Source organism: Bos indicus x Bos taurus, chromosome 4 (genome assembly GCF_003369695.1).
Source record: "Bos indicus x Bos taurus breed Angus x Brahman F1 hybrid chromosome 4, Bos_hybrid_MaternalHap_v2.0, whole genome shotgun sequence".
In the NCBI taxonomy this organism is placed as follows: Eukaryota; Metazoa; Chordata; class Mammalia; order Artiodactyla; family Bovidae; genus Bos; species Bos indicus x Bos taurus.
Genome location: NC_040079.1, coordinates 97986792 through 98563507, shown reverse-complemented (window position 1 = coordinate 98563507; position 576716 = coordinate 97986792).

The window sequence follows — 576716 nt, the reverse complement described above, 5'->3', positions numbered from 1 at the left end:
CATGGGGTTGCAAAGAGGTAGATATGACTGAGCAACTGATAAAAATGAAACATTAGGCCAGTTTTTGAAGACATGAAAAACAAAACAGAGAAATCCAACACTGGGAAACTTAGGAAGTTGATTGGCATTGCACATGGTGGAAACTTACATTATAATGAAGTTTGTTCATCATGGCCCCATAGAAATCTCAGTCCCATGAGTCCCACTTCCTCCTGAATGCTTCTTCACTGAAAAGCTATATCCTGGAGATTGAGGATATTCAGCAACATTTTGGGGTTTACAGGCATTCCTAATAACATTGGTCCTCATCAAAGTCCAACTCTTCCAACTTACAAAATAGAGTATCTCATATTATTCCAATACTATGTAAAATTTAAGGACACTCCTGGCTTAAGTTAATGTGAAATTTGACATTTACATGAAAAATAAATTTTTATTTTGACGTTGTGATTGCAATCTTCTGTAGCTATCTAATTTACTTGTATAATTTTATCTCTCTAACAGAAATTCAATATGCAGGGAGGAGAGACATAGTTTTATTCTCCACTATATCTTCAATAGTAAATGTATGTGGGGAGCAGGAAACACACTTTCTAACACCATACACAAAAATAAACTCAAAATGGATTAAAGATCTAAACATAAGACCAGAAACTATAAAACTCCTAGAGGAGAACATAGGCAAAACACTCTCCGACATACATCACAGCAGGATCCTCTATGACCCACCTCCCAGAATGTTGGAAATAAAAACAAAAATAAACAAATAGGACCTAATTAAAATTAAAAGCTTCTGCACATCAAAGGAAACTATTAGCAAGGTGAAAAGACAGCCTTCAGAATGGGAGAAAATAATAGCAAATGAAACAACTGACAAACAACTAATCTCAAAAATATACAAGCAACTCCTACAGCTCAACTCCAGAAAAATAAATGACCCAATCAAAAAATGGGCCAAAGAACTAAATAGACATTTCTCCAAAGAAGACATACAGATGGCTAACAAACACATGAAAAGATGCTCAACATCACTCATTATCAGAGAAATGCAAATAAAAACCACTATGAGGTATCATTTCACACCAGTCAGAATGGCTGCGATCCAAAAGTCTACAAGCAATAAATGCTGGAGAGGGTGTGGAGAAAAGGGAACCCTCTTAGACTGTTGGTGGGAATGCAAACTAGTACAGCCACTATGGAGAACAGTGTGGAGATTCCTTAAAAATCTGGAAATAGAACTGCCTTATGATCCAGCAATCCCACTGCTGGGCATACACACTGAGGAAACCAGAAGGGAAAGAGACACGTGTACCCCAATGTTCATTGCAGCACTGTTTATAATAGCCAGGACATGGAAGCAACCTAGATGCCCATCAGCAGATGAATGGATAAGAAAGCTGGGGTACATATACACAATGGAGTATTACTCAGCCATTAAAAAGAATACATTTGAAGCAGTTCTAACGAGGTGGATGAAACTGGAGCCTATTATACAGAGTGAAGTAAGCCAGAAAGAAAAACACCAATACAGTATACTAACGCATATATATGGAACTTAGAAAGATGGTAACAATAACCCTGTATACGAGATAGCAAAAGAGACACTGATGTATAGAACAGTCTTTTGGACTCTGTGGGAGAGGGAGAGGGTGGGAAGATTTGGGAGAATGGCATTGAAACATGTAAAATATCATGTATGAAACGAGTTGCCAGTCCAGGTTCAATGCACGATACTGGATGCTTGGGGCTAGTGCACTGGGACGACCCAGAGGGATGGTATGGGGAGGGAGGAAGGAGGAGGGTTCAGGATGGGGAACACATGTATACCTGTGGCGGATTCATTTTGATATTTGGCAAAACTAATACAATAATGTAAAGTTTAAAAAAAAAAATCAGAGAATTAGGAAATAGGAAAATAGATGTTTTCATCTCATTATAAAGATGAGAAAGCTACTCTTTAAGTAGTTTTCTGTAGCAGAATTGTTTTTAACCTGTGATATATGGGACCCGTGACATGCTTTTCATATGCATATATAATATATGCATATATAATGCTTTGAAATATCATGGGCAAATTGATAATTGTAGGCTCATCTGGGAACTAAAAATTTTACACAGTATTGTACATGATTATTGATCCTATGGCAATATCTATAGTGATTTTCAGATGCATGAATGACAATCTTTGGAGTGCAGCCTATTTCATAATTGAAGTAGAGACAATGTCTAGTTGGAAAATCAGAACCAGAGATTTAAAATTAGTTGTGAAGATCTCGGAAGGTCTGTGAAGTAAGTGGGAGCTGTGGTTGGGGCACTTGAATAGCAAAAGGGGATCCTGAGATGGAAAAGGAAGAAAAGAGTGTGGATGTGAATAACTCTAAAGTTAAAAATAATGAAACTCTGAGTTATCATTTACTACACATTTAATGTGATGGCAGGTTTATAATTTTATGTTTTTATATAAATTAAATCAGATGATATTGATATTCTACTCACTGTTCTGCAAATTGCCATCATTGGTAGGTATTATATTTTTTACATTTATTTGAATAAAGGTTTTCTCATTTGTTATTGAAGCAATATATACTTCCAGGTGTTCAAGCTGGTTTTAGAAAAGGCAGAGGAACCAGAGATCAAATTGCCAACATCCGCTGGATCATGGAAAAAGCAAGAGAGTTCCAGAAAAACATCTATTTCTGCTTTATTGACTATGCCAAAGCCTTTGACTGTGTGGATCACAATAAACTGTGGAAAATTCTGAAAGAGATGGGAATACCAGACCACCTGACCTGCCTCTTGAGAAACCTATATGCAGGTCAGGAAGCAACAGTTAGAACTGGACATGGAACAACAGACTGGTTCCAAATAGGAAAAGGAGTATGTCAAGGTTGTATATTGTCACCCTGCTTATTTAACTTATATGCAGAGTACATCATGAGAAACGCTGGGCTGGGAGAAGCACAAGCTGGAATCAAGATTGCCAGGAGAAATATCAATAACCTCAGATATACAGATGACACCACCCTCATGGCAGAAAGTGAAGAGGAACTCAAAAGCCTCTTAATGAAAGTGAAAGTGGAGAGTGAAAAAGTTGGCTTAAAGCTCAACATTCAGAAAACGAAGATCATGGCATGTGGTCCCATCACTTCATGGGAAATAGATGGGGAAACAGTGGAAACAGTGTCAGACTTTATTTTGGGGGGCTCTAAAATCACTGCAGATGGTGACTGCAGCCATGAAATTAAAAGATGCTTACTCCTTGGAAGGAAAGTTATGACCAACCTAGATAACATATTCAAAAGCAGAGACATTACTTTGCCAACAAAGGTCCATCTAGTCAAGGCTATGGTTTTTCCAGAGGTCATGTATGGATGTGAGAGTTGGACTGTGAAGAAAGCCCAGTGCCTAAGAATTGATGCTTTTGAACTGTGGTGTTGGAGAAGACTCTTGAGAGTGCCTTGGACTGCAAGGAGATCCAACCAGTCCATCCTAAAGGAGACCAGTCCTGGGTGTTCATTGGAAGAACTAATGCTGAGGCTGAAACTCCAATACTTTGGCCACCTCATGCAAAGAGTTGACTCATTGGAAAAGACCCTGATGCTGTGAGGGATTAGAGGGCAGGAGGGGAAGGGGATGACAGAGAATGAGATAGCCTGATGACATCATCGAGTCGACGCACATGAGTTTGAGTGAACTCCGGGTGTTGGTGATGGACAGGGAGGCCTGGCGTGCTGTGATTCATGGGGTTGCAAAGAATCGGACACGACTGAGTGACTCAACTGAACTGAACTGATATATACCATATAGATATACATATGTTTAACATGTAGTTATATACACAAGTGTGAGAATAAGTATTTTTGTGTATATATATATTTATATATACACACACACCTATGTATGTATATATATTTATACATATATATTTATATATATGTATTTATATATATATACACACACCTATGTACAACTATGTTATAGTTTTAAAAAAGACATTTGAAGATAATAGTTTTATAGTTAATGTGTATTTTTCTTATGCTGTAAAGAGGAAACACATGACATTCATTCAAGTCTTTGGGCTTTGCATTTATTTATAAAATGTAAGTCTATATTTTTCAGCGACTTAGTGGTATATCCCTGGTGGCTCAAACGGTAAAGAATCCACCTGCAATGCATGAAACTCGGGTTTGATCCCAGGGTTGGGAAGACCCCTTGGAGGAGGTCATGGCGACCCACTCTAGTATTCTTGCCTGGAGAATCCCATGGACAGAGGAGCCTGGCAAGCTACAGTCCAGGGGTTGCAGAGAGTCAGACATAACTGAATGACTAACACTTTCACTATTAGTGGCATATCAGGAAGCAAATCAATGAGTTTCTAAAAATGAAAAGCCAAAGTAAAATAACTTCAAATAAATGGTCTTGTACTCATGCATTTTAAACAATTATAGGGTAAATATGACTTTTATGTATAAGTCCTGGGTTTATATCCCATAAGGACTGTTGCAGACAAAAGTCTGCAAGCATGTAGCAAAATTTCATGTTATGTTTGCTTCATTTTGGTTTCTAACTGAAAGGGAATGAACACAGCCTGTGTCTTAAGGCAAAGTTTTCTTTCTAGGTTTAATCTTACTATTGCTTATATCCTTTAGGCTTCTTTTTATTTTTTTTTTTCAGTTTTACTGAAGTATAATTGATAAATAAAAATTATATATATTTAAGATATACAATTTCATGTTTTGATATGTATATACATTGTCAAAGGATCACCACTGTCAAGCTAATTTACATATTTATCCCCATACATATCTTTTTCTTTCTTTTTTGTCTTTCTTTATTTCATGATCAAAACTCTTAAGATATATCTGCTTAGAAAATTTCAAGTATACGACACAGTATTTTTAATGACAGTATCTCACACTTTGTTAGAATAGCTATTATCAAAAAGATAAAAGATAACAGGTAATGGCCAGGCTGTGGAGAAGAGGAAACCCTGTACCCTCTTGGTGGGAATAAAAACTGATATAGTTACAATGGAAAACAATATTGAAGCCCCTCAAAAAATTAAAAATAGAACTACCGTGTGATCCAGCCATTTTGTGCATGCACGCATGCTAAATCACTTAAGTTGTGTCCGAGTCTTTGCGACCCTATGTACCGTAGCCCACCAGACTCCTCTGTCCATGGGATTTTCCAAGCAAGTATACTGGAATGGGTTGCTAGGCCCACCTCCAGGGCATCTTCCCAACCCAGGAAATGAATTTTTTCTGACACCTCCTACACTGGCAGGTGGGTTCTTTACCACTGGCACCAGCTGTGAAGCCCTCAGTCATCTGACTACTAGGTATGTAACCAAAGGGAATGAAATTGGAATCTTGAAGAGAAATTTCTATTCCCATATTTATTGTAGCTTTGTTTACAATAGCCAAGACATGGAAACAGCCTAGTTGCCTGTTGACAGAAAAATACATACTATATTTTCTTTATTATGCATATGAATCTGTGCTATTGTGTGTGTATATATATATATCCATATATATGCATATATATTTATATGCATAAATATAAATCCGCCTTCAGTGCAGGAGAGCTGGGTTTGATCCCTGGGTTGGGAGGATCGTCTGGAGACGGAAATGGCAACCCACTCCAGTATTCTGGCCTAGTGAATTCCATGGACTGTCCATGGGGTCACAAAGAGTCAGACACGACTGAGCGACTTTCAGTTTCATATCTATATATGGGTTAATCCAGAAAGAAGAGGAGGAGGAGAGTAGCAGAGGACAAAGGGCATAGAAATTGGAAAAAATGAATTTTGTGTAAATGCTTATTGTGTGAAATTGAGTATTTACCCACTGTGCTGTGCTGTACTTAGTTGTTCAGTCATGTCTCTTTGCGACCCCAGGGACTGTAGCCTGCCAGGCTCCTCTGTCCATGGGAATTCTCCAGCAAGAATACTGGAGTGGGTAGCCGTTCCCTTCTCCAGGGGATCTTCCTGATCCAGCAATCAAACTAGGGTCTCCTGCATTGCAGGTGGATTCTTTACCAGCTAAGCTACCAGGGAAGCCCCATTTACCCACTACCTCTTTCTGAATGTGGGGCAATCCTATTTCTCGGTTATGCTGTTGATTGAAATGAGAAGCAATTTAATAATTCTCTGAGATTTGCTTATAGAACAGGAAGGAAATATCAAATACTGGTATTTCTCATCTTCCCTTAGCAAACTTAGACTCTATGTGGGATCCTTTGATTTTTTATTGAGTAGATTGTGATTAAAAACAAAGTAGAGGCATCTCTGATTTTTGCCTTGCAGCTGTTTGGGCCCTTTAATGGTGAGCTCAGCTGGAGGGGCTCAAGATCACATTATCTGGGCAGTGGAAAAAGCCTGCTCGCATTCTGCCAGAGTATATTTAGCATCCTAAAGAGATGCGTGCTGTGTTTAAGGTTGAGAAGCCTTGTTTTATGGTCCTAGTCATCAGCTTTATCATAATACAGCCTTGGGAGGCTTATTTGGATAATCTCTCAACACTTACGTATATTTTGTATTCTTATTTCTTTTCTTTTTTTTTGACCAACCATGTTACCAGGGTTTAGAAGGTAAGTTTCTCAAGCTTCATTACTTTTAAAGTGCCAAGAGAAAAGAGAAGTTTAACTAATAACCTTTCTCATCTTTAATCATAGTATATACAGTTTCTTTCTTTCTTTTTTATTTTGGTAGAGGAAAGGACACTTTTCTGTGTTCCTTTCTGTGTTTTTAAGTTTATCTGTGTTTTTAAGTGTATCAAGTACACTTAGATAAAGAAAAAATTCTGTCAGCAAAAATGCCACCAGTGTTTTGGAAAAATAAAAAAGGAAGAATGAGGTAGCTAATTGCACATCATTTAAAAAGAAACAAAAAACAACAAAAAAAAAACTTTTGTATTATGGCATTTCCCTTGTATTATCTTTTTCCCACTCCAGACACATACATGTAATTTGATGATACTTATACTTTTCAGCATCTCCCTGTGATCAGTAACAGCAACACTTAGCAAAAGAGCAAAAATTAAACATAGCTCTGGCCACTCCCGCTATACAGAATCAACTGCCCTGTCTTCTAGTTTTCAACACTTCATTATTTTCTAGTGTAAAGTGAATGACTACAGTGCAAGTAATTCAATGAGTCAACACATACTCATCAACTCCAAAGAGTACATTAACACTTTCTTTTTTAAAGTCATTTTTGAATCTGTTGTTGTTGTTGTTTTTAATTTTATTTTATTTTTAAACTTTACAAATTGTATTAGTTTTGCCAAATATCAAAATGAATCCACCACAGGTATACATGTGTTCCCCATCCTGAACCCTCCTCCCTCCCCATACCATCCCTCTGGGTCATCCGAGTGCACTAGCCCCAAGCATCCAGTATCATGCATCGAACCTGGACTGGCAACTCGTTTCATACATGATATTATACATGTTTCAATGCCATTCTCCCAAATCTTCCCACCCTCTCCCTCTGCAACAGAGTCCATAAGACTGATCTATACATCAGTGTCCCTTTTGCTGTCTCGTACACAGGGTTATTGTTAGCATCTTTCTAAATTCCATATATATGCATTAGTATACTGTATTGGTGTTTTCGAATGCCCTGTCAGTGCTTATTTATTTAACTTGTTTATCCTAAGTGTCTGATAAACGTTTCCTTGTGTACAGTGTCTTATATTAGTGAGAATCTGTTGATTGCTTAGGAGAAAACCACAGTCAGAAACCTCAAGGGTAAATGGTTTGTTGTAAGGCTGCAAGAGCTACAGCAGTAAGATAATCAAGGTCTTATGAGATCCATGAAACAGGACCTCATGTCTTATGAGATCCATGGAACAAGACTTAGGAGAGAGCTGGAACCAAAGTACCAACTGGGAATGCAATTACTCGTGATTCTGAGGCCTCTTAGAGATGTTAGTATCAAGAGGTTTGTAGACATTTAGCTGTGGTTAGTGTCTTCATCTCTGTTCTTCCAGTCTCTGTGGGTCTTATGAGCTAAGAAGTGGATATCTTATCCTCCGTCCTGAATGGTTTTTGTGTAACTCATAGCTAATGTCTGTTAACAATGATCCATCAAAGCTCCAGTCTTTAGGCCTTGCTCTGCCAATCTGGTAAGTTCGGTTTGCACTGATTCTTTATATTTTACACTTCAAAGTCAGACCACAGGGAGAGAATTTGATTGATCTGGCCTCTTATCATTGGGCTTGACATAAAATAGATCAAACCACCTGAAAGTCTTTTCCCAATCATCTGTGGTCTTGGAGGATAAGAGTAGGTTTGTAAGTTATATATGAGTTGCCTTAAGGTTCCTTATTTGCAAAGACATGATGTGAAGTTTCTGTTAGAAAGAGCTCCAGGTAGGTAGGGTCTTATGATGATTCTGGTGTCTGCTCAACTCTTTGGCTTTCTTCTTATACACTTTGTTGAAGCTACTCTTGTCAAGGTTAACAACAATCTCCATTTTGCCAAAGAAAGAGATCACTTTTCATCACTCCTCATATTATTTGGTCTTTCAACAACAGACAATTAGTAGGCCATTTCATTCTTACTGAATTTTTTTTTTATCCTATTTTTTATCCTATCGTATTCTCCTGAGTTTCTTGCTACCAACTAACTCCTTTAGCTCAATTTACTTTACTTAGTATTCCTCCCCTACATAACCTGTAATTCTGAGGCCTTGGGCTTAGTCTTGAACACTATACTTTTCTCAAATGCACACTCTCTAAAAAGTCATTTATAAATGTCTGACTTTAAACACCGTCTATACTTTAGTGACTCACAGGTGTATACCTCTAGTTGTAAATCTTCCCTCGATATCAAATGCCTGCTTGACATATTCACTCAGATTTCAATAGGTCTCAAAGTAAATAGATCAAAACTGCAATCTTGATATTACCCCCCAAACCTGTTCCTACTTGATTCTGTTCTACTCAGATACCCAACCCCCAAACAAGCAAAAATAGAAAAAAATAAGCAAAAAAATCTTGATTCTTCTCACATTCCACATGCAATCAATCCATTAAGGATTGTCAGCTCTGCCTCCAAAACAATTGTGTTTCTCTTGAGCTTCACTGTTCCCTCCTAGCCCAAGAAATTGTCATCAGTCACTTTATTTTATGTAATAGATTTTTAAATAGTACTTTATTTTATGTAATAGATTTTTAAATAGTTAGTCTCCCCGCCCCCCCCCCCCCCACAATCCATTCTCAGCAGTCAGAGTAATAATTTAAAAATGAGAATCAAACCATATCACTCTCCTGCTTAAAATCCTCCAGTGACTTTCACCTACATTTTAGGGAAAAAAATCAGACCCTTAACATTTCCACAAGGACTTGTATTATTCCTCTTCTGGTTACAGAAGTTTCTTATTCCCTAAGATAGTTTCTTATTCCCTATCTATTGTACTACATTTTTTCTTCCTTTACTTCCCTTTTCTGCTTTTCATTTATAACAAGTTTACTTGTGATCCAAAAGCCTTTGCCTTTCTTAACAATTATATTTTCCCTCATATTTTCAACTAGTTGGCTCCTTTTTCTCATCAGGTCCATCTCAAGGGTCACCTCCTAAGAAAACCTCTCAAAAAATCCAAATAAAATTTAGCCACATCTTGGATTGTCTCTCTTTTTGGTTATATACTGGCATCATATCTGTGTGGAAATAAATTCTATAGTAAGGAACTATGCTTTTTTTTTTTTTTTTAATTGTTAATCCCTGTAATTCTCCTTGTCAACTTGAGGGCAAGACCAAAGAGAATGTATATAAAAAGCTTAACAATGTACCTGACTGCATGAAGAGATACTCTGAGTCTGGTTAATACTGCTGGAACCCTATGGGTGAGAAATGTGGAATTAATTTGAAGATGTTAGCAATGTATTTATTACCACTCCTGTTACTACTCTTGTTTAGAAGAAGAAGACTGATCTTTTCTGGTGGGTATTGGGAAAAAAAATGATCTAATGGAGTTTTTCGTTAGAAAGTTTCAATGTCATTTTGAAATCACTTCATTCAGAGCACTAAAGAATCACATTACTTTGCACATCCATATGATCTGTCTTCATTGTGGATTTGAGTAGCGCCTCTGAATTGTGTTGTTTGGTCTGGGGCTTGTACTCAGGTACAAGGTGACATGACAGAATGTATACCAGCTCTTGAACATAATGGCTGGTAGGTCCTAAGTTGAGGGGTAGCCTGGGCAGAATGCTCTTGTAGTAATGTGTGCTCAGCTGACTCAGACTGCTGGTAAATATCCACTTTGAAATTGTCCTCTTTTGTTTTTCCATTAGTGTCCCTGAGCTTTCTGTAAATCTTTGCTAAAGCATCACCTGGATTTAGCTGGCCTTTTGAGAATCAGTGTAGGAGAAGGAATGTGAAAGGCCAGCAAATAGTTCAGTGAAGCCAGTTATCAGATGATAAATGATTCTATTTTGCTATCATTACTATCCACTTGTAGGGATTCCCTAATAACTCGGCTGGTAAAGAATCTGCCTGCAATGCAGGAGACCTGGGTTTGATCCCTGGGTTGGGAAGATCCCCTGGAGAAGGGAAAGGCTACCCACTCCAGTATTCTGGCCTGGAGAGTTCCATGAAGTGTATAGCCCATGGGGTCTCAAAGAGTCGAACATGACTGAATGACTTTCACTTCACTTTAGTGTCCACTTGTCGAGCATACAGGGAAAATCATATGCTAGACAAGTGACCATTTTGAACAAGATTTCTTGAAGGTGGGAAAAAAAAAAAAACTTCCTGGTGGACTAATGTAATTCATTTTTCAAGAATTCCCAACAATTATTTGAGGAGGAACTTCCAGGGTTTCAGCTCCATCGGGGCAGTCTCTCTCTCACTGTCCCAGCACCCATCCAACAGGACAGCTGATGGCCCCAGCCCCTTGGCTCCACTTATACCCACTCCCACCCTTGTCCCTAAGGGTATTAGCAACTTTCTAGGCAGCCTCAATTCGCCTGAGGTTTTCTTTTCAGGTCTTTAGCAGATTTATTTTTCCTTGTTAACTTCTTTTTATAAGATAACCTGGATTGTCTAGACGTTGCCCACTCCCTCCATGAACCCTGAATAATGCACATCCTTTGTGGAAAGACTGATAACCAAGCTATGTTTTATGTGTTGAAAAACTGATTCTAATCAGCATTTAAAACCTTAGTTGGGTAATTGTAATTGGAGTAAGCAGTGTACCCCAAATGTAGAAAATAAAACTGAATACTGAAGCTTAAAGAATAAATTCCTTCATATTGTTTTTCTTTTTAAATGATATTAAATATACATCTCTTTAGTTCAGTGTTTCCCAAACTTAAAAAAATCTTAACCTTGTTTCCTTGAACATGGAAAGTTATCCTGAGAGTATATTTGATGTAGTATTAGCTTATAAAAAAATGTGAGCACTATTAAGTTTGAAAAATTCCATGATAATTTTTGAGATTTTTATGATATAGTCACTTAAATTAGTTTTTCTTTATTTTTTGGGGTATAATTGACATTAAACATTGTGTAAATTTGAGGTATACAGTGTATTGATTTTATACATTTATATATTGCCATATGGTTAACACCAGTAGTTTTAACTAACATCTTTATCACATCACATACTTATTTCTTTTTTGTGGTGAGAACATTCAGATCTAGTCTCATAGCAGTTTTGAAGCATATAAAACATTATTTGTGAGGAACTTTTTTTGAACCAAAAACTTCCACATGCTCTTGCCTTGTTAGTGCATGCAAGTTTCTACATGTAATAGCAGCTCAACTCTTTAATGCTTAATCTTAATACTGTGACCTTGTTCTGGGACTTGCTTAAACAGACACTATTGGCTATGGTTAGTAAGCTAATTTTGGGGGAGAGCCAACTAATGCCTCCTTAAAAGAAAACAAATATAATTTTGTTCATTCAGATATTTCAGTAAGTAACATATTTCTTAGGAATTAATGAGGTACTTGGAAGGTCTCTTAATAACATGTCAAATAACTTGATTAAAATTAGGAAGCTATAGAAATGTGAAGAGAAAACATCATGAAAGATTTGTCAGAAGGATGAAGATAAGTTCCCCTTTCTCCTTCCTCAAGGGAGCATCTTTTTTTATTGGAGAATTAAAATAAAATAAGTTTTTTTTTTTAAAAAAATTGACAGTTTTCCCATAGTTTAGCAACATGTTAAAATATGCAATCAACAGAATACATATTTATATAAATAAATATGTGATAAGTAGTTATTTCAAAATAGAGTTCAGTATCAGAAATATCTATATTTACTCTCACTTATGATTTTTAATGATTCTCATATTTTGACTATTAGAATCATGGAAGCGGTTTCTCACTGAGAAAAGGCTTTTAAAAGAAAAATGTGAACGAAAGGAAAGAATTTATAATAGAGCATCAAAGACAGATTTTTATATTTGGATTAGAAGAACTTATTCCTTTTCACTTTCAGTGTATCTCATTCTTATCAGTTCTCATAGGACCATCGAAGAAGATATCAAGTATGTTTAAAAAAGGGAAAAAAACAATTGAGTCTGTTTAGCCTTCACTGAGATCCACTGAGGGAGCGGTTATTTCATGGGACAAAATGATGGAGACTACTTTGCAGGGTGGGTGGCAGTGGGTTGGCAGGGAGAACTCTGGAGAGCAGCACCTCAAGACGGGAGAGAAAGTCGACTCCTCTTCTGTCATTTCTTTGGGAATAAAAGGGGGCAAATTAGTTTATTCAATAAGGAAGCCTACCCTCCTCATTATAAACCCAGCAGTTGAGAAGCCCTTTCTTGGACTATCTTATTAGGTAAACCCAGTTGAAAAAAACTCCTCACCTTCTTATTCCTAACTTACCTGTAACTGAGTGTTCATTCCATCATGCCAGATGCAGAGATACTAGGTGGTCACGTAAGTGAAGAAAAATTTGCATTTTGGAGGCAAATAGACTAAAGTTGACGTGCTATTAATATCTCTGTATGTACTTAATGTCTACAAAGTGCTTACATTTTCAGAAGTTCAGTTTCATCATGTGAAAATACCCATATCTTGAAATATATTTTGGATTTTGAATTAATAAATTTAACTCTCTATGAGAGTACGTAATATCTAAAGATTCTCAGTCAGTGATAACTGACTTTATTTCACATTGAGTCTATAAACCTAATGTCTCAGCTTGCAAGCCAAGTTGCTCTAGTCTCACTATTAAAAACCAGAAAAAATTATCTCCTTTGTTGGTTGCTATGTTAATACAGTGAATATTTTGAGGCTCAAATGTGAAGTTGAATGTAAATATATTTTGAAAGTGCTAGAATGTCATATTTTGTTGTTGTTGCTTAGTCGCTAAGTTGTGTCCAACTCTTTGTAACTCCATAGACTGTAGACGGCCAGGCTCCTCTGTCCATGGGATTTTCCGGGCAAGAATACTGGAGTAGGTTGCCATTTCCTTCTCCAGGGGATCTTCCCAACCCAGGGATTGAACTTGGGTGTCCTGTGTCTCCTGCATTGGCAGGCAGATTCTTTACCACTGAACCATTAGGGAAGCCCCCAGATTTCATATTAATAAATCTCAAAATGGCTTTCATGGAATTGTCATGAAGAAGGCTTATAGCTGTTTCTTAAAAGAAGGTTTTGTGATTAGATCAGCCAGAAACAAAATTTTGGATATTTTAACATTTTGTCTATGATTTCTGAAAACTTAGAGAGGGTGAGTAGAACATGTAGCATTCTCTTTTCTTTTTCCTTTATTTTTAAACTAGGAAAGTTGGTTTTTATGAGATTTCTTATGACTCCTCTCCAGGGGAGAAGAATCTGAAGTAAAATGTGTTTATAATTATTGTGAAAGTAAGCTAAGATACACATTATTTTTTTCCAAGAAGGTCTCAATTTTGTCTTTCTCCTGATAAAAGCATTCTGAGCTATTAAGTAGAGCACTGTACTAAACAGACTTTACTGGAAAAACTCTAATATTTATTTAAACAGTTTAAAAAAGAATATAGGAATGCTCTTAATGTCTCTGTTAAGGGAGAATAAAAAGGACATATTGGTTCAACTTTGTAAAGTTCTGATGGAATTAGATTTCATTATATTACCCCCTAGATAAGAATGTCCCTACCGATTATGGGGGGGTGGGGGGAGAGGCAAAAGACAATTAAAACCTAGTTCTAACCAACAGGGACATTTTCTTAAGCAGATCATTCTCGTTAGCATGACAAAGTATTATATTTTTACTGCTTTGGAATAATTTATCCTAAATGTATTTACGTACAGCCCCCTGACTAGGACTTCACATAGTTTACATCTGTAGTCATGTGAACCTAATCATCTATATTCCTATTGGAGTGGTGAAGAAAATTGCATCACTATATAATTTAAAAAATTCCTCTCCAGACACCCATTGTGTTCCTAGGAAAGTCAGGAACAGAATTTGATTCTTAATTCCACATATATTTTATCCATTAAATCACTGTGTTGGATTTGACAGTTTATATTTGTATGTGACTCCAGAGAGCTATAGAAATATCACTGAGTTCTTTAAATGCATTTTGATAATCACAGTCCAGTATATTGGTGGTGCCAGTGCCTCTGGGGCTCTTTCTGATATTTTAGACTAGAAAGGCAGTAAAAGAAGATACCCTTGAGGTGTTAAAATACAAAACAAAACAGGGACATCGGTCATTTCAGGGTTAAATCCTATTGAATTCACGCAGATCAACACAATGGTCCATCTGGTACTATTTTTTCCACACAATCCCTTCAGTGAATAGTCTTTCCCATCCTCAGACTGATAGTTTATTGTAATAATAATTCATTCCATTACAATGGTTATGTTACTTTTTGCACACACATATGGTATTCTTTACATTCATCACAATATTGGCATGAAGTAATAGCCTCGGAAGAAGGAAACCATAAAAACTATGGTTAATATGCTATAGTATACATATCTGCATTAAATCCTAATCTTGTAAGTATCATAAACTGAGCCCTGAATCAAATCCAAAACTCTTAAAGTCTTCCCCATTTAGTTTCATTTGATGTCTGATTCATAATATAGTTAAACAGCTGTGACACTCTTGGCTGTAGTACATTTCCTTAAATTTGTATAGAAACTTGTGAGCCTCTTTATTTTGAAGAGGTAGAATTTAGTTGAGATGATGTTCTGGTTGTAGTTTGTGGCAATTGCCAAAACAGGAGATAAGAGTAACAGGTAAAGGCTCAGTTCAGTTCAGTTCAGTTAATTCACTCAGTCATGTCCGACTCTTTTCGACCCCATGAATCGCAGCATGCCAGGCCTCCCTGTCCATCACCAACTCCTGGAGTTCACTCAGACTCACGTCCATCGAGTCAGTGATGCCATCCAGCCATCTCATCCTCTGTTGTCCCCTTCTCCTCCTGCCCCCAATCCCTCCCAGCATCAGAGTCTTTCCCAATGAGTCAACTCTTCACATGAGGTGGCCAAAGTACTGGAGTTTCAGCTTCAGCATCATTCCCTCCAAAGAAATCCCAGGGCTGATCTCCTTCAGAATGGACTAGTTGGATCTCTTTGCAGTCCAAGGGACTCTCAAGAGTCTTCTCCAACACCACAGTTCAAAAGCATCAATTCTTTGGCACTCAGCCTTCTTCACAGTCCAACTCTCACATCCATATGTGACCACTGGAAAAACCATAGCCTTGACTAGACGGACCTTTGTTGGCAAAGTAATGTCTCTGCTTTTGAATATGCTATCTAGGTTGGTCATAACTTTCCTTCCACGGAGTAAGTGTCTTTTAATTTCATGGCTGCAGTCACCATCTGCAGTGATTTTGGAGCCCAGAAAAATAAAGTCTGACACTGTTTCCCCATCTATTTCCCATGAAGTGATGGGACCAGATGCCATGATCTTCGTTTTCTGAATGTTGAGCTTTAAGCCAACTTTTTCACTCTCCACTTTCACTTTCATCAAGAGGCTTTTTAGTTCCTCTTCACTTTCTGCTGGTTAGAAACCTATGGAGTCTCTTTTCTGCCTTTAGAAAAACCCCTGGCAGCTTCATTTCTCTTCATCATCTGATCCCTAATTAAATGGTTTCTTCCCACATCATTTATACCTGCTTCTCTCTTAGACAACAGACACATCCTATAAACTACTCATACTAAATGAGTAATTCTTAGACTGTGCTTTTAGACTGCTCTTTCACATCTCTGTCTTCATTTCTTAGCAATTTCTATTTCCTCAGCCAAAAATGCTCTTTCCTAAAAGTTTAATCTATCAACATGACTCTAATTTTTCAAATTTTTCAATATCCAGTTAAAATGCTTTGGGAAACCTTGGCCAATTTCTCAAGTTAAAATTAGCTACCCCTTTATCTTATTCTAAAAAAAGCTTTATGAAGGGAAAGGATAATTTATTGTGGTAAAATGTTTGCAAAAGTATTAATTGAGAGTCACTTGGAATTCATAGAAATTTTATCAAAAACAATCATAAATAGATAGGATTCATAACTAAAATCTACCTTTAGTTGGTGTCTTTGGGGAGACAGAAACTAATATTATTAAGTGCCTCACAGATTAAAGTACACTGCAGATGTTTTATTTTCATTAATACAGGAGGCCATGGGGTCCCAAAGAATCAGACACAACGGAACAACTAACATTTCACTTTCACTTTCTTTCATTATAAAATACTTATCCTCATAAATAGTATCAAGAGGTAAATGTCTACCTTTTGGACAAGAATATTGAAGATCAGAGGATTTTTTTCTTATCAGTATTTTAAAAAGAGGATAAGCAATGTGTCAGGTTACATTCTCTGTGTATTAATTGGTTATATTCTTGGTATTATAGATCCATGTTTAAAAACCAACCAAGTATTTCTTTAAATTCAGTTCAGTTCAGTTGCTCTGCCATATCCAGCTCTTTGCAACCCCATGGACTACAACATGCCAGGTTTCCCTGTCCATCACCAACTCCCAGAGCTTGCTCAAAATCACGTCCATTGAGTCGGTGATGCCATCCAACCATCTCATCCTCTGCTATCCCCTTCTCCTCCCACCTTCAGTCAATCCCAGCATCAGGGTCTTTTCAAATGAGTCAGTTCTTCACATCAGGTGGCCAAAGTATTGGAGTTTCAGCTTCAACATCAGTCCTTCCAATGAATATTCAGGACTGATTTCCTTCAGAATGGACTGGCTGGATCTCTTTGCAGTCCAAGGGACTCTCAAGAGTCTTCTCCAACACCACAGTTCAAAAGCATCAGTTCTTCGGTACTCAGCTTTCTTTATAGTCCACTCTCACATCCATACATGACTACTAGAAAAACCATAGCTTTGACTAGATGGACCTTTGTTGGCAAAGTAATGTCTCTGCTTTTTAATACACTGTCTACGTTGGCCACAACTTTCTTCCAAGGAGCAAGTGTCTTTTAATTTCATGGCTGCAGTCACCATCTGCAGTGATTTTGGAGCCCAAGAAAATAAATTCTGTCACTGTTGCCATTGTTTTCCCATCTATTTGCCATGAAGTGATGGGACAAAATGCCATGATCTTAGTTTTTTGAATGTGGAGTTTTAAGTCATCTTTTTCACTTTCATCAAGAGGCTCTTTAGTTCCTCTTTGCTTTCTGCCATAAGTGTGGTGTCATCTGCATATCTGAGGTTATTGATATTTCTCCTGGCAATCTTGATTCCAGCTTGTGTTTCATCCAGCCTGGCATTTTGCATGAGGTACTCTGCATATAAGTTAAATAAGCTGAGTGACAATATACAGCCTTACCTACTCCTTTCCCAATTTGATATCAGTCCATTATTCTATGTCCAGTTCTAACTGTTGCTGCTTGATCTACATACAGATTTCTCAAGAGGCAGGTCAGGTGGTCTGGTATTCCCATCTCTTGAAGAATTTTCCAAGTTTGTTGTGATCCACACAGTCAAAGGCTTTATCGCCATTAATGAAACAGAAGTAGATGTTTTTCTGAAATTCTCTTGCTTTTTCTGTGATCCAGCAGATGTTGGCAATTTGATCTCTGGTTCCTCTGCCTTTTCTAAATCCAACTTGAACATCTGGAAGTTCTCGATTTACATACTGTTGAAGCCTAGCTTGGAGAATTTTGAGCATTGCTTTCCTAGCACGTGAGATGAGTTCACTTGTGCAGTAGTTTGATCTTTCTTTAGGATTGGAATGAAAACTGACCTTTTCTAGTCCTGTGGCCACTGTTGAGTTTTCCAAATTTGCTGGCATATTGAGTGCAGATGACTTTCACAGCGTCATCTTTTAGGATTTCAAAATATCTTAGCTGGGATTCTATCACTTTGCTTTGTTCCTAGTGATGCTTCCTGAGGCCCACTTGACTTTGCACTCCAGGATGTCTGGCTCTAGGTGAGTGATCACACCATCTTGTTTATCTGGATCATTAAGGTCTTTTTTTCTATAGTTCTGTGTATTCTTACCACTTCTTTTTAATATCTTCTGTTTCTTCCTTAAATTACTGGAGATGTTAGTGGTTTACTAAATGTTGATATCAGAGTCAGGATTCAAGCCAGATTTTTTTTTGATGCTAAAATCCATATTCTTTTGAGAAAACCGTTCTCTCTATGGTGAACTGAGTCATAACAATTCTTCATGGTTAATGAACTCTGCGTTTACTTCAGTCATCAGTTTTCTCAAAATTCACTTTTATCATCTTCTCCACTTTTGAACTTGTTTAATCCACCATTATAACTTTGAGTTTAACTTATATAATTTTCTTGTTTTTATATATAAACATTTTCATAAGTATATAACTTATTTCCCCAACTTCTATTTCTTGGTCTCTCTCATGCTTTGCTATTATATGTGAACAGCTATTCTTTTTGTACGTTTTTTGTTTTTCTTCATATAGCTAACAAAATGCTGATTACCTGTGAATTTGCTTACCAAACACATCACTAAGGATTTCAAATAAATTCAAATAAGACTTCTATCCTTGAAAATGTCATGATCAAGCTAGAAGACATGCATATAAGCAAACTGTTTTTTGGTTCTGATCAGTGCTTAGCAATGATCAGTTATTCAGAGATTGCTATAGCAAGGAACTCAGTGAAGTTTACTTCATTTGGTCAACGCTCAAAGGCAGAGAAGGGAGGGCAGAACTGTAAATATAGGCTTGAGGTACAACCCACTCCAGTATTCCTGCCTGGAAAATTCCATGGACAGAGAAGCCTGGTGGGCTACAGTCCTCGGGGTTGCAGAGTTGGACACAACTGAGCAACTAAACACACACCTTAATTAGAGGTTTTTGACGTTGGAAACTTGGAACCAGGTTAACTAGAAGTGGTCATCCTTTGTTATTAGGGTAGCATATCTGGCTTTCTGTAGTAAGGCAATGGCAATCCACTCCAGTACTCTTGCCTGGAAAATCCCATGGACAGAGGAGCCTGGTAGGCTGCAGTCCATGGGGTTGCAAAGAGTTGAACATGGCTGAGCGATTTCACTTTCACTTTTTACTTTCATGCATTGGAGAAGGAAATGGCAACCCACTCCAGTGTTCTTGCCTGGAGAATCCCAGGGACGGGGGAGCCTGGTGGGCTGCTGTCTATGGGGTCGCACAGAGTTGGGCAGGACTGAAATGACTTAGCAGCAGCAGCAGCAGCAGTTCATGCTAAGGAAAAAGTGAAGCAAAAATTTGGGAAGTTTACAGTTATTGATAAAGTCCTAACCACTTTGAGCTAATTGCTACAGAGGTTGTGGTTTAGCTAAACAAGACTGGTTGCTTCAGATTGTGAGCTAGAGCTCTATTTTTCTATAGGGTCCTGTAATGTTCATTTGTAAATTTAGTCTTGGTTATATTTAAAGACTTACAGAATGACTGGTCTGTTGAAAATTTTAGCCCAGGGAATGTGTATGAGAACAAGGGACACATTTTATAACCATGGAAATGTGATGTCTGTCTCTCCAGAATTCACTGTCTTACCCTTCCACCATTAGTGGATTTGTGTAATAATCCAACAGGTGATATGCAGTACTCTGTCTACAACACCTAAAATATACAGGTGTGGTAATCAATGAGTGGAATTAGGGTTGGTTCTTCTCACTATCTTGCCAGTAACCCAAAAGCAGTTTGTGTTTCCCATCTTTGCAAACTCAATCTTATCCAGGTGAAAGGCTTGGTTTCTTTGACTCTTAGAAAAGTGAACTTAGTGAGTAAAATCTTTCTCCCTTTTCCTTCTGGATGAATAGTCTTGACATGCGGTTTATGCCTGCTGGAGAGAGTTGTCTGGGAGATGGAGCAGTTAGTGGCACGAAGTATACATGTTCATGTTGGTTTTTAATCGCTTCTGTCTCACATCCCATGTTTTTCTATGTAGATTCATTTGATTTTCTTCCCTAATGAAGAGGTAACACCTACCTCCTTGCTTTAGGCTCTGCATTCTGTGGAACCCAGACTATAAGAGCAGGGTCCCAAGAATAATCCCTGGGCTTCTACTTTGTGAAGTGTAGTTCACTGATTTGAAATAATTGTACAAAGTTTAGGTACAGGACCAAATGGTCATTCGTTTGGTAGGACTCGATTAATTTAGATGTAAAAAATACTAAAGAGGAATTTGGATACATGTACATAAAGCTCAGAAAAGGACAGAATTGGCTAGAAAATAAGATAGGCGTCATCGGTTAGAAGCTATGGTTAGAATGAATTGTCTAGGAAGAGAATGTATAATAAGATAAACAGATCTATGAGCAACCTTAGGAAACAGTACATGTAGTACTTGAAATGAACAAATTGTGTGAAAGAAGAGAAGCAGCTGATGAGGAAGAAAAGACAAAGTGAGGGATTATGGCAGTCAGAAAGGGAAAGTAGTTAAAATTTGAGGTGATTGGCAACAACACTGAATGCTACTGCAGAGTTAAGTACAATAAAGACCAAAAACCATCTATGAGATGTAGAATCATGAAGATTTTTGATGATACTGGAGGAGCAGTGGGGTAGAAGCTATTTTCTTGAGGTAAAGGGTACAGAAGGAAGAAGATGTATTGTTGTTGTTCAGTCGCTAAACTGTGTCAGACTCTTTCCAACCCCATGGACTGTAGCATGCCAGACTCCTTTGCTCTCCAGTATACCCTATGTTTGCTCAAATTCGTGTCCACTGAGTTGGTGATACTATCGAACCATCTGATTCTCTTTGCCCTCTTCTCCTGCCTTCAATCTTTCCCAGCATCAGGGTCTTTTCCAAAGAGTTGGTTCTTTGCATCGGATGGCCAAGGTATTGGAGCTTCCACAACAGTCTTCCTAATGAATATTCAGGGTTGATTTCCTTTAGGATTGACTGATTTGATCTCCTTGCAGTCCAAGGGGCTCTTAGGATTCTTCCCCTGCACTACAATTCAGTTCAGTTCAGTTCTGTTGCTCAGTTGTGTCCAATTCTTTGCAACTCCATGAACCGCAGCATGCCAGGCCTCCCTGTCCTTCACCACCTCCTGGAGTTCACCCAGACCCATGTCCATTGAGTCGGTGATGCCATCCAACAATCTTATCCTCTGTTGTCCCCTTCTCCTTCTTCCTTCAATCTTTCCCAGCATCAGGGTCTTTTCAAAAGAGTCAGCTCTTCACATCAGGTGGCCAAAGTATTGGAGTTTCAGCTTCAACATCAGATCCTCCAATGAACACCCAGGGCTGATCTCCTTTAGGATGGACTGGTTGGATGTCCTTGCAGTCCAAGGCACTCTCAAGAGTCTTCTCCAACACCACAGTTCAAAAGCATCAATTCTTCAGCGCTCAGCTTTCTTTATAGTCCAACTCTTACATCCATACATGACCACTGGAAAAACCATAGCCTTGACTAGACAGAGCTTTGTTGACAAAGTGATGTCTCTGCTTTTTAATATGCTATCTAGGTTGGTCATAACTTTCCTTCCAAGGAGTAAGTGTCTTTTAATTTCATGGCTGCAATCAACATCTGCATTACAATTAGAAAGCACCAGTTCTTCAGCACTCTGTCCATAGAGTCACAAAAGAAGACATAATAGGCATTAAGAAATGGCACAAAAGAAAGAAAAAGCATAGAATGTTTGAAACTTCTTGCAGTTTGGTGTTATTAAAATATAGAAATAAGGTAGAATGAAGGATGCTACCCATGGACACCAGCTTTGTCTAAGAAGACACTTTGCATTATTATGGAACTTTCGTAAAGTGGGGTGTGGAAAGAGATTTGTTTTTTTATAACCTAGAAGACATTTAGTGTACTAGTTTTGTAATAGCCTAAATTAAATAAGGAAGTAAATAAATTTGTTTAAGGAAATAATTTAAATATATATGGAAATGTGTGTTTGTGTGCATTCATGCATTTTACTAGAGAAAAACAGACATTTATCCAATTTTAAAAGAGGTCCAAAACCCCCAAAAGATAAAGAGCCATTTACGTACAGTATGTTCCAGAATCTCTGTTGGCAAAAGATTCATTGCTTTCAGATACTTTAAAATTACTGAACAAAAATACAAGACTATAATTATAATTTCAAGTATGTTCATGTAAATCTGAAGTGTGGGAAATCATGCAGATTCTAATAGGGGCTAGATAATTCCAAGCAGCAGGCAGAATATAATTGTAGGTGTGAATGCCAAGAACTGAGAGAAGCATGAACAAATGAGGGATCTAAAAAGGAAATTAATTTAAAGGAATCAATGCACTTTAAATAGCAGGTTAGGTACTCTCAGAGCAATTTATAGAGGAGTAGTAAAGCATCAATCTGGTGAATGATTAATTATATTTGAAAACTAAAAATCTATATATCAGTAAAAAGCAGGGTATTTCCTTAGGCTGGAATGATCTATATCTTCCTCGACATGTTGCTTGTGGTAAATGTAAGAAGTAACAAAAAAAAATGATAATTTGAGAGTTTATCATAATAAGAAATGAAACAAACTTCCTAAAATCAAAGACCTTTTTTCTATGTTAACTCAGATTTGCAAATATCATTAAATTTAAAATCTACCAAATATTGCCTATATTTTCCTCTTTTATTCCATTTGAAATAGATGCTTCATATAGCTCCAAAGAGTAATCATCAGTAGACTATTCATGACTAGGAAATTCATAGACAGTAGGGTTCTATATTTGATCAGTGACTTTTTGTTTTGTCATTTTCTTTCACATGTTTAGCTCAGTTGAGCCAGATTGTAGTTCCTAGAATAGGAGTTTGAATGAAATGCGAGATGCAGGCTTAGCTTTAAATCTGTTGCTTATCTCTTCTTAGTTCTCTGTCAGTTCTATTCTAAGTGTGTTTAGCTTAGTGACCAAACCCTTTTCAGTGCTGTCTAATTCTTGCCCTCTTTTATTTAATTCTCTGGGCTGCTCTGCATTCCTTCCACTGTTGAGGTTGGAGATTCCCTCTTAGCTTTTGAACTCTAATTTGTGCCTCTAATACGAGTTTCTAGGAAGAAGTGACTTCAGTGGTTTTAACCATCTTCCCATGCTTACAGTATGCCTAAAATGACAACCATAGTTATAAGATCTCATCTTCTTTTCAAGTTTTTTCCTTCAGTCACCTCCAATTCAACCTCCTTTGTTGGTTCCTTTGTTGCCTACTTTAATATGTTAGTCCTAAAATCATAATTTTCTCCCACTTTTTGTTTCCTTTTATTTCATATTACAATCCACTTGCTAATACTAAAAATTAATTATCTCTTATTCCTGCTTCTCTCTCTCCTTTTCCACTAGTATCTGTTGTATTTATACAACATCTCTCTTTATGCAGCCTAAGAGTTCAAATTTAATGCCTTTAAGAATTAAAAGAATATTTTATCTCTTTGTTATTCCTTCATGTTTATTGAAACAGAGCTTTAAAAGTCACAGTGGCTCAATAAATATAGCAGCTTTCAGTCATTAATAACCCATCCTCTTTTTCCAAATCTATGAGTGGATTTTGATTGATAAGATTTGAGTTTGACTTCAGGGAATACTTAGTGGGATTTAATAATTGTGCAGAAACAATACTAATTTCTAAACTAAATGATCTCTCTTCCTGTTATATTGTTAAGCTGAATTATTGGTTGGGAATTCTTATACGCAGAGATGCAATAATTTCACCAGCAGTTGGAAAGGATGTTTGTAGGAAGTAAATAATGAGAATGGGGCCTGAGAAGGAAGCAGCTATTATGAGTTAAACAAATAGGTACATGCTCACGTGTCAAATATTATTTAAAAGAAGTGTATATACAATACTGTTGAGTTGTTTAGTCACTAAGTCATGTCTGACTCTTTTGCAACCCCATGGCTCTGGGCATGCTACAGCCCACCAAGCTCCTCTGTCCATGAAATTTTCCAGGTAAGAATACTGGAGTGGGTTGCCATTTCCTTCTCCAGGGGATCTTCTCCACCCAGGGATCAAATGTGAATCTTCTGCATTGCAGGCAGTTTCTTTACCACTGAGCCACCAGGAAAACCCATATATATACTATATTAGATGTTAATAGGAAGAGTTACCTGTGTAGAAGATATTGTCTTTATTTTGGAAAGGAGAGACAGAGAGAGAGAGGGGGAGGGAGGGAGGGAGGGAAGGATGGAGAGAAAGTGGAAGGGTGGGAGAGAGAATACCAGATGTGAAGAAAATTAAGCCATTGATTCTGTATTTACCAAAATGTGTAAGCTGAGAAATTGTACCTCAAAATAAAAGTGTTAGCATCACAGGCATGCTGTGTTTTCTGTCACACTTTTAAAATATTCATAATAAATATATGTCTGATAAGAGTTCTTAGAAATTAATTTATAGGCTATAATGTAATTTTTATTATATACAAAATTTGTGTTAATAGATGACATTTTAAAACTGTTATCCCTGAACTCTGATAACATCTCATATATGTAGCAAGTCAATGGCACCCCACTCCAGTACTCTTGCCTGGAAAATCCCAGGGATGGGGGAGCCTGGTGGGCTCCAGCCCATGGGGTCGCTGAGGGTTGGACACAACTGAGCGACTTCCCTTTCACTTTTCACTTTCATGCATTGGAGAAGGAAATGGCAACCCACTCCAGTGTTCTTGCCTGGAGAATCCCAGGGACGGGGGAGCCTGGTGGGCTGCAGTGTCTGGGGTCGCACAGAGTCAGACACAACTGAAGCGACTTAGCAGCAGCAGTAGCATTCTCCTGAAAACCTTTGTTGTGAAATAATTTATTCAGAAATCTTGCTAACACAGTTAAAAATTAATTAAAGTTATTAATAAAATCAGATTTAAATATGTAAGTATAATCTGTACTGCTGCTGCTAAGTCACTTCAGTTGTGTCTGACTCTGTGTGACCCCAGACACGGCAGCCCACCAGGCTCCCCCGTCCCTGGGATTCTCCAGGCAAGAACACTGGAGTGGGTTGCCATTTCCTTCTCCAATGCATGAAAATCAAAAGTGAAAGTGAAGTCGCTCAGTTGTGTCCGACTCTTCGTGACCCCATGGACTGCAGCCTTCCAGGCTCCCCCATCCCTGGGATTTTCCAGGCAAAAATACTGGAGTGGGTTGCCATTGCCTTCTCCGTAATCTGTACTACTTGAATTTGTATATATACTGTCACTAAAAGCAGCATTATTACTGTAAAATTAATATTTTTGTTAACTAGTAAGTCATTTTGGAGGTGTAATAGTAAGAATAGTTTCCTTTTATTTGTTTAATACATAGAAGTCAGAGTAAACATTTTTTTAATATCTAGGGAAAGATTACACTAATCATATTTCTCCCAATTCTCATTTGCCTACTGGCTGGTTAATACATGAAGAATTATCTCTTGTAACCTGGGATAAAAAGGGAAAAATATTTTCCATTAAAGGTGTACTTGAAATCCTATATCTGGTTACTGTTCATGTGAGTATTAATCATCTCTTTAGAGCTCTGTAGCACAAAATATCTTTAGATATTTAGAACTCTGTGACACAGATAAGCTAATTAACTACTTGAGAGTTTAAAAAAAATGGGAATATTCACTGTTAAAGTCCGTTATATGTAATTATTTATAAACTGTTTATAGTGTGTCAAATTGCTTGTTTTCTTTCCATAGAGGGTATTTTGAATGATCCTTAAGAAAATTCCAACATGGGCTCAAAATATTCTTACATCTCTAATGAAATATGTTTTTTTAAAAAACAATCAAGAGTCTAATAAAAGACCAAGGCCATGGTCCTTTAAAGGTGCCAACTTCCATCAATGTGCTCTTGCCTAGGGGACAGCTCCATGCATTGACTGAGGGGGATTAAATTAAGACCATATGCAAATCCTCTGCCTGAAACACTTTTTATATGCCTGTCTCTGTGGTCTATTTTGGGAAGTAACTTTCTTTTTTGTTTCCCTAATAAGGTAAAAGAAAGTCTTCATGAGAGTGAGGTCTAGGAGCTTTGCCTCTTGTATTAGTTTAAATCAATCCAAGGCATGAGAAGTTCATTATAAAAGGGACAACATGTCTGTTTGATGTATGGGGAGTCCGAGTTAGTCCTGCATGATGTTGTCAATGATAAACCTGGAAAACACACTGTTATTGTCTTCCTCAAGTCTGGAAAGGCACCCTTCTAGGTCTGGGGACTAGAGTATTTGGAAGATTGAATTACAGCAGAGAGCATAATAGCTAAATGTAATTTGAACCTTTGTTTATATAAGCAATAGTCTGGTGAAACCCTTTATCTCTCTGTCTGTCTGTCTCTCTCTTTCTCATATACACACGCATACTCTTTCTCTCCTCTGGTCTAGAAATTTCCATTACAAAGCCTTTAAGTAATCAATGTGCAGTCTAACTCAGAGGGTGAAGCACGCTCAATTCTGGGAGATCTTACCAGAAGCATACCAAGTGAGCTTGTGGATTATTTTACTCAACGTTCCCCAAAAGCATGAATACTGGAAAAATATTTTCAGCTTTTAGTTAAAATGTTTATGTCAATACAGCATTAAATTTAAGGGTTGGTGGATTACCCATAGGTGTTTTATGGTGACAAAACATTTCAGTGTGATCTCTGTGGTACTTCTGCAGTGAACTGTGGTCCCTCTCCCCATTCCTTCTTTCCCCTTTTCTGTAGGGTGTTCTGCATCTCAAACAGAACAGATCTTAGTGGTGTGTAGGTCAGTTAGACTGCTGAGAAAAACCACAGCAAAACTAGGCTCAAGTAGGAAGTTTTGCAATTAGAAGGCCATTCTTTTTCATCTCATTTACTCTTTTACTCATTTATCAGCCCTGTGTTGGTGAAGAAGTTCCAATACTCTCCTGAGTCCTGTATTTGGTAGACTTGGCATTGAACACTTATGAGGAAATGGGTGTGGATGTCTCATTTAATGCCTGGTTAAAAATGGAGCCCTACAGCTAATGGGCCAGGAATACACATGTACTGAGTTGCAGTACAAAGTTCCCAGTGTGTTGGGAAGGTCCTCACTCTCTCAGCAAACAAATGGAAAACACCACGAATATTTGAGAGAAGCTGCAAAAAAAAAAAAAAAAAAAAAAAAGGAAATCAGTTTATATTTCAGTGCCTTTGGCAGTTTTTCTTACCCTATGAACAAGAAACCCTGCATGTTCATGTGGCACTGGGAACCACAATCATGGGCATGGTTGTCAGGTTTCAGGCATGGTTATACATTTAGTATCTTTTGTTATATATTAGGTAATCATAGTAACTGACCAGATTTACAAAAATCTTTAACACTTTTGTATCCTCCTGATTGAGTCCAGAGTAGAAACAAGAACTAAAGGGCAGAGAGGAGGAAGATGTAATCAAGATGGAGAAAGAAGAGATAAACACTGGCATGACACAAAGTAAGGGATGGCAGTAGCTAGCCCACCATATGGATATGTGAGGGTGAAGAAGTGAAGTGAAGTAAAAGTCACTCAGTCATGTCTGACTCTTTGCGACCCCATGGGCTATACAGTCCATGGAATTCTCCAGGCCAGAATACTGGAGTGGGTAGCCTTTCCCTTCTCCAGGGGGTCTTCCCAAGCCAGGGATAAAACCCAGGTCTCCCGCAGTGCAGGAGGATTCTTTACCAACTGAGCTATCAGGAAAGCCCTAAGAACCAGTGACCAAATCTGCAGTCAGATCCACAGTGGAATATTTTGGACATTTTTTGATTGTCTGAGGACATATTACCCTACTTTCCATATATTAATATATTCCTTGGGAAATTGTCCACCACAGGAAAAAGAGCATGAGAGTTGTATGAGGGAGGTAACTGGTATCAAGAGTAATTTGTATAAATATGAGGAGTATTTGGCAATGGCACCCCACTCCAGTACTCTTGCCTGGAAAATTCCATGGATGGAGGAGCCTGGTAGGCTGCAGTCCATGGGGTCGCTAAGAGTTGAGCACGGATGAGCAACTTCACTTTCGCTTTTCAATTTCATGCCTTGGAGAAGGAAATGGCAACCCACTCCAGTGTTCTTGCCTGGAGAATCCCGGGGACAGGGGAGCCTGGTGGGCTGCCGTCGATGGGGTTGCACAGAGTTGGACACGACTGAAGCGACTTAGCAGCAACAGCAGCAGGAGTATTTAGAGAAGAGTATATAATAACATTAGTGAAAAGTCTGGGATGGAAAAACAAATAGTCTTTCCTTTTGACTGTTAACTTTTGAATTTTTTTAGGTCATCATTTGGGGGTGTACCTTCATATCCAGTGGGGTAAACATAGACGTGAGACACCACCTGAAGGTTGGGTTACACTGGTGAGGCTGGTAGACTATAACATTATAAAATATCTTTCCTTAAACCTTGTGTGTGTGTGTGTGTGTGTGTGTGTGTGTGTTGGTGTGTGTAGCAGTGATTGGAATAGGTATCTTGAAAGGGAAGAAATTGTGATAGGTTCGTTATAGTGTTGCCCAACACAAATTTCATTCCAATCCCAAAGAAAGAAAATGCCAAAGAATGTTCAAACTCCCACACTATTACACTCATCTCACATGCTAGCAAAGTAATGCTCAAAATTCCCCAAGCCAGGCTTCAAAAGTATGTAAACCGAGACCTTCCAGATGGTCAAGCTGGTTTTAGAAAAGGCAGAGGAACCAGAGATCAAATTGCCAACATCCAATGGATCATGGAAAAAAGCAAGAGAGTTCTGGAAAAAACATCTATTTCTGCTTTACTGACTACACCAAAGCCTTTGACTGTGTGGATCACAATAAACTGTGGAAAATTCTGTAAGAGATGGGAATACCAGACCACCTGACCTGCCTCTTGAGAAACCTGTATGCAGGTCAGGAAGCAACAGTTAGAACTGGACAGGGAACAACAGACTGGTTCCAAATAGGAAAAGGAGTATGTTAAGGCTGTATATTGTCACCCTGCTTATTTAACTTCTATGCAGAGTACATCATGAGAAACGCTGGGCTGGAAGAAGCACAAGCTGGAATCAAGATTGCTGGGAGAAATATCAATAACCTCAGATATGCAGATGACACCACTCTTATGGCAGAAAGTGAAGAAGAACTAAACAGCCTCTTGATGAAAGTGAACGAAGAGAGTGAAAAGCTGGCTTAAAACTCAATATTCAAAAAACTAAGTTCATGGCATCTGGTCCCATCTCTTGATGGCAAATAGATGGGGAAACAATGGAAATGGTGACAGACTGTTTTGGGGGGCTCCAAAATCACTGAAGATGGTGACTGCAGCCATGAAATTAAAGGATGTTTGCTCCCCGTAAGAAAAGCTATGACCAACCTAGACAGCATATTGAAAAGTATAGACATTATTTTGCCAACAAAGGCCCATCTAGTCAAGGCTATGGTTTTTCCAGTAGTCATGTATGGATGTGAGAGTTGGATTATAAAGAAAGCTGAGTGCCAAAGAATTGATGCTTTTGAACTGTGGTGTTGGAGAAGACTCTTAAGAGACCCTTGGACTGCAAGGAGATCCAACCAGTCCATCCTAAAGGAAATCAGTTCTGAATATTCATTGGAAGGACTGATGTTGAAACTGAAACTCCAATACGTTGGCCACCTGATGCGAAGAAGAACTGATTCATTTGAAAAGACTGATGCTGGGAAAGATTGAAGGTGGGAGGAGAAGGGGACAACAGAGGATGAGATGGTTGGATGGCATCACTGACTCGATGGACATGAATTTGAGTGAGCTCCTGGAGCTGGTGATGGACAGGGAAGCCTGGTGTGCTGCAGTCTGGGATTCCAAAGAGTGGAACACAACTGAGTGATTGAACTGAACTGACAACACAAATGCAAAGAAATTGATTTTGAAACTTCGTAAAAACTTTATGTGTCCCAAGCATTTGAGAGTGTTGTTATTTTAGAAGAGGAGACCCTGAGCTTCTTGGCTCTCTCCCTGGCCTGCTTACATGCTGAGTTTATCTTTCTCCATTTCTCTGTCACATGAGAGACTTAAATAAGGATATTTTTATTTAATGCTTTTGCTTATATTTTGAATCAAATTCTCCCTTTTAATGCTTTATTTTTGAATGACCAGTATTTCTGTACCTAATTAGATTTGGGATATTTTTTGGATTCAAAGATCCTACAGATAATAAAACTTCAAAAATAGTTGAATTTAAATAGTTATGCAAAAATTCCATGTTGTTAACCCCAAGTAACATGAGAGATATCAAATAAGATTTCAGTTACTGATAAGGAGGACAATTTTTTAAAGTGTAAATTTTTTACTTAAGTCATTTAATATGCTAAGAAAGAAATGTGTTTGACTTGTTTCAGCTAAGATAAAATGGGATCACTATATATATCATGAAAGTGAAAGTCTCTCAGTCGTGTCTGACTCTTTGTGACCTCGTGGACTATACATTCTATGGAATTCTCCAAACCAGAATACTGGAGTGGATAGCCTTTCCCTTCTCCAGGGGATCTTTCCAACCCAGGGATCAAACCCAGGTCTCCGGCATTGCAGACAGATTCTTTACCAGGTGAGCCACAAGGGAAGCCCAAATATATATCATACATATATTAATATATGCTACTGCTAAGTCACTTCAGTCAGGTTCGACTCTGTGTGACCACATATATGGCAGCCCACCAGGCTCCCCCGTTCCTGGGATTCTCCAGGCAAGAACACTGGAGTGGATTGCCATTTCCTTCTCCAGTGCATGAAAGTGAAAAGTGAAAGTGAAGTCACTCAGTCGTGTCCGACTCTTCGCAGCCCCATGGATTGCAGCCTACCAGGCTCCTCCATCCATGGTATTTTCCAGGCAAGAGTACTGGAGTGGGGTGCCATTGCCTTCTCCATATTAATATATATATATAATGTATATTTCATGTATGGTATTATAATGTTTAAGAGACATTGAAATATACATTTAAAAAATAATTTTATTGATTTATTTTTGGCTTTGCTGGGTGTTCCTTGCAGTACATGGGCTTTTCTCTGTTTGTGGGGAGCAGGCTTCTCATTGCCGTTGCCTCTTTTTGAGGGGTGTGGGCTCTAGGGTGCATGGGCCCAGTAGTTGCGATTCCCATGCTCTGGAACACAGGCTCAATAGTTGTGGTGCAAGAGCTTTAGCTGCTCTGAAGCATGTGGGATCTTTCTCGACAACTCGTGTCTCTTGCATTGGCAGGTGGATTTTTTAATCACCAAGCCACCAGGGAAGCCTAAAAGCTACCCTTTTTTTAGTTTTTGGCTTTTAAATCACTGTATGTCTTGGGCAGGACCAATATTTCATGCTGTTAGATTAGGTACCTCCAGTTCCGAGATATTTCTTAACCCCTGTATTTAGGCTTATAATACTTAATAGTGGGATAACAAGAATAGCTTTCATTTTGTGATTTTTTTTAAGCTTCAGCAATGTTTATAGGAAAAGTACATGCTGCTTGAATTAATGTTCTTAGTATATGACTGACAGATTTCTATGGGGGAAGCATGAAGGAACTGGACAGACAGAATTTGGACCCAAAAGGGAAGAAATGGTAGAGGAAGACAGTAAAGTTAACTGAAGAACAACAGCCTGCTTCATAATTTCCCCTTCTGACTCCTAAATTCAGGAAGTCAGGTGACAAGTCTTTAATAGAATATTCATTCTCATCCTTATGAGATAAAATATTATAATCCACCAGGGGCTCCCTTAATCACTACCTGATAGACTTTATGAAGCAAATCCTCTAATCTCTCTCAAAAGGACTAGAAGCAATAAAATAACTCACCAAGTCCACTTTCAGATTAGTGGTCTTTTACTTTTTAATTAAAAATGTCTTGTGGAATGAGATTATATGAACCTCCTTCTCAATTAAACTGTTCCCATATTACTTGATTAGGCAATGAATGACTTTAATATCCCCCAAAGCATACATCAGATCCATAGGCTGCTTATGAGCTTCTGACTTTATGGTTTAATAACATGAGTCCCGGAACACGTCTGATAGTGATTCATGTCTCTGAGGAGTTAAAAAAACAAAGTCGATTCAATGAAGTCTTGGACCTATTGTTATTTTTACTAGATCTGGGGTTCTTACATTATGGTCTGTGAAAACCAGTAAATACATTGGAAATGTGTAATATTTGGACTGCATACACATTTGCTTTTGGAGAATGAATAGATTTCATCAGCCACTTACAGGGATTTGTAACTAAAACTTTCAGATCTATTACAGCAGGGTTTCACAATCTAGTACTATCGATATTTTGAGCCTATAAAATTTTTTATGTCAGTAGCAACTTTCCTTTGCATGTTGGCAATCAAAAATATCTTCAGACACGCCCAAATGTTCCCCCAGAGACAGAGTCATCCCAGGTTGAGAACCACTGCTGCAAGGAGATCAAACCAGTCAATCCTAAAGGAAATCAACCTGGAATATACATTGGAAGGACTGATGCTGAAACTCCAATACTTTGGCCACCTGATGCGAAGAGCCAACTCAGTGAAAAGGACCATGATGCTGGGAAAGATTGAAGGCAACAGGAGAAGTGGATGGCAGAGGATGAGATGATTAGATAGCATCACTGACTCAGTGGCCATGAATCTGAGCAAAATCCAGGAGATAGTGGAGGACAGAGGAGCCTGGGATGTTGCAGTCCATGGGGTCTCAAAGAGTCAGACACGACTTAGTGACTGAACAACAATAGCAACACACTGCATTATAGGTTGTACGTGGAGGGATTTTTGGTTTGTTTGTTTTTAATTAGCCTATAAAATTTGATTAAATTCTTCATCAGGTGATACATATAATTCCAGCAGGCAGCTCTGTTAATCTCTAAAATAAGTGTAGTTAAAAAGCAACTTTTTCTTGTCTTCTGCCTTAGAGTAAAAGGCAAACACAATCATTCTGGACAACCTAGCTGAGCCCTGCATTATGAAGCACTCTTCTGAGATAAAAGACTGGGATTTGGGTCTTAGTCCCGCCATTTTTAACTGCTAGACCTTGAGAATGTCCTGGCTGAGGGTTAGTGTCCCCCTCTAGGACAGATTATTAGTATTAACTAAATCTATTCTTATAGGTCTGCAGTCCATGGGATCACAGAGTCATACATGACTTAGCAACTGGACAACACCACCAATAAAATTCTTTTAGAATGCTTGAGTGAAAAATATGATTGTGGACACGAACATGCTCTGCATGCTGTAGAGTGCTGTTGAAATGTAGGAAGGCATCATCCAAAAGCCATAGAGAGGGGCAGAAAGCTGAATTGTGTTAGTCTTCAAAAGCACTAGTGAAGGGAACCCCACACAGAGTGTATCCAGCTCTTGGTGTCTCAGGATGATCTACTTACTGCTGAATGCACTCATTTTATCTCTTCCTATTGAACTTGGCCTTTGTGTATGTTCTGTGATAATTAAATGTATTAATACACTATCACAGATATATAGTTTATAAATGAGACAAGTCACATATTGGCAGTGTATGCTCAAAACTATTTTAATAGAGCTTGGAACAGAAACTTTTGGAAACCTGTATTCTGGTAAACAGTTCTCTGGAGAACAGTGTGGTTTGGGGGAGGGAAATTTTTCCTTAGAATGACTACAGATGATGGTATTAGCTGCTAAGCGACTGAACTAGAGGTTCTCAGACTGGCTGATCAAGACCTCTTGCAGAAGTTTCTTTAAAATCGTGCTAAACACAGTCCTAGATTTGCTGAATTAGAATTTGGGGGATTGGAATGCAGCCTCCACGGATGATTCTGACATGCAAACCTGCTGAGATCTAACTTAAACTCTTAGCAGTTAATAAAGTAGCTATTAATTAATGTCTTTACAAGTTCAGCAATTACAGGCCACGAATTTCCAGGGAAGAGGAAGGAAATGCAGGTAGAAAAGCAGAAAGAGAATCTTAAATTTCTTGCAGGGTTTGTCTTGGACAAACCATGACCTTGGTAGTTTGTCTTTATATATAACTTTAACCTTTGTGATGTAAAATAGTGTGTTACCTTTGCACCTGTGCTGTGGATTTCCAAATATTGGATAACTCAAAAGGGCTGTGACTTACAGTTTCTATCTCATTACTCTTTGTAGTGTTTTATCTTTACTGAGAAGAACCATTTCCTAGGTAGTGCCCGGATTTTATGGTGTGTCACAGTTCCTCTGGCATAAAAATCAATGTTTAATGAAAGGAAAAATAGACTGTTAAGCTTGGAGACTGCGAGGAAACAGACTATCCTTCAGTATTTGCAAAGAACTGATCAAAAACATCTCTTGAAAAGAGCTCTCTCTTCCTTCCATCTCTTTTCCTTCATCTCATTTATAAAATAGACACTGTATCTCCTTATGAGCTTCACAAGACTTATGTAATTTTATGGATATGAAACCTGCTGTCATGTAGACTCCTGTCCCTGGGTAGAGGTGAAAAGTGTCACCTTTGATACAAGAACAGGATCATTTGATAATAATGGATAAAGAGACAGTCTGGGTGATGGCAATTCAATGACAGAATTTTCATATACCTGGCAGAATCACTAAAAACTGTAGGTGAGTGGTGTCCTGTATATTTGTGGTATTTTACAGATGAAAACATTTGGTCTTATGATACATATTTGCTGCAGTGTTTAAGGATATTTTATCTATTGAAATAAGAGAAGTAAGATAAGGGAGATGGGTGCCATATGCTCTAGAAGCAAGTATTCATAACTTGTGAGATGTATTGACGGTGATGAACAGAACAGGTGTAAGACAAGAAGTGATGGAAGATGATATGGGTGGAGTTGCGCCACTAGCCTCTTAATTTGTTGGAGTTTTGCAGAGGAACAGTATTAGAAGACTATCAGAGAAAGAGAGTGACAGGGAGATTGATCGAGTTAGTATAAGGAATTAGCTCTCATAGTGTTGTAGGCTGAAAAGTCCCGTGGTCTGCTGTCTGTCAGCTGGAGATACAGGAAAGCTGGTGGTTTGAGTTCCAGTCTAAGTCTGAAGATCTGAGAATCGGGAATGCTGATGGTATAGCCCAAGGGCAGGAAAACAGATTGTCTCAGCTCAAACAGTAAGACAGAGGGAGAGGGTGAGAGAGAGAGAGAGAAGAGGGAGGAGGAAGGATCTGTTCAACTTTTCTAGTAGGGCAATCGAGGGACTCAAAAAAGATCTGCATGACCCAGATAACCATGATGGTGTGATCACTCACACTCACCTAGAGCCAGACATCCTGGAATGTGAAGTCAAGTGGGCCTTAGGAAGCATCACTACAAACAAAGCTAGTGGAGGTGATCAATTCCAGTCGAGCTATTTCAAATCCTAAAAGATGATGCTGTGAAAGTGCTGAATGCAATATACCAGCAAATTTGGAAAACTCAGCACTGGCCACAGGACTGGAAAAGGTCAGTTTTCATTCCAATCCCAAAGAAGGGCAATGCCAAAGAATGCTCAAACTACCACACAATTGCACTCATCTCACACACTACCAAAGTAATGCTTAAAATTCTCCAAGCCAGGCTTCAGCAATATGTGAACCATGAACTTCCAGATGTTCAAGCTGGTTTTAGAACAGGCAGAGGAACCAGAGATCAAATTCCAAACATCTGCTGGATCATGGAAAAAGCAAGAGAGTTCCAGAAAAACATCTATTTCTGCCTTATTATCTGTGCCAAAGCCTTTGACTGTGTGGATCACAATAAACTGTGGGAAATTCTGAAGGAAATAGGAATACCAGAGCACCTGACCTGCCTATTGAGAAACCTATATGCAGGTCAGGAAGCAACAGTTAGAACTGGGCATGGAACAACAGACTGCTTCCAAAGAGGAAAAGGAGTACTTCAAGGCTGTATATTGTCACTCTGCTTATTTAACTTATATGCAGAGTACATCATGAGAAACGCTGGGCTGGAGGAAGCACAAGCTGGAATCAAGATTGCCGGGAGAAATATCAATAACCTCAGATATGCTTGCAGATGACACCACCCTTATGGCAGAAAGTGAAGAACTAAAGAGCCTCTTGATGAAAGTGAAAGAGGAGAGTGAAAAAGTTGGCTTAAAGCTCAACATTCAGAAAACGAAGATCATGGCCTCTGGTCCCATCACTTCATGGCAAATAGAAGGGGAAACAGTGGCAACGGTGGCTGACTTTTTTTTGTGTGTGTGGAGCTCCAAAATCACTGTAGATGGTTGCCGGGGACCAGCCCCGGCTGATCCAGGGTATTCGAAGCGGGGACGGCGTCGGCGAGGATCAGGAAACAACTGCTTAATTAAACGTTAATTAAGGATATAAAGAGTAATAGAATGAGGATAGCTCAGTGAGGAAATTCAGTGGAGAAAAGAGGCTGAGTAATTCAGCCAGAAGGTAAGAGAAAGAACGACATGGTGAGACCAAGTTTCGGTGAACAAGGCCCGCACTTTATTTTTCAAAGTAGTTTTTATACCTTAAGTTATGCACAGAGGATAATGGGGGAAGGGGTAGAGTCTTGCAGCAAACCAGGCTTTCTTCCTGCAAACTTATCATATGCAAAAGCTTAGGTGATTTGCATCATCTTCTGGCCCGGAGGCCTGTTAACATTTTAAGACCTTTTCTTCAGAAAACTTATTTTTCTCTAAAGGTGATTGGTCAGGAGCCACCCTCCAAAAGCATTAGATAAAGTTGCATTCCTACAGAGCAAAGGTGTGGTGGGCTACAACAAGAAAAAGAATTAACTCAAGGGTCCCAGGTTACAAACATTAAAGCTACTACTTACACCAATTATATTAATCAATACACTGCCAGGGACACAGCAGGTAAGGGATATGGAAACTTAGCAGCAAACATTGGCCCAACAAGTGAAAATCCCTTCACCAATACAATTTCTAATCAATCTTTTAACCACTCAAAAGAATCTGTGTTTAGACAGTTTAGAACATCTCCTGCCTCTCACAGTTGGGAGGCTCTGAACAATCACATGTGGCCGGAAAAACCTATTCAGGCAGGCTAGAGGATTTCCAAAGGAGTTTGTAGGTTAAACACTGTCACACCCAGGAATTATTAACTGGAGCTGTAAGCTAACTTTTTTCAGAGAGGTAGTGGGGGACAGCCCCCCGTAAAGTCAGAGGTGTAGGTGAAAGCACAAAGCAGAAAGTAGGCAGACTCTGGTTTTGGGGGTATATGCTCGAGAATTTCCAGGGGGACTCCTGAAGCTCGATCCCGCCTTTGCGTATGCCGAGCCTCCTTCCTCATGACCTTTGTCATGGGCGGAGTTCCTCACGCTGGCTACCGGCAGTGATAGAATTTCCAGTTGAGCTATTCCAGATCCTGAAAAGTGCTGCACTCAATATGCAATATGCACTCAATATGCAATATGCCGGCTCCCGGCAGATGGTGATTGCAGCCATGAAATTAAAAGGCGCTTACTCCTTGGAAGGAAAGTTATGACCAACCTAGACAGCATATTAAAAAGCAGAGACATTACTTTGCCAACAAAGGTCCGTCTAGTCAAAGCTATGGTTTTTCCAGTAGTCACATATGGATGTGAGAGTTGGACTATAAAGAAAGCTGAGTGCTGAAGAATTGATGCTTTTGAACTGTGGTGTTGGAGAAGACTCTTGAGAGTCCCTTGGATTGCAAGGAGATCCAACCAGTCCATCCTAAAGGAGATCAGCCCTGGATGTTCATTGGAAAGACTGATGTTGAAGGTGAAACTCCAATACTCTGGCCACCTGATGCGAAGAGCTGACTCATTTGAAAAGACCCTGATGCTGATAAAGATTGGGGGCAGGAGGAGAAGGAGGCCACAGAGGATGAGATGGTTGCATGGCAACACCGACTCAATGAACATGAGTTTGCATGGACTCTGGGAGTTGGTGATGGACAGGGCGGCTGGGCATGCTGCAGTTCATGGGGTCACAAATAGTTGAACATGACTGAGCGACTGAACTGAATTCAAGGGATTGTATGTTGCCCACTCACACTGGGGAGGGTCATCTGCTGCATTCAGTTCACCAAAGCAAATGCTGATCTCTTCTGGGAACACCCTCCCTCACAAACACACTTAGAAATATTGCTTTCCAAATATCCATGCATCCTATGGGTTAATCTAGTTGACACATAAAATTAATCATCACATCCTCTCAAATTAATATGTGGGAGTCCTAACCCCTGTTGCCTAGAATGGGACCTTTCTTGGAAATAGGATTGCTGCAGTTGTATTAATTCAGATGAGTTCATACTGGAGTAGAGTAGGCCCATCATCTGATATGACCGGAGTCCTTATTAAAGGGAATGTTGAGACACAGACATGCACATATGGAGAACACCAGGTCAAAGGCAGAGATCAGGGTGATGCAGAAGGAAAGGAATGCCAAAAATCGCCACAAAACCACTAGAACTGGAACATAAACAGGGAACCTTGATCTTTTAGCCTCCGAACTGAGACATGAAATTTCTGTTGTGTAAGCTGCCCAGTTTTGATACCTTGTTTCTGCTTTCCTAACATGAATACAGAAGGGCTTAGGCAAAAAACAGTCATGAACCATTCAAAACAAGAGAACATGGAGAAAGATTCAGGAATTTCCTGTACCCTACCCTATGTGCGTTAACTTCCCCTCTCTCTTTCCCCTTGCTTGTTGCTATGCTTGAAGATTGATTCAATAAGCTGTGTGAATCAAATGTTTTCATTTGGTCTGCAAGCTTGTCTGTTCTGGATGAGTTTGCCTGGCCATCTACCCAAAGGCCTCCCATCACATCAGTGTAAATTCCCAGATTGATGAAGCCTGTAGTATTTTCCATGATCACTACTGTGGCTGATACCCATGTTAAGTTCCAGGTGGTGATTTTATTTTAGGAAATATTAGCGATGTGTCTGGAAGCATTGATTTGCTACCATGAAGTCTGATTTTCTAAGAAAACATTTTACATGATGACAATAATTTGTTTACAGTTTTAACTCCATGTTAGATTTTTATGCTTACTAAAACATTTTCCAAATCTTAAAATACAGCCATGGAGAAGTCTGAAAGTCCATAGACATGTTTTGTGAGGAATATTGTATATCTGTTACTTGTTTCAGAGATGCTCCTGATTGAATTCATTTCCCAGGCCTGTCTGATATTGTTCACCTTCTCCGTTTGTAGACTTGTCGTTCATTATACCTGTCAATCTTCTCTAGGAATTTTTCAGTGTATGTTGGCTTCTTCTCTTCTATGTTTAACTGCTCACAGAAGCCAGGAAGGGGTATCATTTTGGGGTTTGCTTACACTGTGTAATTGGACTTCTCTTGAGTCAGGGGTCAACTTAACTCATAGGTTTGATCCTAGCAATTTACCTTTATACTCTTTCTTCTGTAAGTAGGAATTTACCAATCAAGCATGCTTTTTCAGTCAGAGATAATGGAAGATAACAGCCTGACTGCTGATGAAACTGAGCATAATTAAATGGTTTAGAGTAAAGTCCACCCTTTTCTTGGAGAAGGAAATGCCAACCCACTCCAGTATTCTTGCCTGGAAAATTTCATGGACAGAGGAGCCTGGTGGGCTACAGTCCATGGGGTCACAAAGAGTCAGACACGACTGGGTGACTTTCACATCACTCATCATCGTTTTCTGGTAGTGAAAAGGCCTAACATTACACAAACACAGCAATGACTGACTTAGCTCCTAAAAGAGTCTCTGTTTTGGGGCAGGGCAGTTCATCTCATGAATTTGTAGTTTAGTCACATACAGAAAGTAATTTTGCAAGTCAGCCAGCAGCATGTTAGTTGAGCACTGAAGCCTAAGAGTCAAACTTTGGAATTCTGACTTTAGCCATAAATGCCTCTGTGACCTTAGATCAATTACTTAAGCCCATGGGCCCCATGCCCCTCATTTGTGTAATAAGGGCCACAAAACTACTTACCTTACAGAGATGTTCATTTCAGTTCAGTACAGTCGCTCAGTTGTGTCCGACTCTTTGCGACCCCATGAATCGCAGCACGCCAGGCCTCCCTGTCCATCACCAACTCCCGGAGTTCACCCAGACTCACGTCTATTGAGTCAGTGATGCCATCCAGCCATCTCATCCTCTGTTGTCCCCTTCTCCTCCTGCCCCCAATCCCTCCCAGCATCAGAGTCTTTTCCAGTGAGTCAACTCTTCGCATGAGGTGGCCAAAGGACTGGAGTTTCAGCTTTATCATCATTCCTTCCAAATAAATCCCAAGGCTGATCTCCTTCAGAATGGACTGGTTGGATCTCCTTGCAGTCCAAGGGACTCTCAAGAGTCTTCTCCAACATCACAATTCAAAAGCATCAATTCTTCAGCGATCAGCCTTCTTCACAGAGATGTTATAAAGATTAAATAATGGGTAGAAAACTCTTAGCATAATATCTGCAGGTTTAAGGGGCTTGTGTAACATGCTGCTGCTAAGTCACTTCAGTCGTGTCTGACTCTGTGGGACCCCGTAGACATGCTACTTGTTATTAATTTTTACTTTCTAATATTTAGTTCAGTTTAGTCTTTTATTTCTCTTTTTATTTGTTATTTATTTTTAAAATTGATATTTATTTCTCTTTTTCTGTGAGGAATTTAGATTAGAAAGATGTCAATTACTTGCCCTTCAATAAAGGTTCTTAGAATCTGGTTAAGGAGAAAACATCTTATTTCACCATACTATGATAAAGCCATACTGTGATAAAGCCGGAGAAGGCAATGGCACCCCACTCCAGTACTCTTGCCTGCAAAATCCCATGGACGGAGGAGCCTAGTAGGCTGCAGTCCATGGGGTCGCTAAGAGTCGGACAGACTGAGCGACTTCACATTCACTTTTCACTTTCATGCATTGGAGAAGGAAATGGCAACCCACTCCAGTGTTCTTGCCTGGAGAATCCCAGGGACGGGGGAGCCTGATGGGCTTCTGTCTATGAGGTCACACAGAGTCGGACACGACTGAAGTGACTTAGCAGCAGGAGCATGATAAAGCCATGCAGTGGGTATACTGTGCATTGTGGGGAATCAGGAAAGATCTCCTGGGTAATCCTGAAAGCTAACTGTTAGAGGTTAGAAGGAAATAGCTTGAGCAGAGACAAAGAGCTGTATACCACCATGCAGTATGCATGTAACAAAAAACTGCTGCATTCCAGAGAGTAAGAAACCGGATGGAGAGAATGGGAAGTGAACTGGGAAGAGCACCCTCATGGTGACGCTCTTCTTGGGAGTTTGGCTTTTACGCTTTGAATGGTAGAGACTCAGTGAAGTCTTCTAGCAGGATTGTGCCATGGTCCTCCTCTCTGGGTGATGTGAAGAGGATGGTTTAAAGGAAGCCAAAGCCAGGGTAAAAGAAAAAGTGAAAGTAAAGTCGCTCAGTTGTATCTGATTCTTTGTGACCCCATGAACTGTAGCCTGCCAGGCTCCTCCATCCATGGGATTTTCCTGGGAAGAATATTGGAGTGGGTTGCCATTTCCTTCTTCAGGGATCTTCCCAACCCAGGGATCAAACCCAGGTCTCTTATATTGCAGGCAGACGCTTTACCGTCTGAGTCACCAGGGATATTGACCATTTGCATTGAGGCAACAACAACAAACATAAGAAGAAGGTTTAGTTCAGTTCAGTTCAGTCGCTTGGTCGTGTCCAACTCTGTGACCCCATGAATCACAGCATTCCGGGCCTCCCTGTCCATCACCAACTCCCAGAGTTCACCCAGACTCACGTCCATCGAGTCAGTGATGCCATCCAGCCATCTCATCCTCTGTCGTCCCCTTCTCCTCCTGCCCCCAGTCCTTCCCAGCATCAGGGTCTTTTCCAATGAGTCAACTCTTTGCATCAGGTGGCCAAAGTATTGGAGTTTCAGTTTTAGCATCATTCCTTCCAATGAACACCCAGGACTGATCTCCTTTAGGATGGACTGGCTGGATCTCCTTGTGGGCCAAGGGACTCTCAAGAGTCTTCTCCAACACCACAGTTCAAAAGCATCAATTCTTCAGCACCCAGCTTTCTTCACAGTCCAACTCTCACATCCATATGTGACCACTGGAAAAACCATAGCCTTGACTAGATGGACCTTTGTTGGCAAAGTAATATCTCTGCTTTTCAATATGCTGTCCAGGTTGGTCATAACTTTCCTTCCACGGAGTAAGCGTATTTTAATTTCATGACTGCAATCACTATCTGCAGTGATTTTGGAGCACACCCCCCCCCCAAAAAAAAGTCTGACACTGTTTCCACTGTTTTCCCAACTATTTCCCATGAAGTGATGGGACAAGATGCCATGATCTTAGTTTTCTGAATGGTGAGCTTTAAGCCAACTTTTTCACTCTCCTCTTTCACTTTCATCAAGAGGCTTTTTAGTTCCTTTTCACTTTCTGCCATAAGGGTAGTGTCATCTGCATATCTGAGGTTATTGATATTTCTCCCTGCAGTCTTGATTCCAGCTTGTGCTTCTTCCAGGCCAGCATTCTCATGATGTACTTTGCATATAAGTTAAAAAAGCAGAGTGACAATATACAGCCTTGACGTACTCCTTTTCCTATTTGGAACCAGTCTGTTTTCCCATGTCCAGTTCTAACTGTTGCTTCCTGACCTGCATATAGGTTTCTCAAGAGGCAGGTCAGGTGGTCTGGTATTCCCATCTCTTTTAGAATCTTCCACAGTTTATTGTGATCCACACAGTCAAAGGCTTTGGCAGAGTCAATAAGCAGAACTAGATGTTTTTTCTGGAACTCTCTTGCTTTTTCCATGATACAGCAGATGTTGGCAATTTGATCTCTGGTTCCTCTGCCTTTTCTAAAACCAGCTTAAACATCTGGAAGTTCACGGTTCACGTTGCTGAAGCCTGGCTTGGAGAATTTTGAGCATTACTTTACTAGTGTGTGAGATGAGTGCAATTGTGCGGTAGTTTGAGCATTTTTTGGCATTGCCTTTCTTTGGGATTGGAATGAAAACTGACCTTTTTCAGTCCTGTGGCCACTGCTGAGTTTTCCATATTTGCTGGCATATTGAGTGCAGCACTTTCACAGCATCATCTTTCAGGAATTGAAATAGCTCAACTGGAGTTCTGTCACCTCCACTAGCTTTGTTCCTAGTGATGCTGTCTAAGGCCCACTTGACTTCACATTCCAGGATGTCTGGCTCTAGGTGAGTGATCACACCATTGTGGTTATCTGGGTCATGAGATCTTTTTTGTACAGTTCTTCTGTGTATTCTTGCCACCTCTTCTTAATATCTTCTGCTTCTGTTAGGTCCATACCATTTCTGTCCTTTATTAAGCCCATCTTTGCATGAAATGTTCCCTTGGTATCTCTAATTTTCTTGAGATCTCTAGTCTTTCCCATTCTTTTGTTTTCCTCTATTTCTTTGCACTGATCACTGAGGAAGGCTTTCTTACCTCTCCTTGCTATTCTTTGGAACTCTGCATTCAGATGCTTATATCTTTCCTTTTCTCATTTGCTTTTGCTTCTCTTGTTTTCACAGCTATTTGTAAGGCCTCCTCAGACAGCCATATTGCTTCTTTGCATTTCTTTTCCATGGGGATGTTCTTGATCCCTGTCTCCTGTACAGTGTCACGAACCTCAGTCCATAGTTCATCAGGCACTTTATCAGATCTAGTCCCTTAAATCTATTTCTCACTTCCACCATATAATCATAAGGGATTTGATTTAGGTCATACCTGAATGGTCTAGTGGTTTTCCCTACTTTCTTCAATTAAGTCTGAATTTGGCCATAAGGAGTTTGTGATCTGAGCTACAGTCAGCTCCCAGTCTTGTTTTTGCTGACTGTATAGAACTTCTCCATCTTTGGCTGCAAAGAATATAATCAATCTGATTTCAGTGTTGACCATCTGGTGATGTCCATGTGTAGAGTCTTCTCTTGTGTGGGAAGTCAAGACAAGGTAGTAGGTGTGAAAAACATTTAAGAGCTAAAGCAAGTGGACGAGGTGACTGGCTGGAAGGTGGGATGAGGAACAAAAGGTTTCAGATGAATTCAGATTTCTGGCTTGATTAACAGATAGTGCTGCTATTTATTGTGGCTGGGAACACTGGAGCAGAATAAGGAGGAGATGAGGATGAGGGTGGGGAACGTTGATGACTTGTTGACTTTGCCACCTTTGCTTGTGAGACATCCAGGAGGATATAAGGGTGTGCGAATGAGAGTAGATGACTTAAACCAACGGAAAGGAAGAACTGCATGTACCATTGTCAGATTCCTAGTCGTGAAGAAGAAATCATACTTGAATCTATGCTGCTGCTTAGTCACTTCATAGTATTTACAACTTACAGCAGCTAAAAGTATCAAGTCTTGAGGAGGAGCCAAGATGGCGGAGGAGTAGGACGGGGAGAACACTTTCTCCCCCACAAATTCATCAAAAGAGCATTTAAACGTCGAGTAAATTCCACAAAACAACTTCTGAATGCCGGCAGAGGACATCAGGCACCCAGAAAAGCAACCCAACTCTTCGAAAGGAGGTAGGAAAAAATATTAAAAACAAAAAAAAAAGAGACAAAAGAGGGAGGGACGGAGTTCCGTCCCGGGAAGGGAATCTTAAAAAGAGAAACGTTTCCAAACATCAGGAAACCTTCTCACTGCCGAATCTGTGCCGAGCTTTGGAAGCACAGAGGGCAACATAACAGGGAGAAAAAATAAATAAACAATTTAAAACTCGCAGATTGCGAGCCCTACGGTAACTCCCCCAGCAGAGAAGCAGCGCAGACGCCTGCATCCGCCATTAGCAAACCGGGGCTGGGCAGGGAGGCGCGGCGTGGGCTGCATCGCTGAGAGTAAGAATCTGGCCTGAATACCCTGAGCGCTATCTGAGCGAAATAATTTGGGCTAACAAACCAGACTGTGGGATACCTACCACGCGAAAAGCCAGCCCTAACCTAAGACCGCCAGGCCCGCGCACGGAACAAAGGACTGAACAGAGATAGCCGGCTGCAGACCTTCCCCCTCCGGTGACAGGCAGCCAGAGCCGGAAGGGGGCAATCGCAGCCCCAGAGAGACATTATCTATAAAATTGTAAGCAGGCTTCTTTGCTAACTAAAACTTCCTGGGGGTCTGGACGGTCAACATCTGCCTGAGAAGGTGCGCCGGTTTTACATCCAGATAACCGAGTGGCGGGGAGGCGATAAGTCGCAGCATTGGCGCTCGCCTGGGAAGAGCAAATTGGCGCTCGGACCTGGGAAGAGCACAAAACGCAGGCCCAACTGAGTCTGCGCCTCTGAGGACTACCCGAGTGCCTGAACCTGAGCGGCTTGGACCTGGGAGGTGCATGCAGCCCAGGGCCAGCCTCGGATTGTTCCCGGCGGAACAACCTAGAGTCCGAGCAGTGTGGACAGGGAGGCTACACGCGCCGTGAGCGGGGGCAGACCCAGGGTGGCTGAGGCACTGCAAGCCCACGCCAGTGTTATTTGTTTGCAGCATCCCTCCCTCCCTCCCCACAGCGCGACTGAACAAGTAAGCCTAAAAAAAAAAAAAAAAAAGTGTCCTCCACCGTGCCCTTTGAGTCAGGGCGGAAACCAGATACTGAAGAGACTAGCAAACAGAAGAAGATATAACAGAGGGAAACGCCTTGGAAGCTACAGGCAATAGATCAAAACCCTGTGGTTACTACGGACTACATAGGAAGGGGCCTATAGATCTTGAGAAATATAAATCTGACCAAGGAACTATCCAAAAATGAACTGAACCCACAACACCCACAAAAAAAAAAAAAAAAAAAAAAGTCCTAGATATATTTTTATTATTTTTACGATCATTCTTTCTTTTTTTTTTTTAATTAAAAAAAAAAAAATTTAAGTCCTCTATTGTTCCTTTAATTTTCACCTTTATATCCTATTACTTTGCAAAAAAAAAAAAAAAAGACCCTATTTTTTTCTTCTTCAGCAAACTTCATATATATGTATTTTATAATTTTTTGACCTTGTTTTTTTTTTGTTTGTTTTTGTTTTTTTCTTCTTTTCTTTAACATTATATTTTTGAAATTCTGAACTCTACTCTAGATTTTTAATTTTCGCTTTTTGGTATATGTTATCAATTTTGTACCTATAGTTTTTTTTTTATATAATTTCTGTGACTTTTTTTTTTTTTTTTCTTCTTCTCTGTTTCTTTCTCTTCTTCTTTTATATAACATTGTATATCTGAAATTCCAAACTTTACTCTAGATTTTTAATTTATGCTTTTTGGTATTTGATATCGATTTTGTACCTATATTTTCTTTATAATTTTTGTGACATTGTTCGTATTTGTTTGTTTTCTCTCTTTATTTTTCTTCTTTTTTTTTTTTTTTTTAACATTGTATTTTTGAAATTCCAAACTCTACTCTAGATTTTTAATTTTTGCTTTCTGGTATTAGTTATCAATTTTATACTTGTACTTTCTTTATAATTTTCGCGACCTTGTTTGTTTTTGTTTGTTCGTTTTTTCTCTCTCTCTTTTCCTTCTTCTTTTCTTTAACATCGTATTTTTGAAATTCCAAACTCTACTCTAGATTTTTAATTTTCGCTTTCTGGTATTAGTTATCAATTTTGTACCTGCACTTTCTCTATAATTTTCGCGACCTTGTTTGTTTTTGTTTGTTCGTTCTTTCTCTCTTTCTTTTCCTTCTTCTTTTCTTTAACATCGTATTTTTGAAATTCCAAACTCTACTCTAGATTTTTAATTTTTGCTTTTATGTATTTGTTACCAATTTTGTACCTATAAGGACCCAATCTTCAGGACCCATTTTTCACTAGGGAGTGAGATTACTGGCTTGACTGCTCTCTCTCCCTTTGGACCCTCCTTTTTCTCCACCAGGTCGCCTGTGTCTCCTCCCTAACCCCTCTCTACTCTACCCAACTCTGTGAATTTCTGTGTGTTCCAGACGGTGGAGAACACTTAGGGAACTGATTACTGGCTGGATCTGTCTCCCTCCTTTTCATTCCCCCCTTTTATCCTTCTGGCCACCTCTGTTACCTTCCTCCTTCTTCTCTTCTCTGTATAACCCTGTGAACATCTCTGAGTGGTCGAGTTGTGGAGTGCACATAAGGAAGTGACTACTGGCTAGCCCACTCTCTCCACTATTGATTCACCTCATCTCATTTGGGTCACCTCTAACTCCCTCCTCCCTCTTCTCTTCTCCATGTAACCCTGTGAACCTCTCTGAGTGACCCTCACTGTAGAGAAACTTATCATCTTTAATGTAGATGTTTTATCAATGGTGCTGTATAGAAGGAGAAGTTTTGAAACTACTGTAAAAATAAGACCGATAATCAGAAGCAGGAGACTTAAGTCCAAACCCTGACTCCAAGGAACTCCTGACTCCAAGGCACATTCATTGACAGGAGCTCATCAAATGCCCCCATACCGACACTGAAACCAAGCACCACACAAGGGCCAATAAGTTCCAGGGCAAGACATACCAAGCAAATTCTCCAGCAACAAAGGAACACAGCCCTGAGCTTCAAGATACAGGCTGCCCAAAGTCACCCCAAAACTATAGACATCTCATAACTCATTACTGGACATTTCATTGCACTCCAGAGAGAAGAAATACAGCTCCACCCACCAGAACACCGACACAAGCTTCCCTAAGCAGGAAACCTTGACAAGCCACCTGTACAAACCCACACACAGTGAGGAAACGCCACAATAAAGAGAACTCCACAAACTGCCAGAATACAGAAAGGACACCCCAAACTCAGCAATTTAAACAAGATGAAGAGACAGAGGAATACTCAGCAGATAAAGGAACAGGATAAATGCCCACCAAACCAAACAAAAGAGGAAGAGATAGGGAATCTACCTGATAAAGAATTCCGAATAATGATAGTGAAATTGATCCAAAATCTTGAAACTAAAATGGAATCACAGATAAATAGCCTGGAGACAAGGATTGAGAAGATGCAAGAAAGGTTTAACAAGGACCTAGAAGAAATAAAAAAGAGTCAATATATAATGAATAATGCAATAAGTGAAATTAAAAACACTCTGGAGGCAACAAATAGTAGAATAACAGAGGCAGAAGACAGGATTAGTGAATTAGAAGATAGAATGGTAGAAATAAATGAATCAGAGAGGATAAAAGAAAAACGAATTAAAAGAAATGAGGACAATCTCAGAGACCTCCAGGACAATATTAAACGCTACAACATTCGAATCATAGGGGTTCCAGAAGAAGAAGACAAAAAGAAAGACCATGAGAAAATACTTGAGGAGATAATAGTGGAAAACTTCCCTAAAATGGGGAAGGAAATAATCACCCAAGTCCAAGAAACCCAGAGAGTACCAAACAGGATAAACCCAAGGAGAAACACCCCAAGACACATATTAATCAAATTAACAAAGATCAAACACAAAGAACAAATATTAAAAGCAGCAAGGGAAAAACAACAAATAACACACAAGGGAATTCCCATAAGGATAACAGCTGATCTTTCAATAGAAACTCTTCAAGCCAGGAGGGAATGGCAAGACATACTTAAAATGATGAAAGAAAATAACCTACAGCCCAGATTATTGTACCCAGCAAGGATCTCATTCAAGTATGAAGGAGAAATCAAAAGCTTTTCAGACAAGCAAAAGCTGAGAGAATTCTGCACCACCAAACCAGCTCTCCAACAAATACTAAAGGATATTCTCTAGACAAGAAACACAAAAACGGTGTATAAACTCGAACCCAAAACAATAAAGTAAATGGCAACGGGAACATACTTATCAGTAATTACCTTAAATGTAAATGGGTTGAATGCCCCAACCAAAAGACAAAGACTGGCTGAATGGATACAAAAACAAGACCCCTACATATGTTGTCTACAAGAGACCCACCTCAAAACAGGGGACACATACAGACTGAAAGTGAAGGGCTGGAAAAAGATTTTCCATGCAAATAGGGACCAAAAGAAAGCAGGAGTAGCAATACTCATATCAGATAAAATAGACTTTAAAACAAAGGCTGTGAAAAGAGACAAAGAAGGTCACTACATAATGATCAAAGGATCAATCCAAGAAGAAGATATAACAATTATAAATATATATGCACCCAACACGGGAGCACCACAGTACGTAAGACAAATGCTAACAAGTATGAAAGGAGAAATTAACAATAACACAATAATAGTGGGAGACTTTAATACCCCACTTACACCTATGGATAGATCAACTAAACAGAAAATTAACAAGGAAACACAAACTTTAAACGATACAATAGACCAGTTAGACCTAATTGATATCTATAGGTCATTTCACCCCAAAACAATGAATTTCACCTTTTTCTCAAGCGCACATGGAACCTTCTCCAGGATAGATCACATCCTGGGCCATAAAGCTAGCCTTGGTAAATTCAAAAAAATAGAAATCATTCCAAGCATTTTTTCTGACCACAATGCAGTAAGATTAGATCTCAATTACAGGAGAAAAACTATTAAAAATTCCAACATATGGAGGCTGAACAACACGCTGCTGAATAACCAACAAATCACAGAAGAAATCAAAAAAGAAATCAAAATTTGCATAGAAACGAATGAAAATGAAAACACAACAACCCAAAACCTGTGGGACACGGTAAAAGCAGTCTTAAGGGGAAAGTTCATAGCAATACAGGCACACCTCAAGAAACAAGAAAAAAGTCAAATAAATAACCTAACTCTACACCTAAAGCAACTAGAAAAGGAAGAAATGAAGAACCCCAGGGTTAGTAGAAGGAAAGAAATCTTAAAAATTAGAGCAGAAATAAATGCAAAAGAAACAAAAGAGACCATAGCAAAAATCAACAAAACCAAAAGCTGGTTCTTTGAAAGGATAAATAAAATTGACAAACCATTAGCCAGACTCATCAAGAAACAAAGGGAGAAAAATCAAATCAACAAAATTAGAAACGAAAATGGAGAGATCACAACAGACAACACAGAAATACAAAGGATCATAAGAGACTACTATCAACAATTATATGCCAATAAAATGGACAACATGGAAGAAATGGACAAATTCTTAGAAAAGTACAACTTTCCAAAACTGGACCAGGAAGAAATAGAAAATCTTAACAGACCCATCACAAGCATGGAAATTGAAACTGTAATCAAAAATCTTCCAGCAAACAAAAGCCCCGGTCCAGACGGCTTCACAGCTGAATTCTACCAAAAATTTAGAGAAGAGCTAACACCTATCCTGCTCAAACTCTTCCAGAAAATTGCAGAGGAAGGTAAACTTCCAAACTCATTCTATGAGGCCACCATCACCCTAATACCAAAACCTGACAAAGATCCCACAAAAAAAGAAAACTACAGGCCAATATCACTGATGAACATAGATGCAAAAATCCTTAACAAAATTCTAGCAATCAGAATCCAACAACACATTAAAAAGATCATACACCATGATCAAGTGGGCTTTATCCCAGGGATGCAAGGATTCTTCAATATCCGCAAATCAATCAATGTAATACACCACATTAACAAATTGAAAAATAAAAACCATATGATTATCTCAATAGATGCAGAGAAAGCCTTTGACAAAATTCAACATCCATTTATGATAAAAACTCTCCAGAAAGCAGGAATAGAAGGAACATACCTCAACATAATAAAAGCTATATATGACAAACCCACAGCAAACATTATCCTCAATGGTGAAAAATTGAAAGCATTTCCTCTAAAGTCAGGAACAAGACAAGGGTGCCCACTTTCACCATTACTATTCAACATAGTTTTGGAAGTTTTGGCCACAGCAATCAGAGCAGAAAAAGAAATAAAAGGAATCCAAATTGGAAAAGAAGAAGTAAAACTCTCACTATTTGCAGATGACATGATCCTCTACATAGAAAACCCTAAAGAGTCCACCAGAAAATTACTAGAAATAATCAATGACTACAGTAAAGTTGCAGGATATAAAATCAACACACAGAAATCCCTTGCATTCCTATACACTAATAATGAGAAAACAGAAAGAGAAATTAAGGAAACAATTCCATTCACCATTGCAACGGAAAGAATAAAATACTTAGGAATATATCTACCTAAAGAAACTAAAGACCTATATATAGAAAACTATAAAACTCTGGTGAAAGAAATCAAAGAGGACACTAATAGATGGAGAGATATACCATGTTCATGGATTGGAAGAATCAATATAGTGAAAATGAGTATATTACCCAAAGCAATTTATAGATTCAACGCAATCCCTATCAAGCTACCAACAGTATTCTTCACAGAGCTAGAACAAATAATTTCACAATTTGTATGGAAATACAAAAAACCTCGAATAGCCAAAGCGATCTTGAGAAAGAAGAATGGAACTGGAGGAATCAACCTACCTGACTTCAGGCTCTACTACAAAGCCACAGTTATCAAGACAGTATGGTACTGGCACAAAGACAGAAATATTGATCAATGGAATAAAATAGAAAGCCCAGAGATAAATCCACGCACATATGGACACCTTATCTTCGACAAAGGAGGCAAGAATATACAATGGATTAAAGACAATCTCTTTAACAAGTGGTGCTGGGAAATCTGGTCAACCACTTGTAAAAGAATGAAACTGGACCACTTTCTAACACCATACACAAAAATAAACTCAAAATGGATTAAAGATCTAAACGTAAGACCAGAAACTATAAAACTCCTAGAGGAGAACATAGGCAAAACACTCTCCGACATACATCACAGCAGGATCCTCTATGACCCACCTCCCAGAATATTGGAAATAAAAGCAAAAATAAACAAATGGGACCTAATTAACCTTAAAAGCTTCTGCACATCAAAGGAAACTATTAGCAAGGTGAAAAGACAGCCTTCAGAATGGGAGAAAATAATAGCAAATGAAGCAACCGACAAACAACTAATCTCAAAAATATACAAGCAACTCCTACAGCTCAACTCCAGAAAAATAAACGACCCAATCAAAAAATGGGCCAAAGAACTAAATAGACATTTCTCCAAAAAAGACATACAGATGGCTAACAAACACATGAAAAGATGCTCAACATCACTCATTATCAGAGAAATGCAAATCAAAACCACTATGAGGTACCATTTCACACCAGTCAGAATGGCTGCGATCCAAAAGTCTACAAATAATAAATGCTGGAGAGGATGTGGAGAAAAGGGAACCCTCTTACACTGTTGGTGGGAATGCAAACTAGTACAGCCACTATGGAGAACAGTGTGGAGATTCCTTAAAAAACTGGAAATAGAACTGCCTTATGATCCAGCAACCCCACTGCTGGGCATACACACTGAGAAAACCAGAAGGGAAAGAGACACGTGTACCCCAATGTTCATCGCAGCACTGTTTATAATAGCCAAGACATGGAAGCAACCTAGATGTCCATCAGCAGATGAATGGATAAGAAAGCTGTGGTACATATACACAATGGAGTATTACTCAGCCATTAAAAAGAATACATTTGAATCAGTTCTAATGAGGTGGATGAAACTGGAGCCTATTATACAGAGTGAAGTAAGCCAGAAGGAAAAACATAAATACAGTATACTAACGCATATATATGGAATTTAGAAAGATGGTAACAATAACCCGGTGTACGAGACAGCAAAAGAGACACTGATGTATAGAACAGTCTTATGGATTCTGTGGGAGAGGGAGAGGGTGGGAAGATTTGGGAGAATGGCAATGAAACATGTAAAGTATCATGTGGGAAACGAGTTGCCAGTCCAGGTTCGATGCATGATGCTGGATGCTTGGGGCTGGTGCACTGGGACGGCCCAGAGGGATGGTATGGGGAGGGAGGAGGGAGGAGGGTTCGGGATGGGGAACACATGTATACCTGTGGCGGATTCATTTTGATATTTGGCAAAACTAATACAATTATGTAAAGTTTAAAAATAAAATAAAATTGGAGAAAAAAAAGAAAAAAAAAAAAAAGGAAAAAAAAAAAAAAAACAGGATCATATACAGAGGGGAAAAAAACCTAAAAAAAAAAAAAAAAAGTATCAAGTCTTATCGTGAAGAGGACTAGCATTTGTTGATAATTGTGTTCGTGGTAGACCTCTGTGCTAATCCTGATAGTTTTATATGTTTACTGTTTAGCTAATAGATATACTTACCATAACTATTCATTTTATCTAATAATTCTCTTATTGTTCTTTCCTCCTACTGAACGTTTATTTTTAATTGAAGGATAATTGCTTTACAGTATTGTGTTGGTTTCTGCCAAGCATCATTTCTCAGTTACTCTTGATTTTGTTTACAGATTTCTCATTTTTATTTTCTTAGGTGAAAAACCCCTAAATTTCATCTGAATATTTAAAATAACAAATTTAGTTAAACTCAACATATATTTATGAGGTACTTATACCTTGGCCACCTCATGCGAAGAGTTGACTCATTGGAAAAGACTCTGATGCTGGGAGGGATTGGGGGCAGGAGGAAAAGGGGACGACAGAGGATGAGATGGCTGGATGGCATCACTGACTCGATGGACATGAGTCTGGGTGAACTCTGGGAGTTGGTGGTGGACAGGGAGACCTGGCGTGCTGCAATTCATGGGGTCGCAAAGAGTGGGACACGACTGAGCAACTGAACTGAACTGAACTGATACCCTGTTGAATACTGAAAGGAATGGTATAAAAACAAAATATAAACAATTTGTACCTTTACAAGACACTAATATATTTTAAATTATTGCCTTCAATTATATTAAAACTTTCTTTCCCTTCCAATTTTCTGCCTATGTTTATAAAAAAGTCAATCTCGCTAATCTCAAAAGTTCTAGTAGCCCCATTACTGGCTGATTGTGTTGTAAGAAACTTGGAAAGTGGAGAGCGTAGGATTTAATGTTTCTCTTTTCTCCTTCTTCTGGATCTGGCTTCCTGGTATTTGGGTTAAGAAGTAAGGACTAGAGAGTCAGAGGTTATCCTATATCACTGCATTTCTATTCTTGCTCTTGGCTTCACTCTGCTTTGATCTTGGTCTGCTTGGCTTTATCTCCATCTGCATCTGTTAGAATGTGTCAGGGTGACCCTAGAATGTAGTGCATGGTTCTCTCCAGTGGGGCTTAGCTTTACCTTCGAGCCCTCTATGGAACAGGCGTGACTTATTTTAGGCTTCATATATTCTATGGGAATATATTTTCATCCAATATTTTGGATAATATATTGTTATCCAAAAACTTCATCCCCTTTTTCTAACTTCCATGATCATTCACACAGAACCAAGTGAATGCTTAGTTCCTCTTCTGTATCCTCTCAAACAGAAGCTGTGGATTGCCCCTATTTTATTCCCAGGTTGTTATACCATGATTTCTTTGCCTATTGGTATTGACTACTGAAAGCACCTTCTGTCTCCAGGAATTTACAAATACATGTCAAGACCAGCCTTATGCTCACATTAAAACCCAAGCTATAAAGAACATATGGCAAGGGCCCCCAACAATTCTCCTCTGTTCTTTGCTCCCAATGACAGTAGAATGATGGGCATACAAAATTTGCTTCTCTTGGAACAACCAGCTGGGGAGAAGTAACAGGTTCTTCTCTGCAGTCTCACTAATTTTTTCAAGTGCATCCTCAGAACTCGCTCTCAATTTGCCTTTGGAAAAGGAAGCAGGACCTTAAACATGGTATTTTGCATGTGGCACCTGACTGAGGTGGTACTTCCTTTGTCTCACCCCCAAAACCATGCAACTGCCTTGCTCTTTTCTTCTGTACTAATAGGAAGAGGGTGGTTGACTTCAGTACTACCAGTTCAGCTACCTCTCAAAGAGACCTTGGAAAATCTCTGGCCCCTTTGTTATGGCTTTCTTTAGAATGAGAATATTTGCTTTAGGAAGTGTGCTTTTTTATCCTAAGCCTTGAGCCTTAGCCACAATTCCAGGATAACAGGAAACATTCCATTCAACTCCCTGTTACCAACTTTAACACTAAAACAAACTTAGTATGATTTGAGGAAAGACCTGTTTAAGGAACTTCAGCCAGAAGACATATCTTGAGCACTGCAAAAGATGATCCTTTCTGAGGAAAACATATCCCCTTTACAAGCAGTTAGATGTTCCTAGGGAATTTGGTTAATGACACAAGAAGAGGAAAGACATTCTTGGGAATAGTGGAAAATCAGGGAAACTCATGGAAAGATGAATAGCCTGGGAATTGGTCTACTAATCTTGGTTTATTACTCAATTGCCTTGTGAACTAGACTCTTTAGCTCTTTGACCTTTGCGGTTTTTCTCTGGAAAGGGAGAAAGATCTTAAGATAATCTTAAAATGCTGTAATTCTAGGACTCAGATTTATGATTTTAATAACTTTCCAAGTGGAATATGGAGGGTAAGTGTGGGCTTTTCTAAAATTGGCCTCTGAATAGTCATGTGAGGCAGTTCTTTTGATCTGTTCACAACTGGATTTTATTGTAGTGATTTGGCTAAAGTTTGAAGTTAAATTATTCTAGGCCAAATTTTATCAATTTCTCTAGGACACAGAGATATTAAGTAAACAGTCCCTTTTAGTACCATTAAGGAACTGAAACAGCATTAAGGGATGGTTAGTCTACACATCAAGGTAGGCCAGGCACTAAGAAAATTTTACTGACTTAGTAAGCAGCAAGCAGTAACAGAAATTGTTGCTGAAAGTCCTGAAATTATGAGAATGAATACATTGGAGGACTACCAATTTTTATATTCATAATTACATCCACACACGCAAAAACATCTACATCTATGCTGCTGCTGCTGCTAAGTCACTTCAGTCGTGTCCAACTCTGCACGACCCTATAGACGGCAGCCCACCAGGCTCCCCCGTCCCTGGGATTCTCCAGGTAAGAACACTGGAGTGGGTTGCCATTTGCTTCTCCAGTGCATGAAAGTGAAAAGGGAAAGTGAAGTCGCTCAGTTATGTCTGACTCTTTGCGACCCCATGGACTGCAGCCTACCAGGCTCCTCCATCTATACATCTGTATAATGTCATTCATGCCTATTCTGCATTTAAGTTTCTAGTCTTTTAAAGTAACTTATTTTATAGTCCTTTGCATCTTTCTTACAGAAACAAAATATATGCCCTTATCAATATAGTATATAACATATCACCTGATATGGAGATGAACCTGAAGTACATGTAGGAAAGGAGATCTCTATTGTATGTCAATAAAATATTTTGGCAGCGATTATTAAAAAAAAAAAAAATTACAGACTTTGTGGAAGAAAGACATTATGTCAGTCTAATGTCAAAGAAAAACACTGGCTAGTACATACTACTTGTATTACACTATATTTATATGCATTTCTGGAGAAGGCAATGGCACCCCACTCCAGTACTCTTGCCTGGAAAATCCCATGGGTGGAGGAGCCTGGTAGGCTGCAGTCCATGGGGTCGCTAAGAGTCAGATATGACTGAGCGACTTCACTTTCACTTTTCACTTTCATGCATTGGAGAAGGAAATGGCAACCCACTCCAGTGTTCTTGCCTGGAGAATCCCAGGGACGGGGGAGCCTGGTGGGCTGCCGTCTATGGGGTCGCACAGAGTCGGACACGACTGAAGTGACTTAGCAGCAGGTTGGTCATAACTTTTCTTCCAAGGAGTAAGCGTCTTTTAATTTCATGGCTGCAGTCACCATCTGTAGTGATTTTGGAGCCCAGAAAAATAAAGTCTGACACTGTTTCTACTGTTTCCCCATCTATTTCCCATGAAGTGATGGGACCGGATGCCATGATCTTCGTTTTCTGAATGTTGAGCTTTAAGCCAACTTTTTCACTCTCCACTTTCACTTTCATCAAGAGGCTTTTTAGTTCCTCTTCACTTTCTGCCATAAGGGTGGTGTCATCTGTATATCTGAGGTTATTGATATTTCTCCCAGCAATCTTGATTCCAGTTTGTGTTTCTTCCAGTCCAGCATTTCTCATGATGTACTCTGCATATAAGTTAAATGAACAGGGTGACAGTATACAGTCTTGATGAACTCCTTTTCCTATTTGGAACCAGTCTGTTGTTCCATGTCCAGTTCTAACTGTTGCTTCCTGACCTGCATTCAGGTTTCTTAAGAGGCAGATCAGGTGGTCTGGTATTCCCATCTCTTTCAGAATTTTCCACAGTTCATTGTGATCCACACAGTCAAAGGCTTTGGCATAGTCAATAAAGCAGAAATAGATGTTTTTCTGGAAGTCTCTTGCTTTTTCTATGATCCAGTGGATGTTGACAATTTGATCTCTGGTTCCTCTGCCTTTCTAAAACCAGCTTGAACATCAGGAAATTCACAGTTCACATATTGCTGAAGCCTGGCTTGGAGAATTTTGAGCGTTACTTTACTAGCGTGTGAGATGAGTGCATAAAGACTAGTAAATAAGTTTACCCGATCAAATTGGAAAATCTTTTTAAGGTTAACAGTGGTTGGTAGTAATAAAAGAGAAGCAGACATCTTAAGATATTGCTAAAGCAAGCATGTGTTTTAGTATTTCAGGAAAAAATTGGCAATAATTAATAAGAACCTTAAATATGTCTTTTAATTTTGACCCAGCAATTCTCCTTCTAAAACATCATCAACACATTAGTTTTAGAATGCACACATACTTAACAGCTGTTTACTGCAATATTACTTGTAAGATAAATAATTGAAAATTGTAGAAATTATCTAACTATAGTTACTTACATAATTGTATAGATGCTACAAGTATTAAGTTACAGAATATTTACATGAGTTAGTCACAATATTTTATCTTGCTATTTAGTTTGAACAGTAGAGACTGTTCATAGTTACTTTCCTAATGACTGAAAGCAATAAAAATGTAACTGCAGTAATACAAGCATGTTTCCCTTCTTTAAAATTTTCACACATTTTCATTAAAGAAATCTTAGGAAATCAATGTACATCATAAAGAAAATAAGGATCAACTAAAATCTTACTACTAATATACAATGACTGTCATCATTTTTGTCTATATTCTTCTACTGCTTTCTTTGCAAATACATTAATTTTCTATTTTTACATTCTGCTTAACACAAGATGGAGACATGTTTAAATTTTTTATAACTTTTCTTCAATTATAAAATATTGTGACTAACTCGTATTCTCTAACAAAATAATTGTTGCACCTATAAAGTGTGATAGTTTTTGATAAAACTATCAAAAATTAAAAACTATAAATTTTCATAGTAGTTCTTAATACTGTATAAATATATATATATAAATATATATATTTGTATATATGTATGTATAAATATATATATTTATACAGTGATTAACAGTTTAAAAGGGGCTCATAGTGATTAATTTATTTGTTTATTCATTGACTGCACTATACAGCATTGGAGAAGGCAATGGCACCCCACTGCGGTCCTCTTCCCTGGAAAATCCCATGGATAGAGGAGCCTGGTAGGCTGCAGTCCATGGGGTCTCGAAGAGTTGGACACGACTGAGCGACTTCACTTTCACTTTTCACTTTCATGCATTGGGGAAGGAAATGGCAACCCACTCTGATGTTCTTGCCTGGAGAATCCCAGGGACGGGGGAGCCTGGTGGGCTGCCGTCTATGGGGTCGCACAGAGTCGGACACGACTGAAGTGACTTAGCATAGCATAGCATACAGCATAAGGGATCTTGGTTCCCCCATCAAGGAACGAACCCGTGCTTCCTGCAGTGGACCACCAGGGGATTCCCAGTGATCATTTTATTTATTTATTCTTCACAATATGTGCTCTAGGAAAATGTAATAGTCCTTGATGTATAAATAAGCAAAGGGTCATTAAATGATTTGACCAGTTATGAAACCAGTGTCAGAGGTGGGCCTTCAAATGTCCTTCTAATGCACATCCATTGTGCTGTCTCAGCTGCCCTCTTGACAGTATTTAGTATAGAACACAGGGGCATCCTCATTTTCTGGGGCATCTTTATATATAATTATGTCAACAGCAAAGACATTGAGTTAATAATTTCCCTTTGAATGACTTACCAGGCAAAAGAAAAACAGCCTTCTACTTTCAATGTTGTTTTGAACTGCTATGAAAATTTATAGTTTTTAATTTTTGATAGTTTTATCTCTTCAGCTTCTAGATTGGAAGCAAATAAAGGCAGAAACTGTTCTTCTACCTATGCTATCAGGTCTTCAGCAACTTACAGACGTTTTTATTCTTGCTTATGACTGTATCACGGCATAGTTGTTGTTTAGTTGCTAAGTCATGTCTGCCTTTTTGGTGACCCCTTGGACTGTAGCCTGCCAGGCTCCTCTTGTCCATTGGATTTCCCAGGCCACAGTACTTGAATGAGTTGTCATTTCCTTCTCCAATATCATGGCATGTTAATAGGAATGTCATAGGTTGTAAAATGCCTAAAGTGCAAGCAGATATGGCTATTGTCATTATGTTGATGAGTGCTTCTTAAGTGGGTTCCAGGTTATTATGTGTGCTTTTTAAAAAAACACGCGTTAGGAGTTTAGAGCATTTGCTATTTCTAAAAAGATTTCCTTTGAAAAATTAGCTCTGGAACCACTGACCATCTAACAGATGCCTCTGTCGAAACTGTGGTATTTTTGCAACTTGGAGAGTTAGGTCCAGGCTGTGGTGACATCATCAGCATGATGAATGTCAACTGAGACACCTCTTAGAACAGAGATTGCAGATTCCAAAGTGAAACACATTTCTCTGAGTGTTTATTTCTGCAAGTGAGAAATTGTGAAGTTTCTCAAAGTAATTTAAATTCTTCGGTAATACACCCACTGTAATGGTGAGAAGAAACATTCTCTTATTAGGCACTGATTTTTGAAACTGTTAAAACTTTCACTCCAGATATAAATAAAAAAAATGTACATATATATAATATGTATATGTATATATTTAACACTTGCATTGTAATATTTTTTTTTGAAAACTGGAGAACAAGAAAATATATCTTTGCTTCAATGTCATGCAAGACAATTTTAACAAGCACATAATTTAAGAACAATAAACTCTTTCATACTTCCCCATCTCTTTATCATTCCCAATGTGCCTCACCCTAGCCATTCATTTTCCTTTTATGTTCTACCTTATTCTCAGCAAAAAAAAAAAAGAAAGAGCCCAACTCAGAGACAGCTTTCTGATGTTATAAGAAGAGAGGCTGACTGGTATTCCAGTTTGCTCTTCATGCTAAGAAACATTTCTGTTTTTCTCTCTTTGACTTTCAATCAAAACATTTTTCTGTGCCCTCATGTATGTTCTACCTTTCAGAGAGTTGAAGGATGTAAAACATCTTCTTTAATAAGAAGGAAGTATTTGTCATTCCATTCACTCATACATGCAATGAGACAGAGATTTACTGAGCACTTTCAGACACCAAGTATTGTTCTCCTTCTAGAGACTGATCTGTTTTTTTTAAAAAAAAGAGAGATAGAGAGACCCAAATATTTATTCTTTGGAAGTTCATATTAAGAGACAGAAAATAAACAAGAAAATTTGGTAAAATATATAAGATTACATCAACACCAAGAAAAATAAATCAGAGGAAAAATTTAAATAGTGAGTATTTACCTCTAATGTAGGATAGATTGAGAAGGTCTCCATAAAAATTTCAATCAACGTTTAAAGGAAATGTGAGTGTAAGACACAAGATAACTAAAGAAAATTAATGAAAACAACTTTATTCATTTCAGAGCAAATGTGAGAAATATGGTAAACTACCTAGACTACATCCTGTCCTCCCTGAGCTGGACATTTGGATTTTAATATTTTAGAAATGTCTCGTCTATCACATTTCATGGTGGATTTGGGCAGCTTATAATTAATAGTCTCTTTTAGATTTAGACCTGCCTAAAGAGAATATTTAGAAAGAACTAAAATTAGAATGAAATGAATAAGGGTTTAACTATTTTAACTAAAGATTGGACTGCAAGGAGATCCAACCAGTCCATTCTGAAGGAGATCAGCCCTGGGATTTCTTTAGAAGGAATGATGCTAAAGCTGAAACTCCAGTACTTTGGCCACCTCATGCGAAGAGTTGACTCATTGGAAAAGACTCTGACGCTGGGAGGGATTGGGGGCAGGAGGAGAAGGGGACGACAGAGGATGAGATGGCTGGATGGCATCACTGACTCCATGGACGTGTCTGAGTGAACTCCGGGAGTTGGTGATGGACAGGGAGGCCTGGCGTGCTGTGATTCATGGGGTCGCAAAGAGTCGGACATGACCCAGTGACTGAACTGAACTGAACCAGAACTGAAGATTATGCTTTAAAACCAATGCTGAAATATTTTAATGATGGCAAAAAAGCCGAAAACCAAAAAAACAGTAATAAGTGGTGACTGAGATCAGCAGCTGTGGTTACTGGTACCAGTTCCACCTGTAGCCAGGTGTGCTATGAAAATAGTTCATTTTAGGAGGCTGGATTAGTTGGTTCTTATGACCTATTTTAAAAAAAGAAAAACTCTGGGAGCATGTGATTTTAGAATGAAGAGCATAGAATGAAAAGCATTTCACCTTTTGTTTGTAGAAATATCCTTTTTATTGAGGCATGCATGCTAAGTTGCTTCAGGCATGTCTGACTCTTTGTGACCCTAAAGACTGTAGCCCACCAGGCTCTTCTGTCCTTGGGATTCTCCAGGTAAGAATATTGGAGTGGGTTGCCATGCCCTCCTCCAGGGAATCTTCCCAATGCAGGAATTGAACCCACATCTCTTATGTTATTGAGACATATTTGGCATGTTAGTTTCAGGTGTACCATGTGGTGATTTGATATTTTCATGTATTGAGAAATGATTACCACACTAAGTCTAGTTAACATCTATCACGACACATAGTTACATTTTTTTTTTCTTGTGATGAGAACTTTTAAGATTTAATTTCTTAGCAACTTCCAAATAGCCAACACAGTGTTAATAATGATAGTCACCGTGTTGTACATTACATCCTCATGACTTATTTATTTTATAACTCTCAGGTTATGGGACTTCTCCGGTGGCTCAGATGGTAAAGAATCTACCTGCAACAGGAGACCTGAGTTCAATCCCTGGGTGGGAAAGATCCCCTGGAGGAGGGAATGACTACCCAGTCCAGTATCCTCGCCTGAGAAATCCCATGGACAGAAGAGCATGGTGGGCTACAGTTCATGGAGTCTTAAAAGAGTAGATCACAACTGAGCAACTAAACAGCAACACACTTGGTTCTATGGTACGAGTTCAGTCAGAGTCAGTCATAATGCAGAGATGAATATTACACCTCCTAGAACCATTCAGTCAGTTCAAATCAGTTGCTCAGTCGTGTCCGACTCTTTGCAACCCCATGAATTGCAGCACGCCAGGCCTCCCTGTCCATCACCAACTCCCGGAGTTCACTCAAACTCATGTCCATCGAGTCGGTGATGCCATCCAGCCAGCTCATCCTCTGTCGTCCCCTTTTCCTCCTACCCCCAATCCCTTGCAGCATCAGAGTCTTTTCCAATGAGTCAACTCTTCGCATGAGGTGGCTAAAGTACTGGAGTTTCAGCTTTAGCATCATTCCTTCCAAAGAACACCCACGGTTGATCTCCTTCAGAATGGACTGGTTGGATCTCCTTGCAGTCCAAGGGACACTCGAGAGTCTTCAACAACACCACAGTTCAAAAGCATCAATTCTTTGGCACTCAAATTTCTTCACAGTCCAACTCTTGCATCCATACACGACCACAGGAAAAACCATAGCCTTGACTAGACAGACCTTTGTTGGCAGAGTAATGTCTCTGCTTTTTAATATGCTATCTAGATTGGTCATAACTTTACTTCCAAGGAGTAAGCATCTTTTAATTTCATGGCTGCAATCACCATCTGCAGTGATTTTGGAGCCCCCAAAAATAAAGTCTGACACTGTTTCCCCATCTATTTGCCATGAAGTGATGGGACCACATGCCATGATCTTCGTTTTCTGAATGTTGAGCTTTAAGCCAACTTTTCCACTCTCCTCTTTCACTTTCATCAAGAGGCTTTTTAGTTTCTCTTCACTTTCTGCCATAAGGATGGTGTCATCTGTATATCTGAGGTTATTGATATTTCTCCTGGCAATCTTGATTCCAGCTTGTGCTTCTTCCAGCCCAGCGTTTCTCATGATGTACTCTGCATAGAAGTTAAATAAGCAGGGTGACAATATACAACCTTGACGTACTCCTTTTCCTATTTGAAACCAGTCTGTTGTTCCATGTCCAGTTCTAACTGTTGCTTCCTGACCTGCATTCAGGTTTCTTAAGAGGCAGGTAAGGTGGTCTGGTATTCCCATCTCTTGAAGAATTTTCCACAGTTTATTGTGATCCACACAGTCAAAGGCTTTGCCATAGTCAATAAAGCAGAAGTAGATGTTTTTCTGGAACTCTCTTGCTTTTTCCATGATCCAGCACATGTTTGGAATTTGATCTCTGGTTCCTCTGCCTTTTCTAAAACCAGCTTGAACATCTGGAAGCTCACAGTTCACGTATTACTGAAGCCTGGCTTGGAGAATTTTGAGCATTACTTTACTAGAATGTGAGATGGGTGCAGTTGTGCAGTAGTTTGAGCATTCTTTGTTATTGCCTTTCTTTGGGATTGGAATGAAAACTGACCTTTTCTAGTCCTGTGGCCACTGCTGAGTTTTCCAAATTTGCTGGCAAATTGAGTGCAGCACTTTCACAGCATCATCTTTCAGGATTTGAAATAGCTCAACTGGAATTCCATCACCCCCACTAGCTTTGTTCGTAGTGATGCTGTCTAAGGCCCACTTGACTTCACATTCCAGGATGTCTGGCTCTAGGTGAGTAATCACACCATCGTGATTATCTTGGTCATGAAGATCTTTTTTGTACTTTTATTATGTCAAGACTCTCTTCTGCTTTAAAAGCATTATGCTGTTCAACAAGTGAATTTAAAAAAAAAAAAAGATTTTTGGGAGGTATGAAACTTTTCTCACTGTTGACCTCTGGATTTGCTCCATGTGGTGATAGCGACTAGGGCTGGCAGTGACTGAAGACTGACCAGGAAGCACCTGGTGGAGTGGAGCTCAGTGAAAGTAGGAAATCAGGGAGGTTAATCTTAACTATTTGAACACTTTTCAACTTGGCAAGAAATCTTTAAAAACCTTCCCTTTGCTCTTGATTTTGAAACGCAACTTTATCTTTTTCATGGCCAATTTTTATACACTCAGTGCACAGTAAATAAAATGTATTGTTCTACTAGTCTCAAAGGAGGGAAATAATATCAAGTTTAAATGACTCTTTCTAAGGTCACACAATCAAAGGCAAAGCTTGCATTTTTTGTTTTGTTTCCATTTGGGGCAAGCTTTATTTTCAACAGGGAGTGGAGGAGTCAACAAAATAAACACCTCGCTTCCTCTGTCAGAAGCAAGTCACTCAGTAGTTGCTTGACCCTGCTCGAAACTTCAACTAACTGATGTCCTAGACCCCATTTTACTTCAGTTCTCTCATCTATTTCTCTGTTCATTCCTCAAGTCTCTAATCTTTTTTTTTGTTTTTATTTTAAAAATTGTTTTTAATTGGAGGATAATTGCTTTACAATATTGTGCTCGTTTCTCCCATGTATCAACATGAATCAGCCATTGGTATACTTATGTCCCCTCCCACCTCCCACTCCATCCCACCTCTAGAGGCTGTCAGAGAGCCCCGGGTTAGAGCTTCCTGCATCATACAGCAAATTTTCCACTGGCTGTCTAATTTTACGTATGGTATTGTGTATGTTTCAATGCTCCTCTCTCAATTAGTCCCACCGTCTCCCTACTCGCCTGAGTACACAAGTCTGTTCTCTTTGTCAGTGTCTTTAAACATTGGTGTCTCCGCAATCCATAGACTGTTTTTCTATCCTCACAACACAAATTTCCTGACTTATGACTCTTTTCTGAAATCTTTAAAAGTCATTGATATGTTCGAAACCCCAAGTCCTGACTTTTCTCCTGAACTTCAGACTTCGATATCTAGCTCAAAATTTCCATGTAAATGTCCAAGAGACATCTTCAGCTTAACAGGATCATACCCAAAATTCCTGATTTTAACCCCAGCACTAGATCCTGCCACAGTCCTCCCATCCCTGTTTCAGTAAATCAGTATTCTAACACTTGCCCTTGGGGAAGAAATTAAAATAGCTCTTGATTCTTCTCTTTATCTCATAACTTACTTCTAGTCAACAATTCCTATCAGCTCTGATGCTGAAATATATCCAGATTCTTGTGACTTCTCTTCAGTTGCCTCTGTCACCAAGCCACCCTCATCATCTCTCCTAGAGGGTTATTGAAACAAGGCAGAATTTGTATTTGAATCCATTATCTCCTGACTTTCATCCAGGGCTCATTTTAAGCAACAAGAAAAGGTTAAGTGGAAAAATCATTTGGACTCAATACATGGGACTCTGCTGGGAAGGTAGAAGGCACAGGGAAAGTCTGAAACATATTTTAAATGCATAACAGATTTTTATGCCTTTAAACAAAGATTTCTTAGAGATTTCAAAGGAGTTGCCTTTTAACAAGATAAGCCTATTTTTAGAAAGAAAACCACTGAGTTTAATCCATGATACATATAAGTGATGCTGTATATAAGTGGTATCTGTATATAAGTGGTATCTGAAATCAGAATGCACAGTGGGTTGCTCAGGACCTCATATACCCAAGAGTTCATGTGAAGTAGACTTGTTGGGGGAACAAGACTTAGGAAAACAAAGACTATGTTAGGGATGGAGGAAATCCTCAGCTCGCTATGCATCCACAAGTGAGAGGGGATTCCAGGCAGCTGAAGCATTTGAGGAATTAAGCTGCATGGGATTAGGGGCATTAAAACCCCCTCCTTTCCATCACCTCCTCTCTGACCAAGCACATAAAACTTAACACTAAAGATGTCTGTAACAGCTGTGGAAGTGTCTAACCATTAGAAAAGAAAGTAGAAAAATAGGCATCTTTGCATGTTATTTTACTTCCTGGTTGCCAATACATTCTTTTAAAGGAAGTTTTCTTAAAAAAAAAAAAATGAATATTCCAATGTGGAAACTCTATAGACATAAGATACTTTAGGAATTAAAGGTTTAATATAGCTATGGCTATATTTGTGTGACAAATATTTCTCCATATGAAATTTAAAATTTTTTAATAACTCCATCACTCCCCTTTGCCTCATTATCCTGAGAGAAGTGGAAAGGTGTCTGGGAAGGTATCTGTTTCTGCCCAACTTCTATATACCAGATGAGATAACATAATGGGAGGGGTGGGTGGGGAAAATGTAGGCCACAGTTGGTATAAAGTACAAGGGATGTGGCTGCAGATGTTATGTGGATCAAATAAAATACTTGAAATACTTGACATCCATTAGTATACTTTCTACTTGTCAGATTTTTTTTCCTTTTATGCAAGTCATATAAATATATATAGTCATTTTAAAACTTGGCAGTAGCAGTAAGCAGGAAAACATATATCTTGCTCTGATTCCTTTTTTTTTGCAGCTGTGTCTGAGACTGTGACCCTTTGAAGATATTAACATCTTAAAGGGATTTCCGAAGGGATAATGCGAGAAAACTATTTATGGTATCTGTCTTCTGTGCCATTCTCTGTATCAGACTCTTTCTATCATCATAATTTAATATTCATACAATTGTATAAGTTAAATCTTAGAACGCACATTTCATAGTGGAGAAAAAAGAGGGTGTGAGAATCAGGTCTTTCAGATAGAAAGTGACAGATGACACACTCTTCCCTGACACAGCACTGCTCAGTAAGGAGGAAGATCAGAGTTGTCTTAGAAAGGAGGAAAATGTCAAGCTTCCATTTTCCGTCTTGCTCTTCAGCGGCAATCTCAAGGAATTTTCCTGTGATAATTTTCAAAGACAAATTCCTAGGACTAAAAAAGATGTATCAGATTAGTGACTGAGAATGAAGAAGGTTTTCCCTCTTGCACAGATGCACATACTACATTCTTGTGTGTGTGTGTATGTGTGTGTATATTAATATGTGTAAAGCCACAATATTTTTCTTTTCATGTAATCTGTGCCACTCGTATTCTCTGTCTACTGGTTCAAGATTGCAGTAGAACCACGAGTCACTGGATTTAGGTCCATCAACCCTGTAAGACTCTCAATTATTTTGTGCTTTCCCTCCCTCTTCTTCTCCCAGGCACTTTAATCATGTAAGTGGTCAGATAATGTGTAGTCTTTCCTCCACCAGTTTTTAATTTATCATTTCTTATTATAGATATCATCCACTCCAGATGAACTGCCAATTCTTTTAGGAGTTGTTAGTGGAAACAGTTATAAATTGCTGTCTTGTATCTTGGGAAGATCCCCTGGAGGAGGGCAAGGCAATCCACTTCAGTCATCTTGCCTGGAGAATCCAATAGACAGGAACCTAGCAGTCTACACTCCATAGCATTGCAAAGAGTTGGGTGGGACTGAAGCAACTTTGCGCACACGCATCTATGCAATCAGCTGTAATGTCCACTAGAATGTTTGTCTGCTGAGTCTCTAGGAAGTGTGACCACAGGAGATGGGGTGTGTGTGATACCCTCCAAGTGTCAACAACCCTGCTTTACAGCACCCTCTAGTGGCACACTGAGGTAGGCCCCAAGGTATAGCGCATGAATTTTGGTAATTTTGTGGGTGAAATATTTGAAAACAAAATTAAGACAAAAATCTGAAATCTCCTGATGTCTGGTCTAGAACTGGGTGGTGGCATCTTTGCACCTCTCATTTAGGAAATAAATAGCAGGTTGCTGGTGAAGCCTAAGAATGTCAGAAATTTCCAAATCACGTTCATCGCTGAGCTTTAGAGCATACAGGAGCTTCCCAGCTGGCGCTAGTGGTTAAGAACCCGCCTGCCAATGCAGGAGAGGGAGATTTAAGAGATGAGAGTTTGATTCCTAAGTGAGGAAGATCCCCTGGAGGAGGGCATAGCAACACATTCCAGTATCCTTGCCTGAGGAATCCCATGGACAGAGGCTGTACTCTGTGGGGTCAGATTCAGACACAACTAAACTGACTTAGCATGACATTCAATAAGAAAAAATATATCTGTGTATTTCTCAGGAATTTTTATTGTATGTATTTATCTTTAGTCTGCTATATGTTTCCTCAGCATTATTTGGGATAGTATTCAGTCTCTAAGTCGTGCCCAACTCTTTCAGACCCCACGGACTGCAGCACGCCAGGCTCTCCTGTCCTCCCCTATCTCCCAGAGTTTGCTCAAATTCATGTCCATTGAGTGGGTGATGTTATCTAACCATCTCATCCTCTACCGCCCCCTTCTCCTGTTGCCTTCAATCTTTCCCAGCACCAGGATCTTTTCCCGTGAGTTGGCTCTTCCCATCAGGTAGCCAAAGTATAGGAGATTCAGCTTCAGCATCAGTCCTTCTAATGAATATTTAGGGTTGATTTCCTTTAGGATTGACTGGTTTGATCTCCTTGCTGTCCAAGGGACTCTCAAGGGACTCTCCAGCACCACAGTTTGAAAGCATCAGTTCTTTAGCAGTCAGCTTTCTTTATGGCCCAACTCTCACATCTGTACATGACTACTGGAAAAAAAAAAAAAAAGAAATATAGTTTTGACTCTACAGACCTTTGTTTGCAAAGTGATGTCTCTGCGTTTTAATACACTCGCTAGATTTGCCATAGCTTTTCTTCTAAGAAGAAGTGTCTTTTAGTTTCATGGCTGCAGTCACTCTCCACTGATTTTGGAGCCCAAGAAAATTAAGTATGTTGCTATTTCCACTTTTCCCCCTTCTATTTTGTTGGGACTGGATGTCCCAACATCCAGTGTTGGGACTGGATGCCACGATCTTACTTTTTTGAATGAGTTTTAAGCCAGCTTTTCACTCCTCTCTTTCACCTTCAACTAAAGAGGCTCTTTAGTTATTCATTTTCTGCCATTTTAGTGGTATCATCTGTGTGTCTGAGATTGTTGGTATTTCTCCCAACAATCTTGATTCCTGCTTGTGATTCATCCAGTCCAGCATTTTGCATGAGGTACTCTGCATCTAACTTCAGTAAGCAGGGTGACTATATACAGCCTTATTTCCCAATTTTGAACCAGTCTGTTGTTCCAAGTTCTAACTGTTGCTTCTTGATTTGCATACAGCTTTTTCAAGAGACAGATAAAGTGGTCTGGTATTCCCATCTCTTTAAGAATATTCCACAGTTTGTTATAATACACACAGTCAAAGGCTTTAGCATAGTCAGTGTAGCAGAAGTAGATGTTTTTCTGAAATTCTGTTGCTTTTTCTATGATCCAGTGAATGCTGGCAATTTGATTTCTGGTTCCTCTGCCTTTTCTAAACCCACTTTGTACATTTGGAATTTTTTAGTTCACGTACTGCTGAAGCCTACCTTGAAGGATTTTGAGCATAATAACCTTACTAGGATGTGAAATGAATGCAATTGTTCAGTAGTTGGCATTGCCCTTCTTTGTGATTGGAATGAAATCTGACCTTTTCCAGTCCTGTGCCACTGCTGAGTTTTCCAAATTTGCTGACGTATTAAGTGCAGCACTTCAGTAGCATCATCTGTTAGAATTTTAAATAGCTCGGTTGGAATTCCAGCAAGGGATTATTTTAGCCAATAAAGGGAATAATCATTAAAAACAAAACAAGGCAAAGAAAACTTGGTTTATTGGAACTTTATTTTCCTAAATCTTGGATAGACATCAAGTTTTCTGAAGTGAAGATTTTATTCTTTTCTGTGCATTTAGACTTAATCAAATATGGAAATGTGAAAATTGTGAACCTTGTTTTAAATAGCAGCACATATTTGAAATATTTCCTAATGTGATAGAGAATTAAATCTTCTTTGCATAAACTTGAGCACAAAGTGGAAACCAACTGATTCTTTGAAGACAAAGAAGAAAGAAAAGTGAGCTATTTAACCCTTTTGCTGCATACTGTGGTCCTTGAAACAGGGAAGACAATTGATGGGAAATCAGGAGAAATCAGCTGTTCATTTTTACATTGCTGTTGATATTATATAAGGGCTAATCTTTTTTTTTTTTTTTAAACAGAATATTAGAAAAGAATCACCTTCTGAATGGTATGGGTCACATTTATCATTACAGATCAGCAGTAGTGAACATATTGAGTGTTCATGTAGGTTTTCTGTTGTGGCATGCTGGCCCTTTATTACAATATTGTATCTCCTTAGGATGTAATATTGTAGTAATGTATATTCATACTTAACATTTGTTGTAGGCTGACACAGAAAAATCACAAATATAATCAAATTTTTCCTTCAGTGAGTATTATGAGTTCATAGACCTTATAAAGATTTGCTTTCCTGGTTTATATATCTAGGCCCTTTCCTTAATAATAATGATTCAGTAAGAGTCAGTTCTAGGTATCTGGTTTTTTGTATCTTATATTCCACTGTTGAACTTTCTTTTTTTTTTTTTTTTTTAATCCCTCTGTTACAAAGTCTCCAGTATATTATAAACTTGCTTCTTAGTTAAATTTAGTTATAAAGAAGATATTAATAAGCACTAAACTCTAAAAGAAAAATCCTTTCTTCTCAAGAACTTGTTCTCATATGAAGAATGCATTTCTTCCTTGTACTATGCTTAAACATTTTGACTGAAACATTCATCAAAGATAGCATATGGCAGTGCTTATCTCACTGATTACCTATCTACATTACCAAAAGAAATTTTCTCTAGACCATCATTGTGTAAGAGTCTAATTACTGAATTTATTTATTTATTTTTTTAATTTTTCAGCACTTTATTTATTTATTTTTTTTATTTGATAAATTTAACGCCTTTTATTGCCATACCTCATTTTACTGTGCTTTGCTTTAGTGGGCTTTATAGATACATTTTTTTTTTTTTTCCTTGTTAATTTTCTGTTTAGTTGATCTATCCATAAGTGTGAGTGGGGTATTAAAGTCTCCCACTATTATTGTGTTATTGTTAATTTCTCCTTTCATACTTGTTAGGATTTGTCTTACATACTGCGGTTGAACTTTCACTGTTGAACTTTCACTATTGAATCCATTACCCTTCCCAAGACATTTTCTACCAAATTATTCCCTTGGTAAGAGAAAAAAACGTTGTGTGCTGAGAACTAATAATGTGTTATACAAAAAGAAAAAGAATTTCTTAAGTTTAAAAATCTTGGTATTTTCAAAATCCTAGCAACTTATGACCAAATTATATGCTTTTTCATGTAAAATATGTATTTTAAAATTATCTTTTTAATATGCATTTTAGATATATTTATATATTAATATAGTAAGCATTTTCTGGGAGTTGGTGATGGACAGGGAAGCCTGGCTTGCTGCAGTCCATGATGTCGCAAAGAGTCGGACACGCCTGAGCTATTGAACTGACTGATAGATGCTGATGTGAATAAATAGATTTCTGCCTTTAAAGAGTTTGAAATATAATTGGACTTGTAGGGTTAGGCTAAGCAGATAAAATAACTGATGCAATCAGGTAATTAAGTCCTATATTAAAGGTAAATATAAAATATTGTACTCATTTCTAGGGCTGCTGTAACGAACTACTGCGAAACAAGTGGCTTTGTCTCTGCCCTAAATTCAGTATGATTTCATCTTAATATCTTTAATTACATCTACAAAGACCGTATTTCCCAATAAGGTCACATTCTGAGATTGTGTGGACATAAATTTGAAGGAGACACTTCAACCCAGTATATTGGCTGTGAGTAGATAAAAGAAGAGTTTCTTAGTTTGGCCTGATTTGGATGGGGATGGAATATTCAGGAAATTTCTTGAGGCAAAGGATGCTTAAATTTAATTGGAAAAGGTGAGATTAAAGAGATGAAGAGTAAGTAGTCAGATTTTCTGTGGAGGGTTTCATTTGCTACTCTGAAGGGTATATATTTCATCCAGTATATTGGCGGTCTTTTTCTGTGCGCGCGCGCGTGTGTGTGTGTGTGTGTGTGTGCGCGTGAGTTAGAGAGAGAGAGAGAGCGCACGCTTCAACAAAGTTAAAAGAAGTGAGGCTTTACCACTAGAAATAGCAGCTCTCTGGATATAATTCTTGAAAAGGGAGGCTACACATTAGAATTTTAGAAGGATTCAGATAAAATTCTTTCCCTTTTCTTTCGCATAGATAGAATACTGATAAGGAAATACTGAAAAGATTTAGACAGAGAATGTATATGTATATAATTTTGTATTGTACTTGGTTATAGTAGTAGTATTACATGTAAATAATGCAATACTTATGTATCTAGTGTGATACATGAATATATAACCCTGGTTTAGGATGAAATTAGATTGCAAGGGGACAACTAGAGACAGAGAAACCAGTTTGCAGAACATTAAATTAGTAATATTAGTGGTTATAAGTTTCTGAGTATAGCAGTAATGATGGAAATGTAAAGCCGTAGTAGACTGAGGACCTATGCAGGAGGTAGGATTAGAAAGATTTTACAAAAACATTTGAAGTTAAACTGTTAGTGATGATTCTCAGGTTTCTTGTGTGTATAAATGTGATAAGAATAAAGTAAGAAAAGGAATAAGGAAGAAATATTGTTTAGAGATGCTCATTTAGATTGTGGTATTGGATGTACACAATTTTCTGAGTCTATATTAGCGGGATATCCAAGTAGAAATGTCTGGTGATCTGTTGAATATAAAATTTTAAGGCAAAATGGAGAAATAAAATATGAAATGAACAGCATATGTATGGTCCTTGAAATTAATTAAGTTTACTAGCAGATTATATGGATCAAGAAGTCAAAAACAGAGTCCATGGGATACGAATACATGAGGACATTTTTTTTTTAAAGGAAATTCTGCAAGAGACTAAACAGCAGCCAAGAGGCAATAAAAAATCTAAATGGATTAGCATCCTCAAGTCAAGAAAGGAAGAAATTTTGAGATCCTGAAAGAAGAAAGGAGTGACAATGTCTATTGTTGTTATGTGTTTCATTATATATGGAATTAGAAATCTGTGTGTGTTAAGAAAAGTGAGTTTTGTAAATGTGGTGGTGAAAGTGATAGTAGAGGAGGTTAAACAGTTATGAGACGTGGAGAAGTCTGTGTATATCTCAACATACATAAGCATTCTTGCTGTATGTGTGCATATGTGTGTGTATATGTAATATATATGTAGGCCAATCTTGAACACATTTGGTACTCCGTCAATTCAGTTGTGATTCTAAAAGAAGCATTTGTACTTTAAGGGCCTGTAATTGAGGAGTTAATAAGCTACTAAGAATTTAAGTCATCAGATTTGAATGCACTCAAAGCTCCTTTTCAATTGAAGTTGATTTGATTTATACTTAATTTATTGTAAAACCTTATTGCAGTGTATATAAAATATGCTTCAGTGAATTTTCATATGAATCACTATAAGCCATCAGAGAGGAATGTGTTCACACTATTTTCATTCATCTGTTACTGAAAAAAAAAAAGAAAGGAGATTCTAAAGTTGGCCCTGTGGAATACCAAATAAATAGTAGATTTAAGTACTGACATCTCTGAGAGTATACATTTTATTAAAGCACTACCACTCCCATCACTACTGCATTATGTCTGCCCATTTTTGTTGCTCTGTAAAGAACAGGTTGTTCAGGATCCTCTATGATTTGTGTTAGTTTATCTCATCAATGAAGTTGGCATAATTCTATGCCCACTCTAGTTCCACTGAACAATACTTTGTGCAAACAACATTTTTTAATCTTATAAACTTAATAATATTCAAGCTTCCAATTTATGGCTTTTAGAAGCCATCAGTTATCTGTGACTTGCAACGTGTAGCCATTTCTAATCACTCTTCACAAGTTATCCGAAAGGGTCCTTCTAGAATGATAGAGCAGGTGTGATGATAAATTTAGAGCTTGCTTTGTATTATCCTGTGCACTTTGCTGCATCTGTGCTCCAGGTACCTCAAATACTTCAGACTTTTAGTCATATTTATGGGTTGTCTGGTTCCCTTTGGATTGGCTTCAAGTTCTTGGAGAGGAATTGTGCATCAGGGTGGTGACAGACAGAACAGATGGGACAAAACCAGCTATGTGCATTAATTTGTGTGGGTCAGCCTAAGAGAGAGCAGTGAGCAAGCAGACACTTTTAGCTGCTTGTTAGGGAGCAAGCAGGACTAGTAAGTATGGGAGATTCCCTTCCTAAGTTATTCATTGGAATAGATTATCAGTATTGTTCAAAATATTATGGAGATAGATTGCTTTTATTACAGTGACCGAAAATTATCCATGAGGATATTTTATCATGAGAAAAACTCTGGTGTTCATAACTTCATATACAAATAATCACTTCAAACATATTTATTTTCATTAATAATTTTTGCTTGTGATAGCTAGGTAATGATATTACCACATCTCTTTCACTCTCAGCTGAAATCAGCATTCCTAGATCGGTGAGATGCCTCAAGCATTTTCTCATGCAGACTGATATTTCTTAAATTAACTACTCTTTAACTAAATACATATTTTTAAATGCTACTTTATTTTATTTACTTTACCTAATACTATAAAGTACTTATTATAATAGCAAGTTTTGAACAGCCAGGATAGAAAATAATAATGCCACCATCCTATTATAATCATTATACATATTTTGGATTCTTTACCAATCTTTTTTTATTATAAAGGTATGTTCAAAATGATTTCTGAATTTAATTATCTTTTCTGGGGAGGGAGGAGTTCAGGATGGGGAACACATGTATACCTGTGGCAGATTCATTTCGATATTTGGCAAAACTAATACAATATTGTAAAGTTTAAAAATAAAATTAAAAAAAATAATTATCTTTTCTTTGTTACATTCTAATTACAAAAAAGCTGAAATAACTAATATTTTCTTAGCATGTAGTGGCCCTGATACATTTGCTTATCACAAACCATGATAAAAGTCCTACATGCATATACACAGTAATGTAAACATGTGCCTCGACCCTCTGGATTTGACTACTTGTGTTCAAATTCTGGCATTGCTATTTTTCAATGACCTTGAGTCACTAATCTAAGTTCTCTAAGCTTCAGTCTTAGAGTCTCTAAAGTCAGTAACTTCTCAGTATTTGAGAGAAGTAGTCAAGGATATAAGACAAGGATATAGAACCTTGGGACACCATTATCAACCAATTTTATCTAATTAATGTGTTTCTAGAGCACATCACCAACAGAATACATATTTCTTCAAAATCTCACTGAGGGTGTACTAAGATATTTTTGGATACTAGACAAGTCATAATACATTTAAGAGAATATCAGTCATATAAAGTAACTTCTCTGACTATAATAGAATTAAATAAAAATTGATAGCATGATATCTGGGAAGTCTTCAAATATTTATAAGCTAATAACACACTTCTAAATAACTCATAGATCAAAGAGAAAAGCAAAAGAGAAAATAGGAAGTATGGTAGATGGAGTGAAATGAAAAACTAACACATGAAAAATGTCAACCGTAAGGGCTTATACTACAACATGTTAAAAATTAGCAATTGTATAGTTTTAATGTATCATGTGATATAGTTATTTTTATTGTCAATTATATGTTTTTAGAGCCAATACAAATTACCAAATGAAAAAGCATATTAGAGAAATTCTCTGATTTCTTGATTTCTATGGATAATTTGAATAATTTATGAGACAAATGCTGAAATAATTATTCTAATTTCCATCTTGTTCCAAACCACAATGCCCAAAATTGATATCTGTACATCAGTTTCATGAGTTTGTCTAGAATATATTTTGCTATTAGAGATTTACATGAACATCTCTGAAAAGTATTATAATCTTTGCTGAGAATAATAAAACATATGTTCTAATTCAAAGTAGCATTAAAACATTACATTTGGCGCTAAAGGATATATATTCAAATTGCTGAGATATTGGGACACCCAGTTCCTTGATTTAAAAACAATTACACACTTTCTAACACCTTACACAAAAATAAACTCAAAATGGATTAAAGATCTAAACGTAAGACCAGAAACTATAAAACTCCTAGAGGAGAACATAGGCAAAACACTCTCCGACATACATCACAGCAGGATCCTCTATGACCCACCTCCCAGAATATTGGAAATAAAAGCAAAAATAAACAAATGGGACCTAATTAAACTTAAAAGCTTCTGCACAACAAAGGAAACTATTAGCAAGGTGAAAAGACAGCCTTCAGAATGGGAGAAAATAATAGCAAATGAAGCAATGGACAAACAACTAATCTCAAAAATATACAAGCAACTCCTACAGCTCAACTCCAGAAAAATAAACGACCCAATCAAAAAATGGGCCGAAGAACTAAATAGACATTTCTCCAAAGAAGACATACAGATGGCTAACAAACACATGAAAAGATGCTCAACATCACTCATAATCAGAGAAATGCAAATCAAAACCACTATGAGGTACCATTTCACGCCAGTCAGAATGGCTGCGATCCCAAAGTCTACAAGCAATAAATGCTGGAGAGGGTGTGGAGAAAAGGGAACTCTCTTACACTGTTGGTGGGAATGCAAACTAGTACAGCCACTATGGAGAACAGTGTGGAGATTCCTTAAAAAACTGGAAATAGAACTGCCTTATGATCCAGCAATCCCACTGCTGGGCATACACACTGAGGAAACCAGAAGGGAAAGAGACACGTGTACCCCAATGTTCATCGCAGCACTGTTTATAATAGCCAGGACATGGAAGCAACCTAGATGCCCATCAGCAGATGAATGGATAAGAAAGCAGTGGTACATATACACAATGGAGTATTACTCAGCCATTAAAAAGAATACATTTGAATCAGTTCTAATGAGATGGATGAAACTGGAACCTATTATACAGAGTAAAGTAAGCCAGAAAGAAAAACACCAATACAGTATACTAATGCATATATATGGAATTTAGAAAGATGGTAACAATAACCCTGTGTACGAGACTGCAAAAGAGACACCGATATATAGATCAGTCTTATGGACTCTGTGGGAGAGGGAGAGGGTGGGGAGATTTGGGAGAATAGCATTGAAACATGTATAATATCATGTATGAAACGAGTCGCCAGTCCAGGTTCGATGCACGGTACTGGATGCTTGGGGCTGGTGCACTGGGATGACCCAGAGGGAGGGTAGGGGAGGGAGGAGGGAGGAGGGTTTAGGATGGGGAACGTGGATATACCTGTGGCAGATTCATTTCGATATTTGGCAAAACTAATACAATATTGTAAAGTATAAAAATAAAATAAAATTTAAAAAAAAGAAAAGAAGAAAGCAAAAAAATAAATAAATAAAAATAAATAAAAACAATTACATATTCACTTGGGAGTTCCCTGGGAGTCCAGTGGTTAGAACTTAGCTCTTTCACTGCCATGGCCCGGGTTCAATCCCTGGTCAGGGAGCTAATAATCAGAATCTTAATAATCAAAATGAAACCTTCCTAGGTATGTACTATCCTTTTTAGAAATCATCTTATTCTCCTTTACTTTATATGTCATATTCCTCAGTTTACAAAAACCATTTACTTTTGAGAATGAGGGAAAAGGGTGTGGTATAATGGAGAAGTCCTGAATTAGGGGCCTGCCAATGAAACTGTAATTTTGAGAAGTTACTTAATACAAGTGTCTGACTGTCTTTTTTTTTTTTAATTATATATTTATTTTCATTGGAGGATAATTGGCCTTCTCTCATAGCTCAGTCAGTAAATCACCTGCCTGCAATTCAGGAGACCCAGGTTTGATTCCTGGGTTGGGAAGATCCTCTGGAGAAGAAAATGCCACCTCATTCCAGTATTCTTGCCTGGAGAATCCCATGGACAGAGGAGCCTGGTGGGCTACAGTCCATGGGGTTGCAAGAGTCGTACACAACTTAGCGACTAAAACCAACCAATTACTTTACAATTTTGTGATGGTTTTTGCCCTATGTCAACATGAATTGGCCACAGGTATACAGGTGTCCCCCCCATTCTGAACGCCCCTGCCATCTCCCTCCCCACCCTACCCCTCTGAGTTGTCCCAGAGCACTGACTTTGGGTGCCCTGCTTCAGGCACTGAACTTGCACTGGCCATCTGTTTCACATATGGTACTATACATGTTTCAGTGCTAGTCTCTCACATCTCACCTATAATATTAGAGGGGTAAACTGCTTGAAAAGACCATGAATGCTCAAATGCAAATATCCAAATTATAAGTTGTGTTCTTAAATCCTAAAATGAGCCTAGACTCGGTGTGTGTGTATGAATGTATTTGTGTACATACCTGCTTATTTTAGTTTTACCATAAGGATCAAGACTAAAGTAGATGCCACAGGCACCTATCAATAGTGAACTTAGAACTTAAATGAAATAAAGATCACAGTAAACATTTTCTTCCTTGATTTAGTGCTAAAACATTTATATTTTATAGAATCCATTCTTATGGAAAAATCAGTGTTCAGCATTGTTTTGTATTCAATATCAAAGTTGAATAATCGTTTTCTTATGAAAACAAGTAACTCCTTACATGTCTTAAGTGATTTTAAATCTTTAGTACATTGTAAAACTATTAAGAGATTAAAGACAGAATGCCAGAGTATATGCTTTCATTTTAAAAATAATATTTCCTATATATTTTCCTTTATGAAAAAAGAATCTTTTTTTGAAAGTACTTTTCAATAGCTGAAGGATAATCTGTAGGCTTGTTCATCTTTAAAGAGCTGAACCCATCAGAAAGCACTCAACTCACAGCATGGGAAAGCATCAGCATGCTGTGACCTGGATCAAAAATAATAGCATTTGAATAAGTTCCTCAGATTTGTTCAAAATAATTCGTCCAACAAAAACAGTTCTGGAAATGACAAGAAGCAATTTTCTTTCCGTTGAGCTCTAGTTTGAGGGGTATTAGCCCGGACGTACAGAAGATGTTGTTTATGGTCTTTTATTTCCATCTTGTTAAATTTCTAGTGTGCGGCAAATTACTAATTTAATTTTACTTTTCAAAACACTCTTTAATTCATACACAGTTGTTTTGATGCTTTAGAAATTGAAAACTACTCACACTGTGTCTCTATTGATATGGCTTCTTTCCTTTGGAAAGATGAGGAACCTGTCTTCAGTGGCACTCACACAAGCGTCTTTATTTCAAGCCTCTTAATTAAGGTATTGAGACGTTCAAATTAATTTCTGTTCTTCACATCTACAAAGTGTTCTTATCAGGCAGAATATTTCAAGAGCTCAGAGCTTATTTTCCAAGGAGCTAGCCAAGAGCCAGGCATGAATGTATGGAGTTTGAGCAGCCTAGGTCTACCAAGACCTGTTTCCTGCACAGAGTCCCAGACATTTGTGTGTCTCATTTCTTTCACTTCAACAATATGGTTATGAGATTCACTGCAAGTCTTTCCTGTTGTTGCAAAGTATTCACTACAAGTATTTCCTGTGTGCTCACTGTTCCCACCTGCCACTGAATGAGTATATCACAATTCATTGATCTAGTCTCATCCTAGTGAGGCTTCCTAAGGCCCACTTGACTTCACACTCCAGGATGTCTGGCTCTAGGTGAGTGATCACACTATCGTGGTTCTTTGGGTCGTTAAGACCTTTTTATAGTACTGTTCTGTGTATTCTTGCCACCTTTTCTTAATCTCTTCTTGTTAGGTCCATTCCATTTCTGTCCTTTATGTGCCCATCTTTGCATGAAATATTCCCTGAGTATCTCTAATTTTCTTGATAAGATCTCTAGTCTTTCCCATTCTATTGTTTCCCTCTATTTCTTTGCATTGTTCACTTAAGAAGGCTTTCTTATCTCTCCTTAATACTCTTTGGAAATCTGCACTTGCATGATTAAATCTTTCCTTTTCTTTTTTTTGCCTTTCGCTTCTCTTCTTTTAGCAGCTGTTTGTAAGGCTTCCTCAGACAACCATTTTGCCTTGTTGAATTTTATTTTCTTGGGGATGGTTTTGGTTATGCCTCCTGTAAAATGTAAACCTCTGCCATATTACTTCAGTCACTCTGTCTATCAGATCTAATCCTTTGAATCTGTCACTTCCACTGTATAATCATAAGGAATTTGATTTAGGTCGTACCAGAATGGCCTAGTGGTTTTCCCTACTTTCTTCAATTTAAGTCTTAATTTTGCAATAAGAAATTTATGATTTGAGCCACAGTCAGCTCCCTGTCTTGTTTTTGCTGACTGTATAGAACTTCTCCATCTTTGGTTGCAAAGAATATAATCAATCTGATTTCAGTATTGACCATCTGGTGGTGTCCAATGGTAGAGTCGTCTCTTGTGTTACTAGGAACAAAGCTAGTGGAAGTGATAGAATTCCAGCTGAGCTATTTCAAATCCTAAAAGATAATGCTATTAAAGTGCTGATTCAATATGTCAGCAAACTTGGAAAACTCAGTAGTGGCTACAGGACTGGAAAAAGATCAGTTTTCATTCCAATCCCAAAGAAGGGCGATGCCAAAGAATGTTCAAACTACCACACAATTGTGTTAATTTCACATGCTAGCAAAGTAATGCTCAAAAATCCTTCAAGCTAGGCTTCAGCAGTATGTGAACTGAGAACTTCGAGATATACAAGCTGGGTTTAGAAAAGTCAGGGAAAACAGAGATCAAGTTGCCAACATCTGCTGGAACATAGCAAAAGCAAGAGAATTCCAGAAAAACATCTACTTCTATTTTAGGACTATGCTAAAGCCTTTGACTGTGTGGATCACAAAAAAACTGTGAAAAATTCTTAAAGAGATGATAATACTAGACCACCTTACCTGACTCCTGAGAAACCGTATGCAGGTCAAGAAGCAATAGTTAGAACTGAACATGGAACAACAGACTGGTTCCAAATTGAGATGGAGTACGTCAAGGCTGTATATTGTCACCCTGCTTACTTTACTTATAGGCAGAGTACATCATGTGAGACACTGGGCTGGATGAATCCCAAGCTGGAATCAAGATTGCCGGGAGAAATATCAATAACCTCAGATATGCAGATGACACCACCCTTATGGCAGAAAGTGAAGAAGAACTAAAGAGCCTCTTGATGAAAGTGAAAGAGGAGTGAAAAAGCCGGCTTAAAACTCAACAGTCAAAAAACTAAGATGGGACTGTCCCATCACTTCATGGGATCCATGGGGTCGCAAAGAGACACAAATGAGTAACTGAACATCAAAAACAAATTATCATCCTAATGAGTATTTTGGCTAGTTTCTGAATTTTATTATTAAGCATACTGCTACAAAGTGTCAGGGATAACTTAGTGAATGAACAACAGCAGCAATACTGCTGCAAACTTCCTAGCAGAGTTGTTTTTAATGTTTTGGTGATCATTCATATATATATATATATATATACATCAGTGAGAAGTATGCCTAAGAATGAAATTGCTGGATAAGTCATGTCTGACTCTTTGCCACCCCATGGACTGCAGCACTCCAGGCTTCCCTGTCCTTCATCATCTCCCAGAACTTGCTCAAACTCATGTCCGTTAAGTGATGATGCCATTCAACCATCTCATCCTCTGTCGTCCCCTTCTCCTCCTGCCTTCTATCTTTCCCAGCATCAGGGTCTTTTCCAATGAGTTGGCTCTTCGCATCAGGTGACCCAGTTTTGAAGCTGTAGTATCAGTCCTTCCGATGAATATTCAGGGTTTATTTTCTTTAGGATTGACTGGTTCGATCTCCTTGCAGTCCAAGGGAATCTCAAGAGTCATCTCCAGCAACAGTTCAAAAGCATTGATTATTTTGTGCTCAGCTTTCTTTATGGTCTAATTCACATGTCTATATGTGACTACTGGAAAAAACTATAGCTTTGACTATACAGACCTTTGTTGGCAAAGTGAGGTCTCTGCTTTTTAATACACTCTCTAGGTTTGTCGTAACTTTTCTTCCAAGGAGTAAGCATCTTTTAATTTCATGGCTGCAGCCACTGTCTGTGGTGATTTTGGAACCCAAGAAAATAAAATCTGTTGCTATTTCCACTTTTTTCCCCCCTATTTGCCATGAAATGATGGGACTGGATGCCATGATCTTACTTTTTTGAATGTTGAATTTTAAGCCAGGTTTTTCACACTCCTCTTTTACCCTCATAAAGAGGCTCTTTAGTTCCTGTTTACTTTCTGCCCCCTTTAGAGTGGTATCATCTGCATATCTGCGGTTATTGATACTTCTGGCTATCTTGATTCCAGCTTGTGCTTCATCCAGCCTGGCATTTCACATGATGTACTCTGCATATAAATTAAATGTTCTGGGTGACAATATACAGCTTTGACATACTCCTTTCCCAATTTGGAACCAGTCAGTTGTTCTACATCTGGTTCTAACTGTTGCTTCTTGACCTGCATACAGGTTTTTCAGGAGACAGATAAAGTGATCTGGTATCATTGTCTCTCTAAGAAATTTCCACTATTTGTTGTGATCCACACAGTCAAAGGCTTTCCTGTAGTCAATGAAGCAGAAGTAGATGTTTTTTTTTTTTTTTTTTCTGAAATTGCCTTGCTTTCATCAAGATCCAATGAATGTTGGCAATTCGATCTCTAATTCTTCTGCCTTTCCTAAACCGAGCTTGTACAACTGAAAGTTCTTGGTTAACATACTGCTGAACCCTAGTGAAGGATTTTTGAGCATTACCTTGCTAGCATGTGAGATGAGTGCAATTGTATGGTAGTTTGCATATTCTTTGGCATTGCCCTTCTTTGAGACTGGAATGAAGACTGACCCTTTCCAGTCTTGTAGCCACTGCTGAGTTTTCCAAATTTGCTGACATATTGAGTGCAGAACTTTGACAGCATTATATTTTATGATTTGAAATAGCTCACTTGGAATTCCATCACCTCCACTAGCTTTGTTTGTGGTAATGCCTCCTAAGGCCTATTTGATTTCACCTTGTAGGACATCCGGCTCTAGGTGAGTGGCTACATCATCTTGGTTATCCAGGTCATTAAGACCTTTTGTATAGTTCTGTGTATCCTTGCCACTTTTTATTAATTGCTTCTGCTTCTGTTAGGTCCTTACCATTTCTGTCCTTTACTGTGCCCATCCTTGCATGAAATATTCCCTTGTTATCTCCATTTTTCTTGAAGAGATCTCTCGTCTTTCCCATTCTGTTGTTTTCCTCTCTTTCCTTTGTTTACTTAAGAAGGCTTTCTTATCTCTTCTTACATGTATTAGTGAAGTGAAAGTTGCTCAGTTGTGTCCCACTCCTCTGTCCATGGAATTCTCCAGGCAAGAATACTGGAGTGGGTTGCCATTTCTTTCTCTATTTGCATGTATTAAGCCTACATAAATGTTTCAAACACATTTTCCAAAGTGGCTGTATTGTTTTACATTTGCATAAAAATTAGATGAGCCTTGGGTTTTCCATATCCTTGTTCATTTCATGTTAATTAATCTTTCACCTTAGCAATTCTGGTGAGTGTATAATAGTATCTTATTGTGGTTTCAGTCTGCGTTTTATAATGAAGTTAGCCATTTTTTCATAGCTTATTGTCGATTTGGGTATTATCTTTCATGAAATGTCTGTTCAGCCTTTTGCCCTCAGTTCAGTCCAGTTCAGCTTAGTCACTCAGTCATGTCTGACTCTTTGCAACCCCATGGTCTGCAGGATGCCAGGCCTCCCCATCCATTACCAACTCATGGGGTTTACTCAAACTCATATCCTTTGAGTTGGTGATGCCATCCAACCATTTCAGTCTCTGTCTTCCCCTTCTCCTCCTACCTTAAATCTTTCCTCGCATCAGGGTCTTTTCAAATGAGTCAGCTCTTTGTATCAGGTGGCCAAAAGTATTGGAGTTTCAGCTTCAACATCAGTCCTTCCAATGAGTATTCAGGACTGATTTCCTTTAGGATGGACTGGTTGGATCTCATTGCAGTCCAAGGGATTCTCAAGAGTCTTCTCCAACACAACAGTTCAAAAGCATCAATTCTTCGGCATTCAGCTTTCTTTATAGTCCAACTCTCACATCCATACATGACCACTGGAGAAACCATAGCTTTGAGTAGATGGACCTTTGTTGGCAAAGTAATGTCTCTGCTTTTTAATATGCTGTCTATGTTGGTCATAACGTTTCTTCAAAGGAGCAAGCGTCTTTTAATTTCATGGCTGCAGTCACCATCTGCAGGGATTTTGGACCCCCAAAAATAAAGTCCCTCACTGTTTCCACTGTTTCCCTGTCTATTTCCCATGAAGTGATGGGACCAGATGCCATGATCTTAGTTTTCTGAATGTTGAGCTTTAAGCCAACGTTTTCACTCTCTTCTTTCACTGCTTCAAGAGCCTTTTTAGTTCTTCTTTGCTTACTGTCATGAGGGTGGTGTCATCTGCTTATATGAGGTTATTGATATTTCTCTCTGCAATCTTGATTCCAGCTTGTGCTTCATCCAGTCCAGCGTTTCTCATGATGTACTCTGCATATAAGTTAAATAAACAGGGTGACAAAATACAACCTTGATGAACTCCTTTTCCTATTTGGAACCAGTCTGTTGTTCCAGTCCAGTTCTAACTGTTGCTTCCTGACCTTCATACAAATTTCTCAAGAGGCAGATCAGATGGTCTGGTATTCCCATCTCTTTCAGAATTTTCCACAGCTTATTGTGATCCACAGAGTCAAAGGCTTTGGCATAGTCAATAAAGTAAAAATAGATGCTTTTCTGGGACTCTCTTGCTTTTTCCATGATCCAGCGGATGTTGGCAATTTGATCTCTGGTTCCTCTGCCTTTTCTAAAACCAGTTTGAACATCAGGAAGTTCACGGTTCCCATATAGCTGAAGCCTGGCTTGGAGAATTTTGAGCATTACTTTACTAGCATGTGAGATGAGTGCAATTGTGCGGTAGTTTGAGCATTCTTTGGCATTGCCTTTCTTTGAGATTGGAATGAAAACTGACCTTTTCCAGTCCTGTGGCCACTGCTGAGTTTTCCAAATTTGCTGGCATATTGAGTGCAGCACTTTCACAGCATCATCTTTCAGGATTTGGAGTAGCTCAACTGGAATTCCATCACCTCCACTAGCTTTGTTCGTAGTGATGCTTTCTAAGGCCCACTTGACTTCACATTCCAGGATGTCTGGCTCTAGGTCAGTGATCACACCATCATGATTATCTGGGTCGTGAAGATCTTTTTTGTACAGTTGGAATCAAGATTGCAGGGAGAAATATCAATAACCTCAGATATGCAGATGACACCACCCTTATGGCAGAAAGTGAAGAGGAACTAAAAAGCCTCTTGATGAAAGTGAAAGTGGAGAGTGAAAAAGTTGGCTTAAAGCTCAACATTCAGAAAACTAAGATCATGGCATCCGGTCCCATCACTTCATGGGAAATAGATGGGGAAACAGTGGAAACAGTGTCAGACTTTATTTTATTGGGCTCCAAAATCACTACAGATGGTGACTGCAGCCATGAAATTAAAAGATGCTTATCCTTGGAAGGAAAGTTATGACCAACCTAGATAGCATATTCAAAAGCAGAGACATTACTTTGCCAACAAAGGTCCGTCTAGTCAAGGCTATGGTTTTTCCTGTGGTCATGTATGGATTTGAGAGTTGGACTGTGAAGAAGGCTGAGCGCCGAAGAGTTGATGCTTTTGAGCCGTGGTGTTGGAGAAGACTTTTGAGAGTCCCTTGGACTGCAAGGAGATCCAACCAATCCATTCTGAAGGAGATCAGCCCTGGGATGTCTTTGGAAGGAATGATGCTAAAGCTGAAACTCCAGTACTTTGGCCACCTCATGTGAAGAGTTGACTCATTGGAAAAGACTCTGATGCTGGGAGGGATTGGGGGCAAGAGGAGAAGGGGACAACAGAGGATGAGATGGCTGGATGGCATCACTGACTCGATGGACGTGAGTTTGAGTGAACTCTGGGAGTTGGTGATGGACAGGGAGGCCTGGCATGCTGAGATTCATGGGGTTGCAAAGAGTCAGACACGACTGAGCGACTGATCTTATCTGTGTATTCTTGCCACCTCTTCTTAATATCGTCTGCTTCTGTTAGGTCCATGATATTTCTGTTCTTTATTGTGCCCATCTTTGCTTGAAATGTTCCCTTGGCATCTCTAATTTTCTTGAAGAGATCTCTAATCTTTCCCATTCTATTGTTTTCCTCTATTTCTTTGCACTGATCACTGCCTTGCTATTCTTTGGAACTCTGCATTCAAATAGGTATATATTTTTTCTTTTCTCCTTTGCCTTTCACTTCTCTTCTTTTCACAGCTATTTGTAAGCCCTCGTCAGTCAACCATTTTGACTTTTTGCCTTTCTTTTTCTGGGGGATGGTCTTGATCCCTGCCTCCTGTACAACCTCCATCCATAGTTCTTCAGGCACTCTATCAGATATAATCCTTGAATCTATTTCTCACTTCAACTGTATAGTCATAAGGGATTTGATTTAGGTCATACCTGAATGATCTAGTGGTTTTCCCTACTTTCTTCAACGCAAATCTGAATTTGGCAATAAGGAGTTCATGATCTGAGCCACAGTCAGCTCCCAGTCTTGTTTTTGCTAACTGCATAGAACTTTTCCATCTTTGGCTGCAGGAGTATAATCAATCTGATTTCAGTATTGACGATCTGGTGATGGTCATATGTAGAGTCTCCTCTTGTGTTGTTGGAAGAGGGTGTTTTCTGTGATCAGTGTGTTCTCTTGACAAAACTCTATTAGCCTTTGACCTGCTTCATTCTGTACTCCAAGGCCAAATTTGCCTGTTACTCTAGGTATTTCTTGACTTCCTCCTTTGTATTTCAGTTTCCTTTTGCCATATCTTCTATTAATTTATTTTTCTTTTGGTTGTGACTTTTAGAGCATTAAAACATTATGGATTTTTTAAAGCAGTTATACATATTACAAATTCCTCCCCAAATAGGATATTCTGTCTCTTTTAATGATATTGTTTAATAAAAAATGTAAGTTTACTATAATCTGACCAGCAAAATATGTCTATCATTAACAGTTTTTTATCTAGTTAGATTTTTGTGTGCTTCAAGGCAACAAGAATATTTCTCTATATTTTCATCTCAAAGTTTTGCCATTTTTTATTTTGTATTTAAATTTGCAGTCCATTTTGGAGTTGATTTTTGTGTTTAATGGGAGGTAGGACTTAGGTTCATATTTTTTCTATGTGAATTGGTTTTTTAATCAGCATCTTTATTTTAAATATTAGATTTCCCTAATGGAGTATAGTCATTGTTATATCAGGTGAATGAATGAATATGTGTGATCTGATTCTGGACTTCCTGTCTTCTTCCATTGGTGAATTTGTTGATTCTTGATTTAATGCCTCACTGCTTTATTTATATACCTTTATAGTTATTCTTCATATCTTTTATGCTTGCCCTCCAGTTTTATCCTTTGGACTTTAATTGTATTGCATTAGAAATATATATATATATATATATATATATATATATATATATAAATTTGGGGTGAATTGGCAGCTATATTATAACAAATTTTTGCTTTTATTTCTATGAATATGATTCTCTAAATCTTACTTTTCTCTCTGAATTTCTAATCCATTAGAGTTGAATTATTTATCTCTTGCTACATTAGCAGCCTATCATTAAGCAATTGAAAGTGAAATAAAAAATCAAGACTTCATTGCAATTTTGTATGATGCTATAAAGATACATTAGAAGGACATTTTAAATAGGAGAAGTTGTATAGCAAACAATTTTAAGCAGGATAAATTTGTAAAGGTTAATATAGGTTCAAAATATAATTTTCCAAAAATAAAATACAATTTACTAAAACATATATCTCTTTATATTTTGATATTTTAGTGATGAGAATGGCAGGAAAAGAATACTTTTGACCTTTCCATGTTCTGATGGAAATATGAAGACTTAAAATACCTTCTTTGAAATGTAAATCCAACAACTTTAATAAAAAAATGCCTAAAAGCAAAATATTATTATACATACTAATTGATACTGTACTTGTTATTGGGTTGGTGCAAATGTAACTGAGGTTTTGGACCATGAATTTTAAATCATTATAACTAGGCTCAAACACATCTTTGTGAATCAAGATAGAAACAATTACAATCAATACATTTTTGACAATGAGGAATAAGTTTGTTTATTCCTATAGCATAAAAATCCATGATCAGGATTTGACAAACTTTTGAAAAGCATTTTCTACCTCAGGCTGGTTGTGGAAGCATTTCCTCTGCAAAAAGTTGTCGAGATGCTTGAAGTAGTAGTTGGTTGGCAAGAGGTCAGATGAATATGGCAGATGAGGCAAAACCTTGTGGCCCAATTCTTTCAACTTTTGAAGTCTTGGTTGTGTGATGTGTGGTTGGGCATTGTCATGGAGAATTGGGCCCTCTCTGTTGATCAGCTGCAGGCCTGCAGTTTTCAGTACATCTCATTGATTTGTGAGCATACTTCTCAGATGAAATCACTTTGCTGGGATTCAGAAAGCTGTCGTGGATCATACCAGCAGCAGACCACCAAACAGTGACCCATGACATTTTTTGTTGCAAGTTTGGCTTTGGGAAGTGCTTTGGAACTTCTCGGTCCAGCCATTGAACTAGACTGCCAGTTGTCGAATGCAGTCCACTGCTCGTTGCATGTCATAATCGGGAGATGGTTTGTTGTTGCATAGAATAAGAAAAGACAACACTTCAAAACAGTGATTTTTTTTTTTTTTTTTTTGATTTGTGGTCAGAGGCATCCACTTATAGCTTTTTTATCTTTCCAATTTGCTTCAAATGCTGAACGATTATACAATGGTCAACTTTGGCTTCTGGTGTAGTTGTAAGAGAATCAGCTTTGATAATCCTCTCAGTTGGTGGTTGTCAACTTCTGATGGCCAACTTCTAATGGCCAACCACTATGCTCCTCATCTTCAAGGCTCTTGTCTCCTTGGCAAAACTTTTTGAACCAGCACTACACTGTACATTTGTTAGTAGTTCCAGGGCCCCATGCACTGTTGATGTTTTGAGTTGTCTCAGCTGCTTTATGACCCATATTGAACTGAAATAAGAAAATCACTCAAATTTGCTTTTTGTCTAACATCATTTCCATAGTCTAAAATAAATATAAAATAAACAGCAAATAGTAAGTCATTAACTAAAATCATAAAGTGAGAAATACACATTAAAATGATGTATAACATAACCACATGTATTTAAGAATGTATTCCAGTGTCAAATGGCAAAGTTTAACAATTCTAAAACCACAATTACATTTGTACCAATATAAGTAACCTTGGTTTAAGAAAGTCAGAAGTGGGATAAATGATCTTCTATCTTTAGGTCACCTATTTATATATTATATAATGATTTTCTAATAATATGTGTCCAGGTGAAATGTTGACTGTGAGTGACATGGACAAATAAAGCATAAAAAAAAAAAAAAAAAGAAATAAAAAGCATCCTTAATAAATAGTTTTTACCACTAGACAATACTTCCCCAAATAAATAATGTTTAAACTTTATTATGCAAAACGAATGGGCTTCTCTGGTGGCTCAGCTGTAAAGAATCTGCCTGCAATGCAGGAGATGCGGGGTCAATCCCTGGGTAGGGAAGATCTCCTGGAAGAGGGCATGGCAACCCACTCCAGTACTCTTGTCTGGAGAATCCCATGGATAGCGGAGCCTGGTGGGCTACAGTCCTTGGGGTCTCAAAGAGTCATGGGGTCTCAAAGAGTCAGACATGCCTGAAGTAACAGCATGCATGCACATGCAGAGCAAGTTTGTTGAAAAACATTGAAACTTCTGTTTCCTAGAATGTGGCCTCAATAATACCAGACTGTCAAAAGAAATGGGTGTAAAAATTACAAATATAAATGTCAAACTGCTGAAAACATAGTGTTTTGACTGTTTAAAGTAACTGTTCTTTTAGCCTAAGAGTTTATTCTGAAAATATAGCAAAAAATATATATCATTTACTAGTGATATTAGTCATTAATTAATCCCTAAGTAATGTAATAATCAGACTTTCCAGGTTGGGCTAGTGGTAAAGATTCTGCCTACCAATGCAGGAGATGAAAGAGATGGGGGTTAGATCCCTGGGTCAGGAAGATCTCCCGGAGGAGGGCATGGCAGCTCACTTCAGTATTCTTGCCTGAAAAATCCCATGGACAGAGAAGCCTGGCAGGCAGCAGTCCATAGGGTCACAAAGAGTTGGACATGACTTAGCAACTAAACTAAAACAATGTATTAATCCTTAATACATAATGAATTTTCAAATCTAAATGAAAGCAAGAATAATTTTGAAAACTGGGTAAGAAACATGATGGTAATTAACTGAGGAGTAAAAACGTGACTGTGAAAGTCGCTCCGTCGTGTCCGACTCTCTGTGACCCCATGGACTATACAGTCCCTGGAATTCTCCAGGCCAGAATACTGGAGTGGGTAGCCTTTTCCTTCTCCAGGGGATCTTCCCAACCCCTGGAGAACTGAACTGAACTAGTGGAGAGATTATTTTGTCTTCAGCTCAGTTCAGTCGCTCAGTCCTGTCTGACTCTTTGCAACTGCATGAACTGCAGCACACCAGGCCTCCCTGTCCATCACCAACTCCTCAAGTTTACCCAAACTCATGTGCATCGAGTTGGTGATGCCATCCACCCATCTCATCCTTTGCTGTCCCCGTCTCCTCCTGCCCTCAGTCTTTCCCAACATCAGGGTCTTTTCAGAGGAGTCAGCTCTTCGCATCAGGTGGCCAAAGTATTGGAGTTTCAGCTTCAACATCGGTCCTTCCAATGAACACCCAGGACTGATCTCCTTTAGGATGGACTGGCTGGATCTCCTTGTAGTCCCAGGGACTCTCAAGAGTCTTCTCCAACACCACAGTTCAAAAACATCAATTCTTCAGCTTTCTTTATAGTCCAACTCTCACATCCATACATGACTGCTGGAAAAACCATAGCCTTGACTAGACGGACCTTTGTTGGCAAAGTAATGTCTCTGCTTTTTAATATACTGTCTAGGTTGGTCATAACTTGCCTTCCATGGAGTAAGCATCTTTTAATTTCATTGCTGCAATCACCATCTGCAGTGATTTTGGAGCCCAGAAAAATAAAGTCAGCCACTGTTTCCACTGTTATCCCATCTATCTGCATTGAAGTGATGGGACCGGATGCCATGATCTTAGTTTTCTGAGTGTTGGGCTTTAAGCCAACTTTTTCAGTCTCCTCTTTCACTTTCATCAAGAGGCTCTTTAGTTCTTCTTCGCTTTCTGCCATAAGGGTGGTTTCATCTGCATATCTGAGGTTATTGATATTTCTCCCGGCAATCTTTATTCCAGGTTGTGCTTCAAACCATCAAGATGTAACCACCAGCAATTCTTCACACACAAAAACATTGTCTTAAAAGAAGATTTAGAGACAGATACACAGGTATTTACACAAAAATAATGTTTTACAGCTTTGTTTATGAAGAAAAGAATAGAAACTAAAGTATGATTGTGGAAGACCAATTAATTAAAAAAATTAACATGTCTGCCTAATAAAATGTACACTGTGTAACCATTTAAATGATGTAGAATTATTATAAATTTAGGAAAATGCTCTTGTGATATTTTAAATAAAATGATTATGTATTTGTGTATAGACACAAACATATATATGAAAAAATATGTAAATACTCACAAACAGATATATATATATATATATATATATATATATGCTTCACTAAATACACACGAGTCTTTCTGTGAATTTCTAATTATTGCCTAAAATAAAATTGTAGAGTTACAGTTTTTGCATCATATTATAGGTAAGTTTTAAAACATATTGGTATTTATTGCAAAATTATCCTGTAGAAAATTTTGTCATTTGACACATCAGTTGATAGACCAAATTTTAAAAAATATTCAGTATTGATCCTGGGGTCATGTATGAATAGATTAGAGATAATTTCAATTTTCTTTTTTTATTCTTTCTGCACTGTAAATCTATTTTGCCAAGGGCTTGGGAGGCAGAGGAGTTCCTGTGGCTCAGGAATCCTTAGGCAGACTGGGCATAGACAGAGTATGTCCCATGTGTGGACTCTGATCAGGTCCTAACCATCCCTGTGCAGCTCTTTAGTCACAGATGTAGATACCAATCCTCTCAGTTTGGCTCTGTAGTTAACAATAACAATGCATAGCTCCCTTTCAGATTTAGATTTAGAAGGCAGATAACCCCATCCATTCTCATGGTTCTCATCTTTTTAAGTATTTTGGCAATGCTGTAAAAAGGAACTTTAGAGATCCCCTCCTTGATTCCTAAATATTTATAAATGATCATTTATCAGAATTTACATATAATAAAGAAGGCTGAGCACTGAAGAATTGATGCTTTCGAATTATGGTGCTGGAAAAGAGACTCTTAGAGAGTCCCTGGACTGTATGCAGATCAAACCAGTCAATCCTAAAGGAAATCAACCCTGAATATTCACTGGAAGGACTTTTGGTGAAGCTGAAGCTCCAATATTTTGACCACCTGATGCAAAGAGCCAACTTACTGAAAAACACCCTGAGGCAGGGAAAGCTTGAAGGCAGGAGAAGGGGCAGCAGAGGATGAGATGGTTAGTTAGTATCACTGACTCAATAGACATGAATTTGAGCAAACTCTGGGAGATAGTGAAGGATAGAGGAGCATGCGGTGCTGCAGTCCATGGGGTCACAGATACCTGTACACAACTTAGTGTCTGAACAACAACAATACATAATTCAGTCACTGTAACTGCAGTGCTTTGTTTGGCACTTTTACTGTTTGAAGTAACTACTCTGTTAGCCTGAGAGTTCATTACAAAAATGTGAAAAGTAGTGTCATTTATTGTTTCGGAAGCACTTAGTTGGCTACATTGAACAGAAAGTAGTGTGGAATATACAGGCCAATGCTCATGGTCCTGAAACTTATATACACACAGAATCTTGATAAATAGAGATATAAAATATTTTTTAAAATATGTTAGATGCTTGCCCATGTTCATACCATTGAAAAATTGGGATGTTGTGACATCATCAGTTGCTGAATATAAACCTGATACTGAAAGCGTGTTTCTACCTGTTTATGCTTGATCTTTTTCAGGAAGCTGAATACTTCGCTGTGACACTCTCTGTGTTAGCATGAATATGACTAGGAATGGGAAAGCTGAGTTTAAGTTAATTTGGAGGGATTTTAAAGTAGTAGAGGACCGTGTCAGTCATAATTAATAATGGGGAAAAATAAAATGTTTTTATGAAACTTTAAATTTTATTTTATAATATAGCCAATTAGCAATGTTGTGGTAGTTTCAGGTGAACACAAAGGGGCTCAGCTGTGCATATACACGTGTCCATTCTCCCCAGTCTCCCCTCCCGTCCAGGTTGCCACACAACTTTGAGCAGCCTGTGCTATACAGTTGTTATCCATTTTAAATATAGCAGAGTTGCATGTTGATCTCAAACTCCCTAGCTGTGTCTTCTCCCCATCCCCCCTCACTTGCAACCATAGGTTCATTCTCCAAGTCTGTGAGTCTGTTTCTGTTTCATAAATAAGTCCTTTGTATCATTTCTTTTTTGATTCCACATATAAAGGGTGCCATACCAAATTTCTCCTTCTGTGTCTGGCTTACTTCCCTAAGTCTGACCATCTCTCGGTCCCTTTGTGCATGTGTGCGTGCTAAGTCACTTCAGCTGTGTCTGACTCTTTGTGACCTCATGCTGCAAATGGCATTGTTTCATTCTTTTTAATGCCTGAGTAATATTCCTTTGTGTATATGTACCACATCTTTGTCCATCCCTTTGTTGATGGAAATTTAGGTTGCTTCCATGTCCTTGCTACTGTGACTAGTGCTTTTTTTCAGAATGGTTTTGTTGGGTGATTTTAGGGTAAAAATGTATCATATAAATAACGTCAAAGTGCTAATAGCATGGATAAACTTGAGAAGAACGTGGAAGTTTACAAATGAAGATAAATGGTAACCAAAATAGAGGGAGACAGCACATAACATTATGTTTAATGACAAGAACTTGTTTGATTTTTATGATGTAATGGATACACAGAAAAGATCAGATTCTGATTTAAATTCTAAATATTCAGCTTGTACTGGAAAGATGCATGTGAGGCCCATAGGGAAACTGTGGGTGTCCAGGGAATCAGAGCCCAGGGGAAATGAATAAGGAATTGGGCAGATGGATAAACATTCATGGTTGAATTTCCCTCTGCTTGAACTACATTGCCAAGGTCAAAAAGTGGCTCAGGTCTCTGGGAAGCAGCAGCTGTACTTTGTGTTCTCAGATTTCAACAGCTAAATCAAAGAAAAATGCTAGGACTAGTCATAAAACATGAGCATTTGATTATTGTTATCTGAGGAGAAGGAATGCATACTAAAAAGCTGGGGGATAGTGAGAAAAAATCTGGCTACAAGTGTGAATGTTTCTACATTAAAATGCCTATGATCTTGGACAAACTCTCAACATCTCTGAAATCCAGCATCCTAATTTCTTCTCAGGCAATTTTTGAGAAAAAGGAATAAATTAATTGAAGGAAAGCATTTCTCAAAACTATAAATTACTGTACAATCCTTGAAGGCATTTAAACATAGGTGGTGTTAGGCTTGACTCTGTTGAGAGAATTACAGGTGGAGGTCAAAGCTCAACTCTGTCACGTGTCATGTGACCATTTGCTCTCATCCTCTGTTGGTTTTGGTTTATTGGTGTTATTTATTTGCTAAGTTGTGTCTGACTCTCTGTGACCCTATGGGCTGTTACCGCCAGGTTCCTGTGTCTATGGGATTTCCCAGGCAAAAGTACTGGAGTGGGTTACCATTTTCTGCTTCAGGGGATCTTCTTGACTCAGGGATCAGACCCACATCTCCTGCACTGGCAGGCAGATTCTTTACCATTGAGCCACCAGGGAAGCCCTGGTGTTGCTTTGCATGAGTGCTCAGTCGCTTCAGCTGTGTGCAACTCCTTGTGACCCCATGGACCGTAGCCCTACAGGTTCCTCTGTACATGGAGTTTTCTCGGCAAGAATACTGGAGTTGGTTGCCATTTCCTCCTCCAGAGGATCTTCTCAACCCAGGAAATGAACCTGCATCTCCTGTGTCTCCTGCATCGCAGGCAGATTCTTTACCACTGAGCCACTGGGGAAGGCTCTCATTCATTATTAGTTATCATCATGAATACATTAGCATCCACAAAGTTGACCATTCTAGAAGGTATTAGAGCATGTACTATCAATGGAGATGGCCCATATGAAACCAAGCTATTACAAATTCATTCATATTTGAATCACCATGTGAAATCTCGAGTAACTATGAAAAGTTGTGATGATTCTAAAGGGATTTGACATTAGATTCTCACAATGAGAATTTATTACCTATTTTTACACAATAGTCAGCTTTTAGGTCCTTAGCATTACCTTGAAAAAATTGTATCAGTGGAAAAAAAAATCCTAATATATATCTGTACACAATATTGTTCTTTCAAATTATCAATTGTATGAACAAAGAAAAAAAATAATGCCTAAAAAGTGAAAAATAACAAATGAAGCCATACTACCAATGACTGCCCTCTTTCTGACTCTTAGATTTCCATTTTCCTTATATCTGAAACATAAAAATATAATTATTTTATTACTATATTTAGTCTATACACCAAAACAACAGGAATTAGTCTCTTCCTAGAATCCCAGCAACCACAGGCAATATGGAACAATAGAGTGGACACTTGGGACCCAGTGTTCCCAAGAACTTCTGGAGTCCAATATTTCCAAATAGAATGATGCGTAATATTTTCCCAATAAAATATAGCATAAAATAATTGTCTATATATAATCTTTGAGGGCTCATCATTATTTTTACTTATAAAATTATATTACATATGATATATGTATATAGATCTATACATATATGCTATATATACTATATACTACATATATGTAGAGTGTATAGATCATATGTGTATAGTCTATATGCTATATATATGTATAGTTTATAGATCACTATAGCACACCATGCACCATGTCAAGCCTTTCCAAATCCTCGCAGCAACCCAGTGAAGTGGATGATATTATTATTCTTCTTATTCTGAAGTTGAGAAAACTGAACTGCAGAGAGGCTGAGTAAGTCACCCTCGATGGTTACTTAGTGGTGGTGGTAAGATGTTCACCCAGGCAGCTGAGTTCCAGATTGCACCTAGGTGCTCACCAGAATGTTCTCCCTGTGATGTAAACACTGTGAAAGTCTTTCACAAGCTATTGTCACACATGCACTCCCACTGCCTGTTGATATGCAAAGTCTTGTACAAAGCCTTATTGTGTTAGAGATACTATGCTGTCAGCCACTCACTGAAGGAGTGCTTCTCCCCATGAATCTGATTAACGCCTCAGCCAAGTTGCATGTTATTTATTATAGGTCGGTGAACCATCAGGTGCTTGTGAAATACTCACATCTGAGGGGGAGGGGGTTCTTTGTGGTTCTCAAGAGTCTCCTGTGTAAAAAATCGTTAATTTACAGCTAGTTAGAATAACTATATTTTAGTGAAAGCAAGCTATTTACCTAAATAGTTTTTTTTTAAGTTGAAAATGTCAAATAGTGAAATTTCTCGGCATTTTATAGGTTTTTTTTTCCCCTTTTCTTGATGAGCTATAAATGAAGATAAATAATTTTATGTCTATCCATTTTTTTTTCTAACCATACTTACAAACTGTGAGAAGCCCTTAGAACTGTGTGGACAATGAAACTTTTGGTGTGGACAGAAAGCCACATTGCTATTTCTCTTTCTGTTTATTTTTCTCTCAGGTCCCTTGAGACCTAAGTGAAGTCAAAGTCGGTCAGTTGTGTCCGACTCTTTGAGACCCCATGGACTATATAGGCCATAGAATTCTCCAGGCCAGAATACTGGAGTGGGTAGCCTTTCCCTTCTGCAGAGGGTCTTCCCAACCCAGGGATCGAACCCAGGTCTCCGGCATTGGAGGCAGATTATTTATCAGCTGAGCCAGAAGTGAAGCCCTAAAGGGTGGAACTTAAGGGTTTTTCTCTTTGGAATGTGCTGTTCACTATTATAGGCTTCCTTGACAGCTCAGTGGTAAAGAACCCACCTGGCAATACAGAAGATGTGGATTTGATCCCTGGGTTGGGAAGGTCCCGGCCAGAGATCAAGGAAGGAAGGAAATGGCAACTCATCGTTGGCTGGGAAATCCCATGGTTAGAGGAGCCTCGTTGGCTGTAGTCATGGGGTCTCAAAAGAGTTGGACACGACTTAGTGACTAAACAACAACATTCTCTATCATACCTTGATCAGGGTTGGGGTGGGGTCATGGGATAAGAAAATAATGTACAGGCTACTTAGGGCTTTCTCTCTTGTGAGAAGCAGAGGAGAAGGATGAGTGGGAGGGATTCAAGGTAACCATTACCACTCCCCGCACCCCAACACACACAGAGAAAAGGAGAGTGTATTGTGATTTAAGGCAAAACTCTTTCTAAGAAAAAGTAAGTTGAGGCCAGAATCTTCTCTATAGCCTTAATTCAGTGTACTGCAGTAAGTATTCATTGAACTCTCACTGGCTATTTGTTAATGCAACGATTTTTCAATATTCTTCTTGACGGTGGGATGACTTAATCTTAGATCAGGGTAGATAATTTAGAAATGTTTATTTCCAGCAAAGGACCACAATTTAAAGTTATCTAGTGTGGAAAACCTTTGTGGAAAAATATTATTGTTCTCTTAGAATTTTCAGGTCTTTTATTTTTTCCTCCTAAATTGAAACTGTCCTCGTATTTTCTCTTCTTTATATTGTATTATTTTCTGCTTCTTACATTCTTCCTCAACATTTAGAATAAGGTAATAAAGTTAAAAATATGACTCACTAGAATTATTCTTTGTTTACAAAATACATTGTTAAATGTGCTTGGAATGGGGAATAAGAGTGAACAATCATGCTCAAGAGTGAAAATGCACTGTACAATAATCCCAGAGTGACGAGGAGTGGAATTTGTTCTGAAGAGGTGTAGCTGGAGGAGGAGAGAGAAGATGGATGGGAGAAAGCCAGTCACAGGGCAGGTGCCTCTTCAGTCTTGTATGTGTGTGTGTATGCATGTGTGGGTATTAATGTGTGGGTGTATAAAACAATGAAGGGACTGAATTTTTATTAGAGTAGATAGAGGGTGAATCAAAGAAAGCATTTATGGATACAGAACCTCAGACAGAAGATTATGACCTTTCGTTGGATATGGAGTAGAAGCTGGGCAAAGAAATCAAATCATATTTTGCCCTCACTTGCAAGGTCCTGCCTGCATGTGAACATCTGTCTTATTTAAAATTTGATATGTGGTAGCCAGCAGGCCGTTTCAGTATTACTGTTGTTCTTCCAGCACCAACATCATTAAAGGATTTAAAGATGGCGAGTGAACTGGATGGATGTGTGGTTTTGAGGGATTGCACGGGTGGTGACCTGGAGTGGGAACTAGACACAGGGGCACCGTTATCAGTAGGCAGACAAGTGCGGGAGAGAGGGGGACTCTACAGGAGTTGATTATAGGGTCTTCAGTATTCAGCTGATGGTGGAAACAGCTGACATGGTGAGTTTGTGCACATAGTAAGTGTGTAGAGGCAAAGTGTGTGTTTACACAGGAGCTGTGAAAAGGCAACATGAAAGAGGAATGAGAACTCTGGGTAGCAGGAGCAAAGTCACTAACGTGTTTTATAAGTAAAAGATTCTTTGATTGAATAATAAAATTATGTTACCTTCTGAAGAAAGTTAATTTGCTAATTTCTCCCAGAGAATTGGAAGACCAGCTTCCTTCAAAGTGCCAGTAATACCTTCTTATAAACATATACAGTTTTTGAAGTTAACAGTGAATTATTTTCAGTTAGATTTGCTTTGAAAAAGGTTTGTAGTTCTCAGTAAGAGTTGGAAAAACAATCCTTAACTATGTTGGAGTTAAAGGTCTCTGCTGCTGCTGCTGCTGAGTCGCTTCAGTCGTGTCCAACTCTGTGCGACCCCATAGACGGCAGCCCACCAGGCTCCACCATCCCTGGGATTCTCCAGGCAAGAACACTGGAGTGGGTTGCCATTTCCTTCTGCAATGCATGAAAGTGAAGTCGCTTAGTAGTGTCCGACTCTAAGCGACCCGATGGACTGCAGCCTACCAGGCTCTTCCGTCCATGGGATTTTCCAGGCAAGAGTACTGGGGTAGGGTGCCATTGCCTTCTCCGAAAGGTCTCTAGTAATGGTTAAAAAGTATTCTCATCAATGAAAAAGGCATACATTGTCAATCATATTTATGGAAAATTAAATATTTTTCACAAAACCCTATAAAATATTAATATGTTACAATATAAATAATTTGAATTTTTTCCTTTAAGCTTTACATTCAACAGAATTTTAATTGCAAGAATTTAACTTTGAACAGGGTTAGGAAATATGTGAGAGAAGATAAAGTTTGTCTGATTTTGACCAAGTTTCTTAGCAGTTTTCATAATCAAACATTACATGCCATGTACAAATAATGTCATAAAGAGTTTTAATATATATTAAAATATAGTGCAGTCCATTACACAGTGTGAGGTGGCCTTTTCTGTCTCTGAGTTTTGCTGTATAAACTTTTAATAACCATTCTAGTAGAAATAGCATGAAGAAAAATAAGCAAATGAGTAGATCAAATACATGTAAATTACATTAGTATTTAACAGAAAAGAGTGACTATTTTAAGAGTTGGTGAGTGTTAGTTATTCTATTTTATATCCACTCCAGTCTGTGTTTTCAAACACCCCTTTTTTCCCTCTCCTCTGTCTCCAGGGGCGTAAGGTGACTAGAAATCATTTGTAATGACTTCTCAGCCCTCTTTGCTAAAGGATGCTCTAGTCCTAAGGACCTGTCTTCTATGTAACTGACATGGTGTTCTGACCATTGGGCTTCACAAATTACCCTCAGTTGCTTTGGTCAGGAAAGGGAAAGTTCTGGACAGTGTTGCTTACTGAAGAGTTATGACATGGAAAATATATAAACACTGCTCTTACTTAGTATAACATTTGCTTTCAAATATAAGCCATAAACCAAATATGGTTCCTGGCTGCATTCAGAATGGAACATGTTTAGAAAGCACCTATTTGGCAGGGTTCAACAAAATATGTGCCAAAAAGTCTAGCCTTGTAAACAGCTATGGTTTCAGAGACATTTTGTACTTCTGTGCAGTATAATCACTCAAAAATCACTGAGCTTTTGTTTTGAATAAAGCTTCCCTTTCTTGAAGTAGGGAACATTATGCCAGTTTCTGTTTTTTTTTTTAAATGTTGGCATATATTATTGTTTTAATATTTTGTTGGCACCTTTTATAACATTCATATATCTCTGATAACAAACTTAACTCACCCTACAATTCAGTTGTTCAGAGAAAATGTAAACTCACCCATTTTACACAGTGAATCTAGTCTTCCTCATGCATCCCCAACAAATAGCCTGCAGAATAAAACAAGTAATGATGTCCAATCTGATGTACAGCTTAGTCTCATCCCATAGTTCAGATGGGTTGATCTTTGCATGGGCAACTTTGAGCACCTCTCAGTATATGTGTTCTGTGCTTAGAGAAAAATAATGCTAATTCAATCACTAAGATTTCTTAGTCTTCAGTTCAGTTCAGTTCAGTCGCTCAGTCGTGTCTGACTCTCTGTGACCCCCATGAATCGCAGCACTCCAGGCCTCCCTGTCCATCTCCAACTCCCGGAGTTCACTCAAACTCATGTCCATCGAGTCGGTGATGCCATCCAGCCATCTCATCCTCTGTCGTCCCCTTCTCCTCCTGCCCCCAATCCCTCCCAGCATCAGAGTCTTTTCCAATGAGTCAACTCTTCGCATGAGGTGGCCAAAGTACTGGAGTTTCAGCTTCAGGATCATTCCTTCCAAAGAAATCCCAGGGCTGATCTCCTTCAGAATGGATTGATTGGATCTCCTTGCAGTCCAAGGAACTCTCAAGAGTCTTCTCCAACACCACAGTGCAAAAGCATCAATTCTTTGGTGCTCAGCTTTCTTCACAGTCCAACTCTCACATCCATACATGACCACTGGAAAAACCATGCAGCCATGAAATTAAAAGATGCTTATTCCTTGGAAGAAAAGTTATGACCAACCTAGATGGCATATTGAAAAGCAGAGACATTACTTTGCCAACATTATGCCAGTGCAACAGAATGTGCACACTGAGTTGCTTCAGTCGTGTCTGACTCTATGTGACCCCATGGATTGTAGCCTGCCAGGCTTCTCTGTTCATGGGGATTCTCCAGGCAAGAATACTGGAGTGGGTTGCCATTTCCTTCTCCAGGGGGTCTTCCTGACTCAGGAATTGAACCCGTGTCTCTTTAGTCTCCTTCACTGGCAGGCAGGTTCTTTACCGCTAGTACCACCTGGGAAGGCCCAATTTGAGAATGTAGTTTTTTCAAAATCATCATTAAAGCAATTGAACATGAACATTTTGGTTCTTATATTTTTCTTTCAGAGACATTCTTGTTTGTCTCAAGAACTCTTCTTGAAATGTGCATGATAGACACTATTTTGAGAGTTATGAGTTGTTCTACACCAAACTATAATTGCTTATAGATTCCTTCTTATGCTTTATGACTGATATTTTGCTTTAAATATGTGTATCCATTGACAGATAACTCATGAAAACATAATAAGGCACATGCGTGAATAATATGAATTTTCTAATTGGTCTTCATATGGCTCCATGATTTGATCAACTCAGATAATAAACATTACAAGATAAAATTAATGTTTATAAGACTATACTTTCAATGAGATTTGGAGTCATGTACCTACTGTTTTATGAGCATAATTCTGATTTTTTTTTTAGAGAGATGGTATGAGACTATTAAGAGTAAAATGTCTTCATTGCGGGCCTAAGCAAGTGATGAGGACTTCATTGGAGGCATCCTCAGTCTTGGTATCTCCAGAGGCTTTTTTTGTTTGTTTTATACATTTTTAATATTTATTTATCTTTAGTTGAAGGATAATTGCTCTACAGTATTGTGTTGGTTTCTGCCAAACATCAACATGAATCAACCATAGGTATACCTCTTGAACCTCCCTCCCTCTCTCTTGAACCTTCCTCCCAGAGGCGACTGATGCATTGTACTTATGGATTCATGTTATCAAATAGGCAAATGAATTGTTGAAACATTTGGAAGTAATGAAGCCATGAGTCTGGATGTTCTTGCTTCATGTAGACCTAGTTGGGAACTCCTAAAGGATTTGAAAGACAGTGTTACACTATTATTCCAGTATTTACTAATGTAGCCAAGGAAGTTTTAAAAAGGTATCAAAATTATATCCACTAAGTAATGTGACATTATGCTATAGTCAAGAATAATAATGTACTAAATGCTATTTAAATGGCACTAATGGAGAAGGAAATGGCAACCCACTCCAGTGTTCTTGCCTGGAGAATCCCAGGGACGGGGGAGCCTGGTGGGCTGCCGTCTGTGGGGTCGCACAGAGTCAGACACGACTGAAGCGACTTAGCACTGGTAAAGAACCCATTTGCCAGTTTGGGAGATGTAAGAGATGTGGGTTCAATCCCTGGGTTGGGAAGATCCCCTGGAGAAGGGCATGGCAACCCACTCCAGTATTCTTGCCTGGAGAATCCCATGGGCAGAGGAACCTGGAGGGCTACAGTCCACAGGGTTGCAGAGTCAGACATAACTGAGTGATTTAGCATGCAGTGAACACATATCACATGTTAGGCATTTTACCAAATGACTCACACAACTGAGTCTGTACAAATTATAAATACCATGGGTTTAAAATCCCAGAAAGCTTAATAACTTACCTAAGGGTTATAACTAGCAAAGATCTGAATCAAGTATTTGAACCAAGTTTTATTTGATTTCACAGTTTCTAGCATTTCTATGTATGCAACTACTTCTACGAAATCATGTAGAATACCACATGTTACTTTAAGTGGCACATAAAACCCCAAAGCCCAACTTAACAAAGCCAGGCTGTGTACCAAAGTGCAGAAAGGAAGTGCAACATTGCTTGCTTGCTTGCTAAGTCGCTTCAGTCCTGTCTGACTCTTTGCGACCCCATGGACTGCAGCCCATCAGGCTCCACTGTCCATGGGATTCTCCAGGCACAAATACTGGAGTGGGTTGCCATGCTCTTCTCCAAGGAAGTGTGACATAGAGCTAATCAATTACATCTCCATATACATCCAGAGGTGGTGCTAGTGGTAAAGAACCCATCTGCCAACGAAGGGGATGTAAGAGACACAGGTTCAATCCCTGGGTCAGGAAGATCCTCTTGAGAAGGGAATGGCAACCCACTCCAATGTTCTTGCCTGGAGAATCCCATGGAGAGAGGAGCCTGATAGGCTACAGTCCATGGGGTGGCACAGAGTCAGACATGACTGAAGCAACTTAACACGCGTACATCCAGAAACTGCCCTCAGGCTCATATACCTGTATAATGTATTGTTCCCAAGTCAGAAGAATCAAAATAGTACTTACAGAAGAATATGTGCCCTTTGAGAAGGTAATGGAATCTTTGGCACCAATATGACATTAGTACCCAGAGGAGTGAAAACAAATAATGACAGTGAGAAGGTGATATTCCTCTAAATACATCAATTTCTATGAATAGTGAACTGTAAATTAAGGCAGTTATAGCAGGAGTAACTAGGAGTTATCTCATGCTTTTGGCATCGTTAACCCTCTCTGATAACCTGTTCAAAATTCACAAGGATTGATACTGGATAATTTAAATAGCAGATTAAATAGTCAAGGGAGCCTTTCCTGTCACAAGGAACCAAGACTATTTTTGAATTTTAAAATATTGTATATTTGATTAATTTATTTTAGAGAAATTATTTGAAAGTGCCTCAAAAATCTGTATGTATTCTTATCACCCATTCATAACTAATTCATAACTAATAACCAATTAAAATGTAATTTGTTTTTATAAAAATTTTCCATTCAGCTTTATACTTAGAAATTGATTATTGGTGGTCTTTGAAACAAACCTCCATTGCCGTAAAAATTCAAGATTAAGATAACCTTCTAGTATATAAGATAGCTATAACATAATGTAAACGCAGACACTCAACATATATAGCTAAGTTACTATTGATAGCATTTTATAACCTTAATTACTGGGAAAGTCACATGATTTTTGTTTAATTGATTTCATTATTATTTAAATTCAGTCTTTTGACTTCATAAAATTTTATCATTTTTACTATAAAATTCTATATTAATAAATACTTTATTATGATTTTAAATAATTACTGGCAAGCTTTGAGTATTTCACATTAAACTGAAAGGCTAGTAATTATAAGTTCTTCAGTAGAGTAACCTTGGAGTCAATAGAAGTAAAACATTTATAATTTGATTTTATTCCAAACCCTGTTTTCTTCTAGAAATGTAGTGCTTCCTCTGCTGTCTTGATTAATATTCAAACTACTTAAAAGGCCATTCTTAGGCCATAATGTACACTTACACTTAACAATATAATCTAATTTTATGAATCCACTTAAATGCCAGAAAGTGTATTCACATATGGATTAGTTTGTTTATGCTGGATCCCATTGTTACCAGTGTAAATGTCTCAGATAATTACAGGATCATATATTAACATAATAAATCATGGATCTTTCTGAGTCTCTAAAAATTGATTGAACTGGCTTGGTTTTACTTTTTAAAGTTATTATTGAAACTTCTGTTCCTATGAAAAGTTCTTCCAAAGCTCAGGATGCGGTGCTCAAGGACGGGGAAAATGTGGACACACCTGTGAGCATCTGTGGTAAAATCGAGTATAAGCCCTTCTAGTGCCTCCCTGAACCCCCTCCAGTGTTCTTGCCTGGAGAATCCCAGGGACGGGGAAGCCTGGTGGGCTGCCGTCTATGGGGTCGCACAGAGTCGGACACGACTGAAGCGACTTAGCAGCAGCAGCAGCAGCAGGGCTTCCCTGGTGGCTCAGACAGTAAAGAATCTGCCTGCAACGTGGGAGACCTGGGTCTGACCCCTGGGTTAGGAAGATCCCTTGGAGAAGGGAATGGCTACCCACTCCAGTATTCTTGTCTGGAGAATTCCATGGACAGAAGAGCCTGGTGGGCTGCAGTCTATGGGGTCGCAAAGAGCCAGACGTGTCTGAGTGACTAACACTTCTACTTTTCTCACTTACATAAGGTTTTCTAGGGTAACATCTCATATGAGGAGAAATGCCCATTTCTCTTTCCAATGCGCTCTCCCAGTACTTTTTATATGGATACTTTTTATCTTCCTCCTCCTTTCTTATTTTATTTATTTATTTTTTTAAGATTTAGGATTCCAGTGTAGCAGCAGCTTTTATTGCAGACACTTTAATTGAATGCCTCAGAGTAAAATGAAATTAACAAAGACATTATTAAATTATGGATTTAATCATTTGCTAAGAATTTTTCCCAGTTTCTTTTTTAATTATATTATTTCAAGCTGATTGATATAAAAATTAAGTGCACTACCTTGAAGACTAGGTATACCATATGATCCAAGAAACTCTGAATAGAATGAGTATGGAGTTAACTTTGGCTAGGTCACTTCTCCTAAGCTTCAGAAAGGAGTCGCACTGGGGCTGGCATAGTTTAATAACAGCCCACAATAAATCCCCATTCCCAAGTGGGCAAGGGCCAGAATATTGCCTTATTTGAAAGGCTATAACCCAAAGGAAATCGACCCTGAATGTTCATTGGAAAGACGGATGCTGAAGCTAAAGCTCCAATCCTTTGGCCACCTGATGCAAAGAGCTGACTCATTGGAAAAGACCCTGATGCTGGGAAAGATTGAGGGCAGGAGGAGAAGGGGGCAACAGAGGATGAGATGATTGGATGGCATCATGGACTCAGTGGCCATGAATTTGAGCAAACTCTGGGAGATAGTGAAGGACAGGGAAGCCTGGCGTGCTGCAGTTAAGGGAGTCGCAAAAGTCGGATGACTTAGTGACAACAACAACCATTGCAAGTTTTATGCTTTCAATCACACAGTAAGAGTGAGAGGATTTATCAAACAATATCTTAAATGGCTAGCTTTTACTTTAATAGATTTGATATGAATACAAAGAAGTGACTCTGGAGATACTTGATAACTTTTAGACCAGTATTTTTCACACTTCATTGACTATGAGTCATCTTGAGGGTCAGAATAAAGCTCACATTGCTGGCTGTCCCTCAAGATGTTCTGATTCCCTGAGACTGAGGGGAAACCCCAGAATTTATCTTTCTAACAAGAACCCAGATGGCCAGACTACATTTTCAGTAGCAATTTTTGAGTGATAGTTAATTTGCATTTTGTCATGTGTGAAATTAAAGATATCATAAAAGGAAGTAAAATGTCCAAGAGAAGTACTGACTATCAAATTTGTATAGATATCATCAAACCCATATATTCACTCTGTTTCTTCCTCACGCACACTTTGGAAATGTTAAGAATTTTCAATGAGTTAATGAAACCCTTAATTTGTATTTGAAATAAGGTTTTTCCTGAATATTTTAAGTTTCCTTCTCTTTAACAGCCATACCCCATCCAGAAATACTATTCTAAAACAACATCAACAACAAAACTCATTTTTATGTGGGATCCCAAACCAGTCTAGGTAAACGTTCCTTCGAACTACTAAGTAAATTCTCTTTGTATGATAACAAGTATTCCATAAAAATGAAGTTTACATTAACCCATCCACATATTTAAACTTTTTCCCCTGTAACAGCTGATACTTTGGGACACAGATACTGAAAACTACAATATGATGATATTTAGAGTAGAAAGTAGCCAAAAGACAATCAAAAGTATATTGTTATAGAAACTGTAATTTAAACTGTTTCAGTATGAGCAATGGGAATTTAAGTATGGGTTAGTTCAGACTTCACTTCTATGGGTTGTTTCATCAGCAAATCCACTTCTTACTCTCTTAGTAATATTTCAGAATGGCTGCCCTCCTGAAATATGTAATAGAAGCTCTTTTGCTGTCTGTGCTTTAGACAATATTTGAAGCTTTTGCTAACTGGCAGTGAGTTAATACATTGAGTATACTGAGTTATTAGCATGATGGCTCTCACTGGTGAAATTAAAGACATTCAATATATGATGGACTAAAATATGAAAATCTAGCAAGGTCAGTAGCTGGCATTTTTAGGATGGTATCCCTTCAGTTCAGTTCAGTTCAGTCAATCAGTCGTGTCCGACTCTTTGCGAACCCATTAATCGAAGCACGCCAGGCCTCCCTGTCCATCACCAACTCCGGAGTTCATTCAAATTCACGTCCATCGAGTCAGTGATGCCATCCAGCTATCTCATCCTCTGTCATCCCCTTCTCCTTCTGCCCCCAATCCCTCCCAGCATCAGAGTCTTTTCCAATGAGTCAAGTCTTCGCATGAGGTGGCCAAAGTACTGGAGTTTCAGCTTTAGCATCATTCCTTCCAAAGAACACCCAGGGCTGATCTCCTTCAGAATGGACTGGTTGGATCTCCTTGCAGTCCAAGGGACTCTCAAGAGTCTTCTCCAACACCACAGTTCAAAAGGATCTTGAAACAAGAACTTGGTTTCTGGAGGGTTTCTTACTGACTAACAGATTCCAAGGGTCTTAGAATCCTGTCTCAGGAAGATTGTTGGACTGTTTTGGATTAACTATTAAGATTGTTGGACTATCTTGATCAGTCTCAAGATAGTAGAATTCATGGTGTTTACAGATCAGGCTATATAAATTGTTTAGGGCTTGCCTGATAAATGCTTTGTATACAAATGTTGTGAGTCTTGCTTTCATTATATACTGGGAACAAAATTGTACATGGTTATCTAATCCCACCCCACAATCTATTTGGCAGCTATTAGTATGAATAGAAGCAGTGGCCCAGACAGTAAAGAATCTGCCTACAATGTGGGAGACCCGGATTCGATCCCAGGGTTGAGAAGATCCCCTGGAGAAGGAAATGGCAACCCACTCCAGTATTCTTGCTTGGAGAATTCCATGGACAGAGGAGCCTGGTGGGCTGCAGTCCATGAGGTCCCAAAGAGTGAAGCAGGACTAAGTGACTAACACTTTCACTTTCACTTTCATTATGAACAGAAAGAACATTAGCATTGTGCTTGACCAAAATAGTTCAAATCAAATTATAATATTCAGAGCAATTATGCAGTTTGCAACAGGTATAGATGTCCACTAGTGACTGCCTATCTCTCTCGCTTCCATCATACAATTTTCCTTCCTGTTTGTCAAGAATTCAACCGAGTTGAATCAGAGCTGAACAAATAAATTAAGAATTCTTATATCAGAACTAGACACAATAAGCTGATTTTATGATCATCTGCAGTTTTCAGTCATTTAAAATCAATGACAGTAACAGAACTGGGCAGACTTTTTCATCAAAGTATTCCATTGGAGTAATTGTGTAGAAATAATTTCTACCAGACTAGTGACATAGCCTGAAACAGTTTGCTAAAGTAAAATAAAGAAAGAAAAATAAGCAATAAAAATGCAATGGGAGTTCAACTTTCTTATTTTAAAAATTCATATAAGTTGTGTATTTGGCTTTATATTTTTGTTATGTTACTGTTTCAGATCATTTCCAGCTCAAACATATTTTTGTTTTCTACAAATCTTTCACATTAGTGCTGTTGTATGAATTTGTCATCAATGGTCTTTTAGTGAACAGTGAGTGCTTGCATGATCAGTTGCTTCAGTCATGTCTGACTCTCTGTAACTCTGTGGACTGTAGCCCACCAGGCCCCTCTGTGCATCAGATTCTCCAGTCATTTTCGTATATTGATCCAGAGAGAGGGCATTCGAGGAGGCTTGCTCATTGGGAATTTCTTTCACCCTGACTACCTTTTTTCTTCCTTAGAGAAAAGATAGAGTGTAAATTCTAGACTTGATGCCAAACTTAGCAACTTCTAAGAGAACCCCACAAAGAGAGCACACTTTTAGTTATACACAGAAGTGGGTGATGGAGAGCGATGCTTAGAGTATGAACTTGCTTCCCTTCAGCTTTGGGACTTATAGAACCTTTCTTCGAGCGGCATTTTCTCAGCTTTCCATAAGGCTGACAGAATTTAGAATTTTGATGGATATAAAGTTGTGATTAAAGAGCAGTTCCCTAAATGTTCTGTAGTATGTGTATTTGTGGAAGAGGAAATGTTGGTTGGAACTGAAAAAATTAAAAAGGCTTCACAAAGTTAGTATCCATGAGAGAGGGTGAACTAACTTTGTTTACTCAAAGACAGGTCTCTCAAATATTACTCCCATAGAAGGGATACCCATCCCCAAGGTTTTTACTCTCCTAGTTTAAAAAGTTTGGTTATCCTTACTAAGAACACTCACTTTGGGATTGCAGACAGCAGCATGGTGGTAATGGTGAATACCACCATCACCATCTCCATCACTGCTGCAGCCAGCTTGAGATCTACCATTGTGTGCTTCACGTGGGTTCACCTTTACGGAAGTTGTACGTTCACAATCACAACATCATCATAGCATTTCCTTCTTGAAAAAAGCCCAGTGGTCTGGTACTGTATTCATTTTAAGAGTTTGAGGTCAGCTTTTATTTTTCTGAGCTCTGTGGAATTTGTCTGCGACAAGCTAGGTATGACAACCGGATCTGACTTTCCCAGACTCCTTTTTCCTGGTTATCCTTGTGCTTCAAATATTCTCTAAGTTGGCAAAGATTAGAATATACAGGTTCATCAACTGTATTTCGTTGATGTCAATAAAAAAATATCAGGAACCATTCTGATGCTTCAAACAAAGGAATAAATATAAGGTATTTGTTATAAGGGTATTGAAGGAACCAACAGGAAGATTCTGTGCTACCTTAAAATTAACAAGTTGATAGTGCCTTTGGTCTGGAGGCTACCAGCCTGTTGTTCTGAGTTGTACCTGCGTAAGCAGACCCTAGAGAAGGCTGACCCAATGCTTTGCCCTTCCTCCTGTTTTTCTATCTCCCACCATTGACTCCTACTGGGAGAAAGCAAGAGAAAGACAACTAGGAAAGGAGTCAGAGAAATGTAATTTCCAGGATTAAAAAAATTATAGAGTGTAATACAGAAGAGCAGATGGGAGGCTAAGAAATATCATCCATCCATCACTCTTGCTGGTTAAAATTAGACCTGGAGTAGCATTTCCAATCAGTATCATTCTCTGCCTTCTCATAACTGTCTTCTTCATCTGAACTCATGTATGCTATTTATTATCTATTCCACTCATAATGTATTACCTTTGTGAACAGTGACATTTAGTGTAAGTAACATATTTAAAGTAATGAGTTAATTCACACGAACTTCTAAAAATATAAACTATTGTGTTTAAGAAAAGCAAAAGCTTTTCCTTTAGTGCTTATCATATTAATATTGGTAATATTGTGTTAGTAATACTGGTATATGCGAGTAACTGCCATAAAAGAATGTTCCTGCGAATGCCTCAATGTAATAATGAAAGTATGTGCAGAACTATTGTAGAAGTCGGGTGGCTGTCAGCAGGTGTACTCTAAGGACACAATTCTGAAATTTAAATACCAGTTTCTCAAGATCGAATTTGCAAAGAAAAAGTTATCTGAACTTAAATATGTTAAAAATAAATATTAAAATATTTTTAGACTGTCAAAGTAACAATGACATCTATAGATGTTAAATAAATATATTTTTATTTATTTAATTTTTTTTCGTTAAATGTTATTAATAGCACAACACCACTTTATCACAAATGATTCCTGCCACATAGAGAATACCCACTACAGGGAAAGCAGTATAGAAGGCTCTTTACACACAGTGTGTTATTAAGTCAACATCTGTACTGTGTATTGCAAATTGAGTGTTACCCTCTTTAATACCTAAGTTTAAATAACTCCTCTACTCACACAAGTATTGAAATTGATATTCAGAGCCTAGTTGATCTAACTTCAAGTCTGTCTTCTTGCCACTGTACCGTGCCAGATGAGAGGTCAATTGCTGATTCTTAACCAAGTAATTCTCAATAATCTTTATCTTTGTATTAATCTTCTTCCTGTTATCATCATTTAGTCACTCAGTCATGTCAGACTCTCATGACCCCCTGGACTACACCCTGCCAGGCTGTTCTGTCCATGGGATTCTCTAGGCAAGAATACTGGAATGGGTAGCCATTTCCTACTCCAGGGAATCTTCCTCCTGTACTGTATTTTAACCAGTGCTATCTAAGGCTTCTTCACATCTCCTTTTAGCGCTTACCTCAATGTCCTTTACTATGTAATGATACATGGCATAAGTGAATAAATGATTTCATCAATTCTTCAGAGAAACAGCTTTCTAAAGCATCTTATTTGTTCATACCATTTTAATTTTATAATTAACAAGAGTTAATATTTTGGAAGCTGAGGTAAAGTTTTACTGTCAAAAGTTTCAAAAGCTGAGAAAAGATGGTTTCTCGCAAGCTCTACATGGCAGAAATTGCATTTCTTTGCTCCTCTTTTGCGGTTTTTTCTTCCTCATGGTATAGGGACTCTCTGCTGCTGTTGCTAGAGTTATGTGTAGATACACTGGAGTCAAGGGGACTGTGTTCTATCCCACATACACAGAAGCAGTCACAGATATTAATGATGACTTAGAGGTGAGCTACTATAGCCATCATGTCTTTCTTTTATATTTTGGTGTTTTATTTATTTTTGTTTTTTAGTTTAATTTTTTCATCAAATGCCTTTGGCAAATTTTTAAAACAAAATTTCTTTTAAAATGTGTGAAAGGAAATCAACAGTGATTCAAAATTACTGGACTTAATAGCTAACATCTTATAGTTAGTGTTGTATGCTTAGTCAGGAAGTTGGGTCTGACTCTTGGTGACCCCATAGACTATAGCCCTCTAGGCCGTTCTGTCCATGGGATTTTCAAGGCAAGGATACTGGAATGGGGTGTCATTTTCTCTTCCAGGAGATTTCCTGACCCAGGAATCAAACCCGAGTCTCCTGCTCTGGCAGTTCAGTTCAGGCTCTCAGTCATGTCCGACTGTTTGCAACCCCTTGGACTGCAGCATGCCAGGATTCTCTGTCCATCACCAACTCCCAAAGCTCTGCTCAAACTCATGTCCATCGATTCAGTGATGGCATCCAACCATCTCATCCTCTGTCGTCCCCTTCTCCTCCTGCCTTCAATCCTTCCCAGCATCAGGGTCTTTTCCAGTGAGTCACTTCTTCACATCAGGTGGCCAAAGCATTGAAGTTTCAGCTTCAGCATCAGTCCTTCCAATGAATATTCAGGACTGATTTCCCTTAGGATTGACTAGTTTGATCTCCTTGCAGTCCAAGGGACTCTCAAGAGTTTTCTCCAACACCACAGTTCAAAAGCATCTTCTTTGATGCTCAGCTTTCTTTATAGTCCAACTTTCACATCCACACATGACTCCTGGAAGAACAATAGCTTTGACTAGATGGACCTTTGTTGGCAAAGTAATGTCTCTGCTTTTTAATATGCTGTCTAGGTTGGTCATAACTTTTCTTCCAAGGAGGAAGCATCTTTTAATTTCATGGCTGCAGTCACCATCTGCAGTAATTTTGGAGCCCATAAAAGTAACATCTGTCACTGTTTCCACTATTTGCCCCTCTTTTTGTCATGAAGTGAAGGGACCAGATGCCATGATCTTAGTTTTCTGAATGTTGAGTCTTAAGCCAACTTTTTCACTCTCCTCTTTTATTTTCATCAAGAGGCTTTTTAGTTCTTCTTCACCTTCTACCATAAGGATGGTGTCATCTGCATATCTGAGGTTATTGATATTTCTCCCGGCAATCTTGATTCCAGCTAGTGCTTCATCCAGCCTGGCATTTTGCATGATATACTCTGCATATAAGTTAAATAAGCAGGGTGACAATAACCAGCCTTGACATACTCCTTTCCGTATTTGGAACCAGTCTGTTGTTCCATGTCCAGATCTAACTGTTGCTTCTTGACCTGCATACAGGTTTATCAGGAGGCTGATAAGTTTGTCTGGTATTCCTACCTCTTTAAGATTTTTCCACAGTTTGTTGTGATCCATACAGTCAAAAGCTTTGGCATAGTCAGTAAAGCAGAAGTAGATGTTTTTCTGGAACTCTCTTGCTTTTTCGATGATCCAAGAGATGTGGGCAATTTATTCTCTGGTTCCTCTGCCTTTTCTAAATCCAGCTTGAACATGTGGAAGTTCATGGTTCATATACTGTTGAAGCCTGGTTTAGAGAATTTTGAGCATTACTTTGCTAGATGCACTGGCAGGTGGATTCTTAACCACTGAACCACCAGGCAAGCTCACAGTTTGGGTTGTTGCTGCGACTGCTGCTAAGTCGCTTCAGTTGTGTCCGACTCTGTGCGACCCCATAGATAGCAGCCCACCAGGCTCTGCTGTCCCTGGGATTCTCCAGGCAAGAACACTGGAGTGGGTTGCCATTTCCTTCTCCAATGCATGAAAGTGAAAAGTGAAAGTGATGTTGCTCAGTCATGTCTGACTCTTAGTGACCCCATGGACTGTGGCCCACCAGGCTCCTCCATCCATGGGATTTTCCAGGCAAGAGTACTGGAGTGGGGTGCCATTGTACTTGTAAATACACTCCCCCACATGTACATTCTTGATATTGGTTATTACAAATTATAAATGAGAGTCTATATAAACCATGTTGGTTCATCTGCAGATCTCTCATCAGAGCTCAAATCGAACATTTTCTTTTTCCATTACATAACTTAATACTGTCACCAAAGCAGGCATTGCACATATAGCTTAATGGTGAAAAGAAGGCTGAAATTACAGATAAGGAGGAAGTGAAGGGTGAGGAGGAGGAGAAGGATGGGGAAGAAGAGAGAATGGAGAGGGGAGGAGGGGGTGGAAGAAGAAAGATGAGGGAGAAAAACTGGAGCAGGAGAAAAGTGAAGAAGAGCCTAAGAATCATGAAAGTGTTTCATATATTTGTCAAAGACAGAAATAACACATTTAGAGAATTGGCTTTGTTGATTTTGTTCAAAGACTGATTAAAATCTCTCCTTTTCTTTCTGATAAAAGTATTTTTAAATGTTAAAATTATAAGCTGAAAAAAAGACTAAATGGATATATCATAAGACTAGAAGTATATCACATCTTTCAGAGTGGACACAGTGATTTAAGAAATTAACCTACAGCTAGCTAATGGCTTCCCTGGTGGCTCAGATGGTTAAGAATCTACCTGCAGTGTGGGAGACCTGGGTTCAATCCCTGGGTTGGAAAGATCCCCTGGAGAAGGGAATGGCTACCCAATCCAGTATTCTGGCTTGGATAATTCCATGGACAGAGGAGCCTAGCAGTCTATGGGGTCACAAAGAATCAGACATGACTGAGTGACTTACACTCACACAATGTAAATTCCAAGCTTGTATTACATTTTGAGTGCAGTTCACTTATCATTAGATAAGTGATAACTGTTTTTTTTTTTTGAAAGAAGACTTCAGGAAAAGGTTTTAACTTTATGAATATGTGATTCCTTGACTATTCCAATTCAGCTCTTTATCTGTACTCTCTTTGTCAGCAACAACTTATAAAATTCAAAGAAAAATGTTGAGTGTTACCTTGAAAGGAGGAAATTTGACTTGTGTTAAACCTCATTTTAATTTTGACAACCTAATTGAACTGTATGAATGTGAGAACAAAATGAGCAGCACTTTTGTGTGCTTTTATTAGATTGGAGATTTTATAGAACTTGTTTTCACTTGTAAACCTTTTCACATCTGAACCTTTTTTCACCTGTAAACCTTTAAAAGCCACATTGGCCAGTGTGAATTCCACTGAGACTTAGTCAATGTTCGCCCTTAATAGAACTGAGTTGTTTAATGATTTGTTCTGATATGCTCGTTGATCATACACCCTGACAGTTTGCCTTTCTACTCTTTTCCTATAAGATATATAAAATAGTGGGCTTCCCTGGTAGCTCAGTGGTAAAGGATCACCTACCATTGCAGGAGACACGGGTTTGATCCCTGGATCAGGAAGATCCCCTGGAGAAGGAAATAGCAACCCTTTCCAGAATTCTGCCTGGGAAATACCATGAACAGAAGAGTCTGGTCCACAGAGTTGCAAAAGAGTCAGACACGGCTTGGTTGAATAAACAACAACAATATGTAAAATAGAACTACAAAAATTTATAGATGTTTGATAGACATATAGATTTTGATAAGCTGGATTTTGACATTTTTTATTAATATGAAAAATAATGATGATTTGAGGATAACAATCTGTATTCCCTCAAAACTGGATTGTAGATGTTATCCTGAGGGCTGTGGTTCAAGAGTGGTGAGCACAAGGGTTCATTACAAGATGCTAACGCTGTTCAGACAAGATCATATGATTCTGAGTCTAACTTTGAGATCCGTAGACCCGGAACCTGGATGTTTCCCTTGTGTTGTTGTTCAGTCGTTAAGTGTGTCTGACTGTTTGCAACCCCATGGACTGCAGCATGCTAGGCCTCCCTGTTCCTCACCATCTCCCTGAGTTCATATCCACTGAGTGGGTTATGCTATCCAACCATCTCATCCCCTGCCTCTCTCTTCTCCTTTTGCTTTGTATTAACAGGGTATCTGGCTTCCAGGGAGGGTCTGACTAATGCTGTCTTCTGGGTGATTGGTTAGTAATTGATGTACACTGAGGAAAATGACTGATGAGGAATTAGGCACTCAAGTTCCTTGTCAGTCACTTATCTCTTCCAAGTCTGCATATCTTACCAGACAATTTTTGTTTGAAGTTAAAATTAAAAGGCTAGTATCATCAAATCATGCTGAGGAAGCTTTATGTATATACAGTATAGGGTAAACCCTGAGTCTTCAGATGAGAGAATATTATTCTTTGGTCAGGGCTAAAGCCCTCTTACAAATAAATGCTCTTCAGCCTCTTGTCTTTTCCTTTTTCTTCTCATTTTTCACAATGAATATGGATCAGTAGGGAAATTTGCTTTCCAAGAGACTTTAAAGACCTGATGGAAGATTCTTATTCTCCAGGCAAGAATACTGAAGTGGGCTGCCATTTCCTTCTCCAGCTTCTTAATATAGTCTTCCAAAATAACTTCAGCAGGATAAAGGACCTGTAGCTCTGGCAATAAATGCCTTTGTCTAGAAGTGACATATTGCTTCCATGCATATTTCCTTAGTCAAATAAAGACACATAATATCACCTAATTTCAATAAAAGCAGCAAAAATATGGTCCTTTAATAGATGTGGAGGAAGGAGAATCATAATATTGATGGATACCCCTAATGACTGGCACAAATATCAGAGTGGATCTTTAAGAATATTAAGTGATTATATTCATCTTTACCATCATAAAACCTAAGAAGAATTCATAGATACGACAAAGTAATTGTGCTACTGAGATTTCTGAACATCAATTGACCAGAAAGAATATCATTTTACTTCAGTCAAGATGGTAAAGGTAAAAATTAAAATCAAACAATAATGTATTTATACATTTTCAATTTATTGTTGACTAGTGATATATTCATATGTTCAAAATATTTTAAAAATGAGATTAAAAAGGCATGCATTGGTCAGTTTAATTTCTACTTTGACCTTTATTCCTATCTCTGCCCCCACAGTAACCATTCTTACTAGACTTTTCTGTATCTTTTCAATATATCTACAAATACAAGCACATATTTTTACATATTTTATATTTTTGCATCTCTTACTTTCTTACACAATTTAATGTGCTACGTTTATTCTCCTTAACTTTGCTCTTTTTGTTTCATAACATATCCGGGAGAGTTTTCCAGATTACATCTTCCTACCCTTTCAGAGTTGCATGGTATGCTACCGTGAACATCCTGTAGAGGACCCTTAGCTGTTTCCACTCTTTGTTTATGACAATAATCTTACAAACTTCATTTCTTTTATGTGTGGGGTATACTTGAGGGTTAAATACCCTCAAGGAGAATTATTATAGACAAGGGCAAGTGGATTTTTAAAGTTAATAGATATTTCTAAGTTGCTGTCCATTTATGAGACATTTCCCACAAACTTTCCATTAAAGTGTATTGGAAAGCTTTGTAATTTTTGCCAGTCTGATACATAAGAATTGTCAGTTTCATTGGAAATCAATTGATTAAAGAGCCATTGACAAATTGGAAATCCAATAAATATTCTTACAAAAAACTCAAACTCTGACATGAGTTTGAGCAGGCTCTGTGAGTTGGTGATGGACAGGGAAGCCTGGCATGCTGCAGTCCATGGGGTCACAACGAGTCGGACACTACTGAGCAACTGAACTGATGTATACATGTATGTACGTGCATGCGCAGTCACTTCAGTCATGCTTGACTCTTTGCAACTCCATGAACTGTAGCCCTCCAGCCTCCTCTGTCCATGTGAATTCCCAGGCAAGAATACTGGAGTGGCTTTTCATTTCCTTCTCCAGGGTATCTTTCCATCCCAGGGATCAAACCTGTGTCTCTGCATTGCATTGCAGACAGTTTCTTTACCATGGAACTACCAGGGAAGCTGTATATATACATGCACATGCATATATATTCATATACATGCATAAACACACACACACAAAATGACGCTGAGGTTGGAAATTCATGTGCAATTTCTACTATTCCATCAACTTAATAATGAGTATGTTTTTAACTTCTACCCTGTCTTGAGGTTCTTTCATTGCTCAGAAAAACAGGAAATCAATTCTGAATATTCATTCATTGGAAGGACTGTTGCTGAAGCTCCAATACTTTGGCTTCCTGATGCGAAGAGCTGGCTCATTGGAGAAGACCCTGAAGCTGGGAAAGATTGAAGGCAAGAGGAGAAGGGAATGACAGAGGATGAGATACTTGGATGGCATCACTGACTCAATGGACATGAGTTTGAGCAAGCTCTGGGAGATGGTGAAGGTCAGGGAAGCCTGGCATGCTACAGTCCATGGGATTGCAGAGAGTCAGACATGACTGAGTGATTGAACAACAACATCAACAGAAAAACTTCAGGTGAATCTTCAGGTGTTCAGGGAATCTTTGGAAGTAAAAGGCATCTTAGCAGCAAAAGATAACACACAAACAGCATATTTTAATTGGAAAATCACTAATTAGCACCTTGTTAGTTTAACAAGGTAACAAGAGCCACCTACCTCTTTACCTTTCTAATATGGACCCCAAATGAAAGCAGATGTCTGTGGTCAAATATCTCTCTGGAAGAATGGAAATTGCGCTTGGAGGCAGTGTTTTCTTTCTTCATTTGATCCACCTAGTCAAAAACATTTGTTCAGCCCTCAGAGTTAACTATTTAATGCTATTCAATAAATAGTCAATCCCATCTCGAATCAATCATTCATTGACTATTTTTCTTAATAATTCATTCATTTATTTCTTTATTAAACTATGTTGGATGTATCCTTTATTTTTAGAGTCCAGCACAAAACCTGTAATACAGTAAACACCTAATGCTTATTGGCTGACAGACTGAATACATGAATTAATAAATTATTAACACAGTGCTTGGGTAGTGCTTATTGGAAAAATGTGTGTGTTTGCTTTATAGCGTGCTCATAAGAGTCTTCTCTCAGGAGTAGAAAACCAATTTATATTTCTTCCACGAAATCATTCAGAGGCAAGGAGGAAAAAACAAAGGAATAAAGTTTTTCATAAACTTTCTTCACCTGTGAGTAGGGCATTCCCTTTATACGTCTTTAAGGTCACCATAAAATATAGGCATAAAGAAACAAGATCATTCTCTTCTGAGGGAAATTGGGTAATACAAGCAAAGGATGAAAGTTAATTTTAAAATCTAGGTGATAGGGAAAATGAGGGGAGCTGATTAATAATATCACTGTAAAATATTCACATCCACATTTCAGCATAAGGTTTATGCTTGGGCAGATTACAGAAGTTCACTTTTAGTTGTACACTTATGGTATATGGGCTTACCCTGGTGGCTCAGATGGTGAAGAATCTGCCTGCAATGCAGATTAATATATTAATGTGCAGGGAGTTTTTGAAAAAAAATTATACTATGCAACCTACTTAAATAAAACTATACACTAATTGATAAAATAGATACATAACAAGGCCCTGTACTGGTGAAACTGTTTTTAAATGGAATATAATTGCTTTACAATGTTGTGTTAGTTTCTGCCATACAACAAAGTCAATCAGCTGCAGTGTGAGTCACTCAGTTGTATCTGACTCTTTGGACTCCATGGACTGTATGTAGCCCTCCAGGCTCCTCTGTCCATGGGATTCTCCAGGCAAGATTACTGGAGTGGGTTGCCATTCCCTCCTCCATTCCAGAGTGTAAGAGCAATTATGAAATGAGTTGTCAGTCCAGGTTCGATGCACGATACTGGATGCTTGGAGCTGGTGCACTGGGACGACCCAGAGGGATGGTATGGGGAGGGAGGAGGGAGGAGGGTTCAGGATGGGGAACACATGTATACCTGTGGCGGATTCATTTTGATATATGGCAAAACCAATACAATATTGTAAAATTAAATAAAATAAAATTAAGGAAAAAAAATAAATAAAAAAAACAAAAAATCTTTAAGTTCTGTGAGAAAGTACAAGTTTAGGTTTTTAATCCTCCATAATTAAATGGTATGCAAACAGTGCTTCATCTTGAATATCCCATGATCAGAAATTACTTGAAAGTCCTGCTGCTGCTGCTGCTGCTAAGTCACTTCAGTCGTGTCCGACTCTGTGACCCCATAGACGGTAGCCCACCAGGCTCCCCCGTCCCTGGGATTCTCCAGGCAAGAACACTGGAGTGGGTTGCCACTTCCTTCTCCAATGCATGAAAGTGAAAAATGAAAGTGAAGTCGCTCAGTCGTGTCCGACTCTTAGCGACCCTATGGACTACAGCCCACCAGGTTCCTCCGTCCATGGGATTTTCCAGGCAAGAGTACTGGAGTGGGGGTGCCATTGCCTTCTCTGACCTGAAAGTCCTAGTGCTGATATAATTTTGAAAAGTCATTATTGAGAATCAGCTATAGTATACATATATCCATTCCCTCTTGAGCCTCCCTCTCACTTCCCCTTATCCCTGCCCTCTAGGTCCTCACAGAACACTAAGCTGAGCTCCCTGTGGTATACAGCTGGTCCTCACTAGCTGTCTGTTTTACATGTGATAGTGTATATATGTCAATGCCACTCTCTCAAGTCATCCCATACTCCTCTTCCTTCCTGCCCTGTGTCTGCAAGTCCATTCTCTACATCTGAGTCTCTATTACTGTCCTGTTTTTTGAAATGCTATGTCATCCATGTAAGTCAGTAATTTTGTGTATATTTTGGTGGATGCCACCAAAATGTGACTTAGTGGATTACCAGACTGCTACGATTTGAAATATGGGTAGCTATGGTTGACAGCCATTTGGGGCTTCCCTTGTAGCTCAGTCGGTAAAGGATCTGCCTGCAGTGCAGGAGACCTGGGTTTGATCCCTGGGTTGGGAAGATCCCCTGGAGAAGGAAATGGCAACCCACTCCAATATCCTTGCCTGGAAAAATCTCATGGACAGAGGAGCCTGGTGGGCTGCAGTCCATGGGGTCGCAAAGAGTCGAACACAACTGAGCAACTTAACACTTAACATGGTTGACAACATTAAAATCTTCATTTTAATGAAGCACCCTCATTTGGAGCCTCAGATACAACTATAATATTTTATCTTCATTATATCTATTATCAGATTTCCATTTGTCACCTCCACCTTCCTTCTGGGCTTCCCAGGTGGCACTAGAGGTAAAGAACCCACCTGCTGATGCAGGAGACGCAAGAGAGGTGGGTTCCATCCCTTGATTGGGAAGATCTTCTGGAGAAGGGCAGGGACAGAGGAGCCTGACGGGCTGTAGTCCATAGGGTCCGCAATAGTCAGACATGGCTGAAGCGACTTAGCACACAACACCTTCCTTCTGGGGAATGACAGGAGCTCAGCTCCATGGTCATCATGGATGTATACGCTGAGACACACTTTGTGGTCACCAATCCCGTGCACTCAAGGATGTTCTTTGTCATGCGTGCATGTTGAATCTCTTCAGTCATGTCTGGCTGTTTGCAACCCATTGACAAAGCAGAGAGGATTGTTTATTTTGTTAGTTAGTGCTACAGGCAAAATAAAGCCTCTTCTTTCCTGTATCCCTTCTTTGAAATAAAATGAACACATTGAAAGAAATGTTTCTTGGGGAATTGTTGGCCAGTAGTGGATGGGCGAGTAGGATAAACATCATTGGTATTTTTTCTTTGTACTTCATTAAGAACTGGTTTCTCTTTACTGGTTCTAAAATTAATATTCAAAAATGATTAGTTTGGTCATTCTTGACTTTCTTTCAGAGCATACATTTAATTATTGACCCTCAAACAAAACTTTCAAAGAAGGTCTTCTTACCTTTCATTAATTGCAAAATTCAGGCCTATCCCCCTATTACAGAAGATGCCTGGGTATTTTACCCTTGTTTTCTGTGTATAGGGCTTTTGAAACTTCTTGGTCATGCGGTGCTAAGTGAATGGCTGTACTTTTTGAAGGACAGATGACTTACAGTACTGTATTAGTTTCAGGTGTACAACATAGTGATTAAACATTTGGTAGCTTATATGCCATCCAAAGTTATTATAAAATATTGCGTATATTTTCTGAGTTGTACTTTACATCTTATGACTTATTTTATAGTTGGTATTTTGTACTTCCAAATCCCCTTCACATATTTTGACGCTCCCCCACCCCACTGATAACCCCTCTGATAACCACAGGTCTCTGTATCTGTGACTATTTCTGTTTTGTTACATTTGTTTATTTGTTTTGCTTTTTTAGATGCTATACTTTCTGAAAACATTCAGTAATTGTCTTTCTCTATCTGACTTATTTCACTAACCTTATTACCCTCCAGGTCCATCCATGTTGTTGTGAATGGCAAGATGTCTTATTTCTGACTGAAAAATATTTCATTGTATATCACTTCTTCTTTATCCATTCATCCATTGATGGACAAACAGGTCATTGTTTCCATATCTTAGGTATAGTAAATAATGGTGCTGTGAACACTGGGGTACAGATATATTTTCAAATTAGAGTTTTTGTTTTCTTCAGATAAATACACAGGAGTAGATTGTATGGTAGTCACGTTTTCAGTGTTTTGAGGAAACTCCATATTGTTTTCCACAGTAACTGTGCCAATTTACATTCCTACCAACAGTGTAGGAGGGTTTTGTTTTTCTCTACATCCTTGCCAACTCTTGTTATTTTTTGTACTTTTGATAATAGCCATTCTGACAGGTGTGAAGTAATATTTCATTGTAGTTTTAGTGATATTGAGCATCTTTTCATGTGCCTGTTGGCTCTCTGTATGTATTGTTTTGGGAAAAATAATTGCCTATTAATGTCTTCTGCTCATTTTTAAAATTAATCCATTAATTAATTTTTGGCTGGGCTGGGTCCTCATTGCTCTGAGGCGGTTTGTTCTACTTGCAGTGAATGGGGGCTACTCTTCCTTGTGGTGCACGAGCTCCTCATTGCAGGGCTTCTCTTGTTGCGGATGCAGGTCTAAGTGAAAGGAGAGCTCAGTACCTGGGGCTTGCGGGCCCTGGAGTGTGAGTTCAGCCGTTGTGACACATGGGCTTAGTTACTCACAGCATGTGGGATCCTCCTGGACCAGGGATTGAACCCTTGTTTCCTTCATTGGCAGGTGGATTCTTAGCCACTGCACCACCGGGGAAGTTGCTCTACTCATTGTTTAAATGGGCTATGGTACTTTTTTTTTTCATAGTGAGTTGTCTGGATTTTTTATATCAGCTGTTACCAGACATTTTTGGCACCAGAGACTGGTGTCATGGAGGACAGTTTTTCCATGGACCAGAGGATGGGAGTGGTTTCAGAATAATTCAAATGTATTACATTTATTGTGCACCTTCTTTCTGTTATTACATCAGCCCCACCTCACATCATCAGGCGTTAGATCCCAGAATCTGGGACTCCCTGCTTTATATATTTTGGTTAGTAACCCCTTTTTTTGGACATATTGTAGGTAGATTTTTCCCAATCAGAAAGTGGCCTTTTGTTTAGTTAATGGTTTCCTTCACTATGCCAAAGCTCTTAAGTTCGATTAGGTTCCATTTGTTTATTTTTGCTTTTATTTCTCTTGCCTGAAGAGACAGACACATAAAAATTTTTCTTACTCCAGGATAAAAGAGTATAATGTGTATGTTTTTTTTTTTCCCTAGGACTGTTATGGTTTTAGTTTTTCTGTCTTCTGTTTCAGTCTGTAATCAATTTTGGTTTATTTTTATATATGGTATGAGAAAATGTTTACATTTTATTTTTTTATGTGTAGTTGTCCAGTTTCCCTGATACCACTTATTAGAGAGACACTCTTTTACCTATTGTATATTCTTGTCTCTGTTGAAATGATTATATGTGCATGGGTTTACTTCTGTACTCCGTTTTGTTCCATGATTTATGTGTATGTTTTTGTACCAGTATCATACTGTTTTGAATTATGTAGTTTGTAGGATGGTTTGAAGTCAGAGAGCATGATGCTGCCAGATTTGTCCTTTATTCAAGATTGCTTTGGCTACCCAGGGCCTTTTGTGTTTCTATACACATTTTAGGATCATATGTTTTAGTTCTGTGAAATATGCCATGGGTATTTTTCTTGAATTCCGTGGTATTTTGTTGAATCTGTAGATTGCTTTGGGCAGTATAGACATTTAAAAAGTACTAATTCTTTCAATCCGACAACATGAAATAGCTTTCCATTTATTTACATTGTCTTCAAAATTTTTTATCAATGTCTTAAGTTTTTCAGAGTACAACAGGTCTTTCATCTCCTTAGTTAAATTTATTCTTTGCTATTTTGTTCTTTGTGACTTAATAGTAAATGACTTTATTTTCTTGAATTCTCTTTGTAATCATTCACTATTAAAGTAAATAAATGCAACAGACTTCTGTATATTAATCTTCTGTCCTGCAACTTTACTAAATTCATTTTTTCTAACAGATTTTTTGTGGCATTATTTAGGATTCACTGTAAATATTATCACATCAATTGCAAATAGTGACAGTTCTACTTCTTCCCTTTCAATTTGGATGTCATTTATTTCTTTTTCTTATCTGATTGGAAGTCTGTGACTAGAACTTACTGTGTTGAATACTGTGTTGAATAGAAATGGCAAGAGGGGGTATCCTTGTTTTCTTCCTCATACTAGAGGAAATGCTTTCAGCTTTTGCCATCGAGTATGATGCTAGCTGTAGGTTTGTCATAAGTGACTTACATTATGTTGAGATATGTTGTTTCTATACCAATTTATTTGGGAATTTTTCATGAATAGGTTTTGAGTTTTACTCTGACATAAACCACAGCAGGATTTTCTGTGACCCACCTCCCAGAGAAATGGAAATAAAAGCAAAAATAAACAAATGGAAACTAATTAAACTTAAAAGCTTTTGCACAATGAAGGAAACTACAAGCAAGGTGAAAAGACAGCCTTCAGAATGGGAGAAAATAATGGCAAATGAAGCAAAGACAATGAATTAATCTCAAAAATATACAAGTAGGTCATACAACTCAACACCAGAAAAATGAATGACCCAATCAAAAAATGGGCCAAACTACTAAACAGACTTTTCTCCAAAGAAGACATACAGATGGCTAACAAACACATGAAAAGATGCTCAACATCATTCATTATCAGAGAAATGCAAATCAAAATCACAGTGAGGTACCATCTCATGCTGGTCAGAATAACTGCTATCAAACAATAAACAATAAATGCTGGAGAGGGTGCAGAGAAAAGGGAACCCTCTTACACTGTTGGTGGGAATGCAAACTAGTACAGCCACTATGGAGAACAGTGTGGAGATTCCTTTAAAAACTGGAAAGAGAACTGCCATATGACTCAGCAATCCCACTGCTGGGCATATGCACCAAGGAAACCAGAATTGAAAGAGACACGTGTACCCCACTGTTCATCACAGCACTGTTTACAATAGCAAGGACATGGAAGCAACCTAGATGTCCATTGGCAGAGGAATGGATAAGAAAGCTGTGGTACATATACACAGTGGAATATTACTCAGCCATTAAAAAGAACACATATAATCAGATGGGCTCGATAAAGGACAGAAATGGTATGGACCTAACAGAAGCAGAAGATATTAAGAAGAGGTGGCAAGAATACACAGAAGAACTGTACAAAAAAGATCTTCACGACCCAGATAATCATGATGATGTGATCACTGAACTAGAGCCAGACATCCTGGAATGTGAAGTCAAGTGGGCCTTAGAAAGCATCACTACGAACAAAGCTAGTGGAGGTGATGGAATTCCAGTTGAGCTATTCCAAATCCTGAAAGATTATGCTGTGAAAGTGCTGCACTCAATATGCCAGCAAATTTGGAAAACGCAGCAGTGGCCACAGGACTGGAAAAGGTCAGTTTTCATTCCAATCCCAAAGAAAGGCAATGCCAAAGAATGCTCAAACTACCGCACAATTGCACTCATCTCACATGCTAGTAAAGTAATGCTCAAAATTCTCCAAGCCAGGCTTCAGCAATACGTGAACTGTGAACTTCCTGATGTTCAAGCTGGTTTTAGAAAAGGCAGAGGAACCAGAGATCAAATTGCCAACATCTGCTGGATCATAGAAAAAGCAAGAGAGTTCCAGAAAAACATCTATTTCTGCTTTATTGACTATGCCAAAGCCTTTGACTGTGTGGATCACAATAAACTGTGGAAAATTCTGAAAGAGATGGGAATACCAGACCACCTTACCTGCCTCTTGAGAAATCTGTATGCAGGTCAGAAAGCAACAGTTAGAACTGGACATGGAACAACAGACTGGTTCCAAATAGGAAAAGGAGTACGTCAAGGTTGTATATTGTCACCCTGTTTATTTAACTTATATGCAGAGTACATCATGAGAAACGTTGGACTCGAAGAAGCACAAGTTGGAATCAAGATTGCCGGGAGAAATATCAATAACCTCAGATATGCAGATGACACCACCCTTATGGCAGAAAGTGAAGAGGAACTAAAAAGCCTCTTGATGAAAGTAAAAGAGGAGAGTGAAAAAGTTGGCTCAACATTCAGAAAACAAAGATCATGGCATCTGGTCCCATCACTTCATGGGAAAAAGATGGGGAAACAGTGGAAACAGTGTCAGACTTTATTTTTTGGGGCTCCAAAATCACTGCAGATGGTGACGGCAGCCATGAAATTAAAAGACGCTTACTCCTTGGAAGGAAGGTTATGACCAACCTAGATAGCATATTCAAAAGCAAAGACATTTATTGGTTGTAGACTTTTGGATGGCAGTCATTCTGACTGGTGTGAAATGGTACCTCATAGTGGTTTTGATTTGCATTTCTCTGATAATGAGTGATGTTGAGCATCTTTTCATGTGTTTGTTAGCCATCTGTATATCTTCTTTGGAGAAATGTTTTGTTGTGCAGAAGCTTTTAAGTTTAATTAGGTCCCATTTGTTTATTTTTGCTTTTATTTCCAATATTCTGGTAGGTGGGTCATAGAGGATCCTGCTGTGATATATGTCGGAGAGTGTTTTGCCTATCTTCTCCTCTAGGAGTTTTATAGTTTCTGGTTAAATAAAGTTAAATAAAATTAAATTAAAAAAAAATAAAATAAAAATAATTTTATTTGTTAAAAAAAAAGAATATTTCCATGTATTTATCTGATGTTTTCTCAAAGATATCTTTTAGAAATCATGCTTTCTAAATAAATTTTACTTTGTAAAACAAACAAAAAAAAAGCAAAGACATTACTTTGCCAGCAAAGGTCCATCTAGTCAAGGCTATGGTTTTTCCTGTGGTCATGTATGGATGTGAGAGTTGGACTGTGAAGAAGGCTGAGCGCCGAAGAGTTGATGCTTTTGAACTGTGGTGTTGGAGAAGACTCTTGAGAGTCCCTTGGACTGCAAGGAGATCCAACCAGTCCATTCTGAAGGAGATCAGCCCTGGGATTTCTTTGGAAGGACTGATGCTAAAGCTGAAACTCCAGTACTTTGGCCACCTCATGCGAAGAGTTGACTCATTGGAAAAGACTCTGATGCTGGGAGGGATTGGGGGCAGGAAGAGAAGGGGATGACAGAGGATGAGATGGCCTGATGGCATCACTGACTGGATGGACGTGAGTCTGAGTGAACTCTGGGAGTTGGTGATGGACAGGGAGGCCTGGCGTGCTGCGATTCATGGGGTTGCAAAGAGTCGGACACAACTGAGCGACTGAACTGAACTGAACTGATGAATCAGTTCTAATGAGGTTGATGAAACTGGAGCCTATTATACAGAGTGAAGTAAGTCAGAAAGAAAAACACCACCAATACAGTATATTAACACACACACACATATATGTGTGTGTGTGTGTGTGTGTGTGTGTATATATATATAAATATAAAATTTAGAAAGATGGTAATGGTGACCCTATATGTGAGACAGCAAGAGAGACACAGATACAAAGAACAGACTTTTGTACTCTGTGGGAGAAGGCGAGGGTGGGATGATTTGAGAGAATAACATTGAAACATGTGTATTACCATATGTGAAACAGATGACCAGTCCAAGTTCAATGCATGGAACAGGGCACTCAGTGCCGGTGCCCTGGGACAACACTGAGGGATGGGGTGGGGAGGGAGGTGGGAAGGGGGTTCAGGATGGGGGACACATGTATACCATGTACACCCATGGCTGATTCATGTCAGTGTAAGGCAGAAACCACCACAATATTGTAAAGTAATTAGCCTCCAATTAAAATAAATTAATTAATTAAAAAAAAGATGTTGGGTTTTGTCAACATACTGATTTTCTGTATCTACTGAGGTGACTGTATGATATCTATCATTTGCCTTGTTGATGTGGTGTGTCATGTTGGTTTGAAGATACTGAGCCATCCTTGCATTCATGGAATAAACCCCACTTGGTCATGATATATGGTCCTTTTAATGTATTGCTGAATTCAGTTACCTAATATTTTGTTGAGGATATTTGCATCTATGTTCATCAAGGATATTGGCTTGTATTTTTTTTTTCCTTTGGTAGGATTTTTATTTGGTTTTAGTATCTGAATAATGAGACCTCATGGAATGAGTTTGGAAGTGTGTTCTCTTCTAACCTTTTGAAATAATTTGAGAAGCTTATATTTTAATTCTTCTTTGAATGTTTGATAGGATTCCTGTATGAAGATATCTGGTTCTGGATTTTGTTGGGAGCTTATTGATTACTGGTTCAATATAATTCCTAGTAATCGGTTCTCCTGTTTAGGACTTTTTGTGCTTCTTGGACCTGGGATATATGTTTCCTTCTTCAGATTAGGGAAATTTCAGCCATTATTTCATCAGACACGTTTTCTGCCCTTCTCTTTCTTCTCATTCTGGGACCCTGTAAATGTGAGTGTTGGTACATCTTATATCTCAGAATTCCCTTAAAATATCTTGATTAATGTTTTTTTCTTTTTGCTTTTCTAATTTAGGTGATTTCCACTCTTCTTTCTTTCAGGTCACTTATGTGTTCTTCTATATCACCTAATCACCTAATCTGCTGTTGATTCCTTCTACTGAATTTTTCATTTCATTTATTGTACTCTTCACCTCTGGTTATTTTTTACATTTTCTAATTCTTTGTTAGGGTTGTGACTGTCTTTCCCTTGTTTTTCCCTAAATTCATTTTTTATGACAATTGTTTTGAATTCTTCATCAGGTAACTTGCTATCTGTTTCATTATGTCATTATGTTTTCCCCCTCCCCCCGGTTTTCCTCCTGTTTTTTTTTTTTTTTGAAATATATTCCTCTGGCTTCTCATTTTGTTTGACTTTTTTTGTCTGTATGAAATTAGATGAAACAATTGTTTACCTGGTCTGGGAGATGTATCCTTTTGTGGAAGCATCCTTGTGTGTAGGCTGCGTATGCCCAGTGGCTTTGGTAGGAGGCTGGGTCTGAAGCCAGTGTGGGTTGGGACTTTTCCCTGGATATACTGGGCCATCACCTTAGCAATGATGAGCTGGAGTTGGTAGGACAGGGCTTCTTCCAGGGTGCACTGGTGGTTGCTGCCTTAGTGGGGGCAGACCTGGAACCGGAGAGGCTAGTGCTGGAGCCCAGTGTGAGCTGTGACTTCTCTTTGGGTTTGCTGGCAGGTGTCTTGGTGGAGGTAGGGTGGGATGTTAGAGTCAGAAACTGGTACAGGCTGCTGGACGTTTGGGCGTGGTCTTGACAGTCCAGCTAGAGCACCAGGCGCTTTTTCACTTTACTACCACTGCACTGAAACTTGGGGAGTAAGGATGTATGTGCATTCTTTAAAAGCTCCCTACAGCTCTTTGGTTCTCCTATTTGTAAGCTCCACTTTTTCCTCAGTACTAGACCCCAGGTCTGGGGTTCCCAATGTAGGGATTGAACCTCTGGCTCCTTAGGGATAGTTTGTGATATCCCCTAGTTTGCAGTATCCTCTTTTGGCTTATCTGCTGGTGCTGTGGGTCATGACCAGTTCATTTATCTTCACCTCCATTTTGCTTTTCTTTTTTAGTATCCTTAGTTGTAAAAGAGCCATTCCACTAATCTTCAGGTCATTCTCAAAGGGAGAGTTATTATATAGCTAGCTTTATTTTGGTGTGTTCATGGAAGGAGTTGACCTTAGGGTCCTCCTACTTCACCATCTTGAGACCATCTCTTCCTAGTGGCTTATTTTCTAAAGTAACCTCTCCCAAAATGACTAATTCATACTATTTCAAATATTTAAGAAAGCTCATTTTAACTTTGTTTCAATTACCCCAATAAATAGTTGGTATTCCCTGAGTTTTTACATCCAAAATCTTTAAATTATTATAAAATTACAATGGGAACACTTGGACTTGTTTATCACTTTATTGTCATGGATGCAAATTAAAGGTTGATTTAACATTTTCCAGCTGTGATGTTTTCAAGAATTCAACATTTACTCCAGCCTCCCCTACCTCTTCTTTCTGTTGCCATTTTCAAAATCTCTTCCATTGAACTCCCCTGCTCCATCCATCCCATCCCCCTCAATACAATCCTTCCAAGTAATAAATCAGTGAACAGAAGACATTAACCATGCTGGAGAGGGTATTTGTAGGGTATACACCAGTGAATGAATGTATGAACTTGATGGAATTTTACAGATCTGCTAAAAGACATGAATACTTAGTTCAGAAACAGATAATACTTGAAGACAATGCCAGTGATATGATTCTTTCTAATTATATAATTTGTCCCATGTTTAGAATGTGTAATCTGTTGTATTATTAGATTTTCACTTTGTTTTATGAATGTGGAAAAGCTAATTTTTTAAGATTTAAGTAATCATAACATAGAATATTTGCATTAAATCCATTTGAATAATAAAAATGCATCTTGTACTGAAATAGTTATGCAGGAAAGTAACAAGGAATATAAAGGTGAGGAGAAAATTCTTATTATTTTAATAGAATTGCTGTTGATTTTGGTGTTTCTCTTTTATATCACATATGTATATATTTATGTGATGCTTATTTGAAATCTTATTTGTGTTAGTATCTCCTGTTAGTTTTAAAAACCATTTAATTCATTAAAAATATTGTAGAAATGAGCTGTAATTTAAATAATTAATTATTTAAAGCCATATCTTCTTAAAGATTAAGTAATACTTCCTTGGAAAAAGTTGGGAATTTATGGCTTTTCTGTTTATTTTCCAGATTGCACTCTAAAAAAAGTGAGTAAATATCAAATTATCCCCTTGAAAGGGTTTACAAAGTTTCAGTAGTAGATTATTTGTTTCTTTTTAACTGCCCTTTCTATATCATTTAGACATATGCAGGTGATACTGACAATAATTACCAAGTGGTTTGACATGGGCACCAGATCAATTCTGTCTCTATTTCCCCATATCCACATCAGAAAAATATGTTTTTATTTAACATCTTTGGTTTCTGATGATTAAAACTCTATATTATATATATTATTATATATATTTGGAGTTTCATGTTAATATAATTTTAAGAGGGAAAAAAGAAAAAGTGACCCTTTAAAATAGTTGGAAAATATGGAGTAAACATCAAAGCATCTCATTTTCCTTATTTGATTTACATTTTTGTCTCCTTATTTGCCAATTCTTGTTATGAACTTACTAATATTTTAAGAAGTCAGGATGGATCTTATGATGTCATTGTGTGGTTTGATGCTTAGGGACCTTTTGAACTAGGTAATTAAGACAGGAAGTATTAAATTCTGATTGCTAAGAGGCACAAAAGAAGGCTGGATGAAGGTCAGTGAAGATCCCCCTGTTTTTTACACACTTTTAAACTGTTAATTCTGAAAGATCAATGCTTGTTTATTCCTGTTCAATCTACTTCACTATCATAGAAAATCATTACACAAAACATTTGCAGCCTCAGAATTGCAGGAAATTTTATACTGTCTGCACTACAGTAGCATATTAGTTGGATCATTGCACTAAAGATTGCTGTTTAGATGATTCTAGGGAAGAAAAGTAAAAATATGTGTAAATGACGTACATAGAATATTAATGTATTCTAAGTCATTTATTCTTGCTTATGGAGAATTTTTAAAGAAAGAAACTATATTTTAGAATGGAAAGGCATCTGGAGAAAAGGTAAATGATGAATTTTAAATAGCTCAGGATACTAAGGTGTGCAAAATTGTTTAAGAGCATGCTATTGTTTGTTGGAAAGTAATAGCATACTTTCTATACACTGATTGCACTTTAGAAAATGTGCTAAGCAGTTTGTTACAATTACAGGAATTGATTTTTGCTTAACAATATTATGGATTCATTTGTGAAAACTAATCTTGCTACTGGCAAAAATTACTGGGAAATAAACTAACAGTATAATTTCATAAAACATTTTGAGGACAGCAAACTAATGTATCCTACCATTACTTGTTCAGTTCCATATAAACTGTGGATTTATAATGTTTACTGGAAAGAGATTTTGAATTAGAATTGAGTCTGTTCTTTATGAGCTTTAAGAAATACTATGAATGATCTGGAGCTCAGTTTCCCAGTCTTTAAAGTTAGGATGAATATACTTACATCATAGAGTTTTCGATTATAAGGTATCTCTAATCTTTCCCGTTCTGTTGTTTTCCTCTATTTCTTTGCATTGATCGCTGAGGAAGGCTTTCTTATCTCTCCTTGCTATTCTTTGGAACTCTGCATTCAGATGCTTTTATCTTTCCTTTTCTCCTTTGCTTTTCGCTTCTCTTCTTTTCACAGCTGTTTGTAAGGCCTCCTCAGACAGCCATTTTGCTTTTTCGCATTTCTTTTCCATGGGGATGGTCTTGATCCCTGTCTCCTGTACAATGTCACAAACCTCTGTCCATAGTTCATCAGGCAGTCTGTCTATCAGATCTAGTCTCTTAAATCTATTTCTCACTTGCACTGTATAATCATAAGGGATTTGATTTAGGTCATACCTGAATGGTCTAGTTGTTTTCCCTATCTTCTTCAATTTAAGTCTGAATTTGGCACTAAGACCTACTGAGTCAGAAAATCTGGGCCTGGCTCCCCTCCCAGCTACCCGTGTTGAGCAAGTCCTCCTGGTGACTCTGGAGCAGACTAATGGTTGAGAAATGTGGCTTTTCCCTTTCTTTTCTATTTTGTGTTTCTTTCATTGTTGTTGTTTATTTGCTAAGTTGTGTCTGACACTTTTGCGACCCCATGGTCAGTAGCCCACCAGCTCTGTCCATGGGATTTTCCAGGCAAGAATGCTGGAGTGTCTTCCAGAGCCAGGAATCAGACTTCTGTCTCCTGATTGGCAGGCTGATTCTTTACCACTGAGCTGCCTGGGAAACCTCTTTCTTTCATTACTTGCCTTTAAATCTGCACTGTAATCCTCTGGGACTTGACTCCTGCTAACATGATAGTAATTAACTGCAATGTACTTGGGGATGAGAGTAAGGGTGAGGGGTACAACTGAGCATTTTGAAAACAATCCAGGTCTAAGAGTTGATTCTGACTTGAGAATTTGAGTCACTGTGATCGTACCTCCAATGTAATTGATTTGGAACAGATAGTTATTTTTTCTGGCAGTCGTCCTCATTTTAGTATACATATTGTTTTATTTTTATTTTAAAGTTAGCCTTCATATCTAAGGAATATTGATATATCAAGTTTATAATTAGTGATTATGCTTCATTGTGAAGGAAGTATTTATATATTGGAAAGCAAAAGGGGACTATGATGAAGTGTAAGTCTTCATTATTCTGTATATTTTTATCAATTTGCTCTTGTATTCACAGTGAGAGGGCTTCCTTTGTGGCTCAGCTGGTAAAGAATCTGCCTGCAATGCCAGAAACCTGGGTTCGATCCCTGGTTTGGGAAGGTCCCCTGGTGAAGGAAAAGGCTACCCACTCCAGTATCCTGGCCTGGAGAATTTCATGGACTGTATAGTCCATGGGGTTGCAAAGAGGTGGACATGACTGAGTGACTTTCACTTTCACTTTGCAATTTGATGTATATCTTTGATAATTAAAATGAATAGTTGAAAACATGTGTAGCTCACTTTCATTTCTCCTGTGTATTTCCTGAGAAAGTGAGAGGGAAAAAAGTGCTTCATTTTTAAAATATGGTTCTTAAAATTGTGGGGTGAGGTGAATATATGTGTAAGTGCTCAGTCGTTCTGTCGTGTCCAGCTCTTTGCAATCCCATGGACTGTAGCCTACCAGGTTCCTTCGTCCATGGAAATTTCTAGGCAATAATATTGGAGTGTGTTGCATTTCCAAGGGATTTTCCAGACCCAGGGATTGAACCTGTGTCTCTTGTGTCTCCTACATTGACAGTCAGGTTTTTACCAGTGTGCCAGCTGGGAAGACCAGGTGAATATATATATCTGTGTATATCCCTATCTATATATGTTTATATAGATACATTTCTTTAAGAAAAAAAATTAAGGCTGATCAAAAGAGAAAGGGAAATTATCAGACACTAGAAAAGTCTAAGAAAAGTGAGAGAAGTGAGTGTCAAAAACACCTTATAACCAGATTTAGAACCACATAAAATATTCTCCATAAAAATTGGAGAATATTTATTCTTTTGAAGGATATAACACATTTACAAATACTGAACTTGCACTGCAGGATAAATTAAGTCCCAAAACACTTGAAAGAATTTATATCATTTGGAAAAATCAGGCAGGAGTCAAACTAAACATAAATAAATAGCCATATTTTTAAAAAAGGAAAAAGAAAGCTATGTGCCTAGTATATATTGTCCAGAGACCTGAGATGAAGACAAAGACCTAATTGCCTTTGTGTGGGTGGGCAAGTGAGTGAAACTGCCAAGTAGGATTACTACTGCACTTTGCTTGTTCTCCATCCCATGGGGCCTTGTGAGACGTCTCATAAAACGTCTTTCAAAACTCTCCTCTTTGGAGGCATTATCACATCTGCATCTGTGGGTGGCATCATCAGGGGCCTCCCTTTACACTCCAATCAGTAATGTCACACCTGCACACAGCTTGACAAAGCCTCCACTGTCCTGTCTGCCTCCTCTGTGGCGATAGTAAGAGGCGAGCCTGACAGGATTTGCATGGAGATGGAGACGGGTCTGAAGGAATGTTCTGTTCAGTCGCTCAGTGATGTCTGACTCTTTGCGACCCCACGGACTGCAGCCCGCCAGGCCTCCCTGTCCATCACCAACTCCCGGAGCTTACTCAAACTCATGTCCATCGAGTTGGTGATGCCATCCAACCATCTGATCCTCTGTTGTTCCCTTCTCCTCCTGCCTTCAATCTTTCCCAGCATCAGGGTCTTTTCCAATAGGTCTGCTCTTTGCATCAGGTGGCCAAAATATTGGAGCTTCACCCTCAGCATCAGTCCTTGCAATGAATTTCAGGGTTGATTTCCTTTAGGATTGAGTGGTTTGTTGGGAAGTACAAATCATGTGACTTTTTGAAATCTCTTGGATATAAGGGAGAGAATAATATTGGAGAAAGTCTATGGATAATGCTTAATTTATTAAGCTGGGTAGAGTTTTATTTGGCCTTATATTTTACATATCATGAATATTTCATATGTATGAAATATTTCGTAATAATTTTAAGCAAAGTAACATAAGATTCTTCTTCAGAACTCTGCCGTTTGCACAGATTAATTTCCACATAAACTTTACTATTATTTTGGAGATTTAAAAGTGTTCTGGTTGGGATTCTATTGAAATCAGATTGAACATTATAACTCACTGGAGAAAACCATTATCTGGTTTTCAAAAACTTTAGTCCTAGTCTTTGAGAAATCTCCATACTGTTCTCCATAGTGGCTGTACATTGTTCATGTTCATAGTGGCCTAGTTTCATTTTTGTGTTTTGTGTTTTCCTGGAGAGTCTTAAATTATTCTCCAGATATATTCTGCACATCTTTGTTAAGATTTTTCCCAAGATTTTAATATTTAGTATTGTTGTTATAAGTGGAATCCTTTAGCTCACTGTTTCAAACAGAAAGACTTCACATCTTGATGTATTAGTTCTGTAATCAGCCATCAGTTTGATTCTCTTATTTTTTCTGATTTATTTCATTCAATTTATGATTGGCTAGCATATCATTTTTAATTGTAATTTTGTTGAGGAAGATTTTTTAAACTACAGGATAATTACTTCCTAATATTGTGATGGTTATTGCCATATATCAACATGAATCAGCATTGGGTATACATATGTCCCATCCCTCTTGAACACCCCTTCCATCTCCCTCCCCATCTCACCCCCTTAGGTTGTCATAAAGCCCTGGCTTTGGGTTCCCTGCATCATACATTGAATTCCCTCTGGCTATCTATTTTACATATGGTAATATATATGCTATTCTCTCATATCATCTCACCCTCTCCTTTCCCCAATGTGTCCAAAATGTCTATGTCTCCTTTGCTACCCTGCAAGTAGGATCATCACTTCTGCCTTTCTAGATTCCATATGTATGCATTAATATACACTATTTGTCTTTCTCTTTCTGATTTACTTCACTCTGTATAATAGGCTTTACGTTCATCCTCCTCATTAGAACTGACTCAAATACGCTCCTTTTTATAGCTGAGGAATATTCCATTGTGTATATGTACCACAATTTCATTATACATTCATGTGTTGATGGACATCTAGGTTGTTTTCATGTCCCAGCAATTGTAAATAGTGTTGCAATGAACACAAAGGTACCTGTGTCTTTTTCAGTTCTAGTTTCCGTAGGGTGTATGCCCAGTAGTGGGATTGCTGGGTCGTATGGTAGCTTTATTCCTAGCTTTTTAAAGAAATCTCCATACTATTCTCCATCGTGGCTATATCCATTTGCATTCCCACCAACAGTGTAAGAAGGTTACCTTTTTTCCACAGCCTCTCCAACATTTACTGTTTGTAGACTTTTTGATGATGGCCATTCTGACCAGTGTGAGATGATAACTTCATTGGAGATTTGATTTGCATTTCTCTACTACTGCTGTTGGGCATCTAGTCATGTGTTCATTAGTTATCTGTGCACTAGCCCCAAGCATCCAGTATCGTGCATTGAACCTGGACTGGCATCTCGTTTCATACATATCTTTGGAGAAATGCCTGTTTAGATCTTTTGTCACTTTTTTAAAAAAATTTTATTTTATTTAACTTTACAATATTGTATTGGTTTTGCCATATATCAAAATGAATCTGCCACAGGTATACATGTGTTCCCCATCCTGAACCCTCCTCCCTCCTCCCTCCCCATACCATCCCTCTGGGTTGTCCCAGTGCACCAGCCCCAAGCATCCAGTATTGTGCATCGAACCTGGACTGGTGACTCGTTTCATATATTATACATATTTCAGTGCTATTCTCCCAAATCATCCCACCCTCTCCCTCTCCCACAGAGTCCAAAAGACTGTTCTATATATCAGTTCTGTCATTTTTTGATTGGGTTGTTTGTTTTTCTGGTACTGAGTTGCATGAGCAGCTTGTATATTTTGGAGATTAATTCTTTGTCAGTTGTTTCATTTACTATCAACTCCCATTGTGGGGGTTGTATTTTTACCTTGCTTATAGTTTCCTTTGTTGTGCAAAAGCTTTTAAGTTAATTGGGTCCCATTTGTTTATTTTTGTTTTTATTTCCATTATACTATTCTATATATACATTATACAGTCATGGAGGATCTTGCTATGGTTTATGTTAGAGAGTGTTCTGCCTGTTTTTGTAGAGAAATATTTTACGATTTTGGAAGTACAAACAGGATGTTGTCCATTGTTCAGTCGCTAAGTTGTGTCTAACTCTTTGCAACCTCATGGACTGCAGCACACCAGGCTTCCCTGTCCTTCACTATCTCCTGGAGTTTGCTCAAACTTGTCTATGGAGTCTGTAATGACCTCCAACCATCTCGTGCTCTGTTTCCCACTCCTCCTCTTGCCCGCAAGTTTTCCCAGCACCATGGTCTTTCTGATGAGTTGGCTCTTTGCATCAGGTGGTCAAAGGGTTGGAGCTTGAGCTTCAGTATTAGTCCTTCCAATGAATATTCAGGTTTGATTTCCTTTAGGATTGACTGGTTTGATCTCCTTGCTGTCCAAGGGACTCTCGAGAGTCTTCTCCACCACCACACTTTGAAAGCATCAATTCTTTGGTGCTCAGCCTTCTTTATGGTCTGTGAGGTGGCAATTGTTTTGTCAGTTATCAAGGAGATGACCCACAGCTTCTGGAGCAGGTAATGCAAGAGAATCTTACTTCAAGGAAGAATTACTATAGATGATAAGTTCTGATTTTAATAAATATAAATGCTGCCATTAGAATTACAAATATACTTCCATTGCATTTGCCGCAGTATTGATTCTTTTAAATTTAAAAGTAAGTCAGACACAAAATACACTTTTAAGAAATCAGATTTATTCACCACATACTTGTTTAAATAGATGAATAGAAGTTCCATTAACACCTTTAGTTAAAATTGTTGAAACCAACTAAGTTGAATTTGTTTTAACCTGAGCAGATACGCTTTATGATTTGTGCAAGGATGTAGCTCTTTACACCAACCTGAGGCAGCCTATGGATCTTATGGAAAATGGCCCTACACCAGCAGGATAAAGGTCAAGCTCTTTGTCCTGTGCTTGGATTTAAAATATTACCCTTTGGGCAGTCATTGGGGAGAAATTGAAATAATAACTTAAGTCAATTAAACATTCCTTAAAAATAATCTGGAATGAGATTCACATCTTGTTTCAAATATATTTTACTTGTGGTTTATATTTATTCTTGGAAAATTATTGAGAAATCATTTTCACCTCCTAAACTACACATGATGTACAATTGAATACAGTTCCATACCCTAGTGACTTGGAGTCTGAGGAATTTCTGTAATTCAAGCTATTATTTTTCTATTGCTTTGACCTCAAAACTTTTGAGGTGATAGCTTCCCTGTGGCTAAACGGTAAAGAACCCACCTGTTAATAAAGGTGACTAGCATTCCATGCCCGGTTTGGGGACATCCCCTGGAGAAGAAAATGACAATTCACTTCAGTAATCTTGCCTGGAGAATTCCATGGACAGAGGAATATGGTGGGTTACAGCCCATGGGGTTGCAAAGAGTCAGACATGACTAAGCGACTAACACCTTCACTTTCATGAATAGAATGTAAAGAGTTATTTGTAATGTATTTCACAACTATTTATTTGGAATTAAAATGTGCCAGACATTGTGATAGGTTACACGGGATTATAAAAATAAGACATTTTAAACAATTTACAGTTTAGAAGATGTTAAATTTAGGTACATAGGGCAAATAATGATATAAGTTGTGGGAAAAAAATCAAACATACTAGAAGACTGAACTATTTATTTATTTGTATTAAAAACATAAGATGGCCATTCAAATCTAAGCAAGTTACCCAAATTCATTCCTTTTATGGCTGCGTAGTATTCCATTGTATATATGTGGCACGTTTTCTTTATCCAATCCTCTGTTGATGGACATTTAGGTTGCTTTCGTGTCCTGGCTATTGTGAATAGGGCTGCGATAAGCATTGCCTTTTGGAACTATGGTTGTCGTATTTTTAGTTTTTTAAAGGCTCTCCATATTGTACTTCATAGTGGCTATATCATGTCATACAGAGTGAAGTAAATCAGAGAAAAACAAATATCATATATTAATGAATATATGTGGAATCTAGAAAAATGGTATAGATGATCTTATTTGCAAAGCAGAAATAAAGACACGGATGAGAACAAACATGGACACTGGGGGGTGGGTGAGATGAATTGGAAGATTGGGACTGATATATTTGTACACTATGGATACTGAATATAAAGTAGATATATAGTGAGAACCTACTATATCTCAGGAAACTACTCAGCTCTGTGGTGACCTAAATGGGAAGGAAATCCAAAAAAGAGGGAATACATGTATATATGTAGATGATTCACTTTGCTGTACAGTAGAAATGAACACAACAGTGTACAGCAACTATTTTCCAATAAAATTTAATTTAAAAACACATGGACTGGGACAAATATTGTATTAAAGAGATAAGGAATGAAACATGATTTAAGAGTGGATGTATGAGGTTTGGAGGAAGGAGAGGGTTAGATTTAAGTTTTCTGCACCAATAGAAAAAGCCTTCCAGGGTACAAAGCTGTGAAAACAGCACCAGTGTGCTCCGAGTGTATTTTAGTAGACTAAGGAATGAAGTCCACGATCAGCAGATGCTATCAAGTACAATACAGTTAGAAAAGGAGGTTAGAATCACACTGTTAAGGATTGGACCTAGCTCTCTAGGTTGTAGACTGTTATAAAATATTTTGAATCTATAATCTTAGTTGTACATCAGTTATATTTTATCTATTAAGATGATGATGCAATGAAGGAAAAAATGGGAGGACAGCAAGTTCAGTTTGAAGCAGGTTTAATGCGAAGAATCAGGGAGAAATGTGTTGGGATAGGTCTAGAAGGAAGTTGTATTTAAGGGTTTATCTCTCTAGAGGATGGTGGAAATTAGCCATATGATATGGAAGTCAGTTATATATAGGAGAAGCCAAAGGGGTGACTTCTGTGAGCCACAGAAAATGTGAAAAGGATCATGTGATTTAGCTCTGGCTAATTTTTTTTTTTTTGTAAAAATTCCAGTTCATACAGGGATCATAATATTAGGTGCTTTTTTGTTTGCTTTTTGTTTTTCTTATTTTTTTGTTTCCTCTTCTTAGTGACAAAGATGGCCTAAAGGTTTCCCTCAGCTTGATTAAAAAAACAAAGAACAAAAAACTGGCTTTCTGTCTTTAGTTTCTTGACTTCTCTTTTTTTAGAGCATTTTCTCTAGAAAACTTAAAATCATAAATTTTCTCTGCCCCTTTTAGGTACAGATTTTCTTCTACCTTCTTACTAGCTTTACAACCCAGGGACAAATTTCTCAGGCACCTGTGAGTCACTACTTTGAAACATAATTATCAAGAAATAAGTCAGAAATAAAAACACCAATACAGTATATTAACTCATATATACGGAATTTAGAAAGATGGTAACGATGACTCTATATGCGAGATAGCAAAAGAGACACAGATGTAAAGAACAGTCTTTTGGACTCTGTGGGAGAAGGCGAGGGTGGGATGTTTTGAGAGAATAGCATTAAAACATGTATATTATCATATGTGAAATAGATCCAAATTTGATGCATGAAACAGCACACTCAAAGCCAGTGCACTGGGACTACCCCTAGGCATGGGGTGGGGAGGGAGGTGGTAGGGGGTTCAGGAAGGGGGGACACATGCATGCCTGTGGCTGATTCATGTCAATGCATGGCAAAACCACTACAATATTGTAAAGTAATTAGCCTCCAATTAAAATAAATTAATTAAAGAAAAAGAGCCAGAGCCCCTAGCTTTCAGTTTTCGTTGGGGATGTAGTAACGGGGTCAGGGTGGAGGATAGGAGCCTAGCTTCCATCTGGATAATCAAGACCATCAATGGCATATTCTCCAGGTGGTTTAAGCCAATCATTTTTACCAAAGGGAGTCAATCTAGCTCCCTTTCTTTGGCTCATAAATGTGCAAATGTGTACATGACTCAGACTTCAGTGAGTTAGTGGATGACAGTTGTTTGTGCACAGGGATCATTTTTAGTTGGCTTGGCTTTGCCCGTACAGAATGAGACCCCAGTTTTATTAAGTGATTGGGCAGTATGATGAAATGGTGTGATCCCCATACCTAGGGAGTTAATCAGGGCATGAAAAATAGAATGTCCTTTTCTATATCCAGACCTAAATGACTCCCATTACAGTTTGCTACAAACTCTGACCTAGGGTAATTAAGTTGTATATGCCCATCTATTAATGGAAAAAGAATTTCTAATTTTGCCTTTTTTTTTTTTTAAGTTTTGTACACTATTGCTGAAAGTTGTATAACAGGAGAAGAGAGTTAGTTAAGTTAAGTGGTTCTATTCAATGCATAGATCTAAGGATCAAATGACATAATTTGCATAAATCTTTTTAGCATAGTGATTGGCATATGTTGATAATCATTACTATCATTAACTAGTACTATTATTTTTCTTCTCTATCCTGCAAATCTACTGTGTGAAAAATAAACACATTTTTTTACTTCTCTAATTTTGAGAAATTTTTTAAACTTCTTGATTTTTCTTCTATCATGATTTCCTCTAGTATTATTTTAGATTTTTTCCTCCAATATAAGAGAGGGTGTAAATAATTCTGTGAATTTTCTTCCTTCCTAAATCAGGAAAAACAGTGTCTACTCATTTATTAGTCCAGTCAACAATATTTCTTAGATACTGTGGTAGATACCAGATACCAGTTTCCAGCCCTCAAGGAGATGGTAATGGGTGGTCATAGGATTGTTGCTTGACCCCAGTGGGATGGTGACACTGCCTGCAGAGGGCTAGTACTCTTTGTATCAGAGTTTCCTGGTAATTGCCAGGGTTCTTGATTATTATGTGGGGCTGAGAAAGGCATTCCCCTATGTGTGTGTGTGTGTGTGTGTGTGTGTGTGAGGTTGGGGAGAAACCTGCAGGCTGGAGCAGGAGCCAGAGTCCTAGTGGGAGTGAGAAGGATATCTACATAAGGGAGGTGATTTCCTCACAAAATGTGAACTCACATTTACAAAATATAAAGACAATACAAAATGAAATATTTCTCCTCAACTATCTTCCACATTCTCCCTGTTTTTATTCCTTACCCCAACAAGTAGCAAATGTTACTAGTATTTTTTTATCCTTCCAAAGATGAATTTTTATGCATAGTCAAAGCAATAATTATTATTTTCTCTCTTTTCAAAAAATGATAGCACATATGTCCATTATTTTATACATGCTCGCTTTCACTTAATAATATATTTTGAAGCGTTTCCCACATCAATACAGAGTACTATTTCATATATATAGCTTCACAAACATGTTTCATTATTCCTTTTCTTTTCTGTAATTTTAACAACTTTCCTGTATGTGAACATTTAAGTTGTATAAATCTTTTGCTCTTATAAATAATGTCCTAGTGAATATGAATAATCTGTAAATATATTTCATAGCTGTCAAAACAGATGCCATACTTCTTTTCATCATGTGTATATTTTATTGTTGAATCATCATGACCACCCTTAGGGATGCTTAAGCAACTGCTTAGGAGTCCACACAGGGGCCAAAGTCATAAACAGAATATGAGTGTTTAGGTTTCAAGCACAGATTTATAGTCCCTGAGATGCAGCTCTATATTGGTTTAAAAAATAAAAATGTCTACAGAAAGAAGAGGGTGTTGTTTTTTTTTTTTTTTTTCCCGTGCTTGAGTTTCTATTTCTAATTACAGACTCCTACATGAACTGATTCACAAGTTGTGAAGTGTATTCATCTTGACTGACAAGCACACATCTTTGTGTAAATGAAACAAACAAAGGGCTAGATGCAAAATGTGCTAGAATCTGCTTTACTGTTTTGTAAGAGACCATTGTTCTTCTCCTCTTCTCAACTCCTGGTTCCAGGATGTCTCATGGGTAGCTTGAAATTATATCGTAGAAATCAGCAAACACTGCAAATCAGGTCACCCTCCCTTCCCAGGGTGCAGTGTTTAAACATGTAATGACAACTGCCACTGCCTAGATGGTAATGTTTTAAATACATTAACCCATTTAATCCTTACAACCACCAGATGAAATAGGTAGAGGACAACATTCTTGTTAATTCCACTTAATAGATGGTTAAACAGGACCCTCGGAGAAGGCAATGGCACCCCACTCTAGTACTCTTGCCTGGCAAATCCCATGGACAGAGGAGCCTGGTAGGCTGCAGTCCATGGGGTCGCTAGGAGTCAGACACGACTGAGTGACTTCACTTTCACTTTTCACTTTCATGCATTGGAGAAGGAAATGGCAACCCACTCCAGTGTTCTTGCCTGGAGAATCCCAGGGATGGGGGAGCCTGGTGGGCTGCTGTCTATGGGGTCACACAGAGTCAGACACAACTGAATCGACTTAGCAGCAGCAGATAAAGCAACACAGTACCAAAGATCAGTGACACAAGGCTGGCTGCTCTCAGGTTGTGAAGGCAAGCATCGACTGCAACAGAATTAGGTTCATCTTTTTGTTAAATTTTGACAATGATTCTTGAGATCATAATTACCTCAAAGTCTTTCAATTTTTCTTTTATATTTCCTGTAAAGGAAATCTTTCTGAATACATCTCAATTTTATAAATAATTTATTCTTCAGCAAGTAATTGCACAGTTTATTATTTTGGTAAATGCAGAACCCAGACTAACTTCTGCTTATCTTTTTTGGCTTCCACATACTACCCTGTGGGCAGTTGCTACACTGCAGCAGTTTGAGAGAGTTTTATTACTCTGTAAACTATGATTTATGTGTAATGGGAATGATATTTTTGAAGTCTATGGCATGATACAAGTTTGTGTGCTGTTCATTTTTTTTCCCCCTTTCTACTTGGTAATCCATCAACGGTATTTATGTTTTGTTCATGGTAGGTCAGTTGAGTGTTTCATGAAGAATGTTGAACCATGAGTAATTTGTTATTCACTCTAATACACACAGATGCAATATTAGCCCAAAATGCTTCTTTATATCAGTAAAACAATATGCAAAGAAAAAGTTGTAAATACAAAACTGATGGAAAATCTCCCCAAGTAGAATTTGTTTGTTAAAATATGAATGCCAGGCTCTCTATAGAAATGATGGTAGGAACACTGAAGACAGAGAACTTTAAAAACTTCCTTGTCCCAACCATTCAGTAAAACATTTCAGGTCAAGCTTATTTGGGTTATCAATCAGTACTGTCATCCACTGATAGCCTGATTCCCAGATCCCGTGTCTCTTTCTGTCATTCAGGGGGTTAGCTTAAGCTTCAAGAACAAAGATTGTAGAATGGCCTCCTCAACTGAAGTGATATATTTGTGGAAAGAAAACTAAAACACAATATAGTTCACCAGAAGTTATCTTGAGTAGTCCTGTAGGAAAACCTATTTGAGTTTTTACACTAAAATTTCACAAATTTTACTCAATATGATAACTTAAAAACTCATTGGACAATAATGACCTGTAAGTTATTGTTAGAAAATGCTAATCTTACAATGAAAATGAAAATGTTCCTCCTTAGTATTGGAATATTAGCTACTTTACCCAGACAGTCATTTGAATTCTTATATTTACTACATGAAGAATTCAAACTGGGGTCTCCTAGAGTTATTAATAATATGGCTACTGTTAAGCTACTCAGTATAGGAATTATTTCCTTTCTTTAAAGTCAAGGAGCTGTATGTGCCAATACTGTCTATGTATGGATCTGTTTTATAGTGTTTCAGATAAAAACATTTAATGAATTGAAAGAGACACGTGTATCCCAGTGTTTATCACAGCACTGTTTACAATAGCTAGGACATGGAAGCAACCTAGATGTCTGTCAGCAGACAAATGGATAAGAAAGCTGTGGTGTATATACACATGGAATATTACTCAGCTATTAAAAAGAATGCATTTGAATCAGTTCTAATGAGGTGGATGAAACTGGAGCCTATTATACAGAGTGAAGTAAGCCAGAAAGAAAAACACCAATACAGTGTATTAACGCATATATATGGAATCTAGAAAGATGGTAGCGATGACCCTATATGCGAGACAGCAAAAGAGACACAGATACAAAGAACAGACTTTCGGACTCTGTTTTGGAGAAGGAGGGGGTGAGATGATTTGAGAGAATAGCATTGAAACATGGATATTACCATACGTGAAATAGATCGCCAGTCCAGGTTCGATGCATGAGACAGGGTGCTCAGGGCTGGTGCACTGGGATGACCCTGAGGGATGGGAGGGGAAGGGAGGTGGGAGGGGGTTTCAGGATGGGGAACACATGTACACCCAAGGCTGATTCATGTCAGTGTATGGCATAAACCACTACAATATTGAAAAATAATTAGCCTCCAATTAAAATAAACAAATTAATTTTAAAAAGTAGCCACACACAAAAACATAATTGCAAAAGCAAAAAGAAAAAAAAGAAAAAATACATTTAATCAATAAAAAGCCACAATTATCTAGATCTAAGCAACTGACTAAAGAACTCTGCTAGTAGCTAACAACTATTACTTTGTGGAACTGGGGCATGAGTTGGTAGAATTTTTCTGTAGAGGGCAAGATATTAAATACTCTAGGCTTTGAAGGAAAGAGACAAATCTGAAGATATTAGGTAGGTACTTATACAACCATTTGAGATATAATTGTTTAAAAATACTAAAAACCATTCTTAGCACACAGACCACACAGAACAGGTAGTAAGCCAGACTTGGCCCCTGGGTCATGATAGTATGTTCGTTTCTGGAAAAGATCACCTCTAAAACTGGGGTGAAATGAGATTTCTCATTCAGTCCCCAGAATGCATTGCTAGAGGCCACACTGATTGGTCATAACATGAAATTCAATCTTTTCTCCTCCATGATCAAATTTTCTCCCTAAGTGCTAAGGGGGCCCAGAAAGTGAACCACAATGGACAGAGTGTACGATGTATTCAGCCCTATGTTGGTGTTTAGTCACTAAGTCATTCCCAACTCTTCATGACCCCATGGACTGTAGCCCGCCAGGCTCCTCTGTCCATTGGATTTCCCAGGCAAGATTACTGGAGTGGGTTGCCATTCCCTTCTCCACGGGATCTTCCCAGGGTTTGAACCCACATCTCCTGCGTTAGAGGGTGGATTCTTTACCACTGAGCCACCAGAGACGCCCGTTTAGTCCTACATCTTGCTCCAAATGGTGAAGAAGCTGTTGGTGCAGCCTGTAATCTAGAATTTGCAGATTCTGTTTTAATGGTGGCGACGGAAAGAAAACCCAGGTCCCACCATAGTCAGGATATCATCTTGCCCTGGTAAATGTGAAAGTCCAGTGTCCAGTTTTCTCTCAGTGAAGATTCTCCTCTATGTATCACAATGTCTTCTGGTTAATCCTTCTTTGACCCCCTCACTCTGCCCCGTCCTATAGGTGTTTCAATTCAGGTGTACAGTCACTTTCCCAGTGATAAGGTGGCCACAGGAGACTCCCTGAGCAGCTCAAGTTCCTGCAACAAGTGGGGCCAAGAGATACTTTTTTCTGTTTTTATGTCTTAGTTATGGGTAAGCTGTCTGGTCCCGTCCCTGCCCCTCATCATTTCATTAGACTTGCTTCATCTGTTGTTGCATTGGCCCCTTCTACTTGCAAAAGAGAAATGTATGTAATGCTTTCATGCTGTACAGTCAGAGCGCCTTATCAAATCGATCTATACCTGCCTAGGCCATTGAAGCAAGGAATAAGGGGCTCTCATTAAATCCTGGCAAAAAAAAAAAAATATATATATATATATATATATATATATATATATATATATATATATCTTTGTACACACTTCTCCCAGGACCATGGATGCTGCTATCCCACATGCTTAGTCACTCATTTGTGTCTGACTCTTTGTGACCCTTTGGACTGTAGACCACCAGGCTCCTCTGTCCATGGGATTTTCCAGGCAGGACAACTGGAGTGTTTTGCCATGCTCTCCTTCTGGCAGTCTTCCCAACCCAGGAATTGAACCCGTGTCTCCTTTGTCTCCTACAGTGTAGGTAGTTTCTTTACCCGCTGAGCCATCGGGGAAGTTCATGAGAGTGTTAGAGTGATTCTTTATGGTATTAATATATCTGCTTAAGGAGACTTTCCATTCATTGATGAAACTTTTAAAAGTTGCTGGCATTCTGTCTTGCTAAAGATGGTTTAAATGAATTTAATGTGTGAAAAAAGTACATCTTCATGGCAAGTGTCGGTCTATGATACTGAGGAAGCATAGTGAAAATTTCTCTGTTGAAATTTGTTAAAACCAAGAATTTGGATTTGTAATAATGGATCTTATTATTTTCTTTGTGGAATCACTAATTAACACATCTCATGATTTTTTAAGGCCAGGTAGGTCATAAAATGTACATTACAAAAAAACGGTACTAATGTTGCATGCTAATGTGGTTACAAAATTGTAGCTTCTGGAAATTTGCAAGCCAGTTATTGAGCAATCATTCTTTGCAAAGTTGGATTTGTGATATATTGTGACTAATTCATTTTAATATCATTACTTCCTGTTTTGGTCTGGTTGATATGTGAAAATAATTGGTTTCTATCCTAGTTATCGTTTTGGTCTGTGGTCTTTAGAATGAAAATAAGCAACTTTGCTATTTTTATGGGTCAATTTCAAGCAGAACAATTAATTAAAAAGTTATTATATTTGTCATCAGAATTCACATCTCGTATGAGATTCTTTCTCTCCAAATTACTCCATTTTGCTAAATGCATTGCTTCAGAACAAAATCAGCTACGTAACAGAAGAGAAAAATAATGTTGCTTTCTTTGCTTGCTAATTTGACTTTTCTTTAGTACTGCCATTGTGGTGTTAACCTAAATTGTATTTATCTTTCCCTTCGAAGTGTAATGATATTGTTTTCTCAAGACTGCTGACTAGATAGTAATTCCTTAATTTGTAATGGAATACTTAATTAATGATAGTCACATCCTACAAGAACCACTTAATATTTACTTTTATTGATTCTGTTAATATGAGTAATTTACATTGCTCTTTGATTTATCAGTAAAGAATAATAGATTAAAATTTCAATGGTTTTTATGTCTCTATAAGTTTGATTACTGTTTTACTCTGTTCTTCAAGTTTCACTTGGCAACTTATTTTTCCCCAGTGGTGTATGTGTGGCTATGAGGAAGCTATTTATAATATTGCAAAATAACATTTGAGGAGTAAATAGCACCCTGGTGACCTTGAAAGGTTGACATATTTTTATCAATGTATTAATGCATTGGTAGGAAGGCAATGGCACCCCACTCCAGTACTCTTGCCTGGAAAATCCCACGGATGGAGGAGCCTGGTAGGCTGCAGTCCATGGGGTCGCTAAGAGTCGGACACGACTGAGTGACTTCACTTTCACTTTTCACTTTCATGCATTGGAGAAGGAAATGGCAACCCACTCCAGCGTTCTTGCCTGGAGAATCCCAGGGACGGGGGAGCCTGGTGGGCTGCTGTCATGGGGTCGCACAGAGTCGGACACGACTGAAGCGACTTCGCAGTAGCAGTAAGTTCATGGTGCTGAGTTGCTTCAGTTGTGTCCAACACTTTGCGACCCCATACACTGCAGCCTGCCAGGCTTCTCTGTCCATGGGATTTCCTAGGCAAGAATATTGGAGTGGGGTGCCGAGTCCTCCTCCAGGGACTCTTCCCAACGCAGGGACTGAACCTGCATCTCCTGCATTGGCAGGTGAGCTCTTTATCACTAGTGTCACTTGGGAAGCCCAGGAAGTTCACAAACCATTATTTTTTAATAAAATAAATTTATTCAACAGCTTTTACTTCACATCTTAAGGAAATGTTACTAATACAAAGTTCACCACCTATTAGTAACATTTTCTTTTAAGATGTAAACTAAAAGCTGTTGAATAAATTTATTTAAAAAATAACTTGTAGAAAGCCAGGTCTTGTTCTGTTTCTTAGATACCATGTTTCATATATTAGTTGTTAAATCTTAATAACAACCTAAAAGTCAGTACTATTATTGTTATCACTCACAGTTGACATTGCTGCCGCTGCTGCTGCGAAGTCGCTTCAGTTGTGTCCGACTCTGTGCGACCCCATAGATGGCAGTCCACCAGGCTCCCCCGTCCCTGGGATTCTCCAGGCAAGAACACTGGAGTGGGTTGCCATTTCCTTCCCCAGTGCATGAAAGTGAAAAGTGAAAGTGAAGTCGCTCAGTCGTGTCTGACTCCTAACAACCCCATGGACTGCAGCCTACCAGGCTCCTCCATCCATGAGATTTGCCAGGCAAGAGTACTAGAGTGGGGTGCCATTGCCTTCTGCATTGACATTGAGGCAAAGAGAATTTAAGTAATTTGATTAAAATAAGGTAGTAGTAAGTGACAGAGCCAATATTTGAGCCTAGGCCTTCAGGATCCAGAATCAGTGCTCTTAGCCACCTATCACCTTCCTCCCTAAAGACTGAAAATAGCCTATAAAATTGTATCATCATTTAATAAGAGGATAATCTAAATTTGGGAATGGATTATTTTATAAAGTCATTTCTCATCATTTGCACTTGTTCGTTGAATGCTGTGTGTGTATGTTGTTTATTTACAGGTCTTAACTTTTTTATTTTCCAAGTCATTTGTAATAGGAAAACCTAGTATCTTTTACTAGGAGAAGGCAATGGCACTCCACTCCAGTACTCTTGCCTGGAAAATCCCATGGATGGACGAGCCTGGTGGGCTACAGTACATGGGGTCACTAAGAGTGGGACACAACTGAGCAACTTCACTTTCACTTTTCCCTTTCATGCATTGGAGAAGGAAATGGCAACCCACTCCAGTGTTCTTGCCTGGAGAATCCCAGGGACGGGGGAGCCTGGTGGGCTGCTGTCTATGGGGTCACACAGAGTCGGACACGACTGAAGTGACTTAGCAGCAGCAGCAGTAACTTTTACTAAACACTTCCTGGTATATGTGTTAATGGCGTCTCACAATGTCTCACTTGGACAAGTTCTTTTTGCTGCTTTATATCATTTTTCTACTAAAGGTGAAGGAGCAGATGCATATAACTGGTACACAGTCCCTTCAGCTCCCTTGCTGGAATTTATGTAGTCGGAGTGCTGACTCATATCAGCATGCTTCAAGATTGCCACCTGGCAGATCCTGCCCTTTAATAAGGTTTAAATGTGGCAGATCAGTCCTGGCAGTCATTGTACCTGATAAGGGCTTTGGCTCATGCTTCTGAGCAATTTAGTCTTTGCTGTATTATAAATCACCCCATGTATCATAACCATGTATCATGATGATATTTTCACCATCACAGTTGGAATGATAATGATTGACAATTGCAATCTCAAATGACACCTGCTTGAGGTACTGATCAACTATGTGAAGGTGAGATGGAGTGAAAGTCTGAGCCAATAAACAGATTTAGCTGTCTTGATTAATTAACATTTAGAAAATAATTGTTCTCCAGAAACTGACTGGAGGGAGGCATACCTTTGGTAAAACTACATTTCCTGGGTATTGGGTTTCAGGCACTGTGCTCAGTTCACCATCTTGACCTGAAATAGACTGCCAGAAATTTCACCAGCAAAGATGAATCTATTGAGGATCACCAGAGAATTTCAACTGAGGCTCTGTAATCATGAGGAGCCACATACAAGTCCTATTATGGTAAGGTGCCGGGGACCAGCCCCGGCTGATCCAGGGAATTCGAAGCGGGGACGGCGTCGGCGAGGGTCAGGAAACAATTGCTTAATTAAACGTTAATTAAGGATATAAAGAGTAATAGAATGAGGATAGCTCAGTGAGGAAATTCAGTGGAGAAAAGAGGCTGAATAATTCAGCCAGAAGGTAAGAGAAAGAACGACATGGTGAGACCAAGTTTCGGTGAACAAGGCCCGCACTTTATTTTCCAAAGTAGTTTTTATACCTTAAGTTATGCATAGAGGATAATGGGGGAAGGGGTAGAGTCATGCAGTAAGCCAGGCTTTCTTCCTGCAAACTTATCATATGCAAAAGTTTAGGTGATTTGCATCATCTTCTGGCCCGGAGGCCTTTTTCTCTAAAGGTGATTATTCTGAAGTCAGGTGCCAGCCTCCAAAAAGCATTAGATAAAGTTGCATTCCTACAGAGCAAAGGTGTGGTGGGCTATAACAAGAAAAAGAATTAACTCAAGGGTCCCAGGTTACAAACATTAAAGCTACTACTTACACCAACTATATTAATCAATACACTGCCAGGGACACAGCAGGAAGGGGATATGGAGACTTAGCAGCAAACATTGGCCCAACAAGTGAAAATCCCTTCACCAATACAATTTCTAATCAATCTTTTAACTGCTCAAAGGAATCTGTATTTAGACAGTTTAGAACATCTCATGCCTCTCAGTTTGGAGGCTCTGAGCAATCACATGTGGCCGGAAAAACCTATTCAGGCAGGCTAGAGGACTTCCAAGGGAGTTTGTAGGTTGAAACACTGTCACACCCAGGAATTATTAACTGGAGCTGTAAGCTAACTCTTTTTTCAGAGAGGTAGTGGGGGACAGCCCCCCGTAAAGTCAGAGGTGTAGGTGAAAGCACAAAGCAGAAAGTAGGCAGACTCTGGTTTTGGGGGTAGATTGCTCGAGAATTTCCAGGGAGACTCCTGAGGCTTGATCCCGCCTTTGCGTATGCCAAGCCTCCTTCCTCATGACCTTTGCCAGAGGCGGAGCTCGCTCCCCACATCAAGGGAAACAGAGCAATCTTACAGAGGAGAAAGGAATTTAGGAGGGCTATAGCAAATATGTTGGCCACCTGATGTGAAGAGCCAGCCCATTGGGAAAGATTGAGGGCAGGAGGAAAAGGGGACAACAGATGATGAGATGGTTGGATGGCATCGTTGACTCAATGGACATGAGTTTGAGCAAACTCCAGGACATAGTAAAGGACAGGGAAGCCTGGAGTGCTGCAAACCATGGGGTGACAGAGAGTCAGATGTGACTTGGTGACTGAACAACAACAATAATAGCAAACAAAGAATACATGGCTTTTCATTGGCAGAGTCCTTGGCAGGAAAGAAAGGAATCTTTATTCTTCAATTGACTCAGTGGTAAAGAATCCGCCTGCCAATGCAGGAGATGCAGGTTTGCTCCTTGGGTCGGGAAGATCCTCTGGAGTAGAAAATGCCACCCATTCGAGTATTCTTGCTAGGAGTTACATGAACAGAGGAGCCTGGCGGGCTGTGGTCCATGGGAGATGTGAATGAGCACACACACATGTTCTTTGAGTTGGGCTCTGCCATCTATTGTCATAAGTGTGAGAGCTCCCCCTTCTGGTCTCTCAACTCTAATTGAAATTTCTTTTTATTATTATTTTTTACAGTTATATTCATGATCTCGTTTAACCCCATTAGATGATCTTGTGTTTATTTTTGTTTTACAGGTGATAAAACAGAAAACAAGTGCTAACTGACAGAAATAAGAGTAAGCAGTCCCCATTGCCCATACCACATGTTGGCTCAGAGCCCAGATTCTGCAGTGGCCAACTCACATTAAAACCAGGCTCCTCCTTCCTACCTGTGGAAGAGCTCCATTCTCAACATGTTTCCTCACCATCCGTTCAAATGAAGAATAATAACTGTTTGAAAAGCTACCTGGGACAATTGTATCCATTAATATATAAAACAGCCCTGGAACTGTGACTGCTCTCACCCTGTTAGCAAATGGCCAAATTGAAATTGAACTAGCAGATTTCAGAGCCTGGGTTTTAGCTACTGTATCATTTTATTTGGTGCAGCTCTTACCTTCTGTTGTTGCACCACTCCATACATATAATAACTCCCTTCTTGAAGCAACATTAATTACTACCATGCCTTCACCCCATAAAGATGCTCTGAGCACATTTCCCAATATAAGCAGGCTCCCCCAGCCCACGTCATCCAACAGGTTGATGTCTCCTGTGTAGGTGAACAGGCAAAGAATCTACATCAGCCTAGGGTGTAGTTTTGTGATTTCAACAAAAAAACTTATTGCAGATATACATTTACTTGAGCAGCTGTAGAGCTTCTGAAGAGCAGAGTTCCCTAGAAAGGCATTTGGATAATGAATTCTGCTACGGATTCCATTTTGTGAGCTTAATCATAGAAGAGGGAGCCAGACTCATTTGGTTTAGTTCATTGCTTTTCAAATCTGCACTCATAAATACCAGCACTGTTCTGTTCTTTATCCTAGAAGCTCTTTCCTGTTAGCAGAGACAGGCTTATGCATTTCCCATTGTGAGTAATGGCTCTATTTGATTAAATAAATAACATTTTGCACTAAAATAGTTCACAAAAGGACTGAGAAACCATCAGGAATGTATTTAAAATCCTGCAATGAACCTTATCACTTTGTTCTCTGACACAAATTATAGTTTCTGACACATTAAAATTATATCTTAAGAGAGGATTCTCTGAACATTTTCCCAAAGTGAGCATTCAATCTTTCAATGCAAAAATAATAGAATAGAGGGTAGAGCATTTTCTCTGAAAATGTAGAAGAAAGAAATGCCCAATTTTCTGTATAGCAAATTATTTGACTACTTCGTTTCCAAAGTAACACTAGGTTAAAGTAGACTAAACTATTTCACTTTTTTCTATATTAAACCACAGCTTATTTATTCAATTCCTTAAATAAGTTTCCTTTTAGGAATATTAGAATATAGTTTATTAGAATCTAGTTTGTAAGGTAGAACAGATACTCCTCATGAGTAAACACACTAGATATTTTGAAAACATCCCCAATATTGGATTTATTGGGAAAATGCAGCTTAATAAAAAATTATATGATAATGATATTCCTTTATGTATTTTTTTGGTCACTCTGTTTTGTGTCCCTACATGTATCCCAGTTATTCCCAGGTGGTGCTGGTGGTAAAGAACCTGCCTGCCAATGCAGGTAGCTATAAGGGATGTGAATTTGATCCCTGGGTGGGGAAGATCCTCTGGAGAAGGAAATGGCAACCCCCTCCAGTATTCTCGCCTGGAGAATCCCATGAACAGAGGAGCCTGGCAGGCTACAGTCCATGGGTCCAAAAGAATTGGACTCGACTGAATGACTTAGCACACATGTATCCCAGGTGATTATTGCTGTCTTGAGTCTTCCAGTCAAGAAGAGCAATTTGCCATTTAGAGAGGCTACCTTCTCTTTAATGTCCTGTCTCAATCTAAAATTAATTGTTCTCTATCCATCAGTATCTGGATGATGCTGAATACCTATCAGTTGAATCGACTACCCCACATTTGCCTTTTCAGTAAAGTCTAGAAGAAAATATCAGAGTGGTGGGTATTAGAATTGTTTTCTGTTTGTTTGTTTTTTTTTTTTTTTTTTCTTTAAATGAGAGGACTCATTATAGACTGTGGTCTGCTAGGCTCCTCTGTCCATGGGATTCTGCAGTCAAGAATACTGGAATGGGTTGTTATGCCCTCCTCCAGGGGGATCTTTCCAATTCAAGGATTGAACCTGCATGTCTTATGTCCCCTGCATTGGCAGGTGGGTTCTCTACCACTATTGCCAACCTGGGAAGCCTAGTTAGAAACCAGCGACGGCTTTGAGGGTTTCTTCAGATCACACAGTGAGTAGCTGCTGGTGTCTTCTGTGCCATGGACCAGCCTGAACATGCTACTGGAGAAAAATGGTGGCTCAGGATGATTGGATGGGGGTTCATGAGTTGTGTGTTAAAAGGAAACTTGACTTGTAATCAATTCCACCAAGACATTCCTCTGGGGAGTGGAAGGCAGTTACCCTTTAGGATTGCTAAGAAAAAGGAATTTAGGGGCAGACGGAGAACAAATCTTGTTTTGGGGTCAGCTGAACAACTCTTCAGTTCAGTTGAGTTCAGTCGCTTACTCGTGTCCAACTCTTTGCGACCCCATGAATCGCAGCACGCCAGGCCTCCCTGTCCATCACCAACTCCTGGAGTTTACTCAGAATCATGTCCATTGAGTCAGTGATGCCATCCAGCCAGCTCATCCTCTGTCCTCCTCTTCTCCTCCTGCCCCCAATCCCTCCCAGCATCAGGGTCTTTTCCAATGAGTCAACTCTTCGCATGAGGTGGCCAAAGTACTGGAGTTTCAGCCTTAGTATCAGTCCTTCCAAAGAACACCCAGGACTGATCTCCTTCAGAATGGACTGGTTGGATCTCCTTGCAGTCCAAGGGACTCTCAAGAGTCTTCTCCAACACCACAGTTTAAAAGCATCAATTCTTCAGTGCTCATCTTTCTTCACAGTCCAACTCTCACATCCATACATGACCACTGGAAAAACCATAGCCTTGACTAGACAGACCTTTGTTGGCAAAGTAATGTCTCTGGTTTTTAATATGTTATCCAGGTTGGTCATAACTTTCCTCCCAAGGACTAAGTGTCTTTTAATTTCACAGAGATCCAATCAGTCCATCCTAAAGGAGATCGGTCCTGGGTGTTCATTGGAAGGACTGATGCTGAAGCTGAAACTCCAATACTTTGGCCACATCATGTGAAGAGTTGATTCATTGGAAAAGACTCTGATGCTGGGAGGGATTGCGGGCAGGAGAAGAAGGGGACGACAAAGGATGAGATGGCTGGATGGCATCACCAACTCGATGGACATGATTCTGAGTAAACTCCAGGAGTTGGTGATGGACAGGGAGGCCTGGCGTGCTGCGATTCATGGGGTCGCAAAGAGTCGGACACGACTGAGCGACTGAACTGTACTGAACTGAACAGGACAACTGTAGGTGGAAAGATCAAGAATGGACTGTTAATTTATCCAGGTGATCTAATTAGGAGGCACCTTAGTGCAAAATAATAGAGACTGGTATACAAGTGTCTAGACTCAGGCTGGCAGTGGGAAGTAATTCTTAGGTGAGTTGCAAAGAGTTGGACATGACTAACTACCTGAGTGTACACACACACAATTTACTTGCACTGATTATCACATATCTTTGAATCTGCCCTAAATTTAACTGACTTAGGTGATATTAAGTAACTTAAGAATGCAGACATTTTTTTTTAAAGCTTCCAGCCTTATAGCCTAAGTGATCAATTTACTTTCCTCAAGATCAAGCAAAATGTATGAGAAACTGTAACTCCAATGTAATCCCAAATTCTTTTGACAGACTTCTGTGACTCCATAGAACTAGCTGTACTGTCCAATATGGTAGCCTTAAGCCACATGTGGCAACTGAGTACTTGAAATCTGACTAGTGTGAGTTAAGATGCACTCTAAGTATAAAACACACACTGGGGAAAAAAGGGAAACTATCTCCATAATTTTACAGATTATCTCCATAATCAATTGCAAATTACTAATATAGGAACAAGTACATCATTTTTTTTTAGAAAATAATGACTAACACCAAATCCATACTATCCACCTATAACAAGAAAATTCTTAGATTTTTTGATAGTTTCATTCTACTTATTATACAATGCATGAGGGATTCATGATTAGATTTGTCAGTAGAAAGGTTATCACTATCAAAGTCATATTTAAATAGCTTTTCACCACACTTAGAAATAGCATAAGCAAAGAATGCTCAGAATTATGGGAAGGGATAAAACCTATTATCTTGCCCTAAAAAAAGAAAACTGTCTTACTCCTCACAGAATTATATCTGAGCTTACTCTCTAAACATCAACAGCACAACCTCCCCAGGAGTGTCAGGGCCATTTGCAGTGATACAGGGAAACCAACACAGGGACTGAGGTCACGTGACTTTCTATGTCTGGTCACCACTCTCTTAGCCCCCTTGGTGGTCTCTGGAGGATCATATATACCCAGGAGAAGGTGCTTTTATTAGTACTTATATATATTAATCTCTAGGCCTAACACGGGTGTGTAGGAGGAAAGCCTTGCTGTATTCATCCCACTCTCCTTTCTATAAAAAGCAGAAATGCATTCCTTTGAAGATTTGTGAAAGTATATTTCCCCCCCATTTTCATTTAAATAGGGAAGTAGGTTAAAATGGTTTCTCAGAAATAATCAGCAGTTAAATAAGTGGCCCCTTTCATTAAGTATAAGCTGTCATTTGTGATAGAATAATTTAGGGATGTGTAGGTAATCAAGCTTAGAATAAAACAGATTCATTTCAAGCATCTCTGTAGTTAGTAGCTACTTGAACCAAGTGAAAATAAGCAAAACATTAGTGTATCTACCATTCCCAGTGTATTCCCAGTGTATTATTCTGACATTTTTGTAAAGTTTCTCTCATTTCCATCAGCCCATCAGATTCTGAGAAATGAAAGGAAATATAAGGCATTCAAAATATTTATGTACTTATGAGAAATGTTTTCTCATCTCTGATAAATATGTTTAGAATAAACCCTTGGCTTTCCATTTCTCCAGTATCTGAGTGTATACTCAGGAGAAGACCATTAGGATTGTAAGCCCTAGTTGGAATTTGTAAAGAGTAGCTTCCTCATTCTAGGGCTTTCAAGCTAGTAGGGGAAAGACATACAAGAGCACTGCCAAAACCAGACGATAGAAAGATGTGATAACAGTGATACTGACACAGTGCGGCCAGTGGTAAGGGAGGCCATAGACTGATGTTGATGACATAGGCTTATGGCAGAGTGAAGGCTTGACTTGGTCTGCATGGAATCATGTTTGTTTCTTCCATTGTCTTCTAGCTCTTATCTCTTAGGGAAAGAAATTGTTCTTTCCTGTTGGCAAGAATCCTTCTCGGTGGGAGAAGGTGAGGGTGGCATGATTTGAGAGAATAGCATTGAAACATGTGTATTATCATATGTGAAACAGATTGCCAGTCCAGGTTTGATGCATGAGACTGGGTGCTCAGGGCTGGTGCACTGGGATGACCCAGAGGGATGGGATGGGGAGGGAGGTGAGAGGAGGGTTCAGGATGGGGAACACATGTACACCTATGGCTGATTCATGTCAATGTATGGCAAAACCCACTACAATGTTGTAAAGTAATTAGCCTCCAATTAAAATAAACAAATTAAAAAAAATAAAAAGTTAGGGAAATGGATTTTCTCTTTCAGTCATTTTCTGCCTTCTTGTAGTAAGCGATTTTAGGTCTCACCTTTCCCACATTTCTAAATGTAAAGTTGGTAGCTTGCAGTTGGGTCTCTTCTTAGGGCCCTGCCTACTAGCCTTTCCTGGTATGTATACTTGAAAGTCTCAGTCATTGCTTCATGTTCCTGTGCCCTGCAAGGGACCAAATGGAAATAAAAGTTAGGAACTCTAAACCAACTTCCCAGAGTTTCCTAGCTGTATGGATCACTGGACCAACTAATGATAAAAGGTTACAGCAGGACAGTTTTGTCACCTTGGCAGGGAGTGATGCTAAAGATGGTTTGTCAGACTCAACTCCTTTATGGTCAGAAAATGCCTGAAAACCTCTTAAATTACCAGAACCTCATGACCAACCTAGACAGCATATTAAAAAATAGAGACATTACTTTGTCAACAAAGGTCCATCTAGTCAAGGCTATAGTTTTTCCAGTGGTCATGTATGGATATGAGAGTTGCACTATACAGAAAGCTGAGCACTGAAGAATTGATGCTTTTGAACTGTGGTGTTGGAGAAAACTCTTGAGAGTCCCTTGGACTGTAAGGAGATCCAACCAGTCCATCTTAAAGGAGATCAGTCCTGGGTGTTCATTGGAGGGACTCATGTTGAAGCTGAAACTTCAATACTTTGGCTGCCTGATGCGAAGAACTGACTCATTTGAAAAGACCCTGATGCTGGGAAAGATTGAGGGCAGGAGGAGAAAGGGACGACAGAGGATGAGACGGTTGGATGGCATCACCAACTCGATGGACATGGGTTTGGGTGGACTCCGGGAGTTGGTGTTGGACAGGGAGGCCTGGCATGCTGCAGTTCATGGGGTCACAAAGAGTTGGACACGACTGAGTAACTAAACCGAACTACATGCTGTGGGTGGCAAAGAACTGACTGCCCCAGATGACATGATTGTGTTCTTTGTACCTTTTTATGGATTCTTTTTGTAATTTCATTCAGCACTGAGTAGAGACACCTGGTGGGACTAAAATGGGAGATCTGTTTAGCCTGTGTGCAGTCTTGATGAGATACTCCAACCACATGGTTGTTTCATTGAGGTTGTTCTTTACATAAGCAAAGGATTCTAGAGTCTTAGGCGCAGGGCACACACACATGTGTGTGAGTATGTGTGCTCATAATCATGCATGTGTGTATAAAGAGAAAGAAACAAAATGATCAAGATATATTTTGGTGCTGTTCCATAAGGAAGAATCTTTAATAGTGATGTCTTTTGTTTGTCTCCTTAGATATTAAAATTGTAGGATCATAATTAGAATTTCTGTCTCTATGAACAGGGATGAACTTTGGATAGATAGCCTGACTTGATTTACATACAGTAAGGGTCGAAATCAGGAAAACTTCTCCTTCCTTTTTCTTCTGGCTCACAAAAATAAAACACTATCTTCCTTAATATCAGTGGCAGAGAATAACAGTGTTGTTTGAGACTAGAGTCTAAGTGCTATATAAAATTATGAAACCAGGGATCAGAAAAATATTTGTGGATGAAAGTATACAATCTTCCTCCTTCCTCATTTCAGATCATTTTAGCAAAAAGATGCTGAATTTGCTTTCCTTTAAAAGGCAATGGTGGCTTAAGAGAGGCCAAGGGGCTGCCCAGAATTGTGGTAATTATAAGTGGTTTGGGGCCACACTATTTTAGTTTGGAAAATATTCAGTAATGGTCAAATAATTCTGCAGAGAGTAAGCAAATGCAGTAATTAGAATTGATTCTGGGATGTGTTTGTGTTTTCTAGAATTGGTGATGTTGAACTAGTGCGATGATTTTCTTTCATTTCCTTTTGTCTATATGGAACTTTGGAAAATTGGATCATATTAGAGATTTGCAGTTTGAGTAGCCTAACTTTGGATATGCTTAAAAATCTACATGAGTTCCAGATGAAGAAAGCTCTGGCTTCAGATACTAACAAAGAAACTTACATTCCAACTGGGTATATTAATGAGATCCCTCTGGTTATATCTGAATAGAATAGAAAGAAATGCTTTAAAGTGATGTTTTCTATATTGAGTGAGAACTTAATTTCTTTCTAGCATCAAGGGTTTTATTACAAGGGGCTAATATGATTATTCTTGTGTGAATTGAAAAATGAAGAATACATTATCTTGTGGGTAATTGAACTTCATTCTCTTTGTACTCTGTGTATTCTTCAGAAGAGAGATTCCAGATTATTCAGAACAACAAGCAATTCTAAAATCTCAGTGGATTAAAACAATACATATTTGTTTCTTGGCCATACTGTCCATCCATCAGGGAGATGCCAGGGAATTCTGCTTGTTGTAATCGCCTCTTTTATATGAATAAAACCTGACATGCAAGATGGAATAGGGATGATTTCTTAGTTTAGCATGGAGAGTGGTCTTCTATTGAACTGAAGCAGATTTAAGAAAAGTCTTTTCCTGACCTATTTCAGTAAGTTTTGGAGGAGACATCAAAGAAACATTCATTAAAACGTGTATGAGGACTTCCCTGGTGGCACAATGGATAAGACTCCGTCTGCAAATGCAGGGTATATGGGTTGGATCTTTGGTCCGGGAAGATTCCACATGACCCGAAGCAACTAAGGCTGTGTGCCACAACTACTGAGCCCATGTGCCTAGAGCCTGTGCTCTGCAACAAGAGAAGCCACTGCAATAAGCCCGTGCACTGCAATGTTTAAGAGTAGCCCCCATTCACTGCAACTAGAGGCAGGTGCAGCAACGAAGACCTGGTGCAAGCAAAAAAATAAAGAAAAAAAGTTTTTTAAATTATGAAATAAACATCCTCATCTCATTTATTCACACAGAGATGCACAGGAGTGTTTGCAAATTTTCAGAATAGAAATACAAAATTTTATATTTGTATTTAAGAGAAAATAAGATTGTTCCCCCTGATTGACTGTTTAGACCTAGTCAGTCCTTCTCAAAGACTTCTTAAAGAACTTCAATTTTACTTCAATTTTTATTGCTATGTTTTCATTGTTAGATGTTCAAAGGTCTTTACCCTCAAGACAGAAAAGTATTGCTAGAGATGGGTTCAGTACAGGAAATGCATTGGTCCAACATTTGAGGCAATGGGCGATTTAAAGTGATAAGTAAGAGAGTCAAAATTTGTCCTTCTTTGACAGAGGTCTACTTGTATTCCAATTTTTAAAATGAAAATTTCTTCAACTTCACTGTCCTTATTATTTCTGCTGAAATTCCATACAACTCGTATGACAAATTGACCTAGATTTCCTTTCTGTTTGAATAGGGGCCCAGTTGGTCACACTTTATCTGAGTCTAGCTTGCCTACAGATAACATAGAGTACTGGGTCCAAAATCTTGTTAATGATAAAAGTTTGTATGCATTTGTCTGAACTGGTTCCTTGCATACATATTTATTTAAGGGATGTTATGTATATGGGGGAGTGGGGAGCAGGTACCAAAACTGCAGCTGTAACAGGAAGGATTCAGAATAGATTTTTTTCATTATGATAGTAACTTTTTTTTAATTCTTCCTTTCTCATTCACCACTGAGCCTAAATGAATAACTAACTTCTTTATGTTTTAAGGTTAAAAAAAGTTTTCAGCATTTAATTGAAGCTCTGTTTTCCTTAGTCTACCCTTATCTATATTGGTAGGATTAGTTTTAGCTTGAAGTGAAGTGAAGTCGCTCGGTCATGTCCGACTCTTTGTGACCCCATGGACTGTAGCCTACTACGCTCCTCCATCCATGGGATTTTCCAGGCAAGAGTACTGGAGTGGGTTGCCATTTAGCTTACTAAATTTATAACTGACGTTAAGAAAGGATTTAGTCATGGAAACAACTAATCACTAGCTAATACTCCTGCTTCTTAGGGAAAAGGAAAAATAGATTCCAAATGTCTATCTTATCATCTCAGCAATTTTCCACAGTATGTTCAATGACATATTTGCAAAGTTGTAAGTGGGTCCACTTTGATATAAAGATAAATATGAGAAAATCAGTGCCTTTATATTTAGTAGTTTCCAGGGAAATTCAGTAAAAGGAATACATTTAGATTTCATTTTCCTATGAATAGCCAGAATAGTTTGTTGCAGTTTTGAAATCTTACAAGGCTTACATAAGGAAAATAATATGATTTTAGTGCTGGTGATGGAGACATATTGATTAAATTTAGAACTAGGTAGGAGGTAAAATCCAGGCCACCTGTTACAACTACAGTTGCAGTAAATTTTTTTTTTTTTTTGCATTTAATTTTACTGGCTAGGTAATTGAAAAAGAAAGATGTTACAATGTAATTCAAATAGAAATGTATTTAAAATTTAAATTGATTTCCAGATAGAAAATGAATTTTTAAAATGTTATCAGCTCTTAAGATTTCAAAATACACTATACCCTGCCCTTCTGAATCACATGTGTTCAGCCTAAGCCTGTGGGAGGGGATCTAAGAAATAGTACAGGGGAGGAGCCAAGATGGCGGAGGAGTAGGACGGGGAAAACACTTTCTCCCCCACAAATTCATCAAAAGAGCATTTAAACGTCGAGTAAATTCCACAAAACAACTTCTGAATGCCGGCAGAGGACATCAGGCACCCAGAAAAGCAACCCAACTCTTCGAAAGGAGGTAGGAAAAAATATTAAAAACAAACAAAAAAAGAGACAAAAGAGGGAGGGACGGAGTTCCGTCCCGGGAAGGGAATCTTAAAAAGAGAGAAGTTTCCAAACATCAGGAAACCTTCTCACTGCCGAATCTGTGCCGAGCTTTGGAAGCACAGAGGGCAATATAACAGGGAGAAAAAATAAATAAACAATTTAAAACTCGCAGATTGCGAGCCCTACGGTAACTCCCCCAGCAGAGAAGCAGCGCAGACGCCTGCATCCGCCATTAGCAAACCAGGGCTGGGCAGGGAGGCGCGGCGTGGGCTGCATCGCTGAGAGTAAGAATCTGGCCTGAATATCCTGAGCGCTATCTGAGCGAAATAATTTGGGCTAGCAAACCAGACTGTGGGATACCTACCACGCGAAAAGCCAGCCCTAACCTAAGACCGCCAGGCCCGCGCACGGAACAAAGGACTGAACAGAGATAGCCGGCTGCAGACCTTCCCCCTCCGGTGACAGGCAGCCAGAGCCGGAAGGGGGCAATCGCAGCCCCAGAGAGACATTATCTATAAAACTGTAAGCAGGCTTCTTTGCTAACTAAAACTTCTTGGGGGTCTGGACGGTCAACATCTGCCTGAGAAGGTGCGCCGGTTTTACATCCAGATAACCGAGTGGCGGGGAGGCGATAAGTCGCAGCATTGGCGCTCGCCTGGGAAGAGCAAATTGGCGCTCGGATCTGGGAAGAGCACAAAACGCAGGCCCAACTGAGTCTGCGCCTCTGAGGACTACCCGAGTGCCTGAACCTGAGCGGCTTGGACCTGGAAGGTGCATGCAGCCCAGGGCCAGCCTCGGATTGTTCCCGGCGGAACAACCTAGAGTCCGAGCAGTGTGGACAGGGAGGCTACACGCGCCGTGAACAGGGGCAGACCCAGGGTGGCTGAGGTACTGCGAGCCCACGCCAGTGTTATTTGTTTGCAGCATCCCTCCCTCCCTCCCCACAGCGCGACTGAACAAGTAAGACTAAAAAAAAAAAAAAAAAGTGTCCTCCACCGTGCCCTTTGAGTCAGGGCGGAAACCAGATACTGAAGAGACTAGCAAACAGAAGAAGTTATAACAGAGGGAAACGCCTTGGAAGCTACAGGCAATAGATCAAAACCCTGTGGTTACTACGGACTACATAGGAAGGGGCCTATAGATCTTGAGAAATATAAATCTGACCAAGGAACTAGCCAAAAATGAACTGAACCCACAACACCCACAAAAAAAAAAAAAAAAAAAAAAAAAAGTCCTAGATATATTTTTATTATTTTTACGATCATTCTTTCTTTTTTTTTAATTAAAAAAAAAATTTTAAGTCCTCTATTGTTCCTTTAATTTTCACTTTTATATCCTATTTGCAAAAAAAAAAAAAAAAAAGACCCTATTTTTTTCTTCTTCAGCAAACTTCATATATATATATTTTATAATTTTTTGACCTTGTTTTTTTGTTTTTGTTTTTGTTTTTTTCTTCTTTTCTTTAACATTGTATTTTTGAAATTCCAAACTCTACTCTAGATTTTTAATTTTCGCTTTTTGGTATATGTTATCAATTTTGTACCTATAGTTTTTTTTTATATAATTTCTGTGACTTTTTTTTTTTTTTTTCTTCTTCTCTGTTTCTTTCTCTTCTTCTTTTATATAACATTGTATATCTGAAATTCCAAACTTTACTCTAGATTTTTAATTTATGCTTTTTGGTATTTGATATCAATTTTGTACCTGTATTTTCTTTATAATTTTTGTGACATTGTTCGTATTTGTTTGTTTGTTTTCTCTCTTTATTTTTCTTCTTCTTCTTTTTTTTTTTTTAACATTGTATTTTTGAAATTCCAAACTCTACTCTAGATTTTTAATTTTTGCTTTCTGGTATTAGTTATCAATTTTGTACCTGTACTTTCTTTATAATTTTCACGACCTTGTTTGTTTTTGTTTGTTCGTTTTTTCTCTCTTTCTTTTCCTTCTTCTTTTCTTTAACATCGTATTTTTGAAATTCCAAACTCTACTCTAGATTTTTAATTTTCGCTTTCTGGTATTAGTTATCAATTTTGTACCTGTACTTTATTTATAATTTTCGCGACCTTGTTTGTTTTTGTTTGTTCGTTCTTTCTCTCTTTCTTTTCCTTCTTCTTTTCTTTAACATCGTATTTTTGAAATTCCAAACTCTACTCTAGATTTTTAATTTTTGCTTTTATGTATTTGTTACCAATTTTGTACCTTTAAGGACCCAATCTTCAGGACCCATTTTTCACTAGGGAGTGAGATTACTGGCTTGACTGCTCTCTCTCCCTTTGGACCCTCCTTTTTCTCCACCAGGTCGCCTGTGTCTCCTCCCTAACCCCTCTCTACTCTTCCCAACTCTGTGAATTTCTGTATGTTCCAGACGGTGGAGAACACTTAGGGAACTGATTACTGGCTGGATCTGTCTCCCTCCTTTTCATTCCCCCCTTTTATCCTTCTGGCCACCTCTGTTACCTTCCTCCTTCTTCTCTTCTCTGTATAACCCCGTGAACATCTCTGAGTGGTCCAGTTGTGGAGTGCACATAAGGAAGTGACTACTGGCTAGCCCACTCTCTCCACTATTGATTCACCTCATCTCATTTGGGTCACCTCTAACTCCCTCCTCCCTCTTCTCTTCTCCATGTAACCCTGTGAACCTCTCTGAGTGACCCTCACTGTAGAGAAACTTATCATCTTTAATGTAGATGTTTTATCAATGGTGCTGTATAGAAGGAGAAGTTTTGAAACTACTGTAAAAATAAGACCGATAATCGGAAGCAGGAGACTTAAGTCCAAACCCGGACTCCAGGGAACTCCTGACTCCAAGGAACATTCATTGACAGGAGCTCATCAAATGCCTCCATACCGACACTGAAACCAAGCACCACACAAGGGCCAATAAGTTCCAGGGCAAGACATACCAAGCAAATTCTCCAGCAACAAAGGAACACAGCCCTGAGCTTCAAGATACAGGCTGCCCAAAGTCACCCCAAAACTATAGACATCTCATAACTCATTACTGGACATTTCATTGCACTCCAGAGAGAAGAAATACAGCTCCACCCACCAGAACACCGACACAAGCTTCCCTAACCAGGAAACCTTGACAAGCCACCTGTACAAACCCACACACAGTGAGGAAACGCCACAATAAAGAGAACTCCACAAACTGCCAGAATACAGAAAGGACACCCCAAACTCAGCAATTTAAACAAGATGAAGAGACAGAGGAATACTCAGCAGATAAAGGAACAGGATAAATGCCCACCAAACCAAACAAAAGAGGAAGAGATAGGGAATCTACCTGATAAAGAATTCCGAATAATGATAGTGAAATTGATCCAAAATCTTGAAACTAAAATGGAATCACAGATAAATAGCCTGGAGACAAGGATTGAGAAGATGCAAGAAAGGTTTAACAAGGACCTAGAAGAAATAAAAAAGAGTCAATATATAATGAATAATGCAATAAGTGAAATTAAAAACACTCTGGAGGCAACAAATAGTAGAATAACAGAGGCAGAAGACAGGATTAGTGAATTAGAAGATAGAATGGTAGAAATAAATGAATCAGAGAGGATAAAAGAAAAACGAATTAAAAGAAATGAGGACAATCTCAGAGACCTCCAGGACAATATTAAACGCTACAACATTCGAATCATAGGGGTTCCAGAAGAAGAAGACAAAAAGAAAGACCATGAGAAAATACTTGAGGAGATAATAGTGGAAAACTTTCCTAAAATGGGGAAGGAAATAATCACCCAAGTCCAAGAAACCCAGAGAGTACCAAACAGGATAAACCCAAGGAGAAACACACCAAGACACATATTAATCAAATTAACAAAGATCAAACACAAAGAACAAATATTAAAAGCAGCAAGGGAAAAACAACAAATAACACACAAGGGAATTCCCATAAGGATAACAGCTGATCTTTCAATAGAAACTCTTCAAGCCAGGAGGGAATGGCAAGACATACTTAAAATGATGAAAGAAAATAACCTACAGCCCAGATTATTGTACCCAGCAAGGATCTCATTCAAGTATGAAGGAGAAATCAAAAGCTTTTCAGACAAGCAAAAGCTGAGAGAATTCTGCACCACAAAACCAGCTCTCCAACAAATACTAAAGGATATTCTCTAGACAGGAAACACAAAAACGGTGTATAAACTCGAACCCAAAACAATAAAGTAAATGGCAACGGGAACATACTTATCAGTAATTACCTTAAATGTAAATGGGTTGAATGCCCCAACCAAAAGACAAAGACTGGCTGAATGGATACAAAAACAAGACCCCTACATATGTTGTCTACAAGAGACCCACCTCAAAACAGGGGACACATACAGACTGAAAGTGAAGGGCTGGAAAAAGATTTTCCATGCAAATAGGGACCAAAAGAAAGCAGGAGTAGCAATACTCATATCAGATAAAATAGACTTTAAAACAAAGGCTGTGAAAAGAGACAAAGAAGGTCACTACATAATGATCAAAGGATCAATCCAAGAAGAAGATATAACAATTATAAATATATATGCACCCAACACGGGAGCACCACAGTACGTAAGACAAATGCTAACAAGTATGAAAGGAGAAATTAACAATAACACAATAATAGTGGGAGACTTTAATACCCCACTTACACCTATGGATAGATCAACTAAACAGAAAATTAACAAGGAAACACAAACTTTAAACGATACAATAGACCAGTTAGACCTAATTGATATCTATAGGTCATTTCATCCCAAAACAATGAATTTCACCTTTTTCTCAAGCGCACATGGAACCTTCTCCAGGATAGATCACATCCTGGGCCATAAAGCTAGCCTTGGTAAATTCAAAAAAATAGAAATCATTCCAAGCATTTTTTCTGACCACAATGCAGTAAGATTAGATCTCAATTACAGGAGAAAAACTATTAAAAATTCCAACATGTGGAGGCTGAACAACACGCTGCTGAATAACCAACAAATCACAGAAGAAATCAAAAAAGAAATCAAAATTTGCATAGAAACGAATGAAAATGAAAACACAACAACCCAAAACCTGTGGGACACGGTAAAAGCAGTCCTAAGGGGAAAGTTCATAGCAATACAGGCACACCTCAAGAAACAAGAAAAAAGTCAAATAAATAACCTAACTCTACACCTAAAGCAACTAGAAAAGGAAGAAATGAAGAACCCCAGGGTTAGTAGAAGGAAAGAAATCTTAAAAATTAGAGCAGAAATAAATGCAAAAGAAACAAAAGAGACCATAGCAAAAATCAACAAAACCAAAAGCTGGTTCTTTGAAAGGATAAATAAAATTGACAAACCATTAGCCAGACTCATCAAGAAACAAAGGGAGAAAAATCAAATCAACAAAATTAGAAACGAAAATGGAGAGATCACAACAGACAACACAGAAATACAAAGGATCATAAGAGACTACTATCAACAATTATATGCCAAGAAAATGGACAACGTGGAAGAAATGGACAAATTCTTAGAAAAGTACAACTTTCCAAAACTGGACCAGGAAGAAATAGAAAATCTTAACAGACCCATCACAAGCATGGAAATTGAAACTGTAATCAAAAATCTTCCAACAAACAAAAGCCCAGGTCCAGACGGCTTCACAGCTGAATTCTACCAAAAATTTAGAGAAGAGCTAACACCTATCCTGCTCAAACTCTTCCAGAAAATTGCAGAGGAAGGTAAACTTCCAAACTCATTCTATGAGGCCACCATCACCCTAATACCAAAACCTGACAAAGATCCCACAAAAAAAGAAAACTACAGGCCAATATCACTGATGAACATAGATGCAAAAATCCTTAACAAAATTCTAGCAATCAGAATCCAACAACACATTAAAAAGATCATACACCATGATCAAGTGGGCTTTATCCCAGGGATGCAAGGATTCTTCAATATCCGCAAATCAATCAATGTAATACACCACATTAACAAATTGTAAAATAAAAACCATATGATTATCTCAATAGATGCAGAGAAAGCCTTTGACAAAATTCAACATCCATTTATGATAAAAACTCTCCAGAAAGCAGGAATAGAAGGAACATACCTCAACATAATAAAAGCTATATATGACAAACCCACAGCAAACATTATCCTCAATGGTGAAAAATTGAAAGCATTTCCTCTAAAGTCAGGAACAAGACAAGGGTGCCCACTTTCACCATTACTATTCAACATAGTTTTGGAAGTTTTGGCCACAGCAATCAGAGCAGAAAAAGAAATAAAAGGAATCCAAATTGGAAAAGAAGAAGTAAAACTCTCACTATTTGCAGATGACATGATCCTCTACATAGAAAACCCTAAAGAGTCCACCAGAAAATTACTAGAAATAATCAATGACTACAGTAAAGTTGCAGGATATAAAATCAACACACAGAAATCCCTTGCATTCCTATACACTAATAATGAGAAAACAGAAAGAGAAATTAAGGAAACAATTCCATTCACCATTGCAACGGAAAGAATAAAATACTTAGGAATATATCTACCTAAAGAAACTAAAGACCTATATATAGAAAACTATAAAACACTGGTGAAAGAAATCAAAGAGGACACTAATAGATGGAGAAATATACCATGTTCATGGATTGGAAGAATCAATATAGTGAAAATGAGTATACTACCCAAAGCAATTTATAGATTCAACGCAATCCCCATCAAGCTACCAACAGTATTCTTCACAGAGCTAGAACAAATAATTTCACAATTTGTATGGAAATACAAAAAACCTCGAATAGCCAAAGCGATCTTGAGAAAGAAGAATGGAACTGGAGGAATCAACCTACCTGACTTCAGGCTCTACTACAAAGCCACAGCCATCAAGACAGTATGGTACTGGCACAAAGACAGAAATATTGATCAATGGAATAAAATAGAAAGCCCAGAGATAAATCCACGCACATATGGACACCTTATCTTCGACAAAGGAGGCAAGAATATACAATGGATTAAAGACAATCTCTTTAACAAGTGGTGCTGGGAAATCTGGTCAACCACTTGTAAAAGAATGAAACTGGACCACTTTCTAACACCATACACAAAAATAAACTCAAAATGGATTAAAGATCTAAACGTAAGACCAGAAACTATAAAACTCCTAGAGGAGAACATAGGCAAAACACTCTCCGACATACATCACAGCAGGATCCTCTATGACCCACCTCCCAGAATATTGGAAATAAAAGCAAAAATAAACAAATGGGACCTAATTAACCTTAAAAGCTTCTGCACATCAAAGGAAACTATTAGCAAGGTGAAAAGACAGCCTTCAGAATGGGAGAAAATAATAGCAAATGAAGCAACCGACAAACAACTAATCTCAAAAATATACAAGCAACTCCTACAGCTCAACTCCAGAAAAATAAACGACCCAATCAAAAAATGGGCCAAAGAACTAAATAGACATTTCTCCAAAAAAGACATACAGATGGCTAACAAACACATGAAAAGATGCTCAACATCACTCATTATCAGAGAAATGCAAATCAAAACCACTATGAGGTACCATTTCACACCAGTCAGAATGGCTGCGATCCAAAAGTCTACAAATAATAAATGCTGGAGAGGGTGTGGAGAAAAGGGAACCCTCTTACACTGTTGGTGGGAATGCAAACTAGTACAGCCACTATGGAGAACAGTGTGGAGATTCCTTAAAAAACTGGAAATAGAACTGCCTTATGATCCAGCAATCCCACTGCTGGGCATACACACTGAGGAAACCAGAAGGGAAAGAGACACGTGTACCCCAATGTTCATCGCAGCACTGTTTATAATAGCCAAGACATGGAAGCAACCTAGATGTCCATCAGCAGATGAATGGATAAGAAAGCTATGGTACATATACACAATGGAGTATTACTCAGCCATTAAAAAGAATACATTTGAATCAGTTCTAATGAGGTGGATGAAACTGGAGCCTATTATACAGAGTGAAGTAAGCCAGAAGGAAAAACATAAATACAGTATACTAACGCATATATATGGAATTTAGAAAGATGGTAACAATAACCTGGTGTACGAGACAGCAAAAGAGACACTGATGTATAGAACAGTCTTATGGACTCTGTGGGAGAGGGAGAGGGTGGGAAGATTTGGGAGAATGGCATTGAAACATGTAAAATATCATGTAGGAAACGAGTTGCCAGTCCAGGTTCGATGCATGATGCTGGATGCTTGGGGCTGGTGCACTGGGACGGCCCAGAGGGATGGTATGGGGAGAGAGGAGGGAGGAGGGTTTGGGATGGGGAACACATGTATACCTGTGGCGGATCCATTTTGATATTTGGCAAAACTAATACAATTATGTAAAGTTTAAAAATAAAATAAAATTAGAGAAAAAAAAAAAAGTTAAAAAAAAAAAAAAAAAAGAAATAGTACATATGATAAGCAGCAGTCACACCTTATCTTCAGACTAATGTAGGTCAGTGTATTATTATTCCCATTGTATGGAAGGACAAAATGACGTTCAGAAATTTAAAGTTTAGTGCCTGAAGTCACATGGCTAGTAAATTAAATCACCAGTGTTCTAACAAATATATCCCTAACGTTAATGTCCATGTATTACATTATCTCAGAGCTGACACCACCTTAACCAATGGAGATAAATTTGTCATTTAATCTGTGATCAGTTTCATCCCAGTGATTAATCAGTCTATTGGATAAGGCCAAAAAAGAATTCTTTGGACATCTTCATGGTTATGTTTTATTCAGCCTGAACATCTGGGTAACAGTCTTTGTTTACAAAAGAGAGAGAATTCTCATCACTTATATTGAACTCCTTTGTGTAATTTTCACAAATTTTCTTTAGTGTACAGAATGTTCCTTATCCAACACTTTTCATGATTTCTTGTTTCAGAGATTTGTACTTGGGAATGTGGTTATATACGCATAGCAAAGCCTGTCTTCTCCCTCATCAGAAACATGGCATGATGTATATTTTCTCTTTGATTTTTTATTAATTTTATTTTTTAATTGAGGATAATTGCTTTACAATGTTTTGTGTTGGTTTCTGCATCATTATATAGTAATGTGCATCATTTGTAACTATATCCCTCCCAACCCCACATTCTACCCCTCTAGGTTGTCATAGAGTTCTTTCATTTTCATAACATGTTTTTCTGGCAAAGTTCAGTTAACTCTCAGTTAACAAATTTTACATGTATGTGTATCTTTAGTGGGAAATCAAAACTTTGAAGACCTTATGATGAATACTATCTACTCTCTCTGGAAGAGATATTTAACAGCTCTTTAAACTTCATCTATGAATGCCTTTTTTTTTTTAACATGAAGAGCAACATGTTAAACATATGTGTGGGCCTAGATATTTAACAAAAGTGAACTTATGCCAGCACCTGAAGAAAAAGGTGTAGAGGAATATTTCTATTTGTAATCAGAATGGTGGAGGTAGGTTTTCTCTGCTGGTGAGTTTCCTGGAGAATGTTGCTAGCTGAAATGCTTCATCATGATTTAATTCCACTCACTGAGCCAATCAAATCTAGGATCCCTTTTGCAGAGATCTGGATTCATAAAGATGAATTTGAATATTTTCTTTATAATTAAAAAAGGCTCTTGGCTGAGTTCCCTAGCAGTCCAGTGGTTAATAATCTGCCCCATCCACTGCAGAGGGCATGGGTTCAATTTCTGGTTGGAAACTAAGATCCTCCCACCTCATGCCATGCAGCCAAAAGAAGAAAAGAGAAAGGCTCTATAAATGTGCTTTCATTATTATTAAAAAAGGAGAGAGTCATTATTTTTATGTCTTAGGCTGTCTACCCAAATCCTGGTAAAGAGAAGCAGGTCTTGAATAGACACTTGAAGAATGAAAAATGAAATTTGGGCCGCTATATAGTTGTACATTTTGGGGGCTCCAAAATCACTGCAGATGTTGACCGTAGCCATGAAATTAAGATGCTTACTCCTAGGAAGGAAAGTCATGACCAACCTAGACAACATATTAAAAAGCAGAGACATTACTTTGCCAACAAAGGTCCATCTAGTCAAGGCTATGGTTTTTCCAGTAGTCATGTATGGATGTGAGAGTTGGACTATAAAGAAAGCTGAGTGCCAAAGAATTAATGCTTTTGAACTGTGGTGTTGGAGAAGACTCTTGAGAGTCCCTTGGACTGCAAGGATATCCAACCAGTCCATCCTAAAGGAAATCAGTCCTGGGTGTTCATTGGAAGAAGCTGAAACTCCAGTACTTTGGCCACTTGATGCAAAGAGCTGACTCATTGGAAAAGACCCTGATGCTGGGATTGACTGAAGGTGGGAGGAGAAGGGAAGGACAGAGGATGAGATAGTTGGATGGCACCACCAACTCAATGGACATGAGTTTGGGTAAACTCTGGGAGTTGGTGATGGACAGGGAGGCCTGGTGTGCTGCAGTCCATGGGGTGGCAAAGAATTAGACACAACTGAGCAACTGAACTGAACTGATGTATTTATAATTTGGTAATACTTTTATGAATCAATGTTTATATCATAATCTTAAATTGTCAAGTCTTTGGATATATTTTAGCATATTATACAACACAAGATAAAAAGTGGCCTAAATTTTAAGAAGAATTTTAAATATTAACCAGGATTAATAATAAAATCATTAGAATCCATGAGGCATTGATTATTTTCATTTATTTGGTAGTTGGTTTATTTTTTTTTAGTAAAGATTCTTGAGAATTGAGTTATTCTATAATGAAAGATAAGTCTTTTGATTTAATACAGTCTATTTTATTGAGAATCCTGTATTAAAACTTAGGTTAATAACTATGCTCAGCAACTGAAAAATACTAGGAAATTTTTTTCTGGGAGAACTAACAAAGGCATTTTTTCCTAATGAGAACCATAATCACCCCTTGGGCTCTATTGAATAAGACTGCAGTTCTCAAATTCAATAACCCATCCTGTGAATCTGTTTCTCTTGTAAATTCCTGTGAATTATTTTTTTATTTACTATTTAGAAATTCAATGATTAATATTATTTATTAAAAGCTATTCTGGGAGGGCCAAACTATATGTACTACTTCTATGGATTCTGTTATATGTAGTCCATTCTTAAAAGTTAAAGAGAAACAAGTTGAAAAATCTCTAAGCATTTATGTTTTGTTACACAATAGACAGTTGTAACTTTTCCAAACAATTACTATCAGTTTTCTCATGTATGATGTTTATTCCCTATCTGAAAATATGATTTTATGACACACATGGCACTTCATCTTATTTAGAAATTATAATAACTTCTGATACAGAAGACCATTCCTTCAGTGTACTAGCCAAAATTAAATTTTGTCATGAAGTGATCTCAGCATTTCTTATAAAAATTGAGATCTATAAAGTGCCAATAAATGATAGCATATTAAGCAATTGGGGAGGGTGTTGTGTGTTGTGAGTGATTGGTCATAGTGGAGACACCAAAAGAATTATTTTCCATGGAAAATTTTAAATGATATTAAAACTCAAAACCAACTAAAATTTGTTCTTTCTTTTTTCACGATGTGCTGGCAATTCTAAAAAAATGTCAGTCATAAAATATTCCTTCTCTTTGGGACAGATTATTTTCTTTACATCATTCCTGTAGACTTGGTATACCACTGTCAAATATATATTTGGTAATATTTTATTATTGAAAGTATTTATGTTAAGTGAATCCATCCTTAAAGGTCAGCCCATCCATCCTCATTCTATTTTCATCTTCTTTAATTTGGGTTAACATTTAATCATACTAAGGAACACCCCTCCTTTCTTTTTTTTTTAATTAATTAATTTTTTGTTGAAGAATAATTGCTTTACAGAATTTTATTGTTTTCTGTCAAACCACAACATGAATCAGCCATCAGATCAGATCAGATCAGTTCAGATCAGTTGCTCAGTTGTGTCCAACTCTTTGCAACCCCATGAATCACAGCACGCCAGGCCACCCTGTCCATCACCAACTCCCAGAGTTTACTCAAACTCATGTCCATCGAGTCAGTGATGCCATCCAGCCAGCTCATCCTCTGTCATCCCCTTCTCCTCCTGTCCCCAATCCCTCCCAGCATCAGGGTCTTTTCCAATAAGTCAACTCTTCTCATGAGGTGGCCAAAGTGTTGGAGTTTCAGCTTTAGCATCAGTCCTTCCAATGAACACCTAGGACTGATCTCCTTTAGAATGGACTGGTTGGATCTCCTTGCAGTCCAGGGACTCTCAATTCTCCAACACCACAGTTCAAAAGCATCAATTCTTCAGCGCTCAGCTTTCTTCACAGTCCAACTCTCACATCCATGCATGACCACTGGAATAACCATATCCTTGACTAGATAAACCTTTGTCGACAAAGTAATGTCTCTGCTTTTTACTATGCTGTCTAGGTTGGTCATAACTTTCCTTCCAAGGAGTAAGCGTCTTATAATTTCATGGTTGCTGTCACCATATGCAGTGATTTTGGAGCCCCCAAAAATAAAGTCTGACACTGTTTCCACTGTTTCCCCATCTATTTCCCATGAAGTGATGGGACCGGATGCCATGATCTTCGTTTTCTGAATGTTGAGCTTTAAGCCAACTTTTTCACTCTCCTCTTTCACTTTCATCAAGAGGCTTTTGAGTTCCTCTTCACTTTCTGCCATAAGTGGTATCATCTGCATATCTGAGCTTATTGATATTTCTCCTGGCAGTCTTGATTCCAGCTTGTGCTTCTTCCAGCCCAGCGTTTCTCATGATGTACTCTACATATAAGTTAAATAAGCAGGGTGACAATATACAGCCTTGACATACTCCTTTTCCTCTTTGGAACCAGTCTGTTGTTCCATGGCCAGTTCTAACTGTTGCTTCTTGACCTGCATATAGGTTTCTCAAGAGGCGGGTCAGGTGGTCTGGTATTCCCATCTCTTTCAGAATTTTCTACAGTTTCTTGTGATCCACACAGTCAAAGGCTTTGACATCATCAATAAAGCAGAAATAGATGTTTTTCTGGAAAACTCTTGCTCTTTTGATGATCCAGTTAGCCATCTGTATATCTTATTTGGAGAAATGTCTGTTTAGATCTTTTTCTCACTTTTTGATTGGGTTGTTTGTTTTTCTTGTATTGAATTGTATGAAGTCCTTGTATATTTTGCAAATTAATCCTTTGTCAGTTGTTTCATTTGCTATTATTTTCTCCCATTCTGAGGGTTGTCTTTTCACCTTGCTTATAGTTTCCTTTGCTGTTGAAAAGCTTTTACGTTTAATTAGGTCCCACTTGTTTACTTTTGCTTTTATTTCTGTTACTCTAGGAGATGGGTCATAGAAGATCTTGCTTTGATTTATGTCTCGAGTGTTCTGCCTATGTTTTCCTCTAAAACCTTTATAGTTTCTTGTCTTCCATTTAGGTCTTTAACGCATTTTGAGTTTATCTTTGTGTATGGTGTTAGGAAGTGTTCTAATTTCATTATTTTACATGTAGCTGTCCAGTTTTCCCAGCACCATTTATTGAAGAGGCTGTCTTTGCCCCATTATATATTCTTGACTCCTTTGTCAAAAATAAGGTACCCATAGGTGCTGGGGTTTATTTCTGGGCTTTCTGTTTTGTTCCATTGGTCTAAATTTCTGTTTTTGTGCCAGTACCATACTCTCTTGATGACTCTAGCTTTGTAGTATAATCCAAAGTCAGGAAGGCTGATTCCTCCAGCTTCATTCTTCTTTCTCAAGACTGCTTTGGCTATTCAGGGTCTTTTGTGTTTCCATATGAATTGTGAAATTTTTTGTTCTAGTTCTGTGAAAAATGTCATTGATAATTTGATAGGGATCACATATTGAATCTGTAGATTGTGTTTGGTAGTATAGTCATTTTCACAGTATTGATTCTTCTTACCCAGGAACATGGAATATCTCTTGATAAGTTTATGTCATCTTTGATTTCTTTCATTAGTGTCATATAATTTTCTGTGTACAGTTATTTTGTCTCCTTAGGTAAGTTTATTCCTAGATATTTAATTCTTCTTGTTTCAGTGGTGAATGGGATGATTCCTTAATTTCTCTTTCTGATTTATCATTGTTATATATAGAAATACAAGTTATTTCTGTGTATTGATTTTGTATCCTGCAACTTTGCTAAATTCACTGATTAGCTCTAGCAGTTTTCTGATACTATCTTTAGGGTTTTCTATGTACAGTATAACGTCATCTGTAGTGAGAGTTTTACTTCTTCTTTTCCTATCTGGATGCCTTTTACTTCTTTTTTTTCTCTGATTGCTGTAGCTAGGACCTCCAGAACTATGTTGAATAACAGTGGTGAAAGTAGACACCCTTGTCTTGTTCCTGATCTTAGGGGGAATGCTTTCAGTTTTTCACCATTGAGAATGTTTGCTGTAGACTTATCATATATGGCCTTTACTATGTTGAGGTAGGTTCTTTCTATGCTCAATTTTTGAAGAGTTTTAATCATAAGTGGGTGCTGAATTTTGTCAAAGGCTTTTTCTGCATCTATTGAAATTATCATATGATTTTTGTCTTTCAATTTGTTAATATGGTGTATCACATTGATTGGTTTGCCTCTGTTTAAGAATATACATCCTTGCATCCCTGGAATAAACCAACTTCATCCTGACGTATGAGCTTTTTGATGTGTTCCTGAATTCTGTTCATTAAAATTTTGTTGAGGATTTTTGCATCTATGATCATCAGGGATATTGGCCTGTAGTTTTCTTTTTTTGTGTTGTCTTTGTCTGGTTTTGGTATCAGGGTGATGGTGACCTCATAGAATGAGTTTGAAAGTGTTCCTTTGCAGCTTTTTCAAAGAGTTTTAGAAGGATAGGCATTAGCTCTTCTCTAAATGTTTGATAGAATTCTCCTGTGAAGCCTCTGACCTGGACTTTTGTTTTTTGAGAAATTTTTTATCACAGCTTCAATTTCAGTGCTTGTAATTGGGTTGTTCATAATTTCTGTTTCTTCCTGGTTCAATCTGGGAAGATTGAACTTTTCTAAGAATCTGTCCATGTCTTGTGTGTTATCCATTTTATTGCCATATAGTTGTTCACAATAGTCTCTTATAATCCTTTGTATGTCTTAGTTGTCTGTTGTAACCTCTCCTTTTTCATTTCTAATTTTGTTGATTATTTTCTCTTTATAATCTGTCTAAAGATTTGTCAATTTTGTTTATCTTCTCAGTTAATCAGATTTTAGCTTTATTAATCTTTACTATTGTTTCTTTCATTTCTTTTTTGTTTATTTCTGCTTGGCTCTATATGATTTCTTTCCTTCTACTAATTTTGGGATTTTTTTCTGTTGTTGTTCTTTTCCCAGTTGTTTTAGGTGTAAAGTTAGGCTGTCCATTCGATATTTTTCTTGTTTCTTGAGGTAGGATTGTATTGCTATAAACTTCCCTCTTGAGAACTGCTTTTGCTGCATGCTGTAGGTTTTGAGTTGTAGTGTTTTCATTGTCATTTGTTTCTAGAAATTTTTGATTTCCCTTTTGATTTCTTCAGTAGCCTGTTGGTTATTAAGAAACGTGCTGTTTAATTTCCATGTTTGTGTTTCTTACAGTTTTTTTCTTGTAGTTGATATATTGTCTCATAGCATTGTGGTCAGAGAAGATGCTTGATATGATTTCAATTTTCTTAAATTTCCCGAGGTTTGATTTGTGACCCAAGATGTGGTCTATCCTGGAGAATGTTCCATGTGCCCTTGAGAAGAAGCTGTATTCTTCTGTATTTGGATGGAATGTCCTGAAGATATCAATGAGATCCACCTCATTCAATGTATCATTTAAGACTTGTGTTCCCTTATTAATTCTATGTTTTGATGATCTGTCCATTGGTGTGAGTGTTTTGTTAAAGCCTCCTATATTATTGTGTTGCTGTCAACTTCTCCTCTTATGTCTGTTAGTATTTGTCTTATGTATTGAGGTGCTTCTAAGTTGGGTGCATAGATATTTACAATTGTTATATCTTCCTCTTGGATTGATCTCTTAATCATTATGTAGTGTCCTTCCTTATCTCTTCTAATCTTTATTTTAGGATCTATTTTGTCTGGTATGAGGATTGATACTCTGGCTTTCTTTTGCTTCCCATTTGCATGGAATATATATTTCTGTCCTCTCACTTTCAGTCTATGTATCTTGAGATCTGAAGTGGGTTTCTTGCAGACAGCATATATATGGATCTTGTTTTTGTATGCATTCAACCAGTCTGTGTCTTTTGGTTGGAGTATTTAATCCATTTACATTTAAAGTAATTATTGATATATATGTTCCAGTTGCCATTTTCTTAATTGTTTGGGGTTGATTTCATAGATCTTTTTTCTTCTCTTGTATTTCTTGACTATATAAGTCCCTTTAACATTTGCTGTGGAGCTGGTTTGGTGGTATTGAATTCTCTTAACTTTTGCTTGTCTGAAAAGCTTTTTATGTCTCCATCAGTTTTGAATGAGATCCTTGCTGGGTATGGTAATCTTGGTTGTAGATTTTTCCCTTTCAATACTTTAAAGATATTCTGCCATTCCCTTCTGGCCTTCAGAGTTTCTGAAAGATCAGCTATTAAGCATATGGGGTTTCCATTGTATGTTACTTGTTGCTCCTCCCTTGCAACAAGGGAGTTTAGTCTTTGTTAGTTTGATTAGTATGTGTCTTGGAGTGTTTCTCCTTGGGTTTATCCTGTATGGGACTCTGTGCCTCTTGGACTTGATCGAGTATTTCCTTTTCCATGTTGGGGAAATTTTCAACTATACTCTCTTCAAAAGTTTTCTCATGCCCTTTGTTTTTCTCTTCTTCTTCTGGAACCCCTATAATTCAAATATTGGTGTGTTTGATATTGTTTCAGAGGTCTCTGAGACTATCCTCATTTCTTTTCATTCTTTTTTCTTTATTCTGCTCTTCAGAAGTTATTTCTACCATTTTATCTTCCAGCTCACTGATTCATTCTTCTGCTTCAGATATTCTGCTATTGATTTCTTCTAGAGTATTTTTAACTTCAGTAATTGTGTTGCTTTTCTCTGTATGTTTATTCTTTAATTCTCCTAGGTCTTTGTTAATTGATTCTTGCATTTTCTCCATTTTCTTTTCAAGGTTTTTGATCATTTTTCTATCATTATTCTGAATTCTTTTTCAGGTAGTTTGCCTATTTCATCTTCATTTGTTTGTACTTCTGTGTTTCTACTTTGTTCCTTTATTTGTATAGTATTTCTCTGCCTTTTCACTATTTGTTTTTTAAATTATTGTGTTTGAGGTCTCCTTTTCCCAGGCTTCAAGGCTGATTTCTTTCTTCCTTTTGGTTTCTGCCCTCCTAAGGTTGCAATGGCACCCCACTTCAGTTCTCTTGCCTGGAAAATCCCATGGATGGAGGAGCCTGGTGGGCTGTAGTCCATGGGGTCGCTAAGAGTCGGACACGACTGAGCAACTTCCCTTTCACTTTTCACTTTCATGCATTGGAGAAGGAAATGGCAACCCACTCCAGTGTTCTTGCCTGGAGAATCCCAGGGACAGGGGAGGCTGGTGGGCTTCTGTCTATGGAGTCGCACAGAGTCAGGCACAACTGAAGCGACTTAGCAGCAGCAGCAGCAAGGTTGGTCCAGTAGTTTGTGTAAGCTTTGTATAGGGTGAGATTTGTGCTGAGCTTTTTTGTTTATTCGTTTGTTTGTTTTTCCTCTGATGGGCAAGGCTGAGTGAGGTGGTCATCCTGTCTGCTTATGATTGATTTGTCTTTTTGTTTGTTTGCTGTTTAGATGAGGTATCCTGCAGGGTGCTACTGGTGGTTGGGTGGTGCCGGGTCTTGTATTTAAGTGGTTTCCTTTGTGTGAGTTCTCACTTTTATACTCCCTGGGGTTAGTTCTCTGGTAATCTAGGGTCTTGGAGTCAGTGCTCCCACTCGAAAGGCTCAGGGCTTGATCCCTGGTCAGGAGCGAAGATTCCACAAGTGGTTTGTTATGGCGTTAAGTGAGATTAAAACAAATACCCCAAAATGAGAAACTGAGATGAACCCCAGTCAAATGGCAGTTAAAAAATCAGGCAAATGATTATTAATATAATGGAATACACACACACACACACACACACACGAGCATAGTCAAAACAGTCCACCAAAAATAAAGTACAGTAGATTGACCTGGCAAACAAAGGAAATCAAAAATTATATTTACCAGTTAAGAACAAAACTAACTAAAGCATAAACTGGAAAACAAAACTAAAGTAAGGTGCCAAGGGGGTATAAAGCAATGAAAACAAAACTTACAAGTATGTTGATAGGAAAGGAAAGAAAGAAAGAATAGTTATGCAAAGTTAAACAGAGGTAGTTGAAGATTTATATACATTAAAGATTAAGTGTAAGGGGAAAATAACAGTAGGAAAGATAAACAAAGGAATAAATGTAGAAAGCATATAAAAGGTTTAAAAAATTTAAAGTTAAAATTATAAAAAGTGGAAAATTTTTAAAAAAGGAAGAAGAAAGCAAAAACAAATGAAACAAAACTCCACAGAACTGCAAAAGTGCAATGTAGAGGCAGAGATTTTTATAACAAAAATAAAAAGTGTGATGAATATACACATATACATATACACCCATAAGCAAAATCAAAACAGTCCACCAAAAATAAAGTACCATAGATTGACTCAGAGAACAATGGAAACCAAAAATTATATCTGCCAGTTAAGAACAAAACTAACTAAAGCACAAGCTGGAAAACTAAATCAAGGTATCAATTGGGGAATAAAGCACTGAAAATAAAACTAACAAATATGTTGAGAGGAAAGGAACAAAAGAAAAGAAACAAAGAATAGATATGCAAAGTTAAATAGAGGTAGATAAAGAAGATTTATATACATTAAAGATTAACTGCAAGGGGAAAAGAACAGTAGGAAAAGCAAACACAAGAATAATTGTAGAAAAATAGTAGGTTTAAAAATTATTTGGCAAAACTAATACAATTATGTAAAGTTTAAAAATAAAATAAAATTAGAAAAAAAAATAAAAATTAAAATTAAAAAAAGAGAAAAGAAAAAAAAAAAAGGGAAAACTCCACAGAACTGCAAAAATCCAATGTAGAGGCAGAGGTTTATAATGACAATAAAAAATGTGACTGAGGAAAAAGAAAAAAGTTCAAAAACTTAATTAGATTTCATAGTGCCAATAAAATTGACAACTACAACAGAAGGGGATAAAAAAGGGGGAAAAAAAAAAAAACAGAAAAAAAAATCCAAAAGAATCTACAGAGCAAGTGAAAACATACGAATAATAAATGTTTTTCTTGAATCACTGTTGTCAGAGTCCTTTCCTTCACTGGGAGTCACAGTCCACCTCACCTCCCTAGGATGACCTCCAAAACTGTGCTGATCTCTGGACCTGCTGTGGGAACATCTCAGATTCTAATCTGGTCCTACTCCTGTGTGTTCTTGCCTCCAATGTCCAGAGCTATCAGAACTAGTGAGTTTTCTTTTGTGAGAGCTTTCAATGTCCTTTTATATATTCCATAGACACAGAGTCAGCCTACTTGATCATGTGGAATTAATCTGTAGCTTGTATAGCTGATGGGAAGGTTTTGGGTCTTCTTCCTTAGCCACACTGCCTTGGGTTTCAATTGTGGTTTTATTTCAAATTCTGCATGCGGTTCATCCACTGGGGTTTGCTCCTAAGGCTGCCTTGGAGGACTTTGGTTTGCCCCTGTGAGGGCCAGGTGTGAAGGTGGTGCAGCTGTTTGGGTCTCAGGGGTTCTGGCAGCACCAGGTACTCAGGGGAGTTGGCAGATAGGGCAGCAGGAAATATAGTGCTCTAGAAGGGTATAGCAACCAGTATTGGCCAATATGCCCCAGTGTTCTTGCCTGGAGAACCTCCCTGACAGAGAAGCTTGGCAGGCTACAGTCTACAGGGTTGGAAAGAGTTGGACATGACCAAAGCGACCCCGAGTGCATAGACGCAAGAATTTTGCCTGTGGCAGCTCTGTCCTAGTGAGAGTTGAGTATGAAGGTGGCACAACTGCTTGGCTTGCGGGGTCCCTGGTGGCACCAAGTGTGCAGGGACACGGACTGCATCTGCTGCACAAGTTATGGTCCTTTCAGAGTCTTTTTTTGAGCCTGCTGTAGCCGGCGATCAGAAGGCTTCTTTGGCCTGTCTTTCTCCATAGCTCCGCCCCTTCAGGCACTTAGAGGGTCCCTTGCCTGGGGATAGAGGGGCCCCCCTGGCTGGGGTCCTACTCTGTACATCAGTGCATCAGGCACTTGGGTGGGTCCTACTCTGTAGTTTAGTGCGTCAGGCATTTGATGGGACAGCCACTCTGTTGTTCAGCTGCCAAAGCTGGTGTGTGGGGGGAGAGAGGCTATGGTGATGGCTCCACCCACTATGCGTGACTCAGCAGTATCGCCTTGCTTCCATGGCTGCCAGGCTTTCCTCTACAGGCATTTCCCACTACAATCTTCTCCCTCACATGCCCTCAATCTGTCTCTCTGAAGTCAACAGCAGTCCTCGCCCTGGTGCTCCACAATCCCTAAACTCCAGCTCCCAACTGCTGCGCCTTCCAGGGTACCTGAGTCCATGTTCAGGGTATGTATGGCTGCGGCAAGGACTGTCTGATTCTCATTCCATTTAGGCTGCTACAGATCAGCTGTTTCACTCTCAGGCTTAAATGTTTCTCCTCTGACTCAGACAGTTGCCCCAGTGTTGGGATCGGACCCCTGCCTCAGTTCCCCCACCCACTGAGGGCAGGTCCAGTCCTACTAACACTCCTGTATTTTCCCCTAGTTCCTTCCTTCTACTGAGTTTTGCGTGGTTCTATTCGCCCCCACCACTGGTCAGGTACTCCTGTCCACTCTCAGCTGGTGTTCTGCATGCACATTTGTGTCTGAAGGTGTATATCTGATGTATCCATGGAGAGATATATACTCCACGTCCACCTACCCCTCCACCATCTCGTCCCCCCCCCCTTTCTTTATTTTCATGCATTATCTTTACAAGTACAAAAAAGTACAAAAGTACAAACCAAGTACAAAATAGTATAGCTTTTAGTGTAAATGTCTTTAAATAATAATGAGGTTAAACATTTTATAGAATTATTCAAGGGCAAAAGTAATCGACCTGATGAGAAAACTCAGCAAATAATCTACCTGGTGAGAAAACTCCAAGCCCCACACAGATTTCAGGATGACCATGTATAAAAAGTTCTTCCTATTCCCTCTTCAGATTGTCAGTGTGCATTTTCACGGTATTGTTGCTTTCTTATTACTCTCAGTTAGATATAAACCAAGCATGGATTGGGCCGGGGCGGGGGGCGATGGGGTGGGGGGACTTGGAATTGAGTAAAACAGTTTTTCCTCACAATGTACCAAAATTCATACCTTCAATCTTAATATCATTTTCTTGAAAGAATTAAAATCCTCAAACATCCTGAACAGCCTGTTCGTAAATCAAAGCCTAGCTGATTAGAATTCACTCCAGTGAGGGAGAATGCCATAATGAAAGTCCCAGTAATCTCTCAAGAGGGGTGAGACAGAGATCATCTATAGGATTTGGGGGTTTGTGCTCAAGAGGTTTGAGTCTTTGAAAGTAGGAACTGCTTGGCATTGGGCAAAGATTGTGACATAATAGTTTAAGATCGGTAGACACATTAAGGTAAGGATCTAAAGGTACCCTGGGGTCCAGCTCTGCAGACTTTCTTGTTATGAACACCAAGTGTTGAAAAAAAAACAATTTTTACACACTTAGGAGAAAAATAGACTCTCTATATTTTACCATAAGTTTAACCAGTTTTATGGCACTGCACTTCACATGTATGAATAACATTTTCTAACTGGTCCTGAAGGCATCTCACCTTATAACCTCCCCCAACAATGCCCTTCTGAGTGGACCCTATGGTAGTCTGTTTCACAGTTGAACAATCTGTGAATAAATACATGTAAAGTAAATGTATTTTAGAGCATGAACATGTCTTTATATGTTCACTTAAAATTTTACATTGAGAAAGCAAACTAAAAAAAATACATGGGTGATTGGGCAGCATGCTTGTCCTCAGTTTAGGCATGGACACTGGAACAGGGGAATTAGACGGTACAATCGCAGCTCTACTTACTAACTATGCTTTCTGGCTAAGTCAAGTAGTCCTTTTGGGAATCACTGCTAAGTGAAGATGATAAAATGTTTCATGATTTTTTTTTCTTTTAATTACGTGTGTGTGTTCTCACTCAGTCATGTCCAACTCTTTGGTAGCCCACCAGGCTCCTCTGTCCATGGAATTTTCCAGGCAAGTATATTGGAGTGGATTGCCATTTCCTCCTCCAGGGGATCTTCCCAACCCAGGGATCAAACCTGTGTCTCCTGCATTCACAGGTGGATTCTTTACCACTGAGCCACCTGGGAAGCCCCTTTTTAAATCATAAATAAAAATAAGTACGAGGGTACTGAAAAATTATAAGATAAAAAATTAATATGTGGTAAAAACTAGAAAATTGAATCTTGGATTTTAAAATCATTTTCAACAATTGTATAAATAGAAATGAAGGAAATCACTAATTACTGAGTGCTTTGACTCATAAACTTGGGAAGGGAAACATTTGGTGTGTCAGGTAACAAAACCAAAGGTAAATGATAAGATTTAAAAAATGAACATATAAAAATTCTAACGTTGTAGTAGAAAATGGACAAAAGACATGAATAAAACTCACTAGTAAATATAAAAGAAGGGCTAACTAAATGATAAAATAATTTTCAATAGAAGTAATAAAAAATGTTCAACATAACTCACTTAGAAATTTTAAAATTAAAGCAAAAATTGTTCAAGTTTGCAAATGAAGTAGGCAACAGGGGGAATTATAATAGAATCCAGTGTCAGAATGAATGTACAGTTAAAAACTTTTGGTAAGGGACAATCTTTTGGAAAAGATATTTGATAACTAATACAAAGAATGTAAATATGTTCAAGGCATCTAACTCGGAAATTTCATATTAATACCTTATTTTAAAAATGAGCATTGGATAGGATATAATTCTCTAAGTAATAGAAATATTTCAGTATGTTACGGGGATATATGTATAACTTATCCATTATATAATTACAAAGAATTAATGGTATGAGAAAATGAATTTTAAGAATATATCAATTCATATATGTTATAACCTAAATTTTGTTTTAAGTATTATTTAAAAGCACATATGAAATATATATGCACAAAACATTTTAATATAAATCATTAACATGTTAACAGAAACTTTAACAAACATCTGTTAATCCTTTCCTACGTGCCTGATGTACTCTAGGGGTTTTACAAGTAACAAATTAACTAATTTTTATTAAAATCCCTCAAAGGGTATAGCATTATTATCCATATTTGATAGTTGAGAAAACTATATGTGCGGTAGTCTGAGCATTCTTTGGCATTGCCTTTCTTTGGGATTGGAACGAAAACTGACCTTTTCCAGTCCTGTGGCCACCGCTGAGTTTTCCAAATTTGCTGGCATATTGAGTGCAGCACTTTCACAGCATCATCTTTCAGGATTTGAAATAGCTCAAATGGAATTCCATCACCTCCACTAGCTTTGTTCGTAGTGATGCTTTCTAAGGCCCACTTGACTTCACATTCCAGGATGTCTGGCTCTAGGTCAGTGATCACATCATTGTGATTATCTGGGTCGTGAAGATTTTTTTTGTACAGTTCTTCTGTGTATTCTTGCCACCTCTTCTTAATATCTTCTGCTTCTGTTAGGTCCATACCATTTCTGTCCTTTATCGAGCCCATCTTTGCATGAAATATTCCCTTGGTATCTCTAATTTTCTTGAAGAGATCTCTAGTCTTTCCCATTCTGTTGTTTTCCTCTATTTCTTTGCATTGCACTCATCTCACATGCTAGTAAAGTAATGCTCAAAATTCTCCAAGCCAGGCTTCAGCAATACATGAACTGTGAAATTCCTGATGTTCAAGCTGGTTTTAGAAAAGGCAGAGGAACCAGAGATCAAATTGCCAACATCTGCTGGATCATGGAAAAAGCAAGAGAGTTCCAGAAAAACATCTATTTCTGCTTTATTGATGATTCCAAAGCCTTTGACTGTGTGGATCACAATAAACTGTGGAAAATTCTGAAAGAGTTGGGAATACCAGACCACCTGATCTGCCTCTTGAGAAATGTGTTTGCAGGTCAGGAAGCAACAGTTAGAACTGGACATGGAACAACAGACTGGTTCCAAATAGGAAAAGGAGTACGTTAAGGCTGTATATTGTCACCCTGCTTATTTAACTTATATGCAGAGTACATCATGAGAAACGTTGGACTCGAAGAAGCACAAGTTGGAATCAAGATTGCCGGGAGAAATATCAATAACCTCAGATATGCAGATGACACCACCCTTATGGCAGAAAGTGAAGAGGAACTCAAAAGCCTCTTAATGAAAGTAAAAGAGGAGAGTGAAAACGTTGGCTTAAAGCTCAACATTCAGAAAACGAAGATCATGGCATCCGGTCCCATCACTTCATGGGAAATAGATGGGGAAACAGTAGAAACAGTGTCAGACTTTATTTTTTTGCGCTCCAAAATCACTGCAGATGGTGATTGCAGCCATGATCCAAGTGATTGGATCCAGCCAAGTGATTGGCTTGCAGCCAAGTGATCCAAGCCACTTACTCCTTGGAAGGAAAGTTGTGACCAACCTAGATAGCATATTCAAAAGCAGAGACATTACTTTGCCAACAAAGGTCCTTCTAGTCAAGGCTATGGTTTTTCCAGTGGTCATGTATGGATGTGAGAGTTGGACTGTGAAGAAGGCTGAGCACTGAACAATTGATGCTTTTGAACTGTGGTGTTGGAGAAGACTCTTGAGAGTCCCTTGGACTGCAAGGAGAGCCAACCAGTCCATTCTGAAGGAGATCAGCCCTGGGATTTCTTTGGAAGAAATGATGCTAAAGCTGAAACTCCAGTACTTCGGCCACCTCATGCGAAGAGTTGACTCATTGGAAAAGACCCTGATGCTGGGAGGGATTGGGGGCAGGAGGAGAAAGGGACTACAGAGGATGAGATGGCTGCATGGCATCACTGACTCGATGGACGCGAGTCTGAGTGAACTCTGGGAGTTGGTGATGGACAGGGAGGCCTGGCGTACTGCGATTCATGGGGTCGCAAAGAGTCAGACACGACTGAGCGACTGAACTGAACTGAAACTATATGTATTAAGGACATTGTACTCATTATCAAAAACTTTTTCAGAAAGAAGAATCTAGTCCTAGATAATTTACTGTGGAATTCTATAAAATATTAAAGGAAGTAATGATTTCCTGTAGTCAATCAGAAAATAGGCTTTCCAGGTTGTGCTAGTGGTAAAGAATCTGCCTGCCAATGCAGGAAACCTAAAAGATGTGGGTTCAATCCCTGATTTGGAAAGATTCCCTGGAGGAGGGCTTTGCAACCCACTCCAATATTCTTGCCTGGAGAACCCCATATATAGGGGACCCTGGTGGGCTACAGTCTATACAGCCCCAATGACTGAAATGACTGAGTGCACACATCAGAAAATAAGGAAGGAATGGATACATTTCAACTTGCTTTATGAAGTCAGCATAAACTTAAAAGCCACTCCCCCCCAAATTACAAAGTCAATAACAAAATATATTTAAATTATCTCAGAAATGCAAGATTAATTTAATATTCAAAATCATTCACTGTAATGATTGTAAGGAAAAATATTCAATAACCATTTCAATAGACATAGTAAACACATTTAACAACCTTTAATATTTATTCAAAGATTTACAAAAAGTCATGTAAAAAGTCATGTACTCAATCGTGTCCGTCTTTGTGACCCCATGGACTATGCAGCCCTTGGAATTCTCCAGGCCAGAATACTAGAATGGATAGCCTTCCCCTACTCCAGGGGATCTTCCCAACCCAGGGATTGAAACCAGGTCTCCTGCATTGCAGGTGGATTATTTACCAACTGAGTTATCAGGGAAGCCCATATAATTTAATATTCAAAATCAATGAATTTAATGCTTGATTTTAAGGAAAAATAATCAATGACCATTTAAACAGATATAGTAAAAACATTGGACAACCTTTAATACTTACTCAAAAATTTGCAAAAACCTTGGAATAAAATGATTTTTCAATCTATTCAAGGGCATTTGTTACTAAAGTGTAGGTAACATCATACCAAATTGTGAAATGCTAATTATTTTCCTCCTAAAATTAGAACAAGGCAAAGATGCTCACTCTTTTTTTTTTTTTTTTTGAGATGTTATTTCTTCTAAGTGTTCTTTTTAAAAAATTAATTTATTTATTTTCATTGGAGGATAATTACTTTACAATATTGTGATGGCTTTTGTCATACATCGACATGAATCAGCCATGGTTGTACATGTGTCCCCTCATCCTGAATCCCCCTCCCACGTCGCTCCCCACCCTATCCCTCTGGGTTGTCTGAGAGCACCAGCTTTGAGTGCCCTGCTTCATGAGATGATCACACTTAACTCTCAATAAGTTTTCTACTGCTAAGTCTAGCTACAGAAGTGAATCTAGAAATGGAAAATTAAAATATAAAGATTGAAAAGAAGGGAAGTTTCTCTATTTGTATGTTATATGATTGTATGATGATTGTATGCAGAATGTCCTAAGTAATCTTCTGAAAATTATAACTAAGAATAAATTTAACAAATTATCAGGGTAGAAGCTTAATTTAAAAAATTACATTTTTTATACAGTGACAAATAATTGGTATGAAATTTTAAAATAAGTCTAAATATTGAAGAGGCAATAAATATAAAATATTTAGTAATAAATTTGATGAAAGTCATATTAATCCTCAACACTGAAAACATTACTTAGAGAAATTAAATACCACTTAAACAATGGAAATTAAACAATACAAAACAAATGTATTTGTTGGAGGACACTGTTATAAAGATGTCAGTTTTCACCAAAATAATATATAAATTGAACACATTCTCAGTTATTAGTCTAACAGTCTTCCTTCCTTTCTTCTCCTTTTTTTCTTTCTTCTTCCTTCCCTCAATCTCTCTCTCCCTCCTTCCATCCCTTCTTCCTTTGCTCCCTCTTTTTGAATTTGATGAGCTAATTCTGAAATTTATATGAAACACAAAGAATCTATAACCCTGAAAATTAGAAAAGAAAAAATATACTTGGAAGGCTTATATAAGCTGAATTCAGAAATCACCTACTAAGTTAGAATAATCAATATAGCAGAGTAATTGCATAAGGAATGATAGACCAGTGGAACAGAACTCAGAAATAGTTTTACTTGTACAGTCCATTCATTTTCAACAAAGGAGAATGAATCATTTCAATGGGGAAAGGAAAAAGTTTTTTAACTAATTGTGCTGGAATATCCACAAGAAATAAAATGAATTTCAACCCTACTTTTTACCATATAACTCTAGTGTTAGAAAAATGGTATGTTTGCAAGGAAGTTAAAGTAGATGATCCAATAAAAATGAACTTCTTACTTTCTCTGAATGTGTCTAAAGAGAAAATAATTTCAGGAGTTACAGCCTTGGCATAGATGGGCCGGAGAAAAGCGGATCTTGTTTTATTTGTCAAGAGAAGACATGATGCTATAAGACCTTGAGCTACGCTCAGGGATATTTATAAGTTATCAGGCTGTGTACTTAGTCAACTCAGTCATATCTGACTCTTTGTGACCCAATGGACTGTAACCCGCCAGGTTCCTCTGTCCATGGGGATTCTCCAGGCAAGAATACAGGAGTGGGTAGCCATGCCCTCCTTCGGGGGATCTGTCTAACCCAGGGATCAAACCCAGGTCTCCTGCATTGCAGGCAGATTCTTTACCCTCTCAACCACCAAGGAAAGCCCTATAATTTATAATGTAGTCTAAAATGAACATATTCATTTTTACTATGTCCTTAAAGACAGGGACCCAGACGAGTTGCTGATGCTTTTTCTAGCCCTGTTACTTTAAAGGATAAAATGCCTTTATTTTGATAGCCTTTTCTGGATCCATTACTAGAAAAATACAGCTGATAAATGCTTGTCATTACCTCCAATTTATTTTATCCATCATGCCTGATTAAAAGCTTCCTTTTCTCTTTTAAATGCTTGGTATTGACAGCTTACCATGATTTGGCTGGATGAATGAATTAGGGAGGATAATCCATCCACAATTGTTCTAGCAAATTTAGTGGCCTTCTTTGACAAAGTGTATTAAGACATTGTGAAACTCAGATCGGCTGTGATGAAAGAACCAGATAAGTAGCATTTGAAGCAGGGCTTTGGAACTAAGCTGGTAGAGAGACAGACCCTAGTCCTAAGGGGAGGTGTTCTGGGGATCCAGTAAGGAATAGAAAAAAAAAAAAGAGTACCAACAGCACATCATTCCAGGTAGACTTAGCAGAATATAGACTGGACTAAGGAGAACAGTTCCTTTACTTTGGAAAAAAAAAAAAAGAGAGACAGGGGAGAATAATTTCTTTACTCTGGAAGAAATGTGATACCCAGGATCATATCCAAGTGACCCCAGAGAGAATGGAGAGAGAATGACAAAAATTAGGGAGGCCACCAAAACTGCGAAAATGTTGGTCTAAATGTAAAAAATTCGAAAAAGAACTCAGGCATGAACACTAAGGCAGCAGCACAATTGTGATTTAGAGCTCCAGCACATGTGGCAGGGATGGGAAATGGAATGAGGTGTAAGGCGAAAAGCCTAGGGTTTGGGCATACGTTTGAATGCCACAACCACACAATAGTAAGCCAAAGTCTTATCTTCTTGTCAGCCACTGTACCTGAATCCACCCAGTTTCTTCAGTCTCCAGGAGGTATAATGAATGCATAGTTTTAAATTTATATTCCTTAATTCTGAGCAGTGTTTCTATCATGAACTTCTACCTGGTCATCTATCTGGTGAACATGGATTAAATAGAATGTTTTGTGATTATTTTTTATCAGCCTGCTTTTAAACCTTAAAACTCTGTTTTCAGAAGTATCATTCAAAGACCAAGTTCATCACATGTACCTGTTTATCACATTTACTCCTTTATGGATCCTTTATTCACTCTCAAGTTTAAGAACCCTTTGCTTAAGCCTAGGTTAAAATTGCTATGTGCTACCCGAGGCTGACTCAGAACTTTTGGGGATGGAGTCCAGGAATTTACATGGTTTCCCCAAACTATCACCAGAAAAATATTCCCTTTTAAAAAAGGAATGATTATGTTTCTAGCAAAACTCAGTATTGGCCACATTTTTTTTTCAGTTTCTTTTGATTCTTATAATATTCAGTCTTTTAAATACTCTTTTAATAACTCCATTGATTCATTCACTCATTGCTCATTAAGCAACAGAAGCACAAGACCAAGCTTTAAATACAGAACAATAAATTGTATGATCATGAGAAAAAAGAGCACTTGCTGTGTGGTTGTCAGGGCAGGCTTTTAGTTCTGTGATTTGATTCCAATTCTGGGTTGCCGCAATCATAATTACTGGAGTGCCATTTAGCCTACATAGCTGTCAGAGGAAAGGGTAATCACAAGGTATTAAAAAACAGTGACCCAAGACATCCATTACTACTGAGGCCATCAGCTATGCTAGGCTCACAGGAAATGCACTGCAAGCCTGTTTGGGAAAAAGGTTCTCTAAGAAATACACTGGCACTCAAAGGCAGTAGCAGTGATTATCACAGTTCGAAAAGCAATTTCAGTGCCATGCCATCAAAAAATGACTCTGGGGATCCTCTCTAACATCCCTTTTAGGCCTCCAACCAGACAAACAATACGGTTGGAAATAACTGTGACAAAGAAGCTGTGTGGCTTTAGAACTATAATCTGTAATTTTTTGCCAGCTCCTTCTGACAGTCTTTATTTCAGACTGTCTGTTGCCTAGAAAAACATTTAGGAGGAAGTAAAACATAGATTCATTTTCACTTCTGACTCAAGCCTGATTTGATGACAGTAGTCTCTAAAGGAGTGTTCAACATTGTTAGCTGTCATCGAAAAATCAACTTGTTTCAAACAAGTGAGCTAAAATATGAGCTCTGTGTGTTTGTATGTATGTGTGTGTGTATAGATATTCACTACAACTGTACTACCCAAATAAGACTTGACCTGTCTTTTATCATTTTTATTTGCCAATAGTGTTTACCAGTGTCTATAGTAGCATGTGTTTTAGACATAGCTCTTGTGTTTTAGAACAAAAAATTGAAAAACACATGAAAACTATATAAAAATGCTTCCTTAAATGAGACCAAACTAGTATCACCTCTAGTACATGAAAGCAGTGAAAACAAGACAATCAAAAACAGTTAATATCTCTGGAATTGTTATTGAAATATTTTATACTCATCCTTTGAAAAATCATGTTTGTTGGCATGCTTTACATAATATATTAGAAGTCTAAAAATGTTACGTTACTGACAGTAATACTGAGAAAAACATAGCCATGCATGTCATGATATTATCTGGCTTTGAGTAGTGTAGGCTGGGACTGCAGTCCAGACTCAGTCTAGAGGAGCGGGAGAGAAGGAGGGAGGAAGACATGGGTGATTTTGCACTGCAGTCTGTGTGCTTAGTCACTCAGCTGTGTCCAACTCTCTGAGACCCTATGCACTGTAGCCCACCAGGCTCCTCTTTCCATGGGATTCTCCAGGGCTAGAATACTAGAGTGGGTTGCCATGCCCTCCTCCAGGGGATCTTCCCGACCCAGGGATTGAATCCAAGTCTCTTATATCCTGCATTGGCAGGTGGATTCTTTACCACTAGCATCATCTGGAAAGCCCTTTGCACTGCAATGGTGGAATCCGAAAGAACAGCCATGCAGTCTAAGACAGTTCACACAACAGCAGATTCAGACAAACCTCAGGCAAATGCTATGGCAATAGATTCAGTCTAAACTGGGTAATAACATCTAGCTATAGTTATTAACGTCATTCACATAGATTTACCTAAAGAACTTAAAAAAAACAAAAACAAAAACCTACCACATTCCTTTGCCCTTATTTAACAAAATAAGTCTGTGAAATAGACCTAGGTTTTTTTCTTTTTTTTTTTTTTTTTTGACTTTTTTTTTTTAACTTTTTATTTTGAAATAATGGCAGATTATTTGAAATAATGGCAGTCCCAGGTGACTCAGTGGTAAAGAGTCTCTGCCTACAATGCAAGAGATACAGGTTCGATCACTGGGTTGAGCAGATTCACTGGAGAAGGGAATGGCAACCCTCTCCAGTATTCTTGCTGGGAAATCCCATGGACAGAGAAGTCCAGTGGGCTAAAGTCCACGGAGTCATGAAAGAGTTGGATGTGACTTAGTGACTAAATGACAACAACAAGGCAGATGAATATGCAGGAGTCAGACACAACACGGACCTAATATTCTGCACCCTTCACTCAGTTTCTACCAAAGGTAACCACTTGTATAACTATAGCACGGTACATTAATCGGGAAATTGACTTTAATACAATTCATTTACCTTATTCAGATTTCACTGATTTTGCATGCATGCCTTTGTAGGTGTGTGTTCATCTCTACGTATTATTGCTACGCAAATTTTTGTGTAGCGTCTACCACTTACTCCTTGGAAGGAAAGTTATGACCAACCTAGACAGCATATTCAAAAGCAGAGACATTACTTTGCCAACAAAGGTCCATCTAGTCAAGGCTATGGTTTTTCCAGTGGTCATGTATGGATGTGAGAGTTGGACTGTCAAGAAAGCTGAGCACAGAATTGATGCTTTTAAAATGTGGTGTTGGAGAAGACTCTTGAGAGTCCCTTGGACTGCAAGGATATCCAACCAGTCCATTCTAAAGGAGATTGGTCCTGGGTATTCTTTGGAAGGAATGATGCTAAAGCTGAAACTCCAGTACTTTGGCCACTTCATGCAAAGAGTTGACTCATTGGAAAAGACTGATGCTGGGAGGGATTGGGGGCAGGAGGAGAAGGAGACGACAGAGGGTGAGATGGCTGGATGGCATCACTGACTCAAAGGATGTGAATCTGAGTGAACTCTGGGAGTTGGTGATGGACAGAAAGGCCTGGCGTGCTGCAATTCACGGGGTTGCAGAGTCGGACACGACTGAGCGACTGAACTGAACTGAACTGAACCACAGTCAAGAGACTGAATGGTTCTATCATGAAGATTGCTCATGTTCCCTTTTACCATCAGAGCTATCTCCTTTCCTTCCCTAGCAAGCCCTGGCAACTACTAATCTATTCCTCTGCTCTATAATATTATTTCAAAAATGTTATATATGTGGTATCATAGAGTATATAATCTTTTAGGATTAGAATTTTTCTTAAACATAAATATCTGGAGATTCATCCAGGTTGTCATGTCTATCAATAATTTGTTCCTTTTGATAGCTAAGTAGTATTCCATAGTACAACATTTTCTTACATATGGATCATGGTATGACATTATGTTTAATCATTTACCCATTGAAGGACATCTGGGTGTTTTTTTCAGTTTGGAGCTATTAAAAGTAAAGCTACTGTGATCATTCATTCATAGAATTTTGTGTGCTGTGCTGTCTTCAGTCGTTTAGTCGTGTCTGACTATTTGTGAACCCATGGACTGTAGCTCTCCAGGTTTCCCTGTCCATGGAATTCTCCAGGCAAGCATACTGGAGTGGGTAGCCATTCCCTTCTCCAGGGGATTTTCTGAAACCATGGATTGAACCCGGGTCTCCTGACTTGAGGACAGATTCTTTCTTTTTGAGCCAGAAGGAAAGCCCAATTGCCTCCCAAAGACCCTCCTAATAGCATCATCATGGTGAAATTCAACATATGAATTTTTGGAGGGCACAAATATTTTGTCTATTGTTATTTTTCAGTCACTAAGTTGTGTCTGACTCTGCAGCCTTATCAACTGAGCCAGGCTTCCCTGTCATTTACTATCTCCTGGAGTTTGCTCAAATTTCCATCCATTGAGCAACTGATACCACCCCCCATCTCATCCTCTGTTGTCCCCTTCTCCTCTTGCCCTCAATCTTTCCAAGCATCAGGGTCTTTTCCAATGAGTCAACTCTTTGCATCGGGTGGCCAAAGGATTGGAGCTTCATGTTCAGCATCAGTCCTTCCAATGAATATTCAAGGTTCATTTCCTTTAAGACTGACTGGTGTGACCTCCTCAGTGTCCAAGGGAATCTCAAGAGTCTTCTCCAGCACCACAGTTTGAAAGCAGCAGTTCTTTCACCCTCGGTCTTCTTTATGGTTCCTCTCTCACATCTGTACATGACTACTGTAAAAAGCATAGCTTTGACTATACAGACCTTTGTCAGCAAAGTAATGTCCCTGCTTTTTAATATACTGTCTATGTTTGTCATAGCTTTTCTTCCAAGGAGCAAGTGTCTTTTGCTTTTATAGCAGCAGTCACCATCTGCAGTGATTTTGGAACTCGAGGATATAAAGTCTGTCACTGTTTCCATCTTTTCCCCACATATTTGCCATGAAGTGATGGGACCAGAGGCCATGATCTTCATTTTTTTGAATGTTGAGTTTTAAGCCAGATATTTCATTCTTCTCGTTCACCTTTATCAAGAGGATCTTTATTTCCTCTTCATTTTCTGCCATTAGCATGGTATCATCTAAATATCTGAGGTTGTTGATATCTCCCTGGCAATCTTGATTCCAGCTTGTGTTTCATCCAGCCCAGCATTTCACATGATTACTCTGCATACAAGTTAAATAAGCAGGGTGACAATATATAGCCTTCATAAACTCCTTTCAGGATTTTGAACCATTTCATTATTTCATGTCTAGCTCTAACTGTTGCTTCTTGACCTACAAACAGGTTTCTCAGGAGGTAGGTAAGATGCTCTGGTTTTCCCATATCTGTAAGAATTTTCCACAGTTTGTTTTCATCCACACAATTGAAGAATTTAGCATAGTCAGTGAAGCAGAAGTATATGTTTTCCTGGAATTCCCTTGGTTTCTCTGTGATCCAGTGGATAATGGCAATTTGATCTTTGGTTCCTCTGCCTTTTCTAAATCCAGCTTTAAAATCTGAAAGTTCTCAGTTCATGTGTTGTTGAAGCCTAGCTTAAAGAAATTTGAGCATTACCTTACTAATATGTGAAATGAGTACAATTGTGCTGTAGTTTGAACATTCTTTGGCATTGCCCTTCCATGGGATTGGAATGAAAATGAACCTTTTCCAGTCCTGTGGCCACTGCTGAGTTTTCCAAATTTGCTGGCATACTGAGTGCATCACTTTAACAGGATAACATATCATCTTTTAGGATTTGAAGTAGCTTGGTTGTAATTACATCACCTCCACTAGCTTTGTTCATAGTAATACTTCCCAAGGCCCACTTGACTTCAGGATGTCTGGCTCTAGGTGAGTGACCACACCATCATAAATGACCAGGAGGTCATCAAGATCTTTTTTTTTTTTTTTTTGTACAGTTCTTCTGTGTATTCTTGCCACCTCTTCTTAATATCTTCTGCTTCTATTAGTTCTTTGTTGTTTCTGTCCTTTATTGAGGCCATCTTTGCTTGAAACATTCTCTTAGTATCTCTAATTTTCTTGAAGAGATCTCTAGTCTTTCCCATTCTATTGTTCTCCTTCATTTCTTCTCATTGTTCACTTAAGAAGGCTTTCTTATCTCTCCTTGCTATTCTTTGGAGCTCTGCATTTAGTTGGGTATATTTTTCCCTTTCTCCTTTGCCTTTAGCTTCTCTTATTTTTTCAGTTATTTGTAAGGCCTCCTCAGACAACCATTTTGCCTTCTTGCTTTTCTTTTTGTAGGGATGGTGTTGGTCACTGCCTTCTGTACAGTGTTACAAGCCTCCATCCATAGTTCTTCAGGCACTCTGTCAGGCTTAATCCCTTTAATCTGTTTGTCACTTTCAGTGTATAATCATAAGGGATTTGATTTTGGTCACACCTGAATGGCCTAGTGATTTCCCCAACTTTATTCAATTTAATAGCACTAAATTTTGGTAAAACCTGCCAAATTGTGCTCTAAAACATTTATATAAATTTATTTATGTTCAAGAATAAGTAAGATGAGAGTGCTGTTTTTCTCACCAGTTTTCCAGCATTGTATATTATTTTTATGTTTGCCAATTAGTGCATTATTATCTTTACTTTCATTGCCTGATCATGTGTAATTTTAAAAACATATAGTCTAATTAATAGTCTAAAATATTGAGGGATATATATATATATGTTCATATGACATTTTTCTACTAGGTTGTCTTTCTGTTACTGATTTACATCAGTTTTGCCTATTAGGAAGTTTAATTTTTGTCTGTTACATTTAATGTTAATATGCTTCCCATACTTTAATTTGTCTTTTACCTTTCCTCGTGATATGGTTGGTCAAAATGAAGGTGAAACTAATTATGTGGTCAAATATACAAGTCCTTCTTTTATGACTTCTGGAATTTGTATTAGGCTTATAATGTTTTTTTCTCATCCCAAATTCCATGAATATTTACCATATTTTTATTGAGATTTTAAAATTTTGTGTATGTTTTTAGTTTTATTTCATTGATCCACTTGCAAGGACTCAGTATCTACTGTATAACTGGAGGCTGACCATTGCTCTCCCTGCCTTCCTGGCACCAAGCCCACCCTCGTAGTGCCCTAAGGTGCATCCTCCATTAAATTTAGAGCTCACTAGGGCTTCCGAAGTGGCGTAATGGTAAATAATCCTCCTGCCAATGCAGGAGATTCAAGAGACACTGGTTTGATGCCTGGGTCAAGAAGATCCCCTGGAGAAGGAAATGACAACCCATTCCAGTAGCCTGGTAGGCTATAGTCCATAGGATCACAAAGAGTTGGACACCACTGAGCGTAGCACAGCATAGCTTGTACCTGAGAGCTGTGTCCTGGTACAGAATTTCCATGAGTATTTTAATTAATTACTTTGCCATTTGCCCCGGGGACTGCTCTGATTCCCAAGCCAGACTTGCTCTGATCCTAGGGAGTTTTCTGGTGTTACATTTGGAAACTTTTTCTTTTTTCAGAAGTCCCTATGGAGTTGTCAGTTGTTCACCTCTATGGGGTTTCTTTTCCAATGAAATCCCATCTGCTTTATATCTTTAAGAAATTCTTCAATAACCTTTGCCCTCTGAAGATACACTTCCTTTTTTCTAGGAGGTTTTCTTCTGTCATTCCAATGGCTTTTAGTGAGGGAAGTAAGGTAAAGCTTTAGGTAGTCAGTTATTTTGACTAGTCATAAATAATGGATTTTTTAAAATATCTATGTGCCTCCTTGTGTTGTGCTCAGCTGTTTTTGACTCTTTATAGCCCATCAGGCTCCTCTGTCCCTGTGATTTTTCAGGCAAGAATGTTGGAGTGCATTGCCATTTCCTCCTCCAGGGAATCCTGCCTACCTAGGAATCAAAGCCATGTTTCTTGTGGCTCCTACATTGGCAGATGGTTCTTTATTACTGTGCTACCTGAGAAGCTAAAGCCTGAAAGGAGAGGTTAAGTCCTAATGGGATAAGACTTCAAAGAGGAACTATTTAATACGGAAGACTTAGATTAGATAGCAAGAATAATCTCTTTTTCACACATTAAAAATGCACTTTTATATTACTATATTGAAATATGCAATTAATGGGATCAAAAATTTAATTCAGTCACGATCAGCTTTGGAGGGAAAGATTCAATCCTTAACATGCTTTCAATTAGATGAATCCTACTCAAGATAAAAGCAGCTTAAATTGCTAATGATAATGCTCAAAATCACGCAAGCTAATGACATTATTAAAGAAAATTATTATTAAAGTATCATTCACTGAAGACTATGTCCACACAAAAACCTTAAGACAAATGTTTTTTAGCAGCTTTGTTCATAATTGCCAAAACTTGGAAATAATCAAGATGTCCTTCATTTGGTAAGTGGATAAATAAACTGTGGCACATAAAGACAATGAAATATTATTCATCATAAAAAAGAAATGAGCTATCAAACCATGAAAAGATAAAGAGGAGCACATAAGTAAACAAAAGCAGGCTTGAACAGGCTGTACACTGTATCATTCCAACTATTTGACATTTTGCAGAAGTCAGAACTATGGACAGTATAAAAGTCAGTGGTTGCCAGGACTTGGAGGATGGGGATGAAAAGAAGGAACACAGATTTTTAGGCCAGTAAAAGTATTCTTTATAATACATAATGATGATAATTGTTGTTATGCATTTGTCCAAGGCCATAGAATGTGCCCCAACAAAAAATGAACCTTAATGTCAACTGTGGACTTTGGGTGATCGTGGCATATCATTGTATGTTCATCAGCTGAAAGGAGTGTACTAGCTTGGTGGGGATTGGTGATAAATAAAAGAGGCCATGTATGTGTGGGGCAGGAAGTGTCAGAAATTTCTGTTCTTTGCTGTCAATTTTGCTATGAACATTTAACTTCCCTAAAAACATTGTCTTAATATTTTTAAAAAAGTACCACACAGATTGTGTGTAAAAACATAGTTTAGTGATTTTTGGAATGATAATCTAACAACCATCTTGGGTTACAATTCAATTCTGAGCTGTTAATTTATTTCTTGTAAGGGCAGTGATGTACGATGCCACACTAGTGTCATCGGTAACTGGCAGGAGGCAATGAGAGTGCATTTTATGGAAGGTATAGAAGGATCACAGGGCCCTGGGTAACTATAGGGCTGCTATTGATACGGAAGCAGTGAGACACTCGTGTGTCATTTAGGGAGTAGTTAATTATATCGTTACCTTTACAGTTTATCAGTGGGTGCATCACAGTGGCAGTAGTGAAAGAGTCAGACCAAGAGAGAAAGGAAATATCAGAAGCCACTCAATTGTTCAGAACATTTTATCATGAACAAATGAGACACCTCTTGGTTCCTATGGAGGACTTGAAAAGATCCTGATTTAAAATGATGTGTTAGGCAACATTTTAAAATGCCCACTTGACATTAGTTGGCTATATCATAGAGTAAATAAATTAATTCTAGTCAAATCAAAGCTAGAAATGTTTATTGATATAGATGATATATAATAAATTTGACTAAAAGAGTTCACCCAATGTGAACATGGAGATAAACAAGAAAAGACAAAGTCCAGAAACACTACATTTAGACTGATGTTTATTAAATATGAAATTTAATTTGTAGATCACAAACATTATATTAATGAAGCACCTACACAGATTTATAGGATTTGCTGTCATAAGAGTATAACAGTTTGTTAAAACAATAGGATACTGATTTTTGGTCTGCAATTTTTTTTTTTTTTTTTAAATTTGGATACTTTCGAGCACAAATTAAATTGTGTGAAATTATATATTCCTGCATTGACTCTTCAGTTGTTATGTTCCAATGGGAGGCATATTCACGGAGACATACACCAATACTGAATCAATTCTGTTCCCAGGAGAAAAATACATTGTTTTTAGTTTTTATTTTGAGGAATATAACCTTACAAGCACAAATCCTACTTTGAAAGACTTATATCCTAACTGGACAGAAAAATATATAGGGGACTATCCATAAAAAAAAAAAAAAAAAAAAAAAAAAAGAAATGTGGCAAATATAAGTAAAGAGCACCAAAAAACCAAATTGGGACTTACTGCCAGAATTTGGAAACGTTTTACCAATGAGCTGGCATTTTAGATAGTTCCTTAAGAAGGAATATGATTTCAGTATGTATAGCTAGTGTCCAACTCTTTGTGATCCCATGGATTGTACCCTGCCTGGCTCCTCTGTCCCTGGAATGTCAAGGCAAGAGTACTGGAGTGGTTGCTATTTCCTTCTCAAATGCAGAGATGACATATAAGGCAAAATGAAGAAATGCCATGAGTCAAGGAGACATTCCCATGAGAAGGCAGGTTGGGCAGTATAGGAGAGTAAGAAGCGTTAGATGAGTGCTTTTTATTTTTTTATTTTTTTAATTTTATTTTTAAAACTTTACAATATTGTATTAGTTTTGCCAAATATTGAAATGAATCCGCCACAGGTATACCTGTGTTCCCCATCCTGAACCCTCCTCCCTTCTCCCTCTCCATACCCTCCCTCTGGGTCGTCCCAGTGCACCAGCCCCAAGCATCCAGTATCGTGCATCGAACCTGGACTGGCGACTTGTTTCATACATGATACTATACATGTTTCAATGCTATTCTCCCAAATCTCCCGACCCTCTCCCTCTCCCACAGAGTCCATAAGACTGATCTATACATCAGTGTCTCTTTTGCTGTCTCATACACAGGGATGAGTGCTTTTTAGAGTGAGTTGTAGGTGGGAGATTGGTTTATGGTAATGGTATTGGAGAGTAAGTATGTTTAATCTGGTCTTGACAGCATGTTGAGAAATTAAGATAAAATATATTCTACTTAGGGAAACATATGACAAAATTTTTATTTATGGATACCAAACATTTGATTGCAAGTTAAATAAGATGGAATATTTAAACCCTCAAATTACAAACAATGTTATATTTTGTAATATTCTTCCATTTAACCTGAATTAACATTTCAAAGGCTGTCTTAGGGAGATGTTACTAAGAATAATGCCCATTCTCCACTGCTTTCTACTTTTAACTATTTTTTTCTATTTTCTTCAGTACATATAAATTCCTATGTATGAAAAAATGCTTTTTCACTATGAAATGTGATAAACATATTTTATACTTTTCCTTTGGTTAAATTGTTGCTCATGAAATTTCTTTGAAGTTGGTAATGAATCAAATAGTACAAGTAATTTTTATGACTCAAAATATATTCTCATACTTTTCTAAGGTTGAAGTGTCAATTCTCATTTCATTAGCAATTTTTCACTGTATTCCTACCAAAATTTTCAACATTGAGTATTCTAATTGTGTATGTATGTTTGTGTGCTTGTGCATAAATTTATACATTAATAATTGCAACTATGTAAGTAGTATTTGACCATTTAAAATTTTATAGGAGACAAATTCAATGATCCAGTTTATTTGGTTCACTTAATAATCTCTAGGTCATAGCTAGTTCCCTGGCATAATACGGATACTTGAAAATATGTGTTCAATATAGGGGTAGGTGTATTTATATAAACAAAATGGACTTTAAGTCAGAAACATTAAGAAGAGACAAAGGTCATTATATAATGATAAACTTGTCAATTCATCAAGAGGATACTGCAAGTATTAATACCTGTTTACCCAGCATCAGAGCATTTAATTATACTAAGCAAATACACATCTGAAAGGAGAAATAGACAACACTATGATAGTGGGGATTTTTAACTTCATTTTCAACAATCCATAGATCATCCAGACAGATCATCAGTTAAGAAATCTTGTACTTTAACTATTCAGTTCAGTTCAGTCACTCAGTTGTGTACAACTCTTTGTGACACCATGGCCTGCAGCACGCTAGGCTTCCCTGTCCATCACCAACACTTGGAGCCTGCCCAAACTCATGTCCATTGAGTCGGTGATGCTATCCAACCATCTCCTCTTCTGTTGTCCCCTTCTCCTTCTGTCTTCAGTCTTTCCCAGCACCAGGGTCTTTTCAAATGAGTCAGTTCTTCGCATGAGGTGGCCAAAGTATTGGAGTTTCAGCTTCAGCATCTGTCCTCCCAATGAATATTCAGGACTGATTTCCTTTAGGATGGACTGGTTGGATCTCCTTGCAGTCCAAGGGACTCTCAAAAGTCTTCTCCAACACCACAGTTCAAAAGCATCAATTCTTTGGTGCTCAAGTTTCTTTATAGTCTAACTCTCAAATCCATACATGACTCCTGGAAAAACCATAGCTTTGACTAGACAGACCTTTGTTGGCAAAGTAATGTCTCTGCTCTTAAATATGCTGTCTAGGTTGGTCACAACGTTTCTTCAAAGGAGCAAGTATCTTTCAATTTCATGGCTGCAGTCATCATCTGCAGTGATTTTGGAGCCCCCCAAAGTAAAGTGTGTCACAGTTTCCATTGTTTCCCCATCTATTTGCCATGAAGTGATGGGATTAGATGCCATGATCTTAGTTTTCTGAATGTTGAGTTTTAAGCCAACTTTTTCACTCTCTTCTTTCACTTTCAACAATAGGTTCTTTAGTTCATCTTCACTTTCTGCCATAAGGGTGGTGTCATCTGCGTTTCTGAGGTTACTGATATTTCTCTGGGCAATCTTGATTCCAGCTTGTGCTTCATCCAGCCTGGTGTTTTACATGATATACTCTGCATATAAGTTAAATATGCAGGGTGACAATATACAGCCTTGATGTACTCCTTTCCCAATTTGAAACCAGTCTGATTTTCCATGTCCAGTTCTAATTGTTGCTTCTTGACCGGCATACATATTTCTCAGAAGGCAGGTAAGGTGGTAGATATTCCCATCCCTTTTAGAATTTTCCACAGTTTGTTGTGATCCACACAGTCAAAGCCTTTGGCTTAGTCAGTAAAGCAGAAGTAGATGATTTCTGGAACTCTCAATGGAAAGTAGAAAGATGTGAGCTCATCTTCTCCTGTGAGAACTCCAAAATTATAACTCACTGTTGAACAGCCATTGCTAGGAGAATGTTGGATCCACCAAAAAAGATACCCCATGTCCAAGGGCAAAGCAGAATCCCCAACAAGATGGTAGGAGGGGTGAAATCACATTTAGAATTGTTAGGTAGCTAGAATAGGAAAAAGGAGTCCAAAACAGCAGGGGCTAAAAGACAAAGAAAGGAAAAAGCCCATGAAAATAGAACAAAGGAAGGTCTGAGGACTGGAGTGAGAACATCAGGTGAAGCAAACAGCCCTCTTTGCTAGCCCAATTTATATAGTGCAGGCTCAGGGGGAGAAGAAAAAACATAAAAAAGAAGAGCCAAAAATTGAGCTCCCCGCACCCCACCGCTTCTCTTCTCTTCACTTCTTTTAGGTCAGCCCACCCTCATGCCTCGAGGATGTATTTTCCTTTGCTTGACAAATAAAAGTGAGTGTAATACTGAGCTGTAACACTAGTCCATCTGTTGCTTCAAATTTTTGCTGCGGCAAGACAGAACTGAGGAAATTACACACTCCCCTGACAGAATCAAACTCCATACCTGCCAGAGACACTTGGAGGGCTCAAGCAAAACCTTGTGCACACCAGGAGACCCCACAGCGACTGAGCCAGACCTGCCTTTCAGTGAGTGTCTCCTGTGGATTATGGATCAGCAGTGGCCTGCCACAGGGGTGGGGGCTCTGGGTGCAGCAGACCTGGGTGTGGCATATGCCCTCTTGAAGGTGGTAGCCATTAACCCACCATAGACCCACCAGAACTTACACGGGACTGGGGAAACAGACTCTTGGAAGGCACAGACAAAACCCTGTGCTCTCCAAGACCCAGGAGAAAGAAGCAGTGACCCCACAAGAGACTGACCCGGACTTGCCCATTAGTGTTTAGGAGTCTCTGGTGGAGGCATGGGTCAGTGGTGGCCTGCTGCAGGGCTGGGGGCACCGAGTGTGGCAGTGCACGCATGGGACCTTTTGAAGGAGGTCGCCATTATCTTCTTTACCTCCACCATAGTTTGGTCTCAGGTCAACAATAGAGAGGGAACACAGTCCCGCCCATCAACAGAAAATTGGATGAAAGATTTACTGAGGATGGCCCTGCCCATCAGAACATGACCCAGTTTCCCCCACAGTCAGTCTCTCCCATCAAGAAACTTCTATAAGCCTCTTATCCTTATCCCTCAGAATGAAAACCACGTTAACTATACCTTTATATCAAATAGACTGAATAAATAGACATATAAAGAACATTTCTCTCAATGGTAGCGGGATACACTTTCTCTCAAATAGTATGAAGCATTCTCCTGGATAGATCACAAATAAGGTCACAAAATAAGCCTAAGCAAATGTAGCAAGTCTGAAATCATACCCTATACCTTTTCCAAATACAGTACTACAAAACTAGAAATCACTAACATGAAAGCTGGAAAATTCTAAAATATGGGAAAAATCAATAAATCACTCCTGTACAATCAGTGGATCAAAGAAGAAATCAAAGGGAAATTTTAAAATATGTTTAAAACAAAAATGGAAAAACAACTCTGCCAACTTATACACTGCTGCAAGTGCAGTTCTAAGAAGGGAGTTTATAGTGAAAAAAGACCCACATTAAGAGAAAAGAGCTTAAACAAACTCTCTTTATATCTCAAGGAACTAGAAAAAGATTTTAATAAACAGCCTCACTTTATAACTCAAAGAGCTAGAACTAGAATAAAATAATAGAATAAAAATTAGAATAAAACTAAGCCTAGAATTAACAGAAAGAAGGAAATCAAAGCAGAAATGAACAAAAGAGAGACCAGAAAAACAATAGGAAAGATCAACAAAAATAAGAGCTGTTTTTAAAAAGATAAACAAAATTGACAAACCTTTAGCTAGACTAAGGAAAAAAGAGAAAAATTCAAATAATCAGAAATGAAAGAGGAGACATTATAGTTGATACCACAGAAATAAAAAAGATCATGATAATACTACAATTATATACCAACAAACTGGATGACGTAGGTTTGAATAAATTCCTAGAAACAGACTGAATCAGAAAAAAAAATATATATATCTGAACAGACAAATTACCAGTAAGAATATTTAATCAGTAATCAAAATTCTCCAAATAAAGAAAAGCTCAGGTCCAGATCGGAGAAGACAATGGCACCCCACTCCAGTATTCTTGCTTAGAAAATCCCATGGGTGGAGGAGCCTGGTAGGCTGCAGTCCATGGGGTCGCTAAGAGTCGGACACGACTGAGAGACTTCACTTTCACTTTTCACTTTCATGCATTGGAGAAGGAAATGGCAACCCACTCCAGTGTTCTTGCCTGGAGAATCCCAGCGACGGGGGAGCCTGGTGGGCTGCCGTCTATGGGGTCGCACAGAGTCGGACATGGCTGAAGCGACTTAGCAGCAGCAGCAGGTCCAGATGGTATCACTGGTCAATCTAACAATTATTTTATAAAGAACTTTCACCAGTCTGTCTCAAAATCTTCCCAAAAATTGCAGAGAAGAGAATAATCTTAACTCATTTTACAAGGCCAATATTACCTTGATACAATCACCAGATAAGGAAATGACAAGAAAAATACAAGCCAATATTCTCGATGAACAAAAATTCTCAACAAAATTCTAGCAAACTAAATTCAACTGCACATAATCAAGTGGGATTTATTCTTAGGATGCAAATGTGGTTCAACATGCACAAATGAAATAATATTATGGGTCACATTAACAGAATACAAGGTAAAAATTATAAAGTTATCTCAGGAGATACATAAAAAGCATTTGACGACACTCAACATCATTTAATGATAAAAATCTCTCAGTAAATCAGATCAAGGAGAGATGAACCTTGATATAATATACAGAGATAGAATAAAGGCCATATATGACAAATCCACAGCCAACATTATATGCCCCAGTGAAAGGCTGAAGTCCTTCTCACTAAAATCAGGAACAAGATGTGGGTGTCCATTCCCACCACTCTTATTTGCACATCACTGAAAGTCCCCACCAGGGCAATTAGGAAGCAAAAGATAGAAGAAGTATTAAAATAAGAAAGAAGATATAAAACTGTCTGTTTGTAGATAACACTATCTTATGTATAGAGAATATGAAGACTCTACCAAAAAAGCATTATTTAACAAATTCAGTAAAGTTTCAGAATACAAAATCCCTATAAAAAATCAGGTGTATTTCTGTATGCTAAAAATAGCTTACAAAAGATTAAGAACATTATATCATTTACAGTACTATCAATATTGATAAAATACTTAGAAATAAATTTAACCAAAAATATGAAAGATCTGTATACTGAAAACTGTAAGACATTGTTGAAAGAAATTTAAGAAGATAAAATAAATTAAAAGATTTTTTGACTTCATGAATCAGAAAAATTAGCATTGTTAAAAGATACATAATAAAACAATTCAATGTATTTTCTCTCCAAATTCCATTGGCATTTTCCACAGAAATAGAGAAACAATCCTAAATTTCAAATAGAACCACAAAATACCCCCAAATAGCTAAGGCAATCTTTAATAAACTGAAAAGGAAACCTACAGAATTGGAGAAAATATTTGCAAACTATCTTTCTAGTAAGAGGGTAACATCCAAAATATATAAAACATCCAAACTATATAAGTTGCTTGTACAATCAGAAAAATATTTCAAATAGTTTGATTTTTTTTAAAAAATGACAGTGGAGTTAAATATACATTTCTTCAAAGAAGCCATATAACCAAAAGGTTCATTAAAAGATGCTCAACATCACTAATCATCAAGAAAATGCCTGTATTGCTATGAACTTCCCCCTGAGGACTGCTTTTACACTGTCCCACAGGTTTTGGGTTGTTGTGTTTTCATTTTCATTCATTTCTATGCAAATTTTGATTTCTTTTTTGATTTCTTCTGTGATTTGTTGGTTATTCAGCAGCGTGTTGTTCAGCCTCCATATGTTGGAATTTTTAATAGTTTTTCTCCTGTAATTGAGATCTGATCTTACTGCATTGTGGTCAGAAAAGATGCTTGGAATGATTTCAATTTTTTTGAATTTACCAAGGCTAGATTTATGGCCCGGAATGTGATCTATCCTGGAGAAGGTTCCGTGTGCGCTTGAGAAAAAGGTGAAATTTATTGTTTTGGGGTGAAATGTCCTATAGATATCAATTAGGTCTAACTGTTCTATTGTATCGTTTAAAGTTTGTGTTTCCTTGTTAATTTTCTGTTTAGTTGACCTAAAGCACTGCTTTTACTGAATCCCATAGGTTTGGGGTTGCTATGTTTTCATTTTCATTCATTTCTATGCATATTTTTATTTCTTCTGTGATATGTTGGTTATTCAGAAGTATGTTGTTTAGCCTCCATATGTTTTTATTTTTAATAGTTTTTTTCCTGTGGTTGACATCTAATCTTACCACATTGTATTCAGAAAAGATGCTTGAGATGATTTCATTTTTTTTTAATTTACCAAGGCTAGATTTATGGCCCAGGATGTGATCTATCCTGGAGAAGTTTCTGTGTGCACTTGAGAAAAAGGTGAAATTAATTGTTTTGGGGTAAAATGTCCTATAGATATTAGGTCTAACTGATCCATTGTATCATTTAAAGTTTGTGTTTCCTTGCTAATTTTCTGTTTAGTTGACCTATCCATATGTGTGAGTGGGGTATTAAAGTCTCCCACTATTATTGTGTTACTGTTAATTTCCCCTTTCATACTTGTTAGTGTTTGTCTTACATATTGCAGTGCTCCTGTGTTGGGTGCATATATATTTATAATTGTTACATCTTCTTCTTGGATTGATCCTTTGATCATTATGTAGTGACCTTCTTTGTCTCTTTTCACAGCCTTTGTTTTAAAGTCTATTTTATCTGATATAAGTATTGCTACTCCTGCTTTCTTTTGGTCCCTATTTGCATGGAACATCTTTTTCCAGCCCTTCACTTTCAGTCTGTATGTGTCCCCTGTTTTGAGGTGGGTCTCTTGTAGACAACATGAGGCACCATTTCATGCCAGTTAGAATGGCTGTGATCCAAGACTCTACAAGCAATAAATGCTGGAGAGGGTGTGGAGAAAAGGGAACCCTCTTACACTGTTAGTAGGAATGCAAGCTAGTACAGCCACTATGGAGAACAGTGTGGAGATTCCTTAAAAAACTGGAAATAGAACTGCCTTATCCAGCAAACCCACTGCTGGGCATACACACTGAGGAAACCAGAATTGAAAGAGACACGTGTACCCCAATGTTCATTGCAGCACTGTTTATAATAGCCAGGACATGGAAGCAACCTAGATGTCCATCAACAGATGAATGGATAAGAAAGCTGTGGTACATATACACAATGGAGTATTACTTAGCCAATTAAAAGAATACATTTGAATCAGTTCTAATGAAGTGGATGAAACTGGAGCCTATTATACAGAGTGAAGTAAGCCAGAAAGAAAAACACCAATACAGTATATGCTATGCTAAGTCACTTCAGTCGTGTCCGACTCTGTGCGACCCCATAGACGGCAGCCCACCAGGCTCCCCCATCCCTGGGATTCTCCAGGCAAGAACACTGGAGTGGGCTGCCATTTCCTTCTCCAATGCATGGAAGTGAAAAGTGAAAGTGAAGTCGCTCAGTCGTGTCCGACTCTTAGCGACCCCATGGATTGCAGCCTAACAGGCTCCTCCATCCATGGGATTTTTCTAAACAAGAGTACTGGAGTGGGGTACCATTGCATACTAATGCATATCTATGGAATTTAGAAAGATGGTAACAATAACCCTGTATACGAGACAGCAAAAGAGACACTGATGTATAGAACAGTCTTTTGGACTCTTTGGGAGAGGGAGAGGGTGGGATGATTTGGGAGTATGGCATTGAAACATGTATAATATCATATATGAAACGAGTCGCCAGTCCAGGTTTGATGCATGATACTGGATGCTTGGGGCTGGTGCACTGGACGACCCAGAGGGATGGTATGGGGAGGGAGGAGGGAGGAGGGTTTAGGATGGGGGACATGTGTATACCTGTGGTGGATTCATGTTGATATATGGCAAAACCAATGAAATATTGTAAAGTTAAAAAAAAAAAAAGAAAATTCAAGTCAAAACCATAATGAAATATCACCACTCAACAATTATAATGGCTTTAGCCAAAAAGACAAGAGATAACGGGTTGAAGATGTACAGAAAAGAGAAACTTCATGCACTGTTGGTGGGGCTATAAAAATCACTGTGAAAAATTCTATGGAGGCTACTCAAGAAATTGAAAATGGAACTACCATATGATCCAGTAACTCCACTTCTGCGTATAGATCCAAATGAAATGGAATTACTATCTCAAAGAGATAACTGTCCCCCCATGTTTATTGCAACATTACTCCTAATAGGCAAGACATGGAAATTACCTGTGTCCAATAAAGTATGAATGGATAAAAAAAAAGGGATACATATAATGCATTATTATTCAGTAATAAAAAGACGGAAATTCTGCCATTTGTAGCAACATAGATGAACCTTGAGAGAATTATGCCAAATGAAATAAGACAGAAAAAGGCAAATATTGTCTGTTCTCACTTGTATATGAAATCTAAAAGAAGCAAACTTGTAGAAATAGAATAATGATTCCCAGAGACTGGAGGGTAGGGAAGATGAAGAGAGGCTGGTTCAGTTCAGTTCAGTTGCTCAGTCGTGTCCAACTCTTTGCGACCCCATGAATTGCAGCACGCCAGGCCTCCCTGTCCCTCACCAACTCCCAGAGTTCACTGAGACTCATGTCCATTGAGTCAGTGATGCCATCCAGCCATCTCATCCTCAGTCGTTCCCTTCTCCTCCTGCCCCCAATCCCTCCCAGCATCAGAGTCTTTTCCAATGAGTCAACTCTTCACATGAGGTGGCCAAAGTACTGGAGTTTCAGCTTTAGCATCATTCCTTCCAAAGAAATCCCAGGGATGATCTCCTTCAGAATGGACTGGTTGGATCTCCCTGCAGTCCAAAGGACTCTCAAGAGTCTTCTCCAACATCACAGTTCAAAACACCTATTCTTTGGCACTCAGCCTTCTTCACAGTCCAACTCTCACATCCATACATGACCACAGGAAAAACCATAGCCTTGACTAGACGGACCTTTGTTGACGAAGTAATGTCTCTGCTTTTGAATATGCTATCTAGGTTGGTCATAACTTTTCTTCCAAGGAGTAAGTGTCTTTTAATTTCATGGCTGCAGTCACCATCTGTAGTGATTTTGGAGCCCAAAAAAATAAAATCTGACACTGTTTCCCTATCTATTTCCCATGAAGATATGGGACCAGATGCCATGATCTTCGTTTTCTGAATGTTGAGCTATAAACCAACTTTTTCACTCTCTTCTTTCACTTTAATCAAGAGGCTTTTTAGTTCCTCTTCACTTTCTACCATAAAGGTGGTGTCATCTGCATATCTGAGGTTATTGATATTTCTCCCGGCAATCTTGATTCCAGCTTGTGTTTCTTCCAGTCCAGCGTTTCTCATGATGTACTCTACATATAAGTTAAATAAGCAGGGTGACAATATACAGCCTTGATGTACTCCTTTTCCTCTTTGGAAGCAGTCTGTTGTTCCATATCCAGTTCTAACTGTTGCTTCCTGACCTGCATACAGATTTCTCAAAAGGCAGGTCCGGTGGTCTGGTATTCCCATCTCTTTCAGAATTTTCCACAGTTAATTGTGATCCACACAGTCAAAGGCTTTGGCATAGTCAATAAAGCAGAAATAGATGTTTTTCTGGAACTCTCTTGCTTTTTTTCATGATCCAGTGGATGTTGGCAATTTGATCTCTGGTTCCTCTGCCTTTTCTAAAACCAGCTTGAACATCAGGAATTTCACAGTTCATGTATTGCTGAAGCCTGGCTTGGAGAATTTTGAGCATTACTTTACTAGCATGTGAGACGAGTGCAATTGTGCAGTAGTTTGAGCATTCTTTGGCATTGCCTTTCTTTGGGATTGGAATGAAAACTGACCTTTTCCAGTCCTGTGGCCACTGCTGAGTTTTCCAAATTTGCTGGCATATTGAGTATAGAACTTTCACAGTATCATCTTTCAGGATTTGAAATAGCTCAACTGGAATTCCATCACCTCTACTAGCTTTGTTCATAGTGATGCTTTTTAAGGCCCACTTGACTTCACATTCCAAGATGCCTGCCTCTAGGTCAGTGATCACATGATCATGATTATCTGGGTCGTGAAGATCTTTTTTGTACTATTCTTCTGTGTATTCTTGCCATCTCTTCTTAATATCTTCTGCTTCTGTTAGGTCCATACCATTTCTGTCCTTTATTGAGCCCATCTTTGCATGAAATGTTCCCTTGGTATCTCTAATTTTCTTGAAGAGATCTCTAGTCTTTCCCATTCTGTTGTTTTCCTCTATTTCTGATCGCTGAGGAAGGCTTTCTTATCTCTTCTTGCTATTCTTTGGAACTCTGCATTCAGATGCTTATATCTTTCCTTTTCTCCTTTGCTTTTCACTTCTCTTCTTTTCACAGCTATTTGTAAGGCGTCCCCAGACAGCCATTTTGCTTTTTTTGCATTTCTTTTCCATGGGGATGGTCTTGGTCCCTGTCTCCTGTACAATGTCATGAACCTCATTCCATAATTCATCAGGCACTCTATCTATCAGATGTAGTCCCTTAAATCTATTTCTCACTTCCACTGTATAATCATAAGGGATTTGATTTAGGTCATACCTGAATGGTCTGGTGGTTTTCCCTACTTTCTTCAATTTAAGTCTGAATTTGGTAATAAGGGGTTCATGATCTGAGCCACAGTCAGCTCTCGGTCTTGTTTTTGCTGCCTGTATAGAGCTTCTCCATCTTTGGCTGCAAAGAATATAATCAGTCTGATTTTGGTGTTGACCATCTGGTGATGTCCATGTGTAGAGTCTTCTCTTGTGTTGTTGGAAGAGGGTGTTTGCTATGACCAGTGCATTTTCTTGGCAAAACTCTATTAGTCTTTAAAACAACAACAACAATAACAACAAAAAAACAGTTAAAAGATGAATAAATTCTGGAGATCTCATCATCAATGCTAGCATATGATATGACTTTATGACTTAGTAAACATTCCAGTATAATGCTTCCCAGGTGGCACCAGTTGTAAAGAACCACCTTCCAATGCAAGAGATGTAAGAGATGCAAGTTTGATCCCTAGGCTGGGAAGATCCCCTGGAGAAGGAAATGGCAACCCACTCCAGTTTTCCTGTTTGGAGAATCCCATGGACTGAGAATCCTGGCGGGCCACAGTCCATAGGGTTTCAAAGAGTCAGACACGACTAAAGTGACTTGGCATGTACTAGTATAGGGATATTTTAAATATATAGATTTTATGATGGGAAATTTATTTTCTTTTATTTTTCAAGTTATTTGATCATAAACATGAACGTGTCTGTGTATTCACAAATGAAAAGTATTGAAAAAATGCAAATGTGTGGATTTTTATTAATGTTTTTGTTCATTCATGTATCCATTTAATAAATATCACTGAAAACCTACTATAAGCTGGACATTACACTGAGTCTCAAAGATTCTATGATGAATATTTGAGCTAAGAAATAGGAGTCAGAGACTATACGGATGTCTAGAAACAAGAATTTCCTTTTTTATTTTTCCCATCAGGCACAAACCATAGCCAAGGCATGAAGGGCAAATTATGTTCAAATATTTGCCTTGAAATTATTTATTTTCAAAGGAAATCATCTGTACTTTCTGAGGGATCAGATGTGGAATATTTTCCTCTTTTTTTATATTTCCTGGTATGTCAGCAAATGTAGAGTAATAACAAATCCCATAGCATAATTTCAAAAGACAACTATTTTAATTTTGGATTTACTGTGGTTTTATTGCTTTGAGACTGTAAAAACAAATGAATGGAAAAATTTATAGGATACCCAGGCTCAAAAATCACTGCAGATGGTGACTGCAGCCTTGAAATTAAAAGACGCTTACTCCTTGGAAGGAAAGTTATGACCAACCTAGATAGCATATTGAAAAGCAGAGACATTACTTTGCCAACAAAGGTTTGTCTAGTCAAGGCTATGGTTTTTCCTGTGGTCATGTATGGATGTGAGAGTTGGACTGTGAAGAAGGCTGAGCACCGAAGCATTGATGCTTTTGAACTGTGGTGTTGGAGAAGACTCTTGAGAGTCCCTTGGACTGCAAGGAGATCCAACCAGTCCATTCTGAAGGAGATCAGCCCTGAGTTTTCTTTGGAAGGAATGATGCTAAAGCTGAAACTCCAGTACTTTGGCCACCTCATGAGAAGAGTTGACTCATTGGAAAAGACTCTGATGCTGGGAGGGATTGGGGGCAGGAGGAGAAGGGGATGACTGAGGATGAGATGGCTGGATGGCATCACTGACTCCATGGACGTGAGTCTGAGTGAACTCTGGGAGTTGGTGAGGGACAGGGAGGCCTGGCGTGCTGCGATTCATGGGGTCGCAAGGAGTCAGACACGACTGAGAGACTGATCTGATCTGATCTGATAATATTACTTGAGTAACAAAATAGCTCTGAAGGTGGATCATCTTTAAAAAGAACACAGGCATTTATTCAATGTTTTTAGTTGTGTTCAGCTTTTCTGAATTGCTGCTTATGCATTTCCTCTTGGGATGTCCCTTCTGCCCAAGTTTGTGTATCTGGTGGATGTTTGCATGTCATTCAAGTATTCTCAGTAACAAATACTGTTTATTTTCACCTGATCCTGTCAGATGTTGATAGTTTAGTAATTTCCTATTTGGGGCTTATATATTAAATATCCCCCACTTTTATGAAATCTACCACATCCTTGTTGGGGTCCTTTAATGGACCGGAACCTGGTGGTCCAGAGTCAATGATAAGAAAGTGAAATAGAGAGCTGGAGGGAGGGAGAGAGGGAGAGAGAAAGAAAGAAAGACACGGGGACCCAAGCTCTGATGGAGCAAAGGTGCTTTATTAGCAGAAATGCAGGCTTATGTATCTTTAGTAAGATGATTACTCAGCTATTACACAGGATGAAATTTTATCAATAGCCAAAATATGGATATGCTAATATATACAAGGTCGCTGACGCTGAAAAGAGTCACTGAAGGGAGTTACTGAAAGGAATCCAAACAGATACCCAGATACCATTTCTCATGATCTCAGTCCTGAGAGCTGCGTGCAGCTCCACTCGTTCTTGGAATAGGAACTGATAAGGAACAGAGAATTTATGAGAAACAGCATGTAGGAATCCTTTTGTTAAACATTCCCTGACATATCATATTAGTTTTTGAGTTCTCATTTAACTAAGAGTTTTTGTGAGCAGTGACTAAATCTAAATGATTAGTAATAGTTTTAAAAATTTAGTTTATAATATAATGCTTTGCATATAATACACACTTAATAAATATCTCCTTTTCAATTGAGTAAGATAAGTAAGTTTCTTCTGTTAAAAGTAAAATATAAGATTTATTATAGTAAAATAAGCATCAATTATTCTAATTCCTAACATTTAATATAAATCAAGCTGAATTTATTTTTGGACTCCCTTCATTGTGATGTAATTTGCTATTCAAAGTAAATGTCTTTGGGAATTTTGAGAGCAAGGTTAAGTTCAAAGGTCTGACTGTATACATCATAGCACCTCATTTCTGCCACATCTGCAAGCCAGTAGTTGACCTTACACGCTTTGCCTTTTAAAGCCTTAATGTTTTTTATTAAAAGCCTAACATGTTTTTTATTTGTGACTATAGTGTCTCAACACAGTCTTCTTTATACTATGTTTTCATGAATATTACTTTGGGTAGTAATTTATTTAAGTTCATATGGATAGGCCAGAAAAACCTAAAAAAGAAAAAAATTATAATTTACTCCTATCCTTGTATGGTGTCATGTCATCTGCCAACAATGACAGTTTTATATCTTCTTTTCCAACTTGGATTCCTTTTATTTCTTTTACTACTCTGATGGCTATGACTAGGACTTCCAAAACTATGCTGAATAAAAGTGGCAACAATGGGCATCCTTGTCTTCTTCCTAATCTTAGAATGTTTTCATCTTTCCACTATTGAGTCTGTTAGGTGTGAGTTTGTCATATACGTCCTTTCTTATGTTGAAGTAAGTTCCCTCCATTCCCACTTCCTGGAGAGGTTTTTTTTTTTTTTTTTTTTTAATCATAAATAGGAGTTGAAATTTGTCAAAAACTTTTTCTGCATCTGTTGAGATGATGATTTTTATTCTTCAGTTTGTTAATGTGTTGTATCACACTGCTTTGCCTCTATTGAAGAATCCTTGATCTCTGGTATTAATCCCACTCTATCATGGTATATGATATTTTAAATGTATTATTGAATTTTTGTTACTAGTGTTTTGTTGAATATTTTTGTGTCTCTGTTTGTCAGTGATATTAGCCTATAATTTTCTCTTTTTTGTGATATCTTTGTCTGGCTTTGGTATCAGTGTAATGGTGACTTCATAGAATGAGCTTAGGAGTGTTCCTTCCTGTGCAATGTTTTGGAATAGTTTCAGAAGTATAGGTGTTAACTCTTATCTAAATGTTTGATAAAATTCACCTGTGAAGCCATCTGCTCCTGGACTTTTGTTTTTTGGAAGATTTTCAATCACAATTTCAATTTAATTACTTGTGGTTTGCCCATTTATAATTTGTTTCTTCCTGTTTCAGTCTTGAAATGTATCTTTCTGAGAATTTGTCCATTTCTTCTAGAATATCCATTTTATTGGAATATATTTGTTTGCAATAACCTCTTATTATACTTTGTATTTCTGCGGTATCAGTTGTATCTTCTCCTTTTTCATTGCTACTTATATTGATTTGTGTTCTCTCTTTTTCTTGATGAGTCTGGCTAAAGGATTATCGATTTTGTTTATACCCCACAAAATATTTAGAGTAAACTTGTATTAATGATGAAAGCACATTGATGACATTTATGTTAGAATATTGAACAAAATAGATATATCATAAGCTGCATTAAGAGCCTTTCTAGGACATGAATTCCCTCTAGGTCGCCCACATTGCAGGTGGATTCTTCACCAGCTGAGCCACAAGGGAAGCCCAACAGTACTGGAGTGAGTAGCCTCTCCCTTCTCCAGTGGATCTTCCTGACCCAGGAATCGAACTGGGGTCTCCTGCATTGCAAGCAGATTCTTTACCAACTAAGTTATCAGGGAAGCCCTCAGATTTAACTTAAGAGGGATAGAGGCAGGTTCAAATGTTACTCTTGGAAAAGCACTTGGAGCTCGGAAGAGCTGATTCTGTGCGTCTTCTTCTGCAACCCCGTCTTTAATGACGTCAGGTTGGTAGCTTAAACACCACAGTGGCAGTGTTTACAAAGCAGCAAATGCTCCAGACCAGATTCTTCTTTTTCTTTATTTCCTCCAGAGTAATACTTAAGTATGATGTCTGCCTAATAATGTGGTGCTGGGATAAGACTTTATTAGAGAAAATTGTTCTACTCTTTTCTGACTAAAGAGGTCTACTTGCTGTTCCATTTAGGTGACATTGTTTGAGTGAGTGAGTGAGTAAAACTCCCTCAGTCGTGTCTGACTCTTTGCGACCCCATAGACTACACAGTCTCTGGAGTTCTCCAGGACAGAATACTGGAGTGGGTAGCCTTTCCTTCTCCAGGGGATATTCCCAACCCAGGGATCGAACCCAGGTCTCCCACATTGCCAGCGGATTCTTTACCAGCTGAGCCACAGGGGAAATCCAAAGGGTGTGTTGCCTCCCCATTTGGGAATCGAACTCTGGTCTTCCGCGTGACAGGCGGGGATACTCACCACTATACTAATGAGGATGGTGACATTGTTTGGGTGAACCTATTGTTGAAAATATTATTATTTTCTTCCTTGTTATGCTTAATAAAATCTTAGCAGTTATCCTGGCAAGGAGACATTTCCAATGTGATCATTGTTATATTACTTTTACTTTGATGTACTTTTACAAATTACAAGCTGAATTGTTTCATAAACATTGGGCTAGTTTCAGTAATCATTTTATTGAGTAGTATAAAGTGGGTGATTGCTAAGCACATCTTTAATAACTCATGTCAAAAGCAGAATAACTTGGTTTTCCTTTGTGCTTCTAACCTTTTAAACAGTTCAGCCAACTATTAATACTGGATTACTCCATTGGACACACTGGTTTACATCCAGTCACCAAATGATAAATATCAACATGTCTGCATAATTTACTCATGGAATGTAATTCATAAATAATACTGTTGCAGCAAACGATTAAGTTTGTTATGGACACATAGGATATCCTTGGCAAAAGAGTTACTGAGGAAGGAAATGATGAGGGATCTTTTGAGAATTGCATGCTGGCCTGCATTTCATTTTTTATGCAAATTAAAAAATAAAATTATGCAAATATTCTTTTGAGGAACTACTGTGCTGTTGTCTAGGACCACATTTTTCATTTCTGGTTGGTGAAGTGACATCTTGCCAAAAGCAAGAGTAATTTGTGGAATGGGATTCTGCTCCATCCCCTGTGGACTGCTAAAATATTGTCTCTGTCACGCTGAGCCCCTTGAGGTGGTAAAGCGGAAGTGGTGTGACTGTGGGGCATTTGCAACTGCCAACGTAAAAAATTTCTGAAAATCTGCCAAGTCCTGGGTAGCCCATTTAAATATCCCTTAGATTGGTATTTAAATAATGCTATCAATTCTTTTAGGACTTCTCTCTAGTCTACTGGAAATCTGAAAGTAATATAATATAAAACTGTATCTTCTAAGGAAATCTGTGTTACTTACAGACCATACATTTGAAAGTCAAGAATAATAATACAACTCTAGTACTTTTATGTCTATGCCAGAAAAAATATTACATGTGCTTGGAAGAATTTATTCTCCTGGATCTTTCACTAATTCCAGGTGAAATTTTGAAGACAGAATCTGGTTGCCATATAATTTTTATAAATCTTTTGGCATTATCTCTTAATTTTCTTTCATCCACGTATGTGGTAAATTGAAACACAATCTAGGTCAACAAATCCCCAATTCTTGCAAATAATCAAAGATATATTGGAGACTTAAAAAAAATGAAGATTAACAAATTAATCTAAAAATGTTTTGATTCAATGATTGCTATAGACTGAATGTGACTCCCCTGTGGCGGGGGGTGGGGGGGGATGGGGGGTGGGGGGTGGGGACTAATTTGTAAAACCTAATTCCCAAAATGATAGTATTTAAAGGGTGGGTATGCTCAGTTGTGTGCAACTATTTGTGACTCCATGGACTGTAGCCTGCCAGGCTCTTCTGTCCATGGGATTCTCCAGGCAAGGATACTTGAGTGGGTTGCCATTTCCCTCCAGGGGATCTTCCCCACCCAGGGACTGAACCCACTTCTCCTGCAGTGGAAGCACAAAATCTTAACCACTGGACCATCAAGGGGACTTCCCTGGTGGCTCAGATGGTAAAGAATCCACCTGCAATGCCGGAGATCTGGGTTCGATCCCTCAGTTGGGAAATCCTGGAGGAGGGCATTGTACTCGCTCCAGTATTCTGGCCTGGAGAATCCATGGACCATTCCATGGGGTCGCGAAGAGTCAGACCACCAGGGAAGTACATAGTAGTAGTTAGAAGTGGGGCTTTCGGGAGATGATTAGGTCATGAAAGAAGAATTCTTACAAAAAGGTACCACAGATAGCTCTATTTCCCCAACTGCAATAGGAGGGCATGGAGAAGACAGCTGCTCTTACCAGATACTGAATGTGCTGGTGACTTGACTGTAGATTTTCCAGCCTCCATAACTGTGAGAAATAAATGTTTACTGTTTAAACCACTCAGTTTATAGTATATTTGCTATAAAATCCAGAACTGACTAGACAATAGATGTGTAGGATATGGAACAAGTTGCTTAGAACAGGACTGAAGATAATATGGGGTGTGTATGTGTGTGCTGCTCACAAGCTTGCATATATGCTGCATAGCTCTCCAGATGATTTGGGAAAATAGGAACCTAAATTACTTCTTTTGTACTCTACATGTGGAAATCTGACTAAAAATATTAACAGGATATTTTGTTTGCAGGAGAAGATCAAGAATGAGAATAGAATATGGTTTCTATATTTTTTCCTATGAGGACACTGCAGGCATATAGTAAAATACAAAAAGAAGCATTAAACATTTAATAAAGGCAGAAAACCTAGCTTTTCTAGGGGTCCTTTTGGGAAAACACAGAGAGGGAAGGTGTGGGCAACCTCTGCGACTGTATGTTGAACAGTATATGGTGATTTATGTTTGCATGCATGCGTGCTACGTCACTTTAGTCATATCTGACTCTTTGTGACCCTATGGACTGTAGCCTGCCAGCCTCCTCTGTCTGGGATTATTCAGGCAAGAATACTGGAGTGTGTTGCCATGCCCTCCTCCAGGGAATCTTCCAGACCCAGGGATCAAACCTGCATTTCTTTAGTCTTCTATGTTGGCAGATGTGTTCCTTACCACTAGCGCCTCCTGGGAAGCCCTGATTTATGTTTAAGGGATATTTTTTTCTTTCTTTCTAACTATTAAAAATACTCCTAATTTTAAGAAAAAAAATAGTATGCTTGCTTAGTTTCAAATTATTTCCTTTGGAATATTTATTTATCAGTGCCGTGGTTTTAACAAATGTCCACAAATTTTTGATATTCCTCCCTAAGGAGGTGGAGTTTAACTCATCTTGAGTGCAGGCTTCACTTAGTAATTTTGTCCTATAAAGGGGAAAAGAATAACTTTACTGTGGAAAAACCTGTTATCTAACACTTATCCAAGTGATCAAGATGAACATCACCAATAATATAAATCATGTTGACGTCACATACTCCCTTGATCTGATAGAACGAGAGCAGTTCACTTCTGGGGTTCTCTTTCCTGAAATACACATAAGCCCAGCCTAACCAGGAAAAAAACATCTGACAAATGCAAGTTGATAGATAACCTACACAATACTTGACAACTTTTCTTTGAAAACATTAAAGCCATTAGAAACAAATGAAAAAAGAAACTGTCACAGCATGGAAAGATTGAGACATGGTGACCAAATGTGACATTGTATCTTTGGATCCTGGAACAAAAAAAAGACATTATTGGCAAGGCTGTTGAAATCTGAATGAAGCCTATTTAAACAAACAAACAAACAAAAAACTAAATAAATACCACCTCAACCCCCAGTAAAAAAGTAAAACCTGTTGTCATTTTTAAAAGATAGGAAGATCCTTAGGAAAACTTGTGAATAACTCTTCTAATTATTCATGTATAACTACATTCAATATTTTGGTGATATCTCTCACAAAAAATATATATATTTTACATAGTTGAGATCATAATAAATATGAAATGCTAAATACTCTTTTTCAAATCACATATAACAAGCATTTGTCCTTTATCCAAACTTATCAAAAAAATATAATTTCAACCACTTTAAGCCATCTATACATTAGAACTTTGATTTCATAATTATTTGGCCTTATGAATATCTGTTCTTTTATTTATCACAGCCAGTGTGTTTAGTTTGGTTTTATGTGGGGGTTTTATGCATCTTATATGAAGAATTTTTAAAGGTTGCTTTCTAAAATAGACATTTTCTCAGCTCAGTCAATATTTCTGTTCTATGTTAGATATATTTAATGAAACTGCTGTGACTTTTCTATTACTCATCTCTCAACCATTAAGTTGCTGCTCAGTCACTCAGTCATGTCCCAGTTTTTGTGACCCCATGGACTCTGGCATGACAGGCTTCCCTATACTATTAAGTAAATTTGCCAATAATTGGAGTGGGTGGATTACTTTTGATCTCACTGCCCTCATTTACTAGCATACTAATAGAATTCTCTTTCCAGATTACATTGAAAGGGGCACTGAGGCAGAGATTAACTGAAGTTCTGTTGTTTAGCAGACCTTTATACAGTTATATAAGTTGAACTAAATATATATTTAGTTCCCTCCATGTTCTTTGACCAGAGGCCAAACTATGGTGGAGGTAATGAAGATAATGTTGACCTTGTTCAAAAGGTCCCATGCATGCACTGCTACTCTCAGTGTCCCAACCCTGCAGCAGGCCACTGCAGACCCGCACCTATGCAGAAGACTCCTGGACACTCGCAGGCAAGGGTGCAGTAGACCTGGGTATGGCATAAGCCCTCTTGGAGGAGGTCACCATTAACCCCACCATAGAGCCGCCAGAACTTTCACAGGACTGGGAAAACAGACTCTTGAAGGGCACAAACAGAACCTTGTGTGCACTAGCACCCAGAAGAAAGAGCAGTGACCCCACGAGATTGACCCAGACTTGCCCATGAGTGTCCAGGAGTCTCCAGTGCAGCCGTAGGTCAGTGCAGGGTTGGGGGCACTGAGTGTAGTAGTGCATGCATGGGACCGTTTCAAAGACATTGACATTATCTTCATTACCTCCACCATAGTTTGGTCTTAGGCCCAGTAATAGGGAGGGAACACAGCCCTGTCCTTCAACAGAAAATTGGGTTAAAATTTAATGAGCAAGGCCATACCCATCAGAACAAGACCCAGTTTCCCCCTCAGTCAATCTCTCCAATCAGGAAGTTTCCATAGCCTCTTATCCTTCTCCATCAGAGGGCAGACAGAATGAAAACCACCATCACAGAAAACTAACCAATCTGATCACAGCCTTGTATAACTCAATGCAACTATGAGCCATGCAGTGTAGGGCCACTCAAGACAGATGGGTTATGGTGGAGAGTTCTGACAAAACGCGGTCCACTGGAGAAGGAAATGGCAGCCATTTCAGTATTCTTGCCTTGAGAACCCCATAAACAGTAGGAAAAGGCAAAAAGATATGACACTGAAAGATGAGCCCCCCAGGTCGGTAGGTGCCCAATATGCTGCTGGAGATCAGTGGAGAAATAACTCCAGAAAGAATGAAGAGACAGAGCCAAAGCAAAAACAACACACAACTGTGGATGTGACTGGTGATGGAAATAAAGTCTGATGCTGTAAAGAGCAATATTGCATAGGAACCTGAAAGGTTAGGTCCCTGAATCAAGGCAAATTGGAAGTGGTCAAACAGGAGATGGCAAGAGTGAACATCAACATTTTAGGAATCAGCAAACTAAAATGGACTGAAAAGGGTGAATTTAACTCACATGACCAATATATCTACTGCTGTGGGCAAGAATGCCTTAGAAGAAATGGAGTAGCCATTATAGTCAACAAAAGAGTCTGAAATGCAGTACTTGGGTGCGATCTCATAAATGACAGAATGGTCTCTGTTCATTTTGAAGGCAAGCCATTCAGTATCACAGTAATCCAAGTCTATGCCCCTACCAGTCATGCTGAAGAAGCTGAAGTTGAACGGTTCTTTGAAGACCTACAAGACCTTCTAGAACTAACACCCCCAAAAGATGTCCTTTTCATTATAGGGACTGGCATGCAAAAATAGGAAGTCAAGAAAAACCTGGAGTAACAGGCAAATTTGGTCTTGGAGTACAGAATGAAGCACAGCAAAGGCTAATAGAGTTTTGCTAAGAGAATGTACTGGTAGCAAACACCTTCTTCCAACAACACAAGAGAAGACTACACATGGACGTCACTAGATGGTCAATACTGAAATCAGATTGATTATATTCTTTGCAGCCAAAGATAGAAAAGTTCTATATAGTCAGAAAAAACAAGACTGGAAGCTGACTGTGACTCAGATCATGAACTCCTTATTGCCAAATTCAGACTTAAATTGAAGAAACTAGGGAAGACCACTATACCATTCAGGTATGACCTAAATCAAATCCCTTACGATTATACCATAATGCTGTATAATGGAAGTGAGAAATAGATTCAAGGGATTATATCTGATAGACAGAGTGCCTGAAGAACTATGGACAGAGGTTCATGACATTGTACAGGAGGCAGTGATCAATACTATCCCCAAGAAAAAGAAATGCAAAAAGGCAAAATGATTGTCTGAGGAGGCCTTACAAATAGCTACGATAAGAAGAGAAGTGAAAGGCAAAGGAGAAAAGGAAAGATATACCTATTTGAATGCAGAGTTCCAAAGAATAGCAGGAGAGATAAGAAAGCCTTCCTCAGTGATCAGTGCAAAGAAATAGAGGAAAGCAATAGAATGGGAAAGACTAAAGATCTCTTCAAGAAAATTAGAGATACCAAGGGAACTTTTCATGCAAAGATGGGCACTTTATTGTGCCCGTGACAGAAATTGTATGGACCTAGCAGAAACAGAAGATATTAAGAAGAGGTGGCAAAAATACACAGAAGAGCTATCCAAAAAAAGATCTTCTCAACCCAGATAATCACAATTGCGTGATCACTCATCTAGAGCCAGACATCCTGGAATGTGAAGTCTAGTTGGCATTAGGAAGTATCACTACAAAGCTAGTTGGAGGTGATGGAAATCCAGTTGAGCTATTTCAAATCCTAAAAGATGATGCTGTGAAAGTGCTACACACAATATGTCAGCAAATTTGGAAAACTCAGCAGTGGCCACAGGACTGGAAAAGGTCAGTTTTCATTTGAATACCTAAGAAAGGCAATGCCAAAAAATGCCCAAACTACCACACAATTGCACTCATCTCACACACTAGTAAAGTAATGTTCAAAATTCTGCAAGCCAGGCTTCAACAGTACATAAACTGTGAACTTCCAGATGTTCAAGCTGGATTTAGAAAAGGCAGAGGAACCAGAGATAAAATTGCCAATATTCACTGGATCATCAAAAAAGCAAGGGAGTTTCATAAAAACATCTACTTTTGCTTTATTGACTATGCCAAAGCCTTTGACTGTGTGGATCACAATAAACTGTGGAAAATTCTTCAAGAGATGGGAATACCAGGCCACCTTACCTGCCTCCTGAGAAATCTGTATGCAGGTCAAGAAGCAACAGTTAGAACTGGACACGGAACAAAAGACTGGTTCCAAATTGGGAAAAGAGTACATCAAGGCTGTATATTGTCACCCTGCTTATTTAACTTATATGCAGAGTAGATCGAGTGAAACACTGGGCTGGATGAAGCACAAGCTGGAATCAAGTTTGCCAGGAGAAATATCAATAACCTCAGATATGCAGATGACACCACCCTTATGGCAGAAAGTGAAGAAGAACTAAAGAGCCTCTTGAGGAGAGTGAAAAAGTTGGCTTAAAACTCAATATTCAGAAAACTAAGATCATGGCATCTGGTCCCATCACTTCATGGCAAATAGATGGGAAAACAGTGGAAACATTGACAGACTTTATTTTTGGGGGTTCCAAAATAACTGCAGATAGTGAATGCAGCCATGAAATTAAAAGATGCTTGCTCCTAGGAAGAAAAGCTATGACCAACCTAGACAGCATATTAAGCAGAGACATTGCTTTGCCAACAAAGGTCCATCTACTCAAGCTATGTTTTTTCCAGGAGTCATGTATGGATTTGAGAGTTGAACTATAAAGAAAGCTGAGCACCAAAGAATTGATGCTTTTGAACTGTGGTGTTGGAGAAGACTCTTAAGAGTCCCTTGGACTGCAAGGAGATCCAACCAATCCATCCTAAAGGAAATCAGTCCTGAATACTCATTGGAAGGACTGATGTTGAAGCTGAAACTCCAGTACTTTGGCCACCTGATGCAAACAACTGACTCATTCGAAAAGACCCTGATGCTGGGGAAGATTGTAGATGGGAGGAGAAGGGGACAACTAAGGATGAGATGGTTGGATGGCATCACCAACTCAATGGACACGAACTTGAGTAAACTCCAGGAGTTGCTCAAGGATGGATGATGGGGGCTGGCGTGCTGCAGTCCATGGGGTCACAAAGAGTCAGACACGACTGAGCGACTGAACTGAACTGAAATATATATTTCTTTTCCTTTATATCTCTGACAGAAGTTAAAATATATACACTCTGAGTCCATCTCTAATTCATTATGTATCAAAGGGTAAAATGTTAAACTATAGTTTGGTTAATTACAAAAGACATTCACCTGAGGGGACAAAGAATAAGAGTAGATATCTGAAATTTACTGTATCTGAAAATTACCTTCATTTTTCCTGTTTCGCATTAATCATGTCTTTAAAAAGATCAATTTACGTTGCAGTCACATACTGCTTCTAATTTTAGTGTGTTTCATTTCAATAATTGTCACATAAAAGGGGCATTAATGAAGTGATGGAATCTACAATTTTGCCAGATGTTTAGGGAGACAGTATACTTGAACATGAAACATGCGCAAGGGCTTTGACCTATAAGGAATTTTCCTTAAGCAAGGGGCAGATATATAGCACAAGGTGTCAAAAGTCCACAAGGAAAATACATCCTTTATGACACACCAATTGACAAGCAGTCATCTTTGGAAATGGTAGGTGGGTGAGGATAGGAGGTGATGCTTTTGCTGGTAAATTCCTTGGATCTCTACTGAGATATCATCTCTGATGCTTCAAGTGTCTGTTTTTTGACACAGGGAGAGGTTCAATGTTGCAGTAAGGAAAAACTCAGTGTAAAAAGGTATTAGAAAAGGATCTAAATTTTAATTTTTCTTCAACATGGCTACTTAATGTTCCATTTATTGTTGTTGTCATTCAGTCACTAAGTTGTATTTCTTTGTGACCCTTTGGACTGCAGCATGCCTTATCAATTATTAAATAATATTTTCTCTCTACTGATGTGATATACAAAATTTATCAATTACAGATTCCTAGAACTCTTGAGATCTGCTTCTGGCCTCTTCAGTGTTTTATGTACCAGCACCAAGGTGAGCAGGGCTACTGAGGTGGTTCAGTGGTAAAGAATATGCCTGCCAATGCAGGAGACTCAGGTTCCATCCCTGGATCAGGAAGATCTCCTGTACTGTAGAAGGAAATGGCAACCCGATCCAGTATTCTTGCCTGGGAAGTCCCATGGACAGAGGATCCTGGAGGGCTACATCCATGGGGTCACAGAGTTGGACACGACTGAGAACACGATCACCATCACCACCACCACCACCACTATGCTAAGTCTGTACCATATAGTTTCATGATGGCAATACCTTTTACAAAAGTTTTATGTTCTCTTGCATTTTGATATTTTTTCCTCAAGGAATTTAAAATCACTTAGCTTGATTTCTCACAAAATATAGTCTTTTATATCTTTGTGTAAATTTGGAGGATAGTTCTGAGACAATCATGTTTTATATCCAGAAACCTGGTTGATGTTTGGTTCTTTTTTTATGTCTTCTAATAGGATTTTTGTAGTTTAGTCTCTAAGTTATGTCTGACCCTGTACCCCATGGACTGTAGCCCACCAGGCTTTTCTATCCATGGGATTTTTCAGGTAAGAATACTGAAGCAGGTTGCCATTTCCTTCTCCAGGGGATCTGTCTGACCCAGGGATGGAACGCTGGTCTCCTGCATTGCAGGCAGATTCTTTACTGCCTGAGCTTCTAGGGAAGCCCCAATAATGTGTGCTTAGGAGCTCAGTCATGTCCAACTCTTTGGGGCCCCATGGACTGTAGCCCGCCAGGCTCCTCTGTCCACGGAATACTCCAGGCAAGAACACTGGAGTGGGTTGCCACTTCCTTCTCCAGGGGATCTTCCCAACCCAGGAATCGAACCCACATCTCTTGTGTCTCCTGCTTTGGCAGGCAAATTCTTTACCACTAGCACCACCTTAGTGTTTCTTTATATAGATATTGCATGTTGGTAAAATCTGTTTGAGATTATTTTATTCTTTTAGTTGCCATGGTAAAGAGTATTTTCTTTGAATTAATCTTTTTTATATAAATTTATTTATTTTAATTGGAGGCTAATTACTTTACAATATTGTATTGGTTTTGCCATACATCAACATGAAGCCACCACGGGTGTACACGCATTCCCCATCCTTGAACCCCCCTCCCACCTCCCTCCCCATACCATCCCTCTGGGTCATCCCAGGGCACCAGCCCCAAGCATCCTGTATCCTGCATCAAACCTGAATTAATCTTATAAGTAGTTGTGTGGGTATAGAAATGACAGAGCTAGATCAGCTGCAAAGAGCTTGAAATTAAACACTAAGACTTAAGAAATTCTAAAATTAGATAAATCCAAACAAGATTTTAAGGCATTAAAAAAAACCCTTAATTATTTAACACTAATGATGACATCTTATTCATACATTTCATAAAGCTGTAAATATATTCTCAAGGTTTAATTGATATATGAGTAAAATAATAATTTCTAAATTTGTGTTCAATGACATGTATAAACTGCCAAATTTTCAGAAAGTCCAAACTTGATCCATGATAGATTTTCTAAGCATTCTACTTGCCTGGTAATTAATTCAGGGACAGTTGCAAAGGCCGAATATAGACCTCTCCATTCATCTGCTGCTGCTGCTGCTAAGTTGCTTCAGTCGTGTCCAACTCTGTGTGACCCCATAGTCGGCAGCCCACAAGGCTCCACTGTCCCTAGGATTCTCCAGGCAAGAACACTGGAGTGGGTTTCCATTTCCTTCTCCAATGCATGAAAGTGAAAAGTGAAAGTGAAGTCTTTCAGTCATGTCCGACTCTTAGCAATCCCATGGACCACAGCCTACTAGGCTCCTCCCTCCATGGAAGTTTCCAGGCAAGAGTACTGGAGTGGGTCGCCAGTGCCTTCTCCACTCCATTCATCTACCATCTTCTAAATTCTCACCTCTATATTGTTCTGTGGTTCTCTACACAACCTTGTATTCCTCTATTCCCTTCCCATACCCATTTCTCAAGCTCTCTGTAATCTGCTTTGTGGCCCCCAGGCTAGTTTTCTTTCTAAAATATTTCTTTATCTTCTCATTTGCCTCTTTACCATCTCTCTCAGCATACATTACTGGGCCTGATGCTACATAAACCGAAGGTCATGTGGTTTGGGGAGCGTCTGTGGCTGTGGCTTTTCTTCACAATTTTATTTAATTTTTCAGTTGTTATTGGAATATAGTTGATTTACATGTTGTGTTGTTTTCAGGTGTACAGCAAAGTGAATCAGTTATACATATATTCACTTTTTTCCAAAGATTCTTTTCCCATTTAGGCGATTACAGAGTACTGAGTAGAGTTCCCTGTGCTACACAGCATGTTCTTATTAGTTATCTATTTTACCATCAGTTCAGTTCAGTTCAGTCGCTCAGTCGTGTCCCACTCTTTGCGACCCCATGAATCACAGCACGCTCGGCCTCCCTGTCCATCACCAACTCCTGGAGTTTACCCAAACTCATGTCCATCTAGTTGGTGATGCCATCCAGCCATCTCATCCTCTGTCGTCCCCTTCTCCTCCTGCCCCCAATCCCTCCCAGCATCAGGGTCTTTTCCAATGAGTCAGCTCTTATATGTATATGCCGGTTCTAATCTCCCAATTTATCCCTCCACCCTTATCCCCTGTTTATATGTCGAATATAAAATAAAAAGGATACAAAATACAGGAGTAGAGCCACAGATGCAGAAAACAAACTTATGGCTATGTGGGTGTGGCTTTGATTGGCAGCTTTTAGTGAGTAGGCCACATGGTCCTTTATTGGACGAATGGATGCTGGAAAGGTCCTCAAAATACATCTCAGTTCTCTGCATTGTGTTGGCCTCTGATGAGTCTCTGATGGGTGTTGCATTTGGAAGACTGGCACTGGTGATTCGCAAGAATCACCCCACAGTTAAACTAAGACCACTACTAATTTTTAGGGGCCAGCTACTTCAATTCACCTTACGGTGGCCTCTTCCCAAAAGGTCAGAATGCTTATCGCTGCTCTCTGAAGGGCTAGATGCTGAACTGGGTTCCTGAGTAATACAGACAAACATTATCCTCCCTTATATTTAAAGGAACTTTCCCAGTTCCAAGTGTTTTTCACTGTTTTTGATTGCAGTCACCTCTGTTCATTGAAAATATGTTCATAGCTTTGAACCTTGAAGGTCCATGTCTCAGCCTCTCTCCTCCAAGCAAGACACTCCACTGTTATGTCAGATGATTGTCAATTGAGATAGGTTCTTCTATAGTCTACCAAAGATGAGGTAGGAGTGTATTCCTCCTTTATATTTGGAGAATTAAATTGATCCATTCAATTTGTTTTGTCTAGAACAAACTACACTTGCTTGCTAAGTCACTTCAGTCATGTCTGACTCTTTGCAACCCTATGGGCCAGACCATAGCCTGCCAGATTATTATTGGAATATAGTTGATTTACATGTTGTATTGGTTTCAGGTGTACAGCAAAGTGAATCAGTTATATTATTATCAGTTATATTATCAGTATTATTTCCAATACTGAAAATCCCATACTGTCCATGGGATTTTCCAGGCAAGAATACTGGAGTGGGTTGTTGTGCCCTCTTCCAGGGCATCTTTCTGATTTAGGAATCGAACCTGCATTGCTTGTTTCTCCTGCATTGGCAGGAGGGTTCTTTACCACTAGCACCACCTGGTAAGCCCTAGAACAAGCTATAATTTACCTTGAATTCTATTCCTATCATAAAAGAAAAAAATGTGCCTATAACCATTTATAATAGTAGTTTATCTGGTTTTGAAATTTCACACATAGTTTTCCTTAGTGACCCAGTATTATAGGCTGATGAGGAAACTATTTTAGCATAAAAATCAAAGTAAAAAGTATTCACCATCCTTTTCAAAAGTTGTATGTGCCATAAGAATCAGTTCAGTTCAGTTTAGTTGCTCATCGTGTACTACTCTTTGCGACCCCATGAACTCCAGCATGCCAGGCTTCCCTGTCTGTAACCAACTCCTGGAGCCTTCTCAGACTCATATCTATCATATCAGTGATGCCATCCAACTGTCTCATCCTCTGTCGTTCCCTTTTCCTCCCACCTCCAATCTTGCCCGGCATCAGGATCTTTTCCAATGAGTTGGTTCTTTGCATCAGGTAGGCCAAAGTATTGGAATTTCAGTTTCAGCATCAGTCCTTCCAATGAATATTCAGGACTGATTTTCTTCAGGATGGACTGGTTGGATCTCCTTGCAGTCCAAGGGACTCTCAAGAGTCTTCTCCAACACCACAGTTCAAAAGCATCAGTTCTTCGGGGCTCAGCTTTCTTCACAGTCCAAATCTTACATCCATACATGACTACTGGAAAACCCATAGCTTTGACTAGATGGACATTTGTTGGTAAAGTGATGTCTTTGCTTTTTAATATGCTTTCTGTTGGTCATAGCTTTTCTTCCAAGGAGCAAGCATCTTTTAATTTAATGGCTACAGTCACCATCCGCAGTGATTTTGGAGCAAAAAAAAAAAAAAAAGTCTCTCACTGTTCCCATCATTTCCCCACCTATTTGCCATGAAGTGATGGGGCCGGATTCCATGATCTTAGTTTCCTGAATACTGAGTTTTAAGCCAACTTTTCCACTCTCCTCTTTCACTTTCATCAAGAGGCTCTTTAATTCTTCTTCACTTTCTGCCTTAAGGGTGGTGTCACCTGAGTATCTGAGGTTATTGATATTTCTCCTGGCAATCTTGATTCTAGCTTGTGCTTCATCCAGCCTGGCATTTGGCATTACATACTCTGCATTTAATTTAAATAAGCAGGGTGACAATATGCAACCTTGATGTACTCCTTTCCCAGTTTGGAACCAGTCTGTTGTTTCATGGCCATAAGAATGGTGTTAGGTAACTTACTGCTGATTCACTTTTAACTTCAAATCTAAATTTCTCAGATACTGTTATATAGTTATATTGGAAATTAGTTATATTTCCTAAAGTAATACATAAAGGTACCTGCACATACAGATGGTAGGACTTTTTAGGCCTTCCATTTATTCCAGTTATGTCCTTGTATGGCATCATTTTATAGTTTATTCCCCTTTTCTTCTTGCTCCTCTTTTTGCTCCTGTTTTTTTCTTCTTCTCTTTCATTAACTCCATTAAGCCTCTTTCTCCCTTCCTCTTCTTTTCTCTGCCCCTCTTCCTCTCTGTCTCTCCCTCCCCTCTCCTTTGTCAATCAGTAATTTTTTAATCTGTTCTATTTCCTCTTCAATTTTTTCTTCATGCATTCTTCACCTCTTCCTAATCACTCTCTTCTTCCTGACCTTTTCTTTCTTTCTAAACACTAAAATTTATTTTTTGTACAGTATGTTTTTAAAAGATAGAAGTAACTCAATACATGAGTAAAAATTAATTAAAAGATTAAAGAAAATCTTAAATGAACCTGTATATAAAAGCATATTTCAAAGAATATGTTTTATTTAAAAACTTATCTGCATGTCCTTAAATATATACAGAACCATATTTATCACTTATGTAAATTTAATTCTGCTTGTGGTGGCGGTGATAGTTTAGTTGCTAAGTAGTGTCTGACTCTTGTGATCCCATGAACTGTAGCCCGCCAGGCTCCTCTGTCCATGGAATTCTTCAGGCAAGAATACTGGAGTGGGTAGCCATTCCCTTCTCCAGGGGATCTTCCTGACCCAGAGATGAAACCTGGGTCTCCTACATTGCAGGCAGATATTTTACTGAATGAGCCACCAGGAATGGTGCATTTACTTTCTTCAAAACATAATGGAAATACAGAGTAAAAATCACACAAAACAATTATTGTCATTTAATAATGCGATTTATCATCTAGTGTGGATAGGTTTGTACAAATATATCCATATGATCATACAAAGTATTATTTAGATTCTCAATGTATTTTATTCTGCATTTATATATTTTACTTTTTGTTCCAGAAAAAGATATTAAGAAAATTTGGCTCATGTATACTATCATCATCATTCTCATAATCATTATCAGAATCTGTCCAAAAAGAAAGGCTGTTTCCTGTAGCTCCCATTGCCCTAGCCCACTGTCTGGACATACTGAATAATTATTTACTGCAGAGTGCTGACATGCTATATGAACCATCAAGTCTGGGTGAGAATTTTACTGCATCATTCCAACTCAGTCTTTCAACATAGTCTTTTCACCTTGTGCAGTTAAAAGGTAAAATTTAGGGCTTCCTCTAGCGAGATTTGATTCTTTGTTACTTTAGAATTAATGAAGGGATCCATTTTATTAACCTGTACATATGTTCTCTCTCTCACACAGACACCCACAAGTGAATAAATATATGTTCACAAGACAAATATATATGTATTTGTCTGTTAGCTCATTAGCAGCACTTCCCAGGCTTTCCTCTTTGATACCTAGAATCTGAGTTAGATTTCTGAACAAAGAGAATCCCCTTTAAATTTTTCTCTGAGGTACAGTTAGCTGCCAGGTCTGCTAGTAAACAGTGCCATTCTCCCTACAGATGGAAGCATTTTCAGAGTCAAACAGGTCACCTTCCCTTGGAGAGCAGCAGAAGTGAAGACACAGCCTGCAGATGGTGCCTCATCAAAGCTCTCAGCATTTAATTAGAGTAGTCTACCAACAATACTGACCTGATTTTCCCTCGTCTACACTGGACATCAATTCATGATTTAAAATGTTCTGTACACTTAAGAAAAGGAAGCTTAAGTAAACTAACTTCAAGGTTCAACCCATTTTGAAGCTTCTATATTTTTATAAATTTGTGAATAATGAATTGCATGAAATGAGTAATGAAAGTAATTGGCTGATTAAAAAAAAAAATTAGCCGGCTTTCTCTTTTTGGCTTCTATGAGACAATTAAAGGTCACAGTTGAGTGTATTGTCCCAGTGGCTGTTATCAACTACCCATTAGCATATGTGGTCATTGTTGAACTGAAAGGAGGGGAAAAAGGTCTAGTCATGATGCAGTAATCTTTTAGATTGATGCTTAAAGAATATCCATTCACTGAGGAATCCTAATGTCAATGAAGAGTGAGCCAGATGTATGCCTGTGTCATTTACTGCCATCAGAATGTGTAAAAACGGGGTTTTGCTTTACTATGTATTCACAAGAAACTATCAGGCTTGTGGTCATGTTAAATATGCCTGGTTGGCTTTAGAAGGAAGTCATGCCTAAATCATCATTTTTCTCCTGTATCGGTTCCTGATTACTTTTTCCTACTGTCATGTTTTCACTCACCCTTCTTTGGGCTTTTATCACACTGGTGCAAACATTATTTCATGATGCTTGTTGCCTCTTTTTATGCTTTCCCTATTTGCAGTTCTCATTGCTATCACTTCCTAGTTTTCCTCATGAGAGGTTTTTTTTTTTATGATTATACATAAAATTTATCTACCATTATTTCTCCTGTGAGAGGCTTTCATGTGTTCTGAGAAATCAAGCACACTAAAGATTAGCAATGGTGAGAGGAGAAAGAAAAAGTCACCTGGTTTATCTTAATGACCTTGTTTTCCTATAAAAGCTGGTGAGGCAGAGTAGGAGGCGGCCTAGAAAAAGAGACTGTTGAATCCTAATGAAATATGTAATTTATGGGAAATTATTTAACCCACTTGAATAAATTTCTCTGGCATCCACTGAACATTAGTTCAGTTCAGTTCAGTCACTCAGTCGTGTCCGACTCTTTGTGACCCCAAGGACTGCAGCACGCCAGGTTTCCCTGTCCATCACCAACTCCCAGAGTTTACTCAAACTTGTCCATTGAGTTGGTGATGCCATCCAACCATCTCAACCTCTGCCACTGCCTTCTCCTCCCACCTTCAATCTTTCCCAGCATCAGGGTTTTTTCAAATGAGTCAGTTCTTCACATCAGGTGGCGAAAGTATTGGAGTTTCAGTTTCAGCATCCTTCCAATGAATATTCAGGGCTGATTTCCTTTATAATGGACTGGTTGGATCTCCCTGCTATTCACGGGACTCTCAAGTCTTCTCCAACACCACAGTTCAAAAGCATCAGTTCTTCAGCATTCAGCTTTCTTTATAGTCCAACTCTCACATCCATACATGACTACTGGAAAAACCATAGCCTTGACTAGATGGACTTTTGTTGGTAAAGTAATGTCTCTGCTTTTTAATATGCTATCTAGGTTGGTCATAGCTTTTCTTCCTAGGAGCAAGTGTCTTTTAATTTCATGGCTGCAGTCACCATCTTCAGTTATTTTGGAGCACCCCCAAAATAAAGTCTGTCAACGTTTCCATTGTTTCCCAATCTATTTCCCATGAAGTGATAGGACCAGATGCCATGATCTTAGTTTTCTGAATATTGAGTTTTAATCCAACTTTTTCACTTTCACTGTCATCATAATGATGCTAAATTTATAGGGTTGCTGAAGTTAACTGAGACGCCACATACAAAGTCTCTATCACAGTTTACAAACATTTCCAAACCAACTAATTATATTTTTGCCTATCTTTTACTAGTCTTTAAGGGGTTGATATAATTCCAATAATACCTCATAATCTGAAATAAGCATCTTGTTGTATATAATGTACAGTGTCACTATAGATGTGGATGTACCCAAAGGGTAGAAAGGATCATTACTCTGTAACAGTACAGGATGCTACATTAGTATTTCTTAACCTGAATTAATTATTAGTCTTTATCCATTCAGGAAAATAAACATATAATATATGTAGAGCAGATACAAGTAAGTTTTTGTTAGTACTTAAACAGAAATTATTCATTCTTATGTATTTCAGTTCAGTTCAGTCCCTCAGTCATGTCCGACTCTTTATGACCCCATGAATCGCAGCATGCCAGGCGTCCCTGTCCATCACCAACTCCCAGAGTTCACTCAAACTCACGTCCATCGAGTTGGTGATGCCATCCAGCCATCTCATCCTCTGTCGTCCCCTTCTCCTCCTGCCCCCAATCCCTCCCAGCATCAGAGTCTTTTCCAATGAGTCAACTCTTCACATGAGGTGGCCAAAGTACTGGAGTTTCAGTTTTAGCGTCATTCCTTCCAAAGAACACCCAGGGCTGATCTTCTTTAGAATGGACTGGTTGGATCTCCTTGTAGTCCAAGGGACTCTCAAGAGTCTTCTCCAACACCACAGGTCAAAAGTATCAATTCTTCAGCACTCAGCCTTCTTCACAGTCCAACTCTCACATCCATACATGACCACAGGAAAAACCATAGCCTTGACTAGACAAACCTTTGTTGGCAAAGTAATGTCTCTGCTTTTGAATATGCTATCTAGGTTGGTCATAACTTTCCTTCTAAAGAGTAAGTGTCTTTTAATTTCATGGCTGCAGTCACCATCTGCAGTGATTTTGGAGCCCAAAAAAAAAAGTCTGACACTGTTTCCACTGTTTCCCCATCTATTTCCCATGAAGTGTTAGGACCAGATGCCATGATCTTCGTTTTCTGAATGTTGAGCTTTAAGCCAGCTTTTTCACTCTCCTCTTTCACTTTCATCAAGAGGCTTTTTAGTTCCTCTTTACTTTCTGCCATAAGGGTGGTGTCATCTGCATATCTGAGGTTATTGATATTTCTCCCAGCAATATTGATTCCAGCTTGTGTTTCTTCCAGTCCAACGTTTCTCATGATGTACTCTGCATATAAGTTGAATAAGCAGGGTGACAATATGCAGCCTTGATGTACTCCTTTTCCTATTTGGAACCAATCTGTTGTTCCATGTCCAGTTCTAACTCTTGCTTCCTGACCTGCATACAGGTTTCTCAAGAGCCAGGTCAGGTGGTCTGGTATTCCCATCCCTTTCAGAATTTTCCACAGTTTATTGTGATCCACACAGTCAAAGGCTTTGGCATAGTCAATAAAGCAGAAATAGATGTTTTTCTGGAACTCTCTAGATTTTTCAGTGATTCAGTGTATGTTGGCAATTTGATCTCTGGTTCCTCTGCCTTTTCTAAAACCAGCTTGAACACTTGGAAGTTCACAGTTCACGTATTGCTGAAGCCTGGCTTGGAGAATTTTGAGCATTACTTTACTAGCGTGTGAGATGAGTGTAATTGTGTGGTAGTTTGAGCTTTCTTTGGCATTGCCTTTCTTTGGGATTGGAATGGAAACTGACCTTTTCCAGTCCTGTGGCCACTGCTGAGTTTTCCAAATTTTCTGGCATATTGAGTGGAGCACTTTCACAGCATCATCTTTTAGGATTTGAAATAGCTCAACTGGAATTCCATCACCTCCACTAGCTTTGTTCTTGGTGATGCTTTCTAAGCCCACTTGACTTCACATTCCAGGATGTCTGGCTCTAGATGAGTGATCGTATCATCATGTTTATCTGGGTCGTGAAGTTCTTCTTTGTACAGTTCTTCTCTGTATTCTTGCCTCCCCTTCTTAATATCTTCTGCTTTTTTTAGGTCCATACCATTTCTATCCTTTATTGAGCTCATCTTTGCCTGAAATGTTTCCTTGGTATCTCTCAGTTTCTTGAAGAGATCTTTTATTTTTATTTTTATCTGTTCATTCACTGTTTATTTTATTTTATTAAATTTTATTTTATTTTTAAACTTTACATAATTGTATTAGTTTTTCCAAATATCAAAATGAATCCACCACAGGTATACATGTGTTCCCCATCCTGAACCCTCCTCCCTCCTCCCTCCCCATACCATCCCTCTGGGTCGTCCCAGTGCACTAGCCCCAAGCATCCAGTATCGTGCATCGAACCTGGACTGGCATCTCGTTTCATACATGATATTTTACACGTTTCAATGCCATTCTCCAAAATCTTCCCACCCTCTCCCTCTCCCACAGAGTCCATAAGACTGTTCTATACATCAGTGTCTCTTTTGCTGTCTCATACACAGGGTTATTGTTACCCTCTTTCTAAATTCCATATATATGCGTTAGTATACTCTATTTGTATTTTTCCTTCTGGCTTACTTCACTCTGTATAATAGGCTCCAGTTTCATCCACCTCGTTAGAACTGCTTCAAATGTATTCTTTTTAATGGCTGAGTAATACTCCATTGTGTATATGTACCCCAGCTTTCTTATCCATTCATCTGCTGATGGACATCTAGGTTGCTTCCATGTCCTGGCTATTATAAACAGTGCTGCGATGAACATTGGGGTACACGTGTCTCTTTCCCTTCTGGTTTCCTCAGTGTGTATGCCCAGCAGTGGGATTGCTGGATCATAAGGCAGTTCTATTTCCAGTTTTTTAAGGAATCTCCACACTGTTCTCCATAGTTGCTGTACTAGTTTGCATTCCCACCAACAGTATAAGAAGGTTCCCTTTTCTCCACACCCTCTCCAGCATTTATTGCTTGTAGACTTTGGGATCACAGCCATTCTGACTGGTGTGAAATGGTACCTCATAGTGGTTTTGATTTGCATTTCTCTGATAATGAATGATGTTGAGCATCTTTTCATGTGTTTGTTAGCCATCTGTATGTCTTCTTTGGAGAAATGTCCATTTAGTTCTTTGGCCCATTTTTTGATTGGGTCATTTATTTTTCTGGAGTTGAGCTGTAGGAGTTGCTTGTATATTTTTGAGATTAGTTGTTTGTCAGTCGCTTCATTTGCTATTATTTTCTCCCATTCTGAAGGCTGTCTTTTCACCTTGCTAATAGTTTCCTTTGATATGCAGAAGCTTTTAAGGTTAATTAGGTCCCATTTGTTTATTTTTGCTTTTATTTCCAATATTCTGGGAGGTGGGTCATAGAGGATCCTGCTGTGATGTATGTCAGAAAGTGTTTTGCCTATGTTCTCCTCTAGGAGTTTTATAGTTTCTGGTCTTACGTTTAGATCTTTAATCCATTTTGAGTTTATTTTTGTGTATGGCGTTAGAAAGTGGTCTAGTTTCATTCTTTTACAAGTGGTTGACCAGATTTCCCAGCACCACTTGTTAAAGAGATTGTCTTTAATCCATTGTATATTCTTGCCTCCTTTGTCAAAGATAAGGTGTCCATATGAGCGTGAATTTATCTCTGGGCTTTCTATTTTGTTCCATTGATCTATATTTCTGTCTTTGTGCCAGTACCATACTGTCTTGATAACTGTTGCTTTGTAGTAGAGCCTGAAGTCAGGTAGGTTGATTCCTCCAGTTCCATTCTTCTTTCTCAGGATCGCTTTGGCTATTCGAGGTTTTTTGTATTTCCATACAAATTGTTAAATTATTTGTTCTAGCTCTGTGAAGAATACTGTTGGTAGCTTGATAGGGATTGCATTGAATCTATAAATTGCTTTGGGTAGTATACTCATTTTCACTATATTGATTCTTCCAATCCATGAACATGGTATATTTCTCCATCTATTAGTGTCCTCTTTGATTTCTTTCACCAGTGTTTTATAGTTTTCTATATACAGGTCTTTAGTTTCTTTAGGTAGATATATTCCTAAGTATTTTATTCTTTCCATTGCAATGGTGAATGGAATTGTTTCCTTAATTTCTCTTTCTGTTTTCTCATTATTAGTGTATAGGAATGCAGGGGATTTCTGTGTGTTGATTTTATATCCTGCAACTTTACTATAGTCATTGATTAGTTCTAGTAATTTTCTGGTGGAGTCTTTAGGGTTTTCTATGTAGAGGATCATGTCATCTGCAAATAGTGAGAGTTTTACTTCTTCTTTTCCAATTTGGATTCCTTTTATTTCTTTTTCTGCTCTGATTGCTGTGGCCAAAACTTCCAAAACTATGTTGAATAGTAATGGTGAAAGTGGGCACCCTTGTCTTGTTCCTGACTTTAGAGGAAATGCTTTCAATTTTTCACCATTGAGGATAATGTTTGCTGTGGGTTTGTCATATATAGCTTTTATTATGTTGAGGAATGCTCCTTCTATTCCTGCTTTCTGGAGAGTTTTTATCATAAATGGATGTTGAATTTTGTCAAAGGCTTTCTCTGCATCTATTGAGATAATCATATGGTTTTTATTTTTGAATTTGTTAATGTGATGTATTACATTGATTGATTTGCGGATATCCCTGGGATATCCCTGGGATAAAGCCCACTTGGTCATGGTGTATGATTTTTTAATGTGTTGTTGGATTCTGATTGCTAGAATTTTGTTAAGGATTTTTGCATCTATGTTCATCAGTGATATTGGCCTATAGTTTTCTTTTTTTGTGGGATCTTTGTCCGGTTTTGGTATTAGGGTGATGGTGGCCTCATAGAATGAGTTTGGAAGCTTACCTTCCTCTGCAATTTTCTGGAAGAGTTTGAGCAGGATAGGTGAAGAGATCTTTTATACTAAAAAAAAAAAAAAAAAAATTAAAAATCCAACCAATACAGTTTTTTTAACTTTGTATTTTTAAGTTATAAGTTGTATTAAAAACAACTTTTAATGTTGTCCAATTACTTAGTAGGAAGGAATTCAGCATTTCAGGTGTATGAGGTTCATGACATTGTACAGGAGACAGGGATCAAGACCATCCCCATGGAAAAGAAATGCAAAAAAGCAAAATGGCTGTCTCCCCCAGGCCTTACAAATAGCTGTGAAGAGAAGAGAAGCAAAAAGCAAAGGAGAAAAGGAAAGACAAAAGCATCTGAATGCAGAGTTCCAAAGAATAGCAAGAAGAGATAAGAAAGCCTTCCTCAGCGATCAATGCAAAGAAATAGAGGAAAACAACAGAATGGGAAAGACTAGAGATCTCTTCAAGAAATTGAGAGATACCAAGGGAACATTTCATGCAAAGATGGGCTCGATAAAGGACAGAAATGATATGGACCTAACAGAAGCAGAAGATATTAAGAAGAGGTGGCAAGAATACACAGAAGAACTGTACAAAAAAGATCTTCATGACCCAGATAATCACGATGATATGATCACTCATCTAGAGCCAGACATCCTGGAATGTGAAGTCAAGTGGGCCTTAGAAAGCATCACTACGAACAAAGCTAGTGGAGGTGATGGAATTCCAGTTGAGCTATTTCAATTCCTGAAAGATGATGCTGTGAAAGTGCTCCATTCAATATGCCAGCAAATTTGGAAAACTCAGCAGTGGCCACAGGACTGGAAAAGGTCAGTTTTCATTCCAATCCCAAAGAAAGGCAATGCCAAAGAATGCTCAAACTACCGCACAATTGCACTCATCTCATACACTAGTAAAGTAATGCTCAAAATTCTCCAAGCCAGGCTTCAGCAATACATGAACCGTGAACTTCCTGATGCTCAACTGGTTTTAGAAAAGGCAGAGATAAAATTGCCAACATCCGCTGGATCATGGAAAAAGCAAGAGAGTTCCAGAAAAACATCTATTTCTGCTTTATTGACTATGCCAAAGCCTTTGACTGTGTGGATCACAATAAACTGTGGAAAATTCTGAAAGGGATGGGAATACCAGACTACCTGACCTGCCTCTTGAGAAATCTGTATGCAGGTCAGGAAGCAACAGTTAGAACTGGACATGGAACAACAGACTGGTTCCAAATAGGAAAAGGAGTACGTCAAGGCTGTATATTATCACCCTGCTTGTTTAACTTATATGCAGAGTACATCATGAGAAACGCTGGACTGGAAGAAACACAAGCTGGAATCAATATTGCTGGGAGAAATATCAATAACCTCAGATATGCAGATGACACCACCCTTATGGCAGAAAGTAAAGAGGAACTAAAAAGCCTCTTGATGAAAGTGAAAGAGGAGAGTGAAAAAGTTGGCTTAAAGCTCAACATTCAGAAAACGAAGATCATGGCATCCGGTCCCATCACTTCATGGGAAATAGATGGGGAAACAGTGGAAACAGTATCAGACTTTACTTTTTTGGGCTCCAAAATCACTGCAGATGGTGATTGCAGCCATGAAATTAAAAGATGCTTACTCCTTAGAAGGAACGTTATGTCCAACCTAGATAGCATATTGAAAAACAGAGACATTACTTTGCCAACAAAGGTCCGTCTAGTCAAGGCTATGGTTTTTCCTGTGGTCATGTATGGATGTGAGAGTTGGACTGTGAAGAAGGCTGAGTGCTGAAGAATTGATGCCTTTGAACTGTGGTGTTGGAGAAGACTCTTGAGAGTCCCTTGGACTGCAAGGAGATACAACCAGTCCATTCTGAAGGAGATCAGCCCTGGGATTTCTTTGGAGGGAATGATGCTGAAGCTGAAAGTCCAAAACTTTGGCCACCTCATGCGAAGAATTGACTCATTGGAAAAGACTCTGATGCTGGGAGGGATTGGGGGCAGGAGGAGAAGAGGACGACGGAGGAAGAGATGGTTAGATGGCATCACTGACTCGATGGACATGAGTCTGAATGAACTCCGGGAGTTGGTGATGGACAGGGAGGCCTGGTGTGCTGTGATTCATGGGGTCCAAAGAGTCGGACACAACTGAGCCACTGAACTGAACTGAACTGAATGTAAGTCTGGAGAAGGCAGTGGCATCCCACTCCAGTACTCTTGCCTGGAAAATACCTTAGACGGAGGATCCTGGCAGGCTGCAGTCCAGGGGGTCGCTAAGAGTCAGACACGACTGAACGACTTCACTTTCACTTTTCACTTTCCTGCATTGGAGAAGGAAATGGCAACCCACTCCGGTGTTCTTGCCTGGAGAATCCCAGGGACGGGGCAGCCTGGTGGGCTGCCATCTATAGGGTCGCACAGAGTCGGACACGACTGAAGCGACTTAGCAGTAGCAATGTAAGTTTAGGTATTCACTAGACTGTCTGTTGTATTTTGATTAATATGCTAGTTACAGAACATACAAAAGGTTGAATTGCCTTTCCCTCAGTCCTTGATTTTAGGTTACTATATAATATTAGTGAATGCACAATATTTTCATACTACTAAATTAAGTATCACCCAAACAGTTTCATTTTTAAAAAATGGACATTTGCTCTTACTTTGAATAGTACTTAAATCAGCCATTTTCCAATTTTCAGATGCAAATATTTTATTAAAAATTAATATATTGCTAATGAATATCAATAAAAATCCCAACAAGTTGTTTTCTGGGTATTGAAAGACTGATTCTAAAGTCTGTATAGAAAAGCAAAAGACCCAGAATAGCTAATTCACTATTGAAAGAGAACAATATCAGAGGACTGCTGCTGCTGCTGCTGCTAAGTCACTTCAGTTGTGTCCGACTCTGTGTGACCCCATAGACGGCAGCCACCAGGCTCCCCCATCCCTGGGATTCTCCAGGCAAGAGTACTGGAGTGGGGTGCCATTGCCGTCTCTGTCAGAGGACTAACACTACCCAATTTTAAGACTTGGTAAAGGATACAGTTATCAAGACAGTGTGGGAAAATACCTGGTGGTCCAGTGGTTAGGGCTTTGTGCTTCCACACAGGGGGCACAGGTTTGATCCCTGGTCAGGGAACTAAAGATCTCGCATACTGCAGAACACAGGTTAAAAAATAATCAAGAAAAGATGATAATGATGAAAGAATAGGTACATAGATCAATGGAACAGAAAAGAGCTCAGAAATAGACTCACATAAATGTAGTCAGGGCTTCCCTTGTGGTTCAGCTGATAAGGAATCTGCCTGCAATGTGGGAGATCTGGGTTCAGTCCCTGGGTTGGGGATCTACCCACTCCAGTATTCTGGCCTAGAGAATTCCATGGCCTGTATAGTCCATGGGATCACAAAGAGTTGGTCATGACTGAGCGACTTTCATTCCACTTCTGTTCAAATAGAGTCAAGTGATATTTCACAAAGAAAATTTAATAGATGTAAGATCACAGAGAATTTTTAGATCAGGTGAAATTTTTCTCTATGACAGTATAATGATGGATGATGTTCTTGTATATTTGTTAAAAATCCATAAAATGCACAACACCAAGACTGAACCCTAATGCGAGTTTTGGATGACATTGCTGTGTCAGTGTGGACTCACGGATAACAACAAATATCACCAATCTAGTGAAGAAGTTTGACAATGGTGGAGATTGTGTGTACTGGGTAGAGGGGACGGAGGTATATGGGGACTGTGTACTTTTTGCTCAATTTTTCTATGGCCTTAGGTTCAATTTTAGAATTGTTATTTTTAAAAGGATATTTAAAAGGAAGGAATTTTTTGATTTTTAAAAATAAAAGAGAAAGCAAAAATTATAAAAATATGCTCTTTCCTTTTTGTATTTAAGAACTTTCAGATCAATGTTGATCTTTCAGATCAATGTTGTATTTCTCACTTTCTGTATTAATATTTAACTCACTTTGAGTAAACCCATTGGTTTACTGCTAAAAATTTTTTTTAATTGAAGTATAGTTGATCTGCAATGTTGCATTTGTTTCAGGTGTACTAGAAAGTGATTCCTGTATATGAAAAGTAAAACTATTAGTTGTTCTGTTGTGTCCAGTGCTTTTCAGCTCCATGGACCCTAACTGGCCAGGCTCCTCTGTCCTTGGAATTCTCCAGGCAAGAATACTGTACTGGGTTGCTATTCCCTTCTCCAGTGGATCTTCTCAATCCAGGGATCGAATCTGGGTCCCCTGCATTAGCATGTAGATTCTTTACCATCTGGGATACCAGAGAGGCCCCCAATTCATTTATACTCATATAAATTCATACATGTATGAATACATGTATATATATATATATATATATATATATATATATATACACACACACATACATATATATATACGGAAGGGAGAGAGAGAGAGAGAATTCTGTTTTTAGTTTCTTTTCCCTTATAAGTTATTACAAAATATTATGTGTAGTTTCCTGTGCTATATAGTAGGTTCTTGTTGGCTATCTATTTTATATATAGTAGTGTGTATATGTTAATTGCAAACTACTAATGTACCTCTCCCACCCCCTTTCCCCTTTGGTAACCATAACTTTGTTTTCTTTGTTTTCTCTGGGTCTATTTCTGTTTTGTGAATAAAGTTTTTTTAGATTCCACATATAAGCAGTATCATATGATATTTGTCTGGTTATTTCTGGGTCTATCCATGTTGTTACAAATGGCATTATTTTTATGAGATGAGTAATATTCCATCATGTGTATATCACACATACACACACACCCACACACACACACACCATATCTTCCTTATTCATCTGTCAATGGATATTTAGGGTTTTTCCATGTCTAGACTATTGTAAATAGATTTTATCCATACCATCTTCTGTAAGTAGTGCTGCAGTGAATATTAAGGTGCATGTATCTTTTCAAATTAGAATTTCCTCCAGATATAAGCCCAGGAGAGAGATTGGAAGATCATAAGGAACCTCTATATTTCCATAGTGGCACAATTCCCACCAAGAGTGTAAGAGTGTTCCTTTTTCTCCACACATTCTCCAGCATTTATTATTTGTAGTTTTTCATGATGGCCACTCTGACTGGTGTAAAGTGATACCTCATTGTAGTTTTGATCTGCATTTCCACAGTAATTAGCAATATTGAACATCTTTTCATATGTCTGTTGGCCATCTAGATGTATATATATACATTTTTTTCTTTTTTTGGAGTAATGTCCATTTAGAGCTCCTGCCTATTTTTGACTGGATTGTTTTTTTTTTTTTTTTTTTTGATATTGAACTGTTTGAGCTGTTTGTACATTTTGGAAACTTATCCCTTGTCAGCATGATCATTTGCAAATATTTTCTCCCATTCTATCGCCTCCTTAGGTAGGTTTATTCCTAGGTGTTTTATTCTTTTTTGATGAGATGGTAAATGGGATTGTTTCCTTAATTTCCTTTTCTGATCTTTTATTGTTAGTGTATATAAATGCAACTTATTTCTATGTATTAATTTTGTATCTTGCAACTTCATGGAATTATTGATGAGCCCCAGTAGATTTCCAGTAATGTCTCTAGGATTTTCTATATGTAGTATCATGTGATCTGCAAACAATGACAGTTTTACTTCTTATTTTCTGGTTTGGATTCCTTATTTTCCTTTTTCTTTTATGATTGCTGTGGCTAGGACTTCTAAAACTATGTTGAATAAAAGTAGCAAAAGTGGACATCCTTGTCTTGTTCCTGATCTTGGAGGAAAGCTTTCAGCTTTTCATCATTGCACATGATATTAGTATGAATTTGTCATTATATGGCCTTTGTTGTATTTAGGTAGGTTTCCTCTATGCCCGGCATGGGGTCTAAAATTACTTTATGTTTTAAAAAATATTCTAATATACAGCTACTGAGGAAACACACTGTTAATTTTCTAGTGAATTCTGCTCCTTGCTTGACTCTTGTCATCTGACTCCAGTGCCCATTTCCCATATTGAGAGGTAAAAGATAGTTTCAGCTAACCTGATGTCCAATCAGCTGACCAACCAATTGCTATCCATTTTATATATATATCTCCCAATTACATGGGTGGTTTTCTTGGGGTTCTATCACACCTCTTTAACTTGGGCACTTGTGGAATAAGTTTCTCAGTATGATTCTATTATACTTTCTATCAGTTGGGGACCTTTGACTTCTACCTTTGTTCCCCTCCATCCTTTCCTTGCCAGCCCCTTTTGGGAACAGAGAAGAGGCTAAGTGGCAGGTAGCAGCAGTTGGACCGGCTTTGACTGATCTGCCTCCAATTATTGGCAGTTCAATTTGGAACATTGTGTTCCTGTCATCTAATTGGCATGGCTTTGCTTCACTGATAATTTTTTTTTATTTATTATTATTATTATTTTTTTACTTTACAATATTGTATTGGTTTTGCCATACATCAACATGCATCTGCCACGGGTGTACACGTGGTCCCTATCCTGATAAATTTTTAAGGTATCAGGTGAAAAACCTCTTCAACATTCTAAGATACAGTAATTCCAACACTACAAAATGAAAGTCTGATTGGTTTATTTAGATTTTTCATTTAAAATATGATAACCATTTTTTTCTGTACCTCCCATTCATTTCCTGTATACATCACCAACATCAATGTTGTTGTTATCAGTGTATTATTTCCTTATTAATTTTTTTGAGAGTAGTCTAAATATGAGCCTTTATTCAAGTTACCATGTTTATATCAGCTTTTGGGATTGGTTTTGTTTTTAACTGTTTTCAAAAACCTTTCATTATAGAATTCTTCATTCATGGAAGTTTCTTATAGCTCTTCCCTACCCCCCTCCCTTTCTTCATTCCTTTCTTTTTCTTAATATCTTAGATTTCCTCCCATACAACTAAAGTTCACCTTTTCTAACAAATCTTTGGTTATAGAATGAAGGTCAACAATTTTCTGCTATTAATTTCCACCAAAACGTGGTAGAAAGGTTGCTACTTCATCCTCATCCTCCATGAGATCCTTTGACTACCAACTTCAACATCTGGTGTAAGGGAATGATAATCCTCACAGTTTATGTAATGCTGAATAAACTTATTCATTCTTCTGAATTCATTCAAAATATTCTTCCTGAGTGTTAACTAATTACCAGATAGATAGAAAATTCTCATTGCTGACAAGTACATGCAGTATTTTAGTCTTAAATCAAGCAAAAACTCAACATCACTGCTATTATTTTAGATTCTGAAACTTGTTCTTACTGTCTGATTTGTTTTCTAATTACATAATAAAGCATTCAATATGAAAGTGAAAGTGAAGGTCGCTCAGTTGTGTCCAACTCTGTGGCCCCGTGGACTGTATAGTCCACGGATTTCTCCAGGCAAGAATACTGGAGTGGGCAGTCTTTCCCTTCTGCAGGGGATCTTCCCAACCCAGGGATCGAACCCAGTTCTCCTGCATTGCAGGAGGATTATTTATCAGCTGAGCCACAAGGGAAGCCCAAGAATACTGGTGTGGGTAGCCTATCCCTTCTCCAATGGATCTTCCTGACCTAGGAATAGAACTGGGGTCTCCTGCATTGCAGGCAGATTCTTTACCAACTGAGCTATGATATTTCCAAAACTCTTCCAAAAAATGTTCAGGCAGAAAAACCAAAGTGTGGATATTTTTTAAAGTTATTTCATCACTTTAATAACTTTAAAGTTATTTAATCATTTTTTAATGTTTTTCTTTGTGTCCAAATGCTGTTTCTGTAAATAGAAAACTTTTATGAGAAAACTCAAGAATAAATTATAGAAAACATCCCCACTCTCCACACAGGTGCTACACCGGCTTGAACTCAATTTTAAAACCATCTGGGAAAATGAGATCAGGGAGATAAAGAAAAAAAAGATTTTGCTTTTCCACTTTCTGAACAGCATGAGAGGATTTAGGTCAATATGTGAATGCTTGTACATGTGGAGAGGAAACACTATGAGCTGGTTCAGAATGCCCAGCCACATTATAGACAGTGAGAAAATTACTATTATTGCATATAGTATACGAATATTATATGAAAGAGGGAAGATTTGATGTTTTTGCTGTCATTTATTTGTTCTGTAATTTACTAGCATCCCAGCAGGTGTCTCTCAAGAATATAAACCATTTTTCTACTTTGAAATTCATTTCAAAATATTTCCTTTTATTCAGTCACCAAATGCTAAATAGAACCATAAATTGAATCCTTGCCTCCTAATTCTTCTTTTATTTGCTAGTGTATACAGTAATTCATTAGAGGTAATTCATTTTATGTAACACAAGTTCAAAGTATTCTTCTACTATCAGAAAAAAAAATCACTGCTTACATCTTTTACATTTTGTCCAAGAATATTAAAAAATAATGCGTACAGAAGAACATAATATTTGTGTTGTTTGGCAGACAGTGCTAAAAACAGGTGCTTAGTTCTCTCCTTGGATACTGGTCCCACCCAGGAGTCCTTAGCATGCAGGGAAGTACATAGTACTCCATCAGTCTGGAAACTCTCACCTCTAATAGGCTTATACTCTGTGTAACACAGTCTTGAGACAAGCTTTATGCAAATCAAACAGAACTGATGACCACATGCACAACCTTTTGGAGAATTATACTTAGTGCTCAGTGCAGGGTAGTGGAAAAAGCCGTCGATCTTTCTTTGTAGATAAAGTAATCATCTTGAACTTCAAAGAGTTTGTAGAAGCTGCTGCTATGCCTATGAGTCTCTTGTTCTGTGTATGAATCAGACATACACATAAGTTTATTTTGTGTGTGTGTTGGTCACTCAGTTGTGTCCAACTCTTTGCGACCCCTGGACTGTAGCCCGCCAGGCTCCTCTGCCCATGGGATTCTCCAGGCAAGAGCATTGGAGTGGGTTGCCATTTCCTCCTCCAGTTTATTTTAAGTGGATGCTAAAATAAAGTCTCCAGGTCTCTCTGATTCCTCTAGGTTTATTTAAATCTCCTTCTATGTTGCTTTGTCCATATATAAAAACATTGATCTCATACTATAAAAATAATTCCACATTTTTCTCCCTTATGGAGTACATGGAGTATAATCTACTTGAGAAAGAAAGTACAGCACTTTTAATTTTGATACACTAAATCTAGAACATAGAAGGCACTAATAAATATTTGCTAAATAAAAGTATGAATCTTACCTTAATATCTAATTGCAAATTAAATCCATTTAAATTTCATAAAAAGCATGTGCTCATTACTCAGAGAATCTGTAGAGTTTGGAGTTAAAGAACCTTTGACTATGACTGAATTAGTATCTATAAAAATTAAACTAGCTCAAAATCATGTATATTCTGACATTACTGTCACAAACATAATTTTAGCTTATGAATCTAACATGACAGTAAGATTTTTGAAAGTCGTATTCTTGGGCTTCCCTGGTGGCTGAGAGGGTAAAGAATCTGCCTGCAATGCGGAAGACCTGGGTTCGATCCCTGGGGTGGAAAGATCCCCTGGAGGAAGAAATGGCTACCCACTCCAGTATTCTTGCCTGGAGAATCCCCATGGACAGAGCAGCCTGGTGAGCTACATTCCATGGGGTCACAAAGAGTAGGACATGACTGAGCAACTAAGCACAAAATTGTAAATATAATACATAATTAGAAAACAGCTTGATTTGTATAATTCACTTACAACTTCTTGTATCTTCCTGTTTGCTCGAGAGTCCTTAGGAATCAGAACAACTACTTGAGATAGTCTTACAAAAAACATACAGTAATGGTTTATATGTTATCAATTCATTAGTAATATAGTAATCAACTCTTTAACATATATTCTATTTTGACTCTCAGTTACTTACACATTTTTCCCAGTATTGATCTTTATAAATTATTTTAAAGCTCACATAGCATTTATTCCTTAATCCATATGTTATTTTTGTAACTCTGGCCAAGAACACATTTCTCTCACAATTTCAGAGTATACTAGAAGATTATCCATATTGCTGGTGGGGCTGCCAGGTTTTATTTTAGCACTGGTGAAAGAATGTTCTTTTATTCCAATATATATTTGATTGTTTACTCCCCATAAATAAAATGCTCTCCAAACAATATGCTTTAAGTTCACCATCACGTAAGATTTGAAATATTCATTGGCATTTACATATCAATTAGACATATTATTCTATTCACTAAACCTCTCTGGATCTATTATGTTCTTCATATATAAGGTTTGATATCCAGGAGGTAAATTATGAACCCAACTTTTATAGTATATCAGTTGCACTGAGGAGTAAGGTCTAAGGGAAGTATTCAACTGAGAACTGTTATTATCACATTAGCAACCTCTTTCATAATCTTTAGAAGATTAGTTGCACAATAAGACTTGTTTGGGCTTTTGCTTGCTGACCATATCCCTAGAATGCTTCTAAGTACTATAGATAGTTAGTCACTTAGTCATGTCCTCCTCTTTGAGCCCTCACGGACTGTAGCCCACTACACTCCTCTATCCATGGCATTGCCCAGGCAAGAATACTGCAGTGGGTTTGCCATTTCCTTCTTCAAGGGATCTTCCTGACCCAGAGATCAAATCTGGGTCTCCTGCATTGCAGGCAGACTCTTTACGGACTGAGCCACCAGGGAAGGTGCTATACTTTTATTAATTCAGTCAACCCTTCCAACCCTCCTATGAAGAGTCAATATTACTCACATTAAAAGGAAATAAAACACTAAGGCTTTAATTTACTTGTCAAAGTTTCAAAACTAGAGGAAGCACCATAGGAGGACTTTGGGACCCACTGGCTCACCTTTAGAGTCAGGGCTCAGGATCCCACAGTGGCATCATTCTCAGAAGCTGAGTAGTAGACAAACTGCATATCCGTACTTGAAAGTCTTGAGTGCTTTTAACCGCTCTGCTATATTGCCTCTCAAGTGGAAAAGGCTGGCCTATATTTTTCCAGGAGAAAATTAAGACATGTCTTTGTATTTGTAACTATACAAGTATGTCACTTGAATTATACCAAAAGGCAGTTTTTTAAAAAGTCCTCAACACTAACTCTACAAAAATAGAAAGCAATCGTCTCAATATGTCCTTTTCTAGCTGCATCCAGGTTAAATGTTAGGGGAACAAGAGAATTTTTGTGACTTATGGGATAGTGGGTAATCTTTCAGTGATTATGCCTTCAAAGCATGAAATGTCATACAGCTATAAATGACTGAACTAAAATAGAATCATCTTTTTAAATGATTCTCTCTAACCATCTTAAAACAGAAAATGCATACAGAACTGTACCTTCTGGATAATGACTTTTGGGCTTTCACGGCCAGGTGCTGGTTTGGTCCTAGCTAGACAGGTCATGTTATTAGCCAACACGAATGTGCTGAGTGATGCGCTCAGCCCCTCCCAGAGCAAAGCAGGTTGGTCCTGTTACTGCTTTGCAAAACTGACCTCATGGAAGACTTGAAAAAAATCCATGTACATAGTAAATCTATTTTCAAAACATATGCCTTGATGTAATTTGAGCTGATGGTCTATAATTAGTAAGATAAATCTTAGTTTTAATGAAACATTAAAAAGTCGTACTTCTTAATGAACCTGTATTGCTTTCTACTTTGCACCTACATGAAACTGTGGAAAAGGATTATATTTTTATTTCTAGATTAATTTTGTCAAGTCAGTGAAATCAGAGATAAGCTCAATTTTATATTTTAAAAGGTCTTTAAAATTTTGTCTATAAGGACTTTTTTAGTTCAACATTTTTTTTCTTTTCTTTTCTTTTTTAGCTTTATAATATTGTATTGGTTTTACCATATATAAAAATGAATCCGCCACAGGTATACACGTGTTCCCCATCCTGAACCCTCCTCCCTCCTCCCTCCCTATACCATCCCTCTGGGTCATCCCAGTGCACCAGCCCCAAGCATCCAGTATCGTGCATTGAACCTGGACTGGCGACTCGTTTCATATATGATATTATACATGTTTCAATGCCATTCTCCCAAATCTTCCCACCCTCTCCCTTTCCCACAGAGTCCAAAAGACTGTTCTATACATCAGTGTCTCTTTTGCTGTCTCGTATACAGGGTTATTGTTACCATCTTTCTAAATTCCATATATATGCGTTAGTATACTGTATTGGTGTTTTTCTTTCTGGCTTACTTCACTCTGTATAATAGGCTCCAGTTTCATCCACCTCATTAGAACTGATTCATATGTATTCTTTTTAATGGCTGAGTAATACTCCATTGTGTATATGTACCATAGCTTTCTTATCCATTTATCTGCTGATGGACATCTAGGTTGCTTCCATGTCCTGGCTATTATAAACAACATTTTAATTAAAAGTTTTGCAATTTTATTATATAGACAGTTTTTCAGGTTTACTGTTGCAGAATATCCATGATTAGTATAACTCTATGGAACAAATAATCTTTTATTTTTGTTTTTTGCACACACTCATTTTATTGCAGGTATTGAAATAGAATACAGGAAAGCTGTTAATTACCTCAACCACTCAAACACATCTGTCTTTAAAGAATATTTTTTTTTGTTTTAGTTGAATTTATTATTGAAAGTATAAAAAAGAATCATATGTGAATATGCAGGTTCCTTCAATAGTATTTCTGAATATATGAATCCTCACATTTGCATTTCTTTTTCTCTCCATTGGAATCCTTTGCAATTGCTTTCCTCCCTGCGGGAAAGTTCTTTGCTCTTACAGTCTCATCTGTCACTCCATGTGTTCTCCTCTCCCAAGATTATGTAAAGGTCAACGTTTCAGTAAGGCTTTCTCTGACCTTACGCATTGAAAATTAGGGTGCCACCCTCTCCTTCATTTGTTGTTGCCTCAGCTTTATTTTTATCTGTAACACTATCACTTGACAGACTAGTCTCCACTGAATAGAATGTAAGTTCCACAGGGCAGGGGTGCTTTGTATGGATAACTGTTACAGCTTCAGCTCTTAGAACAATACTTATGGTACATCCTACATTCTTGGTAAATATCTGTTCATTTTAAAAGTTCCTAACTTTTAATTTTTTTAACTTAGTGCTGTATCTTTAGATCTTTCCAACATCTTAGTGTCCTTAGAAAATATAATTTTAATATCTGAGTACAGAATATATATATATATATATATATATATATATATATACACACATATCTCATAACTTTTTAACATACTCCCTCATGTTTGGACATTTAGTTTGAGTTCTCCCCTAATATAAATTCTATGGCAATGAACATTCTCACTGACTATGGTTTGGATGTATCCCCCAAATTCATATGTTGACGTCCCAGTGCCCAAAGTGATGGTATTAGGAAGTGGGGTCTTGGGAGATGCTTTGGTCACGTGGGTGGAGCCATCATGAATGAGACTAATGTCCTCATAGGAGGCCTGGGAATTCCCCTCCCATTTTCGTGCCACATGATAATACAATATGGGAAAATTCTTGAACCCAGGAGACCGCTTTCACCCCACAATGCTGACACCCTGATCTTAGAAATCCAGTCTCTAAAACTGTGAGAAATAGATTTGTTTGTAAGTTACCCAATCTGTGATATTTTTTTGGAGCAGCCTGGACTAAGATATCATTCAATTACATGTTTCTCTCTTATAACTTTCTTAAAATAAAGAAGTGACATTGCTACTTTAAAGCATATAGACATTTTTAATATATTGTCTATTGCAGTCAGAAATGTTTTACTAGTTTAAATGCCCTCAGGAATATAAAACTTTTTATTTTCAAACATCCTCACTAATACTTTGCATTTGGATTTTTTTTAATGTCTTATAATTTCATACATAAAAATACATTTTATTGATGTTTCAACATGTACCTTAACATTAATATCCATGCCATTGGAGACTGCTGCAGAGAGTACAGAAGATCTGTGAGCTCTATTACCTCATGGAGTTGTGAGGTGCATACATGCTCAGTCTAACTTTTTGTAACCCCAAGGACTGCAGCCCACCAGGCTCTTCCATCCATGGAGCTTTCCAGGCAAGAAATACTGGAGTGGGTTGCTGTTGCCTCCTCCTCCAGGGGAATCTTGCCAACACTAGGACTGAACCTGTGTCTTCTACATTGGCAGGTAGATTCTTATACTACTCAGCCACTTGGAAAGTCTAGAGATTCCCCATTTTTATTTGTGCTGCTTTTAACAGGCTTGACTGTAGTGAACACAAAGCCACCAGCACCAGAAAACAGAACCAAACAGTAACTACAGCTACTGAAGAATGTCTTGTCATTCAGGAGTTACATTTAATGACACAAATGATTATTAACATTTCCATTAGTATGACTGTTTTCTCTTTCCAAAAAGAAGCCTTTTAGATATACTATTTTAGATGACAAAGTTGACACAAAAATACTTTTTATGCCCACAAATGTTGTACATTTTCCTTTAAAAAAAGAGCACTTAAAAGTAACACCTTGAAATGGAAGAAGTGACAGTGACATATATACATTATCATGTGTAAAACGTAGCTAGTGAGAAGTTGCTAGATACCACAGGGAGCCCAGCCTGGCACTCTGTGATGACCTAGAGGGATGGGATGGGAGGAGGGGTAGGAGGCTCCAAGAGGGGTGGTATATGTATAATTATGACTGATTCATGTTGTTTTATGGCAGAAACCAACACATTGTAAAGCAATTTTCCTCTAATTAAAAAATAAATAGATATGATCACAAAACTGAAGGAAGTAAATATTCTTGTAATGGACGATGTAACTTCAAAATGATTAGCCCATTCTAGAAAGAAAACAGCTGGGAATTAAGGTTCATCCACTGGAAATTGTTTTACAATAATCAAAACATTTAAAACCTCAAGGCTCAGGATCCCATAGGTCAGAGCCAACCTTTTTGATAAACTCTTAGTAAAGTCTTAGAGACTAGAAGCAAGATAGTTTGTGACCACATATGTGCTCTAAAAAACTAGAATAGATTTTTACTGAATAGTGGTATAACTGATGGTATGTTTCTTAAAGGTCCAAATGTAATAAAAAATGGAAAAAAGAAAAAACAATAAATAAATTGATAAAAAGTAATGCCTTGAGTACCAAGATATTTTGGCCCATAATGATTGTTTTATAATTAAATATTGTGAAAAATATTTTATCCAGTATGACTCCCATGTTTGGAAAACAAGATCATATGATACTTTGTATTTTTGTGAGCAATAGGCTTCTCTGGTGGCTCAGATGTGAAAGAGTATGCCTGCAATGCAGGAGAGCCAGATTCGATACCTGGGTTGGGAAGATACCCTGAAGAAGGGAATGGCAACCCATTCCAATATGCTTACCTGGAGAATTCCACGCACAGAGGAGCTTGGTGGATGATAGCCCATGGAGTCACAAAGAGTTAGACACGACTGAGCCACTAACGGAGACAAGCAATACCATTTGGTCAAAGACCTTGCGTTATATATGTGTTTCCCTTTTTGGCTGTTGCTTCCCCATGTTGGAGTAATTTCTCCTTCTGTGTGCCTTGGCAAGCAGCTGGGCTCAGCACTCATTACAGAAGCCCAGAAGCCCAGATACTCACTTTTCCCACAACTTCAATGATATCAGAGTGTAGACATGTTTTCCAAGTCCAATTTTGACCTTCTGTATTAGTCAACTTGTACGGCCATAACAATAGAAAAGACTGGGTGGCTGAAACAACGGAAATTTATTTTCTCACAGTTTTGGATGTTAGAAGTCAAAGATAAAGGTGCCCTAAGATTGATTTCTGGGGAGACATTCTTCCTGACTTTTGCAGAAAATCATTTTATTAAAGGTTCTCAAAATAATCTCACTGTGTCCTCACATGGCCTCTTCTCTATGCTTCTGCAAATGAGAGGGAAGGGTCTCTGGTGTCTTTTACCTCTTCTTAAAGGAATACCAGGCCTATTAAATTAGGGCCACACCCTCATGACCTCATTTAACCTTAATTCCCTCCATTAAGGCATCCCAAAGAAAAAGAAATGCAAGAAGGCAAAAATGGTTTTCTGAGGAGGCCTTACAAATATCTGAGAAAAGAAGCGAAGTGAAAGGCAAAGGCAAAAGGGAAAAATATGCCAACTGAATGCAGAGTTCCAAAGAATAGCAAGGATAGATAACAAAGCCTTCTTAAGTGAACAATGCAAAGAAATACAGGAAAACAATAGAATGGGAAAGAATAGAGATCTCTTCAAAAAATTAGAGATACCAAGGGAACATTTCATGCAAAGATGGGTACAATAAAGGACAGACATGGCAAGGACCTGAGAGATGCAGAGGAAATTAAGAAGAGGTAGCAAGAATACACAGAAGAGCTATCCAAAAATGGTCTTAATGACCCAGATAACCATGATGATGTGGGCACTCATCTAAAGCCAGACATCCTGGAGTGTGAAGTCAAATGGGCCTTAGGAAGTATTAGTATTAACAAAGCTAGTGGAGATGATGGAATTCCAGTTAAGCTATTTCAAATCCTAAAAGATGATGCTGTGAAAGTGCTTCAGTCAATATGCCAGCAAAATTGGAAAACTCAGTAGTTGCCACAGGGTTGGAAAAGGTGAGTTTTCACTCCAATCACAAAGAAAGGCAATGCCAAAGAATGTTCAAACTACTGCACAATTGTATTCATTTCACATGCTAGCAAAGTAGTGTTCAAAATACTTCAAGCTAGGCTTCAACAGTATGTGAATCGAGAACTACCAGATGTTCAAGCTGGATTTAGAAAAGGCAGAGGAACCAGAGATCAAATTGGCAACATCTATTGGATCATTGAAAAAGCAAGAGAATTCCAGAAAAACATCTACTTCTTCTGCTTTATTGACTATCCCAAAGCCTTTGACTGTGTGTATCACAACAAAGTGTGGAAAATACTTAAAGAGGTGGAAATACCAGACCACCTTACCTGCCTCCTGAGAAACCTGTAAGCAGGTCAAGAAGCTACAGTTAGACCTAGACATGGAGCAACTAACTGGTTCCAAATTGGGAAAGGAGTACGTCAAGGCTGTATATTGTTACCCTGCTTATTTAACTGCTATGAAATGTACATCATGAGGAATGCCAGGCTGGATAAAACACAAGTTGGAATCAAGATTTCTGGGAGAAATATCAATAACCTCAGATATAGAAATGATACCCCTCTAATGGCAGAAAGTGAAGCGTAACTAAAGAACCTCCTGATGAGAGAGAGAGAGGAGTGTGAAAAAGCTGGCTTAAAATTCAACATTCAAAGGCTGAAATCATAGCATCTGTTCTCATCACTTCATGACAAACAGAAGAGGAAACAATGGAAACAGGGACAGGCTTTGTTTTCTTGGGCTCCAAAATCATTGCAGATGGTCCTGCAGCCATGAAGTCAAAAGACATTTACTCCTTGGAAGAAAAGCTATGACCAACCTAGACAGCATAGTAAAAAGCAGAGACATCACTTTGTTACCAAATATCCATAGAGTCAAAGCTATGTTTTTTCCATTACTCCTGTATGGATGTGAGAGTTGGACAATAAAACTGAGCATGGAAGAACTGATGCTTTCAAACTGTGGTTCTGGAGAAGACTTGAGAGACTTGCTTCCCTTGGACAGCAAGGAAATCAAAGCAGTCAGTTTTAAAGGAAATCAACCCTAGTATTCATTGAAAGGACTGATGCTGAAGCTGAAGCTCCAATACTTTGTCCACCTGATGCAAAGAACTGACTCATTGGAAAAGACCCTGATGCTGGGAAAGACTGAGGGCAGTAGGAAAAGAAGGCAACAGAAGAGGAGATGGTTGTATGGCATCACTGATTCAGTGGACATGAGTTTGAGCAAACTCCAGGAGATAGTGAAGAACAGGGAAGCCTGGCATGCTGCAGTCCATGGGGTCACTAAGAGTTGGACATGACTTAGTGACTGAACACACACAAGCCTGCCTTAAACCTCTGTCAAATACAGTCACAATGAGTGTTAAGCCTTCAACATATGAATTGGGAGAAAAGGAGGGGATTCAATACATAATAGCTTCCACACAGAAGAATCTATGGTGGGTAATGAGATAGTAAAGGGTTCCTCTTGGCTATAGTGCTAGTGTTAGCAAGACTACCTCATTCTCAGTGGTGACATGACAACTTAACCATTCCATTACTGAGATGTAGTTTACAGTTTAGTTCTGACTGCCTAGCTCTTCAGGTCACAGGCCAGAAAGCCAAGTCCTTTCCCCAGATATTTCTAAGTTGTTCTAGAAGCTACCTCATAGTCTTCCAATAATTTCCCTTACGAATTTAATTACCCTGAGTCAGTTTCTATTGCAGCTGCTAATAACCCTTGATGGAAACAGAATTTTTAACCTAAAATTAAAATATCACTGCAAATATAATAAGATGATTGAGATGTGTGTCTCTGATGAGCGTTTTCATCTGATACAAGGTTAATTGCCTAAAGAGAGCTCTGATAAGTAGGGTGGTGAAAATAGGGTATCATACTAAAAAGATTAATTAAAATGATGGTTGGCGGTCATAAGAAAATGACTAAGGATTTGTAGTTTGAATAATAGAAGTAATTTTGAAACCGTGACAGGCATTTTACTCTCATTTATGTGTGTATATGTGGAAAACTGGAGGTGGAAATTTTCACATCACTTTTTTCTACAAAACATGTTTTTACTTTTTCACCAACAGTTTACAGTCTTAACTAATAACACTCTGTATTAACACAGTCACTTTCTCATACCAATAATACATTGGTATGATACAACAACATTTGTATATTGACAATATATTTCTATTTGGCATATTAAAAATTTCTATAGTGTTTAATATTTCTTATTTTGTCTAAAATATGATCTTTAGTAGTGTATTCTATTTTGCCTATTTTATATAGGTATATTTTGTTGCAGTCTTCCTAATCAAAATTTTATCTCTCCCTTCTCTTTCTCTGCTTCAGGGAAATTATTTCAATATCATTCTTTTTGTTGAGATGACATTGATCTTCAAATATTTCTCCTCTCTAGAGAATAAATTAGCATGGACTTACCTATGTAGATTCCTACATTGGGATTTCCAAGCCAGAGCTCTGCAAAGGGAAAGATTTTCATAGAGATTCCTTTGCATCCTGTGAGAAAGCCTGCATTTCCACAAAAGTGTTATTTATAGCAGTCTTTCAGAAGATAAGAAAGAGAGAAGTTTCCTTGACTTTTTTGTCTGATACCATCTTCAATTGGTCAAAGCATCCATTTGCAACTGCAGGAGAGCAATTCCTACTGATAGATAGAAAGTTCTCATTAGAACAGATCTTATGATATCTGTTAAAAATGATATTTTAATGGCTACCAACTCTAGTATTCTTGCCTGGAGAAGTCCATGGACAGAGGAGCCTGGTGGGCTATAGTCCACGGGGTTGCAGAGTTGGACACGACTGAATGATTAACACTGCTTTACGATTTTTCAAATAGGAAGTTTTCATCAGATTAGGTCCTACTAAATTTATTTTTTGGTTCCCTTTCTATAATGTCTTAATAAAAGTTAATATTTTTAACTTGCTTATTTTCTATCAGGTGCTATTCTAAACTTCAAATATATAACATTTAATTCTTAAGAAAATCCATGCAGTATACAATATCATGATCATTTGAAGATAAGAAAGTTGAAATTAAAGAAACTGACCAAGGTTTAAAATTTTGCCTTAAGCATTATATTATATTGTTTTCTTTAAAGTCATCAGTGAAGTTCATCGGAAAATTTTAGTTTACGGGGAAAGTCAAGATTGTATGTTGGTAAAATCAGACATTGCTATGGATATTTAACATAAGACACATTGTGAATAGGACAGCCAGCATTATGGCTGTGATTTGTCAGCTACCCTACACACCACTATCAAATACATCTTACGTGTCGCTTTAGTCATTTTCTTCCCACGTTCAAAAGGTTCATTATCTGTTGAATGAAGTTTAGTCTCCTAAGCCGTATATCTAAAGCTATTCAAGTTTGATTCCTATTTCTTTTTTAAGCATTTTTTATCCCAATATATATCCTATATTCCAGGCCCCCCAGTGGTACTGGTGGTAAAAAATCTGCCTGCTAGTACAGGAGACACAAGAGTTGTAATTTCCATCCCTGGATGCGGAAGAGCCCCCGGAAGGAAATGCATTCCCGCTCCAGTGTTCTTGCCTGGTAAATTCCATACACAGAGGAGCCTGCGGGCTGTAGAGAGTCAGACACAACTGAGAACCACCCCCGACCACAGACACACAAATCCTATATTCCAAAATAGTTTACTTATTCTTTCTCAAAATGGTATCTGTAACTTGCATTGGGTGAAATTTCAATCCTCCTTTAACAACAACAAAAAGTATACCTAAAATTTACAATGAAATCTTTAATATCTTCCCAGGTGGAACTGACTGCTTCCTCCTCAAAATTTTGTTATATTCTTTTGGCCATCATTATTGTTAATACTAAGCTTAGCTATTTCTGCATTTTCTTCTCTCTCTTAGTAAATTTTATACTAAGTTTATTATTTTATGTCTTTCATTTTCTCTGGGTTATAATGTGAATATTTTATGAGGCTATCTTCAAACTGATGACCAGTTGACCATTATTGAAAGTTCAGTTCAGTTCAGTTCAGTCACTCAGTCGTGTCCGACTCCTTGCGACCCCATGAATCACAGCACGGCAGGCCTCCCTGTCCATCACCAACTCCTGGAGTTCACTCAGACTCACGTCCATCAAGTCAGTGATGCCATCCAGCCATCTCATCCTTTGTTGTCCCCTTCTCCTCCTGCCCCCAATCCCTCCCAGCATCAGAGTCTTTTCCAATGAGTCAACTCTTCGCATGAGGTGGCCAAAGTACTGGAATTTCAGCTTTAGCATCATTCCTTCCAAAGAAATCCCAGGGCTGATCTCCTTCAGAATGGACTGGTTGGATCTCCTTGTAGTCCAAGGGACTCTCAAGAGTCTTCTCCAACACCACAGTTCAAAAGCATCAATGCTTCGGCGCTCAGCCTTCTTCACAGTCCAACTCTCACATCCATACATGACCACAGGAAAAACCATAGCCTTGACTAGACGAACAAAGCTAGTGGAGTGATAGAATTCCAGTTGAGCTGTTCCAGATCCTAAAAGATGATGCTGTGAAAGTGCTGAACTCAATATGCCAGCAAATTTGGAAAACTCAGCAGTGGCCACAGGACTGGAAAAGGTCAGTTTTCATTCCAGTTCCAAAGAAAGGTAATGCCAAAGAATGCTCAAACTACCACACATTTGCACTCATCTCACACACTAGTAAAGTAATGCTCAAAATTCTCCAAGCCAAGCTTCAGCAATACGTGAACCATGAACTTCCAGCCCCATTACTTCATGACAAATAAAAGAGGAAAAGGTGGAAATAGTGACAGATTTCCTCTTCTTGAGCTCCAAAATCACTGTGGATGGTGACTGAAGCCATGAAATCAGAAGACAATTGCTTCTTGGTAGGAAAGCGATGCCAAGCCTAGACTGTGTGTTGAAAAGCAGAGACATTACTTTGCCAACAAAGGTCCATATAGTCAAGGCTATGGTCTTCCCAGTGGTCATGTACAGTTGTGAGAGCTGGGCCACATAAAGAAGGTAGATCACCAAAGAATTGATGTCTTCAAACTGCAGTGCTGGAGAAGACTCCTGAAAGTCCTTTGGTAAGCAAGGAGATCAAAACAGTCAGTCTTAAGGGAGATCAACCCTGAATATTCTCTGGAAGGACTCATGGTGAAGCTCCAGTATTTTGGTCATCTGATGTGAACAGATAACTCATTGGAAAAGTCCATGATGCTGGGAGAGATCGAGTGCAGAAGGAGCAGAGGGCATCAGAGATGGCTGGACAGCATCACCAATGCAATGAACATGAACTTGGGCAAACTCCGGGAGATTGTAAGAGAAAGGGAGGCCTGGTGTGCTGAAGTCCAGTGGGTTGCAGAGTTGGACATGACTGGAAGACTGAACAAAAACTGCAACAAAAATTGTTAGAATAGAAGTCTTTAAAATCAATCTCAAGTTAGAAAGTGAAACCAAATAATTAATTTTAACTTGGACATATTTTCATTGATACTGATGAGACTATTCTTGTTAAAATGCTGGTCATCTTGACTTTGAGGAAAGAGCTTCCTTAAAAACAACAACAGCAACAACAACAACAAAAAATGAAAACCAAAAAATAAAATGACACAGTTGTTAGCACTGAAGTAACCAAAGTTACCTAAATAGCTAGAATCATTCTTTTGGACACATATTTTATTCATTCTTCTCTATGTTTAATTCATTGGTAAATATCACATTCACTGTCAACAGCTGGAATTGATTTACAGAGGTGAAACCAATTCATCTTCTATTGACAGCAAGTATTTATATAACACTCAGACAGTTTAACCCAGGAGAAATCATTTACCTTCTTTTTGTTTCAGCTACCTATCTGTAAAGCAGGACAAATGGTGGTCATTTTCTACCTAATTTAAGAACTGTCATTAAGGTAAGTTATAAAAAAATCCATGACAAATGTGACACATTTTGAGGGAAAAATGGATTTACCAGTTTATTTTTTGCTTTTTTTTCCGCCTTTTTTCTCATTCCTCTTTCCCTGCTGTTTTTTATTATTAAAATGATTGATGGATAGACAATAAGATTCTGTTGTATAGCACAGGGAATTATAGTCAATATCCTGTGATAAACTATAATGGAAAAGAATATGAAAAAGGATATATATATATATATATATAAAATGTATATGTATAACTGAGTCACTGCTATACAGCAGAGATTAGGACAACAATGGAAATCAATTCTATGTCAATAAAGTTTTTTAAAAAACAACTTTAGTTTTCTGGTTCACTATTTAGCTTTGGGTTTTTGTGTGTGTGTGTGTGTGTGTATTTATAATGGTTTTCCTACAGCTTGTAAAATGCATCACTGACATAAGTATAGTCCTCCTATTAGAGATAATAATGTTCCAACTTCAAGCAAAATATAGAAACCTTGCACTTTAATATAAATTGATCTCCCATCTCTGTCTTTATGTTGTACTTGTTATACATAATGAGGCTCCCCAGGTGGCTCAGTCATAAAAAATCTGCCTGCCAAAGCCAGAGATGCTGTTTTGATCCCTAGGTTGGGAAGATCCCCTGAAGAAGGAAATGGCAACCCACTCCAGTATTCTTGCCTGGAGAATCCCACAGACAGATGAGCCTGGCAGGCTGCAGTCCATGGGGGCACAAAGAGTCAGACATGACTGAATGACTAAGTACACACACGTACATAATATATCCCAAAACACTGTAATTCTCACAATAGGATGATTTTCTTTTAAAGTTTTATAAAATTTATAAAGAAATTTAAATTTGAAAAGACAAAAATAGTTTCTTAAATCTGTCCAGATAGTTGCCATTTCCAGTGTTCTTCATTCTTTTCTGAGGATCTAAATTTCCATCAACCATCATTTCCCCTGAGCCTGAAGAACTTCCTTAAGTGTTCTTACAGTACAGGTCTCTGGCAATAAGATCTCTTTGTCTTCTTCTATCTGAAAATGTGATTTTTGTCTTCATTTTGAGATGATATGTTTTTTGAATAAAGAATTTTAGGTCTACAAACTTCCATCTTTCAGCAATTTAAGATGTTTTGCTACTGTTTTCTTGTTCCCATGGTTTCTGGAGGTTTTGTCCTTCTAACTGCATGTTTATTTGACTGCTCAATATCATCTAATATGTGCTTGAGGCTGTATTCATTAAAAAACATTTTTTTCAGCGTTTCCCACTTTGGATTTCTATTGATCTGTTTTCAAGTTTATTTACTCTTCTTTCTTGTCCATTTGGCTAAATCATCCAGTTAATTTTTCACTTCCCTGAGAAATTATTTTTAGTTCTAGAATTTCTTTCTCCTGAGGCTTTCCATGTATCTGCTGAGATTTTTCATGCATTCAAAAAATGTTGTTTTACTTCATTGATGATTATTTAAAACCAACTTAAAAATATTTTTTCTGTTAGTTTCAACATCTGTTTCCTTTCAAGGTCAGACTTGGTTGATATCTTTACTCTCAAAAAATATTTTCCATTTTCTTGGTAGCTTGTCAAATAACTTTTTGTATAGCATGTTAAATTGTAGAAATTCTGAATTTATTATTTTCCTGTGATGAGTATTGCTTTCTGTGTTTTATCAGGTAGTTTTCTTTAGAGGATTGAACTAAAACATCTGGTTTTTGTGCTCTATATCTTGTTCAGAACTTTGGTCCCAAGCAAGGGTACCCTCAGAGTCTGTGCATGAGTAACTCAGCATTCAGCAAGAGATGGGGCTACACAGGATAAGAGAGCTTTCTCTGACTGCTGCCATTCTCTTTAGTGTTCATGGTCTTTTGGCTTAATTTTTTTTTTTTTTTCTTATTAGCTGGATCATATGATGAGTACATTTAGTTTTATAAGAAGCTACCAAATCGGCTTCCAAAATAACTGTATCATTTTGCATCCTCACCAGCAATGAATGACTGTTTCTATTGTTCTACATCCTCCCAAGCATTCAGTGGTGTTAGTGTTTTGGATTTTAACCATTCTGATAATTGTATATAGGTATCTTACTTTTGTTTTAATTTTCAGCTCTCCCATAATATATGATATGAACTGTATGCTTATTTGCCATCTGTATATTTTCTTTGAGCTATCTATTCAGGCATTTTGCCCATTTTTAAATCAAATTGTTCATTTTTTTAATTGTTGAGTTTTAAGAATCCATTGTATATTTTAAATGGTACTCCTTTATCTAATGTGCCTTTTGCAAGTATTTTCTTGTAGCCTATGGCTTGTCTACTTATTCTCTTGACTGTCATTTACAGAGCAGAAAAGTTTTAATTTTAGTGAAATTTGGCTTACCAATTCTTTCATTGAATCATGTCTTTGGTATTATACCTGAAAGTCTATGCCATAGCAAGATTATCTAGATTTTGTCCTACATTATCTTCTAGGAATTTTATGTTTTTCATTTAGACTTGTGAGCCACTTTGATTCATTTTGAGTTAATTTTTTGGGAAGGTATAAGGCCTGTGTCTAGATTCATCCTTTGCTGTGGATTTCTGTTTGTTCCAGTACACATGGTGGTCCAAAATCCAAAATCCAAACATATTAAAAGAAGTTTTGAGTTTATAGGTGCCTATCAAATATTGAAAGCATGGTAAATGCTACTAGGATTGTGTAAATGCTATCAAAATATATATTCTTTTTTCTACATTGAGCAAAAGAATGTTTTTTTTTTTTTAGATTGTACCTTTGTTCAGGTATTATGGCTGGCAATCTACTAACAGCTTAATGCAAAAGTAACATTAGGCACTACCGCACATTTGCAGTCATCTCACATGCTAACACAGAGAAGGCAATGGCATCCCACTCCAGTACTCTTGCCTGGAAAATCCCATGGACGGAGGATCCTGGTGGGCTGCAGTCCATGGGGTTGCTAACAATCAGACACGACTGAGCAACTTGACTTTCACTTTTCACTTTCATGCATTGGAGAAGGAAATGGCAACCCACTCTAGTGTTCTTGCCTGGAGAATCCCAGGGACGGCAGAGCCTGGTTGGCTGCCCTATGGGGTCACATAGAGTCGGACACAACTGAAGTGACTTAGCAGCAGCAGCACATCTAGCACAGTGATGCTCAAAATTCTCCAAGCCAGGCTTCAACAGTAAGTGAACCATGAACTTCCAGATGCTCAAGCTGGATTTAGAAAAGTCAGAGGAACCAGAGATCAAATTGCCAGCATCTGTTGGATCATTGAAAATGCAAGAGAGTTCAAGAAAAATATCTAAATCTGCTTCATTGACTACGCCAAAGACTTTGACTGTGTGGATCACAATAAACTGTGGAAAATTCTTGAAGGGATGGGAATACCAGACCACCTGACCTGCCTCCTGAGAAATATGTATGCAGGTCAAGAAGCAACAGAACTGTACATGGAACAACAGACTGGTTCCAAATAGGGAAAGGAGTACGTCAAGGCTATATATAGTCACCCTGCTTATTTAACATAAATGCAGAGTATGTCATAAGAAACGCTGGACTGGATGAAGCACAAGCTGGAGTCAAGATTGCTGGGAGAAGTATCAATAACCACAGATATGCTGATGACACCACCCTTATGGCAGAAAGTAAAGAGGAACTAAAAAGCCTCTTGATGAAAGTGAAAGAGGAGAGTGAAAAAGTTTTTTCCAGTTTTCCTTATAGATCAGGTTAAGAAAAGCAAATTAAATGAATTAAATGTTTCATAAGAAAATAATTTTTAATGTTGCTCCATTTTAGAGGTCAACAGCTTTTGTTGTAACTTCTTTATACACATGCATTTGTATATGCACAACATTGATATGTGGTTCACTAGTTTATATGAGTTTAAGTAACTACTGTAGAATGTTTATATATTTATCTATGGAAGAATTATATATTAGATTATAGGCATAATAATTTTACAGTATTATATTTATTTTTACTCTCCAAGTTTGCATATTGTTTTGCTTTTTAATTACCCACTGCATGGTGCAAGCTATAAAGCTTTTTACCCCAGCACTTCATAACTGCATATCCTTAAGGATCCTGGGCATATAATTTGATACAAAAAATGAGTTTTGGATCCATATTAAGTATATTAATACATGTGAAGACAATTTACACTACATACTATTAACATATCAATTCATATATTGCTACATTATAAACACTTTTTCTTTGAAATATTAACTTCACTTAGGGCTACATTTTCACAAACATGAGCTCAGGGCTCATATTATGTGTGTGCACTGAATGAATGTATAATTAATAGATATGTGTATTCTTCTAAATATTTTTCCAGTTGCATTCCTTTATGGTTACACTTTCCCAAATATTCTTACAGCCATCCCTGCCCTTGGGATATTTTTAGGAATGATAATCGAAGACCAAAATCAATCAAAATGAGATTAACATTTTCTGCTATATGTTAAATAGAGACATCTAAATACTTTCCTCCTAGTTAACCACATTTACTATTATTTTCTACAGTTCTCCTAAGCTTCTCTATACTTCAAAGCCAACTCATGTCTTAGAAAAATTAATTTTAATTTTGTTTCTCGAGGAAACAGTTGAGACTAGACTACAATCTCTGAGTTTTCATTGGGGGCTTAGAAGTTCATTACTGAGTTCTGTCTTGAATACAAAGCTACATCCATATCCCTTCAAGTATGTTGCAGCGTCTCTTCTGTAGTTAATTTTGTTTTAGTTATATTGTGCTTTTGAGGAAGGTTAGTAAGGTACCCTTATCTGAAGAGAATGTGAGTCCCTTTGCCTGAATTCTGAAGAAGTGAGTGGAGTCCTAGAAGAAACACTTGTGTTCTCATGTGGCATTCTCCTGGTTAACCCCTTCCAAATTTGTATTTCCCTGCTTTATGAAATAACAGTAATATCGTTCATTCATGTAGTGCCGAGGTCCAGCTCTGGCTGATCCAGGGAGTTCAAAGGGGAGATGGCGTTGGTGAATACACCGGCTTTAATTAGATATTAATTAGAGATATAAAGAGTAATAGAATGAGGATAGCTCAGCAGGAAAATACAGTGGAGAAAAGAGGCTGAGTAGCTTGGTTTACGCGGGAAACCAATAAAACTTCAAGACAAGAAGCTTGCACCACTTACGTAGGCCGCAGGTGTCCTTCCATTCTCCCGAAGGAGAGGAGACACTGAGGCCTCCCCAGTCGGATCTTAGAAGCCCAGGCATAATTAGTAAGCTTGGCGGGCTCTGCGCTCCAGATGGAAACTCAGCCAGAGTTTGAGATAAAGAATGACATGAGGAGACTAGTATTTCGAGGAACTGATCCCAATTCTTTATTTTCCAGGGTCTGTTTTTATACACTGAGATGTTATACAAAAGTCATGCGGGGTCAGCAGTCCTGACTTTTATTAAAGTCAGGTGTTTCATACAGATGTATACAGAGGTCTTAAGGGTGTTGCATCATCTTCTGGCCAGGGGGCCTGCTGACAATTTATGACCCTCTCCTTGTGACAGCAGTCAGTCAACACTTATTTCTCCAGGGGTGATTATTCTTAAAACAGACGCCAGCCAAATAAAGTTACATTCCTATAGGGTGAGGGTGTAGTGGGTTTTAATTAAGGAAAGAATTTACTTAGCCTAAGGTCTAACGTGATTAATATCAAAGGTTAATACTTATTTCTTCTATGTATTCATTAATGTGTGTAAGGGCAGGGGATGTGGAGACTTAATAGCAAACATTGGCTCAACAAATGAAAAACCCTTCACCAATACAATTTCTAATCAGCCCACTATACTTATACTAATAGTTTTCTAACTTCTCTAAGGAACCTGTTTTTAGAAGGTTTAAAGCATCTCGTGCCTCTCACGGTTGGGAGGCTGTGAGCAATCACATGTGGCTGGACAAGCCTGTCAGGCAGGCTAGAGAACCTTCAGAGCAGTTTGTAAGTTTGGAACACTCCTGTCACACCCAGGAATTATTATTAACTGGAGCTCTAAGTTAACTCCTTCTCCAAAAGAGGTGGTGGGGGACAGCCCCCCATAAAGTCAGAGGTATAGGTGACAGTACAAAGTAGTAAAGTAGGCAGGCTCTGGTTATGGGGGTAGATGCTCAAGAATTTCCAGGGGGACTCCTGAGGCTCGATCCCGCCTTTGTGTATGTCAAGCCTCCTTCCTCATGACCTTTGCCATGGGTGGAGCACCTCACGCTGGCCCCCGACAATGTAATACTTTAATCTTATAATGTGTTGTCTCATGTATGTCTTATTAAGGCCAATCTGAGAGAATGGTAATTTTATTTTCATTGTTTATATGATTAAATTGAATGGTAGAGAGATCATTTGATTTGCTTGAGGTAATGAGGGTAACTAGTGAGTAGTTAAGTAGAAGTTGGATGCATGAGCCTTCATTAGATTTTCTGTAGGACTAGTTAGCTTTGGGTGTTTCCAGGTGGCTCAGCGGTAAAGAATCTGCCTGCAATGCAGGAGACACTGGTTCAATCTCTGGGTCAGAAAGATCCCCTGGAGTAGGAACTAGCAACCCACTCCAGTATTCTTGCCTGAAAAATCCCATGGACAGAGGAGCCTGGTGGGCTCACAAAATCACAGAGGAGTTGGACATGACTTAGTGACTAAACAACAACAACAGTTAGCCTTGATGTGTTAATGCAATATCCTTTAAGGAGACTATGTCTTTCTCATCTGCATTTATTCAACATTTTCCTTTTTTGCAAGAAGGGCAGTAATCAACCCTAAATTCAAATTACAAATGAATATGTTCATTAGTTTAAGAAAATATACAGCTTATTTATAAATAAGGAGTATCAAATCTTTACAGAGAACCATGATAGTAGAAAATGTATAATTTTTATAAAATATTTGAAGATGGAAGAAGACATCTCATCATAAACTCATGGCTGAAACCTTGTCATTTAACCTATTTTCTCCGTGTTAGCCTGTCAAATTGTCAAAGACCTATCAACTTCTACAGCTTCAATAAGCATAAGAAATTGTGCAATAATTTGTCAGCAGGGGAAAGGAAAAAAAAGCAGTAAGCAAAATGGTAAGTAGACCTTGCCACTTTAATGTAAAAATCTTCAGTATTTATTATTTAAATTTTAGTACTATATTCAAACAAATATTTGCTTATCACTGAAGTGGCTCTATTCTAAAAATTTGATATACAGGAATAAGGAAATATGACTTAATGTACATATTGAGAATACTTAATGTCCTCAAATAATCCTCTGAAACTGTCCATCAAGAATCTTTACTTTCCTCTATAATGTGGTACCGATATCTCTTGAACCATTTGTATTGATTTCTACCTTAAATGGTCATCTGTGTACATACTGTGTGTGTGGCAAGTTACTTCAGTTGTGTCTGACTCTTTGCAACCCCATGGACTGTAGCCTGCCGGGCTTCCCTGTCCATGGGATTCTCCAGGCAAAAATACTGGAGTGGGTTGTCATGCCCTCCCTTCAGGGATCTTCCTGACATATTGCTACTGCTACTGCTACTAAGTCGCTTCAGTCGTGTCCGACTCTGTGCGACCCATAGACGGCAGCCCACCAGGCTTCCCGTCCCTGGGATTCTCCAGGCAAGAACACTGGAGTGGGTTGCCATTTCCTTCTCCAATGCATGAAAGTGAAAAGTGAAAGTGAAGTCGCTCAGTGGTGTCTGACTCTATCAACCCCATGGTGTCCGACTCTATCAACCCCATGGACTGCAGCCTACCAGGTTCCTCCATCCATGGGATTTTCCAGGCAAGAGTACTGGAGTGGGGTGCCATTGCCTTGAAACACATTCTTGACAAAGCACATTCCCTAAAAATGGATATATCCAAGTCATTTTCCCACAAGGAAAACAAATAAGAAGAGGCAAGGTTAAGGTATCTCAGCCCCATGGAGAAGCATTCATCTATACCACTGTGTCTTGTACTATCTTCACAGAATGAAAGCTCTGCCTGTTTAGATGGTAGAAAGGAAAAGCGTGAGAGACAGAAGGTGGAGGAGCTTGGAAGCAGGGGGCATGATCACTCTTACAAGTTGTTTGGCACTGGGTGCCATGACTGGGTAGATTTTTTAGCAGCCAGTAAATTATCAGAAGGTAACCTTACAGTTAATGTCATACAGATAAAAGCCCACATCTCATATGCACAGTGCTGGAAGGCAGATAAGGAGAGAGGTCCTGAGGAGCTCTTCCTCACTAACGCCTAGTGTCACCACTGTCCCACTGGGGCTGTCTGTGCTGTGTCTCAGCCTTGGTGCTCAGCCTAAATCACATTTTCTAGGCTGGCAGTGTTTTGTGATTCCTCCTCCATGAATTCCCTCAACTGACTAGGTCACCTATCTGGGGAATTCCTGTGCCTTGGGTACATCCGTTGGAACTTCCCTGGTGGCTCAGATGGTAAAGCATCTGCCTGCAATGCGGGAGACCCGGGTTCAGTCCCTGGGTCGGGAAGATCCCCTGGAGAAGGAAATGGCAACCCACTCCACTACTCTTGCCTGGAAAATCCCATGGATGGAGGAGCCTGGTAGACTACAGTCCATGGGGTCTCAAAGGGTCGGACGTGACTGACCGACTTCACTTATGTACATCCGCTAGGGGGAGCCCACAGCCGGTGATACGAAATAGTGGGGCTGGGAAAACATTTGTGGTGCGCTTTCCATCCACAGTTCCCCGTGGGAACAGGATGAAATCAGACTCGCTCAGTTGTTTCCCCGACTCCATTCAGCTTTGCTCACTTCCTTACAGGTTTGCCCTGAGAGCACTCCCTTCATCAACAATTCCTTGCATAAAAATCCTTGATTGCCTATTCTATTTTAGGCATTGTTCTGGATTCTTGGTAGGTAGTCATTGAACACTCAAAGCAACTTTAAGTTGATAGAATGATTATCACAGCTTTGTAAATTGGAGTAATAAAATAATACATGAAATCCAAAGTTAAAAAACTAGGCAGTTTGAAGCCACATAGCTTATATAAGTAGTAGAGCTGGAGTCCAGTAACTGTCAGTGCAATTCTAGAGAAGATTCTTATGACTCAAGTGTTACACTATCCATGCAGATTCTTCACTGGACCTTGGTCTAATAGTAACACAGTCTTATCTTGTCTTATAATGGTCCTATCCAATACGTGGTCTGAAGCCAACATGCTACTGCTCTGCGACATGGTGTCTTAGCTTGCTCAGACTGCTGTGACAGAACATCATAGATTAAGTGGTTAAGACAACTAATGTGCATTTTGCCTAGTTCTTGAGGCTGGAAGTCCAAGATTGGGGTGCTGGCAGATTCCGTGTCCAGTGAGAACCTGCTTCCTAGCTTGTAGATGGCTGTGTTCTCTCTTTCCTCATGGGGCAGGAAGAGAGAGGGAGCTCTCTGGGGCCTCAGTTTATAAGGACCCTAATCTCATCATGAAGAGAAGGCAATGGCAACCCACTCCAGTGCTCTTGCCTGGAGAACCCCATGGATAGAGAAGCCTGGTAGGCTACAGTCCATGGGGTCGCTAAGAGTCGGATACCACTGAGTGACTTCACTTTCACTTTTCACTTGCATGCATTGGAGAAGGCAATGGCAACCCACTCCAGTGTTCTTGCCTGGAGAATCCCAGTGATGGAGAAGCTTGGTGGGCTGCCGTGTATGGGGTCACACATAGTCGGACACGACTGAAGCAACCTAGCAACAGCAGCAGCAGCAATCTCATCATGAGGGCTTACCCCCATGACCTAACCATATCTCCAAACACCATCACACTGCGAATTTGATTTCAGCATATGAATTTTGGTCTAAGGGATGATACAAATATTCAGTCTACAGCATTCAGCAAGTGCAGAGATTTCAAGTAGGCTGTGAAAAGCATCTATAGCCATTTGGTGCTGTCTCGGCATTCTTGTGCATAATCAGTGTCTTCATCCACTGAACAGTGCACGGACCAGTCCAAGTGTTCTTGAACTCGAGTAGCATGTCATGTATATAGGGACCTGCATAGTTTCACGCATTGCAGGATCATGTTAAAGTCTGGGGAGGATAAAAACAAAATGAAACCAAAAACAGATGGGGAAAAAAAAAAGAAAAAAACCTTAAAAGGAAATGTTCTCAATTCATTTCCTTTCACTTGAATTTTCTGGTCACAGTTCCCATCACCTACCCCCAAATTGAAGCTCAACTAAAATCTGTTTAGGACATTATAGAGCAGACTTAGACTTGACTAAGAGTAGGGAAATCAGCATTAGTCCTTTTCACAAGGGCAAGTGTATATAAAGGCAGCTAGGACAAAATGTCACTCAATGTAAAACAGGCCCCAGTGAATGCCTGTGTCTCATGACATCCCAAAGAGAGCAGTGGAACCAGGGCGACAGTGCCCGTGTGGTATTTCCTGTGTCTCCTGAATTTCCCTCAGGAAAAGGTGCCCACAGAGTGGGTATGCCTGTGTCACTGCCTATGGCAAGAACAGATAAGATTTGTTATTTGTTGATGCTCAAGGAGGTAGGTTGTGTCTGACTCTTAGTGACCCCACAGACTGTAGCACACCAGACTCCTCTGTCTTCCATGATCTCCTGGAGTTAGTTCAAATTCATGCCCTTTGAGTTGGTGATGCTATCTTACCACCTCCTCCTCTGCCACCCTCTTCTTTTGCCTTCTATCATAATCCTGTTCTTTTTTTTCTACATAAAACTATTAAGAGAAGTTTGAGAAAATTGTCCAAGAATTGTTCAGTAGTTTGTATTATGTTCTTGTAATCCTGAAATATTCCTGCCCTCTTCTTTTAAGGTTATTATTATTATTATTTAAGGTTTTTTAATTATTCTTTTTAGTTACATTTATTTTATTTATTTTTGTGATAATATAATTATCACAGCAACAGATGTTATTTAGCATGGGGGAGAAAGAGTGATTTACCAGGTGAAAATTGTACCTGCACTGTGGAGAGTTTAATGTGTTATTAAATAGTATTTAACTAACATTTAGTTTTTTATAAATAGGTTTATAAATAAGCTGAGGTTATTTGTTCCTAGATAAAACTGCCACCTGATACTAAACAACAATACTAAACAACTACACAACTACACAACTACACACACACACACACACACGCACTGGTGAGAGAAACCAGGAAAGACACAAGCAAGTATCTTGAGGAAACGTTCCCCAATGTAATACAAGGGTGCCAAGAGTTTAGATTGGGTGAATTGTGGAAAAAATTATTCTGAATCTATGTTTGTGAAAACAGAACTTAGTTGTATTTATTTGGGTGTACTTTAAGGTTTGTGTTCAGGTAAATGGATATAATTTAAAAAATCAAAGTTCTCTGGAGGAATTCAGCATTTGAAGAAAAAAAAATGTAGATGTAGACTGGCAGCGTATTGTTTGGGAGCTTTTCAAGACTTAATCTCTACCCTTTTTTCACCCCAAATTTGGGCAATATTACCTATTTCTTTAGAATGGAAATAATAGATAGCTGGCTAGTGTGTGAGTTGTCTCCTTGGAAAAGGTCTTCACCTCATTCGGGAGGGGTCCATATCTTCCAGCTTCTAGGGAGAAGACCCCTCCCTACCACTACCATCTCTGTTTCTTTATGCTTCTTGCCTGACTTCCAGGAATGACCTGCTACACTCTTGCGCTCTTTCCAAGTGTAGCAGGAAGTGTAGGTAAAATATAACACAACCTTCTCCGTGTGACTTCTCTCCGCAGAGTGCTTTAGCCGGAGCAGAGGCTGACTGGGACCCCTGCTCACAGGGAAGGGACTCTGATTGAAGTCACACTGCTGAGTCACTCATCCCCTCCTCAAAACACCTGCCCTGCAGCTTCCCTCAGGCAAAATTCATCTTTAAGCTTCAGGCCCTGAAGGAAAGAGAATATGATTTAGATTGAATTATGCGTGGAGATATTCTGGCCCCTGCAGCATTTTGAAAGGCTGAGAAATGACATTCACTGAATTAGTTCCCTTCATTGCAAAGACATTCAAAAATAGCCCTGAAAGAGAGAGGACAGAGCATATTCTTATAGAGATGAGGTTCAGGGAAATTAAATGATGGCTTTGGACACTGGAGTCAGTGAATGGCGAGAGAGTCCATTTCTACAGAATCCCAGTCCTTTGCAATAGTTGTTTCATTGCAAAAAGATAGTAATTATAGGTAACAGTACGTTCTGCCTCCCTTTCTTAGGTATAATGAGATGTAACTGGTAGAGAAGGGATTATATATTCCATGGGCTTTACAACACATCAAGACTGTGAGGTACTTCAAGTAGCCTGTTCCTGAATTGGGGCTTCCCTGGTGGCTCCGACGGTAAAGAATCTGCCTGCAATGCAGGAGACCTGAGTTCAGTCCCTGGGTTGAGAAGATCCCCTGGAGAAGGGAATGGCAACCTAATCCAGTATTCTTGCCTGGAGAATCCTATGGACAGAGGAGCCTGGTGGGCTACCAGCCATATGTTCATGGGGTCACAAAGAGTTGGACATGACTATGCAACTAACATAACATAGCATAGCATAAAGTAACATAACACAGAAAAACACAGCTTTACACAACATAACATAACATATTCCTGAATTACAATTCCTATATTCTACTACATTTTCACTTCACGGAATGACCAGCATGGAAATGCTATTAGTCATTTCTCAGTTACATTCACACCTCTCATCCAGACATTTCCCCTTGGAAACGACTGGAGTAAAGCAGCTCCCACAGTTTATAAAAGACAAAGATTCCTTGGTCAGTTAGCACACCCTTATTAATGAAGATTAATGAATCAATCAATCGATCAATTTGCCATGAATCAAGGCAAATTAGAAGTGGTCAAACAGGAGATTACAAGAGTGAACATCGACATTCTAGGAATCAGTGAACTAAGATAGACTGGATTGGGTGAATTTAACTCAGATGACCATTATATCTACTACCGTGGGCAGGAATCCCTTCGAAGAAATGGAGTAGCCATCAGAGTCAACAAAAGAGTCCAAAGTGCAGTACTTGGATGCAATCTCAAAAACAACAGAGTTATCTCTGTTCGTTTCCAAGGCAAACCATTCAATATCAGGGTAATCCAAGTCTATGCCCAGACCAGTAAGGCTGAAGAAGCTGAAGTTGAATAGTTCTATGAAGACCTACAAGACCTTCTACAACTAACACCTGAAAAAAGATGTCCTATTCATCATAGGGGACTGGAATACAAAAGTAGGAAGTCAAGAAAAACCTGGAGTAACAGGCAAATTGGAGTACAGAATGAAGCAGGGCAAAGGCTAATAGAGTTTTGCCAAGAGAACACACTGGTCATAGCAAACACTCTCTTCCAACAACACAAGAGAAGACTCTACACATGGACATCACCAGATGGTCAACACCAAAATCAGATTGATGATATTCTTTGCAGCCAAAGATGGAGAAGCTCTATATAGTCAGCAAAAACAAGACCGGAAGCTGACTGTGGCTTGGATCATGAGCTCCTTATTGCCAAATTCAGACTGAAATTGAAGAAAGTGGAGAAAACCACTAGACCATTCAGGTACGACCTAAATCAAATCCCTTATGACTATACAGTGGAAGTGAGAAATAGATTTAAGGGACTAGATTGGATAGACAGAGTGCCTGATGAACTATGGATGGAGGTTCATGACATTGTATAGGAGACCAGAATCAAGACCATCCTCAAGAAAAAGAAACACAAAAAAGCAAAATGGCTGTCTGAGGAGGCCTTAAAAATAGCTGTGGAAAGCAAAGGAGAAAAGGGACGATATACCCATTTGAATGCAGACTTCCAAAGCAAGGAGAGATAAGAAAGTCTTCCTCAGTAATCAATTCAAAGAAATAGAGGAAAACAAAAGAATGGGAAAGACTAGAGATCTCTTCAAGAAAATTAGAGATACCAAGGGAACATTTCATGCAAAGATGGGCTCAATAAAGAAGAGAAATGGTATGGACCTAACAGAAACAGAAGATATCAAGAAAAGGTGGCAAGAATACACAGAAGAACTGTACAAAAAAGAGTTTCATGACCCAGATAATCACAATGGTGTGATCACTCACCTAGAGCCAGACATCCTGGAACGTGACGTCAAGTGGGCCTTAGGAAGCATCACTACGAACAAAGCTAGAGGAGGTGATGGAATTCCAGTTGAGCTATTTCAAATCCTGAAAGATGGTGCTGTGAAAGTGCTGCACTCAATATGCCAGCAAATTTGGAAAACTCAGCAGTGGCCACAGGACTGGAAAAGGTCAGTTTTCATTCCAATCCCAAAGAAAGGCAATGCCAAAGAAAGCTCAAACTACCGCACAATTGCACTCATCTCACACGCTAGTAAAGTAATGCTTAAAATTATCCAGGCTTCAGCAATATGTGAATCATGAACTTCCTGATGTTCAAGCTGGTTTTAGAAAAGGCAGAGGAACCAGAGATCAAATTGCTGAATCAAATTTTGATGAATTTGATCAAATTTTGATGAATCCGCTGGATCATCAAAAAAGCAAGAGAGTTCCAGAAAAAACACCTATTTCTGCTTTATTGACTATGCCAAAACCTTTGACTGTGTGGATCACAATAAACTGTGGAAAATTATGAAAAAGATGGGAATACCAGACCACCTGACCTGCCTTTTGAGAAACCTGTATGCAGGTCAGGAAACAACAGTTAGAACTGGACATGGAACAACAGACTGGTTCCAAAGAGGAAAAGGAGTACCTCAAGGCTGTATATTGTCACCCTGCTTATTTAACTTATATGCAGAGTACATCATGAGAAACGCTGGGTTGGAGGAAGCACAAGCTGGAATCAAGATTGCTGGAGAAATATCAATAACTTCAAATATACAGATGACACCCCCCTTACGGCAGAAAGTGAAGAAGAACTAGAGTGTCTTGATGAAAGTGAAAGAGGAGAGTGAAAAAGTTGGCTTAAAGCTCAACATTCAGAAACTAAGATCATGGCATCTGGTCCCATCACTTCATGGCAAATAGATGGGGAAACAATGGAAACAGTGGCTGACTTTATTTTTCTGGGTTCCAAAATCACTGCAGATGGTGATTGCAGCCATGAAATTAAAAGACACTCCTTGGAAGGAAAGTTATGACTGACCTAAATAGCATATTAAAAAGCAGAGACATTATTTTGCCAACAAAGGTTTGTCTAGTCAAGGCTATAGCTTTTCCAGTGGTCATGTATGGATGTGAGAGTTGGGCTATAAAGAAAGCTGAGAGCGGAAGAATTGATGCTTTTGAACTGTGGTGTTGTTGAAGACTCTTCAGAGTCCCTTGGACTGCAAGGAGATCCAACCAGTCCATTCTAAAGGAGATCAGTCCTGGGTGTTCATTGGAAGGACTGATGTTGAAGCTGAAACTCCAATACTTGGCCACCTGATGTGAAGAGCTGACTCATTTGAAAAGACCCTGATGCTGGGAAAGATTGAGGGCAGGAGGAGAAAGGGACCACAGAGGATGAGATGGCATCACCAACTCAATGGACATGGGTTTAGGTAAACTCCGGGAGTTGGTGATGGACAGGGAGGCCTGGCGTGCTGCGGTTCATGGGGTCGCAAAGAGTCGGATACGACTGAGCAACTGAACTGAAAGCAGCTCCCACAGTTTATAAAAGACAAAGATTCCTTGGTCACTTAGCACACCCTTATTAATGAAGATTCCTGTACAGATGAGTAGCTGTTGAGAGAAGTGCTATGAAGGAAGATAGATTGTGTCTTCTTTATTCAGTCAGTTATTTCTGGTTTCTAGTAACAGTTACCATAGCACATTTAGAACAATTGGTGTCAAGAAGCATCTCTCTTATAGAGCTATACTGCCTCCTGGTGGTCAAAGGAAAAGAAACTTAAAAATAATTTTTGAGTAAGCAGGTCTAAAAATTGAAAGTTTGTTTCATGTATTTCATGCTTTGAACCAAAACACAGTTTTGTCTTAAATAAAAGACAGACCAGATAAACACAAACCTGGCAGTACAGATTACGTTCACTTTTTTCCCCAATTATTTTCTGTCTTTGTACTTTACAGTTTTCAATTGCAGAGGTCCTTGAAATTCAGTAGTGAATGGCACAAGCAAGCCCCCCCCGCCCCGCCTTTTTTTAATTGATGCTTACCAAGGTTACATTTTAGAGTAAAGACAACAGTGTGATAATAGTTTTATAGCAAGAACTTCCACGAGAAAACCAAAACAGTACAGACTGAAAGATACTAAGGAAGGCTTTTGTGAAGAAGAGACAATTTAACTGGAAATTAAATCCAAATAAGGAACGTACCATTGGGTAACATCTGGAAAAAAAACTTCACAGGAGAGGGAGAGGTGTAGAGAGTTCAGGACTGAGCTCTGGATAGCCAGACATTTAGAAGTTGAGCACAGGAAGGAACCCAGGAGAGACATTGGAAAGTTATATCCAAAGGAGAATGTCACAGGAATCATGGGTATCCAGGGAAAAAAGGAAAATGCCACAGGAATCATAGGTATCCAGGGAAAAAAGGAAAATGTCACAGGAATCACAGGGAGGAAATAAAGAGACCTTTTATTTTTGAGAAGGGAAAAGAAGGCCATTTTTGTAGTGGGCTGGAACGGAGGCTTCATGGCTATGGAAGGCAGAGAGAGAGGGAGGGGAGAAGAGGACACGGTGACTGCAGATAGCATGCAGGGACGGGAGCAGGAGACAGGAGCGCGAGCCACCGGGGACTGAGAGAGACGAGAGCGTAGGCGCGTGGAAAGTCCAGTAGGAAGAGAGAAGGAATCATAAGGAGAACTGACTCGGGATGACGTGAGGAATAGAGATATGCGGCCTGAGAAAAATGCTTGCGGTTTTCTTATTTAACTTTTTTATGTTATACTGGAGCCAATTAACCACGTTGTGACAATTTCAGGTGGACAGCATAGGGACTCAGCCACATACACACGTGTATCCATTCTCCCCCAGACTCCCCTCCCATCCCGGCCGCCACACCCTGTGCTAGACAGTAGGAATTTGATGGTTATCTGTTTTAAACATAAAACGCTTGCAGATTTTGAGAGAATAGGAATATTGTTTTTTTAAGAGGAAGGCTATAGCTATGGGAAAGATGGTAGGTTGGGGACAGGAGAATGTGAAAACTGCTTTGGACTACTTCGGTTTTCTCAATGAAGTCCACAAAGCAAGCCGTCGGCATAGAACAGGTGAAGGTAGAATGGGTAGAAGGGCGAGTGCAACATTTGAAAAGAAAAGAACGATGTAAAACTGCCATTTTTGTGAGGTGAGGAATAGAAAACTCCAGGCAACTTCTCTGGGCGGTGTTTGGGGACCATGTAGCAACTGCCATTGCTAACAATGCTCTTTCCCCCCTTGTTTCAGCTTCAGTTTCAGCTTAGCTGAGTGCAGAATGAAGTCAAAACTATTTTTTCATATTGCTTTAAAAGATTTTTACAACAATTGCTCTTTCTCTCTAGCTTTCTAATGAGAGACCTTATGTAAATTGGATCTTTGTTCTTTTGTAACTTGTCTCCACTTCTTAACTTCACTCCTCTGCAGCTTTTAACAGTTTCTCCATGCTTCCACAATGATCTCTCTAGCTGTGAATTCATTACTAATATTCATCTTTGTAGGCATCCAGTTGGACTGAAGACATGTGTTTTCAGCCCTAGGGAATTAAAAATATATATATTTCTAACTTTCTATTTTCTTTCTTAGCTCCTTCTGGACCCTTTACTAGAAGGATGTTAAAAAATGATGAACCTATACTCCAGTCTATCCTCCAAATTGTTGTCTGAGGGTGCCTTACAAATAGCTGAGAAAAGAAGAGAAGCTAAAGGAGAAAAGGAAAGATATACCCATTTGAATGCAGAATTCCAAAGAATAGCAAGAAGAGATAAGAAAGCCTTCCTCAGTGATCAGTGCAAAGAAATAGAAGGAAAAAATAGAATGGGAAAAACTAGAGATCTCTTCAAGAAAATTAGAGATACCAAAGGAACATTTCATGCAAAGATGGCCACAATAAAGGACAGAAATGGTATGGACCTAACAGAAGCAGAAGACATTAAGAAGAGATGGCCGGAATATATAGAATGATATAAAAGGCATCTTCATGACCCAGATAATGATGATGGTGTGATTACTCACTTAGAGCCAGACACCTTGGAATGTGAAGTCAAGTGGGCTGTAGGAAGCTTCACTACAAACAAAGCTAGTGGAGGTGATGGAATTCCAGCTGAGCTATTTCAAATCCTAAAAGATGATGCTGTTAAAATGCTGCACTTAGTATGCCAGCAAATTTGGAAAACTCAGCAGTGGCCACAGGACTGGAAAAGGTCAGTTTTCATTTCAACCCCAAAGAAGGGCAATGCCAAAAAATGTTTAAACAGCTGTATAATTGCACTCATCTCACACACTAGCAAATACTGCTCAAAATTCTCCAAGTCAGGTTTCGACAGTACGTGAATTGCGAAACTTCTAGATGTTCAAGCTGGATTTAGAAAAGGAAGAGGAACCAGTGATCAAATTGCCAACATCCATTGGAGCATAGAAAAAGCAAGAGAGTTCCAGAAAAACATCTTCAATTCAGTTCAGTTCAGTCACTCAGTCGTGTCTGACTCTTTGCGACCCCATGGACTGCAGCACGCCAGACTTCCCTGTCCATCACCAACTCCTGGAGCTTGTTCAAACTCATGTCCTTCTAGTCAGTGATGCCATCCAACCATCTCATCCTCTGTCATCCCCTTCTCCTCCCACCTTCAATCTTTCCCAGCATCAGGGTCTTTCCCAATGAGTCAGTTCTTTGCATTAGGTGGCCAAGTATTGGAGTTTCAGCTTCAGCATCAGTCCTTCCAATGAATATTTAGGACTGATTTCCTTTAGGATTGACTGGTTGGATCTCCTTGCAGTCCAAGGGAATCTCAAGAGTCTTCTCCAACACCACAGTTCAAAAGCATCAATTCTTCAGTGCTTAGCTTTCTTTATAGTTCAACTCTCACATCCATACATGACTCCTAGAAAAACCATAGCTTTGACTAGATGGACCCTTGTTGGCAAAATAATGTCTCTGCTTTTTAATATGGTGTCCAGTTTGATCATAGCTTTTCTTCCAAGGAGCAAGTGTCTTTTAATTTCATGGCTGCAATCACCATCTGCAGTGATGTTGGAGCCCCCCACCACTCTCTGGCAAAAAAAAGAAAAAGAAAAAACTGTTGAGAACCCTATGAACAGAAAAACATTTTACTTCTGCTTTATTTACTATGCCAAAGCCTTTGTGTGGATCACAACAAACTATGGAACATTTTTAAAGACATGGAAATATCAGACCACCTGAGCTGCCTTCTGAGAAGTCTGTATGCAGGTCAAGTAACAGAACTGGACATCAAACAACAGATTAGTTCCAAATCCGGAAAGGAGTACATCAAGGCTGTATATTGTCACTCTGCTTATTTAATTTATATGCAGAGTACATCATGTGAATCGCCGGGCTGGATGAAACAAAAGCTGGTATCAAGATTGCAGGGAGAAATATCAATAACCTCAGATATGCAGATGACACCATCCTTATGGCAAAAATCAAAGAAGAACTAAAGAGCCTCTTGATGAAGGTGAAAGAAGAGAGTGAAAAAGTTGACTAAAATCTCAACATTCAGAAAACGAAGATCATGGCATCTGGTCCCATCACTTCATGGCAAAAATATGGGTAAACAATGTAAACAGTGTCAGACTTTATTTTCTGGAGCTCCAAAATCACTGCAAATTTTGACTGCAGCCATGAAATTAAAAGATGCTTGCTCCTTGTAAGAAAAGCTATGACCAACCTAGACATCATATTAAAAAGCATTCATTTTGATATTTGGCAAAACTAATACAATTATGTAAAGTTTAAAAATAAAATAAAATTAAAAAAAATATTAAAAAGCAGAGACATTACTTTGTCAACAAAGGTCTGTCTAGTCAAGGCTGTGCTTTTTCCAGGAGTCATATATGGATGTGAGATTTGGAATATAAAGAAGGCTGAGCATTGAAGAACTGATACTTTTCAACTGTGGTGTTGGAGAAGACTCTTGAGAGTCCCTTGGACTGCAAGGAGGTCCAACCAATCCATCCTAAAGGAAATCAGTCCTAAATATTCATTGGAAGGACTGATGCTGAAGTTGAAACTCCAATCCTTTGGCCACCTGATGCAAAGAACTGACTCATTGGAAAAGATCTGATGCTGGGAAAAATTGGAGGTGGGAGAAGAAGGGGATGACAGAGGATGCGATGGTTGGGTGGCATCACTGACTTGACAGACATGAGTTTGAACAAGCTCCAGGAGTTGGTGATGGACAGGGAAGCTTGGTGTGCTGCAGTTCTTGGGGTCAGAAAGAGTCGGACACGACTGAGCAACTGAACTGAATTGATCCTCTAAGCAGCCTCATGATTTTCTGTCACTTTTCCTCTTTTAGGAAAATTCCTTGACTCATACTCTTAGCATGCTACTGTATTTAACCTATTTACTTTTGTCAGTTAACAAATTCTCAGTGCTTTAACCTGTGGGCAAACACCATATTAGCCTTTCCTTAGGACCAATGGAATCAAGAGAAAGGGCTCCAGAGTTCAACTGATACAGTTGCCCTTCTCTACTTAACATCCTGATGGTTATTTAAAGATCTTCTCCTATTCCTTACAACTACTGATTCTGTGCTTGGAAATTTTGCAAGGTCATACTCATCTCTGTAGCCATCTTCTTCCCTGCATATTTTACCGTGGTTCTTCTGTCTTGCTCTCTCATTTGCTTCTGGTTTTAGGAATTCCTCAGAATTTTTGGTTTGTCTTCTGATGGCACTTTTTCTACTGTTCCATAAAGTCATCTCTGTTATTTCATGGAATTGTGGAACAATGAAAAATAGCACATGGCAAGTGGAAAGTAACTCCTGGACTGCTCTCTTGATCCTGTATCTTACTTTGAATTATAATTATTCACTATCTTATTTCTAAAACAATCAAAACTCCATCATATCAATGAATTTATCTAGTTTATAAGTGTAAATACTGCATACCTTTTGCTAATATAATGTCTGAGTTTGAAACAGTATACCGTATAATAATATATGGTTGTTGTCATCGTATAATGTATGAATATAAACCATCAAAATGTTATCAAATAATATCTGCCTTAAGATTTCAAAAATGTTTGTGAAATTTAATTGCATTTAGGTATCCTCAATCCTGAATGGGGATTGCATTCAGGTATCCTGAACTGGGGCTTCCCTGGTGGCTCAGATAATAAAGAATCTGCCCACAATGCAGAAGACCCGGGTTTGATCCCTGGGTCAGGAAGATCGCCTGGAGAAGGAAATGGCTACCCACCCCAGTATTCTTGCCTGGAGAATTCCATGGACAGAGGAGCCTGGCAGGCTACTGTCCATGGGTCGCAAAGAGTCGGACATTACTGAGCGACTAACACTTTCATTTTACATCCTGATTGGTTTATGATAAGAGTAGTCTTTCACTTTGCCTAGTTATGTTTTTATAACAATGTTAGAGTATACTTGGCATAGCCTTTGAGATTGTATTTGCTTTTTAATCTCTTGATTTCTTGATACATAGAATTATATCCTTTGGGAAGGGCACCCATCAGATAAATACACCCATACTAGGGGTCTGTCTTTGGACAATGGCAGCATTTTGACTATCCGACTTGCCTCCATCACAGCAGTGCCCAAGTTTGAGGCCAATGAACTGAGATTGTCACCAAATGTTACCCTACCAGGCTTTTTGGGGGTACGGGGGTTCTTTTATCTAGTAAATGTGGCTGGGCCATATGCATGTTCTACAGTGGTTAGGCAGGGCATTAAGCCTCCCTGAAGTGTGAATATTGGGGGAGTTGTTTATGTCACCCTTTGTTTAGGAAGAATCTAGGATGGCTTGCAAAACGTAAATGCATGAAAAGAGCATAACTTGTAAATAGTTGAAGAAAGAAGAACAAAAGCAAGAACTAAAAATGCTAAGGCATACAACAGAACCAAGAAATAGGCTTATATAAAAAGTGGTCTTGTAGTATGTATACTTACTGAAGGCATGCCACTTATGACTCTAAGCAAAATAGCAAGTATTTTAAACAATAAATCCATTCCATTATGTAATTCAAAGGATCCATAAATTTATAGTCAGCCAAAATTATTCACATCAGTGGTAGAGAGTCTGAATACCAAAAAATTAGCTATCCCAGAGGAATCAGAAGGCTTCATAGTCTCTACCTAAAAATCCCCTCACAAATGTCCCCTGGTGATATCTAGGAATTCTCAAGGTGTGCTTGAACATTTTAATAATATTTCCATCATTGTTCTGATTGTTGTCTTGTTGCCTCTGAGGGTTACTTTTTTCTGAATTATTATTGGTCCTGACCTCCCAGTTAGCTTCCTGCTGACCACGCTTCTTGGTGGTTCTGTCCTGTGGCCCTGGTTTACTAGTATTGGAGACAGTTTCCATGGGCCAGAGATCTCATCTCACGTGTCTACCACTCATTTCAGTGGCTTCTCCAAATGAGTAAATAGTCTGCTCATCCCCTCATATGGATATCTGGGCCGCCTGCCACTCTTCAAAAGACCTCCCTTCTTTAAATGAAAGGATCTTTTTATTTTCATCAGTAACTGGTATGCTAATATGTAAATTATTTTTAATAGTCCAATGTTTTATGATGGTTTAATTACTAACATGCCAACTAATAATGGCTAGTTTTATTTAGAATGTCTTTATAAGGAAACTTAGGAGAAGGCAATGGCACCCCACTCCAATACTCTTTCCTGGAAAATCCCATGGACGGGGAGCCTGGTAGGCTGCAGTCCATGGGGTCACTAAGAGTCGGACACAACTGAGCGACTTCACTTTCACTTTTCACTTTCATGCGTTGGAGAAGGAAATGGCAACCCCGTCCAGTGTTCTTGCCTGGAGAATCCCAGGGATGGGGGAGCCTGGTGGGCTGCCATCTATGGAGTCGCACAGAGTTGGACATGACTGAAGCGACTTAGCAGCAGCAGCAGCAGCATAAGGAAACTTTGGGCTTCCCTGGTGGCTTAGCGGTAAAGAATCTGTCTGCCAATACAGAAGACACAGGAGATGGGGGTTTGATCCCTGGGTCGAGAAGATCTCTTGGAGATGGAAATGCAACCTACTGCAGTACTCTTGCCTGGAGGATCCCGTGGACAGAGGAGCCTGGCTGGCTACAGTCCATGGGGCCGCAAAGTGAGTGACTGAGTGACTAAACAACAACAACAATAAGGAATCTTTGGATGAAACTTGGGGGGAAAAAAAAAAAAAAACGTTAATCCTGTAAATCAAAATTCCTTCTCACTCTCTTGCAAATGCACTTATGTTCATTGGAGAAAAAGCAGTAACAAGAGAACAAAACACTTAGATGTTCAAAACATGAAGCTCTGCAATTGAATAGTTTCTGGCTCAGTTTCATCTAATAGTCAAGCTGGAAAATGCATTAGGAGTTTTGACGTCTTTCCCCTCCTTAAGGGACATGGAAAGTGATGCCTGGAGTGGTTGAGCAACTTGCTCACTATCATACATTTATTTGCATACTAATTAGACCTTCAATCTAAGCTTTCTAGACTGAAGTCAAGAGTTAGTTTCATATTTATTACTTATTTTACACATAAATTAATGAAGAAGCCAGGCTCCCTAGTTCTAAAATCACATCACTTCCCTGAAGATGTTAATTATTTAATTAGAATTTTATTAAATAGATATTATTATACATTTTAATATATTATTTCATAAATAAAAGTGCTTATCCTGTACATTCTTCCAAAAGTGCTCTGATTCTGGTAGCATATCACTTCAAATATGAAAATATAAATATAGTTTTTTCTTACTGTGGGAAGAAAATAAGAAGTTAAGAAAAATATACTATATTCTTCCTGTTAAGAAGAGTGAGTGACATTTTTATAGATATAAAATCAAGCCAATTTCTACATTTTCTAGAGACAGAGTAATTTTTATCCCAGGGAAATTTCATCACTATAAATTATTTGAGAAATCATGTACATAAACCATCTAGAAAATTTCTTGTTATCTACTCTTTATGCAGTCTGGATATTGACATTTCTTTATCTGCTTACTAATTTATCAAATATATTACTCTTCTCTGTTTCAACTCAATTCTCACATGTTCAGAGGAAAATAACTATGGAATATGAAAAATATATGTTCAATTTCTTACCCATAAAATATTTTTATTCATGAAGAACGCTTTCAACTCTGGACTTGGTGCAATTAATTTATCAGTGTATGCACAAGTTTAAATCTTTAGATTTTTGAAATGTTCTAAAATAGAGATTAACTATTTGAAATATAAAATAGAAATTAGCTATGCATTTTTAACCTTTTAAGTCATGTTTCTAGTCTGTAACAGTTAAGTGGCAGGATCTTTTTTCTTTAATATTACAATATTTTTATTGATGTGTAATTGCTATACAATACTGTGTAAGTTACAGGTGTACAATGTAGTGATCCACAATTTTTAAAGGTTATACTCCATTTATCAGTTCAGTTCAGTTCAGTCACTCAGTCGTGTCCAACTCTTTGCAACCCCATGAATCGCAGCACACCAGGCCTCCCTGTCCATCACCAACTCCTGGAGGTCACTCAGACTCACGTCCATCGAGTGGGTGATGCCATCCAGCCATCTCATCCTCTGTCGTCCCCTTCTCCTCCTGCCCCCAATCCCTCCCAGCATCAGCGTCTTTTCCACTGAGTCAACTCTTCGCATGAGGTGGCCAAAGTACTGGAATTTCAGCTTTAGCATCATTCCTTCCAAAGAAATCCCAGGGCTGATCTCCTTCAGAATGGACTGGTTGGATCTCCTTGCAGTCCAAGGGACTCTCAAGAGTCTTCTCCAACACCACAGTTCAAAAACATCAATTCTTCAGCGCTCAGCCTTCTTCACAGTCCAACTCTCACATCCATACATGACCACAGGAAAAACCATAGCCTTGACTAGACGAACCTTTGTTGGCAAAGTAATGTCTCTGCTTTTGAATATGCTATCTAGGTTGGTCATAACTTTCCTTCCAAGGAGTAAGCGTCTTTTAATTTCATGGCTGCAGTGACCATCTGCAGTGATTTTGGAGCCTAGAAAAATAAAGTCTGATGCTGTTTCCACTGTTTCCCCATCTATTTGCCATGAAGTGATGGGACCAGATGCCATGATCTTTGTTTTCTGAATGTTGAGCTTTAAGCCAACTTTTTCATTCTCCACTTTCGCTTTCATCAAGAGGCTTTTGAGTTCCTCTTCACTTTCTGCCATAAAGGTGGTGTCATCTGCATATCTGAGGTTATTGATATTTCTCCTGGCAATCTTGATTCCAGCTTGTGTTTCTTCCAGTCCAGCGTTTCTCATGATGTACTCTGCATATAAGTTAAATAAGCAGGGTGACAATATACAGCCTTGACGTACTCCTTTTCCTCTTTGGAACCAGTCTGTTGTTCCATGTCCAGTTCTAACTGTTGCTTCCTGACCTGCATATAGATTTCTCAAGAGGCAGATCAGGTGGTCTGGTATTCCCATCTCTTGAAGAATTTTCCACAGTTTATTGTGATCCACACAGTCAAAGGCTTTGGCATAGTCAATAAAGCAGAAATAGATGTTTTTTCTGGAACTCTCTTGCTTTTTCCATGATCCAGCGGATGTTGGTAATTTGATCTCTGGTTCCTCTGCCTTTTCTAAAATCAGCTTGAACATGAGGAAGTTCATGGTTCACATATTGCTGAAGCCTGGCTTGGAGAATTTTGAGCATTACTTTACTAGCATGTGAGATGAGTGCAATTGTGCGGTAGTTTGAGCATTCTTTGGCATTGCCTTTCTTTTGGATTGGAATGAAAACTGACCTTTTCCAGTCCTGCGGCCACTGCTGAGTTTTCCAAATTTGCTGGCATATTGAGTGCAGCACTTTCACAGCATCATCTTTCAGGATTTGAAGTAGCTCAACTGGAATTCCATCACCGCCACTAGCTTTGTTCGTAGTGATGCTTTCTAAGGCCCACTTGACTTCACATTCCAGGATGTCTGGCTCTACGTGAGTGATCACACCATCATGATTATCTGGGTCATGAAGATCTTTTTTGTACAGTTCTTCTGTGTATTCTTGCCATCTCTTCTTAATATCTTCTGCTTCTGTTACGTCCATACCATTTCTGTCCTTTTTTGAGCCCATCTTTGCATGAAATGTTCCCTTGGTATCTCTAATTTTCTTGACGAGATCTCTAGTCTTTCCCATTCTGTTGTTTTCCTCTATTTCTTTGCATTGATAGCTGAAGAAGGCTTTCTTATCTCTTCTTGCCATTCTTTGGAACTCTGCATTCAGATGCTTATATCTTTCCTTTGCTCCTTTGCTTTGCTTCTCTTCTTTTCATAGCTATTTGTAAGGCCTCCCCAGACAGCCATTTTGCTTTTTTGCATTTCTTTTCCATCTATTCTTTGTGTTGTGCAGTATAAACTTGTAGCTTATTTTGTACCTAATAGTTTGTCCCTCTGACTCTCTTACCCTTTTATTGCCCCTCGCCTCCTCTCTCCCCACTGGTAATCATAGTCTGTTCTCTATATCTTTGAGTCTGCCTCTTTTTTGTTATATTCACTACTTTGTTGTTTTTTTTTAGAGGCAGAAATTTCTCTCAATTAAATATTTTGAGAGAATCACAGATTCACATGAGAATCACAGACTCATAGATTCACATAAGAAATGATACAGGAAAATTCCAAGTACTCTTTATGCAGCTTCTCCAGTAGTAACGTCTTACTAAACTATGGTAGAAAATCACAACCAGGATGTTAATTTTGACATGATCCCCTAGTCTTTTGCAGATTTGCTCCATTTTTTTACTTGTATTTGTGTGTATATATCATGTTTCATATGATTTTATCACACGTGCAGGTTCTCACATCAACCAGTGTAGTCAAGATTACAGAGCAGTTCCGTCCTGACCAGGATCCCTCATTGCTCTTTCATTCCACTCCCAGCTCTCTTCCCCAGCACTCCCACCTTTTCTAATCCTCTGTGTGTGGGGGTTCAGTCGCTTAGTTGTATTCAGTGTTTTGTAGCCCCGTGGGTTGTAGCCCTCCAGGCTTCTCTGTCCATGAGATTTTCCAGCAAGGACACTGGAGTGGGTTGGCATTTTCCTACTCCAGGGGACCACCACTAATGTGCTGGTTGTCCTATTCTATAATTTTCTTATTTCAAAATCGTATACAAATAGAAGCATACAGTACATGACGTTTTGGATCAGTTTTCTTCAGAGTAATTTCCAAGAGATTCATCCAATTGGTTGTGCATATAAGTAGTTCACTACTTGTTATTGCTAAATTGTGTTCTATGATAAGGATGTGTCAGTCTATGTAACCAGTCTCCTGCCGGAACGCTTCCAGTTCAGCTATTATGAATAAAGCTGCCAAGAACATCCATATAGTGAGTGCTAAGTCCCTGCAGTCATGTCCATCTCTTTGCAACTCCATGGACTGCCGCCCGCCAGGCTCCTCAGTCCATGAGATTCTCCAGGCAAGAATACTGGACTGCATTGCCATTTCCTCCTCCAGGAGCTATGAACATATGTGGAAAGGTATTTATGTGAGCATATGTTTATGTTATTTGAGCTAAATGTTCAAGATTGCAATTGCATGGTTGTATGGCAGTCGGAAGTTTAGGTTGTTAAGAAATCACCGAACTGTTTTCTATAACGGCTCTGCAATTTTACATCTCCCCTGGCAATGGATGGATGCTCTAGTCTCCCCGGTCCACACCAATATTTGTGTTGTCAATCCTTTTTTATTTTAACCACTCTGGTAAATATGTCTGGGATCTCACTGAGGTTTTAATTTACATTTCCCTTAGTGACTAATAATGCTGAACACTTTCTCATGTGCTTCTTTGTCGTCTCTTTGTCTCAATCAGTGTAATGTCTATTCATGTCTTTTGCTCATTTTCTTTGCATATTTTGGTTTTTATACCACTGAGTTTTAGATTCCTTGGTATATTCTATAGCAGTCCTTTGTCAGATTTATGGTTTGAAACTATTGTCTCCCAGCCTCTATGTAACTTAGATTTTTCACTCTCTTAATAGGCTAAAACCTTCTCTGTCTTCCAAAAAAGCAAAGATTTTAAAAAATTGTGTTATATTTAAATTATGATGAGGTCTAATTGGTAGGATCATGCTTTTGGAGTCAGGTCTAATAACTCTTTGTCCTAAACCCCAATGATTATCTCCTCTGTCTTCCCCCTAAAAATTGTTCAGTTTATGTTTTATATCTAAGTCTGTGATCTTTTTTGAGGTGTTTTTTGTTTTTGTGTGTGAGGTTTAAGGCAAGTCCCCCTTTTTTTTTCCTGCCTGTGAATGTCTAGTTGCTCCAACCTCATTACTTAAGATTGTCTTTCTGCCACTGAATTCTTCAGCACCTTTTAAAAATGCACGCAACCAAATATGTTTAGATTTTTTGAATTGTCTTAATTCGGAGAAAAAGCAGAAAGAGTGACAGACTCTGTTTTTCTTGGACTCTGAAATCACTGCAGATGGAGACTGTGGCCATGAAACTAAAAGACAGTTACTCCTTGGAGGAAAAGTTATGACAAGCCTAGACAGTGTAATAAAAGGCAGAGACATCGCTTTGCCAACAAACATCCATGTAGTCAAAGCTATGGTTTTTCCAATAGTCATGTATGGATGTGAGAGTTGTACCATAAAGAAAGGTGAGCGCCGAAGAATTGATGAGCCGAAGAACTGTGGTGCTGGAGGTTCTTTGAGTCCCTTGGACAGCAAGGAAATCAAACTTGTCAATCTTAAAGAAAATCAACCCTGAATATTCACTGGGGAGACTGATGCTGAAGCTCCAATACTTTGGCTATCTGATGGGAAGAGCCAACTAACTCATTGGAAAAGGCCCTTATGCTGGGAAAGATTAAGGGCAGGAAGAGAAAGGGGCCACAAAGGATGAGATGGTTGGATGGCATCACTTACTGGAAGGACATGAGTTTGAGCAAGCTCTGGGAGTTGGTGATACGGAAGCCTGGCATGCTGCAGTCCATGGGGATTGCAAACAGCCAGACAAGACTTAGTGACTGAACAACAGTTTAGGAATAACTGTAGTTTTAATCTTCTGAATTCCATTTCTCACATGTAGCCACTAGGTGGCAACATTGGATTTCATGATTATGTTACTAGCACCAGGTCCTTGCAATTGAAATTATTTTATACCCAGTGTCTCTAATTTATTATATTTGTAAAAAAGAAATGGACAAAAGAGCTTTAAATATTTGACTATGAAAAAAATAACAGTATATTTTGGAAAGTTAGAAATCCCATTTAGATTAAATGATGAACCAAGAAAATGATACAAATATTAAACATTAACATGAGAGTCTTGATAAGTCAAATTTCAAGAACTGCATTCTTTTAAATCCACTAATTAAAAAGAAAAACTCATGGATATTTTTATAGAATAAACCATAAATCATTTCTTACAATTGCATATCCATATTTACATATTACAGTTCTGGTTTCCAGAGAATATCCCTTTAAATTACAGAAGAATGTTTTTGGCTTTAAATAATTACAAAGAGATGAATGGGCAAGTTTTGTCCCAGTAAAAGAAGTGCAAAAGAAATCTATCCAGAAACATTTGCATTTTGAAATAGCTCTGTTAAATGTCTACAGTTGTTAAATAAAATATTTTCATTCTCTTCATTACTGTCAAATTGTTATTAGCAACAATTATATCACTAAACTGAAGACATGGATTATCATATTCTTTCAGTTTGTTATTCTCCAAAAAAGAAGTGTTAAGGCTGATAATTACCTGAGGACTTTGAGTAGCATGGACAGAAAAATCTGCTTAACTTGAAAAAATTCCATACATATTTTTAATAGCTTATCACACTGTCTCATATATCTGTTAATTATTGACTACCATTTTTACTTTTCATAATGATGAAAATATTTATTTAACATGGGAACTTACCTAGAGTGGTATTAAGAGAGAGAAACAATTTTCTGACACATTTTGAAATACCCTAGAGAAATGTGTGATGTATTACATGATTACCTATACATGTGTATGCTGCTGCTGCTGCTAAGTCGCTTCAGTCGTGTCCGACTCTGTGTGACCCCATAGACAGCAGCCCACCAGGCTCCCCCGTCCCTGGGATTCTCCAGGCAAGAACACTGGAGGGGGTTGCCATTTCCTTATGAAAAATGAAAGTGAAGTCGCTCAGTCGTGTCCAACTCTTCGAGACCCCATAGTCTTCAGCCTACCAGGCTCCTCCATCCATGGGATTTTCCAGGCAAGAGTACTGGAGTGGGGTGCCATTGCCTTCTCCAATACATGTGTATATACATGTATAAAACTAATACAGTTGTTATAATTTTTATTGAGATATAACTGAAACATTATAACTTTTAAATTTAGAGTTTTGTTCAGCTTAAAAAGAATAAATATTTATTCAATTGTTAAACAGTTATTTCATTTTCCTCCTCATTGTTTACCTTTTAAAGACTTCAAGTTATTGAGTCAGCAATAGCCATAAGCACTTTCTCTGCTCAGCTTAGTTTTACCATGAAGCCTTTAGAATATCAGAGTCTAGTCATGTGACACAGTGGAAACTCTGGGTAGAAAACAGATTCAATACCTGGGTCTACTTAACTTACTCTGCAATGAATGTGTTTGTTTTGACACTCTTGTATGACGCAGGTCCTATTATAGGCACTTTCAAATGTATATCTTGCCTTGTGTACATAATAACTAATAAGTGAAGTGAGGTGAAAGTTGCTCAGTCATGTCTGACTCTTTGCGACCCCATGGACTGTACAGTTCATGGAATTCTCTAGGCCATATTGGAGTGGGTAGCCTTTTCTTTCTCCAGGGGATCTTCCCAACCCAGGGATCCAACCCAGGTCTCCTGCATTGCAGGCAGATTCTTTACCAGCTGAGCCACCAGGGAAGCCAAAGAATACTGTAGTGTGTAGCCTATTCCTTCTCCAGCAGATCTTCCTGACCCAGGAATTGAACCAAGGTCTCGTTCATTGCAGGCAGATTCTTTAACCTCTGAGCTACCAGGGGAGCCCAAATAACTATACTCTGCAGGTAATATTGGGTCTTCCCAGGTGGTGTAAGGGGTAAAGAACCAGCCTGCCAATGCAGGAGACATTAAAGACGTGGATTTGATCCCTGGGTTGGGAAGATCCCCTGGAGGAGGGCATGGCAACCCACTCCAGTATTCTTGCCTGGAGAACCCCATGGACAGAACCCTGGCAGGCTACAGTCTATAGGGTAGCAAAGAGTCAGATACAACTGAAGCGATTTAGCATGATGGTAACATTACTCTTATTTTATAAAACAAGAAACTGTAATTCAGTAGGTTTAAGTCACCTGCCTGGGATAACAGTTTGTAAGTGGCAGATGTATGTATTTGAAACTTCTTAGAAGGCGATGGCACCCCACTCCAGTACTCTTGCCTGGAAAATCCCATAGACGGAGGAGTCTGGTAGGCTGCAGTCCATGGGGTCGCAAAGAGTTGGACACGACTAAGCGACTTCACTTTCATTTTTCACTTTCATGCTTTGGAGAAGGAAATGGCAGCCCAGTCCAGTGTTCTTGCCTGGAGAATCCCAGGGACGGGGGAGCCTGGTGGGCTGCCATCCATGGGGTCGCACAGAGTCGGACATGACTGAAGCGACTTAGCAGCAGCAGCAGCACTCTGAGCCCACTTTTTCTCAGATTCATCCTTTAGTTGCTCTGTACCAGCTCCATCTTTTTGTCAATGGGCAGAGTAGACAATATGAATTCTGACCTCCTCTGATTCTGAGACTTTCCCCTGTTGTGTTAGAAGGGAATATTTTCAGTTCTTGCTGAGTCTGCCGGAGTTCAGTGAAGAATATTTACTTTCTCACAGCAACACTTACCAAGTAAGCAGGGGAAATCCTTCAGGCATTTCCAGATAAAAATAATAGGCATTTATATTTGTGTGAAAATAGCAATAAATGAAGTCGCTCAGTCGAGTCCGACTCTTTGCGACCCCATGGACTGTTGCCCACCAGGCTCCTTTGTCCATGGGATTCTCCAGGCAAGAATACTGGAGTGGGTTGCCATTTCCTTCTCCAGGGGATCTTCCTGACCCAGGGATCAAACCCAGGTCTCCCTCATTGCAGGCAGACACTTTAACCTCTGAGCCACCAGGGAAGTGTATAAAATAGATAGCAATACCCTCTTCAAATCTGTAGCGCTGTTAAGTATTCCGACGGATAAAGGTGAAGCTTTTTTTTCTTCATCTTCTGGGAGAAAACTACCCTAGAATGTGTCGATTAGTAGATCATAAGGAGAGCCACTTGGGCTTCCCAGGTGACCCTAGTGGTAAAGAATCCACCTGCCAATGCAGGAGACAGACGTGAATTTGATCCCTGGATGGGGAAGATATCCTGGAGGAGGGCATGGCAACCTACTCTAGTGTTTTTGCCTGGAAAATTCCATGGACAAAGGAGCATGGCAGGCTACAGTCCAAAGAATCATACACGAATGAACAACTGGGCACGCAGGCACAAGGAGAACTCAACCAGAAAAATGAAATGAAAAGAAACGTTTTATTAGCATTGATGCAGAGAAAAGAATTAGGTGCTGTTGGTTGTAATGTGGATCCAGGTAGAAAGTATCATATCTAATAAACAGTTCAATAGTTGATCTAAACTATAAGCAAGAACTCAGATTCCAAGAGGTATCTTTTATAATCCGGGAAAAATATCCTGTTACCTGATACATTTTCACAATAAAATAAACATTTACTAACAATTATACGTTACACTTACACGTTATGCTGCTTTATACTTTTCAGAACCCCCTTTATATACACTACATTCATTCTTTCTTATTTTGCCAGGCAGTTAAAGACCTGTTTCTCTCACTAACATGTTAAAGTTCCCAACTTTATACAAAATTAATGAGACAGGTCCTGATCCTTTCTACCGAAATAGTGTAGAAGGCAGGGAAAAATCTCAACCATCATGTACATGTGATTCATTAACTTTTAAAAGATAAACATGCAGTGAATCAGTAATAATGAGATAGGCTCATATTGTGAACTTTGCAACCACTAGATGGAGAACTTGCTTTGTTAAATGTTAAGTATGCAGCAATCAAGCCAACTTAACTTTGCTGTCTGGGTGAAATTTGCTAATTTGAGTCATATATTAGACTTCTCTGTTTTAGTGGTCAACGTGGTTCAATTTTAAGCTAGGGCATAATTTGCACAATAGCTAAAGTTGAAATTAATACTTAGAAACAAACCATACTCTATTTAGAACTAAAATCCATTAAGTTGTCTGCCTTAGAGGAAGAAGCTGACCAATGTAGAGAAAGCCAATTTGTTATATTGGAATAGCTGAACTGGTGGAAAAAAAATTAATATAGCATGCAGCAATCGAAGGATAGGATTGAACTCCAGTGAGGTCACTTTGTTTTAATTGTAACTCTTAAGAGTATAATTCAACCTGTTTCTTAGCTGGGTTAACACTATCATGGATTCTTTGTGACCCTGCAAACTTGAAAGACTGATTTTAAATTTCTTAATTCCCAGTGATTGAACAAATTCACCTATACCTTGAAATTAATGATCTCTATGGATATTAGCATCCCTGTGTTACATATGTTTGCTCACCTTTAAGCTAGTCAAAAACAGGTAGTATTACAATGACAGATGTATTAGAAATTACATGAAATTATGTCAACAAATGACAATCAATGGATACATCAAAATAGAACACTTTCAAGATCTGATTTTGGCCCTCTTGCTCAAGTGTTTATCTTGAGAGTCCATATTGGCAACTCATTTTAAAAGAAAAAAATGGTTAAAAATAAAGAATCTCTATGAATAGATGGGCAAAGTGATTGAGTTTTGATGCCAGGGGCGATGTTGCAAGTTTTGGGCAGTTTTTCCAGTGTTATTGTCCAAGAATGGAGAATAACTCTTGCCAAGATAATTTAACATTTTGCAAACATAACACCATATGTATATGTCAGAGTCAAAGTAGCTTAAGAGTCTCCAATGTATCACATAGTCCTGTGTTGATTCCTAGGATTATTTCGTAAATGCCACTGAAAACCTCTACATCAAAAAATAATTGGTATGTTAAAAAGTATAGGCTTAAAATTTTGATTACTTAAGATAATTATTTTAATTTATATGAATTTTATGTTATGAATGAAACGAAATGGAAAGAAACATTTTATTAGCACAGATGCAGAGAAAAGAATTAGGTGCTGTTGGTTGTAATGTGGATCCAGGTAGAAAGTGTCATATTCAATGAACAATTTAATAGTTGATCAGAACTATAACCAAGAACTCAAATTCCAAGAGGTATCTTTTATAATCCAGGGAAAATATCCTGTTACCTGATCCAATTCCATAATAAAAAATAAACATTTACTAACAATTATATGTTACACTTACATGTTATGCTGCTTTATACTTTTCAGAACCCCCTTTATATACAACATTTTCATTCTTTCTTATTTTACCAGGCACATAATGAACTGTTCCTCTCATTAACATGTAAAGGTTATGGGAACTTTAACTTCCATTGCAGCTAAACGACCACTCTGCAACATTTGCCAGGTGTCGTAAATATAGGAGACAAAAATCTGAGTAAATTAGGCAAAATATTTTCCAAATGCCAAATTTCAGGAAAAGGATAACATTAATTTTTTTTCTGTTGTTGGACTGGAGAAAGATTTTGTGATAAGTAAATTATCAGCCATCTGAAACAATTTTTTCTTCTTTGTTTTTCTTATAGAACCTTAGAGAGGGTGACTTACTGTGTCCAGGGAGTTTCTCAGGATGTTCAGGCTTGGAAACTCTATAATAGACCATAGGCTTCTTCAGATCAAGGACTGGCATTGGTCTGCCACTGAGCCCCTGTGCCTAATTCAGGGCATGGCCCAAAGTGGAAACTTTGTAAATAGGTGTTGAATGAGTGGATGAATAGAGATTGCTCTCTAACAGCAAGTGATGTTGAATTAATTGTGTGAATACTTAGGGTCCTTATTCTTCACTTTCTCACTATGGGATCCCCAGTATCTGGTACATGGCTGACCATACAGAAGAGGTTAATGATGATTTGTTTAATGAAAAAATAAACATTTATTTCTTTTTTTTTTCTTAATTGGAGGAAAAGCACTTTACAATGTCATGTTGGTTTCTGCTATACAACAACGCAAATCAGTCATAATTATATACATACCCCCTCCCTCTTGAGTCTTCCTCCCCTCCCCCCAGCCCACCCCTCTAGGTCATCACAGAGCACCAGCCTGGGTTCCCCTGTTATGCAGCAACTTAAAGTGCCTCAAAAGGCCAATGTTCATCTTAGAATAGAAACTTAGACCCTGTAAAATCTGTAATCAAGCTTTATTTATTCAAAATGTCAGGTGTTCCCACTCATAGGGATATTTTTTAGCAACGTGAGCTCTCGTCCTCCTAACAGACTTATCCTTACCCAGATTTCCCGTAAGAGCATCCTGTTTTCAGCTGCAGGAACTGGACAGACTTTGGGATACAGTAGTCAGTGAGTGAAAGCCACGTAGGTGTGTCCGACTCTTTGCGACCCCATGGACTATACAGGCCAAAGAATTCTCCAGGCTGGAATACTAAAGTGGATAGCCTTTCCCTTCTCCAGGGGATCTTCCCAACCCAGGGATCAGACCAGGTATCCCACTATGAAGATGGATTCTTTACCATCTGAGCCACCAGGGAAGCTCCATACCCAAATACTGATTAGATAAGCACCATCATAAAACTGGATTGCAGTCTTTTAATTTTTAATTGTCTTACTTTTACTTCATGTTACATATGATGTGCTAAAATAAACAGTATAATACCTTATTATGTTTGTTTGAGGCAGAAAAATGAGATGTGTTAGATTTTTTTCACTCCTACATTCTTGGCTGTTACTTGATTAGAATGGTTGATGTCAGCAATATAGAGAAGCTGGGATTCAAATATGGATGGTTTCATGACTGTGGGCCAAACACTTCATGGCTCCAAATATCTTTTTTTGATATATGATATCATTTTGTATTTTGTTATTCAGAATTAAACTCAGGAGTAAACAAACTTACCTGCCTAACCAACAAATGAATCTTTGTCCTGTTTGAAGTGGCATCCACCGACAATGTGTATGAAAGTTTGTTTTATGTTATATAATTACACGATATAAGTACATAATAACACATAATACAGAGAGCCATTACATAGTATAATTACATTGTCCAAATGTAGTTTTGTTTCCTTTGAAAGCAATTAAGTTTTGAAGTCCTGCTCTGAAAGTATACACTAAGTTTTTAAAGACTGGTTATGAAAGCTTCTTTGAGATCTAGGAAACTTAAAAATAAATACTGTCCCATTCCTACTTGTAAAATAACTTCTCAGGAAATGGATAACTAGTGTGGAACAGTTATATCTGGAAGGGATCTGCTGCTGGAGGTGACATATATTTTGGAGCCAAATTTCAAAGGCGGAGAAACTGGGAATCATGAGGCATAATATTGAAAAGTCCATAAGAAAATATTGGAAAAAATCTGGGACCCTTCCTCCTTGATTTTTAGTGGATATAAGTGAAGGTTTTGTTGGATAATCATTCTAAAGCTTCAGAAAGATGGGAGTTTCATTCACAGTATTCAGTCCCTCTGCTCCTTTTCATAAAGGTCTCTGTCTTTACCTTAAGGCTTATATTCTTCAATGTCCTGCCTCATAACTTGTTTTCTAGTATGACTGACCTCCTTCTAATTCTCTAAAAGCACATTGATGCACACACCACTGTGTACTTTGCTTAAACCTTACATTTCATCCCAATGATCCTTCACCCAAACCTTTAATTGACCTACCTATTCTTTTTTTTTCCCTAAATTTTATTTTATTTTAAATTGTAGGATAATTACTTTACAATATAGTGTTGGTTTCTGCCACAAATCAGCATGAATCAGTCACAGGTACACATATGTCTCCTCTCCGTTAAACCTCCCTCCCACCTCCCTCCCCATCCCGCCCCTCTAGGTTGTCACAGAAAACCAGCTTTGGGTTCCCTGTGTCATATAGCAAATTCCCACTGGCTATCTGTTTTACACGTGATAATGGATGTGTTTTAATGCCACTCTCTCAAATCACCCCACCTTTTCTCTCCGCCACCAATGGAGATGCTGACAGAGACCAACCCATCCTTTAAAGCTCTGTGCATGTTAATACCTTTTGTGTTTCCCTAACTCACCCCTGATTGAGTTACAACGCTCACCCCTGTGTTCCATTAGCTTCCTAAGCATATTTATTCCACAGTGGTTCTCAACATTGGTCATCCATTGGAATCATTTGAAAGAATTCTGGGTATTGCTAATGAATAGTCAAAGTTGAAAACCACCTTGCCATGATTTATATCATTACTTTGAAACCTTCTGTTTGTGTGTCTGGACTTTCCCTATGGTCACAGATTATGCTATTAATTTTTTTTCTCAGGGTCCAGCACAGAATTACTGTCAAATAAGTTTTTACATGTTCAAAAAGAGTTGATTACATAAGCTGTATTCACTGAGGAAAGCCTAGAAAGAGCCTAATTCAAGAAAGTCATAAGATTTTTTTGAGAGACTGAATGAGAAAAAGAGAAAATTAGTAGGTGAGGACTGTTTGGTAAAGATAGATTGTTCCTTGAATTATAACATGGTCTGTGTATTTCTATGCAGAAAGCAATAGAAATTGTGTGAGAAATTGTGTGAGAGAAAGCAGTAGAAATTGAAAGCTTCCTGGAAGAATGTAGTTATTTTAGTAGACGAGAGGAAGAGGAAAATCTGGACTCAGAAGCATGTGAACTCGTAAAGGAAGCTGAAACATGGCCCAGTTAAAGCTTTTTGAAATTTGAAAGATCAAGTTACCAGTCACACCACTAACCCAAAGCAAAGCAGTGTCTCTTGCTGCAGTCCCCAACCTTTTTTACACGGACTAGTTTTGTTGATGACAATTTTTCCATGGACAAAGGATGGTTTCAGATGATTCGAGCACATTACATTTATTGTGGACTTTATTTCTTTTATTATTATATCAGCTCCACCTCAGATCATCAGGCATTATATCCCGGAGGTTGGGGACCCCTGTCTTAGGGGAAGGAGCTTTTCCACCATTGACTCTTCCCAGTACAAGCAAATCCAGTGAAGTGTAAAAAATTGATAATGATACTTATAAAACTGAAAGGTCAACAAGTGTGAACTGAAAACTTAGGGAATGAAATGCCTAAGAAGCAATGTGTGTACAACTTCTCTACTTCATAAAGAATTTTATTCTCCGTTCCAGCATTACATTTGCTGTTTCTCCTATATTCCGATTCTGTCCTCCCCCACCACCCCCGGTCCTTCTTCGTTTTTCTTTAAAAAAGCAGTCCTCTGAGACATTTACTTTGCAGAGCACTGGAGCAAAGATTTCACTGAAAATTGAAGTCAACTGAAATTTAAGCAGTGACCTTCCCTTCCTTCAGACATACACACATGTAACAGATTTATATGCCTTGCTGTAAACATTCTGCTACAACTTTCCTCCACCTGCTATGAGGAATTAGAGAATCTGGTTTTAACAAGAAAGATAAATGCACCAAATGTCACTGAGCCTCAGGGGGATCAGAGATGGTAAAACAAGTGGTTTAATGTTCTGATTTCCTTTTTTCTAATGTGTGGACTGCATTATATTTTCCACCCAGTCTCTGAAACCACACAGCTGAATCTAGCCTCTGCGTGGGCTAAGGAACATTTGCACGGATGAATCAAGCAGATAAATAATCACCCTCTCATTTGTAGGTATGTGAGTGGTTTGGAAGGAATGATGTCAATAGATGAAGATGCAATTTGATTATACTGAGTAAGGACTATGCACAGCGTAACAATGATATTTATATAGCACTTTAACTATTTCCAAGCTGGTTTTTTTTAAGCCCTCATTAACTTTATCAGTAGTGTTTTTCATAGCTGACCTTCCACATAACAGAATAGGCTATTAATAAGCACTAATTACCTTCAAGCTACTGTGGTTAATGTACATTCAAGGATCTCACAACTTACTGTCATAGATGGATATGAAATTTACTTGAAAAAAAGGCCGATTGTAGCAGTTGTGAATGTTGAATCTGATAAGAGGAAGAGAACAAAAAATTGAAAGAATTGAATTCAGAAAGAATTGAAGTCAGAAATCCACAAATCAAGCTAGGAAAATAGAAAGAAAGGAAGAAGGGGAGAAGGAAGGAAGGAAAGACAAAGACACAAGAAAGAAAAAAGGAAGGAGGGAGGCAGCAAGCTACAAGATAGAGGTTATTTTTGTTGAAGGAGAATGGTGGGGTTAAATTTCCTTTGAAACTGGAAGACTGTAGCAACATTTTTCCAGGTGGAGAGAAGTAATGATCACTGATACAAAGGTGATTCCCTTCAGGAAAGATCAGAATTGCAGTTGTCAGTAATGTGCACTGTGCATTCTTGTGATCTGATTGCTGCATTGACACTTTGGGCGTTAACAGGAAAGGGGGACACCTTGGGGATACGCTTGACACCCAGGGATAGGAATGTGCTTTTAAAAACTCAAGTTCAAAGTGGTATTATCTTGATTATCATGTCTAAATACCTAGGCTAAGATGATACAACTTTCAGTTTTATTCTTTATACAACTAGAGGTTTTTGAACAGTATTTAAAGAAAATACTTCTGACAGCTACTTGATGAATAGATTAGAGAAGAATTAGATATAAAAGCGTATCAAGAGAATGCTATAATACACCATGAAAATGTTAAAAAGGACAGAATACACTTTCCTTTATCCGCCATTTGAAGTTTCTCAAAGAGGAAAGTTCTAAGCAAAATAATTATACCTAAGTTTCATAAGTAGACTCCTTAGATATTATAGTAAACTAAGTAGATTTGGAATATATTTAATATGTTGCAACATGTTGAATTATGCTCAACTAGGGTATATATGTGTGTCAATAATCTTTGTGAATGTGTAAACTATTTTAAGGGTTGAATATGGACCATATCAGGCAAGCAAACAATAATAATTTCAAATCAAACTCATCCTCACTAGTGATTTAGCATTTAAATGTTTGTCTCTCCATAAATTAAAATATTTCAACATATCTGATTTCTACTCTCTGACTCATTTACCTAAATGATGCCATCTTCACTTTGTTCGGCTACCCTTAATATCTCCTCACTTAAACTTTCCAATAAATCCATATTCCATACCTCAACATTCTAGATTCTTCTTAGCTTTATATTAACCTCTATGACTGTCTTCCTCCTGTAATTTTCCAATGCAAACTTTCTGGTAAAGTAAAGATAAAGCATTCAGTACTTTCAGAGCATTGCACTTTGCTTTCTTGCTTAGCCTGTGCCAGAGTTCATAGAGTTCTCTGTGCCAGACTCTTACTCCTATTCTTTCTGGTCTTTTGCAATTTTACCTTGTTATCCATCCACAAGTAAAATGACTCTTCTTGCATGATAACTTCCTGACCATCCCAGACCATTCTTCATTTTCAGTACTCTTGTTAGAAAAGCCAGAAATGATAGGTTAATATTAGTCTATGTAAGGCGGCACAGTGGTAAAGAATCTGCCTGCCAAAACAGAAGACTCAGGAGACACAGATTTGATCCCTGGGTTGGGAAGATCCCCTGGAGTAGGGAATGGCAACCTACTCCAGTATTCTTGCCTGGTAAATCCCATGAATAGAGGAGGGTAGTGGGCTACAGTTATGGGGTTGCAAATAGTCAGGCATGACTGAGCATGCATTCTTATCATTGTTTTGTCATTAAGTCATGTCCCACTCTTTTGCAACCTCATGGACTATAGAATGCCAGGTCCCTCTGTCATGGGATTCCCCAGGCAAGAATACTGGAGTGGGTTGCCATTTCCTTCTCCATATGTGGAAGATCTTATTATAGAGTAATAACTAAATATTTGAACAATGAAGAAAATGAAGTTTGGTTATACCCCAAAACCCTAGCTTTTATAATTTGTGGATATATTTAGGAGTTTCTTGTATGGATGACATTAAGCCTAGAACAACACGTTGTGTGTGTGTGTGTGTGTGTGTGTGTGTGTTCAACTCCATCTATTAAACAAGTATGTTCCACTGTTAAATTTGGAAACTAAATTCCTAGTTCACAACATCATTGAGCATCATGGGCTGAAGATAAATACCTTGAGATTGTCTACTCTGCTGTTTTTAAAATATGCTCATTTATTATTACCACTTCTCTTACTTTCCAGAATCAGCTGAAGGCATAGGTGTTCAAAGGAGTCATGTACCTGGCCTTACCCCTCTGGATTTCAGAACTTACAAGAGTTGAGGGTTCTGCCTGGCTGTTGGATCCATGCCCTACTGCCCTGGCATGCAAACTCTGGCTTCCCTGAATGCAGAAGTAGCTAAAAGCAGTGTGAATACTCTGTTACTGAAGTTCACAAGGTTTCTTTTCTCAGTAGTCCTCTGAGAGTGGATTTTCTGATAGCAGTGAAAAAGATACAAAATTATTAGTAAACACTGCAAAAGTGAGACTCCTGTCTGTTTAATAATCAGTTCAGTTTTGGTGAAAACAGGATAGACCTGTGCATAATCACTGAAAAAATAATTTTCTGTCAAATCAGTGATATTCTCATTTTTCCCCATGAATCATAAAGCTTCAATAATCCTCCTCAAAACCATCTCTTTTCAAATATGAGCTACTTCTCCTTTCATAGTACAAATGCTAACTGAGTAGCTGTTTTGACCTTCTAGTGTTGGACACTAGAGATATTAAAAACATAAAATGAAAAATTCTATTTGCATTGCCCTGGATTTTCAGCAACTTCATTTCAGAATTATAGGTGTATTTGTATTTTCTTTGACTGCTGCCAAATTATTGGGAACTACGGGCAGGAATTTTGTCTCGTTCATAATTTCTGAGACTCTCTTTTTATGATACCTAACACATGAAAAATTTTTGATGTATATGTGTTGAATTGAATTGAGTAGATACAATGTCATTTTAAAAGGGGGCTTAAAATGTTTACGCTGATATCCACTGAAATGTGTGTCAGCTACTAATTGGGTCAACTTTCTACGTCTCTGTTAGTACATCCTTAGCCTAGTGCTATCTAGATGGCAGAATTTAATTTTAATCTCCATATTATAACAAATTCTGGTGAATGTTTTTATTTTGTGCTGAATAATATTTTTACTCCTCTTAAGAATATTAGTCCCTAATATTTGACCAAGTCTTTAATCTGGTTTATTGAAATGTACTCTAAGCTATGTATGCCTGCATTTATTATATAGCAGTCACAAATAGAACACATTTCCTGGTTCACTAGAGATGCCTGGGGCAACATGTACAGACGTTAAAGTGTTTCTTAGAACACGATATGTATGTTTCAAATCAGTTTCCAGCTGTTTTATTGTTTTCTTGTTAATGGCCACATAAGGGAAAGTGAAAGATACTGAACCAATTATGAAATCATGTGTCATTCTACTAGTGATGAAAAATGGGCTAGACACAAAATGTCATCAACTCTACTAAGAAGAGACATTTCATCAACCTTAGGAACTGTAAGTATTTCTAGGCGGCCAGACCTGCTTAATGGCTGTCAGGTGTGCACTGAAAGTTTGGTCCTCCCCGAGGAGATTGGTGATAATCTATCAAGACTTAAACTGGTGTACCTTTCAACAGGCAGAGGTCACTTAGCAGCATCCTCAGAATGGTGCACTCTCAGTTGGATGTTCCCTGAATTACAGTGATTGAGCAAGGCTTTCCTTCCGGACCGCAGGCCATAGCGGGACTTGTAGGGTTTTCACACTCACCCAATTTCTTCATAGTGGAACAATAAAAAGAGTAAGCACATGGTTACAGGAGGACCAAAATGAAATCATACTCTCATGGGAAAAAGCCTATAGACATTTAAGATAAACACAACACTAAAAAGCTTCCTGCCCAAGCGTGAAGAAGCAGTCTTTGGAAATAGCCATCTGTACTATCTAAACTTTTAGCTGCATTTTAACATTCACATGTATCTTGAGAAGCCAGGTTGCCTGCATTTTTCCATTTATAATTGGGGGAAGAAAAAGGCAGGGTTTAAGATCAACCTGGGTAGTGACAATGGGAAAGGAATTTTAGATTCTGTAAATCATATGGTTATGCTTATTTTATACAGATATAGAAAAAAAAAACAATGTTTAGAAAAAGGCTTATTCTCAAGTGAATGTACAAAATAAATATTTTTTGGAAAGCTTAAGGCAAAATTTGAATCCTACATTTGTTTTATCTAATCAGCCAGTTCTGCAGTTCTTTCAGGACAATTCAGATGTAATCCAAAAATGTAAAAGTAAGTGGGAAAAGAATTATCTTGATGACAGACCTTCAGAAACATAATTGGTCATGATCAAATCAGTAATATTAATAACAAAATATTTGAATACATATCCCTATGTTTCTGGCTCTCTAATATGTGTTGTTATATTTTACATAATTAATTTTCAGAACACTGTATGGAATAGGTACTATCTTTGTCCCTGTATTTTACAGAAGCAAACTGAGGTTCAGAGAATGTAAGTAATTAGCTTAAGTAATACAGCTAACTATGTAAAGATGGGATTTAAATCCAGGAAATGCAGGTCCAGAAGTTGTGCCTTTTCCTCCAAATATAGATTATCTTTTGTTGTTAACCGTTGAGCTAATTCTATTCTTATATTCATGTGGAGACTCAAGTGAAAAAAGTGAAAGTATTAGTCATTTAGTCAAGTCCGACTCTTTGCAACCCTATGGACTATAGTCCACTGGGATCCTCTTTCCATTTGATTTCCCAGACAGCAATACTGGAAAGGGTAGCCATGCCCTTCTCCTCATTCATCCACAAGGAAAGTGACTATTCTTGCATGATAACTTTCTGACTATCCCATACCATCTTTTATATTCAGCACTCTATTAGAAAAGCCAGAAATTATAGGTTAATTTTAATCTATTTAAGGTGGCACAGTTGGGAAGAATCCACCTGCCAATGCAAGAGATGCAGGAGAATGGGTTTGATCCCTGAGTTGGGAAGATCCCCTGGAGGAGGAAATGACAACCCACTCCAGTATTCTTGCCTGGGAAATCCCATGGACAGAGCAGCCAGGTGGGCTACAGTCCACGGGATCACAAATAATGAGTGCCTAAGCACATGTTGTTTAGTCGCTAAGTCATGTCGGACTCTTACTGATTTAAAAAATAGTTATTGGGTGTCAGGCGATCTAACAAGTACTAGAGAAACACTGCTGAAATAAATATAATTCAACTTTCACAGAATCTCCTGCAGAAGGCAGATATAAGTACAAATTTAGCAAAGATCTTTGAGAGAGTGTACTACTTTTGCAAATTCAGTGTAAAGCTCTGCAGGAAAGGCCCCTCTACTGAGGTTGCATTTAAGTTGTTGTTCAAAGGACAAGTTGGAGTTAGCCAGGAATATTGGTAGTTACACAATCAAAATGAGGAAGAGAGTCCCTGCAAACCACAATGCTGCTTAATCAATGGTCGTATCATCCTGTAGTTTCCCTGACTTCAGCATTTATCGTCCTTGACCATTTCCACCCTTGCCACCTTTCCACCCTACTCTCTAGTCATCTTCTCAGTTTCCTTTGTAAATACTTTTCCTTATCACCATATTTTAAATATTGATATTCCTCAGAATTGTGGCTTGGGCTCCTTTCTCCTCTGATTCTGTTTTCTCTAGGCAAGTCCATCTATTCCTGTATCTTCAGTTAATATTGCTACCGTGATGATACCCACATCTAGGACATGTTCCGTGTCTTAACGCAACTCTGTAACTTAAATCAGACATCTGAGCATCACCCTTGACCTCTATTTCTCCCTCACCCATTTCTAATTAGTCACCAAGTACTAAGCATTAGTACTTTGTATTTACATAAATATTGTAACTTTTATTCCTACCTACCATTACCTATCGTCTTGTGTCTAGACCCCAACACAACATCAAATGGTTCTCTTTCATTTAGTCTTTCTCACCTGATCATTTCCAAAGAATGCTGCAGAATATTCTTTTCTTTTTTTTTTATCTTTTACTTAAATTTTATTTTATTTTTAAACTTTACATAATTGTATTAGTTTTGCCAAATATCAAAATGAATCCGCCACAGGTATACATGTGTTCCCCATCCCAAACCCTCCTCCGTCCTCCCTCCCCATACCATCCCTCTGGGTCATCCCAGTGCTCTAGCCCCAAGCATCCAGTATCGTGCATCGATCCTGGACTGGCATCTCGTTTCATACATGATATTTTACATGTTTCAATGCCATTCTCCAAAATCTTCCCACCCTCTCCCTCTCCCACAGAGTCCATAAGACTGTTCTATACATCAGTGTCTCTTTTGCTGTCTCCTACACAGGGTTATTGTTACCATCTTTCTAAATTCCATATATATGCGTTAGTATATTGTATTGGTGTTTTTCTTTCTGGCTTATTTCACTCTGTATAATAGGCTCCAGTTTCATCCACCTCATTAGAACTGCTTCAAATGTATTCTTTTTAATGGCTGAGTAATACTCCATTGTGTATATGTACCACTGCTTTCTTATCCATTCATCTGCTGATGGACATCTAGGTTGCTTCCATGTCCTGGCTATTATAAACAGTGCTGCAATGAACATTGGGGTACACGTGTCTCTTTCCCTTCTGGTTTCCTCAGTGTGTATGCCCAGCAGTGGGATTGCTGGATCATAAGGCAGTTCTATTTCCAGTTTTTTAAGGAATCTCCACACTGTTCTCCATAGTGGCTGTACTAGTTTGCATTCCCACCAACAGTGTACAAGGGTTCCCTTTTCTCCGCACCCTCTCCAGCATTTATTATTTGTAGACTTTTGGATCGCAGCCATTCTGACTGGTGTGAAATGGTACCTCATAGTGGTTTTGATTTGCATTTCTCTGATAATGAGTGATGTTGAGCATCTTTTCATGTGTTTGTTAGCCATCTGTATGTCTTCTTTGGAGAAATGTCTATTTAGTTCTTTGGCCCATTTTTTGATCTAATCTCAAAAATATACAAGGAACTCCTACAACTCAACTCCAGAATATTCTTTTAAAAGCACAAGTCTTTTAATGTTACAGTTTGCCTACAACCCTGCAGAGGCTTTCTCTGGTCTTCTTTTAAAAAATTAACATGGCTATAGTAATGAGCAATATTTCAGTTACAGGTTATAGAAGCCAGCTCAAATTAGTTTCAGCGGGGAGGAGAATTTGTTGGCTATCATAACACATAAATTCCAGGATGAATTTCAGCCATTATTGAATTTCCATGTTCAGTCAATTAAATTGGGTTTTTCTAATATCTGTTTACTCTGTGCTGGCTTTGTTGTCAAGAAGGTCTTTTTCAAAAGAAGATAAGATTTACATGAAAATCTGATGGTTTTAGTCAACCAGTTTCAAATATAGAATATAAAGACTCTCTTTCCAAACTGTTTCATAAAAGTCTAGCTTAATTCATGCACACTTTATTAAGCTAGGATAAGGACCCACTACAAAATCCTGGTAATGAGGATGAACTCACTTGAATCCACAAACTGAAATTAAGAAAAGATGGTCCATTGAAAATAAAGTACTGCTTCTAATACAGGGGTATGGACATTCGGCAGTGAAGTTGCCAGATATCCACCTCAAAGACCTGCCAAATTCTTTATGATCTAGTGCCGGCTCACCTGTCCAGCCCACGTCTTATTGACACTAGTATCCCTTCCTCTCCTCTTTCATTTGTAATGAGCTATTTGCTGTTCCCCAAACATGCCTCTTATATGCACATATTCACAAACACATTTATATTTGCCAGAGACAACTTTTTCTCATTCCTGCAAACTCCTACACTTCCTCTGTGCGCCTGTTGTGACATCACCTCCTCCCAGAAGCCTCCGTGGCCCTTTCTTAATGGATTAGCTCCTACTCTCCTGCTTTTCATCCTTTCATAGACATTAAGATCAAGCCTAGTTTCAAGCCCATCTCTGCATCTCTCACACTCAGCACAAAAGATCTGGACTCAAAAAATCTGGATAAATAATCTTGGAGAAGTTACTAAACATTCCAGAGTTTCTTGTTCTATAACTTCACTATAACAACACATTACTAACAAGGTTGTTTGTATTTTTAAACAAAAAAAACATTCATAAAACCTTTAAAGCAGTGTTTCACATAACTACAAGTTACGTAACTGTTCCCTTTCTCCTTTCCTTTAAAATTGAAATAATTCTGTTAATTCAACCATGAAGCTAGTACCCATTTCATATTATTATGTTGTCACTGTTCTTGTACAGCAGGGTCTACAAACTGTAGACAGACGTGTAAGCCAAACTGAGGCTACTGCCTACTTTTAGTTTTACATTTATTAAACGGTGATATTTTAAAGGGGTTCCCTAGTGGCTCAGATGGTAAAGAATCTACAGTGCCGAGTTTTACCCCTGGGTTGGGAAGATCCCATGGAAAAGGAAATGGCTACCCAATCCAGTTTTTTTTGCCTAGAGAATTCCATGGACAGAGGAGCCCAGCAGTCTACAGTTCATGGGGTTGCAAAGAGTCGGACACGACTGAGTGACTAACTCTTTCTATGTTTTAAATTATCTATGTAATGTCCTTCATGTGGTCTCTAGGCTCCCAAAGCCTAAGAGGTTTGCTAGGTGGTCTTTTAAGAAAGTTTGCTGACATTGTCCTACAGTAGTCTATAATTCGGAGAAGGCGATGGCACCCCACTCCAATACTCTTGCCTGGAAAATCCCATGGATGGAGAAGCCTGATGGGCTACAGTCAATGGGGTCGCTAAGAGTTGGACACGACTGAGTGACTTCACTGTCACTTTTCACTTACATGCATTGGAAAAAGAAATGGCAGCCCACCCCAGTGTTCTTGCCTGGAGAATCCCAGGGACGGGGGAGCCTGGTGGGCTCCCGTCTATGGGGTTGCAGAGTCGGACACGACTGAAGTGATTTAGCAGCAGCAGCAGTCTATAATTAGTTTACATGTGGTTGAGATTTAGTTTTCAGCAACCCTCCAGAGGGTTGGATGTGATGACTGTGGAAGTCATTTTAATTTCTAAATTCATCTTAACTTGTATTGAAAGGCTTATGAATCAAATTATTAAAATGCTAAAAAATTAATAATTATGCTCTGAAACTGATTCTCAACATTCTGCATCATGGACTTTTTGAAAATCTGAAATTTCTCTTCAGATAAGTGCATATATACAAATACATTGACATTTTCAAAGATTTCCAACAGAATCTCACCTCTCTGCTTCTTATCTGTGGGTTATGTAGAGATTCAGGAACCAAGAATTTAAGGTTTCTACTCGGTTGCCAAAAATGTAGTTATTAGGAGTGATAATAAATGCAAAATTCATAGAGACAGAATTTTTCTGTTTGCATTATCTGTCCATTTTCCTTTTAGGGAGAGGAAGTAAGCTAGCCACAGTAAGAAATTGGTTGATAGACATTAGTGACTCTAGAGTTGATTTTAGTTGCTGTCCTTCCTTCAGCGGCAAGATATTTTAAAAAATAAATTATAAATATGGGGGATATAGAAAGCTATATTCTGATTCTCCAATTGGATTGCCATCTCTCATCTTTCATTTGAATATCAGGGAAGCAAAATATTCATGTCAAAGTAAACTCTTGATAAAGCTTTCAGGATTTTACTTAATGCATTCCAACCTCATAGGTTTGGCTCCATTCTCTGAAGCTGAAAATAGCTAACAAATGGCTTTTCAGTGCTGCCTGAGTTTTATTGTATTTCTGTTCAGTTTGTAGGCATCTATGATATAAAGAGATGATATCATAGTTATTAAATCTTTCTCTCATTAAGAAACATTTTAAGTTTTTCTTAGTTGAGGATACTTTTGCTTCATCTTATCCACACTCTGGATATTGTAGGAAGAAAATACAAACTAAAAATTCCTTCAAAAATGAAGTTGGACTCACTCAGTATGACAGTCTCTAAGTCCATCCATGTTGCTGCAAATTACATCATTTCATTCTTTTTAGCAGCTGAATAGATCAGTTTTTAATACTTTTAATGTGTGTGTTATGACTGACACTTTGGGTGTTCCAAGGGACGTGTGCGTTTCTTTTCTGTGCATGCGTTCAACCCAACTTCATCCGATTTCTGAACTTCTGTGGATGTAGATAGCTGTGAATATAGACACAGTTCATAAGCATTTTGCAAGAATTTAATATATCCACAATGTCAATGGGAAGAATAGTAAGAAAGGCCCTGGAATGATCTCTTGATATTTCACAGAAAAGAATTGCATGCTTCTGTAAGTATGACTTTCATAATTATAATATTCCACAGCTAGGAATTTGATGATCTGAAAGCAGTTGTTAGACAAACCCCTTACATTTTAAATAATATTTAATTTTATAATCAATTTTGTTGTTGTATAGTTCTGACATGTAAAAGCATTGTTCAACCTGCAGGCCTTGAACTTTTCTTATAACTTGGTTCATGACAAGTATGACCCCTTCATCATTACTTGAAATAGTAGCCCAAAGATAAAAATGATTTCAAGAGACATTGTTAATAAAACCTGTATCTGCACTGATCTGTACTTATTTTCAATCTATTTTTGTTTTGAATATTCATAGAGTCCTAATAAACTCCTACATCTAAAATTTTATCATTAAAAAATAAATAAATAACAGTAAGTGAAAATATTCTATTTTACAACATAATGGAGATATTAGGTTTGATGTTTATCTGTTATGCAGGATTGTATGACTTTGATGTTTTATAAGCCTTTTCACTAAAATTTAATATTATTTAAAACACAGATTTTACATGTGAATAAAAATGTATGATATATAATACAATTACCAATCAAAAAAAAAATGAAGTTGGCAAAGGCAAAATATCTGGAAAAGTGTTTGGAGTCTGATAGATGCATTTATCAAATTTTGGGAACATGTCTAGTTATGTCTGTACATACCCTGGTATACATATGCTGGTACATATGTGTATGCTTCCCAGTACTAGATTTTGTTTGATATCTCCTTGAAGAAACTATGGGAATTCCAGAGGAATGTTCTTAACATAATTTACATTGACTTCTCCCTGTCCCATGGGAGAACTCAGGAAAAGGGATTTTAATTTTCTAAAAATATTTATGTATTTTGATTGATTTATTTAGCTGTACTGGGTCTTAATTGTGGCATGTGGGATCTAGTTCCCTGACCAGGGATTGAACCTGGGCCCCCTGCTTTGGGAGCACAGAGTTTTAGCCACTGGACCACCACAGAAGTCCCAGGAAGAGAGATTTTAGATGAAACAATCTTTCTAGATATAAGAGGAGATCTTTGTTTTGTACATAACTTGGATGAGTAGAAATTTGGGGGAACAGAATTTCTGTGAGCCACAGGAAGGCTGATGAACCTCACTCCTGGCTGCATGGTGAAATGGGAGGCTTCCAGAGAGAACAAGATTGTGTCCCTGTGGAGGTGGTCACTCATTCCTAGTCTTAATACATTTTAAAATTGTTGTGCAGTTTTTGGAATTCAACACACATTCATTTGAGGAAACATCAGTGAAGTACCATGGAAGGTACCCAGGAGGTATAAAGATAAAGAAGTAAGAAAGCCTTTGTCCTCAAGGTGCTAATGATGTTGAGGGGAGAGAGTGGATGGAAGTGAATAATTTTAATAGAAAGCATGATAAAATTTCTGAAATTAAATGCAGAAATATGCCTTAAATAATTGTAGCAAATGTGCCCCAAAATGTAAGCAAGAACTCCTCTAGAAGAATTTAAAAAAAATGTTATTGAAGGTAATTGCTTTACAATATTGTATTGGTTTCTGCCATACATCAACATGAATCAACCACAGGTATACATGTGTCCCCTCCTTCCCAAAACTTCCTCCCATCTCCCACCCCATCACACCCCTCTAGGTTGTCACAAAGCACTGGCCTGAGGTCCCTGTGTCACACAGCAAATTCACACTTGCTATCTATTTTACATAACAGAAAAATCAACAACTCAATCAGAAAGTGAGCAAAAGACCTAAATTGATGTTTCTCCAAAGAAGACATCAGTTCAGTTCAGCTCAGTTCAGTCGCTCAGTCGTGTCCGACTCTTTGCGACCCCATGAATCACAGCACGCCAGGCCTCCCTGTCCATCACCAACTCCCGGAGTTCACTCAAATTCACGTCCATCGAGTCGGTGATGCCATCCAGTCATCTCATCCTCTGTCATCCCCTTTTCCTCCTGCTCCAATCCCTCCCAACATCAGAGTCTTTTCCAATGAGTCAACTCTTTGCATGAGGTGGCCAAAGTACTGGAGTTTCAGCTTTAGCATCATTCCTTCCAAAGAACACCCAGGGCTGATCTCCTTTAGAATGGACTGGTTGGATGTCCTTGCAGTCCAAGGGACTCTCAGGAGTTTTCTCCAACACCACAGTTCAAAAGCATCAATTCTTCAGCACTCAGCTTTCTTCACAGTCCAACTCTTGCATCCGTACATGACCACTGGAAAAACCATAGCCTTGACTAGACGGACCTTTGTTGGCAAAGTAATGTCTCTGCTTTTCAATATGCTATCTAAAAGAAAGACATACAGATGACTAAAAAACACATGAAAAGATGCTCAACATCGTACATTATTAGAGAAAGGCAAATCAAAATCACAATGAGGTATCATTTCACACTGGTCAGAATGGCCATCATCAATAAGTCTACAAACAATAAATGCTGGAGAGGGTTTGGAGAAAAGGGAACCCCCTTATGCTGTTGGTGGGAATGCAAACTGGTACAACCACTGTGGAGAGCAGTGTGGAAATTCCTTAAAAAACTGGGACTAGAACTGTCATACTGCTGTACATATATTCTGTGGAAACCAGAGTTGAAAGAGACATGCATACCCCAATGTTTATTGCAGCACTCTGCAATAGCTAGGACATGGAAGCAACCTAGATGTCCATCGGCAGATAAATGGATAAGGAAGTTGTGGTACATATACACAGTGGAATGTTATTCAACTATAGAAAGCAACACATTTGAGTCAGTTCTAATGAGGTGGATGAACCTGGAGCCTCTTATACAGAATGAAGTAAGTCAGAAAGAGAAGGGCAAACACTGTATATCAATGCATAGACATGCAATTTAGAAAGATGGTACCAATGATCAACATGCAGGGCAGCAAAGGAGACACAGATGTAAAGAACAGACTTTTGGACTTAGTGGGAGAAGGTGAGGGTGGAATGATTTGAGAGAATAGAGTTGAAACATACATTACCATATGCAAAATAGATGACCAGGGCAAGTTCGATTCATGAAGCAGGGCACCCAAAATTGGGTAGTCTGGGACAACCCAGAGGGATAGGTGGGGAGGGAAGAGGGAGGGGTGTTTTTTTTTTGGGGGGGGACACACATATACCTGTGGCTGATTCATGTTGATGTATGACAAAGACCATCACTATACTGTAAATTAATTATTCTCCAATTAAAATAAGTTAATTAATTTAAAAAGTATATTTATTTCCATGCTGTTCTATCAATTTGTCCTACCCTCTCCTTCCCCAACAGTGACCAAAGAGCCTATTATATAGAGTGAAGTAAGTTAGAAAAAGACAAATATTCTATACTGACACATACATATGGAATCTAGGAAGAAGGAACTAATGAACCTATTTACAGGGCAGCAATGGAGTTCCAGAAGAGTTTTCATTGCACTCTGACCTCAGTGACTTCTTAAGAACTATATGGTTTAGCCATTATATTTAAGATTGCTCATTTTTACCTCCAAAGATATACAAATTAAAGTCAGATTTCAGTGTTTCAATTCTCTTGTGTATAATGCCAATTTAGAATCCATGACCCAAAAGGTAATTACTTACTTTGTGAGTTTTCAATCAGGGACCAGTTCGAAGGTATTTATAATAACTTAGTTCCTGTTCTCTTGCTTCAAAATAGAAAGAATTCAAGAAAACTGAAATCTATTTGATTGGCCCAGTGCAAACAAATTGTCATATAGAATCCTGAAATGATGATTGAAAATACAGCAACTGAAAATAGAGACAGACTGTATTACTAATTCCTTTTAATAGATGATTAAGATGATTTTCATTATCATAAATATGTTGAGATAGGCAAATATTTGATATGTTATTGAAAGATACCAAAATTTAATTAAAAACAGTTTTGGAACTGGAAAAGGAAAATTTTTGTGGTCTGGAAATTGCATGATCCAGAACACTTTATAATTTATATGTGTTACATAAGGACAGTGTTAGTATGCTTAAAAAAACACACACACATTAGAAAGCAGACTTAAAACTAATAATCACACCTTGATAGGTTATTTAATGTAATCAGGTAGATAACTTGGTTTTCCTGATGTAATTACTATTGAAACTGAAAAGAAATGTTAGTATCTTAAAATCCGGGCCCTGTTCAGTACCATTTTAAAACACACAAACAAGCAAGCCAATAAAAGAGAACAATGAATCATCATCTCTAAACTTCAGTGCCTTTAATATAAACAGTAAATGGTTGTGTTACTGACCTATATCCTACTTTCAAAGTGAAGAACTGTTTTTATATTTATTTGAGAAACTTATGTTGAAAAGTAAAGTAGCATTTTTGAGAATCAAAGAGCACTGTGTGAAGAGACATGTTCCAAACTTTGGTTTTCTTTAGAGTATTCTCTTAGCAAAAAGCATTTTATCACTTTGACTTTTACTAAATGTATACATTTAGCTGTACCTGGATAGTTGAGTTTAGGCTGGAATAAGCTCAATTTCTTCCCACTATCATTTAAATGCAGTTGTCAATTTTATATTTTGTGACTGTGATTAATAAGTAGATAGAATATTTATTTCATAATGTTAAAGAGTTAAATACTATCAAATAAATAAATGTATATTCCAATAAACACCAGTCACTTTTTTGTTTCAGAATTTAAAATATTTAGATGACACTGAAATTTAGTGAAGATCCTATCCAAACAAATTTGCATATATTTTTAAAAGCATTTTGCAGTCACGTATCTCTTAAAACAGAGTCTCTTCTACTGATTTCTGTATTTATTCTGTGATGAGTGTGTATATAGAAGGATACATGATAAACTCTAGGTAGGCTCAAAATATACACAAAAATTATTTACTATTTGAATATATCCAGTGCATGTATATATTTTTGGTGAGGATATGTTTGAATAATCTCAGTGGTAAACAATAAATATTAGTTTTGTATGAGAGTTTTGTATGAGAGCTAGCATATGTTTCAAAACTTGTTTACTTAACTTGGGTACTTATATCTACCACCATACCCTCATTTCCCCTTTCATTCTCAGCAGATAATCTTTTCTAGAAAATAGTTCAGCAGTTTATTATATAATAAAGACAAACATATACTTACATTTCTAACCCAGCAATCCCAATCCTGGAATTTTACCAGGGGTGTAAAATTGCATTTATGCTAAACTTATGTTCACACAATAAAGTGTGCATGAGTGTTCCTTGAAGCTTTATTTGTAATAACCAATACCTGGAAACAGCCTATATGTTCTTCAGTGGGTGAATAAATGAGCAAATTTTGGTTCCTTCATACAGTGAACTATTACTAGGGAAAAAAGGGAACAAATTACTGATAAGTAACTTGGATTTATCACAAGGATATTGTGTTGAATGAAAAACATAAAGAATCTCATGCTTCTGTTTATGTATTTGTTTCAGTTGTTTCAGTTCAGTCGCTCAGTCGTGTCTGACTCTTTGCAACCCCATGCACTGCAGCACGCCAGGCCTCCCTGTCCATCACCAACTCCCAGAATTCACTCAAACTCAAGTCCATCGAGTCGGTGATGCCATCCAGCCATCTCATCCTCTGTCATCCCCTTTTCCTCCTGCCCCCAATCCCTCCCAGCATCAGGGTCTTTTCCAATGAGTCAACTCTTTGCATGAGGTGGCCAAAGTACTGGAGTTTCAGCTTTAGCATCAGTCCTTCCAAAGAACACCCAGGGCTGATCTCTTTCAGAATGGACTGGTAGGATGTCCTTGCAGTCCAAGGGACTCTCAAGAGTCTTCTCCAACACCACAGTTCAAAAGCATCAATTCTTTGGCGCTCAGCCTTCTTCACAGTTCAACTCTCACATCCATACATGACCACTGGAAAAACCATAGCCTTGACTAGACGGACCTTTGTTGGCAAAGTAATGTCTCTGCTTTTTACTATGCTGTCTAGGTTGGTCATAACTTTCCTTCCAAGGAGTAAGTGTCTTTTAATTTCATGGCTGCAGTGACCATCTGCAGTGATTTTGGAGCCTAGAAAAATAAAGTCTGATGCTGTTTCCACTGTTTCCCCATCTATTTGCCATGAAGTGATGGGACCAGATGCCATGATCTTAGTTTTCTGAATGTTGAGCTTTAAGCCAACTTTTTCACTCTCCACTTTCACTTTCATCAAGAGGCTCTTTACTTCCTCTTCATAAGACACCATTATAGTCATGGAGATGAGATCATGGCTTGCCAGGGGTTAGGATGAGGAGTGGAATTTGTGACTATGAAAGAATCACCTGTGGGGATTTCTTTGGGGGTGATGCCTGGGTTTTGTTTTCTGATTTGTGTGTATTAATCTATACGTGTGTAAAATTTGAATGATCTATCCAGCTGTTGAAACCGAAACAAGCCTGTAGTTAATAGTAATGAGCCAATGCCAATTTCCTGGTTTTAATAATCATACTTTGATTATGTATGATGTTATCAATTGGGAAAATCTGGGTGAATGATACACAGGAATTCTTTACTACATTTTTCTGCAACTGCCATGTAAATCTACAATTACTAAAAAAAAATGTTTTAACTAGAAAAGTTCACATAGCACTCTCTCTGTGTCTTACTACAGGCATAATACAAATCTTCTGACACCTGCAAATGAGCTATTTTCCTTCTGTCTTGTTAGAATAGATAGCACTCTTCTTTCCATCTAAGAGACGACTCTTCAAATGGGCTTTGCATTCCATTTCTGTACAAGTTATCAGCAACATTACCCTATTATTATATATTCACTTTATTTTCTGCTGGATCCTTTCAGTGAATTTGTTGAAGTTGCACAGAACGTCTACCCTTAAAATAATAATTTTAAAAAGTATTTTTTTCATTTGACCTTGTATCTCTTTCCACCTACATCCTCTCAGTTTTCTCCCCATTTTTGAAGCCATGCGGTTTTGGATTGTCATGTTGTTGTTGTCATTTGTCTCTTTCTATATATTTTATTTCCTCATTGATTTCTTCAGTGACACATTGGTTGTTTAGTAACATATTATTTAGCCTCCACGTGTTTGTGTTTTTTACAGTTTTTTTCCCTTTTTCCTGTAACTGATTTCTAAACTTATAATGTTGTGGTTGGAAAAGATGCTTGATATGATTTCTGTTTTCTTAAATTTACTGAGGCTTGATCTGTGGCCCAACATGTGATCTATACTGGAGAATGTCCCATGTGAACTTGAGAAGAAAGTGTATTCTTCTGCTTTTGAGTGGAATGTCCTATAGATATCAATTAAGTCTATCTAGTCTACTGTGTTATTTAAGGCCTGTGTTTCCTACTGATTTTCCATCTAAATGATTGGTCCACTGATGAGAGGGAGGTGTTAAAGTCCCCCACTATTATTGTGTCACTGCAATTTCTCCTTTTATGGCTGTTAGCATTTGCTTTACATATTGAGATGCTCCAATGTTGGGTGCATATATACTTACAATTGCTATATATTTTTCTTGGATTGATCCCTTGATCATTCTGTAGTGTCCCTCTTAATCTCTTGTAACAGTCTTGTTTTAAAGTCTGTTTTGTCTGATATGAATATTGCTACTCTTGCTTTCTTTTGATTTCTATTTGCATGAAATATATTTTTCCAGACCCACACTTTCAACTTGTATGCGTCCCTAGGTCTGAAGTGGGTGTCTTGTAGGTAACATATACATAGGTCTTGTTTTTGTATCCATTTGGCCACACTGTGTCTTTTGCATTTCATCTATTTATATTTAAGGCAGTTATCAATATCTATGCCATTATTGTCATTTTCGTTGTTTTGGATTTGTTTTTGTAGGTCTTTTTTCTTCCCTTCCACTTTTGTTTAATTCTTTTGTGATTTGATGACTGTCTTTAGTGTTGTGTTTGGATTGTTTTTTCCTTCCTGTGTGTGTATCTACTGTAGATTTTTGGTTTGCAGTTCTCATGAGGTTTCAACTTGGCCATCTATATTATACACACACACATACATATACACACACGCACAATTATTTTGCGTTGATTGTCTCTAATGTTACACCTAGAGAAGGCAATGGCAACCCACTCCAGGATTCTTGCCTGGAAAATCCCATGGATAGGGGAGCCTGGTGGGCTACAGTCCGTGGGGTCATTAAGAGTTGGACACGACTGAGCGACTTCGCTTTCACTTTTCCCTTTCATGCATTGGAGAAGGAAATGGCAACCCACTCCAGTATCCTTGCCTGGAGAATCCCAGGGACAGGGGAGCCTGGTGGGCTGCCATCTATGGGGTCACACAGGGTCGGACACGACTGAGGCAACTTAGCAGCAGCAGCAGCATCAACAACATTACACCTAAACTAACTAGAGAAAGGAGAACAAACAAAGCCAAACCTCCCAAATATGTGTAAATATGTATAGGCTCAAAGGACCTACTTCGTCATCCACCAGTTTTACTTTAATTTACACTAATTCTTATGGGAGTAAGTTCAATGATAGTGAGAGGAGGGACTTTAAAGGGTGATTATCAATAACATTGATAACCAATAAATCCAATGGACTTCCTCATACTCTTAGCATAGGTATTATTTTATACTTCTTCATGTGATTATTTGATTCATGTCTATCTTGTCACTAGACCGACACCAGAGATTATCTTTTATTTTATCATAACAGTACTCTTGAACATGATAGATAGCCAATTGTCTAAGCCTAAAATTCGCAACTATATATGATCAGGCAAAAATGTTCTCTAGCTCAGAGGAATTTTTTACTTTAATGACATATATATATATACATATACATTTATACATATGTATATATATACACTATCTAATTAAAATATCCACTTGACAATGTCAATGTACCTCAAGACATGAGTCAAAACTGAACTTGGTACATTTTCCCTAAAATGTACTCATGATCAGTAATTCCTCCATTTTAAGGAATAGCACCACCGTGCACCCAATTACACAAGCCTGCAATGTAGGCGTGGTTCCTGCATTTATGAACTGTAATATCCAATATGTCTTTAAGTCTTGCACACTGTATTTCCTAAATATGAATTAAATACAGCTTTCCTTTTCTTGAAATGCTAATGTATTTTTTCACCTTTCATTTTTTATTCAACTGGCAAGTTCTTCTTTCCACTTCCACACATTAGTATATATATTAATACATATTATATTATGTATACACTATTATCATCATCATTTAGTCACTAAGTCATGTCTGACTCTTGCCACCCCATGGACTGTGGCCTGCCTGGCTCCTCTTTCCATGGGATTCTCCAGGCAAGAATACTGGAATGGATTGCCATTTCCTTCTCCAAGATACCATTATCATATGTGATATATTATGATATGTATTATACAATGAAAGTGTAATTTTATATTATTGTAATTTTAATATAGTAACATATATTTTATCTATTGTGTGTGTGTGTATATGCTAAGTTGCTTCAGTCATTTATGACTCTGTGCAACCCTATGGACTGTAGTCCACCAGGCTCCTCCGTCCGTGGTATTCTCCAGTCAAGAATATTTCAGTGGGTTGCCATGACCTCCTCATTTCATTTATTATATATACTAAAATAATACTAAAACATTATCTATTGTGTATATATAATTTTAATATGATATTATATACCATACATAATATAACATATCTATATATATTTACTAATATGTATTGAGGGGAGGAGGAGAAGGGGATGAGGAGGATGAGATGGTTGGATGGCATCATGACTCAATGGACATGGGTTTGGGTGGACTCCAGGAGTTGGTGATGGACAGGGAGGCCTGGTGTGCTGCGGTTCATGGGGTCGCAAAGAGCTGGACATGACTGAGTGACTGGACTAAACTGAACTCATGGAAAAATAAGTAATTATTTATAAATATATGTATATCTGGATGCTCACCCGAATCAGTGCTGGGTTCACTTGGAATCTGTATACCCAGCAAACAATGACTGAGTGCCTCTGTGTCAGACACTGTCTGAGATATGTGAAATATCCAAAGTGTCTGTGATAAGTTTTCTGTCCTCAAGGCCCTCAGTCCTAAATTGTGCTGTAAATTGTCTGATTGACCTTGCAGGGAATCTTTGTCAGTTCACTTATCACTTTCCTTTGTCCCTGATAATTGTGATATTTTTAATTATTGGGGAGAATTGAATGAGTCCCCCTGAAATTCATATTTTGAAGTTCTAACCTCCAATACCTCAGAATGTGACTGTATTTGGACTTCAGGTCTTTATAGAGGGTAATTTAGTTAAAATGAGGATGCCCCCTAATCTAATAACTAATGTCCTTATACAAAGAGATTAGGGCAGACAGATAAAGACACAGGAAAAGACAATGTGTTTACCCACATTGGGAGAAAATGGACATCTACACACCAAGGAGAGAGGCTTTAGAGAAACCATCCCTGTCATCACCTTGATCTTGGACTTTCAGAATCTAGAACTACAAGGAAATGCGTTTGGTCCTTTAAGCTACCAAGTCTTTGGTACCTTGTAGGGCTGCCCTGGTACCTGGGGACATTGGTGCTCTCTCTCTAGGTCCTTATTGTTGATATCTCAATGTGCTTTGCAACAAGACAGCATTAAGAATTTTAATAACAATAACTGAAGTTTGCTATCAGTTTCAAAATTTAAATGATTGTGTATACTACACCTTAATCAATCTTCACACCAATCTGAGGATGCCAGTGTTTGATATTCTTTTTTCACCAATTATACGTTCCTAAAGTCTCTCAGTTAGCAAGTGATGGACCCTGGATTAAAATCCAAGGTGTTTGAGTCTCAAGTTTATGAGGGTTTAAACAATTGCCTCAATATTATTCAAACTGTACAGTGAGCAATGTAGAATTAGCTGTAATTGGCTTCCTTCACAAAAAGTGGTTAACACAATAGGCTTCTTGTATGCTCATCAAGGAGTTCAGATGTGCATGTGTGGGGCTGTGTGTGAGTCTGTAGCCTCTGGTGACTAACTGAAACATTTACAATCAATCGGAATCAAACACCTTGCAACAGTATTCTTCAAATGCTGTTCATTAAGTGAAGCTTTTCTTCTCTCACAACCTAAAGTAATCTCGTTTTGCAGAAATAAACAAGAACAGTGGCCTGGGGATATTCAGGCAAGATTCCACCACAGAAAATAGAATGTAGAAGTTGTTAGCCTTTTTTGCCTGTATGAGCTGTTATGATCCTTGTGCTTAAAAATCACAGTCTGGCAAAATTAGCTTACCAATAGCCTGGATACTGAATTCAATATTCTGGTACCCTCCCACTATGATGCTGTTAGAAACTATGTAACTATGACTTGAAATTGACAAACACCCTATTTATCACTGATGCATTTCATCTATTCCAAGTAGCACTTATGTTTGGGATCTACCACAATAAAAATTATACTTCTAAGGCATGTTTAGAGGGGACTGTAGTTCTATGTTTATTAATAAAAGGCATTCTTTCCAAAGGGATATTTTTATTTTCAGTTTCACATGTTAATCTGGTTTTGAAAAAAATGTTTAATTGTGAAAATTTTTCAAAGACTCAGAAATAAAGATCATTGTGAAGATCAGTGACTTTAATTGTGGTTTTACCATTGAAGTATCCAGTGCTTGCTTTTTCTCGTATTTAGGAATATTATAAATGATAGTCAATAACCTCATTTTATTATTCATCAATATTTTTCCCTCAAGTTTTTTGGGACCTTACCATATCTATTGATTTGCTGTGAAGTAAAGAATGAAGCAGATCAGAAAAAGGCTTACAGTCAATTTGTAGAAACAGTACATACATAAAGCAGTTATTGAGTACTTGACTATATGTAGGTGTATCAAATTAGGTATTAAAGCATATTTTCAAAACTAAACTTAATAACAGGATTTAGGAGTTCAGAAAATGATACAGTCAGCATTTGTCTGGCTTATGAATCATTTAATTTAAAGAAAATATTTCAATATATTACTGCCCTTTGACCTTTTTTAAAATGATAAACCTAGATTTTTTTCTGCAGAGTTTTATAGGTCTTTGTTTACAATGCCATTAAATATTACCAAATATTTGGCTGGGTTATTAGCCCAGCCAAAAAAATCCTTAGTATGTGACCTTCATATATGGAAATCCTGTCATTATACATTGATGATTTAGCCCAAAGGCTTTTCAAACAATGGCTCCAATTTCTTACTCAAGGAAGCACTGCATGCTTAACAAAGGAAAATCGGAAGCCATACATAGAGATTTTTGTCCCTCATAGCTCAGTTGGTAGAGAATCTGCCTGCAATGCAGGAGACCCTAGTTCAATTCCTGGGTTGAGAAGATCCACTGGAGGAGGGATAGGCTACCCACTCCAGTATTCTTGGGCTTCCCTTGTGGCTCAGCTGTTAAAGAATCTGCCTGCAATGTGGGGGACCTGGATTCGATCCCTGGGTTGGGAAGATCCCCTGGAGAGGGGAGAGGCTGCCCAGTCCAGTATTCTGGCCTGGAGAATTCCATGGACTGTATAGTCCATGGGGTCACAAAAAATAGGACACGACTGAGCCATTTTCACTTTCACTTTCAAATTTATTTATTCTTATACAAGCCATTAATATATATGTCTGGGTAAATAGGAGTATGGTGTAATGGATGGATGGTTAGATAAATTTGATGATAGATAGAGAGATAGAAAAAGAGAGGTGGATACATAGATAGATAGATAGATGATAGGGCTTCCCTGGTGGCTCAATGGTAAAGAACCCATCTGCCAAGCAGAAGATGCTGGTTTGATCCCTGGGTCAGGAAAATTACTTGGAGAAGGGAATGGCAACCCACTCCAGTATTCTTGCCTGGGAAATCCATGGACAGAGGAGCCATGGTAGGTTACAGACCATGGGGTCACAAAAGAGACGTGACTTAGTGACTGAATGAGAGACAGAGAGATTTACTAATCCAGGCACTATCACTTAGAGAAGTTTGGAGTCTGGTCATTGCCTGGCCTAGCTTTGTTCCTAGTAATGCTTTCCAAGGCCCACCTGACTTCACACTCCAGGATGTCAGGCTCTAGGTGAGTGACAATGCCATCATGGTTTTCCGGGTCATTAAGATGTTTTTGTACAGTTTTTCTGTGTATTCTTGCCATCTCTTCTTAATCGCTTCTATTTCTGTTAGATCTTTACTGTTTCTGTCCTATTTTGTGCCCATCTTTGCATGAAATGTTCCCTTGGTATCTCCAGTTTTCTTGATGATATCTCTAGGCTTTCCCATTCTGTTTTTCTCTGTTTCTTTGCATGTTTCACTTAAGAAGGCTTTCTTGTCTCTCCTTGTTCTTTGGAACTCTACATTCACTTGGCTGTTATCTTTCCCTTTCTTCTTTGCCTTTTGTGTCTCTTCTTTTCTCAGCTATTTTAAGGCCTCCTCAGACAACCATTATGCCCTTTTGCATTTCCTTTTCTTCCTTATTGTTTTGGTTACCACCTCCTGTACAATTTTACTAACCTCCTTTCATAGTTCTGCAGGCATTCTGTCTGTAAGATCTAATCCCTTGAATCTGCTTGTCACTTGCACTGTATAATCATAAGGGGCTTGATTTAGGTCATACCTGAATGGTCTAGTGGTTTTCCCTACTTTCTTCAATTTAAGTATGAATTTTGCAATAAGGATCTGATGATCTGAGCCACAGTCAGCTCCCAGTCTTGTTTTTGCTGACTGTATATAGCTTCTCCATCTTTGGCTACAAAGAATATTATAAATCTGATTTCAGTAGGCTGTTGACTATGACCAATATGTTCTCTGGGCAAAACTCTGTTAGCCTTTGCCCTGCTTAATTTTGTACTCCAAAGCCAAATTTGTCTGTTACTCCAGGTATCTCTTGACTTCCTACTTTTGCATTCCAATCCCCTATGATGAAAAGGACATTGTTTTTTGGGGGTGGTTTAGTTCTAGAAGGTGTCGTAGATCTTCACAGAACCATTCAACTTCAGCTTCTTCAGCATTAGTGGTTGGGGAATAGACTTGGATTATGGTGATGTTGAATGGTTTGCCTTGGAAACAAACAGAGATCATTCTGTCGTTTTTGAGATTGCACCCAAAAACTGCATTTTGGACTTCTGTTGACTATGAGGGCTACTCCTTTTCTTCTAAGGGATTCTTGCCCACGTTAGTAGATATAATGGTCATCTGAATTAAATTTGCCTGTTCCCACCCTTTTTAGTTCACTGATTCCTAAAATGTTGATGTTCACTCTTGCCATTTTCTCGTTGCTGGTAAAGAATTGCCACTTTATGTCACTAGAACATGGATTACAAAACCAGGTAGAATATATTCTTAATCTGTATTCCAGGTTAGAGATGGGATCGAAAATTCTATCTCTAAAGATGTGTTTATGGATCCTACTTCTTCATTTCAAAATATTTCCATTTATTTAGTTGTAATTGTTCATGTCTACCCACCCACCCTAAAATTGTGTAGTATTTCAGAGGAAAAGTGGGGCTGAGGTAGCCAGACGTTATCTGAAAGGATATTTCAGAGGGGAAAGGCACCAGAAGCAGTAATATGGAAAATGGCCGGAAAAAGTAATGAAGCTCTCTTTCTAGTGGAAGCCCAGTTTCAGGGGCAAAGGCCTTTGCAAGAACACTGGAAGTAAAATAGTTGTATCAATATTTGACATTTATTTTGAAAGAATTTTGGTTTACTTTCGTGTGTGTGTGTGTGTGTGTGTGAGATTCAGTTGTGTCCTTGTGCCCCCATGGACTGTAGCCTGCCAGGCTCCTCTGTCCAGAGGATTTCCCTGGCAAGAATTCTGGAATGGGTTGCCATTCTCTTCTCCAGGGGATCTTCCCAATCCAGGGATCCTACCCAGGTCTCTCACACTGCAGGCAGATTCTTTACTGTCTGAGTCACCAGGGAAGTCCTTTACCTACATATTCTTTCCTCAAGGTAATAAAATTCAAAATTGTGGGCAAATCGAGTAATTTTCTCAATGTTATAATATGAACAGGAAAATGAACAAATATGCCTCAATATTATGAATTGTTAATTGATTTTTTCTGATGTGAAATGAAGTTGAATAATACTGTACAAATAATACCACATGATAGATGTTGAGGGAATATCAGCATAAAATAGAGTAATTTTTTTACCAAATAACCTGAAATCCAAATATGTAAAAACTATTTCAACTTGGCATATGCCTTCCTTCAAAATCTTCACTTCTTTAACCAAAATGATAAATATGAAAATCTATAGAGTAAATCTACTAACATTTAAGATAAAAGTGATGCTACTTAATATTGCTGCTATTTCCATTTGCCATCAATTATTACCATATAACTTTAACTTTGTGAATCTTTGCAGACTTTTACAAGTGAAGCACTTGCTGCTTTGAGGCTGATTATTTTGTAATCTGATTATTCACAGCTTGCTAATTTGTAATTGGGCTTTTACAACTAGAAAACCTCCAGATTTAAGAAAAAAACTAATTTATTTTTTTCTTGGGTTAATTGTAGTGTTCACACAAAACAGTCAAGTGAGATGACTTCTAGTGGGCTTTGTGCAGTGTTCTGGAACCAATAAAATATATTATTGATTGCCTAATGAAAAGCACCATGTTCATACAAATTTACTGTGTCTGGGCAGGGGTACAACTGCTACTTTTATTCTGTGTAGGGAATCACCTGCCATGTTACCAAGGTCTATTGCTACATATCAAGAGGGGCTTAAATTAGGTTGAGGTTACCTACAGGGCACTTTGTAAGGTGCCCTTATCCTTTTCCTTTCCTGCAGAGCTACCCACAGATTCTAATTTAGCCAAAGATCATCAAAATTAATTATGATTGAGTGGTATTATAATGGAAACAAAGTACAAGTCAAGCACCTTTGACTGTCTTCAAATTATGGAATAGAGTTATATATTGTACTATTGAAGACTTAAGCAAACTGACTCTTGTCTAGGCAGATTGGATATGGTGATTCAAAAATAAGAATTTTAAATAAAACATTGAGAAGATATTTCAAAGAGAGATAGAACTGCCAAAATCAAATTAAAATTATTATAAAATAAAAATATTCTCATTTTATTAAAAATTTTGAGCAATGATCTCAAATTTTAGTCAACATTGAGTTGTCACAGTTGGGAGAATAAAAGCAACATATGAGATGTTTGTCATCTTCCACAAATACACTATCTACTAGCTTTTGTGTGATACTAGTCATGTAAGAATGTTAATTAGTATTTGTATCAGTCAGAAAATGTAGATTATTCTATTGTAATGAACATCACCTCAAACTATGGTGTTAAACAATAAAGATTTATTGCTCACCTATGCTACACATCTGATGGCTCAGTGGTAAAGAATCTACCTATAATGCAGGGGATGCGGATTTGACCCCTGGGTCAGGAAGATCCCCCGAAGAAAGGCATGGCAACCCACTCCAGTATCCCCATGGACGTGGACAGAGAAGCCTGTCTTTATCCCATGGACAGAGGGGCCTGGTGAGCTACATACAGTCCATACAGCACAGTTGGACACGACTGAAGCAACCGAGCATGCACACACATGCTCACAGCTAATGACGGTTGGTGGAAAGCACTGCTCTTCATAGTTAATCCAGAACCCAGGCTATGTAAGAATGAAAGCGAGTTCCAAAAGGTATCATGCTGCTGCTGCTGCTGCTAAGTCACTTCAGTCGATTCTCCATAGATGGCAGCAAATACTCCTGCCCAGAAGTGGCTCCCATCTCTTCTCCTTCATTATTGCATGTTCCTTTCACAGGGACCATGCCATACATGGGGAAAATAATGAATAGTTATTGAAGAATATTAATGACTACCAGAGTCCTTAAGGATTAAAGTGAGTGGGACAAACCAGTTGCTATCTAGGAAAGGACACAATTGAAACATCAAACCTTTTGTCGTTCTTCAACAAAAAACAGTTGATTGACATCTACATTGTCCTTGACACTGTCTTCATATCCTTCAGTTGAATAAGAAGATACATAAAATTATCAAACTATGTCTCACTTTTAAAAACTGAAAACATTTAGTATATTAGACTGTTTATACCTAGGCCAGTTCAAAAATCCTGCTGAAAGTAAAATGATCTCATCATATTAAACTGCGCTGAGGTTTTCACGGACAATGTTACTCGTTGTTCTGGCTTATAGTGCCAAGAGCACGTCTCCCCACGCTCTAGATTTTGGAGGGGACAGAATAGAGCTTTCTCCAGCTCCATGGCTATCATGAGAGACAGTCAAAGGGTGCATGTGGGAGAGAGAAAGTCAAGAATGATGTTTCCAGTGAATAGTTAAATTTGTGAATTAACCTCTATGATAATACTGTAGACAGCACAAACCCAAGTGATATTTTCAGAGAACAGCCTAAGATCACATCATAAACCACTATAATTGCTTTACAAGTGGTAGTTATGCATGTGGATTGGTTTGTATGTTTGTGTGTTGGCTTGCTTGGTTTAAGAAAATAAATGTTATTTTCATCCAGGATATAGTTTCTCTTCTTTCATCTCCCACTGTCTGGTATTCCAATCACGGTTTCTCTCTATCTATAATCACTACAATGTATGAGTCTTTGAGTACATAGTTACTGAAGAATGATTTGGTTGGATCTTAAACATGTGTATTGATTTACTCTTGTGTATCCTGAGCTGTTCTTCACAGTAGGCTATGTGAAGGAGCAGGAGGAGGTCTCGAGAGTTGTTGGGATTTAGGGAAAGATAACTTTGTGGAAGGTGAAAAAGTGAGGATTTAAAATGGAATGTGTTGGAATAATAGAAAAATTGTACTGTTAGAGTTTGTTTCTTGCTTTCCTTCTCTGTTTTCCTGTTACCTATGTTGCGATTGCTTAGTAGCATGACAGAACACTCTAGATCAAATAAGATTAAAAAGAACTCTGAAATGTGAGAGGGTTCCAGTACTCCCTGACAGAAGGGAAAGAAGGATATTCTATATCACAGTGTTGTAGAAGGAATTTCTGTAGGTAACTAGCAAAGGCTGTGAATGCACTGGGATGCATTGTATCCCCACCCCCAAATCATGTCTTCCCAGAACCTCAGAATATGACCTTAATTGGGAACACGTCTTTGCATATATAATTACTTAAGTTAGGATGAGGTCATACTAGATTAGAGTGGGCCCTACATCCAGTATGATTAGTCTCTTTATGAGAAGAGGAGAAAATTGACCAGACAGAGACACACAGAGGAAAAGGCCATAAAATGGTGGAGGCCAGGCTTGGAGGTATGCTGTCATAAGCCAAGGAACTCCTGAAGTCACCCACAGTCTGGAAGAGGCAAGGAAGGATTTTTTCCCTAGAGTCTTTGGAGGGAGCATTGTCCTGCTGACATCTTGAGTTCAGACTTCTAGCTTTCAGCACTGCAAGAGATATCTCTTGTTTTAAAACACCCAGTTTGTCAAACTTTGTCATGGACACCCTAGGAAAATAATACAAGTGGTATTTCTGGATAAGTAATTTGGGTACTTCTAATTAAGTAAATAATGGCTAATTCCTTTTTTAAAAAATAATCTTTTCTGGTTGTCTAACTTCTTTGCTAAGTTTTCATGATGATTCTGTCCATTTTCTGATTCATATAGTAAATAAACTACTACTATAGTTGTGATTTGTCTATGCATTTTTGAAAGACAATGTATAAATGTGATTAGTATACCTAATAGGTAGGTGGCTTTTTATGTATTATTGGATAATGAGTCTATGAATGGTACAAATGAACATTATGAAAACAAAGATTTAGTATCTTTACAGTAAAACAGGATAGCATAAGAGGAGTATTAGAGAAAGAGTGGAAAGACTGGGGTTCCATTGTTGCAACTACCATTTATATCTGTGTGGCTCTAGACAAACTACTACATTTTTTCCACATTTGTAACCAGATAATACAAATGTCAGGCTTTCTTTCAAATAAGAAATTAAAGAATAAATGAGCACCTTTAAGCAACTTTATTATAATAATATGAATTATATTGCATTTATTAGAAAAATTGTTTAAGAAAAGTCTCAAGTACTATGTGTAGATACCACATTTGCAAATGATATTTTCTGGTATGATAGCAAATCTCTGTTCAACCCAGTGCCCATCTTAATGACTTAGAGAGGAGTTTATTGGAAGCAAAATTTATTTTAATAATTCAGGGTGTCATTTTCACAAAGTCATCTGGAACCATTTTGCAGACCTGAGAGCAAGGGGATGAGTGGCATCTGGCCTGTAATTTGTAGCTGATTGGCTTCACAGGCCACAACATTTGCAAGTCTCTGCACACATCGCAGAAAAATCTCTCCAAAGTTCCGTATCAGTAATGAGAGTTTGTCTTTCCAATCTGTTTCTTAGGAAAAATGAAGGTGGTGGTGGTGTTATATAGGCATTTTCTAGGAGAATGGATGAGCTGACAGCCTGGTCTTCTGGGTGCTCTGTTGATCACAGATAGCAGTTCTCATCGTTTATTTTTAGACTTTTATGAAACTCCATGGACAACATGATAAAAGAGAGAAAGGCAAGTGATATCTGTATGCATGCAGAATTAACAAAATTTGGGAATATTGATACTCTTCAAAAGACAATTTGTCTGCATTTCCATCATTTTGTGGGTCCCACTGGCATCTTGACACCTGCAGATTTTGGCTGAGCCTGTGTTGAGCAGATGCACCCTCCAGCACACTGGGTGTGGTTGTCAGGCTCTGTGCTTCCCTTCACAAGTGGGACTCCTACCCCCCACCCCTCCCCCGCAGGAAAGAGCTGAATATTGCATTTATCCTGTGTATTTCTTTCCATTTATGCTCTGCATGTCATTTCTGTTCATTAATATGATAATTAGAACATTTATCCTCTCTACCCCACCCTTTAAAAATCGAGGACTCAGTATCATTTACTACCCCCCATCCAGCCCAATTATTCCCTCTTATTGTCCATTGATGGGGAATTGTAAAAGTGAGTAAGAAATAGATGAAATATCTCATTGGTCAAAATCTCAGTGTTGGCTCTTTAATATATTTAATAACATAGGGAAAATTAAGTGCCATTAGTGTCAACTGATTTTTGTTTAAAATATAATTGTTTATGTTTTTCAAAACTTGGTTTCAACTTTATAGACACTATTTGCTTCATGCATTATGAATTATAAGAATGTACTTAAAACTAACAATAAATCATTAAAATATAGAAATATTGATACTATTAGCTAAACTTGAGTATCCACTAGGAGGAGCTGAGTACTTTATCAAGAATATATAAGATTTATGTCTTAAAATAATTAATAAAATATTATCAGTATGTTGGGATTAATACTGATAAAAGTAAAATTAAATTGCAATAAGTTGAATGTCATTATGATTGTATAATAACTTGGGAACTAGAAGTACAGAATGAATACCATTGTATGTTTCAGCTAACTAAATTACAAAGAGCCTTGAAGAAATTAAAACAGTATAGTTTTGATTTTGCATATCAAAGACTCACATGAATTTGTCTTGTTTCTTGAAAATGAAGCTAATTTATAGCCAGTATGGTAAAAATACCTGTGGCGGATTCATTTTGATATTTGGCAAAACTAATACAATTTGTAAAGTTTAAAAATAAAAAAAAAAAAAAAAGAGAGTGCTCTTTGAAGCACAAACTTTTTTTTTTTAAACAAACAAACAAAAAAACAAACAAAGTAGGATATAGAGAAATACAGAGCAGACTTTTGGAATAAGAAATATAGTATATATCTAAAAACAGACATACAGACCCATGGAACAAGACAGAAAGCTCATAAACAAACCCGTGCACCTATGGGTACCTTATTTTTGACAAAGGAGGCAAGAATATACAATGAGGCAAAGACAGCCTCTTCAATAAATGGTGCTGGGAAAACTGGACAGCTACATGTTAAAGAATGAAAGGAGAACACTTCCTAACACCATACACAAAGGTAAACTCAAAAATGCATTAAAGACCTAAATGTAAGACCAGAAACTATAAAACTCCTAGAGGAAAACATTGGTGGAAAACTCAATGACATAAATCAAAAAAGATCCTCTATGACCCACCTCCTGGAGTAACGGAAATAAAAACAAAAATACACAAGTGGGACCTGATTAAACTTAAAAGTTTTTTCACAGCAAAGGAAACTATAAGCAAGGTGAAAACACAACCCTCAGAATGGGAGAAAATAATAGCAAATGAAACAACTGACAAAGGATTAGTTTCCAAAATATACAAGCAGCTCATACAACTCAATACCAGAAAGGCATACAGCCCAATAAAAAAATAGGAAAAAGACTTAAACAGATGTTTCTCCAAAGAAGACATACAGATGGCTAACAAACACATGAAAAGATGCTCAACATTGCTCATTATTAGCGAATTGCCACTGTTGGTGGGAATGTAAATTGCTACAGACACTAAGGAAGCTGGTATGGAGATTCCTTAAAAAACTAGAAATAAAACCACCATATGACCCATGCCTAGGCATGTACCCTGAGGAAATCAAAATTGAAAAAGACACATATATTCCATTGCACTATTTATTGTAGCTAAAACATGAAAGCAACCTAGACGCCCAATCAACAGATGAACAGATAAAGAAGTTGTGCGTATACACAATGGAATATTATTCAGCCATAAAAGGAACACATTTGAGTCAGTTCTAATAAGGTGGATGAACCTAGAACATATTATGCAGAGTGAAGTAAGTCAGAAAGAGAAAGATAAATATCACATTCTAACATATATATATGGAATCTAGAAAAAATGGTACTAAAGAATTTATTTGCAGGGCAGCAATGGAGAAACAGATATAGAGTATAGACTTACGGACATAGTGAGAGGGGAGGAGAAGATAAGATGTATGGAAAGAGTAACATGGAAACTTACATTACCATATGTAAAATAGATGGCCAATGGGAATTTGCTGTATGTCTCAGGAAACTCAAACAGGGCCCTGTATCAACCTAGAGGGGTTGGATGGGAAGGCAGATGGGAGGGAGGTTCTAAAAGGAGGGGATATATATATACTTATGGCTGATTCATGTTGAGGTATGATAGAAAACAACAAAATTCTGTAAAGCAATTATCCTTCAATTAAAGATAAATAAATTTTTAAAAAATTAAAAAATAAAATATGGTATATATCTAAGAAACCACATAGGTATGATGATATGAAGACATGATCAAGAATGAGTTTTATCTGGGATAGTGAAAGTATGTAAAAATGCCTGATTTGGTTATTTCCTATGTAAGTTGCAAAAATGTGGCATGATACATGTGACAGTCACTCATGATCACTATGAATGAATTATATTTTAAACAAAAATGTAATTTGCAGTGACTGCTTATATTCAAGGGCAGCCTTGGAGATGCAAGCTTATTGGCCAATTTTTTAATTCCTCAGGAATTCTGGTTATGGGTTTGATTAAAAATGTGCCTGGTATCATTAATAGGGTCCCTTTTTGAGTGTTCTGGATTCTGAAATTCTTCCTTAGCATAGGAATGGTGCAGAAAATACAGATGGCACATAATTTGACAGCATACTCTGATTTAAATATTTGTCCATGTCTAGGACAGCCTGGAGGTGCCTCAGTGGTAAAGAATCTGCCTGCCAATGTGGGAGACTCAGGTTCAATCCAATCCCTGGGTCAGAAAGATGCCCTGGAGGAGGACATGGTAACCGATTTTCATATTCTTGCCTGGAGAATTCAATGGATGGAGGTGCCTGGCAGGTTCAAGGTGTTGCAAAAAAATTGGATAGAATTTAGCGACTAAACAACAGCAACAACAGCACAACAAGCTCAGGCAGCAAGCCTGAATGACTGCAAGGGCCAAGTCTGTAGTCCGATGGGCTTACGATCACATGCTTGTTCTTCTACTTATCACTGGGTGACCTTAAGCAGTTTATTAACCCTACGATCACATGCTTCTTCTTCTACTTATCACCTGGGTGACCGTAAGCAGTTTATTAACCTGTCCACACTGTTTATTAAGGAAATATTTGTCCTTAATAAGCAGTATTACTATCTTAAATACAAGAGTTAATTAATAAATATTTGTAGACACATGATGCCAAGTAACAACAAAACAATAATAGTAAGAGACAGTATTTGTTGAGGATTTTCTATATGCTAACAACTGAGAGTCCCTTGGACTGCAAGGAGATCCAACCAGTCCATTCTAAAGGAGATCAGCCCTGGGTGTTCTTTGGAAGGAATGATGCTAAAGCTGAAACTCCAATACTTTGACCACCTCATGCGAAGAGTTGACTCACTGGAAAAGACCCTGATGCTGGGAGGGATTGGGGGCAGGAAGAGAAGGGGATGACAGAGGATGAGATGGCTGGATGGCATCACCGACTTGACGGACGTGAGTTTGAGTGAAATCCGGGAGTTGGTGATGGACAGGGAGGCCTGGCTGCGATTCATGGGGTCGCAAAGAGTTGGACACGACTGAGCGATTGAACTAAACTGAACTGTATCTAAGCATTTAATGTCTGCAACAACCTTATGATACAGATTGTTTATTGTTAATATTTAGAAGTATGGTTGATTTTTATATTGAGCTTGTATTCTGTGACCTTTCTGAATACATTTATCAATTCCATTAGGTTTTTTAAATTCCTTAAAATTTTCAGAATATAGGACTATATTGTTTACAAATTGAGACATTTTTATTTCTTCCACTTCTACTAGGTGCCTATTATTTCTTTTTCTTACCTGACTGTAGTAATTAGAACTTCCAGCATGCTGTTGAATAAAGACAAGAGTAGACACTGCTGTCTTATTCCTAATCTTAATGAGAGTGACTTTACTCTTTCAGCATTAAACAGAATGTTAGTTGCAGGTTTTTCATAGATGCCCATGGTCAAAATTTCCTTTTATTCCTACTTTATTGACAGACCTTTTTTTTTTTAATCAATAGTGGGTGATAGATTTGTTAAAATTATTTTTCTCTGTTCACTGAGATGAGCCTGAAGTTTGTCCTTTAACAAAGGAATATTGTATTCCATTAACTAAGTTTTAAACATTAAACTTACCTGTATTCTTGAAATAATTTTCATTTGGTTATGATGTATATTTTTATATGTTTTGCTAATTTGTGATTGCTATTTTTTAATTTTTGATCAGTATTCACAAGAAACATTGATATTCGTGTCCTTTTATTGTGACATCCTTATCTGGCTTTAGCACTGGGCCAACAGTAGCAGCAGAGAATGAATTAAGAAATGGTCTAGACTTTGAATTTTGTAAGAGTCTGTGAATGACTCACATCTCTTTTTAGGTATTTGCTAGAATTTATCTGTAAAATAATCTGTGCCTGGATTTTTCATAGGAACATTTTAAGTATCAACTTAATTCTTTTACTTGCTATGGGTCTATTTCTATTTTTTAATTTCTTTGTTTCCTTTTAGTACTTAGTCTGTTTAATTCAGGTTGTCCACTTTTTCAGGATAAAGTTTTTCTTATTTCTTTATAGTCCTTTTAATTTATGTAAGATTCATAATGATATGCCCTCTTTCATTTCTGGTTTTAATAATTTGTGTCTCTCTTTTTCTCTTGACCAGTCTAGATAAAGCTTGTCATGTTTTTAAATTTTTCTAAAGAACTAGCTTTTCATCTCATTGATTTTCTCCATTGATTTTTTTTGTTTCTCTATTTTACTAAATTCTTTTCTGATACTTATTTACTTGTTTCATTATTTCTTTGTATTTTTTTCTTCTTGTACTATCTTCTTGAGGTAGAAATGTATTGATTTGAGATTATCTTTCCTAATACAGAGATTTAAAGATAAAAAATTCCCTCTAAATACACTTTTACTACAGTACAAAAAAAATTTTATTTGTTGTAATTCCATTTTTCAGTCAGTTCAAAGTATTTCCTAATTTTCCTATCAGCCATCTTTGAGCCATAGGTTATATTGGAAGTATGTAATTTATTTTCCAAAGCTTGGAATTTCCCTGACTTTCTCTGTTGTAAATTTCTAATTTAATTTCTTTGTGTTTGAAAACATATTTTATTTCCTTTAAAATTACTGATTTCTGTGTCATAGCCTAGCATATAATTTATCATGGAAAATTTTTCATATGCTCTTTGTTATTGATTAGTCATTAAATTGTGTTAGACTCTTTTTGTGACCCCATGGACTGTAGTATACCAGGCTCCTCTGTCCATGGGATTTCCCGCAGTGGGTTGCTATTTCCTTCTCCAGGGATCATACCTGCATCTCCTGCACTGTAGGCGGTTTCTTTACCACTGAGCCACTGGGGAAGCCCCCATATGTTCTTTAAGGGAATATATATTCTATTGCTATTGAATGCATGATTTCATAAATCTCAGTTACATACAGATTTTTCTTTGGCTATATGGGAACTGTTTATATTTTTTTGTTTTTGAAGCATAGTTTTGCTGGTTGTAGAATTGTTGACTGATTGTCTTCAGATAATTGAATATGTCATCTCACTGAATTTTGGCCCCCATAAACTCTAATGAGAAGTCAGCTGTAAATTTTACTATGATTTTCCTTTATGTGTTGAGTAGTTTTTAATCTCATTGCTTTGAGGACTCTCTTTTTGCCTTTGGCTCTCACCAGTTTAACTATGAAGTGTCTACATGTAAATCTCTTTGTATTCTATGTAATCTTAGATAAACTTAATAGGTATAAATTTGAATGTGTGTGTGTGTGTGTGTGTGTGTTAGTCACTCAATATTGTCCAACTCTTTGTTGACCCCATGGACTGTAGCCCACCAGGCTCCTCTTTCCATGGAATTCTCCAGCCAAGAATACCAGAGTGGGTGGCCATTCCCTTCTCCAGGGGATTTTCCTGACCTAGCAATGGAACCTGGGTTTCCTGCAAGCAAGCAGATTCTTCACCATCTGAGCCACTAGGGAAGCCCATGTATATGACTATTTTTCATCAAATTTGACGTTTTTTTAGTCATTATTTCTTTAAAGAATTGTTTTTGAAGAAAAAATTGTTTTTGTCTTTCTCTCTTCTGCTTCTTTGTAAGAGCATAGAGCATTAAGCAACTAACTCTGCCACAGGCAATCAAAAAAGATTTCAGTTAGATGGTGACTACAAAGTGTATTAAGGCAAACTATAGTATATTTGATACTTAGAAATACTTATTAAGAAAGAGTGGTGAAACTAATTTTAGAAAGTTAATAATTTATTCAGAAAAACAAGTAAATGATATGTATTTTACAAATAAAATCCAAGAGAAAGAACACCCCGAATAAACATACACAAGATAAATAGAAGAAATATTTAATGAGCAGATGTTTAGTAGGGATGCCAATAAAATATGATAAAATGCCTATTAAATCTACAGCATAATATGAATTTCAAACTTATTAAGTGCTAGCAAATATATATTTATGATCATAAAATGCTTAACTGATACACAGTGGTTTTTTTTGAATGTTATCTTTGATGATAGATGTATAATCCAAACACTGCTTGAAGAACTTCCATATTACCCTTTCCCATTTTAGATTAGAATATATCATAACCTAAATATTCAGTCACAAACTCATTTTTTATTTTTATATAAAATTCTATTTAAGAATTTTATATTAAAAGAGCTGCCATGTTTCCTAGTATACAGATTTTTTAGGTCCTAAGAGGAGGATTAAAATATTCCTAGGGCCTAAGAAAAATGGGGGAGAAAATATTTTTGCATACATTAGCAGTGTTTTTGGATAATTACTTATTATAACCAGATTCTAAATTTAAATTTAATTTATCAGAACACTCTTCTCATTTTTTGGTTAGCTTGAAATATGATTTGAAAATTGGTTATTTGAGAAATTAGTTTTTTTCTCTGACATAGAGCAGAGATAGTAAGCCTTTCCATTCTCTCCCAATTTACTTACCACACTGCCCTGTATAATTTTTTTCCAAGAATAGAAAATCTTTCAAAAGGGAGATATTGCCTAAAAACTACAAATTCACTTTTTAAATGGTGCTATTATCAAACATAGACTTCAACTTTAAGTTTTATAAAATCACTATTTCCACTTAAAATCTTCACTTATTTTAAAAAATGAAATAAGAATTCTATGACCTATATGACATTTTTCTTTAATATATAAACATGTTGATTTAAAAAAATAAATGAAAATTCTTATTGAAGTTGATGGTTGTTATATAGTCCACTGTGTAGTTCAGAATGATTGGACTCACCCTTGATGAATAAATCCAACAAACATATTGTGATTAATCTCAATTTCAAGACAATAGTGCTGACAATAAATAAAGTTAAATCTTAACAAAATAAACACAGAAAGGGAGGCAGTTTCAGGTGAACGATTTGACTTAAATGACATTCTAGTTGACTAAACAGAAATGAAAGGTGGAGCTTTCTAGAGAAACACTGTTTAATTTTTTATTGAAAATCAACAGGATAATACTTGGTTCTGAGGCAAGTGGATCCTCTGAATAGGAAGACCCATCAGTTCCACTGGGCAGGTTAATTTGTTTAGAGGTTTATGGATGTTGATAACCACCCAGTCTTTCACAATACATCTTGAGAAGTTTAGAGAAGGTATTAAGGAGATATTTCTAGATCTTTAGTTTGCCATAAAAATTCCAGTACTTTGGAAGTGTTCCACAACCAGTGGTATTGAAAACTGTATATAGTAGAAATCATATATTTAATAAAATTGATACTCATCATCAAAATTCTGCTACATAATTAATGGTCAACATGCATAATTTTAGTGAAGTCAAATTATTTATTATAAACAATACATAAATCTTGAACTCTAATATTAATTAAAATCAAATAGTTTTTACAGAGCTTTCTTTTAAAAAATATACTAGATTTAGTGATGAGAGCACTTTACTACCAGTACTCAATGATTTTTAATGGTAGATATTCAATTTTATTCTTTCAGTCAATCATAAGTTAAATTCTTCAAAAATAACAGCACAAAGCTGTTACTGGAGATTTATAGGAATTCAGCTAGAATTATGTCATTCATTCATTCAACAAAAATTTAATATCTACCAAGTGCCAAATATTTTGTCATATGTGTGAAAATAAATTACATTTCTCCCCTAGAGTTGTTTGGTTAGCCTATTCATGAACACAGTTTAGATCAAACCTAAATTATGTATTTCCTGAGGACAATGTGATTTGTAAGATCAATTTTTAAATTTCCTTCTGATTCCAGCTAATAATTTAGCTAAAGTCATCCTATATTGTGCACTAATGATGAGCAACTTTGAAACAAATAATCATGTCAAATAAACGACAGTATCTTAAAGGCACAGAAGCCATGTATAGGTTATATATGGCCATTGAGGAAGTGATTTTCAGGAACAAAAGGTGAATAATAAATTGGCTAGGGTTTCAATCAAATAATCTTCTTAGCTACAGGTTAACATTTAATATAGAAAAATTCTATCAATTGAAATAAAAAAGTTGTATATCCACTCTGTACAGAGCATTTTTCTATGAACTATGATAGATTTAGCTTGTATCTTGCAAAGTCCTTAGTATCTGTTAATGTCAGCATTTAATAAAAGCTACCATTTTCTGCGAATGAAGCTGTATTTCAGGAACTGTTCTAGGGCCTATACATTTATTATCTCTGAAACCACATGATAATCCTAAAAATCTAGATGTTTTCATCCTTCATTTACTGATGGAGAAATAGCATTCACTCATTAAAACTCAGATCCAGATTGACTTCAACGCTTATCCACCCAAACCTCATACACTGGTCAAAAGAGTTCTATATATTACAAACATGATATTTAAGAAGAAAAGAATAGCAACAACAGAAAAAAAAAATCCTATAAGGTAACAAAGAACAAGGAACAAAATGAGGAGTAATAATTGCAGTTGGAAAAATCTGTAAGGACTGGAATGATCAGATGAGTCTTCAAGAAAGAATTAATGGAGAAATGTTAATAAATTATATATAAATGGATAGAAAGTCAGTAAAATCAAATAAGCATGGATTGTTGTTTTCTAGACAACTTTTTTAAGTTCAAAAGATGTTTATATATTTTTGAACAGTTTTGCATAATGGATTTATTCTAATAGCTAAATGGAACAAGAGGAGAGTGTTAAACAGACAACTTATATAGTTTTGGAGGATTAATTGGACACTGTTAATCAAGTTGAGAAAACACAAGCCAGGCAGACCAGTTAGAAGACAATCACAACACTCTAGGCATGCAGTTGTGTGGTCAGGCTGAGTACAGATTGATGAAAGGGGAAGAAATATGTCTATAGAAGGATCAGTGTTACCTGGGGACTGGAGGTGAGGCGGGAGGAGTGTGATTAGTTCAGAATGCATTCATTCACTGTGTCTGTGAGTCCTGAATCTTTCAAAAGGATATTCTAAGCTTTCCCCCTCTAATTGGCTATGACATTCTGCCAGCTGCTCCCTTGCTAGACAGGAAATCTGCCAAAATTCTTCTGAAGAAGCAGCTATGAATTTGTCCCAGGTGTTTGGGAAGTGTGATAGAGTTGGAGTAGGGCTTCAGAGAATGTAATCTAGGATACTCAGACTTTTAGTGCAAAGGTCTCCTGTGGTTTTGCTGTGAGAGGATGGTTGCTTTGACTGAAGATGGAGCGAAATAAGGGGAGATGGGCTTCTTGCGACATTAGATAAATACAGGCCAAATGAATGTATGTCAAGATTGTTAAAATAGTATTAATATCTATAATCACATCTACTTATAGATTCTATTGCTCAGATGAATAGGAATAAAACCAACTGTGAGTAAATTGTGTTTCCTTTTGTATGACATTGTCCAGATATCCAGTGTGATTGATGGCTGCGTTGGGAAGATTTGCTATTGGGAACTATACACACTGCTTGTTAGAGTCAGACCTCAGGATGCAATTATAATTTCCCTTTTCTCCAATCATGATATAATAGTCTCAGATTTTTTCTCTAGTTTTGAACTGCATTTCTCTCTAGGTGTGGGTATGGCATAAGCCCTCTTGGAGTAGGTCGCCATTAACCCCACCATAGAGCTGCCAGAATTTACACAAGACTAGGAAATAGGCTCTTGGAAGGCACAACAGAACCTTGTGCACCAGGACCCAGGAGAAAGGAAGAGTGACCCCACAGGAGACTGTCCGGATTTGCCTGTGGGTGTCCGGGAGTCTCCGGCGAAGGCGTGGGTCAGTCGTGGCCTCCTGCAGGGTGGGGGCTTGGACTGTAGCAGCACATGCGTGAGATCTTTTGAGGGAGGTCACCATTACCTTCATTACCTCCACCATAGTTTCAGTTCAGTTTAGTTCAGTCACTCAGTGCCATTCTTCATTGAGCAACAGCAATTTTCAGAAGCTGTCATAGCCAATCTCAGCAGTCAAGGTAATTGACGAACTCCTAATCAAACATAGGGAACCCTGGTCTTAATGACTGCTATCAATATCCTGGTACCAGTGTGATGCGTGGATGCTGAATTGATGGACTATATAGAACATGCACCTTATCTTTCTGGATTCAACTGTACTAAGACTTGTATGGGGCATGTGTGTGTGTGTGTGTGTGTGTGTGTGTGTAGAGAGAGTTCAGTTTAGTTGAGTTCAGTCGATCAGTCAGTCCAACTCTTTGTGACCCCACGGACTGTAGCTTATCAGGCTCCACCATCCATGGGATTTTCCAGGTAAGAATACTGGAGTGGGTTGCTTTTTCCTTCTCCAGGAGATCTTCCTGACCCAGGGATTGAACCCAGGTCTCCCTCATTGTAGGCAGATGCTTTACCATCTGAACCATCAGGGAAGTCCCTGCTATTTACCTGGGACCAAACTATGGAGTGTCTGCATAGCACTGGAGTGGCAAGCTAGGCTGCATGGCACTGGAGTGGCAAGAGAGCAAGAGAAGTGGGCAGCAGAGAGGAGATACCCCATGTCCAAGGTCAGGAGCTGTTGGCTGCACTTCACTGGACTGGCTGTGTGGAGATACCCCACATCCAAGATCAGAAAAACCCTAGTAAGATGGTAGGCACTGGAGCAGCTGCTAGGAGATTCCCCATGTCCAAGGGCAAAGGAGAAGCCCCAGCAAGATGGTTCAGTTCAGTTCAGTTGCTCAGTCGTATCAGACTCTTTGCAACCCCATGAATTGCAGCACACCAGGCTTCCCTGTCCATAACCAACTTCCGGATTTTACCCGAACTCATGTCCATCGAGTGGGTGATGCCATCCAGCCATCTCATCCTCTGTCGGCCCCTTCTCCTCCTGCCCCCAATCCCTCCCAGCATCAGGGTCTTTCCAATGAGTCAACTCTCCGCATGAGGTGGCTAAAATATTGGAGTTTCAGCTTTAGCATCAGTCCTTCCAATGAACACCCAGGACTGATCTCCTTTAGGATGGACTGGTTGGATCTCTTGCAGTCCAAGGGACTCACAAGAGTCTTCTCCAACACCACAATTCAAAAGCATCAATTCTTTGGCACTCAGCTTTCTTCACAGTCCTACTCTCACATCACTGCAGATGGTGACTGCAGCCATGAAATTAAAAGACGCTTACTCCTTGGAGGGAAAGTTATGATCAACCTACATAGCATATTAAAAAGCAGAGACGTTACTTTGCCAACAAAGGTCCGTCTAGTCAAGGCTATGGTTTTTCCAGTGGTCATGTATGAATGTGAGAGTTGGACTGTGAAGAAAGCAAGATGGTAGGAGGGGCAAATTGGTGTTTAGAATCAAACCCATTCAGCCAGAGACCCCCAGAGAGTTCAAACAAATCTTGTGCGCACCAGGACCCAGGGACTCCACAGAAACTGAGACAGAACTGTGTACCTCCTGTGGAGGTACGTACAGGTTGGCAGTGGTCTGCTGCAGAGACAGGGGCTCTGGGTGTGGGAATGGCATAAACCTCTTGGAGGTGGTGGCCATTAACCCCACTATAGAGCTGCCAGAACTTACGTAGGACTGGGAAATAGACTCTTGGAGGGCAAGACAGAACTTTGTGCACCAGGACCTAGGAGAAAGGAACAGTGATCCCACAGGAGACTTGCCTGTGGGTGTCTGGGAGTCTCTAGCGAAGGTGTGGGTTGGTGGTGGCTTTCTGCAGGTTTTTTTCTGGGGGCATGAACTATAGTAGTACAGGCTTGGAATCTTTTGAGGGAGGTACAGGTCACCATTATATGCATTACCTCCACCATAGTTTGGCTTCAGGTAAATAGCAGGGAGAGAAGAGAATAATTTCTCTTCAAGAAAATTAGAGATACCAAGGGAACATTTCATGCAAAGATGGGCTCAAAAAAGGACAGAAATGGTATGGACCTAACAGAAGCAGAAGATACTAAGAAGAGGTGGCAAGAATACACAGAAGAGCTATACAAAAAAGATCTTCACGACCCAGATAATCATGATGGTGTGATCACTCACCTAGAGCCAAACACCCTGGAATGTGAAGTCAAGTGGGCCTTAGGAAGCATCACTACGAACAAAGCTAGTGGAGGTGATGGAATTCCTGTTGTGCTATTTCAAATCCTGAAAGATGATGCTGTGAAAGTGCTGCACTCAATATGCCAGCAAATTTGGAAAACTCAGTAGTGGCCACAGGACTGGAAAAAGTCAGTTTTCATTACATTCCCAAAGAAAGGCAATGCCAAAAAGTGCTCAAACTACCAGACAATTGCACTCATCTCACACGCTAGTAAAGTAATGCTGAAAATTCTCTAAGCCAGGCTTCAGCAATACGTGAACCGTGAACTTCCTGATGTTCAAGCTGGTTTTAGAAAAGGCAGAGGAACCAGAGATCAAATTGCCAACATCCAATGGATCATGGAAAAAGCAAGAGAGTTCCAGAAAAACATCTATTTCTGCTTTATTGACTATGCCAAAGCCTTTGACTGTATGGATCACAATGAACTGTGGAAAATTCTGAAAAAGATGGGAATACCAGACCACCTGACTGCCTCTTGAGAAACCTATATGCAGGTCAGGAAGCAACAGTTAGAACTGGACATGGAACAACAGACTGCTTCCAAATAATAGGAAAAGTAGTATATATAGGAAAAGGGTGTATACTGTCACCCTGCTTATTTAACTTATATGTGGAGTACATCATGAGAAACCCTGGGCTAGATGAAGCACAAGCTGGAATCAAGATTGCCAGGAGAAATAACCTCAGATTTGCAGATGACACCACGCTTATGGCAGAAAGTGAAGAACTAAAGAGCCTCTTGATGAAAGTGAAAGAGGAGAGTGAACAAGTTGGCTTAAAGCTCAACATTCAGAAAACTAACATCATGGCATCCGGTCCCATCACTTCATGACAAATGGATGGAGAAACAGTGGAAACAGTGTCAGACTTTATTTTGGGGGGCTCCAAAATCACTGCAGATGGTGACTGCCTCCATGAAATTAAAAGATGCTTACTCCTTGGAAGGAAAGTTATGACCAACCTAGATAGCATATTCAAAAGCAGAGACATTACTTTGCCAACAAAGGTCCATCTAATCAAGGCTATGGTTTTTCCAGTAATCATGTATGGATGTGAGAGTTGGCCTATAAAGAAAGCTGAGTGCTGAAGAATTGATGCTTTTGAACTGTGGTGTTAGAGAAGACTCTTGAGAGTCCCTTGGACTGCAAGGAGATCCAACCCGTCCATCCTAAAGGAGATCTGTCCTGAGTGTTCATTGGAAGGACTGATGTTGAAGCTGAAACTCCAATACTCTGGCCACCTGATGTGAAGGGCTGACTCATTTGAAAAGACCCTGATCCTGGGAAAGATGAAGCAGGAGGAAAAGACAGAGGATGAGATGGTTGGATGGCATCACTGACTCAATGGACATGACTTTGAGTTAAGTCCAGGAGTTGGTGGACAGGGAGGCCTGGCATGCTGCAGTTCACAGGGTCGCAAAGAGTTGGACACGACTGAGTGACTGAACTGAACTGAACTCTCTCTATACACACACACACACACACACACACACACACACACACACACACACACCCCATACAAGTTTTAGTACAGTACAATCCAGAAAGATAAAGTGCATGTTCTACGTGTCCATCAATTCAGCATCCACTCATCACAATGGAACCAGGATATTGGTAGCAATCATTAAGACCAGGGTTCCCTATGTTTGTTTAGGAGTTAGTCAATTACACTGAATGCTTTGGTTAGCTATGACAGCTTCTGAAAATTGCTGTTGCTCAGTGAAGAATAGCACACCTCAAGTCATCTACACTCTTGCCTTCACAAGTTCTTTGAAATCATCATATTGGTTGTAGAATTTCAGGCCCCATCACTGAACTACTGAATCATTACCTGAATTCGCCAAGGCCCCTGGTGATTCATGCACACATTACAAAGTGAGTAGCGTGGCTTTTCTTGTCACTCTGGTCATCACTTTTTTCAGCTTAAACTTTCAACAAATACTCATTGATAAAAATACTAATTTAGTTTACTTCTCAGTTGCTCAGGATACTTAGAGGTAAAGTAGACACTTAGGGCAACTTCTACAACACCATTACTTATGGTCACTTTATGCTATCAAGAAAAGTGTATTAATTGCTTTTCTTCATCCTCTCTTCAAATATCACTGAGAAGAGAAGAGAAATAAGCACATATTTCATAAGACTTTCAGAAACTTTATTTGCAAATCTAGGTTTGTTTTTTTTTTTTAACACAGCATGGTTTTATGGCTGATAAAAGTAGAAATTTATTTGACATAACTGCTGGTTTCAGTGAAGTCAGCCCAAGATATTTTTCAGAAATGTGTTTCAAAGGTGAGCCATTTGATCTAAAAATATTTATGGGAAATTTATATTCTTGTGGGGCTAGATAGATATCGATTGTGACTAAATTAAGTCTCTGTTAACTACTGGAGAAAAAATACTTAAACATTGCTTGTGACATCATATTAACAATGAATAATTCAGCTGGATCTAATGTAAAAAAAGATGTTTAATTTGAAGATTTTGCCACATGAAATAAAAATATGTGTCAAGGAAGTCACTCTTAAGTACAAGCGTCAAAAATTATCTTTCCCCTTAAAAAAACCAGTGGAATTATAAGACAATAGGGTACAACCTTAAAATACATCAAATATTTCATTAGACATATTGATCATATGTACTGTTCCTATTCATCTGTGAAAACATCAAGAATGCAGAATCAATGTGCAAAGAAATTTGTAGGACACTAAGTGACCAAAGGTAGAGCAAGATTCCAAATCATTAAAGCCCACATTTGAAAACCGGCTGCTGGTAATTTGACTAGTTTATATTTCTTTGGCATCAGCAGCAGCTCTGCTAAGGCAAAGTAAATGTCATAAAATGTTTTGTTTTCCAGCAGCCATTGGCAAATAATTGGCATCTGTTTTCCGTTGTCTAGCTGCAGTTGTGTTTTCTGAAACAGAAGCTTCCATCCTTCATCTAATAACGTGTTGATTTAGGATCCTCCGGGGACTAAAAAAACTTATTTGAGGGGAAAAAAAAGAATTGTGGAAACATGTGGGCTTCAGAAACATAGATTGATTCATAGGGCATTCCATCATAAGAGTGGACTCATCTGTCTCCAAAAATAAATAAGAACAGGAAATAAGTAACTCTCCTTTGGTAAACCTACAACAATGAAGCTTCTATATTGCAAAGCTGAAAAGAGACAAAAGTCCTTTAAAAAATACTTTTCTTCTCATTCACCTCCGACTACTTTTTTGACAAAAGTCAAATGCATTAGTTGTTACACATAAGAAGAAGGGGGTAAAATCTCCAGAGTCAAGAAATGGGGCTTGCCTTGAATTTAAACATTTTTAAAAGCTCAGTTAAGTGGGGGATGTGATTACTTGTAGAGCAGGAAAGGCACTTAAAAATGCAACTGTAGGAGCCTCTCTGTTTTTAATGTTTAAGAGCAGATAAAACGCCACTTTCACTGACTTCAGGCATTCTTCTGGCTGAGGACTAGGCCATTAATAGTCATTAACACTCTTTCAAATGTATTGCCAGAGTGGTAATGAAATCAACACCTTCTAATTTTTATACTGAAGCTCTGCCAAAGCGCATTTGGTCTTGTCGCTACACTGCGACGTGCGATATGCTTGCTACTTAAGATATCAACATCAACGCTGAATAAAAACATAAATCTTTTATGATGTTGTAACGTGTTACTATTTTATTGTAAATCAACATAGGTCTATTATTCTAACCTAGCCCCAGCGTTTACTGAATAAAGGGAGGACAAGCCAGTGTCAAGGGGTCAGTTGTTCTGAGTTGACCGTCAACTTAGATTTTTCAAATTATTAGCTGGAAACTATCCTTAGAAATTTGGTTCCATGCCAGGTTCCCACTATTTGTCATTTAGGAAAATGTCTCACATAATCAGTTAACCTGGTGAGTACCTTCTTTTTGTTTCATAAAGCAGTACCTAACCTAATCATAAGAGTTGATGGTCTAAAGTTTAAATTAAATGGACAGACTTATCAGCTGATTTCCAACCCCACCCTTCTTTATAATTGATGTGAATTTATCATATTCTTCATGACAGAAGAGAAAAATATAGTGACAAGTGGACAGAAAGGAAGGGAGGAACCAAGGAGGAAAGGAAGGGAGAGAAGGAGAGAAAGAAAAAAATTCTAAATGAATATGAAATTCATTTAGAATTGTATATTATTTCTTCTTGACCTTTCTCCACTATCTGGAGAGTGAAACATATTTGGAAGATGAAACTACACCTTTTCTTCCCAAAGTACTCATCAAATTGTGACTCATGGAGAAAAGAAAAACAAGTTAGCATTGCAGATGGCCACACCTGGGTCCACCCCTTCCTAACACAGACCACAGGTGCTTGTTCAATGAGCACCCTTGCCCAACTTAATCTTATTCTCTTTTGACCTTGTTTTCTTCTTCTTCTAGAAGTGACACTGGTCTACCTTCTTCTAGTAACAAATGTCTAAGAGACTAAACATCTCTATATAGTCTCTAGAAGAGAAGATGTATTTTATTTGTAACCTTTGTGTTTTCAACAACTAATCATTATGACTCACCAGGGCATTATGATTTTCCATAGAGTATATAAGTATAAAATAGAAGGGATTGAGGAACATAAAATAAACATTTTACCCTCTGCTATTACTCATTATAGATACAAGCAATGGCATCAAGAGAATTGTCTGCTCATTTTATAGGTCAGTAAGATTAGGAAGCTCTATATATTAATTCTGTTTTGCTTTGGCTAGAGAACTATGTATTTATTCATATATTCACTCAGCATATAATTATTCAGTTGCTCCTGAATTCCAAGCAATATAATAGACCCCAATTATACTAATATTAACAGGACACAGTCTTTGCCCTGAGATTTTCACATTCTGTTGAAAAAGGATAATATGATCGTAACCAATAGATTGAGCTTCCCTGGTAGCTCAGTTGGTAAAGAATCTGCGTGCAGTGCAGGAGATCCAGGTTCGATTCCTGGGTTGGGAAGATCCCCTGGAGAAGGAAATGGCAACCCACTCCATTATTCTTCCCTGGAAAATCCCATGGACAGAGTAGCCATGGGGTTGTAAGAGTTGGACACGACTTAGCAACTAAACCACTAACCAATAGATTATAATACTTTGAAATTAAGTAATATGGTATGCAATGTGAATAAAAGAGCTGTAAGACAGTGTTGAAAAAGTTGGCTTAAAGCTCAACATTCAGAAAACTAAGATCATGGCATCTGGTCCCATTCCTTCATGGGAAATAGATGGGGAAACAATGGAAACAGTGTCAGACTTTATTTTTTTGGGCTCCAAAATCACTGCAGATGGTGACTGCAGCCGTGAAATTAAAAGACGCTCACTCCTTGGAAAGAAAGTTATGACCAACCTAGATAGCATATTCAAAAGCAGAGACATTACTTTGCCAACAAAGGTCCATCTAGTCAAGCCTATGGTTTTTCCAGTGGTCACGTATGGATGTGAGAGTTGGACTGTGAAGAAAGCTGAGCACCAAAGTATTGATGCTTTTGAAATGTGGTGTTGTTGAAGACTCTTGAGAGTCCCTTGGGCTGCAAGGACATCCAACCAGTCCATTCTGAAGGAGATCAGTCCTGGCTGTTCTTTGGAAGGAATGATGCTAAAGCTGAAATTCCAGTACTTTGGCCACCTCATGAGAAGAGTTGACTCAGTGGAAAAGACTCAGATGCTCGGAGGGATTGCGGGCAAGAGGAGAAGGGGACGACAGAGGATGAGATGACTGGATGGCATCACTGACTCGATGGACATGAGTCTGAGTGAACTCCAGGAGTTGGTGATGGACAGGGAGGCCTGGTGTGCTGTGATTCATGGGGTTTCAAAGAGTCGGACATGACTGAGTGACTGAACTGAACTGAACTGAAGACAGTGGTAATTGGCCTCCTTTTACCAAAAGACATGTAACTATTCTTCTACTGCCATTATATAGATCAATGTTTATATTGGCAGGAAGAATGTAGGTAGAGGGCAGTCAGATTTATAAACAAAGAAAACTGGTGAGTTGGAGAACTATAACCAACATTTTGAGACATGTCATTGAGTCTTAAGAGAACCCTGAAAAATCCTTGAAAATATAGGTAAAGACTTTGCTCCATGAAGTCAACAATTGAGTCAAGGAAGAGCTAGAACTGAGATACCGGAAAGAAGAGATTTTGAATCATCACCATCTCTTCCTTACCAAACTGGAGATAAGTATTAACAATCACTTGACATCCTTATTTTATGGAGAGTCTGCACTTGTTACTATATACTGGTTGTCTTTTGGATTTTCAACTTGGAAACTGAAAGTGATTAAATTTTAAAAGTGTTTCAGAAGCTATACTTAAATGAACTGATCTATTTTCAGATGGATTGCATAAATAACCATAACATTAATTGCTACTAATTTTAACTGAGAATTAGTTACTGTTGCTGGTCAACAATGTTCGAAGATCTCATAGAAAAGATGGTATATTTAATAATTTTCAAAGTTGATGTCCTTCTCCCATAAATAATAATAATTTTTGTATCTTTTATAATTGTCCTTTTCATGTGAAACGTTCACATTTTCAGAAACTTCTAGCTTCTAATACTAAAATATCTTCCAGATTACTCTAAACTTTACCAAAGGAAGACTTCCCTCACCCTAATTTTGACTTGTTTTGTATAGAAATAATTCGTTAAGTTCTGTTTTGATTGTCAGAGGAAAAAGGGAGTAATATTAAGAAAATACTCTAAGAAAAGCATGTTAGAGAGTGGTTTGGCATGAAAATGATAAGAAATATGAAGCAAAATTAATATTTCACTATATTATAGAATTTTTATTGTCTTCTTGTTAAATAAAATCGATTTTACCTAATGAGTCCTCCCCACAGACATTTCTCCTGACTCCTCTTACCTTTGATTTCAAGTATGCACACTCTACTTTGGAGTTCTTCCTTTTCTTGAGCTGCCTAAGTGAACAAATTTCAAAGAAAAGAGTCCTTCAGCATAATCATAGAGGATATCTACTTAAGTATGAAAAAGATAATACAGTAACTCTAATATATTTCCTGTAATTATTAATAAATGACTGTAAACTCGAGGATTGGCGTAAAGATGCTCTTTCCCCAGTTACCATATTCTTGCATGAATATGTGGTGTATTGTATATTGAAGTGTATCTTAGACAGATGTTTTTGGCAAGGGTGCACGTGCATGATTAAAATGAGTTATGCATATGTCTGTTTTTCTAAGGCATTGATTTACGGGTACATTTTAAACTTTATTTTCATCAAAAACTATATTTTAATTTCATAAGCATATTCATCTTTGAGCTTGTAATCATATTACAGGAGTTAGTTTCATTTAAAACATTCATTTTCCAATGCTTATTATTCAAGGAATGGTACATTTGGAAAATACATTTGAATTTTTAATAATTCTCTGTGAAACATATTAAGTGTTAAGACTTATCTAAACATGCCAATCGTATATCAGAATTTAACAATGCATTTAAATATGGTAGGACATAGAAAATAGCTATTTTTCTACAATATAACTATCAAGGCTATCCCAACATGTGTGCTTGGGAGGATATCTGCCTTCATTTTTTTCAATTATATACATATTTTTTCTGCATTCATTTTATAGCTGACAACAGTAAGAACTAAGGAAGGCTATAGAATTCCCATGACTACGTAGTTGATTAACCAAGTAGCAGGAATAAACCATGGCTTACCTGTATTCTGTCTATAGTTACCAACTTATGAAAAAGAAAGAAGTCCATCTAAAACTACCCACTTGATAATTTATTTGGTATATTATTCAGGTTATTTGTCATTTTCATGTGAAATTATTTTTAGTAGTCATTAGTGATATTATAAAAAATACAAGAACTTGTTTGAGAATGATACGTTTATAATACGTATCAAGAAAATATATAAAGCCAAGCAATTAGATATACTGTAATTTTTATAATGTCCCTTGATTTTTAAAGATCATCTAACTTTGAAAATCCCCAATCTTTATGGATTTCTTGAAGTTGATTTTAATTATTGGTGCTGTTCAGTTATTTTTCCTCAGAAAACACAAGCAGATATGTTATTTAATAAATTTAAATAAAATTTAGAGTATAATGTTAATAATGCCCAGCAAAGAAAAATTGACGATATGTATTAAATTTTGGTTCAAGAAACAAAATGCAAAATTGTATTTTATGAACAATTCCACTATTCCCATCGAGGTTCTAAGAATTCTACATGTAAGATAAAGCCAGGCACTTTATCAGAAAAATATTTTAAATCTACTCATTAATATTCATGTTCACAAAAATTAAAAGGTAAGCCAGGAACTGGCAGAATATTTGTCTTGCACATATCTGACAAAAGACTTATCTAGAATATAAAAAGAACAACTCTGTTAGTAATAACAGCAACAGAAATAATAATAAATAACTCAATAAAAGCTGAGCAGAGGACTTGAAAGAAAGATGGAAGAATGGCCAAAAACATATACAAATGCTCAACAGTATCAATCAACAATAACCAGGAAAATGTCAATTAAAACTGCTATGATAACACTCTATTCACTGGAAGAGCTAAGGAGCAAACAAAAAGAACAACATTATGAAGTGTTGGTGAGAATGCAGAGAAACTGAAACTCATATGTTTCTGCTGAGAAAGTAACATGGCACAACCACTTCAAAAGAAAGGGTTGATCTTTTTATACACTGAAACATACACCCACCAGATGACTCAGCAATTCCACTCCTTGGTTTTAACCAAGAGAAGAATAAACACATTGTATATACTGTGTATACTTATACACAGATGTTCACAACAGTTGTATTCATAACAGTTACAACTGAAAGCAACCTATGCTATGCTAACTCACTTCAGTCATGTCCAACTCTGTGTGACCCCATAGACGGCAGCCCACCAGGCTCCGCCGTCCCTGGGATTCTCCAGGCAAGAACACTGGAGTGGGTTGCCATTTCCTTCTCCAATGCAGGAAAGTGAAAAGTGAAAGAAGTTGCTCAGTCGTGTCCGACTCTGAGCAACCCCATGGACTGCAGCCCACCAGGCTCCTCCATCCATGGGATTTTCCAGGCAAGAGTACTGGAGTGGGGTGCCATTGCCTTCTCCCTATATGCCCATAAATGAGTAAATGGATAAACAATGGGATCCTTATCAGCAATACAAAGAAATGGACATATACGACAGCAGAGAGGAACCTCAAATTGACTGTGTTGCATTAAAGAGTAGTGCATGCAAAGAGTAGTGGACAAGAATCCACACTGTATGATTTAACTTTTATGAACTTTGTAAGCAGACTAATAAAACTGTATGATGGAAACCAATGCCATGGTTGCCTAGGGCTGGGGATGAGAGTTGTGCCACAGACTAGAAAAGGGAACAAGGAAATTTCTTGGGATGATGTAGATGTCTATATTTTAATTATAAGAGTAGAATTATTTGTGCTTAAAATCTCCATATTTTATTGTATGTAAATTAGCCACAATATACAAAAAAAGAAAGAAAAATAATGAAAGAATGCTATATGAAAAAAGGTTGACCCAGGGTATAACTTTGGATAACTGTTTTCACTGTGTGTTGATTAGATTTTACAATAGTCAATGTACATCTTCAAAATGATTTCTGTATCTCATTTAATGATGTTCCAGTATAATGGCAAATAGCATTCTTTTTTTTAATATAAATTTATTTATTTTAATTGGAGGTTAATTACTTTACAATATTGTATTGGTTTTGCCATACATCAACATGAATCCGCCACCTGAGAGAGTAATTTCAATCTAATCAGAATTGTATGATTGTTATAATTCCTATAGACAGTAGAAAATTGTTACCTTTCCCCTACTTTCATTTTTGTGTGTGGGTCTTCTCGTTCTGTAGAGATTATTATAGGGAAGGAAAGAATTTGCCTTCTATACTTCTAGGTCCTTTAACAGGTCTAATAATTAAATGGACACAAGACAGGTTAACAGAATAAAATGAATGAATTTAACTTCTTACATACAGGAGGCCCATAAAAATAGGAGATTCAAAGGCAGGTAGGCTAGTAACGCTTATGTACCAATCAGAGCTAAGGAAAGGGGTATAGGTTTTAGACTTCAAAGGAGAGAAGGCAGTTGACAGGAAGATGAAGAGAACAGATGTATTTGGTAAAGATGAAGATGTGTTTGGTAAACAAATATTTGCCCTGCTCTGCAGGTAAATCTCTCAGATGAAGTTGCCTCTGTTTATAACTCTCTTCCTTGTGCAGGTCCCCTTCTGAAGTTCTTTCAGGCAGCTAAGAGGGAGGCAAAGAGCTTTTCTGAGTTTACTGGATCTTGATTGCCTTCAAATGAAAATAATGTATATGCCAAAGTGGCACATTTTGCAGGAGGTGGGAATGGCATATTCTGCTCCCCTTCATTATGTAAAATCACCGAGGAAAACAAAATACCAATTTTTTCTTTCAAATCAGCTCATTCCTTCATCTCTTTATACAGTGTATGTTAGTCACTCAGTCATGTCCAACTCTTTGCAACCCTGTGGACTGTAGCCCTCCAGGCTCCTCTGTCCATGGAATTCTCCAGGCAAGAATACTGAAGTGGGTTGTCATTTCCTTCTCCAGGGGATCTTCAGGACCCAGGCACTGAACCCAGGTCTCCTGCATTGCAGGCAGATGCTTTACCATTTGAGCCACCAGGGGAGCCCTAGGCACTAAGTGTTTAATCATACTCTGGAGTAAGACAGCCATATTCTCTTCAACAGGGTTGCATAGTTAGTGAGGCAAACAAGAAAACAGAAAATAATAACAGAGCAAGTGATGTGATTATATCAAATAAAAGATGATATGGTGAGTGAAGGGTTTAAAGACAATGCTAGACATTTTAGGGTCACCTACCATCCATTAGTTTGTCAACAAAGGTCTGTCTTGTCAAGGCTATGGTTTTTCCAGTAGTCATGTATGGATGTAAGAGTTGGACTATAAAGAAAGCTGAGCACTGAAGAATTGATGCTTTTGAACTGTGGTGTTGGAGAAGACTCTTGAGAGTCCCTTGGACTGCAAGGAGATCCAACCAGTCCATCCTAAAGGAGACCAGTCCTGAGTGTTCATTGGAAGGACTGATGTTGAAGCTGAAACTCCAATACTTTGGCCACCTGATGCGAAGAGCTGACTCATTTGAAAAGACCCTGATGCTGGGAAAAATGAAGGCAGGAGGAGAAGGGGACGACAGAGGATGATATGGTTGGATGGCATCACTGACTCAGTGAACATGAGTTTGAGTAAACTCCGGGAGTTGGTGATGGACAGGGAGGCCTGGCATGCTGTGTCCATGGGGTTGTGAAGAGTCAGACATGACTGAGCAAATGAACTGAACTGAACCATGCCATGGTGGCTCCTGTGGATTTCTTCAGAGGTCTTTGGCAAACTGTTGATTGTGAAGGTGATTTGGTGTGTGTTTAGAAAGATTTTGGCTGTCAGCTTGTTGAAAGGGAATTGACTGAATCACAACCTCAAACTTACAGTGAATATATGAGTCCAGGCAGCTCTCTAGGCATAGATAGCAGTGGTTTGCAACTAGGAGACCAGGCAGGGTGGGCAGAAAAGAAGAAAGATTTAATGACTGTTATAACTTGTGTATCTCTCAAATACTTCATTTGAAAAAGAGGATGCAGGTACTATTATTATGGTTTTGGGGGATTGGAGGTGACCAAGTGTTGTTACTGTATAGACAGTTTCTAGAAACTTCCATTGATCTTGTCTTTTTTTTTTTTTTTTTTAATTTCATTGTCAATGAAAGTTTGCACACCAAAATCAAAGGCCAAGGATTCTGTATAGAGGCAATCCAGACTCTGAAAGGTGAACACTTTAGCTTAAGATTTTTATATCTGATATTTCAGTTTCACATTTTGATTTAATATAATAAACTCAAAGCCTTGGTGGACACTTCATAAGTTTTAGGGGGGAAAATTGTGATCATTGGAAATATTGCCTCTGAGTAAAAGTAAAATATTATTGCTTTGCTATACAAGAAATTTTTATGGTAGTGTTCTTAGTATTTCAGCAGTATATGTTTTCAAGTGCAGTCTTGAAGCTACCTAATTTTGTGTTTTGGAAGATTTTTTCAGAGAGAACTTCCATTATATTTCATATTTTGAAGCTGTCTTCCAGATGTGATGTTTCAGTTTTTCTTTTCTTTTACTTAAATATTGTGTTTTCCAATATATTTTCAAAATTTATGAAACTGAGGATTCATGACCTATTCTTGACCTATTCATGACCTATTCTGAGTAGTTTTCATACCTGTTGTGACTCTGGAAATACTGCAAGTGAAACATAAGCTGGATATGATGCTTTCTTAGGATTTTTTTTCTTACATAAGAAATTTGGTGTTTTGTTTTAGTTATTTATGTACTAGACTTTACCTTATATGAATACTTTAAAACTCAATTCAGATAGTTTTATAAGACATTTTCTGTGTATATATGTGTATATACAATTATTTCTTATTTTCTCTTTGATTTCATATAATTTGTGTCTTTGATAAAAAGAAAAAAAAACGTATTTATCTATTATCTGGCTTGTTAATTCAACAAACTGCTTAGACATCTACTATTTGTCAGGCACTGAAATAGGCACTCAGTGTATAGTGAGGAGTAAAATAATGCTCCCGTTTTCAGGCAGCTTACATTCTTATCTGTCACATCCATTGTTTCAGCAAATGTTTATTGAGTGCCTTCTATGTATGAGGCTATTGTAGGCATGTTGACTACATCAGTAAAGGACATCTCAAGATATTTTCTCTCACGGAGCTTACAATCTAGCAGGAGGTGGTAAATAAACAATGAACATAATAAATATATAAATTATAATAAATTAGATGGTGATAAATGCTGTGAAATAAAGAAAAGGTAGAATATGTTTTTGAAGACCTGAGCATACTTGGGAATTGGAAAGGAAGAGAGGTGACTGGGGTCAGCCTCACTAGCGAGATATTTGAGCAAATACTTAAAAGACTTAAGAGAGTGGGGAAGTAGTTTTCTGAGAGAAGAACATTCTGGGCAGAGGAAACAGCCAGTGCAGAGGCCCTAATGCAGAAATACGTGGCATGTTAGAGCTCAGCAAAGTAATCAGTTTGCCTAGAGGAGAACAAACAAGAGCACAGTAGAAAAAGAGCCTGCCAGCAAGGTAAAATGTTACAGACAGATGTGTATCTGCTTCCCCTCTAGAATTTTCCAAGATGCCTTGATATCCATGTTTTATGGATGTGGTCTGCAAAGATTCTATGTCTTATGCTATGAGTGTCTTCCATTCTTTCCTTTATCTTCAGTATACTGTACACAACACCACTCTTTAAAAATAACTTGCTTGAATGAATTTCCAAACTTTGGTGTATCATGGAAAATGAGTACATAAAGTCACCCTTTTAATATTGCATGTCTTCTGGCTAAATCAGAGATAATTAGTAGGAAGGAAATTAAATCCTCCTGATTCATTTTTATTAGCCCGCTAAGGGCAAAATAGGTGCTGGGCCTCAGGCTGAACCTGCTATTTTTGTTGCACTTTTGTAAAAGTACTATGTTCTGGAGAAACGCTTGCCACAAAGACCAGTGGCTTTCAATTAGTTACAAGACAAGATAAATATGTGCTTTATGAAGCCAATGGCTTTAGAGCCTGGCTTTCAGTTTGAGCCAGCAATAATAAAAAATGTATAAAAGATATGGTCTGGAAACTTTAGTAACTTATTTTTTGGGTTGGACTTGAAAGAAATTTTTCAACTGATTATTTTTGAGAGTAATCACTGGAGGGTATATATCCTACTTAATACAGCATCAATTTCTCTGTAGCTACCTGAAGGAGACCTTCTAGCAATATGCTCATGGACCAAAATTTTAAGTATTAATGCATAACTCATCCCATCCTATATTTAGCAAAGCAAAATATCACACTGGAGGAAATCAAACTGACCTTCACCCCAGACTCTGAGTCTGGCTCTGATTGTCATCAGTTTATGCCTAAGGGTTGACCCATGTTTGTTTTTAACTCTGACTTCCTCATGAGCTCTTGAACCCCCTGACTCCCTCCTCCTCAGCATCCTGAAGCTCCCTCCCAAGTCCCTGGCATTTCCAGTGAGGGTCACTGTATTTATTCAGTGCTGATCACTGAGGAATAAATTCTTACATGTTGGTAGGATCTTCACTATTGTTTTGCAAATTAACCAACTGAAACAAAATAGTGATAATGTGTTATTATGGTTAAGGTTAATAAGCTGCTGATTACCTCTAGAGGATACAATTGCAGACACATTATTTAAAAGGCCTATTTTGTTGAGCTAACTAGTAAATGAGCAAACATGTGTATTAACATGAGCATGGAGTTTTGAGCCTGGTAGAGACAGTTCAATTTGTTTTTCTCCCTTCTTTCTACTTCCTCCCCCATGTCAGCATCATTCTGAGGTCTGGTCTCTGGGTTATTGTGAACTATCTGTCATTTATAATCCATGAGATGTCCAGCAAGTCACTTTATCTCTTTGAGCCATGGTCAAATTAGTTGCCCAGTTTCATAATGTCCACCCATCCATTGCTCCCAGGAGAGATCATTATTTATAGCACTAAAAACATGGGCAGAAGCCCTGAATAGATACTTCTCCAAAGAGGACATACAGATAACCAACAGGCACATGAAAACGTTCAACATCCTTAGTTATTAGAGAAAAGCACATCAAAACTACAAGAGATATCACTTCACTTTTGTCAGAATAGCTATCATCAAACAATCCACAAACAACAAATGCTGGAGAAGGTGTGGCGAGAAGGGAATCCTCCTACATTCTGGAAGGAATGTAAATTGGTATAGTCACTATGGAGAACAGTATGGAGGTTCCTTTAAAAACTAAAAATAGAGTTACCATATGACCCTGAAATCCCACTCCTGGGCATATATCCTGAGAAAAATGTGATCCCAAAGGATACATGCACCCCAGTGTTCATTGCAGCACTGTTTGCAATAGCCAAAATTTGGAAACAAACTAAATGTCCAACAACAGAAGACCAGATAAGAAGTTTTCTGTCAATGTGGTAAATACATACAATGCAATATTATTCAGCCATTAAAAAGAATGAAATGATGCCCTTGCAGCAACGTGGATAGACCTACAGAGTGTCTTACTGTGTGAAGTCAGATAGAGAAGGAGAAATATCATGTGACATCCCTTGTATGTGGAATTTAAAAAGAAATGATACAAATGAACTTACAAAACAGAAAGAGATTCACAGACTTAGAAAATGAACTTGTGGTTGCCAGGGGAGGGGAAGGGCAGGGATAGTTAAGTAGTTTGGGAAAGTCATATACATACTGCTGTATTCAAAGTGGATAACCAACAGGGACCTATTGTAGCACATGGACCTCTATTCGGTGTTATGTGCCAGCCTAAATGGGAGGGGTGTTTGCAGGAGAATGGATGCATGTGTATGTATGGCTACGTCCTTTTGCGGTTCATCTGAAACTACCACAACATTGTTAATCCGCTATGCTGCTAAGTCACGTTAGTCGTGTCCAACTCTGTGCAACCCCACAGACGGCAGCCCATCAGGCTCCTCTATCCCTGGGATTCTCCAGGCAAGAATACTGGAGTGGGTTGCCATTTCCTTCTCCATTGTCTGAAAGGTAACCAAAGGTAATTAAACCCAGAAGCAAGCTGAGAAAAAAGAAAAAAACAAACCCTAAAAAACCCAGAACTACTTCAATTACTCCTTTTTGAGCTAGTATTCCTATGCTGGTTCCAAGGGTGGGGAAAATTTCCTGACAGCCAAATGTACATCTTTGTTATAGATACAGTTAGTTTATAATATAATCAGCTATACGCCAATACAAAATAAAAAGTTTGAAGTTTGGAAAACAAACAAACAAACAAACTTGTTCTCCATCTGGGATCATATGTGTTAATTTTCCCACTTTGTCTTGTGTCAATGTGTCTTGTGTCAAAGAGATAAATTTAACTCTTTTATTACTACAAAATAGGATTTATTAGTCTTAACCAAAATTATGCTGTTGCTGCAGAATACTTTCTCTTAGATGTAGTCAAGGCATTACTAATCCAGCTATCCTGGACATCCTTGGAATCCAAGGCCACTCACTGATGTATTCCTTGGGAATGCAATACTGTAGTGGATAGATGGCCAGTCTCTATCAGGTAAAGAATGAATTCTTCAAATCCCCTCCCCACCAAATAATGACTTTATGTATCTTGTAAATCCCATTTTATAGCTACTGAAAATCTGGCTGGACATTTCCCCATTCAAAATTGCCAGTGACCCTCAATAATTGGCTATTTTGAATATGGCATTGATTACCACCAGGCTTGGCCAGACAGGATTTTTTAAAAAGTATCCAGTGAGTTAAAGGTAGATGTAACTGTTAATTTGGGCTCCCCCTTTTGTGGGAGATGATGGAACTACGACTACTTGAGTTCCTCCCTTTCTTTGCTTTTGAGAGCAGATCGTTTCTTTGGATGTTGTTGAATTCCTATACAGGATGCATTCTACCCTTCCCCCTTTCCTAACAGCATCTAGGTTTCCCTCCAGGCTTTCATCTTCCTCAGGCAACCTCTACATTTCTGGAGGTGGGCTTGATTCCTTCAATCAATCAACCCATCTCATTCCCCAGGACAGTCATTGGCATGGGACCTGATCCCAATAAGATGATTCTAAGGACTCTTGCCTATTATCACAAGCCAGAAAACTGCCTATCAGCAGCCAAAAGAAAGAATGTAAAGCTTAATCACTCCTGAAAGAGAGCATAAAGTAATGCAGATAGCAAACCTTAGTAATAAACAAATATGCGGGAGTGTGGACAAGATATTTGAACTGAAATTGAGTCCCCTAAGCTTTCCTGAGCCTCTGGGAAAGCCCACTTTGAAGTACACTAGAGTTCTGGAATTCCAGCTAGAAGTTTAAATTTCAAAATATAAGTTGCCTGATATGTCTGGGTACCTATCTATGGTTTAGCGGGAATCAGTAGGGAACGATGATAGTGATTCATTGAAAACTCAAGTATTTACTGGATTGGTAATCATGTATTATGCTTCTCTTGGAATTTTCCACTTGAAGAGGAAGAATGACCACTGGAAAATTAGACAGAATTTTTCAATTCACTAAAGGGATGCTATTCATTCAATGATCATGTAATTTTGATGAATATATTACTATATGACATCAGTATATATAGTCTTCATTGAAATTCTTATAAAAATAAATGATGGCTTTGTGGCCCACACTTTCAAGTTGACCTGTGGCTCCTAAGACAGCTGACATGTCTTCATTCATAAGGTTTTACTGTTTTTTAATAACAGTGGCAACATCTGGTTTGAGGCTTGACCTGGCTTTGACACCCTCTGTCTGTATAAAGATATAAGGATAATAAAATTTAGACAGTAATTTTAGCATAATAATGACCAGTTTTGGAAAGCCTCCAGTGACTTCTCAATAAGTCATTTTCTTCTAACATTTGTTATTATAGCATCCTGTACAACTATTTCCTAGCCTATGTTTTGTATAATTGTGAGAATAATTGGTTAATGCCTATTTTATTAACTATTTTCTTATTCCCAAAAGGCAGACATGATTGTCTAGAAAGACTATTGACTTTCTAAATCCTAGCACAATGCATGGCATTTAGTAGGCTCAATACACATATGTACTGGATGAACTGGGGTGGAGAAAGCTTATAATAGAGTTAGGAGATAGTCAGATGACAAATAATGCCAAAAGGCAGGAGTCAAGTAATAGCCCCATACCTCAAAATGTGAGACACTTTTGTTTAATGGTCATCCCAACAGACAGGAATATAAGGGAATAAGTTTTATTCACAATCTATGTATAACATGGAGGCATTAGATATATTGTTAATCTAGTTTAAAAATATTAAGAGCATAATTTCATGTGGAGTCTTTCTTTTTCTATTTCATGTGTAAATCACTTCAAATATTAGCTCCAGATGGTGCAGTCTCAAAGGTTTCCCATTTACACATAGTTCAATATTTTTTTTCCAAATCAAATGTGAAAGCAGCATTTCATGCAAATACTAGTTTTGAAACTGAGCAAAGGTAAGATGGTCTTCAAACCTACAAACTATAGTTCTTTCAGGAGGCAAAAGCCTTCTGTTGTTCAATTGCTCCATCGTGTCCGACTCTGTGACCCCATGGACTGCAGCATGCCAGGCTTCGCTGTCCTTTACCATCCCCCAGAGATTGTTCACACTCATGTCCATTGAATCCATAAAGCCATCCAACCATCTCATCCTCTGTCATCCCCTTATCCTCCTGCTTTCAATCTTTTCCACCATCAGGGTCTTTTCCAGTGAGTTGGCTGTTCACATCAGAGGGCCAAAGTTCTGGAGCTTCAGATTTACCATCAGTCCTTCCAATGAATATTCAAGATTGATTTCCTTTAAGATTGATTGGTTTGATCTCCTTGTAGTCCAAGGAACTCTCAAGAGTCTTCTCTAACACCACAGTTCAAAAGCATTAATTCTTTGATGCTCACCCTTCTTTACAGTCCAACTCTCACATCCATACTTGACTACGGAAAAAAATCACAGCTTTGACTATTCAGACCTTTGTCATATGATTTCACTGAAACAATTGAAATAGTGACAGATTTTATTTTCTTGGACTCCAGAATCACTGCAGATTGTGACTGCAGGCATGAAATTAAAAGACGCTGCTTTTTGGAAGAAAAACTATGACAAACCTAGACAGCGTATTAGAAAGCAGAGACATTACTTTGCTGATGTCAAAGCTAAAAAGCCCCCTAATCCTGTGACTATTTTATCCACCTAGGAAAGTATTGAGATGTTCTCCTTGCCCTCTTCTTTCTGTCTTCTTCTCTCCCTCTCTTTCTTTTCCTGTCTCCCCAGCAATAGTCAAAACTAGACAATGGATTAATTGGGAAATGTTTTCTTATGCTAATCTGTTTTTTTTAAAACCATCATTACTTTCATCTATACATACATTCAAAGAGAGGGAAAAGAGAGGAGAAACAAATGTGAAATGCATTTTGAAACATGAAGTGAAAGTGTTAGTCGCTCAGTTGTGTCTGACTCCGTGCAACCACATGAACTACAGCCCACCGGGCTCCTCTGTCCATGGAATTCTCCAGGCAAGAATACTGGAGTGTGTTGCCATTTCCTTCTCCAGGGGATGTTCCCACCAAGGGATTGATCCCGGGGTTAGCAGTAATTGTAAACTGTTTAAAATCTCTTTGAGTTAAAATTTCTCATTACTTCTTTTTGATATGTTTAGAAATATTTTGCTCATATTGATAACTATTTTGTGTGTATATGTGTTTTGTTGTTCAATCACTAAGCCTTGTCTAACTTTCTGAGAACCCATGAACTGCAGAACAGCAGGTCTCCTTTTCCTTCATTTTCTCCTGAAGTTTGTTCAAACTCATGTCCGTTGAGTCACTGTTGCCATCCAACCATCTCATCCTCTGTCACCCCCTTCTCCTCCTGCCCTCAATCTTTCCCAGCATCAGGGTCTTTTATAATTAGTTGGCTCTTTGCATCAGGTAGCCAAATTATTGAAGCTTCAGCTTCAGCATCAGTCCTTCCAGTGGATATTCAGAGTTGATTTCTTTTAGGATTAACTGATTTGATCTCCTTGCTCTCCAAGGGATTCTCAAGAGTCTTCTCCAGTACCACAATTCAAAAGCATCACAAGAGACAACTTGTATGCTAAAAAAAAACCCCAATGACTGCTTAGTGTGTTATTGAACCCAAGTTCACATGTCCCTGGTACACAGTGAGGTCAAACTGAAGCACTGGTGTTTGGAGCCGAGAAAGATTTACTGCAAGTACTAAGCAAGGAGAGCAGGCAGCTCGTGCTCAAATGGTCTGAACTCCTTGGATGGCTTTCAGGCAAGAGTTTTTAAGGACAATGTTAGGGGAGAAAGTCTCAGGATATATGATCATCTCATGGCCCTTCTGATTGGTTGGTGGTGAGGTAATAGGGTGATATTTCTGGAATCTCAACCTTCTGATTCCAACCAGTCTGGGGTCCATATGCTTCATCCTCCACCTGAACAGGGGTCTTGGTTTCTGTAGAACAACTCAAAGATATTCATCAGATTATAATCTATATTCATACAGGAGGAACTAAGAGTCCTGTACTCTGTTTCCCTAATCACTAACTGTGTGAGTCTATTCTTTGGAAGACTTTGAGGAGGCCTAGGAGCCTAAACCCCCCTTTTTTCCCCTTACAAATGAAACACAGGAGACAAAGAGGAGTTTTTGTACCCTGGAGGGCCCTGCAGGATCCTGCTTGGTTTCACATATACCCAACAACCATTCTCTGCTAGGACTAGCTTCTTTTGGGGCTTGCTTCATGGCTCAACTGGTAAAGAACCCCCTTGCTAATGCAGGAGTTGCAAGAGAAGTGGGTTTAATTCCTGGGCCAGGAAGACGCCCTGGAAGAGGAAATGGCAACCCACTCCAATATTCTTGCCTGGGAAATCCCATGGACAGAGGAGCCTGGCTGGCTACAGTCCATGGGGTCGCAAAAAGTCAGACATGCCTGAGCGTGCATGAAAACAACAGGGAAGAGAAATCTGGTCTTTGATTTAGGTCATTGGCTACTATTTTGCAGCACCTTCTCATGTGTGCTTCTGCTTCTTAAGCATTTAAGAGTCCACTGATTTTGCTCAAAATAGTTATTGCCAATTCCTTATATCTTTATGCCATACTCTCTTCCTCTTATTGCCTCTCAATGCTGATTTTGGCTCTACTACATTATTGGAGGCTGAATTTTAAGACATCGTGTGGGTCCACAGTTCACCTAACATAGTTAATTCATTACTAACAGTGCATAAGGACTCAACTCAGTTTAATTTCTGTGAACTAGTACCTCTGATTCAAGTGGTTAACCCACTTACATTTATTAATATAATGTGTCAGTCTTCTCTTTACCCTGAGTATTTATTTCCACTTTTATAATTCCTTTTCTGTTTTTAATGTTTATGTATTTATTTATTTTTGATTGCACTGGGCTTCATTGCTGTGTGCAGGCTTTCTCTAGTTGCGGCAAGCAGGCGATACTCTGTGGCAGTGCACAAGCTTCTCACTGCAGTGGCTTCTGTTGTTGCAGAGCACAGGCTCAGCAGTTGTGGTATAGGAGGTTAGTTGCTCCATGGCATGTGGGATCTTCCTGGACCAGGGACCAAACCCATGTCCCCTGCATTGGCAGGCAGCTTCCTAACCACTGGACCACCAGGGAAGTTCATTTTTCTACTTCCTTGTTATAGTTTTTACATTTTATTTTAATTTAGATTGAATGAAATAGAGATTTATTTTCTTCAAATAATGGAGAAACTTTATTAACACTAGATAAAGAAATCTAGTTACCGAAACACAAGACCTATGATAAGGAAGGAGCTTACAGATAGTCATTCAGCATTTAAGGCAATTCTCAGAATTCAGAAGTGTGACTCTTCACTTTAGGGTTCCAAAACCTATATAATTAAATAAAAAGGGATTTTCAGCCTTAACCTATCATAGCTTCATAATAATCTCTTTAGATACAAGTTTTCCTACTTCTACTTCTGTTTCTACTAGTGTTATAGGGCTAACACTTTCCTGAGATAAGCATTCTGATTGATTTAGGCAGTCACTATTCTCAATTTTTTAGTTGTTTATTTGCTTCAGATCTCATCATGGTTAGTGAGCTTGCCTGTGGGTTGACTTCTTTTGTGCCAAGTACTCACTCCTCATCCAAACTGCATGGGAAGGTCAGGGTCAATGAGTAAGTTGATCTCTGAGAGAGTATTGTGGAAAGGGCTGTTTGTCCTGTTTCTCTTGAAGTGAACTTTCTTATGACTGACTGACATATCTAGTATAGTGCTCCTTGTATTCTTATACATCCTTATATTCTTGTATTCGTACGTACAATTGCCATATGAAATAATCCATTAAATGAAATATCACAAAGGGTATACAACTACTCTGATTTGCTTAGGTTATAGTTTCAGCGGCTGCAATTCAAGCTATTAGCGGCTTTAAAACATGAGACCTTATATCCTCATTTAAGCCTACTTTGCTAGTGTGTCTCTCCCTTTATCTTACCACTCCATTTTCCCTTGCTTTTATTGTAAAGTCCGTTCCTTCATCATAGCCAAAAAATGAAAATACTGTGTTGGGAATATGATATTCAGTTAAGTCTAAGAATGACAGTGTTGGCAGGGGCATGATAGAAAAAAAAAAGAAAAAGAAGAAGAAGAAGTCAAATCCATAATAATTGCTTATGACTGGTGAAGTCGCTCAGTCGTGTCCGACTCTTTGTGACTCCATGGACTGTAGCCTACCAGGTTCCACCGTCCATGGAATTTTCCAAAAAAGAGTAGTGGAGTGGGTTGCCATTTCCTTCTCCAGGAGATCTTCTTGACCCAGGGATTGAACCTGGGTCTCCCACATTGTAGGCATTGTAGGCAGACGCTATATCGTCTGAGCCACCAGGGAAGTCATAATGCAGGACCTGTTGTACCAGAAATGGGGTTCGAACCCATGAGGATATAAATCCATTGGATATTAAGTCCAATGCCTTAACCACTTGGCCATTATAATTCCTACTTCCCTTCAGTACTAGTACCATACCAGGGACTAATGATTGATAAATATTTCCTGAAAAATTTGTTTTTAAATTTTTATCCAGACATTTGAATATCCACATTTTGTTTTAATTCTGGTAGTGTTTTCCTTTACACTTAAAAAAATGTATTCAGAGGGATGATATGGGGAGGGAGGAGGGAGGAGGGTTCAGGATGGGGAACACATGTATACCTGTGGCGGATTCATTTTGATATTTGGCAAAACTAATACAATTATGTAAAGTTTAAAAATAAAATAAAAAAAAATGTATTCTATGTTATATTTCTTTAATTATCAATATCATGAGTGATTTTATATTTGATTCTCATGCAAAAGAAGGAAATTAGTGTTCTTTTACTTCCCCCTCTCTTACCACTTTCTAGTTTTTGTTGGTATTGTGGTCTTCTGGATTCATAATATTACAAATACATATTTATGATGTGTCTTCTAAGATGTATTAAAAAGAGAAGAAGGATTCTGGAAATATGGCAGCCTATTTTGAATGTGTTTTCTGTTCTCCCTTATCTGATTGTCTACCACTACTGAACTAGGTGGACCTAGTCAACCTGAAATGCATGATCATCCTAGAAATCAATGGTGTTGGATATGGAGGATTTGTTTTTTTTTTTACTTTATAGAGAAAAGTCTAGAGACCACAGTCTATGATAAGTCCCAGTGTGTGTGTGTCTGTTAAGTCACTTCAATCATGTCCAACTCTGTGCGACACTATGAACTGTATCCTGCCAGGCTCCTCTGTCCATGGGATTCTCTGAGGCAAGAATACTAGATGGGTTGCCATGCCCTCCTCCAGGAGATCTTCCCAATCCAGGGATTGAACCCATGTCTCTTATGTATCCTGAATTGGCAGGCAGATTCTTTACCACTAGCATGACCCGGGAAGTCTGAGAAGCTCCAGTATTAGGATCTAAATATATTAATAGAGGAAGTAGATGCTGAAAAGTTTGAGGACACCAAATCCAAAAAACCCTCTGTCTCACACAGACAACACACAGCTTGCATGTGTATTGGCTCTGCATGAAAAAGTCTAGGTTCCCCATTGTCAAGACTGGATAGTGGAAGGAACATAGGGACCAGGCAGGTAGGTCTCCAGCTAGGGTAGGCTAGGGATCAAGGACCGCAGGCAACTGCTAAAGGGACATGGAACCCATATCCTTCCATCTTTTGAGAGATATCCCATACAGGCTGTTCCCACTTAGTATTACTCAGTCTCAGAAGCCATAAGCAGTAACAACATCAAAAGCAACAAAAAACAACACAAATAGGGAACTTGGTAGCTTGAGAGGAAATTCAGCTTTCGCAGAGAGCCCACTGGAAGAGACACAGGAAAACTTGGATAGACAATCAATGAACTTAAGGGCCAAAGAAAACATGAAATCATCATTTTGGATCTTATACTGTACTTGTAGAATTTTTAAAAGTTAGTAAACAAATAAGTAAATGACAGCAACTGAAGACAGTGAAGTGAAATTAGTGGTGCATAGAGGTGTGGGTAGAAAAAAATATCTCAGAGCCTGTAGAGCGTTTAGACATTGCTTTTGGTGGAAATCAATAATAGAAAAGCATGACACTAACAGAGGAATACAAAAGGACCCAGTGCCTTTGTTTCCTTACAAATAAAATGAGGATAATAATAGTATCTCATGGAATTATTATAAAGATTTAAAGGACTTAATATTTGTAATCACTGCAGATGGTGACTACAGCCATGAAATTAAAATACACTTGTTCCTTGGGAAAAAAGCTATGAGAAACCTAGACAGCATATTAAAAAGTAGCGACCTCACTTTGCCGACAAAGATCCACATAGTCAAAGCTTTGGCTTTACCAGGAGTCATGTACAGATGATGAGAGTTGGACCCTAAATAAGGCTGAACCCTAAAGAATTGATGTTTTCAAACTGTGTGCTACAGGAGACTCTTGAGAGTCCCTTGGACTGCAAGGAGATTAAACCATTCAATCCTAAAAGAAACCAACCCTGAATATTCATTGGAAGGATTGATGCTGAAGCAGAAGCTCCAATAATTTGGCCATCTGATGCAAAGAGCCGACTCATTGGAAAAGAATCTGATGCTGGGAAAGATTGAGGGCAGGAGGAGAAGGGGGTGACAGAGGATGAGATGGTTGGATGGCAACACTGACTCGATGGATATGAGTTGGAGCAAACTCTGGGAAATATTCAAAGACTGGGAAGTCTGTCATGCTGTAGTCCATGGGGTCGCAAAGAGCTGGACAGGACTTAGTGACTGAACAATATTGGTAAGGTGCTTAAAGCAGTTCTTAATGCAGAATAAATGCTATGTGTTTGCTAAGTCAATAAATAAAACAGAAATAATGACTAAATTCAAAGACTGGTATTTGAAAAGGTGAATAAAATAAACACTTCTTGAAATGGTTTTAAACAAGGAGAGAGAGATGAAAAACAAGAAATTTGGAATGTAAAAGCAAACATTTCTAATACAGAAGAACTTTCAAGAATTATGTTTGAATATTACCTGCAAACCCTGGGCAATTTGAAACTCATGAGAAATATCTGGTTTTCCATTTAAATGCAAATGTTCAATATTGACCTAACAAGAATCTGAAATGATTCTATTACCACAATTCTGTTAGAACAATGATTCTTCTTCATTCATTCTAAAAATCTGAATGAATCTATTGCCACAATACAAATTGGTGCAGGGCACTAGGGTCAGATGAATTTCACACACCATTTTAATTTTGAAGGACAATTACTTCAGGGCAGAGGAGCGTGGTGGGCTATACTCCAGGGGCGTTACAAAGAGTCGGACATGAGATAGCGACTAAACAACAGTGACAAAGCTGGAAAGCCTTCAGATTTGTTTTATAAAAGTAATATAATTTCAAAATCAGAGCCTGACTAAAATAAACAGAACAGAAAACAGAGACCATATCTTTTTGGAGAGTTGTGTAACATTTTTGTTGAATTTCAAATATTATCCTTTCAAAATGTAATCCACATTAGAATGATGAATAGATACATTTTCTTCTTTTTTGGGGGGGAGGTTAGCTTTGAAATACAGTGTATTTCTTTCTTTTTTTTTTTATTGTATTGGTTTTGCCATACATCAACATGAATCCACCACGGGTGTACGTGTTCCCAACCCTGAACCCCCCTCCCACCTCCCTCCCTGTACCATCTGTCTGGGTCATCCCAGTGCACCAGCCCCAAGCTTCCTGTATCCTGCATCGAACCTGGACTGGCGATTCGTTTCTTATATGATATTATACATGTTTCAATGCCATTCTCCCAAATCATCCCCTCCCTCCCTTTCCCACAGAGTCCAAAAGACTGTTCTCTTTTGCTGTCTCACATACAGGGTTATCATTACCATCTTTCTAAATTCCATATATATGCATTAGTATACTGTATTGGTGTTTTTCTTTCTGGCTTACTTCACTCTGTGTAATCGGCTCCAGTTTCATCCACCTCATTAGAACTGATTCAAATGTGTTCTTTTTAATGGCTGAGTAATACTCCATTGTGTATATGTACTACAGCTTTCTTATCCATTCATCTGCTGATGGACATCTAGGTTTCTTCCATGTCCTGGCTATTATAAATTGTGCTGCGATGAACATCGGGGTACATGTGTCTCTTTCAATTCTGGTTTCCTCAGTGTGTATGCCCAGCAGTGGGATTGCTGGGTCATAAGGCAGTTCTATTTCCAGTTTTTTAAGGAATCTCCACACTGTTCTCCATAGTGGCTGTACTATGCCACTATGGCATTCCCACCAACAGTGTAAGAGGGTTCCCTTTTCTCCACATCCTACCCAGCATTTATTGCTTGTAGACTTTTGGATCACAGCCATTCTGACTGGCGTGAAATGGTACCTCATTGTGGTTTTGATTTGCATTTCTCTGATGATAAGTGATGTTGAGCATCTAGAAATACAGTGTATTTCACAGTTACAGGTCATTTCAATGCAACAAGTGCAATTAGATCATATATATAGGAGATGTCTAAAAATTTACATTTGTAAGGGAAGAATAATATAGACACATTGTCAAAATGTAAATATTACAATAACTGAATCAAATATCAGGGTTTATAGTTGAATTTGTACTAGTTCAAAATGAATCAAATTTTTACAAAATTTCATCCTGTGTAATGTTGAAAAGTGAATCCAACAAAAACATCAAGGCTAATGGGTTTTCTGTCATTATTGTCAGGAGTGGTTTAAAATCAGCCTACTAGAGTTACATAAATATCAAGTAATTGCCTATGGTTCTCCAGTGAGTGACAAATAAATAAATTTTAACCATTATTTGTTGACTCATAATAATAGTAGTAGTAATAATAATACTGGTAACAGTGAGTATGATATCATGAAATAGCTAACTTGTGCTACTACTCCAGCTGTTTTATATTTTATTTCTTAGAAGTTAAAATGTTCATTTTATAATTTTCCCTTCAGATATTGTAAGAAGAAACAGTGATTGCCATATTAGAAATGAAGGCCTTTTTGAGAATAGATGTAAAATAAAATTTTTGCTTTTTCTATAGATGAATAAGTGACAAGAAAAAACAAAGACAGATGTTCAGATTTTTGGCTTGACTGAAACTAGGTAGGATACTCGTGATCTACTCTCAAAAAATGATAGAGGAAGAAAATATACAGAAAAAGGTTTCCCCAAAAGTCAAGAGCTAGGCTAAAGAGAAGCAGAAGTGGCAGTATTATCACTGTGGAAGATGCATGTAGTGGCACTTCTCATTTATTTAGTATTCAGGATTTCAACCTTAATTAGGATTCCTTTGTCACATCATTCATCAAATATACTTGACAAAATGGAAATGAACCTCAAAGTTTCTGTTGCCTCAGGCATGCTTTTAATACTTTTACTCATTTCAGTGTATTGTGAAGTACAGTGAATTGACTTGGAAATGTTTTAGTCGGAATAAGAAACATCCAAATGAAGAAATCACATATTATAAGCAATTCTGGCAGGAATATCAAAAAGAAACCATGTAAATGGCTATTTATTTGCATGTCTTTTAGCCAGTGCTAAGAAGAATTCCTCCCCCTCCAAATATTTTTTGCCACCCAAAGATTTGAAACGGCCCTTTAAAAAAACTACTTCAAAAAGGATTTCTGCTTATGAAATTCCACAGCATTTGTTTTGTTAGCAATGTGACTGTACTTACAAAGGGATTTGAATATTTATAATTGCCAAGTCAGATATAGAAATATAATAGGATTATTAATTCCATAAGCATGTTTAGCGTGTGTAGAACTATTTCGGGCACCAAGATAACGCCCTTTCAACCTTCTCTGTAGCAAAGTCCCACATATTTCTCAAAATGTTTTTCTACATTGGATGTCCTTACTTTGTCCCTACCTGTATGTGACACTGCTTTCTTTGATAACTGTGCCCTAGGTAGAAAAGATTACTCTCTCCATTTGGCACTTGTAGCCTTTGGCACACACATCTTAAATGAATCACCCATTTACATAAATGCATGCTACATACATACCATGTATGTCTCCATATAGAATATAAACATTAAAAAGCAGGGATTCTGTCATACATATTTGGATTTCCAAAAACTAGAACTTCTTGGTATTTAATATATTACTTATCTTTTGATTTTTAAGTAAGTGAATAAACATGATTAATCCTATAATTAATAATTATATAATTAACCATTAGTAATATCATACTCAGAGAAGGCAATGGCACCCCACTCCAGTATTCTTGCCTGGAAAATCCATGGACGGAGGAGCCTGATAGGCTGCGTTCCATGGGGTCGCTAAGAGTCGGACACAACTGAGGGATGACACTTTCACTTTTCACTTTCATGCATTGGAGAAGGAAATGGCAAGCCACTCCAGTGTGCTTGCCTGGAGAATCCCAGGGACAGGGGAGCCTGGTGGGCTGCCGTCTATGGGGTCACACAGAGTCGGACACGACTGAAGCGACTTAGCAGTAGCAGTAGCAGTAATATCATATTTGCTTTATTGAGTAGTTGTGAGATCAAATGGTCTTTAAATATTTTTAAAGTTGAATAGAACATGACATTTCATTGTCTCATCATGGATGCTCTTAAATTTATATCCTAATAGTGCAATGTAATAGCTGTATTAGAATTAAGCAATACCTAGAAAGCTAGTCTGAGCCCCTCTTTGACTATGCACAAGCGATAGTGTGAACTTGGTCATGTTTTTAAACATTTCTATAGTTTGTTTCCTTGTCTGAAATATATGAATAATAATGTTTCACATGGCTATTTGTTAAAACTAAATGAGATGAATAAGTAAATGCCTCAAAGAGTTTTAGGTACATAATGAGTCTTTAATAACAATTAGTTATTGCTATTATTAATATTGTTTGGCATTTTTAATAAAGACTTAGATGATTCAGCTGTGCATAGACTCCTTTTTTTCTACCTATATTTCCTGATGCCTGAATTATAAAAGTTTTTTCATACCATTTTGGAAAGCACTATGTGCTCCCCTTAAGTTCTTTACATTTTTATCCCCAAATGCTAATGTAATCACAAAGACATCCATTAATTTCCTTGAAAGAGGTGTCTGGGACTATATGTGTGTGCGTGCGTGCTAAATCACTTCATTGGTATCTGACTCATGACGACCCTATGAACTTGAGCCCACCCGGCTTCTCTGCCCATGGGATTCTCCAGGTAAGAATACTGGAGTGGATTGCCATCCCCTTCTCCAGGTGATTTTCCCAACTCGGGGATCTGTATGGCACTTTCCAAAATAGAGGAGCTCCCTATATGTGAATATCCAGTGGGAAAAAGTTGTATAGCTTTTTTAAAATGAACTTTGAGTATTGGCTCAAGAAACTCTGAGAGTATTCTCACTCCTCTGAGAATACACTCTGTGTCTTATACTTCAGAGCTGTCAGTCAGTATTTTTGATCATTAGCCATCTGTGATTATTTTAATTTTTGCCAGCAGGAGAAGGAACTCTTTTCCACCCAGGAGTTCTGTTATTACAATATCATTTATATGTAAAGAGCTCATTTCATCAGTGAGAGAAACTTTTCCACAGTTTTTTTTAAGGTTTGAAAGAAACTCATGATATTTTTTTCTTTTCTTTTTTCCCTTTCTCCACCTCTCTTCTACTATTTCTTGTCATGTTGTCGTTCAGCTGCCCAGTTGTGTCCAGTTCTTTGTGACCCTATGGACTGCAGCTCGCCAGGCCTCCCTGTCCCTCACCATCAAAGTTTGCCCAAGTTCATGTTCATGGCATCAGTGATGCCATACAGCCTTCTCATCCTCTGACACCCTCTTCTTCTGCCCTCAATCTTTCCCAGCATCAGGGTCTTTTCCAATGAGTCAGCTGTACACGTCAGATGACCAAAATCCTGGAGCTTCAGCTTAAACAACAGTCCTTTTGATGAGTATTCAGGGTTGGTTTCCCTTAAGATTGACTCATTTGATTTCCTTGCTGTCCAAGGGACTTTGAAGAGTCTTCTCCGGCACCACAATTCAAAGGCATTTCTCTGTCATACTTCCCATTTATCCTGGCATCTCCCCACATAGATATTCTCTAGTACCTAGTCAGTAATTTTAAGAAGAGAATGAAATGAAACTGATTTCTGTATGTTTTAATATAAACCCTCATTTATTGTGGTTGCTACTTTATTTTTTTTTAATTGTATTTTATTTTTAAACTTTACACATTGTATTAGTTTTGCCAAATATCAAAATGAATCCGCCACAGGTATATATGTGTTCCCCATGCTACTTTAAAACGTAAAGCTCATGGAAAAAAATAGAATTTTACTTTGCAATGATGTTTAGTATTGAAGCCTCTAGTTCCAATTTCCCAATTAAAAGTTTAATAATATGACATGATGACATTTTAGCTATAACTATCTAATAAGGGCAAGTTTTGAGGGGGCAAAAAAAGAATTTAAAAATAAAAATGTTGTCCTTTTCTAAGTAATATCATGAGTTAGGATTTAGAGTCATGGAATCACATTCACATACCTCATCTGACTTCTTCTGATTTCAGTTTGACCTTCAGCAAGTCAAAAACTCCCCTCAATCACTTTACCTACAATGTGGGATAATAATGTTTAACTGACTATGGTTATTGCAAAGATTAATGAGTTATTGGTCATAAAATGTAATCCATGTATTAAAAGTCTCTGCATGAAGAGAAGACAATTCCCGGGTCATTATTGCAGAGTGGTTTTGTGAACTGAAATGAATTATTGATCAACTACACAAAATTTTAGGTCTTGAGCTTTATGAAGCAAGTTTCACATCTTAGGACAGATGCTACTAGAAATTAGTGCTTTTGGAGGCCCCATATAATTTCTCATGGAAACAGAAAATATATTATTCTCCAGGTGATAGGGCACATTATATTCTTGGTAGACTTGACTCCTAAGGAAATTACTGATGATCTAAGGATATTCCTATGATTTTCCTCTTTATTTTCCATCTACTTTTTTCCTCTCCCATTTCCTAATTCTATTTCTTTGCTTCCTTGTCTCTGCTTTCTGAGAACATGAACTTGGAGTGCTTACTCACTTGAGTAGAAAAAGCAAACAATCTTTTTTCCAGGAGGAAAATTGTAGCAACAACAATGATAACAAGATAATACTTTCTGTTTCTGGGTACTTAGATGTGGTGGTGGTTGTGTGCCTGCTTGGTCATGTCTGAATCTTTGTGTTCCCATGGAGTGTAACTCGCCAGGCTCATCTGTCCATGGGATTTCCCAGGCAAGAATACTGGAGTGGGTTGCCATTTCCTCCTCCAGGGCATTTTCCCAACCCAAGGATCAAACCCGTGCAGGTGAATTCTTTACCAGCACTTAGGTAACTAGTTTTAAAATTAATTGATAAGTAACAACATTTGTTCATTTTGACAGTTTTTACTGAAAAGTTTTGAAAAAGGCCAAATTAATGTAAAAATTTTCTGGTTTTTTTTTTCATTTGTTTTTATCTAGGGATTAGGAAAGGGGAGGATAGTGTATACACACACACATACACACACACACACAGAGGAAAGTTTACTTCCTGAAATAGTGCTCAGCTTGGTAAGGAAGCAGCAGCTTCTGAGAAATAGCAGGGAATGTAGCCAAGTGCCCAAAGAACTCTGAGTCACTAGGTCCAGTCTCATTGGAAACTAACCTAATCTGTATCCAATTTAACATCTGAACTTAATTTTCTTGGCTCTAATCAACCCAGAGCATCTTCCCCCATAGAAGCCTTGATATTAGTCATGATATCCAGAAATGTCAAGAGTAATGACAAATAATTGACACATATATACCTTCATGCAAGTTGCCTCTTAGAGATGGCTTCTTAATTTTAAAAAGCTTCAAAGTATGCTGCTTTTTGATGCAGACAGAATCTGTTTCTGTATGCCACTCACTTGCTTTTTAGGAACTGTAGAATGGAACTAAAAAGGGCTCTGTATCAACCTAGAGGAGTTGGATGGGGAGAGAGATAGGAGAGAGGTTCAAAAGGAAGGGGATATATCAATACCTGTGGCTGATTCATGCTGAGGTTTGACAGAAAACAACAAAATTCTGTAAAGCAAATATCCTTCAGTTAAAAATAAATAAAAAAAGAACTGTAGAATGGGATCTGCGCCTTTGTAGAGATAATTTTGCCCCAGTGGTAAAACTAAAAGAGTTACTGTTTAGATTTTTAAAAAAACCACAAAACTTTAGGTTGCACACTGTGGCTGCTGAACCAATGAGACAGTTTTGTTCACTCTAACATGAGTTCTCAGGACCCTGACCAGAGCTGCTAAAATCATGTGACTTGCATACTCTGTGTTGCTATATAGACCAGGAAAAAATGTGATACATCACTGTCACTTAGCAGTTAGGTTTAGGGCCTGGAAAGTAATTCCACTCACAAGCAGTGAAAATAACAGTTATATCTGCCCTCCTAGCCAAAGGTGAGAGACAATCAGGTCAAATAACAAATAAGCTATAATTAAGCTTTGGAAAATTTAAAAAGCAAATGAGTTAATGATTTTATTTCTATGCAAATAACAAGTCTTTGGGACAGATCAAATGCAGTTTTTGCTTCCATATTGCCAAACTTTGATTTGATTGATTCTATATTTATCCCCATGTGGCAGCTGGAGCACTCACTTTAGAGGAAAACTTTCCTAATTCCAGTCTATCAAGGAAAATCTGCAAGTTAAAAACTCACTTTTATCAGCAGGCATTCGGAGAATGGCAGGTGGCAAATAAAGCTCTTAGTGGATTATTGTAATTGCATTTTCTTTTACCTTCTTAACTTAAAAAGTTGTAAGGAGAGGGAGAGGACAACTTTCTATGGTTTTGACCGTTGTACTTACATCTTTCTATAATGAACACTCTGCTTGAAGTTTCCATGGACTCCCAGCATGAAGCTAGTTTGAGAGTGTCTATATCTTGTACAGTGGGTATATAGAAAAAAGGACTAGGAATAATAGGATGCATTAGATACATAAAAGTATTATTGACTGATGTTATTGCAAATTGTCCGTGAATCGTTCTCTACTTTTTTTATTTTCACAATTTTATTTACATATTTATTGCTTTATATTGATAACAAAAGAGTGAAACACAAAATAATAAAATTAAAAGAAAACTAAAATGAGGTAAACTTAGAAGGTATAAATGAAACAACAGTATTGAATATTAACTTGCATGCTCAATCTTTCAGTCATGTCTGACTCTTTGCAACTCCATGGACTGTGGTGCACCAAGGTCCTCTGTCCATAGAATTTTCCAGGCAACAATACTGACATGGGTTGCCATTTCCTATTCCAATTAGCTTGTATATTAAACTTAATTATAAATAACCCCCCAAATTCCAGCTTAAATGGTTACTCTGGGATTTTCATAATATTGATAGAATTATAGTATAGAAAGGAATTATAATATAGAGTTGAACTGAGTTATAAAAATTGTAATAAATGAATTTTCAGATATTAATTGACTAATGAGTATCTGTTCCTGAGAACACAGTTTTAATATAGGAAAATGATATTTTTATAACAGTTTCAAAGTTTTTAAACATTCAAAGCAAAGAAACTTGGAAGTTTTATCTAAGTGACAAATTTTATGCAAATATGCATGTATTATACATTCATATATGTGAACACTTATGTAATGAAGAATTGATGCATTCAAACTATGGTGCTGAAAATGACTCTAGAGTCTTTTGGACAGCAAGGAGATCAAACCAGTTAATCCTAAAGGAAATCAACCCTGAATATTCATTGGAAGGACTAATGCTGAAGCTGAAGCTCTGATATTTTGGCCACCTGATGCAAAGAGCCAACTCATTAGAAAGACCCTGATGGTGGGAAAGAGTGAAGGCAAAAGGAGAAGGAGGAAGCAGAAGATGAGATGGTTTGATAGCATCACTGACCCAATGGCCATGAATCTGAGCAAAGTCCAGGAGAGAGTGGAGGACAGAGGAGTCTGGGGTGTTGCAGTCCATGGACTCTCAAAGAGTCAGATATGAGATAGCTACACAACAAGAAGTAGAACTAGAAAGAGAAATGAATGAAACTATTTAGATCAAAGTAAAAACTAGAATCCCAACAAGAACATGTGCTTCTTGGTTGATTTTTCAACATATGTCATATTGTATCATCACTTTATATATTTTGATCTCAACATGAGTACTTTAAATTTGCTTATAGTTTAAATATTTATTCTTTGTCAGTAACCAAATGCTTATATTTGCAGATTTTCAAAATTTATCCTTTCCTTATAATACTCACAGAAATTCCTCTAAAATAATAATACTTTTCTCAGTTACAGAGCAAATTTGCCTCAATAGTGATAAATATGGCATCACTTTATGAAGAAAATATAAAAATAAAAAAGCTCCCATGTCTGACGGAATGAGTTTAGAAGTTAAGAACAGGTTCAAGGAGGTTGCATTTTTGTTGACACTTGACAGTATGTTTAAAGATTAACAGAAACCTTCAAGCAGAAAATGTACAGAAAGATAAGTGAGTGTGATATGTTCTGGAATTGCAAGTAGTTATTTTTAAAATCATTAGGTTTAGTTTAAATTATTCTATTTGTCTTCATTAAGTGTGTGAAACATTGCAAAACTGTTTAAGGAAGTTTATGGTTAGACGTGGGTCTGAAACGATAGCAGAAATTAGATTTGAAAAAGGCCTTCTATGATTTGTAAGGGGATTAAATTTATCTACTTTCGTTTCAATCTCTTCCCTCTATCATGCCCATTATGGTTTTTTTTTTTAATTTAATTTTATTTTTAAACTTTACATAATTGTATTAGTTTTGCCAAATATCAAAATGAATCCATCACAGGTATACATGTGCTCCCCATCCTGAACCCTCCTCCGTCCTCCCTCCCCATACCATCCCTCTGGGTCGTCCCAGTGCACCAGCCCCAAGCATACAGTATCGTGCATCGAACCTGGACTGGCATCTCGTTTCATACATGATATTTTACATGTTTCAATGCCATTCTCCCAAATCTTCCCACCCTCTCCCTCTCCCACAGAGTCCATAAGACTGTTCCATACATCAGTGTCTCTTTTGCTGTCTCGTACACAGGTGATTATTGTTATCATCTTTCTAAATTCCATATATATGTGTTAGTATACTGTATTGGTGTTTTTCTTTCTGGCTTACTTAACTCTGTATAATAGGTTCCAGTTTCATCCACCTCATTAGAACTGATTCAAATGTATTCTTTTTAATGGCTGAGTAATACTCCATTGTGTATATGTACCACTGCTTTCTTATCCATTCATCTGCTGATGGACATCTAGGTTTCTTCCATGTCCTGGCTATTATAAACAGTGCTGCGATGAACATTGGGCTACATGTGTCTCTTTCCCTTCTGGTTTCCTCAGTGTGTATGCCCAGCAATGGGATTGCTGGATCATAAGGCAGTTCTATTTCCAGTTTTTTTAAGGAATCTCCACAGTGTTCTCCATAGTGGCTGTACTAGTTTGCATTCCCACCAACAGTGTAAGAGGGTTCCCTTTTCTCCACACCCTCTCCAGCATTTATTATTTGTAGACTTTTGGATCGCAGCCATTCTGACTGGTGTGAAATGGCATATCATGCCCATTATGTTTAAAACCAACCATATTGATAAAGTCTCATTCAAATGAGTCAAAGTCTCCGCCTTTCAACAAACCTTACTTGGTTAAATAAATACCTGATTTATTGTTTTACAGTGTTTCAGTTCAGTTCAGCTCAGTGGCTCAGTCATGTCTGACTCTTTACAACCCCATGGACTGCAGCACGCCAGGCTGCCCTGTCCTTCACCAACTCCTGAAGCTTGCTCAAACTTATGTCCATGGAGTCGGTGATGCCAACCAACCATCTCAACTTCTGTCATCGCTTTCTCCTCCTGCCTTCAGTCTTTCCCAGCATCAGGGTATTTTCCAGTGAGTCAGTTCTTCACATCAGATGACCAAAGTATTGGAGCTTCAGCATCAGTCCTTCCAATAAATCTTCAGGACTGCTTTCCTTTAGGATTGACTGATTTGAACTCCTTGCTATCCAAGGGACTCTCAAGAGTCTTCTACAACACCACAGTTCAAAAGCATCAATTCTATGGCAACTCAGCCTTCTTTACGGACCACCTCTCACATCCATACGTGACTACTGGAAAAACCATATCTTTGACTAGATGGACCTTTGTTGGTAAAATAATGTCTCTGCTTTTTAATATGCTATCTAGACTGATCATAGCTTTTCTTCCAAAGAGCAATTTCGTTTTAATGAAATTTTAATTTCATGCCTGCAGTCACCATCTGCAGTGATTTTGGAGCCCAAGAAAATAAAGTCTGTCACTGTTTCCATTGTTTCCCCATCTATTTGCCATGAAGTGTTTGGCTTCTACTGTGTCTAGCTTGCTTCCTATAATGTAATGTTCTCTAGGTTCATCCATGTTGTTAACCAATTGGCAAGTTTTCTTCTGAATAATATTCCAGTTTTTTGCTATATCCCACATTTTATATTTGCTTTTTAATGGACATTTGACTCCATTTTGCTTTTGGGAATAATGCTGCAATGAACGTGGGGTGCAGATATCCCTTAGGGATCCATATATTAATTTCTTTGCATAAACACCCAGAAGTGGGATTGCTAGATTATATAGTAGTTCTATTTTTAATCTTTTGAGGAATCTCTATATTGTTTTCCATAATGGCTGTAATAGTTTACATTTCTCCCAGCAAGGATAAAGTGTTCTATTTTCTCTACATTCTTACAAAAAGTTGGTATCATTTGTTTTGTTTTTGTTTGTTTGTTTATAATGTCCATCCTAATGCATATGAGATGATATCACATTGTGATTTTTTTTCCATTTGGAATTTATTTATTTATATATATATTTTACTATAAATTTATTTGTTTTAATTAGAGGCTAATTACTTTACAATATTGTATTGGTTTTGCCATACATTGACATGAATCTGCCATGGGTGTACATGTGTTCCCCATCCTGAACCCCCCTCCCACCTTCCTCCCCATCCCATCCCTCTGGGTCATCCCATTGCACCAGCCCCAAGCATCCTGTATCATGCATCGAACCTGGACTGGTGATTTGTTTCACATATGATAATATACATGTTTCAATGCCACTCTCCCAAATCATCCCACCTCGCCCTCTCCCACAGAGTCCAAATACTGTTCTATACATCTGTGTCTCTTTTGCTGTCTTGCATATTGTGAATTTTTTTTAAATGTTTTTTTCCCACATTGCAATTTTGATTCGCATTTCCTTGATGATTAAGAATGCTGGACATGTTTTCATATACCAGTTGGCCAGTTGTTTGTCTTTGGGAAAATGTCTATTGACCCCCTTCTCATTTGTTAAATCAGGTTGTTTGGCATTTTGTTATTGAGTTTTAGGAGTTTAATATATATTTTGGTTAACCCCTAATCATATATATAGCTTGAAATATATATTTTCCATCCCATAGGTTATCCTTTCACTGTTCTGATTGTTTACTTTGCTGTGTGAAAGCTTTTTAATTTGTTTAGTCAAATTTGTCTATTTTTGCTTTTGTTGCCTGTGCCATACTATCATAGCTAAGAAATCATTGCCAAGATTTATTTTTATCAAGGAATGTGTTTTTTTTCTATGAGTTTTATGGTTTTAGTTCTTAAACTTATGATTTCAGTTCCTACATTTAACTCAAAATTAATTATGTTGAGTTAAATCTTTGTGTAATGCGTAAAATAAGGGTCCACTTTCATTCTTTTGTATGTGGATAGTCAGTTTTCTAAACACTAGTTATTAATGAGGCTATTGTTTTCCCATTTGTGTATTTTTAGTGCCCCTGTTGAAGGTTAGTTGGTCTCATATGTATGGATTTACTTGAGGGCTCTCCATTCTGCTCCATTGATCTGTGTATGATATTATGCATCTGTTTTATGCAATTCCATACTGTTTTGATTAGTATAGCTTGTGATATAGTTTGAAATCAGAAAGAGTGATGCTTGGACTTTGTTCTTCTCTCTTAAAAGATTTGTGTCATTTGTAGTTCCACTTGGATTTTAGAATAGTTTTTTTCTACTTCTGAAAAATGACAGTGGAAGTTCAAAGGAGATATCATTGACTCTATAGATCAATTTAGATATTATGCACAGTTAACTATATTCTACCAATCTAATATATAAGCATGAACATCTTCCCATTTATTTAAGCCTGCTTTAATTTTTGTCATTACTGATTTACAGTTTCAGTGTAAAAGAATTTTACATTCTTGGTTAAGTTTATTTCTATATAATTTATTCTTTTTGATGGTACAGTATATTAGGTTGTTTTCTAAATTTCCTTTTGCATTGTTTTTTGTTGGTATATAGAATCTCAGCTGATTTATATGTACATAGATAGATAGATAGGTCTTGTATCATGAATTTTTACTGAATTTGTGTGTTAGTTCTAATAGGTTTGTGTGTGTGTGTGTGGATGTACATAGTCTTTAGGGTTTTCTGCATATAAAACATGTTACCTACAGAGAGAATTTCACTCTTTTTCTAATTTAGGTGTCTTTTATTTATTTTTATTGCCTAATCACTCTGGCTGGGACTTCCAATACTGTGTTGAATATTGATAGTGGATATCCTTGCCTTATTTCACATCTTAGGGGAAAAACTTTCAGTTTTTCACCATCAAGTGCAATGTTAGCTGTGGGCTTGTCATATACAGCCTTTGTTGTGTTGAGTTACTTTCATTATTTATCTAATTTGCTGATGAAAGAGTGTTGAAGTTTGTTAAATATTTTCTCTGAACCTTTTGAGATGATTATGCAATTTTTATATTTCATTTTTAAATGCAGGTAGCCCATTGATTGATTTGCATATATTTTAGTAACCGTGAATCACAGGAACATATTTTACTCGTCATGGTATATTATCTTTTTTAATATACTGTTGAATTTGGTTTGCTAGAATTTTACTTGTATAACTATATTGTTAAATGCATCATTTAATAATGTAATAGATATAATGAATAATCATAAATAAACTTCATGTAAAGTATATCTGAATCCATCCTCAAAGTTTAGAACATCTGAAGAAGATGGAATAGAAAATGAGCATGCAAAACATTATTGACCATGGATTTACTCAAAACACAAAGTAAGGGCAGGTAAAATACACAGAGAAAAATTAGGAAAATATTTCTAGGAAAAGAAGATAATTTCACTCATGTCCCAAAATCAGAACAAACATGGTGATACAAAGGTCATTAAACAGCAGGGTTTGGGGTTTGTGAACAGATATTACTTTCCATATATGGAAAAGGTGACTTGAAGGACTACCCTGGAGAAGAGGAGTCAGAACCAACCTTACGCTCTGAGCCAGAGTAGGAGGAGGGGTTGGTGACTTATTTTGAAGATAAGGTTAAAGAAGAAAAGACTAATGGTCACTTACAGATATGGCCCGGAAAATAAGAAAACATACTCTGACCTTTGTAACCAGGAGATTGTATTCCTAGAAGTAAGAAAAATATTAAAATAGATGAGTTTGCCTGTATCAGGAGACTTGCTGTTGTTCAGTTGCTCAATCACATCCGACTCTTTGTGACCCCATAGACTGCAGCACTCCAGGCTTCCCTATCTTTCACCATCTCTCTGAGTTTGCTCAAACTGTTGAGTTGGTGATGCCATCCAACCATCTCATCCTCTGTTCTCTCCTTCAGAAGACTTACCTGCTATTATCTCCCTGATGAAAGAAAATTAAATCCAGTATGCAATATAATGGTTCCAGTGCCTCTACATTTATTTTTATAGGCAATGGCCAGCAGTAAATAAGAAATTATTAGGCATGCCAGAGGTTAGGCCAAAATATCAGGAAATTAAAAGGAGAAAGTCAACTGAAATTGACCCACATATATTTTATATGTTGGAGTTATCAGTCACTGACTTCAAATGAAATATAATGACAATGTTCAAAAATAGGTGAAACTATGACAAAATATTTTACAATATAGTTAACTTTATTAAAGTTTCACCAAAGAATTGGAATATATGAAAAGAAGTTCAAATAGAACTTTTTAAAAAACACAAGTAAAATAATAGACAATCATAAAAGAGAATTAGTGATCTAAAAGATACATCTGTATAAAATAATTACTGAGCAACAAGAACAAATTCAGTCAACACATTTAAAATCAATATATAAAAGCTACTAAAATACAAATAAAACAAGTAAATACAAGTAAAATACAATAAAAAAAGATAAAATTTCTCAAAATTTATAAAATGAAGTCTTGTTTTTCATTTTGAAAAAGTTAGCCACAAAGACATTACAGATTTTTGAAGTAAAATACAAATACCACATATCAAGTCTTATAAAAGAAAAGAGTTGAATGAATAAGATTAGATGCACAAAAGCAGACAAAATTAGATATTTTTGACTCATGTTTAAGATTAAGGGAATTGAAGGAAACTTACAAGATAAAGAATAACTTTGACAATTGTAAAGAAGAAAAATAAGATGGAGAATCTTATTTAACCAAATATCAAGATATATTTTAAGGGACAGTGGTTAAGACATTGTGATATTGACATATGGGTAGACAAATGAGAATTAGAGTTATTATTCAACTTAGGGGATAAATGAGATAAAAATCATTCAAATAAATGCCAAAAATTAATCATCCATTCAATGTAAGTCAATAGTTATGTATTAAACTAAAAAAGTAAGAAAGAAAAAGAAGAAAGGGAAAGAATAAAAACTATGAAAGCTGGCAATAAAAGGAATTATCTTCATCAAATAATCAAAATAATAATAAACAAAACACTGATAAGAATTTTTACACTTTAGCTCCAGTGTCTACATTAAGATAATCATGATTTTTCACCATTTAGAGCCAAGACTTGGAAGAATTGAAAAGTAGCTTACAGATAGTCTTCATGTATCCATACTATGGAGTCTTGGATTTAGTTAGGAGATAAAAGTCACATGTGGAATGCAATGAGCTACTGTGTTCACTAATTAGAGCAAAAATCCTAATTACCAGAATTAGCATTGAAGAATGAAGGAATGAAGTTGTTTTGTTTTCATTTTAAGTGGGCTTTAAACCCCTGTGAAATGGTACAACTTGACTGCTACTATTTTTTTCTAAACTTAGAGGAGAGATCCTATAGGTGGACCAAGAGCTCTGAACATGTATCTGAAAAGTAGAAAATTGCAAAACTAAAATAAGCTGCTTCCACAGATAAGGGTAACTACTACTGTTGTAATGAAATATTAATAGAGAAATAAAAATAAAATAAGAATAGTGAAGAGACACAAAAGAGCACATTCCTTTTTCCTACACCAGTTACCCAGGCTCTATCTAGCACTGTCTATCGACAGAGCCAAATTGGAAGTCAGACGCCAAAGCAGAAACACTGTTTTCAGAGTTCCACAAATATTATCACACAGAAAATATAGTGGGTGGATTGAAAGCTGGCATATAATACTCTAATAACTTGATTATTTGCCAGATCTACAGCTGTATACATACAAAGTCCAAAAGTAGTAACAAAAATACATTTTCAACTAAAGTAATTACAATGACGTAATCACAATGCACAGAAATGAATAGCATTCCATGATACAAATGCCCAACTAGGATATGGGACATTCAGATTATTTAATGAATGACTATAAGCCTAATCATAACAGTAATATATATATATATATATATATATATGGTATATAAAAATAATATGATACATAATGGTAATAACATATGAAATATAATGTATATAATTATATGTAATATGTAGCAGTAATACATATATATGGGGCTTCCCAGGTGGTACTAGTGGTAAAGAGCCCATCTGCAAATGCAGGAGACATGAGACCTAGGTTCAGTCCCTGGGTTGGGAAGATCCCCTGGAGGAGGGCATGACAACCCACTCCAGATTCTTGCCTGGAGAGTCCCATGGACAGAGGAGCTTGGTGGGCTACAGTCCCTAGGGTCGTACAGAGTCTGACACAACTGAAGCAACTTAGCACGAAGACACACACAATACATATATATAGAGAGATCTGTATCTTTGTTCCCACTATATGTTCTAATGATAGATCAAAACTGTATATAATTAATGATGTGCGTGTGAAGTCACTCAGTCGTGTCCAACTCTTTGTGACCCCATGGACTGTAGCCCACCAGGCTCCTCCGTCCATGGGATTTTCTAGGCAAGAATACTGGAGTGGGTTGCCATTTCCTTCTCCAGGGGATTTTCCCATCCCAGGGATCATAACAAATGATAAAACCCTTTTAAAGGATATAAAGAATTTCTAATAATGAGCAATAATACATATTGGAAAGCTCAATATTAATGAAACTGTGAATTTTCTATAATTTGACCTAAAATTTCCCTTTCCATCCTAAATAATCTAATATTCTTCCTTCCTAAACATGATGCCTATTTTAAAAAGAGTGAGTAGGCAAATTTCTGTTTAAAATAAGTCTGATTAGCTTTAAAGCAGTATCTTGTCAAAATAATTTTTTTAAGTGTGGTTATATACTCAGTGTGGCTTCTTCTGGCTCTATCTACATAGAAAAGCACAAATAATATGAAATTTGATTTAATATTTTTAGTCATATTGTAGGAGACCTCCTGTATTCTGATTTTCCATATTATGAAGATTGTTTTTCTGTGAGTTCAGGGAGAAAAATGGTGTTGAGAATAATTTAAATCTGGTTAAAAAAAAAAACATATTGGGATTATTAGAAGACTTTCAGTTGAAAAAATAAAGTTATACAATTTTTCATGTGATTCACTTGTCTTCATTCTACACTGTTTTTGAAGCACAGGTTTCCTTGATATTCTGTGTCCAGTGTTTTTAAGCAAGCATCACAAAATCCAGCACATTTTTTGGAAGGTGTGGTGAAAGCAAAGCAAAGTGTAGTGCTTAACTAAAAGGCAGAAACTAAGCAAGCCACAGAGCAGATGAATGCTTAATGTTAATGAAGGCCTGATATATGCATCCAGACACTTCTGTTTATATTAATTGATAAAGCTAATTAAAAGTAGATATAATATGATAATGAACTTCAAAAAAGAACACTGTGTATATTTCTCTCTGTAACATTGCCCAGAAACTACTAACTTGGAAACATTATTTTTTATTTGTGTTTTTTAAAAACAAATACTGTTTCTGATAGACATTTAAGCATCTTTGAGAAAAGACAGAGGTTATTTCTTCATATGCAAACCCAAAGGGAATTTGGAATAATTTTCTTGCGCTGTAGGAAGATGTTCCTTAGGGAAAACCTATTTAATAGAGGAAATGTGTTGATTTCAGTAATCACAGATGTTTATTCTGGTCTATTTATATTTGACTCTACATTTTTTATAATGTACAAATAAATTTCATAAACTTTGGTGCTCATGAGAGTGTGTGATGCTGACAATCCTAAGTACAGTTTGGGAAACTGCATATGGCTCTGTTCCAGGTTTGTTCACAAATCTCTACTCACACCGACCTTTGTAGCAAATCTATAACACCCCTGCTATTCAATTACTTGACATCTATTTTGCAAAGACTGCTAATGTTACTAAATTATTTAGTATATATAGAAAGCAAGTATCTAATCAAGGTATGCTTGAGACTACAGTGCTTAAAACCTATTACAAAGTTGTTTGCCTTTTTTAAAGAGAAAAAAAAATGTGCCATTGGCAAGGCATGGTTACATTCTAAGGTTGATCTACATCACATCTGCATATTCTAGGCTCTAAAAAATATTAGCTAAAGTTGTATATGTGCATTTTCAACCTTGGAATTTCTGAAGCAGCTAATGCATAGTTTTATAGAAATTTTGAAATCGAAACTCTGATGTATACGAATGTATGTATAATCACATATGTAATATACATAATAAACACATACACATCAAACACATTTTTTATTTGAAATATAGTTGATGTGCAATATTATGTTGAAAATGAAAAGTGAAAGTCTATTGCTAAGTTGTGTCTTTGTGACCTGTAGCTGTACAGTCTGATAACTGTGGCTCACGGGACTCCTCTATCCATGGGATTTCCCAGTTAAGAATACTGTAGTGGGTTGCCATTTCCTTTTCCAGGAAAACCTGGAGAATACTGGAGTGGGTTACCATTTCATTCCTCAGGGGATCTTCCTGGCCCAGGCATTGAATCCTGGTCTCCTGCTTAACAGGCACGTCTTTAACACTGAGCCACCAGGGAAGCCCAATAATATTATGTTCAGTTCAGTCGCTCAGTCATGTCCCACTCTTTGCGACCCCATGAATCATAGCACGCCAGGCCTCCCTGTCCATCACCAACACCCGGAGTTCACTCGAACTCATGTCCATGGAGTCAGTGATGCCATCCAGCCATCTCATCCTCTGTCGTCCCCTTCTCCTCCTGCCCCCAACCCCTCCCAGCATCAGGGTCTTTTCCAATGAGTCAAATCTTCACATGAGGTGGCCAAAGTATTGGAGTTTCAGCCTCAGCATCAGTCCTTCCAATGAACACATTTTCTTAAAGGGGTACTGGCATAGGAGAAGATAGAGAAAAACTAGTGTTTATTGAGCACACATTTAGCAAGGCTGAAGGCTATCATTATTTACCTAAGCTTTGTCTGATCATAAGCTAAATCAGATAAAGCTGACTTATGTTTAAAAAAGGCATATGTTTAAACACAAATGTGTAATCCTTACCTTAGACTTACTGAATCGACTCCAGGAGTGGGTACCTAGAAATCTGTAATTTGTCCATTTATGGCAGTGAGTTTTGAATCAGGAAGTTGGAGGAAAAATTGAAAAGATTTCATTTAAATTTCTATTTCTCATATAGATATTGTATCATTTTATAAAGTAAAACTCAAGTATATCAATAAACTTGGCTAATACTAATTGATAAGGTGAGATCTAGGATATGAAATAAATCTGTGTAATTCAAAAGCCCACATTTCCTACTCTCACTGCACTTAAAAAAAAATCCACCCTTCCCCCTGAAAATCCCAGCTCTATTGATATATAATTTACTTACAATAAAGTTTACACTTTGAACTGGTTTTATTATATTCACAGAATTGTGCAACTGTCATCATCACATTTTGGAACATTATCAAAACCCTGAAAAGAAACCTATGCCCTTGAACAATTATTCCCCATTTCTTCTTCCTCCCTAGCAATTACTATTCTGCTTTATGGATTTGCCTATTATAAATACTTTACAGAAGTGAAATCACACAATGTGGCCTTTTGTTTTTGGCTCCTTAAAATTATCATAATGTTTTCAAGGCTGTAGCACATGTCAGTATTTCATTGCTTTTTTAAAAAAAATTATTTTACATTGGAGCATAGTTATGATGAAATAATTTGCCATTTTATGGATATATCACATTCTACTGAATCATTACTCAGTGATGGGATTTGGGGTTATTTCCACTTTTGGCTATCATGAATAATATTGCCATGAATATTTGTGTAGAAGTTTTTGTAGAGGGAGATATTTTCAATTCTCTTCAATTCTGTAGGGCTAGAAATGCTGAATAATATAGCTGTATATGTGAAGAAGTCCCCAAAATTTTCTAAAGTGTCTGCATCATCTTACAATCCTACCAGCAATAAATGAGGGTTCTAACTTCTCACATCTGTCAACTCTTGATATTTTTTCTTTTTCTCTCTTCATGGGTGCCAATGGTATTCCATTGTGGTTTTGATTTGCAACTTGTTAAATAGTTTTACTGAGGTATACTTGAGATGCAGAATAAAAAACCACACGTTTAATGCAGTTTGATGAGTTTAGACATATGTATATACTTGTGATATTATCACCATAACCAAGGAAACAAACATATCGATCACTACCAAAAGTTTCCTTGGGTGCTTTTGTGTGAAACTGTGTGTGTGTGTATGTGTGGTTAGAATGCTTTACACGAGACTTAACTTCATAGCAAATTTTTTAGATTTGAGATTTCTTAGTGAATAATGATACCTTACACGTATTGCCTATCTGTATATCTGCTTTGGAGAAATATCTACTTAAATTCTTTGCCCATTTTAAAATTTGGTTATTTATATTTTATTATTGTTTTAAGTATTCTTTATATATTCTTTCCAAGTCCCATACAAGATGTATGAATTGCAAATAATATTTTCTCCCATTCTATAGTCTTTTCATTTTATTGATAATATCCTTCAGAGGACAAGTTGTTCTCTCTCTCTCTCTCTTTTTTTTTTATAAAGATCAGCTCTCTTTTTTTATCATAAGCTTTTGTTTTCCTTTCTAAGAACCATTGTCTAAGTTAAGGTCATTCATAATGATTTACTTCAATATTTTCTTCTAAGAGTTTTGTAGCTTTAACTCATGTTAAATCCAGAGCAATTTTAAGTTAATTTCTCTTCATGGTGTGAGGCAGAGTCCAACTTCATTCACGTGTCTCTGAATGTCCAGTTGTTTCAGAACTATTTATTCAAAAGACTATAACTTCCCCCATTAAATTATCTTGGCATCTTTGTCAAAAATAATTTGACCATAAATGTAAGTTTAGTTTTGAACTTTCAACTGTATTCTGTTGATTTATATGTATATTTTTGTGGTGGTACCATTCTATCTTGGTTACTGTAGCTTTATAGTTAGTTTTAAAAATGGGAATTATGAGTTTTCTAACTTGGTTCTTCTTATTCAGTACTATTTGGCTATCTCAGTTGCCTTGCACTGTATGAATGTATAATCATCTTGTTAATTTCTAGAAAATACATACATTGAATCTTAATGGAGATTGTGTTGAATCTGTAGATTAATTTGGGTAGTATTGCCTCTGTAGCACGGAGAAGGCAATGGCACCCCACTCCAGTCCTCTTGCCTGGAAAAGCCCATGGGTGGAGAAGCCTGGTAGGCTGCAGTCCATGGGGTCGCTAAGAGTGGGACACGACTGAGCGACTTAGCAGCAGCGACTATCACTTTTACTTTTCCTTTTCACTTTCATGCATTGGAGAAGGAAATGGCAACCCACTCCAGTGTTCTTGCCTGGAGAATCCCAGGGACGGGGGAGCCTGGTGGGCTGATGTCTATGGGGTCGCACAGAGTCGGACACAACCGAAGTGACTTAGCAGCCTCTGCAGCAATATTCAGTCATCCATCAGTGAACTTGATTGTTGCCCACCACTCACTTCACTTTGTTTTTCCTCTCTTGACTTTTACACAGTGTTTCTATCTTTTATTTCACCCAAGAATATTTGGTTTTCAATTGTGTGATATCCAATTTATAATGTATTACAGGGTCTTTGCAAAAGGTGTAAAACACTTTTTGACAAAGTGCCTTATAGTACAATAATAGTCTATATAAGGTATAGCTAACACAACACAGGAAAAAAATCTGTGCATAAAACAGGAGAAAAAAAAGGATGATATAATTTTAAATTTACAGGAGGAGCATTTACACTTGTGAGAAATATACCTTGTTTTCTATAATTTCTAGGTTATTAAAAATAAAATATTTACATTTGAAGTTAAAACCGTCATAATTTATAATAAATATATTTTAAAATATCTACTTCTCTTATGTATTATATCTTTTCTATTTTTAATACCAAACACAAACCTCATTTTAAAGAAAAAAATTAAGCTGTGAGTGATGAAATGTACACAAATTATGAAATTATAATATACAAATATATTTGAATGAAATTATAAAGATTCTGCTTATTTCACTGTGCAAATTAATAGTAAAGTGAACAAGGATTAAGAAACAAATTTATGCTTTTGTTCCATCCCTCAGCAAATCATTTTGTATCTTTAATTTTAAATTATTATATATGTGAAATGAGACTAGTAATATTTCACAGCCTAATTATGTATGTTTTAGAAACGTAGGATTGGCTTAACATTCAAAATTAATCAATGTTATTATCCACATTAACTAAATAAAGGAGAAATTATTCCATAACATCTTAGTAGGTACAGAATAAAAGCATTTTATTAAAGCCAGTATCCTTTATGCAAAGCCTCATATGAAATTAGAAATAATGAGAATTTTGATCTAAGAAATGATTTTTAAAAACTATATCATTAACATAATTAACAGAGAATAATTAAAATATTTGAGATTAAGCAACAGACAACAACATCTGCTCTTGTTATTTACGTGTAAAATCTACCCAGTGCAATAAGGCAAGTGAAAAGAGACCAATGGAAAAAAAAAAAGAGACTAATGGTAAAATAATCAAAAAGGAATAAATGAGGCTTTCTTCATTTGATATGATATTATTATGCTCATATCAAATCCAGAAAATACCAACAGGTGAAGTAGTTGAGTGTGTTTACCTTACTTGCTGGTTGCAAGTTCAGCTATAAAAAGGTCAACGGCATTTCTACTTACAAGGAACAGAAAATTGCATTTAAAAAAGATCACATTTGAAATAATTTACAAATATATATGAAAAATAAATGATATGTAAGCTCATATGTATAAAAATGTAAAATATTGAAATTAAAGAAGAGTGATATAAAACAGGATATACTATATAGATTTGAAGATTCAATGTTTTCTTAAAATATTTTTTGAACTTCAGTGAACTTAACAATATATGTGAAAATTAAAATCACCATCACCATCAAGATGCTTTTGAACAAAACAAACTGAGAGGTCTTTCTTCTATCTGATACAAAGACTTGATTTGTATCATTGACAGTATGAAATTATAAAAAGAAATGAGTCATAGACATACAAAAGAATCTAGAAACAGATCCCAGATACAAGTATCTTTGATTTTTGACAAAGGAAATATTGCAGATTAGTGAGAAGAGTTTGGTATCTTCAATATATATTACTCAGGAATTTGGATATTTACATGGAAAATATGAACTATGATCGCTTCTTTGTAACGTAGAAAATATAGTTCTAGTGAGCTTGTTACTGCTGTTACTGCTAAGTCACTTCAGTCGTGTCCGACTCTGTGCGACCCCATAGACGGCAGCCCAATAGTGTAAAAGAAAGAACAATATACCTTCTAGAAAATTATACAAGAGCAAGTGTCTATGACCTTGGAAAAATTTTTCTGAAACATAACACTAATCTAAAGGTCAAAATTATACATCTTTTTTCTTTAAAATCAAAAATTTCTATTCACAGAAGACAGAATTAAAATAATTAAAAGGCAAATGGCAAGCAGACATTTCCAAAATCTATAGCCAACAAAGGGTTTCTACTGAGAAGATTTAAAGATTACCTACAGACTAATAAGAAAAAGAAATTAGTCAAAATTAGGAAAATGGCCAAGGACTTGATCACGTACTTCAGAAAAGATGATATCAATATGGGCAATAAACATATGGAAACGTCTTTGACATCATTAGTTATCAGGGAAACCCAAAAGGCAGCCATAAAATGCAACAACATACCCATCCAAATGATTGATAGCCCATCAATATCATATATGGACAAATGAGCTAGCACAGGCAACTATTCTGTCTCATTGGTGGGAGTACAAATTGGCACAGTCACTCTGTAAAATTCATTTGGTCTTCTCTATTGCATTGTCCTATGTCCTAAATTCATATATATTCATGGGAAATAGATGGGGAAACAGTGGAAACAGTGTCAGACTTCATTTTTGGGGGCTCCAAAATCACTGCAGATGGTGACTGCAGCCATGAGATTAAAAGATGCTTAATCCTTGGAGGGAAAGTTATGTCCAACCTAGATAGCATATTCAAAAGCAGAGACATTACTTTGCCAACAAAGGTCCATCTAATCAAGGCTATGGTTTTTCCTGTGGTCACGTATGGATGTGAGAGTTGGACTGTGAAAAAGGCTGAGCACTGAAGAACTGATGCTTTTGAACTGTGGTGTTGTAGAAGACTCTTAAGAGTCCCTTGGACTACAAGGAGATCCAACCAGTCCATTCTGAAAGAGATCAGCCCTGGGATTTCTTTGGAAGGAATGATGCTAAAGCTGAAACTCCAGTACTTTGGCCACCTCATGGGAAGAGTTGACTCATTGGAAAAGACTCTGATGCTGGGAGGGATTGGGGGCGGGAGGAGAAGGAGACGACAGAGGATGAGATGGCTGGATGGCATCACTGACTCGATGGACGTGAGTCTGAGTGAACTCCGGGAGTTGGTGAGGGACAGGGAGGCCTGGCGTGCTGTGATTCATGGGGTCGCAGTCGGACACGACTGAGTGACTGAACTGAACTGAACTGATGTCCTATGTTCTCTATAGCCAAGCAAACTTCCTAGGTATAAACAAAGGAAATGCATATCCATTGTGCCCAAAGAAAAGAAGGTTTAATGAGTCATTATTCATAATAATCAAATACTGGGAACAATTTTAATGTCCATTAATGGCATAATGGATAAAGAATTTGTGGTGAAAGATATTCATATAAGAAATACAATGGAGCAATTCAAGTAAACAAACTATAGCTAAGCTACGTTAAATATCACAGCTATTTAAAAAAATTTTGAGTGAAAGAGGCCAAATACAAAATAATATATATTCTAAAGCATCATGTATATAAAATGTAAAAATAAGTGTAAACCATAGTATTTATGGAGTGTATATTTATGCTGGTAAACCTATAATCTCTGTGTGTGTTAGTCACATATAATCTACAGTAAATTATATATTATGTCTTGATCTTGGTGGTGATTGAAATGTGTTCTCTTTGTAACAATTTATTGAGCATGTTGGATGGTATCACCGACATGATGGACATGAGTTTTTGTACACTTCAGGAGCTGGTGATGGACAGGGAAGCCTGGCATGCTGATGTCCATGGGTTTGCAAAGAGTTGGACATGACTGAGCGACTGAACTGAACTGAAGTGAGCATATATTTCATTTTGTGCCCTTCGATATAGAAGTAAAAGATTTCACAATAAAAATGTTTTATAGAAATAGAATTATACTTATTTCTAAAATAATAAGACACAAAGGCTATGAAGAAAAATATTAAGTTGAAAACATTTGTTAAAGAAACAGTGAAACAAAATTTAGAATTACTTACATTTGTCAGCTACAGACATTAAATTTTGTCCCACTCTTTGTGACAACTGATAATAAACTGAGATTGATAAAAAGGAATGAATTTGCATCAGTTGAACTGAGGTGGAACCTGTTCATGAACCTAGAACCTGTCATGAAGTGAAGTGAAAGTCACTCAGTCATGTCCAACTCTGAGACCCTATGAACTGTAGGCCTTCAGGCTCCTCTGTCCATGGAATTTTCTGGGCAAGAATACTGGACTGGGTTGCCATTTCCTTCCTCAAGGCATTAAATAGAATCACACAAAAAATTTTATGTATATTGAAAGAAAAAAGAAAAGAACAAAAATAACATTCAAATAATAACCTCACATATAAAATATGAAAAGAATAAAACTAATTAGTTTTTATAAAAATGATATTGGCTATGTTCTTCCCAACCTAATATAAATGATGTGAAATGTTGATTGAAATAGTAAGAAATTTTGAAAATATAGTGATAAGCATGAGTACATTTCTCATGTCACTAATCAGATTCAGAAAGTAAAATTATATCAATTAGAAGTATAGATAATTTTGTTAAAAGTTACCAAAGTAGGACAAATACAATTTTGACTTTCTCTATGTCTAAATAATCCAGTGTTATCTCCAATTCCTGCCACTACCACAAGGAATCAGCTATATAAATTCTGATTCACTTACTAGTCTTAGCAATTTTTGTAGACTAGTTATTCCAGATAATCCTTTTTAAATAATAGAGATTTTAGTAGAGTGTCATTCACAAACTGTTACTTGGTGTTCAATACCATCCAATAACTGGAATAGCTTTCAGAAAGGTAGAATTATCTCTGCTCTTAATGTGAATTTCCTTTGTTTAAATCTTAAAGCAGAAAATTAATCTACCACTAAGTGTAATTTAATACCTACAAATTTTCTCTAAATCCACCATATAAATAGTAAGATGTGATACTGGAATTATATGAAGCATAGTCAATTATCATGGCCATTTTAAGTAAACTTGCATTGTCTTGGATGAGCAAAATATATATATATTCACCCCAAATAAGTATTGGTGGTTTCTTCTTACTTTAATTAGAATAATGACTCTATAACTAACATGGAAAAAGTTGATAAAATGAACTTTAAAAAGTTGTAGTATTTCTAAAAATGATGAATCAACCTTTTTATTCATACTCTGGGGTAAAAGATTTTGTGGGATTTTTATTATGGTGAAATGAAGTATGTCTCCAGGATTTGACTGGTTATTCCTTACTGTAGCAGATGAAGAATAAGCAATCTTCTTACTCAGAAAAGCTCAGAAAGAAGTCAGCAGCCTTCGGTATCAAATCAACCTTATAATCTAATTTTTATATTTTTACTTTTTTCAGAAATAGAACTAAACCTCTATCCATCTTTTGAAAAATACTTTTTCTAAATTTCTTTTGAATATTTGTTTCTTTGCCCACTGTTTTTTCCTCTATTTACACGTAAAAACGTAATTTGTTGCATCCCTAAGAGAAAGTAAAATTGAAATTACTATAAAAAAAAGAGAAAATCTGCCCTAAAAGACTTGTCTTCATTTGCCATCATATGCCAGCATATGCAGAAAATGTTTGCAGAATAAACTACATACTCTGTCAAACTTTCCTTTATCTGTGTTCTCAGCAAGACAGCAGCTTAACCATGTTTATGTTTTTTACTATTTTTTTGTTTCTGTTTTTTTCCTGTTAATAGAGTACCTCCTTACCAGGCTGGACAAATGGCACATCCCCTGGCCCTTTCCAACCTGTAATGAAAAGAAAATAGACCTTTTCCCAACTATACCTTGCTGATTGCTTCCTACTGTTGCTCAGGATAATTTGTTCAGTATAAATAAAGACTTCAGCAGTTATTGAAGGAAAAAGGCACAGAAAGATACTGTTGAACAGCATCCATAAGGAACAGCTTGTATTAAAACAGTTCTTATTGAGCCAGTATATCTAAAGTGTATACAAGATCTTCTAGAGTCTCACAATTCTAATTAGAACAACCATCATTCATAATCTAGACCGTCAAATACACATGAGGAACCAGTTATATAGAGAAGTCTCATAGAGGGAGAGCCAAATATAAAGATTTATAAGTGGATTTTTGGTGCCCATAATCTCCTCCTTGTTCATTATGTTTCAGTTCCAAAAATTCTTGAGCTATATAACACCTATCAGTTAACAACATTGCAGTCTAGCTAAATATTCTGACATTCAAAAACAACTTCATTGTTTTTTCATATTTTTTAATAGAAAAATACAGTTAAATTATCTAAACGCATGTCCCTAATTTATTTTTCTCAATTAACAAAAATGTTAAGGGTTGTTCTTCATAATTTCTTTCAAATTATTTGGGAAAGAGTACAATGGAGCCATTTCAGAAAAGGAGTCAATATATTCACACTTATTGTGTAACCTTAAATTGTCTGCAAGGTGGAAATTATATATATACCCTTACTACCATCTAAGACTTTAAGAGAATCAAATGAAATAATTCAGATAAAATAATTGTGAAGACTGTACAAATATAAAACATTGAAAACGGAAAATGCTAGGAATATTTTTGTGAATTCAGCACTCTTCCTATGTCAGGTTAAACATAGTATCAAGTTCTAAAAGTTTAAAATATGTGATTTTCACTCAAATTTAGGAACAGCAATTGAATGTTACTTGATGAGCATCAAACTTGCAAGTCAGCTAAGAAATCTGACATGCCACTAACATCCTAAACCTGCATTTTCTTTTGTACCAAGTATACTGGATTTTATAGTCTCAATCTAGAAACTGCATATACAAGGTCAACATCATTAGGTGTACTTAATTGTTTTAACTGATTAACTGAGAGAAAAATGCAAGAATTCTATTCCCTTACTAGTAACAGTACATACATTAGTAAGGTTAAAATACCTGCTACCTCTTCTTTCTGGGAACGAATATGAACCAAATATTACGTTCTCGGGTTTAATATCTTGACCTTCCAAGTGGCAATTGATGAGTCATCCTCCCACACTTTATCTCATTTTCTGTTTTCCAAAAACAGATAAAAATGCTCACTCAATCTATACCTCCAAATGGGGAAGAACTTTAAAAGCTATCAATGACCTATGCACTCTGCACTAAAATAGACTAAAATTAATGACATGGTTTTGGCCTAAAATAATTATTGAATTTGGCTTAATAAACAACTAAATTTATTATAATTTTCTGAATAAAATTTACACTTCAGATTTTAAAAAATAGTGCTATATGAATTTCAAATAACTAAAATTCAATTGTGTTAGTTCTTACATAAAATTACGGTCCAACAGTGTACCTAATTTAGAAAAAAATGCTCATATAGTTTTAGCTTTAGAAAAGGCTGTATCCTAAACTATTTGTTCACCTAACAAATTATAGGCTCTAAGATCTGACCATCCAAAGGAGACAGAAAGAAAAGTTAAGGTCTCAGATTAGGAAACAAAGATTCTAGGGACTATTGCTAACAAAAATGAGGGCAAAGAACCTACCTATCCTTCTAGCAGCAACTCACTCCAGTATTCTTGCCTGGAGGATTCCAATGGACAAAAGAGCCTGACAAGCTAGAGTCCATAGAGTCGCACAGAGTCAGACACAACCGAAGCAACTTAGCAAACACATCCTTCGAGAAGATTCAAAGTCATGCTTCTAGAAGATTGGAAACAGGGCAGGGAACAGATAAGAAATATGTTGCTATATCCTAACTGAAGATACTATCAAACAAAAGACTAGGGAAATATATATTTTGGAAGCCTAAAGAACAATTATTACCATTTGAAGCCTTTTAAAGCTAGATTTAACTGTTGGAAGTACTAACCTAAATAAGGCTGAAGTGATATGAAGTGAAAGTCTCAGTTGTGTCCAACTCTTTGTGGTGCCTTGGTCTATATAATCCATGAAATTCTCAGGCCAGAATACTGGAGTGGGTAGCCTTTCCCTCCTCCAGGATATCTTCACAACCCAGGGATCAAACCCAGGTCTCCTGCATTGCAGGTGGATTCTTTATAGCTGAGCCACAAGGGAAGCCCAAGAATATTGGAGTGGGTAGCCTATCCCTTCTCCAGCAGGTCTTTCCCACCCAGGAATTGAACTGGGGTCTCCTACATTGCAGGCGGATTCTTTACTCAACTGAGCTATCAGGGAACACGGGGCTGAACGTGCCATCATTTCCAAAGAGGCCTTGAAATGGTGTGAAGGATTAGGAGAGGGAAACAGAGTCATTTTAGACAGCATTTGAAAATATTAACACAGTGTTGGTAAGAGAGAGCTTTCTTGAGCTTTGATGCACATGAGGAAGTGTTGTAAAGACAAGGGGTTCAAGGCTTACGGTTGTTAAAACGCAAATTAGCTTTCAGACTGATGGTTGGCTGCCTCCTCTGTGTGTCCTGATCCACTTTGCTCTACAGTTTATCATGCTGACTAGATGGGGATACAATTTTTTTTTACAGCAATATATCCACACTTCTCTCTTCCCTATAAAATGCACATACACAATCATATGAAAATACTAAATTGTTCTCTAAAATAAAAAAAAAATCTTTTTACTCTAAAGCAGGGCTTTGTTTGTAAAAGGATAGATGGTAAATATTTAGGTCTGTGGCCACATTTGATCTCTGTTACTTCTCCAATCTATTTCCTCCTCCTCCTTTTTTTCTACCTCCCCTTCCTCCTTATTCTTACTCTTTTTTACTTTAAAAATGTAAAAAAAAATTATCTGCCAACCTCTGTTCTAACGCCTCTGTAAAGGTTTCTCAGACTTAAGTCTAATTATCTTCTGTCTACCATTATTTTTAATGCTCTACTACATAGAATTATGTAGAAGTGAAAAGCAAGGGTTAAAGGGAAAGGCATATCCAACCAAGTGTAGATTCCCATAGAACAGCACAGAGAGACGAGAAGGCCTTCTTCAATGAATAGTGTATAAAACTAGAAGAAAACAACAGAAAGGGAAAGATTAGAGATCTCGTCAGGAAAATTGGAGTTATCAAGGGAACATTTTGCCCAAAGATGGGCACAATAAAGGACAGAAATGGTAGAGACCTAGTAGATGCTGAAGAGATCAAGAAGAGATGGAAAGAATACAAAGAACTATTAAAAAAAAAAAAACTTAATAAACTTGATTACTACAGTGGGGTAGTTAGCCACCAAGAGCCAGACCTTCTGGAAAGTGAAGTCAAGTGGGCCTTAGGAAGAGCTGCTGTTAATAAAGCTAGTGGGTACAATGGAATTCCAGTAGAACTATCCGCCTACAATGTGGGAGACTGGGTTCGATCCTTGGGTTGGGAAGATCCCCTGGAGAAAGGAAAGGCTACCCACTCCAGTATTCTGGCCTGAAGAATTCCATGGACTGTATAGTCCAAGGAATTGCAAAGAGTTGGACACAACTGAGCAACTTTCATTTTTCATTCAAAACCCTAAAGGATGATTCCATCAAGGTGTTGCATTCAATATATCAATAAATCTGGAAGACTGGCCACAGGATTGGAAAAGATCAACCCTTATCCCAATTCCCAAGAAGGATAGTACTAAAGAATGTGCAAACTATTGAACAACTGCACTCATCTCCCATGCTATTAAGGTTATGCTTAAAATCTTGCACTCTAGGCTTCAGCATTACGTGAACCAATAACTTTCAGATGTCCAAGCTGGAGTTAGAAAAGGAAGAGGAACCAGAGATCAGATTGCCAACATTTGCTGGATCATAGAGAAAGTAAAGGAATTTCAGAAAAGCATCTACCTCTGTTTAATTGGCTATGCCAAACCTTTGACAGTGTGGATCATAATAAACTGTGGAAAACTCTTAAAGAAATGGGAATACCAGACCATCTTACCTATCTCCTGAGAAACCTGTTTGCGGGTCAAGAAGCAACAGTTAGAAGCCAGTATGGAACAACTGATTTGTTCACGATTGAGAAAGAATCGTGACAGGGCTGTCTGCTGTCACTCTGTTTAATCTATACACTAAGCATATCATGAGAAATGATGGGCTGGATGAGTTACAAGCTGGAATCATGATAAGTAGGATAAACATCAACAACCTCAGATATGTGAATGATACCACTAATAGTAGAAAGTTAAGAGGAATTAAAGAGCCTCTTGATGAGGGTGAAAGAGGAGAATGAAAGAGCTGGATTAAAACTAAATATTAAAAAAAATATATATCATGGTGTCTGGCCCTATTACTGCATGGCAAATAGAAGAGGAAAAGGTGGAAGTAGTGACAGATTTCCTCTCCTTGGGCTCTAAAATCACTGCAGATGGTAACTGCAGCCATGAAATCAGAAGACATTTGCTTCTTAGCAGAAAAGCTGTGACAAACCTAGAGAGTATGTTGAAAAACAGAGAGATTACTCTGTTGATAAAGGTCCATACAGCCAAGGCTATTGTCTTCCCAGTGGGCACTCATGGTTGTGAGATCTGGACCATGAATAAAGAAGTCTGAACGCTGAAGAATTGATGCCTTCAAACTGTGGTGCTGGAGAAGACTCCTGAGAGTTCCTTGGACAGCAGGGAGATCAAACCAGTTAATCTGGAGGGAAATCAACTCTGAACACTCCTTGGAAGGACTGATGCTGAAGCTGAAACTCCCGTAGTTTGGTCATCTGATACAAACAGCTGACTCACTGGAAAAGTCCCTTGAAGGCAGAAGGAGAAGAGGGTGTCAGCAAATGAGATGGTGGGATAGCAATCACCGATGTAATGGACGTGAACTTGGGCAAACTTGAGGAAATGGTGAGGGACAGGGAGGCCTGACATGCTGCATTCCATGGGGTTGCAAAGAGTTGGACACAACTGGGTGACTGAACAACAACATAGAATTATAATAGGTCCTGTATACAGTGGTACAGTGTACTCCTTCACAAAGCCGCTCTCGTTACGGGCATTTCACTTGTAACTAAGTCATATATAATATATATAGCAAAGATGCATATCAGTCCAATAATTCAGCTCTACCTGAAAAAAAAAATGCTTTGGTAAGTTTGTTCATAGTGAATCCCATCTTCTGGGATATCAAAATAATTAAAAAAAATTTTACAGTGTCACAGAGGATGAGTAAGGGCTTTGGCTCCATTAGAGAAAAGGAAAACTCGTAAGGTCAAGTTCTGTCTCCAGTCTGCCATTATTTCATAGGGAGCCAGTGAGACCTGAACAGATAATGAATTTTGTCCAAGTGGAACCCTCCACCTTTTTTTGTTTTTGGCTTAATGCTGTTTTTAATCAGGTTTTATCAGGTACTTACATAAGCTTCCATTACACAGCTTTTAGGTGAAGTATAGTTGAATTGCTTTCCTGGTGTCTCAACAGTAAACAATCTTCCTGTCAATGCAAGAGATGTGGGTTTGATCCCTGGGTCAGGAAGATCCTCTGCAGAAGGAAATGGCAACCCATTCCAGTATTCTTGCCTGGGAAATTCCATGGACAGAAGAGCCTGGCAGGCTATAGTCTATGAGATCACAAAGAGTCAGACATGACTTAGTGACTCAACAACAACAATAACTAGTTAAATTACAATATTATATAAGTTTCAGGGTTATAACAGAGAGATTATAGCTTATACTGGATTTTAAGTTCTTACAAAATAGTGGCTGTATTTCCCTGTGCTATATAATATATCATTGTTGCACATCTATTTTATGCATAGTAATACATATCTCTTTGATATAGTAACTCTTAGAACTAGTTTGTTCTCTGTATCTGTGAGTCTACTTCTGTTTTGTTATATACATTTGTTTGCTTTATTTTATAGATTCCATATATAAGTGATACTATATGTATTTGTCTTTGACATTTCACTCAGTAAAATATTCTCTAGGTCCATACACGTTGCTGTGAATAGCAGTATTTCATTCTTTTTATGGCTAATTTTCTGTTTGTGTGTATATATATATACATACACACACACACACAGATACATACACACGTGTGCATGCCAAGTCACTTCAGTCATGTTGGACTCTTTGAGAACCCATGGACCGTAGGCTGTCAGGCTCCCCTGTCCATGAAATTCTGTTGGCAAGAGTACTGGAGTGGGTTGCCATGCCCTTCTCCAGAAGATCTTCTTGACCCAGGGATTGAACCAGAATCTCTTATGTCTCCTGCATTGGTAGCCTTGCTCTTTACCACTAGCGCCACCTGGGAAGCCCATACACACACACACACACACACACACACACACACACTTAGCACATTAGTATTAGCACTTAGTATCCATTAATCTGTTGCTGGACACTTAGGTTGCTTCCATATCCTGTCTACCTGGCTATTGTAAATAATGCTGCTATGACCACTGGGGTGCATGTATCTTTTCAAATTAGTGGTTTCCTTTTTTTTTTTTTTTTTGCATATATCCCCAGGAGCAATATTGTTGGATTATAGACTAGCCCTATTTTTCATTTTCTGAGAACCCTCCATTCTGTTTTCCATAGTGGCTGCACCAATTCACATTTCCAATGGGAATGTAGAAGAGTTCCTTTTTCTCCACATCCTCCTTACCAGCACTTGTTACTTGTCGTCTTTTTGATGACACCCACTCTGACAAATGTGAGGTGACAACTCATTGCATTTTGATTTAGCTTTCTCTGATTAGTAGTGGTGAGCATCTCTTCATGTGCCTGTTGGCTATCTGTGTGTCTTCTCTAGAAAAGTCTCTATTTATGTCTTCTGCCCATTTTTCAATCAGGTTGTTTATTTATTTATTCATTTTTGATGTTGAGTTTTTATGAGCTGGTTATGTATTTTTTATATCAACCCCTTATTTGTCATATTAATTTGTAAATGTTTCCTCCATTTCTGTAGGTTTTTTTTTTTTTACTTTTGTCAGTGATTTCCTTTGCTATGTAAAAGATTTTAAGTTTTAAATTTAATCAGACCCCATTTGTTTTCTTTTGCTTTTACTTCTTTTGCCTTAAGAGACAGATCCAAAAACTATTGCTATGATTTATTTCAATGTCATATGTTTTGCTAATGCTGTCTTGTAGAAATTTGAAGATTTCGGGTCTTATACTTGCATATTTCATCTATTTGAATTTATTTTTGTATGTGATATTAGAGAATGTTCTAAATCTCATTGTTTTACATGTAGCTTTCCATTTTTCCCAGCACCACTTACTGAAGAGACTATCTTTTCTCCATTGTATATTCTTGCCTCCTTTGTTGTACATTGATTGACTAGAAGTGCTTGGGTTTATTTTTGGACACTATTCTGTTGCATAGAAACCTCCGCTTTTTTCTCTTTTTTTTTTTTAAATAATGCAAGCTTGAGAATAACCTTCTTTTGCAAGAACAGTTAGGTAGGTTGTTGGTGCCAGCTGTTTACTAGGGTTATCTGGAAAAGTTAGTTTCTTTGCAGTTAGAGGGATTTGGAAACTTTGGAACGTATGGGGTTCTATAGTCCCTCTTCCAGTAGATGAAAGTCTTTGGTTTCAGTGGAAGCTGAGGTGGAGCACCATCCTTCCATAAGGAAAAAGTGACCATAAAGACCACTCCTGGGTCCACTTCTCATGTGCGTGAGAAGTGCATGTGAACTGAGTGCCCAGGTGAAAAAAAAATATGATTCTTGCATAGCAGAACTTTCTTTAAATCCATTGAAATTGAACTTCAAGCATCCTCATATGTTGGGAAAAAATTAATTTTCACCGTGGCTTCCCTAGAATCATTCTAAATAAATTCTCAGGATATTCTGCAGTGCCAAAAAGCAGAGAGGCCCTCTAGCGGTCAGCTGTTACTGTTTGGTAGCAGCCCGGTGAAATGTCTTGTCACAGTTCAGTGTTTCTGCAGCAGTGAGCCCCGCCTCGTTCATGAACTCTTAACTTAGGGTCATCCTTCTTGGTTCATTGCATCATTTGAGGTCTTACCAACTGGCCAACACTCTAAGGTAGAGTGAGACATGGTCTCCTCTAAGCATAGAACCCATTCTCTGAAAACTTTCTCTTGCTTCTTTCTCAAGGGATGTTTTATTATTATTGCTCTCTGCATCCCATATACACACCAGGTGTGACCATTTCCATGAGTACAAGCTTTTATAAAGTTAAAATATGTTACATGATAGGCTCTTCAAAGAAAGAAATACAAAGCACAGAGATATCTGTTAGGAACACATCCAATGAGAAACCATTCGTGGAGGTAAGTACAGCAAAGTCCAGTGAAGAACCAACTGCCCTTTCTTCCCTAAAGAAAATATAGCAATATGGAAACACGATGTAATAAATAGAGATAGGAACAATGCAATAAAATAATTATGAATTAATTTAAAAAATCAGTTCTCTTCTCCAGGTGTATTTAGCTTAATTGATTACATAACTTGTACTTAGAATTTAGATCTAGGGAAAAATACCCTTTTGAGTTTTATGTAAACTCCTTACAAACAGATGACTAAAATCCTACTAGTATGCTCAAAGCTGCCAGGTTTTACATACGGGTGGATGAATAACATGAACACAAAAGCACACAAAATATTTTATTTACATTTCCTGCCTGTGAAGCTACTTCAGCTCTAAAATATGCCGTATTAAATGTCATAATTCCTATGGAGGTTGATAATCTAGTTAAATACTTGGATATGGAGGAGTGTGCTTCAAAACAGAGCAAGGAAAGAGGGAAAGAACAAAGGAAGAGAGGAAGGAATAAAATAACTAAAAAGAAAATAGCTATACAAATAGACTTGTCAAACTCTTTCTGTAAATGCAAGGCATGCTTTTATGTAATTTCTGAAAATAGATAAATGTATAGAAAGAAGGGTGATAAAACTAAGAAAAAGACTTGTGTTTCCAAAAAATGGATAGTCAAGAAAGCAAAACATTAAAAAAAACTATTATGTTCATCTTTCTACTTTAAAACAGATTAGATATTGTAATGAAACAGATATACTATATGATTTTAGGATAGGGAGATCAGTGAGTAGAAATATCACTAGAACAAGAAAGAATTAATTATAAATTAAAATAATAATTATGTGCATGTATTTATAGTGTCTTCCTTTCCAGTGTTCAAACTTTTTAATAACTAAAAATAACAAAAATAGGACCATGAGTATAAAATCTAAATCTTTGATATTTCATTTTTTTTAAATGAGCTAAATTCTGTTCTTGGATGAGTTTTAGATATTCCCTCTAAAGTCAGTAGGGGTGATGAATGTCCAGCCAAAGACTTATCTGGCCTTCTGACTCTAGGGATAAACAGATGTCCATGTCAGCCTTTAAGAAAAATGATTATGTTTGTTGAAAATATTGTAAAAATTGCTGCTATTATATGATTAAATATATTAGAAAAATCATGTAAACATATAAATTATGTATAATCTATGTAGAAGCAGATTCTACCTATTTCCAGACAATGAGAGAAATATTAATAGAAAATAATCTGAGTCATAGGTGAGGGGCAAATGTATGGAAGCCTTATTGGAAGCCAAGAAATTGAAATCTGTTGACATTATAATACTAACAAAAAGTATTTTTGTATAGTTAAGTATTTAGCTACAGGGGAAAGTTACACTGATTTATTTCTAAAATGATTTTTTTCCTAAACATGTATTATTCTATGTCACAAGTTTCCACTAAAGTAAAAATATCATAGTTTAGTAGTTGGAGAAGCTATATATATATATGGTTATATATATATATGAAGGAAATATCACAATCCCTTTCTTAAATTTATCTCTTCTAAAATCTAGTTAACATATATGGAAATATATACTTCTGTCAGTTTCTCCTGCCATTGTTGGAAATAGAGAATATCTGATTAATATGAACCAATTCATACTTAAATTAATTCTAGTAGGAGTTAAATAACAATACTTAAATTTAACCATTTAAATGTTCTTATATCTTATCTCTTTTCCTACATGATAAAATATATTTTAATAATAAAATAATTACTGTATAGTTTGATCATATTAATTTAATTCACTCTAATTTATAAGTATATAAATTTAAAAAGCAACAAATATACTGAGGATTTATATGGTATGATGTCAAATAAATTAAAATATGTTTATTATTAATTTGACAAAAGATGGAAAAAGTAGAGTGATGATATTAAAAAAAATGCAAATTGTGGAAAATATGCAGAAAGGTCTTTAACCTTATTTGTTCCAGTCTCAACTGGCTTTATATACTGGAATAAACACTTTCATGATTTGCTGGTTAGAAGTATAAAGCAATAAAAAATTTAAAATTTGGTTTGATGCCATTTATCAAGAGACTGCAAAATACTCATTGCCACTAGTCCAATAATGCTTTCCAGCACTTACTCTAAAGGAACTATCTTAAACAAACAAAAAAACCTAAACCATACATTCTGAAAAATATTTGTGATCCTCTCCTGGAGTCTGATATTCAGCCAACTGTATCCATGTGTGTTGTCCAACAATGCAACAAATAAAAAGGAAACTATGTTGTTGTTGTTTCGTCGCCAAGTCATGTCCAACTCTTTGAGACCCCATGGACTGTAGCCTTCCAGGCTCCCCTGTCCATGGGACTTCCTGGGCAAGAGTCCTGGAGTGGGTTGCCATTTCCTTCTCTAGGGGTTCTTCTCAACCCAGGGATCAAACTGGTGACTCCTGCATTTGCAGGTGGATTCTTTACCACTAAGCCACCAGAATCTATACCTGCTACTTTTTCTGTTTCCTCTAGTAAGTGTATTTTAGAAGACCTGGTGAATGTGTTCTCAAATTATTTGAATCCTGATGGTTGATGGAGCAAGCGAGGCACCTAGTCTATCGCCAGGCAAGGTCCTCTAAAGTGGGCAAAAGAACATTTCTAGAATGATAGAAGGAACTCAGCAAATCCTCTCTCCAAAAGACAACAGTAAAGTGTCAGAGAACCATTTCAAGATTCTGGATATTAATCAAAAGCATTGAAGAAATTGAGAAGCACGTTTATATTCAGTGAACTTTACATAATAACCAGTAATTCTGCTGTGTTAGCATGGGACCATTCCTATTCTCGCTCCCAGTTCACCCTTGCTCTCTCAGGTACATCAAGGCACCTCCATATCTAAATCAGAACAAGCCATGTAAACTAGAGTATCACTGCTAGAGGAGCTGGTATGAATTTTAGGAACATGAAGAAACCCTATATCAGAAGCAGCAGTGATTTCAGTGGCAAACAAACACTGAAGTCTAACACTGAAAACCTGGGGAGAGCAAACATCAAATCAAGTCAGAAATTTAACACAGTTTCCTGGTAAATGAGACCAACAAATTTGGTCTTGGCAACCCCCCAAATATCTTTAGCTGTCTGGAAGGCTATACGGCACCCTCAGTAGAGAAACTAGAGCGCCCTAGCTGTTCATACATCCCTGGCTAAATGTGAAACCTTATGTATGGGCATATGAAACATGAAAAAGGCTCAGTGAAAAAGGAAAGATAGAGGAGACTTGAAAATTGCTTGAATTATTGTGTTCCTCAACTCACTCAGATCCATGGAGAAACAGTGGATGACGTAATGGCTCCAGGTATTTGAACAGTGTCTGGCCAATAATAATCCAAATATTAAACACTAATCTATGCTGACAGAGCAAAAAAAAAAATCCCTGGGAATCTAGGCTTAAAATTAAAATGAGGATAAAAGATATACCATACAAGGAATTTAGATGCTGCATATGAAACAAGAGATATTGACTCTACAACATTAGTCCTCACAATGAACTAGAAACCAAACAGAAATCAAAAGCCAACAAATACAACATCCCTATGAGTAATCAGAACTCAAAACTGCTGGAATGTATTATAAACATGCCGAGTTTTTGACAAAATGTTAAAGTCTTGTTATCCATACTAAGGGGTAAAAAAAGCAGATATAGGAACTATCTCTGAACAGGTCCAGATGTTGACTTAGCAGACAAAGACTGTAACATAATTTTTATAAATTGTTCAAGAACTAAAGGAAGTCATTTGTAAAGAATTAACTGAAAATATGTCAACAATGAATCATTATTTAGGAAACCTCAAAAAAATAGAAATTTTAAAATAAAGTGAAATGTAAATCTTGGGTTGCAAAGTACAACATAAATTTTACCGGGTAGGCTTAAATATATTTCCCATGGCAGAAGAAGTCAAAAATCTTGAATATATTTCAGCAGAAAGAATCTAACCTAAAAAAGAGACACTTAATTTTTTTTTTTTTTAAATGAACAGACCCACAGAAGCCTGTGAGGTACTACCGGAACACCAACATATTCAAAAAACAGTCTTAGAATAGAGAGGAAAAAGGCCCATAACAATATTTGAAGATCTAATTGTTGAAAATTTGCTACATTTTATAAAGAAACACATTCAAGAAACTCAATACATATAATAGGAAACTTAATAACTAGGATAAACACAGAAGCATCCACATATAAATACATCACAGTCAAACTGTTGTAAGAAGAGACAGAGAAAAAACCTTGAAAGCAGTTAGAAAATGAGTTGAGCTTCTTGTCTAACACAAGCCCCAATACAGTTGAATCATGGAAGTTCTCCTTTGCTCACATCTAGTTCTAAACACTTGTACATGGTACAGTTGCAGTGGTTGGACATAGTCATCTGCTTTCATACTTCCTCTTTTCTTTCTTCTATCTTAACACCTTTGGAAGTCTGCAAGTCCAGAACACTCTTTGTTAAGAGTATCAGTATAAACCAGGAGTCACTGCTGACCTGGTGGACTTTTACTGGTGAACCCAACCACTACAGTTACTTGATTCAACCACAGCGACACTATACTTCTATATCCAGATGGCATGACAGTTACAACAGTGCTATTTATCGCAGGTCTGGGAGGGGTGCCAGTGCGTGTACTCCAACTTCACAGGACCATGGAGGGTGACAGAGCATAGAAGGGATGGGATAACTTCAGGATCTCTGCCAAGGAGACAGATTAAGGAATGGGCCAAATGATATGGCTATTTCTGGAAAAAAGGCGAGGGGAGCCTCTTCCTTGTAAGAATGGAATATCTGAAACTATTGGAGGCGTAAAATGAACATGTCTCACTGTATTGCTATTAGACCCCAAGAAGCATTATCGCTCAGGCTTCTCTGGGTTATTTGGTGAATCTTTCACAGATAGTGGCGTGCGTGTATGCTAAGTTGCTTTAGTCATATCTGACTGTGGCCCCCTGGACCACCCCCTGGAGCCCGCCAGGCTCCTCTGTCTATGGGTTTCTCCAGGCAAGAATACTGGAGTGGATTCCCATGCCCTCCTCCAGGGGATCTTCCTGACCCAGGGATTGAACCTGCATCTCTTATATATCCAGCATTAGCAGGTGGCTTCTTTACCACAGTGCTACCTGGGAAGACCCCACAGATAGTGAACTCCCTGGGTAAGGTAATCTTTCCTGTGACAGGAGCTGCCATTCAGTACTGGCTGTCACTCAAAGGAAGCTGTTAACCATCCCAGTGTGGCCTGTGATGCCATCCTGCTTGTGGCATTTCTGGATCTTCATATGCACCCTGATGGGCAACCATGCTCTATGACCTGCGGTTGAAGAAGTCACACAGGACTTCTCTTTCTCTTTCCCCAGGCACCCTGAACCTCCAGGATCTCTAGTCTTTGGAAGAAGTTTGGGAGGAATGCTGCAGGTCCTGATTTTCCTTTAATTGATCTCTGCCTTAGAGTTGCGTTGCCAGACATGTGCAACTCCATACAATATTTGCGTTCATCACTAGGGAACCCAACCATCAGATAAAACATCCCTCCCAGATTGTTTTCTCTACCACTGCCCCTGTCCAGCTCAGATGAATATGAGCACACCGTGGAGTTAGTCACTGGACACTTTTCACTACTCTCCAGCACCTCCTGGGACTAGCCTCACAACCCTTGTGATGTAAGTTTGTTTTCTAACTTAAAGGTGTATTCGATTTAGAGGCCATCTCTTGAGATTAAGCAAATCAACTAACAAGTAACACTTAATTTGGCTGAACCCTAGTAATCAGGCCTCCCAGACAAGAAGCTGGCCTCCTGAAGAACTCTATAATTACCAGCTTCAGCATCATGTTTAAGGCAGTTGATTCTGGGAGAATGCTGAGGTGACAGATCGATCCATAGGTATGTCATACCATGTAAATTACAAGGCTTGGACACCAGGCTTCAAATATTCCTGTGACTAAGAAAGATGAGGTGAAAGGAAAGATCTGTGGCCAAATTTTTACCGTATTACAACAGTGTCTATGAGGACCAGATCTCCATCCCCCAATAAGGCCATGGGAGGGATATCAAGAGTAAACATTGAGGTGGCAAAATAAAGCAGGAGTTGAGATGCAGTGGAATACAAACACTTGTGCTTATCCTTCCTCCTTTCTCTTCTCCCACGGGAGCTGAGCAAGAGTGCCTGGTTTGTGTCCATTCATGCAAATTTATCCGTGTAAATGTCATCATGTTAAGTAAGAAAACAAGGTACAGTATTGGACATACAATATTTCTTAGGGCTATCCATGTCTCCCTTGCTGTTGCTCTGATGGCCCTTAGTTGCTGAGGTAATACAAGTAAAACCCAAGATCTCTGTTCGACAGAATCGCAGGACAGTTTAAGTACTATACCTTGGGGGTTTTGATAATGTTTCAGAGATAGAAGGTTTCACAAAGATTATGTAAATTCCATGTTGTAGTACCACCCCAAGTGCCTTCCCAGCTCTTCCACCTTATTAGATGTCAGTCGCTTTCAGTCACATGACAAAGAGAAAGGAGTGTATGAGTGAAGAAACATTGTCAGGAGAGAGATCAACCATCCTCTTTCAACTTAGGAGATCTCTGCTGCTGCTGCTAAGTCGCTTCAGTCGTGTCTTACTCTGTGCGACCCCATAGACGGCAGCCCACCAGGCTCCCCTGTCCCTGGGATTCTCCAGGCAAGAACACTGGAATGGTTGCCATTTCCTTCTCCAATGCATGAAAGTGAAAAGTGAAAGTGAAGTCGCTCAGTTGTGTCCGACTCTAGCGACCCCATGGACTGCAGCCTACCCGGCTCCTCCATTCATGGGATTTTCCAGGCGAGAGTACTGGAGTGGGGTGCCATCGCCTTCTCCTATCTAATCCTGTGAGTTCTTGGTGTTTTATGATTTTCAAAGGGTGACCTGTAATCTCAAAACCTCAAGAATTGAACAACTCAATTCAAGATTTTTTAAATCTGTTTTTTGTTTTTGTTTTTTTTTAACTTTCTCACCAATAATGAGACAGGAAAACATGGAAATGGTAGATTATATTTTCTTGTGCTCCAAACTCACTACAGATGGTGACTGCAGCCATGAAATTAAAGACACTTGCTCCTTGGAAGAAATGCTATGACAAACCTAGACAGCATATTAAAAAGCAGAGAGATCACTTTGCTGACAAAGATCCGTATAGTCAAAGCTGTGGTTTTTCCAGTAGTCATGTAAGAGTTGGACCATAAAGAAGGCTGAGTGCCTAAGAATTGATGCTTTTGAACTGTGGTGTGGGAAAAGACTCTTGAGAGTCCCTTGGACAGTAAGAAGGCCAAACCAGTCAATTCTAAAGGAACTCAACCCTGAATATTCATTGGAAGGGCTAATGCTGAAGCTGAAGCTCCGATACTTTGGCCACCTGATGTGAAGAGCCGATTCACTGGAAAAGACCCCGATGCTGGGAAAGTTTGAGGGCAGGAGGAGAAGGCGGTAAGAGAAGATGAGATGGTTGGATGGGATCACCAACTCATTGGACATGAACTTGGGCAATCTCTGGGACATAGTGAAGGACCGGGAAGCCTGGTGGGCTGTGGTCTATGGGCTCAGAAATAGTCACACGCAACTTAGGGACTGATAACAACAAAAAACAATTAGGGCTTACTTATTTACATGGGGGTTGATTGCAGTTAACTTTCTGAAAGGCTGTCAGTCTGAAATGGTTTTATTCAAGTAGAAAAATAAGTTATTATCCAAAAATATTCTAGTAGTAAATGGACAAGGAAATTTAGTTCAGTTCAGTTCAGTTGCTCAGTCGTGTCCGACTCTTTGCGACCCCATGAATCGCAGCACGCCAGGCCTCCCTGTCCATCACCAACTCCCGGAGTTCACTCAGACTCATGTCCATTGAGTCGGTGATGCCATCCAGCCATCTCATCCTCTGTCGTCCCCTTCTCCTCCTGCCCCCAATCCCTCCCAGCATCAGAGTCTTTTCCAATGAGTCAACTCTTTGCATGAGGTGGCCAAAGTATTGGAGTTTCAGCATTAGCATCATTCCTTCCAAAGAAATCCCAGGGCTGATCTCTTTCAGAATGGACTTGTTGGATCTCCTTGCAGTCCAAGGGACTCTCAAGAGTCTTCTCCAACACCACAGTTCAAAAGCATCAATTCTTTGGCGCTCAGCTTTCTTCACAGTCCAACTCTCACATCCATACATGACTGTTGGGGGCCAGTGTGAGGTACTCCACCCATGGCAAAGGTCATGAGGAAGGAGGCTCGACATACGCAAAGGCGGGATCAAGCCTCAGGAGTCCCCCTGGAAATCCTCAAGCGTCTACCCCCATAACTAGAGCCTGCCTACTTTACTATTTTGTGCTCTTCCCTACACCTCTGACTTTATGGGAGGCTGTCCCCCACCACCTCTTTCGGAGAAGGAGTTAACTTAGAGTTCCAGTTAATAATAATTCCTGGGCGTGATAGGAGTGTTTCAACCTACAAACTCCTCTGAAGGTTCTCTAGTCTGCCTGACAGGCTTGTCCGGCCACATGTGATTGCTCACAGCCTCCCAACCATGAAAGGCACGAGATGCTTTAAACCTTCTAAAAAACAGGTTCTTTAGAAAAGTTAGAAAATTATTAGTATAAGTATAGTGGGCTGATTAGAAATTGTATTGGTGAAGGGTTTTTCATTTGTTGAGCCAATGTTTGTTGCTAAGACTCCACATCCCTTGCCCTTACACACATTAATGAATATATAGAAGAAATAAGTATTAACCTTTGATATAAATCACGTTAGACCTTAGGCTAAGTAAATTCTTTCCTTAACTAAAACCCACTACACCCTCACCCTATAGGAATGTAACTTTATTTGGGTGGCGTCTGTTTTAAGAATAATCACCCTTGGAGAAAAAAAGTGTTCTGGTTGACTGACCGCTGTCACAAGGAGAGGGTCATAAATTGTCAGCAGGCCCCCCCTGGCCAGAAGATGATGTAACACCCCTAAGACCTCTGTATACATTTGTATGAAGCACCTGACTTTAATAAAAGTCAGGACTGCTGTCCCCACGTGACTTTTGTATAACATCTCAGTGTATAAAAGTAGACCATGGAAAATAAAGAATTGGGATCAGTTTCTCGAAATACTGGTCTCCCCATGTCTCTCTCTCTCTCACTCGAGCTGAGTCTCCATCTGGAGCGCAGAACCCACCATGCTTACTAATTATGCCTGGGCTTCTAAGATCCGACCGGGGAGGCCTCAGTGTCTCCTCTCCTTCGGGAGAACGGAAGGACGCCTGCGGCCTACGTAAGTGGTGCAAACTTCTTGTCTTGAAGTTTTATTGGTCTCCCGTGTAAACCAAGCTACTCAGCCTCTTTTCTCCACTGAATTTTCCTACTGAGCTATCCTCATTCTATTACTCTTTATATCTTTGATGAATATTTAAATAGTCGCCGAAGCCGTCTCCCCTTCAAATACCCTGGATCAGCCAGGGCTGGACCCCGGCACATGACCACAGGAAAAACCATAGTCTTGACTAGACGAACCTTTGTTGGCAAAGTAATGTCTCTGCTTTTCAATATGCTATCTAGGTTGGTCATAACTTTCCTTCCAAGGAGTAAGCGTCTTTTAATTTCATGGCTGCAGCCACCATCCACAGTGATTTGGGAGCCAAAAAAAATAAAGTCTGACACTGTTTCCACTGTTTCCCCATCTATTTCCCATGAAGTGATGGGACCAGATGCCACAAGAAAATTTTAAATTTGACTATACCCTCTGAGATCTCTGCTCTAAACAGTTATATGAGCTCTGTATGATTAAAAGACTATAACTCAATAATAAAATATGTCTTTGGGTGATTAGAATGTTTCTGTGTAAAAATATTACAAGGAAAATGCTTTGCATAGAAAATAATTAATGAATTTAACATACAACATTTTAATAGTTAATTATTTTAGAGATGTCAAATTATGGGCTTTTCTGTTTATTGTATTTTTATAAATTTTCTAGAACAATTAAATATATTAATATGTTTTTTTGACTTGAGAAACTATTTCCCAAATACTTTGTTATAGCCAAATATACTACTATTCCCTGCAATTTGCAAATGTCTAGAAAACTTGACAAATAATAAAACTATGAAAGAGTCACTTTAGAAATCTTAATCCTCATATAGTGTTTTAAATGCCTTTATTATGCTTTGAAAATAATATTTCAAATTTCAACTTTATAGTCATTTACAATCACCCCTGTTTTTTTTCCCCCAAATGTTTACTTTAACAGAAATCTCATATCATGTTATTTTTAAAGTAGTTTCATTTAACAACTTGTAATCAGTCTACATTTAATTCATATCATGTTTAGGGCTTCTTTGGAAGGCATAACTCTATTTTAGGATTAAAAAAAAATGACTTCTTTTACTACACAGAGAGAAAGAGAATGTGAACAGCTACAAAACAGACAGACAAATCGAAAACCCAAACCAAACACATACAGCTTGTTTGGAGGATATATATGTTCTAATTAATGGGGAATCTTCATAATCCTTTAGAAGAAATACTACAACACTGAGCTGGTACTTACTACTACATTAGTGATATGATGGTTATATCATTATTGTTTAGAATAGCCACACTTTTTTCACCAGGAGGAAAGACTTAGCATGTACTTTGCATTTAGCTTTTTCAATGAGCCTGTATGGTGCCTAACACAGTAGGGGCTCGGTGAATGTTGAGTCATTGAATAGGTTTCAGAAGTTAAGATCACCACTTTAGTGATAGAATTGAGAAACAAACAATGTGAAAATAGAGCTCAAATTCTAACAGAAGCCAAGTAAACACATCACTTTATGCTAAATACTATGAAAAGATGTGGCAACTGTGCTGTGTTGGATTATATGTGTAATACTACAGAAATGCACTAAAATTAACACCATCTATATCACTGGAGCATGCTTCCTAGATGAGGCAATGCCAATCAAACCTAAAGGACACACCAGCGTTAGCCCGGGAAGAAAAAAGAAAAAGAAGATCCACACAAAAGGAATGACATTTACAAAGGAACCCTGCATTAATGCCTGTAACTTCAAACTTTTTATACTTTTATAGTAACCAAATCATGTGCGTGTGTGTTAAGTTGCTTCAGTTGTGTCTGACTTTGCAACCCTATGGACTGTAGCCCACCAGGCTCCTCTGTCCATGGGATTCTCCAGGCAACAATACTGGAGTGAGTTGCCATGCCCTCCTCCAGGGGATCTTCCTGACCCAGGGATCAAGCCTGTGTTTCCTGCTACTCCTGCATTGCAGGTAGATTCTTTACCGCTGAACCACCAAGGGAGCCCCAACCAAATCATATGTGTACCAAATTCCATTTTTTCAGGGCCACTGACTCTGCTACAAGATGATCATTAAGTTAGACATAAAAATAATGACCTATATCACTAACAAGTCCCTCAACCAAATCCTATAAGGTCAAAAATTTTAACCCAATTTCAGATGATAAAATTGAAATTTGAAAAGATATGTCACAGGAAACTTATTTTATTGAAGTCCCTTATTGGAACTGTCCTGAGATTGTAGGAAAATACTTTTTTTAAAATATAAATTTATTTATTTTAATTGGAGGCTAATTACTTTACAATATTGTATTGGTTTTGCCATACATCAAGGTGAATCCCCCACGAGTGTACACGTGTTCCCCATCCTGAACCCCTCTCCCATCTCCCTCCCCATACCATCCCTCTGGGTCATCCCAGTGCACCAGCCCCAAGCTTCCTGTATCCTACATCGAACCTGGACTGGCGATTCGTTTCATATGTGATAATATACATGTTTCAATACCATTCTCCCAAATCATCCCACCCTCTCCCTCTCCCACAGAGTCCAAAAGAGTGTTCTGTACATCTGTGTCTCTTTTGCGGTCTCACATACAGGGTTATCGTTACCATCTTTCTAAATTCCATATATATGCATTAGTATACTGTATTGGTGTTTTTCTGTCTGGCTTACTTTACTCTGTATAATAGGCTCCAGTTTCATCCACCTCATTAGAACTGATTCAAATGTATTCTTTTTAATGGCTGAGTAATATTCCATTCTGAATATGTCCCACAGCTTTCTTATCCATTCATCTGCTGATGGACATCTAGGTTGCTTCCATGTCCTGGCTATTATAAACAGTGCTGTAATGAACATTGGGGTACACGTGTCTCTTTCCCTTCTGGTTTCCTCAGTGTGTATGCCCAGCAGTGGGATTGCTGGGTCATAAACATTGATACTAATATAAATATTTTTCTGATATTTAATTTCCAACTTTAATTTTCTTGTTAAAATTATATGCAAATTATACTCAATTTGATACTTTTAGAATCACAGGAAAAAGTAAACTGTACTTCAAAAATTATTAAAGATTTTAACAAAGGATGGTATACATTGATAAAATGAAGTAAAAGAGTATTGAAATATGTTTAATCAACACATACTTTGGGAAAATTTAAGCATGATATATTTGGTGCTGCTGCACAAAAAAAATACATTATCATCTTAAAGCAATTGTCCTAAGACTAACACAGTAGGACTAATACTTATTCACTTCAGATATTTTATTATTTATATGTACATATCGCAAAGAGTTGGACATGACTGAGTGACTTCACTTTTTTACTTTTATGCATATATGTATATATAATTTATATATATAGATAGGAATGTATACACATATATAGAGAAATTACTGTATTTACACATATATCCACATATTGAAATTATATAAGCATTTTTAAATGCATAGATCTATATTAGTGTATTACCTATATGTGTGTGTGTGTGTGTGTGTGTATAGAGAAAGAGAGAAGGCTATGACTTTCAAAAGTTAATTCTGCTCCAAGAGAAAAAATAAATTCTAACTTTTGCTTCTCCGATATGTCAGTGTCATGTATTTCACACCAAGATGTACAACTTGACTTTTGTAGAAATTTTCTTTTTGTCTTATGGTACTGAAAGGAACTTCCATTATTTAATTTATTTATTGTATTTTTTTTATTTTTAGTTTATTTATTTCCATTGTTCTTTTTATTTTTTTTCCAGGATAGGGAACATGAGTATACCTGTGGCAGATTCATGTTAATGTATGGCAAAACCAATACAATATTGTAAAGTAATTAACCTCCAATTAAAATAGATAAATTTATTTATTGTATTTTAACCAAATAACATGGACATTAACTTAAATGACCAGTTGCCCCTTCCCCCTTTACAGTTATGCAAGAATTACCTTAGTAAGCTGTTAAGTCTTGGGTTGCAGAGTAGGGTAAATGATTACTATTTGTCTCCTACAGGTTCTTAAATGTGTTCTAAGGTTTTCATTGAGCAATTCTTCTGATCAAGGGGAATACAAGAGCAACCCTAAGATCTTGGGGAAGTAAACTAATGTGTCCCGGAGATAACAAGTACATTTTGTGAGCCCCTGTGTGCTCTGTGTTAAATCTGATGTGATTGTGGCATTTTCTACAACATACATACAGTGTGAGAAGCATCAGCCTCTTCTATTTTAACGCATTTTGTCTTGAAAACCACTCTCAAAATCATTGTGTCAAATTAACTCAGATTTTAATTCCTCTTCCTCATACCCTCTCTTTAGCTGTTGAAAATTGATCTCAGTCCCCTACCCCGACACCCACCGCCTCAGGACATCCATGCTGTCCCAACACAGTTATTAACACCCCTTCCATTCTAACATCTGCTTCAGGGTGGATAGCCTCCCTGCTTAGAGCCCACCGAGGAAGGAGTCAAGTTAAGGAACTGTAGTGACTGGAAAACTCCTGCTTCAGTGTTACCATGACCATCGAAACACCAGGGTCTGAATGATCACTCAAAAAAATAGGCAGAAACGTCAATGGAAATTTTTCCTGATGTCATATGTAGAATAGGCCAGGCCACATCTAATTTCTCCTTTTTTAGGGACAACTATAGTTTGAGATCATGTTCACCAAATTTTATAAAAAACAGATGAAAAATAGGGTAATATTGCCTAGAACCCAAAGAATAATTTGTTATGAATTCACACAGGGCTGTCTCAGCCATGGAGAAAGCTTTGACTTTATTACTTTCATTATGTGTAAATCAAAAATGCTGTGGATTTATTTACCTGGTATCCAATTACATGGATAAGAATTTAGCATTTGATGGTGATACTTCAGTTTCCCAGGTGGCTCAGTGGTAGAGAATCCACCTGCCAGTGCAGAAAATGAGTTTGATCCCTGGGTCAGGAAGATCGTCTGGAGTAAGAAATGGCTATCTGCCCCAGTATTCTTGCCTAGGAAATCCCATGCACAGAGGAGTCTGGTGGCTACAGTCCATGGGCTAGCAAAGAATCTGACATGACTGAGCAACTGAGCATGCGTCCACACGATGGTACTTCCCCTGTAGGCATCATATCTGCGACAATTTAAATTTGAAATAGAATTTTAAATCAGTTACCAATTAACTTACTGATAAATTTCATTTTCTGGTGCTCAAGGATACCTTCCAAGTATCCACTGTGGACCTGTACATGTTTTAGTACCGTATTGTATACTCCTGGGGATACATATATCCCAGATTTGTTGTTGTTGTTGTTCAGTCACTCAGTCATGTCCAACTCTTTCTGAGAGTCCCCAGGTTTACAATGCTTATTTTTAAAATATTCAAACATTAATATATATGACCATTGTGCTGTTTTAATCCTGGTTCTCAGGTCAGCGGTGGGTTTTGTTGTTGTTGTTCAGGATTTTTTGTTTCTGTTTTCTCATTAAAAATGCATCTTAAACAGTTTTCTTGTGGGAGAAACAAAAACTTCTCTCCAGAAGCAGTGCTGCCACTTTGATGGAAGCCAAGACTAATATGAAACTTGTTTCTCTCCCCAGGATATGAGAATGGCTAGGAAGTGAAGGTAAACAGATGTACATATGGTCACCTTATGCTTTTTTAAACAGTTGATCCAGTTTGTAAAAGATCTGTTCCATTTTCACTGACAGACTCAAGGATATTTCCCGTATGGTTTGACCTTGATTCATAATCTGCCTGTAAAAATTGAGGGCCTCATAGCACTTTGCCATTTCTTTTCTTTTCAACTTCAGTTTAACTTTCCTTGTATCTGATTAGACAGAGGTGGGAGAACCTCTAGGCATTGTTCAAGGAATTAGCCAAAGTCAATAGACAGTTTGTGGGAGATTGGGTGTCAGCTAATTTTCTGAAAACTAGAAAAAATATAAAAAGAGAGCCAATTTTTGTGTGTTTTCTTGACATAATACAGCCCAGTTGGGTGAGAATCAGGAAGAACAGGAGGAGGAGCTGCTTCTGCAAGTAAATGTAGACAGAATTAGCACAGAAAAAATGAAGTAGCGTGTGAACCCTTAAACAGTATGTCCATCACCTTTCTGAAATAATTTCTCTGATTCTAAACTCTACAACCTGGAAAAGTCTTAGTTGGGTATGGTGGGAAGGAAAGACATTATGGGAACATGTAGTTGAATGTCTTTCTGTTTTATGTAGATTGTATTATTCTCTGTACCTGATATTCTCAGCAGAGTCCTTGCTTGTTATCAGAATGGGGTTCTTAGTGCTGGTTTTGCCTAGAATGACTTCATATATTCTCCATGTCATATACATTAACAAAAAGAAAGACTTTTATGCCATTTTCTCTATTTTTTTTAAAGTGAGCTTGACAAGAAAATCTTAACTAAAAAGCATATATTGAAATCATAAAATCTACAAAGTAGGTATATATTCTGGGGATAAGATAAGCTAAATACAGAGGCACTGAAAAGAAGATGAAATAGACATATTAGATTCTGAGTATTCTGAATGAAGGGAAAAAAAGGAAATTAAGCATATATTTAACCTTAATATATGTATATCTGATTATTTCCTCAAGATGTTTACATGAATCATTAGATACTATATTTGTAAATAATGCTTTAAAATTTATGTATTATATTTCCTAGTAGACTCCAGTATACATGTTTCACAAAAATGCTGTCTACAAAAAAAAAAAAATACTGTCTACAAATAGGAAAAAACCATTTGCTACTGAATTAAGGCAGAGTTTTGCTCTTGTGTGGTTGACAGTTTATTAACTGCTTTATTAAAAAATAAAAATAATTTCTAATTTATTTTAAAACTATGAGTAGGTTTTTCCTGTGGTAATGTATGCATGTGAGAGTTGGACTGTGAAGAAGGCTGAGCACTGAAGAATTGATGCTTTTGAACTGTGGTGTTGGAGAAGACTCTCGAGAGTCCCTTGGACTGCAAGGAGATCCAACCAGTTCATTCTGAAGGAGATCAGCCTTGGGATTTCTTTGGAAGGAATGATGGTAAAGCTGAAACTCCAGTACTTTGGCCACCTCATGTGAGGAGTTGACTCATTGGAAAAGACTCTGATGCTGGGAGGGATTGGGGGCAAGAGGAGAAGGGGACGACAGAGATGAGATGGCTGGATGGCATCACTGACTTGATGGACACAAGTCTGAGTGAACTCCAGGAGTTGGTGAGGGACAGGGAGGCCTGGCGGGCTGCGGTTCATGGGGTCGCAAAGAGTCGGACACGACTGAGTGACTGATCTGATCTGATGAGTAATTACATGAATTAAAAATAAGCCATAATATATTTCAGATAAAATAAAAACAAGCTGTTTAAATTTAAAATTTTTCATTCTCTTGGATTCTGTAATTCTCAAAAAATATATTTGACAGATACAGAAAAAGTCTTTATTTCTTTGAGAACACAAATAGTAACCTAAGCTATCTCAAGTGACTGAAACCTCATCAAATTTTAGGACCAAATTCAAAGCAAAAAGACCTTTATCTTTTTTATTCTATCCATGACTAGTTTTTAAGTCTGAGATGTAAGCCAGTGTTTTGGTTACAAATTAAAAATAAAAGATAAAAAAGATGGGGTATTTAACTTCTAAAGATAAACTGAATGTAAAAACATTTTGAAAACTTGAATGTTTCTATACATACATGTCTGCTATCATTCTGCTTCTTTAATCTATACACTTAGCACAACATAAGAAATGATGGACTGGATGAATTCAAGCTGGAATCATCAGATATGTGAATGATACCAATCAATGGCTGAAAGCAAAGAGGAACTAAAGAGCCTGTTAATGAGGGTGAAGGAGGAGAGTGAAAGAGCCAGCTTAAAGCTAAATATTAAAAATAAAACATAATATCATGACATCTGGCCCCATTACTTCATGGAAAATAGAAAGAGAACACGTGGAGGTAGGGACAGATTTCCTCTTCTTGGGCTGTAAAATCATTGCTGGTGGTGACTGCAGCCATGAAATCAGATGTTTGCTTCTTGGCAGGAAAGTTAGGACAAACCTAGGCAGTGTGTTGCAAAACAGAGACTTGACTCTGTCGACAATGGTTCGTATAGTCAAGGCTATGGTCTTCCAAGTGGTCACGTGTGGTTGTGAGAGCTGGACCATAAAGAAGGTGGTGCATCGAAGAATTGATGTTTTCAAGCTGTGGTCCTGGAGAAGACTCCTGACAGTACCTTGGACAAACAAAGAACTCAAACTGGTCAATCTTGAGGGAAATCAACCCTGAATCCTTGTTGGTAGGACTGAAGCTGACGCTGAAACTCCAGTATTTTGGTCATCTGATTCAAACAGTTGACTGATTGGAAATGTCTCTGATGCTGGGAAAGATTGAAGGCAGAAGGAGAAAAAGGTGTCAGAGGATGAGATGGTTGGATAGCATCACCAGTGCAATGGACATGAACTTGGGCAAACTTCAGGAGATGGTGAGGTACCAGGAGGTCTGGCGTGCTGCATTTCATGGGGTTGCAAAGAGTCAGACATGACTGGACAATTGAACAACAATGACAATACATATATGAGTTGTGCTTATTTAGGGTAAGTCTACTAATCTGTTGTGTGTATAAATCTCATAGAGGAAATGTACATAAACACAATACAAGCTACTACATGGAAAATGCTGCTAGAGTTAAAAAATACGAGAGGAGATTGAAAGAGAGAATAAGATGAGCAAAGGAAAATGTTGATGAAGAGAAAGTTGTAAGAACAGAACATTTGAGAACATTTAATATAAGCTGGGGAAAATAGAGTGTGTGAAAGAGAGAAATAGTCTGAGTCATAAGTAAAGAAATAAGACAGATATTTTGAGAGAAGTAGTTTTCAATGAAAATAGAAAGGTAGCCATGTCAATGGGAAAAGGAAGTGGCAACTCACTCCAGTGTTCTTGCCTGGAGAATTCTGTGGACAGAGGAGCCTGGAGGGCTGCTGTCCATAGGGTCGCACAGAGTTGGACACGACTGAAGCAACTTAGCATGCATACATTGGAGAAGGAAATGGCAACCCACTCCAGTGTTCTTGCCTGGAGAATCCCAGGGACAGAGGAGCCTGGTGGGCTGCCATCTATGGGGTCGCACAGAGTTGGACACGACTGAATCGACTTAGCAGCAGCAGCCATGTCAAGCTTCAGATAGATTTGGGAGGATAATCACTGTATATTCGTTTGCTGTTATGTTTGAGAATTAAAAGAGTATTAGGACTTTAAGGAGAATAAGTTCAATAGTTGGTTAGGGTATATCGAATACATAGCTATAATGAAGAGACAAGCAGTGACTAAATAAGCATACAGAATGTTGACATATTTTTAAAGAAATTTGTAAATTAAAAATTAGTCCTGACAGAATGATATCCAGTTAATAGATTTGCAAACCAAATATGTCAGTTCTACACATTTTCATTTAAATCGGACAGTGCTGAACAGGTCCTAATGAATTCCATATTACAGGCAGCAATGGCACTGACTTCAACATAAGTTAAGTTTAAATAAAAAAAAAGGACCCAAGTTTCCCCATTCACATTACTGAATCATTTTAAGATATGATTTAAAAAGAAACTTTATCTTAACGCATGTATATTAACTCATGCTAGTTTGCATTAATTTGCATCATATTTGCAATTGGCAATTAATTTCTCCTATTTTATTTTATGAATATTTTAAACTAAAGTTATTATATTTAAAAGAAAATCCTGTGGGTTATTAGACAGTGATGAAATATGGTATGCTTCTATTAAATCTGAAACAAGACATATCAAGTATTACAAATTTAATTTTGCATAATACACCATTTTTTTTTTCTATGCAGCACCAGAAACAACACATCACAAGTCATGCCTAGCACTCATTTAAATGCGACCTCAGAGTCACACTGCATGTTACAAATATCTGGGAGCTGTGTGATTAGTTAACATCTTATGCATAACCCTTAAAATTATCACAAGTTCTCAGGAGATAATTAGCTTACTCTGTTTCTATAATAAAATGAACTATGTTTTAGCAATGACTCTCAGGAATAGTAACAGGAAAATGCCTTTAAATCAGATAAATTCAAGAATCGCAGCAGATAAAAATGGAAGAAATATTTATTGTCACAGAATATTTTCTTTTCTTGATATAACTGAGCTCTAAGGTAGCAAAAAAGCTATCTTCAGAATAAAGCTGAATAATAGGAAGCTTGCCACTCACTGTCACCTATATATACTTAACTCCTCTACAGTTTCTTTTATTTCAGGATGAGAATGCTAAGAAATATATGAGTTAAAATTTTTCTTCTTTCGGTGGAACTCAACAAGTTTTAGATTTTTTCATGGGACAGAGACCTTAGAGCTGAATGGTACTTTAAGTTACAGAAGGGTCTGATTCCAATCAGAATGAAGTAGGATTTCCAGAGAAAACATGCTTCACTTTCACTCATTGCTACATCTTGAAAACAAGGCAGAAAGAGTGCTTTCATCATACACGACACAATACTTGAAAGAGTGAAGACAGTGGATCATTCACTCGCCATTCTTCTTGCCAACATCTTACATGCTTAGCCTGGGACCCCCAGCATCTCCAGACCCAGAAGACAGATGCAGCAGCAACAATAACAAACAAAAACAAAAGCAAAGTGGGAGATCTTTATGTCACATATCGTGCAGGTACATATGAAACGTTTGGGAGGCTATGAGGAGATATTCATGTATACATGCTAGAATCTCATGACTCATGAAGAATCTGTAACTTTTCTTAACCCTCTGAAAAAAAAGTTAGGCATAAAATGTGTGGATTAAATTCTAACTATCACGCTTCCTACTTTGGCTTCTTATTTTTAAGTAACAAGAAATCCTCATGGTGTCTTTTAGCATTAGAGGGGTGAATACAATTTACACTTAATGGCATAACACACTTAATAGTGTGACATTTATCCACAACAAACAAGTGAGTAGACAAGCCTAGCCTGGGGATTCAAGTTACATCAGAATTCAAGCTCCCATACAGGCTAGTTGCACAACTCTCACTTAGAGAACAGTGTTCTCAAGACACTTCATTTCTAATCAAAACCATGCTATTTATTTATGATACGTCTCTGAAATGAAATGTCTCTCACCATTCTTCCAAAGGATTTGGGACTACCTTGTAACTAAATATGTATCCAATCTTTAAGAAAAGGAAACAGCTATTAGTGGGATGTATTTGAGGAAGAAAATAGAGTGAGGTTCCCAAAATCAGACCAAGAAAAGTTGTCAACCTGTAGTAAAAAATAAATTTAAGCTCTTTAAAAATAAGAGCAAAAACTGACACTTGTCATCTAAGAGAAAATGCATTCCATTTCATTGTTTCCAAAACCTGAGAGATATTTACGACAGAATTTTAAGAATTTTGAATACCATGATAGAAAGTGTGCTTGATAAGTTTTTAATAGTGTACAAGGTCCTTTAATAATCAGTAGATTATTGAGAAAAATAATTAAATGTAAGTTTATTAATATGGTGCTGTAGCTGACCAGAGTCATATGTTCATATGCATAGCTTTCTGGTCTTGAGGTTTAATAGAAAGGGAAGTATTTGAGCATTTTCAGCAATAACTACTATATCCCTTGGTCCCACGGTTCTTCAAAATTGGTGAAAGAATTTTGTGTCTTTGTGATATTTTCAATGATATACATCATACAAGAAAAAAAACTGTTGTTTTTAGTATTTTCTCTTAGGTCTAGTTCATTTAATTTACTGATATATTAGCAATATTATTATTTAATTATTCACATTAAGGTGTCTTTGTTATTGAATTATGGTGATAGTATATCATAACTTTGTTTCATGTTTGTTTTTAAATGTGTTTTCTTGGAAAAATTTTAAAGAACACTTATATAATCTCATGTTGATACCTCCTAAGCCCCAATAATCTTTGAAATTTTATCAATACAGAAATCTTATATTCTATGAAAACTTCAGTGTGTTTCTCATGAATCAAAACTTATCAACCAGACTGCTTTGGCTATTCGGAGTCTTTGTGTTTCCATATGAATTGTAGAATTTTTGTTCAAGTTCTGTGAAAAATGCCATTGGTAATTTGATAGGGATTGCATTGAATCTGTAGATTACATTTGTTAGTATAGTCATTTTCCCAATGTTGAGTCTTCTTACCCAGGAACATGGAATATCTCTCCATCTGTTTATGTCATCTTTGATTTCTTTCATCAGTATCTTATAATTTTCTGTGTACAGTTCTTTTGTCTCCTTAGGTAAGTTTATTCCTAGATATTTAATTCTGTTTGTTGTAATGGTGAATGGGATTGATTCCTTAATTTCTCTTTCTGATTTTTCATTGTTAGTATATAGAAATGCAAGTGATTCTGGTGTATTGATTTTGTATCCTGCAACTTTGCTAAATTCACTGATTAGCTCTAGTAATTTTCTGATACTATCTTTAGGGTTTTCTATGTACAGTATCATGTCATTACCAACAGTGAGAGCTTTATTTCCTTTCCAATCTGAATTCCTTTTATTTATTTTTTGGTTCTCTGATTGTTGTAGCTCAGACTTCTAGAACTATGTTGAACAATAGTGGTGAAAATGGACACCCTTGTCTTGTTCCTGATCTTAGAGGGAATGCTTTCAGTTTTTCACCTTTGAGAATAATGTTTGCTGTAGTCTTATCATATATGGCCTTTACTTTGTTGAGGTGGGTTCCTTCTATGCCCATTTTTTTAAGAGTTTTAATCATAAATGGGTGCTGAAGGAAACCAGGGTTGAAAAAGACACATGTATCCCATTGTTCATTGCAGCAGTATTTGCAAAAGCTAGAACATGGAAGCAACCTAGATGCCCATCAACAGATGAATGGATAAAGAAGTTGTGGTACATACACACAATGGAATATTACTCATCCATAAAAAGAAATGCATTTGAGTCAGTTCTGATGAGGCGAATGAACCTAGAACCTATTATACAGAGTGAAGTGAGTCAGAAATAGAAAGATAAATATCATATTCTAATGCACATATACGGAATCTAGGAAAACAGTTCTGCAGAATTTATTCACAGGGCAACAACGGAGAAACAGACATAGAGAATAGACTTATGGACATGAGGAGAGGGGAGGAGAGGGTGAGATGTATGGAAAAAGTAACATGGAAACTTACATTACCATATGTAAAATAGATAGCAAACGAGAATTTGCTGTATGGCTCAGGAAACTCAAACAGGAGTTCTGTATCAAGCTAGAGGCGTGGAATGGGGAGGGAAATGGGAGGGAGGTTCAAAAGGGAGGGGATAAATGTATACCTATGGCTGATTCATGTTGAGGTTTGAAAGAAAACAAAATTCTGTAAAGCAATTATCCTTCAGTAAAAAAAAATAAAGAAAGGAAAAAAAAAAAAAAAACACAACTTATCAACCAGGCTTGTGGTAAACAGTAATTACTCAAAGAACAGGTATTTTGTTATTTATTGAAAGATAATGTGTATACTCTGCACAGCTGAGAATTTTAGGCAGTAAAAATTTTTTTTTTTTTTAATGAGTAGATTGATTTGTACTTTTTAAACTCATAGCCCACCACTTTTACAAAAGTAGAGTCTTCTGTGACCTGATTTTTCCTCAGGATCACTTTTGTTCTGTTGAAGTGTTGTAATTAGTTCTCTACTTGGAAGGAAAGTTATGACCAACCTAGATAGCATATTCAAAAACAGAGACATTACTTTGCCAACAAAGTCTGTCTAGTCAAGGCTATGGTTTTTCCAGTGGTCATGTATGGATGTGAAAGTTGGACTGTGAAGAAAGCTGAGTGCCGAAGAATTGATGCTTTTGTTTTGTTTTGTTTTTTTAAATTTTATTTTATTTTTAAACTTTACAATATTGTATTAGTTTTGCCAAATATCGAAATGAATCCGCCACAGAACTGTGGTGTTGGAGAAGACTCTTGAGAGTCCCTTGGACTGCAAAGAGATCCAACCAGTCCATTCTAAAGGAGATCAATCCTGGGTGGTCATTGGAAGGACTGATGTTAAAGCTGAAACTCCAATACTTTGGCCACCTCATGCGAAGAGTTGACTCATTGGAAAAGACTCTGATGCTGGGAGGGATTGGGGGCAGGAGGAGAAGGGGACAACAGAGGATGAGATGGCTGGATGGTATCACCAACTCGATGGACATGAGTTTGGGTGAACTCTGGGAGTTGGTGATGGACAGGGAGGCCTGGCGTGCTGTGATTCATGGGGTCGCAAAGAGTTGGACACAACTGAGCGACTGAACTGAACTGAATATTCCAGAATTCATTTTCATTAGCTATAAAAACAATCTTTGTCTTGATGATTATAAGTAATTATAAAGAATGACTAAAAGTTATCATTAACATGGTTGCAATAAAATTCATTTTTGGGCATAACTAAATAAATAATAACAGACTCTCCATGTCTTAGAGGTAAATTAGTCTTATATCGCTAAATATGACAATTTGAATGTTTGTTTAGTATATTTTAACTGTAAATTAGGATTTATTTTTCTAAAACTGATTTTATAGGTTTAATAAAAGTAGTGTTTAACTCTCATTTAAAATGGTTTCCCAATATGTTCAATTACTTCTTAAGATTAATTCTGGAATGTGATTAGAATCATATGGAAATATATTTGCTTCCTAGCTGCTACAGATGTGTGTATGAATAACTGCATTAAATGGACAAGCATTATTTAAACAGTACAGAGAAATGACTAGGATACTTATTCTATCTGAAGTTGATTCTTGACCATCATGATTCTTAGGGCAATGTCATAACAATTCTAGATAAATATTCAAAGGTTTTGATTAATATTGAGGTTCTACAACTGATCTTACATATAGTTCCTAGTTCAGAGGTAAAATCAATACAGCAAATATGGCATATCAACAAATTCTTGAATACCTTTTTTATTATGTGATACAACAAAAAAGAGAATGATGATTGAAACAAAAATTGTATGTCTCCTGTAGGATACTTGATTGAAATTTTATAAAACTTAATTTAGACGAAGTTGGTGGTGAGTTTTGAAAAGTCATATGAAAGACTTTTTCTGTAACTTAAAGGTAGTAAAGGCTGCTCTTTTGGCCAAGGGTCCCAATCTTTGGTTTCCATGTTGTGGACTTCTAAGGAACAGGTCAGTTCAAGGCAATTTTGAGGATACTGTGTTTAAGGTTGGTGAATGCTGAGGTTACCCACGTGAAAGTGAGAGTGAAAGTTAGTCGCTCAGTTGTGTCCAATTCTTTGTGACCCCATGGACTGTAGCCTGCCAGGTTTTCTGTCCATAGTATTCTTCAGGCAGGAATACTGGAGTCAGTCACCATTTTTTCCTTCAGGGGATCTTCCCAATCCAGCGATTGAGCCCACATCTCCTTCACTTCAGGCAGATTCTTTACCGTCTAAGCCACCAGAGAAGCCTGTAAAATCACCCATAATCACTGTTATCAAAATATCCTCTTTTTCCTTAACGATTTGCCCTATTTTTGAACAGCAGAAAAAAAAATGTTTCCCAGAATTTTGGACAATGGAGAATTTTAAATACTCCAGAATCATCATCAGTAACAAAGTATAATCTGTCCAAGAGAAACTTTTAAATTCCTTAATCTACTCATTCTCTACACAAGAAAATGTAAGACAAATATAATACCTTATAACTAGGGCACTAAATAAACTAGTTCAAAGCAAGCATTTTTCAGAATAAAAGGAGACATGATAAATAATTTCCTAGGACAATAGGCAAAACAGGATTTTCCCAGCAAATCAAAAAATTGGGACAGCCTGCTTATATTGTTTCAGCTTAAGGAGATGGAGTTAAGCACAAGCACTGAATGACTAATTACAAAATAATAAATTATACATTAATAATTATTTAGAAAAAGTATTATTAATACATTAACTTTAATAAACTAAAATGAATAATTGTCTATGAATATGTTCCTTTTCAGGATGATTATTCTAGGTGTATTTCCTTAATAAACCTTTCTCCAAAGAAAATCTTATATGGTGTTTTAACAAAATCATTCCAAATCCTCACATTTATGACACCTGAACTGTAAGTGTCAGAAGGTAAACTGAATAACGTATAATAGCCCATAGGTTGAGAAAATTGATAACTTTTTTTCTTTGGTGTGAAGCTGCAAATGATCAGTAAACTGGGGAGGTCCAATTTGACCAAATTTTCTTTCCTCATTTTGAAATAGATAAATATAGACAAGACAGGGTAGAATTTCAAAACATTAACTTTATTGCCTTTTATGATTCCTTTTTGTTTTTCTAATTTAGGAAACTAGATTATGAGACATGCACTGACAGTGAAATACATTGTTAGAGATTAAAATACTAAAAGTGTTCCTGGTTGTTAAAAGCCAGCCTAGACAACACCCCCCCTCAGGGGGTACTCAAAACACTGAGAAAATGTGGTAACTCAGACACTAGCTTAGATAAAAAGTAGTCAAAAATGGGTGGAGGAAATACAGTCATACAGAATGAGTATTAAATCCATGACTAAAGTGGGCTTGGATCCAATGCATGATGTAGTAGGGATATGAGTTATAATATAAAAACCACCTGCCTGGGTTTTTATAATTCATATCTCTACTACCATGTGTGATGGAGAAGGGAACGGCAACCCACTCCGGTATTCTTGCCTGGAGAAGCCCATGGACAGAGGAGCCTGGTGGGCTACAGTCCATGGGGTCTCAAAGAATTGAACACGACTGAGTGGCTAACAAAACCGAACCATGTGTGAAATAGATAGCTAATAGGACCCTGCTATATAGCACAGGGAGTTCAGTTTGGTACTTGGGTGTGGCCTGGGTTGGGGGGAAGTTTCAAGATGGAGGGGATATATGTATGTGTGAGTGCTAAGTCGCTTCAGTTGTGTCCAACTCTTTGTGACCCCATGGACTGTATAGCCCACTCCTCTGTCCGTGGGATTTTCCAGGCAAGAATACTGGGGAGGGTTGTCGTTTCCTACTCCAGGATATAAGTATGCATATAGCTGATTCACTTCATTGTACAGCAGAAACTAACACAATATTGTAAATCAGTGTATGTTACTCGTTCAATCGTGTCTGACTCTTTGTGACTCAATGGACTATAGCCCACCAGGCTCCTCTGTCCATGGAATTGTCCAGGCAAGAATACTGGAGTGGATTGCCATTTCCTTCTCCAGGAGACATTCCAAACCTGGGGATGGAACCCAGTTCTCTCGCATTGCAAGCAGATTCTTTACACTCTGAGCCACCAGGGAAGCCCTGTAAATCAATTCTACCCCAATTAAAAAAAAAGAAAAACAATAGCAATAGGTCTTAGTGCCGAGATGATTCGCTCTTTGATTTTCTAAGGATAGTCCTTCAAATTATCAAGACATCAGAGCAACAAAGATCACCTGCTGTGTATAGACAGATGGGCCTGACACAGCCACAGGTAGTTTGCCCTGTTCCAAACGTGGCATGAGAACAGAGAAATAATGTTTACGTCTTGGAGAGTATCACATGGGCCCTCATGATCAAGAAGCTATTGATGCAACATCAAACAGGAACTTATTTGACTCAGATGATAAAATGTAGGTGCAAGCTGAGAGAAACTTATAAGTGCTAATGTAATCGGTGCCTGTGTGTGAAGCCCCCACTGGAACAAGGACTTAAATCAGGGCCAGCAGTTACAGGTGACCGACCTAGGCCAAGGAGTCCATCCCAGTGGCTTGGCACTAAATGACTTTTCATCCACCTCAAAGTAACCCTTAGAGGAAATATGGGGGCGGGGTGGGGGGAGGCGCTATAAGTGTGTTGAAACTGAATTTCAGCCCTATGGCATAGTTAGGATTTTTAAGAAATTAGTGTCAGTTACAGAAAAAATTCTTATAGTTTTGGTATATGGTTCATTATGGTATATGGCTCATTTCTACCACCTAACAAATGTAAAATAAAACACGCATATACATGTATACAGAGATTGATTGGTGGCATGCTGCCCAATTAATTGTCAGAATTTTGCAACAAGTTGGATGGAAGAAAAATAACCTATCAGTACAGAAAACCAAAACTGCCTATAATGCATCAAATACGGGGATCTGTAATAACAGCTGGACTTCCCTGGTAGCTAAGCTGGTAAAAAATCCACCTGTAATGCAGGAGACCGTGGTTTGATTCCTGGGATGGGAAGATCCCCTGGAGAAGGGACAGGCTACCCATTCCAGTATTCTTGGGCTTCCCTGGTGGCTCAGATGATAAAGAATCTGCCTGCATCGAGGGAAACTTGCACTCGATCCCTGGCTTGGGAAGATCCCCTGAAGGAGGGCATGGCAACCCATTCCAGTATTCTTGCCTGAAGAATCCCCATGGGCAGAGAAGTCTGGCTGGCAGTCTTTGGGGTCACAAAGAGTTGGACACGACTGAACGACTAAGCATACACATGTGCAATACCAGCTATCAACTAAAGATGTTAAATTTTGGTCTTTTTATTTTGCAACTTTCAAATTTTAATTAGAAAAAAGACTAAAAATCAGCATTCAAATTCCCACATTTACATAGGAGGAAAGCAAAACTCAGAAATAAGGAAATAATGACATTAAAATTGACCTTCATAGTTTGTTTTTCTAGATAACCAGCTATCTAGGTTGTTTCTTATAGTTTCTAACAATATCAAGCTCTAACTGGGCCAAATTCAGCAACATTTATATCCATTGTTTGAAATGAAAAGGCAGTCTCTTGTGACTCATTAATGAGTAAGAAATACCACTAATTATACTCATATAGTTGGCAGAAGACTCGTGTTTAATCCTGTTTTTACCCTTTACTCTCTGTGTATGTGTCTCTGACTCTTAACTCGCTTGTTAAAATGATGAAGCTCAAAAATAGTTGGTATATATCTTATTACTTTCATTTTGAAAAGAATAGTAGAATTCCCTAAGTGTTCTATATACATGGACATTAATGTATCTACTATAGAACCTTATAATATTTTCTTAAAACGTACTTGATAATCAACACTTTCTACTGACTAGTTCTGCTGATTGATCATTCACTACCTTCCCTCAAACATGGTCCGTTGTTTGATGTGTCTGGCCTATGTACCACCATTCTATGTTAAGATATCACTGTGTTGAAATATATATGTTCCGTGCATGTGTGTATACTCACTTGTGTCCAACCCTTTGCGACCCAAGGGACTGTAACCCACCAGGCTCCTCTCTCCATGGGATTTTCTAGGCAAGAGCACTGGAGTGGGTTGCCATTTCCTCCTCAACGGCAACCTCAATTGGGATTTCCTTCTCAATCCAGGGAATAGAACTTGCATCTCCTGCATTGATAGGTGGATTCTTTACCACTGAGTCCACCTGGGAAGACTGTGGAATGCTCTAAAAATAGTGACTTGGTCAAAAATTCCATTCAGATTTTTGTATAATATCTTATGGAAAAATCTGAATGAATATGTTGACCAACACATTAGAAACTGTAACACAGGGATAAAATTTGGGTTAATAATATTTGGGCTCTTCCCTAGTATTCCAAGTTTTTAAATTCAAGATTGGTATATAGTCTTATTAAAATGTTTGGCTTATGTGGTTTAGAATACTTGGTACATTGTACCTCATAAATGATTTTATGTACATAAAATATTCTATATATCAATATACATATTCTTATGAAGCTTAAGTTTTTTGGCAGTATAATTCATGCATTTGACATATGGTTTTATTGAAAAATGCATATTTGTTATTTCCTTCTTGTTATGGCTAACCAAGCTTTTTTTAAAGCCAGGTATAGATGTTCAGATACTTGGGTATTAATTTTTTTTCTCCAACTCATACTTACTTTAAACACAATGGCTTTAGTCTCTTAACTTTTTAAAACATTATTTAGAAGGATATTCATGGCCAATATTTACTTGTACTTTATTTATTCTTTTGAATTACACGAAAAACTGCATATAAAATGCAAGTGGACTTCAAATATAGATAAAATGATTAGAAAACAATGAAAAATGCATAGACTTAGCTAAAAGACTTAGCAAAACAGACCATTTATTTAAAAAATGCTCTTGTTTTAGTTTCATCCTCATTTCATCAAAGAAACTTGAATTCACAATTAATTAAAATAACTGAAGTCAATCACTTATTCAGAGAAGGCCCAATTTTTATATAGGTGAGTAAAACAGAGGACTTAGCAAAATGAATATGGATTTCAGTCTTTCGGTCTAATGTACTCCAAGAGTTAATAGTGAGTCAGTGCAGCTGGGGTAGTTTATCATTTCTTATGTAGACTTAGGGAAGACTTTTGGCAGAGGTTAACTCTTAGCAAAAAACGTCTGTTTTGTGTTTGGGGAGTTTTTTGTTTACTTTTTAATAAATGAGGCATAACTAAAATATATTATGCAAAAAAAAAAACAAAAACAGATTGCTTCCATGTTTATTCTACCCTGGACTTCAAATTTTCCCTTCTCCAAAACAGAGAGAGCTTTCAATTATGACATGTTCTGAAAACTGAAGTCTCCAATGAAAGAGGCTGGAGTTTTGCCAACTGCTAAAGTACGGATTATATGTGGAAAGGAAGGCTAAGAGTTAAAAGGAGACGGCCTGTGGGGAGGGGAAATTAATGGGAAGATGGCAACATTCTTTCCAGGTATAAATTTGACTGAGGAAGACTCTTTTCTTGTCAGGTCAGTTTCAGGACCAGCAAGTAATATTCCCCTATATGACATCCTAGTTTTCTCTCATTCACTCTCTGCAATCTGTATTTAATTATTGGGAATTTTGAGTAATTGTTCATTGGCACTTCAAGTTCTTACATAAATTCTATTTCCATGCAAAGAGAGAATCCCATTCCCAAGATCTCTGCTTTATTCCCTCTGTGCTGAAATATTTTCGTGTTTCGTTTCACAGTGAAGGAAGCACTTGGGTGGTTCACCAGGCAGAATATGAACCATAAGGAAGATTACTTTTCTCAAAAAAGAGAATTATAGATCTTCCCTGAGGCCCAAGGAACAGGTATTAAGTTTCCAGGTCACATATGTAAATTATTTAATTCTCTCCCCTTAAACCTCCAACTTTCCCAATCATCAATTTTTCCCTAGTAAGTCATCAAACTTCAAGATAGCCTTCACTTCCTTAACCTGCTATTACACATTGTTTGGAAGCATTTCCATATGCTTTGCATCATTAAGCCATTTTAACAAACCTCAGGACAAATGTATCATTTTCCCTTCTCTAAGTGGCCATAAGGAGAAAAATAAATTGATAGAATCTATTACAACCCGGAACAATACCAGACAGAAGGAGAAAGAGAGACACTGACCCTTGTAGTTAAAAAAAAAAAAAATCAAATTCATTAAGAAAAATAATATGAGAAAAGTACATACTCATAAGTAATATATTCAGATGTAAACATTATGCAAATGATTTACCAGTAAACAATGTCCACTTCTATCACTGATCCTTTCATATTTCTTTCCTGTGAGTCTTGTCTGGGAAATGAATTGCAAACATTATGTCTTTGAATGTATTCCACCCTCTAATTATCTTCAATGAAGAAAGAAGAAGAATTTGCCCTTGTCACCTTTTGTCTTGCCCATGTGGCATATCTTTACTAAGAGGCCTTTGCTAGAAAAAGTACAGGGTGGCCCTGGATAATCAGAATTCCTTAGTACATACCTAAAGCAAAGGAGAACTGATAAGAGGGATATATCCGTGTATGATATTCCTAGGGAGGGACAAAAATGTATCAGCTTGTTTTCAAATACATCCTGATAAATTTGTGGTCAAACCCATTTAGAGAAGCATCATTGACCTTTATTTTCTAGATCAGCCTAATGGCTTTTCGTCACTCATTCTTTTTCCTGCATTGAGAAAATTGCTTAACTATTTTTTGTTTTTTAGCTTGCATTAGTCATCTTCCACCTCGATTTTTTTTGTCTTCCTAATAAAGTAAATCTTTTTGGTGTGTTAAGAAAATAGACTTCAGGAGGAATTAGAAAACTTTACCAAATTTGTTAACACAATTCTTAAACATTCAGATAAATACTATAGCAATATTTTGTGGTTGAGTATGCATAGCTAAAATATCTGGATAATTGATTTTTTAAATTTTCACTGGAGAATGAGCTGTAGAGTTGTCTAGATTAAAAATTGTTTAGGTAAATCTTTTCCCTTCTCCAATGTTCATATAGTCAAACTGATACAAATGATTTGCTTCCCTCAAATCATTGAACAAAACAGGCCCAGAAATTGTATTCACTATGTAATAACAACAACAACTGAAATAAGTACCTGGCGTTCACTGAGCATTTTCTGTTTCAGACTATGTGCTCAATGTATCCCTGAACTATCCCTTTTATTTCATTTTAGCAATAGGTTCCATTCCTTATGCATTTTTTGAAGAAATGTTTACAGATATTAAATAATTTTTTCAGTGATAGTAGTGATTGAAATTTCTTTTAAATGGGATGGGACAAAATTTCTAATCAGTGTATCTTGTGGAATAAAAGTGAAATAATTTAAGGCATAGTCAAATTAAAATACTATAGCAAAACAACAAGCATTACATAAACACACAGGCACACATATAGATACAATAGAAATGCATGGATATTTAGTGCAAAAACCTTAAGAAGCAATATAGTATTGTTTTGTAAAGTTGAATAATGACATACTATGACTGCACAAATCCACCAACGGATATTTGGCTTAGAGAAATTCTTGCATTTGTGTACCAGAATATGTATAAAATGTTAATAGCAATCCTGGTCATAGTAAAAAAATCATAAAAGATATCTGAAATGTTTGCCAAAATAAATGGAAAAACAAGCTGAGGCACATTCCCATAGTGAAATGATATGTATGTAGCAGTAGAAATTAATAAACTCTATGTACATGAAATCACAAAGATTAACCTTAGATACATAATGTTGATAAGAACAAGTATAAGGGACGAACACATTATGATATCATTTTAAATATTCTCCCAAATATGTATTATTTATGTATACTGTATACTAAATAAAGGGAATGATAAATACAAACTTCAAAATAGTAGTTACCTCTTAGCTGAAGTCAGAGTGTTGGGGTTTGGGAAACATAGCATAGGTTCATTTTCATCTCTAATTATCTAGCTCTTGGGACAGATCTTCAACTCAGGGTGATATATTTTTTTCTCATTCATAATATTGTACCTAAATTTTTAACCAAGCATGATATTGTGGGGAAGGCAGGTGTGGATCAAGATCAAAAATTCTATAAGTTATATAAGGGAAATATTGGGAAACTTGGGATAAAAAAAGAGGAAAGAATAAGGGACGGTTCTACTGTGTATTAAATTATATAGCTTCTGAAATTTAAAGTGTAATATTAGAAGACAAATAACAGACAAGTGAAGCAGGACAGATAATTCTGAAACAGATACATGTATATATGGGAATTAGTATATGATGAGGCTTGCAGATTAATCTAGTGATTTATTCATGGAATAAATGGTACTGAAACACTATTTACTTAAATGAATATAAAATTAGATCCCTAACTTTCATCATATTTTTTGAAAAATTCCAAATGTATTAGGTCTATCACTATTAAAACAGAAACTATAAAGCACTAGAATAAAATTAAGTGATACTTTCAAGACTTCCATGTGGGGGAAGTTCTAAGAATGGTAGAAATTCAGCAGCTGTGAAAGATAAAAGAATTAATCATATAAACATTTAAAAAGAACTTCTATTAATAAAAGAAAAGAGAAATGCAGTGAAGAAGAGTTTAAATATTTTTTAGATCTTAAAACAAATGACAAAAAATATTTCTTTTGAAACATTTAAAAATGATGGCTATTCAAACTTGGGATTTTTAATTTCTGTTAATATATACATATATGTATTGCTTTCATTAATTAAATGGAAATATCATCCATAAAGCTGAGCATTTTTAGTGTTGCTGCTGCTGCTGCTAAGTCACCTCAGTCGTGTCCGACTCTGTGACCCCATAGACGGCAGCCCACCAGGCTGCCCCGTCCCTGGGATTCTCCAGGCAAGAACACTGGAGTGGGTTGCCATTTCCTTCTCCAGTGCATGAAAGCGAAAAGTGAAAGTGAAGTCGCTCAGTCCTGTCCGACTCTTAGCGGCCCCATGGACTGCAGCCTACCAGGCTCCTCCGTCCATGCGATTTTCCAGGCAAGAGTACTGGAGTGGGGTGCCATTGTATTTAGTGTTGAGAAGGAGGATTTCTGGGAAAATGTGCCATTTTTGATAATTAGAATGCAGTTAGCTGAACTGTCATAGATTTAATCAGGTGAGCCCTCAGAATAGCTTTTAAAAAAAGGTATAATGTACAAAACATCCCAAGCTAATTGCCAACTGGTTCTTTTAAATAAACAGCCATTATGAAGGATGGGTAACTGAAGAATGGGTTAGTCCTAAAGGGGCAACATTCTAGTAAATAATCATCTATAATGTGAAGGGTAAATACAGGAAAATGGGCAGGAGAGGAATTCATATCAGAGCTATGGTAATGAAAAATTTCAACCCCAAATTGCTGCTTGATTTTGGAGGGGCAGCATTAAAACAAATAGTGTAGACACAGACAATGACAGCATTGGTTCAAGCTGTGCTCTTGCAAGGAATACCCAAATTTCTAACACCTTCTTTTTCACAAGTCAGCTGTTTAAGAATTAGGATCGAAGTCTCTTTACTTACAATGATTTTGCTGCTGTAAATTAATGATTAAAGTGATTTATTATTCAGTTGTTCAACTGCTGCTTTATTTCTGTTGATCTTTGTTTTTCTGCTTAATTTCTATAAATTACTGTACAGTTTCCCATAAGGTATAATTAAGCAGAATTGCTTAAGTTTTAATTATTGTGTATTATAGATGTTGAAAGCAACATTAGCACTTGGCTTTTAAAAATGTGATCGTATATTTATAAGAGAGCATTTATAAACACATTTACATATAGTTAAGATGAAAAAGGTATTTGAATTGTAGTCATTAGCATATCTTGAAACATATGGCAGAGCAGCGGAGGCCATGGGCCATGCCTTCATTAACTGAACACTGTTTCATCAGAGCCTCAGCTTCCTGTTGTGCCACCCTGTGGCGTTCCCTTCTGTCCCCGAGGTTTCAGTGACAAGGGACAATATGTCCCCAAGGTGAAAATCTGGAAAATATAGCAGATTAGCCCGTAGAGAAGTTCTTATGATTATTTAATCATCCTTAGAGAAGAAACACACAGCACCATTAAGCCCGTTTCCTCGTTTTCCTGTCAGTCTCCATCTCTCCGTTGCAGGGGTTGGGGCTGTCAGCCATGCGCAGTGAACACCAGCAAGGTAAAAGGCAGCACATTTTTGCAGCCATTATAAGGCTGATGTGTTTCAAATTTGCCGGTGTAATTCATGGTCAAAGCTGACATAGATCCTTGTAAGTGTCATGGGCTAATATTAATTTGTTGGATATAATGTTTTTCAGATAATAGATAAACTTTCCTTATTCCTTAATGATGTCATTTGAATAATTTCACTTTACTCCCTATACAAAACTAAAAAATTAATAAAACACTTTCTGATAAGTGTCAGGGTCACATTTTATTTGTACATTTCCTCTGGTACACAGAGAGAGCTAAATATGAGAGACAGTCATCTGTCTCAAGGTATTAGTCATCTTTATGTTGCATCTGCTAAATACCTCACTTTGACACTATCACTGACTCAATGGACATGAGTTTGAGCAAACTCTGGGAGATAGTAAAGGACAGAGAAGCATGGTGTGCTGTAGTCCATGGGATCGCAAAGAGTCAGACACAACAGCAACTGAACAACAGTATAGTATTTTTGGTTAGAGAATGTGTGTGTGTGTGTATATAATGATTTTTAGCTTTTAACTTGAGATTAAAATTTTAATAATAAACTCCTATGGTGTCTGAAAAAGATATTTTAAATACAAATATTTGGGATCATATTTTTACATTATGCAGTTGCCATTAAGCAACTAAATAGTTGGAAACGTGAAATCTTAGAAAATTACCTTACTTCTTCTTTAATGAATGATAATGAATATTTTACTTGGGAGATTCTTGGTGGGGAATTGAAATAATAGCAAAAAATGGAATAACTCAGAGGTACCTAAATGATTGGAGCTATAAAATAATGAAGAAAGAAAGAAAAGAAACATGGATCCTCTACTTGATTACATGGATCTTCAGGAAAGGAATTACTAGTAGCAGTCTAGTCTTAAATTCAGGAAACTTGTCAAAATTATTTAAGTTAACAGTCCTCTCAAAAATACTGCTAACAGCACAAACAGATTCCAACTGTATGCAAGGTATGTGTAGGCATCAATGGAATAATAATTCCTTACAAGAAATGGTCTTACTATAAAAGGAAATATTATCTTGTTATTTTCATCCTTTACTTTCACCTAAACATAGATGTATATTATAAAACATTTTTTAAATTTTCTTCAGATCTATAAAATTTCTGCTTTTCTATTATAGTTATTGTATGTGTTTTTTTAAGGTAGTGTACTGTATTATAGACAGAACAAAAGAGAGAGAAAAATAGTAAAGCATAACCCCTTTCTTCAAGGAGGTTATAATTTTCCGCGTGTGTCAGTCTCTCAGTCATGTCTGACTGTTTGTGACCCTATGGACTGTAGCCCACCAGGCTCCTCTGTCCATGGGATTTTCCAGGCAAGAATACTGGAGTATTCATTCTCCAGTATTCAGAGAAGGCTAGCCGTTCCCTTCTCCCAGGGATCTTTTGGATTCAGAGATCAAACCCAGGTCTCCTGCATTGCAGAAGGATTCTTTACCATCTGAGCCACCAGGGCAGCCCTCTACTCTCCTATAAGGCATAAAATCAAATATTCAAGTCTGATGATAACAATTACTACTCTGCCCTTCCATTCAAAGATGGAGTCAGCTTTCTTGTCTCTAGCCTTTCTTGTCTCTTGTCTTCTAGAGCACAGACTCTGAAGCCAAAGTGCCTCAGTTTGAAGTCAACTCTATCACAAACCAGGTCTGAGACCTGAACAAGTGACTAAAGAATTCTGAGCCTTAGTTTCCTTACAGAAATATTATTGACTACTACCTCACTAGGTTGTTCAACACATAAGTTAACTTATGTGAAATGTCGAGAACATAGTCAGTGCTTTATTATTATTTAAAGGTTATTCATTCTTCCACTAAAAGAAAATGTCTGTAGATCTTTCCCTCCTCTAGCCTCCCCACTATACACCAGAATTTTGACCCCCATCTTCTTCCTTTCCAGAACCAAAGGTTTTAACAGAGGTCACTCAGTGGCAGCAGGCAGTGAGGGAAAGGCAGTGCAGAGTGAAGTGTATCATTATCGACCCTCTGTCAACAACAGCAACTTGCAGGACATTGGGCCAAGTAGGAAGGTCAATTTTGCCTTATTAGATGAGCATTTCATAAAATACTTTCATTTTTGTCTTATCAGATGAGAATTTCATAAAAGACTACTTCTGGCACAGCGAACTCTACCCATCTGTTTCCTTGCCATAACTGTTGGTATTCGGTGTGAGCCCAGGCTGCTAGCACTGAGATTGTTCTATCTGTGTATAGAACAAAGATGAAGACAAAGAAAATAGAAACAACCAATGGACTGATGATATTGCTAACTACCAGTGTTCAAAAAAATATGTTCTAAAGTATTTCTAATACTCGCCAGAATATGTTTAAGTAAAATATTAATTAACTGGCCTATACATCTCTTTATGATGAACCAGGAAGTTACAGTATCAAATCATATAAATATATTTGCTTTGGGGAATTCCCTTTTGGACCCTTTTATTTTTCATCATCTCATCTCGTATCATGAGTCCCCAGAAATATGCCGAGCTAATATTGCCAACTGAGTTCTTCCAAGCAGGGATGACATCAGCCATCTGTCACACAGTACTAATGCTGGGAAGCAGAGCCAGCTATAGAGAAAATAAATACCTTTCATATCGGTTAGCCAAATATTTATGTTGAGAATGAAATGATTAAAATCTCACTATTCAAGCTAATTACCCTAAGTGAATATTTGCTTCTAAGTGAACAATATACTAGCAATGCACTTGCCCCATTGCTTTGTTAAACCGGATTTCATTTTGAACATGTGCAGTGCATGAGGGGCTCATGCTAGACTTTGCAAGGTGTTGCCCTAAACTACTGTTGTGATCTTTCAGTCTGCAGGTATATCTCCTGCCGCCTTGGTAGATTCATTCTATACACTGAGATGTACTGGTTTCCAGCTGGCTGTTATCTTGTTCTATTTTAAGTTACTCAGTCTTTTCAAGTCTGAGACTTTGGAGTTGGTCATTGCAGGGTCACACAACTGGTGTTCGCTAATGCTGATTTGATGCTGAAGCATTTATTTTTCTAGAAGTGCTTATTTAAAGATGGGCTAAATGGTTACCTGTCTTGATTACAATAGATGATTACATTATTTTGTAAATTGAGTAACCCTATTCAAAGACATAAGACATTTTTCCAAAATCGTCTGCTGCTATTGTGGTTACTGAGTCATTCGGTGTCAACAGGGAAGACATTGAGTGAACTGCTAATTCAGCTTTTATAGAATACAGATATACATGTGGTGATGGTTGGGAGGGGGACAGAATTTGTTCTATATAACATCTAAATCTATGGAGAGATTAGCTATTTCAGAATATGGTTATTGTGTATTTTTGCTTCTGGGAAAGAAGTGAAATTTAGTGTTTCATAATTTGATTAGGTAGTCAAAGGTGCTTTGAGCTTTATTCCAGGTGACTTAAAGGTCACAGTATAGAATGCTTTTGTAAACTCAAGTATATCCATTTAGTTTGGCTGGAAACAGCATCCTTTTCTAAAATAAATGAAACGTGATGATACAAAAATATTTTGGGAAAGTCTGCAGCTTTATATAGTAACCAAAGTCAAAGGGTTATGTGACCAATCTAAAAGATCAATTACACTTAAGCCACTCTGGATCACTGCTCTGTGTGCTTTCCAGGGGAGTCTAAAATACAACTGAATTGAATAAACACTTATTTCATCTACTGTTTTGTCTAAATATTAATTCTTCAGATATTTAAAGAATGTGAGTAAATGGATCATCTGCTTAGATATTTGTCCTGGCCACTGAAAATTTCAGAGGAAAAATGAATGAAGATCTACAGAGATATATTTTAAAAATTAATTTAACAAAACAGCATATCATTTTGCCCTGGAGGGCACCACTAATTTTCATAATAAAAGCATTAACTTATAAAATATATTTTCAAACTATACAATTTTCACTTTATTATATTATTGTACAATGTCTGTAAGAAAGTAACACATATTTCTGAACTAATTGAAAAACAAAGCAAGTTGCAATTGAGGGGCCAAATCATTACAATTTTTGCTGTACTTAGACATGGCTTTTCTATACAAAGCTACTGCCTTAGGCAAAACTACCACCACTGTTCTAGGATCTTGACCAGAGCAGGTCTTCCTGCTTCTGCTTTCTTACTCCTCCGGGGCGGAATCTGCCCCTGGTATGCAGTTTGACACGGGGACTGCTGCTACAAGTCAGCTAACTTCAAAGTTGAAAATGGAAATTATCTGCTGAGCAGACTCATTTATTCTTCAAATAACTTCTCCCCTGGGCAGGATGAGTATATTGGTGGAAAAAGGAGGGTCCCACTATTTGAGCACGTCTACACAGAGGAAAGAGTGAAAATGGCCAATAAGCATTCTCTTCTGACATACTACTTTAAAAAACAGTTTAATATTTTCTGCTTTACATAGACATGGGATAATTTCTTCTTCCTTTAATTACCCACTATAAAACTTCATGTGCATTTTCCCTCATTTTTCTTTAGGTAAATATAAATGTTCATTGTAGAAGTTAATTTTGTTGCATAACAGACTAGACTAAAACTTGGTGGTTTAAGTCAATAACATTGCACATGTTCATAATTCTGTAGATTAGCAGCTTGAACAGGACTGATCTAGGATGCTTCCTCTGTGTATCACATCATTCTGGCTGATCTCGGTCCCGCAGTTTGGGTCAGTTGTAGTATCTGCTTGAGCTGGATTGTCCTGGATAGCCACATGGACATATCTGGTTGATCTCTGGGCTCTTAATGTGGCTAAGTTGGTTCTCTTCTGTATGATTTCCCATCTTCCAGGGGTATAGCAAGCTTCTTTAGATGATCATGGAAGCATTCCAAGACAGTGAAAGCAAGACAACAGGAGAGAGGGAAAGGAAGAGAGAAAGAGAGAAGGAGAGAACAAGAGGGAGGCTGAGAGAGAGATAGGTATACTGTTTTATATTTGAGGTTGCAGACTGTGAAATCGTCATGAAATAAAATGAATTGAGTAATAATTATGTGTGAAAAGCATATGAAAGAAATGATTAAAGTATTAAAATTATACATATAATAATATATTATTTGTACAATACATAATTATAATACAGTATAAATAGAACATAAAATAATATAGCATAAATGTTATATATTATATATTATAACTATATCATTATATAATAATAAATAAAATTATAAATGAAAAACAAAGAAGATATACAAGTAATCAGAAAAATGTGAAACTGTAAAACTTTGGAAAGAAATTAAAGGCTGAATAAATTTTAAAATATAGAATATGATGAGCCAAAGTAGATTAAGTGATCATAAGAGATTTAAAAGATCAAACTGAAGAGAGCTGAGAAAAAGAAAAAAGATAAGTAAAATGCTTCCCAAAATGTAAAATGTGTTGTTTCCTGAATAAGAAAATTTATGTTCCTGAATAGACAATGTACATATAGGGACAATATACCTTTCGATTGAGAAAATTGTTAGACAACTTGAGAAATACTTCAGTAATATTAGGTTTCAAAGAAAAAAAATCTCCAGTTCCTCTAGGCAGAAAGACTAAATCACTTACAAAGGAAAGAAAATCAATATGATGTCAAATACTTCTGCAACACTGATTGCAAAAGATAGAATGAAGTAGTATTTACCAGAAAGTCAGCTGTCATGTCAGGAGTTTATATCCAGCCAAACTGTCCCCCAGTAATCAACTCCACACACACACAACTGATGAACCAGTAAATTTCAAGGAATATTATATGTATGAGTATTTTCAAGGGATCTACCAAATGGTTCATTCAATAATAAGATGATTGTAATTATTAGATAAGTTTAAAAGTAGATATATTAGTAAATCAAAAAAGTAGGATGAAGATGGAAAATATTGAGTCAAGTCTCTAAAACAATGTCTGTACATCTTCTGCATGTATGAAAGTAAGGTTTTTTGTAGACATACATGGGAAATGGCAACCCATTCTAGTATTCTTGCCTGGTGGATTTTGTGGACAGAGGAGCCTGGCAGGCTACAGTCCATGGGGTTGCAAAAAGCTGGACATGGCTGAGAGACTAACACTTTCACTTTCACTTTCACTTCATGAATAAATAGACTATGTTCATACAACATAGGTGGTTTATTATATCATGAGATTAGTGTTATTACCTCTTATTGATGACAGGAAAGTATAATATATCACAGTTACTATATATATCACAGTTAATATATCAAAGTTACTCAGAAACATCATTATAAGGATCAGTAACACTTGTAGGTATATCAAAGAAAAACTCAGTTTTCCTCTTTTACCATCACACTATTGCCCCACTTCTGATGCCAGATATGTGGGGTCTTTCCCCACAACAAGCAACTCTCTGTGATACCAGCCAGGCAAGAACACTGGAGTGAATTGCCATTACCTACTCCACAGGAGCCAAATATATTAGTTGGTGTTGTGATATTATGAGGGAACTGAGATCTTGAAATCACAAACCCTGAGTTCTAATCTGTGTAGTGCTCATAGGCTCATAGAATTTTGGGAGTGAAAAACTCAGCTACATCTCTTTCATCTCACAGATGGGCACAGCCCCTTTGCATCTGCCTTTCTACCTGTAAAATGGGATTATGTAATATTACCTTTCTAATAACTTCAGGAGACTTGACAGCCTTCAGGGACTTAAAATGTCATACTGTATTTAAAATATTTTGCCAGCTTAGTCCACTAGAGATGTGTTAGTTTTTATTAGCAGTTAGGATACTTAATAGGAGAAGGCACTGGCACCCCACTCCAGTACTCTTGCCTGGAAAATACCATGGACGGAGAAGCCTGGTAGGCTGCAGTCCACGGGTCTCGAAGAGTCGGACACGACTGAGCGACTTCACTTTCACTTTTCACTTTTGTGCATTGGAGAAGGAAATGTAAACCCCCTTCAGTGTTCTTGCCTGGAGAATTCCAGGGACGGCAGAGCCTGGTGGGCTGCTGTCTATGGGGTCGCACAGAGTTGGACACGACTGAAGTGACTTAGCAGCAGCAGTAGCAGTGTTATTACAAAAGTGTATGTTTAGGCAGAATGGTTTACAATTAATTATAAAATGGTCAATGATTTAATAAAATCTTAGCTAATAGAAATTTTATGATGTTGGGCTTTAGCAGGCTGATAAACTCATAAGTTGCTTAATCACTTTGCTATACACCAGAAAGTAACAAAACATCATAAATCAACTACACTTCAACTTAAACATTTTTTAACATCAAAAATATTCACAAGTTGATAAAAATCAACACAATGAGAGATTGATAGCAGTTACTTTGTAAAAGCCTAAAAAGAAATCCTCATCCCCATACTTCTTCAAAGAAGCTAATTCTGTTAAAATGAGAGTGATAATAGGAAGAGATAGTTTAAAAGTCTTTAAATGCCATAGAGTAGAGCAATATGGAAGAGCTTAATAATATAAAATATTTCTCTTTCTCCCTTTTTTGTGTTTTCTAATTATTCTATATTCACATGAGGCAAATAAAATATATTATAAATCAAAACATTAAAATGTATAACAGGTAAAAATAAAATGCTAAATTATAACACCCTTTATCTTTGGATTATAAGATATTGTTCATTTTTTATTTCCTTCTATTCACTTCTCTAAATTTACAGAATGACCAGGTTTCAGTGTATAAAGAAAAAAAAATCCAATGTTGATTACTTGAATTTTCCAGCATTCACTAATAAAAAATTACTTAAATGAACATTTTTCTTAATTTAATTTTATATTGAATATAGTAGATTAATAATGTTGTGTTAGTTCCAAGTGTACAGTAGTGATTCAGTTATACATATGCATGTACCTGTTCTTTTAAAAATTCTTTTCCCATTAAGTTTATTATAGAGTATAAGCAGAGTTCCTTGTGTTTTACATTAGGTCTTTGTTGATTACCTATTTTAACATAGTAGTGTGTTTATGTTGGTCCCAAACTTCCAATCTATTCCTCTCTCCCATCCTTCCTCCCTGGTAAACATAAGTTTCATTCTCTAAGTCTGTGAGTCGATTCTGTTTTGTAGGTAAGTTCATTTGTATCATTTTAAAAATTAAATTCTCCATATGAGTGATACACAGCATTTCTTTCTCTGCCTGACTTACTTCACTTGGTATGGTGTTCTCCAGGTCCATCCAGGTTGCTGCAAATGGCATTATTTCATTCTCTTTACTGGCTGAGTAATAGTCCCTTGTATATATGTATTATGTTTTTAGCCATGCATCTATCTGTCAGTGGACATTTAGATTGCTTCCGTGTCTTAGCTATTGTAAACAGCTCTGCAATGAACACTAGGTGCTTGTATCATTTTGAATAATGTGTTAGTCTGTATATGTGCCCAGGTGTGGGATTGCTAGATAGTATGGTAGTTCTGTTTTTAGTTTTTAAATAACCTCCATACTGTTCTCCATAGTGGATATACCAATTTACTTTCCCACCAACAGAGTAGAAGTGTTCTCTTTTCTTTACACCCTCTTCAGTATTTATTGTTGATTGACTTTTTGATAATGGCCATTCTGACTGGTGTGAGGTGATAACTAATGATAGTTTTGATTTGCATTTATAATTAATGATGTTGAGTGTCTTTTCATGTTACTCTTAGCCAACTGTATATATTCTTTGGAGAAACATCTATTTGGGTTTTCCAGTCATTTTTTTGTTGATTTTTTTTTTATATTGAACTATATGAAATGTTTGTAAATGTCAGAGATTAATCCCTCATCAGTTGCATTGTTTGCAAATATTTTCTCCCATTCTGTAGATTGTCTTTTTATTTTATTCATGGTTTTACTTTCTGTGCAAAAGATTTTGAATTTAATTAGGTCCAATTTATTAATTTTATTTTTATTTCTATTACACTAGGAGATAGCTTGATAAAATATATTGCTACAATTTCAAAAAGTGTTCTACCTACATTTTCCACTGAGTTTTGTATTATCTGATCTTACATTTAGATCTCTAATTCAATTTTAGTTTATTTTTGTATTTGGTGTTAAAGAATGTTCTAGTTTCATTTTTTGCTTGTAGCAGTTCAGTTTGGCAACCCGCTCCAGTATTCTTGCCTGGAAAATTCTAATAGAGGAGCCATGGGAGTCACAAAGAGTCAGCCATGACTAATTGGTTGAGCATGCACATGTTCAGTTTTCTAGAACTATATACTGAAGAATCTTTTCTTCTTCGTATGGTCTTACCTTCTTTGTCATAGATTAATTGGCCATTGGTATGTGGGTTTATTTCTAGGGTTTCTATGCTGTTCATTCATTGATATTTTTGTTTTTGTGCCACCACCATATGGTTTTAATGACTATAGGTTTGTAGGATAGTCTGAAGTAGGGAGAGTGATTCATCCAGCTCTTTTTTTCTTTCTCAAGATTGCTTTGGCTGTTTGGGGTCTTTTGTGTTTCATTAGAAATTTAAAAAATCATTTTGTTCTAGTTCTGTGAAAATGCCATTGGTAATTTGTAGGGATTGCATTGAATCTATAGATTGCTTTTGGTAGTATGGTCACTTTGACAATATTGATTCTTCCAATTCAATAATATGGTACATCTTTCCATCTCTCTGTGTCATCTTTGTTTTCTTTCTTCAATGTCTTACAGGTTTCAGAGTACAGGTCTTTTGTCTCCTTAGGCAGGTTTATTCCTAGGTATTTTATTCTTTTTGATGTGATGGTAAGTGAAATTGTTTCTTTAATTTTGCTTTCTGATCTTTTGCTCTATGTATAAATGCAACAGATTTCTGTGTATTAGTTTTATATCCTGCAACTTTACTGAATTCATTGATAAGCGCTAATGAATTTTCAATTCATTTGGAATGAAGATTCTGTTCATTTTGAAATCAAGTGCTTAAAATGTAGAATTTAGTCCAAAGGAAGTCAAATAGGGATTTTTAAAGGAGCAAAGGAGAAAGAAAAAGAGAGAGAAATAAAGAAAAAGGCTGCTGGAATATAAAATTAAGAGAAACATAAACACCACCAAGAGCTTTCTTTTCTATAATTAAATAATAAATTGGCTTCAAGAGCTAAAAGCTAAAGTTGTTAGAGATATATTGTCTTATCTAATTTTTTCTTTTCCTAAAAGAAAGCAAACATTTTTGTTAGTACATACAAACTTTTCCTAGAATTAGCCCCAGGTAAGAATTATTAAATCCTTATAAGAGAAACAATAATGTACAACACATTCCACTCAAAAATAGATAAAGTAGATATATGAAACAAGTAACTACCATCTTATGAGTATTGCACTGACCTGTAAAGACAGAGTGATGTATGCTTATCTAGACCTTATAGCGCTTTGCTACTCTTTGAAGTCATTCAGTCGTGTCCGACTCTTTGGGACCCCATGGACTATAGCCTACCAGGCTCCTCCCTCCATGGGATTCTCCAGGCAAGAGTACTGGAGTGGGTTGTCTTTTCCTTCTCCAGGGAACCTTCCTGACCCAGGGATCAAACCCAGGTCTCCTGCATTCCAGGCAGACACTTTAACCTCTGAGCCACCAGGGTGCTAGGCTAAAGGCTTACACATGTACTTTCCAATGACTTAAGCATACAAAGAAAAAGCTTGAAAATGCCAGATAATTGTCCTATAGTATGTCTCTGTCAACATCGCCTTAAGTAAGTTATTGGATCATGATTTATTTGTCACTGATTTGTATTAGAAGTAACTGTAAAATACACAGTTTATCTTTCTTGGTTAAAAATGATCACTGCTTGTTTTACATGTTATATGTGGCCTGACTTTGACTCCAGGTTGCCCTTGACAATTCTGAGCTAATAACATACTTTTACAGTGACTCTGCTTCCCCCTCTGCTAAATAGGGATCATTTATGCCTTCATTCCACACATATTTATTGATTATTACACCTGTCAACATAGGATGGGTTATGCTGTGGTAATAAACTCCCCAATTCTCAGTGGCTACATACCACTAGTTTACTTCACTGCCCCGAAAATCCACTCAGGGTTTGGGCAGTTCTCCAGAACAGCTGTCCACCATGAATCCACTCAGCATTCCAAGCTGCTTCAGTTTTTTGGCATCTCCATTATGAACATGAGCTTCCAAGATCTTCATGCAAGGAGGACATAAAAAGGACTGAAGAGTCAAGAGTCAATGATTACAAGCAACCACCTAGAAGAGACATTCAGCGTCTTCATTCATGGTTTTTGGGGAAAGCATGTGATATGTCTTGCTCAAAAAATGTGAGCACATGATATGTCTGGGCTTCCCTTTACTGTCTGTGGCTCAGACAGTAAAGAATCTGCCTGCCATGCAGGAAACCTGGGTTTGATCCCTGGGTTGGGAAGATCTAGTATTCTTACCTGGAGAATTCCATGGGCAGAGGAGCCTGGTGGGCTGTATAGCCTATGGGGTCATAAAGAGTTGGACATGACTGAGAGACTAATAATTATGTGATATGTCTTCCTTTAACTTCAGAGTGTTAGGAAATAGTTGTTCTTCCATCTGACAAAAGAATGGACTGGTTCTCATTAGGCTGTAAAAGTGCTCACCACAATCACCTTTAAGGTGTCAGATGCCATTCTTAACTCAACAGATAGAACTATGAACAGAAAAGTATAAATTTAAGACCATGAATCTTGTAGTCATAGTGGTGAGGGCAAGGCAAACAGAAGATAAACATATGTACAATAAATCACAAGGTGCTAAGCATTATGGGAGAAAAGAAATTAGGATAACTTGGATAGAAAATGAAAGATGCAGCTGGCAGTAGGTGCTTAGGATTTTATTTTTGTGCAGCTTAATGGCTTATGTGGAACATAAGACTGGCTTAGAATATCAAGAAGCAAATAAGTAGGCATAGTGGCTAGAAATGAGTCAGCAGGAACGTAAATACAAAGAGTGCAGAGTGGCAGAGAGAGGTGAGTGCTTGTAAGGCCTCAAAGGTCTTGGCAAGTGCATAGCTCTAGCTTTGAGTAAAGTCAAGAATTTGGGCAGAAAGATGGTATGATTTGACTGACTTTTCTTGGCTGTACTCGGTCTTCATTGCTATGTGCAGGCGTCCTCTAGTTGTGGTGAGTGGAGGCTACCCTTTAGCTGTGGTGTGTGGGTTTTAGACCATGGCTTCCATTAGTTATGGTGTGCCAAGTTAGTTGCCCTGTGGCATGTGGAGACTTCCCAGACCAGGGATCAAATCCACGTCTCCTGCATTGACAAACACATGATTTACCACTGTACCACCAGGGAAATGCTGACTAAAATTTTAAAAGTATTACCCTGCCGTGTGGAGTATAGATTTTGGCAGTGAGAATAGAAGGTGGGATAAGAAGCTGTTGTAAGAAATCAGGCAAGAAGCAATTGAAAATTACTCTAGGATGAGTGGTAGAGATAAGTGGTAGGCAGTGGACTACTTCTGAATGTATTTAGAAGCTACGGACCACAAAATGTCCAAATGTATCAGGATGTCCAAGTAAGAGAGTAATGAAAAGTGGCTCCAAGTTTTGTGATAAGATAAATTGAAAGAATGAAGTTGTTTCTTTATTGAGTTGGAGAAGTAGGGTGAAAGGTTGGAAATGAATGGTTGCATTTTGGACAAGTGCCGTTTGAAAGGTTGAACAGCTATTTAAGTGAAGAGTTAGAGTAAGTTGCTGGATTTTTAAGTCTGAAGTTAAAATACAAGGTCTATGCAAAGATAAATATATGGAATCACCTGCATTTCTAATAAATCTAAATCCCTGAAACTGAATAAGGTACCTTGGGAAGTGATTGAAAATTAGAGAAATATATGATAAGTGAGCCCTCATATATTCCAAAATATAACAGTATAAGAAGAAAGGGAGTCGAAAGAGAGACAGAAAGGAAGGTTCTTTCTTTCTAGCTCTAGTAAGGAGGAAATGGAATGAACAGGTAGTGGTGTCTGGAATTCAAGTGAAAAAGTACTTCAAAAAGGAGGTTGTGGTCACCTTTACTAAATGCTGCCAGAAAATGCAAAGAAAGACAGAGCCATCAATAGTAATAACAATGACCAGTTTATAAATATTCTTGTGAGGATACATGACATGACAAGTAAACCAATAAGCCTAATATTTAGTTCATGGGAATATAATAAACGTTTAGTATTATTATTTTGTTCAGTTCAATTCATTTGCTCAGTCATGTCCAACTCTTTGCTATCCCATGGACTGCAGCATGCCAGGCTTCCCTGTCCATCACCAACTCCTGGAGCCTGCTCAAACTCATGTCTGTCAAGTTGGTGATGCCATCCAACCATCTCATCCTCTGTTGTCCCCTTCTCCTCCTGCCTTCACTCTTTTGCAGTGAGTCAGTTTGTCGTTTCAGGTGGCCAAAGTATTGGAGTTTCAGCTTCAGCATCAGTCCTTCCAATGAATATTCAGGACTGATTTCTTTTAGGGTTGACTGGTTTGATTTCCTTGCCATCCAAGGGACTCTCAAGAGTCTTCTCCAACACCACAGTTCAAAAGCATCAATTCTTCAGTGCTCAGCTTTCTTTATAGTCCAACTCTCATATCAATACATGACTACTGGAAAAACCATAGCCTTGACTAGACAGACCTTTGTCAGCAAAGGCTGGTGTTATTCTGTTGTCAGGGTTAATTCATATAATGTGATTGATCCTGATGACATTCAGTTGAATAAGATTTGTGGAAATCCACATCCACATTCAATACAAGAGACAGAAAAAATAGAGAGGGTGTGCCTTTCGTAGCCGGTCATTTCCAAAGGATGCAGGTACTCCTTCCCTTGAAGGGGAAATTATTCACTTGATTTTAGTACTGGGTGCTTGGTGCTGGTGCACTGAGACGACCCAGAGGGATGGTATGGGGAGGGAGGAGGGTTCAGGATGGGGAACACATGTATACCTGTGGCAGATTCATTTTGATATATGGCAAAACCAATACAATATTGTAAAGATAAATAAAATAAAATTAAAAAAATAGAAAGAGGATAGATAATGAGCAAAGACAGAATATATCATAAGACCTAAAATTGTTATAATTAAAGGAAAGGATATATAGTGATGATAGCAAAGGAACCTAGAATGTTAGGCATGGACTATTTTATAAAGATTTTTATATGGTTTTCCCCAAACATTCTAAATTTGTCCTTAATGTAAGGGAGGACCACTGAATGGTTTAAGCCAGAGAAAATCATAACCTCATTCAATAATTTATTTAAAAAATTACTGTGCCAAAAAATTAAAAGTGGAATTTAAGTATGAAGTAATGGAATCTGAAATATGATTTATTAAATAAATGTGATTTATTAAATATGATAAATATGATAAATTTAAATATTAAATATGATTTATTAAAATAAGGTGAAAATATTTAGCTTGAATTAAGTTAATGACAACATACTTGAAAAAGACAGAAATGAGTTGAAAAATAGTTGAGTTAAAATCAATTATATTTGATATATTAGATATAGATTGAATAAGAAAACATGAGAAGTATTAATTTACAAATTTCTGATAAATGTGTCTTGTTTAATAATAATTCCACTCACCAATATAAAAATACATCAGGAAAAATGGCAGATTTAGAAAGTAGATGAATTCTTCTTTAGATTAATTGACTTCAAAAGAGCCTGGAAAATGAACAGGACACTGTTGTGAATATAAACTATTTCAAGTTTGAGGGGAAAAAAAGATATGATTTTATTTTGGAATTAGAAGACACCAAAAAAGAAATGGTAGTTGAAGTCAAGCTTTTAGGAACTCACCCAGTAACCACAGAGTGAGAATAGAATAACATCAAGGATGGACCGCATTGTTAAATCCTTGCTAAGACAGGCTATCTCATGTCAATCATGTGCTCCTTATTGATTAACCCAACATTATTCTAAAAAAAAAAAAAAGTGTCAGTTTTTGTGAGGTACTAGAAAAGTTACTTGATCAATAACTGAATATTCTATGGTAGTCAAAGGAAAAGTCTTAATAATCAAGAGTTTAGCTAACAAAATAATACTGGTGTAGTATAAAATTTAGGTGTAGTATACTGGTGTAGTATGAAATTAATTTGTAAATTAATACATTTGTAAAGTAATAATGAACTATCTAATACATGAATAAAGAAGTCTTATTAAAATGATGTTTAAAAATTTGGTAATGCTGTGAAACAGTGTCAAACTTTTTTGGGTTCCAAAATCACAGCAGATGGTGATTGCAGCCATGAAATTAAAAGACGCTTACTCCTCTGAAAGAAAGTTATGACCAACCTAGATAGCATATTGAAAAGCAGAGACATTGGTTTGCCAACAAAGGTCCGCCTAGTCAAGGCTATGGTTTTTCCAGTGGTCATGTATGGATGTGAGAGTTGGATTGTGAAGAAGGCTGAGTGCCGAAGAATTGATGCTTTTGAACTGTGGTATTGGAGACGACTTTTGAGAGTCCCTTGGACTGCAAGGAGATCCAACCAGCTACCCTAAAGGAGATGAGTCCTGGATGTATATTGGAAGGACTGATGCTGAAGCTGAAACTCCAATATTTTGGCCACTTCATGCAAAGAGTTGACTCATTGGAAAAGACTCTGATGCTGGGAGGGATTGGGGGCAGGAGGAGAAGGGGACGACAGAGGATGAGATGGCTGGATGGCATCACCGACTTGATGGACATGAGTTTGGGTAAACTCTGGGAGTTGGTGATGGACAGGGATGATGTGTTGTGATTCATGGGGTCGCAAGGAGTCGGACACGACTGAGTGACTGAACTGAACTTAACTGAACTGAATGCTGCCCAGGGCAGCAATATTAATTTTGGTAAATGTATCTCTGTATGAGTCATCTATTTTTCCACACTTCTCTTGGTGTTGATAAACTTATTCCACATGTCCAAAATTAGATGTGTATGTTCTTGTTGGCTAAGGTGTGTATGCTCAGTTGCTTAGATGTGTTCAACTCTTTGCAACCCCATGGACTGTAGCCTGGCAGGCTGTCCTGTCCATAGATTTCCCAGGCAAGAATACTGGAGTACTTTGCCATTTTCTCCTTCAGGGATCATCCCAACCCAGGGATTGAATCTGTGTCTCTTGCATCTCCTGTACTGGCAGGCCAGTTCTTTAGCATTAGCACCACCAAGACTTCTCTTTGGTGTTGATGATCTTATTCCATATATATATAATTAGTATGTGTATGTTCTTGTTGGCTCAGGTAGGAAGATGCATACCCAGTTTACTCGAAAATAATACTAAATGCAGAAGATATCACTACTGTAGGAATGACTATCTGAACTTGAAGAATAATGTGGAAATGGATGATACAAGTATAACTTTAGCTCAATATGACTTTTTCATTATATTGAAGTAAAGTGAAAGTGAAGTTGCTCAGTCGTGTCTGACTCTTTGCAACCCCTTGGACTGTAGCATACCAGGCTCCTCTGTCCATGGAATTTTCCAGGCAAGAGTACTGGAAAATTGCCATTTTCTCCTCCAGGGAATCTTCCTAACCCAGGGATTGAACCCAGGTCTCCTGCATTGCAGGCAGACACTTTACCATCTGAGCCACCAGGGAAGCCCCATTATATTGAACAGGGGCACTTTTGAGAATATAAATGTGTAGAAGGGTTTATAAAAATGTTGGGTAGTCAAAGGGGTGGAATGTGTTGGACAATTCCCTCCCCTCTGCTCACCCCATAGACACATGTATATGTGCAAACTCACACACTCCAAACTAATCAGAATATGAGTTCATCCAGAGGGTGGATTATGCCACAAGTTAAGCCTGCTGAACAGCTTTTACCAAAATGAGGACAGTGAGGCAAAGGCAAAATAAGGCTGAGGTCAGTCTTTACGAATACTGCATTCTCACCAGCTTGTTTGTTCTATAAATTCACTGTTGTGGCTCATGCTCACTAGGCTTCCAGATGTCTGATATATTAATACTTTAACCATTTCTTAGCTTGAAGTTCAATTGACTTTTGAGGCAACAATAGACTCCTAATGGGTACATTTTGCTTAAGTTAGTGTTACTTTCTCTTCCTGGAGGTTGAGACTTATCTCTGAAATAGTGCATGGTAAAACATTCAAACTATTTGCAGCTCTACTGTAAATTTAAAATAATGCATAATCTAGTATTAAAAAGAAAATGTAAGCAGAGGTACTTTCTGAAAAATCACATTCCACAATATTCCTTTCTGTTCAGTTTGTTTCAGGGCGAAAAATGAGGGAATACCTTCCTTTATTAAGTCTCAATATGTATCATTCGTTTATTTTTACCATCTCAGATGGTGACTGCAGCCATGAAATGAAAAGACACTTGCTCTTTGAAAGAAAAGCTATAACAAACCCAGACAGCATATTAATAAGCAGAGACATTACTTTACCAACAAAGTCCATTTAGTCAAAGCTATAGTTTTTCCAGTAGTCATGTACGAATGAGAGAGCTGGACTATAAAGAAAGCAGAGCACTGAAGAATTGATGCTTTTGAACTGTGGTGTTGGAGAAGACTCCTGAAAGTCCCTTGAACAGCAAGGAAATCAAACCAAACAATCTTAAAGGAAATCAGTCCTGAACATTCATTGGAAGGACTTGATGCTGAAGCTGAAACTCCAATACTTTGGCCACCTGATGTGAAGAACTGACTCACTGGAAAAGACCCCAGTGCTGGGAAATATTAAAGGCAGGAGGAGAAGGTGACAACATCACTGACGATGCGCACAAGTGTGAACAAACTCCAGGAGTTGGTGATGGACAGGGAAGCCTGGCATGCTGCAGTCCATGGGATTGCAAATAGTCAAACATGACTGAGTGACTGAACTGAATTGAATCATCTCAGAAAGTTTTAGGTAATAAAGTAAATGGGTCAGCTTTTAATATTCAGTTGTACAGAAGTTATGCTTTCAGAACGTGTATCCTTATAAGAATTGTTATTTTGCTGTTCTCCATGAAAATCTGTTTTATTTGGGATCAGTTGCATAGCTGAGGTTCTGATTGCTTTCGAGCATCAGAGGTTCCTTGGCTATTTACAAAACTCTCAGAATATTTACCTTGGGGAGCTAGGCAGATTTGGTAAAGAGAATGCATCTAAAACCAAATGATTTTCTAGAGGCTTTTCTGAACTTGTCCTTTAGTAAATAACTTTTTCACCTGTTTTTGAAGCCAAATTGAACTAGAAAAAAATTAAATAGTATTTCATTTGCTATCATTCATAGCAATTGGCTCTACATATTGAGTATTTTTTTTGTAGAGACACATTATTCATTTAATTTCCTGATGAGTCTCAGATTTATAAACTCCAAAGATATGCTATGTATTTCTATAGAAAAAATGTTTTAGTCTAGTTGCCTAGAGAAGCAATTTTTACCCAGGTCTTTGAGCTTAAAACTTACTTCCTGGGATTGGTTTTTAGGGCATAAGGATGAATTTTGCTGTTTGTAACCAAGAGAAGCATTTTTCATAACAAAGTGATTATATTTCTATCTCAAAGTACAATATATACTATGCCTGTCAGAAAATATATTTTAAATAGAATTGTTTTATAGTACTTTGATGGAGATATCAAAAACTGCTAATAACATCACATCTGCAAGTGAAAATGACTTTTTCATTTATTCATTACTAAAAAATAAAATTTGTCGTAGAGAAGCTTTGGTTAGTCCTTTAGTCATGTCTGACTCTTTGCAACCCCACGGACTTTAGCCTGCCAGGCTCCTCTGTTCACAGGGCTTCTCTAGGCAAGAATACTGGAGTGGGTAGCCATGCCCTCCTCCAGTGGATCTTCTCAACCCAGGGATCCAACCCAAGTCTACCCACATTGCAGGCGGATTCTCCTATCCAGTGCTAACCAGGCCCGACCCTGATTAGGTTCTGAGATCAGACAAGATTGGACACGTTCAGGGTGATATGGCATAGACACAGATGGATTCTTTACCAGCTGAGCCACCAAGGAAGCCCAATAAATCTGTATTTATTTGGAGAAGATAATTCATCTTAAGTGAAAAATAGCAAATATATGCAGAATTCCTCTTTCATTCCTGTGATGATCTGTTCTCAATTTGAGCATTCTGGAGAAATTTAGCAAATCTCTGAGAGGTGTGGGCTGTATATAGAGATGTTTTGAATCATGCCATCTTTACTGATAATTTGGAATATATTTTTGAGTTCCACCTTGCTTCACATTTTACTCAAAAAATATTTTTGTCCTAACAAAAACTAACTACATTCTCTAAAAAGAACTAAAAATCAGTTCTTTAAATGGTTCAACAAACCTGCTAACTTCTCAAATTGTAAATTTTACAACAGCCAAACCACCGTTCAAATCAGGGTAGCTCGCTGCTGTAATAACTAAACTCTGAAACCTCAGTGGCTCTCCTGAGATGAAGTCTGATTCAGGCAGCTGGTCCTCCTCCTGCTTGCCATGTCTTCTGAAATTCATGGTATCCTGAGCCTGGTGCTAGAGGCACAGTGGCTTTTAATTGACTCAGCCCAGAAGTGACACATGCCCCTTCTCTACTTTTCATTGGTCAGAAGTACTTTTATGGCCCCAAATTAACTCTAAGGTTAGCTGGGGAACACAAATGAATGCATGTAACTGATTGTGAGAACATCAACATTGAAAGTCTTTCTTTTTCTCCACCACAGCTCTACCTTCATTGACAAGTTTTCATCAAAAAAGAATGTGGTACCTAACTCCACAAATGCAATTAAACATTGTAAGTTATTGGGCCTAATAAAAGAGACAGAAGTATTGAATTCAATATTTTGAAAGATTGCATTCACTGATTTTGTTGTCATCTGCGTGGAAGAGTAACCTGTCACTTCTTAAGTCAACACATTCATCATTGTATAAACACAGTTTACATTGCTAAGTTCAATTCGTTTAGAATTTAACATGCTACTCTGTCAGTTCCAACCACTTTAAAATAAAATAAGATTTGGAAACTAAAAAATAAAACAACAGTAGAAAACTTGGCAGTCTCTCTCTCTCTCTCTTTTTTTTTTTCCCTCCTCAATAGAATTGTCTTTCATTTGGGAGGAAAGTATTAACTGAGGACCATTCAATGATATTGCAATGCAGACTGAGAACAGTGATTTGCCCAAAGCAGGAATTCCATGATATTTGGGAATTTAGTTAATTTTAAAGATACTGTATGGATATAGTACTCTCTAATTACCTCTAGATTCTCCAACCGCTCATTGTAATGAATGGAGACATAGCACAAATATGTATTGTAGAAGTCTTTGTTTTCTCAAAGAGAGGGGGAAACAAGCTAATATTTATTGGGGTCTTTATATGCTAAGCAAAAAATAAAAATCTCATGTGAATATTGCAACACAAGGAGTACTATTCTTATCTTTTTTAACTAGATGAGGAAATTGAGACTCGAGAACCCTGTCTTAAATTATTTAGTTAATAACTCAAAGAGCCTGATTTATAACCCCAATTTGGCTCCAAAGTATCTGATTTTCTACTTTAAAGAGATCTTTAAATTTTTCATAGCATATCACATACATAATAGTAAAAAGAAAATAATAGTTTTGATTTAGGATGCCCAGTTGTATTTTAACTTCTAAAGTTAAATGTATTTCTGCAATACGTTATGTACATTACAAAATAAACATAAAAACAGAAAATTTGAAGGAATAAAGACAGAAAAGATAGAAATAGAGGTTCTAATATTTTTTTGCTTTATGTTGCTGAAATATTTTGTGCACTTTTCTATAAAAACAACCTGGAAAACCAATTCTTTTTTAAACTCTATTTTGAAAGAATTATAAGCTCACAAGAAATTGCATAAAATAGTAAAGAGAAGTTCCTGTCTACCCTTCATCCAGTTTCTCTTACTAATAACATCTTACAGAGCTAAACCAGGAAATGACATTGACAATCTACAGTTGACTAAAGACCACTCCCTCCATCTACCCTGTCCCAAATGGATATATTATGAACAAAATGAGCTCATCCTCCATTTGGAAAAATAAGAAAATGATCTAGGAAACATGTGGAATATGATTTTCAATTCACCAAAATCTTTCTAGTTCATCAAGCCCTGATAATAAATAATTGACAACCAAGTGCAAATGAACAAATCAGCCAGGGTGTCAGTACTTCACAGGGTCTAAGGACATATGCTCTGCTTGATATGAAACCAATGCCAGCATTTCTTCTGAGCCTCAGTTTATTCATCTTTCTAAGGAAGCTAGTAATAGTGCTCATTCCACCAGCTACTAGCTATTATTAGTATTGTTCTCCAAATTACTGATGAAGAAGTGTACTCAGAGAGTTCATTCAGTTATTCAAAATCAAATTACTAATTATGGACAAAGCTGGACTTAAATTTTGTTGTTTTCACCTGAATGCTGTTCCTACCACGTTATTCTCATATCCAGGCAGGGAGGAAGGACAAAATAGAAAATACTGTAGCAAACTCTCATTTCATACTACTCTGAATATTTTAGACATTTGATTCATAGCTTATTCCTGTTAATTATCCCTACTGAACAACCACAAATTTCTCCAAATATTTAAAGGTCAACTTTAGTTATTAATAAGTTACATTTGTAGATGGTGTTCTGCTGGTCTAAAATCATACATATTACAAAGTAATCAGATATTAACAGTATTTTAATTTCTGGGACTAATTTTATCCTAGGAAATCTGGTTTTCTGTTTAAGTAAAAGGTTCTGAATTGTAATTGTCATAGACATTTTCATTTAATTCTTTAGAAAAAATGCTTAGTCTTATAGAGACATTTTGTGAGGCTTTAGCAACAATGATGAATCAAAAATACAAAAAAAAAATCATTTTATTTATCTAAGTTGTTCCTTAAGTTGCTTAAGGCTGTCAAGGTAATAGTAGACAGGTCTAAGTCAAAGACAAATTGGTTGCTAGAGATCAATATGTAAACTAGAACACTCAGCATCAATTTTTCTTGTACAAACTTACTCAACTCCAGGTTTTAGGAAAACATCCATATTAAACATAGACCCTTTCTGTTTAAAGCCACAGTATGAAACGACAGCCAATTTCAGGTCAAGATCACATGCTGAATATTTTTCCAGTCATATGGGAAATTTTTATTTAATTTTCTAACATTTTCTTGAAGTACTCTTCACATGTGTTCCAATAAATGTAAACATTAACTGTTGCTATTATCCTAGTTTTATTTTAAAAGTATTATATTTACTATACCTACAAATAGTTTACACAAAGCAAGAAACCTAATATTTATATTTTATAATAAATATTATGAATATCTCTCTCAGGGAAAGAAACTGTTTAGACAATCTGCTTTTCACATAGAAAATCATGCTTCTAAATCGTAGTGACTATAGCTTTTCATTTTAACTTTTTTCATATTAGAGACAGTTTTTACTATAAAAGTAAAATAGGGCCTTTTAGCTATAGTTAAGAAACTTTCTTTTTTCTGCAAAGAGGGGAAATTATGGAAGCTGTAAATAAGTAATGATTGCCAAAGATCAGAGGAATTTTACATAAGACCAAAGCAATTTAATCTGGTGCTTTGATACAAGTTTGTAAATAATTCAGCATAATGATAATAACGACATCTTGAGAATTCTCAGCAACTGAACTGCCCTTGAAGGTATTAGAAGATGATTAGAAATTTAATGTTTTTAAGTCATGAATTAATTTTTGAATTTTTCCATGTGGGGTGAAGTCTATTATTTTAAGTAGTTGCTACCCAATCTCTTTAGTGTAAATACAAAAAAAATATTAATATACTGGTCCTCTGTGTAGTAGAATCCACTTAGCCAGAGGTAGAATATCTGGCTATTTCCCTAAGAGTCAGGAATTCAAAATTAGTAAGTTGTTTTTTTTCTTAAGTTTCTATTTCACACAGATTATTTTCATCATCTAATTTTTTCACATCTTAGAAACATGCCTTCAAATATGATTCAAAAAGACCCAGGTATGACTCTAGTTGGATATGATTCTCCAACTAGAATAAGCCAATCTCTGTTCAGGGGGTCAGTTTTGCCTCTCTTTTAACTAGTTTAGTCTTAGACAGTTGGTTATTTTTTTTTTTTTTTCCTAGGAGCTTAGATTTTCTCATGGGTAAAATAAAGAAATTGGATTCTGTGATCTGAGTAATCTCCTGCAGTTCTATAATGCTCCAAGTATATTGCTTTCTAAATAATTCCTCAAAAGAGAGAGCCCTTCATTACCAGCCCCTTCCTGTTTGTCCAGCCAGCCAGAGAATTACTGATAATTCTGTAGACCCTGAGTTGCTTCATGAGCCCGTGATGATTCTTGTGTAAGTGGAAAGTCCTTTCTGCTTTCCTTTCCATAGGAAACGTGTGCTCATCCTTCGATACCTTGTCCAATCGCTTTCCCCCTGAAAATTCTCCTTAGTCCAGTCCTTCAGAGTTCATTACTTCCTCCCTTCAACCATCACATTTACTGACATCTTTCTCTATTTTCACACCAATCATTCCAGGCATTAATGTTCTTTCATTATCAGTGTCCCCAAATAAATAATGATTTTAAATATAAGACTCATATTTTGGTTTCATAACTACATAAGCAATGGGATTATATAATACAAATACTCAATAAATACCTGGTAAATGAAGGAAAATTAAACTGTTAATAAGGCAAAAGCATATTAATGAAAAAGGACTGGGAGCCATAAGATTGAGATTATGGTATTAGTTTTATTAATGATTGCTTTTGTATTCTTGGTTAAATCACTTCAACTTTAGTCAAGTATCACTAATAATGCAAACAGTGCCTATCTTATTGGATTGGTTTTATGATTATGCTGTATGATAATTCAAATTAAATTACATAAGTAGATGTTTTATATATATATATATATATATATATATATATATATATATATATATGGCTTCCCTGGTGGCTCAGATGGTAAAGAATCTGCCTGCAGTGCAGGAGACCCAGGTTTGATCCCTAGGTTGGGAAGATTCCCTGGAGACGGGAATGGCAACCCACTCCAGTATTTTTGCCTTGAGAATTCTATGGACAGGGGAGCCTGGAAGGCTACTTTGAAATCTCAGATTCCTATAATTTTAAGAGCTTATTATTATATCTGGTCAGCTACCACAATAAAACAGCAAAAATTTCCTACTTTTCTTCTATCAGTTACAGATTTTTTAGTTTAATCATCAAAAGTGGTTTTTAAACATTTAGATGGGAAAGTCAGATTCAAAGTTCCAGATAACAAATGAGTCAGTGGTAACTGAAAAGTAACCAAATATCCAAATGTCTTCTAGAATGTACTTTCCAGCTGGGTTAGTTAACATTGTTTGTTCTTTACTAAGAAAATATCTTCTGCACAACATGAAATTGAGGTTTTGAAACAGCTGATTTTATTTCACTAATGAGCCATATGCCAGTACCTTTTTAGTTTGTTCATTTTAAATCCATTTTACCTGTTTGACTCCAAAAAAAAAAAAAATTCTGTATAAGAAAGTGACATCCTTATTTTTATAAAATGCTAAAGAATAGAAAACTTGAAGATGGTTTGTTCAACTGTCTTACACTGATTAGTGGGAGGTACACAGCTCCACAAGAACCCTTCTCATTAATAGCAAGCATCACAAATAGAATGCCAATCGCCCAGGGGGTCCAGCCAGAAGAAATCTGCATCTTTGGGTGTAAGATTCACTGTGTAGACTAATGATGCAATGTGTCTACATTTAAAATACCACCACTTGAATTCTGCCAGTGTGAGGTTCCCAATATTTCATAGCAAACTAAAATTTAAAAGCGAATGATGTAGATATCATGAAATAAACCAGGTAATTTTAACACATGATTTTTTCTGAGCACCATTTTCAAGGTAATATCAACTACTTGAATAATAGAAACAGCCAAGGAGTTGCGTAAATCCATGTTTCCTCGTTAAATATAAAATATATGCCACTCGGAGTAATGATTTTCCTCACCCAGATGCAGAATATTATGCTTCACGGGACTTCCCTTGTGATCCAGTGGTGAAGAATCTGCCTCGCAATGCAGGGAACCCAGGTTCAATAGCTGGTGCAGGAAGATTCCACATTTGCTATTGCTGTTCAGTTGCTAAGTCATGTCCGACTCTGCGACCCCCATGAACTTCAGCACAAGACTTCCCTTCATTATCTCCCTGAGTTTGCTCAGACTCCTGTGCACTGAGTCAGTGATGCCATCCAACCATGCCATGGGACAAAGCCCTTGTGCCACAACTGCTGAGCCTGTGTCCTAGAGCCCATGAGCCACAATAAGAAGCTACTACAAGGAGAAGTCTGTGTACCACAATTAGAGAGTAGCCCCTCTTGTCGCAACTATTAAAAGAGAAAAGCCCGCGTGCAGCAAAGAAGACCCAGTGAGACCAAAAAATAAAATAAAAGTAAAATTTAAAAGAACTATTTAAAAATGCTTCATGAATGTGCTCACTTTAGATCTATGAGCAAAACTATTTTAATAATGCTATTTAAAATAACAGTACAAAAATCTTTAGTAAATAACTTTCAATTTAGGAAATAAATATGTGCACAAGTATAGATATATAGATAATAACTCTGAGTGTAGACTTAAATATAGTTACTTAAATAAACATGGACACAGCATACATCCAGATATCCATTACTAAATCAATATGTACCTTTAGAAATACTGTTCAACTCCAAGCTTCATCTGTTGCAACACTCTCTTGTAACACTCTACCATGTGATTTTCCAACAGTGCATCCTTATTTATCCTGAGACCTGTGTTTTCACATCAATTCATGACTCCCATAATGACAACACTCTTCTAGTGCTTTTGGGAATTCTTTTTCTCTATTATTGTTAAACTAATGATGGGTTATGTACCAAGAATAGTGTTATTACTTTTGACTCTGTCTGAAAGTTTTCTCAACTTTTATTTCCTTCTCCTTGAAAACTTTTATACATGGGGAAGATTTTCTAAGGGTCCAGACTTTGGTCCTAAAAAATTACTGTATGGCTGTCTGAATCACTACTTAAGAAATATCATATCTGAGAGAAAAATCAGCTTTGTTATTTCTATTTTACTAAAGTGTTACAATATCGAAATTATAACCTTAAGTCACTTTAAGGTATCTTTCATCAAGTACCAGTATTTCTGTTGATGATCTGAGAAAACCCCAGATTGTTTACCAGAGGAGAACATATCAATACTTACTCTTGTTTAATAATCATATACTTTATCCAACATCCCTGTCTATCCTAAATTATCCAAGAAAATAAGAGCAGATAGTTATGAAACTCCAAATAAAAAACAGTGAATGAATGGAACTTAGTGTATTTTTTCATCAGATTTGTCTTCCCAGTTAGGAATTTCATAGGTTAAAATCAAGCCTAATTCCTTCCTTGGAGAGGAAAATTACATAATAGAGGACAACTAATGAAATACTCCAAATATAATTTCTTTTTAAAAAAATATTATTTTTATTGAATTATGGTTGATTTACAACATAATAGTTTCAGGTGTACATTTACACTTTTAAAGAACTTCCTTCTCCCAGAATGTATATGTACATATAGGGTAATATACCAGGACTATGAGCCACTAATCATATGTGCCATGCTGTGCTAAGCTGCTTCAGTCTTGTTCAACTCTTTGCAAACCCATGGACTGTAGCCCGCCAGGCTCCCCTGTCCACGGGATTCTCCAGGAAAGAATACTGGAGTGGGTTGCCATGCCCTTCTCCAGGGGATCTTCCCAACCAGGGATTGAACCCACCTCTAAATCTCCTGCATTGGCTGGTGGGTTCTTCACCACTAGTGACACCTGGGAAGCCCCATCGGGCATATAACCACTCCAGTTACAAAAAGTTCACAAGTAAGCATCTATTAGTGTGTGGTTGTGGGTCAGCTAAGGTCACTGAGCAGTTTTTTTTCCTCCTATGATAGTTAGAATGAATTCTCCTAGTTTCATTTTCCAGGTCCTCTCAATCTCCTCACTTGCATCTCTCCAAGGGGAGGCCAAGTCACTTAATCTGATTGGCTGGTTTAGAAAGAGGAGTAAACAGGACCAGCCTTGTCTTTTTTCTTCACTCTTTGGTGGGGAGGGAGCACACATTCTCCTCTGCTCTTCCATGTCATCATCTGTCTTACTGGGTCATCTCTGCCCTGTGTCAAGAGTCCATACAGGACACATGGATAAGTCTTTCTGGGTCTGGGTTTAGTATTAGGAAGCCCAGGTCCCTGCAGATATGACCCAAGATTTTCCAAGGTCTAACTTGCCTTGAGAAATAATTTATCTCCGTTTTAACAGATAGTTCAGGACTGAGACATGGAGATAAAGAACGATAATTTTTTAATTCGCCAAGAATTGAAATATGTGGTCTTGTCGATTTTTCAGGCAACTTGTTTGCATTTAGGACATAAATTTTAAAATTACTGAACCAAAAGTCTGATTTCATCAAAATACCCTTATATTTACCTGATAACTACTCTAAAGAGCAGAATTTATACATATATACACCCATAATACTGGAGTGGGTAGCTTTTCCCTTCTCCAGAAGATCTTCCCAACCTAAGGATTGAACCTAGGTCTCCTGCATTGCAGACATATTCTTTACCCGCTGAGCCACAAGGAAAATGCAAGAATACTGGAGTAAGTAGCCATTCCCTTCTCCAGAGGATCTTCCTGACCCAGGTATCAAATAAAGGTCTCCTGCATTGCAGGCAGATTCTTATATATATATATAAGAATATATATATAAGTGCAAAATATATATGCACTGCTGCTGCTGCCGCTAAGTCGCTTCAGTCGTGTCCGACTCTGTGCAACCCCACAGACGGCAGCCCACCAGGCTCCCCTGTCCCTGGGATTCTCCAGGCAAGAACACTAGAGTAGGTTGCCATTTCCTTCTCCAATGCATGAAAGTGAAAAGTGAAAGTGAAGTCGCTCAGTCGTGTCTGACTCTTAGCGACCCCATGGACTGCAGCCTACTAGGCTTCTCTGTCCATGGGATTTTCCAGGCAAGAGTACTGGAGTGGGTTGCCATTACCTTCTACATATATATGTACACATATATATTAATACACACACACACACACACACACACACACACATATATATATATATATATATATATATATATATGTATTCTCTACAAATGTAACAGATACAGTCAAAGAAAATCCTGAGGTCTTGAGCTGTTAAATTGTCAGATTCTGCTTCAAATTCTTAGTCTTCTTTCTCTTCTTTGCCAAACTTGAGTGTGAACAAAAGATCTAAAAGTCTCAATCAGCTTGACAGAATTTTAGACATCTTTCTTTGTGTCTCTAGGCTTTTTATCTCCCTTTTATTAGGGCATTTATCTCAGAAAATTTGTAATTTCACATTCTACTTTGAGATGAGAATCTTCTCACAGCCTCCTACCAGTTTTACAACTCAAAAATACCTTTCTCTAGGACCTGGAATTCATTTATTTGAACATAATCAGCAAAGGTGATAGAACCCTTTTCTCCCAGTCTCTTCAGGAAATGGGAGCCTGGCTTCCCTAAGTGACAATTAGCAAACACAGAGTCTAATCATTTTAACCAACCTCCCCACTTAACATCCTCCAGTACTTTTCCACTAACTCACTCAAGGTTTTAAAATCTCTCCAGCCTTTTGTTTCAGCTGACTTGAGTTTATTCTCTCTCTCCAATTGCAACAATCTTAAGTATAGTCTTCCTTGCCTATTTAACTGGTCCTGTGCAAATTTTTGTTTTACAAGTGCCTCGATGAGTATTCTGCCTTCCAAAGAGGCTGATATGGAGCACCGTAGTGGCTACTACTTTGGGAACTTCTGCAGTTCCCAAAGGTCTGCAGAAGTAACCTACAAAATTATCATGGTAAAAAAACAAAATTTTCCAACAAGATGATGTTGTGAGATAACCGTAGTTCTAGTATGGGAGAGGGCAGTGGCACCCCACTCCAGTACTCTTGCCTGGAGAGTCCCATGGACAGAGGAGCCTGGTGGGCTGCAGTCCATGGGGTTGCTGAGGGTCGGACACGACTGAGCGACTTCACTTTCACTTTTCACTTTCATGCATTGGAGAAGGAAATGGCAACCCACTCCAGTGTTCTTGCCTGGAGAATCCCAGAGACAGGGGAGCCTGGTGGGCTGCCGTCTATGGGGTCGCACAGAGTCAGACACGACTGAAGTGACTTAGCAGCAGCAGCAGCAGTATGGGAGTAGTGCACTCTCTGACCAGATTAAGCAAGTCCAGGAGTTTTGTTGAAATCATGAATCTGGAAGTTATTTGGTAAGCTGTGCTCATTTCAAGTAAGAATTGAAAGATCTCATAGGAAACTTTTCCTTTTCTTAGGCGAAAAGTAGCTCTCAGAATATGGATGAGAAATTCAGGGATATACACTGAGTGATTTATCACACCTGAACACAGTTCTTCAAATAAATGGTAGAATTCATTAGTGTTCCAGCTCTTTACTCCCTCCTCAGTAATACTATTAGGCATCCGTTTCTTTTGCCACATTAACTGTGAAGGAATCTACCATTGTCAGTAGGGTATTCATCTCAGCCCCTTGACTCTGGGCCTGGCCATGCAACATCTTTATTCAATGAATTTAATGAATGTGAAGCGAATGGAGGCCTGAACAATACTTGTGCAATCAGGCTTGTTCTCTCTCACCTCTGCCACCATCATAGAAGGAACACCCCTCCTCTAACCAGCTGGGACGAAGACAATGGGAAGAACCTGGAACAGAGCCACTCATTTATTATTAATCATCAGTGGAAAAAAAAAAAAAAAAACAGTTGCTCAGTTGAGATCAGTTTAGATCAGTGAAGCCCCAGCCAACACAAGTAACGGTGAGATTAATAAACCACAGATTTGGGTCCAATCACTTCATGGCAAATAGATGGGGAAACAGTGGAAACAGTAACAGAATTTATTTTCTCGGGCTCCAAAATCACTGGAGATAGTGACTGCAGCCATGAAATTAAAAGACACTTGCTCCTTGGAGAAGAAAGTTATAACAAAAAAATTATAAGGGCAAAACTAATACAATTATGTAAAGTTTAAAAATTAAATAAAATTAAAAAAATTATAAGAAGAAAAACAGTTATAACAAACCTAGACAGTGTATTAAAAAGCAGAGACATTACTTTGCTGACAAAGGTCCATCTAGTCAAAGCTATGGCTCTTCCAGTAGTTATGTGTGGGTGTGAGAGTTGGATCATAAAGATAGTTGAGCACTGAAGAATTGTTGCTTTTGAACTGTGGTACCGGAGAAGATTCTTGAGAGTCCCTTGGACTGCAATTCTTTGGCTCCAATACTCGGACTCCAATACTTTGGCCACCTGATGGGAAGACCCAAATCATTGGAAAAGACCCTAATGCTGGGAAAGACTGAAGGCAGGAGGAGGAGATGACAGAGGATGAGATGTTTGGATGACATCACGGACTTGATGGACTTGAGTTTGAGCAAGCTCCAAGAGTTGGTGACGGACAGGGAAGCCTGGCGTGCTACAGTCCATGGGGTTACAGAGTCAGACATGGCTGAGTGACTGAACTGAGATGAAGTGGACTGCAAGAAGAACAAACCAGTCAATTATAAAGGAAATAAATCCTGAATATTCACTGGAGGGACTGATTCTGAAACTAAAGTTCTAATACTTCAGCCACCTAATGCGAAGAACTGTCTTATTGGAAAAGACCCTGATGCGGAGAAAGATTGAAGACAGGGGAAGAAGGGGATGATAGAGGGTGAGATGGTTGAATGGAATCACTAACTCAATGGGCATCAGTTTGAGCAAGGTCTGGGAGTTTGTAATGGACAGGGAAGGCTGGTGTGCTACAGTCCATGAGGTTGCAAAGAGTCAGACAGGACTGAGAAACTGAACAACAACAGATTTGGAGGCTGACCATTATGTACACAAAATAATTAAAGCAATGATTTGCTCACAAAACTTACATCAGAGATCATTGTTATAATAACTAAAAGAACCTTCATTTCTTTCCCAAGAGGACTGCTGTTTACAGCTGACATTAATGTGCTGGAACCTCCATATTTTACACTGAAAAGGAGACATTTCATGTGGTCTACCTTTGTCAACATGATTATATAAAATAATACACTAATTCATGCCATACAGTTTGAAAACCAAAAACAATTTAAGATTTAAAGAAAGAAATGAACCTAATCACAGTTTTTAGTAGCATTTGAAAACAAGAAATGTATGAATAGGGAACATCAGGTGGAGATGAAGAAGTGTTTCTGGAGATGATGTTTCTATAGCAATGGAACCTTGAATAACTCACCTAGCCTCTCTAGATCTCTATGAGTTCTATCACATTTTGAATTTTAATCCTATAGAATTAAAAAGGTTATTAAACATTTTCTCATGGTTTGTCAAACGATAGTGAACAAAAAATGTAAATACATATATATATATATATATATATGCTGCTGCTGCTGCTGCTAAGTCACTTCAGTCGTGTCTGACTCTGTGCGACCCCATAGACGGCAGCCCACCAGACTCCCCTGTCCCTGGGATTCTCCAGGCAAGAACACTGGAGTGGGTTGCCATTTCCTTCTCCAATGCATGAAAGTGAAAAATGAAAGTGAATTTGCTCAGTCGTGTCCGACCCTTATCGACCCCATGGACTGCAGCCTACTAGGCTTCTCTGTCCATGGGATTTTCCAGGCAAAAGTGAGTACCTTCTCCATATATATGTATATATGTACATAACATCTGGTGCAATATTTGCTCATACTTTCTAAATATATTAAGCATAGCTATATAAATGTGTGTGTGTGTATGTGTTAGTTGCTCAGTCGTGTCCAGTCTTTGTGACCCCATGGACCACCAGACTCCTCTGTCCATGGAATTCTCCAGGCAAGAATACTGGAGTGGGTTGTCATTCCTTTCTCCAGGGGATCTTCTGGACCCAGGGATCAAACCTAGGTCTCCTGCATTGCAGGCAGATTCTTTACCATCTAAGCTACCAGGGAAGCCCCATATATGTGTATACACATACATATGTATGTACAACTGAGCAACCACTCCAGTGTTCTTGCCTGGAGAATCCCAGGGATGGGGGAGCCTGGTGGGCTGCCATCTATGGGGTCGCACAGAGTCAGACATGACTGAAGCGACTTAGCGGCATATATAAGAGAGAGAGAGAGAGGGCAAGTGAAAGAAGGAAATAGATATACAAACACAGATATATTCTATACTCATGCCACAGAGGGTGTCCTAAGGCACAAAGGTAGGACAGACAGAAGGGGTAAAATTACAGAGTTTACAAAGCTTATATTCTTGGTTCCATCACAGATGAGGTTTGTGACCTTTGGTTCATATTAATCTCACCTTAATTTCAGTTTACTCTTTATAAAAATGACAGTAATGAGGACTTTTCAGACTATCTTGTCTGCCTTGAAAGTAACTGCTGCTGCTGGTGCTGCTAAGTCACTTCAGTTGTGTCCGACTCTGTGCGACCCCATAGACAGCAGCCCATCAGGCTCCACCGTCCCTGGGATTCTCCAAGCAAGAACACTGGAGTGGGTTGCCATTTCCTTCTCCAATGCATGAAAGTGAAAAGTGAAAGTGAAGTCGCTCAGTCATGTCCGACTCTTTGAGACCCCATGGACTGGAGCCTACCAGGCTCCTCCATCCATGGGATTTTCCAGGCAAGAGTACTGGAGTGGGGTGCCATTGCCTTATCCGTGAAAGTAACTGAGGCAACATTTATTAATGTACTTTGTAAATCAAAGACAGTAAATTGGTGCTGTTGTTTTTAATAGTTGGAGTGCAATATAGCTCAGATCAGCATAGTTGTCCATAAGTCCTTCTTTATTCAAGGGCATAAATATTAATAAATCCTACAAGAAATAGTTAAGAAGGAAGTTTCTAAAGAATAATACTCACAGTAAACATTTTATAGTATTGTAGTTAAGTGTTCCATCTTTTTAATTATAGCCACATTCAGTTAGGCTAAAAAAGAGTCAAGCCAAAATAAGTCTGGAGACTCCACAAATAAGACTATTATGCATTATGAGATTCTTTTTTTCTCAATTTAATCAGAATTCTACAGATTGCACTCTAAAATCCACAACTTTAGTTTCCAATCAGAGCTACTGGTTATAAATATTTGTGAATGCTTTGATTAGAAATAATTCTCTGTTCATGGAGAAGCTTATAATATAATCACTATCCAGTTTATATGATAGAAGACCAATGTATCAAGTTACAAGCAAACGGAGTCTTTCACTGAGATGTTGCAGATAAATTTGGTCTATTTCCTATTCTTATGCTTTCATTTTTACAAAGAATTAAAAAATATTTAAAAGTTAAACTTTTAAAATTAAACTTTATTGACTGCCAAATGAATTTTTTTCTTTGCAGATTTACAATGAACATGTGGTTATGTAAATATCTTTTCTGGAAATGTATTTCAACATAATCCTACATGACTTGCAAGAGATTTAGATGGTCACATAAACCTGTGGTGCGACCACAGATTTCAGAGATAAACATGATCTCTTAGGTGGTTATTTTCATTGTGACATATTTTATATACATAAGTGGATAAATTCAACTTGTTTCCAGGAATCTATTAAGAATTATCTTGTGATATGTTTCAAAGTTTTTAAACTAAGTTCACAATGTGTATTTAATATTTGGAATAGAGGATACAGGAGATTAATTATAGCACCAAACTCCAAAGTCTTGAATGGATGTTTTTAAGATCTCTGTGCTAACACTTGTTATGATTTGCTAATACTTTAATAAACCTGCTTTTTATTTTTCAATAGAAAGAACAATCAGGTTCCAGCTACTTAAACATTTATTTTATCTGTATTGAGGATTTACTATACTTTGAGTTTGTTTTTGTTGTTGTGTGTGTGTTTTTTTTTTTTTTTTGACTGCTTATTAACAGCTTATCTAAAGAAAAGAAAGGAGATAGGCCTCAAGTCAATCAAAATTGTTTGGAAGTGATCTGTCTGAGATATTTCTTGTCCAGAGATCACCCTGTTTGTTTTGGCTGCCTTGCTCAATATTCTTTTTGAGTTCCTTTAAAATATACCTGCTCAGCCAAAGGATATGACCTTTAAGGTAGAAAAAGACGAGTTTTTGATCATGGCTTTAAAATTAGCTGCCTTTCTCTGATAGAAGAAAATTAGTATGAATATAGTTCAGGATATTCTTCAGTATAAGAAGATCATGAGATTGCTCAATTTTTCCATAATTAGTTGAACAAGATTGAGCAACTAACACACAACACAGAATACAACACTTCAAATTAGCCCTCTCTTGACTAGTTCAAGCTTCAAAGAGACCTCTTCAAGAACTACAATATCACGTCCAGGTGACTCCTAAATGTATATTTTTGAGTGCATTCCCAAAGTTAATTGAAAACAAAAGAGAACTTCCCACTTCTGGGCCAATAATGGGAATAGCAATTAGACAAGAGACAGAAGTAGACATCAAGGAAGGAAGCGGTAGGTACGTGCCCACCTCTCCTTTCCATCCTGTCCCCTACCACTCCAGAAGCTTGAGCTGAACTCCAGTCAGATAATGGGAGCTCCAGTCAGATAGTAGGATTTAGAACCATCCAGATATATCCAAGCCATTTGAGACTCTGAAGGAGGATCATCTTTTAGGATACCGCCTGAGATAAAGCATCATTTGTGAAAATCTGAGAGTGGCAGGCTTTTTCGTGTGGTTTGACTTAGATTCCCTTAGTTCTGGTGTGCATGAACCACATCTAGATGAAGCCAAGTCTGGTTGAGGAGATAACCCAGGGGTATTTTTTGTGTGTGTGCAGGTTTCTTTTGGTGAAGGACACAAAACACTGATGCTTGGCTCAATGGAAGGCAGAACTCTGTTTACTACTCCAAAGAAAAGAAGGTGGCTAGCAGGGCCATCCAGGGACCTAAATATGGGACAGAACAACAGCAAACCAGAGTCACTGGGAAGAACTTGTGTATGGTGGTGGGAAGGGGAGGGGGCAAAAAGGAAGGTTAGCTATGTTTCACAGGCTCCCAGTAGATTGGCTAATTTGTTATTGTTGTTTTTCTTTGTTTTCACTGCATGGCTTGTGGGATCTTATTTTCCTAACCAGGGACTGAACCCAGGCCATTGTAGTGAAAGTACTGAGTTCTAACCACTGGACCACCAGGGACTTCCCTAGATTGGCTAATTTGAATAAGTGTTCACTCTCTAGGGTTAGTGTTCCTAGCTGTCTGGTATCTGGTCCTGGGACAGTTAGGACATTGCATAGTGACCTGGAGAGTGAGACTCAAATAACGGAAATGGTTGGACTGTGGACTTAATTAGCTGCTAAAGATGAGAAACTGACTGGTCTCTAGCCAGGACATAAAAATTGGGTCCAGGCAGCATTAAGAAAAAGCTATATTACAATTGATCCCTTGATGTCTTGATGTGAGTTTTCAGTTTTAAATATGTAAAGTATTTGTGTAGCATAAAGAGTAGAGGAGAATTTTAGTGAGTAGGGTATACATTGCCCTTAATAGCATAGACAACATTCTATTATGAGAGTAAAAAGGAGTAAAACAAGTATTAGAAGACTTTGGAGGCTGGTCCCATAACCAGATTCCCCACTAACATGCTATTTACATAAAAAAAAACACTGAAAATGTTCAGGGTCCCTAACAATATCACAGTGAAGTTGTAAAGTATGTTAAAAGTATGAGGTACTTCTTTATGACAGTATCTTGGTATATTCCTTGGATTAAGTGGAAGATTCTGCCATTAAATTATTGGACGTTGTAAACTTATAGCCCAGTAAAGTATATGTAAAGATTAGTGGTATTTATTTAAAACAAAGAGGAAGGGGTTATTGTGGAGGTTATGGTCACAGACACAAGGCAAATGGTCGTGGTGGCAAGTGGGATGAGGGGAGTAGAAAGCACTAAGGGACAGGTGGTCTTATCTCCAGGGATCAAGAGCTGGACCAACAGGAGGCAGTTGTCTCCTGGGGAAAGCAAACATCTACATTACTTTTTAGGACAGCACAAATAGTAGTAATAATCTTTAAAGATGTCCTTCTAGGCATGGAGTGTAGGGATATATGTTTCAGCAGAGAACAAGGAGCATACCAGGATTATAGACCAAGCAAACAGCAAGCTCAGGAAATGTAACATAATCCCTAACTTGGCAGGAAGAAAAATAATAAACGCTCTGTGTCCAATTTGTCAGCACCTTAGGGGAAAGGGTCAATGGACATTGCTAGGGCAGTGGTCTTGATGCTGAGCTGAAGTCATCTCCAAGGCAAGATCTTGGGCTGGGGCTATGTTATTTGGGATGTGGGACTGAGGTATGTTTCCAAGTAAATATCAACTTGAGTTGATATAAGTATGTTTTGGGGGGCTCTGTGTTATTATACAGCTACTCGTAGAATTTGAAGATAACATTTTTGGACCTTGGAGCTTGACTTAAAAATATCTTTAAGTCGAGGGGATTTATGAATATACACCCGACAAAGGTGATGCCTGTATCAGGGGTACTGCAGGAATTGAACAAAAGTGCCAGAACCCAACTGACCTAAGTAAGTGTGATCAAGTCTATGCTAAGTCATTTCAGTCGTGTCCGACTCTGTGGGACCCCATAGACGGCAGCCCACCAGGCTCCCCTGTCCCTGGGATTCTCCAGGCAAGAACACTGGAGTGGGTTGCCATTTCCCTCTCCAATGCATGAAAGTGAAAAGTGAAAGTGAAGTCGCTCAGTCGTGTCCGACTCTCAGCGACCCCATGGATTGCAGCCTAACAGGCTCCTCCGTCCATGGGATTTTCCAAGCAAGAGTACTGGAGTGGGGTGCCATTGCCTTCTCTGGTGATCAAGTCTAAAGGCTTCCAATAGCTCAAGGTTTTACCTCAGGGAGGGAAGAGAGAATTATGCTGGAAAAGGTTTTAAATGACATGGTCTAATTTGGGTGTATGATATAAATATTAACAGGGTACTTGTTTGCCAATTAAAATGTCTGTATCTGAGCCTGGAGCTCCAGTCTTTGTAGGCAAGTCCTCCAATTTAGATGATTATAATGGGTTATTTGCCTCAGTTTTTCATTCAGTTGATGACTGGCCAGCAATCAAGTTCTTTGGGCTCCGGGGCTTGAATTAACCAAAGTCCGTGGCATCCAGGCCTCAGAATTTGCCATGCTTGATTTAAACAAAGACTTCCCTGGAATGCTCAAACCACCGCACAATTGCACTCATCTCACACGCTAGTAAAGTAATGCTCAAAATTCTCCAAGCCAGGCTTCAGCAATATGTGAACCGTGAACTTCCTGATGTTTAAGCTGGTTTTAGAAAAGGCAGAAGAACCAGAGATCAAATTGCCAACATCCCCTGGATCATGGAAAAAGGAAGAGAGTTCCAGAAAAACATCTATTTCTGCTTTATTGACTATGCCAAAGCCTTTGACTGTGTAGATCACAATAAACTGTGGAAAATTCTGAAAGAGATGGGAATACCAGACCACCTGACCTGCCTCTTGAGAAATTTGTATGCAGGTCAGGAAGCAACAGTTAGAACTGGACATGGAACAACAGACTGGTTCCAAATAGGAAAAGGAGTACGTCAAGGCTGTATATTGTCACCCTGTTTATTTAACTTCTACGCAGAGTACATCATGAGAAACGCTGGACTGGAAGAAACACAAGCTGGAATCAAGATTGCCGGGAGAAATATCAATAACCTCAGATATGCAGATGACACCACCCTTATGGCAGAAAGTGAAGAGGAACTCAGAAGCCTCTTGATGAAAGTGAAAGTGGAGAGTGAAAAAGTTGGCTTAAAGCTCAACATTCAGAAAACAAAGATCATGGCATCCAGTCCCATCACTTCATGGGAAATAGATGGGGAAACAGTGGAAACAATGTCAGACTTTATTTTTCTGGGCTCCAAAATCACTGCAGATGGTGATTGCAGCCATGAAATTAAGACTCTCACTCATTGGAGGAAAAGTTATGACCAACCTAGATAGCATATTAAAAAGCAGAGACATTACTTTGCCAACAAAGGTTCATCTAGTCAAGGCTATGGTTTTTCCTGTGGTCATGTATGGATGTGAGAGTTGGACTGTGAACAAGGCTGAGCGCAGAATTGATGCTTTTGAACTGTGGTGTTGGAGAAGACTCTTGAGAGTCCCTTGGACTGCAAGGAGATCCAACCAGTCCATTCTGAAGGAGATTAGCTCTGGGATTTCTTTGGAAGGACTGATGCTAAAGCTGAAACTCCAGTACTTTGGCCACCTCATGCGAAGAGTTGACTCATTGGAAAAGACTCTGATGCTGGGAGGGATTGGGGACAGGAGGAGAAGGGGATGACAGGGGATGAGATGGCTGGATGCCAGCACTGACTCAATGGACGTGAGTCCCAGTGAACTCCGGGAGTTGGTAATGGACAGGGAGGCCCGGCATGCTGCGATTCATGGGGTCACAAAGAGTGGGACACGACTGAGTGACTGATCTAATCTGATCTGATCTGACCTGAAGTGTTTGAGCCTCTGGTTTACTAACCAGTGAAAGAACCCAGACAGATAGTAAGAAGACCAACAGTCAACATAATGGTCTGTGGCTGCGCCTGACAGATCTTTGTTGCCTGATGCTGATTCTCCTTGAATGATTATCAAAGTGGGGAGTGCCTGGTTTCATCATTATGGATTATGGTATTGCTTTTACTACTATCTCCAAATATGATTTTTATTTAGTAAGTGGGGTTTTCTATTTCTCTTCTTAGCAGACCACGTTTTCTGGGGAAAATGGCCCGACTACTAATTTCAATTTTGTAGAAGAGATCAAAGAGAGATTGGATCAAAGAGAAATGTGGATTAACTGTCCACCCCTTTTAACTTAAATGTTGAGGAAGTCTTTTGGGTGGCAAAAGTTCAGGCTCAAATGGGTCCTATACCAAATGTGCAGGTGTCTGGCCCTTAGGATAGCCTATGGTTAATGGATCCCAGGGGAGTATATGTAATTTATTTAGCCTCCAGTTCTTATGAGATGGGGAAGAATCAAAGATCTGTAAGGAAAGAGGAAGACGTTATTAAAGGGCTGCATGCATAATGAGTTTTCATATACATAGGCATAACAAATAACCTCCTTTAAATATAGGGAAGAGCCATGGGAAGGGCTTTTTATTTTTTATTTGGTAGGTTCTGGTGTGAGTCAGTTAAGGCACCTTGAATTAAGCATACACCATTTAAAGCTATAAATTTGCCTACACCCCTAAGTTATAAGTAATGTCATAGATTTAAACCTAAGTCTTCTGATGTCTGTTGTGATTTCTTAATCTTTTTTCTTGAAATATGGTTGGTGTATAATACTATGTAAGTTACACTATATAACTTACATACTATTGTATAGACTATATAGTATTGTATTACACAATACATAGTATTGTATGAATATATTGCACATAGTATATATTGTATGTACAAAATAGTGATTCACAATTTGTAAAAGTTATACTCCATGTATAGTTATTATAAAACATTGGTTATATTCTCTGTGTTGTACAATTTATCTGTGTAGCTTATTTTATATATAATAATTTGTACCTCTACCCCTGTTTTGTCCCTCCTCCCTTTCTTCTCCCCACCGATAACCATTAATCTGTTCTCTGTGAATCTGTCTCTTTTTTATTATATTCACTAGCTTGTATGTTTTAGATTCTATATATATGTGATGGGCTTCCCTGGTAGCTCATCTGGTAAAGAATCCACCTGCAATGGAGAAGACCCTGGGTTGGGAAGATTCCTGGACAAGGGAATGGAAATCTATGGACAGAGGAGCCTAGCAGGCTCCTCTTGACATCATGGTCAATTAATCAACAACATAAGAGGCAAGAATATACAGTGGAGAATAGACATGTTTCTCATTCATGTTGCCTACTGACTACCAGTCAACTGTGGTACAAGGCTATGCTCTACATATCAGTGCCTTATTGGGATCCAGCCTAAAACACTAATTATTATGCCAATGGGAAAGCAGCAATAGTAGTATAACATGACTACTCTTTAAGCCTGGGCTCAGATACCACATCCTGTCACCTCTAATTATTTTCAGTTGGGCCAAGCACGATAAGTTAACTTAGTGCAATGTCAGGTGGCTGAAAATACACACACAACCTTTGTGTGTCCTTAGATTGACTGATATCCTGTGTATTTTAAGCATGTTCAGTTCATTTAATTGATTATGATGTTTGTATATTTGGATTAATTTTGAGCATTAGAGTGCCTGCTGTTTTTCTAATATATTTTAATATAGCTTTTCTTTTTTGTAAATTCTTTTAAGTTGAATATTTTCACATTTCCTTTTCTTTCCTTACAATTTTTCTAATAGTGTATTTTTATTCTTTCAGTAGCTTTGCTGAAACACAAATGAGCATATAATCTAAATTTAATATGAGCCAATATTATATACTTTGTGGAATAATACAGGGACCTTAAGAAGGGAATGGCAAACAACTTCAGTATTCTTGCCTTGAGAACCCCATGAACAGTATGAAAAGGCAAAATGATAGGATACTGAAAGAAGAACTCCCCAGGTCAGTAGGGGCCCAATATGCTACTGGAGATCAGTGGAGAAATAATTCCAGAAAGAATGAAGGGATGCAGACAAAGCAAAAACAATACCCAGCTGTGGATGTGACTGGTGATAGAAGCAAGGTCCGATGCTGTAAAGAGCAATATTGCATAGGAACCTGGAATGTCAGGTCCAGAATCAAGGCAAATTGGAAGTGGTCAAACAGGAGATGGCAAGAGTGAATGTAGACATTCTAGGAATCAGCAACTCAAATGGACTGGAATGGGTGAATTTAACTCAGATGACCATTGTATCTACTACTGCGGGCAGGAATCCCTCAGAAGAAATGGAGTAGCCCTCATGGTCAACAAAAGAGTCCAAAATGCAGTACTTGGATGCAATCTCAAAAACGACAGAATGATCTCTATTCGTTTCCAAGTCAAACCATTCAATATCACAGAAATCCAAGTCTATGCCCCAACCAGTAATGCTGAAGACGCTGAAGTTGAACGGTTCTATGGAGACCTACAAGACCTTTTAGAACTAACACCCAAAACAGATGTCCTTTGGTCTATAGGGGACTGGAATGCAAAAGTAGGAAGTCAAGAAACACCTTGACTTCGAGGTGACAAGTTTGGAGTAACAGGCAAATTTGGCCTTGGAATACGGAATGAAGCAGGGCAAAGACTAACAGAGTTTTGCCAAGAAAATGCACTGGTCATAGCAAACACCCTCTTCCAACAACACAAGAGAAGACTATACACATGGACATCACCAGATGGTCAACACTGAAATCAGATTGATTATATTCTTTGCAGCTAAAGATGGAGAAGCTCTATACAGTCAACAAAAACAAGACCAAGAGCTGACTGTGGCTCAGATCATGAACTCCTTATTGCCAAATTCAGACTTAAATTGAAGAAAGTGGGGAAAACCACTAGATCATTCAGGTACGACCTAAATCAAATCCCTTATGATTATACAGTGGAAGTGAGAAGTAGATTTAAGGGCCTAGATCTGATAGATAGAGTGCCTGATGAACTATGGATGGAGGTTCGTGACATTGTACAGGAGACAGGGATCAAGACCATCCCCATGGAAAAGAAATGCAAAAAAGCAAAATGGCTGTCTGGGAAAGCCTTACAAATAGCTGTGAAAAGAAGAGAAGCGAAAAGCAAAGGAGAAAAGGAAAGATATAAGCATCTGAATGCAGAGTTCCAAAGAATAGCAAAAAGAGATAAGAAAGCCTTCCTCAGCGATCAGTGCAAAGAAATAGAGGAAAACAACAGAATGGGAAAGACTAGAGATCTCTTCAAGAACATTAGAGATACCAAGAGGACATTTCATGCAAAGATGGGCTCGATAAAGGACAGAAATGGTATGGACCTAACAGAAGCAGAAGATATTAAGAAGAGGTGGCAAAAATACACGGAAGAACTGTACAAAAAAGATCTCCATGACTCAGATAATCACGATGGTGTGATCACTGACCTAGAGCCAGACATCCTGGAAGGTGAAGTCAAGTGGGCCTTAGAAAGCATCACTATGAACAAAGCTAGTGGAGGTGATGGAATTCCAGTTGAGCTATTCCAAATTCTGAAAGATGATGCTGTGAAAGTGCTGCACTCATTATGCCAGCAAATTTGGGAAACTCAGCAGTGGCCACAGGACTGGAAAAGGTCAGTTTTCATTCCAATCCCAAAGAAAGGCAATGCCAAAGAATGCTGAAACTACCGCACAATTGCACTCATCTCACATGCAGGTAAAGTAATGCTCAAAATTCTCCAAGCCAGGCTTCAGCAATATGTGAACCGTGAACTTCCAGATGTTCAAGCTGGTTTTAGAAAAGGCAGAAGAACCAGAGATCAAATTGCCAACATCCACTGGATCATGGAAAAAGCAAGAGAGTTCCAGAAAAACATCTATTTCTGCTTTATTGACTATGCCAAAGCCTTTGACTGTGTGGATCACAATAAACTGTGGAAAATTCTTCAAGAGATGGGAATACCAGACCACCTGATCTGCCTCTTGAGAAATTTGTATGCAGGTCAGGAAGCAACAGTTAGAACTGGACATGGAACAACAGACTGGTTCCAAATAGGAAAAGGAGTACGTCAAGGCTGTATATTGTCACCCTGCTTATTTAACTTCTACGCAGAGTACATCATGAGAAACGCTGGACTGGAAGAAACATAAGCTGGAATCAAGATTGCCGGGAGAAATATCAATAACCTCAGATATGCAGCAGAAAGTGAAGAGGAACTCAAAAGCCTCTTGATGAAAGTGAAAGTGGAGAGTGAAAAAGTTAGCTTTAAGCTCAACATTCAGAAAACGAAAATCATGGCATCTGGTCCCATCACTTCATGGGAAATAGATGGGGAAACAGTGGAAACTGTGTCAGATTTTATTTTTCTGGGCTCCAAAATCACTGCAGATGGTGACTGCAGCCATGAAATTAAAAGACTCTTACTCCTTGGAGGGAAAATTATGACCAACCTAGATAGCATATTCAAAAGCAGAGATATTACTTTGCCAACAAAGGTCCGTCTAGTCAAGGCTATGGTTTTTCCTGTGGTCATGTATGGATGTGAGAGTTGGACTGTGAAGAAGGCTGAGTGCCTAAGAATGGATGCTTTTGAACTGTGGTTTGGAGAAGACTCTTGAGAGTCCCTTGGACTGCAAGGAGAGCCAACCAGTCCATTCTGAAGGAGATCAGCCCTGGGATTTCTTTGGAAGGAATGATGCTGAAGCTGAAACTCCAGTACTTTGGCCACCTCATGCGAAGAGTTGACTCATTGGAAAAGACTCTAATGCTGGGAGGGATTGGGGGCAGGAGGAGAAGGGGACGACAGGGGATTAGATGGCTGGATGGCATCACCCGCTCGATGGACTTGAGTCTGAGTGAACTCCGGGAGTTGGTGATGGACAGGGAGGCCTGGAGTTCTGCGATTCATGGGGTCACAAAGATTCGGACACGACTGAGCGACTGAACTGAACTGAAGAATTCTTTGATTCAACTTATCTCTCTCTCAAATATGTTTTCATGTACAGGATTTTAGTTTGATCATTATTTTTTATCATTGAGAATAAAGATCATTAAATATTACTGTTCTTGGTTAAAGCAGGCACTATATATTGATATTTATAGATTCTCAATGGACGTGAGTCTGAGTGAACTCCGGGAGTTGGTGATGGACAGGGAGGCCTGGCGTGCTGGGATTCATGGGGTTGCAAAGAGTTGGACACGACTGAGTGACTGATCTGATCTGATAGATTAATTTGTTTATGATTATTTTTGCTAATATTCCTTTATGCCTTTTCAGAACATTTTTTAGGTTCATTTTCCAGTTTCCTGAAGTGCAACCTTTAGCAGACTCTTCAGTTGATCTCTGAGTAATATATCCTTTCAATTTGTTGTTCTAAAGAATCCTGGTTCTGACATCATTCATGAAAAATTATTTCACAGGTTGTAAAATTTTCCAGTGACAGTTATGTTTTCTCCTATTATCTAAACTTCTAATATGCATAGCTGTTGACAAAAAAAACTTTAATCTAACATCCAATCCTCTGTTGGACATCTTTTATCTTCAGGTTGTTTTTAAGATATTCTCTTTCTTTTAGAACTCTAGGAGTGTCATTATATTGTGTTTAAGTGTGAGTTTCTTTTTTGAACAATATTTGTGTTTTACAGGTTTTCTTCAATTCATGATTTTAGGGTATCCACCAATTTTGGAATATTTTTAGCCACAGTCCTTTTGCTTACCTCCATCCTCTCTATAATCTCATTCTGATTAGACATCTGTTATACTTTTTAAACCTGTGATCTGTTTATATATGTATATAATCTTCCCCTTCATATTAACTATTTTTTTATCTCTCTTGTAACATTCTGAGTATTTCTCTTTATCTTTCAGATCACTAAGTCTTCGGTTATGTCTAATATGCTGCATGGCTGACCATTTAAAAAAAATTCATTTATTGCAGTTCTCATTACTGGTATGCTTTATTCATTATTTTTCAAATCTGCCTATCCAATTCAATATTAAATTGATATTTGCAGGATTCTTTGTTCAAAATGTATTAAAAGTGATATAATTTCTTTACTCAGTATTTTTCTAGGCTATAAAGACTGCCAAAGCATTAAAAAAATCAAGAAAATAATAAGTAAAACCCCTTAACTGGAATTAATTAAGTTTAATTAAATGTTTCACATATATATTTCCCAATTCTTAATAATATTTATTTCTTTGTAATGAAACTAACAGTTACAGCAACATCTGGTTCAAATCAGTTGTTCTATGTATCTTTGTAAAGAAACTATTTTTACAAGCTCTACCTCTGAGGGTTGCATAGAAAACAGAGCACATGTAACAGGAGACTTTTTATTTTCTGTCTTCAAAACCTTCCTTGATTCTTCCATAATGACCATTTAAACAGCTATATAGAGATTGCTGATAAAGCTATAAAGGAAAACATTTTCCAAAATTGGGTTACTTCAAGCCAAAGTGTACTGTTTCTCCCACCTAGAGGACTACAGTAACAGGGTCTTTTGTCAAGTTAAGATTAAGATTCTAAGAATGCCAGATCTTATTTTAGTGTTATTCAGATGTGAGTATGGTTGAAATAGAAAACAAAGTGCTCATTCCTCTTTATGAACTGGGAAGATAATCATAATTTTAAGACATATTGTGAAGGAGAATGAAACATGAGAACATAGGAAATTAGCATTCATTGAATGCATAACGTGTCCTTACATTGTGCTATTATACTATATATATTATTTCACTTAATACAATTTTTATTTATTTTCAACAGTCATTTAATACTGTACAGATTTCCGAGGATGCTATATCCATTTCACAGATTGGTATATTGAGTCATTTTTGGAATTTAAGAGGTCAGTTTGATATACTGGCAGAGATTTCAGGAAGTTAGAAATTTTAAGATTACAAGCTGCTTTGATGGTAGTGATTTGTGCTGTTATTTATCTATTTGCTTCGTTTTTATATAGATATGATAGTTGTAACGTTAAACATTGATGAGATTCTTTTAGAGAAAGAGTGCGTGAAGAATAGACATCTGAACTGGACCACGTTTAAGTAACTTCCTCCTCCTTTGTCTCAGTTACCAAATCCACTTATCTCCAGGTCCTCAACCACTTGCTGTGCTGTGCTGTGCTTAGCTGTTCAGTCATGTCCAACTCTTTGTGACACCATGGGCATAGTCTGCCAAGCTCTTCCGTCCATGGGGATTCTCCAAGCAAGAGTACTGGAGTGGGTTGCCTTGCCCTCCTCCAGGGGATCTTCCCAACCCAGGGATCAAACCCAGGTCGCCTGCATTGCAGGTGGCCACTTGCTAAAGGGAGGGTTATTAGACAGCACCCTCACTGCGTCATTTTCTGACGTCACTGAAGTCTTAGCCTGCCCCTGTGTGAGGGCTGGCCTGTGGCACAGCACCACCTCAACTATCACAGAAGAAAATGGGACAGGCCTAGTGAACGGCTCCTCTTGACCAGGCTTGTGGAAGTTTCCTCCATCCGTATGGACCCATGTGAATCACAGCACTATTGAGGTGTGGGATCTGGTTTATCTTCTAGGGAGAGTACAGCAGCACAGCAGGAAATGTGGACAATTTAGTGTTCCCATGGTCAAAATATTACCAGTAAGGGATAGGAAACAGGATAGCACTCTTATCCTTCTCTCCCTGTTCTCTGATGGTCTGCTCCAAGACTCAGAAGTATAATAGTTTTCACAGACATCTAATATGGCTGCATGACCAGCTGTGTTCACATTTGAAGCTGTAGTTAACTTAGTAAAACACTCTCTGGTTTTACTTTCCCTCACTTAAACCTGACAAGTTTTTCCTCTTAACCTTTTTGCTCTAGAATTATATCCACCAATACTTTAGATGAAAGCTTTGTTTCAGACAGTTTGTCTCGGGAAACTAGGAAATGTTAATGTTAACGTCAAAGGTCATAGAGCATAAATCAAAACGGGTTGGGGGAGAGGGGTGTAGAGTGGATGGTGATTTTCAAGAATTTAACATGTAGCAGAAAGTCTTACAGGGATAGGTGGCAACATCACACTTAATATGTGGATTAGGAATTCTTTGGGGCTTCCCAAGTGATGCATCTGGTAAAGAATCTGCCTGCCAATGCAGGATACAGACTCAAGAGACATGGGTTCCATCCCTGGATCAAGGCAATCCCCTGGAGAAGAAAGTGGCAACCCACTCCAGTATTCTTGACCGGAGAATCCCATGGACGGAGGAGCCTGGGGGCCAGAGTCCATGGGGTCGCGAAGAGTCAGACATGACTGAGCACGTGCATGCACATACACACACGGGGGTTCTTCAGTGACTTTTGAGATGGCTATTTTAGTGCAAAGGATGTCCAAAGAAGCGATTCAATAATAAAGCTTATTTTGTGTATGAGTGCGTGATTCCATTTTTTATTAAATTACAAAAAGTAGATTTTGTATTGTTATTTTCTTTTTAAATTTATTTATTTTTTAATTGAAGGATAATTGCTTTATGGAATTTTTCTGTTGCCTGCTAAATATCAACATGAATCAACCATATGTATGGTTGATCGATATGATTGATTCAACCATATCCCCTCCCTCTTGAACTTCCCTTCCATCTCCCTCCCCATCCCACCTCTCTAGGTTGTTACAGAGCCCCTGTTTGAGTTTCCTATTTTTAAAAAAAAAAAAAACTTACCTTATATTATTCAGGTAATTCATCTATATTCTATTGCTTTTTTCTTAAATAGTAGAAAATTATATTTCTTCATGAAAATGAGATTTACCAAATTTGAAAATCATTGATTGTATTTGTATCAATGTTTTATCTCCAAAGTAACTTTTATGTCATTTAAACACACACACGCACACACAGCATTTTTTATTATACTCAACCAACATATTTATATTATGTACACAAACATACATGATGTATATATGTGAGAAACCAACTCCTCTACAAATTCACTTTCATGTTCACATCAAAAATAGAAGCATAGGGTCAAACCACAAATTTATTTAAACAGGCAACACATTTCTTGACTTCTCCCAAAATACTAAGAGAAGTTTATTTATTTTTTTTTGCTTTTTAAATTTTATTTTATTTTTAAACTTTACATAAATACTAATAGAAGTTTAATCAGTCCTCAAGTTTCATGTAAAATGTTCAATATTAAAGGATATCGTTTTTTTAAAAATCATTGAAAATACTGTTAGTGCATAAGCAGCAGCACAGTTATGTTGCTGTGTGGAACTACGATGGTAACAGCCAGCGCATGCGGACTTGAGGGACTGACATGCGACACATCATCTTTTCGACAAGGTGCACGTGGGTTTGCAGCTGCAGCTGCTATTTGCAGAGCATGGCACTATTTATGCCTCTGCCTCCTGTTCTCTTCAGAGCCCTTGTTCTCAGTCACCCATCACTGATTGCCAAATGCCAGGGTGAGCTGTCTGTCGCTGCTGTTTTTCCTGGCCACTCACATCCCTGTTCTGTCTTTGAAGCTGCACTTCAGTGTGCCTTTGAACAAATTCTCTAACCTCTTTTCTGTCACGACACTTCAACTCGTCATGCGGCAGTTACCAGTTAATCTTGCTCTCATCTGTCCCCTCCGCTTGTCCTGCCACAGCCATGTGCTCACTGGATTTTATTTAACATTAAAAATGGCCTTTCAAAATACGGGGGGAGAAAAAAACAACAACAACAACAAAAAACAGCGAAAATGAAATAACTACACTTGTCCTTCATAGAGTGTTTCATACTACTCAAAGTACTTTGATATATATTATCATTATTTTTAGTTTGAGCCTCACAAAAGTGAATGTGAATAAGGAATGATAGGTCTGTAAACATTTACTGAAGATGCAGGCAGACACTGTAGTAGGTAATTTCTATTTTGTATGATATCATGTTGATTTTATTTTCTTGATGTATTGTTCACCCTGTCCCTTACCTAGTAAAGAGCCAGTCTGAAAGTCGGTCAGCCATGCCCAGCTCCTTGTGACCCCATGAACTGTACAGTCCATGGAATTCTCCAGGCCAGAATACTGGAATGGGTAGCCTTTCTCTTCTCCAGGGTATCTTCCCAACCCAGACATCAAACTCAGGTCTCCTGCATTGCAGGCTTTACCAGCTGAGCCATAAGAGAAGCCAGAGAATAATAAAACTTACCTAAGTTGACACAGTCTGGAGCTAGAACTCAGGTATTCGGTCACCAAGTTCAGGGCTTCTCCATTAGTCCAGACCACCTCTCATATCCTATAGGTGATATTCTTAAGCAAACCAATAATAAAACTTAAGTCACTTAAGTAGCATAAAAATTTATATGATTTTCCTATAGTACTTATAACAATACACAATTGTTACTCTGGGGTAAATCTATGTCCCTCTTTGAGTTTAGAAATATAGCAATTAGGGACATAGATCCACTCCAAAGTAACAACTGTATATTGTGATGAGTAAATGAGAGGATGACTGTGATGCATGGAGCAATGCTTAGGAACACTCTACTTACTCTAGTTAGCAAGAGAATTTAAAATTACATTGACAGTTCAATTTTAAAACTCGTGTGTGTGTGTGTGTGTGTGTATGGGTTTCCCAGGTAGGGTAGGGAGGTTCCTCTGGAGTAGGAAATGGCAAGCCACTCCAGTATTCTTGCATGGAAAATTCCATGGACAGAGGAGCCTGGTGGGCTGCAGTCCATGGGGTCACAGAGTCAGACAGGACTGAGTGAGCACATACACACACACCAGATACACATATGTATCTGTATTAGTCTGAGTCAAATCAGGCTGGGTGAAATTTGAAAAGAGTAAACAAAAAGGAAACTGCACTATAAAGAATTAATGACTATAGCACACAACTAGAGTAATGAGAGATTGGCTAGTAAGAAATAGGGAAAAATCTATTTCCTTATAGATTATAGGAAGAGCTGATTATTATAAGGAGCAGATATTACCCCTGGGAAAAAGCCCCTCCCCACCCTGGCCCAGGACTGAGATTAAGGCCTTGACATTGAGGACACAGTCATGACGTACTAGCCACAGAGAAACCACTATGGGGTGAGTGACAGCACTTGCTGGAAACCTGCCCACCAGACCATGTGGGAATTCAGCTCCCGAGGGTACTGAGAAAAGTGTCCACGTGGCGCTGTCGCATCTCACAAAACCTTAATGAGGTGACTGAGAGAACTTCTGGAATCTGGGTATTGCTGGCTGCTATGCACTGCAGGAGCAGGGCCCTGGGGAAGCTGCAGGAGCCTGAGATTGTCAACCCCCTTACTCAGTAAGAGTCTGAGGCTGAAGAAGTGAACATACCAGAACCACAGAGAAAATCCTTCTCTACTTCAGTGTCTCTCCATCGCCCTCTACTGTCAATGCCCGGCATTGAGCATCTAGTATGAAGAAGCAGCAGAAAGGCCCAAATCCATTTTTACAGAGCAGGCAAAAGGGGTGAATTGGAGCTCAGGGGCAATAAATTGATAATTAGTACAATCTTCCTGATGTCAATTTAAATTATAACCACATTTTGTTGCCTTAATAGCAGAATTAAGTGGTGGCTTTCTGTTCTTACAGGACAAAACCAAAAAACAAGAACAACAAAAAACAGTGAGAAAGATTTCCAGTTTTAAAAGAAGTCCTGATAAAGCTTATTCAGTAAAATGATAAAATGAAAAGCTTATGTGATTTTGACTTGAGGAAACTTAGTTCTTGGGGGGTCGGGGGGTGCTGGGCTGGGGGTCAGGGACTTCCCTGGTGGCTCAGCAGTAAGGAATCCACCTATGATGCAGGACCTGCAGGAGAGTGGGTTTAATCTCTGGGTTGGGAAGATTCCCATGGAGGAGGACATGGCAACTCACTTCAGTATTCTTTCCTGGAGAATCTCCTGAACAGAGGAACCTGGTAGGCTACAGTCCATAGGGTTGCAAAGAGTTGAATGTGACTGAGCGACTAACACTTTACAAGTGTAAGATGAGAGACCTCGTGTTGGTTTCTCAAGGACTTTTAAAACCTACTTGTGCTCCTTGTTATTCAGGGGACTGAAAATATTTATTAACAAATTTCTGTTTTATGGCCCAAACAAGATTAACATAGGTGGGATTAATTCAAACTTCTTTCAGTCCCTGGTTAATGAAAAAGTGTCAAAAATATTTGGGATCATGGCTCCATCAGGTCAGCAAGATCTATTAGGTAGCTGGCAAGGTTTAGCATATCAATAGGCCCACATGCTCCGTGACTGCACCTCTGAGATTATGTTGTGCCTTACACCTTTGTTGTAATTGACATAAAACATGCTTGTGATATCACTTTGTTCCCTAAAGTCATATCACAACCACATCAACATTTGGTGACTTATGCTAGTTGGGAACTCTTCCAGAAGGGAGCAGATTAAACTGTTTGCAACTAATCACAAAGGATGTGCTACTCTTTGCCTATAGGTTGAGTCAAATGAACCTGGTTTGGAGAAATGGATTTGGAAGTAAACATGTAACTTTAGAAAATCTGCTTACAAAATTTGCTTACATGGTGAGTTTTCTCAACTGTAAAAGAAGGAAAATAATACTACCTCATGGTGTTGATATGATATATATACAAAAAAGCTTCCATGAGACATTTGTAGATTGACTGTCAGATGGTGACAGCTCAGTAAATGAAATTTATATATTTTTTTCTCATCCTAGTTTTTCAAATGTTTAAGGTCTCCCCCACTGTATGTATGTGTATATGTATATGTCTGTCTTTTGCTCTCTGTTTTCTGGCTCTCTTTCTCTATCTGTCTGTCTTTACATGCGTATGTATTTATAATCTATAGATATATATTTTACATATCAGTTCAGTTCAGTCGCTCAGTCGTGTCCGACTCTTTGCAAACCCGTGAATTTGCAGCACGCAAGGCCTCCCTGTCCAACACCAACTCCCGGAGTTCACTCAGACTCACGTCCATCGAGTCAATGATGCCATCCAGCCATCTCATCCTTTGTCGTCCCTTTTTCCTTCTGCTCCCAATGCCTCCTATATACATAAAAATCTCATATAAAATGATCCCTGCCTACCTCGTTTTACCTCATCTCATTCAACGCTCTGGGTGATTCATTTTCTTCAGACACCACATTGATCTATTTATTCACATATTAAGTTTTTTCTCCCTTCCAGGCATTTGCTCTTATTGACCCATCTTCCTGCATTGTTCACCCTCCAGATAATTCTATGGCTGGATCTTTCTCATTATTCAGATGTAAGTTGAGAATGGGTTCTTCAAAAGCATCTCCCCTGACCATACTACTTTACGTAGCTTCCCCTCATTTGCCAGTTACCCTATTTTCAATAACCTCTATTTCCTTCACAGCGGTTGCCACTCTCTGAAGTTATTTTATTTATGTATCTGGCCATTGTTAAATGTAAAGTCTCATTCATTTTTGTAGTTACAGTATCTAAAATATATGTGGTGTAAAATTGATTGTCTCAAATAAATGGAGGATTGAGACATTCTTAAAATATTGTAAAATTTCCTCACAGTCCTTCATAAAGGAAAAGTCCATTTGGACAGCTGTTAGAGAATTTAGGGTGGGTTGTGAGTTTGCCCACTGAACATGTCTACTTTAAATAGCTTGGCATATAAAATATTTAAAGAGAAATGGCCACTTTTCTGTTAGCTGTCTACTGCTAGCTGGCAAGTCTTTCCCAAATTCAGTGATTTTAAACATTATTTCTCACAAGTTTATGGGTACACGGGGCTCTAATGCATGAACTCAGAATGCTCATTACCTATGAATACAAATAAAGTTTTCATCCTCTAGGAAGTTAACCGGATTTTTTCATGTGACAACTGGCAGGGGTTTAGTGAAGCCAGCCTCAACATGTAGGCCTCAGCTCATGGCACACTTGTTCATATCTCATTGGTCAAACGAGTTACATGACTGACTAAAGCACAGTGCCCAAAGGATATGGATATCAGGAAGTGTGACTATGGCAGGAGAAAATGCAGCCTGTCTCACTGTAGCTTCTCTTGGCCTCAGGTCTTCTATTAATAGCCTGAAATACACCTGCCATTACAAGAGAAGGTCTTCCTGTGTCTAGGAGCTAAGTTCTTGCTAACCACTGCTTTTTTATTCTCAAAGTTATGTAACCATTCCAGAAAATTTCACACTTTATAAACTATGGGTTCCATTTAGGGGAATCATTAAATATGTTAGGCTCTCCTAGTTCATGAAAAAATATACCACTAGTGAAACTGTATCTTCAAGGTTAGGGTTAGGGATAAAGGGATAGAAGGAAGAGGAGTTTCAGTGTCTAGACCCCTTGGCCAGGGACTCTGTCTCTACAACATCTGAAAAGCCTGATATTTACATTTATTTTTCATATAATTATAGTAGATACATTGACTCTACATTGAAGATAAAATTACCATTGTCGTAATTTGGCTGGTTTCCCATGATTAAGATGAATAGTCTTCTGTATAAAGAGATCATGAAAGTTTTTTTTTCAAGTTAAGACTTCCTTTTTTCAATTCATTTCTAGGTTAAATGTCTACTAGATGCAGCAAGCATAATGAAAAGAAAAAAAGCAGCCTTGATTTTCAAGACCTTATATTCTAGCTTCGTGGCTGTAAGTGGGGAAGTGAGTTGAGAGGATGGGTAAAATAAGAAAGGAGGACACCGAGGTCTCGAGCTGTGTGAGGAAGAGGGAGTTTTGGAGAGAAATAGTCTTCAAACAGTATCACAAATCAACATTATTGCTCTATGGTAGCAGATTTCATGGATTCCTGTGTTTATGGAAACTGTTCCCTGGGAACTTAACATTTCCTTCATTTTTTCCGAATGCAAGGGATCTTTCAATTCCCATCCTCTTTTATTTGTTGGTTGCATTTAATCTTCCCTTTCAAATGTAGACATAAGACTGTTAATTTTCCCTTCCATCTTTAAAATAATGCTTTATTCCCTTGTTGCTTTGAAAGTGTGTACCTCTATTTTTTAATTCCTTTCTGAATAATACTCTTTTGGCTTCTCTTGCTCTTGGCATCTACCAACCCATTGTACCCAAGTTTAATCCTATTCTTTTCTCCTTTATTGTTAATCTTACTGCTTTGATACCCTCTGGCTTGTTATTGGTAATTATTGATATCCTACAACATATAATCACAGATACTGTAATCTCATTTGTAGAAAGCTATTAGCACTTGGGATTTGTGAACATCTAAGGTTCTTTCTTGGTTCTGGTTCTTTGGAAAAGACACACTTAGATTTTTGAAAGACTTTAAATCACTCTCATATAGCCAAATGTTCCTGTAGCCATAAGATCTCCAAACTCTTAATTTTCCTATCTGCTCAACTAGTTTCTACTGAACTCCAAATACTTCATACATAATCTTCACTCAGTACATGTTGTATGAGTACACTGAGCTCCATTTCTCCCCATGTTGCTATGAGACAAGGAGTCCCTAGTACTTTTATGATAACTTTATGTCTTTAAGATTTCTCTAGGATAAAATCTCAATATGCTTACTCTTTTAATCTATCTCAATAAAATCCCTCTACTAGTTTTTCTGGTCTTTCTGAATTTTATAGATCATAATCTCATTCTGCACTAACAATTTTGCATGTATGATTTGTGCCACCTCCAGCAGCCTCTTTTTTTCATGTTGTTCCATAGAAAGAAAAAAATAAGCACTAATTTTTGAATTTTAACACTTGCCAGCCTATGTGCTAAGTCTTAATGCCTCCGTATCTTTAATCCTTGAGACAACTTTGTGAGGTTGGTATTTTATCTTTTCTACTTTATTGACCAGGAAATTGAGACAAAGGTGATTTGATGTCTAGTTCAAAGTTACTCAGCATGGGTGTAGCAGAACCAATGTGAAGGTAGGCAAGAATATTGGGTTGGCCAAAATGTTCATTCAGATTTGCCATAAGATAGTATGGAAAAACCTGAATGAACTTTTTGGCCAACTCGATACTTTGAAACCCTTTGGTCTTCCCCACTGTGCTACCAGTCTTCCAAAGCAAACCCCAAATCTACCTCCCCTTTGAACTTTACTCCACATGAGTAAGACCTTTTTGCATCTTCTTTCCCAGTGTCAAAGGGCTCTGTATATTGCATAGCCTAAAAATGATGACCTGCTTCCTGAGATGTTAATACCATTCTACCAGAGTTGAGTCTTGGTTAATTCCCACAGTATTTTTTGTGAACAAAATGTAAGTCTTTCAGAGTCACCTCAAATTTGCGTAAAGGTTAACAAGAGAAGAGAGAGAAAGAAACCCTGTTGTGTTTGAACATAATGTGCCTATTGACAGTCAGTACTGTTCGTTAGGATTAGTAATGCCAGAAGGGTAATATAAAGGTGAGAAGAGTCTTCTGTCATTAGGTCTCAATTGAGATGATTTTCTCATAGAGTCTTCATTGTTATTGTGACGTTTCATTGAGACATTCAATATTGTGCTCCCCTGTCAATGCTCTGCAGTGAACTATAACATTAAAATGTTGTGTAAATTCTCTTTCCTTTCCTCCTTCTTTCTATCACCTGGTTGACTGACCCTGCGATTCATGAAATCTATTTTCATGCACTTTTCCCATACAGGTTGCCTTGGACTGGCCGCTTGTTTATTTTTGGATGCTGTTCTGGAGCCTTCTCCAGCTCTACTCTTTCTGCAGGTGTGCTTCATTGCTAGTTGCTTGCTTTGAGCACAGCTCTTACATTTCCTCCAGCAGGGCTCAGGAACTTTGCTTGAAGAGCAAAATCAGCTCATAGGGGAATCCTGTCTCCCATTAGATTTTCAAATGAATTTGTATGCGTGCTCAGTCACTTCAGTCATGTTCCACTCTCTACGACTCTCTGGTCTGTAGCCCACCAAGCTCCTCTGTCCAGGGGATCCTCCAGGCTGGAATACTGGAGTGTGTGAAGGAGATGCTCCATCACGGGATCTTCCCTACCCAGGGATCAAATTAATTTAGGCAAGAAAAACTGATAAACTTTGTAATCACTGTGATTACTTCAGGCATCTGTCTCCTAAACTATACTAGATGCTCCTTGAAAATAGGAAAAAAAATTCTTCATTTATTTACCTGGACTCTCCACATCTACTATGTAACAAATATTTAATAAATATGTGATGGTATGAAGAAATGTAGAATAAAATTTATTGGGTTTTATCAGTGAAAGAATAACTATTCCAACTCCTCATCAGAAGACTTTTTAAAAAGCCTTTTCTAAATGTGGTAAGGTGGGGGAGAGTGGATTCTTTGATAGTCTTTGAGTTACCTTGTATTGGAAGTTTTATTGCCTGAGAAATACTATTTATATTAAATAGTATTATTATATTAAATACTATTTCTATTAAATAGTATTCTATTAAATACTATTAATAAATTAGCATTTTATGGTTAGCCTATAATTATCACCAAAAGTTATAATAAAAGAATATAATAAACCCTCATCTTTTATGTCTCCTGCATTGGTAAACAGGTTCTTTAACCACTAGCACCACCTGGAAAGCCCCATTATAAAGTAAACTATTAAAAGAATTTACAGACTATTCATTTAAACCAGTATAAAGTGAACAAAAATAACTTTTATCTCAAGAATAATTCTCTTGTCCCTAAACTTTTCCAGGATGAGAGGTAAAGATTATCACTGAAGAGCATGAGATTTTTAGAGTCAGCAGTTGGCTTAAATCCTGTATTCTTCCCTTGCTAACTATAAATTTGACTGAGTTATAGGACCCTTCCTGTGTCCCTGTTTCTGCATTAGAAATATAGAAATAATAACATTCATCTGACAGATTATTGTAAAGATCAAATTAGATAATATACGTAAAATGCACTTAGCACAATCCTTGGCAAATGATAAGGACCTATTATTTTTTATTAGAATTACATTTTCTCAGAATGTTTAAAATAAACTAGTCTTTTTAAAGTTCAGACACTGAAAGTTGACTTCTAAACTCAACACCTTTTATTCTAGAACTTTTTCCTTTGCCATCCTGTTGTATAAAGAGTGTTTGAGGTCTATAAGCTGACTCTGCTACTAATAATCAGGGCCTGTTCAGCATGCTTTTCTAGGAAAGTCAAATTTAGTTTTTCTTCATCTCTACATACAAAATGGTAGCTTAAATGCTTCCTTCAAACTAAAGTGACTTTTTAGTGTGAGTACGCATATGTTTGTGTGTGTTTTGTTGTGATTGTTAAATTTTAGCTAGACAGAGAGTCTTCTAAAAATGCTCTATTACAATGCTCTTACAATGGTAGATCTGATTTGTCTTAGTTAACTTTGCAATCATTATACAAGTTTTTTATTTGTACCTTTTCCTTTCACTTTCCATTTTATTATCAAATAAAAACACTTCCTTGAGAAAAACCTTTACTGGGCTAAACAGTGTTCTGCTCCTTCATCAACTAGGTTCCCTGACGTTGGTCTGCAACCTTGATATTTTGGAAATCCTTTCAGAAGCAACTGAAGAAATGGAAGTATCATCCTTGCTTTCAATAAGGCCATGATCTGCACTTAAGGTAACAACACTGACACAGATAAGACAACTAACTCACTGCATATCTATAATAATTCTGCTTGTAGAGTAATTATGTTCACTAATCTGTCATCTTTCTGGGGTATGTGTTTCTACATACCTAGATGAGGACTGTGGGTAGAAATACTCCTCCCATGACTAAGTCACATGACTGTTACACTTATATAATGTATCCGTGTTTATTCAGCAAAAATATTTATTAAGCCTTCCCAGGTAGCTCAGAGGTAAAGAAAATGCTTGCCAAGGCTGGAGATGCAGGTTTGATCCTTAGGGCGAGAAGATCCCCTGGAGAAAGGCATGGCAACCCTCTCCAGTATTCTTGCCTGGGAAATCCCATGGACAGAGGAGCCTGGTAGGCTCCAGTCCTTGGGGCTGCAAAAGAGTCAGACAGAACTTAGTGACTAAACAATAACAAAGGACTTGTCCCAGAAGGACCTTATAACAGCCACCTGTGCCTCCCCAGTGTCTGGGTTGGGTTTCCCACCTGTAAGTTACAGCATTTGCCTTCAACTCTCCATGGTAAATTCCACTTATGTATCTGTCTCTTTCAGTAGACTTTAATGTCATTAAGGGGAGTTTCTATGTCTTTATGATCACTGTATTCCCAGCACCTAGCACAGGGCCCAGAATGTAGTAAGTTTCCAAAAATGCCTGACACATTATATTAGGTGATACCTTTGTAGTTCCAAAAGTAGATTCTGGATCAGGTACTACTAGTAGATAAGAGTTAAGGTCAACATTCATCTCAACTGCATCTAAAGTGATCAAAAAGTTCAAAGTGATGGAATCTGGCTGCATAAACCATATTTATGGCTTTGCATTCTAAGTTCACTTTACTACTCTAAAGCTAATTCCTTGATTTTTGGCTGTGTTTTATTTTCACTACATACTCCTGAATATGTATGTCCCTGCATGCTTCAATAATTTAAAGTGAGAGTGACACTTTATTTTTATGCACTTAAAAGAAATTATATTTTTCTTCCTTTCCTAAATCATAGTCGAGCTTTTCAAAGCTTTCACTGGAAGTCTCCATTTTTTGCTTATTTACCTTTTATAGTCCTGCCAGTGACTCAGGATGAAAAGCAAGACTATATTTTGTGTGATTGTGTCTGAGAAACCTGGAAACGGCCCTCATGTTAACAATTATCTTCATTTTTAGTTTATACCTTTATATTAATTTTGATGACCTTAGGTGACAAACAATGAAAATATTAGGGATTTCTGGAATAATCTCTATCTGCTTTAAAGTTTGCAAATGCTGGTCTCCTTGAGGCAGGGGGAAAAAAAATCACTCAGACATTTTGCCACTGCTGTCAAGAACTCCACCCACCTTCTTTTTAATCCCAGAGATGCCAAAGAGACAAGCAAAACTGGTTTGTTTTCTCTGGGTTTTGGCTGTGACTTTAGCCCTCGCTTTGTTTTATTGTAATCAGATACACTGCATGAAAGTTGAAGTAGATTCCAAGGAGTATATGCTGGGCTTTTTATTGGCATATCAAACAGGGAACCATTCAGGCCATACGTTAGCAAGCAGCCAAGTAATTAATAATAACACACGTGGAAGAAAATGAATGTTTTGGTTGAGAAGGAGAATGAGAAGTCAGACAAAGGCCTGGGCTTCATGTCCTTGCCCTCAGCAGCAGCAAAAATAATGTTATGAATAGCATTTAACTTGAATTTGCAGCAAACTGCTGCTTTGATCATAAACAATTGCCAGATGGTATATATTATCTTTCTTTTTCCTCCTTTCACAAAAGCGGCATTAATTGCAGAGCAGCCCAGGGCTCCACTCAGCTCATCAGTGTGATAACACTTCATGACCCTGATTAGCCGTCAGTCTACTCAATTAAAAAGATCATTTAGACATTCACCCAATCATTTGCCTATCGAGCCACCTGGGCCTCAACCAGGGGCTCCATTTTTAACATTCTCCTGCCCTCTCTCATCTCGCCTGGCTTTTTTACATATCTCCAAAAGACGTAATTGAATTAAATAAAGCGTCTCAGGGGCAGCTGCAACATCTGCTGTTTGTGGTATGTCAAGCCTTCAGCATTAAAAACAGTTACATATGCTCCAAATTAGCAGGTCGCCGAGATGAAACAGTCGATGATAGTGTTTTTGTGCCAGCGTGAGAAGCAGCTCACAGCTGTGTGCAATTTACAATTAAAGGCTTTATCAGAGCTCAATTGTACTAGTGAATCAAGTGGTGAGAGGTCAGTTAGTGAATTAGACCAATTAGAGCTTGTACAGTTAAATTATCTGTCTTATTACCTACTGATAAATAGCCTTGTCATATCTTTACTGGAAGGATGGAGCGGAATGAGTTTTATGAAGTGATAATATGTGTACACCAGAGTGAACTTTGTGGTTTGTGAATTTAAAATCTGTAGCCACCAAATGGCTTCATATAAACTTGGAAAAAGATATTTAAGTCAGGAAACATGGAATTGGTTAAAACACTTCAGATTAAGTTGGTTATATCTATTTGTGAATTCATCTCCAAGGACAAGACTATAGCAGATTCTATACAATATATATACAAGATAGCAGATATATACAAGATTATATGGATCCCCAAATTTTAGTATTAAACATCTTTTTTTTTCCCCTTAATTCTAAGGATGAACTTCATTGAAAAAATAAAACTATGGCTGGAACATGAAATAACCAAGCATTTTAAAGCAATCCCTGAAGAGCAGATAGTTTCATGGGTGTAATAACATTGCTTTTTGAAATACAAATTCATCAATCATCTTTATAATCAGAAAAAGCATGGGTAGTTCAGAAGTTACAAATCTTACAAATAGGACAAGCCACGCCCATTTTATGTTTCTGTATAATAAGGATGGGAATCAGTGAATAAAAGATTGTGTTTAAATGTTCTATGGTAAAGTTATTGGTGAATTATTGTATTATGACTTTTTATTTAGACAATCTCATATAGCAAATAGTAGGAAGTTTTTGTTAATACAAGTATATTTGATAATGAGATCACTGACATTAATAAGACTAAAAAAGCAAGACCCAGAATACTTCTTGAATCAATGATCAGAAAGTAGTCTGGAGAGTAACATCTTAAATAACACATATTTATGTCTCTTAGCCTACTGTTTCCTAGAATAAGGGTTTAAATTTTTAATATTGGAAAAAAATTCATGAGCGACATTTTAAACAGTGTTTGTGAATTGATTCACTCTTTTCTTAATAACTTTTAAAAATTATATGATTTAGTTTATTAAAATTTTAGTTTTATTAAAGGTATGAAAACAATTATATTCCTCAAAAAAATAATATAACCTTTAGCTTTATAGCAAGTTTCTGTTTGGGAACAAAATATACTAAATCCAATATTAAACATATAATGAACATATTAGTATACATGAGCCAAATATGTATCATTTTTTAAAGAAAACTAGTCCAAAGTTTAGTTAATAATTAAGAACCAATATCCTTTTTATAAAATACATGTATAGAGAAGTATGATCAATTCTTTCCTTTGAGAAGGCACAACCTTATAAAAATATTAATTTATCTCAGGTAAAGCTATGAATATTTGCAAAACTAGTTAAAATAATCATAGTTTTACTGAAATATAGTAGAATAACTTTAAGATTTAATTTAAATATAAAAAGAGCATCAAATACATTTTGAAAAGAGAAATTAGAAAATGGCATATTCTAACAGTTATCAGAATGAGAACATACCCAGCATAGGCAGAGATACAGCCAAAGAAAAAATCTTTAAGGTACAAAAGCAGTTACAATTTAAAGATTTTATTATAAGAAAATGTGTTTTGTTCAAATTCATGGGAAAATATGATTTTCATATGGTATTAAAACAATGACTGACAATTTTAAAAACAAAGTTAAATCATATTTATACCAAATATGATTTATTATACTTATATGGTACATATACTAAAAAACTTTTAGGAAGATAAAGGTTTAAATATTAAATATTTAAAAAGATAATAAACTCACTAGAAGGAAGTATAGAAGACTTTAAGTGTCTTGGGATAGATTACAGCAGTGGTCTACAACCTTTGTGACATCAGGGGCCGGTTTTGTGGAAGACAATTTTTCTACAGACTAGTCGGGGGATGGTTTTGGGATTATTCAACTGCATTATATCCTGGAGGTTGGGGACCTTTAGGTTAGAGAGTGCCTTTCCAAGTGACAGTAAAGACAGACAGAAGTGGATTTGGTGGCATAAAATATGCTCATGTTTTCACTCAAAAATTTTTGACTATGTATAAAAGCAAAGAGAATGGGAAGCTAATTAAAAAGCAGGCAACTTTTCAATATCATTAACACAGAGATATACACTGTAAATCATATAAATTTAGTATTGAAAAAAAAGCTCACAGAAAGAAAAAATTAATTTAAAATAAAAACATATATAAACACACAAAAATAAGTATGTAAAATATTCTCATTAATAATCATAGAAACATCCATTAGAACAAAGAATACATATCACATTTTAGTTAATATGATGCTCATCATCAGGTTTTATCATAATTCATCTTCTGAATCATCAGAGAAGGTTTAGCAACACAGAACATAAATAGGAGGAAAATTTGTGGTAAAACTGAAAAAGGATAGCTAATTTTTATTGAAAATGGTACAAAGTACATGGCATGTATTTTTAAAAAAATGAGCTAATAATTAGTCTGTGAACCAAGAACTTCCAGATGTACAAGCTGGATTTAGAAAAGGCAGAGGAACAAGAGATCCAATTGCCAACATCCGTTGGATCATAGAAAAAGCTAGAGAATTCCAGAAAATCATCTACTTCTGCTTCACTGACTATTGCTAAAGCTTTTGACTGTGTGGATCACAATAAATTGTGGAAAATTCTGAAAGAGATGGGAATACCAGACCACCTTACCTGCCTCCTGCGAAACTTGTATGTAGGTCAGGAAGCAACAGTTAGAACTGGACATGGAACAACAAACTGGTTCAAAATTGGGAAAGGAGTACGTCAAGGCTGTATATTGCCACCGTGCTTATTTAACTTATATGCAGAGTACATCATGCGAAATGCTGAGCTGGAGGAAGCACAGGCTGGAATCAAGATGGTGGGAGAAGTATCAATAACCTCAGATATGCAGATGACACCACCCTTATGGCAGAAAGCAAAGAGGAATTAAAGAGTCTGTTGAAGTTTAAAGAAGAGAGTAAAAAAGCTGGCTTAAAACTCAACATTCAAAAAACTAAGATCATTGGATCAGTCCCATCACTTCATGGGAAATAGATGGAGAAACAATGAAAACAGTGACAGACTTTTTTGGAGGGGGCTCCAAAATCACTGTAGATGGTGACTGCACCCATGAAATTAAAAGATGCTTGATCCTTGAAAGAAAAGCTATAACAAATCTAGACAGCATATTAAAAAACAGAGACATTACTTTGCCTACAAGGTCCATATAGTCAAAGCTACGGTTTTTCCAGTGGTCACGTACAGATGTGAGGAGTGGACAATAAAAAAGACTGAGCACCAAAGAATTGATGTCTTTGAACTGAGGTGCTGGAGAAGACTCTTGAGAATCCCTTGAACTGCAAGGAGATCAAACCAATCAGTCCTAATGGAAATCAACCCTGAATATTAATGGAAGGACTGATTCTGAAGATGAAGCTCCAATACTTTGGCCACCTGATGGGAAGAACCAACTCACTGGAAAAGACCCTGATGCTGGGAAAAATTGAAGGCAAAAGGAGAAGGGGAAGACAGAGGATGAGATGGTTGGATGGCATCACTAATTCAATGGACATGAGTTTGAACAATCTTTGGAAGATGGTAAAGGACAAGGAAGTCTGGTGTGCTGCAGTTCATGGGGTCACAAAAAGTCAGATCTGACTGAGTGACTGAACAACAACAAGTCTCCATATTTTCTTATTTTAAAAATAGAAAACCAAGACTCTAAAAGGTTAAATGGTAACTTGCCTAAGTAGCCTGCATATATGTTTATGACGATGATGTGTACTCAGTTGCTGTGCTGCTGCTGCTGCTAAGTCGCTTCAATGTCCGACTCTGTCTGACCCCATACACAGCAACCCACCAGGCTCCCCCATCCCTGGGATTCTCCAGGCAAGAACACTGGAGTGGGTTGCCATTTCCTTCTCCAATGCATGCATGCATGCATGCTAAGTCGCTTCAGTCGTGTCGACTCTGTCAACTCCATGGACAGCAGCCCACCAGGCTCCTCTGTCCACGGGACTCTCCAGGCAAGAATACTGGAGTGGGTTGCCATTTCCTTCTCCGCTCAGTTGCTCAGTCGTGTCCAGCTCTTGGATCCATGGACTGTAGCCCACCAGGCTTATCTGTCCTTGGGATTTCCCAAGCAAGAACACTGGAGTGGGTTGCCATTTCCTTCTCCTGGGATCTTTTCAACCCAGGAATTGAACCCGCATCTCCTGTGTCTCCTACAATGTAGGCGGATTCTCTCCTGCTGAGCTATGGGGGAAGCTCTGTATATGTGTTTAGGGGTTTCATTTTCTGTGTATGTATGTATTTTTCTTGTTTAGACAATGGAGATAGTTCTCAGTTCACAATGCAAAGCAATATCTTCTGTGTTTCAAGAACTGTTCCACAGTGGTAATTTGGGTTATGCCACATGTGCTACTTATTACTTTGCTAAAAAATAAATATATAGAGAGATGTGTTTTCAAAATACTCTTTTTAAAATAGCAGACAACTACCTAGTTGAAATTTCTGAGCTTCCTTCCAATGTCTATATTACTTCCGTGAAGAACTTTGAGAAATAGACATTGTATTAGAAAGATAAAAGATTCAATAAAGCACAGTGTAGTGAATTACTCAAGAAGCAAACCAGTGTTCATGGAATGATATTTCTGTGCTTATTGTCCTGTTTATCATTAATTTTTAAAAGTTATTGTTCTGAACCATTTTGATAATTTGACTTAAATCAGTAAATTATTTGAAATTAGATTGGTTTTTTACCATTAGTTTTGCCTCCAAACTCTTCTCCGGCTTGGATAAATTCATTTACTTCTTGGCCTTACAAGATCAAAGATTCATATTGCACATAAAAAATTAATCCTTGGTCCATTATTATTTGCAGTTTGTGTTAATAATGTATTAGATGGGCTTACTGCATAGATACGGATGTATAGATGGACATGCTTTGGGTTAGGCTGGTCAAATGTACTTCTGAGATCACTCTTATTCCAAACCAAATCTAATGCTTATTGGTTTAACGGTTTAAGAAATATGACTCAGTTCATAAAAGAGGTTTATTCAAAGTGTACTTATCAAAACATTCTCCTTGTAGAGACTATATTTCTGATATTGATCAAACCATCTTCCCCTGGTATACAAATGATTAATTCACTATTAAATCTTATGAGATGAGTAAGCCACAGGACAACTTTTTAAAAACTATCAAAGTACAAATACAATTGCATAAAAAATACATAAAACCCTCATAAACATCTTCCTATCATTATGTCTATTTTTACAGTATATAAAATAAATATATCATTCAGATAAAAAATGTTGCACCCAAATAATTATAAACAAGGTTATATTTTGTATATCTATCATATTTAAAAATATTTCAAATTTCTCAAGGAAATATTATTTTTTTATTCCAAAGAATAAAGCCATAGATTAAAAACAAATAAGCAAAATAAAAGTACAAGGGAATATTTAAGATCTTTAATGATCAACTTCTTACCCCTAAAAACTATTTTTAATAGTAAATCACCTGTAAAGAAGTAATTAATTTTTTCTGAGTTATTTTATAATTTGATCAACCTAAAACACATGATTGTAAAATTATATTTCCATTTAAATGTTTCTGATAATCACATTTTAGAATTGTAAAATGCAAGCACTATTAGAACAAGTTCAAACTGTTAGTGATAACATCTCTCTGCTCCATATCTAGGCTTATGAGCATTATGGAAAAAGTAATATATCTATGAGGATTAGTTCATATCCATACTTGCTATCTCCTGGAGCCCTCCACTATAACACAGCAGTCCCAACCCCTCCCTCTCTGTTCCCTAGTGAAGCTTTCTTCTTCCTTCCACATGGGCTATTTCAAACATACTAACTTCTCCCACCAGGGTTTCCCTGGTGGCTCAGATGCTAAAGAATCTTCCTGCAATGAGGGAGACCCAGATTCAATCCCTGGGTTGGGAAGATCCCCTGGAGAAGGGAATGTTTACCCACTCCAGTGTTCTTGCCTGGAGAATTCCACAGACAGAGGAGCCTGGTAGGCTGCAGTCCATCAGATCGCAAAGAGCCAGACGTGACTGAGTGACTAAGTTCAGCTTCACCCACAGTGCTCAAGGCCGCTAAAACCAAACTGCTCTCACAGTTCCATCAATAAGATTTTGTCTCTCACCTCCAGAAATTTACTCATGGTTTGTTTCTTACCAGAGTCCTTTGTCTCTTTATATAGCCTATAACTTTAAATTAGTTTAAACTAGAAAGTCTTCAATTCACTCATTCATTCAATTCACTCATTCAGTTCACTTCAATTCACTCATTCATTCAACAATCCTTAAGCAACTAAAATATGCTAGATATTGTAGTTTGGGGTCATATAATAGTGATCAAAGTATTCACAGTCTCTGCTCTCAATGACTTTTTTTCATTCCTCTTAAAGAATATAGCATTTTCTATATTTGCCAATATTGAGTCTTCTGGAAATACTATCTTATAAAGTCTGTGCTGACTGTATAATTCTTTGGTGGGGAACTCAACTTGCTAGTAACCAACAGAATAGTAGGGGGGAGTTATGCCTTTGAATCTTTGTCCCTCCCTGTTGTCTCCTACTTTTCCAACTATGACTGCATGTTCTTTCTGCTCCTTTTGCTCTAAATTAAGACCCTCTTCTTCTATGCAGCTTTGTCTTTGGCAACAGTTGTTAGAATACAGCATTACAAGTGGATGCATACAGAAGTTCCAAAGTGGAGGGTTTTCTGATTCTCCCACAGATCACAACTACTGTGAAGCAGCCTTTTGGAACTGACCTGAGATCACCAGTCAAGGACTCATCTTCCACAGAACTCTCCTTAGAACTGTATACTTCAATACCTTGGAGGCTTTTAATTTCCTGGCATCACACATTTGACACAACAAGGCATCTAATCATATCATCTGCACATCCTATAATATCCTTTTCCTTCTTTGTTGATTTATGCATCAAGACTAACGTTGTATTCAGGGATGTTAAGTTCAACTCCAGTGTTGCATATTTTCCATAGCCACTCTTTCAGGATGTCTTTTGTGAGCCCTCCATTGCAGGGCTATTTTTCCTTGGAGGAGTCAAATTTTATTTTAATATTCATTGTACTATAGTTAAATGGCCCCTTTTGAAAGACTACCCCAGGGCAAGGACATGGCATTATTTACCCCTGTATCCTCAAGGCCTAGAACAGCAGACACTTGAGAGATATATAGTGAACTGAAATTGCCTTACCTAACTAGAGCCACCCTTACGGCAGAAAGTGAAGAGGAACTCAAAAGCCTCTTGATGAAAGTGAAAGTGAAGAGTGAAAAAGTTGGCTTAAAGCTCAACATTCAGAAAACAAAGATCATGGCATCCGGTCCCATCAATTCATGGGAAATAGATGGGGAAACAGTGGAAACAGTGTCAGACTTTATTTTTTTGGGCTCCAAAATCACTGCAGATGGTGACTGCAGCCATGAAATTAAAAGACGCTTACTCCTTGGAAGGAAAGTTATGACCAACCTAGATAGCATGTTCAAAAGCAGAGACATTACTTTGCCAACAAAGGTCTGTCTAGTCAAGGCTATGGTTTTTCCAGTGGTCATGTATGGATGTGAGAGTTGGACTGTGAAGAAGGCTGAGTGCCAAAGAATTGATGCTTTTGAACTGTGGTGTTGGACAAGACTCTTGAGAGTCCCTTGGACTGCAAGGAGATCCAACCAGTCCATTCTGAAGGAGATAAGCCCTGGGATTTCTTTGGAGGGAATGGTGCTGAAGCTGAAACTCCAGTACTTTGGCCACCTCATGCAAAGAGCTGACTCATTGGAAAATACTCTGATGCTGGGAGGGATTGGGGGCAGGGGGAGAAGGGGATGACAGAGGATGAGATGGCTGGATGGCATCACTGACTCGATGGACATGAGTCTGAGTGAACTCCGGGAGTTGGTGATGGACAGGGAAGCCTGGTGTGCTGCGATTCATGGGGTCACAAGGAGTCGGACACAACTGAGCAACTGAACTGAACTGAACTGAAACTAGAGCCAACTTCACTAAGTTTTGGGCACATAATAATGGAGTGGGTTTCTCTAATACATATATTGTGTATTTCTGTATCACATGGAGAGTTAATACTTCACAAAGTAGATTTGTTATGTCAGAATTTGAAATTACTCAGGTAATGTGTTAACTTTGTGTAATCTTAAAGTAGGAACTCACTTCCTGGCAGGACTATAAGATTTTCTAAATGTAAATAAACCATCATCCTTTATCTAGACTATTGAATTTCTTATCCATCTCCTCACTCTGAGACAATACCAAAAAGATGTCTTCTTCAGCAGATTTGCAGCAATTCTTACTGTGCTCACACCTGCTTTTCCCAGGAAGAGTGGTATATTTATTGAATCGGTCAGCTTTCACTGTACTCTCAGCCCTGAGTAACTTAATTGTCAGAGTGTTCTATGGCACTTTTATGGCAGGATTGCCAACATTTTTCTGGTTTTTCAAGGACACAAGTTTACGAGAAACAGTAGACCTCTGTTTATCTCAATATACTCCTTTGTTTTGCACCATGGAATATCGAGGTATAATTTCAGATGTTTGACAAATCTAAATGACATATTAGAAATACAGGATTACCAAGGAGTTCCTCTGTTTTAGGCAAAGAATAAATTTATTGAAGCATTTGTAAATTTCATAGCCAACTGGAAGGTTAACAAATATTTCTTCTGTCATTAATTAGCCAAAACAAGTTATCTGGAATTTTTGTAGATTATGAAGCACCAACTCTATGAAAATTAACTTATATTACTTTGTGTAGTTATAGTCCAATGTCCTATTAAGATTTCCATTGATATGTTAAAATTCCAGTGTGATCCAATGTGACTTCAAAAATCACTACTTATCATTGGTCATTCCTTTAAAAACAAAAAATTATTTTTGATTATTAAACTGTAATCCAGGTTTACTCTGATCAGTGAATAATTTTCTGCCTCCATGGAACTTACATTCTAGCATGGAAGTAAGATTATATGCAACCATATACTTTAAAAAAAATTATGCTTAATACTATGGCAAGTGGTATGAGAAGAACACTGTTCAAGTGGATAAAGAATGACTATGCAAGAGGGTGGTCAAAGCAGCTCCGTTTAAGCAGATGAGGTTTGAACATAGATGTGAATGTGTTGTTTATGCGTTGCTCAGTTGTGTCCTACTCTTTTGCAACCCCATGGACTATAGCCCTCCAGGCTGCTCTGTCCCTGAGATTTCCCAGGCAAGCTTACTGGAGTGGGTTGTCATTTGCCCTTTTCCAGGTGATCTTCCAGACCTAGGGATCAAACCCATGTCTCCTGCATTGCAGGCAGATTCTTTACCACTGAGCCACCAGGGAAGCCCGAGATGTGAATAGTACCCAACAATGAGAATATTTTAGTAAAACAAACTCAGGCAGAGAAAAATAGCAAATGGGAAGTCCCTGAGGATATAATGGGTCTGGTCTGTCAAAGGAACAGGAAGGAGGCCAGTGTGGCTAAAGGGTGGGTATGAAGGGGAGGGTTAGAAACAAGGTTAGAGAGTAGGACAAAGATCTCATAAGGAGCTTGTAAGCAATGGGGAAAAATGTAGGGACTTATTGAAGTAAAATTTAAAAAACAGTTGGAGATCTTTAAGTGAAGTGGTGCTGTGATGTGGTTTGTGTTTCAAGTGGTAATTTTGGTGAATGTACATACAGAAAAGGGCTTTAGCTGAAAGAAAGATCTCAGGGAGGAGGCTATTCCAGTTGTTGGACAGTGATGGGAGGCCTCAGAATAGGGCATCAGTGACTTAAGTGGTGAGAAGTTAGGATTCAAATTTTAGGTAACCATGTGGCTTTCTGATAGCATGCGGTATTGAAAATAAGGAGTAAAGGTATACACTTATGCTTTTAGAACTGAGAAATTTGATCAATATTAATGATGGGAGAGATTAAAGGGAAAAAAAGATTTAGGGATGATGGAAGGCAGGTCTGCTATTTTGCCTTTGAGCCTGTAAAGTAATCATAACTATTGCCTTGAGTTCAAAGGTTCATAAGACATCATCAGAAAGAAACATTTATTTTCCCACAATAACCTGCAGCAAATATCTACCTGTTCAAACACACTCCCAGTTTTTTTTTCACCCACTATTTGTCAGAGGTTTTTAAAACTTTGCTAGTCACTCTCAGACTTAAAACAAATCCTCTGAGTACTTCAAACACACACACAAGCACACTACAAGATAATATTCAAAACACTAAACTTCTTTCAAACTTCCAGCTTCTTGTTCCACCATATCAACCCAGCAATGAAAGGATGAATGTGTGGCTGCATTCTCTCTCTCCCTCATTCACTCCTCTCCACCCTGGAGCAGTTGTGTTTTCTGACATAGTCAAGATTACAGAGAAGCTGGTATAGCCTCCATCAGCTCTTAAACATAATTTTCTCAAGGGCCGGCCAACATCCAGCAAACCTCCTGACCCCGTTGACATCACTTCATGTAAATCATTTATGAGAACAAGTTATTAGGAGACTTAAAACAGCTTTTGGGATATTTGTTTTGTCATTATCACATGGTTATTTAGCACCTTGCTTTGCAATGAAGGAGTAACTGGTGCATATTTTCTTGGGAGTTCAACAAAAACAAGACTGAAAGAGACTTATTTTGACATCCTGTTATGGCTTCACTAATCGCTCTGAATATCAAGAACCTGCCTGCAATGCAGGAGAGACAGGAGATGTGGGTTCAATCCCTAAGTCAGGAAAATCCCCCAGAGAAGGAAATGACTACACACTCCAGTACTGCCTGGAGAATCCCGTTGTCAGAGGAGACTGGCAGGCTACAGTCCATGGGGTTGCAGGGAGTCGGACATGACTGAGCACCTAAGCGTGCCTGCCTAGTAGGCCCTCAAATTCGATATTTGAACAAACAGAAGAGAGAAGTAAATGTGACTTTTCTCTCATTGTAACTGTTCTTACACTTTTCCCAGTGCCTTTCTTCATCAAGCCTCACAACACAAACAGCTGGGAAACAAGAGATTAAGTGTCAGGACGTATGAGTGCTATTCTGGTTTCACCATTTCCTAGGAGGACCGTGAATTTGGACAGGTTGTTTGACATTTCTGATCCAGTTTCCTTGCTGGTACTTTGGGCCAATAAGCCCTGCCTTCCTCAAAACCTTGCTCAGATCAAACAAGATTAAGTGTGTGAAAGCACTTTAAAAATATGAATTATTAATCAAGTATAAGCATGCTAAGTTTTGGATTTCTTTCGTTCAAACAGAAACTTGGTATAAAAAGCAGCCTTACTCTTTTCTTTTCCCATAAGTATGATTCATTTCATACTTTTCACCTAGACTGGTGGATGGCAGCTAGTTCTTTATGGAATTCTCTAATCATGACTCTCACTATCACTTTCTTATTAGATCATTGAAATGCCACTGATAATCATTCAAACAATTTAATTAAGATATTTCAGCAAAGGAATTGTTTTTAATGTATTACTGTATCTAATTATTTGATCTACCACAAATGAGAAAGGTACTATTCTCCCCTCAAAGGGCACAGTAAATGTTCAGTTGATTGTTACTATCTTCAAATGTTCAAATTCCATGATTTAATTACCTGATGAGTTTGGTGTATCTTAGAAACTGCTGCTGCTGCTAAGTCACTTCAGTCGTGTCCGACTCTGTGCAACCCCATAGACAGCAGCCCACCAGGCTCCCCTGTCCTTGGGATTCTCCAGGCAAGAACACTGGAGTGGGTTGCCGTTTCCTTCTCCAATGCATGAAAGTGAGAAGTGAAAGTGAAGTCGCTCAGTCGTGTCTGATTCTTAGCGTCCCCATGGACTGCAGCCTACCAGGCTCCTCCGCCCATGGGATTTTCCAGGCAAGAGTACTAGAGTGGGCTGCCATTGCCTTCTCCAATCTTAGAAACTGAATACCCGCAAAATGAAATATACAACTGCACATATCTTAAGAGGTCTAGTTGTATAAATTTCCAACTAGAAATTTTGATGAGCTCATTAATTTTAAGTTAGTATGCTCAGTTTTGTTCAGGACCCCCATGAGAGGTTTGTAAATCCTAGTTTAAAACCACTGGCCTAGAGTTTTCAATTGAGTCTTTCTTTCTAGCTTTAAAATCTGGTTTGTGTGTGTGTGTGTGTGTATATATATATATATATATATATATATATATATGCTTTTTTTTTTTTACTTTCTTGTTTCTAGATTTCTTAAGACCATCTAGAGATAGTTTGACATTTCACTTGACTGTTTTGTCAGAGCAGAATTTTCATATGACCAAAGTTTACACAGTACTTCTAAAGAATCTACTTAAATGTAGTTATAAACAGTCTCCTTAAATACAAGACCCCAAGATACTACTGAATTAATACATTCAGATTTGTTTACAAAGTTAACAAGTTAAAATTTTATAAAGTTAATATTCATATTTTCTAACTACTTATGGGCTTCCCTCATAGCTCAGTTGGTAAAGAATCCGCCCGCAATGCAGGAGACCTGGGTTCGATTCCTGGGTTGGGAAGATCCCCTGGAGAAGGAAATGGCAATCCACTCCAGTATTCTTGCCTGGAAAATCCCATGGACAAGGGAGCCTTACAGGCTACAGTCCACGGGGTTGCAAGAGTCAGACACGACTTAGCAACTAAACCACCAACTACTTATACATATTATTGGCTTCAAAGCAGATAACACATAAAACCACAACTGATATTCTTATGTAAGATTCTACTTACGGGTATTTTTTTCTCTGACTCAGAGCCTCTACTCTCTCATAATCTCTTAAAGTATCTACTTTTTGTCCAAACAGATTATTAAAGAGACTGAATTTATTGATCAAAAGTTGTTTCATTTTCTGTTGTTAATTTTGTTTCTACATTGCTTTGGTAAAATGCAAAATCTTGTTCTACTTTTTAGAGGTATTTTCAAGATTGTATACTGACAGGAAATAAAAATAGGAATAGTTCATGTTGTCTTTAAAGCAATGATTTAAATGAATGTCAAAGTTATATACCTTTTTGTTGTTTCATTTTTATAGCATAAATACCATTATTTTTCCTAAAAATGTAAAATATATTAAAAACAAAATGATTTTTCCTTTGAATAAATTCCTGTCCTCACTCAAGAGGCAACCATACTCAAGAGTGCATCCTTTCATAAACTGTATTTTTTCAATAATAGGATACTTTGTGATCTTTTTTCTTTTAACATGCATAAGATTCATGGCATTATATATACAGATCACTCTATCCTTCTTATTGATACATAGACTTCTATGACAAATCCATATAAAAATGAATTTTACTACTATCATATATATGGTCATTTAAATTGATACATTTTTTTCATTAAATAATTTTGCGCTAACCATCCAAAGTATTTGGGGTTACTTTTGTATATTAGTTTAAGAGACATCTTTAAAAGCAGAATTAATTGATCAAAGTAATTAAAACTTAAACATTAGAATATTCAACAAAAACTTTTCTAGAAACATTTCACCATTTTTTGATTTCCTGCTATATGAAGAATTCTTATTTCCCTGAATTCTTGATAATACTGAGATTATAATTTTCTTAATATTTTGTCTCATGTGAAAAATAACTAATTGCTTTTAATTTGCATTTCTTTCATTGCTAGTGAGATTGAGCATAATTTAAATGTTTCTCAGAATTTTTCTTTGTCTTTTTTTATGTCCTTTGCCTTTTGCCTATATAGTTGTCTTTTTCTAAATTGCTCTTAATTGCTCTTTATTTTGTTTATTTTTTGTTGTTTTATCCCAATATTTCATTACCTTTTACATTTTAATGATAGGATTTAAAAATTTTTTTTGATCATTTCTGTTTTTATGAAGGTTTGTTTGTTTTGTCTCATAAGCGTACATTTGTCAATTTCCTTCTAAATCAAAATATTTTCCTCACTGAAAAAGAAAGAGAAAATTCTTATATTTTCTTTGAATATTTTCAAGGCTATTTTAAAATAATTTAAAACTATTTAAGAAATGTGTCTGCGAGGAGATCCAACCAGTCCATCCTAAAGGAAATCAATCCTGAATATTCATTTGAAGGACTGATGCTGAAGCTGAAACTCCAATACTTTAGCCACCTGATGTGAAGAACTGACTCATCTGAAAAGACCCTGATGCTGGGAAAGATTGAAGGCGGGAGGAGAAGGGGATGACAGAGGATGGTATGGTTGGATGCCATCACCAATTCAATGGACATAGTTTGTGTAAGCTCCAGGAGTTGGTGATGGACAGGGAGGCCTGTGTGCTGCACTCCACGGGGTTGCAAAGAGTCGGACACTACTGAGTGACTGAACTGAACTGAACTGAAGAAATGTGTAGGAAATCTTTGTTCATGACATGAGGTTGTCTATTCGTATAGCTGTCAAATTACTTTAGGCTACTTGTTGAATAATCCATTCATTCAGCTTCTCTGGTGGCTCAGATGGTAAAGAATCTGCCTGCAAAGCAGGAGACCTGGTTTTGATCCCTAGGTGGGGAAGATCCCCTGGAGAAGGACATGTCAACCCACTCCAGTATTCTTGCCTGGAGAATCCATGGACAGAGGAACCTGGTGGGCTACAGATCATGGAGTCACAAAAAGTTGGACATGACTGAAGCAGCAGCACCAACAGCACTCTCAATTATAAAGTCAAATTTATCAAAATCTAAATTTACCCTATACAAATAGAAATGAGTTTCCGTACACCTTATTTATCTTTGACCTAAAATTTTAGCTGTATCTACAGTACACATTTTAATTGCTATTTCTGAGAAATATATTTGACATGTTTGCTATCTGGTGGGATAATATATGCTTCTCCTACGAATCTATACTTTTAAATTACTGGGGACTTTCTCCTTCTATCAAGTTTAGAATTAGCTTTTAAATTTCTTATAAAATCCTCCATACTTGTATTAATGCAGATGTTATATATTTCTTATCAGATTTACGGCTAGACATTACATGGCTTTTATTAAGAATCCTATGCATACAGGCAGGCTCAGCAGCTTCAGTTGTGTTTGTCCTGTCTGACTCTGTGTGACCCTATGGACTGTATAGCCTGCCAGTTTCCTCTGTCCGTGGGATTCTCCAGGCAAGAATACTGGAGTGAGTTTCTGTGCTCGCCTCCAGGGGATCTTTCCAACCCAGGGGTCAATCCCATGCCATCTCCTCCATCTTCTAAATCGCAGGTGAATTATTTACCTCTGAGACACCTGGGAAGCCCAGGAATCCTATAGTTTTAATTAAACGATATTTTTTCGCTGTTTATCACTGTTATATTAAAAAGCTATTTCTTTGAAAATTTTTGTATATAAACAAGTTATTGAATCATCTTAATAGTTTAAAATTTTTTAGAGTTGATTGCCCCAGAAGATAATCGTATTGTCTCCAAAGTGATAACAGTGCTGCCCTTTACACTATTTTTCATGTTTTATTAATTTTGGCAAGCATCTGCTATATGATGTGAAACAGTAACAGCAGTCTTAATTGTATATTATATTTAATAGGAATTATTTTGATATCTAATCTATGTGCTACTAGATATTCTTAATTCCGGAAGTAATTTTCTAAAACTTTCTAACTTCCTAAAGCCTTATATTTCATTTCATTGATGAATTAATACTTTTTTAAATATTAAAATTAACATGTTTTCCTCCTTAAATATTTTAATTTAATGTATTTAATTTAATATATTTAATTTAATTTAATTTTATGTATTTTTATTTTATGTTCCCTTGTGCTATAATTCAATTATATGAATGACACTTGTGAAAATTGGAATTATTATTCTAATAATGCAAGCTATACTTACTCTTTCTGTAAACCACTTGTTTTCATTTGGTAATACTTTATTTAGAATTTTGCCTTTACATTTAGATGCAGGATTAGAAAGAAACTAATGTATATGTATTCTTTTGTGAGTATTCTACTAAGTATATAAACATGAAAGTATGTTTTATTTTTCTGTGTTCTAGATATTTACACATAGAAATTTTAAATTTCTTGACATGTTTCTATAAACAATTTCTATAAAGAATCTGTAACATTTTCTTTTTCTTTAGAATTTTTAAACATTTATTCAATTAACCATTAACATATTTATTATATGGTAGCATTTATATTTTGTTCTAACAGTTTAGATAATAATATTTTGCAACATAATCCATATCATTTAGATACTTAAATTTATGCACATAAAATTATATGTTGAATATTCTGATAATGTAGACATCTCTATAGTTATGTCTTCTTACCTTTTATCTCTGCTCTCTTTCTTGTTCACATTGCAAGAAATACGTTAATTTTGTCATCTTAAAAACATGTTTTATTTTTTTAACTTTCCCTGAATTTGTTTTATTATATGCTCATTTATTTATTTTGTACCTATTCCTTGTACAATCTATATTTTGAATACAAATTTTACTGAGTACACATCTGTTTGCATCTCACAATTTTCATTTATAACATACTCATACTTTTCTATATTACTTAGGATTTTGATTTTAATATTATACTAAATCTGAGTTTTATAAATGTGTTTCAATTTTTTCAAGTGGACAGTTGTAGATTTTTGCTTTCTAATCCTTAAAAATAATTTTTAAATTGAATCTAGTGCACTGGGACGACCCAGAGGGAGGGTATGGGGAGGGAGGAGGGAGGAGGGTTCAGGATGGGGAGCACATGTATACCTGTGATGGATTCATTTTGATATTTGGCAAAACTAATACAATTATGTAAAGTTTAAAAATAAAATAAAATTTAAAAATAAATAAATAAATAAATTGAATCTGATCAAATAATGTGATACATTATTTTCCAAAATTTTAAATCTATTGAAATTCTTTTTTCATAATGCACAGTCAGCTTTAGTGACTCTTTGATTTATATTTGATTGCAGAATATTAGACATAAAGTTCTCATTTTTCATTCTCTCTCTTGCTCTCTCTGCTCTCTCTCTCCTACTCTACGTCTCTCCCTTAGTAAACATACACACTTATACACACTAGCCCTGACATATAAACCATCACAAGTTTATCAGTTGTGATGTCCAAATTATCAGTATTTTTTTTATTTTAGCCTTTTAATTTTTTGTTTATTTATCTTTATTTTATCTTTTGCTGGGGAATGGCATTTTTTTTTTAAAGTGGTTCATTGTTGGTTACCTGTTTTAAATACAGCAGTGTGTACATATCAATCCCAAACTCCCAATCTGGCCTTTTTAATCTGTCCATTGCTGACAGAAATGTGACAAAAGAATGTCATTGAGTTTTTGTCTTTTTAAAATTAACTTTTATCAGATTTTTACTCATATAGTTCAAAGTGTTATTAGATACATTGAAGATTCTTATCCTTACATATTCTTATTGAACTACTTTTACCAAAATAAATAAAATACACATGAAATATTTTCTTCAATTTTCACAGTATGTTTAATTGAAGAGCTACTCTTTTTAAAAGTATAATATGTGATACTTTAGTCAGAATAATCATGTCTTTCCTTAATTCTTGAAAATTCTCTGCCACTTTTCTATTGAAAATAGCATCTTTATTTAGCCTACTCTTCTGACACTGCTATTAAAATTGTAAAACAATTATTCTCCAATTAAAAATAAATTAAAAAAAAGAAATTACAGCAGGCTAAAAAAAGAGTCATTTTATACCCCTCTCTTCTCTTAACTAGACCCCTAATTAAGTTATCTGGGCTCCAAATTCACTGCAGATGGTGACTGCAGCCATGAAACTAAAAGATGCTTACTCCTTGGAAGGAAAGTTATGACCAACCTAGATAGCATATTGAAAAGCAGAGACATCACTTTGCCAACAAAGGTCCGTCTAGTCAAGGCTATGGTTTTTCCAGTGGTCATGTATGGATGTGAGAGTTGGACTGTGAAGAAAGCTGAGAAGAATCAACACAGAATTGATGCTTTTGAACTGTGGTGTTGGAGAAGACTCTTGAGAGTCCCTTGGACTGCAAAGAGATCCAACCAGTCCATTCTAAAGGAAATCAGTCCTGGGTGTTCATTGGAGGGACTGATATCGAAGCTGAAACTCCAGTACTTTGGCCGCCTGATGCAAAGAGCTGACTCATTTGAAAAGACCCTGATGCTGGGAAAGATTGAAGGCAGGAGAAGAAGGGGACGACAGAGGATGAGATGGTTGGATGGCATCACCGACTTGATGGACATGAGTTTGGGTGAAATCCGGGAGTTGGTGATGTACAGGGAGGCCTGGTGTGCTGCAGTTCATGGGGTCGCAAAGAGTCGGACACGACTGAGCGACTGAGTTGAGCTGATTGGGTAGTCATATACTTTATGAGCCCCTCTAAAACCTTTTGTCAGCTTTATTGAGTTGTAATTGACAAATAGAGTTGAAAGACACTTTAACAAATGCATCAGAACATTTTATCACTCATGACTAAAACAGTTTTTCATGTATTTCATGTCACATATTTCTGTTCTGTATTTTATGCATTTCCTCAGATTTTTATTCTAGTTCACATGCTGTTTTCTCAACTCTAAGAGGAGTCTATCTAATCAGTGTTTTAAAATAACAATGACCATACTTCTAATTTCTAACATTCCGTTTTGCTTTTTTTCAAACTCACCTGTTCTTTTTTTCATGCTGTTTTTCACCTTGATTTTTATTCTCTTTAACATACCTTTAAGGTTTTTCAGGAAAAAAAAATTAATAATCTTTTTCAACACTGTTTCTCCAGGATATATACTAACTTTTGTTGGATATTCAGAATTTTTCTCATGGTGATAGAATTTATGATAGTAATTTATTGTTGTAAACTCATCTTCAGTAGAGATTATGAATATCTGTATAGAAAGGAAGTACGCTTTGGTGTTGAAAGAAGCATCTGTCCTTCAATAGTCTCAAATTGGTGTTTAGTTTAATATCCTAGCCTGGACTGCCTTCCCTCTTAGGTAAAGTTCATTTTTACCACACTCCCATGCATCACAGTTGTCTAGCTTGAAAACAACATTTCTCCTCATGCAGGGTGGCAGATACATGCCAGTTATCTTGGTTACTGAGAACAGTTCTAATCTGCATCATAGAAAATGCAGTTCTGGAGTTTTTTGGTCCATGACATTCCCCTTCAGGTCTAAAATTCCCAGAGGCTTCCAGTGTATCAGTTCAAGCTTGCTACTTTTGCTTTCATTATTGTCCTCAATTCTTTCATATGAAAATTGCTTATTTTTGTAAACTCACAGAGCCATTTCTAAATTACTATATATTCTATCATTTTCCTATGGAGGGGAGCATTCAAGAGACGTTCATGAGAGTTAGCTAGTCTTCTTTATTGCCAGATATTTCTTACAAAGAGCATCCAGTAATCCTCAGAAATGTGCCATAATAAACCTGGATTATTGTAAGATAAACTCAGAAATTTAAGGATTTTTAACTAGTTTTCAAAAAATCTAACTTTATTCATGAGAGTTATTACTCTGTATTTTATTGTGTACTTGATTTTTATGTGTTAATTATTAAGTAACACATTGAATCAAAAATCACTGCAAACCTCCCTTCCATTTAATCTGAGAAACATGGACATAAATTTTCTAGTTCTATGACACCTTTGGGTTCACTTTTATTCTTTTTTTAAGATTCAATTTTTAAAAATTACAGATAAGTATTACAAATAGAAAAAAATTATATTGTATTTCCACAAGATTTGAAAAATATAAAAACCAAATGAACTATAACAAGCTTGACTATAGCTGTCTTATTCAGAAGCAGAAAATGCCGTTAGCCCAATTTCAGAGTTTTGAAACCTAATGTGTTCTGCAACTGTGGAATATCGAAAGCTTACCATTCACAATTGTACTAACAAATTTTAGGATACATCTTTGGCCGTAGCATCCTATGATTAACTGAGTCTGAGGGCAAGAGCAGAATGTCTGTAAGAGAAACAACTCCTCTGCTTGAGATTGGAGTCCATAAAGCCTTTACTTTGATTAGAACGATTTATGAGTGAAACTGAGAAAAGTTAGCAACCTCATGGACTGTAGTCCACTAGGCTCCTCTGTCTAGGGGGATTCTCCAGGCAAGAAAGAATACTGGAATGGGTTGCTGTGCCCTCCTCCAAGGGATCTTTCCAACCCAGGAATCAAACCCCTGTCTCTTACATTTCCTGCATTGGCAGGTGGATGCTTTACACTAATGCCTCCTGGGAAACCCAGATGCTATTTAAAGAATGGAAATAAACTCATTCAACTTAAATAACCTATGGTTCTATTCACTAGAAAAGTCCTGAATGTTGATTTCCTATTTATGAAATGTATGTGTAAAAATGATGGCATTTATAAAAAACCCATTCTCCATAATATTTTCTGATTCTCTATATCAAATTACATCTGCATTTTAAGGACTCATTGAGTAACTTATTTATTACTTTGTTATTGCATTCTCTGTAGATTTATGTACATCTGTCTTCCCCTCTAGACGTCCTTGACAATAATGACTATACTTTGTTCACCTTTCCCTCTTTTGTAGCATCTTCCAGTTGTATGAACTCAGTAAAAGCTCTTAATTGAATTAAAACACAATCTAATGTGGTTTCATAATGTAACCTCATATTCTTTGAGGAACTGCAAAAACACATCAAGCCATTTTCTAGGTTCTTGTGCAATATCCAGAGTTGAAATAAAAATCAGTGAATAATATCTGGCTTTTACCTCCTTGGAATATATGCATTTCAAAACAAGAGAAAACATAAAGCTCTTCAAAAAAATAATACATTGCAAATAATCAACATGCTTTGAAAATCCATATGCTCTCCCAGGAATCTATGTTACTATAGAGAGGATACTACACCTTTACCAATATCATCATGTAGGAAATTTACGTTTTAATAAACTAAAGAACACATACCAAAGTGGCCTTTTCTTCACAGATAAAATACTCAAACATATACACATATACTCACATACACACAAACACAAATTCACATAACTTCTTTATTCAAACTTAATTCTCTTTTTTGGCCATTGCTTCCCTTGTAGCTCAGCTGGTAAAGAATCTACCTGCAATGCGGGAGAATCTGGATTCAATCCCTGGGTTGGGAAGATCCCCTGGAGAAGGGAAAGGCTACCCAGTCCAGTATTCTGGCCTGGAGAGTTCCATGGACAGTCCATGGGGTCACAAAGAGTTGGACACAACTGAGCTACTTTTACTTGGCCATTGCAGTTCTAAAAGGTACAGTGACTCTCAGGATCAGGATGATTAAAAAGGAAGTCCCTAGTAATGTTCATCTTGTGGAAAAATACACCAGGTACTCGAGGATGTTTTGTTTCATTTAAAGACTTAGAATAAACTTTTTAATCTCAGTATTCCAATACTCAGTTTGATCCTTTCTAGATGAATGAGTTAAATATTATTAAAAATAAAATATCCACCATTTACTTAGAAATCTTATAAAGCCCCAAATAAATCACAATTTTCTATTTCCTTAGGATTAGTAGAGTCTTGAGTCTTATTGATTTCCCCAAAGATGTTGGACACCCAAATATGTTTTGCAAAGACTCTTTCCAGGTGGCATTTTATACCTCAAATAAATTTTAATATAATTTGGAGATTCAAACTAAAGTTCAAATGAGCACTTAAGGTAATATTGAAATCTGATATATATTTTCACAGAAGAGAGAAGAAATAAAGAATTTTAAAATAGAAAGTTCTTAAAATGTAGCATCAGAAAAAAAGTTAATTCTAAAAATGTTCTTCCAAAGTTCTAATAAGGCATATGAGACTATTTCATATACGGAGCTTCATGTTGAAGTTTACCTCTTAGGAGATAACCAGAAATTGCAATGTTAAAATGACATAATTATTTATTCTAAGATAGGTATATATCCCAGCTACATTTCTAATAATAGTGTATCCGATGACACCACCCTTTTGGCAGAAAGTGAAGAGGAACTAAGGAGCCTCTTGATGAAAGTGAAAGAGGAGAGTGAAAAATTGGCTTAAAGCTCAACATTCAGAAAACGAAGATCATGGCATCTGGTCCCATCACTTCATGGGAAATAGATGGGGAAATAGTGGAATTAGTGTCAGACTTTATTTTTCTGGGCTCCAAAATCACTGCAGATGTTGACCACAGCCATGAAATTAAAAGATGCTTACTCCTTGGAAGGAAAGTTATGACCAATCTAGACAGCATATTGAAAAGCAGAGACATTACTTTGCAACCAAAGTCCATCTAGTCAAGGCTATGGTTTTTCCAGTAGTCATGTATGGATGTGAGAGTTGGACTGTGAAGAAAGCTGAGTGCTGAAGAATTGATGCTTTTGAACTGTGGTGTTGGAGAAGACTCTTGAGAGTCCCTTGGACTGCAAGGAGATTCAACCAGTCCATTCTAAAGAAGATCAGTCCTGGGTGTTCTTTGCAAGGAATGATGCTAAAGGTGAAACTCCAGTACTTTGACCACCTCATGCGAAGAGTTGACTCCTTGGAAAAGACTCTGAGACTCTGATGCTGGGAGGGACTGGGGGCAGGAGGAGAAGGGGACGACAGAGGATGAGATGGCTGGCATCACCGACTCGATGGACATGAGTTTGAATGAACTCCAGGAGTTGATGATGGACAGGGAGGCCTGGCGTGCTGCAATTAATGGTGTCGCAAAGAATCAAACACAACTGAGCGACTGAACTGAACTGAAATGAAGTAGTATGCCCCAAGCTATCCTCAAATACCAAATGTAGGCATCTTCTCATAGAAACTTTAAATTGAACAGAAGAATGAAAATCTTAATAAATCAAGCATACCTGTTGTTGCTCAGTTGCTCAACCATGTCCGACTCTTTGCCACCTGATGGACTGCAACACACCAGGCTTCCCTGTCCTTCAATATCTTTCACTATCTTCACTTTTGCTCAAACTCATGTCCATTGAGTCAGTGATACCATCCAACTCTCTCTTCTTCTGTCATCTCCTTCTCCTCCTGGCTTCAATCTTTCCCAGAATCAGGGTATTTTCTAATGACTTGGCCCTTCACATCAGGTGGGCAAAGTATTGGAGCTTCAGCATCAGCATCAGTCCTTCCAATGAATATTCAAGGATAATTTCCTTTAAAATTGACGGGTTGGATCTCCTTGCAGTCCAAAGGGCTCTCAAGAGTCTTCTCCAACACCATAGTTCAAAAGCATCAATTCTGCAGCATTCAACTTTCTGTATGGTCCAACTCTCACATCCATACATGACTACCAGAAAAACCATGGCTTTGTCTAGATAGACCTTTGTCAGCGAAGGAATGTTTCTACTTTTAAGTATGCTGTCTAGGTTTGTCATAGCTTTTCTTCTAAGGATCAAGGTGTCTTTTAATTTCATGGCTGTCATTTGCAGTGATTTTGGAGCCCAATAATTGCTTATCTCATCCATGTATTTATCAATCCTTTTTCATAGCTTTGTGAATCTAATATGAATACTCAGTCTACTTAACTTCACTCATTTTTCAGAACTGTTTCAAAGAAAATTGTCAACATCATCAGATCAGATCAGATCAGTCACTCAGTCATGTCCGACTTTTTGCGGCCCCATGAATCGCAGCATGCCAGGCCTCCCCGTCCATCATCAACTCCCGGAGATCACCCAGACTCACGTCCATCGAGTCAGTGATGCCATCCAGCCATCTCATCCTCTGTCGTCCTCTTCTCCTCCTGCCCCCAAACCCTCCAGCATCAGAGTCTTTTCCAGTGAGTCAACTCTTCACATGAGGTGGCCAAAGTACTGGAGTTTCAGCTTTAGCATCATTCCTTCCAAAGAAATCCCAGGGCTGATCTCCTTCAGAATGGACTGGTTGGATCTCCTTGCAGTCCAAGGCACTCTCAAGAGTCTTCTCCAACACCACAGTTCAAAAGCATCAATTCTTTGGCACTCAGCCTTCTTCACAGTCCAACTCTCACATCCATACATGACCACAGGAAAAACCATAGCCTTGACTAGATGGACCTTTGTTGGCAAAGTAATGTCTCTGCTTTTGAATATGCTATCTAGGTTGGTCATAACTTTCCTTCCAAGGAGTAAGTGTCTTTTAATTTCATGGCTGCAGTCACCATCTGCAGTGATTTTGGAACCCAGAAAAGTAAAGTCTGACACTGTTTCCACTGTTTCCCCATCTATTTCCCATGAAGTGATGGGACCAGATACCATGATCTTCATTTTCTGAATGTGGAGTTTTAAGCCAACTTTTTCACTCTCCTCTTTCACTTTCATCAATAGGCTTTTGAGTTCCTCTTCACTTTCTGCCATAAGGGTGGTGTCATCTGCATATCTGAGGTTATTGATATTTCTCCCGGGCAATCTTGATTCCAGCTTGTGTTTCTTCCAGTCCAGTGTTTCTCTTGATGTACTCTGCATATAAGTTAAATAAACAGGGTGACAATATACAGCCTTGACGTACTCCTTTTCCTATTTGGAACCAGTCTGTTGTTCCATGTCCAGTTCTAACTGTTGCTTCCTGACCTGCATACAAATTTCTCAAGAGGCAGGTCAGGTGGTCTGGTATTCCCATCTCTTTCAGATTTCCCACAGTTTCTTGTGATCCACACAGTCAAAGGCTTTGGCATAGTCAATAAAGCAGAAATAGATGTTTTTCTGGAACTCTCTTGCTTTTTCCATGATCCAGCGGATGTTGGCAATTTGATCTCTGGTTCCTCTGCCTTTTCTAAAACCAGCTTGAACATCAGGAAGTTCGCAGTTCACATATTGCTGAAGCCTGGCTTGGAGAATTTTGAGCATTACTTTACAAGTGTGTGAGATGAGTGCAATTGTGCGGTAGTTTGAGCATTCTTTGGCATTGCCTTTCTTTACTCAGCCATTAAAGAATACATTTGAATCAGTTCTAATGAGGTGGATGAAACTGGAGCCTATTATAGAGAGTCAAGTAAGCCATAAAGAAAAACACCAATACAGTATACTAACGCATATATATGGAATTCAGAAAGATGGTAACGATAACCCTGTATGCGAGACAGCAAAAGAGACACAGATATATAGAACAGTCTTTTGGACTCTGTGGGAGAGGGAGGGATGATTTGGGAGAATGGCATTGAAACATGTATAATATCATATAAGAAATGAATCGCCAGTCCAGGTTTGATGCAGGATACAGGATGCTTGGGGCTGGTGCACTGGGATGACCCAGAGGGATGGTACAGGAAGGGAGGTGGGAGTGGGGGTCAGGATGGGGAATAGGTGTACACCCGTGGCAGATTCATCTTGATGTATGGCAAAACCAATACAATATTGTAAAGTAATTAGCCTCCAATTAAAATAAATAAATTCAAAAGAAAAAAAAGTCTTCTTTATTTAAACATAGATAAAAGCTTATCTTCTATCTCTAAACTGGCTAAAATCTCTTTACATTGACCTTGTATACCTTTACTACATTTTGTCTAGTGTGAATTTTGTTTGTTCTACCTTGTCTGTAATATCTATGGCTTCTTATATTTCACAAATTCTATGAAATTTTCTGATATTATCTCTTCAAATTTGCCTCTGCTTTATTTTCTCTATTATCTGCTTTTGGTGTCCCAATTAGATATACATTCAGTTCAGTTCAGTTGCTCAGACATGTCCAACTCTTTGCAACCCCATGAATCGCAGCACGCCAGGCCTCCCTGTCCATCACCAACTCCTGGGGTTTACACAAACTCATGTCCATTGAGTCAGTGGTACCATCCAGCCATCCCACCGTCTGTCATCCCCTTCTCCTCCTGCCCCTAATCCCTCCCAGCATCAGGGTCTTTTCCAATGAGTCAACACTTTGCATGAGGTGGCCAAAGTACTGGAGTTTCAGCTTCAGCATCAGTCCTTCCAATGAACACCCAGGACTGATCTCCTTTAGGATGGACTGGTTGGATCTCCTTGCAGTCCAAGGGACTCTCAAGAGTCTTCTCCAACACCACAGTTCAAAAGCATCAATTCTTTGGTGCTCAGCTCTCTTTACAGTCCAACTCTCACATCCATACATTACTACTGGAAAAACCATAGCCTTGACTAGACAGACCTTTGTTGGCAAAGTAATGTCTCTGCTTTTTAATATGCTGTCTAGGTTGGTCATAACTTTCCTTCCAAGGAGTAAGTGTCTTTTAATTTCATGGCTGCAATCACCATCTACAGTGATTTTGGAGCCCAAAAAAATAAAGTCTGACACTGTTTCCACTGTTTTCCCATCTATTTCCCATGAAGTGATGGGACCAGATGCCATGATCTTCATTTTCTGAATGTGGAGTTTTAAGCCAACTTTTTCACTCTCCACTTTCACTTTCATCAAGAGGCTTCTGAGTTCCTCTTCACTTTCTGCCATATGGGTGGTGTCATCTGCATATCTGAGGTTATTGATATTTCTCCCAGCAATCTTGATTCCAGCTTGTGCTTCTTCCAGCCCAGCGTTTCTCATGATGTACTCTGCATATAAGTTAAATAAACAGGGTGACAATATACAGCCTTGACGTACTCCTTTTCCTATTTGGAAACAATCTGTTGTTCCATGTCCAGTTCTAACTGTTGTTTCCTGACCTGCATATAGGTTTCTCAAGAGGCAGGTCAGGTGGTCTGGTATTCCCATCTCTTTCAGAATTTCCCACAGTTTATTGTGATCCACACAGTCAAAGGCTTTGGCATAGTCAATAAAGCAGAAATAGATGATTTTCCTGAACTCTCTTGCTTTTATGATGATCCAGCAGATGTTGGCAATTTGATCTCTGGTTCCTCTGCCTTTTCTAAAACCAGCTTGAACATCAGGAAGTTCACAGTTCACATATTGCTGAAGCCTGGCTTGGAGAATTTTGAGCATTACTTTACTAGCGTATGAGATGAGTGCAATTGTGTGGTAATTTGAGCACTCTTTGGCATTGCCTTTCTTTGGGATTAGAATGAAAACTGACCTTTTCCAGTCCTGTGGCCACTGCTGAGTTTTCCAATTTTGCTGGCATGTTGAGTGCAGCACTTTCCCAGCATCATCTTTCAGGATTTGAAATACATTAGAACTTCGTATCTCTATAAAGTCTTCTATTTTCCATCTACATGTTTCTCTGTACTACTTTCTGGGCCACTTCTGCTCTACCTTCCTGATAATTTATTCTCTCTTCAGCTATGTCTAATCTGCTGTTCAGTTTATTCACTGACACCTCTTTACTCAAGGTAATATTCAATTTTCACCATTTCCATTCAGATTTTTTTTTCAAATTTGTATTATATGCTTAATCATATCATGTACTTCTATTTGTAATTCTTTAAGCATTTCATATATAATTGTTTTATATTCTATAGCTTACATTTCAAATCTGCATTTCATAAGGGTTGTGAAGTCGCTCAGTCATGTCTGACTCTTCGTGACCCCATGGACTGTAAGCCTGCCACACTCCTCTGCCCATGCAATTTTCCAGGCAAGAATACTGGAGTGGGTTGCCATTTCCTTATCCATTCATGAGGGTAAGGGTTTCCTATTGTTTGCTTTTGCTTAGTCTCACGAATGTTGAATTTTTCCTTGGTTGTTTGGTGATTATTTTCATCAGTGGGAGTCTTGAGTGTTCACCTTAGAGAAGCTTTCTAATGGAATGTATTTACCTTTTCTTCTGCAGGGAACCATAAGTATATGGCCCCTCTCAGGTTCACAAATTAATCTTGAAATTTCAGGTTTAGCCTTTCTCCACTTCATCTACAATAATCAGGTAACAGATTGGTACTGGACAGGTCTTCAAGAGAAACTGACATCAACAGAAACTTCTGTTCTTATTGCTTTATTTTCAGTGCATAACTTTCTCTGTGTCTTATTTTATGTGAGGAGTGAGAAGAGGGTCTTAAAATGATTTTTCCATCTATAAGCAACCCAGCAATACAATGTAAACTAAATTATATGTAGACCCTAGTTATTTTAGTAAGGAACAATTTGTTATAATATCTAGCTACCATATTGCTAGTAGTGGTGTGGTGGTTTAGTCGCTGTCATGTCTGACTCTTGTGACCCCATGGACTATAGCCTGCCAGGCTTCTCTGTCCATGGAATTCTCCATTCATCCAGGCAAGAATACTGGAGTGGGTTGCCATTTCCTTCTCCAGGGGATCTTCCAGACCTAGGAATCAAACCTGGGTTTGTTGCATCACAGGCAGGTTCTTTATCCACTGAGCTACGAGAGAGACCCCTAAATTAACATTTTGGTTAAAAAATAATTGAATATTTCCATCTCAAAATAAGGAATTTTGTTATACATTATTTATTTACCCTAATATATAAAATGCTGTAAATTATACTTCAAAAGGTCAGTTTTCATTACAATCCCAAAGAAGAGCAATGTCAAAGAATGTTCAAACTACCATACAGTGGATCTCATTTCATAAGCTAGTAATGTTATGCTCAAAATCCTTCAAGCTAGGCTTCAGCAGTATGCTGAGAATTTCCAGATGTATAAGCTGGGTTTAAAAAAGCAGAGGAACCAGAGATCAAATTGCCAAAATTTAATAGACAATAGAGAAATCAAGAGAATTCCAGAAAAATATCTAATTCTAATTCATTCACAACGGCAAAGTCTTTGACTATCTGGATAAAAACAAACTGTGGAAAGTAAAGAGATGTGAATACCAGACCACCTTAACTGTCTCCTGAGAAATCTGTATATGGATCAAGAAGCAACAGTTAGAACCAGACATGGAATAACTGACTGGTTCAAAATTGTGAGAGGAGTATGACAAAGCTGTATATTGTCACCCTGCTTATTTAACGTCTATGCAGAATATATCATGTGAAATGCCAGGCTGGATGAATCACAAGCTAGAATCAAGATTGCCAGGAGAAATATCAACGACCTCATATATGCAGATGATATCTCTCTAATAGAAGAAAGTGAAGAAGAAGTAAAGAGACTCTTGATGAGGGTGAAAGAGGAGAGTGAAAAAGTTGGCTTGACACTCAACATTCAAAAAACTAAGATCATGGCATCTGGTCCCACCACTTCATGGATAATAGAAGGGGAAAAGTTAGAAACAAAGATGGACTTTATTTTCTTGGTATCCAAAATTACTGTGGGTGGAGACTGCAGCCATGAAAATAAAAGACTCTTGCTTCTTGAAAGAAAAGCTATGACAAACCTAGGCAGCATATTAAAAAGCAGAGCTATCACTTTGCCAGCGAAGTACAGTCAAAGCTATGGTTTCTCTAGTAGTCATGTACAGATATGAGAGTTGGACCATAAAGAAGGCTAAGTGCCAAAGAATTGATATTTTCAAATTGTGGTGCTGGAGAAGACTCTTGAGAGTCCCTTGGACTACAAGGAAATCAAACCAGTCAATCCAAAAGGAAAGCAACTCTGAATATTCACTGGAAGGACTGATGCTGAAACTGAAGCTCCAGTACTTTGGCCACCTCATATGAAGAGTCAGCTCATAGGAAAAGACCCTGATGCTGGGAAAGATTGAAGGCAAAAGGAGAAGGGGGCAGCAGAGGATGAGATGGTTAAATAACATCACTGACTCAATGGACATGAATTTGAACAAATTCCAGGATATAGTGAAGGACGGGGGAGCCTGTCATGCTGCAGTCCATGGGTGGCAAAGAATAGGACGTGACTTACTGACTGAACAATGACAACGACAAACATTACCCTATTAAAGTTTATGTGTTCCCCGATATTTTATTAACTTTTTAACACTCTTTTGTCTCCTATGGAATTATCAAATGAAAGAGTTATTTTTGGACAGTTTAACAGTTGTGAAAGTTTGAAAATCCATGCTTAGTAAAGGCAAGTAATCTTCAAACACCAAAATCTACATAGGCTCTTAAAATTTCACTCCTAATTACTCATTTTTCACTTGCAGCTCAATCTATGCTCATAAGCTTTACTTTTCAGAAAAATTAAATGCCACTAATTGTGGAAATACATGCCATGAGGTCTTCCTATGGAAGCTCCAAAGAACATAAAAGATCAGTATGTCTCATTGTTCCATCCTTAAATTTGAGATGCAGTTAAGAATTAATTTCGCTTACAGAATACAATAAAGGTATTTTTGTTTGGATATTTGGTTATTTTCAGTACTGCCAAGAGAGTAAAGAATTAGTTCTTTGGGCTATGTAAGGATTAGGTGACTGTGAAAGGAAGATGTCCACACTATCCATAGAATTAATTAATTTTACAGGATAAAAAGAAAAGCAGCATCAGAGTCTTGGTTTTGTCATGTTAATAGTCTGGAAATAAGAGTTAAGGATACTGATTTTCTTTTAGTAAATTTTTTGCACAGTGCAATTTCTAACAGCACAGTCCTCTGACCTTCACTTTTAGTTCATTGCTACTAGACATGACTGAAGTATCTGAAACCTTATGTTCTTATCAAAGAAGATCTTAAATCATACACATTAGAACAGATTTATTCAAAGGAAGGGTATTTTTACCCCTTACTAGAGCAATATTCCCAACTCAGTAACTGATATTCAACAGATGACTAATGAGGTATTATAGCAGAAATTAGCCTCTATGCTATCTTCTGGATTCAACTGTCCCAGTGAGACTGTCTCAATCTGTCTTATCCATTCAACTGGCTCCCTGGAGAAAGCTGGAGACAGGTGCTAGGGATCTTGTCATTAATTCAGGTCAGCAATGTCAGTTAATTAAGTGGAACTTCTTTAACATAGCATCTAAAGAAAAAGATGGCTAAGGGTCCAGGACGCTAAAAACACAAGCTTCTTTCCATCTCTCCAGTCAAATTTCTTTTTACTAATTATATTCCTTACATTTTTAGTCATAACTTTTAAAAAATATAAATGTGGCCAATATAATGGGGAAAAAGAATTAAGATACCTCTTAATCTACTTATGTGTAGAATATCATGAAAACAGTGCTTTCCAAAATAAACTCCACACATTATCCCTTCCATAGGATGTGGACAGGTGAATTTTGGAAGGAAAAAAAGTTGTAAGGCAACATAATAACAGCCATAGTGGTTTATTAAAGATTTCTTTATTGTTAAACTATACCATGTATAAAATATACCATATAATCTGTATAATTTCGAATCATTCAAATGGTTATATTATACAGTACATCACATATATATATATATAACATAAACATATATATATATAGATATAGAGAGAGAGAGCTATGCATATAACCATAGGTTATTTGTTTAAATACAATCTTTCTATATTTTTTGAGAATTTTCAACAATACAATTTTATGGATCTTAAAACCATGTATTGTTCTATTTTTGTCCAATACATATATTTTAATCCTTTATCAAAAAAAAAAAACAAAAACAAAAAACATGTCCCCTGATTCTTCTTCTTTGAATGCCACATTAAAAGCTGGAGGAATTTCAATGTCTACTTTTTCCTTGGTGCTAAGGCACACTTTCCAATATATCTGCTAGTCAAGGCTGAACTGTCCACTTTCTAATCTGTTTTTCAGGTTTTTATCTCTTTGACATCAAAGCAAAAATAATAAAAGAAAAAGTTTCCCCTAGCATTTATTGAATACTATGAGATTCCTTTGAGGAATAATCCAAGGGCCTATGCACAAAATAGAAAGAGCCTTTCTCAAGACACTACTTCCATCTGTTGAAATATGGTGGTGTGTTAGAATATGAAACTTCACTGCTGTCTTCTAGAAAACTATTCTATGATGAATGATACAAGGTGAATGAAGCCTCTAGGGTAGTGCGGTGCACAGCCTGCACAGCTCCGCATAATGGCTCTGCGGCAAAATGTGGAAAGTCCCATTGACATGTCCACACTATCACCTCTAAAATGGATAGCTGGTGGGAAGCTGCTGTATAGCACAGGGAGCTTCAACTCAGTGCTCTGTGGTCACCTAGAGGGATGGAATGTGGATGAGTGGGGAGGGAGGCTCAACTGGGAGGGGATATATGTATAGCTGATTTGGGCTCCCCTGGCGGCTCGGGTGGCAAAGGATCTGTCTGCCATGCCGGAGACCCAGGTTCAGTCCCTGGGTCAGGAGGATCCCCTGGAGAAGGGAATGGCTACCCTCTCCAGTATTCCTGCCTGGAAAATTTCATAGAGAGAGGAACCTGGCAGGCTACAGTCCTTGGGGTCACAAAAAGTCAGACGCAACTGAGCACACATAAGCTGATTCACTTTGTTGTACAACAGAAACTAACACGACATTGTAAAGCAATTATCTTCCAATTAAAATAAATAAATAAAAGCATTTTAAAGGGTGCACAATATTCCCCCAGAGACCATGCTTAAACTTGTAGTCTCCTCAGATATAGAAGTCTAAGGCTCAAAGAAAAAACTACAGATTTTTCAAATTTGTCATTTTTAGCTTTTATAATTATCATTAATAACCAGTCTTTGCCTTCTTTGAGCCTGATATTACTGTTGCATTAAAAACACAAGTCTTTTTACCTGTTATTTGATGCTCTGTGATTTTCTTCACAAATGCCCATTCTGTAAAGTCGAGTAAAAGGAGGCTAAAATGTTGTTTATTGCATTTCTTGTTGATCTGCTTTCGAGGTTCATGCTAATTTACATTCTCATTGTCAATTTACCTATGCAAAACTATACTTTATGAAAGTTTTTTTGAAAGGTACTCAGTTTGCTTGTCAAGATTTTTTATTGTATCATGTGATAAAAATAATTTTGGAATGACTGTATTGCAGCACTCAGTGTGATCAGCTGGAATTTATCTAATCAATTAACATAAATTAAAGACATGTTCACTATCAATACCTTTAGGCCTTGTGCTGCTTAGGCTTTTTTTGAGGGGTGGAGGCATGCTCAGTCGCTCAATCATGTCTGACTCTATATGAGACCCTATGGACTGTAACCACCAGGCTCCTCTGTCTATGGGATTCTCCAGGCAAGAATACTGGAGCGTGCTGTCATGGCCTCCTCCAGGGGATCTTCCCGACCCAGGGATCAAACCTGAGTCTCTAATGTCTCCTGCATTGGCAGGCAGATTCTTTACCACTAGCCCCACCTGAAAAGCCCTTTTGAGGGCTAGGAAAAAGAAATTCCCGTAGTACTTTGGTAAGTTTTGAGTTGTGTAGACCTAAAATGTTACCATTTGCTGCTCTTCTGATTTGCCTCATATCTGTGTGTCCACTTTCAGTCTATTATATGCAATATTCTTATCTAATGTTTTGTTTCCATTTCTTTCTTTTCTCACAGAATTCTGAACTTTTAAAACTAGGTACTCTTATTTTTCTCAGTATCTCCTTCTGCTAAGTCTGCTAAGTCACTTCAGTCGTGTCCGACTCTGTGTGACCCCATAGACCGCAGCCACCAGGCCCCCCCACCCCTCGGATTCTCCAGGCAAGAACACTGGAGTGGGTTGCCATTTCCTTCTCCAATGCATGAAAGTGAAAAGTGAAAGGGAAGTCGCTCAGTCGTGTCCGACCCTTAGCGACCCCATGGACTGCAGCCTACCAGGCTCCTTTGTCCATGGGATTTTCCAGGCAAGAGTACTGGAGTGGGGTGCCATTGCCTTCTCCGCAGTACCTCCTTAGGGAGGGCATAAATGAATGCTGAATAGATCACTGACAACAGTTCAAGGTGCAACCATAGCTTTAAAGGCAGAGCTCTAGATATTATTTAAGAATCCAGAGAAAATGTTCCTAATGTCAACTGATCTACCCCATTCTGTACCTTTAAGTGCTTTTAAGTTGTTTTAGTTTTATCTATAACGTATTTATACTTTATATGCATGAGGCCTCTGAGTTGAAATTAGTAAAGAAAAGTAATTAATATAAATGCTATTTTTGACAAAGAGGAACACTACAAAGTAATACATTTTGTTTTATCTGGCTCACAAAAACCACTTGAATTCTTTGAGAAATTCAGGTGGAGTAATATCTGCTGAGTAATTTGAAATAAATCTGGAGATATGCTTTATGATTATGTTAAGCAAAATGATTTTAAGTAATTTAAAATTATTCAGTAGTTGAAAACTCAGTAGCATTTACCCAGATGTCATGCTGTCATCTGATCTCTTCTCAAAATTTTGAAAATCAGGTTTTCAAGTTGCAACACAAATAATTGTTTATTTAAAACAGATGATTAAAAATAACTAAGTCCTTCACTTTCTCCTTCCTTATCATTTGTACAGAATCTCTTTGATGATTTACATTTCAGACAGATATTGATTTCTATCCTCTGCCTTTACCCTATAAAGACTACTCTATTTTCAGTCAAATATCATAGGCATTAGGTCAGCAGAAGGATGAGACAAGTAAACCAAAGTGACTTGTGTTTAAGAAACCAAAATGAGAGCATCTTCAAAGCACCCTCAGTTTCCTTAACATATCTTTTGTGATACAGATAATGAAACTGCAAAATCCAAACTCATGTAAGGCTTACTTGTTTTTACATTTCTACGAAGTCTACATAATTTAATATGTTTTGCTTTCTTTAGTTCCACTAAAATTTTCACTTGTTCTTAAGTGTCATTGTTGAAGGGACTATTCAGAGGGCCAATAAAATAGTCATTATGTCCTAGCATTCCAGGAAAAAAACATACAGATTGTGAGGAGTAAAAGAAATGAATTCCCAGGGTTTCTTTTTAATAAGTTTTAATGTGATCATGCTATATTATGCATGCTAAGATTTGATATGTTGATTAAGTGGGAGCCAAGCCATGGGCTCAGCACCCAGGTATCTTGGTCAAGCAATCTAGTTAGTGCCAGCTCTTTTGCTACTGAAAAGTAGACAGTCTCTTTGAAGGAAAGTCTGCTGATACAATTATATGTGCTTTTGTGGAATGCCTGTATGAGGGTCATAAGGCCCTGCCTTAGGAAGGAGGAAAACATTAGATGAGTAACGTTAAGTAGGTTGACTATGAGAAATCTATAAGAAATAAGACAGACCTCAGCCTTTTACAGCAAATGCATAGACCTATGAGATTTTTATTTTGTTTTAGTAAGTACTATTTGAATCAAGATGTCAGTGGTAGGCAGAAGAAGGGACCTAAGAAATATCTACATTCTGAACCCTAGCACCTGTGGCTGATTGTGCTACCTTACAGGACAAAGGAGAATTAAGATTAGAGGTGAAATTAAGGTTGTTAATCAACTGAGAGAGAGAGTGCGTGTGCTGGGTTACTCAGGTAGGTTCTCTGTAGTCACAGGGTCTGTCTAAAGGCACCGGAAAGGCAGAAGAGAGAGAACCACAGAAACGGCTGCAGAAAAGACTCATCCTAAAAGTCTCACTAGCTTTGAAGACAGAGAAATGGGGTCATGAGCCAGGGAATGCAGACATCCTCTGCAAAGAGGAAAAAGCAAGAAAACAGATTCTACCCGAGAACCTCCAGAAAGGAAGGCAGCTCTGAAAACACGTAGATATAAGCATGCTGAAATTCACCTTAGACTTCTGATCTTCAGAATGATAAGATGATAATTTCATGTTGTTCTAAAGTGCTGTTTGTGGCAATTTGTTAGAGCAGCAGTAGGAAGCTGATATAATGTCCAATAGCAAAGTATCAGAACAAATGCAGAGTAGGCCAGTCAAGGATAAATGAAATTAAATTATTCTTAATGAAGTGTTCTATTAGTCAGTGAATCACCTTTGTCTTTTTCTTGGGTTTGATTAGATGACTGAGGAGGGTAGGGAGCAAGGGAAAAGGTGCTCTAAGGACTTGCTTATGTGATGCCAATATCTTGATCATACAGATAACTAAGAATCTAACTCTAACTCAATTGTCCTTTGTCTCTTGGATACAATATCTCTAGAGTCAATACTTTCCCTCAGATGTACCAGCATATTTTAAATTTTATTAGCTGATGGATAACAGGTGAGCTAAAAGAGGCTTAAAATGTTACTGATCTGTGTGGATGAGTTTGATGCTACTTTTGAAGTGAAGTAATTGTTTTAGAGAAGGATGATTGGTGAACATTATCTGCAAGAGTGCTTTGAAAGTAACATGAAAGCTTTCATTGTTAGGCATGACCGTGTATTGTATCTTCTGAACTGAATAACTAGGACATATGTATAGTGTGAAATTAGAAAGCTCAAAGAAGTGAAGGGTATTTCTGACTCTCCATGAAGTTTCCTAAACTAACAAAGTGAAAAAGAACAGAAAAATCCTTTACTTTCAATGGCTTGAGGACTTAACTGCTGACTCAGTTGGAGCAGGGGGCAAAAAAAAAACCCAGCATAAGAGCAAAAGGAAGAGAGCAGACACACGCAGGCTCCCGAAGGCTTTTGTACTTCCGGTTGCTTTTTCCACAGTGAAGTCCCCCCACTCCCACCCCGCCACGGTTTTTACTCCCATTATTTCCAGGTCTTTCTTCTGGAGTGAGGCTTTTCCTTTTTACCTCTCTAAAGGTTCAGCACACTGGCGTTTCCATATTCCCATTCCCAGCTTTAGTTGTTCTTTTCAGCACTTAGTACTATGTTACATGGGCTTCCTCCCTGGCTCAGTGTTAAAGAATCTGCCTGAAATGCAGGGGAACGGGGTTCAGTCCCTGGGTTGGGAAGATCTCCTGGAGGAGGGTTTGGCAACCCAGTCCAGCGCTCTTGCTTGGAGAATCACATGGAGATAGGAGTTTGGTGGGCTACAGTCCATGGGATTGCAAAGTGTAGGGCACAACTGAAGCTACTGAGCATGCACAAACTGTGTAACATACCATTTGTCTCTTGTTTATTGTATGTGTGTGTGTGTGTGTGTGTGTATGCTCACATAACATGTTCATTATTTGCTCTGCTCACTAGGGGCAGTAATATGGAATTCAAAGTGGCATGACACAGCAGACTTTATCCAGCTCCATGCTTATTTAGACTTTAGGGGGGAAAAAAACCCAAAAACATACATGCTAGGCAAATCACTATGTTCAGCAAAACACAGAAAAGTCCTTTTGACTCTCAGGTTGTTTGCAAATGCTCTGTCATTTTATTTTCTGTGTGTGTTTGTCACTCAGTCCAAATTTTTGCCACCCCATAGACTGTACCCTGCCAGGCTCCTCTGTCCTTGGAATTTTCCAGGCAAGAATACTGGAGTGGATTGCCACTCCCTTCTCCAGGAGATCTTCCTGACCCAGGGATCCAACCCTGGTCTCCTGCATTATAGGCAGACTCTTTACCTTCTGAGTTTCCAGGGAAGCCCACTATCATTCTCTACTAAAGGGCCATGAAAGATGATACTGAATGGGTATGAGCAACCTCAGCTCAGGAAGCCACTGGCTCAAAGCCCTTTTGTTCCTTGCTAACTATGTCCTCTCAGGAACAGGTTAGTTCCCACTCTTTGGGGAAACTGTATGCATCAATTAGAAATGATTACATAAACCTGATCTTTACAGTAGGGTCCAAATTGGATGTCAGTATATCTTTCCCAAAGTGGTGCTAGTGGTAAAAAACCTGACTGCCAATGCAGGAGATGTAAGAAACACAGGTTTGATCCCTGGGTTGGGAAGATCCCCTAGAGGAAGGTATAGCAACCCTCTCCAGCATTCTTGCCTGGAGAATGCCATGGCAGGCTACAGTCCATAGGGTTACGTAGAATCAGATACGACCGAAGCAACATAGCATGCACGCACGCGTGCATATGGCATTTAACTTGAACCCTGTATACTGGTAAAGATTCCTTGAATTAATGTTTCAAGGAAGGTTACATCAAAGATCATGTTCTCAGGATGCAAGAAAGACCACAGAACCAGCTTCCTACAGGTACTGTCTCATTGGCTGAGGGCTAAAAACCTCAAACTCCGTGAGCACTGACAGTGTAAGTCCATCGTTATCAGAAATATAGCAAGGATGTGTGAGATGGGGAACCTATTAAAGCATATTAAATAAAAGAATACACAGAAAGACCTATAAGCGAGTCATTGGACCTTTCATTGAAATCTATCCCAATTTACCTAATAAAGGAGAATCATTTTTTATTTGTATTAGTTCCACATTATAAGTTTTAAGGAAAAGTTTTTTACCCATTTTTTCTTGTTTTTTTTTTTCCCCTAGAGAAAGTATTTATAATAAAACTTTTGCCCATAGAAGTTAAATTATCTTCAGGATTACAAGACTTTCCAAAATTTCATGTATTTATTTCACATATTTTACTGTGTTTGCAGCTATTAGTTGTAATGGATTTTCCCTGCTTTTAGAAATTCTATTCTCAAGCGTCATTTTGGGAAAAAATTCTAAACCTTCTTTACTCTCTTTCTGGGCACACAGGAAGACTTCATTTCCCATTCTCTGTAGCAGTAATTGTGTTGGTGTGTAACTGAATTTGGGGTATGTAAGGGGAAATGATGCATTACATCCAGTTGAACGCAGTTAGTAGCTGTGCGTTCCTTCCACACACTCTTTTCTGTGCATGTGATTGAAAGCGAAGGATCTGGTGATGACAGGGTTGCAAATGGGGCACCCTGTGTTCCTGGACTCTGATTGGAGGAGGGCTGTGCAGGCATCTCACTGGTTGTTTAAAGTCACTGTGGTGGCGCTTGCATGTTTTGGCAGCTTGTGTCAGTTAGTCTGGTGAATGGAAAAGCAGGTTCAGAGAGAAGGTTTAGAGGTTTCAGAGAGAAGAGATTAGTCATTGGATATTCAAAAAGACATTTAAAGGATGGCAGCATTATTAATCAGTATAACTATGGCCTCACTAAGGGCACTGATAGAAGTTTTTAAATTCAGCTTTATTAACGAAATAAGCACTTATTGCATGCCTACAGATATACCCATAGAGTATCTATATTGTCATTTTTGCATTTTTATACAATTTACATTAGGCTACTAACAAAAATCTATGTAAGTAAATTATATGAATTAATTCATATAATATTTAAAACCACAGCAGTTTGTAGAGAATAGAAAATCAAATCATTAATAACTTAGCCAAAATCACAGATAATTGGAGGGCTAGACCTAGGATCGGAGAAGGCGATAGCACCCCACTCCAGTACTCTTGCCTGGAAAATCCCATGGACGGAGGAGCCTGGTAGGCTGCAGTCCATGGGGGTCTTTAAGAGTCAGACATGACTGAGCGACTTCACTTTCACTTTTCACTTTCATGCATTGAAGGAAATGGCAACCCACTCCAGTGTTCTTGCCTGGAGAATCCCAGGGATGGGGGAGCTTGGTGGGCTGCCATCTATGGGGTCGCACAGAGTCGGACACGACTGAAGTGAGTGAAGCGACTTAGCAGCAGCAGCAGCAGACCTATGATAATAACTTGAATTTCTATAGTTACAAAATCCTCATTTTCCTTAATGAGCTATTCTGTTTCTAGCCACAAGATGCATACACACATAATTCAATATACAATTGAAGTAATTCATTAATTACTACTCTTGATTATGAATTCTCTGTGTCAAGGATCACTATTTCTCATCAAGTATATTAAGTTTATATATTGAAACAGCTTTGGGGTGTATTATACCCTGAGAATATATGAATGTTTGTAAATGTTCATGCTGACTATTGCTATTATTTTATCACTATGTACTCATATGGTTGTGGAAAAAAAAGCTGATCTTAGTATTTCATGTAGCAGGGAACATGTTTTTGGACCCAGTTGGCAGTTTGGCATAGATTGCATCGTTGCATTTTCACCAGTGTTTTGAATTATTTGATTATGGAGTAAAATGGTGAGCTTGAATAGATACCTAAGATAGCGTCATCATAAATTATGTTTTTTGCAGGGTAGGGTCTACAAACTATGGTCTGTGAGTTGGCCTCCTGTTTTGGAATTAGAATTTTACTGGAACAGACACCGTATTCATGTACGTATTGTCTAAACTGCTATTGTGTGACAGCATGGAATTGAACACTAGTGGCAAAGCACTGCTGAGAGTCCCTGTGTCTCACAAGCCTCAGACGTTTACTCTTGGGCCCGTCAGGAAAATTTGTCAACCTTGCTGTGGATAAAGGAGGATCTCCATCAAGATTTTAGCTGAGTGATGGCAAAATAAGAACTATGTTTCGAAGAGTAGACTTGGGGAATCATGAGAGCGGTGGAGGGAGACAGGGAACAGAATTTAATATTTTAGTGCAAGAGTCTCCACTCCAGTACTCTTGCCTGGAAAATCCCATGGACGGAGGAGCCTGGTGGGCTGCAGTCCATGGGGTCGCTATGAGTCGGAGATGACTGGGCGACTTCACTTTCACTTTTCACTTCCATACATTGGAGAAGGAAATGGAAACCCACTCCAGTATTCTTGCCTAGAGAATCCCAGGGACGGGGGAGCCTGGTGGGCTGCCGTCTATGGGGTCGCACAGAGTCGGACACGACTGAAGCGACTTGGCAGCAGCAGCAAGAGTCTAGGGGAAAGGTGATGGAAGATCCAACCCTGGTATGGAAAAGAAAATATAAAAAGGAAAAAACTTGATAGAATCGGGGCTGGGATGTAGCTGGTCCAATGCTGGACATAGTTTCTCCTGAGTGGTAGTGCACCTGTTGGGGGAGGTGCTCATAGGAGATGCCTTGCTGATCACCAGCTGTTCCTTTACCATCACCTTTCAGCTTCCTTTTCTTGGTTGCTTTCTGTTCTGGGCATGCATGGTCACATGTTCCTTGCCATGCTTCAGGCCTAGCACAGTCGGTAAAGTATTTACCTGCAATGCAGGAGATTCGGGTCCAATCCCTGGGTCAGCAAGATCCCCTGGAGAAGGAAACGGCAACCCATTCCAGTATTCTTGCCTGGATGAATGGAGAATCCAAAGGACAGAAGAGCATGGCAGGCTAGAGTCCATGGGGTCACAAGCGTTGGACACGACTTAGTGAGTAAACCACCACTGCCTCTGGGACACTTTTCAGTTAGCTCTTCCTCCATAAGACAGCCTTATTCCTCCAAATGTTACATTTGGAACAAGATTTTCCAGCATGTGTGTGTGTTTCTCTGTGTCTCTTTTTCTCTCTGTCTCTTTCAGTGTGTCTATATTCTATTTCTCTTCTTTGCATTCTCTTGCACTGTTTGTCTCTTCTACTCTTTCTCTGGTAGGCCCAGAATTGGAAATAACACTGACATAGGCTAAATTCACTTTGTTTTATATAAGTGTTGTTTTCTAGAAAAATATCCCTTTAGAATAGGCCATTAATACTGCCTCGATCTCAGCCACTTCATCTATGTTTTTCTATCTATTGGTATATTCTCATCAGCCTACAAACAATGTTGTCAACTAATGCAATTTATCCAATCTTAAAACGACATGCAGGCAAAAATCTGGTTCCATCTCTCTCTCTCTGCTGTTCCATTTCTCTGTTCTGTTTTACAACACAATTATTCCAACTAGTTGATAAGGCACCCTGATTCTGTTATATTTCCTCTTGAACCCAATTCAGGAAGATTTAGCTTAGGCAAAAAGAGCCCCTGCCAGGGTGGGGTGACCTGCACATCACCCAGCCATGCTGTTTTCCCAGCCTCATGTGATTCAACCCATCAAAAGCAGAGAGGGTACTCTTTCTCTTTGTTTCTTAAAGCACATTCTTCTTTCTGAAAACTCTGTGGTTCTGCTGTAACCCATTCAGTTATCATTTTGAATCTTTACTAATTCTGTGCAGTTCCCTGATTCTCAACATTGGAATATCACCCAGGTTGTTATTTTTCTTTCTCAGTCCAACTCTAGGTGATCACACCCAGATTTTTTACTTTACATGCTATGTCTCTGCTAAGGGCTTTCACATTTATGTTTAACCAGAGAGCTGTGCTGAAGTCCATACTCATAAATCAAAGTACTTATTTGCATCACTTCCTGCATGCAGTTTTGTGCTGTGTCAGTCACCTAAGCTAGTCTTATGTGTCTCGGAATTCCCTTACCTGTATGATTCTGGGTTAGGATTGGCCCCAAGAGAAACTGTGCGATTTGAAAAGTGGAACTGCATCAGTAGCCTTTGCATATGAAAAATCAGTGTATGTTGCTAATCCCGCTGTACTTTGTGTGTATAGCCTGGTTTGCCTGAAGCAGATGCCAGAGTTACAGGGTTCCCCTGCCTTCACCAGTCACCACCACCTTTAGAATCTCTAAGTCCTATGCCCAGACAGCTGGGCACTGCTCTGGGAAAGAATGCCACCTCTTTTTGCAGGTGACCCAGACTGAAAGTACTGAGAGACAAACTCGGGTTTCAGTATGTTCTCATGGGTTCCTGTGTGTCTGAGGAATTTTAGTTTTTTCCTAGCTCCCTCTGCCTCATATCTAGATTTTCTTCCTGACTGCCAGCACTGAAGACCAATGGAGGCTTTAGACTCACCGCCAGATGCAAATTCAATGTCCTTGAATAGATTCCTTATCAGCATCACAGTTTTGTAAGGTCAGGAATTTCAAGTTAAGTCCCTATAATAAGCCCCTTGATTGTACATCCTGTATAGCAATCTTCCTTCCTTGCTTGAATCCTAAAGAATATACTCTGCTTTATTTTTTCTTTTTTTTTTAATCTTTCTTTTGATTTTTATTTTATTTTTAAACTTTACATAATTGTATTAGTTTTGCCAAATATCAAAATGAATCTGCCACAGGCATACATGTGTTCCCCATCCTGAACCCTCCTCCCTCCTCCCTCCCCACACCATCCCTCTGGGTCGTCCCAGTGCACCTGCCCCAAGCATCTGCTTTATTTTTTCTTGTAAAAGTGGGTACCACTTGACATGATAAATGCTTAATTATTTATTTTCTGACTATATCCAATATATATATATATATATATATATATATATATATATATATCTCCAATGCCTTCTCTAAGCACAATAGAAGATAAGCCCCATAGGGGCAGGGGCAGAGAGTTTGCTGTATTTGTGCCAAAATTTATAACATGTATAACTGTGCCTGGTCCATAGTGGTAATTCATACCTATTTAATAAATAAATGAATGGATAAATGATAATTGTGTATTTTTCAAGAAATGTTTTTTGGTTAATCAGAGTATTAGTATGTCAAGAGTAATAATGTTTAGGGATAAGTAAAATGCATGAAATACGGTTTAGAAGTATTAACATTATGAAAATAAACCAATCCAAAAGTGAAAGAGGAAAAAGATTTTTTTTTTCTCTACTCACAGGTTAAATAGTGAAGAGTCCAAATCTGTCCATTACCCGGGGCTTCTCATAACAACTGGACAGACTATTTTCTGAATGTGTGACCTACATAGTTCTGTCAACTGCTAAAGACTAATCAACACTGGTTCATAGTGAATAAAATTGCTAGAAAGGAAAAGAGTCTGTCAATCATGCAGTTTTGTTTCACTTTAGAAGTGCTCTATAGGTGCAAACAGACATTTGGCAAAAAGTTGATCAAGAAATAGCACAAGCCATTGCTGCTGCTGCTGCTGCTAAGTCGCTTCAGTCATGTCCAACTCTGTGCGACCCCATAGATGGCAGCCTACCTGGCTCCTCCGTCCTTGGGATTCTCCAGGCAAGAACGCTGGAGTGGGTTGGCATTGCCTTCTCCAATGCATGAAAGTGAAAAGTGAAAGTGAAGTCGCTCAGTTGTGTCTGACTCTTCTCGACCCCGTGGACTGCAGCCTACCAGGCTCCTCTGTCCAAGGGATTTTCCAGGCAAGAGTACTGGAGTGGGGTGCCATTGCCTTCTCCAAGCACAAGCCATTACGGGCATATAATTTTTTTTTCTTTTCTGTAAAACTATGGGTTCTGCCTGAAATTTGTTTTGTGAGATACATCTTCTCAAAGAAGCAATAGTATCATTAATTAAACAAAGGAAGACACAAGAGGTGGGATCCTGCTAAGCCAAAGTTGTTAAATGAATCTGAGCTCTCATACAGAAAACTTCCCCAGTGCTTATCTAAGCTGTCACCATTTTAGTGCATCTGAGAAAATTTGCTCCAAAATTTGTGTTAGTGTTGGCAAAGAAATGAACTAATTTTAATTCTCAACTCCTAAATCTCACATTAGTCCAGAAACTTTGCAGTTAAACTCATCTAAGTTTGCTGCCCAGCCAACAATTACATTAAAAATACTAAAGAAAAAGATAGCAGCCTATCCTGGTATAAATAGCAAAAGTAGAATTTAGAAAAAAAAACTTTATTTTGACTTTTAAAAATGTTCAAGTCTGTTAAAAGTTCTGATTCCTAGAAAGTCATAAAAGGACTCATAGAAGATTTGTTTTCTCTGGTTGCCTAGCTGGCCACAAAACTAGATTACTTCCTGCCACTTCTGCCAAAATAAATATTATTAAAATATTATATTCCCCAGCTGCCAGTCAGAACCAAAGGTACATAAAAAGATGGTGTTTATTTGTACATGTACACCTTTCCCACCACAGAACTCAAATTAAATGTTGCAATGCTAGAGACAGTTTTAGCAGTTTTTTAAAGCTGGCTTTCTCGTATCTTCCTTCTCACTCACATATGTAAAATTTTATTGATTGAAAATGAAAATCCTCAACAATTTATTAGAAATGATTATGCCCATGGCTAAATATTCAAGTTTTTTTTAAATCACTCTGATTTAAAAAGATATTAATTCTGTTGTTAGATTTCAGAAGTGATGAGAAACTTAAACATCTCCATTGTTTTAGAGAGGACTGCCTCAAAGAAGAGGATGCATGGTGGGAACAGGAAAAGGTCCAACTGACTTTGTGCTGAAAGAGGGATGTGATTCAGACAGATTTTAAATAAGGGAACAAAGATCCCATGCACTGCAATTTGATGCTGGAAAGAAGCCCCAATTCACACATCACTAGCTTCGGTGATCTTTTTTTCTCAATAACTATGTTTTGAAGGTATTTGTTTTAAATTCTAATTGTCAAAGAATTTTTAAAACTTTTGATGGGGTTGCCTTGTGACCCTAGATGTTACTATTGTTTAAAAAAAAAAAAACCTATCTGCTTTTATTGCAATCTTTTGGATTACGCCAGAGCTTGAATTTGCCAATAGAGGGCAATAGCCAAACTAAGATAGACTGCATCTATCATTTTTGCAACTTCTAATGAGGTAAAAGGACACATAGAATCCTCATCTGCTTTTATGGATATTGCTGTGTAATTGCAGTGTAATTATGGCACACACAGCTTTAGAAAATTATCTTTCAAGAAAACAGCTGGTTCTCTTTAACAAACCAGGATGAAATCTTGTCAGTTAAAAAAAAAAATCCAAAGAAAATTTTCCAAAAATACATGCTGATAATAAACAAGCAACAAAAAACGAAATAACATAAAAATTTTAAATGGATAAATCAGAGCTGCCGGTATGAAAAATAAGACAAATGTACAAATCCAAGAAAATTATAAAGGTAGGAGGTACTTCAGATGTATTGTTTTATTTTACAGTGTAAACAGACTTCTTGGAAAGATTTCAATTTTTTTTTCATTTTTCTCTTTTATTTGTGTAATTATGTAAATGCATGCATACATCTACTCTAAATATGAGATGCATACACACAAACACAGACCTTGAGGTCTACAAGACTTTTTATAACCAATTCTCCAGAAAAATTTTGAAACAACTAACAATGGGCATTTGATGCTATACATTTGAGGGTATATTAAATGTCTAGATATGCTAACAATCCAATATATGAGTGCCTCTTAAAAACACTATACAAAGTTTAAAAGATACTAAATAGGTCATTAAAGAGAACGATTATCCATAATTCACTTTGATGTATGACTTATTTCAGTTTTATCTTAAAAATCATCTAGGGGGACATCGTGATGATTGGATTTATAAAATATAAAAGTTACAAAGCCAGAAACATAAGTAAAATTATAATTTTCTCTTTCTCCTCTTGATGAGATATTTTCAGGAGATCTCTTACATTTAGACTGCCATGTGAGTATAGAAAATAAGAATTGGTGCTTTCTTGACTCACACAGTGGCATATCCTGACAGTATTATAGCTTGATAGGCGAGTATCCCATATGAATCTTACATTTAGAAATTATTTTAATTAACAGCAGACACTAGCTAAGGATGGATTATTTACAGAATAGGACCCTGTGTGGTTAAAACTTTAAAAACTGTATTATTAAAACAGAAATATGGAGATATATACATGTGTATAGTATATGTATTTATGATATATATTTGTGTGTATATTTATGAATCATTGAAAGAGAGGAAATAATAATATTTAAGTTTGTGTTTTTTATTGTGCAGAATAATTTGAATATCTAGCAATAAGACTTGTAGTAGGCATCTCCCAAAGTGTAATACCTGGACCATGAGAGTTAGTATCCCCTAAGCACTTTTTGGAGAAGGCAATGGCACCCCACTCCAGTACTCTTGCCTGGAAAATCCCATGGACTGAGGAGCCTGGAAGGCTGCGGTCCATGGTGTCGCTGAGGGTCAGACACAACTGAGCGACTTCACTTTCACTTTTCACTTTCATGCATCCGAGAAGGAAATGGCAACCCACTCCAGTGTTCTTGCTTGGAGAATCCCAGGGACGGGGGAGCCTGGTGGGCTGCCGTCTATGGGGTCACAGGGAGTTGGACACGACTGGAGTGACTTAGCAGCAGCAGCAGTAGCAGCAAGAACTTTTTAGTTTCCTGTCTGGCCCCATCTCAGACCACCTGAAACACAAATTCTGGGATTGGGCTTCAGTGATTAAACAGAGTTCTAGGTGATTCTGATGCGTGTTAAAATTTGAGAACCACTTCCTTTGGTAAATATGGTTGTGTTTTTTTTTTTCATGATTATTATAATTGAACAGTAAGAAACCCAGAAAATCTTCTGTCTCTAGATTTGCTTTCAAACAAATTCTGCACTAAAATACATTTGGCTTAGGTATGGTTAACATGGGGGCTTCCCAGATGGCACTAGTAGTAAAGAACTCACCTTTGCAGGAGAGATAAGAAATGCAGGTTGGATTTCTGGGTTGGGAAAATCCCCTGCAGGAGGCATGACAACCCACTCCAGTATTCTTGCCTGGAGAATCCAGTGGACAGAGGAGCCAAACAGGCTACAGTCCATAGGGTCACAAAGAGTCAGACATGACTAAAGCAACTTAGCACACACACATATTTAATATGCTTTTATCAGGTAGATTGATTGTTGACTGTTATTGACTGAACTTTGAAAAATTTAAGCATGTAATTCCCATGGACACAGGAGCCTGGCGGGCTACAGTTCATGGGGTCGCAGAGTCGGACATGACTGAGCATCTAAGCACAGCGCAATCAATCTTTACAGAAACTTTCTTAAATTAGCTATGAAAGTCCAGCCTTAGGAGTTTCTAAACATCATCTCATGCAAGCAGAAAATTGGAAAACTAGGAGCCAAAAGATTAAAAGTATTTACCAAATATCAAAAGGCAATTTGACAATGAACTTGGGGTCAAATCCAAATCTTCTAACTTCTATATTAATTTTTAATCCTATTAAATTGTGGGCTTTCCTGGTGGCTCAGATGGCAAAGGATCTACCTGCAATGGAGACCTGGGTTCAATCCCTGGGTTGGGAAGATCCCCTGGAGAAGGGAATGGCTACCCACTCAGTATTCTTGCCTGGAGAATCCCCATGGACAGAGGAGCCTGACGGGCTACAGTCCATGGGGTTTCGAAGAGTGAGATATGACTGAGTGACTAAGAACAGCACAACACATTCAATTCCGGGTTATGGTTTTCAACTAATTTCCTGTATCAGTAATAGGATTGTTGTCAAATAAGTCATGAAAGATATTTGAGCAACTCAACCGCTTTTGCGATGGCATAGCCTCATAAGTATTTCCCAACAGTGGGAAGCAAAATATGCTTAACCAGCAGCTATGCATCTTCCTTTTGCTTGTGTGTGGTTCATGAGCTCTACTTAAGAACTAGCGAGGCCTATCGAGAAGTTTCTGTCATTGAATTCAACCAGGAGAATGTGAAATTTAGATACACTTGTAGTTTTTCTCAATTATTAGCATTGTCTTCTATATAGGTGTAATTTGGCTGATGGCTGGTCTACATCCCTTCTGTAAACTTGCAGAATTCAAGAGTTTGCCTTTCTGTTCTGTGTTGGGGTTTGGATGTGTATTTTCTGTTTTGAGAATTTACCACAGTACCTGGTACATGATATGAGCCCAATGCTGGTGTCAAATAAAATAAGTGAATGAAAACTCAATAATAGATATTCAGTTTTACAGCATTAACTCTAATAGGAAGATAACACTTCAGGGATAATAATGAAATAAAAAATATAATCTGCACCTATTGTTACAACTCATTTACAACAAAGTTTTCTCAATCCTTCTGACTGCATCCACAGTTCAGAAAACTTCATTGCAATTATCAATGAAATCACTGTATCTCTGAGCCACATAAGCTTTATAGGAAGTCAGGACCATGATGAAATAACAATTATAGTCATTTGGTTCCTAAATGCCAACCCCTCAATCTCCAGCCATTGATTTCTAAGTGTTGTTTGTGTGTGGTCATAACCTACTCCTCCAGGATGCCACCAGGCACACACTTCCATAGTCCTGTGAGTACTCATGGCCAGTTTGAGGAATGTAGCCTGACTTGAATTTTGCTGGAAGTGTTTGTTAAATTTTTGGGGAACTACTATATTAGAAAATAGGTATACATCAATGGAAGCTTGAGTGTGAGACAATCTGAGTAATAAACACATTTGTATTAATATTATTTAAAATTATTCCTCCCTACCAATGATGAATGTTTATCCTTGGAAATAGAAATCACCCTTAAGAGATCAATTCTCTTGGGAGGGACCTTCAGACAGGCATAATATAGACCCTCAATATATACTCACATTTGTTTGAATTTCCAAGTTAAATTAGACTCTTCAACAGGAATTCCTAAAAATACCAAGACAGCATTTGGAAGCTACAGTGTTTCCATCAAAGATGCGTTTAGACTTTGATTCTGAGTGTAGCACTCCATGAGTTTGATTAGTCATTCAGTTCAGTTCAGTCACTCAGTTGTGTCCGACTCTTTGCGACCCCTGAATCCCAGCACACCAGGCCTCCCTGTCCATCACCATCTTCCGGAGTTCACTCAATCTCACGTCCATCGAGTCAGTGATGCCATCCAGCCATTTCATCCTCTGTTGTCCTCTTCTCCTCCTGCCCCCAATCCCTCCCAGCATCAGGGTCTTTTCCAATGAATCAACTCTTCTCATGAGGTGGCCAAAGTACTGGAGTTTCAGCTTTAGCATCAGTCCTTCCAAAGTAATCCCAGGGCTGATCTCCTTCAGAATGGACTGGTTGGATCTCCTTGCAGTCCAAGGGACTCTTAAGAGTCTTCTCCAACACCACAGTTCAAAAGCATCAATTCTTCAGCGCTCAGATTTCTTCACAGTCCAACTCTCACATCCATACATGACCACTGGAAAAACCATAGCCTTGACTAGATGAACCTTTGTTGGCAAAGTAATGTCTCTGCTTTTCAATATGCTATCTAGGTTGGTCATAACTTTCCTTCCAAGGAGTAAGTGTCTTTTAATTTCATGGCTGCAGTCACCATTTGTAGCGATTTTGGAGCCCGAAAAAATAAAGTCTGACACTGTTTCCACTGTTTCCCTATCTATTTCCCATGAAGTGATGGGACCAGATGCCATGATCTTCATTTTCTTAATGTTGAGCTTTAAGCCAACTTTTTCACTCTCCACTTTGACTTTCATCAAGAGGCTTTTTAGTTCCTCTTCACTTTCTGCCATAATGGTGGTGTCATCTGCATATCTGAGGTTATTGATATTTCTCCCGGCAATCTTGATTCCAGCTTGTGTTTCTTCCAGCCCAGCGTTTCTCTTGATGTACTCTGCATATAAGTTAAATAAGCAGGGTGACAATATACAGCCTTGGCGTACTCCTTTTCCTATTTGGAACCAGTCTGTTGTTCCATGTCCAGTTCTAACTGTTGCTTCCTGACCTGCATACAAATTTCTCAAGAGGCAGGTCAGGTGGTCTGGTGTTCCCATCTCTTGTTAGTCATTGCACTTCTTGAATTAAGTCTGTTATCTGATGATAAAGTGATAATCATCACAGCATTCTTGTTTGGTTAATCTTAGATTTTTAAAAAATCATATAATAGTTGCCAGTCCTTAAAATTGACATTGATTGCATAACATCTTTTCATACTTGAGTAAGGTGAAGATGCTATCATACAAATGCACTTTAATAAACCATAAAACATGTATGGATATGCAGATGACACCAACCTCATGGCAGAAAGCGAAGAAGAACTAAAGAGCCTCTTGATGAAAATGAAAGAGGAAAGTGAAATTGTTGCTTAAAACTCAACATTCAGAAAACTATGATCATGGCTTCTGGTCCCATCACTTCATGGCAAATAGATGGGGAAACAATGGAAACAGCGAGAGACTTTATATTTTGGGGCTCCAAAATCACCACAGATGTTATCTGCAGCCATGAAATTAAAAGATGCTTGCTCCTTGGAAGAAAAGCTATGACCAACCTAGATAGCATATTAAAAACCAGAGACATTGCTTTGCTGACAAAGGTCCATCTAGTTAAAGCTATGGTTTTTCCAGTAGTCATGCATAGATGTGAGAGTTGGACTATAAAGAAAGCTGAGTGCCAAAGAATCGATGCTTTTGAACTGTGGTGTTGAAGAAGACTCTTGAGAGTCCCTTGGACTGCAAGGAGATCCAGCCAGGCCATCCTAAAGGAGATCAGTCCTGCATGTTCATTGGAAGGACTGATGCTGAAGCTGAAACTCCAATATTTTGGCCACCTAATGCAAAGGACTGACTCATTGGAAAAGACCCTGATGCTGAGAAAGATTGAAGGTGGGAGGAGAAGGGGATGACAGAGGATGAGATGATTGGAATAGCATCACTGATGTGATGGACATGAGTTTGATTAGGATCCAAGAGTTGATGATGGACAGGGAAGCCTGGCATGCTGCAGTCCCTGAGGTCGCAAAGAGTCAGACATGACTGAGCGACTGAACTGAACTGAAAACATATAAACATTAATGAAATTTAATATGTCATATTTCTATTAGTGTAATAGATTATAATATTCTGAAACACTGTGAGGAATTGTTCAAATTACAGGATTTTATCAATATTAGATGGGCAAAAGAGCATGTTATGTATTATGACTTGTTGTGTAATACTGGAAAGAGTTTATGAGAGATTTCTGAGAAACAGGTAGGCATTGTAATAACCTTACATATCCTTTCTGAGAATGCAAGTTAACAGAAATATTAAGTAGATAAATATTTAATTCTTGTCTAGGGGATAAGATAAATTAACTAGAATGATAGCCATATGAAAATGCACTTGGAATGATGCATAACAGTAGTTAATATCACATGAGGGAATATAGGCAAATGGTTTAATTGAACCAAAAAAATAAAATTGCATCAAAGTTCACAGTTCTAGAATGTCTAAACCAAAGTCAACTTTTATTGATATTTAAAGCAGTGAAACCACTTTTATCGATCTGTTTCATGCGGTAGATGATGCACTATGAGAGTCGCATCTATAATGTGCTGTACGAAGAGTTATAAGTACTGTTGGCAATAAATTAAAAGTAATGTTGATGTTCCAAATAAGTTTTGATGGATAGTTAAATTTTGAAGTGGTTGGATTTAAGTAGTTTCTGAATGTATTTCACTGTGGATTTCATACCAGTAGCAGAGCTTGCACTCTTAAAATCTAGACTTTGGAGGACTGAGGTTTAGCATTTGCCACAGCAACTTTAATCTTATTCTAGCATACTCTATTACCTGTAGAGATTTATTTTAATCCTAAGACTCTGTTTCTAATTTCCTAACATTCAGGTCATTTTGTGAAAGAATATACTGTTTGTTTTCTCTACTATTCCTTCTTGAAGGTAGTTCCCTAAAGAAAGAAACTGGGCTTCCCTGGTGGCTCAGCAGTAACAAAATGTACCTGCCCATGCAGGAGATGTGGGTTTGATCCCTGGGTCAGAAAGACCCCCTGGAGAAGAAAGTTGCAAGCCACTCCAGAATTTTTGCCTGGGAAATCTCATGGACAGAGAAGCCTGGTGGGTTACAGTCCAAGGAGTTCACAAGACTCAGACATGACTTAGTGACCAAACAACAACAACCACTTTAATTCAGCACTTAATTCAGGTTCTTATCTCCTTTCTCTTCTTCCTGCCATTCTATAGCTGGTGTTAGTTTGGTCAAGGAGTTACATAAGTACATTTAATCAAGCTCCTGCCTCTGTCATTTCCACAAGTTTCATCTTCTACAGGCACACATTCAGAAAGAACCACAAGTCAAGTTCCAATTCCCTTGATCATAAATATAAGGACTTACTGAAGTCTCTTGAACAAGAGGTCAGAAAATTGTTTTGTGTAACACAAAGCAAATTTGTTAAAACTAACAAACAAAAAGGAGTCAGTTCAGTTCAGTCAGTTCAGTCGCTCAGTCATGTCTTTGCAACCCCACGAATTGCAGCACGCCAGGCCTCCCTGTCCATCACCAACTCCCAGAGTTCACTCAGACTCACGTCCAACGAGTCAGTGATGCCATCCAGCCATCTCATCCTCTGTCGTCCCCTTCTCCTCCTGCCCCCAATCCCTCCCAGCATCAGAGTCTTTTCCAGTGAGTCAACTCTTTGCATGAGGTGGCCAAAGTACTGGAGTTTCAGCTTTAGCATCATTCCTTCCAAAGAACACGTAGGACTGATCTCTTTTAGAAAGGAGGGAGGAGAGGAAAAAAAAATCTTCTGAAAATACCTGTGTTAACTTTCACCTTTTGTTATGTATTCCCATGTTCCTTTGGGCTAAGGTTGGTCCTATATGTAAATTTTCTCAATTCTGTCAGAACTTCTTGAGTGACTGAGCACACACACCCAAAATCTTTAGGCTCTTCCAGTTTCCATCTTTTCTCTACTAATCTTTCCTCTGGTTTGGTCCTTTCCTCCTATTTACATTTTACACAATTCACTTGTAATTTAAAGTCCCACTGTCATTTGAGAATGACTTTGGGGTTAGAGAAGAAATGTAGTTGGAGGGAAAGCATCATACCAAAAGGAAAAGATTGTGTGTGACAGAGCACATAGGATTATTGCATGTTATTAAGGCAGGATGTTCACAGAATGCCTCTAGGATTTTCTTACAGAAAATTTCTGTATAAGCTCCTCTCTCTATCATTTCCTCAAGTTCAACTCTGTAGATAGCCTAACTGGTGCCATCTTGAATAATGTTTGGAATGTAGCTGCCCCCCAACCCCAGTAGCACATTTAAATTCATTGAAATTCTGACTCTTTTCCTCTGAAGACAGAAAATTAATCTAGTTGTTGGGACTTTAGTAGTTGAAGTGGGCCCATTGGAGGCAAAATTAGACTTTTCCAATCACTTCAGATTAGATTTTTACATGATGTTCTCTCATTCCAACCACAAGCATTCACAGTCACTGTCATGCCTACTGAATTTCAAGCACTGCCTGATGTGTTTACATAATTATCACATTGAAACCTGAATTTGTAAAACTGTAGGTGTCACCAACCTTAGTGTTTTATCTCATACTTTGAGATCTTAATCTGCCAGGAGATCACATTTGCCTACCATTTCTACCTACATTTGTCCTTCTCACCTTTTCCCCCCTGTAACTGTCTCAGATTTGATTAGTGCTTTATAAAGTCAGTGATTTGTCTTCTCATTCCAAGTGGCATAACCATGTGATCTACTAAAAGCTCTTCTGTGGTAATTGATTTATCATTCTTATCATTTAATTCAATGCACACAGCTAAAATTTTGGTTTAATAGCTAAGTGCACTCAAGAGGATTTCCCAGATTAATGTGGGCTGTGGCGATTTCTTAAAGTTCTGAACTTGTAAAATTGATAAAATATAAGTGCAGTCATTACCTGGTGTGCATTTTCTGATAGAAATGTATTAATGAAAGATGATATATTAGGTCAGCTTTATTACACTTTGTAAATATCTACAAATGAAATAAAAACAGAAATGAATCAAGAGAAATAACCTCATTCTTAAGGTAGTAAAGAAATTTTTTGATTTTAGAATTATGTGAGGAAGATCCATTGTCAAAAAATGCCACAAAGAGCAGTCATTTGAGCATAGACAAAGTGTAACTTTCTTATCTAAGTATTTTAGATACAGAGAATTCCTTTCATCTCTCTGTTCCTTGAACTGCTGCTGCTGCTGTTGCTAAGTCGCTTCAGTCGTGTCTGACTCTGTGAGACCCCATGGACTGCAGCCTACCAGGCTCCTCCGTCCATGGGATTTTCCAGGCAAGAGTACTGGAGTACGGTGCCATTGCCTTCTCCACCTTGAACTGCATATGGCCATAATACTGGATAAAAACAATCCTGGTAATTCAAACTTTACAGATTATTTCATATTTTTTATGGGACTTTTCTGTTTTGGGATTTGATATTATGGACTGTGAACATTACTACCCATGTTTTTAAAAAAGTTGAACATCTTTTCTCTTCCATTTTAACAGGGGTTAGAAAACCTGTGTCCTAGTTTGATTAACGGAGAAGGCAATGGCACCCCACTCCAGTACTCTTGCCTGGAAAATCCCATGGACGGAGGGGCCTGGTGGGCTGCAGTCCATGGAGTCGCTAGGAGTCGGACACCACTGAGCGACTTCACTTTCACTTTTCACTTTCATGCATTGCAGAAGGAAATGGCGACCCATTCCAGTGTGCTTGCCTGGAGAATCCCAGGGACGGGGGAGCCTGGTCTGCCATCTCTGGGGTTGCACAGAGTCGGACACGACTGAAGCGACTTAGCAGCAGCAGTAACAGCAGTTTGATTAAATCTACCTTTTCAGAGTGTATATTAAATATACTTATTTTAAAACATACTCTAATTAGACCAATTCTTTTGAGACTAGTTTCAACTTTGTCATGATATTTTGGGTTGTATGTGTGAAAACTTATGATCTAAGGGACTTTTGAAGGGACAATATTATAGTATGATATATCTTCTGCTGGCTCAAAGACCAGGGTAATAATGCAGAAATGTATGCTCTCTTAATCTCCTGGTTCTGTTTTTGTACTTGTCAGTTAGGTAGCTATTCTCTTCATCATTAAAACTAGGGTCCCAGAAGGAAATCTGTGTATTGAGTGATTTAATAGGTAAAGATACAAAAATGTAGCTTTGAAGATTTACTCATAATATGTCACATATGATTGTTAAAGATCAAGCTAGTTAACTTTTCATCATAGTTAGAGAAATAATTTCTTAAAAAGGAGTGCTAACAAAAATGATTCAATAAGTGTTTCTAATTTTAGACAAGTTCTTGAAAGTTTAACCTTATTCATCACAAAGTGAACAGTTTTTAAATTTTCAAAAAATCAGAGTATTCTTCCAGATACATTTAAATTGCCAAACAAAAGAAATAACTTTTAAAAAATGCTCTTTAATACCCTGGAATATCAGAAAAATGTAAAATGAATTTTTTTTACTATTTTTTCAGTAGTGAGCAACTGAACTGAATTGAACTGAACTGAAAATGATTTTGATATGATTATATTCAAATACAAAGAATCAGTTCATAATTTTGGTTTTGTGTCACTAAAACATGGGTTGAAAAGTTAAGATGCAGATAAGAGAATTTAACACATTTCCTTCATTTTTGCAGCAGCATTAATTATGAGATGTAACAATTTAGTAACAGCTGTTTAGAGAAAAAATTATAATGAGCATATTATTGATGTATCTAGATTTCAGAAATGTTAATTATAGATGTAAATATACATTATGCATCAGTTCAGTTCACTCACTCACTCATGTTCTGCTCTTTGCCACTGTGACTCCATGGACTGCAGCACACCAGGCTTCCCTGTGCATCACCAACTCTTGGAACTTGCTCAAACTCATATCCATTGAGTTGGTGATGCCACCCAACCATCTCATCCTCTGTCATCCCCTTCTCCTAACTTCAAACTTTCCCAGCATCAGGGTCTTTTCCAATGAGTCAGTTCTTCGTATCAGGTGGCCAAAATATTGGAGTTTCAGCTTCAGCATCAGTTCTTCCAATGAATATTCAGGACTGATTTCCTTTAGATTGATTGGTTTGATCTTACACCCCAAGGGACTCTCAAAAGGCTTCTCCAACACCACAGTTCAAAAGTATCAATTCTTCAGTGCTAAGCTTTCTCTATGGTCCAGCTCTCACATCCATACATGACTACTGGAAAAATGATAGCTTTGATTATAAAGAACCTTTGTCAGCAACGTAATGTCTCTGCTTTTTAATATGCCATCTAGGTTTGTCATAGCTTTTCTTCCAAGGAGCAAGTGTCTTTTAATTTCATGGCTGCAGTCACCATCTGCAGTGAATTTGGAGCCCAAGAAAATAGTCTGTTACTGTTTCCATTGTTTCCCCAAATATTTGCCATGAAGTGATGGGACCAGATGCCATGATCTTAGTTTTTTGAATGTTGAGTTTTAAGCCAACTTTTTCACTATGCTCTTTAACTTCATCAAGAGGCTGTTAGTTCCTCTTTGTTTTCTGCCATAAGGGTGGTGTCATCTGCATACCTGAGGCTATTGATATTTCTCCTGGAAATCTTGATTCTAGCTTGTGCTTCATCCAGCCCAGCATTTTGCATGATGTACTCTGCATGTAAGTTAAATAAGTAGGGTGACAGTATACAGTTTGATGTACTTCATTTCCCAATTTGCAACCAGTTTCACAAATTGCCAACATCTTTTGGATCACAGGATAAGCAAGAGAGTTCCAGAAAAACATCCACTATTGACTATGCCAAAGCCTTTGGCAGTGTGGATCACAACAAACTGTGGAAAATTCTACAAGAGATGGGAGTACCAGACCACCTTACCTGCCTCCTGAGAAATCTGTGTGCGGGTCAAGAAGTAACATTATGCATAAATATAGACATATACACATGTGTATGCATTTATGTATGTATCTATATACATGTGTGAATACATGCACACATATGTATATATAAATATATATATAAATATATATATATATATCTCTCATGTGTGTGAGATTACCAACACTATGAAAAGGAGATCCATTTTATAGCATTTTTCCAGTTTCCATGTTGTAAGTATTTGCACCACAGATAATTTCTAGCTACTGCTACTATTAAACACAAATGGGAAGAGTGAGAGATGTATTTATAGGTATACATGAATGTGTGAGCATTAAATCTCCTAGAATCAGTTGCTTATTATTCTAGATTTGCGCCACATTAAGGAAGGAGAAGCACTGCTTAGTGTAAGAGTTCTGAATTATGGTCTACAGTTTCAAAAGTAAAGCATATAGAATGGAACTGTTAAGCACACTTGCTCTTTGAAAAAATACCAATTAACATAATGATTCATATTAATTGCATATATTTTTATCTAGAAAAATTAGCCTAGTATAACGTATTAATGAAAAATCTCAAATTGTTAGCTTTCTTTTTCACTGTGATCTTTGAATGTTCTGGTGACTCATAGGTTGTCTGCTTCTGCACAGATTCAAGTAAGGTTGTTTTCTTAATTTAATCAGATTCAGGTGTCTGTTTTGCGGCCATCAATGTTGCCACTGGCCTAACTACATTTTTTAGTTTTTGTGATTCAGAATTACACCTCTTTGTGAGCTTGAAATGTTCAGCAATTGCTACTCTTAGTAGAAGGAAGTGGGTGAAATCTGTGGGCTGGTTGTTGGATGACAACAGTTAGAGCTGAAGTAATTTTCCTGACTAAGTGAGGCTGACACCTCTGCCAAAATCTTTCCATTTTGAAGCAGAATTTCTCTTGCTTGCTATGGTTGCTATCACATGTTTTGTGACTAGTCAACTCAAAAATTCCCCCTCTAATTCATAGACAATTTTTTGTACTTTATATCACCATTTTTGGGAAGTCTGAAGATTTTGCCTTCTAGAAGTACAGTCCTAACAGAAGTTTTGAAAGTTCAGTTTTTTTCAAGATTTTTGTACAAGTTGAATCTGAAGAAAAGAATAAAGACAATTCCCACTTGTAAAAACAAACAAAAAAAAGTTAAATATTAAAATTAGGCATCAATTTATTGAACAATGATTATGGTTTCCTTGTTCCATGAATATGATTTCAATGTTTTCTAGAAGATAGTAGCAATCTAGCTTCTAAAACTTTAAATCCTTGAAAACATTTAAAGGTGAACAAGAGACAAAGCAAACAATAAAAAATCTAACTACAAAGAATAATTTAAAATGTGACCCTATCTGTAGAAGCTAATGGCTTCTATTGCATAAGAGACAAGCAGAACAGATTAAGAAAATTAAAAGTTTTCTAAAGAATTACTTGGCCATCTAATCATAAGTCCTTAAAAGAATTATTTGACCATCTGGTATAATTTCTTCAGATGTTATACTAATTTTAATTCAAGCCAAAAACATTAAATTGAACCTGATAAACTGTATAAAGATAAATTCAGATGATGAGAGATTCTTAATCATGTCAAGTTAAAGTGTTTCGTTATCTCAGATTTAGAACTATGGCTTTATTACCTAAATAATCTATTTGTGGATCTGACTCAGCTACTAGTTCCGATAATATCCTTCATCAGGAAAGTTCTCAGGGTTAATACTTTGTGAAAATCTATAACTTTCTCTTTCTTTTAAATTGTTGCATTTCAGTGTTGGTAGATATACTTTCTTCTGTAGGGAGAGTGACATAGTCAGTGGTGTCTGGTGTATGTGTGTGTAACAACCAACTCTGTAAGAAAGGTAAGTCCAGATTTTTTTTTAGCATTTTTACAGGTTCTGTGGTATAAATACTTGTACTTCAGTTAATTTCAAGTTATAGCTACTATTGTGCATAATTAACAAGAGATGTACACAGTCTGCCCTTGGGAGCTAGTACTTGCTCGTCTCCAGCACATCACTGGATCTAAATGATTGTTCTTTAACTCTTAAGAAAATGTCAACACACAAAAGATTGAACTTAAGAACCTAAGAATTTCTGTAAGTTAAAGATTTCCCAATTTTATAATCAAAGTATCATGATACCTCATGCTTTTTTTATTTTCATAGCACTTTTTTAAATAACTGAAGTTTATTTTGCTTATTAATGATGGTCTTCCAGCAACAATAAACTAACGAACTCTAAGAAATTAAGGATCAGATCTGTTTGGTAGACAATTGTGTCCCCAGAGACTACAAAAGTATCTAGCACAAAATGGGCCTTATATTAACATTGTTAAATAAATGTCAGCCTCCTAAAGTTAGGATGTTATATATCATTCCAAGTTAAATTAATTTTCAATTTATAAGGCAAGTAGGAATTTTACTTTATTTTAAAAGTCTTGGTAACATAGCTCCGGGTGGGTATATAAATTGTTACTAATTTTTGATTCCCTCTCTTTATGTACATATTCCCTTGTAATGAATAGTTTTATATTGAATAAAAGAAAAATCTTCTTTTATAAGCCATATATACCGATTTGTAAGCATATTATTAAATTATATTTTAATAATAATTAAACTCCTACAGAAATCAAGCTTGACAATGTGACCTTGAAACATAGGAATATAAAGGGAAAATAAAGATTGAAAATCGTTTTTATTGCCACTTCAACATAAAATTAACTTGGTTTATTTTTAAACCTCACATTTCAATTCTGATAACCAACTGTTTATTCCTTTTTTATAATTCATTTGAAATAATTATTTAGCATTCACCATGTGTGCTGCTAAGTACAGTTATCATCTTGAATTTCCAAGCCAGGCTTCAGCAATATGTGAACCGTGAACTTCCTGATGTTCAAGCTGGTTTTAGAAAAGGCAGAGGAACCAGAGATCAAATTTCCAACGTCCGCTGGATCATCGAAAAGGCAAGAGAGTTCCAGAAAAACATTTATTTCTGCTTTATTGACTATGGCAAAGCCTTTGACTGTGTGGATCACAATAAACTGTGGAAAATTCTGAAAGAGATGGGAATACCAGACCACCTGACCTGCCTCTTGAGAAATCCGTATGCAGGTCAGGAAGCAACAGTTAGAACTGGACATGGAACAACAGGCTGGTTCCAAATAGGAAAAGGAGTATGTCAAGGCTGTATACTGTCACCCTGTTTATTTAACTTCTATGCAGAGTACATCATGAGAAACGCTGGACTGGAAGAAACACAAGCTGGAATCAAGATTGCTGGGAGAAATATCAATAACCTCAGATATGCAAATGACACCACCATTATGGCAGAAAGTGAAGAGGAACTCAAAAGCCTCTTGATGAAAGTGAAAGTGGAGAGTGAAAAAGTTGGCTTAAAGCTCAACATTCAGAAAACGAAGATCATGGCATCCGGTCCCATCACTTCATGAGAAATAGATGGGGAAACAGTAGAAACAGTGTCAGACTTTATTTTTCTGGGCTCCAAAATCACTGCAGATGGTGATTGTAGCCATGAAATTAAAAGGCATTTATTCTTTGGAAGGAAAGTTATGAGCAACCTAGACAGCATATTAAACAGTAAAACAGAGACATTACTTTGTCAACAAAGGTCCATCTAGTCAAGGCAATGGTTTTTCCAGTGGTCATGTATGGATGTGAGTTGGACTATAAAGAAAGCTGAGAGCTGAAGAATTGATGCTTTTGAACTGTGGTGTTGGAGAAGACTCTTGAGAGTCCCTTGGACTGCAAGGAGATCCAACCAGTCCATTCTGAAGATCAGCCCTGGGATTTCTTTGGAGGGAATGATGCTAAAGCTGAAACTCCAGAACTTTGGCCACCTCATGCGAAGAGTTGACTCATTGGAAAAGACTCTGATGCTGGGAGGGATTGGGGGCAAGAGGAGAAGGGGACGACAGAGGATGAGATGGCTGCATGGCATCACTGACTCGATGGATGTGAGTCTCAGTAAACTCCGGGAGTTTGTGATGGACAGGGAGGCCTGGCCTGCTGCGATTCATGGGGTCACAAAGAGTTGGACATGACTGAGCGACTGATCTGATCTGATCAGCCTTTTTGGAGAAGGAAATGGCAACCCACTCCAGTATTCTTGCCTGGAAAACTCCATGGACAAAGGAGCCTGGTGGGCTATAGTCCATGGGGTCGCAAAGAGTCGGACACAACTGAGCAACTAACACACACACACACATGTGTTAATAACTTTTTAATCTGTTGGTTGCATAGTGAAAAATACAGCATAGCAATCTTAGAGTAAATATATTTTAATGCTGCTGCTGCTGCTAAGTTGCTTCAGTCATGTCTGACTCTGTGCGACCCCATAGACGGCAGCCCACCAGGCTCCCCCGTCCCTGGGATTCTCCAGGCAAGAACACTGGAGTGGGTTGCCATTTCCTTCTCCAGTGCATGAAAGTGAAAAGTGAAAGTGAAGTCACTCATTTGTGTCCAACTCTTCCCGGACCCCATGGACTGCAACCTACCAGGCTCCTCTGCCCATGGGATTTTCTAGGCAAGAGTACTGGAGTGGGTTGCCATTGCCTTCTCCATTTTAATGCTAGATAATGTAAAGAAGAAATTAACACAACAGTGATATGAGCCCTTGGAAAAGTAAATGGATTATAGAGATAATCCCATATTTTAATTGAATGGTCAGGGAATTTTTTCTAAAGAGTGATATTTCAGATGAAAACCCAAGAACATGAAGGAATGAGAAGGCAAGTGAAGCTGCAACTATCAGTTTGGATAGCCCAAGAAGCAGGATAAACCCAGTGTTGCTGGAGTAATGTAAGGGAAAGGATAATGAAAACTGACACCAAAGAGTAGGCCTGGTGATTTCATCTCAGCTCCCATGGGCCATGTGGAGGAGCTTCAATTTTACTTTAATTTACTATATCTGTGTTGGGAAAACGTAGGAGATTCATGAAAAGAGAAGTGGTGAGATCTGAACTAGAATATTTCAAGATGTTTCTGTCTATAATGGGAATAATAGATTGTAAGGAAACATGTAAAACCTGATATATTACTTAGGAAGCTCTTGCAGATGAGAGAGGATAAAGGTGTTGTCAGAAATAATCGCAAAAACAGAGTTGCCAGGGACTCACTAATGGATGATTATAAGATTATGAAGAAAAGAGAAGTAAAAAAGGTTCTAAGTTCAGTCTGAACAACTCGAAAAATTATAGTGCTGTTTCCAGAACTGGGAAGACTAGAGATGGCATGGGTTATGTCACATAGGTATTTATCATATGAATCTGAAGCTCAAGGAGGAACTCAGAACTAAAGATATATTGGACAGACTCACTGAGATGTGGATGATATTTGCATCCTTGAAGCTAGATGAGATCATTAGTGGGGGAATGTAACTAGAGAAGAGGACAATCCTAAGAACTGAGCAAAGGACCACTCCACCCTTCAGTGACCCAACTTACCAGGAAGATCTAGCAAGAGATGAAGAAACTGAAGCCAATGAGGCTGGAAAAAACTGAGTATGATTTCTCTAAAATACGAGCATAAAAAACATTTCAAAGAGAGAATAATCAACTGAATCAGTTAAATCGTGTAAAGGAAGAAACACAGATTGAGCTTTATAATTTGACTGGAGCAATTTCACTAGAGCTGTAGAGAAGGAAACCTAATTGGGATTGAACTAAAGGGAAAGTGAAAAAAGTAAGTGGATAGAGCAGGCTATGAAACTCTTCTAAGGAGCTTGGCTATAGAGGGAGGTAGATAAACAGATGGGAGCTAAAGAGGGTTCCAACATATGGGTTCAGAAAAGTTTTTATTGTTATTGTTTGGGTTTTAGTAAAATGATATATTGAAGCATATTTTGATGGAAATGATTATAGTAGGACAAGAAAAAAACAAAGAAAATGTTTAAGTAGTCAAGTGGCCAGATATAGAAGCAGAACACATACATTTATTGTAACAAGAGAAATGGAAACTTGACCTGAAGGTAGAAAGAATAAGGTATGTCTCTTCTGGTTGTTACTGTTTTATCTTTGAAATGAAGAGTGAAGATTTGACAATGGGAAGAATGGGTGTAGAAGGTTAGAGGAAGAAAGTAGAAAATAGTCAACTCAAGAATTTGAGAAGTAATGATAGTAGAATTGTTACGGACATTTTGGGACAGCTTAAGATTGCTGTCATGCATGAAAATGAGACCAGACAGCATAAGGATGTGTGTGTGTGTGTGTGTGTGTGTGTGCATGTGTGTGTATTTTGCAACTTGAAGTGCCCAGATGAAATCAAGAATATTTAAATACTATAGAGATGAGTCTTTTCTAATTAGTCATGATATGTAAAAGGTATTCCACCATGATAAAGGTTTCAATAAAACCAGGATGATAAAATGAATTACTCTTAAAATATACCAAGTAAAGCTTAACATCAAAGAACTAAATCTGTAAATCACACTATGGAATTTCCAACATTTCTCTCAGTTAATTTTAAGTATATACAAAGTCACAATGGCAATTAGAAATTTGAGAATCATTGAAAATCTGGACCAAATGGAGATACATAGAAAACTACAGTTAACATCTAGAAAAAGCATATTTTTCCTAGTAGACATGGAACATTTACCAAAATTGATCCTATACAAGTTTATTAAAGGAAACATTTCATATGATTTAATTTATATATTAGAATATGCTCTTTGACCCCAGATAAATTAATTCAGAACTAAGTAACAAAAACAGCATTAGAAAATCACAATTAAATAATACACTGTTAAGTAATTTAATTCTAAAAGAATACTCAATATCATTAATCATTGAGAAAAAGCAAATTGTATTTCCAACAACACACCACCAGACCACATTAAAACTTCTAAGATTAAAGACTGACAATATTTGATGAGAATGTGCTTTACAGCAAGTGAAATTATCATGCAGAATGGTGTGGGTGTAAATGAGTACAACTGTGATCAACACCTCAATCGTTTGGCAGTATTCACTAATGCATCGAGTTGGACAAGACTGAGTGAGAATGTTCCATTGATCTATATTTCTGTCTTTGTGCCAGTACCATACTGTCTTGATAACTGTGGCTTTGTAGTAGAGCCTGAAGTCAGGTAGGTTGATTCCTCCAGTTCCATTCTTCTTTCTCAAGATAGCTTTGGCTATTCAAGGTTTTTTGTATTTCCAAAAAACGTCGAAAAAGGCAGCCTTCAGAATGGGAGAAAATAATAGCAAATGAAGCAACTGACAAACAACTAATCTCAAAAATATACAAGCAACTCCTACAGCTCAACTCCAGAAAAATAAATGACCCAATCAAAAAAGGGGCCAAAGAACTAAATAGACATTTCTCCAAAGAAGACATACAGATGGCTAACAAACACATGAAAAGATGCTCAACATCACTCATTATCAGAGAAATGCAAATCAAAACCACTATGAGGTACCATTTCACGCCAGTCAGAATGGCTGCGATCCAAAAGTCTACAAGCAATAAATGCTGGAGAGGGTGTGGAGAAAAGGGAACCGTCTTACACTGTTGGTGGGAATGCAAACTAGTACAGCCACTATGGAGAACAGTGTGGAGATTCCTTAAAAAACTGGAAATAGAACTGCCCTATGATCCAGCAATCCCACTGCTGGGCATACACACTGAGGAAACCAGAAGGGAAAGAGACACGTGTACCCCAAAGTTCATCACAGCACTGTTTATAATAGCCAGGACATGGAAGCAACCTAGATGCCCATCAGCAGAGGAATGGATAAGAAAGCTTTGGTACATATACACAATGGAGTATTACTCAGCCATTAAAAAGAATACATTTGAGTCAGTTCTAATGAGGAGGATGAAACTGGAGCCTATTATACAGAGTGAAGTAAGCCAGAAAGAAAAACACCAATACAGTATACTAACGCATATATATGGAATTTAGAAAGATGGTAACAATAACCCTGTGTACGAGACAGCAAAAGAGACACTGATGTATAGAGCAGTCTTATGGACTCTTTGGGAGAGGGAGAGGGTGGGAAGATTTGGGAGAATGGCATTGAAACATGTATAATATCATGTATGAAATGAGTTGCCAGTCCAGGTTCGATGCACGATACTGGATGCTTGGGGCTGGTGCACTGGGATGACCCAGAGGGATGGTATGGGGAGGGAGGAGGGAGGAGGGTTCAGGGTGGGGAACACATGTATACCTGTGGTGGATTCATTTCGATATTTTGCAAAACTAATACAATATTGTAAAGTTTAAAAATAAAATTAAATTAAAAAAAAAAAAAGACTGAGTGAGAATGTACGCATCCACTAATGAAAAATATAGGCAGTTAGTTTTCACCCAACAATTCTATTCCTGTGTATATAAGACTGCGTAAATGCACCAAAAGACACACAAGACTGCATTTTGCAGCACAGCTCATAATGGCCACAAAATTTAAACAACCCAAAATAATGACATATTCTATGTTCATATAATATACATATACAATAAATCTGAACAAACTAGAGCTATAGTTACAGGATAAGTGAATCTTACAAACTTAAGGCTGAACAAAATATAACAGACACCAAAGAGTACATACAATATGATTCCATTTGTGAAAATCTCAAAAATAGTAAAATTTTGACTGAAGTGATAAAAGTCAAGCTAAGGACTACCATACGGGTGAGATTTTGTTGTTATTGTTGTTGTTCAGCCACTAAGTTGTGTTCAAAGAGTTGTGTTCAACTCTTTGCAACCCCATGGACTGCACACCAGGCTTCCCTGTCCTTTGCTATCCCTTGGAATTTGCTCATATTCATGTCCACTGAGTTGGTGATGTGTGAGATAGAGAAGATTGTTCAGAGAGATTGATACATGATGGCAACCCACTCCAGTATTCTTGCCTGGAAAATCCCATGGATGGAGGAGCCTGGTAAGCTACAGTCCATGGGGTCGCGAAGAGTTGGACGCGACTGAGCAAATTCACTCACTCACTCACTCACATGGCCTTGTTTACTGTATGAAATTTCATCTATGTGATAGTTTTTTCACACCTATATTTGTTTAATTTTTTTAAAGAAAGTAAAGTTGGAGAGAAAAGAGTGGCATATATATATATATATATGTCATTTTATATCAAGCTGTATACATCCATGGTAGGTCTATATATATATAGAATATATATATGAATATATATATATATGAATATATAGGTCTATATATATAGAGAAAGAGACCTACCATGGATGTATACAGCTTGATATAAAATTAGCCTTTCAAATTTATCATGTAAGAAATTCATCTCCCTTCATCCAGTCCTTAACCTATAGTACATAGGCCATCAACAGTTGCCAAACAACACTGGTATTTTCACTGCCTAAATGACCAGTGTTCCAGAAAAGCCAGGAGGTCAGGGTTATTCCAGGGCTATTCCAGAGATGGAATAAAGTCTGAGACATCTTGACTTTGAGGCTAATGATGAGAACCATAAGTTTCAGAAACAGACAGTAGCTCCATTCAGGCAATAATTCTCACCTATCCTGTTATCAGTGACCAGGTTGAACTACACCTTAGGTTAAGCCTGTGATTCCCCATCACATCATCTTTACTTTCATGGCATCTAAGTTTCTTGACTGTACTCGACTTTCAGCAAATGTTTGTTCATTTGAGTTTTGTATTTAAAAGAAATGTCAGTTCTTACTAGAATTTTCAGGTCTATCACGGTTGTCTTTTCAGACCACCAGATGAAGTATAGAAAGTTTAGATGAACAGATACTTTTTCTTTCTAAGTGGAAAACAAAATATTTAATTGCTTGGATGACTTGGTACTTTTGTATTGTAAAGGTGCACACATCTGAAGACATTGTGCGTATTATTTTACCTGTTAAAAAAGATAATGTTATTTCCATACCCTTAAAGATAATCACTTGTTATTTAAAATCATGTGTTAATTTTTATGAAGTTATGTCGTTTCATTCTAGTGATCTCTTGGCTGATATTCAAAGATTATCCTGCATTTCTAGCCTTACCAGCACCAAATGCCCAGTTTCAAACCCATGATTCCCACAGTAGTTGGAGTTGTCTATACTGCGTATGTGTGCGAGCCTACTAAGTTGTTTCAATCATGTCCAACTCTTTGCGACATTATGGACTGTAGCCTGCCAGACTCCTCTGTCCATGGGATTCTCCAGGCAAGAATACTGCAGTCAGTTGCCATGCCCTGCTCCAGGAGATCTTACTGACCCAGGGATGGAATCTGTAGCTCTTATGTCTCCTTCATTGGCAAGCAGGTTCTTTATCACTAGCACCACCTGGGAAATCCTGTATATAATGTGTTAGCCAGGATTCCCAGGTCATATCTGCTACATCAAAGGTCTTTCCACTTGCTTTCCCTGCCTGTTTCCACATGTGTCTCTACAATATGTCCCCATCCTTGCAGTTCTAGGTTAAATTCTGCCTGCCCCAGGAGTTTTTCTCTTTCCTCCATCTTCTCTTCAACTTTACTCAATACAATCATAATTGATATACTCCTTCCACACTTCCCTCTAGGAACTTAACTGGTATTTTATAATTTTTGTTTTCATAGCTTCTCTTTTACTGAAGTTACGTATATAAGTGTCCTCAGTCACTTAAGTTGTATGACTCTTGGCAGCCCTATGGACCATAACCGACAAGGCTCCTCTGTCCATGGGCTTTGCCCAGCAAGAACACTGCAGTGGGTTGCCAACTTCTTCTCCAGGGGATCTTCCCTCAAACTCATGTCTCCTGTATTGCAGGCAGATTCTTTACAGCTGAGCCACCGGGAAGCCCACTTATACAAATGGCTGCCTGCATTTCTAAATTGTGAACTCTAGATTGCCGGGAGAAATATCATTAACCTCATATATGCAGATGACACCACCTTTATGGCAGAAAGTGAAGAACTAAAAAGCCTCTTGATGAAAGTGAAAGTGGAGAGTGAAAAAGTTGGCTTAAAGCTCAACATTCAGAAAACAAAGATCATGGCATCCGGTCCCATCACTTCATGGGAAATAGATGGGGAAACAGTGGAAATAGTGTCAGACTTTATTTTTCTGGGCTCCAAAATCACTGCAGATGGTGATTGCAGCCATGAAATTAAAAGACGCTTACTCCTTGGAAGGAAAGTTATGACCAACCTAGATAGCAAATTCAAAAGCAGAGACATTACTTTGCCAACAAAGGTTCATCTAGTCAAGGCTATGGTTTTTCCTGTGGTCATGTATGGATGTGAGAGTTGGACTGTGAAGAAAGCTGAGCGCCAAAGAATTGATGCTTTTGAACTGTGGTGTTGGAGAAGACTCTTGAGAGTCCCTTGGACTGCAAGGAGAGCCAACCAGTCCATTCTGAAGGAGATCAGCCCTTGGATTTCTTTGGAAGGAATGATGCTAAAGCTGAAACTCCAGTACTTTGGCCACCTCATGTGAAGAGTTGATTCATTGGAAAAGACCCTGATGCTGGGAGGGATTGGGGGCAGGAGGAGAAGGGGATGACAGAGGTTGAGATGGCTGGATGGCATCACTGACTTGATGGACGTGAGTCTCAGTGAACTCTGGGAGTTGGTGGATGGACGGGGAGGCCTGGTGTGCTGCGATTCATGGGGTCGTGAAGAGTCGGACACGACTGAGCAACTGATCTGATCTGATCTGAAGACTTACGTCAGTTCTCTTTCTATTTCCCCCTGCTCCAGAGTACTTCTAAGGTGCATTTAAGGATAAAATTTGCCTAAACTTTTTTTGCTTAACTTGGTTGAACTTCTTAAAAGTCCCAAGCTTGTATAGCTTTTTCTCAGAAAGCTATAATGCCTTATGTCTACATCTGCCCTTAAACATTTCTATTCGATTTTTACCCCATCTCTTTACTTGACAATGTTCACAATTGGCCAGGAGCCCGGTTACTGAGCTATCTTCTTTACCAACATATGGCTATATCTGAATGATGGTGCTGGACTTGAGTGCACTCATTTAAGTCTAATGAGGTCCACAGAGGTGACTGTATGACTCATGACATGAAGTCATTTTTCCAATTAGCATTCTGACAAATGCATTAGAAGGAGAACCCTTTCAATAGATTTCCACAGCTGCTGAAGGGATCAGGTGTCAGAAGATTTTCAGCTTTGTTCTGCTGTTCTGGTCAAATAACTTATTTTTACCCAGACTACATCTTGATGCAGCTGGCGGTGATCATATGTCATCTGAGTCTGACACCAGTTTAAAAACGGTGCTTATTACTGTACTATGACTACAGAAATTTCAAGAAGGATCGGCTACAACTTTTGATTGAGTCATTCACCTTTCTCAAAAAGTGAGATTATTTCCATATACTATAATACAGGATATCTTTTCAAGAACTACACCATGCATGAGATTTAACACTTAGTGTAAAGGATATATTTGCAAGCATAATAAAAGGGAGTCAAAACACATCTGTTATCCTGTAATAACACCTAATTCCACTTTGGTCTATCACCACCTTTGTATTTAAAGTCAGAACATATGTTCTCATTTGAATAAAAGAAAAAAAAAAAAGAGATTCCAAATCAATAGCCCTTCTCCAAGCCAATCAAATAGCACAGACTTATAGGAATTCTCTGTGAGGACAGACCTGGGGTGCTGCAAAGAAGTGAAAGAAAATACTACGGTGTTTATGCTCAAGACTGTAAGTTAGTATCTTGGGGAAATGTGGATTAAATACTTTAAAAAAGGTACTTTCCTTTTTTATTTGTTCTTTTTTTTTTTAATTTATAAAAGGGTTTCTCCAGGCCAGAATACTTTATTCTTTTCTTTATTATAAGAGGAATTCTCCAGGCCAGAACACTGGAGTGGGTAGCCTTTCCCTTCTCCAGGGGAGCTTCCCAACCCAGGGATCAAACCCAGGTCTCCCACGTTGCAGGCAGATTCTTTAATAGGTGAGCCACAAGGGAAGCCCATAAAAGGTTTAGATGTATATCATTCTAATTTGACATCTGTATACACTACTAAGTGATCTCCACCGCAAGTCTCATTACCATGCATCACCATATAGCTGACCCCTTCACTAATTCTGCTCACCCCCCAACCCCTTTCCCTCTCTGGCAACCACTCATCTGTTCTCTGGATCTATGGATTTGTTTTCATTATTTTGTTTGCTCATTTGTTTGAAGTCTTTTTTAGACTTTGCATATAAGTGAAATAATATGGTATTTTTCTTTTCATAATACCATCAAATTCCATTCATGTTATCACAAATGGCAGGATTTCATTTTTTTCTGGATGGGTAGCATTTCACTGTGTGTATGTGTGTGTTTGTGTGTGTGTGTGTACACATTTTTATATATCACATCTTTATCCATTTACCCACTGACAAATACTTCGACTGTCTTTATCTTGGCTACAAATAATGTTGCAGTGAACACAGGGGTGCATGGGCCTTTTGGGTTGTGTTTTTGTTCTTTGGATAAATATCTAGAAGTGGAATAGGTGAGGTACATGGTGGTCTTATTCTTAAATTTTTGAAGTCTCTCCATAATACTTTTCAAAGTGGCTACACCAGTTTCCAGCCCCACCCACAGTATATGAAGGTTCCTTTTTCTCTACATTCTCTCCAACTTTTGCTATTTATTCTTGTTGTTTTATTTAGTAGTAGCCTTTCTAACAGGTGTGGGGTGAGATCTACTGTGGTTTTTGATTTGCATTTCCCTAATAATTAGTGATCTGTAACATCTTTTCATGTGCCTGTTGTCTATCTGCATGGATTCTTTGAAACAATGTCAATTCAGATTCATTATCAGCTTTTTAATTGGATTGTTTGGTTTTTCTTGAATTGTGTAAGTTTTTGATGTATTGGATATTAACCTTTCATCAGATTTGCAAATATTTCTTCTATAAATTTCTTAATGTAAAATTTCTTAACAATTAAGGAATTGTAGATTTCTACAGAACTTTGAGTATTATTTCTCAAGAAATTCCCAAAAAATAAAAATAGTTTTCGTAAGCTTGTTTGCATGAAAGATAAGCATAAATGCAAAAGATGGGTAATTAACCAAATTTTAGAAATATGTGATCCTCAAAAACAAACAGAATTTAATTTCTTTGAATCTAAGTCAGTAAGGAAAATCAATAAGAAAAAGGCTTCCAATGCCCTTCTACAGAAAAGTGCCCAATTAAATTTAATTCCACCACTGGTCATATCCTATAGGCATTTGTTTTCAGACATTTCAGATTTTGTTTGTGCTGTCACTAAAGTCACATTTTGGGATATTTGATGATGATCTAGTGGGGAGAAAGAGTGACCTGAACTATGTTCCCTTTTCTTGGGATTTGCAGCAATGTTATAGGCATTTATTGTTCTAATTATTCAAATACTACAGTATTTATGTGTAGAAAAGGGAAATCAATTTGATCAATATATTCTTTACACCTTAATACATGTTTCCCAGAAACTAAATATGGAATTTAACTTAAAAAATACTGTTCCTATTAAAGGTGTTAACATGCACGTGACCCTTCAATAGCACATGCTATTTTTTGAGCTGCATGGTCCTACTTACGGGCAAATGTTTTCAGTAAGTACATGTTACAGCACTCCAGTCTCTAAGGTTGGTTAAATCTGCAGATGTAGAACCACAAATGCAGAGAGCTGACTGTGAAGTTTTATGCAAATTTTCTACTGTACAGATTGTCAGCCCCCCTAACCTTTGTGTTGTTCAAGGGTCAGCTGTATTCCTATCAACTGCTATCTTGCCTCCCCTAGAATAAAACAATTTTATCAGTTGTTTTTCAGAAACCTGTTTAAGAATAATTTAAGGATTATTATTCATCTGGTCCTCTTATAAAGAAGAAAATTAATGATTCCACTGAGAATAGAAAAGAGGAAATATAATAAAAATGAAACTAAAAGAGCTTTCATTAAGGAAAGAAAAGAGCATACTTTGAGTTCTATTTTTTCAAAAGAGTATTCAGTTCAAGCTTCATTTGAGGAACAAAAATCACATGTAAGACACATGGTTATTTCTTATCAGCTGGCATCATTGATGAGCCAAAGTTTCTCTTGCCTTTTATGGAATTAAAATTGTATTCAGATACAATGAAGTTCTATACCACTGAGGCTATGCTTGAAAGTGTTGAAACTTTTTCTGTTAACAAAAACAGCTACATCAATCAACAAACAATAACCCAGAGACCATATCTAACTCATGCCTGTTGTAAATAAAACTTTATTGAAATACAGCCACACCCATTCCTTTAGGTACTGTGTATGGCTGCTTTCTTGAAGTTGTTGTTCAGTTGGTAAGTCATGTCTGACTCTTAGCAACTCCATGGACTACAGCATACCAGGCTTCCTTGTCCTTCACCATTTCCTGGAGTTTACTCAAATACATGTCCTTTGAGTCATGATGCAATCCAACCATCTCATCCTCTGTCATCCCCTTCTCCTCCTGTCTTCAATCTTTCCCAGCATCAGGGTCTTTTCCAATGAGTTGGCTCTTTGCATCAGGTCATCAAAGTATTGGAACTTCAGCTTTAGCATTAGTCCTTCCAGTGAATATTCAGGACTGATTTCCTTTGGGACTGACTAGTTTGATTTCCTTGCTGTCCAAGGGACTCTCGAGAGTCTTCTCAAGCACCACAATTTGAAAGCATCAATTCTTTGGCACTCAGCATACTTTATGGTTCAACTCTCACATCCCTAAATGACTACTGGAAAAATTATAGCTTTGAAAATACAGACCTTTGTCAGCCAATTAATATCTCTGCTTTTTAATATGCTGTCTAGTTTTGTCAGCATCTGTTAATTTCATGGTGGCAGTCACCATCCACAGTGACTTTGGAGACCAAGAAAATAAAGTCTCTCACTGTTTCCATTGTTTCCCCACCTATTTGCCATGAAGTGATGGGAACAGATGCCATGTTCTTAGTTTTTTGAATCTTGAGTTTGAAGCCAGCTTTTTTACTCTCCTCTTTCACTTTCAAGAGGCTCTTTAGTTGCTCTTTGCTTTCTGTCATTAGGGTGGTATCATCTGTATATCTGAGATTGTTCTTATTTCTCCCAGTAATCTTGATTCCAGTTTGGAATTAATCCAGCCCAGCATTTTACATGATGTACTCTGCATACAAGTTAAAAAAGCAGGGTGACAATATAGCCTTGACATACTCCTATCCCAATTTGAAACCAGTTCATTTTTCCATGTCAGGTTCTAACAGTTGCTTCTTGACCTGCATATAGGTTCCTCAGGAGGTAGGTAAGGTGGTCTGGTATTCCTATCTCTTTAAGAATTTTCCACAGTTTGTTGTAATCCACACAGTCAAAGACTTTAGCATAGTCAATGAAGCAGAAGTATATATTTTTCTTGAACTCTCTTGCTTTTTCTATGTTCCAGTGGTTGTTGGCAGTTTGATGTCTGATTCCTCTGCCTTTTCTAAATCCAGCTTGTACATCTGGAAGTTGTCGGTTCATGTACTGGTGAAGCCTGTGCTGTGCTGTTCTTAGTCACTCAGTCATGTCCAACTCTTTGTGACCCAACGGACTGTAGCCTGCCAGGTTCCTCTGTCCCTGGGATTCTCAAGGAAAGAATACTAGAGTGGGTTGCCATTTCCTCTTCCAGGCGATCTTCCCAGCTCAGGGATTGAACCCAGATCTCCCACATTGCAGGCAGATTCTTTACCACCTGAGCTACCAGGGAAGCCCTGTTGAAGCCTAGCCTGAAGGATTTTGAGCAGAAACAAAGGCAGAAATGAGTAGTTGCAACAGAGATAAAATAGTCACTAGCTCTTTACTGAAAATGTTTGCTAATGCTTGAAATTCATCTTTGATTTCTAATTATTATATTGCAAATAGCATTATCTTCTTAAACCTAATAAGACTCAATTATTAAAGGACTACGTTCACAGTATCAAAAAGTTAACATTCTCCTTGTGTGAAAGAAGTGAATGTCACTCAGTCATGTCCAACTCTTTTTGACCCCGTGGACTATGCAGTCCATGGAATACTCCAGGCCAGAATACTGAAGTGGGTAGCCTTTCGCTTCTCCAGGGTATCTTCCTAACCTAGGGATCGAAGCCAGGTCTCCTGCATTGCAGGCAGATTCTTTACGAACTGAGCTATGCACTCCCAAATAGCTAATTTATTCATACCATTTAAGACAAGTTAGAAACTATATCAAAAGGAAAGTTAAAAATAACAAATCTTGCTCAGCACAGTTCTTAACAGTAAACTTGTAAGTATCTTTCAACACTAAAGATTATAATGAAATATAAATTTGGAAATATTTGAAATATTATGCAGTTTCCTTCCAGTTATTCAAATTTAGATATATATATATATATTTCATTCTTTTATGTAATATTTAATCTTCTATAATGCTAGGTATAAAACACATTTTTGCTTCTATAAAAAATATGGTGGTCTAAAAAAGTCATCAATAATTTAAGTTGAACATCTTCAAAGAAAGCATATCTTAGGTGGTATATACTTGGATGAGGACTTGCTATCTAGAGATCACACTGAAGTAATAAGCATCCATGTCTGTCTATTACTCAAAATAGACCTATAAGAAGTCTCCTTTAACTAGTTCTTAAAGGAAAAATTTACATAACTTGCTTTCTCCTGAAGACACAGAGAACATAATACAGCTTCAGGCCTCTAAGCCTGAGTCAGTCATCGATCCTCTTTAGAGTAAAGCTAGTAGTAAACCTACTAGTTTCTTTGGTGCCTCAGACAATAAAGAATCTGCCTACAGTGCAGGAGACCCAGATTGGACCCTGGGTCGAGAAGATCCCTTGGAGAAGGGAATGGCTACCTGCTTCAGTATTCTTGCCTAGAGAATTCCATAGACAGAGGAGCCTGGCAGTCTACAGTCCATGGGATCACAAAGAGTCAGACACGACTGAAGCAACTTAGCACATGCACACACAGACACACACACACACACACACACACGTGTCTTTACACATTGTTTGAAGCAGGAGCAAGATCTGTGAGAAATTATTTCACTAGACCCCAATCTTTCCAAGAAAGCGAAAGAAATGGAGGCTTTCTCCCCAAAGTTTAGTTCTAGAAGTTAGTAAAAGTGTAATTGGATTATCAAAGTAGCTAAATGGAGAATTCGTTTTAGTCTGTTTAAAAATCTATGTATGTCCCTGGTGGCTCAGATGTTAAAGTATCTGCCTGCAATGAGGCAGACCCGGGTTCAATCCCTGGGTTGGGAAGATCCCTTGGAGAAGGAAATGGCAACCCACTCCACTATTCTTGCCTGGAGAATCCAATGGACAGAGGACCCTGGTAGGCTACAGTACATGGGGTTGCAGAGTCGGACACAAATGAGCAACTTAACTTTCACTTCACTAAAACATACATACACAGGCACGGCTTTCATTAAGCCTAAAAATGAGATCACTGCAGATGGTGACTGCAGCCATGAAATTAAAAGACGCTTACTACTTGGAAGGAAAATTATGACCAACCTGCTGCTGCTACTGCTAAGTCGCTTCAGTTGTGTCCAACTCTGTGCGACCCCAGAGACAGAAGCCTACCAGGCTCCCCCATCCTTGGGATTCTCCAGGCAAGAACACTTGAGTGAGTTGCCATTTCCTTCTCCAATGAATGGAAGTGAAAAGTGAAAGGGAAGTCGCTCAGTTGTGTCTGACTCTTAGCGACCCCATGGACTACAGCCTACCAGGGTCCTCCATCCATGGGATTTTCCAGGCAAGAGCACTGGAGTGGGGTGCCATTGCTTTCTCCATGACCAACCTAGATAGCATATTAAAAAGCAGGGACATTACTTTGCCAACAAAGGTCCCTCTAGTCAAGGCTATGGTTTTTCCAGTAGTCATGTATGGATATGAGAGTTGGACTGTAAAGAAAGCTGAGCACCAAAGAATTGATGCTTTTGAACTGTGGTATTGGAGAAGACTTTTGAGAGCCCCTTGGGCTGCAAGGAGATCCAACCAGTCCATCCTAAGGGAGATCAGTGTTGGGTGTTCATTGGAAAGACTGACGCTGAAGCTGAAACTCCAATACTTTGGCCACCTGATGGGAAGAGCTAACTTATTTGAAAAGACCCTGGTGCTAGGAAAGATTGAGGGCAGGAGGAGAAGGGGATGACAGAGGATGAGATGGTTGGATAGCATCACCAAGTCAATGGACATGAGTTTGTGTAAATTCCAGGAGTTGGTGATAGACAGGGAGGCCTGGTGTGTAGCAGTCCATGGGGTCACAAAGAGTAGGACACAACTGAATGACTAAACTGAACTGAAAAATGAGATCTAATTACTGGGGAAGATACAGCTTTTAGCTATATCTTGTTACTGGCCCAGAGTGAGAGCACCCACAGGCTCTGTTCAACCCACCTTAAACTTCTGGGAAAGCACTAAAGCTATAAAAAGTATGTTACCTAAATATCTGAGACATATTAAGTAAACATGCTTCCACTCTCCAGGTTAAATGCTTGTTCACCCTTTTCTTCCCAGGGCTTTATCCAGGATCCTATATCTTTCATCAGACACACTTCCCTCCCTCATTGAAGGAGTAGAATAACCTTTTTGTTCCTTTAAGGAAGAAGGCGTGGGAAGGAAGAGGACATTTGATTTTGTTCTGTACCCATTTTAATGGATGATTCCTTGTTATCTCTAGCTTTCTAATGGATGTTAGCTAATTGACATTCACAAAGTAAAAATGTACTTTTGTAAAGAAACTGAATTAAAATTCTTCTATCTATGTTTAACAGGATAACAAACTGTCTAGTTTTGTGTTGCAAGAGTTATTTTTCTCCATGTGGACTTCCTCAAACTGAATTGACAGATTTTGAGAAATGAGAAAAGTTTAACAAGTGCTTCCTAGCTACTCAACACTTCTTTAGTAGAATTGTCACTAGGCGTCACTTCATTTGAATCCACCATACTGCCTGAGCCTCTTTTCATGCTATTTAGTAGGAATAAAAGTAAAAACTCTCTTAGTGAGCAATAACTGCCCCCAGAAAATCCATGAGCTTCCTAAGTGCAAAACATTTTAAATCAGATATGGGAAAAGTGGTTTAGTGCTAACAATCATTAAACCGGGTGGTAGTTTAGAAAGATCATAGAAATCCAACTGTATGATAGGAATTCAGAAGCTCATACTGTGGTTTAATAGTGCTATTAACTATTACGGAGTAACAAGAAAACTGAAGCTGGTGTTGTAGTTAATATCTTAATGCTCATCTGTAGCATCCTGTGTATATTTTTATCAGCACATTGAGAAACCAAAATAAAGTAAAGCAGCTATAGGGAAGAACAATGTGACAGATGGAGTGGATGATGAAGGAAATCTTTTAAGTTATATGAAGAAACTTTGAAAGATCAGGGAATATTGAAATAGATCAAGAAAAGATTTAGAGAAGGCAAACAACATCTTTTAAACACCTAAAAGTATACCATCTGAAAAAGAGCTTAAACTTGCCCTTTAGGAATCTAAGTGAAGGAATAAGCGATGTTGCATAAAAGTTTCAAATGTCAAGATTATTGTTCAGCATAAGACAACACATTTACTCATAACCCCAGATATTCAAAGTAGGAACCTGATGCTTCAGAACCTAGTACGGTGAGCTGCTTCTCCCTGAAGATGTCCCAGCAGAGCCTGAGAAGTGGCTTTAAAGCTAAGTTTACTAGAGAGGAAAACCTGAGCACGGTGGCTGACCTAGATGCACTTTAAGATAATCCAGACTTGTCAATTTATCTTATAAGTAATTCCTCAGTAACATGCAACAGAAAAACATGTTCAAAATAAGCAAGACTATTGAAGCATAAATCTAAAGACTTGCAACGTTCATTTTGTGTATTAATGTATAGACACAAGACAAACTGAGGATACAAGATGATTCTGGAATAAAATTTTTGTGTAAACCAGTTCAGTTCAAAAATAGGAATTGAACATTGCCATGTTATAAGTTAATTGGATGGCCAGAATTTTGTTTATTTTCATTAACAAATGCACACAAAGAAAAATAACTCTCCCTCCATAGAACATAGTAACTTTTAGATCTCTTTGTTATAAGAATTTTGACATTAAAAGAAAAGCTCCCCTGGCTCCAGAAACCTGGAACAATAAATATGTTTTTATTAGCCACAAAACATTTTACTCTCATATTTCATGCAGGAGAAAACGATATCTCCATTAAATATAACAACAAAAATTAGAAGAAAATAATAAAACAGTTGATTAGAACAACAAACATCTACTATGTTCTGGAAGATCCTAAGTGAATGCAAGTGAAGGCTGGGTGCTTTCCTCTGGTTCAGCATGCGGTGTAGACACTTCCTTTTTATCACCTCAGTCCTGTCCACAGCATTGCATTAGACCAGGCAGTAAGACTAGAATTATTTAGTGGTTTCAAGTTTGAAATTCTGGTTGTTTCACTAAATGCTTTTTAATGAATACCTAAATGCACTTCTTAATCTATAGTTTCTCTGTTTCTTGTTTTCTCTCACCTACCGATTAATATTTAAGTAAGAAACAATGCAATTCTTTTAACTGCCAGGTTTTATTTTTAATTCCC